Source organism: Netta rufina (genome assembly GCF_964035555.1).
Source record: "Netta rufina genome assembly, chromosome: 10".
NCBI lineage: Eukaryota > Metazoa > Chordata > Aves > Anseriformes > Anatidae > Netta > Netta rufina.
The window spans coordinates 6,565,836-7,142,551 of NC_140133.1; the positions used below are offsets into that span (position 1 = coordinate 6,565,836).

The window sequence follows — 576,716 nt, forward strand, 5'->3', positions numbered from 1 at the left end:
AAGTGTTCAACCTAAGGTCTATGCAGGAAATGTTTCCTAGTTCTGAAGTAGCCTTTTGAGGAGCTTATGCCTTTATTCAACCAAATATTGCATAGCCTTACAAACTATTAAAAGATATTTCATTATTGTTTCTTGGCTTCTTTCTCCCTGTCTCTTAAGATGTGTTAGAATTGCCAGAATATTATTAAAGCAAGTTGTGCCTTTAAGAAATGTTCTTCTGTCAGTTTGTTTTATATTTTAGGCCAGTCTCTCTAGAATCCTTACCTAACCTTTACAGTACTGGAGAAAGGGGGAAAATGGTTGCTAGGATACTTGCAAAAAGGCAAATTAGCTGCACTAGAAATAAAACAAAAGGATTAAAAATCTCTAACCTTTGAGTTAAACATCCGGTTTCAACAACTGCCAAAGTGTTGTGGTTCTTCTCTTTGAGAGAAAGAACTGCAAAATATTAATAGTACCCCCATTTCACAGATACACGGAATTTCAAAGCATTGCCATAGTGAGAGAAGTTTAAGATGTCAAACTATGGTAAGTTTCCCTTGCTGTTTTCAGAATATTTGATCATTATTTATGTGTCTTTTGATATTTTATATTTTTCCATCCGCATTTGGAAGCACAGCTACAGGGTTCTATGCCTTACATAAAACTGAGTTCCCAACTGAACTAAGTGGAGACCTTAAAACCACGTGGAGTCTATGGCTTCAGTGAAAGAATTAATTCTAATTGTTATCTAATTAACTTACTTTTAGACAGTGATGCTTTATTCTCATTTTACATCAGTTTAATTCTTCTGAGTTTTTCTTTATTAATAGCTTTGGCAACAAAAATCAAAAAGAAAAAATAATGCTGATAATCTAGATGCTTTTTGTTTGCTAAAATATATGCCTTCTTGATTCAAATCCAGACAAGTCCTTAGATAATTCTGCATCTTTAATGTAGTAAAAATTCCCACTTACTTCTAGAAAATGTCCTTTTGAATATTCAAATTGATTGCAAAATAAAGAGTTCTGTAATTGTCACTGCTGTGCGTTAACTCTGAGGTAGAACAAGTACTCACAGAAAGCTATTAGGACTATTAAATGCATTATTTTTGGAGCTCCCTCTATTGTTTATCCATTCCAATGAGGCTTGCAGATTTTGATCAAATCAATGCAAGAAACAAAGCCATCTTGACTCTATACAGTGATATACCACCATCTGGTCCCTACAAATTTTCTTCATCATGCTTTGCAGAATAGCAAGTACATTTGCATTAATAGCCATTTCTTCTTTCCTTTCTACCCTGAGTAATGCCTAAGGTATAGCCCTTGCCTTTAGTATATACGTGGGACATCTTCTGGAACACAAGATGGCTTGGGTATTTTCTGTGTCTAGGACCAGAGAGGACTACACAGTACTGACTCTGAAGATGTTAATGGTCAGTTAGAGTAAACAGAAGACAGAGTACTATTAAGCCTCAGTAAGTTAATGTTCTTCATAAAAATGTAGTAGGAAATGCTCCCTGCTGTTAAGTCACAGATGGGAGGAATTGCTGACCTCAGTGCATGATTAAGGAGAGATGAATGCATGCCAGCTGTTTATACTACAGATGCCATATAATAAAATGCATCTCTGAGTCTTCACCTTGCCAAAAATTGTCAGAGTTCATTTTTTTTTCTGAACAGCTAGGGATAACTTTACAGACTTAAAGGAAATAAGAATACTGCCGGTCTCATCATTCCTATGACTGTCCATTCTTGCATTCTGTTGTCTGATTCCTGTAAGAATCTGTTTTGCACCCCTTCTGATACCACCTAGATCATGGATAAAAGTATAGGAATTGCTTATTTACAGCAGGAATTGAAGATTATTTTGCTGCTCTGTCATGACTATTTTCTTTCTCCACCCAAGTTAATGCATGATATTTTACATAACAAAGATGTATACCAGGAGACTTCCCTGATGTAACTATTTTCTTGTTTGGCATTTTGACTCTTTTGCAACCACATCTTTTTCTTCCCCTTCTATTTTCTGCCATGAGTTGCAAGAATAAGTCCACAGTTCTGGTGTCGTTTTTTTTGTTTTGTTTTGTTTTGTTTTAAATCACAAAAGGATAATCATTGCCTGCATAAATGAAACTGGGCTATTCACAATCTGAGATGGTAAATTGGTAAGAATCCAACTGCAGCTGCATAAAGATAGCAAAACGCAAATAGGAATGGAAACACATTTGGATAACTGCAAACACGCCAAATCAGGGAATGTAAAGCTATGTCAAAATAAATGTTACTGCGATGCATTTCTGCAGTATCTACTGAACTAAAAACACAGAGGATATCATACTATGAGGCTCAAGATTTACAAATCTTGAAAGAGGGTAGCATGACTTAAGAAATTCTTCACTCAGAGGGTGGCGGGCACAGGCTGCCCAGAGAAGCTGTGGATGCCCCATCCCTGGAGATGTTCAAGACCAGATTGGATGAAGTCCTGGGCAACCTGGTCTGGTGGGTGGTATTCCTGCCCATGGCAGGGAGTTGGAACAAGATGACCTCTGAGGTCCCTTCAAACCAGAGCCATTCTGTGATTCTGTGATCTAACAGGGAAGACATTTTACAAGCACTCCAGAAAACCATTGTCAGGACCCTGCAAAGGCAGGCTGCCTAAGGTATGGAGCAAAAACATGACCCACAGGGCAAGAGCCCTCACCACCAAGGGCGCTGTCCCTCAGTACCCAAACAAGGCAAGCAGGACAGACCCAGTGATGGTCATCAGGGTCAGCCAGAATCCCACATTATCAGACAAGGCCATGGTGAAGAAGTAGGCCCAGGGTTAAGCCAGGAGCACAGGTTCACAAGTCAGGGCCAGAACTGCATCTCATGATGGGAAACAGCACCAGACAAAAGCAGCAAATGCCAGGCAGAGTCAGAATGCAAATGCAGTGAGTCAGAAAGGTCACTGGGAAGTCAGAGCACAGGTTCAAATATGCAGTGTCCATGGCTATGCACCAGCTCGGACACATCTAGAGCAGAGCTGGAAACAAATCCACCTAGAGCTTAGCTCAGGGTAGGACTGAAGGTCAAGGACCAAGCTTAAATGCAGCTCCTGGGCGCACAGGCAGGGCAGTGAGCAAGGCCTCAGGTGAGGCTGGTCAGCGCACTTAAGGCCTACTGGAGCACTCAGACTGAACCTAAGAGTTCTGTGTCATTGAATGTTATTAAGTTGTTATATTGGAGGTATACATGAATGCTGAAGAAAAATAAGCATGCTTGAGAATGAGGCATACTACAGCCTCAATCATCCAAATGTTAGAGAAATATTAGGAATAAACTTTGGCTGACAGTAGAATTTCAGTACAGCAGATGTTGTGGACATGACCCTATTTTAACAACATGGAATTGCAGATAACAGAGGGTAGAAGAAGTCAAGTCTGTATGGGCTTACACACTCCCAGATGAGTGACGTTTTCATCAGAACTCAAATTCTACTAGCATATTTTTTAGCATTAGCAAATTCTCCTAGCAATATATATATATAATATATATATATATATGGAATACTGTTAAAATAAAAACTTAAGATATTTGATAAATTGTATGCTTAAAAAGTACATCAAGAACTCAACAATATCAGGAAAAATACCGAGGCTATTTAAAAAATATTATGATTAAAGCAAAATTTAGTTAATTTTTCTATTCTAAAACCCATGAAATGGATTTCTTACAAAGAATATATATACAAGATGCTGATTCCACAAATATATATATATTTATTTTTCTGTAGTAATCCTCATTTCATTTTGTCTACAATTTAGAAAGCATTAAATAGAATACATATTCTTTACAGGCAAGTAGGTTTTTGATATGCCCTTTTTTTTTTTTTTTTTTTTTTTTTTTTTTTGTAATAATAATTCAAGTCATCATAGTAGTTGATTAAGCCTGTATGAATTTCAAATCATCTGTTAGGTAACAGTAGTGGTTCTTCAGAATATTTATTTCTGCATTATTATCATAAGATCCAAATGATTGGTGTCCTTCTTGTTTAGTTAAAAAGGCTGACACAAAGCAAAAAAATTAATTTAGCCTTATCTTAAACACATGGGTCCTCTTCTGGGGAAAAGAGAAACCTTGAAAACCTATGTTATAGATCCTTTTGTTTCTTAAGATTTTTTTTTTCTTTTTCTGAAACTGGTGAACTATAGTATTCAAATGCATTCAGGCTATCACCTCACTTACTGCTCTTGTCTGTCTTGTATATTCTGTTGGTTTTGACAAAGATGAAATCTGCACATTAAGAAGTCTGGCTCAGCCATTTTGTTGGTATACCTGTAAGTGCCAACTCCTGCCAAGACATGCTTCCCCTGTGCTCCTTGACCCTTTCCCAAAATTCCCTGTGAGGTACATGACAGGAAATATTTCTGTGCTCCTTGATGAAATATCATGCTTACGTTATGTTTCTTATCTCACTGCAACCACACAACTGCAGCCGGCTAAAAAGATTAATACCCTAACATTTCTCTTTTTAAGAGATGGAAGTACACCAGCAAAACAAACTATTTTTTCAGAGGTACAGGTAAGAGTCAGTGTGTGTAAGAATTGAAAGGATTCCCACAGAGCTCATTCTAGAGACTTTTGAAAAACATCCTTCTTCTCTTAACAATGTATTTAACTTGTTCTTTCCCTTTGTGCTTGTTGAAGGTTTTGCATAAGGCAGCAACCACAAACTTTCTGTCTATCTGAATTAAGAAACACCAAAAACCCCACCAGTCAAGAATGGGGTTTCTGAATGAAACTGGAAGGACTAAGTGGCTGAATAATAAGTCCATTTAAAAAAAAAAAAAAAAAAGAAAGAAAAAGGATCTGGCCAGTTTCTTTGGAAAAACATCCATTCAGTTGCCAGAGAACCTGGGAGATATTAAGACCACCCAGAAGGCAGGTAGCCTGCCAAACTGAAATCAAAAGTACATCATGAATTACGGACTGCAGTTTTGTTTGAGAACTCTTAGGGCTGTCCACGATCTTAGTTTTTATGGTATAGTATTTACAGCTGAAATTTTATATTTATCATTGCTTAATCCTACCTGTATGAAAAGAGGAAACAGTAACAACAGAAGTGGTGTTGTATCAGTATCAGACTGGATGATTACAGCATCACTAGTGCCATTCAGTGAAAGTTTTCACCACTTCTAGACAAGGTCTACCCTGAGTTGTGTTTGGGGATTTTTTGCACTTGTAATCCCTAAATTTCCAGCTACACCATTAGTCAGTCTCTAATTCCCCTGCAATGGACATTTATTAAAAAAAAAAAAAAAAAAAAAAAAAAAAAAAAGGCATGTGTGTGGGGGGGGAGCAAATTCTCAATGTTTTCTGAAGTGTAGAAACATTTGCATCCAGGCTCTGAAAACTCCCAGGCTGGCTGTGCAGGTCAATAACCAGGGTCCTGGCATGAGCAGAAATGCAGTAAGTTAAAGGGCGGCAGCAGTAGTGATCATTCTCCTTCAGAATCATCTTCCATCAACTTCCTATTCTGCTCAAATTAACTTGTAAATCAATGTCTGTAAGAACATATCTCACGCTTGTACTTTAAGATGTGAGAAACTGGCACATTGTTCTGTTTTGTTTAATAAATGAATATTTGTTTTAAAAGTTTGATAGCTCACAGGTAGCACTAAGGCAGTGGTTTCCATTGGTGTACTTGCCTCACTGAACCAGTTAGCAGAGGCTGGCTCTTCACAGGGCTGCTGACTGCCCTGCAGAACCCGCTTAGGTGCACAGTCCAGCCAAATGCCAGTGACCGTCTGTGCCACGAGCTTGAATCCTAATTTTTTCAATACCTATTGTAATAAGAGCAGTAAGTGATGAGGAGTATTCCTTGAGAAAATCAACTTTTATTTGTAGGGTGCTGGTAATAACTCAGACTTACAAAATATTTCATAATAATTAAAAATAGAAATGCATATTAACTTGAAACACAATAAGGTCATTTCAACAAAATACATTACTCTGATGAATGACTGTAGCCTTCACCATCTGCATGGTGCCTCAGTCAAGCATATTAGAAGCAAACCCAGAGAATCCCTAAGATAAAATTACAGTTCTTTCCAAAAATATATGTGTTTTTTTCTAAGAATGAAAGCATTCCTCCCACAAGATTTTAGTTTTGTCTTTTTTCCACCTTTTTTATTTTTATTTTTTGGAGGGAAAGATTAAGTCTCTATGTGAAGTAGATGTGAGATAACTTAAAAAAAAATAATAATTAAAAAGCATGTTGGGGGAGAGGGACAATCTTTTTTTCAAGTACCTGTACAAATCTCATTCCATTCGTTTAGGATTTTTTCTTCACTAGTCCCGATTCCAAATCCTTACCTTTAGTCTAAGCACTCAGAAAAATAATTATCCAGTAAAATATAGAAGTGCTTTCAAATTCATCAGCTCTTTTTTGTAACGTATATAGAGGCATAGGCTTGAAGGTAAAAAGAAATCCAGCTCAAGCAGAGCAGAGAATACATTCGTAAACAGAGGCAGAAGTATGCTTTTTCTAGAGGTGGTAATAAGTTTGATCACTGAATTTCATGCAGCATTGCTCTGCAGGATTTAAAGGTGAATGAGCAGCACAATAATTGAAAAAATGCTTATAGCAATCTGTTTATCATGGAGTGGGGAAGGAGTAGTGTTACAGAGAGGATCTCAGGTTACTACATCATAGAAGACCCTAAGCTTTTTGTTTGGGCATAATATTTTCAGAAAAGATAATTTGTTCATGAAAGAAATGTGTGCTATCTACTTCAGAGCATTAGGTTTTGACCTTGCTGATACAGACATTCTGGGGATATGTCTCTATGTTTGTCAGCCACTAATTTGATCTGTGTCATATTGACATTGATTCTGTCTCTTGTGCCTACTTTTTCATTCTCTTGACCAGAAAGGCTTGATATTTTCTAGCGACAGAAACACTCCTGCTCCCATAAAATTACTTTCAGAATCATTCAAATTTAAAATTTCTGAATCATGTCCATACATCCTGAAATTAGTCAAATCCCAATGCATTTATGATCCCCACCCTTTTTGTTTTGCAAATGTTCCTTAGTAATAAGCAACAGAAACAAACATTTTAAATATGTACATTTGCTAGAGTTTTTCCCACAGTGGTGAGTCTGAGACAGAGATGGGTTCTACTCTTGGAAAATCATTTGGCTTTGGTGAAGCAGACTACTGTCCAAATACAGTGGCAGATCTGATGCTGGCAAAACCGAGTGCACTGAGACCTATAGTCAAGGAAAAGCAGTCATAGTTGTCACCTTTTATTCATACCACCATGTTACCTCTACGGAACACCTTTTCTCTCCTCAGGATGATTTACAAAGAAAAGCATTGTTTTCATTCACTTTGAAAAGGCCATAATGCTGAGATACATATTGTGCTCAACTAGATGGATAAATAGCTCAGGAGGAAAAGCTAGCAAATCTAAATCCCTGAGAACCCCTAAAAACTCCAGGAGCAGATATTACTGGCTATCCTGTTTTACAGATACCAGCCAAACTAGAAAACCACATCAGAAATACAGGAAGGTTGTCTTCTTAGCACCAGTATGTTGGATCAGTTTAACAAAATAATAATAATAATAAAAAAAAATCTTGCAAAAACTAATAAAAGAATGGATTTGCAGAAAGCATGATTTTCATTTTAAAACAGCTTATATTTCCCATAGAAAAGCAAGCTAATTCCATTTTTATTTAGTGCAAACCTAAGTACTTTGAAGAAAACAAAAAAAAAAATTAGATTGTAAACCAGGTGCATGAAAACTTCATTTTAAAAGCCCAAAAGACTAATGTATTATTTGAAAACTGAACTTGTTTGATTCTTCAATTGGATAAATTATCTTATGACAAGGCAAGACTGAAATTTGCTGCACGTTACCCAAAAGCTCATTGACAGAAGGCTATGACCATTCCATTAACCAAACTGCAGTGCTGTTTATTTTAGACAGACTGTTTAATTTTCCTTTGCTTTCATTTTGATGTATTGAAGATCACAACCCTCCAATATGTGCAATTTAAGTTTTTATTGCTGATGACAAGTTTACATAGAAAATAGTTTTGTAAAATTATGGGTGTCAGTACAGATAGTACAGAACAATGTAATTATCTAGAGCAAATCATTAAAACTACATATGAAATGAAAATCAGCTGCAAAAGCAGACATGCCTTTTGAGCTTTGCAGACACATGAATGGCTTACATATACAGCTTGAGCTGCTAGCATCACAAATTGTTAATTCATTATTAACACTGTTGTTATCAATCCTTTTGTATTTTGGGACTCTTGAGTATAGCAATGGAGCTTTGCATAACTACTTGAGAAATGCAGAGCAGCAGTAAGACCATACTTAAAATCATAGCATCATTAAGGCTGGAAAAGACCTCCAAGGTCATCTGGTCCAACCATCCCCCTACTACCACAGTCAGCCACCAATCCTAAGAACCACATCCAACCTTTCCTTGAACACCCCCAGGGACGGTGATGCCACCACCTCCCTGGGCAACCCATTCCAATGCCTGACTGCTCTTTCTGAGAAGAAATTTCTCCTAAATTCTAATTTGAGGACATTCCCTCTAGTCCTATCACTAGTTATCTGTGAGAAGAGGCCGACCCCCAGCTCCCCACACCTTTCTTTCAGGTACTTGTAGAGAGCAATGAGGTCTCCCCTGAGCCTCCTCTTCTCCAGACTAAAAAACCCCAGTGCCCTCAGCCGCTTCTCACAGGACTTGTGTTCCAGGCCCTTCACCAGCTTCGTAGCCCTCCTTTGGACATGCTCCAGGGCCTCGATATCCTTCTTGTAGTGAGGGGCCCAAAGCTGAACACAGCACTCAAGACAGGGCCTCACCAGAGCAGATTACAAGGGGACGATCACCTCCTTACTCCTGCTGGCCATGCAATTCCTGATTCGAGCCAAGATGCCCTTCTTTGTGATTAATTGATACAGGGTTGCATTAAGCTTCTCTACTCTATTTTTACTTTTAAGATATTTTTAGACACGGTTTAGATTGTGCAGGTCAGTATAGGGTATGCAGAGTGTCATGATGGCTCTTTTTTCTAGTATGCATTTAGCTGTTGTCAGGCTCTGTAGTATTACAGTTGTCTTTAGATTCCTGTATTTTCAAAATAATATCAAAAATGGCAGCACTGATTTTAATTTAGACATAGCTTATATCCCCCCCCCTTCTATCTAATAACTGTCATGCCTGACTATAAAATGGAAAGAACTGCATGTGATGAAAGACAATATTTTTGATTAACTTTGTGTGGGTTGGTGAGTGCGACAAATCTAAAAACATTTTCTGACTTGCATTTTATTTGGATTTCTCTTATGCCTTGGCCCTGCAATGAGCAAGGCTGTCAGAGCAATATGGCTCATGAAATTGGGGACACAATGTCAGACAAAAGGAGGAGTTGTTACTTCTTTTAGCAGCTCATGGTACTCCCCTGTTTACAGTACAAACGCGATGTGCTCTAAAGAGTGGCAATGGCTATAGCTTGTACTACAAAATGGGGACCCCCATGAAGCAAGCACATAGCCATCTGATGAATTGCCACTACACTGCGCCTTGTAACCTTCTTCTAACTCCTCCCTTTGTGGTATTAGGCAATACTAAACTTCCCAGTTTTACTTCTTGTCAGCATTCAATAGCCTTTGAATATGAAAGCCCTCATGGTTAGGTTACTGGGGACAGGAAGAAAGGCACAAAGAGTTTTCCCTGATGTCTTTGTTTCTGCCATCTATCTATAAAACTGTGCACTTTGCATGCAGCTGGAAAGCACATGCTATTAAGCTCTAAAGAAGAGACAGACAACAAAAAGTTCCAGAGAGGGGGCAATTATTTTCCAAGTAAAACAAATCCTTTTCAGGATGTCCTTCTTAGTTTCTGTATTACGGTCCAAACATATGGGTATGGTGATGTTATTAAAAGAGCTAGGAAAGACTGTAATCTGATACCACCCCTTGTGAAGCTAGGACAACAGAAATTTAAATTCAGTCCTTCAGTTATATACATATGCATATATTTATGTAAACATACATGTATATAGGGTCCTAATTTTGGCTATTTCTAAAGGGCCATCAGAAACATCTTCCTCAGTTTAACAAGGAAAAACAAGTGTGATTCAAGTGAACTCCAACAGAGGTCTTATTCTTTAGAGAAATCAGATTGGGTATGGACTTGAATAAATTCAGATTGAAACTCCATCCGCCTGTGGGAGTCTGTGAATGGCTCATCATGTATTCAAGACACACTCTTACATATAAATGCCAACCAACAGAGCTGCAGTACACAGATCAGAATCTTTTTTCCATCTTAAAGCAGCAATTTACTTGCTAAAAGCATATTAAAAGAAATCCTGCAAAGTCTGAGTACTTTATTTTGCAATTTTTTTCCTCATGTAGTAGTATTTTTTTTTCCTTTCAGTTAAAGTCCTGTCAGAATACTAAGCCTATAAACAAGAAAAAAATAAATGGTTCACAAACAGAGTTGAAATGATGGAGAAAAATTCTAGCTAATCTGTTTTGACAGATAATAGCTTGCTGCTGTGATCTGTCATTTGGCTAATTTTCCCTTCTAAATGGGTGAAAATCACTTTGCTGAGATTTCTTTTGAAAGTCTACATGCAGGGAGGCTGAACTTTCCCACAGGAAAAGTGCATGTTGTTTTGTTCCATGTTAATCAAGATTTTAGCACTAGCGGTACACAACACTGCCAATCACCTGTATCGTGCTCTTACATATGAGGAAAATTAAGCAGCTCTCTCTGCTGTGGTTGACAGCAGGAAATCTGGGTTAGATTTCAGAACAAAAGAAGAAAAATTAGCCTGCTTTATTTATGCATTGAGCATGCTCCACTAGCACAGGACATCACGTGAGTCCTTGTTTCTAAGGAAACAGCTATGATACTGAGCACATACTTGTCTGTGATCAACCGTGGGGTGGTTATTTTCCTTCAGAGAGTTTTCTAAGACATAAATCTGATATGATTTGCTGCACTTGATTGGCATTGGCTTCTATTTACAAACATATAATTGTTAATATATGATGCATATAGAAGGGCTTATTCATCTATGTTGAAATAAAATATATTAAAATATATTTAACAGTGACACAAACAATTTATTTATATTTGGAGTGGAATTGTCTCAGTTTATAAGGGAGCAAAGATGTTATACAACTACAGTTCCTAGATGATATTTTGATTTTCAATTCTTCACATTATTTATAGGATAATTTGCATTATATCGGAGTCATTATTTAAAAAAAAAAAAAAAAAAAAAAAGTATCTGAAAATGACTATTCAAATTCTTCTGCTTCTTGTCTGTTCAGCAAACATGTCTAGATCACCAAGATCTTGCAACTAGTGTAGCAATGTTGTAATACTGAAAAGGTACAAATAAACTGGATAGAAAGGTTGATGCCCATGAAGGAGATGTTACTTTGATCTATCAGTTAGTGTGCATCACTACAATAAAGAGAAAAGCATTTACAGTATTTAGAGAAAACATCTCAGCATAATAGCAATTGAAGGGTATCCTTTTCCTATTTGCTAGTAAGCTAACAACTAAAGCAGCAGCTCTTGTGCCTGATTCCTTCAGCCCTGGAATCTAACTCAGGATGTGTTTTTTACAGTGTTAAAATTGTAGATTTTCAGTAATTAAGATGGGTAAATTGCCTGTTGAGTTAAATGAAAACTTTAGTACATCAGAAACAAATAATGTAAGCTTTTTTTAAGCCTTGTATGAGCATCCCATCTGGTGTGCATTAAAAGGAGTATGGCCAGCAGGTCAAGGGAGGTGATCCTCCCCCTCTACTCTGCCCTGGTCAGGCCTCACCCAGAGTACTGTGTCCGGTTCTGGGCTGCCTGGGACAAGAAAGACAGGGATTTCCCGGAAAGAGTCCAGCAGAGGGCCACAAAGATGATACAGGGCCTGGAGCATCTCACCTACGAGGAAAGGCTGAGAGACCTGGGTCTGTGCAGCCTGGAGAAAAGAAGGCTGAGGGGGGATCATATCAGTGTTTACAAACACCTGAAGTGTGGGAGACAGAGGGATTTGGCCAACCTCTTTTCAGTGGTTTCTGGGGACAGTACAAGGAACAATGGCCACAAGATGGAGCACAGGAAGTTCTGCACCAATATGCGAAATAACTTCTTCACAGTGAGGGTGACGGAGCACTGGAACAGGCTGCCCAGGGAGGTTGTGGAGTCTCCTTTCCCAGAGATATTCAAGGCCCGTCTGGATGCCTACCTGGGCAGCCTGCTCTAGGGAACCTGCTTTGGCAGGGGGGTTGGACCCGATGATCTCGTAAGGTCCCTTCCAACCCCTACAATTCTGTGATTCTGTGATCCCTAGCACAATAAATGACATTGTTAAGTTCTCCACAGAGTATCAAAGTAAACAGTAATTAAGGTGAAGAAGCCCACTCAAACAGAAATAAATTGAAACTGCAAATAAACTTTAATAAGCTTATAAATCTGAAAAGAGGCAAATTTATAACTTCTGTTGTTAGGAGCATTTGTAGGAGGGCTCTGAGATATCCAGGCGCTCACCTGTTTTAACAAAGGGTGTGTTTACAGCCTAGAAACTGATATTCAGAAGATCACTGAAGCACCAATGTGAGAAGTAGAAGGTAACTTTCAGACTAAGAACTGGGATTTTTTTTCTGTGCAGAGAAAGACAGAAACCAGAACGCCCTCCTTCTCCATGTGAGTGTTGTCTTAAGGCAGTTTCCACCCAGACAGCATTTGTGTTTTGCCCCCAAGGGAAAAGGAGGCTTGTGCCTGTATGTGTATTGTAGTACAAAGAAAGCTCACTTCTATGTTTAGCTGTAAAATCAGAAGTATGTCATAAGAAGATTCTCACCAGCATAAAATGATGATGATTAAAACATCTCCAATAGCCCATTACAATACTCTGACATGAATTGACTGGAACTCATGAGCCAGGTTAATGACATATTTACAGCTGTGAAGGTAATACTATATCTATTTAAAGATGGTTTAGCTTAAATAAGTTTTTACTTAAAAGGTTTTACTTAAGTCCTTGTTTAGTTTTCCTAGAAGACTTTTTTTTTTTTTTTTAAATGACTGTTTTAGTTCCCCCCACACACAGACCTTCTGCCTTTAGGAAAATGCTTCCTAATAATGTGTTTTTTAGCAGCAGGGATTTCACCGGACTTAAGCTGGTTGGTTCTCACAATTAATGAGAAGGAACATCACTTCTTCATGTTAAAGTCAAGCAAAAACTGTGCAGCATTTAGGCAGCTTTGCTTTGTATTTTTCAATACTTGTAACATTTAGACTTAAATTTGGTGTGCTTTGTTTTGTTTTGTGTTTTTTTTGTTTTGTTTTGTTTTTTCCTCCTTACTCTGAGGAAGCTGAATACTGCACATGTGGCTATTAAAGAAGGTAATATCTGCCAAGTCTTAGACTGAATTTCCACTGTTACTGTATATCACATTACTGCAAATACTTCCTGGCTTATCTCCAATTTGAATGCTGATATTGTAGTCAATATTAAGTGGTCCTTATTAACTGGCAGTCAAGAAAGAAGAGAATTATATCTATGCTCTAGGACATTAAAGTCACAATACTTCAGCATGTAACCTACTTTAAACACACTTCATCTGTCATTCTCAGTAAAGATGTGTGCTTGAATCTGGATCCAAGTAGGCCATCTAATTAAGTATCCTTTTACTCTGAGAAAAGAGCTCCTCAACAAGTTCTTTGTCTAATTTAAAGCCTCTGTGATGAAGATTATAATGTATTTTATAGAGAAATTCCTGCTTTATTATGTTCTGTTCATAAGCAGAGAAAATGCATAAAAATTAGAACATTTTTTGTGAAGGTTTTAGACAGAAATATTAGTCTAACCTTTTTCATCTGGTTTTACTGGAAGTTGAATGTGAGAATAAAAATGGAAAATGGTTTTATGCAGTGGAATGGAAATCAGAAAACTCTTCAAAGCTTGAAATTTATGCAGCTTTTATTCTGCTTATAAACTCAAAATAGTTACTTGCGGGTTGATAATTCCATGGAGAACTAGAATGATGCTAACATCATTTTAACTGTATACTGTACAAGATTAAAAAAAAATCCTTTAGAAAATCTTAAGCATGGATGTAATACAGTAAGGACTGAACTTGATTAAGTTTAAAAATCCCTTTCCTCTAAGGCATGTATTTTGCTTTGTCTTTCCCCTTCCTTCTGATATCCAATTAACTAGACAGTTCAAACTCAGAAAGTACAAAGCACCTTCCTCAGGATCTGTTATCACAGGTGAGACATACTAAGCATCAAACAAACAAAACAAACAAACAAACAAACAAAAAAAAGTTGCAGGAATAAACATTCCAAAACATGATTTTTGTACTTAGGAGCTTATCAATTTCATTAAATACTGAATATATCCTTTTCCAGTACTGACAACAATAGAATTAGTCAGCTTTACAATGATATTGCCAACAGTAAACTATCCCCATTTTTGTTTTGCAAAAACCCTCCATCAAAAAGATTATCCTTGAATGATCTCTAGACTACCCAATTCTGAAAGATATACTGAAAGTGGATTACTTCCAAACCACAGAAAGAGCATGGACAACATGGCAGCTAAACAGCACTACAAAGTAATCTTCCCTTTAGAAGCATACAACGTTTGGACATATGTCTTGCCAGAAAACTGTTAATCCAGTTTTTGTTGTTTCCCCCTTTTTCCCCTTAAACTAAAAATACCATAACTCATCCTTGATCCTTCTTAAAGGAATTGTAACCACTACCACTCCCTCAACCATTTTTTAAGGTAGTTTCTGTTCTACTTGTACCTGTCAAATAAACTGAATAAGTCATATCCTAATTATTCCGGATTTAATGCTTCCTTTCCTCTTGTACATTGGCTGTGATGGGATTCACAAGAGCTGCTGGTTAGTTGCCACCAGTAAACTGGGGACTTTGATAACTTTCCAGTCCCACTCAAACCAAATATACTGCAGACAGGAACTGCTGAGTTCTGCAAACACTAGTCCTGCTATGCTGTTTTGTAGATATGAACAGAAATGCTCAGATTGCCTTGTTTTCATTAAACATTAAAAGAAACACATACAGGATATCTTATTCTTCATTCTGTTTATGTCTGTAATGTTCATCCAGTATGTTTTAATCACAGTAGATAATTTCCAGGATTTCCTCCTATTACTCATGAACGTTGTTCATCAATCTCTTAGAAGGGTGCCTTATGTATAAATAAAAAAAGAGGGAAGGAGGATAACATTTTACTATTCATACAAAACGACAATTTGAGTAGGTCCAACTATTTAGGAAAAGTAATTTTAAGAGTCATTTTTAAAAAATGTACTCCAATAGTGAGTTTTTTTTTTTTTTTTAATTATAATTATTATTTTTAACTAGATGAGCCTTTTTGCTGTGTATATTAATCACAGATCATGGCTGCTCAATCTGCTTGTCTGGGCAAGCTACAAAAGAACCAAAACAAATCAATCTGCATACAAGAGGTTGAGTACTCCAGCAATTTAGGAAAGGACAACAGAAAATAAAATGGAATCAAAGGGAAAACTAACAAACTCCTTGCTTGTATTTTAGATACTGAAATGTAGGAAAACAAAAATAGATGTTTATTGTATATACTTAATTTGTCAGAATGAACAGTGACGGAAACTTAGACAGATTATTACTAAAGCTGGTTCATTTAATTTAACCTAAACACATCCTGAAATCTTTCTCTGTAAGCAATACAATCCTGCCAGATGTTGTGAGCGTGGGTCAAATTTATAGAAGATAACTGATTTCATGTTGTTTGAAGCTCAACTTCTGGTAATTGATTATATTTATTGCTTGCATATGACATTTCTATGACATCTCAGATCTTAATTTGTGTGGGATTTCTGAACTGCTTTCAGGACATGCATGCTTCTAGTTATTAGAAATCTACATGCTCAAGTTTCGCTCTTTCATGTTTTAAGAATGTTAATTAATTTTTAGGTGAAATCAATAGCTTGTTCTCTGCTGTACCTAAGCCATAAACTCTCAGACATGGAATCCACAATTATCCAATCCACAGTTATATTAATATATAATCCAGAATTATATAAAAATTATATTTTAATATAAAACATAAAACTTATGTAACTGCAGTTTATTTGCTTTGAGTATATAAGATTGGAAGAATGTAAGGATATACTGTGAAGGAAGGCTCTGCAGCCATGAGGCAAAAATAAGGGTACAATTCCTGGGTACAAGCTAGTTCCTACAGAGATCCCTGAACCTCTCTCAGACTACCTTTTGGCTTTGCTCCCACTGTTCCCAGCAATTTCACTGTGGTTAGGATTTACTAAAAGACTTTGTCACTGTCATTTTCAGCAGCAGCCCAGCCCCTGAAAAAAAGGTTCTGGTGGGAAGGTCAGGGAGCAACCAAGAGCAGAGTAGAAGAGGAATGGAGGCAAGGAGAAGCTGTGAGTTCTGGGGTGAGCCATGGTACAAAGGATGGCTGCTTGGACAGGAGTGGAGAGTAGAAGTGGAGGCAGATGACCAAAAAAATTGGGCGCATTGCCAGCAAGTAAAGGGAGATAAGAAACTCTTAATGATCATTCGCAGCTCTTCTGTTTTTCCAGGCAAGTATGTTTTTCAAAGTTGAACTCCATGCACTCCAACAGAATTCAAGAATATCTTGTTTATGATTTAGTGCAGTTAACCACCATTCAATAGACTTTTGCCCTTGCCATCACAAACTCAGAACAAACGCTATTTTCTTTCACCATCAATGTCCCATCTGAGGGAACAGAGAATCCAATACCTCAAAATAAAGCAAAAAATGACAAATAAAAAACCAAGCCACATACCACACACTAAACAAAAAATACAACAAAACCAGCCTGCAAAATCCTCACATTCCTCTTCCAGCCACTTCCACAAACTGCTCCCTAAGGAAGAAGATAAAGGACAAAGTAAATCTGAATTTTGCAGCAGGCTTTTGAACAATTAATTGCAGAACCTCTTGGACAGGCTAAAAATTATTGTTTCAGTTTTGTTTGCAGCACAGTTCAGCAGCTAAGTAGCTATCTATTTTGCTGCCTTGTGGCATTGTCATCTTTTGCATTTTGTTAGGAGCAGTTATAAAAGAAATGGTAATATAAAAATGGTAGCACAATTACTTATTCATGACAACAGTAGTTCTATTGCTGAAAGAAGTCTAGCTATAATCTCTATTATTCTTTTTCAAAGGGAAACCATCCAAAAAAAAAAACAAAAAAAAAACAAAAACAAAACAAACAAAAAACACAGAATTTAGGTAACTTCATATTTCCATGACATCATTATTTCACTAACCTTTTCTAAAAAATAATAATAATAAAAATAAACAGCTTAACAGTTTTCATTAACTGTCCATCTGAATTGAGATGTTTTCACTCTTTCCTTTCGTATATGGACAATAATTAAGGAACATTAAGCAAGACCCTGAATTTTGAAGTGTACTTGGAAGTATTTTGATGTACAATATAATTGTACATCCATCATTACCCATACTCTGGAAGTCCTGAGTGAGATTTAACCTTAACTAATTTATTTTAATATAACATTGTATTTATTATTCGAACTTGTCCAAAATGCAAGCTGCAGCTTGGTGAAGTCTCTATTCACTTCTAAATTGTCAATTTGCTTTGTATTCTGATAGAGACTCACAGCGATGAAATGTTCACTGCAGTGTTAAATAGCAAGAGTTTGATAAATAGAATCGCTGTGTTAGACTTGAGGTATATGGGTCTGTGTGGGAAAAAGCTCCAGGCAAACCTCAGTTCTAGAATTCTAGAAAAAGAAAGAAAAACCTGACAGACTATAGTGATAGTTTAATCTTATTAATTTAGTAAACATAACATGTCACAGAGGAAATAGGGTCAAGAACACCACCTTAAATTACCTAGTGATTGCTGTTAACTGTGGCTATCAAGAATGCCTTAGGTGTTATTTATTATGGACTAGTTACCTTTAATATTAGTACTTATTGCTCATGGTAAATTTAGTTTTAAGTGGAATCTGTAATTATTTTTTTATTATATGTCTGCTGTGGAGATGGAGAATAGGCTTTGAATCTCAATTCATTCCACATCCAGATGTCCATAACCTTGTACTTGCAATTAGATTTTAAAGACCTTATGGTTTTAGAGGAAAGTTTCCTCATATTTTGCACTTACATCTTTTCTTTTGGATATCAAAGATACTTTATAATTTTGCTTTGTGTTTAAAAAAAAAAGAAAAAAAAAAGTTTTGAAAATGATGATTCTTTCAATAATTTGTATTATCTAGATTTAAATATTTCATCTGAAATCAAAGCCATATGGGGCAAATGCAAACTCTGGAATACAAACCAATTTCTGTTCCATCCACCTTCAGAAAACAAAGATAAAAAGTGAAATAACAGATCTTGCTTTGCTTCATTTGAAGCATCCCTAGAGTTCCTGAGGGCAATAAATTTAAATACTTAGGCTTTTTCTGAAACATATGTTTGCTATCAAAATCAAAATTATATTTCAAAGACAAAAAAAAAATGCTTTTTGTATGTCATTGCTAAAAATCTAAAACACTAGTGTTAGCATTTTCTCTCCAAATATGAAAATTACAGAGGACAAGATCTGAAGCAGAAAAGAACAACTAAAATATGTTTTGTTGGTGTTGATTGGCATAGAGTATGGAGACATCTCTCCCAGAATTTCAGAAACACCTGAAGACATCAAGATTCTGGCTAACGACATGTCACGCAGGATGAAATAGATCCCCCTGAGAAGCTTGTTAATTTATTAGGAAGTAGGAACATTTCTCTGGACTATTTCTAGTACAGCTTCTCAAAGCTAATGATTAGGCAGAATGCCTTTTATTAAACTTTTTGATGGTCTAGGGTGACACTATGTGGCTAATCTGAGCACTGAAAAATCAATTGCAAATTATCTCTTGGAATAACTTGGAATGAATTGATATCATCTCTGAATTCTCATGTGGAACAGGAGCACAGCACTTTTAAGACTGTGACGTATAAATCCATGAGCATGTCTGAGCTTTCTGTTTCTAACTGCAACCATCATAGCAAATCACTGGACATAAATACATGCAGCAATGAAAAATACGATCGCATTGCAAGTATCTATATTCTGCCCCATAAAGCAGAGGATAGTTGGCCTGGGGTCTAACACTCTTCTAAAAAGAGAGAAAGCATTTATAGAATTTCTCTGATACTGTCCTGTTTATCTGTCTTCAGCTGTGTTTTCCTGAGACTATTGGGGGTGGCGGGAGAGGATGGAAGGCAATATTCCTCATCCAACATCATGATCTCTTTCCTCTTAGCACTAAATTTGAAGCTCATGTTCTTTAATTAGTGCTCTGAGTTGTATGTGTTTTCCTCCTGAACCAAATGTGTCGTTTTTACCTTTGTTTCTCTTATTTTCACTGCTTCTGTCTCATCCGCCCACAAGGAAATGTACACTCACTATCTAATTCTGCAAATAATACCAGACCCCTGTATTTGAATGCCACTTGCAAATCCACATGTTGCAGCAAGGCTTCACTGATTCTACCCCATAACAATTCAAAGCCATCAGTGAACTTATCCTGTGTCCAAGGAAAACTCCCTTTCTATGAGTTAATGCTGCAGTGGCAGCTAGAAGTATTTAATACTCTAAACATATCAGTTTATGTTTAAAGTTTTTCAGCGTGTGCCAGAACATCATCCGGGGAAAAAAGCTGAGTGCGATATATTGTGCACCACCCTCCACGGGGCACAGCAACTTGACAGACAACCATGATATTACATTCCCCCAGGTATGGAAGGAGTCTTGCTATGGAAGCAGTTTCTTCTGTTGTCCTTTAGCTGCACCTCTGGTTGCTCCTATGCATTTGTAAAATTTACAGCAGAAAACCATTTGAGCATATTACAGTGTCCAGGTGTCATCAATTGCAGCCATGAGTAAGGGCCTTCATAATTAATTCAAGCAGTTTTGTATAATTGCTGCATAATTACATCCTGCTTTTATTTCCCTTCCTCTTCTTGATTTAACCTACAAGTAAGCGCTATTAAATTTGCCTCATACTTCTTTGATATGATTTCCCCAAAGGCTTGCCCAGGCCTCTTCCCAGTTTGCTGTAGTGTTTCTTCCAGAGCCAACTTCTGTCTGTTCTCAATTCACTGTCCTAAACCAGACGGTCTCCTCAGCTGCTGTCCTCGGCCCTTACTTAAACCAGCTTCCCAGTCCATTTTCTTTGGCATGCTTCTGACTGTACTTCTGTAACACATCCTGTGTATTTACTGGGGAAATATTGAATTCCCATCTCCAGAGTAGTATTTGTGACGTGCATTTTGCTTATCTATGCTACCAGAAGATACAGTGATCCTGCAAAATATTGTGGATCATTTGCAGGAATTGCTGGATATGGAAAAGGGTAATAGTTCAGTGGAAAAATAACTTGATGAACTTGGTTGTTTTTCTTATCCTCAAGTTAGATAACTTCATGAATTTTGTGGTAGAAAATATTCAAGTATTATTCCCAAAGACTTAAAACTAGATTACTCTGTCAAGTTTTTCTGCAACCACATTTAAGCCAAGAGAAAAATAACGAAAAAGCATTTTTTTTTAATTATTATTTAATCACCACATTTATTACCACCTGCACTGCTATTGGGCATGAAATTTTACAGGAGAAGAAGTTCTCCTGAATAAGTACTTAAGCTAATAGTCTAATTTATTTATTTATGATAATCCAGCTTCCATAAACAAAACACCAAAAACAAAATCCCACCCACAGCAGTTAAAAAAAAAAAAAAAAGGGGGGTTGGGAGGTGGGGGTGTAGAAGGAAAGGAAAAAAATAATCAGAAAAATCAAAGAAATTTACAATTCTTAGAAATAGTTCTTTCTTTTGATCAGAATAACTCAACATTCAAGGGATTACTTCAAAGCTCAACAGTTTTCTGGGAATTATTGAAGCCTAAAGACAGAATGTTTCATGTGAAACATGAAAACTGCTGTTTTTGCGGTGGTGGACTGCAAAAAATGATGTTAATGAGATTCATTTCTAATGCTGTAATGTCTTTTATAGTTGTATGTTAAGTTCTGTTGACGGCAGTCAGAATGGGAGAATGAAGACATTTTCTATTCTATACAAATCAATAAAATTAATTCTGAGGATGAGACTTAAAGAATTTGTAAATTACTTACTCTCCATATGAAAATGGTGGAAGTAAGTATTATGAGTAGGATGTGCATTAAACCCACAGAAGAATAGGCAGAGAAATACTTGAACTTGGGTTCGGCACATGGTAGTGCCATGCAGCGTGGGCTGGAGAACCTGCAGAGAATTCATTTCCTATTGATTTTACACTCTTGCCTTCACTTGTTATTCAGAACACGTTCTTCAAATCTGAGTTGCTATCAGCTCTATTTTCAATTTAATTTGAAAGGGAGTATTTATTATAGCACGGACCATTAACATTGCGGAGAATGCCCTCTCCCCTCAACGGTGCCAATACCAGAGGATTGAATCTGCATCATAAAAGCTGAGTACGGGGAATCATTACAGTTATTATCATATATATCACTATAGTGCCTATATTCTGGAGCATTCCAGCTATGCTATACTGTACAATACTCAAAAGTAGTTCACAATTTTTAAAGTTACATCACCCAGGCGTTGCTCTTCCAATGCAGCACCATGGTTTTCTCCTGTGGCTCTCAGATATGAAGCTCAGCCTCTCTATAATGTTAAAAGCAAACGCAATCCGATCTTGAGATAAAAAGTTTCTAAAAAATCCTGATCTAATTCTGATTCTCCCCAGTACCCTTTCTGTCACCCCCATGGCAGCTGCTTCTCTGCGGGGCTGAGTTACTGAGCTTAATGGAGACTGTCCAAAGCCGACAGGTTTACAAGACTGTACCAGGCTGCACATGCACAGCATCAATCAGGTTTTTCAGTCACAACCCTCTGGGGATCTGTCAGAGATTTTATGGACAGGAACAGGTCACCACAGTTCTTGGAAATGTAACACTTTTTTTTTTTTTTAATTCAGTTTTTCATGTCAAAGAGTGTATCTGTATATTCTGACTAGAAAGTAGCTTTTTTTTTTTTTTTTTTTTTTTTTTTCAGTCCAAAAATCTGTTCCTAGTATTTTTTTGTGTCTGGAACAAAAACATATTAATCTCATGGCAACAACTCACTGCATTACCACAGTGTTACCTCAGCCTTTGTTGCCACAAGAAGCAACTCCCATAAAGCTAAAATAACACATTACTGTATTTTCTCTGCGTAAACAAATCTGCAAATGTTTAACACCGATACTAAATGCTAAATACAAGTACTGCTTGCACCTTCATTTGAGATGGGCAGCTTGCAATTAAGTACAAGAATGAGCAGTAAGAGAATCTGATGAAGCTCAGTTTTTAAATTTTAAAATGGATTAGAAGGATCCTTAAAAACCTAGTTGATTTCAAGTGTAGTTAACTCCCATTCTAAATTTTGCTTCTCTATTTAGACAGCAACCCATCTCAACGTTAATCTCTGCTTTACTTATAATAGAGCATTGTTATTAATCACACAAGAGGGCTTTTCACATTGAGATACTCTGTGCTTCCAAGTCAGTGAAGACATCCTAAAAAACAAATAGCTACAAACTTAAAGCTTGAGTCCAGAAGTTTCCTGTACCCTTAGCTGCCCTTCTGTCTATGAAGCAACATACAAATGGCAAGAATAGCCCCTGAAGTCAAGGAGACTAAATATAGCACTAAAGGGAAAGCTTATGCTTGGTTAAACTCACAGTAGAGAAAAGATAGCTACTAAAATTAGTAAAAAAAGTATCTGCAGTCTATCAGCTGAAACATGAAATAAAGAGTAATAGTAATGGTGAGATACTTATAACTAGAGAATAATGGATTGAAATGTGGGACATTGCCAGATAATTCTTCATTATTTATAGAAGTTACTTCAGTTACAGGTTTCTGGGTGTAATTCACAAAATACAGATTGGAACAGAAGTGAAAAGCAATAACAAATGAAATCCTAATCCAAAGAATTGAAATAGTTTTTGTGTATCTGGGCTAATAATTTTCAAATGCTGCTCACTGCCAAACATACTAAGTTTAAGATGAGCGAATAAAAGTACTATTTCCTCAGAGGAGTTCTGCTGCACTGTTCTGACCCATAGGAGCCCAGATCTCCCAGGAAGGTTCTGTAAGTCTGATGACAAGCAACAGAACAAGAGACAAACAAAAAGACCAAGCATATGGTAGACCGTAAATCAAAGCAGTAGGGGGTCTATCATTGCAGTAGAGAGGATTTACTGATTTCACCAGGAATGCTACATTAATGTCTTCCAAATTTGCTTAGTAACACACTGCAAGTCAAAATAATCTCAAAGGACATAATGGCTGAACAGAATTGAACTCCTCCAGTGAGGCTTTCTAAGAAATAAAATACTACAATCTCCTTTACCGTGTTCTACAAACATTAACATTACCTTCTCAATAAATCAGTGCATAGCTGCTCAGATCATATCTTCTCCCATTGTACCATCACACAGTAGATTATTTTTTTCCACCTTCTTGCTTCACAAAGAATTCTCTGGTAACATGCTTGTTTGCTGTTACATCAGTGCTTTATCTTAAGCAGCTCACACACCTGCAACTACTATTCAAGCCAACCTTCAGTTTTCGGTGGCTTTGATGCTTATTATGTCTGCAAACTAGATAACTATGATAGCTAATAGTGGACAGAAATACCAGAGCTCAAAGATCTGCTTTGGGTAATTGCTTAGAAATATATGACTGTTGCCAACATTATATTTTCTGGATAGCTAGTGCTTTTGCAGAATAAGACTTCAAAAGATTTCTTTCTTGCACCTGCTGCTTTTGTTGGTTTGCAATTGCCAACAGTTCTCATCACAAGATTGCAAACACTTGTACCTTTTGGCTTAGCCTGTAAATGAGCATCAACCACTTCAGTCTTGAAAAAGCTTCTAATAGATGTTAGCTTTTTTTTTTTTTTTTTTTTTTTTTTTTTTTTTTTTAAAGAAAAAAAGGCTTTTTACCATTCTGAAATTCTTGGTCAGGGACTGAACCATGGTAGCTTTGATGTAACATAGGGCTTTTTAAACTAACCATTGTTTAAAACCTAGAAAAAATAATATTTTCAATTTTGCAAGCTTAATAAATGTATGTGTTACAAGCTATGACAAGTTCTACCAAGTAGTTTCATTTGTAGTTCGGTGGGAGTGCTTGCAAGCACTATTTTGAGGATTTTATAACCATTTACTAAAATTACCTTATTAGAAATTCTCTTAAAGTGTTCTTCATGTGTCATTTTCAAAGCTCATTTTCACAGGGCCATGGTAAGAGGCCCAAGTGGCCAAAGCTATACTGACTTTTCTGCTGTTCTGACACTATTGAGTTGCAGCCTCAGGAGCAACTGCAGTATTTTGTTAAAGCTGGCAAAAGCAGGACTTCTCCTCTCCTTTGTGATAATACCTGCAAAGTCTTAAAATCAGATGTTTTCTGAGCCCAGGATGACTAGCTGCTATTTTCTAAAACTAGACCTTTTTTCTTTGATAAGATTTTTTTGAATGATGTTTTGTGAAACTAATTTAGAAGAGATCTCTCAGTACTACTTGTCTGAGTTCCCCACCAAGTCTCAGATGATGAAAGAACCTAAAGAATGTCTCTTTTGATGTTTTGTTGTTTTTGTTTGTTTTTTTTTTTTTTTAAATAAAGACATGATTTGTGCAATGTAGCATGTGCATTATGTAAGCTACTGAACAAAGGAATCTCAAATCATAACAGTTTAGTCCCATTTCAGGATACAATAATAGAACTGAACATTTAAGCATAGAGAGACTGCTGGGTGTCTCTTTTTTGAAAGAAAATGAATCTTAAGCAAAGATTTGACTGTAACTAGCCAACAAAGCAGTATTCTCTGACGTTAGGCAATTCAAAGTGGTGTCAGGAGATTGCTATTATTTGTAGTGTCTGGTGTTTGGTAGAATGGCAGATTTCCATTCTGCTGTACTGGCCCACGATTAACACAAGAATGCTCTGCCAGTGGTACATCATAGATCAGCATGAACATTTTCAAGCACAAAATGTACTGGCACCATCAGATGGGCAGGAACACTGAGGAGATAAAATGCTCTGTCATTACTAGGTAGTGCTTTAGCCTTAAACATGAAAATGCAAAGAAAGGCAATTGAATAATCCTTAAAGCATACTTAAAAATGTAGTCTTTCTCTGTTTTGTCATATAATGAAAGTGCAATTCATATCCAAGAGTATTCATATCCATGGAGTATTGGAGGCTACTGGACACTAATGTAGGAAAACACAGGATATATGATGTAGGATGTAAAATGTAGGATATAGGAAAAAATGCATAATTTAATAAAACCCTTTTTATCACTTCGGGCTTATAGAAAACAGCACAGAAAGTATAATAGAAAAATACTGAACATATCCAAATTCCTCACAAGAGGATAAAATAGGATAATAAAATCAACCATAAGTGATTTTAATTCTTGGCAATAGATTAAACTCTAGAAAAAATAAAGGTATATATATAATCAGAAGTGGCCTCCCTAGATCCAGCCAATGTTGTACATCCTTCAGCTCTGTTAAGAGGTCAGTCCCCTCAGCCTCGCTCAGATTTCTGGCAAGTATGTCAGTTCATGTGAAGTGTGATGGTATTTTATCAGATGCAAGCACCTGCCTGGCAGAAAATCAGCTTTATTTACACCAGCCACTGAGCAGAGGTTTGTGACTCTGCATTTTTGCTTCTGAAACCATAATTCACTATGATATGCTTGGTACCTAAGTGGTAAGACTGAAAGACAAACAAAAACTAGAGGCATCTGTTCAATTCAGCTGGGAAGAACGGTCATTTTAATCTGAAATAATTGTGTTTTTATTCTGTCCTCTCTCTATCACTCTGTTAATAGTATTGCATCTCTGCCCTAGCTCTAGCCTTCACCAGCCCATATGGTGAGACCAGTCATGGAACTGCCTGAAAAGCAGCCAGAATTATCCAGCAGCCACAACAACTTATTTTCAGCAGGTAAACAGCCTGATCCATTTCACCATAAATTCAACTACATAAATACTAGTGCTAAAACTTTTTAGAGGTATGGCAAGTTTATCATGAGTTAAAGAAGATATGGAATATAGTTTTTAGCATGTTCCAGAGGAGGGCTACGAAGATGGTGAAAGGCCTTGAGGGGAAGACGTACGAGGAACAGCTGAGGTCACTGGGCCTGTTCAGCCTGGAGAAGAGGAGGCTGAGGGGAGACCTCATCACTGTCTACAACTTCCTCGTAAGGGGGTGTCGAGAGGCAGGAGACCTTTTCTCCATTAACACCAGTGACAGGACCCGCGGGAACGGGGTTAAGCTGAGGCAGGGGAAATTTAGGCTGGACGTCAGGAGGGGGTTCTTCACAGAGAGGGTGGTTGCACACTGGAACAGGCTCCCCAGGGAAGTGGTCACTTCACCGAGCCTGTCTGAATTTAAGAAGAGATTGGACTGTGCACTTAGGCACATGGTCTGAACTTTTGGGTAGACCTGTGCGGTGTCAAGAGTTGGACTTGATGATCCTTAAGGGTCCCTTCCAACTCAGGATATTCTATGATTCTATGATTCTATGTTTTTTTGTGACAGAAATAATGTGATATTTTTCAGTTACTTGCCAAAACTAATTCACCATTTATATATAAAATGACAAGTTCTATGACTCCTGTAATCTTTGTCTTTTATTCCAAACAGGTCAAATTAAGAATTATGATTAATTGTACCTATGCAAAGTAAGCATAAGAAAGCTTTCCTAGTTGACATGCTTTGATGAGAAAGTATTTGTAACTTATATAATTTGTCACCAAATAATGTTTATCTTCTTATCTTCTCTAATTTTTTAGAAAATTAATATAAATGTCTCTTACAAAAGTTGATTTTGAAATAACTCTCTGATGAAAGTACCAGAAGGCTTTAAAAATACTTCTTAAAGAGATGACATAAATATTCTATAGTTTGTTTGTTTGTTCGTTAAGAAAACTAAATAACTTGGTTTTTAATTTTTCATAATTATGGATGTTTTTATAAAGTAAATGTATTGGCTATGTATCTACTCTGCTTATACCAGCTCAACTTCTAATCATTCTTAAATCCACAGACACAAAGAGGAGAGGCAGGTGCTCTACGAGTTGCTTGAAAAGTGAACAGTTCCATCATAGCATAGACAAAATAAACAGAAAAACACATTCCCTTCCTTAGCACTTAATGCCTCAGTTGGTACCAGGCAAAAATGCTCTTCCAGACTGGCAGCATAAAATCAATGTTTATTTGAACATATGGGAGAAAATGTTGTTGTAAATATTTCCTTTGATTTGTCTTTCAACAGTCTGTCTTGTTTAATAAATAAGTAGTTTGATGATAGTTTCAGTTTCCATCAATTTTACTATAGAACTAATATACCTGTTGAAATAGTATAGGTAGAAAGAAAAAAGAATCACTTTTCTCTGGCAGTTACTACCTCTTCTTATCAACATGTGGATGAACAAATCTGAGCATTACCTATGCTGATAAAATTTGAAATATGGATCTCTAGTTTATAATCCAGAGCAATTTACATGTTGGCCTAGTCCTGGTCTGAACCATGAATAACTCTTCTTTCATCCTTGCCAGTGTCTCACAGTGCTGCAGGAATACAAACATATATAGGAAATGTCTGTTGCTTACCTTTTTGTGGTTCCCCAAAAGCAACTACAGTAATACCATAATACCAAGAGAAAGCCTGAAGTGTTGAACCCTGATCCTCTCACAGCCTTTGTGAGAAAGGCTATTAATACTACTTTGAAGTTAACCAATACCACAAATTGTGACATTTATTCTGTGTCATAGAATAATAGAAAAACATAATTTGGAAGGCAATGCCAGATATCATCTTTCTTCCAGTCAATCTTCTCATGAGATGACAGGTTTGAGGTAACAGCTGAGCAACTTTTGTAAATCAGGATGCCTAACCTATACCTAAGCCTATTTATGAATTTTAACTTTAGTTGGAAAAGACAGAAGATACTACTTAAATATATGTGGTATTAGAACTCAGTGCCTAGATCAAATCATCAATAACCAATTAGAATTTTATTTCATTTTAGCATATAGTGAAGTATTAAATGCACCTGCTTTTTTTTCCTCCTTCTCCTTACTGTTCTCCTTTCTCTTTTCCTTCACCCATTATTTCTGAACCATTTCCCCCATCCTGTGTCAGAACAGCATCTCATGACAAAGACATGCAGTGGCACTTGGTGTAGCGTCAGCATGCACGATCAATACCTGATTTTTCTACCTGTGTGTGTGTAACTAACTTGCTGTCTTCTTAATGGTATATTTAGTATGGATAAAAGAAGAACAGTAAGAATAAAACCTGGCACCCTTATTTTGAATCAGGATGTGAATTACCCACAATAGACTAATAAGTATTACGTGCCTTTCTGAATCTTCGGTTTGATGCAAAGGATAGCAAGTTAGTATAGTGGGGAATTTCTTCCTTGGTAGTCTCCTAAATTTACATGCATGGCTCACTTCCATGCAGTGCTACAAAGATGTCAGAAACATCTTGAAGAGGTGCAATTGCTAAAATAGACCTCAGAAGCTGACAGAAGGTTAACATATATGTTACTTAAAACCCACTGAACAATCCCAGTCCTCTTTCTTCCAAACAGTTTATCATGTGCATACTTATTTCAGAGATGAAGAGCCCTGCCAAAAGCACCCGGACTGAGGCTGTAAATAGAGTTATGTGTGTAGAAAGGAGGGCAACTGGACCTGTAAATAAGTGACAGAATTAAAAGAAAAATAAGTCAGATTGTCACCTAGACTGAGCTCACAGTTTCAACTTCTCCAAGAAAGCCACTGTCCAACAGTATGCCCTAACAACAATTTTCTGCAGGGTTTTTGTTAATTTACTCTGTGGAATAAATTTTTATTTACTGGTAACTTTTCTCCCTTTTTAGTACTATTTTGTAGTAGTTCCGGCAGTGCTGCTATCAGATGCTTCTTGTCATACAGAATTTGTGTAAAAGCTTGAAATCTAAGAAGACAAGAAAGTCTGTGATTTGAACCATTTTACCTCTTAAAATGTGGTTATGACAGTTACCTCACACCTTATGTGAGAAGCTGGAATCTGTACACCTGTTTGGTTAATTTCTAAACCTTGCCATTGGTATAGCAGTAATTTTGCACGGTCACAGCCTGTATCTCTTCATGGAACAGGTGCATTAGTCCAGGCTGGGGGTGGGAAGGGCTAGGAACTTTTGGGGCTGAGTGTCTGAGCAGAAGAACGGGCAATCCCTCATTTGTCCCTTGCAGTGCATATGCAGAGATTTTAGGGTAGGTCTTAACTGGCAGGACATGCACCTCCTGGCCTTAACCCACAGTTCTAAAAGGTGTCAGACCTAATATTTCTAATAGTGGCAGAGAGTGAAAGAGATGCAATAAGTAATCTTAATGGAGGGGTATGTAATATGGGCCCAAGTGATAGGGAAACAGACTTTGATGCTCAGCTTAGGACCAACATTAAACTATTTTTTGTCATACTCAAATTGACAGGGCCTTCATGCATCTTCCTTGTTCTTTACTTACTAATTTCAGCCAAGTTCTCTGCAGCATTCAGCTCAGCCATTCCCACCACCGTGCACCACCACAGCATGGACCAAGCTTTCTTTCTAGGGGTTCCGTTGTCGCGCAGCAGACAGGAATAGAAAGCACTCGGGGCTGACTCAGCACCTGGGCGTAAGGAAAGCCTGAGGTAGCCAGTGCTACCACTGGCTGGTCAGCAGGCTTCCTGCTGCCAATCCAGAGCATTGGCATACACGATTACATTAAAACATGCCAGTGGGAACCTAACGCTAGATTTAATGACTTCAAGTGAAAATAAAGAAAGCTGTTACGTTCAGACTGTTATTGTTCATGCTGCTTTGTGAATTTATTTCTTTAAATTTTCCACTTGTGCTCCTGCCAAGAGAGATCTATTAGACAGTAAGCAGCAAGAGTAAAACTTTATCATTTTGTTTCAAACTATAAAATAATTTACATCACATATTTTACTTACTTTTGTCTTTTTTTTTTTTTTTTTTTTTTGAAACCACAAACATTCCAGCATCACACTGTAGGAATAAGAATAACAATAGAAAGCATAACCTTTTGCATAGTATTAAATGAACAGACAGAGTAAGTTCTTTATTTACAATTATTGTCTAGATAAAAAAATTCATAAAAACAGATGAATGAACATATATTAATAACCCCTAGTGGGATGGATTGCCAATGTACCACTGTATTGTTGTCCACAAATCTCATGCTGCTAAGTACAGTACGTCGAGAGCGAGCATTTATATATTGCAGGGAATTTTAACAAACTGATCATTTTGGTTTTTGATCCATTGTTCCCATCACAGAGAGGTCAAGCAATAAAAGAAAGGAATTGTGATGCACGACTTGTAGTTGAAAGGTCATAGCTATTCTGCTTTTAAAAAAAAAAAAAAAAATCTATCATTTATCATATACATAAAGCACAGTCTCTGCTCACAAAAGCCCAAGTTTTCTATGCATCTCAGTTTATATATGTTTTACTATATATACACAGAATGCAGTGTTCATTTTCTTAACAGTTTTCAAGTCTGCAAATGGTACCTTAAAGAGGGGTACTCCTACAGGAAAATTAAAAAAAAACAAAACAAAACAAAAAAAAAAAAACAAGAAAAAATATGAAGTGTTTGAAAATAAAAAGGCAAACAGTCAGTGTTAAGATGCTGAAAATAAATTGTTCCAGTATTAATAGCTTTTGAAGATGTTCAAGTCCAAAGCTAGAGGCTTCCCTGTAAATAGATAACACTTTTTTTCTTCTGAATATGATATCCCAAATAGGCCATAGAAACCCAATACATGTTATACAAAGGTTAATCACCATATTTACAAAGCGAAGAACAATCCTGACTGAGTTTCAATCACTTTGTTGCTAAGAATTAGCTAAAATAATAATGCTTTCATGCTAGCTTTTTACTGTTAAGAAACGGGTACCACTATCTGTTGAAAACAGAGTTGTATACGCCTCCCAAGACCTGTTCTGTTGGTCAGTGAAAAGTTTGGATCAGCGAACTATGAGTTTGAGCCAAAAACATTCAAGCTTCTACACAAAAGTCCGGAAGCTGGCAATTCAAGCTGATTTGAGCTTTACCTGGCTGAATAGTCTTGATGCACCCTGAAAACACTTTAGTCAGTTCAGTCTGCAGTTTGGCCATGAGTCTAATCTTGTTTTGGAGAGTTCTGGCTTGGATTAGTTCTTGTGACTGCAGAGATGCACCATGGTATTAGCCAACTTTAAGACAACCAGTAATACCTTAACAAATCAATTTATCAAGCTAGTTTGAGAGTGTTTTTCAACACATCTGGCTTAATCAATGGTGTAATTCAAAATATCTTTTGCACTGTACAATTATGGAAAAGATCATATGCTGAAAAGTCTTCAAGCAAACTTTATATTAAATACAAAAATTATTTATGAAAAATCTGTGATCCACAAAGTGCTTAGCATTCAAGTGGTTGACATAGCAATTATATAAGCTCATAAATTTTAAGTTTCCAGGGCTGTTACCATCTTGAAAAATATTTTTCACCCTCTTACTGCAGGTTTTCCAAATAGCTTTCTTTGTAGAAAGCTCTAAGTTAAACAATTGTTACAGTATACCTTGTGACTACAGGAAGACAAGCTTGGTTAAAAACAAAATCACACAAAGCATATCTCAATACACAATTAATATAGCTTCAGTCAGACCTAGTAGTGCAGAAATGATAGTTTTCTTTAAAAAAAAAAAAAATCAAAGCAACAACCTACAGTAATTTTCATCCAAAATGCCAACAGCCCATACTTTGTAAGTAGTAAGGAAATAAATGCCTAAATTACTAACTGAAAAGGATTAACACAATATATCACAATATTTTAACATTAGTTTGATCTCCATATAGACAAACCAAATATAATGTATTTTTAATCTGTTATTTATAAACTCAACTCAGTTTCACATTCTTTCTTTCCAAAATTATTTTTGGAAGCCATTGCCATGTGTTTAAAGAATGAAATAGCCTCCATTATCATCTGTTGCACCAAAACAAATTCAAGCAGTTTATCAGAGGGAAAAAAAAAATAATTAAAAAAAAAAAAAAAAAAGAGAGAACCTGATCATTCCTATTTTTATTTGAAACAAAGGAAGCCTGGTTTACCTCCCTGTAAATAGGATCACAATGCTACATCCAATGTGTTATATTTTGGCTTCTTTTGTTATTTACTAGCAATATCTACATTACTTAACAAAAAAAAAAAAGAAAAACAAAAAAAGAAAAAATTCAGGCAGAAATCAAAACACAGTTGTAATAAAATATCCAGGGTGCAATATTACAGACGTTTTCAATGAGCTGAGCTGAGCCATTTTTATACTACTTCGGCAGGAAGTGCTTTCTTAACCCTACAAATAGTTAAGGATATTATCTACAGGCTTGTAAACAAATTACATTCTTTTTTTAGGACATAAATAAGTTAAAATAGTCAGAGCAATTTGAGCAGAAACAAGGCAACATGCCAACAAAGAAACTTTATATATATATAACTATATATATATAGATAGATATATACATATATATAATTAATTATGTATATACTTATATGTATATATCTCTATATATAGTCTCATAAATGTTTAAGTTCCTCTGTCCAACTGGTGCAAATCTACTGTGCAAGTTAAGCTTTGCAACTTCAAAAAAGTTATTTAAATTAATCTATACAATTGAGTCCATGCCACACAAGCATTTCAAAAAACTCACAGACCAGTGAATTGGATAAATAGCCTCAGAAAGAAGTCCTCTGCAGTTCCTGCTTAAGGAGGAAAAATAAAACAAAATGAAATAAAAATAAAGAGAAACAAAAAGAGAGAAAGAAGGGCCAGAAGTGTACAGTACATTCATGCAGGAGGGTATTTTTTTGTTTGTTTTGTTTTTCTGAAAGGGAACAAGAGGGGGTATGTAAATCAGCCATTCATTCTTTCCCCAAAACCATTGTGATCAACAATTCATTCACTTGTCTCAGAGTGAATAAGAGTTCAAACAGCTTTTCAGCCAGCAATGTTTTTAATATATATATTTATATATTTCGGTTGCTGTGGTTTTTATTTTATTTTACTATTTTTTTATTTTTTTATTTTTTTTGCAGTGACCTTTTCAGCTAAAGTGATGTCTCCAGGCTATGTATTGGGCTTCCTGGACTAGAAGAGGTAGCTGATTTACTTGTGTCAGTTGTAAGATTTATTCCACTGTCGATAGCACTGTTGTTCTTGTTCAGCGAAGACGGTGGACTCGAGTTTTTCTTGAGAGCAGAGTCTTCTTCTAGGTCTGTGTCATCAATGAGTGGGATGTGGGGCTGGGAATCTTCTATCCTAAATTCAGGATGAGTCATAAAGTTGTGAATAGAGGTTCTAGATTCTGGTTTTTCTAAACCTTCATAGAGAGAGCTACGGAATGCCTTCACGACGCGGATCTGGGGGGAGAAAAGGAAAGAGATGTCAGAGGCAGCACCTTTAAAGGGCAACACTGTGTTAGAGAATACTTTGTGAAGAATGTAGCATATGGTTAGGGCAGTGCAGGCAGCTGAAGTCCATAGTCTCTGGATGTTATATGCATAAACGAGTGGCTCAGTTATGTGCATTTTGAATATCTGTATCAACTGCAATATTAAAATAAATCAAGTTTAAAGCCATCAAAGAACTGATGGGAAGTACTGGTTAAAGAAAGCGAACATCCACTCGTGTGGTACATCCCTAGTAAAAGACAAGCCATGTTAATTGTAATGCAAATGTAAAACCATGCATGTTGATAGTTTTGCAGTGAGTAAGTAGGAAGGCTTTTTTAATTAAAAAAGTCTCTTTTGTATTGTTAAAAAAAAAAAAAAACAAAAAACATTACACATAACATATCACACTTCACAAACAGAAAAGCATAGAACACAGACACAGTTTGATGGGTACATATGAGACACACAGGAGCCAAGGGTAAAAACTATCAGTAATATCAATGTTTTAAAGCAAAATCTAAATGAATGCAGCCAAGAGCACAAAAAGCCAAGCAGACAAAATACTAAGCATAATCATGCTACCACAGGGGGAAAAGAAAAAGAAAAAAAAAAATCACAGTTACCACATGAACAGAGATAACTTGCACACAACAACTACACTTGGAAGCCTGGATAATGTGAACATCGTATTGTTGAACCAACTTTTATTTTTCCTTCATGCATATGTGAGGTAAACACTCGAGTATAGACCCACTGTTCTAGCCATTTAACTTTTTAATATATAGAAAACATAGTAAAATAATGTATTGATTGTTGGTTTGACTTGAATTGCATTGTTAAACAGCAAGCTCTTTCATTTTCTGTGTCTCAGTTTTAATACTATTTGTAAGGTTAGACGCTGAAAGCGACAAAATTTATGCCATATATGCAGTCTTTAAACTAGGTCAGCAGACTTATGCCAGGATAAATTTAATGTTGTTAGCCACCTGACAATAAAAACACAGGTGAAAAACTACAAGGCTCAGCCCATCAGACTGTCAGCCACAGTGCAAATTGCTTTCTCAGTAGGAAATGAAAGGAGCAGAGAGAGAGGAGCATGGCAGAGTGGGGACGCTAGTGCTCTGTGGGTGAGCAAAGGTAGGGATGCTGTCTGTATCCCAGTGACCTGCTGGTTCTGAAAAGACGTGAAGGAATGTGCTATATGTTACTACTGAAAAAACATAACTTTTTGGAAGGGAGTGAGGGGCAAAGAGGAAAAAACAGAATGGCAAAAATGTGATCTGTTGGCAAATGCTTTATGACTAAATATGAGTTCTATCCTTCTACTTCCATGTAGTTCATGAGTGAATTTTTAGCATTTCTTAAAGGGGAGACCAAAACACAGGCAGAGGCAGAAAAAGGTGCAAGCAGGCATTGTGAAAGCTTTTCCACACGCATTTGAAATGGTTGGCGGTAGGTATGTGTATCTTTTTACATGTGAATATGCTGCACATTACTGATTGGTTTAATACAGCACTAATTTGTAAAGCTTTAATTCCTCCTTGAATCAGCAGACTGTATTTTATTAATGGCACGGGGTCACCGTGTTCCAGCTGTGGGATCTAGCTGATCCTGTGGCTGGGGCTGCCTAAGCTGTACAGAATTTCAGCAGATTTGAGAAAGAGGCTGTCTTGTATTTTGATCTCTCTGACCTTTGTCCTTGTTTGTGTTCTCTACATTTAAATATTTGTAATCTTTCAAAAATCCTGAAAGCAGAAGTCATGCCATCTTCAGATCCATGGCCCTCAGTCAGAGGCCAAATACCCTCCCTTCTCTTTAGAAATACATTTGGTAACACCAGGGCACAGTACAAAAAGCAGGTTCGTGTACTGCTTATGTTCCAAATAAGAGGACCAGAGTGGTGCAGAATGGTCTTGGCCAGATGTGGGGTACTTGAAGATATCAGGAAGCTGGCAGGCATGCAAGGCAAGAGGAGGATAAGAAGAGTAAAGATTACGTGCTACAATCAGATGGTGCACCTAGTACCTCTATTTGACAGAGCACCTGGAATTATAAAGCAGGGCTTTATGCAGGCTGAATTGCTTTGAATCGTGTTTTGCTGTGTTATGGTTCTGTAGTGAACAGGCATATAAAAGATTCATTTGCATTACTAAAAATAGGATTTGAACTCATAGAGTAGAGCTGACATACTAATTCCCTCATTTTCTAGGCCTTTCTCTCTTGTATTTTAAAGTGCAAAGTAATTAGACTAAATAATTAAAAAAACAGCGTGTTAGCCAAAGCAATCTTTAAGACATGCTACCACATTGTGGTAAGTTAAATCAGGGAATTTCTCTGTAACATGCTTACTTTATAATATGGGCTGATACGGTGGTATTTTCTGCAAAGATCCCTATTATTTCTGCTATCTAAATAAAAATAAATCATTTTACTCAATTGCAGCTGTTCACTATATCTTATCGACCAAGTAAATACTTTATTTTGAATACAGCTACTTTTTGTTGCATAGATTTAGGTTCTGTTTGCCAGCTAGATTTTTTTTTTTTTTTTAAATAAAGGTAAATTAGATTTTCGCTTAAATAGAAAAGACTTGCAATTTCATATTATGCTTGTATAGATTCTGTAGTACCCAGTGAAAGTAAAGCTTTTCTTCAGGCCACACAAACTGCATTTAAGCCTCTACAGGCTAGCAAGGGAGGAACTTAATTTCATTTTATGAGACTCCAAGTTCTGTAGTAGAAAAAAACACCACTAAAGTCACTGAAATTCTGCTTAAGCAAGATTTCAGAAGTAGTCTCAGAAAAGGATACTGTAGCGTAAGAACTGCTTCAAAGTGTTTTAAAAACTGTGCGTTGATACTGCATTTAATACCAACATTTGGAGTAAAAGTTGCATTTAATGCCAAGCTTTTAGTCAACCATAGAGGTAGCTGATTTGCATGTTACACAGCTGGGGGAAACCAATAGAACTAGGTTGTATTTGAAAACAAGTTACGAAAACCTGCCTGCCATGACCTGAATTCAATACCCTGCTGGGACTGCTCAAACTGATGACCCACTGAAAGAAAACACTACACTAACATCTTTTGCTTGGACTAAATGTGTTTACAGAGCAATCTGAAGGTTTTTAATTGCAGAACATACAATCAGCCAGCAATCATTTCACTTTATGTAAAGATCTATGAAAAAGTTCTGGCATGGACCATTAAAGTCTTGCAGGAGCATTTAGATGCTACTGGCATAGATTCTGTTTCTTCATAGTGACTTTTACTAAAAATAAAAAATAAAATACTAGCTTAAAAAGTAGTTTAGACCTGCTGATATGTAAAGTAGCTCATCTGCTGAATACAACAGTAAAATAAGGGCCAGATCTGGACAAATCCCTAAATCTGAGAGTACTTAGAGATAGCTTTCTAGTAAATTTCCTTCTCTAAGTATCTGTAGAAAACTATTTTTTTTAACATCTCCCTAAAGTTTCAGAGATTGATTTCCATCAATATCTCAATTAAAGAGAAACTCCCCATTTTAAATTGTATTGCTTGGTATGTAGAAGAAAACATTTACTTTTAGTGTCACACCTCATTCAGTGACAGAATTCCTTCATTACAATGTAATTCAAAATCTTATTAATCTTTCCCTTAATGTATCAAATTATTGCTTACAGGAACAAAATTTGGTTCTTTCAGTACTTTAATGGAAACATAGGTAGCTGAATACAAAGGTGGTATTTTAATTTATACATAATAACACTACCCTATTTAATCAAAGAAATTAAATATATTATTTACTGAGTTACATGGCCCAATAGCAACATTTTTTTTTAATGCATGCTAAAGTAAGTTCAAGGTTATATGAAGTATACCTACTGTAAAAGTTTTAGGGGCTCTGCTGAAACAAAGTGTGATTACTTTTTGAAGATAAAGCCAATAAACTTCACAGAATGTACAGCATGTAAAAGCAGGGACATACCCATGATGGATAGAACCTAAAAGGTGTTGGTTTCTATGGACTATGTGGAGCTCATGTTGATGAGATTTCTTTATGATACTGACAATGCCAAGGGAAGACAAACAGTGTGATACAGCTCCCTTTTCTCACAGTAATGGAGACAACAGAAAAAAATGAACTGCTTTTAAACAAAAGACTGTGGGGACAACACTTCAGGACATTTTTGACATGGCTATAAGTTTCCACTTCTTTCTTCTCTGTAGCTGTAATAGAAAAAACTCTTGAGTTTCATCCCACCTTGAAAGTTAGATTTATTATACTGCATCAGGCAAGAAGAATAAAAGAATTAAAATTTTAGATACTACAAATTTGTCCATTCAGAATAAAAGATGAAGTTCAGAATCTCACTCCTAAATACAACAATCTAGGCAAATACACAAGGCCTGTTAATCATCAGCAGATGTCATATGGTTGGTAGTGTGTGGGCTTATACTCGAATGTTTACCTGGCTTCATATAAGCCAAGTATCTTGAGTTTGGTTCACATTCATTTCAGGCTCAAGGTTAAAGACTCACAACCTCTTTTTATTTCACTCTCTCCTGCTGAACCCTTTTGTCCAATGTTCTCTAGCCCTCTGGGAAAACAAACACATTTAATATTCAGACAGTAGAGAGTAGGGCACTGCAAAAGCAAATAAATTCAATACTGAAAGATCAGTAAGGTGATTAGTATAAAATTGTAAACAAGAGGTCAATTTTGCAAAGAGATGCCAACTCTTATGTGTAACTGACACTATTCTGTATCAAGACTATAGCTGCACAAATGTAAAAGTTTGGTCAAATACTATTGGATATGTAAAAGCTTTGAAATAGAAGGCATACCTTCAGTGTGTTTGGTTTTGTTTATTTTTGAATCCTCCCAGTTAATAAAATCAGATTAAGTATCCACAGGAGGAGATATTATATGCAAAGGAGTCACCTGTAAATATGACTACCATGTTCTGGATTGTATGATGAAGAAGGTGAGTAAATTCAAAAATAAATTAAAAAAAATAGAAAAATTATAATTTCTACGTTTCTGCATTAATGAGTGAAAGAGACGCATACTCTCCTTCTACATAAATATTCAATAAATCCAGGAAGTGCTACCAAAAACTCAAACCACATGTAGCAAGGGCAGAATAGAATAACTACACAGTCTGGGATATCCTCAGGCCTGATTCTCATTTCACAAAAGTTTCACGTGACTATTATTCCACTGAATTTCAGGGCATGAGATCAGAACCATATGCAGGGCTTCCGCTTTCCATAGCATTTCTCCTTTATTATAGGACTCCTGCAAATTTATAGAACCTGACATTTTTGTATCAGATTTGACAAAGCTTAAATATATTAAACACCCTTTTAAAGAAATTATTTCTATGTAAGGACAATAAATCTTGCCACGACACATCTCCAGTTGAGGACATGACTAAGACTTTAAGTCTATTTATTTTCCCTAAAGGAAAGATATGCAGAAGTCAATTTTGATCTTGCATATCCCTGTAAGTTTGTTAAATCTTTGTAATAACAAGTGAGAACTTCTAAGCTTTACTATGATATCTCTGTCTCTATCAGCTGATGTCCCTAAATGATGTAACTTTTATAAACATCATTCTAGATGCAGACTTCATTTCAAGTCACATTTTGCTTATTCCATTTCTGCATGTGACAGTTAAACTATGTTGCTACAGAAAGCAAGTGGCAATTTCAGTAAGGCTGGTTTGCCCACTTGACTTGATCGTCTGTGTTTTGAATTTAGATAAGTATGAGACAGTAATTTTGCCTTACATTTAATAAATCAGATTGTTTTCTAAAAAAAATAAAAAAATAAAATCCTATTTTCAGCAAAAGCTGCTGAACAGTAAATATTTTTTCTCAATACAAGAGTATCTGATTTTCATGCAGGATAGATTACAAAAGCTAAGCCAAACTCTCTTAAATTGTTCATCAGTAAATGCATCACAATATGCACTAGAATCAAGATTGCTACTAGAATCAAGTTCTGTGCTACAGTTTCCGACATAATTTGCAGATGCTCATGCCCTTGTGCCACTCTGAGGCAAGTGTTACAGATATAAGTATTGTACCTAAAATGATGGCTTCTTGGTGAGTCTGATAAATTTCAGCTATTTATGAGTTAAAGTGGCAATGAAAAAACTTCTTTTTACCTGAGAGTTAGCCCCACTTTTGAAGAAAATGTTAGACCCCAAAAAAAGTGAAACTGAACAAAAATACAGCCTTAATTAGGCTATGTTCTTCTTTTGCTGAAAAACACTTAAAAAAAAATTAAAAAAAAAAAAACTTCAGAGATCTGTATGATGGAAATATACTGAGAATATTTTGTGATCATTTGGTATGACATTAATTTGCTGCTAGAAACGCTAGAGTCATCACCCTGCATTTTTTCCTGTGCCATCTTTAGAAGTGGCTTGTTTGAGGCCACTGCTGCTAGCATTAATAAAACAAAAATTTTGATTGAGTAAAATATTCACTTCCAAAAATCTCAGACCAAAATGACAGACCTCAACAGAATAAAGAAGAAGGAACCTGCAAATTCAAAAACTGCAGCAGACTGACGATCTGGAAGATTATTTTTTGGTGGGGCTTCATAGAAATCACAGAATAGTTTGGGTTGGAAGGGACCCTAAAGCCCACCCAGTTCCAACCCCCTGCCAAGGGCAGGGACAGTTGCCCCAGCCCCATCCAGCCTGGCCTTGGGCAGCCACAGCTCCCCTGGGCAGCCTGGGCAAGGGCCTCACCAATTATTTTTCAATATTTTTTTTTAACTTTTAACTTTTTATGAAAGAAAGAATTGTTTTGTGGGGTTTTGTTTGTTTTTAAGAGACCTATGTTTTCTGACTGCTTCCACTTAAGAACGTTATTAACTATATACTCTCTGAGAATGGGGGAAGGAGGAACATCAAAGAATATTAAACGTGCATCTTTCTTGGAAAATTTTAAACTGCATTCTCTTGAAGGGGCTACCTACTGAAAATATAAACAACATTTGAGAACTAGATATAAACAGACTAGGATAAAGAACAACTTGTTTACTTTGTGTACAGTTAGATCCTCTACCTAACTATTATTACCAACTAATGCTGACTTCTAGAAATATGTAGTTTGTTGATGGCAAAACCACTATGACAGCTAAACAATTTCAGCATAACTAGGGAAACTTCAGTACTACAGTAAATATTTCCTTGTATAAATTACTTTTCATTAAGGTTTGCAACCCTCTTAATGATTTGAATGTGCCATTCTTATGAATACCTGAAAAATTCAGGTAACATTTTCCTAATCTGTTTCACCAACCATTGTAGATGAGACAGCATTTTACAGGCAGCTTTTCCATTAAGTAGTTACTAAACTTATGTGTGGCTGTTAATAATTAATAAAATTTAAAAATACTTTGATGTCTCTGAATCAAACATTAATCTGCTCCAAAATAATAGAAATACTACAGGATTTTGTTTCCAAAAAATGACGTGATAGCTACATATGCAATATTTTAAAAAATCCTGAAGAGAGGGAAAGGCTTAAAAACCAGAGATACAGTTATCCCATTATTTCTCCCACCCCACGGAAAAATGTAATAATTTAGGGTTTCATTCATTGTGAGCAGCCAAGAGAAAAGCAGTCAATCCTGTCCCACTACATATATTTTAAGCAAGGAGCCAAAAAGTAGAGCTAGGTGTTCATTTTGCAACCGAAATTTTCTCAGAAAATGCCAATTATTAAAATACACCCTATTTCTATGATATTTGGATTTGGAAAGAGGAGTAATTTGGAGATAAACAACTTTTTTTTTTTTTTTCCCCGCTGTCATTCATTGGGTTTGTGTCATAATATTAATAAACCAAAACATAGTGGCTGCAGCTCAATGCCTTTCCTTCTCTTGATCATGATGCTGCCTTGAATTGTTGATGTTGTTGGAGTAAAAGTTAGCAAGCCAAATTTCCAATGAGACAAAGATAAAAATTTTCTCTGAGAGAAAACAGACAAAGTCAAAACCTTAATGGATCTTTGGCTTCTTAGCAAAAGTAAAGTTTCTCCTTTGACATTTAATTCCAACAAAAATTCTAATGTATGTCAGAAATTTCTTTATTCTTGATTTTCAAATACTGAACGGGTTGCACTTGAACTAAAGGGAAAGGTCAAGCTTCCTTTTTTCATCCAGCAGTTCTGGAATGTTATTTCCCTCTCTTGTCTGCCTTTTCCTTGTGTGCTTTCCCTCTCTAGCTGGCTTGTCTCACCAGCTTTTCACTAAAATTTGCATCAGGTAACTACTGCATGAGTCTGTAAAGTATGGGACAGGCTTGTAAAAGTGACTTTATAAAGTTAAATATTCTTTTAATGCTAAACAAGGTTAGAAATATGAGTTTTACTTGGCAAATGAAGACATTTTACTGTCAGTAAAACAGCCCTTTCAAAAATTTCATTCTCTTCATTAACTTCACTAGATGCTTCACTTATACCTATAATAAAGCTCTTTCAAGATTTCAGTGTTTAGAAACTTTTTCAAACATAAGTTTTTTGCCTTATTTATTTTGTTGCATCAACACTGTCCACTAACCAGTTTAGCTCCCTCCTTACTTAATGTTTACCTCCAACTAGATTTAGAGATAACAGTTCTTTTCGTTCATCATTCATGTAAACAATACATAGCCTTGCATCATAAACTAGATTCTCTATTTCTTTATTACTGCATCCGTCCCAATTAGAGTACATTTTCCTTGGCTGTGAGTGACCTGTATTATACAGTCTTCCAGAAAGAATGATCTTTTTCAAGCTGTTTTCTTTTCTTTTTTTTCTCTTACTACAAGATTTTCACAAAACTATTTAAAATACATATTTTGTAAGCAGAAGAAAAATATATACAATGACATCAGGAAAACATAACACAGAAACCTCAAATAGAGTCTCCATAACTGGATAAAAATGTCTACAAATTCCTGTTCTAACAATACCTAACATAACCTGCAATAAATGATGGAGAGCATCTACTGTACACAAAGTAATCCAGTTTTGTGTAGCTGGGTAATAAACTAATAAACATAACAGAACAAAGTGGGAAAGGGCAAAGTAGCTCAGTCTCAAATGACTGCTACATAAGTTGGCATCTCTGTAGGTCTGATGCATTAATAATACACACTCACGCCCAGCCGCAGCAGCAGATGTGCTGGTAGGAGAGGAAAGAGCATTGGATAACGATACGTGACTAGGGCTAGAAATATTGGTTACATCCTGGGTCTGGCTTGTGACGGAGGACTGTCTCCTTAGAGCCCCCTGAAAGGAAGTGCCACTCTTGAAAGTATTGACTACTTCGATCTGCAATGGAGGAAAGAATGAGACAAGTTGCTTAAAGTATGGATACAGTTGCAAAACTGACAGGAATAATAATGAAAAACAATAAATCAACCGTGCACACAGTTTTACTTCAACTGAAATAAATACTTTTTTTTTTTTTTTAAGTGTTCTTTTTATAATATTTTTAGATATGAAATGGTCCAATTTTTCTGCCTGGATTAAATGAAACAGCTCCATAGCAGAGACAGTGGAGCTGCATCAGTTTAAACAACGAGAAGATTTGAAATAAAAATCTTAAAAATTTAAACCATTTTATTTATATGTAAATAAACTAAATACAACTGGCATACTTGAAATAGCTAACCTCCACTTTTTTCCTACTGAGAATAAAATTACTTTGCTATTACTCTTTACGTGTTCTTCTAGAGGGTGGAAAATTCATTTACTTAATAGGAACAACAACAAAAGCCTATAAAAATATTCAAAATAAGAATCCATTTTGTCTACAAAAAACAGGGTTGTCAGTATACTAGCTTGATAAAATAGAAAGTGTTCTGATATTTTATCTTTTTCTTTAATGAAAGTTTTTTGTAAATTTTACAGTAATAATGAATGCTAGTCTATTACAATTATAGATTAAAATATTACTATTTTATCTTTATACAGTGCTTAAAATTACACAGAAAGTGATGTTGAACTGAATTGAATATTGCAGTTTTCTACTTTACTATTTTCTATTTCTTATTTCCATATGCATATTGCACTCAGTGTTACGTGTATCTATGATGAATACCTTCCTGAGTACTTTTAGTCCTTAACTGAGAAGATGAGTTAAAAAAATGGGTTAAGTATTTCAAGACTGTCTGTGCCACCAGTATAACCTAATAAAAAGCAGACACTATGTATCAAATGTATGTAAAGTAAGAGACTGGCAGATAGGAGCAAAGAATAAATATATGCTAAAATCCATACACACCAAAACATCCTTTGTTCCATTAGTGCCACCACAACATAACAAAACAGTATGAGAACCCACTAGAAGAATTCACCCAACCACTTATTTGAAGAAGCCCACTGTTCCCAAATCTTGCAACCCAGATTTCTGAAGAGACACAGCCTAGAAAGTAGTTGGGAAAAGGTTAAGTGGTATATTTATCAACTTCAACAGCACAAACCATGGTACAAGCCCTCATAAATTCTCCAAGTTGAAAGCATCATAATAACTTTGCTAACATTTTCTACTGCAGTCAGTCCTAGGAATAAATAAATTAATATGGCTTCATCTCTAGTGGTATGGATGCATCCCCTCCCATTATCTTAGTCTTCAGAGTTCATTCTTTATTTTCCTGCAGGTTTTTTTTGAAAATTACCATATCAAGATCCCAGTAAAAGGGATTATAGGTTACTGCTGTATAATCATCTGACTGTACGTTTACTAGACAAACATGAAACAGCTTTGTTCACTGACCCATTTTTTTCCAATGAGAGCCCGGAATACAACATGCATTTCATGTGCATACTGATAGCTACAGTATTAAGCAGTCATGACAACATTTTCCAACTTTGCTCTGTTCCTGCAGCAAACTTATTTTGACCTACATGTCCAACACAAATATCACAGTTAAAAAATACAATATGGGGTGGGTTAGCATCTGGTATGAGGGTACAAGTGAATCATTGGCATCTAGATAACAACATATGGTTCAAACCATGGGTTATATATGAAGGCATGTTAAATACTCACCTGAAATGTTCACTGTACAAAAGTAGAATTAGATAAAGATCCTGGGTTTTCATGATCTGATATAGGTGACAGAGCACTCTTCAAAAGAGAACATTCAAGAAAGATTTTAAAGACTCTCACTGAGAGCATGAAGTGCACTGTGGAAGACACAGATGATAAATCCTAAGCCAAAGGACATTTTTAGATGTATAAATGCCTTTCTAATTAACTGAAAGGAAAAGACCCTAGTACAAGCATGAATGAAAAGACAAGGGAAGATCTGTATTTAATAGTTTCTCCAGAGAACAAGAATTACAGGTGTGTAATTTACTCTTTCTCATGAAAAAAAAATATAACTACAGATCTTCATTGAGTGAATCTACAGGGGAATGATGACAACGTTATCAGAATCTTAAAGGCTGAACATACAGGGCTGTGTTCTGCCTAAAGCCAAGGAAGAAGAAGAGGAGAACTTGTCCCAGGAGTTTATCTTCCAAAATCAGAAAACAAAGAAGAAAGAGTTCATCCAAATAAATAAGTAAACAATGCATTTTAAAATAGGATGCTTTTGTAATTACAGAAGACTGAATTTATTTAGAACAATTCAAGCTGCTAAAAATGAGAAGGTAAAGGCTAAGTCACACATCATAAAAAGTTAGAAAATTTTCTAACAAAACAAAGAATGTAATCATGTTTTGATTGCATGCCTTTAGGTAGAAGAAAAAAATGTTGTTCTATATTTTTCACCTCTTATCTTTCTTTATGTCCTATAATTTATAAGATCTATATTTTAAACAAACGTATATACATTTAATTGAAATATCAGTGATTAGCAGTTTAAAAAAAAGGGGGGTTGGGTCTGGATCTTAACAGAATAGTCCCGACAGGACAGATATGCCAAAACTTTTTTATGACTCTTGACATATAACAGAATTTCCACAAGCATTTCTGTTGTCATTAATGTCAACAGGATCCAGGTATCATTCGCCTTATCTCCAACAAATATTTATTTTATTTTTTAAAGAACAAGAACAATTTTGCTTTGTTTAATCTCTGGCAGTTTGCTTTAGCAAACTCAACTTTAATCTGCATGAAATAACAGTTTCCATTCTACTTACTTTGCTCCCCTGAAATGTTTTCTGCATAATTCTAAACAGCAGAATGGGAGAAAAAACAAAAACAAACAAACAAACAAAAATAGAAAAGAGGTGCTATATTTTTTCTTTTTATCTAACTTTAAAAAAAACAAAAACTTGCTGGGATTGACTTTCATTGCTATGGCATTTGCATTTGTTCAAGAACAAAGTTTTAATGCAGAAAGGAAGAGGAAGAAAATGCAATACAGCACCTCTGTATTTTTTGACTGTCTAAACAGGCATCTTCCTTTTTTCATTAGCAGTCCCTAGACATTTGAATTTCTGAAAATTTTAAATGCATTTCTGTGCATTTCTGTAGCAATTAACATGGCACCTGTGTATTTTCATTTATGTATTGCTTTTATTCTAATACTTTTTCTAATATTTAGAGAATTTTTATGTATTTTTTCCTACCTTAAGCAGATAAAACAAACTTTGAATTACAGGATGATAGGGAGGGAGGAAAGAGCCAGACCCTGTGTTGTAAAAAGTAAGATATGTATCTTGAAAAGTTTTAGAACCTCCGCTCTTCGCAATTTTTCCATATTCAAATATAAGGTAACTACATAAACTTTTTGGTATTCAGTTTGAAAAGATGCAATGAATTTGTGGAACTTTTCAAAGATTATTAGATCTGCCCAGATGGTATGATCAGTCTTAACTCTCTCACTCCTTCAGAATAAGGAATTCTTGAGAACTGCAGCAAAGACTTGGAAAACAGTGCTGATAACTAGCAGAGATTGAAAAGCCCTGTCTTCTATGAAATTTAAGAGCTTTATATCCTTATGAAGCTTGCATAACTAGGATGAGTCAGTTGTGAAAGCTCTTCTGACAAAGTTGTCTATTAAGTAGCCACTCTTCCATCCAGAGAACAGTATGCATTCATGCAGAGACAGCACAAGGTATATTTATAAGACAACAAGATATGTAAATGATATCTAAATGAACAAAAGTAGACCAAAAAAAAAAAAAAAAAAAAAAAAAGAAAGAAAATCAGAAATATATAGCCAATCTCTATAACTCACTTATGTGTGTTTTTCATGCACCTTTCTTTAAAGTAAATTCTGCATGTAGAGTGTAAAACAGAAATGCCTGATGTTTCAGTATAAAGAGTCAACAATGGAAATTCTTTCTCTGGTTGCCTAGGTTTGAAACCTTTGTTTTGAGAGTAAAGAAACAAAGAAAGAAGAAAAAAGAAAAAGAAAAAAAGAGTCTTTACTACTGCAAAGTTTTTGCCAGTTTGGATGAGGTTTTACTGGAACAATACAAAGGAGATCTGTCAATTATCTGGACAGAGAGGAAAAAACAAAAAAGAAAAAAAAAAAAACCTACTGTAGATTCTTTATAACTTTCCTAGGAGTTAAGGCTTTTGTTGAATGCTGTAGCTATCTGTCCAGTAATGACTGAATAGCAAATAACCAAAAATAAACATGATCTAATATACAGCACAAGTGTGTGATGGTAGAAACCAGTCTTGCTGAGATCAGAATGATCAATCAAGTCATCAGTCTATTGTTTATTCCTAATCTTAACTGACATCCTCTTACATATATAAAGTGAGGGGATGCTCTACCTTCTTCTTCCGCATCTCCAGGAGTGCATTAGGCATCAGAGGATTCTTGCAAATCCTCCAGCTCCCCAAGGATGCTACAGACATCCTCATCTTCTTCCATCAACTCTTCTTTAGATGGCTTCCTGAGAAATGTAGTACAAGTGTATGAATTCATTTGGATGGGCCACAACACATAGCACATCAAAATGCGCTCAAGGTCCATCCAACAATTGGTCTAATTTGACCTGCATATAAGTTCATCACTCTCCAGTGGATATCTTGTAGCTGCTTTTGGAACTCTTTTTGAGTGTGTTGGCCCATTTTCTTTTTTCCATTAGCATTCCACAGATGTGAAATGGATGTAAAAATCAACGTCATTGAACAAAAAAAAAAAAATGAGGAAAAAAAATCACAGAGCCTCTTGGCAGAAGGGGAAACAGTGCATCCTACCAAAGGTATTTCTACAACTAAGAGCAGAATGGAAACTGAGAAGATGGATGTTAGCAAAGAAATGTAATTAATTTCATTTTGTTTTAAATAGTGTAAAAGAATAATAATTTGTTTGTGAATTAAGTGGACAAAGATATGCAGAAGAGCTAAAAACTACCTCTCAGACTAGAAAAAGAATTGAAAGGATGTAATTTTTTTTTTGTGTGTGTGCTTGTAGTTCTTTGCACTCACCACAACCAGAAAGACATCCTGACAGAAATGCCAACAGACAATACTCCTCCTACAGCCAATCAGGAAGAAAAGAATGCACATTTAGAGGTCATCTTACCATAATGATTACCATTACCTGGGCACCTGTTTGTCACCTTTTAAACTGAGAGGAACTGTGACAATTTGAAATTTCTCTACTGATGAGTGCTCCTGACTCAAGACAGGTGTCAAGACGTACAACCCTGAAGATCCATGTTTAATCACTTACCTCAGAAGCTTGGTAATTTACCCAAAGACTCTCTCTAACACCCTAATCTCTAATTTCACCCTCTTGCCTTTCTCACTTTCCTGTGATGCACCAAGTAGACCTAACTATCCTAGCTTCAGTTTACTGCTTTCCCCCATTTTTCTAAAATATATGACTGCAATTTTTTCTCCAGGGTGGGAAAAAAAAAAAAAAAAAAAAAAAGAAAAAGTATCAATTTGTAGATGGAAAAAGAGAAAATACCATCTATCTCTAGTTAAGACAAAAATCTCAAACTCAAAATCTTCTGTAATAAAAGTTACTTAAAGGAACGATTCTTTAAAGAAAAAATGTTTTCTTAATTATTCACCTCTTTTTCTTGTAAGCAAATGTAAAACATTGAGAATGTAAAACATTCACAGAACCACATGATATCACGGGGAGTATGTATCTTTCAAAGTTGGTCTCTTCTGCAAGCTAGCACAAATCTTAGAAAGACTAAAGCACTACTAAAGCACTATCAAACAAGCTACTTGACTGCAATGAAAAAGGCATAACAGTTGAAATATTTTTTTTTTTAGCACTACAGGACAAATTTTACCAAATAGCCTAAACTGCACTAAATTTAGCACTGTGACTCTGTACAAGTATTTAGTATAATATTTATCTGAATCCCTTCATTTTGCTTTAAAAATGTCATGGATTTTTGTATTTAGGAAAAGTTATAAGAAAAAAAAAAAATCTAAGAAATCATCCATAGTAGCCAACACATACATTTCAGCATCCAATAGACGCTTGAGCCCTTACTACTTAAAATAAATCGAGAATCAGATTTTTCCTGACCTTGCAAGAAAGAAAATTAATTCCTTTTAACCATGATCTACATATACGATACTGTCAGAACAGAAAAGATTATTATTTTTTTTTCAAATCAACTGGTGCTTTACACTTTAGACCCAAAAATAAGTTACTCTGTCATGGCATGAGCGAGAACAGCATATTTTTGACAAAATAAAATGGCATGTTATAGAAGGCCTTCATAACATTTTGCTAGTCATTGTGACAGCTATCATTTTCCAGGTAGCACTATTTTATCAGCTGTTATCACTGAAGTAGAAAAACTATGTCCGCAGTAGTCTCAAAAAAAAAAAGTATTCCTACTTTTGCATATTATCATTTTATAATCTCCTCACTTCCTCTATACACACACTTCTTAAAGTTTGCCTATTTTACTATTCCACAGGTTGCTCCTTTGAAATCAGTAAAGCAATTTCCAAGTACCATCATTCTGACACATAACCATCTCTGTAGTTTTCTATAACATTATCTTGCCTTGATCACAGATTAAATATATTATTTCTAGACCATGGGGGCATTTACTTGTAACATACCTGGGTTTGGATTCTGTTGAGGCCTCTGAACCAGAGAATTTGTCCACGTCGAAGTTCTCTCTCTGCATGATCAATTTCTTCGACATCTTCATTGAGTTCTTCTTCAGGGACCTCCTCCTTCTCAGTAAGCCGCCCTGCCTCCTTTAAAAATTTTAGCCTACTTGTTGGGATGGTTGCAATGACCTAAAATTATAAAACGATGCTGAAAACATAAACCTCATTCAATAACATTACAACCTACTAATTACAAAAGAACGTTGATACTTTAATGAGTTAATGAGTTCTCTAGTCTTTCAGAAAAGCTACTATAAGCATATTCATAATAGCACTTTGTATTTATCCAACTCCATTTTAGCCGCCCCAAACACCTTATTTACTGTTACAATCACCATCACTGGCATTGTTAAACCACATTGGCAATACATGGCTATGGAACAAGTTTAAAGCTAGAAAGAAGTGATGTCCTTCCTCAAAATAAATAAATAAATAAATAAAGGGGAATATAAGTATTTGAATGTTATTATATAAAAGAAATTTAACAAGACTGATACTTTTGCAATTAGTGTTTGGGGATTTCTAATGACTGAAAGTGGTCTAATGTCCATTAATGTGAGCTGAAAATGAGTTGCATTGCATGCTTATAAATCTCTGCACACTAAATTTGCTCATGTAATCAGCTTTCCTTTATTTATTTTGTCAAATCAAAATGGCTTTCTCAGCATTTAACAGGAACAAGTTTTCTAAAGGTATAGGTTTGAATATCTTCACACTGGACTTTTTGTAGAATTCTGTCTTATTCCATAGAATTCTGTCCTTATTCTGTTTAATTGTATATTTATATATATTAATTAAATATTCTGCTTAACTCAGCCCCTCTCCTTATTCAGTTTGGCCACTGAAGTGGTCGCTGGAATTAATTAATAGAGGAGATGGCTAATAATCTTAAAAATTTGCAAATAGTGTAGTCAGACTGTGTTGAACACAATTATTTTGAATACATTTCTGTGTTGTTATCCTGAGCACTCTCTGTTCTGATTTCTTTTGTCAGCTTTAATAGGTATACAAGCAGATGGCTATTTAAACAAGATATTACCTGGAACATTCTGAATGTTTAAAAAATCTCGTACTAAAATAACTATTAGACCCATTTCCTAAAAAAGTGCAGCCATTTTATTTTTTTGTTTGCTTTTGTTTCAGCAAAGAGCAATCACATCTCTGAAGCCCAAATGCATGAAAAAAAAAAAAAAAAAAAAAAAAAAAGAGGAGTCAGATGGAACAGGAAAGAATTTTGCAGATGAGAAACTACAACTATTTGATACATTTGATACTACAACTATTTGGGACATTTGATAGCTGAGTAAAAGCTGCTATCTGGTGGATGAAAGTCTTATCCAGTTTGTGATACTGATTTTTGCAGCCCTCTGGCATGTGATATTGTCCAGAGCACATGAGGCATAGCACAGGCTAAGCTGTTATCCTGAAAATGAGAGCATCAAAGGCACTCCAGGAAGGCAGACAGACTGCCTGGACGATTTAAAATCAATTTAGAAAAAAAGACAGAGAAATAATTTTGCCAATAGAGTGAAGACTTGGGTAAGAAAGAATGAGACAGTTGTAGAAAAGTTGGTGAAGATGCATCTTACAGTTTTGGAAGGCTGGAACATATATAGCAAACACATATGAAGAGGCACCGTATATTTTCAGGATGAAAATAAACTGTTGAATTTGCTAAGGTTCTCCTTGAATTTTACAAACCACAACTCCAATTTTATTATATTATTATTAAAGACAGAATTAAATGTCCAAAACTCAGTTTCTACACTACTGTGGAACATTTTTTTAAATGTACTTTAGGGCTGAAAAACATGATGTGAGCTTGGAAAAGTAATGAACTAGTGTGACATGAGCAAAGACAGAACAGGAGGAAAAAAATAAAAGGTAAGTGCTAGTCATTGCAATACTTACTGAAACTGCTTCAGATTCCCAGCTTTCAAAAAAAAATTAACGCCAGTACTCTACAGAAAGAAGCTACTTGAGAATGTTTATATGAAATCTGATGAACCTCACGTGGATGAAGTGCTTACAAGACAGCATATATACAAACAACCATACTTGGTAGAGATTCTGTGTGATAGAACAGAGCTCTCCTTCAGGACCTCTCTCAGACAGGCTGACAGATTCTGTGCTAATTCTTTTCTTAGCATGTTCATGTGTTTTTATGTTTGGTGATTTTTTTCCATATTTGCAAACACCAACCCAATTCAAGTAATGCCAGACTCAGTAGACTGAATGTAGCTTAAGGAACTAAATATTATTCCCAGAAAAACTACTACAATTTTCAATAGCAATCAATCATTTTGAGAATGCAACTTGACATAATTTAAAAAGACCTTGTTTTCAGAAGTGGTGGGGGCCACCTTTTAGTAACCAGTGTTCCTCAAATCATTGCAGCTTTGCTGCCCAGAAATTCCTTACACCTTATATCACTTTTAAAGGTGCCAACTTTAACATCATTTGGTTATACTGAGTCACAAGAATGCCAGATTCAGGAGACTGTTCCAGAGCGAAGGCATATAAAAATTACGTGCTGCATAAATCTAGAATAGGAGCAAAAAGCCTGAAAAGAGGGGAAGCGCCTCTCCTGAAGGAAAAGAAGCATCTCTTACTGCAGAGCTCCTTATGGAAAGGACTCACCACAGACTGTGTATCATGTAAATAAAACATTTTTACCTTGTGTTTTCCTTTTATGGTCACTAAACACTGACCACAAGGGAAACTTTTTTACTGTTTCCTCCACATAAAACTGTAGCCTTTTCAGTGATTAATTTGCTGAGGTGTTCCAATATGAGTTTTAATTAAATGTCCAGGTGTTCATAACAAGGCTTGCAATTATGTCCACCAATTTTTGAGTTGAAAACAGCTGCTGAAACTATTCTTAATTTTCAATGGTAATGCAATCACTACATAGAACAAAATTCAGAAGCTAGCTAGTACTCTGATCAAAGGCTGTGGGAAGTTCACAGCTGAACAATCTAATAAAACTCATAGGCTTTCTCTGCTTTCCTTTCCCCCCTCCCAAAGATGGCATTTTCCAGTCTGTAGAAAACAAAACTTTACTTTCCAAGAATGATCAAACTGATTTTATGTTTTTCCCTTGTAACTTCATAACTCAAATCCAATCTTCAGGTAATAACTACATTAGTACAATGTAATAATGGTGATTTTTAGGACCATTAAAAGCTATTATGGCTGTGTAAATTCTTTCAAAAAAAAAAAAAAATCTGATGTCCAACTGTCCAAAAAGCTTGTGTAGTGATTTTTTTTTAAGAAAATATATAATCATTTTTGACAGCTAGCATCTACTCATTATAATTCCACTAAATCATTGCAGTATTCAATTGCAGCAGCAATTTCTTGGCTGTTTCTTCATAGCAGCATACTCGTTGATCTTTATATCTGAGAAGTGAAACATTACTTCATATTTTTCATGTTTCCAAATATGTCAGGTGACATCAACCCGAAGATATTTAAATGCATTCAAAGATGAAGAAATAGTAGTATTATTACCTTTGCAATACAGGTTAGTACATAAAGAGTAACGTAGTACTTTAACAACAGCGGTTGTATCTGTACTATTACTTCCAGACAGCTAATCACATAACTTATTTAATTATTTCATAGACAAAGATTTAATTATCACATGGACACTATCTCATAGATTGTTTTTCATCTATATTTTCATATCAGCTATGACGACACAAGTTTTAGCAGAATTTATAAATTATACATGAATTAATCTGCACTTGTCTGCAACTGTATTAGGAAAAAATCCTTTTTTTCTTTCATCCCCTCCTCCATCCTTCACATACAAAAGTAGATGGAGATCACTTCAGGTGTATATTGAATTAACTGGACACAGTGGATCCTATGCAATTAACAAGGCTATCATGGGTTGATAGAACAGCAGTTTTTGTCAGGAGTGGTTTAACACAGAACTGCAACCTCTTTCCACTCTCAAAAATTTGCCATGGCCAAACATGAACATGCTACATTGGGTACTCTATTGCTAGGAAGTTTATAGTGCATTTTTTGTGGCTAGAGGACTAGGTTATTAATCAAATGCCTTTCACACAAAACACTAACTGAAGACAACCTTTCTGACAGCACACCCTGCATATGGAGAGAAAAGATATAAAAATTAACACAAAATTGTATCTATTTTTGATGCAATTAGACAGCTTCCTACATTTCAATGTGTGCCAAATGTGATGTTTTGAGAGATTTAAAGAAACAACAGTATAGTAGGTTATAAACAGCATTTGTGTGTGATTTGGGGTGAAAATCAATCTTTGACTGGTTTATAAAAACAATAGAAGAAATCTGCATAATCCTGGATGCTCACCTGGCCCCATACAAGTTCTCCTAATCCAATAAATACACACCACATCCACTGGTCAAGCTGCAGGGGAGAACAGCTAAATGGTTTTCCTCCAAACTGGACAATTACTATCTACAAAGAAAAGCAGAGAAGAGGTTGGGTAAATACTTTCAAGAAGGGTAGATGGAGGGCCCTGTCATTAACATTTTACCTGAGATTTTATCCTTTACAGCTCTGCCTCTTTGATCCCAACATATTTCACCAGTAGAATAGTCAAATGTATTATTAACAATCTGTTGTGTACTGGACTGAATCTAAAGAGCATTCAAAATCAAAATGTTATCTTCTATTCCTAATATGTTATTTGACATTGTTACATGGTACCACACAAATACTTCAACCACTAGGAGGGCAGGGAGGGGTGAATAACATCAGCAGCTGAGTCAGAAATGTGGTTAGCAGCTAGATGACGCTTTTTCTTCAGCCAGATAATTGAATGCAGTAATGCCTAGAACTAGGAAAAAACATTATGAAGCATTTCCCATGACAAAATATTTAGAGATGATTGTGAATTTGTCAGGCCTCTCCTAGAAGCATCCTGGCTTAGGTTAGTAAACCCACCCTTTTGAACTAGCTGTCAAAGACCATTACTATCAAATTCTACCACCAAACGCTGGTGGCCTTTCTCTAGTACTTGGTTTACTTAGTGGCTCCCCTTTCTGTTTTAAAACTACTGTGGTCCGGGTTCAAAGGACTCTCCTTACTCCTTTCATGAAAAAGGTCCCAATACTGATGATTTCCAGGATGTCAATGCTGAACTGAGCAATAATGTCAACCCAGAAATAGTTCAATGCATCAATTGTGCGGTCTGAAAAATAATGTCAGAGGGTGTCAGGTACTGGATAGACGCTAGCAAGTGGAAGGAGACTGGAGCAGAATGAGGAATTAGAGTTTTTATGGAAGAAAAATTACAAATGTTTGGGAAAAGTCTGTCTTTCTTTAATTATGTTCACATATGATTGGGCCAACAAACCTACAAAATGGACATGAAGAATTACTACCAAGAAGAAATACTAACAAAAACATCAAATAACGTTTGGTTATTTGCTGGCATTTGTTTGGCATTTTACCTTAAAATAGTGGATTAATATTAGCTATTTACAGGACAATTTTTCTATTCATGTAGTAAATTAATGTAAAATACTTTGCTGCTACTGATTAGTACAATATTTAATAATTTCTTCAAAAAAAAATCAATAAATTATGACAGCTATTATATATCTTCAGATCAGTATAAGATTTGACCTAGTGATAATTATCAAAATTTGTTGTATTAGTTTGACCATATTAACATCTTCCATTATTTACACACAGTTTTATTGTGATAGTATGTGAAAGCAGATGTTTTTTATCTGTGCCTTCTACAGCTTTTAGATTAAACATACATAGAAAAAACAAACAACAACAACAAAAAAACATTTTATCTATTTCATAGTTACTAATTCTTGCCCAAATCATTACCTGAATAGCAAATGTACCCAGTACAATAGTGCAAAAAATAGGATTTCTGAAGATTCCATCAAAGACATTTCTCTCGCCATGGATTTTGCGTGCATTGATTTCATTGAAAAGCTGCATCATGACAAAGGTGTTGAAGATAATGGTGTAGTGCTCTGAAGGAGGAGAGTGGAGTGGTGCATTTCTCCCACTGTCAATCTTAAACATTTTCTCACCTAGTTATAAGACAAAAGTAAAGATTTCCACTATAATACATCAAATTGGAATTTATATTTCCTTTGTTTGCTTTAGCTAGTTGTCTCCTTTGCTCTGCTTTTACCAGATGTCTTTCTGATCTTACTATCCATAGGCAGAATTCTGAAGTCTAGTAAGCAAAGACATCTGAAGTTTCTAAGCAGAACGCTTGCCAAGTGATAACTATTCTCTACTAACTCAATATACCTGCTCAAATAGTTTTCAGTAGTGCTTTTCCTTAAACCAAACAGTAACTATTGTAAGTCAATTCTTTCTGAAGTACTAAATGCTTCAGACCCACCGAGATATGCTTGCAATTTTCTACAATAATTAAAAACAATCACTCTTCAACAGTTTTTAACCTATTTGCTAAACCAGTATGCCGTAACTCGTGACAAGCATTCATGGATACTAATGATAAAAACACAGGCATTTCTGATTTTAAACAGATTTGGCTATGATCATTCTGCTAAGTCTGCCTTGAAAGCTAATATCTGAAAAGACACCTACACCTGATGGGCCTCATTTGTTATTCACTACGTTTACAGATAACATAGTTATTGAAAAAGGTGTTTTCTTAAAGCAAGGGTGCTGCATTCATATAAAAGAGTAAATAATGAATGAAACAAAATGGGAGTACGGGTTACCACAGTACTACTAATTTCATAACCAGAGTTCTGCTAATAAAAGCAAACCAAAACTTAAATGCTTTTCTGCTATCCCACTAGCACTATACTCAGAATTTCTGAAAAAAGAAGAAAGGTTTCCTGAGGTTTTCCCCTGACGTCATAATTCCATCAGCTAAGCTGCCAGTGAGTGTTTTGCCCTGGGATATTTGAGCAGTTCATGTTCAAGTCACTGGGAATAATGAGCGTGCTTCCAAAGCAAGAATTTGGCTTACAGTCTTTTGGCAGAAAGTAGATTATGATACGACAAATATACCACTAAACCAATATGAGGCAACAAAAGTTAGATTGTGAGAGAGCAGAGATTTTTAAGCAGATTATACATCTCCAAGGAGATAACTAAGTATTGGAAAACACTCCCCTTAATACATACAAACATAAAGGAAAAAAACTAATGAAAGCAAACGTCATTGTTTTACACACACAATCATTGCATCTATTTGCTTTCATTCAATAAACACACAAACACAAAAATATGAACAATACTTTCCTCAGTGTGAGTACCTATCCTTAAGCCTTTTGTTATTGCACTGCATCACTTAACAGGCATAGCAGAGCATGATGCTACAAAAGATGATGAATTAGTCGATCAAAACAGAAATAATAGTCATTAATTTGTAATTTATTTATTGAAATACTGAGTTTAGAACATCATCTCACTGCAAAACTGACCTTCTTAGAGACGAGAAAGAAAAAGACTCTATTTCCTAGGCTTTGAGAAAATTGGTTTGGCTCTGACCTTCAAAGTATTGCATGGGTTTTCCAGAGACACAGAAAAGTAATTAAGCTAGGGTCAGAAAATCCTGGTTTTCTTTTCATCACGGTTCAGTATAAAGTATTTTAAATCATAATACTCATCAAAAAGCCATTAAAATTCCCAGAAAGTTCACAGAAATTTTTGTTCCGAGATTGATATCAAATGAATTACCAAGACCTTCTATGCCTGTTTTAGAGAATCTGAACATTAGAGTTTTCTTAGGCTTGCTAGATGTCCTCAAAATACACTGTAAGGTTATAATGTTATTTGTATATATGTATGTATACACAATATTAGGGACCATCTCTCTCCAAAACCTGGCAATTATTTTGTTTTAAATAGCTCCAGTGTAAACAGACCATCACCTCCTTTGAGCATTCCAAACAAACTGCCAGTTATTGGTGAGATGCAGCAAGGTTTTTAAAACAGAGCTCAAAAAACTTCTAAGATTTTCAGAACCATAGATTTACATTTACAGCTTATTTGAAAGTGTGTATATAATGACAAAAAAATATATATATCTGAAACACATGAAACACATGCAATTCAGCAGCAGTGACATATTGTCAAGAAAACAATACCCAACTGATAAAATTATCAGACCTTCGGGCAAATTCACTCATTATTTTGGAGCATTAGAAAACTATTATTAGCCTTGTACTTCCCTGCAACAAATAACATTTCTCCTCCTTCCCTTCTCTCTCAAAAACACAAAATATAAAAAGCATCCATTGCTAGCAAGAGCTAAAAAAAAAGTCCAGAAGTACCAGGATAGAAATAAGAAATTGGATTTTTTAGGATTTGGATTTTTTTGAGAGGACCAGACTAGATAGTCTGTTTAAAATGTAGTCTAATGTAGTCATTTATGTTTTAACATATCTTCAGTGGTATGTTTTAACACACTCTTTTGCCTAAGCCCAAATCTATATTTTGCTAGGAGACTAAAATCTCAAAGACCCTTCCCAATGTGAAGAATGTATGAGAAGTGACTAAATCCCTCTATTGTGTCTCTTCTGTTACCATCAATGTTCTTGATTCCTTTAAGCAGTTTGCTCCTACTATTTCTTTAACTATGGATATATGCATTAAGAAGATACATTGAAAGCATTCTGACATGCCAGCCTACGTTGTCTAGGTACTTCTAAACCAAGCAACAAGCCTAACTTTCTTACCAACAAAAAGAAGTGTAAATATTAGAGTGAGCTGATAAACAGCATGGCCCAGAATATTCTTCATCATGGTACGGGATATGAGAGGTTTGTTCCTGCCATATGGCTTTCTTAGCAATAGAGCCTCTGTTGGAGGTTCAGTGGCCAGAGCAAGTGAGGCAAAGGTGTCCATAATCAGATTGACCCACAACATCTGTACAGCTTTTAGAGGAGAGTCCTGTGGAGACAAATTAGAAAGTTACTTATTTGCTAGAAAAACAATTGTTGTCAGGTCATTTACTGCGGTTTCATTTCTCACAAGTGCTGGAGACAGGATACTGAAATACAGTGACTTTGGTCTGACCTACTACGACTGTTCTTACATTGCCTATACAAGATCAGAATCACAGGTAACAGTGATCCAAGCAAAGATTTCTCTCGAGTCATTTCAATCAAGAACATTTATAATCAGACAATATTTCTAAAGTATAACTTTAACACTTTATAACACATTTCAAAATCCTGGCTGTTAGTATGTGCATAACACTTGAATTGGTAACTGAATTTAAGTAATTACACGTAACACAAGGTTTCTTTCCTGAAAGAAAAGTTGTACAAAGCAATTTTAAAAGCAATGATTCATTAATTATGTCTTACTTATCTGTTCTTGGAAACAGCTTGAAATTATTAAAAAATGATGAAACAATTATTAAGACGATTTAATGTTTTACTTAAGACCTTGTAAAAACAGTTGTGAAGAAAAAAATGCCCAACATTTGAATTTTAAAAATATTCAGAAACTCATTACAATACATCAGATTTGCAAAACTAAGCAAATCCTGACTCATTTGTTGGGTAAGATGATAGCATATCTGAACCTATGGAACTAGAAAGAAGAAGAAAAAAGTTACTGCTCGTCAGGATAATTTATTTTCTGAAACAGATCACCAACCACTAGAAGGAGCTGTTTCCTCACTTAATTCAAGAAAGAGTCTATGGTCGTTATTACAGAGAATTTTAGATTACGTTTAAAACATTAAAAAAAAAAAAAAAAAAAAAAAAAAAAAAGTAAATAAATAAAACTAACACTGACCTTAGGAGAAAATGTAGACGGTTGTTACGGTTATTATACAAATTTGATTTTTAATTCATTGGGGCAGCTATAATGATAGACTGTTGCAATTGCTTCAAGGAGCCATAACAGGAAAAATGAAATAGGTTGGTTTTTTGTTTGTTTTGTAACTGAGAACTTCCTATGACTTTAAACTGAATATAAAATAGGCAGCATTTGTAAGATCTGCTTTCTCTTTCAAATAGACCTTATTATTAGGAAAATGGAATCTCAAAAGTAGTAAGATATCAGTATGACAAATTTTATAATGGGAGTCAATCTACAGGGTGAAAGTTTGAAGATCAGATCACCATTTTTATGTATTACTTTAGTATCAGGCAGTCTTGAATGAAATAAATTAATGGAACACCATACAAAATAAATCAAATCCTAGAAAACCTCTTTATGAACTCTGCCCTCTTCTTCAAGGGGTTAAATATTTATCTTAAATAAAGTATTGTCAAGTTATGAGGGCCAACATCCACTCAGTATCCCAAATAACACAATATTATATTTCAACTCTCCCTTGAGTTAAGGTATTACTTCCTCTTGAAAACATTTTTAACAGACTTATAATTACACACATTTTGATACATTTAAAAATAAAAAAAGAAAAAAGAAAAGAAACAAAACAAAACAAAACAAAACAGTTTTTAACTTACTAACATGGATGGAGAAAATTTAAGCAAACTACTGTTTAAGTCTTACAAGTTGGGTACACCAGGGAAGGGAGGAAGAATAGCATTAATAGATTCTTGACCTCTTGGTCATGGGTTGCATTAACTGGGCTTATCTGGAGATTCAGTTCACTCATTTGATATGCAGCTGCAGAAAGAGGAAAAGCCTGTATCTTCAGAGGTGGAGAAAAAAACTAAAACTAGTCAGGACAAACTTTGCAACAAATATGAGACCTCATTTATTTTTATTAATACTTATGGCTAAAAAGCAAGGAGAGTACTTGCAGTAAAAGAAGTTAGTTTATACTGCCTAGACAAAAAACAAAACAAAACAAAACAAAAAAAAAAAAAACAACACAGGAAAAACACATTTTCTACTGAAGAATTTCCCTTGTCATATTTTTTTACCTCTCTAGGTAATGAGTTTTCTCAAGAAACATCCCCTACTTTGAGATGTTATAGAAGCTGAATTTGCTGTTTCATGTGCTGACTTATATGTCACTAAAAACTGAATTTCTGTTATGCTTAATAAAGAGTCAAATGTTCAAGTGTCTAATCAGAGCCTGACATATTCCCAGCACAACAGAAAGTTAGATTCCTTCAGTCTCTAAATCACACAACTGTAATTGGCAGTCATCAGTTTTGGCAACAACATTTTCTCACCATTTCACACTGCCAATCACCTTGGGTGGCTATGGTACCTCTAATAATTATCTATTATTGGCAGTACTACACTGTTCAGTCAAGTGTGAAAGCTCATTCTAAGCTGAAGCCAAAACATTAAATACACATTAGTCTGGGGAGGCAGTGGAATGAAATTTCCACTGCAACTCTATCTGATTTCTGATTAGTTCGTGGAAACTGAGGAAAATACATATCAGCTAAGGTAGCCTAGTCTTCCATTACAAAGTTTATTCAGGTAAGCTGCACAAGTTGCATGCAAAGTCAGTGTTCTTTTCACTGCATTTCAACTACTGACTGACTAGCAAAAAAAAAAAAAATCTTCTTTTGCCTTCCAAAAACTTTGGTGATCGAAGATGTTCAAACTGCAAGCCACCCAAAATCACCACTTATTTGTCAAACTCTTTTCCACTTGACCTTGGAATACGTTAGCATTGGCCTAGAGGTAAAAGGAAAACGTCCCTTGAATCAAGTGACGTTACACTTCATCTTGGAAATACCTAAATGTACAAATCACTGAAGGCTGGAAATAAACTGCAAATCTTTTATGACATGCGGAGCCCCACAAATTTTAGAGCTTGTTACTTTTGATTTAGATGACAAGCTGTAGGGGAATAAAAAGGTATTTTCACCCTTACCTCTTTGCTTCCACTTGTCACAGCACACATGCATACAGTCATAAAAATAAGTATTTCTGGTAGTTTATATACATAAATGAATATATATATATATATTTATATATATTCAGCCTTCACATCTGCTGCTGCATCACACTGTCTGGTAATTGTATGGAAGTGACCTCTTCAGCAGTTCTCTTTCCATTCTTCTACGCCTTCCCAAAACAAAGCTAAATTGTAAATACTTTGATTTTGTGTTATGGGTTTTTTTTTTTCAAATTTTCCAATGCTATTATTTTAAGATTTGCCAAGTACAGTTCTGCACGAAAACATTATAAACATGTAAATTACTGCCTTATACATTTAAGTATACATCATCCACATTTTTTGAACAAGGTCTGTAAAAACAATAAGTGATTCATGCAGTGGTTCATTGCTACAGTGCTTTTTAATTAACATTTAATTTTCCAAACATAATGTCCTATAGAGTCACTGTTTTCAGTTCCTAATGTCTGTTAAAACATTAAGTCTTTCTCAAAGTACAAGAATAACAATTTGAATGTAAAATGTTAAAACATGTTCTTTGTCTTATCTTTCTTTAAGGCAACCTTTTTGAATAGTTACACTGCCTCAACAGTTGGAGACAGAGAAAAAAAATGGCACAGAGATGGAACTGTTAGCTTTACAGTTCCAGTTAAAGATGTTTCCATTTGGCCAACATCATTTTTAAATCTTATATTGTACATCCCTATATTTTACTTAACAGGTCCAAATATAAAAACATAATTATTTACTTGGTACTGTATATGTTGGGTACTGGAATCAGAATGAAATTTCTGGTCTTGCAAGGGACATATGAAACTCTATATGATGCTCAGAGATGTGCAACGACTCATTTAAAGTACAAATTCATAACTGTAGGCAGAGCTCCAAAAAAGAACCCTCACTGAATGATCGTATCCAGAATGAAGTTGGAATACAAGAGTTTGCAGCTCATTAATCCAGTTGGGCGGGGGGAATAAAATTGCTAACTAGAAAAGACAACTGTAAACAGGCTGGTCAAGATGGCCACGCCCTGACCATTTTAAAAGCATGCATTGGACTGTATGCAGAGAAGGCAGAAAAAGGTAAATTAATTAGATTGACTGAAAGATGAAGTGAATTATCTTTTCATTATCTTATACGTGCCATGCAAACTGCAGACATGGGCCTAGCAGAAACAACAGTGGTGAGCTCTTTGGTTGGGGATGTGTGTAGAGTCAGCACCTGTGCAGCCGCAGACTGAGTGACCCCAATTCAGCTTTTAATCAGAGTTCATAAAGTTGGGTTTTCTTGTATGACCTAGATATCAAAGTGTTATAAAGTGTAATTATAGAGCCACAATGCAAAGTTTCATTATCAAAACTCTTGGCCTATAGGTTGAGTGGCTCTAAACTGAAGCAAGGTCCAATGTAAGCTAGATCCTTGTTAGGGGCTGCTTAGTTTTGGCAGCAGCCTCTCCAAGCTTGGCAATACATGACAATATATCTGTAATTCCTATGCCACTTAGAACATGATTTCTGTCACCTTTACATGACTTCATGTAATGCATAGGATAGCAAATGACTGCTTGCATTGGTCCCATTTAGTCTGCATAATAAAATCTGCAATATCCCACTTCTAATCCTTTATGATCCTGATGTAACATTGGAATGGCATTGAGGGTTGCATGCAGCATGTTAAACATGCACGTTAAACAGTCGTAAATTTAACATCTATTGAAACAACAAGCCAGGACAAAATAGAAATATAGTAGATAACTCTCTGCCAGCAGCACTTTGCTGCAGCAGGTAGATAAATAAATAAATATGCATTTGTTTAGTATTAAAAGAATTAAGCTAATCTGTAGTTCCCTTAAGTGGAACTTGGCAAGGTCACTGATTTTATTTATGTATTTGAGGAAGAAAAGGAAGAAAAGAAAAAAAAAAAAAAAGCTGCAGATTCTTACAACCACAAATGGTCACAGGCCCTACTTAAGATTTTTCTTAAACCTCTCCACGGCACTCCTAAGGTGCTGTGGACCAAAGAAATCAACTCGTACTTGGCAATGCATCCACTGTGTGCTCCTTGGAGGTCTAGTTTTGGTAATAAGCACTTACACAGTTGGACCCTTTCATTAAAACCAAGTTGCTATAGTTTCACTAGTCCCTCCTGCAGTGATATGACCATATGCACATACACACCAATGCAACTGCAGGATGAAGACTGAACAAAATGAAGCACTTAGTTGCAAAATTCGAGCCAAGTGTTAGAAAAATCAGTCAAAGCAAAGATTTTATCTTTATGCTTCCTTTTAGCACAACCAGAAGAAACATCAAAAAGAGCCGCTAAAAGAAGCTTTATACTCAAGGTATCCCAATGTGCTGTTTCTGAACTGCAGAACAATTTTTTTGAGAGAAGTGACATTAGAAAGCATGAAATAAATACTACTACCTAAATAGAAATTTTATCATTCTAGATTTCATAAAATCACCAAAAGTGTAGGCTCTGTAATACTAATTAACCTGAATATTAGTCATGGACTAAAATTATAATCTCTGTGTCAAAGAAAGCCAAACCTACTACCTGAAAGCAAAGCAAAATTCAGTCCAATACAGACCTTCTTTACATTCATTTTGAGGGTCACAGAAAGCTGTGTTGCTTTTTGGAAACGATGGATTTTAATTTTGTTAATTAAGAACTTAAGTGATTCATTCAAAATAATAATTTAGACCTATGTGCAGTTTTGCGGACTTATTGCTGTGCGCACTTACCCTGTTGTACCCATGATTTTCAGTACGATCATGCATTTTGTACTAGAGCTATTTTCATAGCAACCAGAGGGTACAGTATGTTCCCAAGTGTAATTTTTAGTAGAGCTTATGAGCCAAACAAACATAATGCCCTTTCACTGCCTAGAATCTTTGAGTCAAAGCCTAACATAATAATGTTCATTCGTAAGGCAAGATCCTTGCTGAATGAGATAGAAATGAGAGCTGCTTGGAATTATCAGCAGTCAGGCAGTTCAGTGTAAACAGAACTACAATGGAAATAACTGTTGCCTTTTTGCTACAGTTTCAATTTTAGTTCCTTTCAGACCTTGTTCTTTGGATTTGCATTTTTACTGCCATATTAAGGAATTGCATAAGAATCTGTTTGGGCAGAAATACAGAAATTCTAGGAGTTGTATGTTAAAACCTATAAACAGAGACAATAAACTTGACAGGCTCAGTGATGGTCTTACAGCCCATTGGGTTAATACAAACACACTGGGCCTGATCCAAATCCTTTTAGAAGGTAATGGAATGATTCAAAGGATGAAAAAAGCTCTGGAAATAGAAAGAACATGCTTCCACTGAATACGCTCTACACAAGAACTTAGTATTGATTTTAAAAAGTCCTTTTATTGACTCAGAAATGTTTACTTCTTCAAGAATAAAATAGAAAATACTTAGTTAACAGCTAGAATATATTTCCCTTAATGCTTTCACAAAGCAATTGAAAAACCGTGGATGCTAACCCCAAAAAAATCACCTTACATAAATGTGTTTAGGCAGTGATGGAATGTCTATAAAACACGGGCTCAAAAGGAAGCAGTCCTCTCAGTTCCAATTCTGGTATTCTGACCATGTTGCTTTTAGCACTTTATTGTATATTATTCTGTACCATTGATAAAATCCAGGAGGATTTACCTTCCACATTTTTAGTACTTATTCATGTAATTTCTGTTAGCAGTAAAAACTACTTCATGGTTAAACATTTTCTCAATATGCTTGGAAATATTTCCCAAGGGAAAATGAAAAGTTTCCAACTTCTGCCTCGACGTCAATAATTTTGTCCCATAGCACAGGCTCAGCTGTGACAACAAGACATCATCAAGACTTGGAAGGCAGCATGGTAGGGAACAAGCACTTAGCAGCTCACAATTTTTTACCTCTCAGAAAACAAATTAATTGTTTCACAGCACAGATAAGGCCTCTAAATGTCAGTCAAGGCTTAGAAGTTTGACCTCACGGTTTTGTAAAGGTACCTGAGTTTCTGGTTTCAAGTATCAATTCCATGATTGCAATGTAAGTTTACCCTGGAGCAGAGCTAATGACTTATTCATTGTTCTGCTCAGGTGTGCATGAGGTGGAATTTACCTGCTGGAACAAGCATGTGCATCTGTATGATGCACAATGCAGGGAGGCGTCAGCTCTCCCATAGTGCATCTCAACCAAAAGAGGCCTTTTGTAATAGCACCTGTCTGCAGCATTTGAAATACACATTAATTTGGGGTTGGGGGAGTAACAGCACTAACAAGCCTCTATGTTTTGCTATTTTCTAACGAAGAACAAGCCCTAGTACCCTAAATACAAACCACTAAATACATGCTGGTTTCTTGCTAGGTAAAATAAAATTTTATTCATCAAAAAGTAGTAATTTGAATTTTTGTAAAAGACCTAGACATGTTACACATACATCAGGATTACAATAAGGGATTAGTGTAGAGGGGGAAAAAGAAATCAAAGTTCAACTATATGTGTTATTTAATTGGCTTATTGTTTGCACTTAAAATTAAAAGGACTTGCCTGAAAAGCAACAAAATATTTATCAGTCAAAAAACTCCTCTGCTGGGATTACTTCTATTCACTGCTAACTTGAAAATCATAATCTCATTCCATAATCCATCACTAAATACATACTTAAGAGTGAAATATTTTGAAAGAGAAAGGCAAAGTCACACAGACTCTTCCTTTTTCCAATCTTTGACATTTTCTTCCCTGATGCCAGAGGCTCAATCATGGCAATAATAAGTAATCAAAAACAGGGAGCTGTACAGAAGCAGAACCAGTATTAGTTGTTCTTGAAAGTAATTTACTTTTAGGAGAAAGTGGATTTGTACACTTTCTTTTGTCAACAGCTATTTAACACTTACCAGTTTGATCCCCAATACTTTAATTTTCAGAAGAACTTCAGAAAGCATGCTTTCTGTTGTACAAAGTAAGAATTAAATGTAAAGCATCATCACTTAAGAGGCAATGAAGCATGGGTATGATTTGGCCCCATACTTCAAGCAATGCCTGAAGATAATCTTACCTGGGTAATGCACGCACCAGTGAAAGCCACAATCACAGCCACAATGTTAACAGTGAGCTGGAACTGAAGGAATTTTGAGATACTATCATAGACATTACGTCCCCACATGACAGCCTTTACAATGCTACTGAAATTGTCATCTGTTAGGATGATATCTGAGGCTTCCTTTGCAACATCTGTTCCAGCAATACCCTGGAAAAATTAATTGAGAATAAAATTACTGGGAAGTACACTGACAGTTAGAACACAAATCCCTGCATACTCAAAGTCCATAGTTACAGTAAGATTCCCCAGCACCATCACAATGACTGCTGAGTATATTCTGCATTTTATATTTGCTAGGATGATGGCTAATTGGACCTGTTTTTGAAAGTGAGTAAGGAGGCAGAAAAGGGCATTGACAGAGAACAGTGGAATTCATGTGATGATACTTCTGGGTGCTTTAAATTATCAGCTTATTGTCTAACAATCTTTTGAGTTTTTTCCTTTTTTTTTTTTAGGATATTATATTAATATACATGAACAGAATTGATAACAATTAGAATTACATATCTTAATATATAATCTAGTATATTAAGATATCTTAAGAGTCAAAGTATGTTGGGAAGACATCTTCACATGTAGCAATAGTTTTTAGCAAAGTGAAATAGTATTCTGCTGTTGTGATGAACACTGAGTCCATTCTACTGTATAGGCAATATATTGTTTCATTAAGCAATTTTCTCAACACTTCATGAATGGAAAACTTCTTACAGCAGATTTACAATGACATAAACATCAATAAATACGCAGATTATACCATTGCAAAGCCAACATCAGCCTTTTTAAGTGCTGGTCCATCATTGGTTCCATCACCAGTCACAGCTACAACCTGTCTCTGTTCCACCTGGGTGCTGTCAATAATACCTGCAAAAAATGTATATACGAGTGTGTATACAGTGTGTTTATATGCTAGCAAGACAAAACTTACCTCTAAAAATAGCTATGTGTGTAATACCAACTACGTATGATGTAATATACCAACATGTTTTACGGAGATTGACAGAGTTGATTTCTAAGGAAAATAACAATGAAAGCCATGCCACCTCTATTATGTACTATTCAACATTGCTACTAGATTTTTTTATGGAAAGATCTGATCCTGCACCACCAAAACATCAATAACACTTGCATAGGCATCATAGAGAATGACATTGTCTCGCTATGTTCTTCTGGAAGACTTCTACTATTAAAAATTACATGTCACAGTAAAACCATTTCAGACCAGCTCCCCAATTAAAATTCAATGTGTTTTTTTTGTTTGTTTGTTTTGTTTTTTTTTTTTTTTTGAAGATTTAAGTTCATGCTTAAAGGTTTCTTAAACTGGGTCTTAACTATAATATCTGTTCCACTGGTTTGCCTTCTGGCAATCAGTTTAACCTAAAGATAACAAATGCCATTGATGAATTTTATTTAGTTGGAGCCAAATTAGCATTTTAACAGAGAGACATTCAACTCTGCCAAACGATGATTGAGAAGATATAAAATAATTCTTTAAATTATGGAGCAAAACATTCAAATAGTCATAATAAAATAATTTCCACTTTAATTTGTCAAATGATCTCAAAATGAAAACACTACTTTAAATGGTGAATTGAGTTTCACCAAATTAGCACAAACAAAAGTATTTTCCACTTATGCAGATAGGGAAAGTAAAGAAAAGATTAAATACTTTTTCTAAGGTCATAGAAGCGGCTCTGTATTTTAATGGGATGGGCATCGTTCTCCACTCATGTTTTTATTTCCATGTCAGAGTCCCTTTGCCGACTTAGTAGGAATACAGGATTTCTATGTAGCATATAAGAACAACTCCCTATATTAGGTAACATGAGGGGAAAATAAGAAAATTCCTTTTTTAACACATTTTGCACAAAGTTGTATCCTCTAAAAACAATTATCAAAAACTGCCCAGTGTAAAAAGCTTTCAGTCACTCTGGAAAAAAAATAACTCCCATATCAGATAATCAGACAGAAATAGGAAATTGCAGATTACAGAGCAATAGCTGCCTCTTGGCAAAGTTTGGGCTTATCAGGCACCCAGAAGATTGCAATGCAAAAGGAAAGCAGTAACTATCCTCCTGTATTTTTCAGTCTCAAGAAAATCGGAAGAAAAGAAAAAAAGCAAAAAAACAACATGCAATTCACTTTCCATTAGCACTATGAACTCAGATAAATAGCATATTATTCTGATATGATCTTATAATTAGAGCTTTCAGTTTGTTGGGGTGACTTGTCTTTGGTATTACTAAATAAACAGGAACATCAGCTGCCATTGCTTTTAAAAACATTTATCTTGTCTTCCCTTCTTGTTATCAATATACCCTTTGATGTTAAATTAATAATTTAAGCTTCTGAAGAAATTCATTAAAACTCCAACACCTCATGCTATTAACTGCTCCAACCAGGTAGAGAACATCCTCTCACAATTAGATTCCAGATGGGAGCATAGCCCAGATGAAGCTGAAGAGAGTTTAACAGATGACCTCCTAATGGCTATAAATAGTGGACAAATGTCAATGATTCACTACCTGACTGCCTATTTTTATCCATAAAAGCAAATTACACAGCCAGGATGAGACAACCACCCTCCAGAACACAGAACTGCATAATCAGCAATCATGGAAAGAAATAAAATGGTCTTGGTTGCCATCAGCATCTCAGCCACACTCACCACTGCCAGCGTCATTAGAACTACATGAAGACATGGGACAAAACTATATAGATGGAGGAACTTTACTTTGAACATCAGACTAATTTCTAAAATGAAGCAGTAGCAATTATTAGGGATTCAGATTATTTACTATAGCTATTCATAGTTATACCCATGCTCCTTGACTTCATAGTATTTTTAATCTGTCCTTCCTCCCTTCCCCACATTTCTAAATCACTGTCTTCTTTCCAGCACTCTACTTCCTAACTCTGCTTGCTTTTCCCCTTTTTTTTTCCCTCTCTTTTGATATAATTTTGTTAATGGCTGTGGTAAGCATTCATGGTTTCACTTCAAGAGTTTTCTTCAGTATCAACTAATATGCCTGTATAGATTTCACAAAAGGTGTAAGGACACCAAAGAAGGGAGAGATGCCAAGGAAGGGCTCTCCCTCTACTATGGAGAACTACTGCTTTGGTGATCAATGAAAAACTTAAATAAGTGTATGATCTGACAGACTGGCAATCAGAGAATGCCCATTTCTACTCATTCACAATAGCTAAAAAGAAATTTCCATATTAATTTCTCATGTCTAACAGCCAGGAAAATTCTACAAAATAAACTGCTTTACTCCAGTCAAAGACTTGCATACATCATGTTAATCAAACAGTTTGCGAAGTACAGCAGGCAAATTCATAAAATGTGGCAAAGCTTCCTCCCAAAACAGCCTTTGCTGTTTCATTGATCTGTGCCCTCATCTCAAGCTGTTAGGCTACAACTTTTCTCTGTCAAAAGGGAACTTTGTTCAACAGTCACAGGAATGCATGCAGAACCCAACATTACAGTACGTTCCACACACAGATTCCATTGATGCTGTAGGAATTTGGGAAGGAATCATGTAGATTCTTTAAGATATATATGTGTTAGAGCAAGCAACTGTTTCTGATGAAGGAAAAGATTTTTTTTTTAAAACAACCATGTATAGCCATCAAGAGGAGCACTGTATGTGCACGCTTGCTATGAAAGATACCAGCATTACATACAAAAGTGAAAGTGAAATACATCATATATCTCCTACCTTCCTCCCATCTAACATCATGCAAGCATTAAATCAAACCCTTGCAGGATAATATTATAAAGAATATTAAGGAACATTGTGTCTTCCATTTCTTTTACAGGGAAAGTATCTGTACCCATAGTCAGATCAAAAACATCAACTGCAGCCTCGGGTTTTCCCTTTACTGTGGAACAAATGCCACTTCATTTTAACAATTCTTATTTGCATTGTCACCCTTAGAGCCACATCAGTAAAAAAAAAAAGAAAAAACTGGTTCTGGGAGAGAGAGAGAAAAAAAAAAAAAAGAGAGAGAAAAAAAAGCTGTTTTAGGTATCTTATTCTGTCTAAAATGGTTGACTCAAAACAGGCAGACAGGGAAAACTTAGCCACAGCAGAGCATACAAAGATGGACACAAGTTCAAGTGTTATTGATGTTATTGATCCTGGAAAGTTGATTATCCCATACACTTACACATTTATCTGTCTTTGACAAGCCAAGCATACACAGATGCAGTAATATATTTTTGTAGGCATATTGTGTTCACATTGTTTTTTAATATTTCCTAACTTTTTCAAGCTCCATGTTTATCTAACAAGAATTTAGAAAATCTGACTGAAAGAGAAAATTTAAATTCATTTAAGTTAAATGCTTGCCTACTTGCAGGAATAGATCTTTAAAGATTAATATAAAAGTGTTTTATAAAACATTACAGACAGCATTGGCAATAGTTAAGAGTGCTCTGCAAAGTTCGTGATATTAGAATGCCAGAGAAGACTATGGCATAAATACAAAGATTTCTGTTCTGAGCAGGCACCAGCAATGTGAAACATAAAAGGGGAACCTTGAAAGCATCAGGACCTTCACAAAGTTATTCCTAACACTGATGACAAAGATCTAGATAGTATTTAAAGTATAAAACTCTAGATTCACTTGTAGCATACCTCCTGCTTCCTTTAAACTATTCTTATATTCATCACTTTTGGGAAGTGTTGGTCAAAGGCAACTTTTTGCATTATGGAACATGTCAACTTTCTGAATATTTCTTTACATGAATTTGAATAAAAATAAATATTTAAATTTTATTTCAAATGGAAATCAAAACCAATTGCAACTTGCACAATACTGATATTTAATTTCAGAATTTCAATATTTTTTTCTATTATTCTTATTATTTTACCTAGTCTCATGGCATATCCACTACAATGATATCAGGAGTATAATACCATCCCACGCAATAATATTTGAAATATTTTTGAAATTAAGGGTAATTATTAGAAAATTTTTTTCTTTTTTAAAGTTCCCTTTCCCTTTCTGTTTTTTAATCAAGCGCCTTTCCAAGAACGTTCTTTTTAGTATCACACTAAAATAATTCCAGATGAATTTAAACATTGAAAACACAGCTTCTTTAGCTTGTTATTTTATACTCTCTATACCTTCTGATAAGATGAGAATGTTGTTTTCATGAGTAGTAAGCATTTGCTTCTTATTTTAAAATAACAATCTGACAATATTGAAATATTTCAGCAATAATATCATTATAGATGACATGCATTTTTATTGTTGTATTTTGAAATAGGGTAAAAAAAAATGAAATCATACCAACAGACTTCATGAAGTCTTTAAGAAATTGTATTTCAGTTGGATTGAGATGTCTAAGTGAAATGTTTTGGTTTCACTGAAACACTTTGTGATGCTAAACCACTTTGACATTTTTTTCAATCTATTTCTACTTCAAAGACATAAATATTTGAGAGAACACTGTCTACGCAGCCTGAAATGCTGAACCATGCCTTTCTCTAGTCCCCTAGCAGTAGTAAAAAGAAAAATGTAAAAGAAAAATGATCCTTTTGCTGGGTGGGACTGTGCTGTATTAAAGACACAAAAAAATGTTCCCTCCAGCAGCAGTATGTCATTAAAAATTAAATATATTTTTTTAAAAAGTTTATTTTGTGATGTGTGTTTTTACCCTAAAGCAGATAGAATACATCAAAGAATAGAAAATCCTCTTGATCCCTCAAGTGTCTGAGAAAAACGTAACATTTTAACAAGAATCCCAAAATTGGTGAACATTTAAATAGTTTCTTGTAACTTTTAATGGCCCTTGGAGTATACCATCCAAAAAAATCCATCCTGATTTCCACAGACTTGTTCTTGAACTTTGTTGGATATTTAATTGCTCTCTCTTGACCCTGCCGTATCTTTAAAATATTAATTGTACCAGTTATATAAGACATTCAGTAGTAGTAAATATTTTGTATTGTCAAAGTGCTTATGATAAAGAACATCATTAAATTGTTGCTTATTTTTCTTCAGCTATTATTGATTTTATTTTCTCTGGCAAAGGTTCCATTCTCCTCTTACGGGAAAGTCCTATGTGATTCAAATAAGTACTCCCAAGGGACTTATTTAATCAACTTAATGAAACAAATTGTTGTGTGCTTCTGAAACAAATAAAACCATATTAGGCTTTACAAGTCATGTCCTATAAGAGCTATAACACAGTGTGTTGTATGCACGAAGGAAGTGCGGATATTTCAGCTGACTTTTTGCTGTTTGAATTCTGAGAAGGAGAGCAAGTAATTATGTTGCCCAAATCAATGGTCCCCAAACATTTTGATTGTGCACAGCTAATAGTAAAAAATTTTGAGCACACACCCCAATATTATGCATAGTATTTACAAATTGTGCATATGTATACTTACGTGCCAAAGTATTTTATACATTAGAAAAAATACACAAAATAAAGTTTTAAAAGGATTGGATAAATAAAATAAATCTCATTCTTAAAATAAAGTTTATTTATGAATGGTGCTAGAAATATTTTCTTCCTGCACCCCACTGGATTGTCTTGCATAACTCCTGGCATGTGTACACCCTACTTTGGAGACGACTGGTCTAAATACGGTCTCAAGAGGCTGAGTAACAGCAGTCTGTCTCCAGCTGCCTCATCTTCTGCACTATGACAGAGCTTACAGGTATATTAGTTCTCCTGAATGAACCATGCTTCTTGAGTTCTTCACATACACTGGTCCCAATCCCAAAGGGCCCAACAGATCCAATTTTCAAATTCTCAAGGGAGCTTTTGCTCTAAGGTCATTTAGGCATTTTAAAAAGATTATATCCAGATCAAAAGCTTTTATAGTCAGTCATCAACGAAGTCATATCAATACAACCTTGGCATCCAAAAGGATAAAGCTAGAAATTGTTTTCTACCTAAATCTGAATTATTTAAGCAGTCAGACAGATGGAAACATCTTTTTGTGGCCAGAAATGATGCTATCCCAGATCAGAAATTTTCTGATTTAATAAGCTTTTAAGCGTGAGCTTCAAGGTCAATAGAATAAAATATCATGCCAGCAAGAAGTGTCAGATACAGATTTGAAGAAGGCTTCATAAAGAATGCTGTGAATAAATCCATCTTTCATAGGAGCATTCTATCTGCTGATGGAATGGTGAGAGAATATGGTTTGTATGGCACAGTTTTTATAGGACAAAAACAGACTCTAAACATACAGCTGAAAATCTGAAGGAAGCCTGTTCATATCATACAATTACAAAGCCTATAGGAAAATGGAACTCTATGCCTACATTTTATATGACATATGAAAACTGCTATTGCCACACGAAAAGTTTTTAGTTTGGAATACTATCTAAATATAATTGTGGGACAACAGAAGCATAAAAACCTGAGTGATGATTGATTTACTCTAAATGAAATTGTTCTTGGTTGTTTTTTTCTGTTTGTTTTGTTGTTGTTTTTTTTTGTTTGTTTTGTTTTGTTTTGTTTTTTCATAAAGAGGTATATTCAAGGAGATTAAAATCTACTCTGCCTCTTATTTATATGAAAAATTAGCCATTTCTCAATAATATTTTTCCGGCTAGCACACGCGCATTTTCTCTTCCCTGGCAGAGCCTCATTCCAGTCCAGTTAAAAAGTCCCAAGTCAAATAAGAGATTACTTCTACTTGCCACACAACTTACTAGTATTTCTGTTATTCCTGCCAACCAGTTTCTTGTTATTTTTCATTTGAAGGTTCAGACAGGATGCAAACACAAGAGATTTCGTTGCCAAGAAAGCTTCCTTGTATTATGTATACAACAGAGATGTATAATTACAGATAACTCAGATACAGTGTTAACAGTAACATTTTTACAGTACAGAAGATGCGTCAACCATATTTCAATAACCTTGGCATTAATTTACATGATTTATTAATTTACGTGATGTATTACAATTTACTCACCTTTTACCAAAGTGTGTTTGTCTGTGGGAGATGACCGAGCAAGTACTCGAAGTTTTGGCCAGATTTTGTCAATTCGCTCTTGCTCAATCTGGAAAGCAACAAAACCAACAACATAATGATTAGTCTGTGATGAGCAAAATGCAAAATATATAGTTTCTCAAAGTATATAATGTATATATTCCATATACACATATGTAAAATATATAACTTCTCAAAGTATATAATAACAAATATGTAACTTCTCAAAGCCAATCAAACGTTTACAACTACAAATGTGTTCTTTTATTCTGCATTATAATACAAGTTCTTCACCTCATTTTGGCACTAATAATGGCAGAATTTTCTCTGTACACCAACAGCAACAAGGACATATCCATAGCATATCCTTATGCTCCCAGGATTCCATCAGTCAATTCAAGGATTAAATGACTGTGTCCAGACAGAGTTTTGTTTTTTAAAGCTGGCTTCTACAGTCCGTGTGTTAGCTCCATCTTTTATACGTGGAATTAAAAATCTTCTGAGAATAGACTAAGTTACTGAAATCATTAGAATGAGTGAATATCGCAGTACATGGATTAGATAAAGTGGTACAAAATAAAGTGGGCATAACTGGTTCTTTGTACAGACTGAATTCATGAGACTTAAACCTGCAGACTGCTGTTGTGTTCCTTCTCTTTGCTAACAAACCTGTTTCTAATGTACTTAGTTTTGATTTCTTGTATACTAGTGCTATGGTTCTAAAAACTGCTAAATAAGGCTAGCACTAAATTTATAATGGCTCTGCATGATAAGAAGTAAAGACTGGATTTTCAATGGTATTTAAAAAAAAAAAAAAAAAAAAAGATACTTCTAGAAAGAAATACCAATATCTCCAAGTAAAGTAGTCTTTACTGAAATAAGGTACGCATTGGTGCAGGTGAAAGAACATTTCAGTGTTCTCACTACTTGTAAACCATATTAATATGTATGGATTTACTATATGAATTACCTCTCCCTTCTCATTTCGGATCCTTCTGTTAAACTCTTTTCCTTCAAGGCAAAGAAAGTCTTCTCCTGGATGAATGATTCCACATTTTATGGCAATGGCGCGTGCTGTGTTGATGTTGTCTCCAGTGACCATGCGGACCGTAATTCCAGCTCGCTGGCACTTTCTTATGGCTTCTGGGACCTTCAAAAGCAATATAAATAGGAAAGAAAATATGAGATAGATATGAAATATAAATACAAGTTGGATGTTTCCAGTTAGGATATTTTTAGGCTAAGAAATTCATGAAATAAAAAGGGAAATCATCCATATTATGGCATAGATTAAAAGCTATTTGACTTCTACAGAATTGAGGTTACACCAGAGGCAAGACAAATCTCGTAGCAAGAAGCATACAAACCATTTTTCTGATCACTTGCCTTAAGCTTCTCCTGATTTTGATACAAACAGGAGTACTCTGCATATTTTTTGACCTTTAGCAATTAAGGTACCTAACATATTCAATATACGTCAAAACGGAGATAATCAATATCCGTATATTAAAAAAAAATTTTAAAAATGAAGACTTTATATTCAATATACATGCACTGAGAACACAGTTATTTTGTACAGAAAATTATCTAACATCTGATCCAAACTTTCAATAAGATTATCTAAAACATTTTAGAATTCAGCATTATTACCCTAATTTATGCATATCAACAGGTGGTATTCCCAAATATACATGAGCTTAATATTTAAAGAATAACGTATTCCAAAACTCTAAAAATGACAAATGATTAGTTACCCTCTTTCTACATAAAACCAACTTTTCCTGTTGCACAGTATATATACCAATGAGGGAGAATTCAGTGTTTGACAGGTCTGTGAGATCAATGCAAAAGCTAAGTTGGCATTGTATATTTGGCATCAGCTTATTTAAAAATAAAAAATCATTTTGTAATGAAAATAACCAATAAGCAAAGGATGTGATTATGAAAAGAATTGTCATTTTTAATAATTATCAACAAATTTTAAAACAATCCCATTTGGTTTAAGAAAGGGCATGGAAAGGGATATTAGTGGCTGCAATAGCGAAGTTTTCTACTGCCAATTCAGTGCAATTTGCTGATTATGACCTCTATCAGATAAGTACACTGTAGAACTTAATGTCAATTAGAGTGGATTAATCTCATCCATTAATACAGAAAAATATCAAGAAAAGGAGACGCCATCCACAACATCACACTGCTACCTTTTTGTATTGCAAATATTTTAACTTCCTCCATAGCTGTAGCGGGCACTGCTGGGGGCAGGATGCTGAACTGATTGACAGATTGACAGCCCCTGCTCTGATCCGGCATGGGAACTGCTGGGGTCCTAATGAGTTCATGGGGCCAGAAAGGCTGGGTATCTTGGACTGAACGTCACACTAAAAATAAATTATATGCCCTTAAACTGTATTGTAGATAATGATTATTCTAATGAGTTAGTACAATTTCACACCATGTTTCTGCATCTTTATTAAAATATTTTTTCCTGAGGAAATATTTTTTTCCTCAGGAAAAAATTGTGTTATTCATTTGTATAAGATTAGAAATGTCTCCAACAGTTATAAATCAATGTGGAACAAAGGGCATAATGGCTCTTCTGGTCAGCTGTGTTCTTCCCTTTTTAATAAACAAGAGGCAGTTATGAGGCATCTGCTTTCCACAGCACCTAACTAAACTAACACCTAGTTGACAAGCAGACTAGTACTTTTCTCATGACTATGAAGAAAACCGCTTCTTCCTCAAACCATACACACAGAATGCAGTTTGCAGAATGACTCTCTGGCAATAGAGATTACAGAAGCAAGAGAAAAAATAAACGTTTATCTACCTATTCCCTTCTCTCTACTAATTGAAAATGTTCTTCCCATGAGATGTATCCTGGAAGCATCATCTGGACTACCTGAGCCTTTTAACAGTACAAAGTTGACTTCTATGGGGCACCTACAACCAGATCAGATCTATTACTTAAGCAAATGACTACTGAGTTACCCATTTTCCACATTAATAATCTTGGCTACATCCCATTTGCCAGTTTGGAGTGCCCTTAGTATCCACTTAACTGTAGTGACCCTCGCGCATAGGGTATGACAAATTTACATGACTGTCTGTAAATCCAGCACAGCATATGAACCATGAAGGAGAAAAATAAATTACAGTACAAACAGAAAAAAAATAATAATAATAATAAAAAATCACACAAAGTGCCAGTCCTATTAAACAAGGTCATGGGAGGACAACCTAGTTTCAAATACACCTCAAACTAACTTATAACTAGTAAAATAATTCTACCTCCCTCTTCTCTCATTTTTGGACAGCTGGTGGGTGGTATCTGATTTACACTGTGTACAATAATTACAGTTAAAATATTGTTCATATTTTTTAATGCTGTAGGGAAGAAAGTGTTGGCAGACTGAGTGGGCAGTAGAAGCAGACATTTTCCATCAGTTTTGCAGAATTTAGGTACACATTTCAATTTATTTTTTTCACTTTCTCTCTGTAAAAAAAAAACACTTTAGATGTGTGTATGTATAAATTATGCAACGCACAAGTAACTATCAAAATCAGATGACAAATAGGTGGAATGTAGAAATGATTTACATTCTTCCAGAAATAAAAAAAAATGTAGGTGTACATTGGCAAATCAGTATAAGCCAGTATAGATTCATTAAAGCCGAAGTAGAAAAGCTGTCAAAAACAACAGACAAATCTCTATAGGCATGAGATAGCATTCTGTTTGTTCTCTTCTTGTATATTTATCAAAGGAAAAAAAATGTAAAAAAAGCTTAATGGCAAGCCAGTATCTCGGTGCTTGATAAAGCCAGCTACTAACAATGAATAAGCCAGTCTGAATTGCATCAACCTAAATAACCAAAGAAGTATGCAAAATTCATGGATGTCCAGTGGTTACACTCCAGTCAAAACTGGTCAGTTGCTGGATATCGTTGAATAATTCATCCAAATAGTATGCATGGAAGGAAAAGCAATAGCAAGAAAGTGCCCTGCAGTATAACCAGAACAGATGCAGCACTCCCATGTCTGAGACCATGCTAGCATGACACCGCTGATACAGCAGGTATGTCAAATATGTGACAACCTGAACACACCAAGGGTGTGTTCTGAGCAGCTCTGAGAAACTAGGGGAGCTATAAATTTGTATGCCATTAACTCCAAAGATCATCTTAAGGGAAAAATGCAGCCTTTTCCATTATAAACATTAACACAATATAAGGGAAAATACAGGTTGTCAGGATGGTGACACTGCATTGCTTCACTGAAATTAGCTAATCTGCCATTTCTGATAGAATAAAACCTGATGTCCATGAATACTGAGAATATTAATAAAACAGAAGTTGTAGTAATATTTCACATTTTTATGCTTTTCCCCTGCAGAAGACACTTTGAAAATTCATAAACTCCAATGGTGTGTCTATATTTAATTACTGGACTAATTCTTGCAAAATAAGAAGGTCATTTATAAGAGCAGAACACCTTACTATTTGCAACAATTTAAGTGATATGTAATTCCCACTAAGTCAGATATTTCATACAGACACCATTTTCTGAAATTGCTTTTGTTATGGCTTGAAGGTTCTTTTGATCTTACCACAATGAAACAGTCAAAAGGGATATGGAGAAAAATCCCCTCAAAACAAATTTCCCCAAAACAACTGCAGATTTGTCCAACATTTGGTAGAATTCTGGTGTTAAAAGGTGTTATCTACAAGAAATTCAGTACATTATTTAGATAATTTTAGAAATAAAATGTTTTTCTTCCTTCATCTTCTTTGATCCTTTAAATAGATATCAGACTTGACCTCTTTGTTTGTAGCAACACTATTCATCTTTACCTCAAGCTCCTATGAAATTATTCCCTATGAAATGAGAGTAGTTCTCTTATAAAACACATGGAAGGATAGTTTGCAGCTATTTTAAATAATAACTGCAAACCCCATTGCTACCCATTCCCTCAGTCTGTCATACCATACTGTATTATAAAGCTATTTACGTATTATAAAGCTATTTTCAAAAAACACGTATCATTAATCAGTTTTGGAGGGAAAGAGCACTGATTCATAACTCTGTTGGTCACTGACAGTTAAAATCTGAGTTTAGATAGATAGATAGAAAGATAGATAGATAAATGAGCTAGAGTATTAGGAGTGGGATCCATGCAGACAGGATATTTTAAGAATATTTTAAAATATTTTTAAAGACATGCAATGTCAGGTGTAGGGACAGATGGATTAGCAGCAAGAGACCAGCGTATGATAGATAAAGTGAATGCTGTTCATCTGATGACTGCAGAAGTAAGGGTTTTATCATAGTTTTCACCTAACCAAGACTTACTTCATATTATATATTTCTCAATACTGAAAAAAAAAGGCAAGAAAACCCATTAACACTCAAAGTACAGCTATGAAATTGGTGCCTATAGTTGTAATTATATCATGCTGTTTTCCTTTATTTATTTTCTAGTTACAGCAGAAATATATAAAGGCCTACTTTAAAAGTGACTCAGGGAAATAGTTTTCCTTGCATGTCTAGCATTGCCACCAATTCTCAGTGGATCAAATACAAAGATTTAGATATGATTAAAAAAAAAGATCCAGCAAAAACAAAAGGAGACAGAAGACTAAAAAAGACCAAGATTGGTACCAAGCTACTTTATGCAGAATAAGAACCCGCTCTTTCTGTAAAAGGGAAACTTGAGTTATCTTTCAATAACCTTACTCCAGAGCAAACAGCAGTCATTAATCACCTACTGAAATACAAGTACCATCGCAGAATGGATCTTGCTTCCATTGTGCATCACCGGTACTGATTTTCTCAAATTACTTGAATTAAAACTTCTGTCACATTTTTACAAGCCATTTAAGAATAGGATCCATGAAATCTGCAGCCTCTCCATGGTAAAGCTTTTTCTTGTCCAAATATAACATTAAAAAGTTTCCCTGAGTATATACCAGTTACAATCTCAAGATAATTAGCAAAGTGGCAACATCACAATTATAACCGTAGCAATTATTATCACTACACCCTTTTCTTCTGCTTTCAGAGTTGTGCCTCACTGCTTTGATTAAAGAAAAAAACTTTAATATCTGGGAGTATAATAAAACTTGTAATGATGAATTCTCCTATATACTCCTGCATGACAGAAGATTCAATCATTTTAATCCTGTAGTTCACAAAGCCCTATTTTGCAATATTTAAATACTAGTTGATTAATAGTTGATGTTTATCAAGTTAATTTGATTTTTTTTTAACCAACTGAAGTTTATTTCTAAAGTTCACTTCCACCTTCGACAGAACTAATTAAATAATAATAAATTTAAAAAAAAAAAAAGATAAAGACTGCAATAAATCTATAGTTCAATTCTCCAAGAAATGTTTTATGACATAAGAATTTGATATACCTCTGGCCTTACTGGATCTTCAATGCCAACAACACAAATGCAAGTCAGATCAGATAAAATGTCATTTTCATTGTCCCAGTCTGGCTCAGGGCTGCTATTGAAGTCTCGGAAAGCAACACAGATAGTTCTCAGTCCATCACAGGCCATTGGTTCAATCACTTTTTTCACCATTTCATCCCGGTCACGTGGTCTGAAGACACGAGGTTCACCAGCTGCATTAAGGATCCTGGAACACCTTTTTTATTTAAGAAAAAAAAATTAATTGTATATTTGCATGACAGTTGAAAAGTAATTCCTTGTACCAGCTCTTTTCATTCAACATCTTCCTTTTTGACAGCAAGTTTTAAATTTCTATTGAAAATATCTAGATCAAAGAAGATTCACTACTGAAATGTCATCAGATTGAATTTGACTGTAACTTATTATGGAGACACCAAGACCCTGTCCTCCATTACTTCCCTAAAACCCATGTAATTAATAAGCTGAAAACTTACAAAGAAATTGAAAAACCCTTACGTTCCAAATATGTTTATTAAACTAAAGAATGCATTCATAAATTACCAAATGCAGATGAGAAATAAATTAGAAGACCCAATATTTCTGCTAGCCAATGACAAGGAAAATAAGTCAAAGATTTCATCAGGGAAGAGGGAGGGGACTGGACATGGACAGTAACACCTTTACTCTCCTCAAGTGCGTCCTTTTTCTACCCTAGGTAGCAAATCCCAAACACCAAAATTCCCAGGTATGTTTTATTACTGTCAGAATGTTTTGCATCATTAAGATTTTGAAAAAACACAGCAAGAAATCATTTGAACTTACTTCTTCAGAACAATTTCAGAAGCTCCTTTGCTGTACATTCGGAAACTGCCATCTGGCATTTTAATGACAGTGCTCATTGACTTTCTCACAGAGTTGAATGTGTAAACCTTATAAAGTTTCTCCTCGGGGATGAGGTTCCGAACAGGCTCATAATCTTGTTTCAAATCCAGGACAAACCCTAAGAGGCCACATTCTGTCTTGTTGCCTACCTGGCGAGGCAGGCCACCTTCTTTTTCTGGTGGCTGTAGAGAAGAAAAGATTAGATATGGATTTCTGTAATGATTAGCAGTATGCAATGCCTTCTACCCAATTAACAGAGTTACAGTGTACAGTTTAAGATCTAAAACTCTAATTATGGAGTCATGTCTCTTCCATTTTTTTTAAAAACTAGCAGAAATTTTAGTGTTATAACAGACTGGAAGCAGTTATGCTCACAACAAGGAAAATGTCTCCAGTCAGATGACTACATTTGGTCTTTTGCATTTCTTTTCTTTTAAATCAACCATGGGCAGTTGAACTTCTTATAGCTAGGCAAAACATCATTAAAAATGAAATAATTGTCTTTAGGCTCAATATAATTAATACTTACTCATCACAAATAGGATATTTTATATTCTTACTTGCTTAGAATTGAATTGTTTTGCTGACTTCTATGGGTTTAATGGCAAATTAAAAAAAAAAAAAAAATGTCCTTTTTATCTACCAGGCAGTTTTGAATTAAAAAAAAAAAAAAATCAAAAAAATCAATCTGCATCTTAATCATAATAGTAAACCTACATGAAAATGGCATTTCCAACAATGTAAAAAATAATAATCCCACTGCTAAAAGCACCTGTTTCTAGGATCACCATATTTTAGTCGGCTGCTTGGATCACCATATTTTAGTCGGCTGCTTCAGACATTAAGTGCTTTATATGTTAAAAAAAAAAAAAAAAAAAAAAAAAAGGAGTATTCTAATCATTTTGCAATTCTTTTTACTTCTAGGGACAAGGACAGCTCTATCTTCCCATTTGAAATATAAATAAAAACAAAAAACAGCCACATTTCACACACACACACAAAATAGAAGTGTAACATACCCCAAATCAAAAATTCCTGTGTTGTCAAGATTCCAAATAGACTTAAGGGTCCCATGCATGAGCAATACTGTTAATAACTTACATTTTCTTGTACATATTAGAATTAGAGAATGTTTTTTTTTAAGCTATGGAAACCAAGAGAAGGAAAAATCCTTTCACAACTTTAATTTGCAAAGTATCATACCACCGAAAACATTTGCATTTGGCAAAAGACAAGGCTGTAAGTCATTGGTTTAAATGTCACAAACACTTTGCAGAATTAGGGCTGCAGGAATACATTCAGAATTATGTCCATGTTTTCACCATAGACGTCTAAATCTACCCTACTTGGGAAATACCTGAGGGATGAGGGGTAATGTAAGGTGATTAATTGAAATTACAAATCTCTAATCCCACTTAGGTTTGAATTCTTGCAATGAGTACTGCCATAAAAGAGGGAAAGGGGAATTTTACGTAAGTATTAGTAAGTATCCCAGAGAACTACCCTTTGCAGCTGGTTTAAAAATGAAGGACTGATAGAAGATATTAATAGACTTGTCTAGAACTGAAGTAAGCAAAATGAAAGGCAGAATTTCCATAAGAATCATTTTTCTATCACCAGAAAATTTTATACTCGGACAGATTAACAGGATTTCCTTTTCAGAGAGAGATGCATCTATGGTGAGCAGTACACAATAATCTAAAAATATTATAAGAGAGTTATCCTTCCATAACTCATTGTAACATCTCTAGCTTCTATATAAACAATCATCTAACCCAGTTATATGGGTAAGATTTGTGTTGCTATGACATTTTAGCATTATTCCAGGCTCAAATTAAAACACTTGCACTTAGAAAGCATAGCAATATGATATATTAAATTTATTATATACTATAATAACTTGTCCTGCTGTAATCCCATTATAGTGTGATACAACTGCCTTCTGGATTCTTAAATTCACTTAAGGATCCCTGCCTTACAACCCAATAACTTGTAGTTATATGATCTCAAAGGACTGTTAAATTCAGTAGATATACAAATTTCAGGTAGGAGTCAATAAAATACCATTTTGTTTAAAATAATTGGTTAATTTTCATGACATTGCCGCACACAGTTCTTGAAATGTGCTAAGAACTTGTTTTTTTTTCAAAGCAGCAGATTAATCAACTTCACTGCCTGGGTAGCAATGCAGAAAAAGACTTATTTCATATCAAACTTCCTCTTTTAGCTCTAAATCCCTATTTATGTTGCCTCTCTCTGCCACTGAAGACAATGAATCTCAACATTGACTTAAACGTGAATGTGATTAAGACACTAGCAAGTGCACACTGGAACCCAATGAAATAGATATAGATTTCTTTCCATCACAGACACAGAATATTAGATAACTGCTATTTCTTATGCATATGATTTCATCATGAGCAACTGTGAATATATACTGATAAAATAAAAATCTACCTACAGTTGACAGTGTTTAAACCTAAAGACCTTCTAAAATTCATTTTTTATTTAACCGTAAAGTAGATTACACTTTCCTTCTCTTACAATGGTCTAAAAATAGACTTCTTTTACTGACCATATTTTGAATGCAAATACGTAAGCAAGGGGAAAAAATACCAGTAAAAAATGAACAGATATTTCAGAAAGGTTTCGAAATCTGCTAACAAGTGGCCACCTCCCTCTAGAGCAGCTGCTGTCTCCATACTCTTTGTACATTACATTAAAATAAAACATATGGTGGTGAGAGCTGGCAAGCACCACTTCCTTCCCTGTACTGTTTCAGCTCAAAATCTATATGCCAAAACTAGTTTCCTTGCAGATTGCTCTTGACAACCCTTCGCAGAAGCTGCTGGCCGTTAAAACTTTGTACTGTGCTGTATCTACATTTATTGTTTGCTGAAACCTGCAGTTTATGGCACCTGGAACACAATTAAAAGGATTGCACAAAGAGGCTACTTTTGAATAATTAACTATGAATTACTTAATTGACTTGGTGAATGAAAACGCTTTGACACTGTAGGAGACAAAGCCTTTGAACTGTGATGTGCTAAAAGAAACTTTTGAATGCATTGTTTCTCAAGAGATCAGTGAAAGGTCTTTTGCTAGTCACAAGATAATCTTCTACTGGGAAGGGACTGATCCAACATACTCCTCCAATAAATACTTCCCACTGATAATTGTATAATAATTTTAATTGTTTCTTTCAAGTCTTTACATTATTTACATGATAATAATATTTCAATTGTAAGTAAATACTTTCATGTAAAACAAGTGCAGGCAGATGTAAAATAAATAGTTGTTATAACTATCAAATCAAAATAGGTTTCTAGGTCAAAGTACAGCAGTATTATTCAGGTTTAAAAATATCAACCCCAAAAGCTAATATTGACTTAATACTGAATTTGGATTACAAAATAAATTTTCAAAATGCTTTCAATGGAAATTAACTTGCTAGTAAAGACAGGTTAAGAGGAAAGCAGGATAAAACTGTGGGCATAGCTTACAGAGGTTCCTCAAGTTTTAAAAATACATTAGGAAATTATAAGGCTTCCATTTAACCATAACACTCACTAAACTTCATTTTCCTTATTGCCATTTTTTATGTAAGAGGAGAGAAACTGGCAAAAAGATCCAAGTAGTCTTTACAAAACAAAGTGTTAGGGTTTCATACATTATATGAAGCTGTCATTTGTTTCATGTTATGTTTTTGTGTTCCAGAATGATGATAATTGTAAATGTATCAATTTTATTAAGATAATTAGCTTTGCTAGATTATATCCATATTGAATGCTCTGTTTCAAGTCCATTTACAAGAGGCAAACAGATGAAAATACATTTTTCAATTTAAATTGTGAAAAAAATCCACTTTATATTTTATTTACAGAGTCACATAATGGTTGAGGTTGGAAGGGGCCTCTGGAGGTCATTTTGTCCAACCGCCCTGCTCAAGCAGGGCCACCTTCAGCTGCAGACCCAGGGCCACGTCCAGGCAGCTTTTGAAGATCTCCACGGAGGAGACTCCACAACCTCTATGGGCAGCCTGTGCCAGAGCTCCATTACCTGCACAGCACAGAAGTGCTTCCTGACCTTCAGATGGAGCTTCCTGTGTTCCAGTTTGTGCCCATTGCCTCTTGTCTTGGCACCGGGCATGACTGACAAAATCCTGGCCCCATCCTCCTTGCCCTCTCCCTTCGTAGACATTGGAGAAATCCTCCCGAGCCTCCTCTTCCTCAGGCTGAACAGTCCCAGCTCTCTCAGCCTCCCCTCAGAGGAGAGGTGTTCCAGTATCTTAATCATCTTTGTGTACCTTCCTTGGACTCTCCCCAGTGGCAAAACCTCTCTTATACTGGGGTGGCCAGCACTGGACACAGCACCGCAGGTGTGGTCTCACCAGTGCCAAGTAGAGGGGAAGGATCACCTCCTTCAACCTGCTGGCAATACTGCAGCCCACAATACCTTTAGCTTTCTTTGGTGCAAGACTTCATACCAAGTATAATCCAGACTCTGTATGCCAAATAAAGCAAATTCATTTGCAGTATCTTCTCTTTCCTTCTATACTGCCTGTTCACAGAGTATTTATTGTTCTCTAGCTTCATCACTTCTGCATAACTACACAGAAACATAAAGATAAAGTTTGTCTTGAAAGAGGCTGGTTTTTATGTGCAAAGATTCTCTTACAGATTTTTTTTTCCACTTCTCTTTATTGTTTTGAAAGCTTATTTAATAATCTTATCTGACTTTTCTCTTCCCAGACAATACTGTGGAACTGGTTTTAATTGAACTTCTGCTTACATTATAGTTTCATCTCTATCTCAGTACCATAACATACTTCTGGCTTTCTAGGCAGACCACAGCTGACATATTAATTATCTACATGACTAAGATAATATTATTTTAACCAAGTGCAAACATTTTATTAGAATTCTTGAAAGATCCTTTTTATAGATTAAAGCAAACAGCATCTTGAAGATAAGTTTTACTACAAATAGCTGGCATCAGCTCTGCACTATCAAAATGTTATGAATTCACTTTTACAACATCTTTATTTAGGAATAAAAATAAATCTGTATCTTGTGGAGATTCTGATCTTTGCTACTCTTGAGCACAAATCTAGAATAATATTCTTAACTTGAGTGATAAGGAAGATCACGATTTGTCCTTGGACTGTTTGGAATTTTAAGAATTTTTTCACATGAATGAGTAATAAATTGACTCTGCTTTACACAGAGCACAGAAAGCAACACGTTAAATTACAGACAATGCTTTCTGTTAATATATTTGCCATTTTACAACTTATAATCACCACTGCCAGGTACAATACTGTTGAAATTCAGTTAAAGTCAAGTCAGTTTGAATTGAGGTCAGCATAAGGGATTGAAAAAGAACTGTTAACTTCTTTGAGCTGGTTGCGTAATCGTTTTGGCTTCAGAAGAAACAGACTCAGTTAACCTTATGTACCATTCTGATCTCACTCACTGGATTTAAAGCCCGACATTTAAAAGTTTAAAGCTTTTCTTTTTTTTTTTTTTCCTTATGAACACTGCTGAGTAGAATTACGGAATCACAGAATAGTTTAGGTTAGAGTAACAGAAGTGTTCTCGATCACTTATACGATCCCTTTCTTCATAAAATACACACTTAAAACATCTCTGTAACAGACATCAGGACATGGAGATTTTGAATTAAAAATCAGTCGGAAGCACAGGATTAGGAGAGAAAAATGTGGTTATACAGATGTGTATTGGCAATCAAGCACTTCAGTGGTATTCTCTAGCATAAGATAAGACTAAAAGAGATCATAGCTCCATGCTGTTACCTCAGGTCCTGTTGCTGTCCCCAGAGAGCAGAGTTCAGCACCTGCCCCTGCGCTCCCCTCGTGAGGGAGCTGCAGGCCACCATGAGGCCTCTCCTCAGCCTGCCGTGCTCTGGGCTGAACAAACCAAGGGCCTTCAGCCGCTCCTCCTGTCTTGACTTCTAGAGCCTTCACCATCTTTCCTGCCCTCCTTTGGACACTGAATTTTTATGAGTTTTATGTCCTTCTTACACTGTGGTGCCCAAAACTGTACAAAGTGCTCAAGGTGAGGCTGCACCAGGTGGATCAGAGCAGGACAATCCCTTCCCTCGACCGGTTAGCAATGCCATGCCTGATGCACCTCAGGGTATGGTTGGCCCTCCTGACTGTCAGGGTACAGTGTTGACTCATATTCAACTTGCTGTTGACCAAAGCCCCCAGATCCCTTTCTTCAGGACTGCTCTTCAGCTCCAGTTTGTACATACAGCCAGGGTTGCCCCTTCCCAGGTGCAGAGTCCAACCCTTGCTCTCTTTCATGCAGTTGGTGGTTGCATAGCCCTCCAGCCTGTCAAGGTATTTCTGCAAAGCCTCTCCACCCTTGAGGGAGTCAATAATTCCTCCTCATCCAGTATCACCTGCAAACTTACTCAGTGTGCATTCAAGTTCTGTATCCAGATCATTTATAAAAACATCAAAGAGATCTGCCCCCAAAATGGAGCCCTGCAGAGCCCCACTAGCGACTGGCCTCCAGCCTGATGTAACCCCATTTACTATAACCCTTTGAAGCTGACCCATCAGCCAACTGTTCTCCCATCATATTGTGTATTTGTCTAGCTGTATGCTGGACATTTTGTCCAGAAGAATACTGTGAGAGACAGTATCAAAAGCTTTCCTGAAATCCAAAAAGATTATATCTACTGTCTTCCCTCAGTCAACTAGATGGGTAACCCTGTTGTAAAAGGAAATTAAGTTAGTTAAGCTGGGCTTTCCACTCATAAAACTGTATTGAGTATGACCAATGACTGTGTTGTCTTTCAAGTGTTTTTCAGTAACTCCCAAAATAATCTCCTCTATCATTTTACCAGACACTGAAGTGAGACTGATATGCCTGTAATTACCAGGGTCTTCTTTCTTGTCCTTCTTGAAAACTGGGACAACATTTTCCATCTTCCAGTCAACTGAGACCTCTGCAGATTCCTAAGACTATTGAAAAATAGTTGAGAGAGGTCTTACGGTGACATCAGCCAGGTCCTTGTGTACCCTGGGATGAATCCCATTGGGCCCCATAGACTTATATGCATCCAAGTGAAGCAGCAGAGCCCACACAAGTTTGGGATTAGCTGGGAGTTCCTGCAGTGCAGTCCAGTCCTCCCAGCTCAGGGCTCTGGGGGTCCCAGGGCCCATCATCAGTGTTAAAGACAAAGACAAAGAAGTCATTATATGTCTCTGCTTTACTGACATCCCTATTTGTGAGGTGACCAACCTCATCAGTAACGAACCAATGTTATTGCTGGCCCTCCTTTTGCTGGTAAGAAAACAAAACAAAAACAACAGAAAAGCCCTTCTTGTTGTCCACCACAGTACTGGCTGGCTTCAACTCTAATTGAGCTTTGGCTGCATGAATTTTCTCCCTACAAAGGCAAATAAATAGCATCTCTGTAGTCTTCCCATGTTGCCTGACCTCACTTCCAGTGTCCACCCACTTTCATTTTCAGCACAAGCTCTAGAAGATCCCCACTCTGCCAAGCAGGCCTTTTGCCCTGCCTGCCTGAATTCCAACACTTTGGAATTGTCTGCTCCTGTGCTCTTAAAAAGTGATCAGCACTGATGGACCCCAATACCTTCAAAGGCAGATTTCCAGGGGACCTTAGTAATTTGTCCCTGAGCAGCCTGAAGACATCTCTCCTCATATCCAGGGTTGAAGTTTTGGTGGCAGTCTTCCTCCTAACACCAAAGATTTTAAACTCAACTACTTAATTGTCACTGTGTTTGACAGCTGCCAATTGCCACCAGGAGTAGGAACAGAGAAAAGTAATAAGTGGATCACAAATAAATAAATAAATAATCTGAAAAATTCACCATCCCTGTCCTGTATTGATGTGTCCCAGATTTCTATTCTGAAATTATTGGAAAAGGAATAACAGAGGTAATTCAATATTTACTCCTTTCAACAGCTTATTCCTTTCACCTTCTATCAGCCACAAAACCCTAATATTCACAGCAGCTCTGTTTGTTGCGAAAATGGCCACCAAATAAGTCACCTCCAGTTGTCACTATTTACTTTAGGCACCAGCAGTCACCATCATAAGCCTATCAAAATCAAAGCAACATATTCCAAATCCTGACTGACAGGTGCTGATTTGGTAGCCAGTCTGACACATGCTCAAGATCTAGACAACCTAAAACAAAAGCACTTGAAACATGTTTCAGCATTCTCAAGAGAGATCAACTCTGAAGACTAAAATTAGAAATGTAAACAACAACATTGTTTAATAACAAAGTTGTGCATTTGTAAGTTGTTGTGTAATACTTGTGAGTAGTAAGGCTGCCTTTTCACTGAAGTAGCTTCCGTATGTCCTTTTAATTACTACATGCTGAACACAGCCAGCAGTCTCACATCACTTAGACCTCTGTGCTACAGTAAAATCGTAGTTTCAAAGTATATCTATTGCATTTCAAGCCTAAGTCAGGACACTAACTTACTGCCAGTTCAAATTCTTAAAGCCATAAGATAACCTTCACATCCCTCACAGTTACAGATCAACCAGGACATCCTGCTGAGCTCAGTTACACTGTCTGAGCAAGAAACAAGTAGCAGAGAAGCAGATGAAAAGAGTCCCCTGTGACTGATCAGACATAGACTGCACCCTTTAGCTGACATGAAGCAGGCTGCTCAGACGAGTGACAGCAATGCTGCTTGACACTGCCGCCCAGCACGGACCCCACTCCTATTATTTAGCAACCATTAAACTAAAAGATCTGCTCAAAATTCCTAGCAAATTGGTTACAGGAATTTTTGACTCTTTACTGTACAGGGAGTAAGAAACAATATGATTCTACAATAGCTTCCTGTACCAGATTAATATCATAAATATTCAACATCTTTGCCTATTCTCTGAAGACAGACCTGGAAATGATATAAAAATTTAATTATTGCAATACTCTGGTATTGTGTAATTTGCATTGCTAGCACTTGTGATGGATATAGGTTATTCAAAGAAAACATTATATAAATCCTGCATATTTTTAACATCTCTTGTAATCTCAAATAATAGCAACACAATCATCGTATAAAAAGGGGCCAGCTGTAATTATGCAATGTAGCAGCATGACATTTCCTATCAGCACGGCAAAGTTAGGGAGTGCAGCAGTGATGTGGCTCAGTGCATATGGACTCATGCTTGTTTCAGCTCACATAACAGGAACAAGGAAAAAATGATCCTATCCATAAACTCCCCCAAGAGTGATTATGAAAGGTGAAATCATGCATGAAGAACAGACTGAAAGGCTGGTGTGACAGCCTCTTTACTCCCTCTCTGATTGACTGTTACCCATTTTAACATGCAAAGTGAGCTAATAGTTTGCCCTTAATTTTAATAGCAAATAATTAAATTGCCCTTTTAGTTTGAAGGACAAATTTATGTTTGATTCATTTGAATTAAAAAAAAAAAAAAGTATACGTCCAAAAAATACTTCAGCAAGTATGAAATTTCTTTCCTCTTCTCACTAGTTAAATGTAGAAGACTGATAGGTCAGTCCTGTACAGATTTTTCACAGAATTGCAAAATACTTGAGGCTGGAAGGCACCAGTCTCTCTTTTGGGAGACCATCTAGTCCAGTGCCGTTTCCAAAACTCACCCTGAAAGTCCATGTCTCTCCTGTACCAGGAGCCCAGCACTGAGCACAGCAACCCAGATATGTCTCAGGACTGCTGAGCAGAGGGGAAGGATCAGCTCCCTTGCCACGCTGGCAGCACGCTGGCTGATGCAGCCCAGGAGGCTGTTGGCCTTCTTTGCTGCAGGGATTGTTTCCGTCTCCCAGTCAACTTTGTGTCCACCAGGAGCCTCTCAGCCCTGCAAGCGGCTTTTCCTCCTCCAGAACAGAATTCTGCACTTCCCTCCGCTGGGCTTCCTGAGGTTCCTGCTGACGCAGTGCTCCAGCCCATCAAGGTCCCTCTGACAGGCAGCACATCCGTCTGGTGTCACCAGCCACTCCTCCCTCCTTTGTATCATCTGCAGACTTGTGGGGGGAGCACTTGGCCCCATTATCCAGATCACTGGTAATGCTAAACGTTATTGCCCCCACCTCATGGATCACTGGGATGCACCACTAGAAACCTGCTTCCAGCTGGACTTTGTGATCACAATTCCCTTAGACCAGCAGTTTGGCCAGGTTTAATTCCACTTTACTGTCCACTCTTCTATTCTGTATTTCCTCAGTCTGTTAATTCACTCTCAAGGACAGAGGATGGAAGTTAAAAATATAAACAGAACATTTATATTATCTCCACATAAATTTTGAGACATACAAAATGTTGACACATAGGCAATTTGCAGTGCTTATATGAATATATTACTCCTAGGTACAAAGATCTTGTTAGCATTAATTAGAACAAACTTGTTCTATTTCCTTCAGCTTCACAACCAGAGAAATACTAAGTGGGGTACCTACAGTAGAAGCAACATTCAAGGTAGTTAACAAAGCTAAATTTAACTACATTTATCTCTGTAATTAATTCAGCTGGGCCCAGAACAAGGCTTTTGTTTGTTTGTTTAAAATTATGTAAATATTAACTGATAACATTTTGAAAGTAATAATACCTTTTCACAGAGTCCTGCACATGTTACTGAATAATATTTATTCTGAGGAACTGACATTCATGTTATGCTTATATATCGCAGTTCATTAGTGACCCTGCAAGCAGATGTGCTGCATGAGTTATTCCTTTTCATCTCCTAATACATTTTAGTTCTCCAATTCAAACTTTTTCATTTTGTGATAGATATTGTATCTGTTTAAGGTGTCAAGAATTAAAATACAAAGTTGGATATAGTCTAATTTAAAAAATAATAATAATTTACAAAAAGCTCTGAATTCAAAACCACAGCAGTTCATGGCTGAATTTAAACAGAGGCACATTTATACACCCCGTTACAGCACAAAGAATGAATTCTTAATAATCATGAGTGACACCACAGAATAATTCCAGCCTCAGTGTTTCCAGATTAAACTGAGTTTTATACACAGACATTTTTTCTTTGTGTTTTCCCCAAAACAGTTTTGATATATTTATAATACCGTAAGATCTTACTTGTCTGTACAAAGGGTCTTTCCTACTGTTATTGATCAAACCAGTATACATCTTCTATTATAACCTATTATCATCGCATTACAATTTGACACTCAAATTTTGAAAATAATACATTCCATTTCCAAATCTGAAACACTGAAAATCTCCACTCTTGTCCTTTTGCACAGTCCCATTCACAGGGAACTGGCAATTGTTAGATTTATACTAGTGCCATTCCAGCTTTGTTTAATTGCAACAAGAACTGTTGACAAGTAACCTATATAATCAAAATAATTAGACAAAACGATTGTTATTAACTTACTTTAATTAACAACCAATTTACTTTAAATATAGTCTAAGTACAAGGTTTCAATTAATGCTAGCTATAAAGATGCAAGAGTATGTTTCTCCCCTGTTAAGAATGTCTTCAGAACACAGACCTGAGTGACAAATGTGCCATTTCTAAGGCAAACTCACTATGATTAAGAACAGATTAACAGATTTCATAACTCTCTGATAATTTGTTCCATGCATTTGGGAAAAGTTTGTTATATTTTCATGAACCACAAATAAGTTGAACATTTTTCTTCAAGTGGAAAAGAGAAATTGCACTTAATTGCAGCATTGTAATTGGTACCTCCATAATGACAACCAAGCATCTGCTACCTTGTTTCAGATCTATAAAACTAAGGGTTTACTGCATGCTAATATTAGACTGGTTTCATGAATTGCATGAATGGTTGCAGACATGGAAAACAGAGACAGGAGACAAACTACATAATGCTGAGTTGATCAGATAGGGAAAATTTGGTTTCAAGAAAGCTTCTGCAGCTTAAACATTTTGTTTCCAAATTAGAAAAATGACTAGGGATTTGTATGTTTTTGCTAACATGATTAGAAATGATGCATCTGTTTTAAGGCTGAAACCTCATCTTTTATGTTTGAGGAAGGATCACTACACTCTCTTCAGTTGTTGCAATGAACTAACTAGCAACTGTCTATTTGGAAAACATCTTTTGAGTGATTCTGATAAATGCTACCAACAGTATGTTTCCTAGCATTACAAAACTCTCTCACCCAAGTTGCACATGAAAACTCAATGTTTCTGAATATGACATCAACAAAATTTCAGTTAGTCCTCCTCCCTTTAAATTAACTTATAAATTCCTTATCAAAATTAATCATACTTTTAATAAAAAACTCCTCTAATAGTCTGAAGTGTATCTCATGTGTGTTTTCTACTATTCACTCTATGTGAATTTCAGCCACAAAATAATGAAATGCAACCATCCATTCCATCTTATCTAAATACACTTTTAAATTTGCATAATCTTCTCTATGCCTAACTAGAAGCAAGAAGAAAATCTTGTACTGTGTTGCAGATATTAAGTCATTGTTTTAGGCTAATGAATTGAGGGGGTGGGGGATGGGGGGTGGAACAGTGCCATGATGTGAAAAGTCGGTGTTAGAGGGCTGTGATGATGATCATACTGTACATGAATTTCATCATTACATCAAAGAACAGAAAATTCTTGACCTTTATATATGAACGTCAAAAGCTTGAATTTCAACAACATAAATAGCAGCATTTACACGTAGCTGTTCTGTGCATTCAGTCTTCACCTGCACAAAACTTACCAGTACTTTGAATTTTCCACTTCTGCCTTTTAAATTTATCTCAGATAGGAAAACTGATTTTCAAAAGACCAAACTAAAGCAAAAAATCAGTGTTAATACTCACTGAGTTTCTTGTTGCAGCACTATTAAAACAATTTGTATAGTTTATGGAGCCAAATTTAGTAAGTGTAAAGCAAATCTAGGCACATGAAACATAAGAGGAGATTCTTTTTCACTTAAGCTACTGATTATAGCCCATCATAATTATAGATCTTCTCTGTCAATAGGACTCATTTCCAGAGTGCGCCAAAGAGTTCTTCAAGCATCCATTTCTAAATAAGTCTAAAAAGATTAGCAACAGCCACTTTGTTTATCATACAAAATGTACTTGTCCTCTTTAAATCTATACTAGCATGTATCCACTGAAATTATTTTTAAATTGGTTTTGGTTAGTTAGAGGTTGTTTCTCGTTAAGCAAATGCATGAATTCAAGTGAATGTAATAGAATATAATACATCATAGATGTAATAGAATATAATACATTATAGCAATGCTTATCTAATATTTTCAGTAGTGTCTGGTTTGTTTTTTTTTTGTTTGTTTTGCTTTTTGTGTGTGTGTGGTGTATTTTTTTTTTCCATGATTGATGTAGTAATGTTTCATATACTTTATAAATTCAGTCTCTCTCCTCTTCAGGACACCAGGAATGATGCTTTTGCTGGAATAGCAGACTGTGAGACTGCAGCCAATTTTCATCTGATAATTCATTCCAAAAAAAAAAAAAAACAGTAAGGAAATGATGGAGAGGTCAAACATCTTGTCTTTCTTTATAAGAAAACTGTCTAACAAAAGCTTTTTTCTCACCTTTTAGAAACAGAAGTGGATATACAACCTCTAGCAAACCAGCATTGAACACTGTCAGTCCTTCTCCTTTGTAGTGAAGGGAAGCGTAAAGTAACTTAATTCTCTGCTCACTTCAATAAAAAGTAGAAACCACAGAAAAATAACAATGAATGGAACACTTTAACACACTCAATACTTTCATCCAGTATTATGAACACCAAGCTACATCTACTACCCAACACTCATTTGCGATTTCAGATAGAATTAATGTCCTGGTGTGTCCATAAAGACTTTCCAGCAGTGCATTCTTTTGCTGTGCACATTTGCACTTACACATGAGACAGGTTAGCAGTAGTAAATACTAAAAACATCTTGAATTTTTACAAACTTCCTTCTAGAAGCTTATTTTTTCCATGCAAGATGTCTGCCAAGAGAGTTCTGTCATTCCTTCGGTGATGCTAGGGAACAATATAGTTCTGACTACATTAACATACCCCTGGCAACCTTTCCTTTGAAAACCTTCAGAGTTTCTTCTGCCAGACTCTGGCTGGGAAAATGACTGTATGTAACAAATGCCTTCTGTCCACCAATGTCACAGGCCTTTGAGAGTCAGTGCCCCACGCAGTTTGCTCACAATGTGTGGCTACAATTCTTCAGAATCCCGTCCATTCTTGAGATTTTTCAGGTTTATTTGGCACTTCTAACTAGCAGAAAGGCCATCATTTTTGGACACCTTCCCACACTCACTTGTAACTAATATAAAAATATGACTGACTGGAATGCAGGAGGGCCAAGACCTTCACACTCAAGAAGAGAAAACTGGAAGTTGAAAGAAAAATCAGGAATGGGGGCTATCTGTGAAAGAAAGCAGGAACGAGAATTTGAAGCATAGTTTTTTATTTACTGAGTATTTAATACCAGCTTTCTAGGACTCACTGTGACTCGAGTAAAAAGAAGAATAATGTTTTGCTGACGTGAACAGAAATAGAAAAAAAAATGTAAGCACAATTTAATTCCAGAAGAGCAAGGCCAAGTCAATTTAAAGTCTTTTTCATGTGTACAAAGTAACTCCTGCACATCCATTGCTCTGAAACTAGCAAGTTATTTTATCACATACTGTATTTCTCATCTGTTGTTCTTCAGTCACTGCTTCAGTTTTTTGTTTGATTGTTTGTTTTTCCAAAGGAAAATACACCCCTTTGGAGTTTTATGAGAATAAAAATAAAACTTACTACAAACTGCATAGTATACATTATATAATTATATTACATATACACCAAAGAGAATTAATGCCGTATTTCATTAAACGACATTATGAGGTGATTCATCCTCTGTGTTCTGTTTTGTTTTGTTTTTTTTTTTAATAAGTCTGAGTATTTTTGCTTGGTTATGAAACCAATACCATTTATATAGAGCTGGCATTAAATTATCATGTGAAATTATTGGCTTTCTATTCTTGATAAAGAGCATAAAGAACATCTAAATTAAAACAGATTACAGAATATTAAAGTAAGCTATTTCACAGAATCAAGATATGCCTCAAGTGTTTTATACCCACTTATGTAAAAACAAAAGCTCCCATCAAGAAAACATGCTCCCTGATAATATCCCATACAAAGTGTTAACACTGAATTCTAACCAGCATATGAATCAGCTCCAAAGTGTGACAACTGTTTCCATAAGGTATCATAGGAATGAAAAGAAGTATGCATTAAAATCATTCACTGTGCCAATACATCTTATTACATAAAAATAAAAATAAAAAACTGGGGTCTAAAATTTATCAGACAACTATGAGTAGTATTTAGATGAAAACACCATGGAATACCATGCAGGGAAGGTGACTTCTAAAGCCTGCTTGCATCTACAGGTATGTTTGGAAATAACTGGCATTTATCCCTATAAGTGAATCATCCTGCACTGGTTCAGGGAGTGGAAAATAAGATCATGAAAGTAACATGAATAACGTAAAAGAAAATCCTATGCAAGAAAACAGGAAAAACATTGTATCACAACAAGTTATTAAAAAAAAAAAAAAAAAAAAAAAACACACACCTAATTTACTCATTTTCATGCAAGCAAGCAGAAAAAAAATGCTAACATTCTGGTAACAAAAAGCTTCCAAGTGACTGTCAGTCCTGCTTATAATCTTGCTGTGATTAATTATTCTAACAGGAATAAACGGAATCTGCAGTTACCAAATTGTGAAGGCAAAGGCCAGTATGAGTAAGGTTTTATGTATCTGTTTTCTCTAGCATGAAGAAAGAAAATAAAAGAAAATAATTTGTCTTTTAGCTATTACATCATACTACACAGTAGAGTGTAGGATTGTTTTATTCATCCATCTTCTCTTCACGTGTTATTAGGGAGGACAGTCACACCTTTCTTTGGCAGAAAAAGAGATATGGAACAAAGGAAAAGGCTGACCATATTGTGGGGAAACCTGTCTTGCCTCTGACAACCTGGCCACAAATGAAAATAAGCATCCTTCCAGAGAGTTTAACATTGTCAACAGCAGATTCACAGGATGACCCTGCTCTGATCTCTGCTTCCTAATCCTTCTTTGCTTAGGTAAATCCATCCCACAGACAAGTGCCAAGGAGCTTTCCAGGCAGCTGATGCCATTCTAACCCCTTATACACAACTCCCCAGAAATGAGGCTTTATTATAAAATGATTTCAGCTAGCAAGACAAAGCGCTTGCATCCTGACAGCAGAAAGCGCATGATGGATATAACAACATGTCCTATGCTTTACACAGTCCAGTACTCTTTTCTAAACACAGTTATTTCAGTTATTAACTCAGTAGCTAATTTAGTGAGAAAAGTTATATTTGTACCTCTTATTATATAAAACTTCAATAGCCAGTGATGTGTGAATATCACTACTCTTTGCTAATTGCCATTCCTAGAAGCAGAGACAATTAACTGCATGATTATTATCTTTAATAATTATTATTTACACAGTAAATGATATGCACGCTATAAATTATTTTTTTCTGCCTAAATTATTCTGAGAAAATGCTTATCAATCACTTTAAGAAAAAGTTTTAAAGACGATGTGGTTGGGGATTGTGTGTGTGTGTATGTGATGGTTGTCTTGCTTATATAGAAAAAGATACTTTGCCTGCATTGTCTGGTCCCATCTATAATACATCTGCTTAATACTTAAAGGGGTCTTATAAAAAGGATGGACTCTTTACTCGAGTAGATAATGATAGGACAAAGGGGAATGGTCTTAAACTAAAAGAAAACAGATTTAGATTAGAGGTTAGGAGGAAATTCTTCACTCAGAGGGTGGTGAGGCACTGAACTGAGAAGCTGTGGATGCCCTATCCCTGGAGGTGTTCAAGTCCAGGTTGGACTGGGCCCTGGACAACCTGGTCTGATGGATGGCATCACTCCCCGTGGCAGGGTGGTTGGAACTGGATGGTCTTTAACCAAGCCATTCTATGATTCTATGATTATTATAGCCATTTAACAATTAGAAAAAAAAAAAAAATCTGAAATAAATAAATAAATTTACCTATAAGATAAAAATTGCACCTATGAAGAAATAAATCTTCAAAATCACTGTAGAAATCAATGCAATCAAATTTTAATCAAATCAAATCAATTTTAGAAAAGAATTCACAGTGCACTTCATTTGCAAAATAGACGGAATGGGAAAGTTTGGGTAGAGCTAGAAAAACGTTTTCATAGTCTAAGCAACTGGTCTGCAGTATGTAGAGAAAAAGCCCCCCAGAAAGCTATCTCAGAAGTGAATTGGGGAACACTACTTCTATTTTCCATGTCATTCGTCAAATTGGCATTAACCTTTTAATTTTAAATGGATCAAACGCACCATTTAGCTAGAGAGTCAGAAATGCTCAAGAGAATATTTTAATGCCATCACCTGTGCACTCAGAAGCATAAGAATTAACAATTTCCACAAATTTCTGTTACTAGGACAACATGCTGAAAGAAGCCAATGAATGTTTTACTGCACCACAGTCACATTGCTTACTGACTACTTAGGAATTACTGACCTAAATCCAGCCCTACTGAGATGGATTCTGCCACCGTGAAACATGCTAAAAAAAAGTCATTTTGCCCAGATTTTCTGCAAAGCAGATTTATCTACATGCTTCTTATATCACAAGTTTAGCAAGTTTTTGTACACCTAAGACCGCAGAACGCAAAGGGTAAAACCTGGAGCAGGGCCCCAGGAGTTCATACAAACCTACTTGTTCTTTCTGAGACAGTGAATAGCTACAAGCTTTGAAGTCCCACAGCAGTTCAATTTGCCAGCTAAGGATTCTCCCCTCAGCCTATTTTTCTATGCATTTTCTGGATAGCTTTTAAGCATAAATGAGGATTTTGTCATTCCCAATGTATTCCACAGGAACAGTGCAGGAAAAGGATTCATGCCTATTCTTCTTTCTTGCCTGCTACAGAGCCAGATGACAGTAGCCCCAAAGCAGTGCAGTGCCATGATATGGGCTATGTTGCAAAAATGCATTCCAAACGTTTCTCACAGTTTACTAATTTCTCTTTAGGTAAGGATAAAACCTTCCACAGATATAGAACAAAAAGGCTGCCAAAAACCTTCCACAGCTCTATCCTGATGCAAAATGGCTGCCCAAAATGGCGGCGCTGCCTCTGCCCCCTCGCTCAATCTTAAACCAAGATACTGGAATCTTGACACATTATCTAAATGTGGAATTTATTTTTGAGCATTGCCAAAGGAAACAAACCTGAGACCAGAAAACCATTATGAAGGATGGCCTCAGCTCAGATAGACACCAAAATTAACTCAAATATCTCCATTCCAAAAATACACATGTAAACCTCCCTGTGGACAAACCTTACAATCATATGTGGAAAAAAATGATGCAGTAAAACAGGGACGGCTGTACAGCCGCGGAAGGAACTGCTGTTTGTGTGTGATACTGATTAAGGAGGTATTGGGGAGGCATTGGGGAGGCAAGGACAATCCCCAGACATGGACTGTATATCTCGAAACAAGACACTGAAACTCATGATAAGGAAGCGGCAGACGGACAGAGAAACAAACGTAAGGACTATAAATCTCAAAACTGGACATTGGAATTCATTATAAAGATACAACAAACGGAAGAATTGGCAACAACCAGCTCTCGCAATTAAGAAACATGCCAATTCAGCAGATTCCTGACCAAAGGTGAAAAGTACACTGTGAGGAAGACTCGGGGTCTTCCTCCCAGAGACCCCTGCCCACGTCCCAAAGACCCCTGCCCACAATTCTTGGAAGGCTCTACGCAGGCGCAAGGTGCCAAAAGGCTAATTAGCATGAGAAGCGAGGGAAGGCGGGGATAGGTAATGCATATGTATAGGTGCTTGTAGAATATTGATAGATTGATTGTATAAATTCAAGACTGCTTTTTGCTTTGGGTATGCACGATAGGTGGAGAGATCCCCCGTGCATCCAGCGCTGCAATAAAGAATATACCACTTAAAGGAATTTCGGCTTCGATCTTTGAATCAATACGTGCAAGTGCCACTGCTGCCGTGCTCTTTGCATGGCCTAACCAACTCTCTTCCTTATCATCAGTTTTATGTTCCCCACCCGCAGTGTGCCCTCATTGTGACATTCTGGAGTTCTCGTTCCTTTTCCCACTGCCACTCCTTCCCCAGAGCTGAGCTGCTTTCATACAGGTAGCCCAGCCCTGACTGAGAACAGATGAATTACTGATCTTTTGCTCAGACTTATTCAAGTCAGCAGCTACAAATGCCAGTTTTGTTTGCTGCTTAACAGCAATGGTAGGTATCTAAAGAGGGAAGAAAATAGAATTTAGGCCAGGCCATTTACTCAACCTTTTTCTTTTTTCCCCTAACCACTTCTGTCCCCATTTCTTTTCTCTCTCTCTCACACACTCTCTTTGTTGTTGTTATTTTTATTTTTAAAGTATTTTAATTTGGAACACTATTGGCATTTTAACTTCCTTGCTTAAAACAAGACCCAACCTGAACCTCCATGTCAATTAAAACCAAATGGTAATTTCATTTGTATTTTAACACAAGAAACAAGGGCTTATGAAGAGGTTTTAGGAAGACCGTAAGTAAATGTATCTTTCCAATTTCAACTACCAAATAATTTAAAAAGTTGTTTGAATGATAAAAACTATTTTCTCATGGTTCTCCTCTGAATAAAGAGAATTCTAGTGACATCCAACAGCAGTTTCATTTAGCGTGATTGCCCTTGGCAAACAGCTGCAATAAAATATTTATATATTTTTATATATATCTTTTGCTGTAGCCTCAGGAAATATAAATTCCAAGGATTTTCTGCTGATAGGTATAGCATAATCTGATTGGGGGTTTTGAGTCTGGTGTAAGAAATGAAACACAATTTTTAATTGTTAGGGTCCTCTATTCTATTTTGAAAACAAGAGTTCATATAAATACACAAAAGTATGTATATGCAGAGATAAAAGGTCTGTGTTCTGTGAGACAAGAATTAGAGAGCTGCAAGCAAATTGAAAAGATATTTCCATCCTCTTTTCACTCACGGATAACTTTCTAAATTAATCTGGAGAAATGTATGGAAAAATCCATAAATTAACCTACCACTTATGAAGTTTTTTTATTAATTCAAACTTCCAAATTATCCACATTCCTGAACACAACTTTAAATCTTCTGGGAAGGTCTTACTATATTGAAAGTGACGGAATTATGAAAGGTGAAAGAAAATGACTGTGAATTTCTGTTGGCAAAATAGTACATGTATATAAATTATTCCTGAGAACATTTTTCCACTAATTAAAAAAAAAAAAAAAAAGAGAGAGAGAGACAAGATGAAGTATTTGATAAATGAAATCCAAAGACTTTAAATTTGATGGTTTTAAAAAACAATTCTATAAAAGAGAAGTAAATTTTGTACTTTATATACCCCTTTTAAGACTATTTCTGAGGGGAAACTAATGTCTCCCAACAACCTGGATAGCTGTACTACTTTTGGATGCAAATATATTCCTCACGAATAAAACGAACCATTCCTCTGGCTACTACATCCATGTTCTCAATACACATGATATATTTTCATTTATTCCTGCAAGGTACTATTGTGCTTTTAAAATCTTACTTTATTTGTGCACTTTAAAAACCTTATTTTCAGTTACTTTTACCATTTCACTTCTGTAGAATGCCATTTCTTTTTATGGTTCTCACATTATGGGTTACCTACTTGTTCTGCCAGCCTCCCTCCACCCCTCTTCTCCAAGAAGGTATAGTGCATTCATTCCACTATTTCTGCATCAGACAATCAGTTAAAAGAACTATTTATCTTTAACTAAAAAATTTTGTGCCAAAACTTCTTGAACTGCTTTCAGTATAATGACATTAGAAATTTAGTTACACTTTTTTAATACGATCTTTCATTATATATGCATGAAAAAGTAATTACAGAAAGCAATAAGATGAATTAACACCTTCCTTTTTTTCCCACTAAATCTTAATGGCTGAGTTTAATGCTTAAATGCAGCTCCATCCCACAGCTATGTTGCACACACCCCTACAGCTAGCCCACTCCCTCAGCGTCGCTCTCTCCCCCAGCCAAGTCCCCTTCTCAGAGCAGCTTGTGGGGAACTCCTGTTGCTCCCTGCTGGGAGTATTTGGGGCCCTCAAACTCATCGTCACAGTCCTGTGAGTAGAGGTCTGTCTGAGTGCACAGTGAAGAGCCTCATCTGGAGCTAGGGTAGGAATGTAACTGGAGCTTGGGTGCAGGCAACAACATGGGTATCTTCACTATCTCCTTAGAGAGATGTTAATGTAACAAGCAGGTGGGTTTGTGGTATACCATAAACAGGAAACATACCATTTTCTCTGTTCTGACTGCAATAAATTTGTCTTTTTTTCTTTTTCTTTTCTTTTTTTTTCTTTTCTTTATTCATCCCTTTTGTTCTAATCAATAGATACCTTTTTGTCCAATAGGTTGTACCAGATCACATTCATTACTTGACTAACATCCATGTGTAAACTATCATATGTTTACTTAATTTCATAAGTTGGCAGAAGGTGTGGAAAACAGTGAATGTTTCGCACTTTTCAGTGACGTATACTTCTTTTTCTTTAAAGAGTCCCAGCTAAAGGATATCAATACATTGTGCTAAATACTATGCAAATGCAGTAAATGATACTTCAGATCTTCAGAACTGAAAACAGCCTTCCTAATACTTCTCCAGATATCCACCTAAGCACAAGTAGTTTTTTTGCTCCCTAGGCACTTCTTAAGTACCTAATGAAATGCCTGTGTTAGATCACAGTAACTGGTTCAGCTGAGTCTTTCCACTGGTACTGAAAATCACTCTATTTAATGCTAATTGTGATCTCTTTTAATAAGAACATACTATACCCATCTAGAGAGCATGTCATCTTTGCCCTCTGACAGCTTTCAGGAAATTAAAAGGATAAATACTCTTATAATTAAAATGGAATTTATGCAAGCAAGAGCTCGAAACAAGAGTCAAATCACTGGTTTTAGTATATAGACTCTATTTCATTACTGCTCCATGATATTTGAGATCAATGTACCTCTGCTCCAAGTGCAATCTAAGCATTCCCAAAATGCAAATTTTGTTTTCAGAGTAAAACATGCTTTACAAGCCTTATCACAGCTCATGTGCAAAAATGTATGAAGTGCTGTTTTTACTTCCATGGGGAGGGGGTGGGGAAGCTATATAAAACATTAATACTGGGTGAAAAAAAGACTTTCTGGAGAGCAGCTTCACATAAACAGCATAAATACAGCACTAAAGTTGCTCTGAGGCTAACAGAATGCAAAAGCAGCTCACACAATAACTTAAACCTTGGAAAGTGTTAAAAAGAACTATATATAATGATGCTATTGTTTAGTTAGAATAATTTGTGTTTGATCTCTCAGGGAAATTCACATCTTTTATTACAAGCAGTGATATTATTTTCTTTTTATATTTTTATCAACGGTTCAATTGCCCCTTAATCAAACAATAATGCAAGAGGGAACATTTCTCATTCAGCACAGTATCTTGACTAATTTTACGGCCCCATATGTGATTACTCTGAACAGAAGTTCATGCAATGTGCAATTTACAGTGTACACGTAACTATATAACTAATAATAGAATATGTAAAATTCAGTCTTTGTGACATAGCACTCATATGCCCTTTGGGTTTGAGCTGATATTCACAATTTGATTTAACATGCCCTAAGAATGAGTGCATAAGCATGCATTCAGTATTAGCAGTTAGAAAAATAATTCAGCACACTTCATCCTGGAAAAAAATATCCCTTATGTATTTTTTACTATAATTATGATTTTTAATGAATAAGGGCTTTGGAGAAACACAGTTTATCTTAAACTTTAGCTTAAGCTTGCTATAACAATAACTCCTCTGATATTGGAGTATTCTCATGGGGTCTATACTGCAAGGCTTGACCTTATGATGCTGTTATAAGAGCTAAAAAATCCCCAATAATTTTATACAGGTGAGTTCAAGTAGTCATCTGATATGCAACCAAACAATGGTGATTTCCAGAGAATTTCACCCATTTTTTAATTTTTCAGAGGGTTGATCTCTGTGCAAAGCTGTAAAAGAACTGAAGTGGTGAAACACTGACTCCTTTTAATAGGCACATACCATTAACTTTAGTGATAAGCATTGAGTCTTAGCTATGGGGAAAGTAAAAAACAACACCACTATGTTGAGACCACAATGAAATTTTAAAACTACTATTGACAAGAAAATTTTCTGTCAAATGAAACTACTACCACAAGAGAAAGAGAGGACATTAAACATATGGCACAGATGCATCCCTTTGGAAAGTGGTCGAGTACGTTACCACATCTTGCTCAGAAACTTGAACTTCTTCTGAGATTCAGAGAGCCTGAACTTGTAAGGAAGTTGAACAAAAACACCTCATTACTGTGTTTGATCTCAAGAATGCAAAACAAGCAGCAGCAAAACACAAAACAACTGAAATGCAGATGATGCTGAGTCTTACTCTCCCAGTTGTACCTGACTTACTACCAGCCAACCTGCCTGTTCTGTGTCACATCATCTCTCAGCAATGAGTAAAATTCTGCCAATGTTGGTAACATTTTACCAATGCACTCCCAACACTGAACTCCACAGTGACAGCTAGGACTGATGCTGGTGACTAGCATTACCACTGCAGCAATTATACAAACACAAATGCACACATCTGCCTATTCTCCTTCACTCCTATCTGTCGGTATTACCTTGTCTTAACTCCAGTCTGTGTACTGAGGCTGAGTTTGGTCCCATTTCGCTTCCTACAGAGGGAAGTACCCAGAGGTACTGGGGCTATAATTATGTTAAAATATATGGGTATATTCCTCTCTCCAACAATCAAATTATGAAAATATGCATTTACTCAGCGGCAGAAAAATATTCTTACAAATTTTTAAATATGGAAATTAGACTTCAAAAAGCCACTGCCATAAAATATCCACCCAGCATTTACACAGAACCTCCCAAAATAGGAAGGCCCATCTTTCATTTCATCAACCCTACTAACCTGGAGAGACCATAAGAAAAAGAAGAATGAGATTGAGGATTCAGCTGGGAACAGGCACTGTTAGTTGGATCCTCACAGCTGGAACATGTGTAGCTCCTGGGTATCTGAATTTGAAGTCAAAAGCAGTAGCTCAAACCTCATTTGACTACAACTACTTCTCCTTGCAGTGCAAGAAAAGAGGTGCTCTCACATTGCTGGATGATTTCAGTTGCAAGATGTCAACAAACATTATCTGTCTGAGCTGTTGGAGCCATCGTGTCCACTGTCAGTGTAAGAAGTAGGTCAAGCTATCTTAGGCCTGGTTCTCCTCACATTTCCCTTTCCAGAGAGCTTTCAGTGAGAACTGAAGAGGAGGCACATCATGGCACAGATGACTGAAGGGTGCTGAAGTTGTAGTCTCACTTCAGATACTAGCCCTAGTTAAACAGTTTGTCCTCAGGAGCATTCATTTCAAAGCACCTTTGCCACAAACACACTTCACACGTTTGCTTAAGTTTTCTCTAAAAATTCTTCTTCCAAATGTTGATTGTTACTAACATCCAGTTAGCATTACTAACTGCATTAACTTCAGTTAATTGCATTAACTTAACTGATTTAACCAATCCCATTTGTCTTATCAAAGAATTAGTTGAAGATTCTTAGACAAAAATAATTTTACACACATGAAGTCTCAATGAAAACTAGTTTTGTAAAGTTACCTGTATACAGATTAGACCAACCCAACCTAAAAACAGCAGGAGTTTTTAAAATATAGCATGGTCTTGTATGTACAAGTATAATCCTAATCTGAAAAACAAAACAAAACAACCACAAAAACACATACACACACAAAAAAAACAACCACCCACACATAAGACAAATAATTTTTACAACCTGCTCTCATTTTGAGGACCTCAACAGTATTTAACAATTGATGATCAACAACAGGACGTTAAGAAATTAACAACGCTTAAAAAAATATAACTCCTGCCATGTTTCATTTTAGTGACAGAAAGCCCAGCTTACCAGAATTTTTGTAGTATAAGCACTGTTGATAGCGATAGCATTTACCAGCAATTCAAGGGTTTTGGCGGGTACAGAATCTGGGTCAGGGATCTCTTTGTAGTGGACATCACCGACATAGGCTTGGACGACTGTCATCCGGTTGGTTGTTAGTGTCCCTGTTTTGTCGGAGCAGATGGCCGTAGCATTACCCATAGTTTCACAAGCATCTAAGTGGCGGACCAGATTGTTGTCCTTCATCATTTTCTGAAAGAAAGCAAAATAAAATACATTCAAGATTTGCTTTGACAAATCTTAATCAGTTATGCAAAGGATAAAAACATATATTCAGTCTTGTTCATTAGCATGTAATGCTCAGCCAGAACTTTAATTGGTCCAGTAATAAAAGTCCTAGTTACAGACAACCAATGATTATCTTGAAATAATTTTGCTTATGATAAAATGACATAGAATAAAATAAAATATATATATGTGAAAAAAGATGGAACTAAGATATAGGTAGAACAGAATAAATTAGCTAAAGTAACTGAAGATAACAGGATTTTTTTAAACAGAATCATTATAGTAAATATTATAAAATTATGCATTTTTTTATATTTCCTTTTGATTTTTTCTTTCAGCTGAACTCCTAAACATAAAGAATTAGTGTAATTAGAATTAAAACTAAACATCAAGAGTAATTAGTAGTGTAAATTAAGTTACCTATTAGAACAAAATTTGTAACTGCTGTAACTGCACAGAATATGAATTCTTTGTGAGATATTATCCTCCAGACACATTCTTATTTTAACCGTGAGTGGCTAGTCAAATATTTCATCCTTCTTTTCAATACCATGTCCAATGCCAGTACATTATTGTGTAGTACATAGAGCAACTACACATCTTGAAAACCAACCAAACCAACCAAGCCAAACCACAGCAACAACAACCCCACCACCATTCCACAGTGCATATTTGTCACAAGACATACAGTCTTCCTGGAAGCAGATGTTATCCTTGTTTATATGTTTTCATTATTAAAGAATTCTGTGCCCAATCACCTGACCCTTACTTTCAGAACAGTGTCTTACACTTTCAGGGCACTGTATCACCAGTTGAAAGCAAATGCATATTACAATTTGATACTGCAAATATAGATACACATGGATGTGTTGTATTTACTGGGTGAAGGGCATAAGGAGAAGGGGAAATATTTTTAAAGCAGCTACATTCTCTTCTAGAAAAATCACATTCTTGAGTATTTTTGTTAATGATATTTGCCTAAAAAATAAATCAAGCTATTTCTTTGTGATGTTTATGTTATTTTTTTACATGCTAAATGGAAATAAACTACAGAATTTTCAATGGAGATTTCTAGAATTCCTAGAATAAGGCCAGTCTGAATAAATTGCTAAAGCAATCTGAGAAAACTCTTATACTGGAGTAATCTGTAAGTCCGGTATTTTAATCCTCTTTAATTTCCTAACCAAATCATTTACATTAACTACAAACATCCACAACCACATTTAAGAAAAAACCTTACTTTATTTGAAATAAAATAATAATAATAGTGAGAACTTAAAATCCTTGTTAAAACTTTTTACTATTGTAAAAGCAAGTTTGAAGACAAAGTTATTTTATATTAAAAGACTGGAGTATTCTCAAAGTAAACCCAGCTCAATAAATACCTGGTAGCTATGTAAACTAAGAGGATATTTCTACTGTTTGAAATTCCTGCATTGTGTAGTTTTAAAGATGCATATTGGCTTGTATACATATTTTCATTTTTGTCATAAACACTTTCAAAATAAAACAAAGTAGTACTGTAAAGAAATGTCACTCTCGTTAACATTTTAATGGCATTAATTTACAGATCAACTTTAATCAAAGCTGATAAAAGCTGAAGAACAATGTACTAGCAAACTCAACAGAAAAGTATTATTTCCCCCATTTTTAATGTCTCTTACCTTTACTGAATAAGCCAGAGAAATAGTGACAGCAAGTGGAAGTCCCTCAGGAACTGCAACCACAAGTACAGTAACACCAATAATGAAGAATTTAACAAAATACTGAACGTAGACAGGAGTGCACTCAGGCAGCCACTGTTTCTTTTTGACCACAAAGGTGTCGATGGCAAAATAGAGTACCAAAATGATTACAGTGATGGCAGACATCACCAAACCTGAAAATAAAAATAATCAATTACTATGAAGAAGCAAACCCCATATAATCAAAAACATGCAATTAGAAATTTGTATTTGAGTTTCATATGGAAATATTTTCTTACTCTACATGAGATTTTACATTACCACTACTACCAATAATAGTAAATCATACAATGTAAAGGAAAACATTACTATAATATATTTACAACATAAACCATTATTGTAATACAATTACAATGGGCATACATTCCGATGAGTAAAGAGACTCAATTCAGAACAGCAGGATGCTGCTGCACCATTTCTAAGCACCATCTCAGTGCTGCCTTTAAAACTTCCCGGTAAGTCTAGAGTCCTGATGATTAAGCCAAGTTTTTCAAGTTTAGTACATTAGTTTGCTAGTCTAAATATTGAAACAACATGTACTCGTCTTTCTTTTTAAATAAGTTTATCTTGAGAGGCTAGGGAAAAGGAGTATCTTTTAGTTTATTTTGTTATGTAGAATATTTTAGACTGAGGTATCCAGTCAAAAACAATAATATATAATTGTCCACAGTTATGTAATTGGTCTTCTGGAAAAAAATGACTAATAATAGTGTTTCCAAGGTTTCCCTTTTCAAAGGGACATATGAAAACAGTGCATATGTTTGTGAGGAGAGTCTCAAAACAGTACAAAACTGAAAGTATATCACGTGAGAGACTAATAAATATTTCACAGAATTCTAAGAAGATCTGTGGATCTGTATGCTCTCTTGATGACACAGACTTTGCTAAGATAGTATTTCTCCTGCACAGTTATGTTCCTGGATTTAAGTGACAAATAAAAACTGGTTGCCATTAGGACATCTATTTTGCTTTGCTATGATTAGTGCTCTTTGGCTTTGAATAAGAAGCCAAGCCTGCATTTCAGAATATACTGATTTCTGTCTAATGAGATCATACAATAGAAGGAGGATTCTGTGAATTCCACGTCTTGACTGAAGTTAAAAATAAATAAATAAAAAGGTAAGCTAAAGGATGTTAAGGTTAACAGAAACAGATAACTCAGGGAGACCGCTAAATACCAGAGGATAAAGGAAAATCCATTAAAATATTTTACAGGTAAATCTTTATGGCAATAAAAGACATTTCCATAGATTGCCTAATGAAAAATAATGTTAAAAAAATGAGGCCATAATTAATTCAATTCATATTACTTGTCACAGTATGGTTAGAAAGACCTGTACTGTTACTTTAAAAATGACACCTATATGCATTCCAAAACACCAGAGAAAGTAATAAGCAGAAAGCAATGTAGAAAAATACTTAGTCTAGGAAGTTAATAATCATAAAAAATGAAATGTTTTTATATCAATGCATACTGTTGTACACCTATCAAGAAAACAGAAAAGCTTGTGGAATATGAAAGTGGGCAAAATATGAAATTGAATATTTAAAAGCTGATAAGCGGAAATTCTTAGTAATGCACTGTTCAGGCAAAGAGACAGACGTGGCATCATGGGGTTCTGTGATCAGCTAAGTGTAATCAAGTGAAAATAATTAGAAGGAACAGTAGGGGTAAAGATGAGATTGGTAAAGAAGTATAAAGGAGATTCAACAGAGGTGAGGAAGTTAGGATTCTGTTGTATGGCCACAGCCAGGGATCTGTAGAATTAGAGACCAAGATCTCTTTAGTACTACTAGAGAAAAAAAAAAAAAAAAAACACAACCTAATGAACATTAGGTCGTTACGAAAGATCTTAACTTTCTACCTGCATGTTGGAGAAGAAGGGACATTGAACAGTAGGGACCAGATGGTACTGGATACAGTCAACAGATACGTCATATTTGGATAGAAGGCATGAACATGGATATTAAGAGAGAATAGAACGACTTCAGAATCCATAGAGGGAAATATTGTGAGTGACATTTTGAGATGATATTAGAGATTCTGAAACTGTGTACTTAGAAGTTCTATGGGAGGAGGAAATTAAATATCATGTAATTACTGAACTTGGGAGTATCAAGTAAGCTACATTTCATTTTGATTCAAATATTCATTACATTCCAAGTTGGCCAAAGCTTTCTGTTTCTTGATGATCAAAACTGAGCTTTTGAAGATACAAGATCTTCAGTACCATCTACTGTCCTCAGAACAGTACTATGACAATCCAATTCTAATATTGCAGTAATAAAGTACTACTCTTTTAAGAATACCTTGCTTAGAAACCCTTTGTTGTTACTTTAACACACTGCTATTCAGACATTTATCCAGTCATACCTGCTTTTCCTATCTGGACTGCCAGCTTAGTCAGCTTTCCCTGAAGGACAGATTTTTCTTTCTTGTGCATGTTGGATTTCTTCTTGTCTTTGTCATCTCCTTCTCCCCCTTCTGCACTCTTCAGTGGCTGCATCTCCATGGCAGCAGCCCCGTCCTGCTGCTTGGCTAATAATGCAGAACAAAACTGTTACTCCAAAACTGTTCTCCATTCTTCTTCTTTTAGTGTTGATACTTACTGAATACCCCCAGCAACACCCCTTGTTGGGGCTGATGATTGGAACTCTGCACAGAATTACCCTTTGCTCCCACAGCAGACAGATGCCCACATGAGGACCCAGGGGGGTTCCGCAGGGGCACAAATGTACAAGTGTACCCATGAGCACTTCACACACATGGGAATATGTGACGCACCATTTGTTGAGTACCAGGAAAACCATTACTTTTGGTTTTGTTTGTTTGTTTATAGCCAATGATATTCTGTGTTATACACATATATATCACTTAATGTGTTGCAAAACACTTGGCAAGTAACAGTACATCAGTACTGCAGGATTTCCTAGAATAGCAGATCTCAAACATTTTAGCAAGTTGACTATCTATAATTCACTAAATTTTGGTATGCCTCATAGATTACAATGCACTCTTATAATCTTACTTTTAATGACAATGTTTTAAAAGCAGTGTGGTTCCATGGACTCTCCACAAACAGATCTGCTTGCCTGCACAGGCACCTCTGTAACCTGTGGACCACACTTTGCGAACCGCTATTCTAGAGTAATACCAGATTTAAAAGGTTTCCTTAGCATTCAGTGGTCAGGTAGTTTGACCATCAGGTCAGATAGCAAAACCATCATAATTATCCCATTTAAAAATAAAAAATAAATAATTACAGGCTATAGCATACATTCCTGAAAGAATGCTAATGCTAAAGGAAACTTTTAGTATCAAAAAGCAAGAGTTTTATTAAATTAAAAAGAAAAGAAAAAAAAAACAAGACATTCCAATTTATATATGTGTATGTGTCAGTTTTGTATAGAAAGGAGACAAAAGTAAATTAAACAGAATGAGATGAAACAGATCTGCTCAGCTTTGACATTCCTGAACAGTTTTTACAAAATTATGCTTATCTGACCTGGAAATCTAACTGTTTTGTTTAACTTTAAAATGTATTCATTTAGTATAATTTTATTTAATGGTTCTGTACCACTAACAACTGAGTTTATCTATTCTATTTCTGATCTACCACCTTTGCAAAGTTTAGAATTATCTGAAAAGAAGAGAAAATTATAGTTTAATTTACTTACTTGGCATAATCTAAAGAAATCATGACATCTGGTATCTCTTATTTAACAAAACATGGAAACATAACTTTTCTTCAGAGGAAGCAAAATATTTATTTCTATTTCTTCCTGAGATTGCACATTAATGAAGAAACATCTAATATTCTTAATCTTCCTTTTATTTTCATTATAGCACACTTTTACATTGCTAAATAACCTGAGGCATTAAAGTTTCCTTTTTTTTTTATTTTTTTTTTAACCTTCTCCCTGCAATTAAAAATATGTTTATACAATGTCATTAAACACCACAGGTGACCAAACATATCAAAAAGAGGGCTGGAAATTCACTAATGATACATAGCATACATAACTTGCACAAGAAAAATGAATCCAAATGAGCTTCGTGACATGACAGCGTCTCTTAAAAACATCTTATTAGAAATAATGTTATTTTCCTATCCTAAATATCTGATACATCAAAATTCTATAAATTAAAATTGTAGAATTTCTTGGGTAGGATCTTTTTTCAACATTGTTTGAATAGGGCCATTTTTACATATACGCACAAATCACAAACTCTTGTTTTATTTTTTAACAGAATCTACCTACATATGCTAAACATAAAATCCACAACCTGCTTAATAGGAAAGAAGATTACCTTTGTTCTGGCTGTTCTCCATATTCCCATCCTGCATTTTGCCTATATGATGAAAAATTTCAACAGACAACAGACAGTAAACAATCTTCACCCAAGACAGAACATGAAAATGGGAATTTAAATAAAAAAGGCAGACAAAAGTAATGAGCATGTTACAGATACTTATTGATGATCAGTAGCCCTTGTTATTATACACGTATGTTTATTAGAAGCATAGACAACTTAGCTGGACACATTCAAGCAACTTCAGTCAAGTTCAATGTTGTAACATAAAATACTAAATATCATTACATTTTTTGGAGCAAATTGCAGAAGTTAAGCTGATACTAATAAAGGGAATCTACTAAAAAGTAGGATTTTAATAATAAACATGAAGAGAACTTTCAGATATCTAGTATTTAATAAAACCACAGTTACAATCTGGCACACAGTAGTATAGAGCATGACCTCCTTAATGTATGCCCAAATTAAATAAATTATTTTCATAAATTAAAAAAAATATATATACATAAATAAGCGTTAATAAATATAAATAAATAAAACTGTAAAATGGCATCTTCCGTACTAATATTATTTAGCAAGTTACTCCTGCAAATATGAGTGCCAGGTGGTCATCCTATATTCAGATTTATCCTAAAGAGAATGTCAAATGCATCTGTAATCTACAATTTAATATTTCAGCTACATTTTGTTTTACCATATCTAAATCATTATTTGTATTCTTTAAAGCTGACAATAAATTTGAAAGTGTATATTAAATTAAAATGGTAAAAATACCAGTTAGAGCATACAAAACTCTGGTATAACTAGTAAATGATATCAAGTTTCAAAAAATGATATCAAAAAATGATATCAAAATTTCTTGATGGGATAACTTGTGAAAAAGTCACAGTGATAAATTAATCTCTTGGAACAGACTGTTTGAATTTTTTAAATATTATATTCCAAATGGATGACATCCTCTTCTTATAGTTTGCTATAATGGCCAATAGAAAAATAATACTAAGGAAAATTAATAGTTAAAATTTCTTCACAGGATTTTTGACACAAAGTATCATTAGAGTTTCAGTGATATAAAGTATCATTAGAGTTTCTTAACAAAAATCACAGCAGTTAAGTCCTGCTCTTCAGACTTCCTGTGCTAACAGAGAAGAAATTAACATGCATGGTAAAGCAGCAGATATTATGCTTCAATACATGCATTAATTTTTTCACTCTACGCTGTGAATACATAGTAGCAAAAGTGAAGTGCTAAGATGCATTTCTCACACATTTGTATGTTCAGTAATTGGGGATCACTAAAGACTTGATTCTCTTAAAAAGAGCAAAAATGGCCAAATAGGTTGTAAATGACATTGCACCCCAGGCTAATAGGCTACAGCCACCGAGAAATTCCAAAGTGTAGAATTACATTAAAGGAATAGATGTTGTGCTACATATAATGATCTCAGTACTCAGATGGATTACTAAAGTTTGCTGAAGTAGACTATATAGCATCAACTGCTTGTCTATTTTTAACTCTATTCCCACCTTGGTTATAATATGATTTGAAAAACAAGTGATAACTATCTTCCAAAGATCTATGTCTTCCCAGGAATCTATGACCCTGGGCAAAAACAAGTTTGTTTTCATTATGATATTTGCTCAAAAATTTTTGCTTCATCTAAAAATTGCAGGGGAAAAAAACCAACAACAACAAAACAAACAAACAAAAGAAACCAGCTGAACTTGATATCTGCCTTATCACTATTTTTCTTAGAATGCTTTTTAATACAGATAGAGGAAGACATAAAACATCACCAGAGATTCAGATTTCTAGCTAGTGGAAAAAGCCGTCCTTAAGAGCTGGGACACATTAATTTTGAGCAGACGTAGTCTGCTCTGTGTTCTGCTTTACAGTTTATTTTTTTTGAACGCAGTTCAAAACCTTAAAGCAGTAGAATTAAAGATTCTTCAATTTTATTTTTTTTTTAAAAGCAAAACAAACAAAAACAAACAAACAAAAAAAAGAGCTTCAAACTGGCAAACACAAAATGCGCTACTGTTTTCCATGTAAACCAAAATATTTAACTTTATTATCTATATTTGCTTTTTAATAGGGGCATAATAATTTTTGTAATGAGTTAAATTAAGAATTCATCTACCCTCACTACCTACAAAATGGGCAATCATTAACAACAATGTAAACATATATATATATTTAAAATAAAATAGAATAAGTAATTATGATAAAGGAAAGAATACAGTAAAGGGGAGTAAATTATTTCCTATAATTTCTTGAATCTTGAGTTTCCACTTGAATACAAATTATGAAGAAAGAAATCAAGATGACAGAATCACTACTGCTGAGAAATCTTTCTTTCAGTTTGTGCTAGGACCAGAAATACTAACCCATCTCTCTGACCTTTGTGCATTGTTTAGAAAAACAAAAAGGATTAGTAAGTATTAATATTTTATATTAAATGCAATATAGAATTCCTCAGAAATATGTTTTTAATATAATTTTGTATTTTTTTTATTTTTGGAAATAAGTAAATAAAAGGGATGGTGTGCCCTGAAATCTGGTGGAATTAATCTGCGTTTATTTCTACCACTTTTCAGAGAAAGGCCAAAAAATCAGAAAGTTTAGAAAAGACTACGGAGCCTCTTAATAGGAGTTGAGTTCTGCAGCTGCAATGAAAATTTTGGATTCAAATAAAGTTTTTTTTTTTTGCATGTTGCCTTTACCTGATGAAAATTCCCATCTCTTTACTTGGAACATACCCACGGCATCACTAATGCCGAAGTTCTTATGCCCAAAAGGTTACTTCAGCAAATAAACCTTCCACAGAAGATTTCCCTTTCCCTCCCATCAACTCTTTATGAAGAGTTAATGAAACAAAATAACAAAATCCTACTGCTGGCAATAGAAATTATTTTCTCATTGGAAGAACAACTTGAAATCACCTAAAGAAGCTGACCTAGTTATATTCTCATGTTCTGTGATAGAACAAAAAAAGAAAATACCCTACTGATCTTCCAAAATGTCTCGTGTTGCAATAGAAATGAGTTGCAGCTCTCTTCAAGTCAGTAATATTATGCAGCTAGTAAGAACAGACGCACATTGCAAATCTATATATAGGGGAAGAAGTGACGTATTTCAAGTGAATCATTAGGAATACTTCCATGCAGTATGATGTCAGAATCAATGCATTTGTAAAACATGGGTTAACTACAAAAGAATAATTCTGATGCCACTGATCAAATAGGAAGTTTTAGATAATTATTTTATGCATTCACTAAATAACTCTTCTTGCAATTCAGGGAATACATTAAAATATATTAAAACTGCAAATTGCTTTGCAGAAAAAGAACAGAAGTATACATATGCTAGAACTAGAATTAGCAGTAGATGTGAAGTATATCAGCTGAGATTTTTCTCTGAGTCTGGTATGGTATTTCTATAATTTATAATCTTAATTATAATATCTTTTTATCTTATAATTTATAATTTTAATTTAAAAAATATATGAGTTGTGACACACACACACACAGACCCCCAAAAAATGAAATCCTGATTTAGGAATAAGGCTGGCCAATGAACACCATTGCTTTCTGCAAACCAAATCATATTTGGGATAAACAAGCTGTAAACAAACATCACTGCTTCTTCCCATATTTACTTTATAACAATTTATATTTTCTAAATACTGTACTATTAAAACAGACGAAAATTCATGAATTATTACCTTTCTGTAAAATTTTCTGATCTTCTTATAACCTGAACTTGTAACCTTTTAAGAACTGAATATATATATTTTTGTTTGTTTGTTTTGCTTGTTTAACAAAAAGGACCATCAGAAAATTATGCATTTTCATTTCAACTACTAGAAATAACTACTGGTATGTGATAGTTCCTTATATAGCAGGTGGCAAACAACAGGATGCATCACAAGCCTACATGCCTTTATCACTATCACTGACCGAAAATAAAAAGCATTTTTTTGTGTCAACTGAATACTGGTAACTAAGACATAAATCAATTTATTTTAAATTGTAATGTTTTGACTTTCAACTAGCAAGCAACATAATTTCCTGTTCTAAGTATTTATTCAAGCATATATTTTTTTTCATATTTGAAGGTATGTTCTACACAGAGATATTAGACATTAGGTAAAAATGCTTGTTTCCAGTTATATTTCAGGGAAAATTCTAAGGCATTATTGAAAAAAATAATTTAATCTAGGTTGGAAAAATAGCTACAAGAACTTCATCTCCTCACTTTTGAACTTCTTTCCTTCCTTTCTCTCCTCCAACCCCCCTGCAAAACATACCTACCTTTTAAGTATTCTCAACTCATCATCACTACTGACTAGAAAAATGCATAGTATAAACAGAAACCAGACTTTGGCAATTTCCCAGACAATTTCAAAGCACTAAAATTTAACTCTGCTCTCTGTCATGGTTCTCCTCTGAACACACCATCAAGAAAGTTGAATTATAGAAAGTTTCTTCTCTACATGTTGATCAAAGATGTGCAGAATTCATTTAACTGCCTCACTTCAGAAGAGGTGAAAGCAGAAAAATGTTCAGTTGCACAAACAATTCACTTCTATACCTTGTGCACTGAAAAGAACTGAGTATATAAACTACAGCTCTGAGATAAGCAGGGACAATAACTGCTGTTTCTCGTGGGAGAGAAGATAGAAAGTCTGAAAGTCCCATATTTACTTGAATTTACACACTAATTAAATATCCTTTGGCACTCAATTTCCATAGGAAATTCAGGCATTTAGACCAAACAAAACAGATATTTACCAAGCAGCTAAATCATGCTAACAGAGAGACTGAGTTAGAATAACTCAGGACTCATTTCTGCCTCCTGCTGAGCAATGGTTTTCAACCAGCAAAGCACTTAAGCAGATGCTTGACTTAGTACTCAGCAAAATTTAATAATGCAATCTCCAGTGGGACAGGAGGAGGACATCTGGTAAGACTGTTGTATGCACAGACGTGTTTTACACACAAGGAAGTAGAACCATCAGGAATGGAAAATGAAACAGTCCTCATTCATTTCCTGGTTCTTGGTCTCTAAGGAATCTGAAATGAGGGTGTTGGAACCAGGATGGTCTAGAGATAACACAGAGATGGGACTTGTAGGAAGAATTAATATTTTTTTCTGAATTTGCCTATATTGTTGGAAAACAGTAAAGTTTTGCAGTTCTGCTTTAGATCCTTCAAGCTTTTGTGACATTTTTGGGTGCAAGACTTCGTGTTCTCGAAAGCTCATCTGCCAAAGTTAAACAGACAAGATTTTGAGACTCAAAAAAAAGTTGCTACTCCTGTTTTACTAAAAAAAAATCTGCCCTGCAGTGAGATGTCAGAATTGGAAATCCTAGTTTCCCAGCAAACCTAGAATATGCAGAGGGAAATTTTTAAGTCTGGTTACATGTTTCTTTTAAGTTATAATCAAATTATTTAGAATTAGGCTCAAAGGATTTACGATGCCATTGCTTTAAGAAGGTTCTCACAGTAGTAGACCTTAATACTTGTTTAGTACTTGGCAATGCTGTGTCAGAAACTAACGTTACATACATAATGCCCAAACCACTGACCCACATTAAAAAAAAATAAATTGTCACCAACGTGATGAAAAATAGAATGTCTGGGTAACTGGTGCTGTACAAGAAGGAAAGGTCTCCATGGCAAATATAGACTAATGTATTTGATGACCAGAAAAATATAGCTCTTCTAATGCCTAGACTAATCTTGACCCATTCTATTTAACACTGAAATTAGACTATTAGAAGAGACACTGAAATACCTCCATGCTACAAGTGGGGTCAAGAAGCTGTATTAAGAGGTAGTCAGACTTGACCACAGTAATATAAATATACACACAGTCAGTGCAAACAGGCTCGTTAGATGATCACTGTCTAAGGGCATTCACAAAGCTTTGCTTTGCTGTCAGTCTCTATTCAAAAAGATGCTGAAAGCAGCAGAATTTTTTTATGAAAGCACTGCAAGTAGAAATTGAGCCAGATTCCTGACCCCAGCACTATTTCTCAAAGCTACATGAAGACTATATCAATACTTATGAGAGTGCCACATCAGAAGAAGGTACAATCCATTTATCATGGTGTTCTTCAGATCTGTGCTGACAAATGTGTTTTACAATGAAACTTTATGTAAAGGCAACTCAAAAGTTTTGAAAACAGTCTTATTAACTGTTCCTTTTAATTGCAATTTTAATTAATGGCAAAGAGATCATAATTCCTATTTGTTCTTCTCCCATGCTTAATTCTATGTAAATGAAGTAATTCAGTCATAACATCTTTGTGGCATCTCATAAGCTTCTGTAGAGTTTGTGGAAAAGGAGCTCTCAGAGGGTAATGACATGCACATAAAACATCTGTGCAGTTCATAAGAGAAAGAGGGAATCTGATATAGTAAGGAGAGAAATCTATCAAATAAAACAAGCTAGGTGTTCTTGACGTACCATTGACTAAGCTGGCATTTGCATTATCAGTGGCATTTGCACCTGCTGCACCATCTGTGGCTGAAGGAGGGTGGGAGGAGGGATGGGAAGAATCTACTGAGTAATAATGGGTAAAAAAAAAAAAAAAACAAAAAAAACCCACAATAAATAATAAATAATAACAATATGAACAAATGCAAATGAAAAAAAGCAAAAACATTTATGAAATACTGTGGCTTTGTTTTCACCAAAATCAATGTTTTAAATTAATCAACACAACATAAATTTCAAAATCAAAATGTCATTACAAAGGCAAAAAAATCATACATGGAATAATTATAATAACAACTAAACAAACAAGAAAGATGTTTAACCAAGTTTGCAGTTAGTAAGAACTAATTGTACACACTATGTATGGTCCTCTCTATATATTTTTTTTTTAACTTAAATTATGAGTTACGGAAATATTAAAATGATTGAAATATTTCTCTTAAGTAAATAAATTTGTGGAATGTATCAGTACTTTTAAAATATGTTGCATACAACATTGTATCTGCAACATTTCATACTTTGCATTTGATGCAATGCTATATATTACAATGTATTACTGCTGGCACAGCTCAGTCTAAGGTGCTGGCTCAATCTGTGTCCTGTACAAACCTAGTTGCACATTGATTTGAGGAGAAACATTAAACTTTTCCATATTGTATGTAGAAATGTAGAAGAAGCAATCTAGGAAAATATAGTCTTGTAATGAGTTGTTTCAAATCCAAATAATGGGCATTATGTAATTGCCTCTGTTTTGTGGTGAAATGAAAAAAAGTAACAGAAAATAAAATTCTCACTTTGTTTTCAGCAATTATTTGCATATCAGATAAATTGGTCAAGCAATCTTTCCTAACAGGTATATGAAAAACTTTGAGAACATTTTATTATTTCATTGTGGATTTTTATACTACTGTAGAGAAAATTAATCTCTGCAAATAATAGATAAAATAAGTTTTGCTTTGTTTTTGTTGGATAATTGCTCACAACAGAGCACAAAGTCCTGCAGTGAATCCGGACTGAGACCCTTGAACTTCTTCAGTCCTTGACCCATAGTGACTGTTTCATATTGTACTGGTTTGTAATTCAAGAAATATCATCTTGTCTTATTTACAAATGGTAAATTGGAAAAAGAATATAAACAGCATATAGGATTTAAAAACACACCACGTGTAAGTATATTCATGAAAATTTCAATTGCAAATTTGATTATTCTGATGATAACAACAGTGTTTTGGTTACTCATGCTTATTTTTTATTCCATTTGGATACTCATACTAACCAGCACAGCACGAAGTGCTAACAGCAAATCACGCATCTCAGTGTTTAATGTACTGTAATTTACTTCTGGAGATTAACTGAGTATTCAAGCTTAACATTCAGATTTGCAACACCAACAGTGCGTGCGCACTTAAATGTTTTCCATGAACAATCCTGTTGATTTGAAATTGTTCTTTAATTTAACTGGACTGATTCAAAGACAATTATTTTAATCATTAGTTCAACCCTGATTTGCACCAAAGCTTGCTGGCTAAAGGCCTCATCCTTTCATTTGATGTGGTAGAATTCTTACTCTACCTGGAAGCTGATGTCCATCGTCCTGTTTCACACCTGTATGATGATTTTTACAAAATGTTAATGAACAATAAAAGCAAACACCCACATAAGACTGAAGCAAACATCTATGATTGTTAGGACTTTAGAGAACTGCAGGTTTATATATGAGAGTACATCATCTGAGTTCAGGCCTAATCAGCCATCAGCTCTGCACAGGTACTCTTCTGCACTAGCACAAACCTGCTAGAGCCAGTACAAAACATGAAGGAATTTTCTTGGTATTGTAGCTATATCCAATTGGATTTAGCATCTGCAAAAAAAGATCTTATACATCCCTGTAAGTATCTGTGTCTCTCGGAAGTACATTATGAGCACAGTGCATTGCATTACTTTGCTACCTCAGATTTGTCTTTCACTGTCTTCCAGGCTATCCACAATCCAACATGAGAAAATCATCAGCGTCCTGAGCAAAATAATATACAGAGAAGGCCAACCCCATTAAACAAAGGACCTCAGGACAGACAGTTGTTACATTCAAGCAGAAACTGATGTTGCTCCCTCTCCTTTAGAATATTCTTATACACTGCCAAAACAGATGCTGCTGGATCCTGAAACATCTGTATGTAGGAGTCTTTTCCATCCTTTTAGTGACAGCAAGATTAGACTCCAGGAAATTGTTCAAAACTAGTCTGAAGTGAAAGAGTTTTACTTTGGGAAGTTGCGGTCTTTCTCCTTTTAAAGTTCTGCAAACTTATCATGCCTGATAAGTATTTTGCATTTCTAGGTTTCATAAGGACTTCCATTTGTTGCACATATTTCTGAACAGAAAATCTATGTTGTGAAAACCATTTTGAATTGGTTTTCCTATCTGCTGCTTCAAATTGAAATGATGGAACAGAAATAATAAAGGTGAAATCATGCTTTCTAATAGGTAAAATGCTCTGTAAAACTATAACTACTCCTTTATTAACTGTAAAAAGCACTAAAAAGCGTGGGAGTGTCTAAAAAATCATATTAATTGACCTTAAGCATGTCTGAAAGAAAAACATACTTAGAACAAACACGGAACAAAATTCTGAAAGTAGACTGGAATGATTTACAAAAAGACTGTATGAACAAAAACTGCAAAGGACATGTTAAATCATGTCTGCTTGGTGTGCAAACCACAGAGTAGCAGTTGCTCATGACTTCAAACTATAATAAGATGGAAAATCTTAACATTTCTTGATTTCATCAACTGATACGTGATGTCAAAGTTAAACTCTCTGTTAACATTTACCGCTACTTACTTTATTCAATTTTACTATTCTTAGAATGACCTCTACACCTTAGGTAATTAAAATGCCTCTAAAATCAGTCACTGACATTAAATAACTAAGTTAGTAAAAAATCTTATCTTTATTTTATGTCTGAAGCTCAAAAAAAGATGTAATTTTCATGGCTGAGTTTTGAAAAAACAATATTGCATAGATGTAAGTGCACAAGTGCAAAACCTTTGCAAATTTTAGGTGAGTATGGATTTATGCAAAAAGACATAGCAATGGGAGTATGCCCATGTACTTCCTTGCATTTAATTATGTACTGAGAGTCTGCAATTTAACACTGGGAAAACATCTTGTTATCCAATGTATATTATTGGTTAACCACTTTTGCAGTTTTCCAGTGTGATGTGCAATGACAAAAATGGATTAAAGAAAAAGTTTTTTTAAATCCGTTTGTTTGTTTGTCAAGAGTTGAGGAGAGTTCTGGCTACAAAAGCAAAACAAAACAAAACCAAAACAAAACCAAGTGCCTTCTTGGGAGCATTCATGTGCGTTGTGAAATTTACCTTTTTTATCTTTCTTTTCTTCTTCTTCTCCTCCAGCACCTAACAGAGTAAAGATGATGCCTGTCTGAGAATTCACACCGACAGCAGTTACGAGCATTCGTCCAGAGCCTTCCATGACGTGAGTACCTGAAAATACACAATATAAGTGCTTGCTTATGCATACATACATATATATATAAACACACGTGTGTGTGTGTGTGTGTATATATATAAGTTAAAAAGAATAGCCATTAAATGTTTTACACAAGACTAGCACTGAGGGAGATCTGTAACTGAGAAAGTTACACTTTTAAAATCTTCATCAAGGTCAATATTATTACATATCAAAAATAAGCCCTATTGTTATATACTATTCTCAACCACAAATGGATGTTTAATAGCAAATATTAGGATGCATGTTCATTAGCCACATTACATTCAATTTTAAAAAGAAATGTTGTCACTAACACAAAGGTTACACAAGTTTGGAAGATAATTTAGCTTCATACATTTAATTCTTGTAACTTAAGAAATATTTCTTAATATTCTGCAAATATTCCTCAGAGATTGTTGTCCAGATTACACTGACTATACATGGAATGCTGTTACATAACCAAAGCAAAAGCATATGTGCAATTTCTCTCATCTTTCTCAGCTGTTGTTGATTTACAGGCATAGAAAAAATATTTTTGAAGATGATTTCTCATCTTCAAACTTGAAAATCAATACTGAAAAAAATCTTCAAGGGATGTTAAATTCAATTAAATCACGAGTTTCCCAAACAGCAAGAATCTGATACACTTGAAAACAAAATCAATGTGTACAAAGATTTCTATTAGTCTAAAACAAATTAAAATGCAGAGTATTTTTTTTTTAAGATCATTTGTTTAACTAGGTAATTACACCATTATATTAACTAAATTCTTATTGAGAAAAAAAATGCATGCTTTATTGTATAGAAATTTTTAATTTACAACTCTTATTTAAGCAAATGTTGGGGGTATCTAAAATCACAGCCTCTTAGAAACCTTTTGCTATGAGTTGTGGAAACATAAACAAACTAGGAATTCCTAGAAACAGTCATGGAGTATTTTGATCTAACATCTTGGAAAAAATTTGTAACACTTTATAACATTTTAATAGATCTGTCCTTAGTAGATAGTGAATATTAAAAGACATACACCACTGTATGTCAGTCATGTGACACAGTTATATTCCTATGGTCTAGACAAAAAGCTAATACCTAATGATGAGAAACTACTCATATACGAAGCTATTAATTGAAATATGTTTTATATTTTATTCTTTACTGGTAGAAAATTATGTATGCCTATTAAGCTATAGCATTGCCTATTTAGTATAAGTCTTTGTGACACCCAGATGAAAAGCAATTATTTCTCTATGTGAAGTTGGCAGGGTAAACTGAGTTTGAAAGTAGCTGGAAGTTTACTGGGTTTGGGGTTTTTCAAATACTCTTTCCTGCATTTGAAGAAGGAGGAAATAATTTGGAAAGTACAAAAACAGACTATAACATACAAAGTAAAAGCTGTGAGAAGAAAATAGTTTATATATATTCATATAAAACAAACAAACGGACAAAAACCCCATATTTATAATCCAAGTGAAATATGGTTAACTTGGTTAACGATAACACATGGTTAACTAAATCTGCTCAAAGATTGGTTTCTTATTTAACAATTTGTTTTATCGTAGGTATTATAGTTTGAAATACATTATGTATTAGGACTAGTCATTGTCACAGACATGCATCTGTGGGATATAAGTAAAATCAGACCAGATGGAATCAGAATATAATCCAGTAACTAAAGTACCATTATAGGAAAAACAAAGGAAAAAAAAAATTAAAAAAAAAAGGAAAAAAAGAAAAACCTCCTATATTTAAGTAATTTATTTGTTTAAGACAAGAATTCAAGTCTTTAAGTCAAAGAAACAGTTTGACCATTGTGATCAAAAAAAGAAAAAGAAACAAATAAACAGTTCTTACTTTCTAATTGCTTATAATAACCACTTTAATGCCTTGTCACTGTGGTATTTGTGACAAACTACTTTTTTGGGTTTTATTCTATTGTTTCTTAGATCCTCACCTCTCTTCAAAACTAATGTTGTACTGCTCCACAGTTAAAGTTTGCCAGAAATGCAAGGTTCCCCATTTACTTTCATTAACATGAAACCACTGTTTCTTTCATTCTGTTGACAGCATGAGTAATGTAAATTCAGTAACTGACATCCTAAATACTTCTGTGGCTAATGGGGTAAAGATTCTGTTATGTTTATCCTCAACTATCTCACCCCTGTCACTTACCCAATGCCATCATTACTTATCACTCAATATTTAGAAACAAAAGCGAAGTTGTTCACTGATGCCTGTAGTTTTGAAACATATTGGAGGAAGGGATGTCTGAAGCCACAGTGAAATAGAGAAGAATCCTCAGTCTTATTGCAAACTACTGCAAAATGGATTTTAACCAACTGAATTATGAGTCTGTGGCATTGAACAAATAGGGGGTGTTTTTAATTTCTCATGGAGAATCTTATTGAGCTTTCACACCTACTAAATCTGAATGGACATGCAAAGATTCCTTCCCCCTCCTTTTCTTAAAAAAAAAGCATTTTAAGGGTGATGATTCTCATTTAAATGCTTTCTCTTTGTTTAGTTATCTCAAAAGTTGACAAAAGGAACGTTTGTCATACATAGATATATATTAATATATATAATCTCCTTATAACCTTTTTTTTTTTAACACATTTTCTTATTACTGCACATTCATTTGCTGTCCTCAAACAATGCCACTAAATATTTGTAATCAAAATCTTCTTATAAGTAATCAAAGTTTCATGTTCTTAAAAGGAAAAGAGAAACACAGGACAGCATATGTAGCAACACTAAGCCTAGTTTGAGACCATAGACATCTCATCACAACCTTGAGAAAAATTCAGCAGAAATAAGAAAAATGGGAACAAAAATACTCCACTAGTCAGATACGTTAACAAAAAAAAAAAAAAAAAAAAAAAAAAAAAAACCCACGACCTTAGTGTGTTGTGAACTGTTCCTATGGCTCCTATGGCATTTCTGTGATACCATTTGATTCCTTAAAAAGTCATTTTCTCTCTTTCACATGACAGAGCAAAACATCATGAACATACAAAACAACTATCCAAACAACCAAAATCAAATCACATTCAAGTCAAAAAGAACAGTAAAGATCTTTAAGAATTAGAATAGGTTGTACTGGCTCAGGCAAAACAGAAAAAATGCCTGAAATTTAATGCATAACTTTTGAAATAACCTCTTTTAAGGCCACCATTTAAAACTATCTTTTCATTTATAACTTTCTTTTAGTATACATGTTTTATTTTGAAGGAATCTTCTTCTGTACTGGACTACAAAGGTGTGCATAAATATACACAAAATACGGCATGCATATGGGCAACTTTATTAAGAAAACAAATATCCACCAATTTTCAAGCTTACGTTTTGTGCACCTTGAAAAGGCAAAATGTCTTCAAATGCATGAAATGCCATGCTGAACCTTTTAAACCTTTTCTTAACATTAGTCTTGTAAAACATAATTCTGAAATGTTGAATTGCATACAAATGCGTGCTTTGGAGCTGGTACTAAGTACTAATTTATCAGCAGACTACTCTTAGGATTACTGGAAGCTAATCACAAAAGCTGAACCTCCTTCCATCTAACTCTGGCAATTTCGTCATTTAAGTGGTGTTATAATTCATTTATATTAGCCTGAATGAAGAAATAGACTTTGTGAATTTGATCAACTATTGTTACATAAATGAAATGCTGGAATGAATGCATGCTTTTCACTTAATCTGTTCACTAAACATGTATTTCAACTTCATGTGTAACTACTACACTGAATTATTTCCCTCTTTAGACTATTTTTTCAATATTAGTAAAATATATATTTTTTTCACATGCCAAGTATTTTTTTTTAATAAACAGTGAATATTCCAAGATAGAAAATAAGGAGACTAGTTCAGTGGGAAAACAGATATTTGGATTACACAGATAAGGAAGCTACACTGAAGCATGTACATTTTCAGACAAAAATGCAACTAAACATGTACTGCTCAGAAACCTCCAAATCTAACAATACTAGTGAAATAGGTTGGAAATATGGCTCAAAAAAAATACAGAAAGAAATGCAGAGAACTCTAAGTTTGAGTGTTTATCCTGTTTTGTTACTTCCAGCAAGCTTGAGTTGAGCAAAAATTCTCTATCTGTATGTCTAAATAACGGTTTAGTCACTGCAATTATTAAAAGGTAACCGAAGTTACTAAGAAAGCGAAACAACCATCAGAATATCCTCTTTAAACAAAAAAAGTTTTCCAGCAAAAACTCATCTACATGTAATTTCAGCATAACCAAATAATTTGGAACATTTTAAGTTAGATGCTCTGTTCTAAAAATTTCTGCTTTGCTAGAAGCTTAGCTTTGAATATTTTCTGGCAAGGAATTAAGACAGAATCAGAACTATTTTTCTCCAGGCAGTAACTGACCCGATTCCTTAATCAAGCTTCCTTCTAATTTCCAAAACCTAACAAAGCACCATGACCAAGACATTTCTTTCATTTATTTGTTCTTTAATAAGCTGACTCTTCATTGTTTCAAAGAATCAAACAAACAAACAAAAAGAAGTACACATGGATGAAACTTAGGTTAAGATAACCTTCTGTCAGTATCAGTTCAGTGAGAACTACACTGGGTCAGTTCCTCTCTGCAACTCTTTCATACTCATTTCATTAATCAAATTAATCTAAATAACTGGAAAAAAGCTTGAAACAATAAACCTCCTAAGATATTTTTTTTACAATGTTAACTATTATCACCTTGTACCCCTAAATAATTACTGAGGCCAGACTCGTGTACAAAACTTCTGTATATGGGTATCATGGATTTCTCTGAATTTCAAACTATGCAGAACTTGAAGGGCATATCAGTTTTCACAGAATCACAGAATTGTAGGGGTTGGAAGGGACCTTAAGAGATCATCGGGTCCAACCCCCCTGCCAAAGCAGGTTCCCTAGAGCAAGCTGCCCAGGTAGGTGTCCAGACGGGCCTTGAATATCTCCGGGAAAGGAGACTCCACAACCTCCCTGGGCAGCCTGTTCCAGTGCTCCATCACCCTCACCGTGAAGAAGTTCTTTCGCATCTTGGTGCAGAACATCCTGTGCTCCATTTTTTGGCCATTGTCCCTTGTCCTGTGCCCAGAAACCACTGAAAAGAGGTTGGCCATATCCCTTTGTCTCCCACACTTCAGGTATTTATACACATTGCTGAGATCCCCTCTCAGTCTTCTTTAGTCCAGGCTGAACAGACCCAGGTCTCTCAGCCTTTCCTCATAGGTGAGATGCTCCAGGCCCCGTATCATCTTTGTGGCTGGACTCTTTCCAGGAGATCCTTGTCATTTTTGTACCAGGGAGCCCAGAACTGGACACAGTACTCCAGGTGAGGCCTGACCAGGGCAGAGTAGAGGGGGAGGATCACCTCCCTTGACCTTCTGGACACGCTTCTTTTAATGCACGCCAGGATCCCATTGGCCTTCTTGGCCACCAGGGCACACTAGCTGGCTCATGGCCAACCTGTCATCCACCAGGAAAAGGTGGACAAGTATCAGACAGTTTCATTACCTAAGCGCTCTTCACCTTTTGGTCTATACATGCCCATGCTCATTGCAAAGAAATTTAATATAACCATGGGCTTGTTAATGCTGTTGATTTTTGATACAGTGCATTGTGCTACACCATGCATGCAAAACTTCATTAGTGACCTAAAAGAAGGGAAATGTTTTAGACAGAAGTACAATGGAATTATTGGTTGTTTTCATTTCAGGTATATCAGTTGAGTTTCATTTCAGTATATATTCCCATTTCTGCCTTCCTAGGTAGTACCAAATGTGCTATATACAGATGGAAATGAACCATCTGGTCTAGTCAGCACTTGTACTCTTAGAATTGCTTCTCAAGTATAGTAAATGACTATCTGGATGATTAAACAGGACATTAAGCACAGAAACTCATTTAGTTTAATTATGTCATTGAAACTAATCGAATATTAAAAATGTTTCAGGTGCCAACAGTGAAAATAAGACTTCCTGATTCATGGTGTTTTTCTTTCACCAAATTTAGACCCACAAAAACAAACCGTGGCTGCAATTCAAATGTTACCTTTCTTTAGCTTTCTTCTATCAAACCTGAACTGTCTTCTTTTCCAACAGACGATGGAGGAAGAACAGTGGCAAACATCAGCCTGACAATCTTTGTCTAAATTCCAAAACCTAATTGGAAATAATTTACTGATGTCTTCAGGTTCAAAGACAAGGAAAAATTAAGGTCTTTTTACAGCTTTTTTTTTTTTTTTTTTTCCCGCTTTAAAGAAGTTTTATTAAAATATGGGTGCTATGCTAATATCCAACAGAAATTCTGTTTTTAAAACTACTGTGAAACAAACATGACATGGTGGGTTTCAACTTTTTTGATTTTTGAGCTACTAACAATTTCCAGCAGGCAGATCAGGTCCAACATCATGGGTATTAAACTTTGCAGTATATCTCTGGAAAAAAAGGTAGCATTTGGCGAACTCATAAGCAAATAGAGTTCAAGGATTCGCTAACACAGAACGAGTATAAATTCATTAGTATAAATATGGAGCAAAAGTTTGTGTAGCATTTGTTAAAATATCCCATTAATTCTTCACCTTTTTGTAATTACTATAGAGATAACATACTAAAAGGGAAATATAAAGAGTGCAAACTTTACTGTAAAACCATAAAGACAAACCTCTCTTTCTAGCAAAGATGTTTAAGCTTTGGGAAGCAGGATAAAAATTTATTTTCACCTAACTCGACTATTTTCCTTTTCTCTTCCCATCATGCCTTTCAGGGCAGTGTCTTTATATTTTTTCCACAGTCACCATTGAAATCTATGGGTGTTCAAAAGGATCTCAATTTAGGAATATGTGAGAGTACATGAACAAGACAACAAGAAGAATACTTTCTGTGAGTTGAGAGTTCAAATGTATTTGAAAGGACTCTATCAAGTTGCAATACATTGATGATTGTTATGAGACCGTTATGAGACAAAATACCAGGCAGCTTTTATGTCTTCACATCTTAGCTTAAATCTGTTAAGAACCAGGCTATTTAAAAATCTCATTTTTAGAATAATATATATATATTTAAATGATTTACTGTGTAGAATTATATTACAAAATACAAATAGTATGAATAACATGAACATGTAACAAAGATTATGAACATAAAAATTGACATAAAAGTCAATATTTTAGTGTATCCATCTTTCTTAGCACATTTGTTGTTTCTTTCTCTAATGTTTCTACTGTATGCATAAAAAAGAGGCTTTGAAAGACTTTAAAATTTAATGGTTAAATTAAAGCTGGTATACGATGAATTGAAATGATTGTTTTTTCCAGGAATTATATTTTCATTTCCCTCTAAAAATTTTCAGCATTTTCTCACTTTATTAAATAAATATCATGATCAGAAAGAATTACACACAATCAGAAAACATTAGTCTATCTCTCATATGAAAAACTGTCAAGGTCTGTGTCTGTATTCAAAAGACCTGCTATATCTAAGTTACCAAAACCTGATGCTGTAGAGAACCAAATCAAAACAAAACACAAACAAAGCTGTACATAAAAGATAAACTCAGAAAGAATTCAGACAAATTTACCTGACAGTAGCATTGGGTCTTTGTCAACAGATTTGCGGACTTGATCTGACTCTCCAGTTAAAGAACTTTCATCAATTTTAAGATCATTTCCTTGAATAAATATCCCATCGGCAGGTAGGAGATCACCTTTCAGTAAAAACATGGCAATGGAAAACCACAGTGATTTAGTAAGTGCTTTTATAATTACATGATTATTTCTATGATAAAATTACAACAATAATTACATTAAAATGTAAAATGAAAGCAAATATGAAAGCGCAACCATATCAGACCACATTAGCCACATTATTGTAATCCCATAGGGAATAACCCTTGCGTTGCAAATATTTTTTGCTTAACGTTACACCAGAATCAGAATGCATCACACTTAACATACAATGAATAATCACCTAGACTAGGACAGGAGTGATATTTTTAACATGACATGAAGGTTGTTCTGTCAAACTTCCTAAGAAAAAACAGCAGTTAATAGACAGTTAAGCAGTCTCTCTCCTTTCTGCTCTCTGGATGCTCTCCTGCATCTAAACCTAGGAGAGACTTGACCCAGGAGAGACTGGACACCTGTTGGAACAGGCTGTAATTTTCAGGTTGAATTAGACACAGCTAACAGAGTTCCTGCAAAGATTTTCCAATTCACCAGAGCATGGGGAGAAAAATGGGGGGGGGGGGGGGGAGGGGGGGGGTGTCCCTTATGGTATATAACTATATGGCATCCATCCACTAGTAACACCCAGTTTGTGGACACTTACAGAATCCATAGTTTTGGAGCAGCCTACCAACTAGGGTTAGCACAGGGGCATGATTCCCTTTCAGAAAGCATTTAAAATTGCTTCATATTCATACCTCATATTCATAACTGGACAGATTCCAAAAATTCCAAATATTGTAATCCTCCATGAAAGAGAATTACCATTGTAAGTACAGTTCTTGTCCTTGTCAGTGAAAGGAAGTGAAGCTTACAAAAATAAAATTAATTACCAAGTGTAATTTTACTGCATGTATTTTAGGTCAAGTTTTTCTTTTGCCCCCACAGCATAATTATTACCATACCATGGATAGTAATGATACCAAATTATTCTGGTTTTGAATTAATTCCAGTGAAGTGAGTTCCAAATATCCTCTATTTGGCCAGGAAAGGAGAAGGGAAATAAAGTTCAGAAAAGTAGTTATCGATTTGACGAAACTTACCATATTTCACCTGTGCAATGTCACCAACTACTATCTCTGCCACTGGGATTTGGATAACCTGTCCACCTCGGACAACAGTAAATTTCTGTTCCTGCTCAATACGACTTTGAAGCCCACGGAACTGCTTCTCCTTGCTCCAGTCATTGAAGGCAGTGACGAGCACAACACAGATAACAGAGAGCAGGATGGCAGCACCTTCAATCCAGCCAGCTTCAGCCTCACCTTCATCTTCAGCTCCTCCTGTTGCAGTACCGCATCCTACCAAGACAATATTATGACTCATTCAGTCAAGCAAAGATCAGTTGTATTACATTTATCACAAGAAAATCTTGCTGTGAAATGGCAACAAAATGCAAACCAAACCAATGGGTAAAGGCGGCATCAATTCTGTTGTCTAATAGGACTCAGGCTTCACCTGAGCCATCTAACATTCCCGGAAATCAGGAGGACTTAAGAAAAGTGGCTCCTAATACTAAAACAACTAATACCATAAATCAGTTGAAAGTGATACAATTCAATTAAGAATAGAATTATATAAATTGAAGATTGGGAAAACAAAACAAAAAAATGCTTGAAAAGCTACACATCTGATGTAATTTATATACTCATGACTTAACTCTAAATTTTCGTTTTAGAAATAGGAGACATGAGTAGTAACTGTAACAATGAAGTAATCAAATTTCTGAAGATTGCCTGAATTGATTAAGGGTAAACATTACAAATAGAGATACTGTTGTATCTAACCTACCATTTAATATTTATTGCTTGGTATTTGACCTAGTTTTATCAAGCATAAGAGAAAGATTGTATACCTTCCTAAAAAAAGATTAAAGAAATAATTTTCAATATAATTTCTAAGCAGTCTCAGCTAAATGCCCTCATAAAGAACACTTGCATAAAAAAAAACTACTCTGATCAACTAGCATATTAGTATTTAAACGTAATAATGAAGGGCATTAGGGAACATTCAGAAAAATAAAAACCTAATATAAATTCATCAGCAACCCAATTAATAACTAGTAATTGATATAACATAATCAGTATCTTTCTTACAGAGGAATAGAGGGCATATTTGTAGAAAAATAAGTATATTATTTCTGATACAAGTATAATAGTGTTTAAAAAGTACATTCTAAGTATTACCTGAACTAATACTGAGATATTTTATTAACTACTGCTAATTATTTATTTCCAAGTAACACACAATTAAGATTTGAATACATTTCCTAGACAAAATTTACAAAATAAAACTAATCTAGATGTCCTCTTTAATGAAACAAGCCCTAAAAAAATAGTTCATGATAGTGGATAGCAAAGCATGCTTACTGGAATCACAAAATTCAGAGATTTCACAACCTAAAGGGGAGAAAAAAAGAACCCAATCCAAGCAAAAGAGCCTTCTCTCCTGAGTGACAGAGAGAGAAAATGAACCTTTTAATTTCTCATGAAGAACTGAACAAGGTAGGTGTTTGACATCAGTTTTCCATATTCCTCAGGTACCAGGGAGTTTAGCAATTTCACAACTGTGCTGCTTCCATCTATGACTAAAGTTTAATTTTGGTATATTCATCACCTGACACTAGAGGAAATTAACAAGCAATTTAATTTCTATTTTTAAACTGGAGAGGTTTCCTTGTAACATAAGCATCATAATTCATTAACCAGCTGAGTAATTACTCTTGCGTGTGAACAGTAACAAAATTACCAAAAAAGGTCAAAGGAAGATGTATTGAAGACTAAGCCTCTACTAAGTGAACACAAGAAAATTAAAGTGAGTTTTTACCAGTGCTTGCTGCAGTTTAAACTCAGATTTAACCTAATTGTAAGGCAAAGCACACTCCCAGAAGAAAGGGCTTTCCTGGCAGGGATGCCCTCAGACAGATGACCTAAATGAATCTTTATATGCAGGACAAGAACGTTGCTGAAAATACCATTTTTATAGCACCCAAGAAATTAAGTTTTTTTATTATTATTATTATTATTATTTATTTATTTTTAAGTTCAGTACCTTGAGTTGCTTAAAACCAGTCACAAATGCAACTTATAAACTCACAGGTGCAATGTCTTCCTTAAGCAGAACATTACTTGGGAAGGACTGATGGAATTTGTTTTGTTTAACCTTTAAATCATCTTAATTGGTCCATGTTACATTTTAGATTCCTTTTCCAAATCAGTAAATTCACTTTTGCCTTGAGTAGATTATGCTGTTTCCCGGCACACATAATTCTGTTTTAGCAAATGTAAGACAAAAATTCACTACTCATTTTTCATTAGATATGATTTAAAATGAAGAAACAATATCCTATTCTTTTTAACAGCATACATCCTCTCTTCTTCTCACAAAAAAAACATATGCTGCTCTAACACAAAGATTGATTTTGTTTTCTTTTTGGATTTTAAAGTCCTCACCACTTGAAATTTAGTCTATCTTGTGTAAAAGTGCAAATAAGGTGGGTGATCGCATGGCCCAGCTTAGCTGACAACAGTAACAGGCCAATCCCCCGTAAGAGTGACAAAGGAGCAGCTCAACTCTGGGACAATTCTATGGGGTAATATTTACTTTAATCTATAGCATGCCCTCCGCTGTGCTTTCACTGAAAACTGTCTTTGATTTCTGCATAAAGATTATTTATAATTTATAACACGCTATTTTCTACTAGAACAAGAATTATATAATACTTGAATACTTAAATTTTTTAAAATCAGACATTTGAAAGCCGTACTTTGTCCTTCATTACAAGAAACCCATTCTGTCTCTGGACATACATAAGCTTATTCTATTATTGGAAGAGCAGAATACCCTGTCACTACAGCAGAAAGCTGCCAGTTTTTGCAAGTCTTTTACAAGTCCTTGCTATTTTTCCAAAGAACCAATAGGTCTTATTACTGCCTTTTAGATGTGTCAGAGAAACAAAACCCCTATTAGTCAGTGTACTCAAACCCTATATTAACACATTGTACCTTGAATAGCTTGGAGAATAATATTTCTGAGAAAACAAAAACAAAAAGCATTCTGATACACAGGCATAAAATAAAAAATATACGTTGACTTAAGTAATGAAATTTATCTTGTGTAGGTTTTATAAGAACTGATTTCTACATTAATATAAACAATATCATTCACAGTGTGTTCATATAACCAGGAAAAGTAGCCTAATGTAGAATGTAAATAACACAAGATGATATCATGAAGATGAAAGGAATTGTGTTTACCTGTCTCATAGATTATGCACAAGCAAAGAACATGTTTCTCTCTTTGTATTAAGGCTGAAAAAAATGTTTGTAAGAAAGAAAGGAAATGTGGAGAAAACACTGAACTTAAACCGAGTTCTTGGAAAGTATCCCTGAATTTGACAAGCTTTAGCACTGAATGATGATTCATGATTCTAGCTTTTAAAATGCTGAGAAAATTCTCCAAAACCTTTTGGAAATCTTTAAAGTTCAAAAATGGTTCATTTATTTTCTGTTCAGCCAGATGATAGTAAATTCAGATGGAGGAAAAGTCTGTGGAGGGAAGGAGGGAATTCTTGGAGTGAGACCCAGGCATAATTAAACCGACAAGCATGGTCAAAAATAAAAGTTAGTCTTTTAGATGGATGCAAGAGATTGTGAGGTGCTTTACAGAGTTCAGAACGCTCCTTGGTTGAGATGCAGTTTAACTTCTATAAATAAACTATAAAGAAGCATTGCTTCTTAGTGATCCATTGATCCTGGCACGCTAAGTGAATTCACCCATAGAGGTGACAAGGAGCAGACAGCTCACTCTGTTTTTATTCAGCATGACCCAATGTTATAATAGTGAGCCAAGGTATGAGAGACATGAATTGATTACTTTTTCCTCAGAGGATCAGGACTCTGGAACACAATTTTAAAGACCACAAAGAGGTTGATAATACACAAATGGGGATCTCACTCCTTGACCTGCTGATGCCCAGTCTGCAGGCTGGCTGACCATGCCCTCTTCTAAGCACCATGAACAACACATGAGTGTTCCTGTCTGCTCCACAAGTTCCCGCACCTTGTCTTCGTGTTTTACAGTCCCACAAACGAAACAGGATGAAAGTGCTTGACAAATTAATGCCAAATGTGCACACCATTCTTTCTTACTGTAAGAATAAACTGTAGCCACTTCAAGTAAAGAAAGCACGCAATACTTACAGATAGGATTGCTGAAACAATTTTTTTAATAAAGATTTACAGACAAGCAGGATTTAAAAAATGCAACCTGTCCTTCAAGAGACGACCTGTCAGGAAACATTTTATTGACCTATGCTGTGTTCTTGCTTCAAAATCATTTTAGAAACGTTTCCTTTTAACAGAGAAGGGGAAAACAAACAAACAAACAAACAAACAAAAAAAACCTCGCATCTCTATTGGTATATATTTGTAGAATTCTTTCTCATATAATAAAGGGAAAAAAAAAAACTCTCTTTGGCTATTATATGATGAAAAAAAAAATCTAGAAATTCTAGAATGACTTTATACAGGGCTTGTATGGCAAGGTGTTGGTAGCAGGGGGCTGCAGGAGTGGGAGCAGTTCCTGAAGAGCTGCTGCCTGTGGGCAGCCCACACAGGACAGCTCAGGAAAGACAGCATCCCGTGGGAGGGACCCCATGTGATGTGGGGACTCCACAAAAATGGAGTTTTGTTTCTCAGGGGCGGAGAGGGACTGAGAAGGAGCAGTGCAGACAAAGCATTAGGGACTGACTCCAGCACTGTTCCTGTGCTGCTGGAGGAGAAGCAGAAGAGAGTGGATGAGAGAAGGTTGTTTTAATTTGCTTTTGGTTCTCACTGCTCTTGTCTGTCAGCAACAGATAATAGATTACATTAATAACCCTCATGCTGAGGCTGTTTTGCCCACAACAGTAACTGGTGGAGCAGTCTCCCTGTCCTTATCTCAACCCACGTGATTGTTCTTCATCATACATTTCTCTCCCTGTTGTTCTGAGGATGGGGAGTGATTGAGCAGCGTGGCAGGACATGCACCAGCATGAAAATACCACAAACATATATGAACTTTTGGGAACAAACTGAACATATATGAACTTTTGGGAACAAACTGTCTGTATTCATAGGACAAAAAAGTCCTTATACTTTTTAACTATTCATTTATTACTATCCGTCCTTTCTGTAGTTTGCAGAGTAACAACTTTATAGATATAGGGAAAGTAAGGCATATAAATAATGCCTGCAGTTTCATTATTGAAAGGCACAGACTAAAAAGCCTCAAAAAAAGTATTAATGTGCGTACGTGTGATTTGTAGTAGGGTTTTAGTGCAGCATGGTGAATTGTGAAGCATTCATTTAAAATTATGTTTAACATGGGTCATATCTGTCAGAAAGTTCAATTTAAAAAAAAAAAAAAGCAAACAAGTTTTTAATATGAGGCTATTTTCTGCCATAACTATGAACATATGCCATGTGTGTATCATTCCCAAAAGACTCATCCTCATGAGATGGAAAATGCATACTCAGTTTGAAACTGTGATTACGCAGATTTGACTGCAAGTCAAGAATGTAAAGGGCTGTAACTCCCTTGGCATAGAAAAAGCAGATGAAGTCATAAAATGGATGAGTTTATTCCCCAGGCACATGAAGGTACAGGTGAGCTGAACCCCCTGTGGGACAGCAGGATGTTCTGAAGTACCAATGGGGAACGATATGTCTGCGCCCGTCATGAAACTTCTCAAAGGAACATTATCAAAAACTTGTGGAAAAAGAAGAGAATTTTAAAAGCTTAAAATTTGAGCAGAAATAGGTCAGCAAAGACTGTTGAAAGAGGTTTCTATAGAAAGGAGATGAAGGGAAGACAGAATCTGAGGGTAAAGAGGATTCAGGAAAAAGGGTGGAAAGTAATTCAAACCAGAACATGTGGTCAGTTCGTCTGAAGTGACAGCAACCTGCGTTTCAGTCTCATCAGAGATTGCAAGCAACCTGAGCACAAAAGATATGGGCTAAAAAAATCCAAGAACTAGGAACACTGAGCACGCTGCCTGTGCTGTACCCTTTTAGGCACTTACATAAACTCCAGTAACTTCAAAATTAACCTGAGAAGCCTATTCTGCATTAGCAGTATTTTAATTATACATAAGGCTTTAGGAAGTAAAAACAGAGTAGCAAGGCACAGGATACACAGGATATTAAAAAAAAAAAAAAAAAAGGAAAAGGCCACACTTGTAGCCAGAGAGCATCATCTGACAATTTGACAATTTACTAGGCTTGTTTCCTGTTGGGATACCTTTAAGTTCAGAGACCCCATTTCAACACACATGTTTTTCATAGTATCTCCACCAAATCACCAAATCAGAGCCAGTACAGAAAGAGGCGTGCAAGCACTGTGCACCTTAGAAAGAAGTCTCTAATTTCTAATTAGATTCCTAATAGTTATGAGGAGATTCTTAAAGCTAATTTGAATAGGACAACAATTATAATTACAAGCCAAATAGTGTTAGGCTGGAGCATGGTAATTTTTAAATCAGGAAAAGTATATTTTTAAATTTGTGAACATCTGTATTCCTAGCTAAACCCCAACCTACAGCACATACCTCTCAGCTACTCATTTCAACCTACACATTTCTATTTTTAAGCTGAGAATACCTTGTGGCATTTAAATTCCCTAGGAAAATCTCATACCACCCCCAGAGGTAATTTTTTTAGTCAGTCAAACTGGTTTTGCCATCAGAAAGACAACAGTTCCCATGATAAAAACTTCTTTATTTAATAGCTTCCTGTAAAAGTCATTTTTCCTTAGCTGAAAACTCCACCACTGATGTTATTAAAGCAACCTGAGCAGCTGTAAGTTACAGCTTTTTTTCATTAATAGCATTGGGCTTGTTACTAACAGCGTAAGTGACATTTCTTATTTTATCAAACACGGGTGGGAAAAGGAACAATAACTGAAAATTATGCAGCAAATATCAAAACTTCCCTTCCTTAATGACATTTTTAAGCAGGAACAGACCCTGTAGTATTCACTTTTAGGATCTCCTTGTTGTGTTACACCACTTGTCATCACATTGGTCCAAAGAGTAGGCAGCCCCTCCATGAGGGAGCACGGCCAGGGCTCTGTCACTTCCAGCACAGGGCAGGATGGCCACAGGGCAGCACCACAGAGCCACAGCTCATAGCAGAGGTGCAGAAATTACTAGAGCTTCAAAAATGAAAGAAGTTCTCTCTCTTTCTCCCATACTCTCCAAGGACTTATTCAACCATGAAAAACATTTTCTGGTTACTTGTCAGGCTCTGTTCTGCAGAAACACATGCTCTTCTGTGACCAGCCAAGCAGAAGGGATGGAGTAAGATCAGATTTATTTTTATAAATATCTGATACATGCATTTCAGGTTTAAGGTGCTTGTATATTCACTAAAAGTGATTTGGGGATGCTTATTTGAAAACAATATTAGAATTCTTCTCTTCGTGATACTTCAGTTAGTTATATAAGGATTTCAGCAAGGAAAAAAAAAAAAAAAAAAAAAAGTCCCTGTAGGTTAGTTATATAAGCATCAACTTTAGAGCTCAATATTAAATATTTACACATTTTCAACATATTCATGCAAGAAAAAAATGTCTGAAAGTCCCGAATGCATAGACATTCCTCAGCCTGATCACAAGCATTTGCAAGCAGAGAAACATTAATTTCAATCAACCCGACGTTATCCCTTAATCACTCAGCTTTAACAGGTGCTGTACGTCGAGCAAGATTCCCCTGACTAGCACAAAAGCGATGTATTTTGTAAATACCTGTCGAAGGGATGGTGTCCTAACTCCACCAAAGTCAGTGGAATGGAACAGGATCGCAAAACTATTTTTTAAATATTAATACATATTAATTTATATTAATTTCTTAAATATTTATATTTAGTTCTGTTTCCCTGTGTTGCCAATGCAGGGATTTGAATCACAAGTCCTGTTCTCAAGAGTTGCAGGGTAAAACCTTGACATCTGATTGCTAGTGTTTTACTGTACATTGCTCAGAGCCAAAAGCATCCGGAAAACGTAGTCACATATTCAATGGGTAAAACATAGTTTTCAAATACAAGACAGACCAAGAAAGTTGTTCTCTGTGATTATTAATACGAGTTCAAGTGCAGTTACTCAACAATGCTTATAAGGTCATATCCTAGTGGAGTTTTACTTATGGAATTAATTCTTTCAGAGAACTTCTCCCTGGAAAATATGTGAGAAGATTTCATATTTCATCCCAAAGTTCTAAATCTCATTACCTCATGTCCCCAGCTGAGAGTTGAGCAGTACTTGGCAACCTGCAAATCTATCTAACGAGCAATTTCTAAAAGCAACCCAGTTTTGTTGATGATCTACACATCTCTAATGAAGGGAAGGTATCTATGGGACTTAATTTTTTGCAGTCCAACACAGATTTGTAGAAACCAGATGTAGGTCACTTTACATTATGAAATAATTATTTAATTTGCAGGTCCCATGTGACACAAAGTGCACATTCTGCACTTTATAAGTTCATAATGTGTTGTTACTGAAGCCAGCCCAAGTCTAAAACTTGTATCATTCATCAATATCACTGACATCCCATAACAAAGCTGCTGCCTAAGCATACTTTGTGAATAGGATTTTGATGCAGTTGAACAAAACCAGAATGAAAGCACTCCTTGGACAAATGTTTGGCTCCAGAAAACTGATGGACCACTTCATCCCACCTTTTTTTTTTTTTTTTTTTTTTTTTTTTTTTTTTTTTTTAACTTTTATTTTCCTACTTTTTTTTTCTATTTTTTTTTTTTCTCCTCTGAATTCACGGTGCATGTAGTATTATTTCCATACTTCTTTTAGACTTACCAGTTCTTTGGCAGAGAGCAATACTTAAATTGGGCTTTCCTCGCTGACCCTGAAAATCTGGGTATGAACCTGTTTTCTTTCTAATTGCTTCTTACAGAGACACCATTTCCAGCATTTCTAGATCTCCACATTGCAATAAAATGTTAATTTACCAATTAAAAAAAGGGAGGGGGATGGGAACGGGTGGAGGGGAGAGGACATCACCAGACTAGTGGGTGAACAGAACCTCACAAGTTCTATGTCATTAAAAAAAAAACACGGGTCCGAAGAAAGTAGAGGGAAGAGTCAGAAAGACTCTTTTTTTTTCTGACTGTATACCCAACCAGAAGCTGAGAATCAAGAAGTGTGTAATCAGAAAGCTTCAGAAAAGGCAAAACCTACTAAATAAAAATTTAATGTAACCTTGAATAATCTTGAAGTACACCACTTGTAAGCATTTTAGAATATGGTTTAAAAAAAAAAAAAAAAGCATATCACAAAACAACCAATTCAATATATTCTCATCTCAATACTTACAAAAGAGCAGTTATGTTCACCAATTATCTTTACAGTAAACATGTTTGTTGTGTGATCCAGTGCAAATTTGCAAAACAAGTGTTTTCACACCTCATCAAAAATACTCCTCCCACAATAATAAACAATCATAAACAGTTTCACAGGAATTGCTAAATATATGAGTAAAAACTTCTTAGAAGATGACAAAATAATGAAATTAAATAATCAGTCTTCTATTAAATTCTGAAAGTAATTAATTATTTAGATGTTAATGCAGAGAACTAAAGACCATCAGTCAGAGTCTAAGGTTCCCAGTAAGGATAACATATTCCATAGAGTTATGGAATTGGAATATGGCTTGTCTACCCTAGGAAGGCTGTACTGGGATAATGTAACGAGCATCTCTAGTAAAGATATAGCTTACAAAAATCTTAGTAGCTCACAAAAATCTGTTTTTTGTTTGTTTGTTTAAAAAAAAAAAAAAAAGCTAGCAAAAATTTGTGAGCATAATCTATAAACATTCGATAAAGAAATACATACTTCTTATTATTTACCTGTGTCTACAGAGTAATTGAAAATATTTAATTCAAATGTAAAACAACAACAACAACAAACATTTATCACATGAAAATCTTTTGCTGTAACATTTAATTTCAGAACAAATATCAATGTCCTCAATTAAATTTCTGGGTAAGATAGAAAGTTAGATAGAAATTTTCTTTGCATTCATCCCGGGTATATAAAAATGCAGTTATGAAATTCTCCAAATTTTAGTCACTATTCCAAGAATGTGGTGTAGGCGTGCATGGGCTTAACCTTAAGCATGCTTGTTCATTCAATTTAGACTTTTTTTCTACAGAAAAGCACTGAGAAAAATGGAAGATGTTGGTTCAGTTGCAATGCAGAATAAAAACATATACCAATAATTTGCACTGAAGTTTTGTTTAGTGGCCAGAAAACATGAGAGTAAGGGTCTCTGGAGGGTTTCTCTCACCTGATTTGACTGTAACAGAAAAGTGCTTAAGTTTAGACGGCACCAACAACAGGGCAAAACAATTTATAGTAATAAAGACCATGGAGCACAATTATGGGATTCCCCTGAGATGATGTTATTCAAGTGTAAGAACTATGAGAAAATGGAATGTAAAAGACAAACTTGATTTGAAAGATATATGTACTAAATTGGATTAATAATTTAGGAGACTGTGATCTCAGGGAACTGCATGGGTTTTGAATGACTTTACTGGAATGCTAACATGAACGTCACTGGAGAACTCAGAATAAAATTGCGAGGGAAAGGAAGACCTTTTTTTCACAATCATATATCCTAAGACCAAACTTAGAAGAGGCTACCATGCCAATGCAAATAGCACATTATGAATAAAACTGATAGGAAGGAATTAGAAATTCTATTAGCTTGATACTAGCAGTGAAGTGGCTGTCCACATAGTGACATTTTTTTGCTCAGATACAGTTAAAGAAGTTGGATTTATAATTCTATCCTTGCATTCAAAAAAAAAATAAAATCACTCACAGAAAACACTGCAACTACTGGGATAAAGTTATCTTAGCCTTATTAAACACAAATTGCCCGCTTAGGGCCTGAACACACTACTGAAGAAAAAAGATTTATAATCTCAAGAAAATATAGTATGTTTGGAGTTAGAGCTATCTAGGCTTTCTTTGTATAAACAGGTCAGAAAGATAAAGCTGTGGTCATTTTAGTTAGGTTCTAGAAACAGGAGGAATGCTCCCATTTGTCATGTAGCAATCCCTGAAGATCTCCAGTACTTCCTAAGTATAGTTGGTTGGAGAGGAGGATTTGAACACTTCCTCAGCTACTGCTCCCAGAACAGATCACTGGAAGCACATGAAAACACAAAAGCCCATGAAAATAAACAAATGCTTAATTGCAAAACCAGCTATCATCAAGGCTCTTGACTTTAAATCAACATTTCCCCAAGTATAAACCTGAGAAAAAGTTTAAAAATTAATACAAATAAAAATATATATATATTTCCAAATACATAACCAGATTAGAGCTTTCTTGCTTACACTTCTACTTAATCCTTATAAACAAAGTCTTTCTGTCTGAAGCAGAGCAATCAGAATAGCAAATCATTAAAGAAAGTTTTTAGGGTGGCTTCTGCCTGAGTAATGAATGTTTGTACTGTTCTATCATGCTCTGGTTGCACTTTAATACAGACAAAATGTACTACCAAAAATATTGCCTCCCCCCCCCACCTTTTTTTTTCTTTAAAATGAAATGTTCTAACCAAGACAATTTTAGAAAAAGACTGTAATTCACAGAAATGCTACCAAAAAGTTGCAAGACTGCTGTATTGAAAAGAGTTGACTTTCTCTGGAAAACCTGACAGACGTTTCATCAGGGCTTCTAAAAAGATCAAATGGGAGCACAACCTGAATATGCAATTGCTGACTGATGCGCTTCTTCATACATCTGGAACACTTAAAGAGTAATTGTCAACTCTTTATAACCTACAAGCCCTGCAGAGAGAGAGTAAGGTTACTAAGAATAGGTTACTGATTTTTATTAGACCCCTTCAAAGTAATTTATGGATTCCCTGAGGTGCGCAGACCACAGCTTGAAAGCCGCTGATTAAGAAAATTTGCAACTGAGTAGGCTTAAGCAACCCAGCACAGCTAAGATACTGCAAAATCAGAAAATTAAATCAACACTCGTTTTTGTTAGGCTATGTCAATGTGCCTTAGATCCAGTTCTTGAAACACCTCAGCCTCTTCCAGTGCAGTGACTCCATCGCTCAATGGTCATATTCATAAGAACAAGAGAGCCAGGTTGAGAAAGATACTGGAGATTTATAGACCTCAGCCACAAAATCAGCTCATAAACTGAAGTGTTTATTACTTGTATTAAATCCCTCGTCTTCTTTACTTCGTGCTATAAAGCTCTAAGTGGTGAAAATTCACGTTAGTAAAAGATTGAACTTTATATCATAATGTCTTGCATCATTAAAAAGTTCTATCAACACCAGTAAACACTGTGCCCATGTAAAAGTAGATTTACAGTGCAAACCTAGGTGCTAAGGAAACGTGTTTCTGGACGACATTGTTTCTCCAGTTTAGTTTCATCTCAGATTGCACTTCCAGTCTGTGCACTCCCCAAAAGTACTCTGCAATGTGAATCAAAGCATGTTATCTGGAGACAAACAGGAGATGTGATTTCTAAAGTATGCTGGGGATCCAAACTAAAACGTTAAAGTAGACCAAGCCTTCATTCACTGCCTGTTCTTACCATGGCTCAGCTCAACCTGCTCTGTGCCTGAGAAAGATTTCCAAAAAGTCAGGTGCATCTATGTAGATTTGAAGTTGAGAGATTTTAAAATTATTTGCCCAAGATGGCAATTTAGTGCCTTAGTGCACGTGCACATACTTGGTGTTGATTTTAAAATATTTTGTCTGAAAGGCCTGCTTTGTTTTTACCAGATTCTCCGGAAAAACAGAAGCAGCAATGTGCTATATCAGTGTTTAAAAGATTATACCTGGTTTTGTTTTGTTTTGTTTTCCAATCATCTCTGGTAAACATTGTTTTCCATGCAGGCTTTGGTTTTTCACACAATTTGAATTCATGCAGACTAGTGGGCAAACAGCACCCTCCTTTGAAACTGTAGAAACAATCCTATCACCTGACCCAAAAATGCTTTCAATTAAAAAATGGGCACATAATAAATAGGTGTTTTAGGGAATTTGAAATGTATTTGAGATTCTAAAACTGCTGATTTAGATCTGATTTCTGAATTCACAATTGAATAAGAGACCAATCAGTATTGCTGTAGGTCATACTGTTTTATTTTATAAGCTACTAGTGTTAAGCTTTGGCAATGGAGATATTTTCTGAGCTTTTGGCTTGTTGTTGTTTTAGGAAAGTTCTGTTTGTTTTGTTAATCACCAGATAAATTATTTTAAGAGAATTGTGGCTCCCTTTGTCAAGTTCAGTCTATTAACAGTATTCCTCTGTATTACTAATGTTTACATTTTATATTTCTACTGAAAAAACTGAGTAAGTTCGCATGAACACATTGGTATTTATAATTGTCTTCAAGTAGTTAAAATATGGCTGAAAATATGGTATGATAAACTGGTTTTCATACCCACATAAGATAAAACAAGAAGGCAATGTGTTTAAATTCTTACAAGAGACATCTAGGTTATTCACCAGGAGTAACTGTCTCACTGCACAGATGCTTAAATAAATTATCTTGGAAAGACACAGAATTTCCATTACTGGAAACTTGGAGAAATAAGTATGATAAATTTCTGTCAAGAATGGCTTAAGTATTGTTGATAGTGCTTTTGAGTACAGGGACAGACTAAATGACCTCAAAGATCCCTTCAAATAGGTTTTCTCATATTCTGCCTCTTCTTGTTTGTCTTTGGATGCTTTCATCAGGCTGTGGCTTAACCAGGGAACAGAGACTGGAGCACTCCCTGATTTATAATACCCAGCACTCTTCTCTGCACAGCACTCCTTATATAGGGAGTTCTGGGGAGAATAAAGTAAATACAGCTTTGCTGCTCTGCACAGGATGAAGACAGACCGACAACGCACGCCCTCTGTTTCAGTTGCAGCCCTCCTAGCTTGCTGGCTGTGGGGGATGGTGCTCAGTCCCCCTCGCATCCCTGTCCTCAGCACTTCTGCACGATCCCACAGGGACAGCCAAAACAGTGTGACCCCCCGGCACCTCCAGAGCCAGTTGGCACATGTTGGCAGGAACACCTCACTTCAGCCAGGCCTGTTCCTCTCCTGACACAAGGCAGTGGACACAGACACAGGATGCTGCCCTCCCCAGCTGGCACTTGTTGAGCTCAGGGAGTCCCAGTGGGCTAATTTTGCCTCCTGAGGGGCCTCACAGCTAAAGCTGAGCATCAACTGGAGCCAGGCTCTTCCCTACAAACAGGCCACCAAACCATCCTCGCATGATGCTCCCTTATTACCCAGGATTCCCAAATTCATATATTTTGGAGACCCGGAATCCTGAATCTGCCCTATCTTTTGAATACAGAAAACAGCCTAAAAGCACCAATTTTTCAGACATGAAATACTTTAATGACCTAATGACAACTTAAATGGGCATGACTTTTTCTTCAAAAAAGCCTTTTACAAGTAGTGGAAGACAGCAAGACAATTTGTGCACAAGAGCTTGGATACACGCATAATAGCTGGATGCTTCAACCTTCTCTGTTTTCTGTTCCCGGATATTTATTGCTTGTGTTGAATTAATATAAAAAAAAATATCTAATAACAATAATAATAAAAAAACAGGCTGGGCTAATGTCATTAGAAGCCATATACTGTTTCACCTCTTCCTAGCTTTAGGAGGAAGAAGGTTAAATGGGGGGTGCTGGCAGAACAAGCTGTTTGTAAGGAGGGCAAATACCTCTGTGTCTTTGCTGTTTTCCAGGGTGCCAACTGCTTCATCACTTGTACTGTCAGATGGGTTGGACCTTTTTAAAAATCCTTCTGGAATCACCTGGTTTCTTTTTTTATAAAGAGCAATGAACGTATGTGAGTGTTTGCAACAACATTACTCAAAAGTTGTTTTGGTGCCTCTGACATTAATCTATACTTTGAATTTCATCTAATTTATATAAAAATGGTATTTCCTAATACCTGTGCTTCTACTGCCTCACCTTCTTTTCAGTTTTCTTCCTTGGACATCACAAATAAAACCTCCAATGCACTGACAGCTGGGGCAGTGTTACTTATTTAGTAGCAATGATGGCAAGGATTCCTATTAGGATATATCAGCTTTTAAGGCTGCACTGCCCTTATACCCCCATAATTCAACCTGTTTTTCCATCAATTTAGTATTCTACAGTGTCTGAAGGAGATTATGTAACACTTACAGAAAAATATACACACATTAGGTTTTTATAGCAAAAACAAAGTCATTTGAATGCTGAGACAAATAGGGGCAGGGGAGGGGTCCAAATCTGTTCTAATTAAGTACTACAGAGAAATTAATTTACAACTAAAACACTCTGAAGAACTATACCTGATTTGGTACAAGGTTATGTTGTACTACGCAAATGGTTGACAATCCTTAAAAATTAAAACAAGTGCTTACAGCCTGCAAATAGCACAGATAAAAGATACTGAAACGGCTGCCAGATTTCCCCGCTGTGCCAATGGGTGATTAGTTGACACTGACAGTGAGGATTAGAAGACAGTTCAGCTGTTCCCTTGACCTTTTGAGATATACAAGAGATTTGAAGACGTTTGCTAATTGTTGTTGCATTCAGCAGCTGCAACAAAATTCTGGAAATATTTAAATACTATACGTAATTATTTGGGGATGCTGGGTTTTTGTTTGTTTGTCTGCACTGACATAGTTCATGAAGTAGGGTTGCAAACCAAGATTCAAATTACTGCACGGTGCTAAAATGAACGAAATTTAGCTCATTTACTTTTAAAAGGCTTCAAATTTTCTACATCACCTCTTGCTTTATGGAAAGAAATTAAAGAGATAATGCATTTTCAGTGTACGAAAACACTGCTTGATGAATTTTTTCTTTTTTTTTTTTTAAATACAAAGTGCACACTGGTTGTGGAATCAGCTAACATCTTAAGTGTGCTTCATAGTTGGCAGGCTGGCAAAAGACTTAAAGTTGCTTATTGTTATATACTGCTATGATTTTGGGAAATTTGTAAAATAACATTAACATTAGCCTTACAAACTGGATTTTTATGCTGTCTGCATTTATGCATTTTAATGTACTTTATGGTATCACATGTAAAATTTTTTTTGTTTTTGTTTTTTAAGCGATTTAAAGTTGCCATGAAGAATATATAATTAACTTTATTCAGCTGATTCATTCACTTATCAATCAAATATACTAAATTCATACTTTTGAAATCCAGGAAGACAGATTTTTAGAGACTGGAAGATATATGAAACATCTTCCTCTGCAAATCTGTATGTCCTTGGATCTTTCATTGGCCCTGAGCATTTCTCAGCATGTAAGTCTGGCAAAGGACTTAAAATAGAAAGATATATAGATAGAAAGATAACGCATGCTTCATTAGCTATGCAAGGCCTACTGAATTCAAAGGTTAAAGAAAATGTATGATGAATCCCTAAACACAGACTATATAGGTAAAGAAAAGTAAAAATTGATAAATGCTGCATTAAAACTTCAATTTATATTCAATTACACTCATTATGTCACACTAGGAAGTAAATGAACTGAACACCTCCTTAAAAGGATGACTCAGGATTTTCATGTGGTTATTTATCTGAGGTTACTTTTAATTAAGTTTAATTAAATTTTGTTAAAGTTTCCTCAATAATCACTGCTATTACTTTAACTTTCTTGAAACAACTGCTTGTCTCCTAGGATCATTTGAGCAAAGGGGAAACACAGGTATTTCTTGTTTAAATGACACCTTGAGCTATACATAGATTTTCTACTGCTCGTTTCTAATACTAAGGCAATGCAAATGATCAACATTAATAAAAACAATAAAACCAACATGTTCACATTTGGCAGGAACTGGTTGGATTCTACCGCAGAATTTGACAATATTGAGTACCATTCCCAACAGCAGATGAGCTGGTAGTGCTCCTGCAGAGCTAATCCTGCTATTTAGTTTATATCCAATGTTTGCTTCCTGCCCAAATGACACCTGTGTGTTTCTTCTGAGCCAGTATGTGTCTGCATACACAAAAGCATATTTCAAGGTTTCCCCAATAGGCATTTTGGATTTATACAAGTTAAGAATAAGTTGATTTCATCAGAAAAAATGTAAAATTTATAGAATCCCCAGAGAAAAAAAAAAAAAAAAAAAAAAAAGAACCTACTAAGGCATTGCTTTGTAGAAAGGAAATAGGAACCGTTTGTGATCTGAGCAATAACTCTAATGAAGAAAACCATTTCTGTGAGAGCAGGAAAAAAAAAAAAAAAAAAGAAAGAAAGAAAAAAAGGAAAAGAAAAAAGAATTGGATGCTAAAGGACAGACAGATCCCAAATATCAGCTATCAGTTACCTGAAAACACTAAAAAATTGCAGCCCTGTCACAGCTGTTGGCAAAAAAAAAAAAAAAAAAAAAAAAAAAAAAAAAAAAAAGAAGGAAGGGAAGCAAATCTCATATTAAAAACCCACAAAAATAGAAGATTTTTTTGTCAAATCCACAGTCAAGTGTGTCATCGTACATGGCAATACAGAAAGGGCCTTTTTCCTTGCTCTACCACATTGCCTGAATTACAGAGCCTGCCTGTTCATCTTCTAAGCCTCAGCATTCATCCTCATGAGGAGGTTGGAAAGTGATGCACTGCCTTCTTTCCAAACAGAAAGGAAACACACATCTCTTGCATGCCAATAAATTGAAGAAATTAACCTCTAAGAATTGTCCCCAGGGCAATACAGCTGTGAGCCATTATTTCTTGTGATAGGGCCAATTTTTTTTTTCTTTTCCTCCCTCTCCATTGTCCCATATTCTTAACATGCATCTGATATCTGCCAAATTTGGCATGGCAGGCTGGGATTTCTAGTTCCATCCCCCAGCACAGGGAGAATTTCTCTCTATGCAGAGAAATGCGCACAAGAGCAGAAGACAAACCCTGCACATACACCTGAAGATCGTATGAAATTGGTGTAGGACCTTAGTTGATTGACAAATACAGATATTGGAGGGGTAGACATCACCCTTGGGTTAAAAATAAACCAATAAATAAATAAATGAAAGAAAAATAATTTATGGAAACAGTTCAGTGCTGGATGGGAAACTTCAGTTGATTATACGTGCAACTACAGAATAATGAACAAAATTCTTAATAAAGACTTTAGAGTCTTTATAAAGTCTTAATAAAGACTTTAGAGTTGTATCAGAAAGGTAGTATTTCTTATTTTATCCTGGATGCAGGGAATGTCTACTGTGTATCACCAGAACAAAATTCCCTTTAGAGGGCTAGGTGTCACAGCAGAAGCATTAATACCACCAATTGATGTAAGGAAAAACAAGAGCTGGAACCATGAAAAGATAAAGGCTATAACAACAGCATTTTGAAATGTAGTAAAGGAATAAAGTCTTAATTATGTGATATTACTTGGTTTTGTTTGTTTGTTTTTTAAATATAAGAAATCTTATAACATTTACTGTAAGTGCTGGGGGATTGGGACATCTTTATAACATGACCCTGCAGTTGAGCCTTGCTGAAAGCCAGCAGAGTGCCTACTGCAGCTGTTCTGCTCCAGCAGAATTTGCACGTAGAGGAGGGAACTTGCAAAGAGGATTGGATTGACCCAAATCAGCTGAAGTCTTAAAATAAAAAAATAAATAAAGTGTACACCAGTATAGACTACAAATTGGATAGAAATTTGTGCCACCTGGTATTCAATTCAGCACTTTCACTCCTAAAAGAAGTTTCTTGCTAGCTGTTTTATATTCTCATATATATTTATATACTTGTAAATAAGAAATGTTTACTTTTTTATATCTTTCTGCAGATACCTGCACTAATCACCGTTCCAAATCTCTCCCACTGTGACATATTTCTACAGAATTGCTCAATGTGATGAAATGTCAAGAGACATATTTTGACTCACGTCTTCACAGGCAGTAGCACAAGAGCAGATGAGAACAGCACAGCACAGTGTTTTGGATCTTAAGCAATAGATCTTCACAAGGTGGGGGTGAGTTGCTCAGGTTGTTTTTTTTCCCCTTTAAGACATATTTTCACAGATATTTAATCTGAATAATACCTTTGCTTCTACGGTAGAGGCATCTACAAGTAGATGCATTTACATCTCTTTGGCAAATACCCCACCAGTGGGCATGCTGGCACTTTCATTTCCATGTCTGACTGTGACTTGCTGTCCCATGCATATGTCCTTGTTCAAGGTCCACATATAACGAGTATGTGGTGTGCTAGGGGCACGCAGAACAGTTGTACCATGAGGACCATCACAACTGGGCAGCTCAGCATGGAAAGAAGATGAACAACCACCCTCCCACTGCAGAACAGCTGTACCTTCTCATCCGTACAGGTGCCCTTTCTGATTTAAATCTCCTGTTGACCAAGCAATGGAATATGTTACAGGAATGATAGGGAAATGCCTGAATGGTGAACCAGCAGAAATATTACCTCCTGTAAGAAAACTAAGAGGTCAACAGGCATCCCACCTGCGGCCCCAAGCAGCGGCATATCAACACCACTGCAGGTTAATGCATCTGACTTGGGAGGTTCAGATTTCAGGGTACTGTGCCCTGCTTGTGCATTTGTTCCTGTTCATTAACTTGTTGCATGAATAACAGGAAGGCTAACCCAGCCAAACCTCTGCTGAGCAGTATTGTGCAACAAAAGCTTTGCTTTCAATACAGAGTTTTGCCTTGGGAATTTCAACCGAAACTACCTAAAATCAAAAAGATTACTCTTTTTTTCCTCCTCCACCTAAATTGCAAAGAACTGTACACTAGACAATAAATGTTATGCCTGTGGCTTCACACTGACAGCTGGGACTTCAAAACATCTCACCTCAGGCTACTTTTTCCCTCAGTTGTAATTCACGTAAGGAAACATAATTCAAGGAAGAAAACTTCAACAGCTTGTTGCATCATGTAAATAGTAAATGACTGTCAGGCGTTGATATCAGTGGGTTGTGCAACAGGGTAATAGGAGACACATGTGAAATAAGGCCTGAAGGATGGTAACAAGGGAGAGGATTCAAGGCTCAGAAGTTGCTAGTGAAGGTGTTAACAGAAGGCTGAAAATTTTTAACCAGTTCACACACAACACCAGTAGATATGGGGGATGCACCATGGCTGGGCAGTACTGCTAATCCACAGGGCAGAGTATATCAAGGTGGCTATGGGGAAGAGATCTATGGGGAGGGGATCAAAAAAAAAAAAAAAAAAAAAAGAAAAGAAAAATAGCAGATTCCTTCAGCTCCGTAACACTGCAATTTCTCACTTCCTTGGGGGTTCTCACCCAGTCTGAGCTCCCTTGTTTCATTTCCACAAGCAATTTGATGGTTTGAGACCACAGTTTGGGTAGCTGATCTCAAGCACCCATTCTTTCTATTTATATACTGGCTTTAAAAACAGCATTGATACTTCTTTAAAAAATGTATGCAAAAATTATTTCACCACACAGTGATACAGAAAGACAAACATTCAAATACGGTCCTGGACTAACTCTAATCTACACTGCAAAGACAAACAAACAAACCACCATGTAGCCAGGCTCCCATATATTCATTAAATCCCCTTCACATATCACAGGCTCACTATTATGTTTGCTCAGAGTCTGTAATCTGTTAACCCAGGACACTGAAGGATTTTGTTCCAAGGCACAAAGTATTTTCAGCTTGCTTAAGTCACATCCCTGTGTAATCACCATTAGAGCAGTGACTACATCTGCACCAGCAATTTTCTCTCAAAATACATTTACTGAAACACAGCAGCAGTTTTGCACTTTTTTGAAAGAGTGGAAAAATGATTGTGTGGATCAGTAATGAGAGCAGTAATTGCCACAGGGCTGACAATAATTTATGCAGAAGTTCTCAATTGCTCCTAATGGCCTGTCAGATGGTAAAAGGGAATGCAAAGCAGATCATAAAAACAACTCTAGCGTAGCTTCGGAGAACAGAATTCTTGAAACTTTCACTCTTACTAAGAAAAGTGAAAAATACAGGAGCTGAAGTGGCTTCTGGAGAAGCAATAAAAACAAACTACACTATTATCTAGTAATTCACATAGATAAGATTTTACGATAGCAAAAAATAAAAGAAAGAAGAAAAAAAAAAAAGATTTTTTTCCAAGATTCATTCATATCTTAAATGCAGGAGAACAAAATCTTCAGGTACTACCAACAGGAGATTACTACCACTACTAGTTCCAAGGTTGATTGAGGAAGGTAGCTACTGGTTCTTCAAAATCACAGAAATATTCCTTATTTCCAATGGTGTAAAGTAAATGCAACTCAGAAAGTAATAACCTACTTACTTTTCTAAAGACAATACCAAACTGCACTAGAGCCATTTGGAAATGCAGTTCTACTAGTCAGAGGACTTCTGCTTTGGTAATGTATCAACATGTACATGTATAGTTTAAAATTGGAAAACAGTCAGTCCAACACACAGAAAAATGTTTAATCTCACAGCTGCCTAACACAAGAAAACACACAGACATATGCATACATTACACTGTACTGGTAGCAATTCCTGAAGCAATTGAGACACTCTAATGTGTTTTTGTGTTTTTGGTTTTGTTTTTTGATCTGTGGATTTTATCCTGTATTCCTCCTCCAAATACATCAGAAAAAAAAAAATGCATCTTGCACTTAAGCTACAGAAACTAATTCCATTACAGCTTCAAAACTTAAAGTCGGTTTCAAAACAAATTGTATCTCTTCTAAAAAATTAAGGAAGACTTCAACTTATCATATTAACTAATAAAGTATCTTCCAGACAAACAGTTCCAAAAATGTGGGGAGACCGGAGACCACTGAATGAAATACTGTGCTGTGGGAAAACACAAACACATTTTCCCAGGCTGTACTGCTGAGCTTTTCAGACTGTCCCAGAATTTCAGATGTGTCATACATTCCCATGGGAAAAGAAACACTTTAAATACGATATCAAAATTACAATAATAATAATAATAATAAAAGTAATAATAAAAATCATGGTCTGATGACACAACTCTCCTCTTCCTAAAACCTTGTAACAATCCTATTTTAAAAATATTAAAAAAAAAAAAAAAAACTTCACACAAAGTAAGTTTATAAATAAGAGTGCACATTTGTGCCCAAGGGAAAAAAAAAAAAAAAAAAAAAGTTTGCAGAATTGAAATCTTAATTTTGTAAACCATTTTTCATGGTTTACAATGTCCCCAAGGTATCCTACTATGCCCAGGTATGAGGTAATGAAAATAAATATTTTCTTCGGTTAAAAAATAAATTACTTCTTTCCCTTCTCATGCCTACATCAGAGACCTGCTGAAATTGATAACAACATATTCAATGTTCAGTGAGAAAGCAACAAAAGATTCCTGATTACATAGAAAGGATTAAAGAATCATAAATATGCTACAAGAGCTACACATAGCTACATGCTTGTTCTGCTCGTGAATGGAAAAGGAAAAAGGAAGGGTCTTCAAGGAAAGTAGCCAAAGGAAACTGAAGCAAATGTAAAAACCATTTCAAGGTTATATTTAGAGGAAGACATTCTTCATACGTTTGCCAAGCTATTCACGTCATTTCACACAGCATGTTTTATCCAGCTTTATAAGTCTATGAGAGAACAGGAAAGAAAAAATCTGGATCGGTTGCCAGAAATGGAAATCTTGCATTTATGCAGAGGAACGAATATTTTAAGCATGTGAATTCAAGAGTACTTTCAAAGGGGGGGGCCTTAAAACCTTCTACAGATATTGCAGAAGGATCCTGCAGTTTATAGCTTAGAAGTAACATGACCTAGCTTCTATTACTCTCTGTCCAGCTAGGCTCACTGGCCTTTAGCTATGTCACTAAAAATACTAAAATGAGTGAACTTCAGTAAATTCAAGTCTTCATCTGGTATAACCCAGCTGAAGACCTGTCCATGTTTATGTACACAGGCTACATCAGTTACATAAGCAACCACATATTTCTCCTCTATAACATGCTAAACAATAATCTAAGATTAATAAACACCAACCACAAGCTCAAACATGAAAACAAATTCTCAAGTTCTATAAGAATATTATGGTTTTAACTCAGCACACGTCACAAAGGTCAACTGTTTGCATAAAGAAATGTCAAGCATGCAAATAATACATCACTACTACTATGTAGTGGTAATAGGAACAACTGAAATGGAAATTTCCTGTTGGTGACCTTCTGGAGGGTAGGGATGGAATCAATTTGAGATATAGGACCATTTTCACTTAAATCTATGCAAATGACTTCAATAAAGAGTTTCTTTTTACCTTCATTGCCTTCTCCAGGTGGCTGGTAAAATGAGAGCCCCAAAGATATGATGGCTGCAATTTCCAAGATTATAAGAGTCACGTCCTGCAGCGCTTCCCAGACTAGCTGTAAGAATGTTTTTGGCTTCTTTGGGGGAATGAAGTTTTTTCCAAAAATAAGCTTTCTTTTTTCTAGATCTGCAGCAGTGCCAGCTAATCCTGTAAATTAAAAAATTAAAAATTAAAAATGCAGGGAAATAGAAAATAACCGTTTATATCTGCTTTTCTATAAATTATTTCTTCAAGTACAACTACAAGCTGTACCAACCATAGCATATTAACAACAGGCAGATTTTCCATTTACATTTTGCTTTTGCAAGGTGACTTGCCCTTACATTCTGAATGGAATCCTTAAGGACTTTGTTTAGTACTAATTCCTGCAACTTTTGTTCCTAAACAAACTGAATTAGTAGACTTACTTTAATAAGATCTCTCTCTCTCTCTCTCTCTCTATATATATATATATACACATATAAACATATATACACGTAAGCAATGACTTCTGAAAACATAATTTATTTGGACTTTATGATCTATTTGGGATGCAGCTGGAATAGTTGTCGGCAGCTTTTGGTAATATCAGAAGCAGCATATCTTTGTTCAGACCTCAGGTTGATGACCTCAAAGTAAAACTCAATAAAGCATGTCATGTTCTCCATCAAAGCAACTGCTCTTGCTGCATAGGTACTGTCACATAATTGCTGGAGTGAACTGTGTCAAATTTTGTCCCTAGGAAGACAACCACAGTGACAGGATATACGTGTAAAGAAAAAGCAAGCAAAGGTTCCTTAAATCTGTATAAAAGTGTATGTTTTCTTCATGACACTTCAAGTTAAGTGCATTTCAATGTAAGGATGCAATGTAAGAATGTGAATGAAGTTGTGCTGAAGAGTTCCAACCTTTCACTTAGGTGCTTTTTTTTCTCCCCTGTGTTTTAATTATTTCAAGTCCGTGCATATTGATCACCTTTTCTGTTAAAAAAAAAAAAAAAAAAAAAAAAAAAAAAGCTACAAAATACTTGCAAATGTTCAGGTAGAATAACTGTGCCTATATACTGCTCACAGCAGCATAAGGAACTGCAATAAAGTAGAGAGGTTACAGGTATCTGGGTATCTGTCAAATAATATTTCCATCTGTTGAAACATTTACAAAACTGTAGGTTTTGAACACAATCAGCAACACAAAATTATTCACACTAAGATGACAATTAAAATAGTTCCACTGAGGGTTGACCTCAGAGGACCACTAAAAAGGTGCTTGCAAGAGAGCAAGAGGAAACCATCCCACGCTAAAAGGCTTCCCATCACTCCTCTTCTTGCACTGATCAAGGTAACTCCTTCCCTTCCGCTAAGGTACATTGACACCTACAGGTACGTGAAGAATGGAAAGCCCTCTTACAAGCATCTCCAAGACGCCACACAGAAGAAACGAGGATCCTAACGTGCTAATGACACCCAGCTCTATATCCCAGCCATTGAGGACTGGCACTGCTGTTCCCAGCACCATGGTGCACACATGCCAGATGAAAGCACCAGTCCAGGCATAATTTCAAGACCAAAGTGATGCTTTGCTGAAAGTATCAATCCTGCCACAGTACAGCCACAGCCGACTCACCTTTCACTTCAAGTATATAATTACAACTGCTGTGTAGTTTCTGGCTCTTGGTTAACTCATCAAACTTTCATTTCACCTTCAGCTTCTATGAAACACTATCCTCCCTTCCCAGGTAAAGGCATGCCGTAGTTATTATTGCCTCGCTCAATTTAATTTTCAGTACCTACTGCTTAGTGAGACTACAACACAGGTTGCAGCTACTACAACGTGTGCCTATGCCCATCTCTGCAATTCAGACAATCACGTCAGACTTCTCAGCTCCTCTGTGAGTTCTCAGTCAGCTTCCAATGCAGGCTAGAGGCCTTCCCCATGTGAAATGTGAATAGCAGATGATGAGCCATTTGGGTAGTTACCCTTTTGTGAACCAATGTAGATCAGAGAAGTTAAGGCAACAAAGGTGGGAGATCAGAGAAGTCACTCGCCACTGATGGGATCTGACATAGGGACAAGCCTTCAGGAGAAATGAAACAAGTCCAATTTGATCAGCTTCCAGAGGGCTGCAAAGCCCTTTAATACAAAGCAGGGTTTTCACTAAAAATAGCATGCACAATTTGTACTAGTTCCCCAAAACATAACCTGCCCCAGATACTGCAGTGACTTCATACATGAAGGGGAAAGTGCATCAACCCTGTTGACAGTGGCAGGAATTTCTGGCAGAAACATTCATATAATGCATCTACGAGCAGCAGAAAGACCTCAAATGCATATTGGAAAGCAGAAGAAAAATACGTCTTCAAAAGGAGTATTTCCCAACACAGAACATATGTGCACAGCAGCAGGCCAGCTCCAGCAGGTAAGCAGATGACTGGGTACTCAGCTGCGGGAAGCCACGGCTGAAACAGCACAGGAAAGAGCTGCCCTAGTTTTGAACAATCCTAATTACATTTACCTAGCCTTTAACGATGAATTTACCACTTTGCAAACTGCGTTATGTACTTTATTGTCAATAAGCCACAAACGGTATGCATGTCCTGTCCTATACTGCTGATCATAGCACATATGGTATTTCATACGTACATTCTAAGAAGCTTCCAAAGCAAAGGAAAGAGAGAGACTGGAACTCAAAGAGCTGCTGCTTCTCTAACACACATATTGTCCACTGACACTGGAATTTAGGAACCATAAGTTTGAGAACTAGACTGGGCATAAAAAATCTATGTCCACCATGGTTTTCCAGTCTATGTAACCTATGTTAGATTTTAGAAATAAATTTTATTTAACTGTGCTCTTTCCTCTTTAATTATGGCATTTATTTTCTTGTGAATTATTTAGAAATGCTGGAAAATGAAATTCAATGTTCATTTCAAACCAAAAGGTTTCTGTTCTCCCAAGTAGTGGCCCTCATTTTAAAAACCCTATTCAATTCTTTTTTTTTTTTTTTTTTTTTCCCCTCCCTCTGAATATCAGGAGCTGACAAACTCCTGGATTTCCAGAGCAAGAGGAAAGGAGAGCATGAAGAAATACAAAGACTGATGATGAAGTCACATCTTAACAGCCCTAAGTGTTACTGCAGAGATAATAAGGTCAGAAAGGGACAATAAAATATGTAGAGAAGTCAAAGCTGTACACAGAGGTACTGCTAAGGGAAAGAGCACTAAGAATCAGAGGCAAAGATGCTTACTTTGCAAAAGTTTCCATCAATTCTCCATGGCATTGCCAGAAGAAAGTACACAGGGGCACCCCTTATCTTTTCAAATCTTTTTATTCAGAAATGCTACTTTACATAGTCCTAGAGGTGGTTTAAGCAAGCTGAACTTTGTGGCTTGAAGAGGATTAGAGGTCACTCACACTTTGTCGCACTGGCAGATCTGCGGGATGCTGCTTCCCAGCGAGTGCGCGCTGACAGGCAGTGCAGATGGTAAAAACGTCAATTAGCACAGCAGGATCTGCAAGTGGACATCTGTCCTCACCATTACTTTAACCAGGAGATGGCATTCCTGCTGCTAGACTTGCTTTTTTCCCTCCCCCTTATTACACATACTTACTTCACTACTGTTCTTGAATATTTTTTTTCCTCATTTGTCCCTTAGTCTATGTATTGACTGCTGTGACAATAATGATAGAATAGTGCAAATGAGAGCAATAAGAAAAATCATTTCTATATGAAGAGGAATTGAAGAAGGGAAAAAAAAAAGTTAACAGAGATATAGAACAGAGAGTTCTATATGACCTCAGAATCCAAACGTTACTAGCAAAAGCAGAAGCATTTGATGATGTATTCTGTATGGCAATAAGTCACAGACAGGCTGGTTTTAAATTCATGTGTCCACACACACATATATGTATATATTTAAAATACTTCTGTATGTTAAGGCTATGCAACAATTCTTTGCTTGACCAAAGTGTTTTAGAATGGTTGTACAGATTTATATCAAATTTGTCTACAAATATTATGCATATGTTTAAGAAATACTGTGAAAACTGATTATTGATGCTTCTAGCACTTGAATAGTTTCTTAAGGTTTGTTTCCAAAACTTTTCCTCCAAAATTGTTTGCAATTTGTGAAGAAAAAAAGATTAGCTAGAAAGCATTTTCTATGATACTGTGAAGTATATTAAATGGATTTCTTCTTTCATCCGGCTTGCCTTTTTAACATTTTTTTTTTCCAATTGTTGCTTTTTGGAGGGAGAGAATGATTAAAAATCTGCAGAAACAACAATTAATGGGTTTTCCCCATTCCTTATCTACATCTGTCAGTTACTGCACACTGGATATAAACCCATCATTTCAATTAATGCTTCCTGGAAAATTGTTTTTCTCCTGACAATCATCTCCACTGCAACCAAACGGAGCATCACAAACAGGATGATTTTGATGCTGCAAAAACAGCAAAAGCACATCACTACTACAGCAACTGGGAATAAATAAATAAAACTTAAGAGAAAGGTTCATGTTCACTTAAACTATGAGATGAAAAATGGAAAAAATATATTTGTACTAATTGTGCAAACAAACCATTAGTTACTTTTATAATCTCTTCCCCACATTTTCTGACTGTCTGGGGAAAAAAATAATAAAATAATTAAATAAAATAAATAAAAAATAATAAAAAATAATAAAATAAAAAATAACAATAAAAAAATTCAAATACCAAAAACTGTAAACAGGGGAATTTAAAACTCACAATATCTATAAATTCAAATGCAAAAAAAATTGTTCAGCAAGGACAATAAAAGCTTTACAGTGATGCTGAACATTATTAAATTTCTATTGAAATTAATACTCAGAGGTTAAAAAAATGAACCCACAACTTTTTTTGGTAGTTAAATCTACTGACAGATGCAACATGCACAACATGCATAAATTGTTCTTATGACAACACAGACCTATGTTTCATGTCAAGCTCCTACCACCCGAGTCTGAACCTGCACACTCAAATGATCAGCGTTTCTAGCATGACATTACTGAGGTGTTCACTGAAACCTAAAACAAAGTATCACTTTGGTAATTATTTCATTTCTTTGCCTAGTTTCACAAGTTCCATTTATTTCACATTTAACTATGAAATGATCCCTGCCTTTACTACTACTACACAACCCTTTAATATAATTTACCCAGGTCCGCCAACCTCTATAGATTTTGTGTAAATTTTCTAAAATTCAGTGGGGATTAGAAACACTAGCCCAGTTATTCTGCTATTCTAACACAGAAAATTCAAACCCACAATCTCATTTTACATTTTAAATAGGATTCCATTCTCAGGCTTTAGAAACAAATTTATGTGTACTACTCTTCTCCCTTGACAAAGCTTCTCTTGACAGCAGGTCTTCATTTCTTCCACTTCAATCTAAGAAGTACTATCAGTCTTGTGAGGGAAAGAGCTGAAAAAGTAAATTTTTGTAATTCTAACAAATAGCTAGTAACTAGGAGATTTAGTTTGAGATCTGCGTTAGGTAGATCTAAGAAACTGGGTAAGGCAAGGAACCATTGGCAACAAAATGATTGTTGTTACGGTTTTGATCAAAGGCTCAGGAAGGTATATTTTTTCTCTTATAAGTGATACAATGATGTCAACAAGCACACTATGCTGTAATGTAACAACAGTAAAAAAAAAAAAAAAGTGTCCAGAGGAGGGCTACGAAGATGGTGAAAGGCCTGGAGGGGAAGACGTACGAAGAACGGCTGAGGTCACTGGGCCTGTTCAGCCTGGAGAAGAGGAGGCTGAGGGGAGACCTCATCACAGTCTACAACTTCCTCGTAAGGGGGTGTCGAGAGGCAGGAGACCTTTTCTCCATTAACACCAGTGACAGGACCCGCGGGAACGGGGTTAAGCTGAGGCAGGGGAAATTTAGGCTTGACATCAGGAGGGGGTTCTTCACAGAGAGGGTGGTTGCACACTGGAACAGGCTCCCCAGGGAAGTGGTCACTGCACCGAGCCTGGCTGAATTTAAGAAGAGATTGGACTGTGCACTTAGGCACATGGTCTGAACTTTTGGGTAGACCTGTGCGGTGTCAAGAGTTGGACTTGATGATCCTTAAGGGTCCCTTCCAACTCAGGATATTCTATGATTCTATGATTCTATGAACAGTAGTCTCACACAGCTTACTAGGTCATGAAGTCTTTGTGACCCTCGTTTAAAGGGTGTCTAAGTAAAACACCCGCTTTGGTACCAGCTTTGCCAAAGAATTCTATGTTGCACTAGACTACTTGTTTCACTAGCACAATTTGTTTATTTACTTTTTAATACTACGAAGGCATCAGACACACATTCACACCTAGAATGGATGCCTCTGTGACCTCTTAGTTTTATCGTGTATCATTTTATTATATGCTTGAAAAAGTCTTTCATGCAGTCCGTTGAAATTCTGTTTAGACCATCTTAAATAAAATCAGTTAAGAGAAGCCAGTCTATCAGTAGGGAAGTAATGAGAGCATTTACTAGTTTCAGCAAGCTGAATTGGAATTTCACCAGTGAATGAACCTCAATGAATAATAATTTCCTTCTAATCTCAGAACAACAAAGCTGACTCTAAAGCATAATGAATCTCATTACCTGTTTTCATTAATATCACTTGCTTATGTTTGTTTACATAAATTGTAAGAAATCTGTATAAATTTTAAAAGCCTTTGGAATCACAAATCATCCAGCACGTGTCCTGGAAGCTTTACCCTGCTGACGCTACTATTTCTACTAGTCCCGCTGGCAGCGCTGCCAACCGACCTTTACAGGATTCAAAACCCCCCTGAGCCAAATGCTTCACGGCCAGAGCTGAATAGCCAGCATACAGAGGAGAGGTACACACAAAAGGCAGAACCAGGAAATGAATTAACTGCCCCTATGCTTCTCCATTAATCATCCACCCTCTTCACATCCGACAGCAATGACTGGCCAAGTCACCATGTCCTGTCCTCTTGCCTCCTGCCCTGGCTTCAGCTGCCACCCTGCAGTGTCTGTACAGCTTCAAGCTGACTACAAAAACCCTTACATAAGGCTTCACCATTTCAGTTGCATCCAGAACTATTACTCTGAAGCCACGCCAAGTATATTACATCTCCTAAGCTCTGTTTTGTTCTTTGTTTTTAAATAAAGTAACTGAAGAGCTTAACATCCTATTTTATATGCTGACACATCTAATGTGAATACTAGGAACAGATAAATAACAACAAATAGCATTTCTACAATGAGTTTCCCTCACTCTCCTTCTAGGTGTAGAAATTGATGAGCAAATTAGTCTCAGCCTTATGAGACAGAGAAAGACTGCAGTTCTTGCCCCAGTGGTGGCAGTTCAGGAGAGTGAATTCCCACCTCCTGGAACTCCTGATTTACACTCAGCTGCAAGGTACCATGCAGTATTTATTGCTGTCAAGAAGCAGTGCATGCTCGGAGACAGGTTTCATTCATTTCCTCCATCTAGCCATTTTGGTTTTATTTCTTCTGTCTTCTAGTTTATTCTAATTTCTTTTTCAAGTAAAATTACTTTGAAGAGAAATTATTAACCAGAAACAAATAATTTACCTAAGATAACTAATAGCAGCAACACAGAAATAGTTCCTGATACTGACTGTAATGTAGCCAAAAAAAGCCACACATCTGAAAGACATGCTCCAATTTCATAATAATGTAATGACTGAATAGTGTGCAGGGCATTACCATGAGTCTACATCAAGGCAACAGACAACATATCAAATATTAAAGGCAGGATCTGCATCCTAACAGATGACCAATATTCTTGCCTGAACAGACACTGAAAAGCTTTCTGCAAAGGCTGGTATCAATGTCTTCAATGAGAGCTGAAGGTCCAGTATGTAAGAAGAGGGATTAGGATTTCTCATTTACGTTTGTACTGCGGTCAGAAGTACAGCTGTTGAGAGGGGAGGCAGAAAATCACGCCACTAGAAATCATTTCTTCAGCTTTTACTCCACTCAGGTGTCATTACACCATTTATGTGTCTCATCCTGTGCATTACAGATGGTTTTCTTTTGTTCTGTTGGGGTAGTATGAGGTACAATAAAGTTGCTAGACTCTATGCCACAATACTACCAAGTACTAATGATCAAGCAGGTATACCTTCCAACCAGCACCTACCAGATAATAAACTCATGCAGAATTCCTTGTTGCATTACATATTAAAAAATATCAGTGCAGATCTTCATCTAGCATTGAAAGTTAACCAAAACACTATGGAGGGGCTTTCCTGCAGATAAGCCATTCACAAGCCAGCGGGACGCCCCGCAGATGCTGAGCACTGTGAGGTTGGCTCAGTATAACGTACCCTCAGCAGCTTACCAGTTCTGGGGCTTTTTGTAAGAGAGGCAGAGGGACTAGGGTAATGGGAATGGTTTTTATCCCTTTCTCCAGAAAAGAAAGAAAAAAAAAAAAAGGCAGATAATTGAAAATGTAGTCAACGCCTAGAGATGGTTTATTCAAATGTCTTTTTTGGTTATTTTAAAAAAAAAAAAAGATAGTATTTTACTCTGACATTATGACTTATAGTGTATAAGTGCCCTCTGCACAGGCTTCTACGTCTCCCAAAAAGGTCCAATTTCCTACTGAAGTGTAGAAGTGTAAGACGTGGCAATTTCAATTAAGTTGACAGAAAGTATGAGGGAAATACTATCAAAAACATGGTGTTAAAATGCTGTGTTATAATATGATTGTTCCAGATCATTTGAAAGCTTTTTCTTGCTTTCAAATCAAATCAAGCAAGACTTACTACAGCTTATAAGAGCACTCACTGGCTATCCTGTAGGATTCAGGGTGGAAAAGCCCTAACATATGAATCAGGTAATTGCAGGGAAAAGCAATCATGTGAATTTAACAGAGAAGATCCAAGGTCTCAGATAAGGAAAACACATTAAAAAAAAAAAAAAAAAAAAAAAAAGTTGAAAGCCTTCCATAATTAACACACTTTCATCATATTCATAACCGCTTACCATCACTCTCACCAGATCCTACACAGAAATTCTTCATTTCATGCGTGTTGCTAACAGCAATCATAGGGACGAAGGAAAGGGAAAACAGACCCTGAAATCAGTCTGTGATCCTCTGTTCCCAAACCATGGTCTGAGCAGTGCTGGTGACAAACAAGCAAGCCCCCCTGGTTGCTACAGAGGCAGCTTCTGCCTGGCCGTGCAGATACACTGCAGCCTGGGGGAATGCAAGTCCCCCAGCAGAAACACCACCATCAGTCACAGTCCTAAGGGAATTGTAGAGCTCAGGGAGGTGCTTGCATAAAGGCATCTCCTGCCAGCTGCGTGCTTTGCATGTGCAAGCGCTCCTCTGAGCCCTGGGGTGAGCGCAGCCAAACAGGTAACTACCTCTGGCCCCCATCAGGACCTGAGGTAGCCATGGGCAAGTGGTAGAGCAGGGAACAACATCAGGTCCATGCTCAGGATCCTGACCTAACAGTAGAGAGTGAGAAAAGAAAATAGAGCCACATTTCCACCTGCACATGTGCCCAGGCCTATACTTACTGCAAATAGCTAGTGAGGGTGACATCACTGACACTGAGCCCAGGGACTCCTGCTATTAAATAACACCACCACAAAGAAATCCAGAATTAAAAGATTAGCTGCTAGACCGCCTACTGTTCATAATGACAAAGAGCCTTCAGCTTTGATTTTTCACATTTCTTATCACAGACTTTTGAGTCAGTGCAGCATTAGGCCTGTACACACTGAAAATGCACTAGGCCTGTCTGCACTAGTCTGAAAGATCCACACGTCTCTTTCTTGGATCTTTACTCTTATTATTTGTCACTGTAATCACCATAACTCTTTAGTATAAGCAGTTCCGAGGGTCTATCGTTCATATTTATTTGATGAAGTTCATAAGAAAGACTAAAAGTAACATAGCTAAATAGCATATGCTCTCATAACAACAAGAGATTGGAAGAGAGGTTTCTTGTGGATGAGGCCAAGAATTTGTAGGTTTAGGTAGCTCACTCCTCATATAGATATTTTTATATATGAATTTACACATATATATTAAAATAAATAACAAGAAAAATCTTATGTTCTGAAGACAGACATTTATTATTGTGATGTCCACTAGGGAGACAGACTAAAAATGCCAAAAAATCCCGCTTTACTAAGTCTGCTTCTATAGCATGATTCTCTCCCCTCCCACCCTTACTTAAAAAAATAAAAAATAAAAAAAATCAGTGAGCTGTGTTTTTCAGAGGTGTTACCTCCAAGTGCTGCTACTTGGCAGCTCTTAATTTCATTGCTATCTTTGTTATCTTTGTCAGTGTCATCTGCTTTTCCTGTGAGCAATGTCAGCTTGTCAGCTGCACAGCAACTGTACCCTCTTCAAGCTGTGCCTATGCAAGAGGCAGAGCACTTGCTGTAGTGTATCTTAAGCTGCTGTGCATTCAGGAGAGTATTCAAGATATCTAAAAACAAAAACAAGTGAGAACACTGAATTAAAAAAGAGTGCTATGATCATTATGCCATCTGCAAGCAACATTAAATGCCACTATGCTCCTGCATGTGACAATGATGTCACTTAAATCACAATGCACAACTTGTGAGGAGACAGTAAGAAAATAAGATGTATTTTGGGCATCCACTGGATCATATCCTGTTGCTCAGGAGCATTAAAATAGTTAGACCCTTTAAACCTTAAACATAGTCCACACACTGTGAGCCGTTACCTGCATAACACTCTGCATCGCATTCAGTGTTACCTGTCTCCATCCTCTTCAGAAACAAGTGAGACCCATCCTTTAACTCATCATCTGCCTTTCCTGTACCACATAGACTTGGAGGGACAATAAACATGAAAGAAGTTGTAAAAACTCATCCAACAGTGCGGGAATGAATACTATTACACTGAACACCTCATAACCAAACAGAGATATACAAAGTTTAGAGACACTGGGCACTGTTAATTTAGCAAGTCAAACAAGCTCCCAACTGCCCAATTTCCTGCATGAATTAAGAAAAGATTTGAAGAGAAGAAGGTCCCAAGACTTTCTAGTCTGCTAGTAATTAGTTAATTCAATTCCTGAAAACTGTCTGGGTGTAAAAGAGCAGTACAGCAAAGAGGATTTATCACCAGCAGCAGTGTTTTAGTTGGGCTGATGGAACCATTGGAACAGACCTCATGAGATGCCTTCTTTTGGCCATGAAGGCCAACGGCATCCTGGCCTGTATAAGAAGCAGTATGGTCAGCAGGGCTAGGGAGGTGATCGTCCCCCTGTACTCGGCTCTGGTGAGGCCGCACCTCGAGTACTGTGTTCGGTTTTGGGCCCCTCGCTACAAGAAGGAGATTCACGTGCTTGAGCGAGTCCAGAGAAGGGTGACGAGTCTGGAGAACAAGTCCTATGAGGAGCGGCTGAGGGAGCTGGGCTTGTTCAGCCTGGAGAAGAGGAGGCTCAGGGGCGACCTTATCGCTCTCTACAGGTACCTTAAAGGAGGCTGTAGCGAGGTGGGGGTTGGTCTGTTCTCCCACGCACCTGGTGACAGGACGAGGGGGAATGGGCTAAAGTTGAGCCAGGGGAGTTTTAGGTTGGATGTTAGGAAGAACTTCTTTACCGAAAGGGTTGTGAGGCATTGGAACGGGCTGCCCAGGGAAGTGGTGGAGTCACCATCCCTGGAGGTCTTTAAAAGACATTTAGATGTAGAGCTTAGGGATATGGTTTAGTGGAGGACTGTTAGTGTTAGGTCAGAGGTTGGACTCGATGATCTTGAGGTCTCTTCCAACCTAGAAATTCTGTGATTTTGTGATTCAAAGACTTCTCAGCCTTGTGTAAAGCATAATAACAGGGGTGTAATACCAAGAGATGCCTTTTCTAATGCTGTGAGAAGTGTCAAAGTTTTCTTGACTCTTATTTTTGAATGACTAGCAAGTATAAATGGCAACCAAAGCAATCCCGAGATGTAGTGCGGGATATAGCTTTATTTTATTCTTATCCTCACGTGCAATAGAATGTTATTAGGAACTCAACACCCACAGACTTTTCCTAATTTAGCACACTTAAAAAACATAAAGAATAGACTCTCGCAATATGAAAAATATATTGTCAATCACCTTGATTATCTCTCAGCATAACTAATCTTATCTGAATGCAATAATCACTAATGAAGTTCTCCAGATTCTTTTCCAGTGCAAAGCAAATACTAAATTAAATTGTAAGTACCTCAAGGAAGGAGTTCCTTGCCACCAGCTACAATAAGAGTTCAAGTCAGAGCCAGTCAAGGACAACACACAACAAATTTATGCACAACAAACTGGTCCCACTTCAAAATCAAATCTTAATAGAAATATTGTAGAACACGTAAGACTTAACCAAGGTTTGTTCCTAAATTTTCTTCACAGATGAATTTCAACAGCAAAATAGATGAATCTCACCAACCTGTTTTCCACTGTTTATTGAGTACATAACTTCCACTGCATATTCTGTAGAAAACTGAGACTCTGACTGATCCACATTTCATCTCACATCTTACAGCTGAATTGGAAACCCTCTCACATGGGAGGGCATCCAATTAACTACAGCAACTGAACTGGATTAGCTCAGACCTCTGGGAATTCAAGGTAGCAGAGGCAACCATGAGACAGAAAGAGTAAGGGTATGTAGCAAGCACATACCCTGGAAGATCCTGAAAGAAATGGACTTCATATCCAGACCCCATTTCTCATTGACAACAGAAGTAGGAAACATTTGAAGGATACAAAGGATTCTATACAGATATCTGGCAATACAAAAAGACACTGAAAATTGCTCAATTATAAAGAAGATCTGTTCAAGGAGATATCAAAATGGAAAGCATTTGTATTCAAATCTCTCGTTTACTTGGTCACAGGATCTATGCGTTCTTTATGTTAAGAATTACTCTTCCCTATTTTGTCTTCTATGGTTTAAGAAGTTGAAAACCTCGTACATCTTTTGGCAAGTGGACTTTCAAGAGAAGATAAAGCGATTCTGCTACAAAGCTCTGACAGAAGAATGTTCACATTACAAATACTTACGAATTTGTTCTAGACACATTAGAAGAAATCAAAATATTATACTGTATAATAATAGAAGCAACAAATTCATATTAACAAGCATCCCTGGACAGCTTCGGCAAGTAAACAAAAATCACATTTTCTTAATGTCCTCTAAATAACCCCTACAGTTATTAATTAACCTTCATTAAATATTTGGAAGCTTAAAGTTGTATTTAAAATGAGATCTCAAATTAGAAGTTGCTTAACCAATTTATGGCTTAACTATTTTCATTGCACAGCAGTTACCTATATTTACATCGTGCTAGCTATTTCATTTTCGTTCCAGCCCATTAATTCATTGCTTTGCTTAATCCAGCTCAACTGGGAAGAGGCACTCTTAATCCAAAATAAGACCATCCATACAAAGAGTTAATCCATAATGGTTAATTGGGAAAAGATGTTCCAGAATAAATCCACATGCTAAAATAAGTAAATCTCTTAGACTGAGTTTGAGATTTAAACCACTTTCCCCTCAGCTTCAAAGCTGCTGCTAGAGACAAATACTTCCTCTTGCCACAGTGATGGCAATACAGTTATTTGGAGCTGAAACACATTTGGACACATCAGGCAGCAGAAGGACATAGTAATTTACTTTATCAAATTAGAAGTAAATTATTTCAAATAAGAGAAACAAGAATACTGAGACATGAAGAAGCAGAAAAAGAGATTAAAGAAAAGCAAGTAAAACCAACTTTATCATTATATCAAAATGGAGCAAAATTCACTCAAAGACATTTTGTCATGATGTAACAGAGGCATATATTTATATAACCACTGCTCAGAGACTCCATTAAATTCCCTGCTCAGTCAATGGAGGTTCTGCACACTCAAATATAGCATCAGCCTACAAGCAGAGCAACAGAAATATGACTTTCAACTTTTTGCCTATGTCCAACTGTCCTATCAATGGAGCAGCCCCCTCATAATTTAGAATTTATTCTTAGTCATGATAAACAACTATATTTTTATTCAATCTCAGGTTACCAAATTCACAGAACGGAAGTAATTGGAATAAATCTTAAAATATAAATATATATACACACACACACACATATATATATCCCTTTTCTAACCAAAATGCCAATTTCCCCTACCAATCTTTCAAAAAACCTGGATGATTCCAGAAACGCCAAATATGATTCAAAAGTATTTTGTCAACTGTGAAACCATTTTGTTTATAGCTGCAATGCAGCATTCTCTTCAGAACTCTTCATCTCACTTAAAGGATAAAATGACCCAACTGCCTAATCTGTTCCATCATTATTCATTAATGAAGAGACTGGGCCTAGAGGATTGTTGTTGTAGGACAATATAATATATATATATATATATATATATATATATATATCATTAATACATTCCTTAAGCATGGCACACATTAACACTAAAGAAGAAAGACATGAAAATCAGAAACTTTTGATGTCTGTTTTATCAACATTTAGAGAACATTATCAGTTTAAATAGTACCGATAACATATTATTATTATTATTGTATGAAATAATTTTGATTAACATAGAAGGTGCTTGAAATGCTTTTCAATATGATGAACAGGGCTGAGGCTGAAGTTGTTCCTTTCAGGCAGACATCTTGAGCACGCATTTATTTTCTACAGGTTATGTAAGTGGTGAACAGAGATGAACCGAATTGGCATGCTGAAATATTCAGGACACTCTACGGCAGAATCTTTCCCCCTCTCTCTAGTGCCCTAATTCTGTTCTGCCTTCTGTTAAATTTGTTTATATTTTTCCCTTTCTCCCTATTTGCCTCCTACATGTATGTCTTTTGCTAATTCTGAAGCTAATCTTACCAGACCTTCCCTCTTCCCTTTGTATCCTTTTCCAGCCTACCACAGTTCTCTCTCCTTGAAACTTCTTACCCACTTTAGAGAAATTGCATATCCTCTGATGACACTATTGTTATTTAACTTTACACACCCGTATTTATTTATTTATTGATTATGAGAAGCATGAGCACAAAATACATAAAATTTCAGATGAACCGTGTGTAGCAAAGATGGCTATGGAATGCTACATACTTAGCAGGCTTATGAATGACATTCAAGAAAAGCTCTTTCATGAAAACAAAATATTGTAGGACTTTGAAAATCTTAAGAAAATACACTTTGTTTTATTATAATAAAAAATAGCAGTGAACAAAGCTTCAAAAGGAAGACTTATGTGAGACTATTAATACCGAGTACCAACATTGCTTTCCATTTAGGTGGCCTAAAGATTTTAGAACTTACTGGATAAATAAACAATTCCTATTATTATGGAAACAGGAAGCAGGCTTGCATAAAATAAAAAGACAGCATTAATCTTTTAACTTCCTGAGCTTTGTTTGTATCACAGTCTTTATTTGCAATTAAGCTTAGTGCATCTGAAGTTCACTGTCTGCCAAGCCTCAGAGGACTGATACAGCCCAGGATGGGTAATTCAGGCTCCTTTTACACTGACCTACCAAACTCTGACCTATCAGACCTTCCTGGTAAAAGTGAGAAGGGATTACAGTTTCATTCAGATCTTGATACCTGAGCAATTCATTCAACAAGGGTACCAATTATGTTCGATCCCCTCACCTTTCCCCCTATATCTGGACTGGACTGATTTGCCATGGAGGGGTAATCCAGTGTCATGCAGAATTTAATCATAGTGAGCTAAGATGAAAGGTTCTGGGTCTTGAAATTGATCTTTAGTTCATCCAGTTTGTTCATTTGTTATAATTCTAATGCTATCAAAACACAGGGTTTAATCTATAAATAGGTATCTACCGCACGCTCACATGCAGTCAGGGTGATGTACACAAACACTAAGACTGTCATCTGCACCAATGAAAACAAGTGTGTGAGAACATTTCATAGAGCTTGCGTGTCCTTTTGGGCTCACCTGCACCAAAACACGGATCTATGTAATATGAAATACATACATTACATTCCTCTGCCAATGGTTGGAGATGGGTGATAAATTTAAATGATGCAAAATATCAGTTCAGTCCACCTAATATGCTTTTACCTTATCACTACAAAGTTATTTAAAAGCAATGTACAGGAACACATTCAGTAATATCTAACCCAAACAAATACAGGCTAATTTTCTCCAAAATAAAATAAAAATGGTGCCCTGGGCATTCATCATTGTGTTCTCCATTTCCCTAGCCAGAAAGGACTGCTCTGCCTGCTTGCAGCATCTGGGCCTTTGACCCCACCACCCTCGCAGTCGCAGCCCTAAACTCCCCTAGCCCTGATCAGGTAACAAAAGCAAAGCCCCATCACAGCCTGGGCTTCAGCAATAGCCACACACCCCCCACAGGACTCTGTATGCACCTGTGCAGGCCCTGACACCTGTGGTGTCCTCACTTGGTGGCTGACAGTCACAGGCACGATTTCCAGCTGCGGTGAAGATGCAGAATTTTTTAGGACTACTTCACTTTATAAAAACTTAATTTGCAGCTTGATCCACTTCTGAGGTAAGCAGCAGTTTTGGAGCAGGGCTGTACAGGGGGTTTAGGACACAACAATGCTACCCAGCACTTGCTGCTGCCACAAGGAGCTCCCTGCCCACAGCTGGGCGCCCAGAGACCCTCCTGCCTTCCCTTCCACTGCAGCACACCACACTTGCTAGGACAAATGCATCACAGCAAACAGAGGTAATTTTAAATCTCATGTAAAATTGTTAAAAATACATTAAAAAAAATATTTACAAGTGACAGTGCCAGGCTGACGCTGTTACTAATTCTCAGCGTCAGCCCCCACCTTGGAAATTATTTTTCCTTATAATATATCTTTAAGATGTTCTCTCCTCTGCTATGGTTTCATTGTACATTATTTTTTTATGCACTTCCCCCTCCCCCCCCATTAATCTGGAGTGCATCTGCTATGCTTTATGTAATGCTGCTTCGTGCAATGTCATAGGACCCAAATACAAAACCTCAGCAGGAAACTGCATCCCAAGATTTTGCCTTAGTTGATTTTAGAAGCTGTGGCTTCACTACCAAGGCCTCAGCTTCATAAACTGGAATTCCTTGAGGCTGAAGACAGTTGAACCAGTCTCAAATCCCAGCTTTATCAAGCTGCGGCCGTCAACATCCTTGACTTGTCCTTGAAATGGCTTTCTACAGCCATGACTCACTCTGCTACAGCACTCATTTTACTGGCAGAAAATAGAACTGAGTGATACAGAGTTAACCATGGAGAGACGTCGTGCAAGGGACAGCAGGGAGATTCCTGGGGCATGAGGAAGGAGCACCAAGTAATCAGTGTTCTTGCTATTTAAAAAAATAATAATAATAATAAAAAAATTACAATTTAATTTTCCTGGCTTCCAAAGCACTTCCTCGATTCCCAATTTCATTTGTGTGTAGGAGAATAGTACAGCCAAGCTTTCCCCTTACAACAGCCATTTGGGGGGGTGGGGGAAGCAGACAGCAGGAAGTATTTGAATCAAATGAACACAAGAGAAAATAACAAATTGCAAACAGGCAGCTAATTAAGCTGTTTGCAGGCTACTTTGCTCTTTGCTTACATCAGTAGGTTACTGATTGGATATATGCTTTTCAGAAAAAAAATGCCTTTAAGAGTGTATTGTATTTATTGAAACTTTGGGGTATAATTTTCCCACTGATATGATAACGGAGGACCAAATGTTCATGTGCTTTGGTAGACCATAAGGATTTCTTCCAATAGGGAAATTGTGGCTGGAATTTGCCTTCCTATAGACGAAGCAATATGTCTGGAAGCTGCAGCTACAGGAATGATAACACAGGATGTTTTCTGGAACATATTTATTTACCTGAAAATCATGCACGATTGTCAGGCTGTTTGTTTCCCAGTAAACATTAATAATCTGTGATCTGTGTGATATCAAAGCTTCTTGTGTTCTCTCCCTCTCCTTTGCCCACAAAATGCTTGTAAATCATGATTAGACATTAGTCCACTACCTGGCACAGCTGGGATTTGAATCATGATTGGAGACCAGCAAAACACAAACATATTTTAAAAGAAAGCAATTTACATCTTGTTTTGGCATATCCAATGCTACATACAAGTCACAATGAGCATCTGTGAGTTCATTAATTTCCCCTAAAATTCATGTGCAATAGTGGTACAAAAGCCAAGTGTAAAATACCTCATTTCCCTTGCCTACCCTACGGTCAGCTCCTGAGGCACCCGGGCATGTCTCCAGACCTATTTGCTAGTGCAGTTACACAAACAGCTGGGTTGAAGCTAAAAACCAGCCAGGAACTACAGAGGGTGGCAACAGACACAGCTTAAAGCATCTGATTGCATGCTTACAGGCACCTAGCTCACCTAGTATTGGTGCTATTCAAACGATGGAAATTAAAAATGCCAACCTGTAGCACTCTAGTGTCAACCACAGGTTTACCTCTTCATGGTCTGTACAAAATCCAGTGATGGTCAAAAGGTTTTGTTTATCCTCATAGCAAGGATTGTTTATCCTCATAGCAAATGCAGCTACATGCTCATTGCTTTTACAGTTCTGCTGTTTGCATAACATAATGCTCATGCTATTAACAGCAGGATAATTCTTGACCCTTACATGCCTATATCATTCAGATGTTTGAATTTCCACAAATCCCAGGACATTAGAGCTCTGCAAGAATAGAAGAAAGTAATCTACATGGATTACATCAAGTTTGTGCAATAAATGTCATAACATAGGTCAAAAGTGTTCTTGCTTAACTCATTTCTTTCATATAACTACACCTTTATGTAAACAGAAACAATATATACAAATGTAGAAAATGTCACGGATACCATTGTGATGATGTAATGGAAAGCGTAAATATAAAATGTGAACAGTGAATATAAATGTGAAACACAAAGCTGAGCTAAGGAGCTTTCTGGTTTAGACTCAAAATATGTGTATATACTGTAAATGCCACCTAAACGCATTTTATTTATTTAAAAATATACTTATCCAAAAAGAGACTAGATCTTTACAGTAAAGAAACAGTCTCTGGTGGAAACATGTCTCCAGAAAATGCAACTGACCTACATGGATTATGCTGGAAAAAATCTTTTATTTTTTTTTCCCAAGCATGCAGCTTTGTGGTTCATTATCAGCAAACTGGTTTAACACTGAAATCTAACAGAGTCAAATTTGAATTAGCGGGCAAGCAAGAGAAGGAAATGATTGCCTAATTTTTAAGGCTTACATTTCTAACATGCATCACAAAATTACCGATTAATAAAGATACTATTTTCATGGATATGTTGGATTCAGTTTGACACTTGTTGTTGAGAGCTCATTGGATAGAAAAGATGTAACTGCTTTTGAAACTTGCAGAAAATTAAATGTAATCTACCTTCCAGTTATTTCTAAAATTATATGCAGTTGAAAGACTGCATTAAAGATATTTTTTTTTTTTACTTTGAATGTTGTCATGCTATAAAACTTCTGATCTGGAAAAAATGTGAGACCTCTACGAATGATAAGCACAAAAAGCATTATCTTTAAATAGTGTCAGAAAAAAAATAAAAAATTGATTTCTGCAAGTGAAGCTGAGTAGCTTACACGTAGACAAGGATTTAACTCATGTAAACAGGGATTTAACTAACTGTGGAAGTATTTTAAATGTTGAGCTTTTCTTGTTTCCCTCCATCCCCCATCATTTCCTATCCCCAAGTAATTCTTATTTCAGTTGTAACGCAGACTCCAGCGATTGTCCTATTTCACAGATTGACTGAAGTGCTCTTGCTCGCAGTCCATGGTCACTTTTGAAACAGATAAAAATTCTGTATCAGGAAGTAAAACATTTGAAGAGCAAAGGGTAGTGTTTCTTCACTGTCCTTTTTCTTGAAATGTTATATAAATTTCAATGTATAAACATGTGACCTGGCTTTCCAGATTTTTTGATTATCAGCAAACTAACAAAATGTATGAATCCCAAGCATTCTTGGCAGTTTGCAACACACAAAAAAGCAGGAAGATAACACAGAGCTGACTATGTTTGGACTTAAATACTTTTGCTCAAAAGTCACAGGCTAGTCTGAACCCTAAGAATGCAAACAGGCTTCTATTACTGTGTCCCACAAACAGTTGTTTCTCCAAGATTGTTTCCTAACTTATATCTTGTGATATTTATCTCATCTTTTCATTTACTGTTATATGCTGAAAAATGTATGCTTAATGTTATGCAAATTAGTTAAACTAGAACTTCGAGTGTAATCTGGCCTGTTGTGTATCTCTTCCCAGATAACTTTTCAGAGGAGTTTGAATAGAAAAATCTGTTAAAAATACAGTTTATGCCAAGATACACTGTCTCCTTGCTCACCTTGGAGACTGTGCTTGGACCTAAGAAAGGACCACAGATACTAAAATGATGCTAGCACTGGAGAAGTGTTGCCCCAGATTCCCACTGCCCATAAGTCTTCAGGCTTCTGCTTGTCAGAAAAGGGCTGAGTGCCAGCAAACCAAGCACATCCGCCTTAGTCATCTCATCCAAAAGCTTCATACAGATGTCAAACCTCCCAGAGAAATCATGAGAGCCTTTGCCGACTGCATATATTTCCAAACCATTATGAATAATACCTAAAAATAGTGCAAACAACCATTAGGTCAGATTCTGGGCTCTTATAAAAGAGACTGAATTAATTCATCTACATAGTTACAGTTACAGAATGAGACTTATTTATTACTTTGATACTCCAGGTATGCTAAGCAAAAGGAACGTCATAAAGAAATACGTTTGCCTTGAAGTACAATGCCTCAAGGATATATCATTGCTATTTCAAGTATACCCTTACAGATCACAAAAAAGCAACCAAGGAAAAAAACAAGATGCATTTACAAGTTACCAGACTGTCCTGCATGACTAAGCTGATTTGTAAAATGCATAATTTCCTTTTGCAATAAATAGAGGTAATTACACAGTTCTCTATAAAAATAAACTCTGCAAAGGCAAAATTCTGCATCTGACACGGAAATTACTAGTCTATTCCATCCAATTGTGCTGCTCACAAAAACTGGCTCAAAAATTAAATTAAGCACATGGTTTATTAAAAAACTAAGAAACACTTTGATTTTTAAAGATCTGTAGCATAAACCTTGCTTCAACTATTTCTTACTGAACATTTTGGTCCAAATATGTAGGAATATCTTTATAAGATATTTCAACTTCTATTGCATAGGTTTCAATAAGCTAGATGAATAAGATAAGTTTTGGGCTCAGCCAAAATTTCATTTCCTAGTATTTTACAAGCTGAATATAGCAGCAAGACCTGCTAGGTCCTAAAAATGAGAATGCAGAGCTCATCAGCAGTAGCTGCATAGCAAACCCCAACACACAACCACTGCAATCTGTGAGTAGATAAAAAAATTCAACTTGCATTTAGAACACAACAATTCCTTTCAATTCAAGTGGCATTTACTACACAACAAAGGCAAAATAGCAGTGAGAGCCGCCAAACCTTCTCCTTGGCTCATTTACCATTTCAGCCAATAAAAAGGATGGAAATATTTTTTTGCCAAAACTCAAACTGCTGTTGGCTTTTAGTTGGCTTCACTGCGCTACCTTCATACCTTGAAGGAAGAAAAGGCCACATACCGCAGCAGCTGAACACTCATAAACCTCAGTGAAGACCCGAAAAAGGGGGGGGGGGGGGGGCAAATTTCTAGGAACACATTATGCCACATGTTACTGCAAAAATAAATTGTAGAAATGCAAGATGAAGCAAAATATCAAAAAGCAAGCACTCCTGCATGTAATCAGTGTGCTTTGTAGGAGCAGATAGCTGTGGTGAAGACCACAAGGAAAAATAAAGGAAAAAGAAATGAAGACTTATGAAGACATTATTTACAGAGGAAAAAAACGCAAGCGCTCTGGGATTTGCTTGGCAAATCTGATGTTCTGTCAACCAATCATTTCATCTGCATTCATTATAATTAGCAATAAATGACTTGCAAATAACAAGACATAGCTTGTCAACAACACTTCTTTGCTCCTAGAACCTCCACGTGAAGTAAATCCTGGCAAACAGAGTGCACACACAGACAGTGACGTTTCCAATGACATTTACGTGAACTCTCTCTGCACATCTGAACATATCCCTGCAACCAGAAATTGGGAGGGGGACACATCAGGAGCATGTCTATCCTGTACAGCATTGAAAGGGCAGTATTTGCTCAATTTAAGCAGAGCCTGAGCTGGAGTGGGAAGCAGTGAAAAGGCTTCACCTGGTAGGCAGGCACCGGCTCCGCTCAGACATTCCCACATCCTTTTGAAAGGGATGAAAAAGGACAGGGGCAACTTTAAGAGAACGTAATTCATCAACTGAACCTGATGCCTTGGTTTTCCACCCTACTGAGATAGCAGCCCACATCTATACCCAGCCTAGGAAGTTAAAGCAGGTCACTGTCAGAGGAGAATGGTACCAGCTCCTGCCTCTACACCTGTCTGCCTACCAAAGCCATTTTCAGATATCTCATGGAAACGAGTCTTTTACTGAAGAAAAAGTGGCAACAGCAGGTAAAAAAATCGGCAGTTCTGATGACGGGAGACAGAAGATAACTCCGTATTTGCTTCCAGCATCTCCAAAAGCTTGTAGTGCCCCCGCTGCCGTATAGCATTACAGCTGGCTGCAGGCCTGGTAACCAAAGACAGGACAGGAACCTGAGCTGTGTGGAAATTTGCAGTGGCTCCTGCAGCGTACAGGTTTTGCTAGGGAAGAAAATGTTGGCACACCCTTTTCTTGGGGGTACCACATCAGACAGCCTTAATGCATCTATTCAAATTCCATCAAAGTTTCAGGAAACTACTCGTAAGTATGTAAAGCTCCCAGTGGTTTGTCAACACAACAGTGACAATACAAAATTCCTGAAGGAAGAAGGGACAAAGCACATTGCTCTGCCAGCAAGCTCTCCAAGCAAATCTTCTGGTGCTGTTTGCAGCAGAGGTCCTGAGAAGAATTTGTGTAGTTTTAATTCCTTCCAGTGGAGGACAGTGGTTTACAACAGAAGGAATTTAATGGCTGCATTTCATCTGGCAAGTTATCCGTTTACTCATGTTGGCAGCACACAGCTATATGTTCGCCAGGCTTTATGTGAGCCGACCATAGCAAGCCCTGTCCTGGACCCTACCCGTGTTAGTTCACAACCCCAGTTTTAAGTTTGCTTAAAACTGACCTGGAGCTTTAGAATGATCACAGATTGGGGCTTCTGAGAGGTACGACATACCATCAATGACATTGCTAAGCAGGGACATTTTGACCCAATATATGGAATACCAAAAATACTTTAAGAACTTTTTGAACTATTCGTAGGATTAAAGATGCATCAATTTAAGTGCACAATACAGTGATTTTCTAACCAAGACCATACCACTTTAAAGGCTTGATTTTTACATGGCAAAATCTCTTATGTAATGTTTAATATTTGAAATAAAATGCTGAGAAGGCATGGGTCTTAATTATTTAGCTTCTGACACATACCCTGCCTTTAAAAATTCAGTGTCTGACTGCAGATCTGAAAGACCTCCCTATAAATAAGTTATCCTCTCTGAAGCTGTAACAAATTTCAAAAAGTATTCCAATGATTCTCAGCTGATCAGAGGAAGCACATCACTATGAAAAAGTGAAAAGAATGTGGATTTGAATATTATTTTAAGACACCAAACCATCTGAGATTGCTGGGATTCTATTAAAAAGGCTCAGAGAGTACAACTTTAACAACATGACACCACTTTCCCTTTCACAAGTATTTCCACTTTACCACAAGCAAAAGATTGTGGGAGTAGCTATAGTCTCCCTTATCTACAACAGACCTGTCTCTGCAGTATCTCCTAAATGGAAAGCATTCTAAATTAATTAAATAAACCTCAAGAGACAGTAAACTAATTATTCTGGGCATACATAAGATGCTGCTGAGTTAATCTCTATGAACACAAGCGAGTTAAGTTTATATTGACATATTGGGCCAAATTTATTGTTGGAGAAATTAACTTCAGTGGAGTTATGCCAGGAGTGAATTTTTCCTCATTAAGTAGAAATAGGTCTGTCAGCTGAAGTGTGAGAATGTATTGCCTCTTGGGAAAACTATATTACACTCTAGTTTATAAATGACTACTTTTGCATACCCATATGCCTCAAAATGCACAGAAGTATTTTTTGTTTAACCACCTAGTAGTGGGATCTTTGCACGTGACCCCTTGCAGCTGCTGACTTCAGCATGGAGGATGCAAGGAGTACAGCTTAGCTATGTAACTAGCTTATTCCTGAGACTACCTCAAGTTTCCTTAGTGTTCAAAGTTCACGTACAAGCAGGAGACACCCTCCTCATGTCTAAATCTAATGTGACTACCATCAAATGTTTTCTATGTCTATATTTACCATGAAAGAATTACTTTGGAAAGAACATCTTAGACAAATTTCCAACTACTGCAATTGTTAGGGTTTCCACTATTATTTGTATTTCAAAAATCATTACTCACCTAAACTCTATAACCACTGTGTCATACACTGTGTCGTATTAATCTTTGAATTATTTTATACAGAGAAACAGAACTCAAAGCAGTAGCTGCTACCACCTCAGAAATAGATGTACCAAGAATGAAAATTAGCACAAAGCTAAGGGTTATATCCATGTCTCTATGTGAGCATGAGAAGTCCCACCAGCTCAGGAGACAATCTGTCTCCAAACTCCTTCACTTCTGAACATTCACCTGAACTCCCCCCAGAGTTGCTCACCATGCTAATAGGACCAGCACTCTCGTGTGTTCAGCATTTTTTATTTTTTTTTAGGGGGGAGGGAGAAGGGGGTATTTTGAGTTTTCCAAAGCCAAACGCCAGGAACATTTCAGGAACATTCCACATTACCATGTTTGCTAAAGATGCATCAAGACACATACTAAAGCTGCATCTTGATAGCATCTTAAAGCTATGTCTTGATGTAGCTTTAGCATGCAGTGTTTAGCAGTTTGGGAGTTTGGGAGTTTGTTTTTTTTTTTTTTTTTTTAATTTATTGGCTTCTACTTTCCACCTACCTCTTGTTCACATAAGCATTTTAAACAGAAATCTATTTTCAGTATGGCCAGAAGAAGCTAGAGAGGAATCTAAGGGCAAACCAAAACAGGCTTTGAATCAGGCTGCAGCTATTTGGAGACAGAATTCCCAAGAACTGGCATAGCTCCTTTGAAACTAAGGAAACTCTCTTGACACAAAGCAAAGGCTTGATATTACTAACATTTTCTGAAGTGTTAATAATCTGAGTAACGTCACCCCTTCTTCTACTGGAAGTCATCCTTAATAAATCTATACTTCTCAGTACTATTTATGTTATTGCAACAACTCACTTTTCAAGAAGCCTTCCTATAATGTGAGTGTACAAAGTATATTAATCACGAGTCAGCCTGACCACAGGACGTAAGGATACACAGAAATTATCACCGCTGCAACTTACTTAACAAGTGAAAGAAAGGAGAGATGAGGCAGGGAGGTTAATCCCACCAGCATCTGGGGTCACAGCACAGCATCTACACCTAGTATGGCTCCTTACCAGCTAGTGTTCACTTTAAAACTTTCCACGTTTGCAGTTATTATCTCATTTAGGCTTATTCTCATCACTAGCTTAGCATTTGTAGCCTCTGAGTGTGGCTTTAAATATCTCTATGAAAAACGGCAAGTTAAATTACATTAGGGAAACGTCCAAAATTACTAGTTTTAAAATCAAAATCCAATCCCCACTGCAGAGTATCATGGCGATCACTGAGAAAATTGCTATTAAAGCTAGAAGGCAATGCCAAGAGGATCTTCTCCGTTGTCCCACCACGATGCAGAGCAATCACAGAGATGTTTAGCTTTTTTTCTGAGGTTCATCACTGCTGTACAGCTGCTGTTTCAGCCATAGAAGAGTGTCAGCCTCCTGGAGAGTCTTAATTAAATAAAAGGCAATTTTAGAAGGTGGGGGGAGTATCATTACAACATGAAGCATTGCTATTTGGATGTCAATTTACATAATCAAAGAGCAATGTAGCTTTATGCTTATAAATTGCATTCAAATCAAAAGCCAGTTTATTGCTGAATGACTCTGCTTTACTTAGATATTGCCAGAATTTAGGCTGAGGTAGTCATTAACACGCTAATTTTCAGCACATGTTCTCAAAAGCAAAGCACATTCCAAATTTTGGAGTGCAAAAGCCTTTCCTTCTTAGACTGCTATCTGATGTCATCTCCTTCCCTAACACTGCTTGCAGAAGTATGGTGCACTTTAGAGATGACGTGGAAGGAGGAAACACAAGCTATTAGTTTTCATCAGAAGTGACTACGATTAAAGGGAAAGGTAACTCTCATTTGAGAAGCAGCACTTTCCCAATTGCATTTTATTAAGAGAAATGTTCCCTATTGCAAATTACTGCATGCTCCAATGCGGAAACCTTTCCTCCATCTCTAATATTAAAGTGTTGTCAATGCTCTGCGTGCCAGTTGACTACACAAAATGACAAGTATCCAGGCACATTCCTTGCAACAACTGGCATCTGCTTTGGAGTCATTTTAGTTGGTTTGAATGGCACTAATTAGAAGTAGTTACATATAAATGACATCCCAAAGACTTGACACAATAAACATTGCTATCTAGTGCCATTCATTTGCTCTTCCCATTCAAATATACACAGTATTTAGGATAATTTTCATGTTCACTGCCACCTTTATCCCACAAATAAGGTCATGAGACAGACAAACAACAAATACATGAAGCACCACATGGAAGTTGAATACATAATAAGTTATCAAATGCTCCTTAAAGCATCTAGGCCAGGGTTTTGATTGCTACTTAAAGTTGTGAATACACCTCTAAGAATGAGGTATTAGAAGGCTGTCTCCTTACTTAATCTTACAAAGGAGCTTCAAAGGGATCCTCACAACCACCTCTCAGTATTAACTGTCCAGGCAGCTTTATAAACACTATCAAATTTTCCTATTTATTCCTGAGTTGCACACACACAAAGTGGTGCTTGTTAAAAACAAAGATGTTTCTATCCTCATGTTGATGTAGAACGCTAGGGAAGACAGTTGAGATCTGAAGGTCCTTCATAGTGACTCTGGGTGTTAGGTGAATCTTACAACATTTCTTCCTGGGTGGGTTTTAAGTGCCAAAAGGACAGAACAAGCCAAAACACCCAGCAATGATCAAAGCAGCAGCTAACTGCATATCTACAGCCTAGCCTGGTGGAGAAGTCTGGGGCTGGCGATCAGAAGGTCTGCGACACAGACACAGCATTTTATACAGGCACAATTAAGATCATTAATAGATGTAGCTACCAGAAGAAAAGGCAGCAACCACCTAGAGACCTTCTTTGACCTCCATCATCTTATATTTTTAGCACCCCATGGCCCTTTTTAGCCTTACAGCTTTTTTTAATACCTATTCTAGTGCTACTTAACACCTCATACCAACTCTCTCACAGCTGTAGTGGCACAACATAATTTTCAAACACTTTCAGGTATTTCTGCTGATTAAGCAACTTGTCACAAATGTGATTTCCGGAATCTGGACTGCCTTCTAAGCTGCAACCTTCAACACCAATTGCAAATATAGATCAAAAAACATTAAGTCAAGCTGTCAAAATGAAATCAGTAGCTTTCAATGCAGTGTCAAATTTCTAACAAACAGCATATAATGAAGGAATAAGCTATTTGCTAAATGATTAGAGGCAGCTTAAAGTTTTTGTTTTTTTTCTTAATGATATTTTTCAGTATCACATTTTGAACAGGTTTGTAGAAGATGCAATCCTAACAGATGACATCCGAAACAGAATGCACAGAAAAAATTACCAGGTCCTCACAAAATTCTGCATCCCTTACAGCACCTTTTCAAAATTTGCATGTTACTTTGTTTTCATCTGTTTCAGATGAAATTATAAAGACTTCTTTTTTCTTAAACACTACCCTTCCTATCTATAAAAGTGCGTGTACTTCAAACAACTTAACAGGAGACCTTTGGAGTCTTCATTTTTTGAAATCACAGCATAATTACAGAACTCCCTGTGCACTAAGCAATGTCATCATGTAACAAAAGAGGGCGAATAGTCTTGATTTTTTTTTTTTTTGCATGTCCCTGCTAATATCACAGAGCACACAAGGACTTAACGAAACAATGACAGACAAAACATTTCTCAGGCTCTAATTAATTCTTTTCCAGAACAGAGCCAGTTAACACTCGACCTTCTTTTTACTTAACAGCTTAGCTTTACATATGTGAAATTCAATTCCAAATTAAACTACTTGAGCATATGCTTAGATTTAAGCACACTCAGGGCATGTGCTTTAAATTAAGCAAACTATTTCTGAAGGTCACACGAGGCATGCCTAACACAAACCACTTACAGGATGTGATCTTGCAGATGCTGAACTTCCTAGATAGTCTTGCATAGTGCCTAATGCAATCTGAGAGATATGAAAAATATTCATAATAGCAACCTCATAGTTTTGAAAAAATGTCATGGCGCTGTACTGTGAGTGCCCTTCTGCCTTTGGCGCAGCAACACTTGTTACTATTTGAGCTGACCACAGAGCCTTGGAGCAGGAAATGAGTATTGGAATGGGTGCGGTGAGGTGAAGGACACCCACATTCCTGCACCAGAACCCCCCTGGGGCTTTGCTTAGGGAGCTCTGCCAGCTCTGCCTACAACGTAGACATTTCTGTCTCTCCAATGCCGTTACCTAAAGCTGGGAAGGTAAATCAAGGGCTGAAAAAGAGGCAGTTATATTTATACACTTTACTGCATGAAGAGATACATAAGCAGTAATCTGTAAGAGCACGAGTATGTTAGACTACCCAGTAAAACAATTTAAATCAAATTTCACTTTTCCTACCAGATATTTATAGTAGCTGCTCTTCTCCAACTCTATCAGAAGCAGACAAATCCTCACCAAAAATAAGTGTCCTTCTGCTTTTTAGCTTATATAACATGCATGCCAGAAGTGTGCTCTCTGCCTATGTTTTATTTATAAGTCAACTGTTCGTAAAGGACTTTTTGAATTCAATTTCACCAACAACTGTGTAACCTTCAGAGGGCAAAATTTATAATCTCAGGAGAGAAAGAGGACATCTGGTGTCAAGTTGTCCTATTAGGACAATGTAAGATGAAGCCTGAATGTCCTTCTTTTATCAATTCAGCATTGCAAATATCAATAGTCTGATACTTTCAAAACTACACAGGTACTTGGGCTACTGACTCAACACTGTTGCAATAACTTTAGAATAAGTAAGTTTTACCAAATCAGAAATCAAAGCATGCTACGAATTGCACCAAATCTCTTTTTCATTAATTACATAGCAGGTTCTTGGTTTTGGCAAAACAGCACCATTGCCCAGGACTGGAATGGATCTCCACAATAATTAATATAATTATTAGATTTAAACAGTTGTTGGGATTATATCTAATATGTAGATTGTATCTTTTTAAAAGAAAATTAGAAAAAAAAAAAAGTCTGAATAGTTTGCTGATTTAACCAACCAGCAAATGATTTATCACAAATACATGAATGTCATTTCCTAAATTAAATATGTGAGAATAATCATATCAGCAATGTTACTTTCTAGGAAATACTGGGTCAGGGGTCCTAAGTCATTTTGTTTTCATCAACCTGCCCTGAAAATGAAATTTGATTTAAGAGATTATGCATTACTTCGCTTTTAACATTTTAACTCTTCAGAATAATATTATGATAGATTAATTTCAAAATCCTTTGGCTTCACTTGAGATTGCCAAATGGACAAGTGAATCAAGAAGTATGTTGCAGTATACATAAGGCTACAAATAAGGTTAAAGACATACTATGGAGTCTCTGAACAGAGTAGAAGGGTTATTAGTTTTTTATATTTATGAAACACAGAGAAGTTCCATAGGAATCTGTTGACCTATGAAAAGGACTCACAAAGCTTACTAGTACAGCAATCTTCCAAAATACTTATGGATTATAACATAAAACCTGCCCCTTAATTACTCAGTGGTGTAAATAATCAGCATTTTATTCCATGGCAGATTTCAAATCAGTTAAGAGCAAGAGCATTCTGTTTCACATTGATTATTCATTAACATAAATAAGATAAATGCTAAAGGTTGCCCAAATGCAAATTTGGGTGAACACATCTCACTCTTTCATGAATTTTCAATGCACTTCCAATTGTGAAGCTGTTATTCTAAAAAGCAAATAAAAGTACCATGCTTGAAACAAAGTTGTAGGAGACAACTCATGTTCTTAAGAGCAGCTTCCATATGGTTGCATGCCATGTTGTATGCTTTTCAGAAAAGTTAATTTGCAATAGATATATACAGCTACAAGCCATCAAACAACACTACTATTTGCACAGAAATACTTCAGTTATCCTGATCATGCCATAACACCTATCCTTTTCTCATGCTCTGAAACAACCCAATTCTAAGATAGAACACACTTGCACTGCAAGAAGTTAGAAACAGGAGCAAAGCAGCATGCCTGTGATCAGCTCCAACACTTCCAGGCACAAACATCCTTCTTAAACTGTTTACTAGCAGCACCTTTTTTTTTTTTTTTTTTTTTTTTTTAAACTTATTTCACAGCAGCCTCTCAGAAGCTTCTGTCAGAATAACTTTGACAATGTTTTCCCTAGGGACCCTGGAAATAACACTAACCTCTACATGCAGCATCTCTTCCCTATGCACTAAACCAGCTCGGTTTACACAGCCTATCTCCCTTACCTGGCAATTAGGGGAACTGGGTTATCAAGCCTCCTGTGACCTATGGTAAAATGCACCAGTACTTCTGTTTTCTGGGCACCGAGCAACAGGGAATGAAGCATTGACCTTGCCACCGCACAGAATAAATTCTAAATATAGCATGATTTCTAGGTACTCCAATGTTCTTTCACCAGTTAACTGTTAACTCATGACACCAGGCAAGATTTTTCCTGAGGCACACATTTTTCCTCTTTTTGTTCTCTTATTCCAGGCAAGATGATGACTAGTGAACAACCAAGATGACATTCAGCTTGCTTGACCAGGTAGCTGGTTAGTTCCTTTAGGGGGTAAGCTAAAACACAGTCAGGAGAGTGATTGCAGTCAATGGTTTTAACCTTGCAAGTCAGATTTTGTTTCTCATTATCTGTGCTTTTGTTTTGCCTTTTGCTGTTGGTTTGCCTTTTGTGGGGGGTGTTTTGTTTGTAAGCCTACTCACTGTACATATGCATTTTTAATTACAACTGTATCAATATTCAGGATGCTGCCTCCATGGAGCTAAATGGTATTAGAAAAGACCCATGAAATAGATTGTGTGCTGTGCCCTAAAAATCCTGCTGAAGAGCAGAAAGGAGAAGGGAAGAGTTCAGAAGTGTCCAGAAGAGATTTGCATATGTTAAATTAAATGTACTGACATGTTATTTACAGAGCATTGCAGTGTTACCAAACAATAACATCTGTTGCTAAAAGGGAGATAAATAATCATTACTTTTCTTTTTTTTTTTTTTTTTGGTCCCACTACTTCATTAGCTTTATAAAGAAACTCAGTCCCTACTTCAAGCATCTTCTATTTTTCCTCTGTTGGTAAGGTTTGGAGATAATAAAATAGCACTGTTCCCCTCTAATGCCCTATAGCTGTTGCAGAAAACACCTTGAATACTGCACATAGTCAGCTGAAACAGGCTCATTTAAAATGCTGGTCAACTTCATAGACAGCTGTTCTTTCCCACATAACTATAAAGGGAACTCTAAGAAAAAAGATATCCCCTTCACCATGTTCCAATACTGAATTCCCCTGAGCAAACAGCTCTTCTTTGAGGCCCAATTCTAACATGGTTTTTCTTTCATGAGTATCAATGGGACAGAGCCATGATGGAGTGCTTCCCTGTTAGGCACTCAGCCCTCTTCCTCTGCAGGCATCTCCCCACAGCTGCTTTTGAGACTTGAGCAGGACTTTTTTATGCTGATCTGGACTTCACTGCTTCCTTTTTGGGCCTCTGCATTTGTTTCGTTCATTGAACATCTGAAATTATTCTAAACTCTCTTACACTTACGCATCAATAAAAAGCTACTTGGAACGAAGATGACAGCAGCAGCACATAATTTCCTGCCTCCTTCACAAAGATACTCAGTGCCTATTCCACTTGTCTAAAGCTTTAGAGCACATTGATATTTACTGCAGTCACAGGAGTGCTCTAGTACCACGCACCTTCAGCTAGCTCAGGTGTTTTTAGCAGCATGGCATGGCAATAGAATCAGAGGTTAACTGCTCAAGTACTTCTGCTGCTTTGATGAGTTTTGTAGCATGCAGCCATACGTCTTGTGCCAGATTAAGTGCAATGCCTCATGCTACTCTGAATACTTTGTTATGAAGATCAGATCTCAGCTGTATGGAGCTTGGTCTTAAACTCTCACTGCTTGTACTGAAAGTTGTCCTTCCATGTAAGCACTTGAATGAAAGTGCTGAAAGGAAACAGACATAATACCGCCCTAGATTATAAAAACCTGAAAAAAATAATCCCCTGAACAAAAGATTTTGTGCTACATATTCAGTAATAAGTTCTCACATTTTCCATCTTCTACGATTCAGGTTTACAAATAAAATTTTCTAGGATTTGAATCAGCATTTCAGCACTTAACAGATCAGAGGCAGATCATAGATTACTTAATAATAGGAATTTAAGAATGGCTATAAATCAAAAGGTACAGTAAAGGAAATTAAGATCAATCCCCACACACACAGAAAGCTTTCAGCAGGAATTTCACACATAATTTGAAATTGAGGGTAGAGGGTTTTTTGGCTTGTTTTTGTTTTCAAACTAGAATAATTGTAAGTATATGTTGCCCTTGGAAATGAATTAAAGAAATAATGTGCTTTTTTAAAAATCAAAGCATATAAAACATAAGCATCCATATAGTGCACTAGAATCTTTAACCATATTCTTTTGTTCCATGCCACTGGCATATCTCTTTATCTATAAACAGAATTTGGGGAATATACTACAAAACGAAGCAGAATACTGCTATGGAATTCATCAGAATTACGTCTTACACACACATGTTCAGAATTAAAACTTCTGGAGCAAAATCTACGGCAAGAACAGACACGGTACTTCCATCTGATTCTGGCAATAATATCCTATTAGGTTGCTGGTAAATACAACAGTGGGTTATAAAATTTCCTGCACATACCATATCTTACTTTCATTCTCAATCATCTAAAAAGACTAACAGTAATATCTACTTTGGAAATCAAGAATTCCAAGCATTTCTTAAACACTAGGATAAAGCATCTCATCAGAAAGACTTGTTAGTTAAATATTTTTCAATATTTTTATTTAAAAGTAAAAACTATGCTCACTTCATTGTGTTCCCCAAATGTCCCACTAAATTTTTCAATGCTGGATACAGCATAAAATATCAATAGTTGCTTTTAATTCTTCAGATATCAATACTAATGTGCCCATTCCAATATGCCAGTGATAAAAGTGCTTTTAATTTCAAAATACCTTGGATAGCCACAGCCTACACTTTCAAAGTAATGTTAGATTCATCCTTCTGTAAAACTACTCTGAATTGTAAAAAGTTCTGTTTCTTCCAAAAGTGCTACTTGTACAGCTATTGACTTTATAATAATATACAAGGGCTTTATTCCCTACTTGTTTCCAATGTTGGTAAGAAGGTTACTTAAAAATACTTCCATATTTTGTAGTAAAATTAAAACTACAGTTTTTTGCTTATTACTGAACAACTTGCAAATTTGTGTGAAAGAACATAATATTTGTTTCCTATATCTAACAGAAAAATGGCTTTGTTTAATGAAGACCACATTTCTACATTTTTACTGACATTGCACTGTTTAAACCATGAAAAAATATATACACTTATGCATGAATTACTTCAAATTCTGATCTTCCCGAATTAAATATTGTTTGAAAAGTATAACTCAGTCACTACTTGACTAACAAGACATGCCCAAACATGCCCCACCTATAGACAATCTTGAGCTGTAATAAAAATATTTCACTGTCCAACCTTGAAACATCTGATTCAAGAGCAATTCCTGTTGTAACAGACACCTTATACAATCTCTCTTCAGATTCAAGGAGCAATAAGCTGCAATAGATGGATATTCTGAAAAGAATACACAAAAGAACAATTTCCATCTTCTTCCAGAAGATTGCTGTAGTTTCCTCAAGCATATTCAAGTTAAAATTGTCATAGATGTACTCTGGCTTAAAGCAGTAATATTGACAGTATGCAGGTCAAGGACCTCTCATGCCAAATCCAGACTTTCAAATTATTAAAAGCCCAACTGCCTTCAGGCATCTTTTCATACTCTTGCATCAGAGAACTCTGGTACCAGTCCCCACAGCCCTCTCAGGTGCACTTACCGCTAACGCACCATTCACAATTTCAGCTGACTGAATGTTTGCAGCACAAATAACATCTTGCCATCATCTTCAACAATGCCCAGAAGTGGAAGGTGCCACATAATTCAGATGTGCAATTTGGACCAGAAGCTTGAAAAGGAGTACATTTAAGCACACAGTTCCTGACACTCAGGGGGAGTTCGCTTCACAAATCCATAATCCAGAAAGCACAGCAATTAAACAGGTAATTGGAAAACAGGAGGAAGTAAAGCCATTTTCAGTTTAGAAACAGATTAAAGACATCATTTCCAACATGGTCTGGATAAAAAAAAAAAAAAAAAAAAAAAAAAGTAGTCAAAATAAAAGGAGGTTCTAGAAAGTCTCTTGAGAGGAGATCCTAATTGCCACATTGCTGAGTTTGTCTGCTGTAACAAGTAGCCTAAAGTTTTCCAGCACTTCTCTTGTTCTCTGCAGAACCCCAAGGTAAAAACAAAATTTTGGTAACTGAGGCCACACAGCCAAATAAATATCTAATTTGACTATTTTTCCTTTGAAGTCTTTCCATATACAATTCAAGTCACACCAGGCAGTCAAATGCAAAATATTTCCAAAGGCCTACCCTTGAAGTGAAATTTCACAGATGTTACCTGTACAACTGTTCTTGTTGATGCCATTTGATAATAAACCTTGTCTGCAAGTAGCAGACAGTGCCATTTTCTGTCTATCACGGGAAGAAACATCGATGCCTATACTTGGGCTTGTTTCCACCCAGCTAGGCCAAAGGCTACCTGGTTGTATTCATACCACTTTGAGAACTTGAATTATTTCAAAGATGCATGTTGCTCTGAAATTTAGCTTAGCTTAATTGCATGTGGACTGCTCTGGATTTTGTAAATGAGTTTAACTTGCATTTTACAGGTCAATAGATTTGCATGAGAAAATAAAGCAGCCTCAGACAACCAGCATTAAGGTATTCAGTAATGCAGAACAGCTCCCACCCATTAAACATTCAAACACTACCGTTCCTCAAGCTTTCCTGAAACCCCGTGTCTCAGAATTAATGCCACAGTGATCTACACTAGCCAGAGCTTGGAAATTCAGATACAGAAAACCATGGATCAGAAGGTTGAGTGTCCAAATTCAAATGTGATCTGATTTATAGTTCACATTCAGATTTCTTCTTTACGTTGAAAGTGATGTTTTGATCTAGTGGTAGATGCAGGGTTATTTATTTATTTATTAAGAAAGATCCAATAGCTGTGGACAGATTACAAATTGTATTGCTTCTATTAGAAACAAGCCACATTTCACATCTCTGTGTGAATGTTACCCACTGCTCTTACATGGTAATATATGGAATAGATATGTCAGCGCAACAAGCAAGGGTGACATACTCCCAAACACCTACCCTTGCCTTGCAGGTATACTGTATAAACCATAACCCTCGTACCAGTCTCTGGCCTGCTGTCCAGAAGTCTTCACTCAGTCTCTGGTGTACCCCTTGCAGGAAGCAAGGGGCTGTTCACTCAGACACCATACAACCATTTTGCATGGCCTGAATGAGGCACACCTCTGACTCTAGCTCATACTAGCAGCATACAAAGCTAGATCTGTGGTCTCTGTGTTATGCTTCAATGCACATTGTCCATTTCATTTTAGTTTTCTAAGGCTCAGTTGTTACGTTTGGTGGTAAATGTCACTGACCACCATAGCTCCACATTTTTGTCCCAACACTTTAGAGTCAACTGTTTGAATGATATTTTTGACTGCAAGTCGTTCAAGGTTCTACAAGTTCTTCCTAGGTTTCTAGATGCTAGCTTAACTCCCTTACAGTCCACAGCTGTTGTAAGTTTTGTTTTATTGTTGGTTATAAAATCTCTAACTCTTGTTCTGATTCCCTTCAGCCACTTTTTGGATCGCAGGAACATATCCAGTATTTCCATGACTGCAAACCTCAGTCAACCCCTTGTTCAAGGAACCTGCATAGTGCCAGAGGGAAAAATCAGTTTTAAAGAAAAAAAAAAAAAAAAGCTTTCTGTATATTTCTATATATCTCTGTTAAGAGGACAGAACTTATGAAGCACAGGTACTAAGATTAGCAGCAAGTGCTACCTTATAAAATCAGGCTAACATTTCCACTAGTTGAAATGCACACAGCTATCTGCATTTAGGCATACGAATTGCTACCGTGCTCAAAAATAAATCCCTTCCTAGTACTATGCATGGTAAGATTTTAAATTAAATCCACCTCTGTCTTTGTTTGTATACCTGTATTTTTGTAGACAACTTCTTCAAACATGAATTCCTCAAATCTGGCTATCTTTGTTAATATGGTTTTCTAAATATCTCGTGTCCTTTAGAGGAGCTGTAGTTCACGTTTCACATTGAAGAAAACAGCACACAAAACTAAGGAAATGTGACATAGGAAAATCCATTTTACCCTTGTCAGATATACGCTTTAATACAATTAACCCATATCTAAAAATTTTCCACTGTCTGCTAGCCCAGCACTCTCAGTTCTTTATTTAGGCAACTTGGTCATTTAGGACTCCTCTGTTAGAGGAGCTGAAAATGAAGTTGTCAGCTTTTTGGGTGATGTCAAGGTAGCATTTATCAGTTGCTGATTCAGGTCTATAGAAAGGTCAAACTGTTGAGTAAGTGTTTATCTGGACTCAAACTTCTGTATTTTCCCTCCTCCCAGAAGGATTAGAGTGAAACACTGAGCACACTGCCCAGAAGGATGAGTATCAAACAGCAGAGTCGAGCAGTAAATTGCAGTAGATTCCCAGATGAAAACTAGATCCAAGCAAGCAAACTTTCACATAATAACTTCAAGCAACATACTGTCTTCTGATAATAAACACAGTTGTGTGTAAAGGTCTAAGCATATTTCATCCTCTTGCTTGTTAGACAAACCCTTCTGGAAGAGCAAACTCTTTTGCTCCTTCCTAGCGAGCCACTGGCACCTTGGACCTAGCCCTTCTGTATCGTCTGAATAAATTCTGGGCAGCACTGTTCACTGTTCAGAAAGCATTTATTAATATTGGATCATGTTTTGTTCCAGAAAGTCCTAAAGACTATTAAGGACCTTGCTAGCTTTTCACTGCTAAGTGCTGATGGCAATCACAAACCCACAGGTAGCTCCATATGTTTAATATTCTGTATCTGGGAATTTATTTTTGTCTTCAGTGATAAGCCAACAACAAAACAGTTAGTCCTATATTAATTAAACCTACTGCAGGGATCATGCTAACAGAAGACTTTTCCATGTACCGGGCTCCTTTTGCTCACTGTAAAACAACAGCCAGATAAAAACAAAAAACTGCTGCAGTGTAAGATTTGTCATTACTTTTCCTGTTGAACACCTCCCAGCTCAGCGTGAGCTATATAATAAGTCTGTAGCTTTTGAGAAACTGAATGGATGTATTAATTAATGTTGCCTGCCAGCTCACCTTACTTACATGTACTGACTCAATACTAGAGCATCAAGTGTTCACCTCTGAAAAGGTGCTTATTAATTAGCTTTGCTTGCCAACTCCCTTTAATGAGTTATTGGATTATCAAATAAACAATGGTGTTTGGCTTTTGAGAAGAATCGTAAGGTTACTTTGTACAGAGCCTAACATTTTGCTGCTAGGCCATCATCTAGTCTTCACTACTGCCAACACATGCTATACATGCCCCTGCAGTTCATGCCAAAGAGAAACGTGTTTGAATCTTGAAGCCACTGACATTCTAGAGGGTGCTGCCATGCACTCACTTCCTAACACTTCCTTCTCTAGTTTCCTGGTCTCTTTTCATGATAAAGTTTCCACCCTGCTAGAGACTGGTGTATTTTTACACATATTTGGCCACTTAAAACTTGGATTTTATGCTTACAAATTTTTAAGATTTCGTATTAGTCTTTTATGATATTGGACACCGGATGGGAAAGTTGGAGCACTGATGTTTGGGCAGAAGCAAAGCTCTCACTACTAACTTTGCTTTGTAAAGAACTCTTATTTAAACTGTGTCCCTGTTAACTACCAAAACCCTGTTTGGATTACTGTGCTTTATGCATTGAACTCAGTTCAATTAAGCTTCTATGAATTGCTATTCCAGAGTTCCTCCTAGCGCTAGAAACCAAAACTATCTAGAGCACTTTTCATTAAGTATAATGAAGCTTTAAGTAGGAAATAGTTGACTATACACAAAGATACTTTAAATTAAAAAGTGAATATCTGCCATATCGTTACACCTTATCCACCTCAATCTTTTCCTATCAAAACAGCAGCAACCATGATGTTACAGGCTTTTGTCAATCCTTTCTTCTTTTAAAATAATTACATCCTCATTTCTTAGAGTAGATAGATTCTTAGAAGAGACCAAGGCCTCAAAGCACCATAAACCATTAGTATTAACTATATTATAAAACTTTGTCAGTTTAACAAAAAATCATAAATACAATGAATGTTAAATTAATATTGTTGCTATAAAGTATTTAAAATTCTTGAGATATGCCAAACTCAACATTCAAGTCATTTTGCTTAGGGAGCAAATAGAAATTTCATCACTGACATGAATAAAGTAAGGGTTAAGTCAGGAGAGACATAAAAGAAGAAACAATTTTTTTTATGTCTGAAAATGTGAACACAAGTAGCCAATCTTTCCGGTCATTTAAAATGCAGAATTTCAGCCTGTAAGTTATGGCTTGAATTATCTCATGCAGTGAAAACTGACAGAAGTTTTCAGCATCCATTTTTTGCAAAAAATATTTTTCTTGAAAACCCTTCCAGGAAGGCATAATTTTTTCTTCTTCCCAACAAAGATTCAGAAATGAGAAGGGTTATAAATTAAAATGTTATGTAAATCACCATGTTAGTCTTAAAATGTTTTCAACTGGAAGCTGCTGCCTAACATTTACAGAAGACCATTTAGTTGCTCATTCTGTGTACCTAATTCAAGGGCATCAACTGTATTTAATAACTCCAGCATAATTACGTAGAGTTATGCTGAGTTATTTTCCTTTAATAATCAACATTAAATCTGTTTCCAAAGTTTTATATTTAATGCAGTTGTAATATTTAATACTGTGATACTTAATCAACCAGTTGTACAAGTAATATTAAACAGAGCACCACCATTCGTCAGATAAAGACAATTCGGTTCTGCCAAGTGGCCCAAGCTGAAATAGGACAGACACATAACATCTGACCTGACTGATACCAGAAGGTACAAAGTACAGAACAAAGAGCATGTGAGCAACAAGGAAATAGGTATCAGGAGAAGCAGGCATACTCAAAATGGGGAGTACGCAGGTGAAGAAATTTGGACAAAGGATGATTTGGTATAAACAATTAGAGAGTACATCTTCAGTACTGTTTCAGGTTGCCTAGAAGCATATTAAATTATCAGGGCAACATTTTCATCGTTGACTACTCATACCAATATATACAAATATTCAATACCACAAGAAAACCTAAGCAATTAATACCAATGAATGCCTTATACAGATGCTATAGTATATGAAGAAAATAGTATTTTCTTCTATAGTGTATGAAAAAATCATTACACCTGCTACTTGTAATCTGCTAGAATGCAGAGCTGTCTGACGGCAGGTGTGCTAATCTGAACACCCATCTCTCCTATTGCACTCCCAATTTCCCCAACAGCTGCGAGCTCAGTGCCCAGCCTCCTCTGGCTCCTCTCTGCACACCTTCTTTGCTCCCTAGGAGGCATATAGGCCCCTTCCCACCAAGATCTGGCCCTCACCTAAAACCTTTTCCCCCGGCAGGTAAGATGTACCAGGTAAAGACCACTTCACCTGGATCACGACACCTATGCTATGGACTATGTTCACCTTGCAACAACAGGTAGAAACACTTTTATTCCATTCAGCCACCACTTGTTATTCCTACAAGGCTCCCATAACTTCCTTTGGCAGCCCCAGGCAGGTAAGATGCACTATTTTTAATTGGAGAGTAAACTTTCTCAAATTGTTTTGAAGTAAGAACAGATTTAGGCATGTTCCTCTCCTTCTGCATCTCAAATTAAAAGGAAGGAAGCTTGCAAAAATACGTCTTAAAGGTATCAAGGCAACTTCATCCATCTCAACACTGCAAGGCATCTAAGAGGATGCAGGAAGTCACTCAACTAAAATTCAGGACTTTGAAGCAACAATGATGGCAGAATGCAGGTTAAACTGCTCAAAGCAAAAGGAAGAGTTAAGAGAGAAGGAAGGTCTCACAAAGTCGTGGCATGATGGTAACGCAATTGGACAAGAAATGGAGAGGCTTCCAAACTGGGTACCAGATTTAGGACAAATTTTAAACACTCTTTTAAACTCTTAAAATTCACTGTGCTGTCACTACATGAACATGACTAGATAGAAAAGATGACAGGCTTGCAAAAGCACTCATTTGATTCTCCAGGGAAGGATGCCAGCAGACACCCTCGCACAGTAAACAGTGGCTTGCGAGTGACTCGTAGGAGCATGGCTGGCATCAGCCCTGGAGGGACATTTCACTCCTTATAGCAAGGTGAGGTGTCCCTTGTAGCAGCTGCTGAGCGCAGGGAAATTTATAAGAGGGAAGAGCAGAACAGGAGAGACATGAAGGCTTTTACGTACAGGAAATGCAATTGATTGCCACTGCACAGCAAGAGGCAGCATATTTTCTCCATAATTTTAAGCTGCTAGCTGCAGCAGCGTTAATGTCGTCGTCAATACCTCTGGAAAAGTGGGACAGCAGAAAGCACTGCCAGCATCTCATGGCAAAATATGCCATGCTGATATCCCTGTTAAACAGGATTAAAATCAGAAATTAAAAATAGCATCTAGGTTTGTGAGAAAAAAAAATATTTCACCTTAAGAGCCTTTGTATATTATTAATGCTGAAACAGTTACTGGTGTTGCAGGAGATATTTTTAAGCATTTTCCAAGTGTCCTGACCTTTTACCATGCACACTCTTCAAGGCAAAAAACTCAGATTTTTCCAAGACATTTAACATTCAACTCAAACATTAATACAGGCTTATTCTTAGCCTCAATAGCTTGTATATAGTGTTTTAGGGCAATAGTGCACATACAGTAAAGAACTGGGTATTTTCTTTGTCCTCCAAGAGGTCACTTTAAAACAGTCAATAAGACTTAGTTCAATGACTTCTGCCATCTCATAATCCACATGTAAGAGACTTCAGCTATGCTGTAACATTAAACAAAACCAAAACAGCTGGACAACAGCTCACTGAAGAAAAGAGAACTGATCTTTGTACAACCAATACACTTATTCAGCTAAAGCTGTATTTATTCCTCTGTTAATACATGTTATATCCATCTTCTGATCCAGCATGCATGATGGATTTCACTTCTGTAGTTTTGGGTTTTTACTTTGTGTGTTGCAGCAGATCAGTTTTCACATTTGTAAGCAGGTGAAGTAGCAGAAGTTCTAATTTAATCTCCTTCCTTGTGAACAAAACCAACAAGATATTTATACCTATTTTCCTTAGCTACCTTTTTAAGTTTAAAGTTTTTAAGTTTTAAGTTTTTAAATTTTTTATGTGTATTTGTAGACTCCTTCAGCACCTACAGTTTTGATGCATCAGTGACTTATTAGACCAGCACCAGAAACAAAATAATTTTCCTTTCTAGGGTCAACTACAGCAGTCATGTAACACGCTTGATGCACTAATGATACTGATAATCACCAACAATTTACTTTGCTGCTTTCCTTCGGCATATTTTTTAAGTCTGAAAAGTATTTGTTCTGAACTCTTACCTAAGCACCTTCATTTAGTTTCACATCTACTCACTGACACAAGAGATGGGGTCAGCTCTGTCAAACTGCCCTTGCACCTGCTGGGCTCGCTGCACAAACTCACTGATTTGAGAAAACAATAGAACAAAGGACAAGTCCAAGGACCAAGTACTCCACTGTCATCACAGGAGACGTGTACAAAGTCAGGAGGGTGAGCACACCTTAATACTTGAATAGTTTTTCAACTTTACACCATGCTTTTGGAGAAAGCAGGAAAGCAGTGATTTAAAAGTTTTTTGTTTGTTTTTTTTTAAACAAAAACTAGACATTTTGCACAGAGAAAATGATAGGTTCTAATTTCAGTCAGACTTCACAGCTGTTTTACCCTTTTAATCAATTGTCACTAATAGGAAAGATTTTTACCAAGGGAGTCATCTATATATGCTCCAAGTTTTTCATGGGCTAAAAGTCAATTGCAGGACTACAGTTGGAGGAGAAGTGCATATTGTGGCTGCACTACTGCAAGACTACAAACATCAAGGTGGCTGAGGGACCTTACAAAACCATGCGACAGTCATGATACTCCTGAATGTACGTGATGTAACGTAACAACTTTCTAATAAAGCTTTTTCTTTTTTTTTTTTTTTTAAAAAAAAAGAGAAAAAAACCTGTAATAATACAACTGAAAAAATAAAACAGTGGCCAAAAAAAGGCCCTGTCATACCTTTAAAATTCAGACCCTATTCTAGAGAGAAGGGTATGCAACAGCTGAAGTGAGGCAAGCACAGGGAAACCCATGATGCCCCAATTTCCCATCCAAACTGAGGTAATCATTCAAAACTGGGAAGCAAATTGAAAAATAAATATTTTTTTTTTTTTAAAAAAGGAGTACATTTGCTGTATTGTGTTTAAGAAAAGAATCAACTGAGTGCCTAGAATAATGCTTATCCTAAGTGGTAAGAATATAATTTAATAGCTACACTTTAATTTTTACAACTTTAGAACATTTCCAGCCACTTGTATTACTGCATTAATGCTGAAAAGATCCTGGACATAGAGCATTCAGCCTGTAGCATCTGAAGAGCTATGCCCTCACATATGAGGTGGAAGTCTGCTGCTGTTCACCGCTCACTTATTCAACACATTAAGAAAATTCTCCTCTAATTCTCTTGTAACTACTTCAAAGACAAGCTCTCCTTTCCAAGCACACCTGTAAAGAAATGGGCCATTCCCTATTCTCCCTAATCTCCAATGCTAATTAGAAAGAAAGAAAAAACAACAACAACAACAACAAAAACTATGATATGAACTTCGAACTGCTCTAATAATTTGGTCTGTTCTCTTTTGTATTAATTTTTTCAGTCTTTCTGTAACTTACCAGACTATACCCAAGCTGCCCTCATACCAAAAAATACAGTACTTCTGTAGAAAGTGGTGGGGAGGAGAGATTTACACAAAATGCAAAAGGAATAATCGAAAGAGTAGCACAGGCTATGGAAGCTCAGGTTATCGAGTCTTATGCAAGTTACCACAGTGACTCAGCTCACAATCCACATGGGAAAAGAGCATTTGCAGTCCCTAAAGAATTTCATATGAAAGCAGAGAGGAAACAAGGGCTAGTTAAAGCTATTGTTACAGAAATAGCAGCTACATACACCCAGCTATTTCCATTACACAACAGAAATACACTGCATTTAATATGGCTAAACTGCCAAGTTCTGGACCACGAGATTATAGTGTGTTGTTTTACTATCCTGAAGGCAAGGACAAGGAATGGGATTCCTAATAGCATTCAGAAAGATAATTCTTTCTTTAAAAGTTTGAAAGAAAGTTACTAAACTGTGTTGCAGGCTATGTCAGACTGTCATCCACTGTCAGTGAAAATAGGTTCTATGTTGGAGCTGATGATCAATTTTTCAAGATGTGTGGGAAGCCTCCTTTGTCCTTACTGCTTTCTGGATCTGCAACTGCAAGCATATTTTCTAGAACACCTACACAGATGTGGGAAAAATGACTGAGGAAGGGTAGAAATAATTTCTAGAGATGCTTTGAAAACAAAAAGGCAGGTCAGAAACAGTGAATGCATCACATTCAAGAAACCAGGAATGAGGAAATACAGATCTATTTGTCTTGGAAGCACATCGAGCTGGCTGCTAAACAGACATCTGTGGCTTTATTTTCCCCTCACCTTTATAAATAACTGGCATGTCAAACACCATCAACCTTTTCTTCTGAAAGACTTCTTGGAAAACAGATGGGAACAATAAAATTGATCAGTCTAGATTTGAAGGCTAAGTATCAACTGCAAAAGGGGAAGGGAGGCAGGAAATCATTACTGCATCTGACACACTGTTCTTATCCCAAGACTGTTCATACTAGTTAACGTCAAAAGAAAAATAACCAGTCATCCAGTCATGCTGGTTCCACTGACAAGGCTACTGAACTTGGACTAGCTTATTGAAAGCCACTGCCCCAGTGATAAGACAAATTACTTATCCCAACCCCTTTTTCTTTTTGGGCATATAACAGAATATTTTTTCATGACAAGATATAAATGCAATGCTGAGTTAAGAACAATAATCAAAATTTCAAGGATTGCGAGGAACAGCATGGTTGTCATCTCTCCAAGCTACACATGATCTTCACAAAGACTTGAGCAGCAAAGTTTTCCAATTCCCTTGGCTCAGCTGGAAGCAACTTTACTGCTAACAATGACGCTTCATGGAAAGTTGGGGAATACCTAAGGAAGACGCTGGTAATTGTTTTATCTTTAAACGTTAAAGGCAGCACTTTTTGCACCCTATTAAGCATCAGTTGAAACAACTGCTTAAGGGCTGTGCTTGTCTTTCCTCTAGCATGGCCAACCACAAAAGGAAAAAAACACTGAGCACCAACCATTTGCTTTCATAGGACACTGAGGAAACAAGGCAAAAAAAATCCTTTCAGTCTCTCTGATATACTGCAAAGACAAAGCTTAATTTCATCAAGGGCAAACTGGCTACATCGATTGGATTATTCATTTGGTATAATGGACTTTGCTTTCTTCCTGCAGCTTTCTCAAAGCAAGAACAAAATGAAGATAAATCAGCTCTCTCTCAAGGCTGACACTCTCCATATATTTATAGATTTCAAAGCCCTGCAATACAATAGAAGTGAGGTATTCTTTACACGATTTTTTCCTTTGCAATACTGTTACTCTTACGTAGACTCCGCAGAAAACATGCGTGCTTTGCAAAGGAAAGGCTGCAGCACAGATCAGCAGCAGCTCCATGCTTCTCTAAGGACTTTTTTCACCATTACCAATTAAAAAGCCCAGCTTTTCCTTTACCAGCACAGAAGCCACTTTGATACATGTGCATGCAAGCATACTTAACAGAATACCCTTTTGATCCACCAAGCAAAGGACTAATTGCCTTTTTCTGAGGAAGCACCACTTACGTAATCCTGCTCTGCAATCTCGACAACTGACGTAAGTGCCAGAGTTTATGAAATCTAAAAATTATTTCTCCTATCATTACAGACTCTGTTGCTATAAAGTTAAAGATCTGACCTCATTTTTTTCACGTAATAAATGAACTAGTTATTGCAAACCACTTTCTCTTAGAATGAGACTACAGGTTTATCAACTGCACCGTATCATGGCAACTTTCCATCACTTACTACTTTACAAAAAGGAATGACATACTGTATTGCATCATCGTAATTAGACCAAGGAGAATCCTGTGGCACAACACAGCAAGGCAAATATTTCCCTACAATTAACTCTTCAGAAAGAAGGAAGGAATTGCTTTTTGGGGTCAGACTTGCCTTTGAATTAGAGCATATTGCAATTGTCACTGAGCTAATTACAGTGAAGAAACCTTTAGACCTGAGAAAAATATTGCACCTATTTATTATTCAGTTCACCTAGATCTGAGATGCAACAGCAAAATGTCTATCTGTAGTCAGTAAACACTGCCTGCATATGTTTAAGGTACTGTCTTAAAGGGTAGGGGAATTCAGCTAGCATGAGAATAGCCTTTTTCTTACAGAGTAACACCTGCCAAAGTATGACCATCATTGAAAGGAAAACGATCTCCTGGGTAATCACATAAGCAAGTCAGCACTGGTTTCAGAAAATCTCTGATGATGGCTACTATAACAGACAGAAGACATTCACTTGCTTTCTTCCTTTCCTAAATTTACTTTAAGGCAATGCAGTTTCACACAGAGAAGCTTTTGCAAAGTATTTAGGAATCTCAAAGGAGCAGGTGATCTAGTTTATATTTATTTTACAAGCTTCATGGGGAAAATGCATCATGCAATATTTCCCTAGTTTTCTACAAGTAAATGAACAAAGCCAAAGTAAATCAGCAAGTGGCACAGCATGCCAAAAAACAGAAACAAAAAGAGCAATGAAATTGTACTTATCACTTAGAAAAATCTAAGCCTTTCATTTGAGATGCTTGTGTTTGGGTAACCTTTGGAAGAATGTTTGCTGTTCCATTACACAAACAATGGAAATATGAGATAAGGAAAATAACTGCAGTTGCCAAGAATGCTCCATGCACTGAAGTCATTAAACATTTAGATATTATTTTATAGACATATAAGATGCTTACAGCAGGAGTCTCAAATGTACAGAACACGTCCATCCTGGGTTTCTGTGGATCCCCGGAACGCAGGGCAGAAATCCCAAAGCTGCACTCATGTCCGTTTGCATAGCACCATGCTGGTACACCCACCCATCGAAGTACAGATGTGTAAGAGCCAACTTCAAGCTTGCTAAGGCCAAGTATTACAATTTTAACAGGCAAGTTATATAGGACTTTGAGACAGTACTGTGAGCCAAAGCAAAACTCCTATTTTACATGTGTTATTAACACAACCATCTTGCCTAGATCTTTTCCATCTGTTCACAATCTTGAAAGACCTACCAGGACAATGGCATTTAATGTGAGCTTGGGTCAGACCCAGCATTTATGCACAGAACAGACATGCAAAGAGCCAGATAAATAATAACTGTTCTACAGCAAATGAGCAGGGACAGGAGTCATCCCTGGGTGCAGAGGGGAGGCCCCATGTTCCTTCCTGTGCTTTCTGCCCATCCTGAGGGGCAGGCACCAACTGGGCCTCTCCAGTGATGACCCCCAAAGATACAGGCAGAACACAGAATCCTAGAAGGGCCTGAGTTGGAATGGACCTCAGCTGGTTCCAAGCCCCCTGCCAAGGACAGGGATGCCACCCACAGGATCAGGGTGGTTCCTTCCCAGGCAAAATCTCACCGCTAAGCCCCATGAACACCCTGGGTGCCTACAGGAGCATTACAAGCCGTTTGTGGGGACCTGAATGGGCCAGCACAGCTGACAAGGATTTATTAAAGTGAGTAGGGAAAAACGTCAGCATATCACAGGCCTTACCAGCTCAACCAGGTTTCATACTGCATGAATAACTAGGTGAAATATGAGCTTAAAGTTTGCTAGTTTTTTTTTTGTTTGGTTGTTTGGTTGGTTGTTTTTTTTTTTGCAAGGTAGGAAAAAGAAAAAGAGTGTTCCAAGAGGGGGAACCCTTACAGGCATGAGCTGTGACAATAAGGAAGGCTTTTTGTTGTGGGGAAAGACTGTTTCATTGTTTAAACCAAGCCTTCCATAGGGAGAGAACATGTACAAATAAGGACTAGATGTGTACTTCGAGTTTGGCTGCTGGCCTGACCATGCTGGCAAACTGGCCTGAACTGCAAGTTATGTTGTGACACCACAAATAAGGACAAGGATTTAGGCATGGCAATCTGGAGAGAGGATGAGGAGTTCTGGTTTAGGGTGCTTTGAAGAGGCTGCTCTGAAGATTTTGAAAGTACTTCAGCTCAGCTCCACATCCAAATTCTTTAAATCTACTTTGGGAGAGCTGGAACATAGCTTTTAAAGAACAAAAAACATTGTATGAGTAGAATAACATTCTGACCTTGAATTCTGACCATTTCCTGACAAAAAATCTGACCTTGAATTTAAATGTTTGAGAAAATCTTTAATTTATACTTAAACATTGTAAAACATCAAATATTGTGCGTATTGTGCTAACAACAGCTAAAACGATGCTACTATTAATTTCTTAACTTTCATAATATTTTTTACAGGGTGGTGTTATACATTTCAATCTCTGGCAATCCACTATTTTATATTTCTATTTTACACTCACAATTATATTTGGCTCAATCAAGTACTTTTTGTTCCTATCTCATTTTTCTAAGTTCTGTACATACCTGTAGCTAATATAACATATAACAATTGAGTGGTGTACCTAAATGAAATTCAGTATGTACTTGGCAAGATTCGCTTCAAAAAACAGAATATTAAGTTTTTAACAGCATTTTTTTTTTTTTTTTTTTTTTACAAAAACAAGCTTGAGGAACTAAAACTAGCTGCTAATAAAAGCAACTGGTTCACGTGGTTGTAGCCAGTCTTGCTTCATTTTTTACCTCAGTTATATTTGTAAAATACTTTTCAAATTGTATTAATTAAAAGGAAATACTCCTACAGTTGGCTTCATTGGTACTCAGTCTGTATGTCTTATATGGTGAATGAGAAAGAGAGAGATCTTGCATCTTAACTAAGGACACTGACAGGGATAAAAAGTCAACTTCCATGCTAGAAATATTTTCATTTAACTGCTAATTGATACTTTCTATTGCCATGAAATCTTGATACAGTATCCTAAGAGAACTAAAGCTTGCCAAACAAACTTCCATTTTTCATATTACAAATAGGTTCCAATGGTTCACATAATAACGTTCTCACAGTACACCAGATCATCTCTAAAATCTTTTACCTAGAAACTTTAGTTACCTGCAATCTATCAGGTAGCTACTCAACACAAACAGAACTTCTATAGTGCTGTAACATTAACACCTATAATATATAACATCTTTTGGAGCTGCTGTTTCAGGCCTGAAACACAAATACAGCTGATACTCCTCATAGCACAAATATTACATAGGTAATGTAATATAGGTAAAATAGCCTTTTCTTTACACTAGTAAAAAAAAAAAAGAAAAAAAAAAAGCATAATTGTTCACAGCTTCACATTTCCTGTATATTGGCAATTAACAGCATACAAGTATTTCAAGTAAGAAATCATGTAAGTTAATTCACTAACATATTCTTAGAAGGAATAAACATTTTTGTAATATGAAGGGAATGTAGTTGAGTAACTTAGGGTTAATTGGTACATACTACATGAAACTGTGGACAAAAAACAGTTAACATTCTTTTCAGGAAAGAGTGCATTCCAGCCTTATTTGGTATTCATCCAACTAACTCATCACATTTTACCAGCCATCCTTTATAAGGTATCACTAATGCTCGAGTGGGCCTCGAAGACTCAGATTGCACATAAAATTATACAACTGTCATCCTGGCTTGGCCCAATGGTGCATTCAACGCCATTTTGCAAAATGGCAGATAGCTAGATCCTGCTTATTTTCCATATTACTAGAATAATGAAAGTGAAACTAATCAATATTAAAAAAAAAAAACAAATCAAGGAGATATGCGTTTGTATTTCTTCATACAACATATTTCCCCAGGTTTGGGGCAAAACAAAGTCACATCCAGTGACTTCCAAAAAGGCACATCCAGTATAAGTGATTGATTCCACCAGTCTATAGGAGGTACATCAAATATTAACATAAGAAATGAATTGCTGAATAAACCGAGCTAATTGCTACTTCTTATATTTTCTAAATATCAAATCAGTAAATTCAGATTAGATCACATTTTGGAATATGCCTGCTTTAATATCCTTCCTCTGTTTGAGTAGCTGCTAAAGTTATGCTTCAAAAATGACAAAAAAATTATTTTATGAAAACAATTTCTGAAAGAGCTAAACCCAGGAAAACCAAATTCAACAGTCAAGTCCTTTTTGCTGTTTCATTCATATTCACCCAAGACTCTTGCTCAGCAAGACTTTGGGTTTATTGAAACCCTGCAGTAATGTTTCTTCTCTTATTCTTCATAAAACTGTATAAAATCTGCAGCACTCTAAAAAAAAAAAAAAAAAAAAAAAAAAAAAAAAAAGCTTTTTTTTTAATTATGTACATCAATAATAATTCATCTGTAGCTCATGTCTGCCTGATGTCAAACAAAATCCCCCTTCCATAAAAGAACCTATTTTGTTTCCTTCCTCTCAGAAAAGTTACATCTTCAGGAATATCCTCCTCACCATATTGTGACATTCTTTGCCATGCTTAGACACAAGAAAAAGCAATGTCTAGGGATTTATGCCTAAACATATGTTTGGCAGAAGCCTCTACAGTTTTTCTTCTGAATTGTTATGGATATTTGCTCTCAGACAAAAATTTCTGAGTTCAACATGACATTTCAGAGACTTTTCCTCCTGAAACTATTTTTCCAAACAAAACAAATAAAAATAAGATCAAAGCTTAATGTGATTAGGAACATCTATTACACGATCTAATTTAAAATTAAAAACCAAGCAGAGTCCTCATGATTCCAAGGCTATGCTGATTGCCATTCGAAGCTGGAAATGTTTCTCCCTAATGCAGAAATGATGAAGTGTATGTAAGGCTCAGAGGAAAGTTACCTTATCTGAAGTATCAGATATAGATTACTGATGGAGTCAGCATGCCACACTAGTTGGAGCCATACGCTCTGTTCCGATATGAGGAATTAAGTTTCCCTGATGTCACAAATTGAACAGAATGCAATTAACATTTCCTTTGAAGTTCACATTGACCAGATAACCACTAGAATAAGTTGGCAAAACTTCAGTGAAGTGCTCTTGGCTCACACAAACTGAGACTTCACCTTCAGCATTTTATAACCCACTGAGGGATATTGGAGGTGCTGAATCCCAAATGGGATATTTTTAAATCTGTGTTTATTCCACCATGTAAATGTAGGGATCCTGCACTTGTGTCTGGAATTCCCCAGATGCATCATGGATGTGTCAGAATCATTGCATATTCCCTGAGGAATTGATTACCTGGTGGGCAACAGCTGTTAGGCTGCTCTCTGCAAGGCTGATGGACATCTGGAAATCCCAGACAGGGGGCACAGACCCTTTTTCCTGCCTCACTCCTCCCACAGAGAGCGATCTCTGGGCAGGACAAGGTATTTGACCAAGACTAGAAAATGGATGTTGAATTATAAAAGGTTCCACTTGCCACTAATTAGAATACAAGATGATGCATGAATGCTAAGTCACTATTGGAGCTTTGCTGCTCATCTCAATACAAAATTAGTTTAATAATCCTTTGCTGAAAAGGTACTGCTCACAGTGTCATAGTTTCTAACCTCTAAGAATTCTGACGTTGTATAAGAACAAGGACAGGGCCATAAAGAAACTTTTAATCTTTATATGAAGATTAGGTATTGGTAGCTGCTCCTTGGGATTCTTCAACTGGTGTAATTTATAATATCACATTATGTGACCCTACAATGGATTTACAGTGGATAGATGTTTATGGTTACACCAACAAATCAAGACTCTATAGCATTTAAACAGAAAAGGTAACTAAATGATTGATTTTTAAAAAGGAGAGGATGAAACAAAGCTAACATTTCTATTTTCTTGAAAAAAAATATTTTAAAATTAACATCTTGACTACTTTACAAAACAAGATAAATATTATAGATTTAAAGATTGTATAACTTCCAAGAACATTAATAATCTTTGGAGGTGAAAATACAACGATTTTAAAAAACTAGACCAATGATTGCTGACCAGGTAAAGAACACCAGAGGCACTTAGAAGAATAGATACTGAGAAATTATGAATGGTATTATTAAACACAACTAAGGAGCATAATTATAAACATAAGAAGCCCAACTAATTAAAACATTGACATAGTAATATGTTCGTAATGATCAAAATCATCTATGGTGATAGAGCAAGTCAAGATTAGTAACCACAAAATATACACTACATATTGATCTAAAAAGTAATACAACATGTATCTCAATCATTCATTTCATATTCTCAAGAGGTTTAAATACCTAGAAACTTTTGAAGCACTTAGTATGCATCTGTTTACTCCCCAAATGTAGAAGTTAGAGTGTCATTTTAACGCTATGAAAAAGGTGCTGATGTTTGTCTGCATTTTAAAGAAATAATATATTTACCTGTTTGAATAAACAGGTCCTTTTATTCTCATGCTAGCTATAGCTGTAGCTAGACAAATGGGTGACTGCTTTCTTCTTTCCCTGAAGATTTTTTGTTTGTTTCTTGTTGGGAAATAATGGCAGCACCATGAGAACTGTGATAAGGCTTTAAATGAAGCCTTTCTTTAACTCTCTGGAGAGCATTTATGCAAAGCCCCCAGATTTAACTGAAGGAAAATATGCTTACCTTCTGTTGGTGATGTCTTCAGATGTCTGCAGAGCCCCTCTGTTTCCCCATATGTCTCTTTAATTTTTACTACTGCTTCTGTTCCTCGAAGTTCCATGAGGGAGCGCAGTTCTTGCAGTGTGCACCCAAATTCTCCTGCATGGTTGGCCTCATTTCTTTGGTTCTTGGAATAAAAATCGCTATTTGTCATGTCACCCATTGTTGCTGATTATATTGCTCCACTCGTTATAGTTGATACAAGCTTAAAATTGTTTAAAAATTGAAGGAAAGGAATCTCGTATCCCAACCTAAGCAATTAGAAAGAATCCAGCGTGTCCAGTGAGCTGTGTGGAGAATGCCTCTGGTGTGCAAAGTGTCCCTGGCCGACTGGTGGTCCACAGACTGGCTGCTTTCAAGGCTGCAGACCAGCTCCACTCCATTCACCACTTCCCATTATGCAGCACCCAGGCTGTAGCATCTACATGGTCATTTCTTCCTCTGGACCTTTGGGAACAAACAGAAGGCGCTCATTAGAAGAGTGAGCACTGCTGCTTTACAAGGATGATTTCAAATTCATTCTATCATTGCAATTTGACTTGTCATTTAAGAACAGCTATGGAGAAACACTGTACAGGTCTCCTGTAAAATGCTGCAGGTGGTCAAAGCGAGCATCGACAAGGATACCACTAGCTCTCACCAGATAAAGCTCTCTACACCTGAAGCACCAATGGCAGTGTTGCTTACTTTAATCAAGTCCCAAGAGCACCTGCTAAATGAGATGGTTCATAAATATTAATAAGAAAGTGATTAGTCCCACATGCTGGATGCACCTTGAGTGTGTACTCTGGTTCATATGGCCACTGCAATCCTTCATCCCACAAGAACACAGACTCTCTTAAAGGCTACAGAGTAACAAAAAACAGTTAAACCATTAGCTTTAATAACGGGTTACAGCAAAAGTGTTTTCCCGCACAAGGACAGAAAAACTGGTGGAAAAACTAGAGCCGCCTGTTATGAAGTCAGAATACATTTGCATACATTATATCTTGCAGCATTGCCTTCTGCGGGTGTAAACGCAGCCCAGGAAAGAGAAAAAAAAATAAAAATCAATCATCTTGGCCTGAAGGGCCAGAGCTGGGGCGATCCAGGGGCTGCTCCCACCGACACACACCTGCCAGCACAACTCAGGGCGGGCCTCTGCCTGAGAAGTCATATTCAGACCATCTGGGAGACAGCTGATTACTTGCTAAAACCAGCCTTTAAAACACATCTCCTCTTCCCATATTCTAATGAAGTTGGTTTAAATACTGCTGAAAGCAGCTATTACACTTGGCACAGAGTTTTCACAGCAATTAAAGGTTTCTTTTTTGCCTCAAGTGGGTTAGTGCCTGCACACTGTCTAATCTATAGGCCTCAGCCTAGTTTGCTTGTGATTAAAAAGGTCTTTAAAAGAGCATACCACCAGCCCACTGGCAGATGAACCTGCCACATTTTGAACTTTCTAGGTACTGCAGTACACATCATGTGCACATACAGAGGATCCCAAAGTGTTTCAAGCCCCACATTTGTGCAGTAATTGAGATCTCCTGCCCACATACCATAACACACAGGCTTAGTATTTCCACTGCACTAACTCCCTTGCCATCACTCTGCATGGGAGAATGATCAAACCCACTGCATTCACTAAGGCCTCGTTGCCTACAAATACATTATCTGCTTTAGAGACGACTAGTTCACCTTCTCCAGGGAGACATACTGAACCTCTCCCCTCCTCCCATTTACAGATAGCAACACAACATTCCTAAGATTTCAGGGGGGAAGAAAGGCCAATGTTTCATTACAATATTATGGAATGCAGTTGAAATAGCAGTCAACTGCTACATGCTTCTTCCACCCATCCTATTTATTGGCAGATATTCTAGTGCTACGAACTACTGCCAACTTTCATTTCACTTATTGCTTTTCAAGTTCACAAGAAGAGAAGAATTTCAGCACAAAGCATGGCTTACTGTGAGCAATAAAGAAAAACTGGAAGTGGTAATAAAAAGCGGCCTTTATTTGCCAAGGAAGAGCAAGGAGGAGATATCCTGCCCTACCAACAGCACTCAGCTTTCCATGCTTGCATGCCAGACAACGTTCACAGTAACAGTTAATTTCAGGGTAACTTCTTACGTACACCATGCAGAAAGAATAACTTAGAGCAAACAGATTTTTTCATAACAAAGAAAGCCCAGGAAAATATTGTGACAAAAGGTGGCATCAATAATAACTAATGTGACAGACTGCTATGTATTTCCAGTGGGGAGGAAAAATAAATAAAGATAAATAAAAGACAATCCATTCCAAAGACAAGTACACTTAAAGACCTTGAACACTGTCTAAAACAACCACAACACTCAAAGAAAGCAGCAACAAAAAACAATACACCGTTCGCCTAACTGACAACTCATAGGGCTTTATTGGTGCTATATTATTTTTTCCAAATCCTCCTCTACTAAAAGAAAATGAACAACACAGCAAAAAGACAATGATTACCTTTTTCTGACAAGAACCCCCTGGTGATTTCATCAGTGATGTAAAAAGTACTGAACTTGGCATCAAAGATGTTTTCTGCACTGTTTTTCTGTAGGATGAGTCCACCACTCTCAAGCAAAGCATCTTCTTTAACTCACTGTGCCATCACTATATCTTAATTTTTTTTGCTTCTATTCCTAGAAATTCCATTTGTTATTTGATAGCCACAGCAAGACGTTGATGTTGCTTTTTAGCATGTGCTTGAGTCATTTGCCTGCTTAATTTTTTATATTGCTTTCAATTAAATATTAATCAATAAACAACAAATATGAAGGTTGTTCTTCCTTCAGTGCTTTAATAACATATCCCTTAGAGTTTCTGCTCTTCATGATTCACCTAATGCTATGGCACTAGGGAAAAACCATCTCACATTTTTGAATGGCAGATGGCAATATATAGAAAGCACAAAGCATGACTAACGTTATTCACTGATAATGCACTTCTCTAATCCTGTGGAACAAGATATGCCAGCTTCATTCGATCCTTGAATCTCTCTTATGAAAAGTCCTTTGGAATCTTGCAAGATTGCATACCAGGTTAACATAACTGACACAACCACATGGCCACCGAGTGGTTAATATTCTTATAACAAAAGCTGAGAAATAGAAAATTGAGACTGGTATATGGTGATACTCCCCCATCAGTTGGGCTACAGGATTTATGTCATCTGAATAGATTAAAAAAACTACAAGTGAGTGAAATTTACAATCTCTTCTACAAGAAATCCAACTACTACACCAGGTTTAGACAGAGTCTTCTGTTTGCTGTTTGGCAGGGAGGACATGAGGGAATTATTTTACAACGCACTCCCAAAACCTTGATATTTTCACAATGTGAATGAAGTACAGGTGAACTACCAACACTGATTTAAAACAATCAGGTGATACCTGTACATTTTCAATCAAAATGAACAACTCACATTATTCAGGAATAGTATCACAGAAAAACCCTCACTGATTCAACTCAGATTAAATAACAGACAGCTGTTATTTTGCCTCAGAGGAGGTACGGATCCAGACGCACTGCAAAGAGAAACAGGCACTTCTAAACTGAGTCTGATCTCTTTCTAACACAGATGTCTAAATTAGGTGAATTGAATTTCATGCCAGGGGTGCCTACTTGCACTGGTTATAGGGCACATCTGCATAAGTAGTTCACAAAAAGACATCCAATGCCACTTGAAAGTAATCCACCCCACTATGGTCTAAGCTGCGTGGGGAATGAAATGGGAATGACATCTACATCGTCGGATGGCAGTAAGTTCAAGCAAGCTGCATGTTTCAGCAGCAGAAAGTGCACTGGAGGTGGGAAGTAACCAGGCAGTGCATATGCGTCTTCTTTCTTGCTCAGAGGAGACCTATGTTCCCTCAGAGCCTCCACAAGAAAACTTGTCAACCTCTAGCCCAAGGCCTACTCAATCTCTTCAAACCCAAAGACCGTCATCTACAGTTTTCTACAGTGCCATCTTCAATGGCACTAATTTATAAGCAATTGCATCCCAGGACACATAGAGCCACCTCCCAGAAGTCAGGGAGCACAGTTTTTGACATCATTCTAGCACACAGTGATTTCCTCCCCAGTTGTATGTATTTGGTCTCACCATTCCCAGTGGCAACAGTCTGTAGAGAACTTCTCTACAGAGGATTGGTTTCAACAAGAGAGAAATAAAAATCTCCAGTCATTGAAAAACTAATTTCACAGACATTGTGATGTTGCCAGTCATGTGGTTCTTTCTTTTTTCTTACCAATGCTTCTGAAACAAGCTTTAGGAACAAGAAATTTAGCTAAAATTTTCCTAAAGCATAGTTTGGCAACAACTGTGAAAAAAGGAAATAAAGATGAAAGTTTCCCCCTTAGATGCATTTCAGGTACCAAAAGACTTCACATTCTTGAAAGCCTGAGTAAAATACTACGCTTATTTTTCCTCATTAAGTGGTCAGAATACAAGTCGTCACCTTGTTATAAGTTATGTTCCAAGATGTTGTGGATTTTTGTTGTATAAGTGCACTACAAACTACAGTCTCTCTTCTCCCAGGTGCCTGTATCTTGGGAAACAGGCTTCCATTCCTGTAGAGCCCAAGTCAAATATTTTTCATCTTCTAGCTGCTTAAAGGAAATGCATGCCAATTAAAACAGAAGCAATTTGGAAGAACTAACTGCAAGCCTGCTGGGAAAACTATACTTTGATTTCTCTGATCAGGAAAAGTCTCATCTTGGAAGCCTGTAAATATTTTTACAGTATTAGAATGATTTCTAAGCAGATATCACCACCATGTATTCTGATATCTGATTTCATTTGGATGTTTATTAGCAGAAAAAAATAGTAGTAAAGTAACAAACCAGCTCCTTAGTTTCATGAGATTAGAATCACAAAACCTGCATTTCACAGTCCTTGAAGGTCTGGGCAAAACACCTTGACATCATGACAACTCCAAAAATTCAGGCTACATTCATAATTGGTCTGTTTTCTCTAAATTATTAATCTAAGGATATACTGACTGATCTAAGAAAAATGACGATGAAGGAATTACCTGCACTTACAAGAGGAAGGATGAAGAAGTAATCACTTCTTCATGGGTTGGCAGAGAAACAGCCAGAGCAGAGAGATCAGGAAACCACGGTGCCATTCACTCATTGTGCAGTTGGGAAGAAGGCATACTGATCTGGTTCCCCCCAAATGATACTGAGAGGGGTTAGTAGTTCCCAACCTGTAATTTGTGGCATTACTGTCACTCTAGGATTATTATTTGGCTAAAAATACAATGCTAGTTGCTCCCTTGGGACGTGCAGAGACCTCCCAAAGCAAGAAGAAAAAAAAAATGCTGGATATGTCACATTTTACTGAGTGCTAGGTATTTAGTCAGATTTCTCAATATCCGTTCTATTAGAGATATCATTCCTTGATAAAATAGAACTGGAAGCAGAATTAAGGGAATTTTCCCTGGAATCTAAGCAAAATGGGCTGAGTTTTTTCAAAACCTCAGACCTCAATGTACAGCATGTGCTGGATAAAGCCAGCAACAGGCAGACACTGTGCTGGGGAAGATGCAAGACTCAATGGCAACCTTCTGCAAGCTGGAAAGAGCTGAGAAAGAAAACCCTACCCTGCTCCACACAAGTCTCCAGGTGAGTGAAGTAAATCCAGCTGTGGCCCAGTTGCATCACCTCTTAAAATTTATTGCTCTTCTCATAATGTCAAAGACAAAATGCTCATCTATTTGTGAAAATAATCTTCACAGACAAGAATGAGAAATGGCTTGTTTATCCAAGCAGCCAGTGAAACTATTCAAATGCATCAAACATGCTCAAACCCATACTCTCTTAAAAAGTGATTTTGAAATTTAATTATCAGGAATGCACAAGATGCAGCAGAACCTAAGGAAAACTATTATTTGAATAAAAGCAGGCTGGCACCTTCAAAAGAGTGAATTTTTTATTTAATATCTGCAAGCAAGGAGAAGATGAAGAAAGGAATTGAACTTTGCAGCTACGTGCTGTCTGAAAATATCCTAACTTAATCGCTAAAGAATTTCATGTTGCATTAAGTTAAGAAAAGAGGTAAATAACTCATTCGCAATGAACATCCAGGACTGAGAGACATTTGTATGTTCCAACTACAAAACATTGGAATCTCTTCTACAATGTTTCATTTAGAATTCCCCTGCTAATATGACATAATGACAACAAAGTTAAATAAAAAAATAAGAGCCTTTTTAAATCCCAGAAAACTATCTAACAAATATCATTACAGCCCCTAAATTATTTCAGTCCTTTCAGTATGAATCCATGCCTCCAGTAAGCTTGTACAAATGTTGCAATCAGGTAGGATAAAGAAAAATGATTTCCTGTCTACTGTATGATACTGCTGATTATTTGAAGGCAAAAGAGACACGGTCACAAAATAAATCTTTATTTAAAGGAGCACAAAAGGTCATTAGTTTCAGTTAAACAATAAGTCTATTTACTTAGGACCTCTACCAAGTAGAATCAAATGCTTACAAAAATTTGCTGGTTTTTTTTGTTTGTTTTTTGTTTTTTGTTTTTCTGTGCTGTACCAATATGCTGAGGGAAAAGTTAAAACAATTGTGAAATAAAACTACCTCTAGTGCCCTGTTATAGCATGCAGTTATTCAGTCTACAATTTGACACAAAGTCTGTTTTCTGCCATTACTCATGTAAATGGTTGCAGCAAAGCCAAATGAACTACTGACAGGAAGAAAAATACTATTAAAGGAATCAATTCAGTCCCATTAAAGTCAATGAAATTACTCTATCAACGACTTCTGGGGGATTGGATCAGACCCTGCAGATGAAATCCTTCCTTCACTGACGCCAGAATTCCACTGTTTATGAATGCTGTTAGCAGACTGACTGCAAGAAGGAACCATGTTTATTATCCCTCATCACTGAGCACTAGGCTGAGTGGCAAAATACTCCTGGCATGGCTATGCAAAACCACCAACACCTGCTGACCACAGGCACTGCTGCATGGGACCAGAGGACTCACCAACAGCCAGTGTTCCCACTGATGTAGAGCCCTACACATCATTAGTGATGCTTAATGGGGGGAAATAATTTCCTATGCAAAGAAGTTTTCTAGAAAAGTCTGTACTGGCCACAAGTTTAAGCACCCTGTTTCTTGCTGATACTAGTGGGGATTTATTTTATTTGCTTTCAGTGATAAAATTAAAGGTTATTTTTCATTAGCTATTTATTCTCCCCCAAGGCTCTAATTCCGCATTGCAAAGTGGTTATTGGGTTTCCTTTATTCACTGCCTTCCCGTGCAACACACATTCATACTCTTTGTTCAGTGCCAGAAGTACAACTCCAAAGACCCATTCTACACCTCCGTAAGCTTTAGAAAATGTATGTTTTCATCTATAGCTGCATTGATTTGTACAGAAACTAACACAGCATAGTTTCTCCAAAGAAGGCCAGCTTCCAAACTATATTATCAATTTAATCTAAAACACAGCTGGACAAAAAGCTAAGCATATTCAGACTACCATTAAATAAAAGAGATCTGGAAAAAATATCAAAATCAAACGCACTGAAAACAATAGCTGATTAAATGGCCTCCCTATCTAATCTTCATACCTTAAGACTAGGTCAAGTACTATGGTAAAAACCTCTGCTGTTCTCAGTAACATCTGAACCTCATTTTACATTCCTTTCTCAAACTTTTGAGCAATGTTTTACAGAGACTTTTTAATCTTAAAAATTGAAAGTAATAAAGCAAATCTTGCATGTGACCGAATCATCCTTCAGTCTTTTAATCTTAGTATTATACAATTCCTACAGGCTGTCCTTCAGCCTGTAGGCTCCAGAGGACGGAGTCCAACAGCTATCCTGCTGCCAGCACATGGCGACCCTCTGGACACCCACCTCAGGACTGCACCAACCTACAACTTGTTTGGAGAGTTTTTAAGAGGGGACAGAAATATTTCCAGTATTGGTCAGCATTTTGTCACAACTGTAGTCTCAAATGCAGAAATATATTTTATTTTTAAATAAGCTGGAGATAAATTAAGGCCTCTTCCTGCTTTAGTTGGAAGCAAGAAAACACATTCACACATCCCAGGAAGCAGCACTCATTAGTGTCATGTATGATATAATTTTGATTGATTACTGTTACTAAAAAGCAATCAGTTTTCATAAGGGATGGACCCACAGGATAACAGAAACTAAAAACTGAGGAAAACGTGATCAGCCAGCTGCAGCAAAAGGTGTTTTGTCATTCCTGTTCTGGACTCAGGAGGTTCTAGGGCCCAAATCAAATCTTGCTTGGTCAATTGGCATTTCTTTACATCAGCTCAAATTGCAATGACAAAACCAGAATAAAACCTGAACAGACGTCAGCAGAAAGGTCATGATATACAGGTCAATGGTTTTCTGTACCTGATGAAAAGTTAGTGCTTAGTAAAGGAAAGACAGGAGTTACATCCAGCATGTGAAAGTCCCAGAGACAGCTATTTTACATCTGTTTAAATAGCAGCTTTCCCGGTATGGGTGATTGCTTATTAATTAAAAGAGTTTCTTCTAAAACCTCCTGGAAATAGTTTGCAACACATACAATCCACGTACAAGGTTAAATCCAAACACTTACTTTATGCAAAAGACCTTTCAGATTTTACCATTTAATTCCAAACTACTATACCATGGTCAGATGTGACACTCAATCCTAAGAAAAACGTTTTCAATTCCACATATCAACCCAAAGGAAAAAAAAAAAATGCTATGCTGGTTTTTTCTTCTTCTTCTGTCAGCATACATCACATAAATTAGCAGCAAAAAGGATTGGTTGACTAGTTGACTACACTTGGCCACATCACTCTTGAAAAGTAAAGAGAATCCAAGTACATTAACAAACCATAGCCAAAAGACGGGAGAGCTACAGCGTGACCTTGCCAAAACAGAATCAGATTGCTGTATTTAGCCAGTCACACTTTATTTCAGCCTTATATAAAAAATATTTTACCTGAGTGACTTCAAAACCAATAGCAATGGAGAAAAACATTTTTTCGTGTGTTAACACTTTTTGGGGGGTGTTAACACTTTTCAAGTGTTACTCAAGAAAAAAGAAAAAATCCTCTTGCTAGCAGCAGGGCCAGCCAGTGTGGAGTACAAGAAATCATAGTGGCAGCTGAAGTCAGACATCATTACTGTCAGTCAGAAGTTGGCAGATGACTTTACAGCAAATGAAATGCTAGAGTATGATTCAGACCTCTGTGGGAAACAGCTGGCCCAGGAAAAAATAAACAAACTAAAACCCATCAAACTTATCCTGCAGCCTGCATCTGCAGCCCTATCTTCTCCCCCCTTGGTTACCTATCAGAGGTATCTTATAACACTAACAAGTATCTTATAACACTATCGAGTAAAGATATAAAGCCATAAAAGCCATTTATAAAACCAAAGGTTTTAGTGTGGCACCTTTGATCATGAATGAAATTCACAAAAACCAGCTTCCATGCAAACAAACTACAAGCAGAATAATGAAGAACAGAAAAAAAAAATCAACTGTTTTTTAAAAAACAGTTGTTATAAATACACTGTTATTTAAAGAGTGAACGTATACGTATATATATATGTGTGTGTGTGTGTGTGTGACGAGAACTGGAACACACATTTTTTCATATGCCCTCTTCTTACAGTGGCTAGAAGAGAAAGATGCACACTATAATCCATTTTTCTGAACAAATATATATATATATTACTTTTGTTTAGAGTAAAAACAATTTAGTACCTTTGTCTTTTAAAAAGACTATATATATATATATATATTTTATATAATATCTGTCTATTTTATCCTTGACATTGGATACAGTTCTCTAAAATGAGAGCAGAGAGACCAAATTATAATTACTAGCTGTGTTTGGTGCTATAAGGGCCACTGGAGGCAGACTTTTTTTTTCTTCCCTGCATATTTGAAGGCATGAGACCATTTCAACTTCTTTGGCTAGAACCTTGGAAGTGTTACATGCAGTAGAAGAACATCAGCCATCGTAAGTATCTTCCTTTTGGTAGGTGGGCTTTTTATATAAATAGCTTATTTTAGACATCACATATCATTGAACAGGACTCAGATATCCCATAGATGCCAGTCACAGAATGACCAACTGCTCTACTCCAACCACATACCACTCAAACATGATGCCACTACTTCCCAGCAGTAGACTACCAACGAGTAAAAACCGCACACACACAGAAAGTTATAAAAACTTTCCTTAAATTTCAGATTGCTCTTAAATTCATCCTCAGAATTCAAGGGCAGCTTGTGAAAGGATAACAAATTTAAGATCTAACTTTAAAAGGTTCTGAATTACTAGAAAATGAGGCTACCAGGATTTTATCAGTCCTAGTACATGTATTAGAATTAGGTCCCCAATAAACTTAAAATCTGTTTAAATCTTGTTTCTGCCACTGAACTCTCAATGCATAATTATACAAATATGAGAAAAATAATCCTTTAGCTATGCTACATCTTATAGAAAACAAGTTTGATGGCAAAAAGCAAAAGCTATCTTTCTTCAATAAGATGTTTCTATTGTACTCAAAAAAAAAAAAAAAAAAAAATCCACAGAAATAGTTTTTACAGTCACATAACATTTTTCTTTAAAGAGGGGAAATTACCTATGGTTGCTCCTGAACACAGATCCAAGCCTTCAAATTCCCAGATTCAAATGCAAATGTCCTCAACCTTGAGCACACACAGATTTTGCAGGTAAAATAAAATTAGAAAAATAAACTACACCTAAAAGCAAGATTTGGCTAGATTCCTTTCCTAGTTCTTTAGGAGCACAGACAATAGAGCTGAAAAAGACTGAGTAAGCCCCCAGTCCATCCTCCTGTCTGCAAATAAGGTCAAGAGCCCCTGCTTTTTCCTCCCCTGCATAGCCAGTCATTTGTGTTCTATCACCTGACAAGAAAACGGATGTGATTATTTGGATCTTTAATCAGGGGAGAAGAAAGGGAAGTGTTGACATAAAGACAGAATCTAACATCTTCAAAGAAATTTGTAATCAATAAGAAAATCAAATATAAACATTTGTTCTCCACAGCAATTTGTAACTATGAACATCTTAACCACAACAAAATAGAAGCAGAGCTACTGGAGAGAGAAGTCAGCACCACATAAAGCCATGTGAAAGGACAAGAGGAAAAAAAAAATCCCCGCAAGGACTCGGTTGCACAATAGGAACCGTCAGCCAAGGTCACTCTTAAGAAAGAGAGCAAAAGAGAGCATCCAAAAAGGAGGTTTTAAATCTCAGTGGGCATTAGCTGAAAGACACACAGTGATGTTCTGCAGTGATTTTAAATAGGGCATTCACTAAGGATTAAAAGTATATCAGTCAACTCCATCATAATGCGAATTTTTTGCTAAATGGTCTCTGCACAGATTATTCTTACACAGGGAATCAAAATGCCATTTTGAAAAATAAATGACAAATTAGTTTTACACAAATAATATATATGTACAGCCACAAAAATGGCATTGGTCCTTTCTCCTGAGAACAGCTGAGAAAAAAATGAGAAACATTTAACACCGGTAGAAGAAAAATAATGGAAGAAACGAAAACCACTGCATTGGGGCTGACAGATTGAGGAGAAGGCTGCAGAGGGCAATCATTGCCACCTGACTGCGGCTCCTCCGAACCGGCAGAAACCACACCTGGCCCAGGGGAAGGCACTTTCCAGACACGCATGTGTGTATGGAAGCTGACACACAACAGGGTCATTAATCCTAAAAATTGATCAGAGAAAATAAATAGAGTTGGGAGCAAAAATTCAGAAGCAAAGTCTTCCTTACATTCAGCTTCAAGGAAAGCATTAATTTTAGCAAGCGGTTTTGAAAGGAAAAGAAAAAAAAAAAAAAAAAAAAACATTCTTCCCTCAAAACTGTATACGGTACAGACACTACTCTTTTTCTGCTTCACAGCAGCAACATTTGGAAAACTACTTAACCTTTCTATTTTTATCTGGGTGCATTCAAATTACCAATAATGTACAACATGCTGTAACAAAACCACTGATGTAGGGTATAATTTTCCCTGAAGCACATTATCCTAGCTGGTGGCTCAGAAAAATAAGCTGATAAAACAGCAGCAGACATCAATTGATGGATAAAAAGTGATCACAGCCATGTAGAACACTGCTGCCCAACCTTAAAATCATACAATTGGCTAAAAAATATAAGTAGTAGGACAGGACATACGAACAACCGTACATTATCTATGGGGTCATACTAAAAATCCTCCTACAAATCCTCCTCCTCCTGCACGTTTTTAAATAGACCATCAGATTATCACCTCACAATTTAGCTATTAACACACAGATTTATTTTAAAGCCATCATCATGCCTGGTACTTTTATTAAATATCTTCTTCCTTGTCAAGTTCAATCGGGATCTCATCCTAACCATGATGAGCTTTTAATTTTCTGTTCTATTAATAGCAACTTAAAAATAAAATGTTCTCTTTTGAAACTATAATGCTGTAACTTCTTCAGGGGCTGCAAGGAGGAAGAGAGAGATTAATCTTCCCACTCTGCATCTCTTAAACTGCATTAGCTATCTGCATATATGGGAAAAATCAAGGGAATGAGCAAGAAACGTGAATTTTCTCTCAATACCTGAAGTATAATTCTATATAAGCATTTTGCTGGGGCTACAGAGCAGTAACAGGGAGTTATCAAAATACAGCAGATAAATAGTTTAAGAGTTTCCATGTAGGTTATGAATACTCTCAACAACTGTCTTGCAGGTCATCGCTGGATAATAGATTAATTAATGACATAATTAGCTAAAGGATACGCAGACTCCTATCCAGCAAAGCCCTTCAGCAGATACTCAAATTGCAGCTCAGGTGGGGTCCTCATTACCTCCCTGGCTGATGAGGAAAGCCAGAAAAGTCAGAGATGAGTATCATGGCACACTGTGGCCATCTGACATGTGGACCAGGCTGCTCCAGCTGCTTTTTTTCTTTGTCCTCCTTCAAGGGCAGGAGAACAAGGTAAAGACAAAGCCGTTTACAAGGAGGAGTAACACCTCTCTCAGGCCTGCTGGAGTACCATCAACACAAGGTACACGTGCTGCAGCATTCCCTTTTACCATTATACTGCAGTGCTGCTTTCACTTGTGAGGAATTAAATCAGTCATGTCAAGTCCTGTGCTATCACCAGAATGGTGCAGAGGAGGAAGGGTTGGTGACTGCTCTTTGGTGTCCACTTCCACCAGTGGAAAACAGGCAAGAGACCCTTGTACATAAACAGTGCAGAAATCGCCAGCATCTGGGCTTTTCCACAGATCTCTCTGACCTGCCTAGCTTAACAGTGTGCAAACTGATACGCAGACAAGGCACTGGCCTGCTTTGAGATTTGTTTTCTGTAACTGTCTAAATAAAATGATTGTGACCTTTCTTTTAGGATATGGGCCTTGCCACAGCTATTCAAGCCTATCTTTATCTAAAGATTGGAACACTGAAATGTGTTTTAATGAGGGATAAACTGAGACCATCTGGATGTCTCAGCTGCTACAGAGCATGATTGTTTGCTGATTTTAACCGTGTCTCTTGCAGAGAACATAGACCTGTGTTACACAAAGTGCACTAGCGCAGCTTGATTTCTCCTTGTAATCAAATGTGTTGATCCAAAATCTATTTCCAGCAAATTACTTGTCTGTTTTGGGAACAACTCCCTCCTCATCTCTTAACCACCGTGATGGGGACAAGGAGAGACAATTGAGTTGAGAAGGTGTATTTGTAAGTGGCTGACAGAGAGCATTCTCAGAGAAATCTCCTACTTTGGAATCTGACCACTATGTTTTTTACAACCATAAAGTAGCTGCCAACTTTATGGATAGTGTGTTAAGACCTGGACTTAACAATGAAAAATTATAATAAAAAATAAATTTAAAAAATGATGTAAAAATGGTAATTAATTTGTCACTTTTATATGCTGTTGGCATTAGGTCAATTTGTATTTATGTAATTTTTTCAAATAAAATAAAACAAGCAGGGGGCTGAACACAACCCCCTATTTTTCTGCATCAGAAGACTGCAGGCACTACCATTTTATGAAAGATTCTAATTTCTAAATATCCTATGTAAACTTCACAAATACTTTTGACCATACACCATCCTTTCAGGTTGGGGATGCAACTTATGTGTAATAATTTCTACCAAATACTCAGCCAACATGCACCATTAATGATTTGAGATTTAAACATTTTGTTTAAATTAGAGTGTTGTTAATTATACATTCATCAAAAATGATACCTTAAACTTCCGATTCCAACCAGATCTGAAAATTAAAAAAATAAAACCAACAACTGTTTTTGTAAATAGAATTACTCTAGGGATACTGAGATCTTAATAAATTTAGCATATTTTTAGCATATTTTTTCTTTACCTTTTTTCATCTAAAAAAAAGTTTCTGCAAAGAAATGTGTAGTCTGTTGGTTATACGTCTACAAAAGTGAGTCAACATAGACTGTTCTGGCTTTTGACTAGAAAGTGATTATTTGAGAATGAAATCAAGTCTTGCCTTCATTTCCTACCAGATTATCAATAAATGCCTAAAATGGAATTTTTGTAAAAAGTGTCTTGAGACATTTGGAAGAAATATCCCCATAAAATGCTAAGACAGATTGATTACTCCCAGTTTTTAAGCTTCATCTAGTACCAGGGTACACAGCTTTATTGATTTGTTGGGCTCCTACTTCTTCCAGGAATAAAAGTCACTACAGGAAAATCAGTTACTACAATACTTCCAATTCCCAATTCTAAACCAAAATGGTACTGATAAATCTCTGAATCCTCCCTGTCAGCTAAACTTTTGAAACTCCCTATCGGTAACGATCATTACAGATTTACTAGAAAGTGAAGTCTCTTAGTATGACACCAAATCCACAAATATTTGACAAGTAAAGGATTTCCAAAAGAAATGCATACATCATCATAGATGTGGATACATTTTACAAATGGACTAATAAAATTAAATCTCTCCTTCTATGGGTAGAAATGGTAAAAAGGAATTACCCCTCTTTTCTCATAGGTTCTGCAAATATACATGCTAGTGTTGAACATGCCTGTAATGCAGCTAAACTCAGTAAAATGATTAATCCCATCTACAATTTGTTGTGTATGAGGTGTAACAATTTAACACAATTGAGTCTTAAATAATGGGATTTCCATGACAGACCTTAGAACACTGTTGAACTCAAACTCCCTGCACTGATTTAATACCTGATATCCACAAATAAACAAAAAAGATATTCCAGTCATTTCCAAAGTTTTTATTCTAATCAAGTCCCACATACATTCAAGAGAAGCAAACTCACACCACCTGACAAAAGCTTTGTTTTTCTTGATGTTTAATGGACCCATCAGAAGTAATTCACACATCAGAGAATTAAAATTACCATACTTTTAATAATTTTAAGCAGTCTCTCAATTTTGTTTTCAAATCAGAAATATAGGAGGGGTAGTACTCTCAGCACAATCTCTAGAACAACAAAAGGAAATTGTTGTCAGTGCACCAACAAGCTTTGTGTGTTTAAATGGTATTCACCTCTAAAAATAAAAATATAAGGTTATCTCAGAAAATTAACAAGACTAATCAAAAGATTACCTAGGTCTCTGATTTGCATACACCTAACCCACATGCTATCACAAAATAAGTATCTAGTCAGCCCTTGATTTCAGTGAGCAACTCAGCCAAGATGGGGATTAAACAAGACACCAACTCATTCTACAGGTATTTAAAGCTGGTAAATCAATGTAAAGCTTTTATAAGTGAGTATTTAAAATAAGCATAGCTTTATTCACATATGTTTGCATGTCTTGTTTTGCCTTCTTTAGAAATGAACAAAAAATACTTTCTCAGATGTATTCCTTAATAACCTGATATTTATCTTGTTTTTCATAATTTCTTGTAGGAACAAAACTTACCAAGTTCTAGCATAACCATTTAAAAAAAAAAAAAAAAAAAAAAAAAAAAACATATGTTCTCATTTTCAAAAATTATTTTTAGCACTTGGGAGTCTACATCTGTAGATATGCACAGAATATACAAGATATTTCCATTTCTTTAACAGCAACTCAAGTGACCTGCAAGGAATTACAGAAGTAGAAATAAACAGAAGTAGTAATAATATAAATCTAGGATCGAAACGTCACTATTTTTCAAACCTGCAATTCCCTACTGTCTTCCTATGTCTGCCAAAAGCATGTACACCTCATTTTAACAGACTGAAAAACATTCCTGTAGCACTCTGTGTACTCATGCTCCTCATTTACATCACAGTCAAAGGCACTGACACAAGAAAATCTGTGTGTATGCTCCTGTTTATCTGTTTCTCTGGTTGACCTGATCTGCCACTTGCAAACACACAAGAACGACAGCTTATTTGCTGAATCTGTTTACCCCACTGTCATTCAGATGTAGTACGATGCTTAAATAGGCAACAGTCAGATTAATATAATTGAGGATGCAGTTCAGAGAGACAGGAAGTCATGCCGGAATTGCCAAGCGCTTATTCTCTTATGATTAAAACATCCCCGGGGTTATATCAGTATAAAGAAGAACCCAAATCAGAGATGCACAGAAGACAGAGGACCAAAAGACATGAGCTTTTGCTTTTCAGAACAGCTCACTGCTTCGAAAGGAACAAACATGAATCACGCAAAGTTGCCATTTTAATTGCATAAGCAAGGCTGGTGAATTTGTCATTGCTTTTGACAGATTTTTTTCCCAGAGTCGCATTATAACCAGAGCTGGCTTCTATTGCATAAGATAACTCCTGCACCAGACTGAAAGCCCAGCAAACAGATACAGAAAACTCCTTAAACAGCCTTTTTTCTTTGACTCCAGTGATATACAACTTCTGCATGTCTGCTATTCCTGAACAGATTAGAAACACTCTGTCCAAACACAGGAAAAGCAAATAATGAACAAATCAGTGACTGAATAGGATTTAAAGTCCTCAGCACCACAGGACTGGCTAGCAAAACCACATTCTTTGGAGCAGCATTGCTATTCATGATACAGGAAAAAAAACAGATATGCATATGACAGAGAGCATCCTCTAGAGATCGGAACACCATTATCACAGATGGCACGCAAAGAAGTAGAGTAATATTGTTGATGTATCAATTTGTTTGAAGTCTTTCGGTCCACTTTCAATTAAGCTATTTCATATCTCAGTGTTACAAATTGGAAGGTATTTCCTTTTGAACAATTTGACCTCACCCACAAGTTGCCAAAAAGGTCTGAAGAACAACACAAGGAGTGCAATGTTGCTGGAGGAAAAGGGTTTATAAAATGTGCCACTACCTGTAACATTTTGTAGGTATATGCAAAATGCACAGAGGCAGAAGTGCTGTGCTGCAGCTAGAGCTGCACTACAGCTGCATCCTGCCAGCTGACAAGCAGTGGCTTGGGGTTAAAATTTACTACAATGATTTAAGTGACATTTGCCCTACAGTTGAGCCATGCTACTCCTACTAAAGCACACAGGTATCATCAGTGGAATTACACTCAAACTATTTCTGTATTTGTGCAAAGTTGATCTTCACCTTTTCTCTATCCTAGATTTTGATTTCCCATAAGTGATCATGGCTGGCCCAATTCTACTCTCATTTACATCAGCTGGAGCCTTACCATCCACTTCAAAGGCAATGGATTTAACCCAGTATAGTTCATTCTGATAAATTCATTTAACAAATGGATTTTGAGCAACACTGCAGTTTTGAAACAACTTCTACAAGTTGTGTGTGTGTGTTTTGTTTTTGTTTGTTTTTTGTTTTTGTTTTCAGCTTGCAGAGCAGGTTTGGTGCTCATGAACTAAACTCGTTTTTGAGGAAACAAAGTGGAAGTCCCGCTCCAGGTTCACACCAAAAACACTCAACACACACAGATCTGAAACAATTACAGGTCTTTGGAAAGCTTCTAGTCACATGTGGGGAGCGCTTTCTGTCCAGAGGCTCAGGCTGAATCTAGTCCGAAGTGAAACCCCAAGCTTGCATACCTACAGGGGCCTCAGCATTGATTGCTTCAAGCTATTGATCTGTTTCTAATGCACCATGTGACTTGCTGATGTAGACATGTTTCAAACTCTCATTCTACGTCTTACCTCTACAATATTTTTATTTCTTATGCCATCCTAAATAATGCACTCAGCATTACTGGTGATCATGACCCTCTGTGTCTTATCCACAGATTCCTGTTGGAACCTCACAGATTACCTTCTTGAATTATAGCCTCAGAGCAATGCTTACAGGAACTGAATCTTATTGTTTAAAATTTTCTCTCAGAATTAACCTTCCACTTTTTTTTTTTTTTTTTTTTTTTTTTTACAAAATGCTTTTAGGCGAGAGGTGATTTGTTTAGTAGTGCTTTGCATCAAGAGAACTTCCATTTGAAAACAAGTGTTCTGTAACATCTTAGCTTATGCTTTAGGCTTAAGAATGACAGTCAACATTCATACCTAGGAATCCGGTATCAGAACAAAATCTTGTAAGGGAAAACTACAGAAATAGTCCTTTAAATAAAGGTCAACATTTCAAAATCAAATTACATATATAACAACAGTGTTGCAGTGTTTTATACTCTTCAACTTTTACAGAAGGAAGTGCCATTACATAAGGTACATCTGCAAATGCTACAACTGTTATGAAAGGAGCTGTACTGAAAGACGGAAAGCATAACCCCAATGTAGGGAATCACAGATCCTTAACAGGAAGGTAACTGCTGCTAATGCATAGTGCAAATATTTCAGGCTTTAGCCAGATGAAATTCCCTTAAACAATTATATCCTGAAAGTCTTGGAAACCTCCTGGCTGAAGGAGCATCTCAGTCTGCCAGTGAGATAGACCCCTGGCAGTAGGATGGAGGTCTCTTGACTCTCAGACCAGCAGCTCCAGAACCAACCTCACTCTGCTCCCACCCTGACCTAGTCTGGGCTGGCTGATTTCCACCTGCAAGTTGATCCTATCCACTAAGGCCTCTGAAGAGCCAAATGAGACATCTGTAAGGCCACAGAATTATAATTGAGACTTACTCTAACGATTTTCCTTTAACAAGGGAGGGAGAAGAAGTTACCTCCCACTGTTTATCCCTGTAGCCTTAACAGCCTGCCTTGTGTTTTAGAAGTACCAAGTTTATATTAATTGAGAATACATTTTATCATAGCTCATTTTCATCTTTTTCTGCAGTTCACCCTCAGATACAGGGCTTTATCAATATTTTTACCACATATATTGTTTACTATTTTATTGTGCATCCCTCATTAATCCCACTGCAGCACAATTCACCTAATGCAACACTTCCAGGAAGGTTGCTTTAACAACATAGACATTAATTAAGAAGCTCTTTAATAACACTGCAGAAATAAGTGTCAAATTTATTGTATAGCAAGAAGTACACAGACTTAAGCAGTCAAGATTCAGTCAACATTTTTTCCTTATTACCTTAACTTCAAGATAATATAATATAAAATGCATCTAGAAATTTGGGACAGGTCACTTGTGACTTTTGTAAGCAGCTCCACGCTTATCTCTAAAATGGAGGAGTTTGGGCACTGCACCTCTAACGTATTTGGAATTCTCTAGAAAAGACAAGAGCATACTGCTTTCCTTCCTCTTCTCTTACTTCTGCACATTCCTCTCTTACCTATATGAATTCCGCTTGCTGGAAGCAATTGAAGAGAAAAAGAGCAAATCACGAACCTGTCATGTAAAGTTATAAAAAAACATCAAAAAGGATGGCAAGTCTGTCAAACTGAAAAATTGCCTCCCATAACTGTTAAACGTGAACTGCTGTTGTGAATCTCTGTTCCAAGAGAGCCGGAGGACCCACTGACACCACAGCACAGCCCTCACAGAGGTCCCATCCAATTAAAAGTTGTATGTGACTCAGGAAAATGCCAGCACAGACTTCCATGCACTTCTAGTTTGAAACTTAATTTCCAGTTAAACACTTCTTTTTCTTTTTTTTTTCTTTCTTTTTTTTTTTTTCCTTCATCACAAAGGCATGGGATAGGCTGAGTTGGAAGGGACCTCTGGAGGTCAGCTAGTCCACTTCCCTGCTCAAAGCAGGGCCAACTCTGAACACGAGACTCCCCCTTGGACCCGTTCCCATGTTGGACCACCCTGTGGTGAGAAAGTTCTTAGCCAGAATTTAACCAGAATTTCTTCAACTTGTATTCATTGTCTCACATCCTCTTAAGAGATCCTTAAACTCTCTCTTCTCCAGCCTGAACTGCAGCTCACCCAGCTGCTTGCTTGCTCCCTACCTTGGTGGCCCTCCACTGGACAGCCCCTGGGCTTGTTGGGCGTCTGTTCTGTCCTGGGGAGGCAGAGCCTCGACACAGCACTCCAGCTGCACCTTCATAAATAAAGGAGGAAGGTAGCGTGCGAGCATGCTGATGGTTATTACGGGGTTCAATGCCCAGATTTGGGCTCAAGCATCATGGAGATTGCATTCGTGTCACCTGACAGAGCAAATTGCTTTCGTTGCTTATACAGTGCTGCTGTTAATTAAATGCCACCGACAGTAAATGAAGAGGATGGACAGAACTTGCCAAAAGTCACTGGTAACCAAACTAAATTTTCATAACTGGATAACTGGCAAAAAAATAAAAAAAATAAAATAAAAAAATAAAAAAAAAGCAAGCTGCTTATAATGAAGCACATTCGTTTGATCCAAAAAAAATAAACCTAGAGTGTATTTTCACAAACACACTTGAAACTCAAGGTCAGACATTGCAAATGGAGATTAAGAACCTATCTTACATATAGGATTAGGCACATAAGAGAGATTCTTTTGCCACAAGATATTGTAATTAAGGGATTTAACTCCCATCAAGGAAGGATTCTGACATGTTTAGAAATTTCCACTCATAATGCTGACCAGACAACCTTGCTAAAAATAATTATTTTTGAATGCCAGAGGGAAAAAAAAAAATAATCGATTTGATTTCTTTAGCAGGTCAAAATATTCCCCAGAATACTGAAAGCAATACTGATTTCTGCTATAATGCAGGTTTTATAGCATACAAGAGAATGAAATATCTAAAACTGAACAAAAAGGTTTACTGTCAATGTAAGACACTATCAGATTTTTACTCATCTATGCTTTTGTTTCATAGAAACACTATGAAAAATGGTAAAGGCATATACAGACAAACACAAATTGGATCAGTATTCAGAGACTGTTAACTCAACCAAATTTGCAAAGACTGAAATTGATCCAGGACGGCAATGCTGGGGCAAAGATCTGAATATGTACGATGAGGTGGATGAGAATCACCTAAAGTGGAGGGGGAAAAAAAAAGTGCCAAATCAACAGCACTTCAGTGGAGCTACAGTATTAACAGAGAGAACTTCTGCATGAAGTCAGTCTCTGTGATGTTTTATCAAAATAATATAGGCCCACATCCAGAAAAAACAACACGGAGGCAGGTGGCGGCACACATATCAAGTGGTGGCATCTCTCTGCATGGGAAAGGATGTTAATTTAGTTCTTAAATGTCTACAGGATTATCTCATACTCAGCAGTTGGGTAGTGGGAGTGATGCAACTCTGTCGCATCCCAGAGATGCAGTTTGTGGAAAAGACAAACCAAGGACTCTGAGAGGCACTGCTATCATATCATGAGGCAAGGCAGACAAGACAAGAGGGAAGCCAGAGAATGAAGAAGGCATCAAAGTGTTTAAAGAGAGTAGGAGAAACTCTTAAACCTTTTCCAAATAATTGTGACACAGTGAAAAAAAAATAAGGAAAGACTGGTAATGATACAGGCCTTCACCGTGGCAGTCAGATGAAAGAAAACCTGTTGGATACTGCTTTGTTGCATGCTTTCCCCTGCTGTCTTAGGTTGCAAAAACATCCTCACCTCTGCTCCTCAGATGCCTATATGTTGTCAAAACTTGCCAGGCACAAGTGTTGTCGTCCAAATACAAACATCATTATAGCTTGCCTAGACAGTTTCAGGAAGCAGAACCAGTAAACAACAAAAATACCTTTGTTACAAAGGATGCAGATGTTCGTGTGTACAATGATTTGGGAACACTTACAGCATTTTAAAGTTTACAATACATGTTAACCAAAAATGTATATTATGATGAAGTAATAGGGCAGTGCAGTAGTCTTTGAAATTGACTGAATCTGAACAATTTATAGCCACCAAGAAGAAGGTTCAGAAGCAATGACTGAACAGCTTTCTAAGGCACTCTGAAACAAATTTTCTGTTATGATGCATATGGATTTTACAACACTTACAAATGCCATTAGAAGCAGTAAGAAGTGTAGGACTTAATTCACGATGTGTTATCATCAAAATGTTCTCTATTTAATTAATAAAGGAAAAAAAAAAAAAAAGCACACTCTTTTCAGTTGATTTTTACATTTAATATCTTACAAATTGTTTCACAGATGCTTTTACCATAGCACACAGGCTCCAACGCTTAAGCAAAATCATTCCTCCACCTCAGCTGAAATCTCGGCCCTTAATTATCAGTACCTGTTAAGAACTGACATTTCTCCCTCCATAATAGTGGTATACCTCCCCCACAAAAGACTATCATAATTCTTTGGGGGGTTCCACATCTTCACTTAAGAAACTAAGCAATTACAGCTTGTTCATGTTCTATTTTGTGGTTCCAGCAGTTTTCTTAACCTTGAGAAAATTTTGCATCGTTATTCTAATTACAAGAAGTGGGAGTATAAGAAATGTTTCTAACAAAGACAAGAAACTGAGATGGCAGATACATGAAATTTTATGCAGCAAAATGTCACAAGGTGAAGTAATGAAATACGACCACTGTCACTTAGCCATGTATGTGTCAGCTGCTGTAAATAAAAAGCTACCTTCTTTTAATCCCATTCTGATGCTGATAAATTGATTCCAGGTATTTCTATTGTTACAAATTAGAGCTATGGAAACTGTAATCGTTTATTTTTTAAAATCACTCTTGCCATAAAACAAAGATAAACAGAATGTATGTATTTTTGATGAATTTTAAACACCAGCAAAGGAGTTTTTCGATGCATCCTGACAGAGACATACATGAAATGCATAGAGTTTCCTCTATTTGGTTCATGCATTAGCTTACAAAACCAGTCATGACAAAGGCATGTCTCAGCACCTTACTATGCTTATCACAAGAGAACCTAGTATGTGGGCTGTCTAAGTAGCCAGCTGTGGAGCTCAGCATGCAGAAATCCTCAATGCTGTAACACTTCACCAGTTTTCTCTTAAAATCCTCAAATATATTGAGCTGTCTACACTAGAGAAAGAGGCAAGTTTTTATTCAAATAATGTAATGACACAGGATTCTCCCAAGTATAGGAAACATAGTGAAATCCATTATGGACCTTACACGCATACATGCTTTTCATGGGCAGAAGTGAGACAACACAGTGATCTCTTCCATAGAAGCCTTCAGATACATGTGCAACTAGAGGCGTTTTAGCACACATTTAAAATCCAGCATGAACTCAAGTTTCAATCTTTCCTTTCCTGCAAAAGCAAAGATTTCTCTGTGTTGTACTTTGGTAACCCCTTATACGATCTCAGGACTTCTTTACTTTAAAATACATTTAAAATATTCTGAGTTTGAGTACATAGATAACAGAGCAGTCAAACAAATCTGAACACTTCTTAAATCCACTTTTCTCTTTGGACAACTGTCTGGTCCTTCAAATTGAGCTGCAGCCTCTGTGAAATTCCTTCCCCCATAGCAGCACATGCAGCCTGGTCTTTCTATTCAAGTGGAAGGGGAGAACAAACCTGATTTGGCTGACCCATTCTTGTGGGTCTAATTCTTAGCTTCAGAGCTACATAGAAGTTAGCAAAAGGAATAACTGAATGAGCTTCCAAACAGAAAGCACACGATCGATGCCACTTACATCTAGGACTAGAAAGATTTCCACCTGCACTAGTGCTCATCCCCAGAAATGGGATAGCCATCCGCTGCAGCACCTACATTTCACACTGTTTCCTGATAAGCTCAGAGGCATCCAGTACTGGTACTACCCCAGACAGCTGCGATGCCCTTAGAGTCCACGTGAGGCTCCAGAGTTGCTCATGTATCTGGTTGACATGGGATTTTTCTGAAATTAGAACATTGCCCCATTTTCAATAAAGCCTCCAAGATTCCAAGATTGTCCCTGTTAGCAAGGACACTCCTTGAAAATTAGGACATCACATAACCTGAAAGAAGGAGGGTAATTAGTCACATCCCTGCAACCTTCTCTCCTAAAGAAACAGTGATAAAAGTAATAAAAGTAAAGTTACATTAGAATATCTTAAAATGCATTATTATGCAATGCTAGTTACATAACCATGCTTTATCAACTTTAGGTATTTTCAGGCAGAATGCCGTTTCACAGAGTTGCCCACATACAAGCATTTTAAAAAGTATGGATTGTCTCTCTCAAAAAGCTTTGGTCTTGGATACATTTCCAGCTAAATTCCTAAATGGCAGATTGCCTGCCTATATTTCAGACGTAAATTGAATTCTTAAAAAAAAAAAAAAAAAAAAAAGGAAGTATTTTTGATACTCTCTTTTCAGCTAATTCCTTTCAGAGAAGTTATAAAATTCATATAGGCATTTGCAAATCCAAATATATCAGCCTATCCAGACATTCTGTACCATTTGCATTTCAACTAAAACTGCATTGTGAATCTATTCAAAATTCAAATACAAGCAAACTTTGATGACATAAAACATGACAACTTGCAAAATGTTGCTGTATTTTATCAAAAATAATTATGTTACCTTCTAGCTTCTATCTCTAGATCCAATGAGGAGCAGGAATAGTGGTGCATTCCATGTTCTCTTAAAACATTTAGTCCAAATTTATTCATTTAATGGGTTTAGTTAATTTAGGAAGAAATATCATAACCTCCAAAATAAATATCCGAATATTGTGCTTAAAGGTATCTAAGCTGAAGTTAAAGACAAAATTCACAGCTACTGAATGGGTCTGAAAGTAAGAAGAAAAATGAAACTAGTGCATGTGAAATTCTGACAAGGCAAAATCTAGTCCCGAATGCAATTTTAAAAGATTATGCTTAAATAGAAATGAGGTAAATTTTCAATGCATAATCTGTGCAAAGTACAATCACTAGTTGATAACAGTCATTAGTTAACTCCTTTTATTCCTTTCCAAATATTTTCTATCAATTTAATGTAATATTGAACATTTACTGTCAGTTATTCAATTAAAGGGGAAAAAAAAAAACTACATTTGTAATAAGCTAAAATGTATGCTATGCGACAATTGTTAATGATAAGATAAGCAGATGCAGATGTTTAATATTTCAGGTAAAACACCACTAGGCAATAAATCCTGCAAAAAATATTTATAGCTTAGTTTTTTCTTTTACATATAGGGTTCTACTATAATGAACCTTTTATCATACTTTCTAAAATTAAGACATAGGGGACATTTTCAAAGCAATTATCGTTTGCCTTCTGGCTGTGCAAACTAATTCTCTCTCTTACAAGCCCACATCTCTGCCTTATGACTTCACAGTAACTCAAGTTACCCACTCACTATACACACTGCTTGTGTACCTTCCCCCAGAACACTAAATATCGTTTATACAGCATAAAATTATCCTGATGGATAGCGAAGAACAGTAAGAAAGTTACCAGCAAAAGCATTAGTCTCCATACCTGCAATTCTCCGACCACTGGGATTGTATTACTGAACCAAGAGATAAATTATGCAGGTGAGACGGAGCTACCCATTACAGCAAGAAGGCACAAATGACCATTATATGATGTACTTACCTAAGACCAACTGCAGAGTGGTCTGAACATGTGTCAGACAAGACACACCTTTGCTGTAAGGGGAGCACTTTCTCTCCACCCCCTATAGATCCCTCTCCCCTCCCCAGCTGCAGGCTGGCTTGAGAAGAAGAAGCAAGTGAAGCCCAGCACTCCTGAGCGTAGCACACGCAGCACAGGGATAATTGCTTGCTTTTATCAACAAATCCTGGCAAGTAAAGTGACCTGTCTACAGTTTTCCATACTACAGTATTTAACGGTCTCACAGAATTCCCTAGTTTTGCAGCAGAAGGCAACAAAGAAAGTGGCCACAGGATTCATATGCCCCTGTAGTTCCCATTCCCCTCTTTTTTTAAGGCACAGTGCCTGCTCACCACAGTAATGCTTGGGCTTCGTGCTCAGGCTGGGGAGCCGGAGAGAAGACAGCTCTTTAATCACAGAACAAGGCTGAGTATGTGCAAAATTAAGAAAAACACTCAACATCCACTGAAGTTAAAAGCACTTAAGCCAGAAATAATTACTTTTAAAAGCCACTATTAGGATATGCTGAATCCTGAACAGAGAGGCAGCTACCAGAGTTCCAGCCCCTGCTTTGTATTTATTTTCAAGTATTTTCTATGAAATGGAAGACTAGTAGCAAAGACCCTCTTCCCACCAATCCCACGATACCTTGCAAGTTATCCGTTATGGAAATATTTTGGAAAACCAGTGGCAGTGGGTTAACCAGAAGATGGATCCAGCAGAAGATGAAACCGAACCCCAGCCTCCCTCTCTCTGAATCCCTTTGACACCATACATGGGTCTAGCTCTCCACTTCTGTTAAACCTGCCTAAAACCGAACCATAACAGTTTCTTTTCCGTGATGAATACCAGTATGTTGAACTCAACTACTCTCAACTTGAAGCTTGGAGGAAAGGAAATAAAAGAGAAAAGGGGAAGAGGAAGTGTATGACTACATCTAATCATGCACACATGCGGAGTCCATACTGGCTACGTCTATTCTGAATATCCTTTGTTTTCTCTTTGGTTTGCCTGGTGTCCGAGTGCCCCAAACAACAAATCGCTGGGCATGGGGGCATCTGCACCAGCCCCAAAGAGGTTCAGTTGGAAACAAGAAGCACCTAATACTGTTTTAACAGTAAAACACTAAGCTTTCAAATACCATTACTTTCTCACAGATAAAGATTCTATCCCATCTTTAAAAGACTGAATTGTGATTAGAAAAAAGGATTACAAAATGTCCAAAGGAAAGAAGGCTTTTAATGCATCTTTTTTTAATTATCCTCAAATTATCTCAGTAAAATTTATTGTATTTTACTGGATGCAAGCTATATTTATCAGTCACACTACAATGAAGTGATGAAATGAATTGCTGATACCCTTAAGTAACAATTTTTTTGTATCTGTACAGCTGAACATATTCTCCTTATGGCTAATAAAAATTCTGCAATGCAGTCTAGAAGACTGATACTGCCATATACAACAATAAGCATTGTTGGACTGCTACCTTAGAAGATCAAATTCTATGAGTTAATGGTGTCTTGACTGATCAGAATTTAAATTAGCATTTCACAGGTTAACAGCATGGTTATGTTGCAAAACAGTCCATGATTCTTTTTTGGGGGAGTGGTTAACAAAAAATTAAAGAAAGAATCCAAAAACTACAAAATAGCTTTACTCAACTATTACAATAAATTTTTGAATCTGCAAAATAAGAACACTTAAAAATGTTACAGGCACAAAATATGGCACTATACAACCTGTTACATTTGAGACATGCAAATAATCCAAAATAAAATTATACCTTAAAAAGAAAGCCATACATACAACATCCATAAAATATTTTTAAGGACTGAGAAGAAATTACTGTTCATAAGATGACTTATTTCTTAAGTCAAAATGATAAATATAATAAAGATTTATTTGTTAGGACTTAGCCTAAGTATCTATTTAAAAACTATGTACTTTTATTCATATTTCATGCCGATAAAAGTACTTGAGCAAGAAAGCCCTGCAACTGTAATAAATTGCTGCTTTTCACATCCTTATATATCCAAAATGTTATAGCAAGTCTCCCTTTTGAATAATAGAACTAAAATATGCATTTTAAGCATATCTTTCACTGGTGTCCTGCAAGTATTCTATGCTGATTTGACTAAGCATTAAAAACACAGGTATATCCTGAAATATATTTACAATTCTGTCCCACAGCCACTTACATTTCAACTCAGTTTCTAAAATTACAGTGTATGCTGTTAATCAAGCAGTTTGCTCTGCAGTGCATTGCTATGCACCTATAGGAAGCTCCATTCGTTCCAGTGATGCACAGGCAAACTCTCACAGTTCATTTCTTACTGTTTTTGCTGAAAAGTGACTCTTTCTTTATCAAGGACTTGCACATATTGTACAGCATGCTATAGAGCTTATTTAGAGCAGACAAACAATTATTCAGTGGCACCATGACCTGCAAAGGTACATAGCGAACTAAGCACAGGCAGCCAAAATGCAACTGCGTCTCATGCAGGTGAACAATGGGTACCTGGAGGGAGAGGGGAGCCGGGGGGAGCCGTGCAGCAGCTGCTCCCATGGGGCAAGGTAAACGCCACTGCCACACACACACTGCTGGCACTCCAACAGGCACCCAGCTCAAGGCGTTTCCATGTAAGGTCCATTTACAAGAACATAAATATTTGCTAGCAGCCATTCTGAACCTCAGCAGAGGAGTCCGAATTTAAGACTTAAATTAACTTACTAACAATAAAGGCTATTCACCTTTGATACTTTCCATCCTAAATAACTCGGAAATTGGTTTATCTACAGTTAAGGAGACAAGTATGTCAACGGGGCAGAGGGCTAAAAATTAAAGGAACAAAATGACAGAAGTTTGGCTCACAGGGTACAAAATGGGCTTTCAAGAACAATACAAGATATTATTTTAGGAAAGTCCTTTTTTTTGCCACTACTCTATTCTTTGCATAAAGTTTGGAGTAAGTGAACATTACGTTTGCCCTATATTATAATGATCATCTTTGTTAGCCAGATATATGCAGATTTTCCTTGCAGGAAAACATGCAGGGGAAATAAGAACCAAATGAATCACACACAACAGAACTGGGAAGCAATAATCTTGGCAAAAGGTAACCAAAAACTGAGGTCATCTTTACTTGTATTTCCTTAAATTTACCTGCATTTCCTTAAGTTTTGCAGTGTGGTTACAAATTTAAGAATAAAACTGCTCATTTTAAAAAGACCTTAAAAGAAATTAGGATTTTTAGAGAAAAAGACTCTACCAAAAGCCTGAAATAAAAAAGCAGCTTTGATGAAATCAATACGACTGCATTGGTTACAGTTTCAGAGGTGACCTCTACATCAGATCTTCCTTTTCTCTTCCTCTGTACAATTTTCCTTATATTAGTTCTCTTCAAGCAAGGAGCTGAGAAAGCAATAAGAACTACAGATTATGAAAAAAGCTACTAGCTTGGCAGCACATTAGCCAGTGGCCTTCTGAAAATCTCCTCCAAGCTCTGCGTTTAAGAACCAGCCGTCTGGTGTAGCCCAGGATTTTGCAGACATTGGTCCTTAACGATGCAATACAAAATCTGCACGTGTAAAGAAAATTCAACCTCAGCTATGGAAAGGTAAAAACAAACTCATCTCCACAGATTTTTTGTGCTACTGCAGCAGTATTTAAGAGGTAGCACTGCAGCACATCCTTTAGCCATATAGATAGCAAGTGAGCAGTAATATTTTATGAAGGTGTCAAGTTCCTGCCCCCAAAGGTAACTGATAAGCACAAGATAGCCCTTCTGTCTCCAGACTTTAACAACAAGTGCAAAAACCTGCAATACTCTGTTGACTATCATTATAGCAAACTAATGTACAAGCACAAATGTTAATAGCCCTACATCTTTCTGCAGGTCGAATGTATCTTGTATCACGAGCAATGGAACAAAATTTCAGTGGCATGAGGGTGTATTCCCTAACTGGTCTCCTTCAGCAACAGCAACATTTTACCACAGTTTGAAAACATGGAGAGAGCCCAGGCAGCAATATTGTCCCCTTCTCTATGCCATTCAGGTCATGAACAAATGGATTTTAAAGGAAAATAGGGCATGGGAAGGTGTTTTTTTTGTTTGTTTGTTTGTTTTTGTTGTTTTGTTGTGTTTTTTTTTTTTTGTTGTTGTTTTTTTGTTGTTTTTTTTTTTTTTTTGGTGGTGGTGGTATTTTGTCTATAAACCTAGGTCCATAAGCAAGACAAACTTGTCTTGTCCATTGATTTCTAGAGATAAGCCAATTTGAGCCCATTAAGGATCAAGACCTCAGACTTGATCCAACAATTATCTTCATTATGTTTTATTAATCACTTGCTATTAGCAATTTTCAAACACAAATAACATAAAGGAATATAATGCGAAGAAACTGAATCCATTTCACAGTCTTTGTAACCTACACACTATTTTTTAAGCCTAAATTAATCAGACTGTCCAATGTCCACAATACAGTTCAGTTGGCATTAAACCAAATCATAGAATCATTAAGATTGGATAGTCTAAATTAATCCAAATGTGTCCGCCACAACAAAATTTTCTGTAGTATAAGAATAGATACGTTTGCTACTTCTTAAGGCTTCATAAATGAGATTTTTTTTCAGAAGAACCACACTGCTGTCTTAAGTAATTTATCCACTTTTTAGGCAGGTAGAACAATGGAAGCCTAAATTGCAAAAACCCTTTCAAAGTCAGCAAAAATGTCATTTAATTATATGCTGTGGTAGATCTCCTAAACCAAGGAATTTAAATGGAAAACCAATGGAATTTAAATATTATTTTTATATACTTTTGTGCTTGGACTGTTCTCACAGTCCAAACTCACTTACCACTATACTCATTCCTTAGCTGTGACAAAAATATACAAACTGCAACAAGAATGTCCCAAATGTTTCAGCAAAATGAACACAGCTTGCAAAACGTGCTCCTCTGGATTAAGAATGACTACTAAGCCTAGACAAAAAAATTTCCTCAAAAAGAGTTATGAAGAAGTTCCCATAACTTGCACATAGAAGTTGTTATACTCTAATCCCAAGCACAGACTCTGCACGATATGTACATGCACACAGAGTACACTTGCACAGCAGGAAGTTCAGAGGGAGACTATTTTCATCATCTGAACACAGACAGGGCACCCCCAGGCTGAATTTGTAGGGACATGAGTTGGGTGAGGAGCCTGACTGCATCCAGAACGAGCTGCCCCGCTGAAGCCCACAGAGCAGCACACAAGGGCAGCTCATCCAGAGCAGATTTCCAGGAATTTCTGAAGCTGTGCAAGCCATCACGAGTTTTCAGATTCCTCTCAAAGCTTTTAGCTGCAGCAGAAGTTGTTCAGCTTCCAAAGCTGATAAGCGCTATAGTGCTGACTTGCAAGTGAGTATCTCCTAAGAAACTCAAACAGTAGCTACTCACTGAACAATTATGCACTTTGTTCACTTAAATGAGCACAGAAAAGTCTGTGTTTATTGACATCTGCTTTGGTTTTGTTGCAAAGTGCCAGTTGCATTGTAAGAAAAAATAAATAAATCTGGCCCCTTTAATGGGGGAGGAGGTAAAATAAAAAAAGAATAGAAGACTAAGGCAAAGTTTTAGCAAAAGAGACTTTATGACTTGTTACAGGACCAGTAATTACACATCTCAACATAGTAACTTCTGGAGAAGCTCGTTTGGTAGTGAATTGACTGGTGCACCTGCTCTGTTTAAAATACTTATATTTAATTGATCAGGGAGTCTTATAACTCTTCACCCTTTAGCAAGGGCAGTGCGACTGCTTCTTCGAATGCACTGCTTGAGCTTTCACTGGTCTTTGCACAAAGTTCCAGGACTTACATTGCCAGGTTGGCAATTACATTGCCAGGTTGGATATAACCACAGCTGGCAGCATCTCTGCTATGGTCCTTTATGTTCTACAGATTCAGAGTGATTTCTGTTTAATAAATTATTGTATTTCTCTGAAATTCAGGCATATTATTGAAGTCATTAAATGTAAGTCACCAAAACAGAAAGTTTGTTCTTTCTGTCTCAGAGCCCCAAAAGCCAGGGAGACCACAACGACTAAGCTTTTTTTTGCAGGCTGCTTATCTGAACTCATTTACAAGTCATCCTGGAAGCACAAGAACTACGAAGAGCTTGCATGACTGCTAAAAGCATTTTCTAATGCTAAATGTGAGCTTCTGAACTCCCCTTTCAGAATATTAATACACACAAAGATTTTTCAGAAAGATGAAGTGGGAAAATGAAGAAACATCTCCTTTACCCTTACCCAAATGACAAAATCTCTCAACTTAAATATATATATATATATACACACACAGTGATATCAGCATTGCTTAATAAAATTCTGATTTTTTTTCCACACCAGAAAAATCATTCAAGCCTTAATTTATCATGGCAACACTAATTCCCAAATATCAAAAGCCCAGAATGTTTTCCCCAGAGTCACTTTTCAAACCATTTCCTGCTCACGGGAAGTGACCTGAGAAATGGATCACAGGCTGGGGAAAAACTTCCTGCCTCAGTGACACATCAGTGAAAATAGGAGCAGGAGAGCTTTATTTTTATTTGATAGCTTTATTTGTTTTCATTCATTTTTCATTTTTATTTTTCATTTTATTTTTCATTGCTTGCTAGAAAATCATTTTCTTCAGTGGAAAACGAAGCCCTTCAGCACCCTGAAAGTTAGAATACTATTGGTCCAGCAGAACTTAAATGATATATATTTAATGAGGAATTATAAATTATATTTGTTAAATATGAAACACTACAAAGAGAAATCTTTCTTCAAATTTAAGACTGATTCTAGGAAAATGTACATACATGAAGCTAAGAACCATCATACATCTGCAAAATCCCAACAACATCTCCTCACATGTGCTGCTGTTTAAGGACAAGCAGTGTGTGGGACAAGGTTTCAGTAAGTGCCCTCAGAACACGTGGGTTTGTTTTCACTTCACCAGGTGAAGTTCAAAAATGCACAAGACAATTTCTTGCTGAGACTTGAGATCAATGACTCCAACCATTCCACACAAATGGCTAAAAATTGGGCAAGTTAATAAGAGTTTATTTTGCTCCTAGTTTTCTCTCCCAGCTTAAATTAAATCCATATTTCTATTAGTTGTGAGCATCTTAGTAAAATTTATATATAGAAAGGAAAATGCTGATCAATATTACTTAAAAATATGGCTGAAAAATCTCCAAAATCAGTCTCCAGTAGAAAGAGAAAATCTTAAGATTACTTACAAATTATAAAAACACCAGCTGGCATTTCTTAAAGAAAGCTTCAATCACATTTTGTACAACATTTCGTATTTTGTAGGTGTGGAAATGATTTGTAGAATAATTTATACATCATAAGACTGAAATGATACATTTAGCTTGTACCATGTACAATGGAAAGTAATACTGCAAAGGAGAAGCTTTATTGTTACCAAGAATACTTAAGCATAAAACATTTATAATGTGTTTAAATTTATTGATAAATAATGAATGTCTTTGATATGGAAAGTTTTTGCAAGCATCGATGTATTAATGGATTTTTATACTTAATTTTATGCACAAAAAGGACAAAAATAAGAAAAGATAGTGTAGAACAGGGAAATCTACTTCTAAAGATATTATCTTTGAGCAACAAATTCAGCACAACCAGCCGCTGGAGACAGTTTGCACAGGCCCACAGCAGTGGCAAACAGACATAAATGCTTTTACAACTGCCTGAAGGTATTCCCCTCACACTTCTCATGTAGGCTGTGGTGGATTTTTCTTCATTGGAAGAGCATTTTAGCACAGAGGAAGCATATCTTTTCAGCAAATTTTTCATCTTTATTTTTACTCTGTGAAAGAAAATTGTTATTTCACAAGCTATTGAGCTTGCACACGTAAAAATCACCTTTACAAATATATATATATATATATATATTATTTTACCTGAAAATTAGTTACTTTGCTAATTTTGGGGACAAATTTTTGGTTCTGGTCATTGGATCACAATTTTTTTCCTACTTAGACCAATGTCCAGTAATTTGATTTGAATTTAGAAAGGAGGGGGGAAAAAAAAAAAAAGGAAAAAAAAAAAAAGAGAGAAGAAAAAAAAACAACAACACTGTGGGAGCCTCAGCAAATTCAGAACACCTTCATACAGTAAATTTACACATTGAGACTGAAATGCAGAACTACAGCACCAATGTATGCCAATTTAACTGTTTGTTTTTTTTTTCAGCACTGAACTTGTGCCTACATTGCTAAAAAAACAGACAGCAAAAATTGTCATAGCTAGCCTTTCTTGTTCTTTACTACCAGGAAGACAATAAACAGCAAACGTGAAACTGTCACTTTCCACCTTAATATGAAAAATTACATCTTGACCATTGGAACGTTCTCTCTGAAAAAAATATTAGGTGCTCTTTGAATATCACATTATATTGTACCTGTGTTTTTCAGGAAGATAAAAATAATCTTAAAAAAATAATTAGTGTGACAAAGTATCAAAAGACAGATTAAATATCAAAGTCATAATATTTGTACCTCTTTAACATACAAAAATAAACACACTCAGCTTGGAAATTCTGGTAACAATTTGGGTAATGATTTTCTGCTATTTGTTACTTTTTATTATGCCATATATATTACTGTAAGAAACATGGCCTTCACAGGCAGAATTATCTGCCATAGCATTCTCCTCTGTAAATTACGGAAAATCCTAAACCTCACAAATTATTTCTGTGGCAGATCTAAAACCAGAAAAGATGCTTACTGGAATCATTAGCAAGAGCACTGCAGAGAGGTGTGCTGACGAGATGGACTTAAAGCTCCTTTGCTCCAGTGTTCAAAGTGGTCTCAGCAAACATTGGGAGTTTGAAACCACAGCGAAACTCATGAAGCTCTACCATAACTTCAGAGCCCCTCCTGAACACCTGCATGCAATACAAGGGAAAACAAGCAGAGGAAGGGCAGGCTCCTATTCTTGCTTGCAGAAGATTAAGGTAGAGCACTCCATCAAACAGGAACAAATGGTCCTATGTGGCCCCCTACCTCCTACAGATCATTTGTTTCACACCTCCTGGAGCAGAGTAAGCAGCACAGTACAAAGCTTCCCATGTTCCTGTGCTTAGTGGGCAGTGCTCTGCACGCATGGCTTATTAATAGAGCACAGCTCATCACGTGAGGAAAACTCCAAAATAAAGGATGCTATGTACAGATTAATTTACTGCAAGAACAGATGATGGACACAAAACTTGAAATTATTCTATTTCTACTTAATTACTCCAGTTATGCAAACTCCCCCACTACCTTAGTCACCCTGAAAAGTTGTCCAGCAACAAAGGAGCAGATTCGTTCTTCCAGATGACCTTAAGTACTAGATTGAGGTGGAGAAGTTGTTTGGTTTGGTTGTTTTTGCAGAACGGTAACAAGATTCTCCTTGAACGATGAAACGTTTGTAGAAGTATTTCCAGTGGTCTGTTTAAAATTTGACATTTTAAGTGTCAGCTTCTCCAAAACTACTCACAGTAGTAAAAATGTTACCATTGACTTCATTATACGATGTCTTACGTGTAGCATGAATGGGTCACAGCATTCTAACCATATGGCTACTTCATTATACAAAATGACATACCAATTCTGATTTTAAAACCCATTTATTCCTTGACACCTTATGAGAAAAGATCACATTTATTTGATGAACAGGCAGCCCAGGAAGTGGCAGTTTCTTGTAACACTCCAGCACTTCCCTGTTTGTTACGTCCACCTGCTACCTCTGCTCCTCACCTTGGGAACACTGGCCTTCAAAACTGCCTCTTCTCACCACACCAGAAGTGTAAGTTTGGGACTTACTATTCCCAAAGTACTCTTCCTGACTAATAGCAATGCTTCAGATTTGTTTCAGAATACACATGCCTACTTCATGTTTAGCTCAAAGGTATTTGAGAATAACTGTTTTCATTTATGTTTATTTTCTATATTAATTTGAAAGATTTTACATTTATCTTATTGGGATTTAATCTTTTTCATGATACTCCTCTCTTCTGGTTATGTCCACTTTGTTAATGAAAATCTGCAGGCATGTCAGACACTGTGACTTCAATGCAGAAATTTCAAGATCTTTTATGTCTCTAGAAGTATTACAAGAAGGATAATTTTTTGGTCTCTTTAAACATCATAGATACCAGTCCAGTCTTGCTTGTCTATTTACAAGCAGCCAGTGGGCTTTTCTCGAACAAAAAGGATGCAATCTACCACATTCTCACTGCAGAAGTTAAAAATATTTCAGTTGTTCTAGAAGGAAACAGTGCAAATACATTAAGAAGAAAGTTGTACTTGCAACTGAGAAAAGAAATAATAGCATTACATAAAAGCGTTGACATAACAGGCCACTGAAATTGCACTAGGACTGCGTAGCGTGGTCACCTGCTTTTCACACCGAGCAGAACAGATCTCACCAGCCTCTTCTGCTGCGTCATCTTGCCTGCTAACCAGGTCCACGTCTTCACACACACAGCCTGGGCCATGAGGGAGCAGGAGGCTTCTAACAGATGGTGATGGTGTTATCTGTACTTTTCCTTCAGCTAGTAGCACTTCAAGCAAGTCATGATGAGCTGACAGAATGTCAAGAGGCTGAGTGGCACCTGGAGACACATCCCTTGGGGTTTGAGGGAGCCACCTCTCTGGTACTGGCATTGACCCCAGGGCTGACCTCAGGGTGTAGGGAGCAGGAGGTGTTGGGAATCAGCTATTGAAAACTCATTCCAATATCAATGTCAAGCTCAAAGGAACTGCCAAATCCACTTAATCCTTCGTGCTGAAAACATAACTTCCAAACTGAAAGCATATTTATCTCAATCTTATTTAAGCAAAGCTGACTTGTTTTCCTCTCCTAAGAGAAATCTCTGGAGTTCTTGCACAGTTAACTTCAGAACTGTTCAACACTGCACAGCAACTCGTCGTTTCACCCTATTTATATACCACTCAGTGGTTACTTTACTTCCCACATCAGAATAAATTACTGATAAACATTGCTGTAATCCGTTTACCACATCCTGTTCATCCAGTTCATACTGTGCAAAACATCCACAACAGCTCAGACATTCTTTATGTAAAAGGGCTGGGAAAGCAAGGCTTACCATGCCTGAGTACACACAAAGTCTAAAATGGCATTCCACAATTTGCAACTCACATCATATTTAAGCTTCATTTATATTTTGCATTAAATAAGTGACGCTTCAGTTCTTATATATAGCAGATACATTCCACGTGGTTTCCATTGAGAACATAATTCTTATAGGAAGAAATGTAATATAGCTTTTACTTCTACTTTTGCAACTTTAACATTGTATTGAGTTTCCATTTTTCTTTGGAACAGCCTTACTAATATGAAAATGAGTGCAAAGTAATATATTTCATTTCTGGCCGGAGAAGTCATTCAGTCACCACTGTTTATCATTCCAAGGAAATCATAACCGTACACATGGCAACTTCAGGAAAGTGTTGCCAGTACTCAAAAAGGTAGATATACAGAAAGAATAAGCAAATAGATTTAATACACTTCTCTACCACACAATATTTTAATAATTTACAGTGTCCACACAGGGTATACTAGTCAGCACAGTAGGAAAAAACATCACAATGCCTTTATTGACATGCACATGTGGTGCAGAATGCATTCACTTCTTAAATTAAAACTTTTTTTTTTAAGTGAGTAACACTTCTGTCCTTCCCATAAGCACAATATCCTGTATATCCTATATGATCTCTGTGATGAGATTTTCATACTGCTCAGGAAAAAAAAAAAAAAAAAAAAAAAACAAACAAACAACAAGAAACAAAAAAGCCAAATAAAAAAAAATATGAATTTTGGAAAAAAAAATCCAATTGTGAAGTCACTGATAAAACAGAACTATTACACTCAGAACCCAAAAGAAACAAAATGCAGTGCTACACCACCTAATCAAATGCGTCGTAATACATCAATAGGTACAGAACAGTAATTAGAGCAAAAGTTATACTGGCTACTCCTCTGTCAGGAATTCCTCACCTCAGGAATCTTTAGAATTCATTCAAGAAGAGAACAGAAATCACTCAGGAAAAGAGATTTGTGAAGACTGAAACCATTATAAACCCTCATCAATGATGCCAGTCTTTGGGAAGAAAAATAAAAACTCCTCCAATAAGCTTGCAAAACCAATGCTAGCAGATAGTCTTTATTAGGGAAAGGTCAGTAACTCCAAACCTAATCGTACTCATCTGCGGATCAGTTCTATTTCTGAATACTTAATATATATATATATACTGTAAACTGCAGCAACTCAAGTGCTTGTAAAGCCAGGTGACCAGTTTACTTCCTTTCACTATCTTCCTTCCTGCTTTGTTGACTTCTGTCTGTCAATCAAAAAAGTACAGAATTTAAACTCAGCCCAATTGCCTCTCAATATAATCTGACCTCCTCCACTCAGTCCCTTACTTTACATGAAGGTTGCATGGAGTTCACTCTCTTAAAGCTCTTTAATAGAACATCAGACAAAAGTTCCTTAAAGACAATAACTGAAATTCTGTTATTATTAATTCTGCTACCACCAGAAGATCTAGGCTGAAATTTGGGAGCAGTAATCTTTGACCCACAGGTGAAACACAGAAAAGAAGCTAGGAAAAGAAGCTAGACAAAAAAGTCATACATAGTCTTGTCAGGACCTGAAATCTTTCAAACAAGCACTGCAAAATGGAATCATGGGAAAAAGAAAGAAAAAAGGGAAAAAAAAAAGAAAAAAGAAAAAGAAAAAAAAGCACAAGTATTTCTGAAGAAACCAATAACCAGAAGTAAGGCATCCATCATTCACCCTACACTGGTTTTAGCACAACTATTGCACAAACAAAACCTCAGAAGGAGCACATTTCCCTTCAGCAGGTTTCTGCCCAAGCCCAGGAAGGTATGCAGATCGCTTCCCACTCCTCCCCCCTCAGCTGCACTAAGGGGGATATTTGGTTAACAGGACAGTAGGGACTACAAATTCATCCAGACCAAAAGCAAACCTCAGGAGTCTGCAAATACAGGTCTGCACATGGGGATGGTTATTTTTCTTAGGACAGGGTCTCTCAAGAGAAAACCCTGGTACATCCCAAAAAAAAAGTATGATATTTTTTATGCCTATAGCACATCTGCAGTGAGTGCCAGGAACCAAGGAATGATGGGCAGATAGGGGTATGTAGGGGGCATTTGTCTCTGCAGCTTTGATCTATTCAGGAATGGCTTTACTCTACACGTCTGTAAAAATATTGAGGTCCTTCAAGCCTGTCCATCTACCACGCTTCCTAAATTGCTGTCAATTGCCCATTTCTGCTTTGAATTACCTCCTCATCTGTTTTGCAGAAGTCCAGAACACATTTTCTGACAGGCTGCAGTAGTCTAGATGACACAGGGTTTTGTCTCCCTCACAGTGTCACTCACACTGTTTATTTTCTCTACATAATTGCTGTATCTGTGGGTGTAATGTAGTTGATTTAGCAAGTTTCAGGGAAGAGGAAGATGCTAGCATGCTGACGTTTCCTTTCTGCTATCTAGCAGTTAAATAAATTTGGAGCCTTTCATTTGCAGATTCAAGAGCAACGGCAAGAATGCAGAACATGAGAGATTTCATTCCAAGCCAAGCTGCCCAGGTCTGACCTTATTCTGTAAGACACAGGAACTGAAATCATCCATGAACCAGCACAACAGTACCAGGCTGGTTTGAAAGTAGGATATTCAATGCAAGCTTTCCCATGAAAAATTTAATGAATCAGCCCACTGAAACCAACATGCAGTTACAGGCCTGCCCCTGAAGTTTTTTTGTTTGTTTGTTTGTTTGTTTTTGGGGGTGCTATATTGTTCATTTATTCAGTGAACATATTTTAAAAGAAAAATACTGCAAACTAGAAAGTTGTTTACAGAAAGTTGCTTGATGGCACTGCACATCATTCAGCCCTTATGACAGTTCCCCAAAACTGGTGTTATCAAAAAGCTTATTTACCAACTCCACTCTTAAGGCTTTTCTTTCCATTGTCAGATGGCATACTTTTCACCATGTGCCTTAAAATGAACACCCAGACGGGTACCTTTGCCTCCAAATAATTATAATTTACCATTTCAGATCTGACAAAAAAAAAAAAAAAAATCTGACAGCCCTCTAGGCAGAGGATGACCAAAAAAGATTACTGCATCTCACTCATAGTTTACTGCTGACTTATTTGCTATTTTAAACAGGTAAAATTGAAATAAGTAGTTTTTCCTGAATTAGTTCTGCAGTGAACTTTCCACAGGTTCATTGGAAAAGTGTTCCAGTGACTAACAAGACTGAATTTAAAGGCTTTGGTACAGGAACTGTCCTGATTTCAGAGGTAAACTTCCACTGACAGAGAGTACGCTACCAGAAAAAAAAAAAAAAAAGAAAGAAAAAAAAAAAAGTGGTATATAAGGCAAGGGTTTTATTAAATATTAAGTAATGCTCTCATTTAAGCAGGCAAACTTCTCATTTTTCATACTATGATTTTACAAGATGACTTTATTTGATGAACAGGACCATGTAAACACAGGTCTAAGTAGAACTGTAGTCTGCTCAAAAATAGCATTATTTTTTTTTAGCAATCCCCATATCTTTTTCTAAACCCAGTTTATTCATTTAAGCAACTTCCAGTTAGGTCTCACTGGTATATTAATAAACACACACAGAGTAAATTCATTACAAAATATTAGGTAAAGGCAAATCTTCCATAGTCAGTTATTGCTCTGAAAGCTCAAGGTTAATGACATCAAGGAGACATTTACAGAAATCATATCATTCAGGGGCTTGAAGAACTCATTACTCAATTGTAATCCATTTTCATAATCCAATGATCAGCACTGAGAAATAAAACATTTTGGTCATCTGCTGCAATTTTTTTTTCATAAATGATTATTTTGTTCACTGATACTACAATAACAGAAGTAATCATGCAATTAAATCATCTTTGGCCTAATATAATTAGTACAATTTGGAATATTTCCTATTTTTTAACAGGTGAATTATAAAACACGTGGTATGTATATGCCTCTGTAAGCATTAAACACTTCTGCATTTAACATACTAGAATAAAGTGTATACATTAATGCAAGTAGATCTGAAAGACAGTTTTACTGCTGTTTTATTGTAGAAGATGCTTGGTTTTGCTGTAATTTTATTATTTACACAATGATAAAATTAGAGGTTATGTTCACAAAACAAGTTTCCTTCTCCCTAATTATATCAAAACTTCTGCTCGCTGTTAAGCCTGCTTTCCCCAGGAACTGAGGCTTCTGCACTGCTGTCTAGCCCTGACTCCCAACTCCTGAATTCAGTCATCAGCTGCAACCAATTTGGTGCAGGAGAGAGAACTCACATGTAGTTAGGTCCTACCACTTTCCTGAGTACTTGAATATCAATCTGGGTCTGACTAGAAGGAGGAACCCTCATTAGCACAGATAGTGATGGAGAAGCTGTAACAGCCATTCTTGGCTTACAGATGGGCAGTCCTTGCACGCCAACAGCAGGGGCAGCCGCTGGTCTGGCAGCAGGGGAAGGTGGCACTGTGCAGGAAGGGAAAGGAGAAGGGGAAGGATATAGCACAGGTACCAACAGGAAGGCAGGGATATCATGGATACCATGAGGGTGGCTTAGAGACAGGGAGGGGGATCAAATGCAAAAGAGTACAGGGAAGCCACAACAACATCTGCAATGGGCTAAGGTCATTGTGGCATAAGAACTTGGAAAAGCTGCACAAGAGTTGTAGGTAACCTCAGCTTGGTAATTGCTTTGCTTGTAAAACAACTTGTTTAGCCAGGCATTTATAGGAAGTAACAGTTCTCTTATGTCAGCTACAATCTCACACATTGGGAACAAACCACAGATAAAGATACAAAATAAACAGAATTTCTACTAAAACGCTTTTAGTGCTTCTTACATGAGTTGAAAGGTGACAATATGATTGGCAATAGGTAAAATCCGGGCAGAGCTTCAGAAAGTTAAGTGGAACAACACCCTGAGATTTCCGAAGTGTTTGATTTCAATTCAGAAGACTTCTGTTCAGCTTCAATTCCTGGCACTTCAAATTTTCCAAACAGGTTTGCCCACAGACATATTTGTCTAATTAGCCCTTAGCCCCTTCACTGAGCATACTGATGACCCTAGTCTTGAAAAAACTGTACAATCCAATCAGAGCCCTGACAAAAGAAAAAGATGCTGCATTACCTGCCTCTTCCCCCACTGATATTCATGAGCACCAACTGCTTGCAGCTCAAGCCCAACAGGAATCAAAAAAAAAAAATAAAAATCTGCTCATCAAGACTAAGAAGAGGAAGAAAAACGCTGAGCAGCAGCTGTCACAGAGTGGGAGGACAAAGACTGAAATGAGAGAAGAAGCTGCCAATACCTTTTAAAGTCTCCTTGTCTAAGAAAATGAAATTCAAAATGAATCTCTTCTCTCAAATAATTTTTTTTCAGGCTTTTAAATCATTTCAATTAAGTGCATGATTAATCATTATTAGATTTTAGTGTATATGTTCTTCCCTACAAAACCCATCAGAAGGTTTGCATGAAAAGTCTCCACCTATGTAGACAGAGCAGTCCAATGGCTAATTTGAAGAACACTCCTGTACAAATACAGATTTGTATGTTAATATATTTGCAAACATAAGCTGTGGATTTAGAACACTATACACATACCTGAAGTACTATTTCACAGTCCTAAAAATATGTTCAGATGACAGCACTGAAGTCAATATAGGAGAAATGATCCTGTTTATAACCTCATCCCTTTCTCTCTCAAAACCAAACAATGATGGTACTTGATGACTTAAACCACTTTGCCATTGTTGCGAAGTTGTTACTTAATACTTCATTATGTTTTATTTAACTAATGTTAAGTTAATCCCTACTAAACCATTCAGACTTCCTCAGGTAATGTAGCAAGCACTCCCTTAAAGGAAATTAATTTTTATACAAATATTTATATGAATACATATATATGCAAAATATACATATATGTTATATGTGCATGTATATATATAAATACAAATACATAACATAAATACGCACAGAGAAAAAAATAAAAATGGGAGTCTTAAGAGTGCAATAGAATACTCACGAGATAAAAAATTCCACTAGGGCACAGCAGGGCTCCTACTGCACCTTTCAGAGGGCTGGGTCCAATGCACATCCTGTGGTCTGGCAGGGTTTAGAACAGCACATCTCTTTCTGCCACTCACTGGCAGACAAAAACCTCAACTGTAAGGTTGGCTGGCCCAAGACGTTCACTTTCAAAAACTAAGTTCTAATCCTCATCGTATGCAACAGCTGAATCAAAATCTATGTTACTGGAATAATTAAAGAGGATCTATGATCCTGTGACCTTTCAAAAAAGGAAAATTGTGGCTTCAGCAACACATACTAAGATATATAAGATGATACCAAAGCACAATTATTTGATATCTTGTGCTCAAACCATCATAAGCTCTTTCCTGTATTTGTCCAGGCTTTCTTCAGCACATTTTCAAAAGTAGCCTGCTTACACAAATGCATACTAAAAATAATAACAGTAATTTTGCTTTGTAGACTACTTGATTCTGCCTCCAACACACACTCTAGGTTTTCCCTTTCTCTCTGTTTACTGGCCATGCAAAACAAAACAACAACAAAGAATCTTTAACTTTGGTTTTGACGGTTGTTCCTTTTTTTTTTTTTTACAATTACATTTCCAGTTTCTGTTCTTCGCAAACATGAGGAGGGTGAAATTGGAAAAAAAAAAAAAAAAAAAAGAGAGAGAGAGAGAAAGAGGAAAAGTAAAAGCACTTGCTTTTAAATGTATTATATTAGAAGAATACATATTACTGCATTACTTGAACTCATGACAAGATTTTTCTGATTAGCTGAAGAAGCCCAGATTTTTTCCACAGAAAAAATAAAATCAAGGTCAAAGAGAAATAAATATATATATATATATATATATATATATATATTCATCTGTTACCACTGTAACAAATGATTCTTAGCAATGAAAGCAATAGGGAAAGAAGAACTAACCATAAATTGCAGATAATTTCTATGTTTTGGGGACCAAATGATAAGGACAAGCAAGAATGGTCTTCTGAAGGCATTCGCCTACCCAGGCAGGCATCACTGCTGAACAGTCAAAGGAAGGGAAAGAAAAGCGACCCCATTTCAGGGTATTAAAACACCCACATAAAGCTTTCAGATTATCTTAACACTGTTTGCACACTAAAAAATGAACCCCACCATAGGTGGACTATGGCCACATAATTTATAGAGACTACAGTCCTAAATTTGCATGACATGAAATGTGTCATCTGGAGAATGACTGGACTGGTTGTCCATTACAATTTGCTACTGGCTTGCTTTCCACATTTTCTTCTATTACAGAGATGCATGTCGTAGTTACAAACTGTTTTCTTCAGAAAACATTTAAAAGAAATAAAAGTAAAAAAGATAGCTGATAGCCGATTTACATATGATTTAAGCATATATTAGAGAATTTTCTATTTCATAGTGAAATTTTACATTTGAACAAGTTTTCAATAAAAGGAAAGAGCCGAAGATACAGAGCCAAGATTCATAAAAAGGTATACATTCATTTGAACAGCTAAGAGGAGCTTTGGAATCTCTTCAGATGCAGAAAATTATACGTGAATGTTTAAGTTACTTATCACAGGTCTAGTTCTACAAAAAGAAAGTTCCAATCAACTGTTTTAAAAGGAAAAGGGAGGCCAAGTCTTTCAGTACCTGGAAAAACTATGATAAAACAGACGCATTGAATGATTCGAAATGAATGGCAAGTGGAGGTCCCGTTACTTCCATGGGCAGCAATCACTTTGCCTGCCATTCCCTCCCTGTGCTTTACCGGGCCTCCCAGCCTCTACCTCCAGGGCATGGGCTTCGGTCTTGGCTTACATGAGCCTGCTTTCTTATATCTCTTGATACATATTTACATGCCATGTTTATTCCTTAATCGATAGAGTATAAATTACAGCATGGCACACATGGAAATTACACTTCTCAAACACAGCATAGGGTGGTTTGTAACATTATTCAAATGTGCACAGCACCCTCCGTTCAAAAGCCAAAATGGAGTAATTATGAGAACTCTGCAATAGCGGGCCTGTTGAATCTATTAACTGAGAAAGACATTAAAACAAACAAAATTTTCTAGGAAGCATGTGAAACGAAACACAATCCAGCTGTGTCAACCAACAAATTTATTTCTTTTCAGTCTCGAGATATGCTAAAATGTAGACAGACTTATTTCCATGTCTTCTTCTTCAACATGGATTCTTTATGGATGAGCTGCAGATTCTTCACTCTGTTATTTTGGTTATTTTAGCTATTATGCACTCACTTCATCTATATGGGCTGCCTCATCTAGTGTAGCTCCACTAGAAAGAAATGATTTAGGTTAAAACCCTTTAAAACAGACGTGACTGAAAAAAAATCATGCCATCAAAACCTGTTAGTAAATAACACAGTTGGATTTACAAGAAGATAAAGGCTGAAATGCTTTAAAAAGACCTATTTTATATATATATATATATATATATGTATATATATAAATGAGCAGTTCTAATTAACTCAGGTATTTCCTCTTTTCTTTAACCTCTGAATATTTTACTGATCATGATCCTAATTACTATGTAGGACACTGCCAACTGATGAAAATGGTATCTATTCTTATGCACCATATATTACTTTTAAAATTCTAATATACAGTACCTCAGAACCAGAGCATGTTTTTGGAAGGCCATGGGGTTAATGGGATCTTTTAAGAAAAAATAAGTGATAGATACTGACTCAGCTTATATTTAGGACTTACACTTTTACACAGCTTTAGTTACATTTTCTCCAGAAAGCAAGCAGGGCAAATTACATAGCCTCTTGAGGACCACTACCATATGTGTCTCTCCAGAGAAATCTACCAATGACAATTCTTAGTCATAACTTCAGAAGCTACAGGCATTCAATTAAATGCACTCTTACTTAGCACAACCCATACCTGATGTTAATTCTAAAATCCAGCTCTGGTTCTCTCTGCATGAGCGCCCCAGGAAAGGGCACCAGGCGATCTCCCTGCAAACAATGCTTGCCCGTTCCTCAGCAGAGAATGGTATACAGCAGGAACTGCTGTGCTTGATCTTCTCCAGCTCCTTTTTGTTAGGTTTGCTGCAGAAACCCCACTAACTCCTGACAACACAGAGTTAAAAATATTCTTTGCACATTAGCAAACAATTCTGCAGCATCATACCAGACTACTTGCCCTTGATTAGAAACATTTGCTGGAACTGAGGTTATTTTGTTTGAGTTGCAACCAAGTACATTACCTTGTGTTACTCCCTGTGAATGATTCATACATGCAGATTTTAATAAAAAATTCAATATCTTGTGTATAGTAAGAGAATATTTAATGTTTCTGAACAAATGAGCTTTTAGCCTGAATGCTAAGTAATGCCATGCATTTCATGCCTTGATTGTTCAAATATCAAATCTTCGCTGAACCATCCAAAAAGCTCTTTTTTGAGAAGTATCAGTTTTTAACCAATTAATACTCTTGTTATATATAATGGTGGCTAAAACTCTAAAGTTCAGATACTTCATTTATTGAAAAAAATATTTTAAATAGTCTTTTTTAATGTTAAGTAATATGTTTAGAAGTTAAAATATAAATACATTAAAATCAGTTGTAATAATTAACAGATAGTTGAGATGAATCTCAATAATAAATTAAACATTTATGTTTCTTTTTGCAGATGGATGTAGTAGCAAAACCACCAAAGCTCTTATGCCAAATATTTTTTATTTTATTTTTTTGCATTGCAGCAATTGTCAAAATCTAGTAAGTACTATTTACAGGAAATTCTGGTAGTTTTTGTTTAATTTTTTTTTTTTAATATATGCGGTTGTACCTGACCTCTTGCATTGCTCCCACCCTGAAGAGCATATGCCTATCAACAACATAGCCTCCAAGGCCAAGTACTTGCATGTTAGTGGTATTTCTATAATGCACAATTATGAAAACATTTCATTTGCAAAACATCTTCATCTAGCTCTTGCCTCTTGCTTTCTACTAATGAAATTAACTCTTCTATTAACTCATAATCACTGCAAAGGTATTCAAAGACATCCTGGAAATGTAGAGAAACACTAAAGCAGCAGCATTCACACCATTATCACAAATCTTCCTAACACCAAACAAACAAATATGCTGGCTACACATTCAGTTGGAAAACTAGCAATTTTCCTTCATTTCAGATGAATCTGTACACATTCAGAAACGAACGGGATCATATTTTTTGCCTGCAATGTGATCAATTTCCTAGACAGGAGACTTGTCCAGAACTCCCCTTTGTGAAGGAAGGGGAAGAAAACAAAACCAGCCTCTATGGCTTCTAGCTGCTAACAGCTGGTTTGTATTTCAGGGGACAAAGAAATTCAGTGATTTAAGTTCTTACACTCTGTACACTGGGCTTTAAAGATGACCAGTGTCACTAGCCTGCAATATGGCATCTCTTCTACCACTGGGGCCTTCACCTACCTTCAGCAATACTTGCAAAAAACAGATTGTTAACAGCTTTACTGCCAGAAAGACCTTCACTGTAGATGCAATTTGCATGAGTCAAAGTGTCCTTGTGCTGCTCTTGCTTATGCCATTTGGCATAGCAGTTTGAATATACAGCAAAAAAGTCCTGGGCCCCTGCTGGCTGCATCTCTAGTGGGGGTCTCTGCCATCAGGGCTGCTACAGAGGTTAGTCCTAAATAGATATCTAGAACAAAGATATCTAATTAGCAAAACAAAACAAAACAAAACAAAAAACTTCAGTGTGCATCAAGCATTTCTTAACTGTGTTTTTCTCCTATCTGGATGAAACGATACTCACTAATCCACAGTACTTCCAACTCACTGAAGAGAATTAGCAAGTTTTATTTTATTGGTACTACATGGGGAAAACAATTCAAACAATGGGAAAAGTTAACATTTAGCTATTGCCTTAAAACTCTAACTGTGGCAATAAAATTATAATTTTACTAAAATGACTGATATCTGTGATTTAATATGAAAAGAGATTTGTAAGAAGTTGGGGTTTTTTACTACTTTTGGAGAGGAATTATGGTATTCCAACAAAAATAAATATTAAATAAAAAAATCTAAAAATAAATATATTTTTTTAAACCAAAATTATTTGTTCAAGACTTTCTCTGCTTACGTTTTGCTTGGTCTTTGCAGACCAAAAAGTTCTTGGAAACCTTAAAGCTGAGTTACCTGGAAATTAAGTATTTTTGAAAATCATTGTCAACTACTTTCAGCCACTGAAGTCACTGGACAGGTGCATGCTGCAGCCTATACGTAGCAATTTAACAAACATGTCAGAAAGAACTGCATTTAAGTCTTTTACTGGAATATGGGTTTTGATCACGTTTTACACTGAACATCAGATGGATTGAAAAAAGTCTTGAACTTTATTGCTTGGTATTACACATTTTTTACATCCTGTGAAAGATTCTTTCTAAGAATTCTTTCTTGTCTAAGAAGAAGATATTTTTTAAAGTCCATTTCCAATCACAAGGAACATATTAGGGGTATTTAAATGCTCCCAATTCTAACAACATTTGCAGGAAAAGCTTATCTTGCATTGATGAGCAAGGATTTGTTCAAAATGCAGGCCATCTGTGTAATATTTGCACCACCAGAATTGCTGCATGAATTGTCCCTGGAGAAATGTATATATTTCTTCTATTGCTTCCTGATGAACTATACATAAGGGAATTTTCAGATATGCCATCAGTCAGACTGCTTTAGAGAGAAATACTAGGTTCTCAGAAACATTTTTTACACTACTGCTTGGACACTCACAAAAGCAATCACTTTCACTTGCCAACTCTCAGCTTATTATGTAATGCACCCAAGCTTTTACATTTATTCAGCATACACGAGCGTTGTTCAATTTGGCACGTTTTTAGTTTTTAAATATGAATAAGAATGTTTCAAAGAATGAAACTGAGTTGGGAAATATTTCCATGAGAAGCTGAGTATGGATTAAAAGTATTTGGCTTCAAAAGTAAAATTAGATGATATTTAATTTAGTTTATTTATGAAGTTGTATTTGTTCCATTCAAATATGTAATCTCCTCTGAGACAGTTGAACTTTGCAAAATGATAATCTGTTCCTATATTTCTATTAGTTGTGATTTATTCTGATTCATTCCTTTGTTGAAAAATGCTAATGAAAGCAGTTGATGCCGACGAAGATCAACAAGCAGCAACAACAGATACAACCATCGGTCTGAATAAAGGGGAAAGACTGCGTGACACAGTCAAGCAAGAAAATCTGAGCCAAAGACTTCTAGGGAGATGTTGGCTATGGAGAAAACCAAGCTCAGGCACTCAGCTGCCAGGCTGAACTAGCATGACCTCAATTCTCGACAACTCATCCCAAAAAGTCTCACAAAGCCACACAGCAAATGACATTTCTCCTATGGGTATATATTTAAGAGAGATGAAGAGCTAAAATCAACCTTGCTGGGCTTTGATGTTGAGGCTCAAGGGAGGCAAATAATTGCTGAAGACTTTGAGGACATATACAGATTGTATGGATATATGAAGGACAGACTGATAGCTGTTGTGCTCCATATACCTTGTAGGAATGAGTATAAGAGATTTTAAAATCAGTCATACAAGCTTTTCAGTTTCTTTACTAGTCACTTATGTATTTACTGTACTCTGTGGATAAGACAAATTGTCCTCTCTTGTGAACGACTCTTCACAGATACTCTTATGCCTGTACAACCAATCACAGCTGTACCACAAAAGACTTCTTCCAAGGCAGGCATCACAGCATCTTGTCATAAATGGCTGGGAAGCTTCCTAGGGACAAGAATTCAGTTTGCAAGAAGACAGACAGAGTTTGCCACAATTAACAGAGACCCTCTGAAATACCATAATTACATCAATAATTTTTTCCATTCTCTAGGCAGTTCAAAAGACCTCTGAATCATTTTCATTGTATTCACATGTACATATTTTTTCTTATGAGACCATTCCTCATGAGCAGGCCCATAATATCACCCTCTACCTTTCCAATGGAGCTGATCAATCTTTACTTTTAGCCATGAAATAACAGGTTCAGGGAGAGTCTGTATAAAAATAATAATAATAATAATAAAAAGTAACATAGGCTCCTTCCTTCTTTCCTAAAATGAATTAAAAATGGTTTCATAAAGCCTCTGTGGGCATTACCATAGAAGTTTTGTGCCATGTGACTTAATGGAGCAAGTGCTTTTTTTCCATGGTCTCTCTGATCTTTCACAGGGATGAATTTCATAGGTCCCAACACATTTTTTTCTCAAGCAATTACAAGTTTTCCCCTTTTTGTCTTCTTATTACTGTAGTGACACATCACTGCTATAATAAAGGTAGACTATGAGAGAGAAAGTCAAATCCATATAAAATTTTGAATTGATCAAGACCTCAATCTTGGAGGCTCTTTGTTCACTGTAGGGCAAATGTCAAAAGCAGACCAACACAGTAATGTCTCGCTGGCCTCCTGAGTAACTCCTAAACAGAATATCTGGCAGCTGGTAGGAAAGTTTCTAGAGAACTTGTAAGGTCAAACAAGAATTACTGAGGAAGGGAGTGGATCTTATGTGTGGGAGGGAGCACAAAATTGTTATTGTTTTCAAGTGAACCACTGAAATAATTACTTTGAATGGAACTGAACTATACAGTAAACCAAACAACAAAAAGGACTTTATAGCAACTGCTCCCTATTCAGGGTGCTTTTGTGGTTTTTATTTATATATGTGTATATATATTACGTTTTATATATGTTTATTTTTTTATTTTCTATTCTATTTTGAAGGATTTATCCCTTTCCTAATCCAGCAATAGTCAGAACTCTTCTCAAGAAAGCATCAAAATCAAAATGAAAACTGTCCTAATCAGCACAAAATCTCCTGTGGAGTTTCCAGTTTCCGTGTTACCCACCTCAGCACTGAGTGTACTGCTTCAATTCTTATGCCAGTGTCGCAACCCCTGGGTCACGCCTCTGCCTAAGGAGAACAGGTTTGGGTGTTATATTTTACTTAATGTAACAAATCTGGCATGCAGACTCTAGACAGAATCATAGACTTTAAACTTCTTTGATTCCTATTGATCACAGACAAGAGGATCTCAGGGATGAGCTATCAGCAGTATTGTCTCCCGAACGAAATAAAGTGTCTTGATACAAAGGAATAATAAGTATGCATAGTTCTAATTACTTGATTAGTTAATCTCTCACAGCGTTCTTACTCAAATTTATTTTAAATGTATATGTGCTTCTCTTGGGATCTGGTAATTAAGGCTGCAAAAATACTATTTACCTTATTCATAATAAAACCTTTAGAAATGACATATGTCCTGTATCTGCAGCTTCCATCTGCTCCAGATCAGATAAAGGAGAACAATATTTCCTTAAAAGGAAATCGGACCTGATTAAGAAATGATATTAGAGGTGTTTTTTTCTCCAAAATTAAAAAAAAAAAAAAATCCTTCCCCCCAATTTTTTTTTTTCCCAAAAAAATTTTTGTAGTGTTAGTTTCAAAGATACCCTCTTAATCCAAAAAAGATATGTAAATGAGACTTGTGTATGAAGACCTCATGCACTCAATTTCAATGCTTCAAAAGGTTCAAGAAAAAACACTTCAGATGTCTTCCATTTTCTCTTTCATTTCTTTCCAACCTCAGTTCTAGTAACAGAATTATGCTTTCAGATTAAAACTTCTAAGTATATTTCTAAACTAGAAAAAGGAGGACAAGGGCAGGGAAGAGGACACTTAATTTATTATCTTCTCACATTAGAATTACAGGGAACCTTAATGATATACCAAGATATAAATCCTGTAGTTTGTACTATATTAATCATCTGTCTACATGAGAAGTCAGATAAATATATAATCCTATTTCTGCATTGCAGATTTTATATGTCCCTTCCCTTCTGCAGGTTTTGGGCTTTTTAAACATTGCTTCTGGGTTGGTGGGAAATCTGTAATAAGCTTGGGAATGGCATAGCAACTAGAGTTTGTTAAAATGAAGTTACACAAAGCTTAATATGAAGATAAAAGAAATAGCAACTCAGCCGTTGTAGCTGCGAGTACCTTTTGTCACAGTAAGCAAAATTTGCCTCTGTGGTCTCACCATCCCTACACCAAGGTCAGCTCTGCCCCCATCCATAGGCAGCTGCTGGCTCCCCCAAGCCTTCCCCCCTAGCCTGGGCACCAGCCACATCCCACCTGCATATTGAAAGACCTTCATTTGATACAGACTCCAGCAGTCCGTACCTACATCTCATTGCTGCATCTCATAGTCCTGGAAAAGCTGTATTTCCCTCTTTCATCTCCCCTTTTCAGCCCACACAAGTAAATAAATTTCATATTTCTGCCTCCTTTGCCTATTTACAATATTTAAGCACTACACAGAGCAAACAGAAATGCTCAATACTATTTTGGACAAAACCAAACCAAAATTTAAAAATCAACCTAATGAAAGACTCCATATACAGTGGTGCATACATGTAAATTGGGTGCCCTGTGGACTACCAGCTCCCCACATACGCTTTGCAATAAAATATCAGCTCCTAACCCTTATGTCCTGAAGGGGAAGGCTTGGCACAGCACAAGGTACATCATGGTAGTCCTTTCCTCTTCCTCTTGGTAAATGCAAGACAAAGGCAGACCCCTCAGAGACAAGGAGGTCTGGCCTGCCCCGTGCAAACCACTGCCATGAGGGGATGGGAGAGGCATCAAGCCCTGAGCAGGAGCCAAATACCCTGCGGAACAAAGAGTTTGCTGCCATGCCTATATGGAAAGAAGGAGGTATACTGCATGGAAATCAGGCATATCATTGCTTCTGATGGGTTGCTTTCATGGCATGTTCAGCCATCTTATTCAATAATGCTGATTTAGCATTTCACCTTATCCTGCAGCAGTCTGCATAACAATTTCCCACTAAAGCATTGCAGAGGTAACTAGTCCTGTTACAACGCAAATGCCCTCCTTGGCTAATGTGACAATCTATAGTGCATCTAAAACTGCACAGAATTCTTCTACAAATTTCCCAGGTTAACTCAATGAGTCATTATTAGGGATCCCTTTAAGTACGGTGTAGGGAGAAGCAATCACATTTCTTTGTGAAAAAGAACACAAAAATCATTATTTCATTGCAATTGCATTTCACTGGTCCCTAAATATCAAATATCAGTTGATATATTTTTAGAACAACATGCAAAATCTTCATTATAATGCAAGCAGAGGAGAGGAACGCAGTAAGCATGCAGCATAAAATGAAATGGTCCTCCTCGGCCAGGACAAGCTTCTTCCTAAACCAGCCTACAAAGGACGCAAATCAATGCTGTCTCCTGACATTCAGGATCACACATTCCCCAGGCAGGCTGGAACAGGTTATTGGGAACACTGCTGTCTTCTAATTACCTGTGTGACACAAAGGGTACTGTTCTGAAAGACAACCCATAATGGTAGCAGCACATTTTTATGGTGCTTCATCAGCATCAGATTTTTTCAAGGTTAGTTATATGCTGAGGACAACTATTACAATATATTCATCGATCCTGCAAGACAAACAGCATATATCGCACGTGCCAAAATAGGCCATACTGCTCTAAGTGTAACTCTTCTCAAGACCCACGAGTCCACAGAAACCTGCTGCAACAAAGACTGGGGATGGTTATGTCTGCTCTCAGAAGGCAATGGCCCAAGGAGAAAAAGGAAAAGACAACAGGAATGAAGATCCTCACCAGCCCTAGCTGAGAAGTGTGCTACACTTGTAGGTGAAAAACAGCTTAAACTGAATAACAAACATAATGCAGCAGATATTGGATCTACTGGGGAGGGGGGGTACTTATGTCCAAAACTGAACTTCAGACTTTCAAGCACAAGCGTGCTTCTTGCTGGCTGGAGCTAGTATGAGCTGGTTGCAAATTTTGATAATGCCTGAATCCAGTAAGAGTGGCAAATCCAATTATTGAAGAGACGTGAGAGCACCACCAGTAGAGACAGACTGCATGCACAGACCAGAGGGATTGTGAAAACCAGGGATCTCAAGTTGCAGAAGGAGGAGGAGGCTCAGCAGAAGGGTTCCCCAGAGAAGTGGTCTGCAAGAAGAAGGGTGTCTGAGAAAAAAAAAAAAAAAAGAAATAAAAGGAAGAGTTGACGAAAACCCTGGAGGTGTGGGCAGGTCCTGGAGATCAGAGAGATGAGTGAAGACAAATGCCAGGGGATGCCCAGTTCAGCCTGTGTGAGATCAAGCAGGGTAAAACTCTCCTCTTCTTGCACCTCGAGTACGTGCCAATACCCAGATCCCTGTGGGCTGCCATTTCCCATCTCACCCATGGCAACTGGCTGCCAGCACTCCAAGGTGCAGGACTACCCTCATGCTTCTTCATCTGCTGGATCAGCTTCAGTTAGCCTGCTGGCTTACGGAAAAAGTTTGAGGCATTTCTATTTTCGCATTTACCAAGAGACTTAGGACTGATTCTGTCTGACCTCATGTTTAGAGGCCAGTAGAAAATTCCCATTCCATTATAAATCAACAGTGGTACACAGAGGGACTGAGCTTCACCTAAAATGCCTGGTAAACCAACCAGTGGTCAGTTTCAGCTGTGATGGCTGACTTGTGTCCAGCAAGGTGGGTATTTTGTTATCATCAGACTTTGGCTAGGGCGTGCAGAAGGAGGTAACCCTGATGGCGTTTAAACACCAGCTCATCACAAGGTGAAGTGCAAAGTTTGCACTGAACTGGACTATGAAGCACAACTCAAATAAGAGCATGGAAGATAACTTATCATACCAAAGACAGCTCTTGGCTAAGAAAATCTCCTTAGAAGAGATGTATGTATGAGGAAAGCCATTTGCTTCAAACACGTAGCTATTTCCACAGGTCAGGAGCTGGGAAGGCCAGAGAACTGGGAAGAGAACTACCGAAGCTCCTCTTTGCCCAGCGTGTAACAGTTAAGCACCTCCTCATTTTGTGCAGTAGATTTCTCAGCAAGATTCAAAGCATATTGGACTGAAACTCATTTTATTTTTAATTCAATTCATATGGTTTTATTTTTAACTCACTTTAATTAAAATGCACTGAATGAAATTATCAATTGAAATTATTTCATCAGCTGTGAGTGTTCATTCTTTAGTGTATATATATATTTTTTATTTTAGTACATTTTTTTTGTCCTCAAAAAAAGTTTATATACATACCATAGTGCATCTAGGCTGTAGATGCAAGGTATTGGACCTTAATATCACATCTTTCACACTCTTAATTGTAAGTATATTCAGGGTATTTACCATAATTTGGATTTTTTTATTATTTTTTTTTTGGAAATGCTTCAGTTCTGGGCTAACTCCTAAAATTGCAGTTCCATTTTAATCAAGGAACACGTGTGTGAAGGCATTTTGTCCTAAGCAAAATTTCTCTCCTTATGGTTTTACCTTTGTTACTTCAGAAATTTGCTTCTTAACATACCAGTGTGCATTAGCAATCAAGAAAGAATACGGAACTGTATCACAAGAAGGGTCATCTAGTGAAAAAAGAACACACCTAGGAGGTCTATCATCCACTGTCCAGTGACTGCTTGCAATGCAATAGTCAGGCATCTTCATCCATACCTGGATGATATGATGTCCCCCACAAGTCTGCAGATGATACAAAGGGAGGAGTGGCTGGTGACACCAGATGGATGTGCTGCCTGTCAGAGGGACCTTGATGGGCTGGAGCACTGAGCCAGCAGGAAGCCCAGCAGAGGGAAGTGCAGAATTCTGTTCTGGGGGAGGAAAAGCCTATTGCAGGGCTGAGAGGCTCCTGGTGAACACAAAGTTGACTGGGAGATGGAAACACATCCCTGCAGCAAAGAAGGCCAACAGCCTCCTGGGCTGCATCAGCCAGTGTGCTGCCAGCGTGGCAAGGGAGCTGATCCTTCCCCTCTGCTCAGCAGTGCTGAGACATATCTGGGTTGCTATGCCCAGTGCTGGGCTCCTGGTACAGGAGAGACATGGACTTCCCAGGGTGAGTCCAGTGAAGGGACACAGAGATGATGAAGAAACTTGAGCATTTTCAGTCTTGGCCAGTGGGAGACTGAGAGGGAGCTGGGGCTGGCCAGCCTGGAGGAGAGAAGGCTCGGGGGGAACCTGATCAATGTGTTTAATTCCCTATGGGAAGGAGTAAAGAAAATGCTGCCAGACTCTTCTCAGTGGTGCCCAGTGAATGTCTGGTTGTTGTTTTTTTTTTTGGTTTGTTTTTTAAAAAAGGCAATGAGAGCTAACTGAGACACAGGAAATTCCGACTGAATGTGAGAAAATCATGAGGGTGGTCAAACTGGAACTGGTTGTGGTGTCTCCATCCCTGCAGACATTTAAAACCAGACCAGGCTCAGCCCCGAGCAACCTGTTCTCATTGAACCTGCTTTGGGCAGGGTGGTCGGACACGATCATCTCCAGAGGAGATCATCTCCTCCCAACCTCAGCTGCTCTGATTCCCTGACTCTGTAAAATCGGTTAACTCCTCCACCTCTTTCACCTTCCACATCTGTGGGAGGAAGACAAGAGGTAGAAATTGCACAAACTTACAAATAAATCACAATTATTTCTGCTGGGCCTCCTCTAGGACTTCTCTGATAGCCTGGTGCACAACCCTCATATGCTCTAACCATGCAATGGCTACTTTTAAACCATGAACCAATGCCAACAGGATGAACTTGTTCACATACCTGGTAGTACAAGGGAAAAACTTTGTAACTTGGTCACCATTTCTCAACTATGCAAAGTCTGATATTCAAGTGGACATCCCACAGGACTTTTTAGTCTTCATATTTAATTGACTTACAGTATTAGAAAGGAGTATGTCCTGTACTTTGCAGTAATGCCAGCATCCTAGGACTACTTTTGTGTTACTGGGCTATTTTTAAATATGCTTAATTCCTAAACTTTTTGTTACAAATTGTTTTTTTTTCTTCTTATGTGAATCTCTATTTTTAATGCACAAAATAAGAGTTTATATTAAGAAAAATAACATAGCATGTTTTTTTTCTCCCTAGACACAAATAAAAACTGTAAAACTTCAATCACAAACCCCACAGTTCTTAAAATCAAACAATATGTTTGTGCTTTGTATGGAAGGACATCATACTTTAAAATAAAAATTACTATAAAATGCTATTGATCATTTTCATTGTCTTTTACATGAAATTAAGGGTTAAAGGATTTTATGAAGTACATATATACTTGCATATAAAAAAAGTACAGCATACAAAACATAGGCTATGTAGGAAGAAATACTGTTCCATTATGCAACCGTTCCACTAAGGATATGGTATCATTGAATGCAATGTATATATAGGCGATATATAGGGATAAATTCTGTACGGTCTCACAGTATTGAGCATCCCTGCTGTGCACAATAAAGCCCTGGCAAGTTGAATCCAAACTGAGATTTCCTAATCTCAAACACAACGCCTGGACTGCAGGTGCTGCAGAGGCAGCAGAACTATCCCGGTCACACAGATTTCTGTTGCTTGATTTGCAACTGAGCCATACTGCCAGTGAGCCTCCATTCAGAAGGGATTCATTGCTACCTTCCTGGCTCAGCAAGAAAAGAATCTTAATGAAAGCATGAGAGAGACTGTCTTAAGCTTTAGCAACACATTTTGGTATATGAATTAAGCAAAAAAAACCTCTCTAGAGCAGATGATTTAATCATAATCATCCTTAGCCTTTTTTAAAAAACCCTGTTTCAATTGGCTTATTTAAATCATACATAAATATGTAATTTTAATCATGATTTTTCTTCAGTTGATCAGATAATGTATAAGATAAGGTTAATGAATTTTTGTTCACTTTCAGCAATCAGCCAGAAAGGCATAGCAATACTTGCTGAATTCCAGTGAACTGTAATATCCTTCTTTGTCTCCCCTTGAAAATGTAATGAAAAATCTGGCAGAAGCTAAGCTTATTCTCTACAAGGTTCCACATTATGGTGAATCAAATAAACTGCTTTCTTCTCTTCAGAGCATTATTTTAAGTCCGACCTGTGAAAGTATTTACATTTACAAAAAGGAGGTGGGTTCAATTTACAGAACTACCAGCTGCTGTAGTCCTACTGCAGTATAGTGAGGTTTTAGTGAATGTTAGAGATAGGTACAAGGTCATGACTTCTGTATTTATTTCAAAATGTAAGAAGGAATTATTACATACACAACTGACATTTGAAAATATGAACTGCAGAATGAAAAAAAAAATAAGGTGAAAATACTAGTAACATTCTTATATATAAGCAAAATGTAAGTTCACATTTTCAGTATTCAGACCGTATTTTTTTTTTAATCATTAGAGAAATTTTTGCATCCCAAATTCTAGAGCATTAGAAAAGATAAGCTGTACATTTTACTAAGGGGGGAGAAGGAAAGAGGAAAAATAATTCTTTAAAACTGTTTCCTAGTTACATTATATGAAATTTAAAAGAAAAATGCACTCACAAAAGTCACTTCATGGAAGCTCTTAAAAGAACTGTATGATACCTAGTTCAGCATTACCATGTCTTCTGTAACCTGTAATCCTACTGACAAGCATGAAACTCTCCTAAACTGTGTCAATATACATGCATGAAGCCTTTTTATATATGCAGAAAGCATGAGAAATATCATTCAGCTTCCATTGTCAACAGAAAAAAAATAAATAAAATAAAAGACCTTTTCTGTGATAATGCAAGCATATTTACCATTGATGTGCTGGGCCAAAAATTGATTCTCCACAGAAATGTAAAAAGAAAAATGAACAGGATGAGAATGGGGGGTTAAAAAAAAAAAAAAAAAAAAAAGTAAAAAGCAGATATTCATGCTGCATTACTATACACAACTTATCTACCAGCCCTAATTTACTGCCTTATTCACAAACTTATTCATTTTACCAGCACTACAAGGAAAATATGAAACACTTCTTCACAGGTAGCAATTTTCATTAAAATGAGAGGAACATGAACAAAGTAAAAGCTGTATGTGATCAAAGACCTGCTGGATACCTGAGTCAAACAGTTATTTCAGAGCAAGGTACAAGAGCTAGTCATGCATATGGATGACCTCTCACAAATTAAATGCTAATCGAGAATGCATCTCGACATAAAAAAATGTGGACTGTGAAGTAGATCTGTAATCTCCTTTTACTAAGCAAAGACTAACAAAAAGCCTTCATCATCAATTTCATACTGCATATATCTAATATTAACCACCAACCCCAGAAATAAAAGAACAGTTTTTCCATTTTAAGCATGCCAGCTATCATTCAAACATCCTCATTTGTATAACATCTCTGCAATCCTTTAACAGATTCCCTAACAGAACGTACTAAAGAGGTCAAATGACCAGAAGTCCTAGTAAGTATGCAGCACTTTGGATGTGTGTGGATCGTAAAATGAACAGTTTTACCCTGAAAGAATATGCATTGCATTCCCTTTTAGCAACTTCAATACTTACCTTCCAGAAGGTATGGAAAGCACAGGGCTAAGCATCTGCTCCTGGCTGCTCAAGTGCTCCAGGACTGCCTATGGCCATCATCTCATTAGTCCATGGAAACGACGTGCGATGCCCAAGCAGCTGCCCCAGCTTGTACAGGACAACTCCAAGTCAGTAAAGGGGAGGCTGGGGAAGAGCTCGACCGCTGCCCAGGACCGCTGGGCAGATGAGCTGCCAGCGCCGCAGGCAGGGATCAAACGCACAGAAGCTCCCTTTACATAATAGGAAATGACTCCTGTAATCTTATGTTTTCTGTTAAAGCACTGTATGGTTCATGAGCAGCCAAAAGCTTTTCCATGCAGCATGCAGGGATTTGGGGCTGATTTTTTTTTTCCCAAGTATGTATGTATCTGTAAGAATTACCGGTTATTGTACCAACACACCATAGAAAGCCTTTCCCCACCTTGCCACAGGAAACACTATGCATGCTTAAAAGAAATTACATAAAATTCCCTGTTCCTGTTACAGCATTTTCTAATCCATTTCAATAGAAAGGTACTGCACTACTTTTTGTTGTTGTTTGTTAATCGGTGTGCCCTTTACTTTCAAGCATACATATCAAAAAAACTATAAGCAGCTCTAAAAATAAACCCAGTTGAGGATTACATATCTTCTTAATAAGAAATGTCTTTACCTCTCATAAGATCACATTAAAGTTAAAAACAAAGTCAAACTGCACTGCTCACATTTTAGTCTTTTCTGGACCTTAGAAAGAAGAAGAAAAAAAAAAAAAAAAAAAAAAAAAAAAAACACATCCAATTCTTACCAGCAATGCAATTCTTACCAGCAATGATAAAAGCAAAACCTCATCCACGTGTTCTCTTCACCACTAAATAACAGATTTAATCTAAATCAAGCCCATTTGTTTAAAAAAGACAACATCATACTGAATTTTTAGCCCACAAAAGCTTAGTGAATTATTTCTGATGCAAGAGTGCCTTTTAGCAATGCAGTTTCTGTTTGACCTTACAGAATAATCTACAGAAGTTGCAGCATTACCTTTCCAGAGATTCACAGGGCATGAACCAAAATCTAATGCATCACTCAGACCCAGTCTCCACACCATTTTCTCATCAGCTTGTGCCTTCATGAGAAGCAAATTGCCAAATAAACAAGCTCAGAACAGAAAGGGGAACAATTTTTTTTTCTTTTTTTTTTTTTTTTATTCTCATGCTGTGGATGTCGCTACTTACTTGGCTAAGATATCATCACAAATCCAAAATGATTTCAATTACACAGCGGAGTAATCACCGTTCGGCATCTGTAAGGGATTGATAAGCGGAGCTACATTACCGGAGTCCCTCTGCAGACCGTACCACCCCGGCTGGCAGGTGGGGAGGCAGCCGAGCTTCCTGCCAGAGCATCTCGCTGCCAGGGCGCAGGAGGATGGTTGCTGCCTGCAGTTTCACATTGCTAAAGGAGGGAAGCAAGCAGCAGGCAGGGTAAGGGAGGAAAAGGTTTCTCTGAAAGAAAAAATGGACTGAACCACCATGTTGTTGTTTGTGATTTTAATACTTCCCTTGGGATAATGACAAAAACGGAAGATGGCAAGCTACCAGGAATATGCCACTTACTCAGAAACGGGAGAAACCTTCAAGGACAAGGACTGTCAAGTCCTATCACTCTCATTTGAGGAGGAAGGGAAGGTGGAGGGGAGGCTGTGTATGAAGGGGGCAAGGGGAGTGAGGGAAACAGCAAATCCAGTGCCCCCCGCAGCAGACAGCAGGCTACATCGGCTGGCTTGCCGAGCGTTGGAGTACCAAATGTTTCCTTAGCTTTGTTAACTAATTATAAATTAGGCAGCAAATGCAACAAACATGTCTCTCTCAGATTATTTCATAAGCACCTTTTTCAAAGACACAGCTCTCTTCCTCTCTTGTTCTCTTTCCGCTTATATAAGAACCAAGGTTAATTATAATGAAAACGTCAAAAAATTATTTCCAGGCTGTGATGTTTTTGTTGCACTTGTGTTTCTGTCATGCCTTCCAGAAATCTAAAACCCACACAGAAGAAGCATGCAAAAATGCCCTCATCTTTAATCTGATCTGGTCACATTAGCATACACTGTAAAACCATACACATGTCACAGTAGCTTTGCCCCCCCACACACACACACCTTTTTTTTTTTTTTTTTTTTTTTTTTTTTTGCTTTTTAAACATTAAAAACATAGCACTCTAATTCATGATAATGAGTCTTAGACTTTCTGAGAAACCAGGGCATTTTATTTTATTCCAAGCTGCTTACTATCTGTTCTGTGTTATTTCTTCATAAATAAATAAATAAATAAATAAATAAATCTACCTGATATTTTGAATTATTACATGAGTAGGATTCTAAAATGCCAAGGGCTGTATATTTCAATGGAACACCCTTTCATGCTGTGCAAAAATAAATAAATAAATAAATAAATAAATAAATAAATAAAATCCAAGCACTAAAAATAAAAGGGACATCAGTCCTTTTAAAAAATAAATCTATGTAATAGGGGTTATTTTTTTTAAAGTCAATTTAAAGTAAATCATGGTCAGCACATGCACTGTGTTCCCAAACAGTGACTTCAAATTCTGTACCTCAAACCATTCCATCCTGATAGTGACTGAACACAGAAAAGTATACTGTTTTTCTTCAACTAGGTTTAAAACAACATATAGAAAAGTTGTAAGCTTTTCCGTAGTATCCTAGGACAGCAGTGGTTCGTGACTTCACTCTGTCTTGGACAGAATGGGCAACTGCAAGTAAGCGTACCTCCCTGAGCACTAATAGGAGTAGCTGTGCTGATGCTCTGTCATCCTGCCTTACTCGCTGCTCAGAATATCAATTCAGCCAGTTAAACCAAAAGTCTGTACTGCACTGCACCAAAATGGAAGCTATTAAAAAAAAAAAAAAAAAAAAAAAAAAAAAAAAAGCACCACAGCTAGGATCATTGATCAGGGAGTTTCATCTATGCTGATTTTTTTTTTAATGAAGTAAAATTTAAATTCCTACCAGGATCAATACAGATTTTTCTCCCGTGAAACTGCCTTTATCATTAGAAAGCTCCAGGCAATTATATGCATGTCAGGGCACTAGATGCAGTGACTTTGTGTTATATTAAGCACAGAGATGTGTCCCCTTTTTCTTAGCAAGTCTTTGGTACAAACTGCAGCTTTAAGGAGCACGGAGTGCAGATTTAAAACTGAATTCAGGCACTGAAAAAAAAAAATAACAGGACAAAAAAAAGTGCTATACTTGAGATGTGTTGTGCTTAGGTCCAGACCCACAAATGCTGGTGACCTCTCCTGCTCTGTTAAGAAAGCAGGAAGATACCAATGTAATCTGTAATTATTAAGCTGCGAAATGTATTTTTCTGTACATGTTTTAAAGATGATTTGAAAAGGTCTAAAAGGTTGATTGACAGAGTAACAAAATAGATTAAAGAAGATTTTTTTGAACTGTCCTTCCTAGATTAAGAGAGGAATAGCTTAAAGAAATTGAACACAGTATGGAACAAGTTTTTCTACATCTGGCTCTTGCCAGTCTGACTGCAGCTCACGGTCATGTGTGTCATAGTACAGAAACTTCAGCCTGGGTACAGAATCACCATGCCTAGATTGGTCTTGGTCAGGAAATACCCTAATCCTTGGTTGTGACTAATAGAGTAGAGGCAAGGGAATGAGAATGCAAAGAAAATAACAAAAATAAGTTCAAAAAGAAAGAAAAATCTTAGTTTGAATATATTATTATGGACCCAACCCAAAGGAACAAGTTTTCACATGAATAGTCCCGGTGCATATTTAATGTAGGGCCTCAAAAGTCTCACACCACGTAACGAGATGATCAAGCTATTTAAACTTTTTGCTAGGCTCACCGGTTTGGAGCCCATCTCCAGTGCTGTAGGCATTTTATTGCTAGTGTTGGTGCTACCTTCATCACAGCACTGCTACTCATCCCACTGCCACCTGTGCTACAGGAAGCTGGCCACCACGGCTGAGCACAACCTCAGAAGATGTGTTCAAGGCCAGGTTGGATGGGACTTTGAGCAACCTGGTCTACTGGGAGGTGTCCCTGCCCATGGCATGGGGGTTGGAACTGGATGGTCTTTAAGGTCCCTTCCAACCCAACCTATTCTATGGTTCTGTGGTAAGATGCACTTTCAGGAGTAAGAATTGACCTCCTGTGTCACGGCACCATGCACAACACTGGGAGCTTGCCTTGTTTTTAAATAGAGAATGCAAAGTCATGTTATATTTGTCCTTACCTAGAGCAACTCTGTGCACACCCTGCAGAGGTGCTACACATCCTTTCTTCTAAGGCAATGTCAGGGCTCAGTGTGTGCTCACTACCCTTCAAGTTACAGAACAGGGAACACCTGCTAGGCATCACTAGTACCTTACAACCAAACCTAAAACCAGCAATTCCACCCCACAAAATAAGCTATTAAGTAGCACCAATATTAAAAGGTTGTTTTTATTTATATATTTTTAACACACAACTGTGAAATAAAGTAACATTTTCCAATTTGCTTGGCTTTCAGCATTTCCAACTCAAAATGGCTACAATGTTAGCAGGCACTTTTTCTCGATCTCATTATAAAATTTAATAGCAAAGCATTGCAAAACAACAAAACATCTGAACAGTGCCTCTCCTGAAATGAAGATTTGTCAGCATGTCCTCATGCCTATTAAAGCGTCCAGTCGCATATTATTTAGCTCTGACAGTAGAACAATTTAACACCTTAACTTGGGGGCAAGTAGTGGAAATGGAGCAGAAAAAGAGCAGAAAATCTGAAAGAAAAATAGAAAGATGTTTCTCAGGACTAACCTTAAAAAACACCACCGCAATGCTTATGGGATGTGAAAGGAAGGAGACTTTAGCTATTGAGCTTGAATATGACCTGAGAAATTACTTCTCCAGTAAAACCTCAACTGGCAATTCAGAAAATAGCCAGAGACAAAAGAAAGATTCTACCTAATTTCTTTAGAGAAAATGTCAGTCCAGATGTGCTGGAGACAGACGTCATGAGCACCTTTCAAGGTCTTTATGAGATAATTAATGACAGGAAATGCAGGAACATAATTTTAATTCCTCTTTCAGGATCTTGGGGACCAAGACCTCCTTTTAAGTGAGGCTGTCCAATCAAAGGAATAGCACTGGAAATCAGCAGCAGATTTCTAATATTTTTCTAATCACAACCCAGATACTTAAACTAGAACAGCAGACTGGCAGCCTTTCATATTTTTAAACCTCATTTGCTACATTTTAAAAACAGGAATTAAATCTGTTTTCAGACTCGGTATTTCTCCAGTTTTGTAACATTCTGCAGTAATATTTCTGCAAAGAAACAGCTTGCATTTCCAAACTGCGCAAACATGTTGTTATCCCAGGAAGCAACATGACCTAATAAAAGAAGTAGAGGAGAGGGACCTCAGAACACCCAAATTCAAGGACTTGCCCTGCAGTTTCTTGACTATGGGATGTTAGTAGGTCACTTAATCCCACTGTGCTTCAGTTTCTCTAACTATAAAATAAGTATATGCACTACTAACAAATTACTGCAGTTATAGGTTGCTTGACTTGTTAACCCTTTCCTGTCTTTGAGAGTAGGGTATTTGACATACCTAAGTGTACTCTCTGAGGCAACGAAGGTTAGGAGGTAAGCAGCACACATTCAAAACATTGCTTTTATTGTACCAATTACTTTTATGACTGATAAACTACTGTGTTCCATAGCAGCTCACTTTCCATATCAGAATCCCAGTTTTCTCATACCCGAAAGCAGACCTACCAGAACGCCACCACTGTGGCTACCTTCTCTTTTCTCCAACATCTGCCATCTGATATCCATCAATAAAAACATTTCTTCTTCCTTTCCCTACCATCCATGCCCACAAAGAACAGATGTGCTACAAGGTTGGGCTGGCATCACCATCCCCTTCCCTGCTACAGCGTTGGTGCTCTGATAACTAAACCAGGGTGACCCGAATGAGAAGAGCCCTTTCAAAAAAGAATCAGGCCCTTTCAAAAAGAATAAAACTTAAGGAAAGCAGTCTACTTGAAGTAGCATTAATGAGTCTGAGCTTCCTAATAAAGTTCAAGTAAACCTGGCTCACTGCCTAACCACAGCAATGACAGAGTTCCCAACAGAGCAGCATCTTTAGTTTCTCCTCCAAAGTGATATGTATTTGCCAGAGTAAGAATCTGCAACTGCTACATCTGATACAGCTACAGCTAAATCCACAGCTGAAATCAGCTCCTTTGTGATCTGAACAGTCTAAGATGTCCCCCAAAAATATGAAAACGGTATTACACAAGTATTGCACCTCTTTCTTAGTTTAAGACAGAATCTTCTTTATCACATGCATATGAGAAAAACTATTTTTTAAATGCTCAGAACAAATCATAACCAATAAAGTAGCCTAACAGCAGCACTAAAGAACAACCCAAGAGTGACACGGGTTTTAGGAACTGAAGAATGAGACATTCAATATGCTTAGGAATCACCCCTTCAATTTAGTCTGTATTTCAACCCTGTAAGTGTACTGGTGGGCACACTTTGAAACAGGAGTTGTGCCAAATGTCTTCTGTCTTTTGTTTTGTTTTGTTTGTTTGGTTGGTTTGTTGGTTGGTTGTTGGTTTTTTTTTTGTCTCAGTGGAGATTACATGCACTCACAGGCACTGGGGTACTGACAGTTTAATTTCAAATGATAGGATCCTACAATTTAAATTAAAAAAAAAAAAAAGTACATTAGTTTGTATGAGCCTACAGATTTCAAGCAGTCTACCCTTCAGAGATGTTCAGAAAGAGGATTGAAATTTTGTACATACGGATAGCTTACATGGATCCACATCTCTGTTTCACCAAATCTCGTCTTCCACAGAGCACAGATAAGTTTAGAACAAGAATGTTGGTTCAGTACCTTCTCCTGATATCACTGGTACAAAATACTACAACAACTTTCCAAAGGTTGTTTTTCTTTCTTACTGGCTAATGCTTTGTACAGGAAACCATTCACCTTCAATTGGAAAAGCATATTCAAAGTCAGAATGCATTTGAAAGAGCATCCTTTACAGTGAAACTGCCTATGCCTATGACATGGATATCAATCTCAAGTTAAGTACCACCTTTATATAGCTAGGTCTCACTATAACCTTGGATTGCTCCAATAAAAAGGAAACTGACATATTTAAATTAATTGTTACACAGTCATATTTCAGACAGCTTGGACACTAATAAATAATAGCAGAGAATTAAAGTATAAATATGACCTGTTAATAATATTAATTAAAAAAAATGCATATTTCTCAAGACATTCTCTAAGCCTACATTCTTCAATATATGCATTTTTCATACATACCTTGATATCCTTACTGTAAATCTCAGACTGACACAGTAACTACTGTCGTAGTGCTTTCCAAAACTATATCAACAACCGAAGCCTGTACTAGCATTATTTAACGTAGTACTCTAGTAAAAGCAAATGATTAACATAAATTGAAATAACAGTGGGACAAGGTTCAATCATTCTCAACAATTAGAAAGAGATAAAATTTTAGCAAACTATTAAATGAGGGCTTTCGATAGCTCAGCAAATAACAGAACTAGTATACATTTTTTCTAGAAATAAATCACCTTGAAGGAATGATTTCTGTTCTGTTTGTTGTGGCATTGTTTTGTTTCATTTTCCCCAATATAACAAGATAAAAGTCTATGTATAGCTTATTGGGTAAGGCAACCTGACCTGTTAAGCTTTGTTAAGCCGCACATATCTGCCCTGTTCTTCAAGTGCCGGTAATCATCCTGCGTGGTGACGTGCGCACCCATGCAGCCTTCAGGGCGAGCACGAGCCCCATGCCAGGTACCATGCAGCCACCCAGCCTCCTGACATGGTTGTCCCCACGTCCTCTGCACTATCAGTCTCTCCTTTCCATGGCCACAGACGTCAATTTAAAGATACGTGACTCTTGATGTTCCTCAGCATGGGAAGAGGGAACTGGAGCCTGCCTGCTGCATAAATCACTCCCAGCCTCCGACGTCCATCCCCATATCACAGCCTTCTGCCTTGGGCAAACAGCTCAGTGTGTGGCAGCCGGCATCCGTGGGGCTCCCTGGCTAGCAAGGGCAGCCTCCGCCTCACTTTCTGTGCTCACTCACAGACTGGCTCCTATGGCTTGAAGAGCTTTGCTGCTATGGGCTGGAACTTGCCAGAACATTTTCAACTGGTCCCATCCTTCATGACATGGGGTTTGACAGAAGGGCTACCATGCAGCCAAAACAGAAAAAGGGTATTAACACCAACACATTGGTCATTCTGCTGCCACTAGAGCACCTGGAAATGTCTTCCATAAAACCCATGCCAGGAATTCAAACTACTAAAGAGTAATGCCCCAGACTGAAATTATCTTGACAGCTGTTTGTAATTTTGTATATTAAAACACTACTATGAGGTTTTATTCATAGTTATATAGGGATTTGAAATAAGTGTTTGAATTCTTTAGCAAAAGGATTTATTTTCTTAGCCTTACAAAAAGGAAGATTAAAGAATTATTGGAATGCATATAATAATACATATTTATTCATAAACATAATTTATATAAATATATTTGTTCATATTATTAAATATATATTAACCAAATATCAGATCAAAATCTTATTGTATATGAAATAAAAATATATTGTTAATGAAGATACTTATCTTGGCTTCTAGACTGAACAGTGTTGTAAAGAACCATTAGCTGTTTCTTAATCCCAGACACAGGGACATGAAATAATAGCTGTCATAATTTTGCCAGAATTTCAGCACTTTCTGACATACAGCACATGCAGCAACAATGCCCAGGGGCTTGCCAAGGCATAAATGTTATTCTAGAATAAAGCAGACTATCTAGTGCAGGCAAACTCTACATGTGAAGAAAAATGTTATTGTAGGAAAAAAATGCACGATATCTAGTCTAGAGTAACCCCACATCCAAACACGATTCATGCATTTCTTCTTCCTTTTTCTTCAATTTCGTTCCGGAGACGGAGAATAAATGTGTCCTCACACTAATCTACTCCCAAGTATCTGCATGTATAGGCAAGCCATATGCATGGTTTCTTGTTTTTGCTGACCTGACAAACGCTTACATTGTACAAATGTCATCTTCAACATTTTCTAAAAGACCTTATTCACCAGGTAGCAACAGGAAGCAGAACTGAACAGGGACTTCAGTGAGAAGTTAAATGGCATGTGGCAATCCGGCAATGTGACTACATACAGAAATATTTTCTAGTATTTCCTTAAATGAAATAATCCTTCAAAGTATGCACTATTATAATAATCTTCCACCAGAAACATTCATGTGCTGCAGATAACTACATTCCTAGTTAACCGAAAAGTTCTGAAAGACAAAAAAATATATATCCTTCTGCTTGGTCATAAATGGGTCAAGAAAAGATTTACAGGCAAACAAAGCAAGCTAGGATCTCCTCTGCTCCCCAGAGATGCACTAAAGCAGCCAGGCAATACAATCTTGAACCAAAAGACCAAGAAAGGATGAACCAAGAAGCACTTTTATTGCTTATAAGCTATGGTGGAGCCCATCCATGTTTAGCCAACCAGTGAGCACAGGCTACAAGGTTTGAATGTTTTGTGTACTAGATTTTAACTACCTTTTCTCAGATGCAGATTTGTTGCTTCACTCAATACATAAATAAATAAACATTTACAAACTATGAATATGTTTGTAGTGAAGGAAGAAAACTACTCATTCTGAGCACAAAAAACAGGTAATGTTATTTTGCACAGGAAAAAGAGGCTAATGATATATTTCACTGTGGGTCATTTGACAGCTCATGTCACAGTCTCAGAGAGGACTACAGAGACCACACGTGTCCCAGGACAGCATGTGAATTCAGGAACCCAGAACTCAAGGCCTTGTCCAGAACATGGCCACCAGGATGACTAACACATCACTGTAACCCTTTTCCAGAGCTAATACACAGACACAATCTCTTAGTAAGGTTTTTTTTGCAAATAAATCTGTTGGATGTCTTAGAGTCCAGCAATAAAACTGCAGACCATAGCAATGAAATCCCTGCAGCCTCTGCCTATTCCAGGCTTGCATAAGCTACCATTATTCTTGTTCTCTGGCATATGCCCTTGCCCAGTGGATATATGAAGTCCATGCTAACATCTGAACCTCTATAAACGTACAAAGAATGGATGGATATCAAAAAACAAATGATTAATAAATAAATACTAATGCCTCAATGGAAGGTTAAGAGAAGAAATAGACAAAGTGCATTTAAGTCATGTCTCCAGAAAAGGGAACAAGAGGAAAAAAAGTCTCAAGCACTTGTAAACCAGTCAAAGCAAGCAAAAGCCTCATTCTTTCCCCCTTCTTAAACCTTCAGAAGGTATTTTATGCATGGGCTGTTAAGGGTCTGATAAATTTAAGACCGTTAAGCATTCATCTGCCATTTCAACTTAGTAATTTAGGAAGTGTCCTGTACTGTCAGATAAGCAGCTGCTACTCAAATTCTACTTTAAATAGCATTGCTTCTTATAAATTCATATATTTAGAAGGACTCATTAATAATCTCTTTAGACAAACAGTTATTCTTTTAATACAGCATTGTCCTGCAAAGATAAACTGCATTCTATTTTGTACTTTTTGTTGACTTGTTGTCTAAAGCAGACATTCCAGTCTCTAAAATTAAACATCTTATAGAGTTACTTACAAAAGATCAAGAAAAAAAGATAATAAATAATGCATACACTTATATAAATTTTCAAACACTGAAACTACATGTAAGGTTAGGATTAAGACCTGTATTTCCTGAATGTAGATCATTGGCCAAAGTGATGTCAAAGATGTTAGCTGACCTTGAGGATAAAGAAAATTTTGCAGTCCTCCATCATGTACTTAACTTAGTTCACTAAAGACATCTAAATGTTCTGTGCTTACATACCATAAAATGGTTAAACACAGATATTCCATATTAATTATATTTAATACTCCTAACTTCGATTTGTGGAGAGGAAAATTAGGTTTCCTGAGAGCTGCTGTAGCTTCCAAACATCATCTTATTCACAAGCAACAAAAATGCTTACAGCGTTATGTTTAGATAAAGTAGTGATGAGAACTCTCGGCATCTTATTTGTAAAATGAAATCCCATGGAGGTTTGTTTTTTTCCTCTTGGCATTTCATCAATCCTATCTCAGGAACAACAACAAGGGAAGATCATAGCACAGGTAAGAAAAAATAATTATATATATAATAAAATACAGTTCAGAATTCTATGTTCCCCATATCTGAAATGCTGGAAATTGTGTGAATATAACTTTGGTGAATGGGGAGAGAAGACTCAAATACAAGCGTCTCGAAACCACCAAGATGACATATAGTGGCCACAGCTTCCAAATAATTAATTCTCTAAAGAAACATCTAAATGCTAAGCTCAAATATCCTCTAAAAAAGGCAACGATTTCTCAAACACGTCTTATGTAAGCTGAGTGTTAGCCTTTGATTTTCTCTTGTTTTATGAAAATCCTGGGGTCCCCCTTAATTAATGATCACACACAACACTTTGTGTACTCAATACTGGCAGCAGTCCATGCTGCCACCTGAAGTGTTTGCTTTCATTTGCTAGGGCATTTAGTTGTCGTGTTTTAGCTGACTACACTGAACCAGCCTTCAAGAGCTCTAAATTGTTTTAGAGCTGCCCAAGAGGTCGCTCTCCAGCAACCCAATCCGTCTTCCATTCAGTGTACTCAGCAAAGCAAGTAACAACACCTTCAGTTCCCAAAAGCAATTTAATTTGCTATAAAGAAGAAAACAGACTGTACGCTTAACTGGAAAAAAAAAAAAAAAAAGTCATAGCACCTTTACATGATACTCTACAGGAACACAGTTCAATCTGGTTACCTGTTATTCAAGCTAATAATATACAGCATTCTAGATCCTAAATCTACAAAGTCTGCAGTGTCCTAAGGAATTTTTCTGAAAAGCAAGTGGTATCCCTTGGTTGTCAGCAACATCACTTTATAGCTAGGTGTCCTATGCATGTGAAAGCCAGAAATATCCTTACCATATCAGATTTGCAGCCACTCTCCACAATGGTACCTGAAGTCCTTTCACTGATGCTAGTAGAAAGCAAAGCACTCCATATAATCCAGTATAGTTTCCAAGAAAATGTACTGATATGAAAATGTTTGTTTGTTATTAAGAGCAACCATTTACTGTGTCTATCCTCTAAAATAGTTGGGAAAATGTATCTGTGACATCTTTCCCTTCTCTACTTCCTCCCAGCAAAATTAAAAAAAAAATAAAAAAAAATCTGACATATGAAAATAGAATTTCATTTTACATCACTTACTTTCTCCCAATCTAAACTAGAAATAAATAGAATTACACAGAAGTAAACTAAGTCTACAGTCAAGATAGACTAGTAAGTCTATTATTAAGAAGTAGAATAAGTTGATTTCCTTTCAAATATAATATTTCAAATAGTTTGAAGTTAGGCATTTGTAAGCTAATGGAAGAAACCCAGTGCACTGGCAGGAAGAATATTGGCTTGCAGTTCTAATTAGTGCTACAGAACTGACTGATAAAACTAGAGACCACTGTTAAACCATGTGGCCAAGGAACCTTTCCATTTTACAATGTATTCTAAAAGTTTAAAATGCATTACATTGCTAAAAAAAAAAATAAATAAATAAAAATAAAGAAGCTACAGATCTGTTGTAAACAGTCTTTTCTGTTCCATCAATAATATCCACATCTATCTTTTATTCCTAGATAGCTAGGTACAAAGGCACAAAAATGATTGTTACTGACTTTTCCTACTGTTTATACACAAAGTACTGATGATTCTACTCTGCCCGGAGGGAACGGATAGTTTCCAAGTTGAAGCTGTGGGCCTCTTACAGGAAAAGATGCATAAAAAGATAAAACCACAGTTTATGGAGAACACTGTTGGAATCTACCTGAAATCTTTCAATATGGTATTTAAAGAATCTGGGGAAAAACATGAATCATACAAATTAGAGACATAACAGCAATAAAATAATGATCTACACCACAATATTCACTTTGTACAGTTTTTGGGTGCTATGCTTTCAGGAAGGTAAAAATAATAATTACCACAAACAAAAAGGCAGACATCCTGAAATCACAGCCTATAAAGAGCAAAATTACCTCACTTGTAACAAAATCTGGTTTCTTTTCTCCTGTTTTATAAGGAAGCATAAGCATCTGATTTACTCAGGCAACATGAATACTAAAAGTGATTGCAATGGAGTTACATTAGTAAAATGTGCTACGTGCGTTTGCAGTATCAGCATGAGAAAGTAAGCTAGTGATTTCAATCTTAATGAAAGAACTGCGTAACTAGAACAAGGAAACAAAAGTCTGGCACTGAAGTTTGTCTATCCCCAGGAGCACCAATCCAGGGAATAATACTAAAACACAACAAGTGACTTGCACAATAATTGTCCTCTTGGCACTCAGCAAGAAGAACACAAAAATTTGCCAATGGACATACAAAACACTGTCAAGTTGAATTACAATATATTTACAAATATTTAGTGATAACTTTCATAGTTGTTCAGATTTATTTTTAAAGACTTGAGACCTCAAGATAGTAAGAAGATAAAGCATCAACCTTTATGACTAATCTCACTCTGGATTTTCAAACCAATCACCAACCTTTTGTAAATAGGGTCCTGAATGAAATCAGGAATCACTTGAAGTTCATACAGAGCCAGCGGCTTGATATTCAGCACTTCTCTGTAGACAAGAAAACAGTAAGACTCAGATCCCTTGCTCCCTTCCCCTCTCACTCTACACTTCATCTGTAAATAACCATTTCTACATTTATACGCTCTAATATGATCCCTATGGAGATCTCTCCCAGATCTCCTACACACACCTTACATAAAATGTTGCCTCTCTCTTCATCACCACACAATCATCTCAAGCTCAACAAGACTACAGAGATGTATATTTAGCTGTAAAAGAATGAAAGTTAGCACAGCTTATGTTCAGTTATATCATCCTGAAAAATACTTGAGTGAAGTACTGAGCAATTAGTTTGTGCTGAACTTCGTGCTGTCTCAATTACATTGTTCAAGCCAGATACTTAAAACTATGTTTGACAGTTCTACCTGAAAGCAACATAGACATGTCTCTTCAGAAAAGATCTTAATCCATCCAATGTCCCCCCCTCTATTTGCACCTTCAGTCCCAGCTGCCTACCACCAAGATCTATGACCAGGAAACTTCCAATTTTGAGCTCAGTCCTACTCCTCACATTGAAACTACTTCCAAGATACCAGTCTAAATACTACCTCAAGCAAAGCACTTCCTCTCCTTCCAGCTAAGACATTAACTGAGGCTTTCTTGAGCTCCAAAGCTCACACATGCACATGGACTCCAAATTCTGCACCGCATCTAAAGAAGCAGGGGCTCATACTTCTCAGTCATTTGGGATGGAGGTAGAGGCTCTTTGTTTAATAGCTTTTCAAGGAAAACTTCCCAACTTGCGTATCACAGACACTGCAGTAAGCTTAGCCAAAACCACAAAACATGCAGATAAGTATCCCAGATTCATAATCCACTAAAGAAAGGAAGTCACAATATTTCCTACAGTTAACATTTCTTTACAGTTCCTATGATGAAAGAAGAGATTTCTAGATAGAAGGGTGACCACGCTCTAACAGCATTAGCTCAGGGCTAGGAGGATCTAGATTTAATTTCAACATTCATCACAAACTCTCCCTGTAACCTTCACCAAGTGATTTAGTTTCACCGTGTCTTTTCCTCTCTCTAAATATGTTAAATTATCTCCCAAATGACAAACAGAAGGTTGCTAAATACTCAGCATTTCAATAATTAAGGTCTGTCATAGACAGATGCAATCTACAGCAGAAATATAAAATAAATATTAAGTAACCAAACCACTAAATAATTTTATTATACTCTATTTCATTGAACATATTATATTGTTCAGAGGTATAAACTCTACTTCCATGCTTTCCCAAACATAACTTCTCTCAGGTGAGGAGGACTAAAGACCTTTTTCAGGGGATATTAAAAATCACATCACCAAACTACTTTCTCTTATTTTCATAGAAGAGAAAAGCCTCAAAACTGTTCAGGGGGCATTACCCCATTGTTTAACCTACACACACACTGGTCATCCCTCAGGACATAAGCTTACCAGGCATGAAAGTCAATCCAAGACTGAGGTCTGACACAACTGCAGCCCCAGCTAGCCCAGCTCTTCTGTCATTTCCTAATCTCTTCAGATATAGAACTGAACAGTAACTCATTACTTAGATTTCAAGTAGCATCACTGCAAAAAGAAAACCTCTCTAGAGTGCACACAATTCATGGGTTAAGTGAAAATTGTCACACCTAGAGCATCTCCTCAAAACCTTACGCAGGCGCAACACTTCTGGAACTCTGTAAAAGCCTCCAGCATCAGAGGTGTTTGGGGTTTTTTTGTTTGTTTGTTTTGTGTGTGTGCATGTGTTGTCTTCTAGCACCACCTTTTTAAATTTCTAGTTCTGTCTTCAGCTATGTGTTCTTGCTTGCAAACATCGATCTGAGGAGTTTATTTTACTTATATGCCCACTATTTAAACATGAAAACCATCACTAACAGCCCTACCTTCAGTCAGCTCATGCACTAACAGTGGTAGTAAGAGCTCACCCTCTGCACCTCCAGAAGAGGTTCTCATCTTGCTCCACAAGACTCCCAACACGATGCTGCATTGCTGCCCACAGCCAACAAGGCATGGGGGGCTTTGCACCAGTAGGGTTCTGTGCAGGACGATAGCGGGGAACAGCAATCAGGTTGCAGAGAGAGCAGCTCCCTTGCAACGGCAGAAAATGAGGGCAAACCACCCGGCAGAGGAACAGCCTGCATGAAGGCATTGAATTTGCGCAGACGGAACTGGGAGCTGCCATTTCTGCACACTACTTTGAAGTGTACCACTAGTGACGTTAGTATCACGGTTTAGAAACCTCTGCTCCATAAACATAAAACTCCTCCAGAAAAGATGAGTAACAGACCTATTAAACATTTTGAACTGAAAATTACATAGAATACACTGAACTGCCAGTGCCCAGACTGTTGCTGTCATTGCATTTTTCTGCAGAACTAAGAACTTGCAGCCTAAGGTACGTGGCCTTTTGTTTGTTAAGACAACTACCCAGATAGGAAACCTTTTGCTTCTGGCTGCGGGAGTCTGCTTAAAGGCAGCAAAAGACAGAAGCAAGGAATTTTAATCTCAGTCACTTGTTTCAAAGGAATGCTAAATAGGAAGCAGAAGAAAATGTAAAAGCTTTGAGAAATCTTTCAGCACAGATTTCAGCAGAAATATCCAGATTGTGTGCTTAGCAAGCACAACTGGAAATCCTCAGTAATTAGAGATGGGACGTGGGGGGAATGCTGTCCCCTACCACAAACATCCCAATCTTTCCAGTGTGGCAACATTACCTATTTCCTAGCAGCTTGTTCTATTTTCTCTCTTTCACCTTTGTAAATAACATTTAGATCACAGCAGGTAAATAGGATACTCTCTCAAAAAAAAAAAAAAAAAAAAAAAAAAAAAAAAAGCAGACATTGCTAGATACAACAGTGGGTTACTTGGGATGTATTTATTATCTTTTTCCTTTCTGATACCATTTCTCCATCTTGTACTGGGTTTCCTCACTGGATGCACAGGTAGCATCCAAGTGAATGTGACATTAACCATGAAAAACTTCTGTTCCCCCTTTTCCTTTCAGTTAACCTCTACACTGTTGTTTCTTTTCGTCAGTCCTGCCTGGTAAGATGACAAATTCATGCCCGTATAACAGAGGTATGAGTGGTTGTTGCCAGGTGACCAGCAAATAACTGATAAGAGTTCAATTAGCCAAATCTTCTCACAGGTATAGGAATATTACGGAAGTTACCAAGAAAAAAAGAAAAAAAGAAAAAAAAAAAAAGGAAAAAAAATGCATTCTGGTTCAAGGTCCTCTTTTTATTTGGATTTAATTCCATTGTTACTTTGATTGCAGTTTTCCTTCCTTTCCCTACTACACAGAAAGTGAATACCCATGTTTTCTTCTCCAGTGGCTGGTTTGCAACCCCCGTTTCCTTACTTAGCCACTCTGCAGCGTGCAGCTTTGACAGGCTCACAGCCCCATTCTGCTCGGAGCTACCATGCTAAACCTGCTGACGTCAGGTGAAATTAGGTCAGCACGAAAGTGCTAGTGAAGGGGAATAAAATCCTGGATCTCATTTCTCTCCTTGAAACAGCAACCACACATCAGGGGCATTATTTTCCATTTTCCATCCTGTACGGTTGCGGTAATTTGGATTCTCTTCTACTTAGCTGAGCAAGAGTGGAGGAGGAGAAGGAGGAGGTGGAGGAGGAAAAGGTACTAATCTCTTTAGAAAGCAGCACTTGACACCAAGTGTGTAGGTGATAATGACTACTTCTAGGGAACTGACATAATACCAAGCATTTACAGTATAGTGAAACTTTGTTCTAAGAGGAGCGAAGGTCCACTGAAGCAATTAATTCATGATTTTTATTCCATCACACCACAAGAGAGCTACAATATAATTAACTCTAAAGTGACTCCACAGTTGTTTATACATCCACAGTGAGAAATAGCAGCAATACAGCATCCCAGTTGCTTGTCCAGAAAGCACAAAGAAGGTGCAGTTCACCTTTCTTCTACTCTCCAAGACTGAAAATTTCAGCTATTATACTGAAAATAGAATGAGTGAATGCACGCTCTTCCATGCAGAAAGAAAAATAAATAAATGAATAAACACTAAATTACATGGGGCAAGTAGCAAACACGTAAGAAGCAAATTTTAAATGAATCACAATAACATGAATGTTCCCCAGCTCCCAACAAATCTCCTTTTCATAATTAAGCTAAAACTGCCCTAACAGAGGGAAAGAAAGCTGCAATAGCTTTATTTACATATAAACAGTTAAGCAACTGTAAACATAAGTCATGCATGTGAGGTAATGGAGAAACCATCAACACAGTTATTGACTATACTTTAGATCTCCATTTCAAGTGTCAATTACAGTCTCTTCCACCTTCTTACATATTATTCTCTACGAGGACTACCTTGTGCCATCCCTACTTCAAATACACTAAAGAGTGTCCCAGTCTTTTTTTTGTTGTTGTTGCCGTTTTAAACCCTGAGCAAAGGCATATTTGTACAACGTGTGCTTAAGCTATAGTACAAAACTAAAAATTAACTAGGAACACACAACTTTGTATAGCCTACCATAAAATGCCACTCATGGTGCAGCAATACTAATTGAACCATGTCCTCTTTTGAAACCTACAAATGTTTGCTGGAGAATTGTACGTTTCACCACAGCTGATCTCAGCCTAAGGTTTGCCAAGTAAAAATACTAATGCAAGGCTCTTTGCTAAAGCCTGACTTGTTTTGAGGTAGAATTTTCCTCTAATCCTGCTTATTTTACTGTTCAAATATTGCTTTTGCCCAAGATATTGGCCTCTATTCTTTACTCCCAACTTGGATGTCTACGTTCTTATTGTACTATTGTTTTATTTGGCACATGAAGAATGAGGTTAAGTGGTAAATGATTACCTTATCTTTGCAAGATGAATTAGGCCTAGGCACAAAGGTGCCAAAAGTAATTATCGTATTAGATGTGGCAACATAAGAATCACAAAGTTAACCTCTGCGCAGCTACTGCACATTGAGCTGTGCATTTGCTTGTGTTCATCAAGTTTCTGCGCACTCAGATTTCTCATTCATACATGACAAATAAACCTTGTCATCCACATTAATGTCTCTGTGAAGGTCACATAGCTCACTTATCCATGAGAAGTCTTGTGTTGCAAAATCTGTGGGGGATTTGTTTAAACTGATTTTTCTCCTTACATACTAGTTCTACAGGTTTTTTATGATGCTGTTTTACAACACAAATCATAAAGTTCTGAAGTTAAGCAGCATTTTACTTGGCAAACTTACAGGAGAGCAGAGCAAATCCAAGCAGATCTAAGAGCTGACTGCTGCCGGAGTGAGCTGTGCCACATCTTCCTTCTCAGATGCAGGCTCTCCCTGTTTCCCGTGCATGGCCACTGGGGCTTGTTTCGACCTCCAGAAGACATGTTTCAGAGAGCAATGTATATGAAAAATTTATTTCAATCCTCCCTACACTCCATTAAAAAATGTTTCTGCTCTCTTTTTCTTCCCTAGTGAGCTCACAACTGTGTTAAATGCAAGAAGAAGGAAAAAGTCAGGGAGAAGGAAATGGGGTACTTTTGTCACCAAATGTCCCTTCAAAGATCTTAATTTCAACTCCAGGTCATTATCACTGCCCAACTGAAAGCAGTCAGCTACAGGGAATAAGAAATCCTGACTGGAAGCTAACTGACATGATATCTTGAACTCAAATTTAAGATCATAAAGACAGAAGTATTGATTTTGCTTTCCTGTGATACTGACTTATTAAAACAAGCAAAAAGTCACATAGCCCTTTTACTTTTGTACATTATGAATGTTGTATTGTTTCATTTGTTTGTTTGTTTTTCTGAAGTTATGTTTGTAGCACAAAACTTTCTGCTTAACAGAAATAGAGAGCTATATGGTAACAACAGGAATTACGAAGGTTTGAAAATTTTCCATTTAGCTCAAAATGAAGTTGAAAGTGCATTAAGTACAGGACATCCATAAGGTGTTGTTGTGGTTTAACCCAGCTGTCAGCTAAACACCACACAGCCATTCGCTCACCCTCCCCCCTCCTTCTCTGGGATGGGGAAGAGAAATGGAAAGTGAAGCCTGTGAATTGAGACAAAGACAGTTTATTAAGACAGGAAAATAACAATAACAATAATAATAATAATAACAATAATGATGATAATAGTACTACTAATAACAATCTGTACAAAACAAATGATGCACAGTGCAATTGCTCACCACCCTGTGACTGATGCCCAGCCTAACCCCAAGCAGTCTGGCCCTCCTCCCCCCAGCTAGCCACCCCTATATATTGTTTAGCATGACGTCAGATGGTATGGAATACCCCTTTGGCCAGTTTGCGTCAGCTGTTCTGGGTCTGTCCCCTCCCAGCTCTTGCTGCACCCCCAGCCTGCCCGTTGGCAGGACAGAGTGAGAAGCTGAAATGTCCTTGGCTTGGTGTAAGCACTGCTCTGCAACAATTAAAACATTTGCGTGTTATCAGCACTCTTCTTATCCTAAGCCAAAACATAGCATTCTACCAGCTACTAGGAAGAAAATTAACTCTGTTCTAACTGAAACCAGGACATATATCCACCCCTTATTCCATACCATTTATGTCATGCTCAGGTTACACTCTTTCCCATATATTCTAATTAATCACCATTTTCATTTAGGGTATATAGTAATCATAGGAGTGATGACATACACTATTATATAATAATTAACATGATACAATTCAACTCATGGGCTATTCTCACCCAGTATTAAATCCCCTTGAGGTACACACTGGACCTCTCCATTCTTTTGCATTACCCATCAAGTGCACCCAGGTCCCTGAGCAAAAGGAATTCCACAAATGGGTTTGCCTTTTCCTGAGGCAGGAGTAGCCCAGACTGTTTTACCCAGTATATTTCTTACGTGAACTATGAGAACTTTATCCCCTTCTACAGTACGTAACAGGTTTGATTGTGCAGGTCCAGCTCGGTTGGCAGATCCCCTAGTATTGACTAACCAGGTGGCCTTTGCCAAATGTGTGTCCCTATTTTTGAATGTCCCAGCACTCATTGCTTCCAGTGTAGTCTTTAACAGTCCATTGTATCGTTCAACTTTCCCAGAGGCTGGTGCATGATAGGGGATGTGATACACCCACTCAATACCATGCTCTTTGGCCCAAGTGTCTATAAGGTTGTTTTGGAAATGAGACCCATTGTCTGAGTCTATTTCTGGGGTGCCATGTCACCATAGGACTTGCTTTTCAAGGCCCAGGATAGTGTTTCGGGTGGTGGCATGGAGCACAGGATATGTTTCCAGCCATCCAGTGGTTATTTCCACCATTGTAAGTACGTGGCGCTTGCCATTGCGGGTTTGAGGGAGTGTGATGTAATCAACCTGCCAGGCCTCTCCATTTTTATATTTCAGCCATCGTCCTCCATACCAAACAGGTTTTGACTGTTTGGCTTGCTTGATTGCAGCACGTTTCACAGTCATGAATAACCTGTGCTACAGCATCCATGGTCAGGTCCACCCCTCGATCACGAGCCCATCTGTATGTTGCATCTCTACCTTGATGTCATGGGCCCATCGGACTATAAATAATTCACCTTCATGTTGCCAGTCCAGGTCCACCTGAGTCACTTCAATCTTAGCAGTCTGATCCACCTGCTGGTTGTTTTGATGTTCTTCAGTAGCCCAATTCTTGGCACAGGAGCATCTACGTAGTGTAGATTTACAACCAGGTTCTCCACCCGAGCAGCAATATCTTGCCACAATGCAGCAGCCCAGATGGGTTTGCCCCTGCGCTGCCAGTTGTTTTGATTCCCCTGCTGTAACCACTCCCACAGGCCATTTGCTACCATCCATGAATCAGTGTAGAGATAGAGAACTGGCCAGTTTTCTCGTTCAGCAATATCTAAAGCCAGCTGGATGGCTTTCACTTCGATTCACCTTCTCCCTCAGCAGCTTCTGCAACTCGTCGTGTAGGACTCCATACAGCAGCCTTCCATCTCTGATGCTTTCCCACAATACGACAGGACCCATCAGTGAACAGGGCATATTTCTTCTCATTTTCTGGTAGCTTGTCGTACAGTGGGGCTTCTTCAGCATCGACCACCTCCTCCTCTGATGATATCCCAAAGTATTTGCCTTCTGGCCAGTCCATAATCACTTCCAAGATTCCTGGGTGACTAGGGTTTCCTATTCAAGCCCACTGAGTACAGATCCTCTGTATCCCCAACTCCAAAACCCCAGGGGTCGACCTTGAGTTTCCCCAGGTTCTTTCTGCCAGAGGCTCCAGGTGGGGCAATTCTCCCTGGCTGCGGTGTAGAGCACATTCTTTACATCTGGTCCTGTTCGGACTGACCCAAGGGCTACTGCATGAACTATTTCATGCTTAATTTGTTCAAAGGCTTGTTGTTGCTCAGGGTCCCATTCAAAATCATTCTTCTTATGGGTTACTTGGTAGAACAGGTTTACAATCAGACTGTAATTTGAATGTTCATTCTCCAAAACCCCACAACACCTAGGAAAGTCTGTGTTTCTTTTTTGCTAGTTGGTGGAGACATAGCTGTTATTTTGTTGATCACATCCATTGGGATTTGATGGCATCCATCTTGCCATTTTATTCCTAAAAACTGGATCTCTCGTGCAGGTCCTTTGACTTTATTTTGTTTTATGGTAAAACCAGCCTTCAGAAGGATTTGAACTATTTTCTTCCCTTTCTCGAAAACTTCCTCTGCTGTGTCACCCCACACAATAAAGTCATCGATGTACTGCAGGTGTTCAGGAACTTTCCCCTCCTCCAGCACAGACTGGATCAGTCCATGGTAAATAGTAGGGCTGTGTTTCCACCCCTGGGGCAGCTGATTCCAAGTATATTCGACTCCTCTCCAAGTGAAAGCAAACTGTGGCCTGTACTCTGCTGCTAGAGGGATGGAGAAAAATGCATTAGCAACATCAATTGTGGCATACCACTTGGCTGCTTTCAATTCCAGTTCGTACTGAAGTTGCAGCATGTCCGGCACTGCAGCACTCAGTGGTGGTGTTCAGGCCACAGTAGTCCACTGTTACTCTCCACTCACAATTAGACTTTTGCACTGGCCATATTAAAAGGTGAATGAGTCTTGCTGGTCACTCCTTGGCTCTCCGATTGACAAATTAGCTTATGGATGGGAATCAGGGAGTCTCAGTGCGATATCGCCGCTGGTGCCCAGTTGTGGTAGCAATTGGCACTTGCTGTTCTTCGACCCTAAGCAACCCCACAACAGAAGGATCCTCTGAGAGACTGGGCAAGGTAGGCAATGGTTTAATGCCCTCTGTCTGTAAGGCAGCTATGCCAAAAGCCCACCAGAACCCTTTTGGGTCCTTGAAATGTTCTCTTCTAAGAGGATATTTCATTCTACCAGCTACTAGGAAGAAAATTAACTCTGACCTAACTGAAACCTGGACAGGTGTTAAACTGCATGGTTAAATTACATGCAATCTTATGGCATGCTTGCTGTCTCTGGAAAGAAGGGAGCCAATCTACCATAGCAGTAGTTCTTTTAACAAAATGACCAGTAATCCTATTTTCTAAAGGTTGGATAGGCAGCTGTAGAGGATTGGAACTGCAGCAGCCCTCTTATCTCGTCACTTTCCTTCCAACCTCAGTCAGCTCCACGTGGTTCACTGCTTCTTCCACCCCACAGACTGGCTTCATGCAGCCTAAGCCAGTCATATTATGTGTAAAGTTCATGTGCCACCCAGAAAGGACTGATATCAGCTCAAAGATGAGTGCAAGAACCAGTGCAAGGCTGGACTGGGACCGTGACCATGACAGGAGGTGAAAGCAGAAAGGCCAATATCCAGCTGTTGCACCAGCCAGGGCTGTGACAGAACAGCAGCCTGATGGACGTGCTCCCATCCACGTCAACCCCACCAGTAAATGATTGCCTTCCACCAGATGAAATTATTCTGTTGCTAATGATTCCTCACTGACCACAGACTTTCTCTAAATTCAAGCTATGAAACTGAATTGCAGTGCCCCAGTGGAGAACATCTACGTGTAGTGCTTATTTGCTGTGTAAAATCAAACATAAATCACTTCTGCCCAGGAAACTATGAGCTTTGCACAGGTGACAAAAAAAGTTTTCTGTGTCTCTCAGAAATTATAGCCCCTTTTTCTGGTCAGTTATCACAGCTTTTTACTGGTTTTTGTCATGTGGCAAATAGTTGAGACTATAATATTTTAATAATATATATATTTATTTTTTGAGACTATAATACGTTTTATTTGTACTATTAGTGAAGTTACGTGCTCCCAGTTGTTAATATCTTCCACTGCACCATGTGTTTAGAAGCACTGTTAGATCAGTTTAAAAAAAAAAAAAAAAAAAAAAAAAAAAAAAAAAAAAAGTCAGTTGCAAAATCTGCAGCCTTTTCCACTAGGGCTGCAAAACTGTTTAAAAGATTCCCTAACTCCAATTTTAGAAGTCCCATTTTAAAATTGCTACAATACTATCAGTGACAGGAAAATGGTTTCCCAAAAGTCAAAGAAATGGCCCACCCATGCCACCCATGTTTGCAGATCTAAGCAGTTAAATTGCAGTTAGGAAGCTTGGGGGAGAGAAGTCAGGTGCGAGGTGGCTGCTTTCAGCAGAGCACTGCCAAGTTTCTATCAGGCCCCTGCACATCCCATAAGCCTGCACTGGGGCTCTTCACACTGGGCAGCTCCTCCTGGCAGGTAAAAGCAAGAGACGAGAGGCAAAGTTTGCTTGGATTTCTCAAAGTTTCCTCTGAACACAGGAGCAGGGAGCAGGAAAAAGATGGATGAGCTTGCAAAGCTTCCCCTGCATCTGAATTTTGGTTGTTCAAAGTTAAACTGCTTTAAATTGAATTAAAGAATATCATGTATTATAGCGTGTTTTGTAAAACATAATGCTGAGTAGCAGCCTGAACAAATTCCTAATCACTAGAATTAATCTGTCACCTTGCAAGGTCACAATCAAGAGAAAGTACCTCTGGAAAAATAATAGGTGATGGAAAGACAGAATGAGCAAATAAATCAGTGGCTAAATATTGCTTTCTAGGAAATTATGCTGTTGTTCAGAGGAGTCTCTGCTATTTCAAATACCTTTTCAGAATTTTTCAGGGAACAAGGTCATGAATAACTTTGCATCAAACAAACAGTAGCAAATAAAATGCAGAGATTCAGCATAGCAGATTGAAAGAACTAACTTGGGTAATTTTTTTCCACATTGCACACACACAATAAATAATAATAATAATAATAATTAAAAAAATATATATATATAAGGATTCTCACGCCATATTCCCGAGTATGTATCTTTTCCGATATGCATCTTACATTCTAAAAATATTTTCCATTTGTCCATCAACTCAAATTAATATATTCTAATCCTTTCTAGGTACAAAATTAAAATCAAAAGAGTAATGTGACTTCCACAAAGTCCCAGCAGCCCTTTTGAAATTCTCTGTGCTGACATGCAGATTTCAAAAACATATTAGAAGATTTTTAACCTCCTGCTCTTTCAAATCAGTTGCAGTAAAAAATATGTCTTTTTGTAACAGGAGTTTTCACTGTAAAACACTTTGCATATGTTAAGAATTTGTTCCAGGAAGAACCTTATTTTATTTTTGAATATGAATTAAAGGACTACTTTAAAAATATTCAAAAATATCACAAAAATGAAATTTTGAAGATGTATTGGAACGAGATGTTAAATCCTGAAATTCAGAGTTACTCCAAGTTTGCCAGTAATATTACGGTCAGTTCTGTCTCATCTATCAAAATTCACAGGACCAAACAATCTACAGTCTAGTTTACAGCAGGACCTTATAAGTTTATTTATAAATTAGAGGCAGAAAAATAGCAGAATATTTCCAGTAACTATTCTTAAGACACAAAGAGAATCATTGGGATCTCCTGCCAGAAAGCCTTTTTCTCCAAATTAAGTTGCTTTTAGTAGCCATCCTCAGTTTAATGAGGAATTAAGGTATGGAGGTATGGATGTTTAATGAAATTACATAAATATTGTGAACTACAACAGTGAATTAGAACACCATGTGGCTGGCATTATAAAATTACTGGTAATACTTCCTTCATTTCAATAAAGCATTATTATAAGGAAAATCTATCTTACAGCAAAATATTGCCTATCTAAGGGCAGGTGATAAACACAAACTGGAGACTGGCACAACAACAAAGCTGATCATTTTTGAGACCAGTTCTTTTTGAAACTTGAATACGTGTCCAACTTAAATCGTAACTGAAAGACCAGCCTTTGCAAATTAGGCTGCTCTCTCCCACCATTCACCATGGTGTATCCAATGCTACTTGCAATGCAGCTTCCTTTCACATACCGTCACAAGTAAACAGAGGATTTAAGTTTCTTAAGATTGTCTATTGGGCTTTTTTTTTAATGGCAGTTTAAATCAAGATATAAATATATACCAACATTATAACAGCAAATAGTGCAGGAAAGATAAGGAAACTTATTTTTTTTATAAATCCAAATTTTCATCCATTTATGCTCTTTATACATATCATCATTCAAAACACAGGAGCACAAGTATACCAGTCACTTTCACACTACGAAGAAAAAGACTCATTCCTTTCTCTGAGCTCCCTCTCTCTTTGTTCACCTTTAAATATTTTGTCAGAACACATATTTCCAACAGCAAACATGTCCTGAATGGAAGGAGAGCTGTGAAAAGAATTAGAACAGAAAGAGTACTAAAGGAAATACTTATGACAATATTTCTGCACAGACTTGGAAATACCATCTGCTCACAACAAAAAATAAATAGATGTGACTGGCTGGTCAAACTGTGCAAATGCATATACTTCATTTATTTCACCAGGACTTTTGCCTGATTTGTATCTACAGCCCACAACCAAACAAAAAAAAGAACAGGGTTGTAGAGAGATTACACTGAACCCTTAAAACTATATTCCTTCATAGTCTGAGTGAAATTTAAAAAAAAAAAAAAAACAGACTATTGAAATAATATTTTTCATACATCACTTCTTTCTGCATTGAGAAATTTGGATTACTTCTCAGCAATCAATGAGGAACAAAATCCACTGTAATAAAATTTAATTAAATTCAACCACTGTTCATTCAAAGCTATTGCAAACTTTTTTCAATATACTGCTTTATTTTAATTATACACAAGGATAAATGTTTTTGTTTTATTTAGTCCTAGTTTTAGGACTAATCTTAGAAATACCTGTCACATTATCATTATTGTGCTTTCTTTTCCTTGTGATATTGAATTTTTACACAATGCATAACAGATTAGTAGCAAACTCAAGCCAGTACCCACATTAATAAAAAGGACTATAAGCCAATGCAAGATGTAGATTTTCTTAAAAAGTCACACTTTATAAGAAGTTGAACTTTTCTGGTTGTCTTTAACCAGAAATCTCACCCCCATATAGCTCTACTCCATCATGAGTACTCATGAAGAATCTGTCCTCTCCCTTTCATCTCTATCTTTCCAAAAAAGTAAAAAAAAAAAAGAAAAAGAAAAAGAAAAAAAAAAAAAGAAGTGTGAGAACATATGTTGATCTTATCTTTTGCCTTGCTGCATTTTTTTTAATTCTATTTTAGCTGGTTTGGATTATTTTGTCTTCAGGCACAGCAAACATCTGGGGCTTAAAGCCAAGGGTGAGTTTTGAGACTGCCCATGGAATTTCCTCCATTTTGCAGTTAGCTGATCACCATTCACAGCTCCTGAGCTCTCTCCTTGTTTTTCCCTACTGTATTTTTTATATTATACATCCAAATGACAGTCCCCTGTTCAAGTTTTATGCATTTTCATTTAAATAGATAGGTGGAGGAGGTATATAAACTAGCATTTCCCCATCCGTTTTATGTAAAATTGTATATAAGATGATGCGTGCACCACTAAAATAGCAGTTTAAAATGAATCATTCATACCAGTTTCCAACTTCTTGTAAAAGATGAGGATTGAACTGCCAGTGCAAAAACTTTGAAAATGCCTTATAACAAGAGACAGCATTTGTAAATATAACACAGTGTAGGAATGCAAAGATTAAAAGTAATCTAGATTATGTTGGGGTTTTTATTTATTTATGTTTGTTTGTGTTTTTTTTCTTAATTGTAGTATGAACATTACCTATTTTACTCAAATTTGACTACAGAATTAAGAAAAGCCTTGTGTCATACAAAGTTTATGAAAAGATTAAAATGAGACTCCAAATGGAAAACAACCGGAGCTTTTCTTAAGCAAGTTTTAAGCCTTACTAGACCTCGGCTGGTGATGAACTAAAATAGTATATATACAAACAGGCACACAAACTCACATGTGTATTCACACATATAAAAGCATTAAAAGTGGGGTGGGGGGAGCTTAACATTTCTTTTTACATTCTCAATATTTTAAATGATTATGATTATTTCAGAGGATTTTCTATTTTTGCCATTCTTTCACATACAGATTGCAATAAAATGATTTTTCAGTCTTGCAGGACTTTCTTCTCTCACCTCCTTTCTCCTTTTCCTTAACTTTTCTTTGTACTAGTGCATGTTTTCTCAAAATCAATTCAAATTCCACAAAACCATAATAGAAAATTCTCTGATCCTTAATAATCTCATGTCTTAACAATTGCAATCTCTTTCACTTCAGCCTTTGTAAATCCCAATTTGCCATCCCTTAATTCTCTTCTAAAATACCCACTAAAACAATCGTGATGGTTCTTAAGAAAAAAAAAAAAAAAAAAAAAAAAAAGGATGACACAATAAATTTTTTTTCTTTTTTCTTTTTTTTTTTTTTTTTAACCCCTTTTTCTTCCACAGCTGTATCAAGCAACAACTCACTGTGAGGGTCTCCCCAACCCATTAACCTGGACACGGTGTAGATGCCTTTGTCTGGCAGATGCTCTGTGTCTGGCTTAACTGCTCATTTACCAGGATTTTCAGGAGTCACTAGCTATTCTTATCTGTTCTCAAAAGGCAATCCCACTAACCTGCAAAATCCATCAACCAAGCTCTATCAAGTCTCTCTTCAACACCCAGTGCTTCTCTGATGAATGCAGACGACTCGCTCACGACTATTAGGAAATCTGCTTCAGATGCAACTTCTGACCCAGAGAGTCTCTCACAAAGTGGTTACAGAAACAAGAAGTTCCCTTGTTACTAAAACTCCTTCCACAAAGAAAGGATCTGCTATTGACCCTTGGCAGAAACTGTGTATAACTACTTGCTTATTTTCAGGAATGCCACCTCATGGGATTTAGAGAAAAGCTTATGAGAAAAACAAAAACAGTTCAAAACCACCCTTAATCTTGACACCTTGCAAAGCATATGTTGTTTTTTTTTTTTCATCTCATCTCATCCATAAAGCACACTGGTGTGTAGAAAAGCACACACTCTTAAAGAAACAAGGAAGGAAAAAGAAGAAAGAGTTTAGTTGTTGAAAGTTATGTCTATGCCCGCTGGGCACAGATTTCATTTCCATTTCAGTGCAGTTTCTCAAGTAAGACTGACAGAGACATTTACAGTGGTGAATCATACTACTCCAGCAAGGCTGTGTGCTATTTCTCTGGGGACCTGGAGGATGATGGAGAGAGGAAGAATTCCTTGGCATCGAGGCATGGCACCAAAAACATAAGTAGAGGAGTGGGGGCAGGAGGAACTCATTGAGGTCATTCTTACAACCTTTTCAGTGGGCTATTACATGAATACCTAATAGTTTATAAAGACTTATAGGGACTTATCTCCCTTAAGTTGCAATTTATAGCCTAGAGGCTAGGTTTGGTTAGAAAAAGTAAGGATAAAAATATCAATAAAGAATAAATAGAAAGTTATTCTTTGCCTTTTTTTTTTTTTTTTTTTTTAAACAGGCACACACACCAGAGAGCAGCAGCTTTACCTGTGGGTACCAGTTCACCTCCAGTACAAAGCTCGCACCAGCTGCTCCAGCAGAATTCAGCACAGAGTCAAAACCATTTTTTTTCTTTCCTCCTACAGCATTGAAGCTATAGATCTGCTATTGCCAAGTCCCTCTTTTGATGCTAGAAATCCAGTACAATTTACAAGTGCCTCTCATATACACATTTTTTTTTTTTTAATCACTCCCTCTAATATTTCCCTGGCATTAATCCTTGTTCTAGATGACAGTGATAGAGAGGAAGAACTACCTGATATAGATGAGGTGGTTGGACAGCTGTTCTTGTGATAAAAAGTTGTTTGTTTGTTTGTTTGTTTGTTTTTAGTTAGGGATGGAAAGGTATATTTAATTGGCAAGACATATTTGCATTTATAAATCCAATAGCAGGTATAATTCATGGTCCTCTTCTGATCTGGGCAGGAGAATTTGCAGTGGTAAACCTCTGCTTACATCCTCTCCCCTCACTCCCCTCCCACAAAAGAAAAAATACACATATATATATAAGGTTCTAAAATGCAGAAGTTCTGCAAACATTAAGAAAACATTTATCAAACTTAGATAAAAGCTGTGATCTCTTCTGAATTCCACCTCCATTCAGTTAAATCGTTTTGAACTTGGCCTCAGCATTTTCAGCACTCTTTCATTTCAAGGAAAAAAAAATACAAAAAATGAAAAAGAGTTTTCCTCCACATTCTCTTTGCTGAACTTCATATACCAGTTCAGTACTGGTACCAGGAACAGACACCAAGTGATTTTGGGCCAAAGTAAAATCAACCAGAGGCAGCAATTTTCCCAGCTATCAGATGATTAAGCTTTGCAGGACAAGCAAATGATATGTAGAAATTCCATAGCAGCTAATCAAAAATAAAACTTCAGAAAGCAGCAAAAAGCTCATAATGAAGAAATATATTCCACCACAGGTGGCAGGAAATTGTAGCTACTGATAACAAGTGTTATGGGGCTCAAGCAAAGAAAGAAAATTAGCATAAGCATGAAGGAAAAGTAGTGATAGCACCAAAAAAACCCTCCTTGGAGCACTCTCCAGAAATCTATCATAAGAATCAAGTGAAAAGCAATAAGTAATAAATTTGCATTTTCTGTAAGACCTTGCATTCAAACATATTCTTAAATATTTTGTGAGCTTAAGTAGCTGGTTGCAGACCATGTGTTGCTTGCATACATAAAAAGCGAAGCATCACTTCACTCGGTGTTGAAGCACCGACATCTGCAGGGAGAGATTACTGAGAAATCTAACACAAGGCCTAGGAATAAGTCACTCAGTCCATCCAAAGAGGGGATGACAAGGATTGCACTTGAGAAGCCAGTACAAAACCTGCATTTCAAGACACTGAAGAGACACACAAGGTGCAAAGACATGAGGAGTCCAAAGAGAAGCCCAAGGCCAGGCCCTGCATAGGCCAACAGCACAGCCAGGATGAGCAGGGGAGGGTGACCAGCAAAGAGGAATTGAGGGTCAGACACAAACTCCCCTCCCATGTCCCCTGCTTTCCTAAATGACTCACCAGCCTCAGGAAAGATGTAGGAAGTGCAATGGATTACACAACCCTGCAAAACTGGCAAGTGCCAAACCATTCAAGAAAGGTATTAATATTACTGGCTTAGATGAACTCTCCAGGGGAAAAATGGATAGGAATTCAATAGACGATGATTAGATCATCAAACTGAAAGCAAATGGAGAACTTTTCTACTTTGCTCTTGTAAGAGTGCACAATTCAGTAAAGTGAATGGAACTCTAAAGGCCATGCAGGCAAAATGCAGACTTAAAATTTAAAGTAGATAAACAAGATGCACCAGCAAAATCTATGCTAAAAAAAAAAAAAATGTTTTGTTTACTGATGTTTTGGAACTGTTTTGGAACTGTTGTTTTGTTTAAAGAGCCTGATCTCAACTAGGAGCTAAACTTACAGGGCAAGCTGAAAGAGAGGGAAGAGCACCACAGCCACTGAGGTGACTTCTTCAGCAGGGGCAGGAGAAAAAAAAAAATCAGAAAGTCCTGTCTCTGCTGGATGTATTCACATTGTAGTTTCTTCCTGAAAAAGGGAAATTTAACACAGGAATCAGTAAGAAGTGGAGTAATCAGCAAAGCAGGCACAAGTGGGGTCATAAAAGAAAACCTTTGCTCCTCCATAGGATCAAAAGAATTAAGGAAGGATGAAGGTTTTTTACCTTTAAAAAGGCATTTACCCTCTGAATTAAGGGGTAAATGTAGTATGCTGTATTTGTCAAGCAAGGTTTGGCACATAGCCTCTGAAATACGGTGAATGAATACAAACGTGAACACACCTCCTTTGTGAGATTTAGTTTCTATATATTAGCATGTGAATTGTACTCAACCCTCTGTGGTGTCATATTAAAGAATTACACATCTGAATGTTCTGTATTTGAGGGGAAACCAGTAAAAAGGCATTAACCTAGGCTTTGTGAGCTAGGAACAGATATAAGTCAGTACAAAGCCAGTAACAGACCTACAAAATCTGCAGCATGAAAAGCCTACCAAGAAAAAAAAAAAAAAAAAAAAGTAAAGCAACAAATGATTTGAACAGCACATACAACATGCAGAATTCCAAGCACTGTACAGATGCAAGAAATGCAGCAGAAACACATCAAAATTTTTGTTTCAACTAAAAGTTTTCTTTAACTTTATTACGTTAAAATATCATTACTTTAGGGAGCTGTTTGTATTGCTCTAGAGAGATATTTTACTGTGATGTTCAGTAACACAGTCAGCACAGAAGAGATAGAAAGATCACAGTGCAAATGTGCCACGTAACCTCTCAGGGTCACCATTTCCATTACCTACAAAACAGATGTGACATAACCAGTACCACTTCAGGACTGACTGGTGAGAAGCCCTAAGCAAAAGCTAAGTAATGTCTACTGTTATCCTCTCACTGAATATAGTTATGTTTTAATATTACCTCTACAGACCTCTCAAAATTACAAATTTAAAATAAGTACAAGTTGTATGATTATAAAATGTCATTGACTTTACATAGTAGGAAAAGGTTATTTAATTAGGGGAGGTCAGATTTTCAAAGGAGGGAGAGTTCACAGACATGCATGGATATTTTTATTTTTCATTTAGTTGTACAAAAAAAAAAAAAAAAAAAAAAAAAAAAAAAAAAAAGAGGTAACTGCACAGGTACTGGTAGGCACAGGAGCACTCTACTTCTGCATAACTTTACTGAATGAATAATGCCATACCAGCCTGTAAGAAGTGAAAGCAACCAGAACAGACCCTTCTTCCCCTTGAAAACACAGGACATGGTCCCACAAAAAGTAATACAGAAACCAGACAGGACTATCTGATATGAAACCTGTGATATCAATTTTGTTGACATAGATATGATCATTAGGGATGAGTTGGCATACAATTTGCGCCCATCTTAGCGGTGCTGAAGAAATATAACGAAGTGAGGTGAGACTACTAGTGTCACTCTTCGCTCTTACAGCTCTTTTCCTCCAACAAAGAATAAGTTACAAAAGCAAAAGGTCACAATAATTACTTGAAAAGCCAAGAGTTTCAGTGGCTTCACTAGTGCCTGTGTGCACAGACCCGACAGCGAAATGCAGGCATCTGGTGCTGAAGATGAAGCCATTTCTTCAGCTTCATCATTCTCAATTATGATGGGCATTCAATTTCTACTAAGAATAGAAATAACACTGAAGCCTAAAGTATTTCCCTTAATGACTTAGACAGACGACAAGAACCACCAAACAAACACATGCATGATTTCATAAAGGAATACCTTTGGGAGAGGACAACAGTTGCAATTACCTCTGTGACTTTTGTAAGGAAGAAATAATCCTTGTGAACTTGTGGCCTCACCAGACACCCACAAAAATCAGCATTGCATCCTGTTTAGTGTTATCTGAAGCTTGTATTAACACCTAACACAACCAGAACAGTACCATGTACATGTTCATCAATGGAAAAAAACATCTTATGTAAATGCAACCTCAGTTCCAGTTCTGAGGCAGGTTAAACAACAGTGAAATCTGGGTAGAGTTAGACCATAAGCCCATTGCATCTCTCAAAAAGGGTATTTCAGAAGCTAATAACAAAGCATTTCTAGGAGTTTTTGTTTTTGTTGTTGTTGTTGTTTTGTTTGTTTCATTTTACAGGCACACTAAATTGTGTGATTGTGTATGGCAGCTTGCCTTCCACAATATAAATGAAGACTAATGCATAAAACACTAAGGAAGGGGCAAAATGATGGTATTTTTATGATCTTACTCTTGGGGGAGGGGATGGAGGGGTGTAATCAACAGGAAAAACCTCTGTGTGGGAATTTATTTATTTACTTTTAAATATCTGAATGGCTAAGAACACTCCCAGCCTAGTCCGTCTTAGCTTTTTGTCTCTTACAGATGTTTAAACATCCGACAGACAAGTGTTACAGATGATTTAAGAGAGTTTTTGAAAAACATGTAGCTTCGATCTCTAGGATTTTGAAAGACAAGCACGCTATTTGGTCTGCACAGCTTACAGCACCCACTAAAATCCTTCATTAAAGCAATAGCGACAAACTACTGCAGTCAAAAAGGAATGTCAGTAAAAAGTACTAATGTTAGTGCAGTGTTTTCAGCATTAATGTTACAGTTGTCACAGTCATTATGACCATATTTTCATTCTGATTTAGTTTTAGTTAAAGAACCTATCAATTAATATTTACATGTGAGAACAACACATATTCTATTGCTCCAGTGGAAAGTCATTTGGAAATTATTAGAGACAAAAGCATAAATCCTTGAATAATTTCTATCCATACAAACATTACATCCTGTTTTGAACACATTAAAGTTGTGCAAGAGCCTTTCTGTATAACATAGTGCTTTTTATAAACTTTACCATACAAGATAGTTCATTTTTTTTAATATACAATGTAAAAGTAAATAGGTAATCTACCTAAAGCTAACTCTTACAGTCTTCTTTGTAGCACCTATACAGAATATAAGCTATATAATATGGAAAGCTTCCTTAATTACTTACAGAAAACGTACAAAGACAATCCCCTTGTAATCATCAGAATTAGAAGTAATCCTATACTTCACTGCATAAAACTCTATTTCAGAGTAAATACTATTAATTTTTCTGTACTGATTCTAATATTTCATAAGACTAAACTTAATTTAGTAGATAGTAAGTGTTATTTCCCCTTTTGCTATAATAGTTTGAATATTATACCTTATTTTCCCTTCTTGGTTAATGAGTCTTTAGTAACAAGAGAGGTATTAAATGGAACAACAGATTATACATTTACTGTATCACCACTTACAGTGCATTTGAACCACTTACTATTCAACAGAAAAAGAAAAAAAAAAAAAAAAAGAGAATAAATACCAGCTTTTTCATTCCACTCAGAAAATAACAGAATTTTCATACATTCAGAGCAAACTGGGCAACTTCAATTTAACATGTTTATAAAGCTCATCCAATCCAAGCTGCCTGAGTTCTCGTGTGGTTATAACTAAAGTAATGCTTGAAATAACTTGGTGCTTCTCTGTACCTGATAGAGTGGCTTGGATTCCTGCTAGTCTTAGTGAAGTATCATGTAAATGTAGTGCTTCCAAAATTTAAGAAAGAAAATTAATTACAGAAATGAAAAGTCACTGTTAAGGCATAACAGTTTCATGGAACTGGAAAAGAAAAAGGTAGGATTCATACCACATGTAATATGATGACGTGCACAAGACCAAAGGATTTATTTGGAGTTAATTAACAAATACACATACAAACACACATATTTACCATACCTGTATTTAATATTCCTCTACTCTTATTAAGTTTTTGTGTATGCAATAGAGTTCATAAGTCAAAAAAGTGTTAAGCCATGTAATGTTAACTCCTGGAACTTTCATGTATACTTTCCAATGCTTGAGGTTAAGACTATAAGGCTAATACTTCATCTGTGCAATTTTCTTTTGCAATTAAAAATTAAGGAGCATTTTTATAAAGAACAGATTTTTAATGGTGGGAAAGTAAATTAAGTAGAGAGGAAGCATTATTTAGTCCAAAATCTTGGAGTTCTGGGAGAGAAACAATGAGGAAACAATAGCTCCGCTGGAGCTACCTTGGTGTAGATGTCATCAAGTGACACTGCAATCTCTCTCTGCATTTGCTTTATGTTTCCTGCACGGTGGTTCAGTATTGGCCATTACATAATCTGTTTTCAATGCAGTCAAGTGCTCAAACACATTTCTCACAGTCACTAATCCCATACTTTATGCAATGCAATGTAAAGAGAAAGCAGACTGATCTTTCAAAATATGGAAAGCTCTCCTTAGACAATGTGAAATCATAAGTGTCATTGTTATGTGGAAGAAACCTAGGATTAGTAATATGGTAAAGTAAATAAAGCACTTGTATTTCTAATCTGGTGTCACTAAACTGAATATCAAGATCTTATTTATCAATATGAGTTGAATTCCTCAGGAATTTTGCATTTCTATTGTCTATGATTTCTATTACATTACAACAGCTGAATTTGAATTTTGGGAGAAAGAAAAACAACATACAGTACTGTCGTCTTGTAAAAATGAACGAGTGCTTCACAAACAGGGTTCCAAGTCACATAACCAGCTGGGTCTTTTTGAGTTGGTTAATCGATCTTGATTTCAAAACTGGAAGAAAGAAAAGAGATAATTAGACTTGACAAACCCCAGAGAATTAAACAAATTAATAGAACAAACAAGAGGATTGATCTAAAGGATACCCCATAAAACTGAGAGCAAACAGCCTGTGTCATAAATAGTTACAGACATAATGCAGTAAAATAACGTGATTAAAAAGTTCTGCGACCAACAATCTACATTAACAGCTTGGAATGATGAGCCTCAGCTCCCAAAGCTTTTCACCCTTATCCATTTATCAGTGCTGTAGCCTTGGTAAAACTCTGGCCTCTTGCATATATATATATAAATAAACAGTACTTTTAGTGCAGACAAGCGACTCTCATCTGGTTGTAATTTCCATTATCTTTAAAAATAGCTTGCACACTGAAGATGACAAGTCTAAACCTTCAGCACTTCAAGTTGTGTAGCTGCTCTGGAATAGCTGCTCAACATTATTAATATTCACCATTTATGGGACAAATGCAGAACATTAACCAGGAGGGTGAGGATGAGGGGCTGAAAGTGGGAAGGGGAAACTGAAGGCCAAGAGACAGATGAGAATGAAAAGGCTGACAGCAAAAAAAAAAAAGCAGTGCTTGTCAAGTAGCTTTACTATCTGCTGCTCTGCCTCATATCAGAGAGGGGCAGGAAGAGTCAAAAACACAGAGCAATGTTTTATTTGTGCTGTATGGGTTCATACAGTAGAGGGGCTGCAGAAGATGGCAGGCAGTCTGCATGCTGAGAGCTGAGGGGCCCCAGTGGCAGCAGGCTGTGTGTGGCTGCCAGCGAGAGGGCTGGTGGACAAGAGATTCTCCTTGCTGTCTGTGGGACAGGAGAACCTGGAAGTGAGTATCTGAGAGGTCTTAGAGTTTGCACATTGAAGTCGACAAGAATAAATAACATTCTGCCTTTTTCCACAACAGGCCCCCAAGAAGGTGCAGTAAAACCACAGGCAGCATTTGGACGAGGAAGAGAGGTCCTGCTGGACACAAGTGTTCTCTATGCAAATGTAACACTATGCCATAAAGGCAGGCCTACAGAGTTTCCGTTTGCAAACACTGGGTAGTTATTGCCCTTTGAACTCTACATGAAACACCTTTTATTATCTATGAGGGTCTCCCAACACAGACACCAGTACACCCACATCTGCTTCATCTTGGATTGGCATCACGGAGCTAGCTTCCCCAGTCCTCTTGGCACTAGGTTTGAAAGATACCGGGTCCTGTGAATCATTCAAATGCATTCAGTTCCCTCTTTATATCTAAATGACAGCTTAAACCATTCAAAAATATTCAACTTTCATACTGTTTCAATTTGTGGTGCTTATTTCAGGGTTAACACCACCCTTTGAGTATTCTAGGTAAATTCAGCTTAACATAATTTTATGAGGGAATTTCAGGACTTGGACACTATCTTTTTTCAAACCATATCTAGTTTTATTTTGAGGATTAAGGTTCATAATGTGCTAGGACTAAGCATTCTAGAACCACACAGTATTACTACATTTTCTCTTCCCTCATTTCTGTGGAAATCAGAGTGGGAAGGAAAATGGATTTAATGCAAAGGCATGCACAGACCTTAGGCTGCACCTAACATGTGACACTGACACAAGGAGGGAAGCAATTGTATTCCAAATTTCAACCAATTTGGAATCTAATTGTACTCTCGAGGTAAATATGTGTGTGTTTGTATGTGTATTTGTTAATTAACTCCAAATAAATCCTTTGGTCTTGTGCACAATGAAGACTTCCAGTCACTTTCTAGCAATTTTACAGAAACCACTTTGCCATCACAGTGACAAAGACAGAAAGAGCTTAGTGGAAGAACACAATGAATTTGCAAGCTAAAACCCAAGAACTTAATTATAATCCAGTCTCAAATTCTGCTCTTAAAATCTTACCTACCAAGGTAAATATCACTCAGCACAGGTTTTTAGCCAGGCTTTTATTGCCAAAGTATACCACCAGGTGGCAAGATTGCAAAATAAAGATTAAAAAAATCATTCCTATAATGCATTCAGTCAGGGCTGCTTCAAGGACCCCTTGCTGGGAAATGACAAGTGTTTTGTGAGGACTTGGGTAAGTGCTTAAATCCTCCCTGCATGGTTCTGTAAAATAAAGTATTTTAACATTTCTTCATCACACCTCACGTAGCCAATTTACTTACAATTACATTAAACTCAACACAAAACTCCCATTACGTTAAATGGGGAAACTGTGACCACCAAATGTACTTCTCTAAAAAACATGGTGTTACCACCACTTTCCATCTCCTTCTTTCTCTGACATCAATTTTACCCTTTTTGAAATGCCCTAAAATCTTACGTGACAGCAGGGATCTCACATTTACATGAGAATACAACTCAGCAAAGATGGCTAACAAAATTATGTTTGGAAAAGAGAAGAAGAGAAGACCTTACATGAAGTACACTTAAAATCAAACAAATCATTTTTCCCTCCCATGATACTTTAATTTCTCACAAATTATTATATAATTCTTTATTCTCTATATTATTATCAATTATCTATAAACCAAGATAAGACAGCTGCTTTTGAGATCAGCCATAACAGCAGCATGCATTATAGATATATGAGCTTGGTTAAATGGCCTTAATTTCATAGAGAATACATTACTTTACATTGTTATTTTAATCCAAATTTTAGGAAAAATGTAAGTTCTGAGTAACTACTCAGAAATGTGTTATTTTAATGTTTCACCCCAGACCTCAAAGGACACAACATAAGCGCACAGCCCAGCGTTATATGTTTTATATACATACACATACATATACACACACACACACACACACACATATAAGTAACTAAAAATATTAGTAAGACTAAGACTTGCCTTCCTTACAACAAAACAAATAACCAAGTTGCACAGCTAAAGAAGCTGATGAACAGCCACAGTTGACCTTAAGATACACAACACAAGAAAATGATTCCAGAAATATTTTAGGCTTTTTTTTCCTTCCATTCGTAGTGTGGCACCTGCTTAATAATATACAGCTACACTTCACAACTGCTTAAAATATTGTCATTATCCCTTGAGCTATAAGAAATTACGTAGGTGTAAAATAATCAGAATGTCAAGTACATTAAATGTCAAGCATAAATAAGAACCAAAATTGGAATCTCTCAAAGATGCTAGCACTCCCACAGTTGGGCAAAAAGTGTTAACTTCAATAACTACCACCATTTGGGACTTGTATTATTTTACAAAACAAAATTCTTTGCCTTAATGGCATGTAATAACTTGAAAGCTGATTTGGTATTAGAAAGTAAACATTAACTAAGTCAACAAGAAAACTTCCTGTGCTGAAGTAGATTTTTATTTGGGACTCTTCAATTCAGACACTTCAGGGTATTGTACTGTTATAAAAACAGAACAAAACAAACAAACACAACACCACACTTTGGAGAAGAAAAAAAGGGAGGGATGAGTAATACATGAGCTTGTATTATTACATGGGAGGGCACCAAGGACATGAACTGTAAAATAAACAGCCAAATCATAAAATTTCTTCACTCATTAAAAAAAAAAAAATATATATATATATATATATAAAATAAAAAATATGCCCAAATCCATTTTAAATTCCAGAGTTCAACAACCATCAAAATGAAAATCAAGCACCCTTTCCCCAGTGTCTATATACTAATAAAATATTTCAAAGTGGAGCTATCTAAAATCTAAACTAGATTGGAATCTCTTTCAAGAAGGTATTTGTTTCAACTCAGTTCATGCTATACACTAGCGCAGCAGAATCTCAACCACACTCTCATCTTGTGGATCTCAATGAAAGCATTTCAAAACATATGAAAACACAACACACATTATCCTATCTTTAGGGGACAACACCTCCTACCAGCTGTTCAAGGAAAATCAAGTAAACATATTCTTCTCTATAATGAACTGCTGCCCTAATGTTCACATTTTCTTCCACATTAACTATTTAATTTTCTATAAGTAGCCTTGCAGTACATTAAGTAGTTCAGATGGCTCTACTTAGAAGGCTTCAACCAAGAACTTCCCCAAACTGTCTGTGGTGTTGGACAAGCCAGGACACCATCACAGAGAGGTTTACACAGCAAGAACGTTTCACAAAACAATAAGCTACTTAGGCACTCGTGTTGAAGAGATTCATGGTCTTGTAGAGAGGCAGCATGGAAACTTTTCTAAGTTTCTCATTCCTGCTCTATTCATCCCCCTTTCTTTCAAGTATGGGGCTCTCTTCTGGGAAGAGCAATGACAGAGTCAATTGATTGACAAACGGATCAACAGGAACTGGACTGAGATCACCAAATCACTTTGCCTCAGCCGTATGAAGCTGTCAGCCAGCGGTAATAATGAAATTGACTCTGATTTGATTTGGATTGAAGTTCTCAAGCATCAAGGTTAAAACACTTCCATGTAACTGTGCCCTGGCTGCACACTCAGTCAGAGAAAGATAAAACATGCAGTAGAATTGAAATGAGTTTTCCTCTAATGTTACAGAAAATATCTAACATTTCATACCTCTATCAGCATGTATTATTCGTGTTTCAAGAATTCTGTGTTATAAGAGGAAACTCTCAAGCTCACAAACTTCTGCAATTCTACAGTCAGTTTATAGAACCAAGGCAACAGGCATTTACCACCCTGAATTAAGAAGGAAAGGCTCTATCAATTGTTCAGCAGTTGCTAACATGCCCTTTCCTTCCATTCAATAGTACTATGATTACCACGTCAACTTAAAGCTATGCTTCTATCACAAAACTAAGAAGAAACTACTAAGTATAAGGGTACTAATAACTGGAGTGACCTTAAAGGATTTGTTGATTTTCTTCTTTGTCTCCAGAAACAGTATGTAAATATACAATAAGAATTATGTATGTAAAATTAGCCAGTGCCATACAGCCGAGCAGCCACTCTTGAGGTCTTCAGAAAAATAACATATTTTCCTTCCCAGAGAGTACTGTGAATGAGTCCCAGGCTCAGACAATTTAGGTACGCATTCAATATAAAAAACATAAATAAAATCCTCTTCAATGTTCAAGAACTCTCTCTAAAGCACTTACAATATAAAAGGAAATCTTACTAAGAGGTTGCATACACCTGATTTATTTCAGGAAACCAAACAAAAATAACAAGAGTGCCACCTATCCTTCATCACGAATAATAGAATTTCCCATGAAATGACCTTGCTGTTAAAAATGCAGCACAATAAAACCTGACAGTTCAGAACATATAAAGCTCTCCATCTGGACAGAAACCAGGTTAAAAAAATAAAACAGAAAGCAAAGTGTTGCATGTAAAAGCAGGAAGAAAAAGAAATTGAGGAGAAGGATTTGAAAATAAATAAATAAATCTGTCAGACATCAAGAAGATAAAATCCAAAAGATCAAAACACAGCAAAATTAAGGATATTTTAAAGCTTCCAGATGTGCATTTTGGACTTCAGCAAGAATTTTTTGAAAATAGGTTTGCATGTAACGTACAACCAGCCATATTTGCCTAAAACAAGCTGTAGTACACAAGCAGCAGCTGCCAATTAATAGGAAAAAAAAAAAAAAGATTCTTCCTATGCAGGTAAATGGGGGCCACAAGCCAGGTGGGCAGGTGTTTGTTTCCATGTGTTTTAGGTTAGAGTGGATGTGTGAGTCACACAGGCAGGTAATCCCATCACCCTCATCAGGAAAATGAATAGAAGTCATTAAAAGGAATGAAATAAACTTATAAACACCTATCCTTGTGAAAGAAGCCAGTTTTTCTTTCCTGTAATGGGCATTCATGCTTCCCATTCGCCTGGAGAAAAAGAATGTGAATGAGGGAGCTTCAGCTGGATCTGTGCATTTGGATATATTAATTTCCAAAGGATATCTGTAGGCTCTTGAAAATATCTTCCTCAAAAAGAGTCCTAAGAAAACGAAGCCACTAGGAGAAAGAGGAAAGGTCTCTGCTCTCAGGACTGACTTGGTTCAAAGTGCCCCGCTGCAGCTGGTGACATGTGGAGCCCTTCCAGCAGCTGCCCCCTGTGGGCTCGCACGGTAGCTGGAAAAGGGCATGGGCAGCAACATGGCAAAGCCACACCAAGACACAAGGTTCATGGTACCACGATGAGAGCTAACCACAAAGAGCTGCAAAAAGATCCTTCAGGCCTCTGTGACTGAGCATTAACATGAAACTCAACACAGGTGCCCATTGCACAATGCACTTAGGAAAGCCAATCCTGATGTAATACTCAAATTGGTGATGGCTAAGCTCATCATTTCCCCACAGAAGCAAGGTCCTGACATGATGGTGGGCACCCTGTCCCTTCTGTTCTCATGCCCATAACCTTCGGGCACAAACACAGGAAATAGTCACACAATACACAATTGATATCTCAAGTACATTGCACGCAAAGAAGTCACACAGGCGCACCAAGATAGACAAAAACCAAAATTGCCTGCCAAGGGTATCCCTACACAGCAATCACCATTGCCAGTTGGTTGGGTGGAAATCTCTCGACAGCAAAGCAATGCTTTTTAGCAGGTGGGCAGCCGGTGCTGACACCTGGACACTTGTCCATGCAACGCTTCTAAGTGCAAGGAGTGAGACACCAAGCATGAGTGAGCATTGCTTACCAAGCGGATCTTCTACAGAAAAAAGATTTCCAGGATAAGCAAAATGCAATGTCACATGTGAAGGAAATGGAGATTGCTTCAACCCTGTGAGAATTCGCAATTTTAACACCACAACCCCTCAAAGTACAACCCTTTTAAGAGGTTTACTATGTTAAAAAAGGGAGGAAGTGATCCAAACAAGTATTGCAACCTCTCCAAAGAACAAGATAAGAAACAAACAAACAAAAAAAATCAAGTACCATGTTCATCAGAAGCAGCTCCACAGTCCCTATGGATTGACTTACATGGAAAATAGAGAATGATCATTTATCCATGGCTGGAGTTTTGCTCTAGTGGTGCATATAACATCAGCAAACTCCTTAAGTATAATTACAGCTATATACTCAATCCAGGACTACATAGCATTTCATGCTCATTCAACTTGGTCTGGAATCACATCCAAGACATTCTAAATTGTGCTCCAGCTACTGAATTTAAAAAACAAAAACAAAAAAAAAAACTTGCATATTCTCTCAGAAGTTTCAGAAGGATGCTCTTAAGAAGTATTGGAACAAATAAAAAAGGAAGAAAAGCAGAAATGTGACAAATATTTCCAATTACCATGTGCAATGGTTTCACTCAAAACAAGTTTTCTTGAAAAAAACTGTTTATATAATACCATTAACATGTTATATTACCAAGCCAACTGTAAGTTTATGATGCAGCCATTTCAACTTGGGTCCTGTAAAAATTTAAGCTGGAAGGAATGAAATTCAAATCCACGTGGAAGTAATGGGGGTAAAATCCTGAAAGAACAAATCCCTTCATGTATTCATGTATTCACAAGAGGGAGGAAAAAAAAAAAAAAAAAAAAAAAACAAAAAAAAACACGCTATTAGCTGTAAGAATCAGAACTTGAGCAGTTAACAAGGTGGATGAAGGTTACTCACTCCACAGCACGGGTCCCTCCTGGGACTGCTGATAGCCAGAACCTTCTCCTCAGGAGCACCTGCCTGATGGCAGCAAGATAAGCTATGCCCAGCTCACGCATATATTCAAATTACAAAATTGGATAAAGAATTTAAGTGACCTAACGATGCCCCATAAGGCTGCACATGTCCAAAAGGCACCGTGGATCAGCTGTGTTAGTGTAAACATTACCAAAGCACTATTTGAGTAGAGAGCTGCAACAGTATTTATTTTTGAGCCATTTTTTAATCCAACTTCATGCTTGGATGAAATAAACAACCTGAATAGAGAATTCTGTTGTAAGTGGCAATCTTTTTTCTTGGCATTTATTTGGTTTTGGAACTTGGATTAGCGTTCGTGCTTGGTGTGACTGAAGCGGAACTGATACGTGATAGTGCCATGAATACTGCAGCTTTTGTGTAAGAATGTTAATAGATACATACACAAAACTGGACCAAACATGGGAAAGTTAACATTACAAGGACAGAGAGAAAAAGGGTGTCAAATCGCACTTGGCATGCCCAGACAGCAGGGCTGTAAGCACCTGAACTAGTGAGAGCTGGGAGCTGCCTGCCAGGGCCATGAGGGCTTCCCTCGATAGCCGTGACACAAGCCCAGCCCTGTGTCGCCTGCACACGTGGCAGCAGCTCCCGACTCCTGCCAAGCCCCCAGCTTCCCTGAAGTGCCACTCCAAAGCCAGAGCTCATGGGATTTAAAAGACAGCTCCTTGCACTGACAGGCAAACTGTGCTGCCGCCAAATGACCTGCCTCATGGTGCTCCTGCTACCTCGTGTCATGATGGTGGAGTTTTATAGGAATCAAGGAAAGAACGAGTGGGAAAATAAGAGGAGGGCTCAATAGACAAGGGTGCTCTTGAAGCTGGGAATCAGAGGCACAATGACACACCTACGCTCTTCAGCTTAGAGTGACACCAGTCTTTTGTCATGAGGATCCTGCATATTTTAAGAACGATAAAAGATAAAACACCTGAGAAGGAAAAGCAGATGCACAAACCTTCAGAGCAAGCGTTCAGTGGTGGAAGAAAGACAAGTATGTTCAGCACTGTCTTCTGTCACAAGTAAATATGATCACAAGGATATTTATCCTCATTTTCAGAGATCCAAAGTAAAAATATGAAATTAAGAATTAAAAACTTCGCACATTGGGCAGCAGATAGGCCAAGTTATTCCAAAGCTCTGATGGTTGCAAAGACCACCCGCCTATGGAGCAGCACTGCCTTGCAGAGGGGCAGCAGTAGTTTGCAGCACCACCATCACCACAGGCTTCCAGGTTAATCATCAGCTGCTAACTGCAGTCCTTATAGTAAGAGAACAATTTATATTTTCTTTTTAGTATTAATACCTAACATTAAGCATTCACTGTTTGCTTTCTGATTTGAAAATAATGAATGCACTTTACACTACCTAACCGCCACACAAGGAACAGCACTGGGGCAGCTAAAGATACATGCTGCTCTGCCCTGCACTTGTCAGAAAACAGGTGCCAAGTTCGAAACTGTTGGTCTTCCTCCAGCTGGATACTGGATACCACACCTGAAATGGTCTTTGAATAAATGTGATGCAAAAGTATTTTAAAAGGTACTCTGCAAAGGTTCGTTCTGACCAGGACAGCTTTCTTAGTCTCCTGCTTCTTTGCAGCCATTACCATCTGCTCTGCAACAGATTTCTTTGCAAACTTTTTTCCTGACTACCCAAAGACTCCAATAAAACAAAACCTTCCCGGTAAGCTGCTGCAGATTGCTAAATGACTGCCTTACAAAGGCCAAGGCAAGCTGATGAGCTTTGTGTAATCGCCAATAATAATTTAGATAACACACGCGAAACGTCATCCTATTCCCCACTCAGAACTATCAATCTTTCAAATAGCATTCCTAAGCCAAAACGAATCAGTCAGAAATGCCCAGTTCATTTCTTTACAATCAATTTAACCTGGCTCACAAGAAGACAGACAAATTGTGTTTGCCTCAAGCTCTAAGATTCTGCTCTAGATTTATAGTTGGAAGAGTACTCTATGCAAGTAATCATATACTTCCAAATGACTGTTCCTTTAAAATTAGCACCTAAAATTATATTTAAAAATATAATAATAAAATAAAATAAAAGCAGCTTCCTTATGCTGCATGATTTCCTTATCTGTTTAATTCCTCAAGGGTTTGCTATAAATGGGGCAAAGAAAGCTACTACTAGAGCAAATGAAAAAATAACCTTCTTGACCTTGTTCCAAGAGGAAACAAGTAAAAAATGAAACATCCAACCACTGCCTATACTATGAAAAACTTGGTTTGGTAGCTGCTCTACTCTGTGGCCCACAGCTCCAATGCCCCGGTGCACCCAGTGGGTGCAGTGGCAGGCAAGGTGCCCCTCCCGGGTCAACAGAGGCAGTGTGAAAGGCTGTCCTGTTGGCAAGCACCTTCCCAAGCCTGGCAAGCCCCAAGACAGCTCTGCCAGGCACCAGCCCCACACACTATGGCAGCAGAAGCCTCGGAAGAGGTGCTCGGCTCCCTCATGCAACACGCAGCAAGTGCTGGACAGTGCACAGCTGGCGTTTGCAAGCACTAGACATGGAGATCCAGATGTGGAGATCTACAGAACTACTGGATGAAGGTTTTTTCAAGCTGGTACATGAGATATCCACCTACTATATCAGTATCAGTCACAAACTGTTGTTTGTTTTTCCTTTTCTAGTTTCTTGGGAAGCTACAGCCACTTCGCCAGCTTTCTGGCCATTGCCAGTGCTGCACTTGTCACCTCAGTAATAAATAATCTCAGCCGAAGCACAAGGTGAGGATGACATGCCAGCTGAAGACAGAACAAACTGGGACTACCTGCTTTCTTTAAGGTTTGCATTGCTCTGACACAGCAGGTGTATATCAAGTCTCTCACAAGCAGCTCCAAAAGCAGTTCAAGGTCTTGATCTTAATTCTTTAAGTAACCCCATTTCTGCACAGCGCAAGTTTAGACTGTGCATTGTCAGACCTACATTTCCCTAGGAAGGACACAGATTTGGGAAAAAAGAACCATAGGAAGGACTTGAATGAAGTCTTCTTTAGTGAAGGGATGCAGACACAAAGCAGCTATTTGGATACCAGACAGAACCGAAATGAAGCCATCTCTAGGAAGTTCCCATTCTCAGCAAGAGTATCTCAATGCCAGAAGCGGAACTGGAAACAGAAATTCTTTGTTCACCAGCAACCTCCTCCCCTGGTCTTTTATTGCCCCTAATTCCATACTGATATCAAAAGTTTTAACCCAGAAAAGATGGATTTCATATAGGAGTGAAAGCTAGCACCAGAAATAAAATAGCTTTTTGTAAGTGATAAGCATTGCACTCTAAAAGTCTCTTTTTGGAAGTAACAGACAGCTACAATCCAAGGCATTAAGTCCACTATGTGAACAATATCAAAGTGTAGGTAAAAAACAGAACAAATACCTAAAAGGAAGGTTAGACAAATGCATGCTGCCCCTAGGTTTTCAACAAAATGATTATTTCTAAGCTAGAGACGTGAACGATACTATGTATAACTCAAAGGTCATGCAAATGAAAACAGGTCTATTAAGAATACTTGGTTCTTCACTCCCATAGAGCAATTAGGCCAGCTCATACTCGTGGCACTGCTGTCCACAAGCAACCAAGGAGGTTTGTTTCTGTTCTGTTGGCAGAGCTGTATGGAAAAGCCTACAGGCTTCATTGTTTATGTTCTGATTAGCAAAATGCATTGCTAATAGCCTTGTATCGTCAATTCTGACCATCTATAATCATGCGTCATCCTCTGTCCTAATCCTAATATTCACTAAAATAACATCTTAAAACGTTCAAAAATTTAATCAGCAATGTCTTAAAATCATTAAACTAATCTAATGCAAGGATTAGTTTTTAATTTGCTCCTAATTTTTCACCATCAAAGTCTTAGAGCAGATTTCAAACAACCCTATAAATATAAATGTAGCTTATTTAAAAACAGAACAAAACTGACATTCCCATCTAATTACACAAGACAGAAATAACCATTATTAAAGAAAAAAAAAAAATACTTTCATTATTAGAAAATTCACCAATTTACCAAACATCTGAAAATGCGAAAATATGTTGGCAATGATTTGAAAAAACAGATCCTAATTGAAAAATAACAGCTCATCTAAATTTTATTTTCTTTGCTTTTTTTTATTTATTTTTTTTATTTTTTTTAAGAAAATTTAGACAGCTCTGCACTCGTATTGAATCTAAATATAATTGCAATACATCACACAAGATAACTCTCACAGGAGAAGATGACATATCAGTAGCAACCAGACCCTGATGTGGATTAGGATAACGGGGAAGACAGAGGAGGAAGAACACAGAGCTCCCTTCTGCATAACATTTTTCCTGCACACTGTACATCAACACAATCAAACAACACAGTCACCTTGTTGAATAATGAATAACAAAATGAAAAGAAAATTAAGGAGCAGTAAGCAAGGGAGAAAAGATTCAAGCTGACATTTCAAATGAGAGGAAGTCACTGAGAGGTTCACAGCGACTGCTCCAGATGGCAGGAGCTATTTTGGCCAGACTACCTGGCTAGGACGGGAGCTGCAGTTAGGTAAGCAGAAGGGGGCAGGAAGAAGGAAAGGAACAAAGGGAAAAAAAAAAAAAAAAAACAATGACTGAAAATGGAATTTTTACCCTGCAGCCCTCCTCATTCGGAGCTGTGCAAGTTACAGAACAGAACAGCAACTCCCTATGAATGTTTAAGGAAAAGGAAACCAATTACTACTGATGGTTATGGATATAAAAGTTCCTTTTGGCCAGGGTATGGATTAATTATCTCTCCCATGCCTGGCTTCCTATAAACATAATTAAATTGACAACTTTTTATAAGTAAATCGTATGTGTGCTTTGGGCAACATAAAGCATCTTGCCACCTAATTGCATTCTTTATCTGTACTTTCCCCATCAGCCTCCCTTATTTCACTGGGAAGAAAAGCTCTTTTATAGATATATATATATATTCTTTTTTGTTTGTTTCTTTGCCTTAAGGCTCAATGCATATTCTAGCTGTCAGAAGTGATTTCCCTGCTCACTGAGCAAATATTCTCAACACTGATTTTTTCTTCTTTTATTTACTACTGTTAGACAATGATACAGTCCCGGATAATGGAAATCTAGGCAGGTCAGAGTGCATCAAAGACTTATCTCTAGGCAGGAATTCCAGGCTCATTAAATATAGCAATGCACTTTATATAAGTGCAACTCGGGGTTGCTGTGAGTTGGTTTGGGAACACAGGTGACAAAGTTGCAACTATATTATGAGAATCATAATAAAGGACAATAAGAATTCTGTGTGACTGCAAAACTGTATGGTATGTGTATGCCACTCCAAAAAGGGGACTGTTTTAAATAATTTTTCAGGAACTAGAATATTAAGGAACTAGAATTGGATTATTTCTTATTTCCTCATGCCTCCAAAAGCAATTTGTACTCTATTGCAGAGAACTTACCGTGAGAAATAGAACGCAAAGGAAGGAAACGTAAAACAAGCCCAGGAATTATCTAACACACCTTTTATGTATACAGTTATTATCAGAAAGGCACATGAGAGCAAAATGCCATTATGAAAAGACACCCATGGCTAAGTCAATGATCAGAAGCAGGTATGCTGTTCCCCAGTTTTCAGTTCTGGTTTAGGGTCTCAAACAGCACACCCCTTCAACCTTGCTTTCTGTAAGCCAGACATAGAGTGGCACAGACATTCACTAAAGAAAGGGTGAAGCCCTGATTAGTGTCAAAACAGCTGGCCTAGCGCTAAAAAGGTCTTCTGGTTAGTAGATGGATGGTGGTGTAGAAATTTGTGTATGTCGTGGACAGTATGAAATCAGAAATGAAAGAGAGTACAGCAGTTTTAAATTACCTAACCAGGCACCAAGGCAATGATTGCTGCAGAGTCAAAATGGACCCAGAGGCTGACAACACGCTTTGAAAAGCACCAAGTGAAGGAGAGGCACCTTCTTACTGTGGAATTTAAACACCACTGGCTCTCAGCAGGACTTGGGCTCCTAATCGCTGGATACCCAAAGGTATTTAGGCCCAGGCAAGCACTGATGAAAACTTCAAAAACTTCTTCACTTTCTTAATCTAACCACCAGGTATCAGCAAAGTGGTTTAACATCTCAGCTCAACTACATCGTTCTACTTGTCATACTGCAGGGTCTGACTGCACAAAACCTTGATCCATGGTACAAATGCCTAAGCGCACATGGAAGTTAACCAAGGGAGGTGCTTATAAAACGTCCAAAGCATCTTTGAAATTACCCCAATACCTTAGCAGTTGATAAAGGTGAGCTGCTAAAAATAATTAAAATTCAAGCAAGCTCAGATTTCAAATGGAACTATATTCCCTAAGAAGGCTGAACAGAAACCTCAGCAGTATTTTAGATGACCCTTTACATGTTCAGTGACAACCAGGATGGAACAATAAACTGGAATATGGAAAAGGAAGTATCAGGCAAGTTCCATCTTCGCTTCCTTAAACTGTGTGAAAGAAACATCAGCTAGTTAAGAAAAAGACAGAGTACAGGAAGAGTACACATTTGAATGCAGTAACTAACTTGAAAAAATTCATTACATCATACAATTTAGAAAATGTATGGGATGTCAGAAGTTGTCAACGTGTAGAAAATCAAGATTTTGTAAAAGACGTAAAAGAAGTGTAGGTAAACACCACTCTGTCACTAGTAAAATAAGAGAATATAAACCAAGAAAAAGAAGAGCACAGAAGAGCACCACTAAGTATATAGGAACTAATTGAACATTGGAAAATACAAAGCTATTAGCAATATATCAAGAATATTAAAAAAAAAAAAAAAAAAAAAAAAAAAAAAAAAAAAAAGCTCTGTTTCTCTGTTTCTTTAAGTAAATTTAAGGAAAAAAAAAAAAAAAAAGAATCCATAAATAAAACCCTATGCTCTGTTGTTTTTGTTTTTTTCATTAAGCCACATAATGGAGTTACACAACTTGAAATACAAAAAGAGAAAATACATCTGTTTTGTTAAAAGACTTAATGAATACCTGCGTTAAGGAAATGAAAACAATAGAGCTTCACATTTTATCATTTTGTAACAATTACCAAATATATTTATTCTTTCCACTATTATTGAAAAGCATAATTATATACTACAAAATTAGGAAAAGTTGCTGCCTGATAGCCATAAATAACATTAGGATTATTAAAAAAATCAAAATCTGAATGCAAAACAAGCTTCTGCAATTGAAGGCCAGCATATGCTCCAGCGTATACGTACAGAAAAGCAGATAAATCTGGAATAAGAAGAGAAATGCAGATTACAAAAAAAGAGCCAAGCTTCCAACGCAAAACTAAATACAATTTCAATTCTATATACTATCAAATAATGGTTAGGGAAGCCACAGACTTTTCATGGCTCTAGCTCTTCAGGATGTAGAGTACTCCACACTACTGCAACAGCAACAATACTTCAAATAAATTAAATAAGTCAGAATAAGTTAAAAGTTCAGCCAGAGAAGAATGCCACTAATGACAAGCAATGGAGAATAAACTTTTCCTACGGAAATATAAATTATGAATGTAGAGTGGTTATACAACTAAGAGCAGGGAGAAACTAAGCAAAAACCTTTGTGACTAGCAGAGCTAATGAAGCCTTACTGGCTTCTCCATTGTCTAATAACATGCAAGCTTACAATGGAGCTTTCTTCACAAATTAGTGACTTTTCCTAAGGTCTTATTCCCAAGCAGGTTTTTGGTATTCAACAGGGAACAGCACTCTTTGTCTTAGGGCTTTTTTTTTTTTTTTTTTTTTTTTTTTTAAACTTCTTCAACCCGGTCATCTGTTTTCACTGCTGGCAGGAACTCAATGTTTTTGTGTCTCTACCTGCCTGCCAAATAAACTAAAACTGGCCCAAGAAGTCAAGAATTATTGAAGTGTGGGGAAAAAGAGGCTGAATGCAAAGACACACTAACTGACTTGATCTGACTGTTTCCAAGGGTAACAACTGCAAAATCATTGCAGCTCCTCTTTAGTTATTTCATCTTCTCCCTTTGCATTTTCCCTTCTCCTACCCCCCCGTACAAGCACAAACTAAGTCAGGAAAGCAATCTAGGTTTCAGGAATGAATCACGTCTCAACATTTCTTTTTGTGAGATTCTGTTCTCTTTAGAAACTCAGCAAGAAATCATACATATGCAATAGAAATCTCAACAAACTGGATTTCTTATAAGCCCCCAAAACTCAATTAAAACAATCTATTCTTTTTATCTAGACAAGTTTCTTGCATGAATTAAAAATAAGCCTTTTTTATTTATTTATTTTTTATTAACAACGAGGACAAAGAAGGCAAATGGTCACAATGAACTTGACAAGCCTTCACAGCACCTCGTCATGAGGGAAGCTACCCTACTTTCCAAAGCAGTTTTCTTCAGACTCATCACTTTCTGGTAACAGATGGGAGGCTGAAGATAGAAAGAAGGATAGTTTATGCCTAGCACCAAGGGGAGAGAGGGGGGAAAAAAAAGCCTCAGCAGTAAGATCCTACAAATCCCTGCAGGGATCTTTTTTAAAATAATAATAATAATAATCAGCAGCTGTCTTTCTTGTCAGAAATTTTGATTTATTTTTTTTTTAAGTATTAAAGAAAAGGATCAGAGAGTTTTCCTTATGCTGCCAATGTTCTAGATGCCTGAGCTGAGCTCTCCTTGCCTATTTTGTCCTGTGCTGTACCTACTTCTACTTACTCATTTTCCTAATTACCTATCAGTTCAGTACAAAAGCAGCAATGAGAAAGAAGGTTGTTCTTCAGAAGTCTGCTAACAGAGTTCTGTCATGAAAAAAAGCTGCTTCAGTTCTAAAATTAAAAAAAAATATGTTTTTGTGTAACACCAAAAACATTTAGACTAATCCTTAATCCTAAATTCCTATCTGGATTAGTTGCTTTACCAAGTGGTCAGGATTTCACTTGTTCAGAGGCACTGATAGCAAAATAGTATATAATTATGCAGCAGCAAATGTATACTAAGTGTGCATACTAAGTAGGTTCTCGGATGCACTAACAGTTTATATTTTGCCATTGAGAGCCATAGTTTTCATGAAGTTGTGATGATACAGTAAAAATATCACTAGCTTTAAATTATAGAACAACCTTTTCCTTCAACAAAACAAATCATGAGTGCTATTGGCACATGGCTATATTTATCAGCAGTGGCACTAACAAAAAGAAGTTTACAAACCAAGTTGAACTAAACATCTTTTCACTGTAATACTAGGAAAATTCAAGGGAAAAAATAGTTGAAAACTCTTATCATCGTTTTCTAGATGACAAAGCACATGCCATTCACATTCCCGTGTATTCATATGCGCCCTCTATTATGTGGTTACATATAATTATGTGTACATATATAAATATGTATATAGACCAAGTTTGGAAATACTCTCACTAAAACACTGGAACGATTCACACCATCTCGTTTACATCCAACTTTTAAATCAGATTGAAATGGAAAGAAATTTGGGACCGATGCGTTGGTTTCACTGTCAGTGCTTTATCAAGTAAACCAAGTAAGTGGGAGTGAGCTGCTTTCCTCCCTGTGCTAACATTCATCTACTGGTTAACGCCGCAAGTCCTGTGGAAATTGTTAGCACCCCACATAAAATGTAATGATCTAGCACAGTACTGGTTTTAGGATTAGATTGACCACTTCCACTGACCTTGCAGCAGATTCCCAGCACTTACAACTGAAATAGATCATCTTTGTTTGTTCAGTAAAAACTGTCTTGAGATCCTTGGTATTAGTAGATGCATATTTTTGGTATGGTCACATGATTATTACCTTCCCAGTTATAACCACAGTAGAAAGATTACACCAAAGAGAAAAAAACAGACATGTTTTAATATGAATATCAAACTCCGGTGCTTAATCAAGAATGTGACATTACTGCTGTTTGAAACCTGTTAGTTATGGATGTTCAAACTTGTACAACAGAGAATACATCACAGTTTTATAGCAACAGATGGAACAGGATGGAATCATTTATTTCCCTTTAGTATAAACTCCAAGAGACAGCTGAGATAATGCAGGGATTCAAAAATAATTGTATTTATACACCCTTAAGTAAAAAGCCTCCATTTCTCTTCTCCCTAAAAGAAAAGAGGTCATCACCAACAGAGTAGGATGGGAATCAGGGTGAGAACATTCCTAAGGAGGCTTGGGTAGGCACGCAATTGCAAGACTGGTTCTTATACAGAAGTGTGAAGATAATCAAGCTCTTCAGTCTAAGAATTCTCAAGATTGACATGTGTTTGTATGTATATATACACACACTAATATATAGAAGCCAGAAACAATCAAAGAAAGGCTTAATGAAAGTACTATTGCTTCTATATATTATTTCTGAACTATTATTAGGTGCTCAACAGAAAAATAGAACACAAATACCCCTACCCATATATACCCAGAGTAATGTAAACAAAAAACAGAAGTATGCCACTAAATGTACATTATAGACATCAGAATATCACCAGATAATAAAGTGTGTATCCTTCCTTACAGAAAGCTAACTCCAGTCCCCGTAGACTTGAGAATTCTACACAAATCTGGATGAAATACGGGAACAAGAGCAGGAGCTCTCAGTGATTGGAGGAGAGCATCCGATTCTTTTTTTGCTCCCCAACACGAACATAAAAACTGCACTACAGCCAGATCTCTGTCACAGGCAGCAAACACCAAATTCAAAAGCTCTCTCTTGGAACCATTGGATTAGACCTTCAGTTGAGACAAGCACTGAACAAATCAAAAATAGAGATTTGTCTATGAAAAGGGAAACACATTAAGTCCCCAGTAATTACAGATATTAAGCAAAGACCAGTATACAATCTGGTTTTGTGATCATCTGTTTTGTTGAGAGATAAATTGGTACCATCCTTTTGAACCATTCCGCAATATGATCATAAAGAAAAATTAAACCAGTTTAATCTCACACCCCTAAATTTGTTAGAATAGCCTTGATGTATAAAGTATGCAGTTGAGTAATGACTACATCAATTCAGAAACAGCATAGTATCATCAACACGTTTTTGAAATACAAAATGTAAAGAACCCCCAGGTCTTTAAAAATCTGTCCTAAATCATTCTGAAATGAATTTTCCATGAGGGCCCACTTCTTGTCTAAAGTTTAAAACAAAGCAATACAAAAAAAAAAAAAAATCACACTATCAAATAGATCATGGAAGCCTTTAATTCAGAGGATTCTCAGTCAGAACCTACTACATGTGGCAGCATGATGAAAACGGTCCAAAATTTATGGACTAGTCTTGAGCAAAAGATGAGATCCTCACAGTGAAGGCTGTCCTCTCATCACAGACTCCCTTCAGTTCCTGCAAAAGCCTCTGATTTCTAATTGCAACTATCACACAAGTTGATCACAATGATTTTGAGAATGGCTGGAATTTTTCTAAATATCTTTGGAATCTTTCCCAATACAGCCGAGTGCACTTGGTTCAATGGGCAGATTATAAGAGAGACTATTAACGGAGACCCGAATTGAGTCCTTGTCTGAATTATGAGGAGGAATTGCTGCAAACACAAAAAACTACTTCACCTCCCTGTGTCTCTCACCTTCCATGCCCAGGCCAGTGGTAGGCACTGGCAGAGGTCACTGGAGAGCACGATAAGCTGATAGATTAGCTACATAGTTTGGACCTTCATTATGAAGGCTGAGCAAATTTGGAATTTTCTCTTTTACTTAATTTTGTTTTGTTTTTGATTTTGTATTTTTTGTATTTTTTATTTTTTTTTAATAAATTCACTCATCATTGGTAATTAAATCCTAAAACTGAACATATTCTATGCTCAGTTATTAAACAGGGAAATGGGCACACATACATATTTTTCCTCCTTCAAAAATACCTCCTTTTCATGATAGCTTTGAACTTCGGAGTGCAGTACTGTGATAGCTACAGATGATGAAGTTTAGCAGCAACATGATAAAGTTCACATAAATATTTCATATCAAGAAATGAGAAAAGCCTGAAGTAGTTTCATTTGATCCAAAAAGGATGCTTGATATGCAGATTTTGCTTCGTTTATGAATAAATGAAAACTGAATACCATTAACAACTCAAGGTGGGAGTTGGAAGTTAAAGTTAACCTGAGTTACCAGTACAGCATAACACCAACACAAGATGACTTCGCATAAAGCTTGAGGGAGTTCTATCCAAAAATATGGAAAGGAAAACTTAAATCATGAAAACTAAAAAGTTCTTATTAAAGTAGTCTGCTATCCCCAGTGTCACAGGGCTTATTTTAAATGTTATCAAAATAGAGGTAATTGGGTTGGCATTAAATTACAGCACATAAAAGTTTCTGAAATTTTCATTTGCATGCTTGTTTAACCACCATCTTCTCTGCAGATGATCTCCACACTTTGAAAGTGAATACATAAAATCTGCAATTTATTATGTAACATATAGAAAACACAACAGAAAACACAGGGGAAAAAAAAAAAAAAAAAAAAAAAAAAAACGGTTTTACTTGATATTTCATACATAACAAATTTTATTTGACAACCATGCTGGAAGAAAAGTAATAAAATTCATCATCCTAAAATTGCATTTAAAAAAAAATCCTTGAATATGCAAAAATCTAAGTTTCCATGGAATGTTTGACTAACAGAAAATAAAATAATCCTGTGCAACAGACTTCACTGCTGTTAGTAGATGAGAACAAAACAGCAATATCCTTTTTATTAAGTAACTGAAATAGGAAATAAATTTTGTAGTTATCTGAAATACAGTAAAATTCACCACAATATCCAAATGCACTCAGGTACATAAGATACATGACACAAAGGATATCCACAATCATATTAGCAAGACATTTCAATTTATATTCACAGAAATAAAAACTTTTTTCATGCACTTACACTTTAACAGAAGCTAAATACCTGGTACTACATTTGTCTTATGCAGCTCAGTACAAGCTATTCCCGATAGTAGGAAAAAATAGAGTAAAAGAGGATATTAGGAAGTAATGCTTAGAATTCTCATAAGAAGCATTTTCATCTTTAATTATAGTGATCCTTCAGCATCAGATCAGAAGGCAGATAAATATTTATATTGACTTTAAGTAAATGAGAATAATCAATACTGTAGTATAACAACATCAACACTGTAGTATAACAGCACTTATTCCATTCTTGACATTTTATGTCCAGCTATGGACATTATAGAAAACCATAAAAATACCATAACTTTTCTAGACTTTCAAGTTTACTTTTTTGACAAGAACGTGGATAAGTATTTCACCTGGCAATGTCATTAAAAAGAAATCACAGCAAGCTTCCGTGTTAATATTTCTGCAGCAGTATTGTCTACACTTGTATCTTCTTGAGTCATGGCCTGTCATAGAAAACGTGATGTTAATTAAGATATGACGTCAACAGCCATTTTTCGTCCATTCCCAGCCATCACTACATTAGATAAATATCAACACTTAAATACACATCCGTCTACTGACTTATAGTTACTTCAACTGAATTACTGCCAAGTGATAGATCTGGATTTAACTTATTTTAATTATCAACTTCAAAACCAAGCTATAATACAATAGCTGTTTATCCTATGGTAGCCTAAATATAACAGTAATTAAATTTCATGTTTTCAGCCAGTAAATCTTTTTTTTTTTTTATATAGCCAGCTGATGATTTTAACAGAAGACTCCAGCAGCTTTCACAATTCAGAATTCCTTTCTATCAGCTGCAGCACGTAAACCGAGGAGATAATTTCCAGGCTCTGGAGAAAGCTGTCTAGAAGGCAGCATGATTTCTTTAAAATGGAGAGCAGGTTTTATATTGGGCAATAACTTGTTAGACTGTAATGTGCTTACACTTAATGTTATACATTTATATTCATGTTACATATTGTTAAGACCAAAGCTCTTCTGTAATGCAATATGAAGAGAATAAAAACCTAGTTCCAAACCATCACTTCTTTCAGCACTATTTTGCATTTGTATTTTTGTGATTGTCTAGTCAAAGCACGAAAACTCCCAAAATAGTTAATAAAAGATGCAAAATCAGCATATTACACTTGAGGCACAGGAATCAATATTTGAGTGAAAGCATTGCTAAGCATCATTTATATATTTATTTTTTTAACCTCAAACATTCTAAATTCAAGTCTTCATGTACTTAACAGTAAATTACGTTGCAAAGCAGGTAAAGACGAGTGTAATTATATGTTACATTTAGAATAGAGTAGGTAAGGCAATTTGAGGATGGCTTACAAGCAAAAGAAAACTTTCTTGAGTCAGGATGCAGCTGTGTCATTCTACCACCATTATATCGAGTCACCTCCTAGTTGAAACAGGCTACCCGATTTCGAAAATAAGAGTGGACAAGTCACAATTTCAAAGCTATTATAAACTAAGCAGCACTTGACAGTTGAGAATTTATGGATCCTAATTTTAGAAGCATCATTTGGATAGGATCCAAGACAGAGGTAGTGAAACCTGCAATGAGATGCAAAGGGGAAGAGCTGAAATTCTCAGCTTTGTTCTAAGGAAAGTGAAGCCCCTTACTCTGTGGAATAAAAGAGCTGAAAACATTTCTTTTTTTCTTCTTCTTTTCTCTCTTAGCTTTGTAAACACCAGAATCACAAACAAGGCAAAAAGAAAAATGAAACAAAAAGAAAGCCATAATCACAATTTTAAAACTCTCATTTTAAAGCTAATTTAATGATATTTGCAATCACTTACAATGTGTTTTCCACGTTAGAGCTACCAGCTTTTGAATCTTAAATATATTACTGGCACACGCAGGCACCTGCAAAAAACTACTTTCAAATACCTGTATTCCTGGTTCTGTCTGTTGTTCCAGGCTGTGGAACTGATGTCAGGGGAGCTCTGCCACAGCACAGCAGATCCACAAGAAAGGTGGCTCCATGGTAATGCCAGTAATGAGAACTGGTGGGTGCCATGAACCAGTTCTGTCAAATAGTCTCATTCGCCAACCTCCCTTCAGGAAGGCTAAAACTCCAGATGGAAATGACAATATGCAACAGCCTCTTACACTCTAAGAGTGGTGGCCAATACACAGGCCAGCATATTTCCAGTTTTGATTGTTGAGGATTATTCTTTCCCATTTTCTATCTGTAATTACTATTGGCAGTAGAAAACCATCTCTCTTATCCACTGCATTTGGATAACCAATTCTCTTTTTTTTTTTTTTTTTTTGAAAACATTCAGATCGTAAAACAGACATCCAAGTATCCTGCTTGCCATTTTACATTCGTTTTTCATACGCATGGATATATCCCAGAACAAAATACTGACTTTTTGTTGTCTATGGCTGAGTCATAAGGCATTTAAAAAGGGAAGCTTTAAAGGAACTCCTTTGTCCTCAGACCATCTTTTCCATCAAGTATTTCTCCCAAAACAACATTGTTATGATGTTAGTATAAAAGGAAGAAATCTAATGTGGGAATTAATATACTAATTAGTTACTAACAATAACCACACAGTTACTGTTATAATTATGTTTAAAAAAAAAAATCAGCAGCACCCTTTGTTGGGCATACATTTACAGGAGCATTTTTGGTCAGATACTTTCTTGAGTTTAAATATATGATACATAAAGCATCAAGACAATACCAACACCATAAACATCACTATCGACTTAGAAAGAGGGTTTATCAGTGGTCCCTTGACTACTGTATCCTGCTTGAACAGTGGCAGTTCCAAATGCTTTGGAGAAAAAATGCTGCAAATAGAAGTCTGATAAGTCTGCCATCTGGTAGCCCATCTACACAGAAGGGTTTTGTGAACTGATCTCTAGCTCTTCCTACAGAATGTAAGAAAAGCTTTAATTGCAGTAAGCCTTAAAAAAAAAAAAAAAAAAAAAAAAAAAAAAAAAAGGAAAAGCTTTTTGCTTTGGATTAATGTAATTTTATTTAATTGCTTCTAATTAAAATTATTTTACAAGTGGAAAACAAAAGTGTCTATTAATTCTCTGCATACACTAAATTTAGATATTAACTGAGTAGCTTATTCACAGTATTTACTATAATTACTGCAACACTTTTCTAACTTTGATGATTTAAAAGTTTTGGGACTTGATACCAAATAATAGTTTCTGCTGCATAAAGCAAAATAATCTTTCAAACTCCCAGTGCCTTTGTACTCGGAATGTGACTCACTAAATTTACATTTTGTGAAAGTACATGTAGGAGTAAAAGCACTTATGTATTATCAAGAAATATGACATTATAATCCCATGAAGTTACTACTTATAGAGAAAAAATAAAACTGTTCCCATTCTCTTCCATACCTAAGTGTAAAGTGAATACTTTCCATTAACTTTACCTTCTATTAACTTCATAAAGAAAAAGTACGCTTAATATTTTTGCATATATTTTTAACTTCACTTTTAACACAAAGTTTAAAGTCAGCCATGAAATACTGAAATTGGAGATATTTTTCAATAAGCATTAAGTCATTTAAAAATCATTTTTGTATTTAAAACCATTCCTTGTTTTGTATCAAAAAAAAGAAAAGATGTGGACAAAATCAGGGGAAATTAAAAAAAAAATGCGGATCATTGTGCAAACATCTTTATTTTATAAATAGAACAAAGTTAGGCCAATAAAAGTCAATTTCTGTAACTTCTCTTTGTTTTTATTCCTTGCTCTCTCTCTCCTTTTTAACCACCCGGGTTCCCACATAGTTCTTCAAACACCAACAGAACAACAAAGCAAATTAAGTGTGCTGTTTTTTGCTGAAATTCGCTAACTGAAAAATCAAAGGTATTATTAAAGTCTGCTTCTAAGACATTTTCTACGTGCAGACAGGCCAATTTATTTTACAAATTCTTTAATACTCAAAGCCACCGTCTGTCACAAGAGACCTATGCTTGATTTATTTCACAGGGATATTGCACTAACATATGGTGCAGCCACCCTATGTAGTTCACCCCACTAACACTTGAGCATATACCTCTATCAATAAACAAACAGAGAGAAGCAGGGGAAAAAGGCAGAAACATCAACTGCAGGTGGGTGTAAACTTAACTGTGAATCCCTCAAGCACCAGTGTTCACAGCTGAACCGTGCAGGAATGGTCACAGCAGTAAAGAGGTGACTTTCAGGGTTTTTTTTATTTTTTTTTTCTCACCTGCTTATGAAGAATGAAGAATGACTACAGCACTGCCCTGGAGGACTGATGAAAATCAGGAAAACAACTGTAATAAGAATGGGGTTGTACAACCTAAAATGGATTAGAAAAATGGCTTTAAAATAACCAATGCACAAAAGGTGACATGGCAAAGCTTGGAAGCCTTCTGAAAAGCTCTTATCATGGAGCTTCTTCTGGAAATCATGGGACAGACCAAGAAACAACTGAGCACAGCTCAGTAGAGACTAGAATACAATTTTATTTTTAATTTTTAAGCTTTTTTGGGGGAGGAGGGGGGGAGGGGGAATTACATTCCCATTTGTTAACAGTTTTGATGGCATATTACTGCTGATTTCTTTAAAGAAACCAGTTCAGCCAGCCTCCCAAAAAAAAAACCACCAACTACCACATTCAGGCATAGACATACTAAAGAAGCATCTGTGCAGTGCACCATCAAAAGTGTCTTTTTATTATTTTCTCAAGATGGAAACTCTGTCAGTGAAATAGCATTTGCATTTACATTTGCCTCCTGCAACTCCAACTATCAAATTACTCTCAAAATCAGAATTACTATCAAAAAAACAGAATGAGATAATTTATGCCATGGCCATGAAGTAATCAAAATAAAGAAATAAATAAACAAAAGAAAAATAAACAAAATTTAAAAATCAGGATAAAGCAGAACATTGCCTTTTTCTTTTTTTTTTTTTTTTTTACTCAAAACTCACTAAGGTTAAAAAACAGGGAGTCAATTCAGAAAAAGGAAAGCAAAATGCACTGTAATAAGCAAATGGGCTACACGAAACCAAAATGCAGAGAAGAAAATAGAAAATTGAGCAAGATTGAAAGCAGGAATTTAATGAGTTAAATTAGGAAAACAATTATTAAAGTGTCTGTTTCAAACATCTGAAAACTAGAACTTTGAAAATGTACTGTTACGTGGAAAATTCTGTAGTGTCAAGAGAATATTCCAAATGAAAAGGTTTTTCCTAGCTCTAGCAATTCACTAACAAATCATCATTAAAGGTTTGATCCCCTGGGCACCTTAACAGCACTTCTGCAGCATTAATAATAGGCCATCTAATTCCCCCAGTTGATTTCTAACTTCTAATTAGGTTTTAATTCATGATATAACTTAACCTTCTATTCTGATAGCCTCTATTCTTAAGGAAATAGGAATTTATCTTTCTAAACTAAAAAGTTTTTACAGTCAAGACTGATGGATTATATTGTTCTTTCTGCTCATTTACCATCTTCCTCAAACTCTTCTGAAATAAAGCATTTTTATTATTCTCACTGAAACATTCTGAGTCTCCCATATCTGCTCGCTCTTCCCAGCTGGCAATGAATGGCTTGATTTTGGAAATGTTTCATATCTAAAAGGCAGGAGTTGGTAACGTTCTGTAAATTACTATCTCAAGCAACACCAGAAGACCAGGAACCTTATTTAAAACTGTCTCTAAGAGTTTTGACTTGGAACAACATTGAAGAAACTCCCCATTCCACCGAATAGCACTGAAGAGGCAAGGCATTGGTTAACGGGGCCCATTTTAACGTGGTCTCTATTTGAATTCTCCTCGTTGGGGATTGCTGCAGTACTAGGCTCTCTTCTACAGGCTTGCATGCAACAATTTCTTCTATCAAAGTAGAATTATTTTTTATTTTATTTTATTTTATTTTATTTTATTTTTAATCTGCTGCTTTTTCATTATGGTTCTTATCCAATTTTCTCCTGCATGAGGTAGGTTAGCCTAATATACCTCTGAGAGGTCTTGTGATCTTGAGCAGAGTAGTGTAACGGGGAGCAGAACAAGATTTGGGAGTAGAACAGAATTGGGGTAGAATGGAACTGGAGCATTACCAAACAAGGAGTAGAACTGATTATGGGAAGAACTAGGGTGGAATTAGCAGTAGAACAAAACTGCAACAAGAACTAGAAGGGAATTCCTTGCCAATGCACCTCCACCTGCAATGCAGCATGCTGCTAGCTCTCCCCTGGGATGCTGGCAGCAGCAGCGCCCTGCCGAGGAGCTACGCCTGGGGAAGCTTCCTCCTGCACCGAGCCACTGCGCCGCTGGAGGAACACTTCGGGGATCCACTTGCCTAAGCCGCAGAGAAGAGGTAGACATTGTGAAATGTTATTCTTGTGGTTCTTCATCAAATGGAAATCCGAGCCTACGACTTGTGCCCAGTAAATTTTCCTGACATGTTTCAGTTTAATTTGTTTTGTTCTAAATGTCAGCAAAAGATATAGTCAAGCAAGAAAGAATTATGAGATTTCTTTCCGCTGTGACATATAGCACTGCCTGGATGGGATTGACAGGTGATATAACACTCAAACATTCATTCTGAACCACAGAGGTTAAAAAGCATTGCTTCATTGCAGTGTTAGCATTTTCACAGTTGCACCAAACCTTCATATCTATGCAAGGAAAAAATCCATTGCCATTATTTGAGTTCATATTTTTAAAAGCACTATACATCATTCATGCCTGCAAATAAAAATCATGCTGTTTTTCTTTAACTTACTGATATCATTATAAACAAATATGACAGCAGTCTAATTTTGTCTTCTATAAAACAAACAGCGTGTCCCACGTCTAGCCCAACACTTTTCTGGTTACAATTTGAGGTTAATCTTGCACAGCGTGATCATTGCTACAAATGATCCGCAAGAAACACAGAAGAAGGAAAGAAACTCCCCCTTGCAATTTACCATTAGAAAACCCCAAAGAAACAAAGTCATTTCAGATTTTCCTTTAATTTGCTTTCAAGGATTTTGAAAGGCTCTGGCATTTCTTTTTTGGAAGCAATACTCAAAAGTATTCCTTCCAAATAAACTAAAGATTTTACACAAACCAAAGAATGCTTCCAGACATTTTTCTCTCAAGTATACTTTAATAAATCTCTCTAAATAAAGAAAACTTTAAGGTAGATAAATAGCTTCTTCAAGGATAAAGAATTAGGGAAGGGCTCTAAGCATTAGAAAATTATACTCATATTTCATTTCAATTGATTTTGTCTAGCTAATCATTAAAACCAAAAATCTTACTCTTCTTGTTCAAGGGAAGAGAAAAAGTATTATTTTAAAATATGATAGAACAATTACAGTTGAATAATACATATGTAAATACTAAATGTGCAGATAATGGGATTGGTATGAAAAAATTTAAAAGCATTGCTCTATCACTAAATTCAATATAATCAGCATATTCTGCTGAATATTCAACTAAAAACAATATTCAAATTTTTTTTACTTGGTTTTAAATATTTATTTAGTTTGCACACACAGCAACATAAATCTGCAAACAGAAAAATCATTCTGGAAGAGAAAGCTCACCTACAAGAACCCCAATAGCAACAGAGAAAACAACAGTAAAGCCTCAACACTTTGATGCTTCTTCAAAAATCAAGACTATATGGTACAACGTGCTCTAACAAGCATGGTTGGATCAACTTAGGTGATTAAAAAAATATATATATATGATAACCAAGAGGCATAATGAAAACAGCTATTTGGTTATTAAAAATTGTAGCATGCTGTTTAAAAATAGTTAAATTTAATGCCATATGGGAAGGGTCTATCAGGCCACAATACTGGTGAGAATTTCCTAATCAAGCTTAACAGATAGCCAACAGACTGACAGATAGACAGAAATTGCATATGCCTCATTTCCTTTACAAAACAGACTAAAAATAAGACTTTATTAATAATTATCATTACATCTATGACAGCGCCTATTATAGCACCAACAAACTTCAGCCTGATGTGTGTTTGACAGGAAAACAATGAAACCAGAGAGCGTATCACCCTAGTGGGCAAGGGAGAAACCAAGGGAGATGAATGGAAGAAAAGCATCCACCCCACTTGGTGTTCTACGGCTGTCCTGGTAGAGACAGCGAAGGAAACTCACCCGTAAAGAGACAACAAAGGAACAAGGGACAAGGACAGCAGCTGCACAGCCAATAATGAGGACAGGCCTTTAAAGCCTAAGCAACAGTTCTGGCCTTCCCAAGCCGAAAGGCATGGACAACAAGCTGACAAGCACTTCCACAGCCTAAGGGTGCCCTGAGCAGAAACAGGCTGAAGTTTAAAATTTTCCTCTCCTCTCCCGTAAGTTCCTCTTCATTATTTACATATTTTCTCCTTGGTGTATAGGAATAGTGTAATAGCAAGTTTGAACTAAATTTCTCCATGACTATAAAAATATTTTTGATTAAACAGATGTCAGCAAAATTTTATGGAGTGAAAATTGAGTAACAGATGGTGAGGCCTGTGGAGTTCAAAGAGGCTGTATTTTATTAAAAAGGAAATTTGAGGAAAAGAAGTATTTTGCTGGAAATATTGATGCAGTGTTTAAGCAAATGTAGAAATATTCTTACTTGATAGAAAACAGTAAGTTGTGGTTTTTTGTTTTTTTTTTTTTGTTTTTTTTTTTAAATAAAAAAAAAAGAGTTACCATGTGTTTTTTTTTTTTTAAAAAAAAAAAAGAGGTATTCATGCCATAAGCCTCAGACCATTAAATAAAGGATTTAACTCTGATTTCTTTTTACTGAATGGAGCTTTCCACCCATGACATCAAGGTTCTTAAAAATAACGTACTCCACAGAGGAAGAAAAAACACCCAGCTACCAACACCAAAAATAACAATGACCTTGATTAAGGTCCTGGACAAAATGTCTCCTGTATGTGACACACACAGCTGTGGCATCAGTTATTGTGAAAGCAAGTTTATGAATACTTAGCCATGGAGTAATAAATACTTTTAATATTAAGTTTGGGATAGATATTCACCAAAGCCCCAAATAATGGCAAGTAGTCTACAGAAAATGAGACTGAGAAAGATTATAACTTCTGACTACTGTTACTGTATCACCTCTTTTCCAGCTTTACCACTTAAAATGGTGGTTTAAAAAAAAAAAAAAAAAAAAAAAAAAAAAAAAAGCCATCAGTGGAATATAGGCAGAGAGCTCACAAAATCAAAAGAATGGAAAAAAATAGTCATTATTGTAGTATAATATGATTTCTCTCCCTATTCCTATGGTTCTCAAGTCTTTTTTCAAGGTGCTATTTTTAACATACTGTATTACATTACTGGGAAACAATTAAAAAGGCAAGTAGCAATTTCAAACTAGTGACCAGAGCCATTGTGCAGCAGAGTACCCCTAAGGAATAGCAGTCAGCGAGCTACTTTCGGTGCCCATAGAGAAAGTCTTGGAGATATGTGATAGTTTCAGAGCACCAAACCATAAGAAAAAGAACTACCTGTTCTCCAAGTCAGCCTTGTGAACACGGGCCCAAGCAGGGCTAAGGGGCAGCATCTGACACAACCCACAATATCGCTGCTCTCCCTGGTGCCGCAGAGCAGGGCAGGGGCACCACCAGGGTGGGAGCTGCCAGAGCTACACACCCACACATCACCACAACACAGCTTGGTCCAGCATCGGCCACTTTTTATCTCCCTTAGCACAAGGCAGCAGGGAGGAGAGTCTGACTCTGATCTGCTCCTGCTGCAGCACAGCTCAGAGTTTTGGTAATGGCTTCGACTGTGCTTAAGTGCACACTGACGTACCAGTGGTAAAAGGATCACACACACGCTCCTGGATGGATATTTTTGATCTTGCATTTTAATTCCTCAATGACAGCTTCTACCAGATACTTGAGCTATGTTGTCTGGGTTCCTGATGTAGATATCTCATGGAGACATGGGAGCTGCTGTGTTTGCACACTTCCAAAATACTGCTCATTTGTCAGAGAGCAACCCCCACGAGTATCTGTCTATCTAGAACCAGAGTGTCCATTAATCAGTAGTAATATTTGTGGTTTATGAAGATTGCAACCTCTTAGTGGCTTGAGGCCCTGACACCACCACCACAAGAAATACACATCTTGCTATAAACAAGATGTATTATATCCATGAAATAGACTATAGTATACACATTCTGCTTATGTTTGGCACAGTGATTAAAAAAAAAAAATCAGCTAATGCAAACCTGTACAAAGCAAAATACCCTCCTCAATATCTCTACTGTAGCTTTTGAACAGGTAACAGTTATTGAGATGAAATGTTTAGCTTCACAAGTCATCCATCATTCCTTCCCCTGTATTGAGTCATTTATCACTCACATCCAGGTATCTTACACTCGGTTCAGAGAGATCAAGCAAAGACACGAACAAGTTTTTATATTCATACTGCTACCAAAATAACTTCAGTCATATTTAGTACAGCCCTCCAACCTTCCCAAGGAAAAGAAGCATTTGGATAACTGATTAGATTCAAACGTCTTGAAAGCACATGCATGTTGAAAATATGGTCACAGTGCTTTTAGATCTAACACCACAAATCTGTAAGAAACAGGAGGGTAGGGATTAATGTTCCTATTTACAGGTTCTTTCCAGCAGTCTTCTGTATCAGTTAGAACTGAAGGTTTCTTATTTTCAGTGAGTTAAAAAAAAAAAAAAAAAAATCAAGGCAAGTGTCTGAAATTCATCAGATAAATGAGAATTTATCTGATATATACCTTGATATAAATATAGAAGAAAATGCAGCTTTGGCATTTCAGGCATCATTCTTCAGAGCTGTTTGTCTTCTAAAAGCAAACACCTCTATCAAACTACAAAAATCTTGAAATAATTATCCAAATACCTCCCTCTCTATCTTATGCTTTTTATAGCTTTCAAAGAACACTTAAGCACATGACATTTGGAGTTTTAAGTATTCAGTGTTAGTGGCATGAAAATATCATTTCAAATTTTGGAGGGGGGATTTTAAAATTCTGACCCAAAATGATAACTTTGGTTAACATTTTCATTCCTGGACAGTTAAGGTAAAAGCACTGCATAATTGTGAAACAGAGAAACCAATTTCACAGAGGGAAGGAGGGTATTTTAAGATATGCAGGTAAAATCCTCTAATGTAAGTGCCCCTAATCAATGCATATAGGTATACATTGTGTGCTTTTCAAAAAGAATGACCCAGAGCATATCAGTTAACTAGAATATTAGAGTTGAGTTGATGGAACAGGGAACAATCATCAGTTCAAATTTACAGAAAACATCTGTATTTAAGCTCCCAAGAGACATTTCAGTATTTAGATATAGGTAACAAAATCCCAAGGAGCGTCTCATTCCCATCGGTGCTGAGGCTGAAGGAAGCATCCATAATTCTTCCTTGCATTCAAGTCTGCCAGCTGTGCTTCTATATTAGCCTATTCATCCCTATGTTTTGGGTATCAACTGCCAAGAAAACACTTCAGCTAGTGCAACTAACAGTTCTCTGGCACTGCACAGGGGACTGGAGCAGACTGGAGCACTTCAGTGAGTGGCGCTGGGTAAGTATGCAAGGGCAGAAATTCATATTCAGAAGAGTGGTAATTAGCTTTTATCCCATGGGGAGAAAGCTGTTATATCATAGAAGGAACAATGAAAATCACCTTAAAGAATGGTGTATCATAGCAATCACATAATTTTGAAAGTAGAAAACATATTGCTGAATTTGGATACTGAGCCTTTCTCCGGTTTGGAACACAGACTGGTAGCTCATCAGTCCTTTTTTCTGACAAGGTTTAGGATACATTGCAAGTGTAAATTAAAAAAAAAATTAAAAAAAAAAATGATTTGTCCTCTTGAAGAGAAGGAAAAGGTAATGGCAAAGGTCATGTCAGGAGAGAGATCTCCTTTATTCAGTGGCAATGATATGGGGCTTTGGACCAGTTTGGCAGGGCCAAACCTGACAAATACCAGTGCTGTTTATTAGGAAATGACACAAGGAAAAAAATACACTTCACACTTTTTTTTTTCCCTGCAGTGAAAGACAGAAGAATTCTATCTAAAAATACAAGATCATTGGTTTATGTGAACAAATTAAGAAGAAAATCCATAACAGCATATTTAACACTTTCACTTGCCTCCTTTCACTTGGTTAAGTACAGATACAGATTAACAGGTGAGTAAAATTAAGTGCATTTCCTCAATATCTAAGAAATATTTTGTCCACAAAAGTTTCATTATACGAAAGAAGCATTCAGCTTAAAACAGTCAAGACTAGCAATAATCCTTAATTGATCTTCCCCTTCTTCCAGGTGGATTTCTTTGCCAGTTTCTTGGTACCAATACTTGCATATTGCATGTTTTCATACAGGATTGAAGTAAGGCAGCCTTCTACACACAATGATGGAAGGGTAGCTTAAAGCTCCTGTATACCTCTGTGTGCTTTGCCCACACATAGCGAGCAGCAGGTCCACAGCTCATTTGCACAAGAGTCAGAAGTACTAATTTGCACGAAGTCGCACTATATACACACACATAAAACCCAGGAGCTTGGCCAGGGGCACATGGTGCACTCTGCATAAACCCAGAGCAGTCCTTTACTCCTTACTGAGAAGAGTAGAGGAGGAGGGGGTTTCAGCTGTTTTTGGTCTGCATGGATTTAAGCAGCGATCTAGCCTGTATTTAAGCAACACAAAATGAAATACCGTATACCACCACCAGCTTGGCTCTGCAACCCAGCATCTAGCACACTGTTGGCCGGATTTTTATAGGCTGACAAGCAACTGCTATTTAAGAATCAGTTGTAGCTAATGGTACATTTTTACTTCGAGGCAGCACGGCTAACTGCCCAATTAAGGACTGCTATTAACAGCTTCAGACAAATAAACTTACTTAAAAGCAAAATGAACTTGTTAACAGCATCATTTTCAGGACACCTCAACGGCTGTTACCATACTGTAATCAGAAGTTTCTGAAGAGTTGCCTTTTAAACACTTTCACTGACAAGTTATCGTTTGGATAAAATACTGCGCTCACCCTACACTGTATTCATGCTGCAGAGAGCACTCCACTGAAGAGAGATTATTTCAGTCCAAAATAATATGATCTGGGGGAACTGAATTAGTCAATTGGTAGAGTTTAGCATGGAGAAAACTTTTTAATGATGAAAACCAAAACATACTTTTTTCTGCCTCATATCAATACTGTACTTCATACCAAGTGAATTGTACTGTCTTTGCTGAGAACTTGGCCCATTTGGAACTACCGGTGTAACAGCACTGGTGCTAATGGCAGGGAGCTCCCACCCTACTAGCCAGGACTGCAGTATGTGGATACAAAAACTGAAGGTAGATCTCAGGTATTTTTCCCATACAGTTTTGGGCTTTTGTTTGCGTTTTTTTTTTTTTTTTTTAAAGCAGATACAGGTCATGGCATAGCAACACGCTGCCCTGTGCATTGGGAAAGTCAGAAGGTTTCTGAAAGGTGTATGATGATTGTGGAGAGCTCACTACCACTGCTGACACTCTCCTTGTCATGTGCATGTCTGGGAGACTGTCCCGCCAAACCCAGCTTCACATTTAATGTCTTCTTTAAGAAAAAAAAAAAGAACAGAAAAAAGAAAAAAAAATGAAACTTTAGAAAACTCAAATCAAGTTAAGGTCTGTCTGATTAATTGCTCTACTTAGCTAATTTGATAAGCTCTAAGTCAGTTTTCTGTGCACCCTTCATTGGCTTGATCTATTTTGTAAATGAATCTAATTATGAACACCTGCAATCAAAAGATCCCAGCCCTGCAGAAGTTATATGACTCTTATTTGTAGATAGTATTTGTAAACAGATAAACTATAGAAAAGCATCTTGCCACCAGAAGCGTTTTGGGGATACAAGGCAGGCATACAACAAAGGCCACATTCACTGAGTACAGGAGCCACTCCTACACTGCCCAGTGTTTCAGTCCTGCTCATTCAATGATGTAAACTGCGTTCTTCAAGCGAGTTCTAATAAAAGTTGCATTACAGCAGATAAAAGAAGACAAATTGTTCAAAATAATTGCAATCCCCAAACAACATTAATCAGATAAACCATATATCAGAAGCTGAATAATAGTGCTAGATTCAATTGAAAATACTATGGGTATCTGAAAATTAACTATGGGCCTTCAGAAAGAAAGCTCAGTATGAGGAGCACATAAACTGATGAAACTACTGTAAAAGAAAAAGGTTCAGCAGCACCTTTAGGGGGCATGTTTTAGATAATATACAGAATAACTGTATATATACTGGTCTAGATATACAACTACCCCTGATTCAAAAGTGACAAGTACTATATTTCAATAGGTGTGATTTATTGTTGTTTTAAACACCCTCAAAAACCATTTCAAAACCATTAGAGAAGCATCAGCAGCATACGATTAATTTTCCCATCAAAACCAGAGAGGCTATAGCTTAGTTTATCTAAATTTTTATGCTAGTCTTGATGCATTTAAAAAAATAATAATTAACTTGACAATAATACTGTCAGACTTGCCTAATCAATAAAAACAGTTTGCATTGGTAAAATCCAACTACCGGGCATTTGAGTTTACAATGATTTCTTGTACTTGTTGTAAAAATATTTTAGCTAAGCAATGCCAGGCTGAGCCTTATTCCGTAATTGTGTAAATTAAAATTATGAACCCCATACTTTAGAGAACTTCTACAAATCTTGAAAAGAATTACTCCTAGATGGTCTCTAAAATTGAAAGACACTTTTATTGTACTTTAGAGAAGAAAACACTGCTCCACTATTTTAAAACCAAGACTATAAGAAAGCGAAATTATTAATGGAGCCATTATCATCTTTCTGGTGCTCCCAGACTAATTAATTTGCAGTCAGTGCTAAGATCCTCACACACTTTCCAAACTTTTAGCAAGCACTGAGACCAGTAGAACTGCTCCATACTACCACTGTGTTGTACAGGAGACTACAGAAAAAGACCTTCAGTTTGTAGAATGAGGAAAAAAAAAAAAAAAAGAAAAAAAAAAAGTCTGGAGACAGAAGAATGATAGCATTAAAACACCTGACAAATGTTAAGCTTTTGTTCTTGCATTAATTGCTATTCAAGAGGGATGAGTAGTTAAATGTAATATGCAATTGAGCAAGGGCTTGTCCTTGGTCATGATCTGCAAATGCACACATAAACCTGCTGGCTGTTCAAGACCCTGCAAGACAAACTATTGCCATCAGTAAGTGTGCTTATTAAGAAGCCAGTGAATACGCTAGGATTACATTTTTATTCAGGAAGAAGCAGTACATCTATGGATGTGATTGGACTGTTAGAAACACCAAGAAAAAGCTAAATGTCTCCAGTGCTTACCTTGACAGTTCAACGAAGCAGATTTTAAATTTGCTGACTTGAATGTAAGTGAATTAGGGAAGAAGATTTAAAGACCATGTCCCTTAAAGCCTGGGCCACACCTCTGGCACTTTAATCCCATCAGCTAGGGAAAACTGTTTACTAACTTCTAGTCTTAGAGGCAGAGGTCACTGATTAGCATAGACCCTTTAGCAGGTAAGAGAACTGACGGGGGGAGGGGTGGAGATGGTACCACATAAGGATTCAAGTTGCTTCCAGTAAAAAGGAAGGGGAAAGTCATAAATTTAAAAACCTACATCAGGAAACCCAGAAATACAGAAGGTATTTTCTATTTAGCAGGTCAGAAAAGAACAGGACATAGTTGGAAACCATTTGATAAAGTGCGGCTTAATTCCAGGAGATGGTTTATTTTCATGTCATATCCATAATAAAAATGGTAATTTGCTAATATTTGGAGGAGAAAGGGAACAGAAGAAATGTATGCCACTTTGGAGGAGCACAGGGGCTTTTTTTGCCTATACAAAATGAGTTTATGAAATATTTTTAACTTAATTATTTTAAGAAGCACTAAAGAGTTGGCAGCCATGGAGAATTGCTTAGTATAGATAAGGCATCTTCAGGCATGGAGCCTGGACAAAACAGGAATTGATGCATCCTAGCCTGGGCCTTTTGTGTTACTCTTCTTGTCATTTGGAGACCAGTCATGAATTGGGGTGCCACTGCAGTATTTTATCTACAAAAATGTCCCTGTGCTGCACTGAGAGTTCATTTTTGAACAAAACAGTTGAAAATTGCAGGCCCTCATCAGATTCATCGTAGATTTTTAAAACTAATTTTGCACCGGATATTGTGCAAAACTGGAAGTTTGAGACTAAATCTGTACAGCACATACAGAATAAAGTTGCATTAGTGTGTTTATGATAATCTCAACTGGCAGACTGACAAAATAATGTTTTATCCCCTGGAATTACACTGTGTATAACTTAAAAAGATTAAATAAGGCTTACCATGAACATAGCGCACAGCGTGATGCAGTCTTTGTGCCACAGCATGCAAGCCCTAATAGAAATAAAGAAGAAACAGTTTCAATTTTTGGAAATATAAATTGTGACTGGATGTAATGTCCAGTACATGTAGATGTAATAATAATAATAATAATAATAATACAGTCCAACCATTTAAAAGCATCTGGTTTTATTTAAGTTCAAGTGTTTTTATTGAACGAGTAATAAAATTAACCTCATCTCTTCTCTATTACTCCCCTAATGCATTAACTTGAAAGCTTAAAAAAAAAAAACGCAACTCTAACAGATTCTAATAAGTGAAGAGTTAATGTGCCTACTTTAAAAAAAAAAAAAGTAAAAAAATCTTAAATGATATAAGTAAAAGCTATTACATTTGTTACCATTTATAATTATTCAATAATAGCATTGAGTTCTCTAAGTCTTTAATAGAATGTATAAGCTATGTATTCCTTAGAATTAATTATTTGAAAGGGAAAAAGGTCTAGTAAATAAATATATGTATGAATCAGAGTAAATCAAAGTTTAATCTAGTTACTTTTGGAGGAGATGAAACCGAATATCTCCAAGAATACATCAAGACAAGCATGTAGATATCTCTTTGATTCACAAATTTAACAAGAGGATTTCTATGTTTTCAAGAATCTATTTAAAACCACCTGGACATGATTTGTTAAGTAAACAGAAACATAATAGTACATGTGTTTATATTTGTTAAGACATGACTTGGTAAGCATACCTTTTTACCCCTAGTCAGATAATTATTTCATTAAGCTGTGAGGCTTGTTGAGAGGTGAAAGCAACAACAGCCTTATAAGAGTTTCAAAATACATTCAGTATCTATTTCTTTTCTGAATTTTTAAAGCACTATCCGAACAATACAAAATGATACACGAACTGAATATATATCATGCTATTAACAGCCAAAAGGTGATTACTTGACTGTATTAGTTCCACTGCACATTTGTTCAGGCTGGAAATTAGAAGGAAAATAAAACTTGTTTGAGAGTCAAGGCTAGGTTAGGTAGTTAGGTTTCAACATTAATGGAATTGAAATCTAGCCAACAAAAAGGCTAAAGCACCTGATAGAAGTGCCGTGGAATGCAATCACTATGAGTTATCAAAATATCTTTCTTGCATCTTATACAAAAGGTTGCAATAGCTTCAAGTCAAACAACTTGCTCCACTACCTGGGATACCAGCATCTCTTTGCTGCATTTATTCCAGAGATTTCCCATTATGGAAACACATGAAAATGGCTGAATACGAGAGCTGTATCATTCCGAATTGTGTGCACAATACCAGAGCTAAGCAAAAGCAATCTGTCTTCCCCATAAACCAGCAATGCAGCCCAAACATCAGATACCATTACAGACAATTTGCAGATAGCTCCATGAATCAAGCTAACTGCAAAGGAGGGAGACATATTAGGGAAAATATTTAAATGTAATAACTTTAAAGTATAGCAAGTCTAAACAACTTTAGCAGCAGAGATGATAATGACGTAAATTAAATGAGTAAGAAGAGAGAATCCCAGCTCAGGACTCAAAGCAACACAGATGCGGTCACTATAGTGACAGGAATACTTAGCTCTGTTTTGCCTACCCTACACAGTTCTCAGTGCTTACAATTTGAGGCTCAGGTCAAAAAAAAAAAAAATGTATTTCTGCCTACAGTACAGGTGTGTCATTAATCCTCCTGCCTCCATTTGACTCACCGGTAAAGTACTTCCACTTCTGTGAGACTGGCTTTGAGGATAAATTCAGAAGATAAAAGAACAGTGCTCAAACACTAGAGGGATAAATTCAAACGTCTAATCAGTGTTCTCAACATGATTTCTCTGACTTTGTCAAAACAGCATTCTCAGATTGGAAAATATGACAAAACCATAGTCCATGCTATAAATCCCAGAGTAATCAATTTTAGTTTTAAAATGCATTGTTACTTTCATCAGGTATTACTTAAGGTGCCACCTGATGAATATTCCCTTACGCTTTTATGTGGCATTCCCAAAGTTTTGAAAAACTGTAGTTGTTAAAGGTCATGCAGATTGCTGTAAAATTCCTCATAAAGGAGTTTGCTCTAAGAAAGCCAGTCACTCAAGAAAAAAAAAAAGTTTCTAGAAAATTTATTGTTAAATAAAATCCTTTGTGCTTCATTTGTTTCCCTAAATTGCTTAAACCAGTGCTGAAGCAGCATTTTTGAATGCTTGCAATCATTCTTTTTCTACACTCGGCTGAAAAAAATAATAACCATACAGAAACTGATAATCAAATATCTCGATATAGTAAGAAAATTTTATTGATTTTAAGAACACTTTTGATGAGAGAAAGGTTTTATCTTCCCTAGTCAAACTGAAGAGTGAACTATAAAGAAATTGATGTGACTTCCAATTTATTCACCATCCTAAAAATTTGGAGGAGCCACAAAACATAAAGCTGAGGTGACAAAGGCTTCATCAGCAAACCTGTTTCTTATGAGAAAGAGAACAGATTCTGCTTGTATAATGACACAAGGGGGGAAAAAAAAGTATGTATAACAGTATGTATTAAATCATTCTTCTAAAAGGGAAAAGATTTTGTCCCTACTTCATTCTGCTGTGGGAAGCTCACTCATTGCCGGATGCCTTGAAGACATGTAAATTTCTATTTATTTTTATAGTCCCTTCCCTCTCTATTTTGGGCAGTTTGGCAGTTGTACAGCCTAAGTCATAGGTGATCCGATTAGCCTGTTAAGATGACTTTCTGCTAAGGAACATCAACTTGGGCCAAATTGACCCAATACTGCTCTTCGCAAATGATGCAAAAGCAGAATTACAGTGGCTTCAAATTTAACAAACTACTCTGAGGAAGAGTAGAGATAGTAGAGATTGGTTGTCAGGCTCAGAGACGTTTCAGTTTCCATTTATTGACGCCAAGTGAAACCTGTAAAATACGTCCCGGTGCCTTTGTAGGAGATGCAGCACATCTGCTGCACTTCCTCGTTCATTCGCTGTACTGCACCCAGCCTGACCCTCATCTCTCATCACTACTCATCTCATCACTATTCTACTATGCTGCCTTTTTTTTTTTTGACTAAAGACTTTTTCTTTGACGTATGACTTTTTTATTAGTATTTTTTAAACATTGATGAATGCTCAGACACACAGCCTGCAACTATTTTTTTCTCTTAAGCTCCTTTATAATGCTGCAGTTAAACACATTCTTGAACTCAATCTTGGAGATCATTTTGTGCAGCTTAGATTGCATGCATTTAGTCAGTATCCTATGGCAATTTATGAACAACACTCCATAGGTTTATTTTTAGTAAGTGTACCTCATTCACACATTTTGTAGTGCTGCATGGGGATCACTGATCTTTATGCATGACTGCAGTGATAAGATCTGGCAACATTCTTTAATAACTGTTTAAACTGCTCTCGTCGTGTGCTTCAAGCAACATACAATTATTCCAACACCTAAAAAGAGCTCTTTCCACTTGCAGTATTTTCCACTACTCAATATGTGCACTCTTGCCACCTGATAGCTAAGATTTTCCATTATTTCCTTTATTTGATTGACTCCTTTACAGCCAGTGGACAAAGTACACACATATAGTTCATGTGAGATAGCTTAAATGGTAATCACAGAGTCTACACAATGAGAAATTCTTATTTTAAATCCATGAAGACGAGGCTAAAATATACACATATATAGTCCATCACTAAATATTTACCTAAATGTAGAGAATAATAATGGTAAAGATAAAAATTGTAACAAAATTAGATAAATTACATCAGTATTTGGCACGATACTGTACACAGCCAAAATTTATACTGTAGCTTGGGTCAGAGTTGCCTTGTATTTTCAATTTACAAGTTCCAGTAAGTTACATTCACTGCAGCATCACTGAATTTCTTTCCACTTTTCTCTGAATTGTCTAGATGTTGCTGCTACAGAGTAAGTAAAAGCATCTCTTAAGATAAACAAAGGACGTTGAAATTATTGAAGTTATCATGAATGTAAATTTTGTACCAACAAAAATAATTCAATTTCATTAATTTAAAAGAATGCTGAGCTTTTGGTGGAGCAGGGATAACTAAACCAGTTGGCTATGTTAGGACTGCCTCTTGGAGGGAAGACCTGCAGTGCTTTTGTCCCATGAGGTGGAACAGACCACAAGCACACTCTGCTTGGCACTCCTCTCCTAAGTCAGAGTTTATTAATATCTGGACATTAAATTTATGAAGCTCTAGACCAGGTGAATGATAAAACCTTTCTAAAGTGGATGCTCTAACATCTAAAGGCCAAGGGCTAGGGCACTAGTAAGAATTTCAACACCATGTATCTGCAATTCAAGCTGGTAGAGAAATGAAATCACATCTGGAAGGCTGAGAAGGCAACAGGAAAGGCAATCCCCACTGATACTGTGAAAGGAGATTATCATGGGGAGAGGGTAGATTGCCTTTTTTTTTTTTTTTTTTTTTTCCTAATGAAACGGTTTTCACCCCTGCCCACCCACCCAGTGGCACAGGCCTCTACTACATTTTCAGTTTTTTTCCATCTCCCATAAATGTAGTATTACTCCAAGTTTAGCTTACAATGTGAAATGCATCTCATCTTTCTCCAGGATTTGAGTATAAGTAATTATAGCATTGCAAAACAAAACTGACAGCCTATGTGTTAGCTCAATATGTCAAAAAGACAGGCAGCGAAGCCTCTCCATGGCTGCGGTACATCTACTGTCATCTCTTATCAGGTGACACACTGAAAAAGCAGCAAGTGCCGGGTTTCCAGGTTGAATTATATGAATCAAGGAGATTGTTCTAAAGAGGTTGCTTGTCTCAGAAAAGATCTAGCAAGAAGTGGGAGCTTGAAACACTGCCCCAAAGCAGTAAAACACTTTCAAACACTTTCAGACTCCCAAACCTGGTGCTTTCCATGGAGAAGGTGGCGGACACTAAAATCAAAGTGAAATTCTAAGCACTTTGAGTCACTCTTGAAGCTAAGAAGAGGGTTTTAGGCACCAAAGAGATAACACTGCTGCTCCAATGGGTTGTGAAAGTTATAGATGCATTAGTTAAAATAATCCAAATCATTTTACCTGGAGAGCTGAGGTCACCGATGCCCTCACAGTTGCTTTAATTTCATTAGTGGCCTAAAACTGTTGGGAATGAGATGACAGCAGAACTGATCATAAAAGTTTTACTGTATGCCAAAACCACATCTGGAATTGATTATGCCTCAAGCATAACAGAAGAGTTAATCTATATTATCTATTTTGTTCAGAGGCCATCTATTATAGATTTAAAACAGGGAAAAAAAAACTGTAAGAGTTTTATTTGTGTGTTGTTTTGTTACCCTGAAGTATTCAGATTATAAATTATTTTTAAAAATCTTAAATACATGTGCTAGAATTACAAGTGCTAGAATCAAAGCTAGAATCAAAGGATTTGTAGCAGAACTGAAACTCAAAAACTCAATGAAAATAAAACAACTATGATAAATTCTGTGCAAGCTCCTTCACTGTTCATATTTACCTCATATGTTGGAGTTATTACTAATTCCTTTAATAAATGTGGCTGATTCTAGAATATTACCTGGACTATAAGAATCAGCAGATAAAAACAACAGCTATGTGAGATTATAGAGCTTTACAGCTGTGTTAAGCATAGACACTGGATTTCTTTCTCTCAGATCAGTCTGGTGATCCAAGAAAGTTTCTAGACACTTTGAGGTCTTACAAAAAAAAAAAAAAAAAAAAGTAAAAACTTGCTAAAAAAAAAAAAAAAGATTGTCACCTCCTCCTATGGAAAAAAAAAAATGTAATTTGGGTTTGAAAAAATATTTTTATTAGAAAAATCACATTTTCTTCTTTCTGAAAGCCCTAGTCAAGAACAGACCAAAACACTGCTTTTCAGGCACCCAAGCTACAAGTGGCACAATTCCTAAGCACGTGAGACTTCTGTGCCACACGTTGGGCTGGCGCTTGGCCCACGAGCAGCGCCACTGGCAGTTGCCACCCAGCTTCCTGTGTGTACCAAAGGGATCCGGATCCAAAGGGACCAGGGGAAGGATCCCCACACCGCCAGCTGCTGCCATCTACCTCTGCTGTCAGGCAGCATTACAATCTGACAGCACGGCCAGTCTCGCACCCCATGGCTCTTCATGCTAAATGAAGCCTGCCATCAGCTACATGCCAAAAGGAGGGGATAAAATGTAAGTATTTTGGGGGAAGAAACTACCTGACCACAGTCTCCTCTAGTCATGAGTAAGACACACATACGTACTTGCAGCAGACAAAAAAATCCACACAAAGCACAGGCACATCCACCTGTTGTGCTCAGCAGCCACGCCGTGCAGCAGCACTGCCTCCAAGCTCCCTGCACAATTGCAGAAGCTGTCAACAGGGGATAAGCAAAAACAAAGCAAGCAACCTGATTTAGCAGAGGACAAGTTGTTCACTTGTCTACAAATAACAGCTTTAATGAACACAGTTGCTCAGGTATTTTCTTTTAGGGAGGATTTTGAAAAATAAAATCAGCTGTGGGAGAGAGGAGCAGCTATGAGCAGCTCCATTATCCCCACCGCTAGAGATAGGCTTCTTGTTTCACCTCTTTCATAACTTCTTTTTAACACCTTTCTACAGAACAGAAGCATCGTGATGAAGTCCAAACAGGCTTTCAACTGTAGCCATAATTATAGAGTATCCTCCATCTTCACTATTCGTACAACTTGCCATCAATACTTTTGAGCTTTACTTCCCGATGTAACGAACTGCTCTCCTTACATGTAACTACTTCCTTTTCTTTCCACTTTCTTAAGATAGGTCAGTGTACAACAAGAAGATTTAAAGCCATCTAACAAAGCTGGATAGAAAGCTCTGCAGCAGCTGTGGGAACCTCGAATTCTCTTCTGTCATTTTCTTAAAAGAAAAAGGAAATCCACAGAAGTGGTCTAGGAGTCATTGAAATTTCTATTGGGTGGGTATATATACATTTTAATTTATTCATAAATAAATACATATTTTAAAAAAATCTGCTCGGCTATAGTGGATTTAACAGCGTTATTACATAACTACTTCAACAGCTTCCCCCATCGTGTACTTTTCTCATCATGTAAATTTTTTGAAGTTATTTCTAAGGCAATAACTTGATATCAAAAGTTTAATTTCAGAGTGTGACAGATGACAAATCTTCTTCCTATTTAAATGCTCCCCCCATAGTGCTATTCTAGTCTGTGCAGAATATAAATGACCAACTGGGAAAAAAGAAAAAAAAAAAAAAGCGAATTATGAAGTATTTTCATAGTCATCTAGTGAAAAACATTTTTCAAGGTTTTTCATTAAAATTTTGTCCAGATCCCACATTTAAGATAGAATTAACACAAGGGGAAAAGGAGTTCCCTGCTCCAAATGCTGCTGACAAAAGGACACTGCCTCCAGAGCTCTGAAGATTTGCTTAGCAGTGTGGCACACTCTTTTCCCCTCCTAAGGGGAACAATAGCTAGTTAGAATATGTACTAACTACATTTATGCAAACACATTTCTGATACTGCAACAAAGGAATGCTGCCAGTCTGCTACCCTGAAAGCAAGGAGTCGGTTCTGCAGCTCTGTTAGTACCAAGGACTGCAATAAGTTAACACAGCAGTTCAGTGTGTGCTGCAGCACTGAACTTGGGCACATTACAAAGGCCCACAGTACCGCAAAGCCTCCGTGTAAAAGAGATGAATTAACCTTAATATAAAACCCACCAAACCATCTGGGAAGACGGTTAACCTTTTTAGCAATGCAAGGAAGAGAGGTTTCAGCTACTGCTCTGCTTGCTGTTGGAACAGATGCTCACAAGGACATCTGGGATCCTGCCTGCATCATAGGAAGACAGGCTATGCTATTAGTGAATGTTCAGCATGCTGCTACTGTTTTAAATTTTAAAGGAAAAACAAGATATTTGTTTTCTTGTGCTTCCTTCCTTCTGCTGTCTCCCCACGCCCCCTCCCCAAATATCACTAGGGAAGACATTCAGCTGAGGTGCAAAATAGCTCAAGCTGTGCATACACTTTAGGTCAGCCCTCTACAGTAAAAGGACGGAGATTCTGTTTTCATTTAACTTGCTGCCTGGTGGAGAACCCATCCTGAAGTACAGAGGTCTGACATCCATAGTCAAGGCCTGCCAAGGTATAACCTGCAGCTTAACTAACATCTCGCAGGGAAGAGCTACCTAACGCTGATACTGCAGCAGTTTGCTAGAAAGGCAGATCCTGACGAGAGGCACCTTGCCCTTAATTTAGAAAGCTAGAAGCACCGCCACCAGCTGAACACGATGCTTTAAGCACCTGCTTTGTATGTTACTGCCATGCCTCGTGTGAGGGCTGGGTGCCAGCACCCTCCACAGGGCACAGTGCAGCACTAGGGCAAGCCCCAGTGCTCACGTGCTGCTGCTTCAGAGCAATTCAGACTCAGTAACAAAATCATATCATTTTTTGTCCAGGACATAGCTCATCTACCTCTACTTTGCACTCCCCCGCACTGTAGGCATAGTGGGGGATTTTCATGGCACAGTCATTCATCAAATTCGGATGCCTGCCCAGACCGCAAGCTCAGGATCGCTGGGGGACTGATTGAAGTCCCACAAAGCAAGGTGAACCTCCATTAGGTGTATGCAAAAATTCTGTGTTAGAGAAGGGATTTATTTCTCCCTATTCACCCAACTCCAGTTATACTGCTTTTCTAACCACCTTTTACGTGCAAAGTAATTTGTTATTTTCCCCATAAGGGTCTTTCAAAGCAACAGAAAAATACAGTTCCAATATTTCCAAGATGTTCATGCAAAGACACCTTTCAGCATTTTTCCTGAACTAAGTTTAAAGTACTTGTCACAACTGTTTTTTTCCATCACTAGTAGTAAGCATATGCGTAATTACTCATTACAAGTTAACATTAACTACATGCACTACAAGTTGCAGAAGTATATTAAAAAGAGATTAAAAAATGAAAAAGGCTGCCAGAGGAGTTGCACCAACTCCATTTTTGTCCAGGTGTTGTGAAGCACTGAACATAATAGACAGCTGATGTATTAAAACTCTTTCAAAATTTGAAGGATGGAGAAAAAACCTACAGACATATCCCAGTTCCACCACAGTGCCCTGCACGTTATGCATTCTGCTGGCTGAATGTACACCATCTTCCTATTCCGTGTTACAAAGCTAAGCTAACAATCATCATACACAAACACAGCTACAGCATAGCTCTCCATCATGTCTTGGTTGACTTTGAACCCTCTAAGGTAAGGAGAAAAAAACATCTCCCCCTCTGCAAAGGGCATAAGCATTGCTCCTGCAGCACACTCAGTCGAATTCTGGTGGGAAGTTTGACAAGTAGATACACATTTATCGAGAAAGCAAACAAGTATTTTGGGCAAAGCCTATAAAGAAGAGAAAAAGAACTGTCAAGCTGCCTTTAACAATCCCAATCAGACCATCCCTGGAGGTATTACAATTTAACCACCTCCCGTAACACAGCATGTTTAGTGTTGGTTTTCTATTATTAAAAAAAAAAAAAAAAAAAAAAAAAAAAAAAAAAAAAAAAAAAAGACTTCCAGAGTTTTCTTGACACAGACCAGAAAAACACTGCAGATGAAAGGAAATAAGCTGGATGAATCATCTCTATCCTCAACCAGAAGCAAAGTACTTAGATGTCATAATCTTTTCCTTTCCTTCTTTTTTCTGCTTTGATGTCACCAGCAAAAAAATATATCGGTCAGGGCAGACTGAAAACTGCCTAATGAAGGTCCAAAGCAGCATCAGGGGGATTATTCTCAAGTTAATTCTGGTCAAATTTAAGGCAGCAATTCTTACAAAGCACAGGACTGTAATCCTGATGAGGTATTATTTTCTGCCGCAGGAAGCCCCAAAAATTTGGGGACTGGATATTTCTGATTACTTCCTCTGACCTTGTAACTTGTGAAGCTTCTTCACAGATACAGTTCTCTCAATAACAATAACAAACAAGGTGATCTGGAAGTATGCAAACTAATGATGGGACCATAATGACATTCTGCAAATGTTGTACGTCCTTATACTGAAACGTTATGCATGGTAAGAAGCGTCTGACACAGATTCCCCTGTAGACATAAGAAAATCTGATAGTTAGGGGTGGGCAGGGTGGGAGGTGGTTTTTGTTGTTTGTTTTTAATGCAATACATTATGTACCTTGCCTGTTTATTAATGCCCATAACTCAATAGCAGAAATCAATTAAAATTGTCTCTGATTCCCTAAAATAAAGAAATTACTTTCATAGCACATCTAGAAGTGGTTCGAGATGAATTCTTTTGATTTGAGAGCAGACAACAGGCCATTCTATCACTTAAAACGTATCACTGAGATACCAGTGAGCATTTCGCTTGTGGTTGCTCATCCACTTGATTTCCTTAACTATTCTCTTTGCAGCCTGTAGCTTCCAAGAGCTGCTCAGAGGAACACTGTTTTGGTGTCAGTATGTTAAGGTGCTCAGGACTACTCCTTGCAAGCTCTTCATAGAAGAACTCACTGGAGCACAACACCAAATGCTCTTTTTGAAAACCAAGCAATTATGACTTCTCTCCTAGTCAAGGCAAAACAGCAGTCTTTCAGCGAAGCAGGAAAGAAAAGCGGTAACTATTTTAAAACATTTCTTAGCTCTTCAAGATCTCTCCTGCATTGCTCCCCCACACGCTACTGTCACAAAACAGCACCACCACCAGCTATTCAGCCTCCTGCAGGAAGCCACCCCCATGCAGAACCTGAATATTTCTGCCTTCATAAGCTGGCTTCCCTGGCCAGGCCCCACCGCACCACCACGCCTTGCCCTACAGCACCACTGCACTGCCAGGATCTCTCCCTGGGGACTCAGCAGCCACAACACTAAGCACATCACAGACAACCACACTGCTTCCAGTCCTCATCTGTAGGATCCAGGAGCAGAGCAGGCTTTCGTAAAGCCTCCTGTTCCACCTCCTGTCTGCCCTGCCCTCAAATCACATCAGGGTTGCAGCAGGCATGCTCCCTGCAGGCTCAGAGGCACCAAAACCAGGCTGGCTGCACTGCTGCCCCGCAGCTGCAGCAACATTTCTTGGCAGGATTCAGGAAGAATATGCAAATAGAAAATGGTCTGCTACAAGTTCCTCCCTTGTAAGGACAGCCAAACAGAGGCAAAACCAAGTGCATTCCCCTGGGCAGCAGCATAAAGGATGGTGAGGCTCCTTTCTCAGCAATCACCTCCATGAAGATACCCACTAGTCAGCACCATTTTCACAACTATTAGAATAAATTTCAGCTGCAATTTTCTGTGACAAGGAGTTTTGGTAACATCCATAACATCCATCCTAGGTTTAGAAAAGATCCTTCATCACAGATTACAGATTTTTGTTTTTACTGTGTCTCAGTGCAAGGAAACACCAGAACATCTGGTTTCAATGAATTGATTGTTCAAGGTCATTTCTAAATATGTGAGCAAATATAGAAAATACTCAGACTGTTTTAATAGTTATAACATTGCACTATATTGATTACCCATTTTTGTCATGGTGTACACTCTGATAAGAGAAAATGCAATGCAGATCCACAAGAAAACAAATTGCTGCCATCATCTAAAGGAGGCATAACATGGTTTCAGTTGTACAGGAGCTTAGACACATTAAATGCAAATACATGCAAAAATAATATTCATAAAATGTTTTGGAGCCATTAAACAATTTTTGTAAAAACGCATCATTTACAGAGTAAATGGAAGTGATGTATTAAATTGTTGTGAGATTTTGACCCTTAGGAGGTGATCAACATCCCTGGTGGTTTCAGCACGCACAGCTGAGGCCAATCGCATAAGAATCTTAAAAAGTCCTGTACAGAATTCTAGGATGTTTACCACCAATCAGTGGTGATTAGATCATGAAAATGCATCAAGATTATGTAAATTCCAAGTGATGCCAAATATTTAACTTTACACGAGCACCCACACACCAAACTAATGAAGCTGGAAGGCAATCTAAATGATGATTACTATTACTTTCAAGAAGGAGAAGTGAGCCAACAAACAGAAGTTGGCAAAACATTAGTGTTATTTTCAGGAATTGTTTGCAAAGGTATACATGTACTGGGCTTTTAGCAAGTCAAAAACTGTAATTCCAACACAGTTGTCTACAAAACAGGCCAGAACCAAGCAATACTGTTCAGATGGTGGTATTACCCACTACTTATAGGTACCAGCCTAATTAGCCCAGTTCTCCCCAAATGGATCCATTCAAACCGACCAAAGCCTTTGCCCATCACTGTCACCATTTACTTGGTTAATGAGCCCCAAAAAAGCAGCTCTGCTCTTTCTCTCTCTCTTATTCTAGGTACTTCTCGTATAAATAGGTAAGCAAGGTAAGCAATGGGATTTGCAATCCAGTTTTATTTACTGCCTGAACTAACAGATTCTTCAGACATCTATAAACAGCATCACAAAAGCCACCTCCCCAGCTTTTAACAGAATTATTTAAAACTAAAAAGCTGTTTTTCCAGCAACAAATAGCTTTAATATCACTGGAAACTACAACTGAAAAACATTATAAAGCTTTGTTTTACTCCCACTGAAAGACAATACCTCTTACTTTGTAAATATTTGGAAAAAAATATTTGATCCACAGCGTGTGCACACAAACACCTCTTCCCAGACTACCAAAGAACCAGAAACAACACCATATGTTTCATGGGATAATATGCTCCTTTGGCATCTGTAAATGTTTTCGATGAATACAATTTAATATGAACTAAAAGAAATTGAATTATATTGTCTGAAATAAGCTGGTATGATTAACCCAGACTGTATCACAATGACGGGCTGGGACATCCACTGAATTGTACCTCATATAGGAAGATAATTCATTCATCTTTAGTGAGAGAAATAAACAAGCTCCTTTTACACAGTTCACTATCGAGAATAACCCCCGCTTCTCCTTTGCCCTAAAGGTTCCACTTTCTAGTGTTCCTTTGACTTTTCTACAACTCTATTGCAAGTTACACCTGCTAACTGGAAACCCCACATTCACACACTTGGCTACAACCAGTTCTGCAGCATGATGTTGATGAATTTTACTTCCATAGACAGACTAAACAAAATAATATTCACAAGCCGTGATTTTCCCTCAGCCACAAGAAAAAATATAAATTTTTAAAAGGGTGGGGGAAATTTAAGGTTTGGCAGTTGGATCACACAACGTGTGCTCTTCCTGTTGTCCTTCAGCAGCTGAGGCAGGGCAGCAGCTTTTGCCTGTGTTTCTTTTTATTTTTCACACCTCTCTCCTGTTACTGTCCATTTTTCTTAGGAACAAAAAAGACTTCAACAACAGCTGGTCTTCAGCACAAGTTTTTAATCTTAAAAAATAAAAAGCATTTTCAAACAAAAGGGAAAAAATTACTTAACAGCTTGATTTATCTGTGTTTGTTTCTGAGGTTTATAGATCTATTTTAAACAGAAACAAAGCACAAAATTACTCAAGTTGTTTAAAGGAAAACCAAACATACAAATCATCCTGGCAAACATATCACATTTTAAATCTTAGCAGACTTTTATAATTACATTTTCTCTCCACAATAAACATTTACATCCAAACAGTATCCCCTGTATTCTGCTAAGTGCCAAAGACTCAGAGAAACACATTCCCCCAAATATTTCTTACATTATATTTACTATTCAATATGTTTGCAGTGTTACCTGTGGCACAAAAAAAATACATACTTTTAGAAAAATGACAACTTTATTTCCAGCATTTAAGTCATAAAGCTTTCCCTCCACAGTGGGCTGACCGAATCCATTTGGCCATTATACTCAAAAGATTAATATAAGGTAGAGTTAGATTGCTTTGCTACTGAGCTCAGGTATCCAGGAACACCTTCAGCACAAGTTCATGAAGTCAAGGTGTTAACAAGGGCCCAGGCATTCTGACATAAGAACACACATGGTCTTTCCACAGGCCAGAACAGCAAACAGTTTCCCAGAGTCCTATGTAACTTGACAACTGAGGATAAGAAAAGGCTGAGGTTCTTAATGCCTTGTTTGCATCTGCCTTTACTAGCCAGACCGCTTATCCTCAGGGTACTCAGCCTCCTGAGCTGGAAGTCTGGGACAGGCAGCAGAACTCCCCCACAGTTCAGGTGGAAACAGAGACCTGATGCTCCACCTGGGCTGTCACAAGTCCATAGCGCCAGATGGGATCCACCCAAGGGTGCTGAGGGAACTGGTGGATGTGAATGCTGGGCCACTTTCTATCATCTATCAGCAGTCATGCTCATCTGGAGAGATCCTGGATGACTAGAGACTTGCTAATGTGACACCCATCTATCAGAAGGGCAGTAAGGAGGATCCAGGGAACTACAGGCCTGTCAGCCTGGCCTCAGTGCCAGGAAAGCTGATGGAACTGGTCATCTGAATGCAATCACACAGTGTATGTGGGACAACCAGGGGATCAGGCCCAGTCACCATATATTCATGAAAGGCAAGACCTGCCTGACCAACCTCATCTCCTACTGTGACCAGATGACCCGCTTGGTGGATGAGGGAAAGACTCTTGACATAGTCTACCTAGACTTCAGCAAGGCCTTAGACATGGTCTCCCCCAACATTCTCCCGGAGAAGCTGGCAGCCCATGGCTTCGACAGGTACACTCGGTGCTGGTTTAAAAACCAGCTGCATAGCTGGGCCCAGAGAGTGATGGTGAACAGAGTGAAATCCAGCTGGTTACCAGTCACCAGTGGTGTTCCCCAGGGGTTGGTGTTGGGGCCCATCCTCTTTAGTATCTTTATTGATGACTTGGATGAGGGAATTGAGTGCACCCTCAACAAGTTCACAGACAACACCAAACTGGGGGGAAGTGTCTATCTGCCAGAGGGTGGGAAGGCCCCGCAGAGGGACCTGGGCAGGATGGGTCAATGGGCAGAGGCCAACGGGATGAGGTTCAACACAGCCAAGTGCTGGGTCCTGTATTTTGGCCACAACAACCCCATGCGGTGCTACAGGCTTGGGGCAGGGTGGCTGGAAAGCTGTGCAGAGGAAAAGGCTCTGGGGTGCTGGTTGATGCTCACTTGAACATGAGCCAGCAGTGTGCCCAGGTGGCCAAGAAGGCCAATGGCATCCTGGCTTGTATCACAAATAGTGTGGCCAGCAGGAGCAAGGAGGTGATCATGCCCCTGTATTTTGCTCTGGTGAGGCCACACCTCAAGTGCTGTGTTCAGCTTTGGGCCCCTCACTACAAGAAGGACATCGAGGCCCTGGAGCATGTCCAGAGAAGGGCTACGAAGCTGGTGAGGGACCTGGAACACAAGTCCTGTGAGGAGCAGCTGAGGGCACTGGGGGTGTTTAGTCTGGAGAAGAGGAGGCTCAGGGGAGACCTTACTGCTCTCTGCAACTACCTGAAAGAAAGCCATGGGAAGCTGGGGGTCAGCCTCTTCTCACAGTAACTAGCAGTAGGACTAGAGGGAATGGCCTGCAGTAGCACTAGAGGAGGTTCAGGTTGGAAATTAGGAGACATTTCTTCTCAGAAAGAATAGTCAGGCACTGGGACAGGTTGCCCAGGGCAGTGGTGGAGTCACCTGGGGGATGTTTAAGGAGAGATTGGACGTGGTGCTTTGGGACACGGTTTAGTGGGTGACAGTGGTAGTAGGGGGATGATTGGACCAGATGATCTTGGAGGTCTTTTCCAAACTTAATGAGTCTATGATCTCTCATGTCTTAAAGCCCTTACTTTGCATTATATATCCAATTTAGAAACTACTTAAATTTTTCTATACTCTCATTTCATCTACTTACATGTGTCTAAATAGTAGGTATTTTCTCCTATTACAAAGTATATGTAATTTTTTTTTTTCTTCTTAAAAGGCCAAATCACTCCTTCAGATTCCAGGTGTCCACTTCAGTCAGCTCAAAACAGACAATTTTTGGAGGAGCAGTAGAAAAGAGAGTTGTTTTGTATTCTAAGTCTATTTTCACTTACATCACTGACTATCTTAAAATAGTAACCAGCTTTAAAGTAGCCTTTGGTGTCCACCATTTCATTTACTTGCCTTTATTCCCTATAAACTACAAAATTGAAAAGCTTTCAGGGATTTTCAGAAGGAGCCATACACATTGGCACCAATTGGAAGAATATACATTTTATTGTAATATCCTATAATCAGGAGAATCAGGAGTAATGTGTGAAACAGACATTCCTTTATAGGACAAAAAAAAAAAAATATCCTGCTCACTATCTTTTTTTTCTTTACACAAAATCAATCCATTATATCTATGCATTCACACCTAATTTGTGCAACATATAGGTTCAGAGACTTCTCTGTAGTACGTGAAGATGCATTTCCTCTTTCATTACTATCTGTTACATTTTTTAAAATAAATATAAAGGTAGCAACACCATGTAATTTTTAATTTTTTTTACCCCAACGTGAACAGTGTGTGCGATTCTCTCTGCTGCACAGCAGGACATTACAACTGCAAGAAGCATTTTCCTCAACACCCAGTATTTATCACCAGTACTGCTCTGGTAACAGAGTATAAAATTGAATGGTCTGACTTCCTTAGACATATAGCTTTGTGAAAAGAAACTAACAGAAATGGTAGCATTTATCACGTTAAGGCATCAAAACTTTAGCACTACAAGAAGACAAGAGCAGGTGATTCACAGAGCAGCAAAGTGCTCTCTGCCAACAGTCTGTTAGTCTACAGGATTATTCTACAGGACTTAGCTCAATACTCGTCAGCTTTATGACCTGTTTCACACAAGTTAGCATTCGCAATGCATTTCATTTCACAGTAAAGAGGTTTAAACCAACATCACAGAACAAAGATGGGCTGATGTCTCAAGTGGGGCAGTCCAAACCATAGCAAGCCACCTCCTGTGAGCCAGATTCTCAGAAGTGCTCAGCACCACAGTGAAGCCATACAGTTTTCAAGTCCCATTGCCAGTACCAGGAGCTGCCATAAGAATCAGAACATTTACAAATCTTGCCACTAAGTGCAACCCCTATGTAAGAGCAGTTCATGAGGCAGTAGAGGAGAGGGATGATGAAGTAAAGACACCATTGGGAGTCTCAGATCTATGTCTAATAGTAGAAATCCTACTGGGATACTAACATTTTTGTGTATCACTGGACAGCTTAAAACAAAACACCAAAACTACCTTATTGGTTCCCTAATTCCTAAGGTGCTTCTTGCCCCTGTGCACCGCTGAGAAAAACACAAAAGGTCTATGTTGTTTCCACACATCCAACAGAATAAGTAGTGGTGCAAGTTAATGGGAAAATTTACTAAACAGTGAAAAGGAAATGGTAGAAATGAACACTATTTTGAATAACATGAACTGAATACTTTAAAATCTTTTTTCAGCTTACAATCATTTGCAAGCTTTTGCTCATTTCAATGGCAGCTTGCAAATCTTGTTGAAGCTCAGTAAAAATGGTAGTGTTTCATGAACATAACCTATTAAAAAAGCTGTCATTTATTACCACAATGAAGTCAAGAAATAGCACCCCTAAAATATGCTCCAATATGTTCCATCTGTGTAAATGGTAATCACCCCGTGCAAAACTCATTGCAGGGGCAGAACCCAATTATTTTCTTTCAAATCATTCATTGCAAGCAGAAAGTTCATGTTCCTACAGCAGAAATAAGCGATATGAGCTGCCATTCCTGAGATTTTATTATGCTGAACCACACTTTTGAATCAGATAGTTCTCAGGTTTTGAAACCTTTCAATGTTCTCTTTAAGTTGATTTCTTACAACCACCATTTGAACTGGAATTTATTTGTACAGAGTGACATTTGTTTTTCAGAGTCCTGCTAATCTATTTGTTGGGCGGCTCCCAAGACTTTTGGCTCAGTCTCTGCAGTGTTGTATTTGTGGCAGTCAGGGTTTGTGTAGATTTTCAACTCTAAGTATACAGGTTTTGTAGAGCATTTTATCTTCTTTCTTCATAAAGCGTTTTTAAAGCTAAACTTTATCTTTAGCCATTAGCCCCAAATGCTAGCTGGAAAGCTGGGCTCCTTCAAAACACACCCATCCACTCGCACAAAACAAATGAAAAACCAGCCCGCAGCAGCCTGCCTCCAGCAGCAGCAGTCCTTTTACTGGAGGTATAAGCTCATAAGGCTAATAAAACCATTTTTGCTACCTTTGTCAGAAGGTAAACATTGATTATCATTGATCATTGCTACTATCTTTTGACTATGGAAAACCTCAGCACATAAAATTTTTAAATCTTGCATACCTTCAAAATAGCAAAAATACCAAAATAATAATAAAACATTCCTAGACAAAACCTTACTAAGAAATAAGTGTGTGAAATGACAAGGAAAAACGTTAATAGCTGCAAGACAAGGTTTGAATCAGTAGGTCAAAGGTGTTCTCACATTATTCTCTTGTACAATAGAAAAGAAGAATCAAGTCTTAGGCAGGGATGAGAGCTTAGAAGTCATCAATGCAGCAATTCTGCACCTTTCTCAAGTAAAACCTTCAAGCTGCAGCAAATAACTAAAGAGTGAAACCTCTTAGTAAGTCTGAGTTGTGCTTGCGTGGGACTGCCCACAGTAAGCTCCAATAATGGGACTGAGTCTCGGAAAGGTTTTTGAAACTAGAATTTTTAAGTTATGGAGATCTGATTGTTCAAAGGGATACCATTAAAATCCAAGGGATCAGGGGGGAAGGAAAAGTATTCAAATTACCCTCATTTTAGAAGAATGGGATCAAAGCCTGAACCACGGCCTAATGTTAAAAAAAAAAAAAAAAAAAGGTTCCATAAGCAGTCTGTATTCCAAGATCTCTCTGTGACTCCCAATCATCTCTACTAAAAGAAAATACTTGTTTCAGGATATTTATATGTATTAGCTTTGGTAAACTATTGCGGACGGTAACTAGCTTCAGATGCTTATCTTAACACACTTGGCAGAGATCGAAAGCACCGAACACAAATAAAAAAAGAAAAGAGCATAAGGAAACAGTGAACAGTGCACAAGGTCTTCCATTAAAAGAAAAACCCTTCACTTATTCTCCACTACTACTTGACTATAAACTGGTTGAAATTAGTCTATTAGAAACAGGCTTACAGAGCCTGAAAGCAAACAAAAAGAGTTATTTGTTTTCCTTTGCAACCCAGCAGGACTGGCATCTAGAGTAGAGCTAAGTTTTGGCTCACGTTTCTTTGATCTTGGAAAACCAGGTTCAGCCAAAGTGTGCAAACAGCCCTGCAAGCTTAATGCCAAGAAGCACATGAAGCTCAGACACAGACACCCAAGTGACTGCCCAATTTCTCTGTTAGCTGAGAAGCAGACCTGCCACAGGTACTCTCATGTGCTGCACCTCCTGCAATGCAACCACAAGGTACAGACTTTACATCAACATCTGATCAATTAATTAATGAGTATTTAATATTCAAAAAGTGAGGCCAGCTAATTCCCTCACTGAGATTAAGAGAATTTTTATCGTTAGTGGCAGCTCCAGGTACATTTGTAGTCCTACAACTCAAACATAATATTTTAAGCCCATAGGTAGGGACAGATCCACTAATGCTGTTAACAGAAGGATGATTTCTCTTTTCATACTCACTTCCCACAAATTTTGTTACTGACATACCAGTAATTACTGTTTCTAAATGCCCTCACTTCTTTCTTCATTTTTAATTATACTGTGTCAGCACGTAAAAATGTACAAACCATGCAGAAGACAAAGAAGATACATTTCCTACAAAGGCTACGGAGTTTTCAAAAGAAGAAATACAAAAGCAAGGCCTGTTAGGAAGAAGACACCAGCTTACCTTTGCATAGCTTTACACAGGGAGTTCCAGCTAACGACAAAATAAACATGAGTTTTTGGAGAGCTACTATAGGGATCCGCAGGGCAAAAGGGAATTACAAAAGCCAACAGAAGAAGAGGAAAGTTTTGCCTGACTCGTACTCTTGCCATTCTCCCCAGCCTCATTTCTCCCTTAAAAACAAAGACAAAGCTTGCTCATCGCTCCCAAGTAATATAAAAAAGTAAGATTTTCAATCTACTTTTAAAAGCTTTTTCCTTCCCTTCCCTTGAAGCCTTTCACCTTCATCTGTATTACCACCTCCTATGCAAATATGTGACCCATTTCAGTACCTCGAAGTACTGAGCCCAATATGCCATACTAATAGGTATCAAACCATCTACAATACTGGCAACACCTCCTTGCAGACCACTTTCTGCAGAACCAGCCCAGTGCCTTCAAGAGCACCTTCAACAGCTTTTCTACACCTTCAACAGCTTTTTTTGAGTTGCTAACCAGAGTAGGTTAGGTGTGTGCAAGTTCATGTTCTCTGCAACTATTTATAAATAAGCAGTGCAAAATATCTACTTCTGAAAAATTCCTTATTAGAAGAAGAAAGTAAAATAATGCCTCAGAAGCATTCTGATGGGTCAAAAATGATCGGTCTTAAGAAGTAAAGGTGAGAGAACTAGAGTCACAAGTAAAATGAACTACCATGGTTCAGCTTTCAGCTTTGTTCAGCTTTCTCTTCACATCTCCAGAAAACAGTTTTACAAGCCAAAGGACTCCATGGCAGCACTCTGCCTGTTAAACAAGGTTGCCTTGCAACTCTCGGTATTAAGAATTCATTCCTCTTCTCATGTGAGAGGGAATTACCTAATCCATCATCACAGTTCATCCTTACCCTCATAATAGCACCTACAGTTAGGGAATGTATCTGTAATATTTTGTCAGAAAGTTAATTTTTCTCCTTCTAACCCTCAAAGCCTTCATCCATCCAACTGTAAAGCCACTAAGAAATGAAAGAGCTGGAGGCTGGATCTAAAAAGGAACTAGAGGCCCACTGTGCGAAGCATGCTGCCCAAGCAATGGTATGGCTCGGTTGTAGCTCTATGGCCCTACAGCAATGGCCAAATTCTGTTTGTTTGTTTTAGAGAGACAGACTGCATACAGGCACAAATTGGGATGCACCTTGAAACAGGGATCACCAAGGAAACACATCAGTGTGAACCTCAAGAGTCTTTTCAGGTCTTTGGAACTTCCTACTAGGAATCACTTCCTTTTTCTGGGGATTTGTAAAACCTTCCGCATTGGAGGAAAACGCTCTTGCCATTAATTTAACATATAAATGGAGAAAGGCATCATTGCTGCTTCCTCCCCCTCATACTGTAGCCACCATACCTTTGTATATTGTCAGTCTGAAAGATAAATATTATTCCAATCAAAACTAGACTATTATATAGAAGACAATGTAGGGAACTATTGCAATGACATTTACCATCCACCTGATGGAGAGCAAAATCCAGGGTGCCTATATTTTACAAATAGAAAGCATAACTGCGTTTCTTCTGTTTTCAGCCATTTCATTCTTTCATGTCTCATTAAAATAACCTTTCCGCTAAAGAGATCTCTGGAGGACAGTAAAAATCACAGCAAAACTTGCATTCTCTTCTCTCAGTATTTTACTCTTTCAGTGGCAAGTCGAGAAACAACGTTTTATAGGAAAAGTGAAACTTACTGCTTACTCCATCACTGACACACCCTTAGTATGTATATTTTTAATCATCTATTTTATAAGATGTTCCAGAGGAAAGAGGAGTTAATATTTTGATCTAATTGTAAAATAGCCATAGGGTATTATTTTATTTATTTTTTTTTAATTCTGCTAGCATTGCTATTGTTTCACTATGTGACTTACAATAATAATAGAAAGACACGTGAACTACTCAGGGGAATGGACCAAAAACATCCTTGGGTGGGAGACACTTATTGAGATGTAATAAAATATTGTTATTTAACACCTTTAACAAAAAGTGTCTCCAGACATATTTTATAAATATAGAACAATTTTCAGTCCCATCAGGAGTATAATATCCAATAACTACGTAAAACCTAACAACGAGTTTCCCACCTTAAGTCTTTCAAATTACAAGGGAAGTTGAAGTACTTCTACATACCTTCAGATAATTCAGGAAGTGCTAGAGACCAGAGAGAATCATTTAATGAAGAATTTTAGCAGCTAGCATTTTTCTAAATATGTCATCAACTGAACTTAATCATAAGTAGCACCTAGTTCCATTTGTCTGGCTTCACAAAGTGACAAAACAAGCTGTAGAAATAAAGCTTTCACTAGCACATAAAAGTGCATTTTTCCTGCAAGGTCTCAATACTGACATAGATGGAAATCAAAGGCTTTTGCTAGAGAATTCTGCTGCACAGCACACCAAAGCAAACTTGCAGGACCTCATTCTAATCTTACAGTGCAAATACATCTTCATTAACATTCAACAGGACTGAGAATGAAAAAGGAGAACCTAGCATTTAACTTCCACAATAAGTACTGATATGTGTGCTTTTAAATACGTTTAACTTATGAAGATGACCAAAAATTCTAACTTCATTATAATCATTGGCTTAGTATCATAGTTGAGTTTATTTCAATGTAGTTTATTTCCAGTGTAAATGGGGAGGAGCCTTGTGGAAAGGGGATTGGAGCCGCTCATCTTGATAACCGCTTCCAGCCTTGTGCATGAGGCTTGGTGCTGTAGAGCACGTATATGATGTATAGGTATAGCTTGTTGGGCAGGCAGCAAGCTGTAGAGCTGATTTCACCTCTCCTTTTTCCTTGCATAACTAATATTCTATACTTAGTTTGTTTAGTTTAAGAACATAGAGTTTTCCTTTTTTTTTTTTTTTAAACTACAACAAAAGTGCAAGAAGACTGAACTCAAGTATCATGCTGTTGGCATTTTTTGACATAACTACAGCTCCAGTAAGACTGCAGACACATCCTGTTGCTGTGCTGACAAACTCTGTGCTACCATGAAGCAATAGTCAGTGGGATTTTCTCTCCTTCCTACTCTTTTCCCAGTGATGAAGACCGAAATGAAACTTCTGAAAATTACCCTTCTGTTACTCCAGCGCCATCTCTCTTGAACTGCATGGTACTATTACTGCCAAAACCTTTTCTCTTCCAAGCTTTACAGGATCTTCGTTTCTGTGGGCAACATACATCTAACTACAGCAACTATCACACAGCTGCATAATAGCTGATGTTTGATCAGCTACAATCAGCCAAAATGATTTAACAGCAGGAGGCAAAATACTTGTTGGCTGAAGATACACTGTGCTGAACATTGCAACAGTCTTACAGGTTTTTCTACATAGTTAGGGGTGGTCTCTGTGGAAGAACACCTTCTCATCCGTGACTATAATGCAGTAACCTATTTTTTTCCAAAGAGTGCCTCCCACTGAGAAACCAAGTAAAGTGCTGTACACACACACATCCCAGTTTACATAGAAACTATAGGGGGGGGAAAAAAAAAAAATACACCTTCCAGTAAGTCTGAATTCTTGATTATACATGTCACAGGAGTACCTTGGATACCATGTTACACAACTGCTAGGAAAGTGAAATGGAAATGCTATCGCATTACTAATACAGAACAACCAAACCCCACTATTTGAGGAAAAATACTAAGCACAGCTCTAGGCTATATACAAATTGAAATGTTTTGAGGAAATAATGTGCTGAAGTAACAGCAGGAGTGAACAAGCACACTGCAATGTTTTGGGGGTGTTTTGTGTTCTTTTTGTTTTGTTTTGTGTGTTTCACTCTGTGGTTGAGATTTGCCTATGTATCAATTACACTTCCCTATCAGATTCCAGCCAGAGACAGATCTCATTTCTAAGGAAACCATTTGCATTAAACTACTTTTATTCTATTCTAATAGTGGTAGGGCAGGCTTACTGAAGTTAAGTATTTGTTACATCCTTCCCCCACCCCATTACCTATTTTCTGTATGTTTACAAAGCATCAAGGAATCAGTAACCAGAATTGCTCTACTGCCTACTTGCAAGGAAGCAGATTGACTTCACTAACACAGAGAAAGCCAAGCAAACCTCTGACACTGCTGAAATAATAGTGTTTTAGTTACTTTTTTAATTGGTCTTTCATTTGCTGTTAGCATTGAATTTATCTGACCCAGAAATAAAAGGGAACAGGCATTGTTAACAATACTTTATCCTATTAGTGTGATTTTAATCATTTCCCTGTTTAGACCTACCTGACAGCACCCATCAACTTACCTGGCTAGACTTCATCTGAGTAGCCTTACTAAAGATGATGCTTCAAAAAGGAAGCCACATGTCTCAAGAGGATGATGGTGCATTAAACTTTTCCTATCCAGGTAACTAGTTGAAACACATTCTAAATAAATAATACAATTCCCACCAGGATACTTGTTGAGCTATGTGAAGCAAATCAGTCTGAGCTCAGTTCCAGGAAAAGTAACATGCAGTTTGGCTCTAATTTACACTTCTGCAGCTAGCTACAAGAAGATATGTCACATGGACTCCAAGAACAGAATGCCTGCTCTCAGGGAAACCTGCCCCATGCTTCAGACCGAGTTAAGGTGTTCGGGTCCAAGTTATGAAGAAATGTCTGTAGCCACTGACAAGAGACAATGCAGAGACTGAAAACACAAAAATGTATCACTGCTGTTTCAGAAAGAAACTGCTACAGGGCAAAAGACGCTGTGTTTCTCTATTATAACTATTCTGATGTCATTTCTTACCTTTAAAATAATTGGAGCCACACGGGTTCACAACAGCTTACTTTGGCTATTCCCAGGGACTATCATGACAGAGCCTGGGAGAGAGAACATCAGGCAATAAATGCCCGTAGCAGAATTTTTTTGAGCAGGAGGATCACAGGGAGGGACCAGGGGGAAAGCAAACTTGCAGTTTTTCAAGTTTCAGTATTATTCCTGATACCTGGGAAAAGCAGCTGCCTTCCTCTCTGGCATGAATTTTTAGCTCATTACATCCTCTGTGCAAAACAAAACTTACATTTCCTGACTTCCCCAAGCTCATGAAGTCTTAGGTTTACATGAGCTCATGGCTTCTTTTCTGCAGAGAAGCCACTTTTCCTAGTGCTCCCCAAAGCTATGTAGTGATTTACATAATTGACTTAAAAAGTAGAATGAAACAGCATAGCAATGTGAGGTAAATCTCCCAGCAGTCAAAATCTCGGCTGCTGAACTGCTGTCAACTTACAGTGATAACCATCTCAGCCACTCACAGACACCAAGCAATTAGCCTGTCTGAAAAGATTTCAGAATTTGGCCATGGCGACTCATGTATTGAACAGCAGATGTGAGATATGTCCTCCTTGTATCACTAACGTTTTAGTTCCAATGGGGCAAGTTGGCTTGGATGAGCATACACTTCACTGGATAAAAAACTGTCAGGGTGGCTGGGCCCAGGCTCTGTTGTGGTGAGTGGAGTAACGTCCAGCGGGGGGCTGGTACAAGCAGTGTCCCCCTGGGCTCAGTACTGGGGCCAGTTCTCTTTAGTATTTTTATCAATGACCTGAAGTCTTACAAGGAGCAGCTGATACAGGGCTTATATAGCCTAGAGTAAAGGAGGCTCGGGGGAGATCTCACTTCTCTCTCCAGCTACCTCAAAGGAGGTTACAGGAAGGCTGAGGGTCAGTCTCTTCTCCGAAGCACCAAGTGATAGGAGAAGAGGAAGCGGCCTCGAGTTGCGCTGGGGAGGTTTAGATTGGATATCAGGAGAAGTTTCTTCACTGAAAGGGGTGTGAAGCATTGGAACAGGCTGCCCAGTGAAGTGGTTGAGTCACCATCCCTAGAGGTATTCAAAAGATGTGTAGATGTGGTGCACAGGGACGTGGTTTTTGTGGTAGACTTGGCAGTGGCAGGTTAACAGTGGGACTTGATCTGAGAGGTCTTTTCCAATCTCAATGATTTTGTGAATCAAAGAGTTACACTGTGGTTTGGTTTTGTTCCTTCTTTCTAATGAGCTCCTACCTGTTTTGGAAATGACAGCAGAAGCAAGAACTGGGACTTGTGCTCCAGCTGGCAGAGGAGGTGGGAAAGCCGGCAGAGGAGACGGACCTGGAAGCTACTGCACAGCCTGGAAATTTCCTCAGTGGGACAAACCCACTGGTTGTCTCTAATCCACATACAGAGTACCTCTTGGCACAAGCAATTGTTTAGCAATGCACAGAAAAAGTGGTATAGGACAACACAAAAAGTGCCGTGGAAGCAAATTTTGACTTCTACCTTTCATCTATAAAGGAGTGACAGAAGTTGGATTCAGGAGAATAGAGCTGCGCCCAACCTCCACTGCTTCAATACCAAATGCCTGCTTGGGCTTCCGCCAAAGGTATTTTGCTATAAAAAGAGCTGGCTTTGCCTCTTTTTTTTTTTGTGTGTGTGTTGTTTTGTTTTTTTTTCCTCCCCCTATACTCTGTGCAGGAGTCTACATGCTATGCAAACAGTAAAGCCTAAAGTTAAGCAATTCTAAAGGAAAAGGGAGGCTTTTTTATACCATTAAAAACATGCCAACAGTATTCCAAACTTCCACATAGCCTCAAGGTTCCCTGAGATTTACTTAAAATAATGGGGCATGAGGGCTGAAGTTGACTTTGCAGATCACATACACCCTGAAGGATTATTAAACCCTAAAGAGCTTGCTGAAAAAAAGCCATTTTCCTAAATAAACACAACAGTTCCAGTGATGTAAAGTATCAGATCATGAAGACAGCATAGTAAAATTCAAAGGAAAAATCTCTTTATGTTCCCACTTATTATGTAATTATTGCTTTTCTTATAAAACATTTGGAAACTACACATATCTGTGAAATTACAGATCTACCTCCCAAGTATAGAGACACTATGCCATAGGGGAAAAGGCAGTTAAGAGAGGTACTTCTAGGAATCTTCCATACATTGTCTCTTTAACGAGCTTTTTGAGCTCTTCAGGTTACCTTCTTTAGGTTTTTTGCTTATTTAAAAACTTTATATAACATATGTAGTATGGATGTGTAACAGTTTAATCTTACAGAAGAAAAATGGAAACTGAAATTGCTAGATGAACAAAATATATCCAGAGTCTCTTTCCTTCACAATTCATAGGTCTGATATTTCAGCATTTCTATAATCATTAGAGTTTACCAGTTTCTCCAAAATTAGCCAAAATAAAATAAAAAACTCACTCTAGTAAACCACTGGAAGAGAACAGTCACAAACGCAATTGTATCTTCAGAAACATAATATGTAGAAAAGTAACAGACTGACAATACAATATAGTAAAAAACAAAACAAACAAAAAAAGGCAACAGTGATAGATTAAATATTAAACTCAGTCCTACATGCCTCAGGATGCTTGCCATTTTCTATTAAAATCAATAAGTACACTCAGATCTCACTACTCCTGGACTCTGCAGTGAGGCATATGTGTTTTGTTTCTATACTGCTGTGTTTCTGCACGTGTTTCTGTACACACAAGCTTGAATGTAACAAAATTACATAATATTGTTCATGGAATTGAAGCTACGTAACATGTAAAATAAAGTACTATTTTCTTCACAGCCAAAAAGAATCTTTTAATGCATGAAATACTGAAACATTTAGAAACTTAAAGATGTTCATACAGCCATGTAAGTTTTAGAAAAGCTTATTTTTGTCACCTGTTTGCATTAGTCAAAGCACGCCACTTTCAACCTTGTCTGTCTTGTGAATAAAAAAAAAGTTCAAATGAAAACCATTAAATAAGCAGTTTCCAGCTGGGACTATTCCAGTGGCAACATCACATACTCAGAGCAGCAAAGCTTACTTTGCTACACTGAGCCTGATGCAAGATAATATTAAAACAGCAGAAGGTGCTGAGCACCCTTCTCAGGTGAGTGCTTGGATAACTCACAAGCACCAAAACACATATATGAAAAATTGTAGAAACTTGTAAGTCTACAAAAAAAAGGGCATCTCTGAATACACACAAATGGTTTTACCATCTCTGAATGAAGTTTATTTATGGTAAAGTCTTGTTTGCAAGGCATATAACTATAGTCCATGAGGTTGTACTATAGCTACAGCTCTACAACTTGTTTATAAAGTTACACCACTTGCAAGGCTTTTCAGATAAATAGTATTTTCAATTTAAAAATTGACTAAACACCAGCAGAAGTGACAACCACACATGTAGCTGTTTCTTTTCTCATTATGATAAACTACATGCATCTTTTACAACCAGGAAATAAAAAAAAAAAATCCAAGTGCTTAGTTCTTCAGGACGTGTCTTTCTACACAATGAACATCAGATGTGGTATCAGAACAATTCTGTATAATGACTTTTTCCTCTGTTTGCATGTGAAAAACAGGAATAACATAAAAGAAGATCAAGTCTATAAAATAATTAATTTAGGATAACTGGGATTAATCTTACTTCTACACACTTAAAACCACACAAACCACCAATATTACAGAATGCCATCATGGCTTAGGAGCAGAGCTGCTGCCTGCCCTCCAGCACTGCCCCATTTAACCTGCAGGCACTTCATCTCACATCACTTCGCAGAGCAGTGCCCTGCACAGGCAGCAGGGCTCTTACTTCCCATCCACCCACCCAAAACACGGCTGCACATGGGGCTGGATAACAGGCTATTTTAACCTTTTTGCTCTATTTGAAGCCCAGCTAGTTCAGCTCAGAGAGCTGTACAGCACCTGTGGATTCTTTGTCTCATTTATTAGAGAATTTGTGGAAGTAGAAATTGAGAATTTTCTCCAGCATGAAATTCTGGAAAATAGAAAAGAGACATTGCAAAGCTTCCCACAGAAGAAAAAATACGACAACTGTGGCATGATTTCTAAGTCAGCAGCAGCTCTGGGTGCTTCTGGACACCTGCCTTTCTGCAAGCACTGAGCATGCCAGGGAGAAAGCAGAGCAGCCATGAGCCCAGACTTGGTGAGGTGTTATTGGGAAGCAGGGAGCCCTGGCCCTGTTCTAAATTCTAAAATTGAAGGACCACAGGCCTCCCCAGTCTGTGGATCACAGCAGTTGTTGCAGAAGCTCTGTCTAAAAGTGCCAAGCCAAAGCTGAGCTAGCAGGAAACAAGCGGTTTCCAATGGTCTGCTTCATTAGAATTTCAAAAGGACACATTTACACCAACACTTTGGATTACAATGAATTTGAGCTTTTCAGCGAAAAATGGCTTTGTCACAAGTCTCCACCATCCCTTCCACCAAACGATGAAAAGAATGAATTTATTATGCCCTTTGGGCTGGCCAAGTTCTTTCTCTGCAGCTATTGCAGGACTCTTGCGTGACTCAGAGCCAACAAAATTTTTCACTCAGGCTCACTGACCATGTGCTCTACTTTCTGCATCCAACCCTCACAGCTATAGCTGCAAGTTAATGGGTGCTGGAGCCCAGAACAGACAAAGTACAGTTGGTACAGAAGTTTTAAGAGGACTGACACTATTGCACGTTAATGCTCTTGATGAGGTGACACTATTCAGTATCGAGTCACAAAAACATTAGAATCTTTTTAGCTACCTCCTGATGATGAGATTAAAAGAGATGTACTATTGCTGACATCTCAGCCCAGCAGCACTCCAATTCTCCCTTCATGTTGCACAGTGCCCACCCCACACAGCCACTTCAGAGTGCACTAGCTTTAACACAAAAATTTCCTGCTCGGATTTCCCTGCCCCAGATTCTGCTAGAGAAAGCATTATTGCAGTGAAATGGCTTCTAATAATTATCCCTTGCTGCTGCAAGAAAAAAATTATTTCAGAAACAAAGTCATTACCTTCATTAATACTATTTATGACATTTCTGTTGTAGCAATCAACTCATGTCACCATCAAGCTGTCAGTAGTGACCGACTGCTAAGGAGACTTGCAATTGTGGAAACAGCTCAGAAACTGATTCACTCCCCAAAGACTGATTATTTGATAAGCTTACGGTAGCTTAGTGTTGCCGCATTGCATTTTACGTAAACCAAGCTTCATGGAATGACTGCTAAGCACAGAACAAAGGTGTTCTCACTGCTCCAACCCACCTCCCAACACGGAGCATCAAGAAAAGATAAGAATGAAAAATTATTTGAAGAAAAACATAACCCAGTTTATCCTGGACTATTTTCTATCACTAGTGAGGGGATGCCAAGTGGAAAATAAACCATTAGGACATACAAGTAGTTTGGTGGAATGAGAATTTGGAAAGGTTAGCATGATTCTGGCCAGCAGGCAGTTAATGTCAGTGTAATTGCTAACCTCAACTGGAAGTGACTGTTGATATAAAAAAAAAAGTGTAACAGATCTTCAAACAAATACACTTAACCTGGCTGTAAGGACTAAATGGCTCTCCTATTCAAGCAAATATAGTTTATTAAAGCACAATTTATACTAGCCTTTACAGTTTAATCTTATAGGTAATACCAATACCCCAATAATACAACTTGCATGGATAACAAAAAACAGAAATACCACAGATCTTAGTTTTTGTACTAACAGAGACGAAAACTGTTTGCTGTCCCTGAAACTCTGTGGGGTGATTTGTTAGCATATTACAATAATTTAAGGTTCCAGGAATGCTTCCTTTCAGGACCATCTTCCCCTACAGAAAATTGGACTTTTATACAGACTGCCTGATATTTGGCATAAATTTCCTCTAATTTATATACAACTATGATGGTGGAACAATAGAGAATGAACTTACATACAACAGCAATAACTTGCAACACATCAACACCATGCCTCTAGGGTCCAAACCTGCCTGGGGATACTGAAATCAAGATGTGATTCCTCCCCACACACAGCCTAGCATGTGTCGATGTAAATGCAGCTCTTGTCATGCAGCTAGGACTTGAAGACCACAACAACCAGTTGTGGCTTGTGCTAAGGAGTTTATTATCTGCTGCAAAACCCATTTTAGAGTCTATTTACAACCCAGAAGCTCCTCCCTGAAACAGTCACAGCAATTTTGCAACAAAGTGGATCTCATCCTAAAAAATCTCAGCTTTTCCATATCCCCAAATGAAGGTGGTCCTTCAGACCAAAGAAAACTGTTACTAAAGCAGAATCTTCTAGCAGAAAAGTATATTTAAGGAAACTGAGAAAGCAATAGGTCACAGGCAGGAACCCACACTTCCTGCAACAAAACCTTCATTAGAGACTGGTTTGCCATTCGAGCAATAGTTGCAAACAGTGAAGATGTGATTGTTTAATTCCACACTGCAGGATCTGGGGGGAAACTCGTAGTACTACAATGAACCAGCTCTTGACATGGATTCTGCTGTGTATCTAAGAGCTCATTCCCCACCAAACTGGGCTCCCTGTATTCTTCCTCCCTTGCCCCTGCTTTCTCAAAAGCTACCAGTGCCCAGTAAAGGCAGAAGCATTAAGGGTAGTGGCACTCAAACAATTGCAATGTTTTTCTATGAAAGGAGTTACATTGGAACTATTTCTACTTTCAGTCATTTAATAAAATTTCAAAAATTGTTCCAAACTCATCTAAAAAGTCACTCAAGGTTGGTTTTTGTCAGACATTCTTTTTCTGCTCACTTCATGGCAGTTGTAAAAGTGGAGATTCTCACACAGAATTTTGAGCAACAGAATAACTGGTTTTTTTGTTTGTTTGTTTGTTTTAATGTGATAGAAAAAAAAAATAGCTTCTGGGTTAAGACAGATTAGAAACAGAACAGCTGCCTTCATGATCATATAATGCATAGTATGTATTGTTACATATATCCTCAATGCTGCCCTCATCCTGGCCAGCAACCCCCCAGTCAGCACACAGTGACAGTCTATCCTGCTCCACAAGACCTACCATAGATCACAAGCAGTTTCTCAAGTTACTGCATGACTCATTTTCTCGTTACAGACAGGAGCAATTCCTCTACTTCTCTGAGCTATTGAGACAACGTGTCATAATATTATGGTAGTACTATCATAAACAGTAGTGGAAGTACCATCAAATACAACAAAGTGATAACACTCAGTTACACTCTAATATCTCCCCAAAGCATTCATCTCTTGTTAGAAAATTCCCTAAGGACTGGGATGAGTTTCATCTCTTTGCAGAGCCCTACTGCATGAAGTTGTACGTGAATTACTGAAATACCTAGTCCACCTCAGGAGAAGGGAATCAACTGGAGATACAGCCATGTCCCTGCATGGGACAGGCCTAACTTAAATGAAATCTAAGTCTTCTGGTAAGTCAGAGTCCAGCCACATTACCGTTGCTTTAAAAACAAAAATTGGGCCCTCGTAAAATGCATTCTATCCATTTCATATTGACAGAAGTAATTGCATCCGAGTGTTTCCTGCCAGCAGGACTGCCTTGAAGCCATTACTCTTCGGAGTGGTATTAAAACCAAACCCTCTTCTCTACAGAGCCACTGAATGATTTACCACTATTTTGGAAGCTTTTTAAAATTTTGAAAGGCATTGGTTTTAAAATAGTCTTTTGCTTAAATGAAGCAGGCATCAGAAGAAGTTAAAGCAGGCTTATGTGCACACCATTTTTATTTATGTACACTGTTGGCATGAACTGCCCCAAATACTTCTACAATTTAATGGTGCTGCAAAAAGTCATATTACTTCATACATTTTGCACATTTCAGATTGATTCCTAAGATAATTCTGAAGAGTAGTTTCATATTATGTAATGGTCTTATTCCTAGACATTTTAAGCTTTTATCTACAAAACAGGTAAAGAAAAAAGTTTATCTCACGTTGCCTTTTTAATGCCCTTGGCTTTACAAACTTATGCTGAAAGTACAGTGAGGAATAAAGCTTACTGAACGTGTAGCCTCCCCTTGCTCAGGAATGTACAGGATTAGAACAAGCAACACTAAATCACGCTTGCCAATATGTTTCCAGGGGATACAACTCTGAACAAACTTGAGTCAACCTTCAGTGGTTCTGGTGTAAGACGAGGTACTCCAAAGACAAAGGAAAAGCTTTAAAAATACTTGGATTTGTCACCTCTAAAAATGGCAACTCAGCATTCATTAGTGACCTTCATAAAAAGAATCTCATAAATCCTTTTTACCACCTTCATGCCATAAACACTTCGCATCCAACACCTAAGGTGCATCTGTCAAAGAAGAAATAGGAGAAGTTTTATCAAGTACAGTGTTTTAAGTAATTCCCTGAGTATCTTGAAAAGCTTCAGAACAGTGAGTAACCACCCTTATTTTATTGATTGCAAACCCAACGTATAATCTCTGAATTTGAGTGTTTTATGGTCACTGACTATATAAGAGGATTATAAACAATTAGAAACCCCAAAATCTATTAAACTGAGTAGTATTGGTTTAGCTTGAGAAAGGCAGCAGTACACCACATGCAAAGCCAAATTTGCAGGGAGGGGAAATTCCTATTAACAGAAAAATATATATACTTTGAAATATAGAAAAGCATCGGGGCACAAGTGTTTTTCTTTTTAGCCATGCAATTATAACAGCTGTGCTTTTTTCTTGAAAGGAAAAGCAAGCAATACTTTTCCAACTAAATCAAAGGAAGGTTTGTAATACATCGTAAATTAGTGTTTAACCTCCTTGATAGAAGAAGAAAAAAAGAAAAAGTTCTAGAAAACGAAAGTTCAGAGTTCAAATCAATCGTGTTTTGTGAATTTTAATCAGAGCACTCAGAGTACTTGTAGCTCAGCACACCCACCACAAAGGGTTAGTAAAGACTCTGAAGTGACAGAGGATCACTACACCATCCAGTGTTGTTTTTTTTTAATCCAACAGTGTCATAATCAAATTATAAAATATTTATTGCACACAATAAACAGCGGTTTCTAAAGTTGCTGCACCCAAGGACTTGCTCAATAGAACAGGAAATAAACTGTTTTGGTTAACAGGCTAAGCTTTCATAGTTACTCTAATCTAATATCCATGGGAGAAGCATTAGCTGGCGAAAAACATAAAAAACAGAAGGAGGCTAAAAACAAAACCCAGCATATGCTGATTAATCTTGCAGCATGACGACATAGTGCTAAAATCAGACTACCAAGACACAAGTATATGCAGAAAAATAATTTGTCTTCTGCTCAGATGCTTTTTTCCTTGGGGGAGGGAGAACGGAGAAGAGGAGATGCAAGGGCCCAAATAGAAATAAAAATCTTCCCATGCCCTTTCATACAAGGTTGGAAGTATCCCACAAACAATCTTCAAAATAAGTAGAATCTGCTAGTATGAGCTAAATTTAGTTGCATATGTTTTCCACAACATATGCAAGTACAACTTCCCTTCTACTTCCTGAGGCCATACGCTTCACTAACTTATCTAGCACTCAATCTATATTCTCTGTAAAAATTCTGAGGAATATTCTATGATATGGAGACAGAATCCTTTTGTGACTGAAAGTTTTCTAAAAACAAGAAAGTAAGCTCATTCCTCTCTACTAATTTCTTTCTCCAAAACTTGCCTGCTGTGTTGAAACACAGTATCTATCAGATAGAACATGCCTGCTCTCTTAGCTGTGGCTGAGAAAAAAGCACAAGTGCACACAAAATATCTTTGGAGAATAAATTCTGCTGCAATTCAGAACTGAATTATGTGGGATAACAAGTTTTCTATCAGTACAGAGGGATTTAGTATTTATTTTCTTTCTTCCAAGAATACTAAAGAGTTTCCCCTTAATTAATCATTTCCACTGCACACCCTCTTTTCATGACACTGTCTTAATCTTTTCTTTTCTTTTTTTAATATTAAACCTAAATTCTATCTAAGAAATATTTCAACTGCACTAACTAACATTACTCATTACTAGAATAAAATGAATGCCACCTCCTTCCTTCTTTGGCTTTTACACATCCTTACCTCTACGAAAGATGGAATATCCTATAGTCCGGTCTTACTGAATTAAAGCAACAGTTTCACCTTCTAGAAACACTTCATTGCTGTTTCTTAGCACAGCTACAACAATCCCACTAGTTTGGCACAGCTACAACAATCCCACTAGTTCAGTGCAGCAAAATATTACCTTCTAGTGGAAATGCTGGCACAACTACATGCAGTGAAGTACAAGTCCTCCTTTCACCCAATAAAAGAAAAAGACTCTTGGAGTTGACAATACAGTTAAACTTTGCTAAGATACTAACTCATAATAATGAGTAACAAATCATTTTAAAACACAAGCAACTTTAAGAACTTCTCAAAACACATAAGAAATTATTTCAGATTAAAGAAACATTCCCAGCACACAGACACAGTTTGTTGTTTGTTTGTTTTTGTCTTTGTCAAATCATGGTTTTACTAGAAAATAGAGAAAAGAAGAAGAAGAAAAAAAAAAAAGAATTAGCAGCTACTTCTTACACTTCCAAGTCCTGCTGGCTAGTTTTGAAGAATTCTATAGGAAACAGAAAATAGAACATATATTTGATGAAAATTAATTTTAAGCAATTTTCTGGTTTCTAGACTCAATGGGATTTCTCAGCCCATCAAGCAAAGCCAATACAATCCCATATTTTATCTACAAGCCTGGTTTTCCTTTCCCTCATCCCCATTTCCTTTCAAACATTCCCTAGAAATGAAAATACTTCAGTAATTACTTCTGAACAGGGGTACTTCAAAAAAATTCACAGTCAGGCCACTTTCTTCTTGCCTCACCTAACTGCTTTGTGTAGTTACAGAATTATTTCAGTTGGACCAGACCATCTCTAACTTCTTCCTCCACCCTAGTTCAAAACATACCAAGTCTGGAATTACCAGAACAAGTAATTATAACAAGCAAAACATGACAGAGACTGGGGACAACAGATAACACAGAAGCAGCACGGAGGCTTTCTGCTTCATCTATCACTCATAAAGGACAATTGAAGCAGAACAAAATAACAATGCATTAGTACCAGTCTTCTACTCGAACTCTATGAGATGGCAGTAGGCAGTCTCATTCTCAAGTTGTACAATTTACGGCAAACAACCACAATCAAATCTGGTTGCTGAGTCTTAGAGATGCAAGCCCACGTAAGTTAACTGAAGTTTTAAGCAGGTCCATTAAACAGCAGGCCCCGTTCCGAGTAGTAAAGCTAATTAAAAACTGGGCCTGAGCCAAGAGGATCCTCAAACAGAAAGCATAGTTACAAAAACACATTTCCACAAAAAAATGCTCATAACTCAGCAAGCAGGATTACTAAATTTTTGTCCTTTTTGCTCTAGTAAGGAAAACAAAGAAGTCCAAGGAGAAAACTGCAGTGAAACAACAACAACAACACTTAAGTCTTGAGGAGATGTCAACCTTACTTCAGACTAAGTTGCAGGTTTTTTTTCTTTGTTTTAATTCAGGTAATTGCAACATCTTTATTTTGAATGTATTCATGAAGTGCACTCTCTCCTAAACCTATTGCTTATAATGTGGAAGTTGAGATTAATTTGTACTTAATTCACAAATATATTGCAAAGTCACTAAGAAAGAACAATTAGAATAGCCCTATTAGAAAAGTTTACTTTCAACTTTATTTCATTTGTAGACAGAACATTATTCACATTTAAGAAGCTTCCTTTATTGTAACATTTTTAGGTCCCTGAGGTTCAAAAATATTTTTAGGTCTCATGGTGAGACCTGAACCCCATTTTCAGGTCTCAGTAATAGAATTATGAGCAATTTTTTGAGGGTAATAATGGATACTTCAAAAAAACAGTTTTTGGAACAGTGTTGTGAAAAAGAGGAGCCACTCGAAAAAAAAAAAAAAAAGTATTTTGCTGTGAACAAATAATATATTTACACATGTGCACATGCATGTACATAAACACAAAATGTGTTTATAATACATGTGCCGATGCACCCACACATGCATACACCACAAGCAAAAACTTTACAAAAGTGTACAACTGAACAGAATATCAGAGTGGGTACTACACCAATCCATCTGGTCCTAAGTGGAAAATCATCACCGTGTTATTTGAAGGAAGATCACCTGAGGATGCTCACAGAGCTGTGGTTAAGCAAAGCTAGAGAGAATGCTCTGCTGCTGGGTGACAGGTGATGGAAGTAGCTGAGTAAAGAAGTTGAACTGCAGGATCCGTGTAGCGTGCAACTGTCAGTAAGTCGCAAAATAATGTGACAGATATATATATATCTGTTTGGGGAAAATAAAAGAGTAGCGTGTACCTAGGTGTTTCTTTTAATTCTGCCGTTTAATAAGCTACTTCTGTCTTGCAGCATGAATGCTGATAAATGGAAGTTTAAATTTATGATTTGTATCCACCTCACTGCTGAAAGCACACAAAGAGGAAACTATATCATAAGGATTCAAAAACCACTACTTATGGAATTGAATTATGTCTAGAAGAAATAGCAGTTTGCTACAGGACTATACTAAAAGCAAGCACAGAAACTTACTGAATAAATTATTCATAAGAATAACAGAAGCCAAACTTCAGATGTTTGAGGATTGCTGCTTCAGAATTCTAAAGGAAAATAAGAATCCACAAACAGAAACATAGAATATTTATATTTGTAATTATTTCAAAGAAAAAGTAGTGCATTTTATTTCTAGAGGCTGAACTTGTAACTCTCCCCATTGAACCATCTCAAAAAATTAACTAGCTGAAATTCAGCCCTCCACATTTCAAGCATTTGTCTTCTCATGCCTCAATTTTCTGCATAAGTTAAGGTCAAGCAAACAACCTGAGAAACCATTGTCTGCCAGGATTTGCTACAAGAGTCTTTTGTGAACTACTTCAGGTATTACAAAAGTGTCAAGAGCAAAAGGCCAGTAGACAGTTCTCACATTGCTGTGTCAGTTCTCAAAAATTGTCAGGAATGCAAAGATAGTGACAGAACTATAATAAATCTCAGATTAAGTACCTATCAACATTAAGTGTACATTTCCAAAAAATTACTATATTTTCTTCAGATTTGTAATAAGAATTGGCTATTTACTAACATTTTACTGATCACTGCCTTCATCAACCACTGTAAACTGAAATCCTTAAGAATAACTCAAAATATTGGTGACGTTATCTTTCTGATTCTTCTTTGCTACTTCTTTCTGAGCTCCTGTGCTTTAGATTAACACAAGAACAGGATTAAGTTTAATTAAACAAGATATCCAAAAACAGATTTTTACTTTATCCTAGCATAACATACAAAGGCAAAAGGCCAACTCACAATCACAAGATATTTAAATGAGTAAGTACTAAACACAAGGGTAACTTGAAATTTTTAATTTACTTTGTGTCATTAGGCCATCTAATTAATTGTTTCACATTATTAGTATATTGCAGTAAACAGTGATTTAAGCAGCTGCTTAAACACAGATCATACAAATATATGAGCATAGGCTAATGGAAAGAATGGCATATTTATTTAGATTAAACATTCCTGAATAAATTAAGTAAAAAATGCTCAGATCAGAAGCGGAACTGCTTTCTGAAATAAGCAACTGAAAAAACCCTCACTCTACTAGTTTGTATGAGGAAGAGCACCATATGAAATCTGTTGAGTACAACAAAGATTTTCAAGTTGTTAGCTGTTAGCAGACCTCATTTGAAAAGAATGGACTTACATTAAAAATAAATCCTCAGCTTACTTTTCCTCAAAAAAAAAAACCTGTATAAGTACTTTTCATTATTCAGGCTAATTTTCATAACTGAAATGCAATGCAGTTTCCTTTGATGCTGTGTAATGTTTCTGAGTTCTGTTAAGTGGTACATAATTATCCTCTTCCCCTTCCCCCAACAGCCACCATAAATTGTTCATCTTTTGACAACTTCAAACAATCAGGCTCCAAAAATATGTAGTTATAAGGCACATAGTTTAAAAGTTATATGGAGTCATTGAGCTTTTAGATGACAGAAGGGGTCAGAGTGTTATTTAATGCTTCAGTTCCAAGCTCTGAAGATCTGATCTTTCCACATTTGATCATTCTAATATCTGGAAACAACCCATTCAGATTTAAGACTGTATCAGTACTCACTCCTCTGACCTTTCAATGCATGTGTAGGAACCACAGTTCTCTACTCAGCATTATGAACCTACTCAAAAATCTTGAAGCCAATATGCTGTCTCATTACGTTAGCTCATTTTGAGTTCCAAGAATAAAGCATTAGGAGTATTATGGGATGCAGCAGCATTTCAAAAAGCTACTGCAGATGAATACACTGAAGTCTATGGGGCCCAATGGAATTTATCTCTAGGTGCTCAAAGAGCTGGCCGGTGCCATCACAAGACCCCTCTCAATGATTTTTCAACAGTCTTAGCATACTGGAGAGGTCCCAGTTGACTGGAAGTTCGCAAATGTTGTCCCAGTCTTCAAGAAGGGTGAGAAAGAAGACCCTGGTAATTATGGGCCTATCAGTCTCACTTCAGTGCCTGGTAAAATGACAGAGAAGATAGAGCATGTCCAAAGGAGGGCTACAAAGATGGTGAAACAAAGACGGTCAAGGCTCTAGGGACAAGATGTATAAGGAGCGGCTGAGGGCCCTTGGTTTGTTCAGCCCAGAACAGAGCAGGCCGAGGAGAGGCCTCATGGTGGCCTGTGGCTCCCTCACAAGGGGAGGGACAGGCGCTGAGCTCTGCTCACTGGGGACAGCAACAAAACCAGGGGGAACGGCATGGAGCTGGGACAGGGGAGGGTCAGGCTGGGTGACAGGGAAAGGTTCTGCACCCAGAGGGTGGTCAGGCACTGGGACAGGCTGCCCGGGGACATGGTCATGGCACCAGGCCGCTGAAGTTCAAAGAATATTTGGACAATGCTCTCAGATATAGAGTCTGATTTTGGGGTGGTTCTGTGCAGAGCCAGGAGTTGGACCCAATGCTGCTCATGGGTCCCTGCCAACTCAGGATATTCTGACTTAGATCCCTCTACTAAGACCACATGAGTTTGTGGGGTACAGAAAACACGAAGTGAGATTCACCTATACCTGAAAAAGACAACAGGCTAGAAGAAACCTCAGTGTCCTTTCCCACAGCTCGAGCAGAATACAGCAGACTTTAAAAGCATGCCTGATGACTCCAGTCCCAGTTAGAATCTTTCACAGAGCCTTGACAGGCCGCCTACTCCAGTGCTTCAATTCTTCAAGTGTTGTTCAACTCTTCCCCCACCACTACCCCACTTAAATATTTGGAAACATATCCAATGATGACTTTCTGTGCTATGCTTACTGGATTGCAAGGAACAACTGATCATCATCCTCTTTTCACAACCCTTATATTTAAAGAATCACGTTGCCAGCTGATAGTTTTCATTTCAAATTCCTTCTACTTCTTCCACAGATCACCTTTCCAAAATGCTTTATTCTTCTTCTGTGCACTGTACTCTCTACAGTTGTCCTTTGCTTTTCTCTCTCTTCCATGTTTTCATGGGGTAGTGACCAAAATTAGAAGCTAGCTACGTGGGCCTTCATGAGCTCCATGGGTGAGCTCAGAGCTGATGCATCTGACAAAGGGCAACTCCAAATATCCTAGGTTAAAAGTTTTACAGGAGCACTGTGCTGTTGTTTACAGTCCATTATAATCCTACATCCTATCCTAACCCTAATTCCCCCCTCTGTCTACTAAGCCTACTAACCAAATTACTCCTTAATTTAGGTTAATACTTTTAATTTTATTTTAGTAGTAATTCATACATTTCCTTTTTTGATTTGTTTTTCAATGATTTTGATTAATATCACCTACTTGTAATCAATTTTAAATCTGGTATTGTCCTGCAAAATACTTGCATCCCCATCCATCCTGGAAGCATTGTAAGTTCAGTGTTTTTTTTTGTTCCAGCATCAAGCTATTTATAAAAATACTAAAAACAGTAGAATCAGGCCTAGGACATATTCTTGTAAGATCCACCCCAATTAAACATCAAATTTCTGCTAACTCTAGATATTCTTCAAAAACTGGCTGTTCCCCCAGATAATAACTAGTTGTTTAGTAGTAGTTTCACCTACAGCACATTTTTCTTACAAAAATGTTTTATTGGATGACGTTAAACACCTTAGCAAAGCAACATATTTCTGCTTCCCTTTTTCTGGTATTCCAGCTAGCCTTTCAAAGCAGCATAGCAGCTGGGTTCTCACTAATACCTGTCAGATATTTAATTAAACCCATCATCTACAAACTTTCAAACTGATTTTTTGAAAAACCTTCTTCTGGCACCTTTGCAAATATCCAGTTAAGCCCCTTAACTTCCTCCAAAGAAAAGCAATATTGATTCCCACATACACCCCACACAATTCTCTGGGAAGTTTCCCTTCTAACAAATTCTCTATGTCAAGTGGTAGTAAATCATATATTACTTCAATGAATTCCTTAAATAGCAAAAACAGCATTTTTATTGGGACTAGCCAAGTTAAACTCATTTAAATTACCTAAATATTTTCTAGCGTGTTCTTTTCTTCTTCAGGTGTGCATTACAATTTTGAAATTCTATAAGGCATCTGATTACAGGTAATCTTTCTGGATAGGCCAACAAAACAAAACAAAAAGATTACATGCTTCAGCTTTCTCTAAATTACCTGTTAATTTCTCTCACTCTCTAGGCAAAAGAGACGACACCATCTTTATAAGCCTACAAATAGAAATCATTCTGCTTTGACCACACAGTGGTCTCAATTACCATCTCCACTCATTTTCATGAGAGAACAGTTTTCTCAAGTTGATTAATATCTTGTAGAGAACCAAAACTATGGAACCTGGTTTCAAAGCACATCACAATTTAACGTCAAACAATTATCAGCTAAGTGTCCCTAATATGTCAACTTTGCCTCTTGGGATACATTACAAAGCTTGCACCTATTTACATGACTTTGTCTGGAAGAGACTAAAATTTCTTCTTTCAGCAGACTGACACACACAGACACAAACACAATTTCATTTGTTGAAAACATTAGCCTGCAAGAATTCCCCACAAGGCCATACCGCAAAAGGCCCCTAGCACACAATTAGATTTTTCTATAAGTATCAAGAAGCTATAAAACAAAGACATAAATTTTGTGATTAACACAAGCTATCACTGACCAAAAGCAACAGAGAATTTATTTTTTTCTGGCCCACTCAAAAACGGAAAAAAACAAGGGCTCAGGTTCTCCAATTAATCAAATTAGGACTGTCAAAATTCAAGATTCAAGAAGGCTTGTAATTCCTTAGATTGACAGGTCATAACAATTCAATCTTTCTTCACCTGCTCATTACTACTGTCTATTAACAGAAATATATATATATATAATAACACAGATAGTATTTACAGACAGTTCAAGACCATCTTATTGTTGACACATATAAACTGCCAAATAGACAGAAATTTCAGGGAAAAGAACCATTCCGGTGCAGTTAATTTATATATAAAAGCATCTTGACAATGGTATCAGTTCAATAGCTAAACCTTCCCAGCAATGAGACACAGCTGTAGGTATTTAAGCAATGTTTGGCACTTCAATTTTTGTCAGAGGTAAAACGTCAGAGGTCTGCTTCCTCCCCCTACCCTGCACATATGCTTCTGACTTTTGAATTTACAGCCTAGAGCCCTCTTTATCATTCATACATTAGTTACAAGTCATTTAGCAAGTACAATAGTATATTTTTAATTATGATAGATTTATTAACTCACTCAGATTAGATGCCCTTCAACATCAGAAGACTAGTGTCACTCTAAGGAAGGAAAAAAAAAAGACAGCACAACTATTACTATGAATGAAGCTGGAATCTCAGCTGTTTCCAGAATGAGAAAAAAAAGTTCAAGCCATTATTTTTAAATTATCAGTTACCCTTAAGGCAAATTTTTCTATCAATGGTAGTGCAATGTCATCTACTCAATTCATATTAAATACAAACTCACTAAATTCACATTAGGAACCTCAGTCAGCAATCTCCATTTAAAAATCAATTTAGTTGAAGTGGCTCGGAACTTAGTTCCAGTGTTCAAGTTGATCTTCCACACTTCAGCCCCCGTGGAACGCAGTTAAAATAGGAGGCTCCCCTAAAGTTTTGAAATTTATTAAACCACAGCATTTGTGATTTATGTCAAGTTTTGGACCCTAATTACCTTAAGAAGTGTTGAATATCCACTAAGCTTTTTTTTTTTTTTCTGGTTCCTTTGATAAGGAAATTAAAATTAGCTATGACATAAGTATTTCCAGTTTGTACCTACCGAATGTGACATGTTACCACAAATTAAGTACTTCCTACCACATGCAATTTGCTCTCTATAGGTAACCTTAAAGGAGGTTGTAGCGAGGTGAGGGTTGGTCTGTTCTCCCACATGCCTGGCGACAGAACAAGGGGGAATGGGGAGTTGTGCCAGGGGACGTCTAGGTTGGATATTAGGAAAAACTTCTTTACCAAAAGGGTTGTTAGACATTGGAACGGGCTGCCCAGGGAAGTGGTGGAGTCATCATCCCTGGAAGTCTTTAAAAGACGTTTAGATGTAGAGCTTAATGATATGGTTTAGTGGAGGACTGGTTAGTGTTAGGTCAGAGGTTGGACTAGGTGATTGTGGAGGTCTCTTCCAACCTAGACGATTCTGTGGTTCTGTAATTTAAAATAATAATTTAAAAAAAAAAAAAAAATAAAATATGCCATGATAGCGTTTCATTTAAAAGATACATCTGCTAGAATACATTCAAGCTTATGTACAATAATCATGTATACATTGCACATTCGAAAGTGTTGGCCAACTTCAGCAGACTTTTTAAGATGATAAACTGCAAATTGAGAATTATGGCATCATTCAGCATTTAATAAGAGAAGAAAATCTCTTTCAAAAGTATTTTTATATAATGTGTTAGAGCATTGTAGTCTGTGCAGTTGGATTTCTATGCTGAAGGAAAGTCATTATCAACAACAACAATCATTTTATAATAGAAATAATTAGAATTGAGCTCCTCCTGATGTAAAAAGATCTGGAATATAAAGTATCTGTGGATTAATTCATGGTTTATGTGACTGTGGCAACTGTTAAACAAACTGCAGAAAGACAAAGCTTTTCTGGTTCCTTCCAGGTGGATACAGGAGCTGGTTTTAAGACATTACCTGGCAGAAGTCAGGAGCTTTCAAGTAAAACAGTTCGCTAAAACTTTATATTTTGGAATGTACCTAGTTTAAAGTGTAATACACTGGTATGTAGATCCTGATAGGGAGCATAAGCATGGAGCAAGAGATGTTGGTTTCTAAGTCAGGAAGGGATTTATACATCACAGTCATAACCATAAATTACATACAGATGTCCTGGCAGCTGGTGTGAGCACAGGTGCCACACATGCCTGCAGCCCATTCTGCACAGCAGGTGAGAAAGCAATGTTCTGCACTAGTAACGGGCTCTGGCCAGGGACATGAATGAAAATTAAGCGGAAAAAGGGAAGGCTCTGTTTTGCAACACTACAAATACTGTAAACCAAAACCTAAGCAATGGTCACCACATGCAAATCTAGTAGTAGGGATTAATCTAGTAAACCTGAAGATCAAAGAGCAAGTGTGTACTGGATAAGCTGGGAACTCAACATAAGGAACAACTAAATTGTGCTTCCCACATCTTCACTCCTTTCCATCAATTGTTATTTTCAGCTCTATGAAATCAATTAAATTTCCTGAAGTACACAGAATATTTTAGGACTTTCTCCTTCTAGAATCTTAGAAACACAGGAAAAGAAAGAAAGTTCTAACAAGGTTTTCACATAAAAAGCACCTAGTACCTGACTGAATACAAACTATTACGTTTGATAATCTTTTCCCATAGCTTCACAGCAGGAATTGTGACAATAGTGTCATCACTCTGATGTTCAACATCACAGGCATTAGAACTTTGCAGCAGATATAGCCAGAAGGGTATGGAATACCGATCTAGGATGTATCATAGTTACCACTGTACATCTCCAGATCTGAGGGCAGGAGCTTTCACATCTTTGTGCTCACGAACTTATCTGGAACTCATGTTTTTAGTAGTTATCTGATGTGTCAACAGTAGTCCTCTCAGTGGTTGCTTATCCTTTTTGAGCACCTATGTCATTTGATTGGTGTATTTTTAACCATTTTAATTTGGAAAATTTTTCTCATCTTTTAGTAAAGTTAAATGGTAATTGTAGAATTTTCTGAAATTGAATTTTCACTTTTTCTACTGTTCCTTCAGTGTATTTATTGGTAAGTGGGATCAGAATATTACTCGGGAACAAAGCCTGGCAGATGACAGGAATATTTTATTCTGGCTTTGAAATGTGACATTCCCCTGCTGTTTGCAGTGGTTCCATTTTGGATAGTCATTGTGCACACACACTGTTTTGTATACAGTTCATGAGAATACATAGGTTAAAATTTGTGTCCTGAATCATGAAAAAGACTGATGTAAAGTCTATGCAAACTGGCAAAAAGCGACATATAGCAAACAGGCAGCGTGTCTTACAGGTACAACAGGAACTTCAACAAATAGGTGTTATTTTTAACGAAGTCTACTAGAAATAAGGAAACATACGAGAAAAACTTTTTCAGTGTAAGGAAACAAGGGAGAAAAATTCTGCTGACATCAAAACAACTGAGTCTGACAGAAATCTCATGGTCTTCAGTGAGGACTGTGGCTCTACTGATACTATTCATTGCAAGAGATTAAAACAAAAACTGAAAATACAGAGGCAGGGGAGTGGGAGGGAAAAATCTAGTGAGAGATCCTAGACTCTTCCCTTTAAGTACTTTCTATACAGCCATATCAGTTGGACTCAGGACCAGGGAAAACACACTATCAAGCTTAACTTAACATGAATATAACCCTAACATGCTTTAAAATTTCAAAAATTTAGTAGAGTGGTAATGAAGTAAGGAGAGGCACAGAAAACAGAGTGTACAGTCTAAAGGTTAAAGCAAAAAGGGAAAAAGCCACATGTCAGATTGCATACACAGAATCAGGTACAAATTACACACAAAGCCTGCCACTACAATCAAATACGACAAATATTTGACACTTCAAAATGACAAAATATGAAACTAAAAACATCACCTTTAAGCTAATTGTAACAAGGTACCTCTAATTTCATTTATAATGAGGGAAAGAAAAGCACAATTTAAATACATTTAAGAAAAAAAAATAATTGTCAAAATTTAAATCCTATAACTCAGTTGTGAGGATTGTCAGTCTTGTCCAAAGACCAGAAAAATCTCTATGTTCATGATTTGCCTAGCAAAACATTGTTGACCTTTCACCCTGAAATATTTAAATTCAAATACTTTCAAATTCCAAAAATTTTCCTCAAAGCCAGTCTGTATTTCTCAGTATGCCCCAGATGTCACCTGAGCTTGTGAAGGGAAATAGGTTCCAGTAAAAGCAAGAGGGGAAAGATGAATCTGACAAGGCTGTCAGGAAAAGACAGGAAAGTTTTCCTCTCTTTACACCCCTAGAAAGAAGCCATACAAACACAATCCTCTACACAGGTTTGGAGCCAGCAGGCTTAGACACAGAGAAGGAAGAAGCCTACAGCTAAATTATTTCTAGCTAGGGAAGGACTGGGAGGTGCTTTGTGCATACCACAAAAGGACAAATCTCTTTTAAGCACGCAAGAACAGTGCTGTGGCATCCAGAAGGAAAGTAAACACAATGCCTGCATTTAAAAAAAAAAAAAAGTTTGACATGACAAATTACTTAATTGACTGCAGTCATAACAGTAATGTCTAAATCACCTTAGGAAATGAATACATTAAGTAACACAGAAGAAAACCACAAAACACGTTATAAAATTTCAAGTAGGAAAGTGTTTAGTGGATCAAGCACTGGTTTCCTAAAACATATGAAAGATGAGCAAAGTTCTAACTTCCCAGAATAATCTAGTTTTAAATACATATCAGCCTTACAAAAAGGAAACAACAACAACAACAAGGAAAATAAGTAACAAGAATATCCAGACAAGTCTTTCAACTATTAAGAAGACTTGTCATACAAATAACAGACTGCATTAATATCCAGCATTAACTTTGCTGAAGCTCTACCAAGCAATAAGGAATGACAAAGATGCATAAAACTTCTTTAATTTTATGATAAATCTGTAAATTAAAGTTTTAACAGTTGTAGTAATAACACACACTTGAAAATACATTATTTTAGCTTCAATTTTCCTGGTGAGCCTCTCTTGCTGGCCTCTACAGTATTTGTCTAGGAAGAAAAAGATCCTGGAATAACAGCAGAATATTATCAAGTGGCTAATCTAGTAGATGAGGCAATGCCTTAAAACAACAAAGGCATACAATCTCACATAAAACAAGAATTTATAGACATTTCATACACAGGATAGGTACAGCCACAACCTGTTACGCTTCATAGATACCATGCCTCTATTGGGATCTGCAGATAACCTAAGTTTTACAACCTGTACAAAACGGTTTATTAGCATGGTCCCCATGCCAAGATAGGGACAAAAATGTAACCTGTGAGGCAAAACACACAGAACTTAGTGAACATTAACTCAGTTTTTCACTAGCGCTGATAAATCTGTGATTGCATCTGACAGCTGCTGATTTAAGCCAAAGTAGATCACTACAGCTAGTCGGTACAGCACAAGAGCACGTACTTAAGTGAAGCTGTTATCCCATAATCCTGTTATGGTTTTATTGAAACATCAAATATATTCAACTATCAAGCATTGTAAATAGAGTCATGATTCCAGTTAGCCTCCAAGTTAGCGATCTTTGAAATAAACCTTTTTTGGATAATCCTATCCAAATTAATGGTTTTATCTTTTCTTCCTCAAAGATGCACAAGATGACTTTAAAGGAATATATTATATGAACCCAAGTACTGAAGCCAGTGAATTTCAACATTTACATCTTGTTAGCCTCACCCAAACAATCTGTAACATTCACCAGTTGCTGAGCTTACATTGTATAACTCCAAATGGTATAATTACTATACACGTATATATATATACAAGTATTTGGAAAATGCAAGGAAGACTTGAAGCACTTTTTTTCCCATTTTCTAACAGGAATTGATAGTGAACAAGATGAAAATATAGTACTAAAGGGATCTTACAAAAATAGAATGGTATTCAACTAAATGGAAATTCAAATAAAGGTTTTTCATAAGTCCAAGAAATTAAATCCCACAAAACAGGTGATTTTAATGAATCACATTTAAAAAAAATCTCAGCATGATATCTTCACCGCCATTTCGAGAACTAAAATGGTGGCAAATCTTTTCTGTCCCAAGACAAGCTTTTTAGAACTACTGAGCTAAGCACACATTAAACAAATTAATTCCTAGATCATACTCTAGTTGAAAATATTCTTTTTCTTCAGTGTAACTGGAAAGACAAGCAAAGAGATAAATTATGTTCCTGTCAGAGCGCCTCTAGTCAGATGAATCAATTCCTTTATTGTTCACAGAAGAACAGTCACCACCACCTCTAACCCTGTCACTGCTCGTTCTGTCAAAATCCAAGATGTTGGGTAATACTGCCCCAGTATCAACATCAAGCTTTTTCCAACTCATGGACAGTAGCAGCAACTCAGCCTTCACTGATATCCAGACAAAAAAAAAAAAAAAACTTTGAAGAGGTAACAGAAGTGGCAAAAACCTTCACATCAGCATCTGTATATGTGCATACTATGTAACATTCATCACCACTGTAGCTAAATGCCTGTCATAGTCACCTCAAATTCTAACTTCCAATTAACACTTCTTATCTAAGTAAAGCCAGTATGCAAAACACATTTTGGGGGGGAAAGGGGAAAGCGTTCTTTCATTCTGACAGATAGCAGGTTTCTGCAGTCTCTATATCAAAAATAATTCTAAATTCTAACAGAAAAAGTTCAATATTCTATAGACAAGAATTTAAGCCTTTTTTTATTATTATTTTTATTTATTTATGTATTTATTTATCTATTTAATGTTGCCAGATCTTTAAAAATATCTCCTAATGTATCAGGGGGTGGGAGCTTTGGAGAGAAAAATCACTAAGGAAGGGAAATTATTTTTATTTTTTATTATTATTATTTATTTATAACAAACATTTTTTAAATGTGAAAAGAAGAAAAGAATACCTGACCTAGTATGTATGAGTGATTTGTTTTAGATGTTCTTAATTAACATGGGATAAGCTATGCGATTAGGTATTCAGCAGCCAAGGAACTCTCATCGGGGCAATTTCTGCAGGCTGAGGGTGGTTTCCATGCACAGAGGAGAAGTGCAGAGAAAATCACATTATTCACAGCAGTGACGTTCCTCTATACTGTTTTAACATCATTTGTGTTTCATTGAATCTGAAGCAATCTCAGGGAGAAGTTACAGCTAAGAAAGTCAAAACAAAGCAATCCATCAGATTTTATATTCTCAGTTTCAAAACAATAATACCTATGATAAGAAAAGTTGTATCTGATTAGAACAAAGAATAAATACCAGAGGGATATAGAAAAATATTCTCTATCTACATATGAATGCTTAAAATTAAAGAATCAAACTGTACTTTAAAAAGACTTTCAGATTCCAAATACCTACTTAAAATGTTTCACTAACAATAGTCTCCAAATACATCTAGCACAATAAATTCTAAAAATAAATACTATCAGAAACAGCACTACAGATATTGTTGTAAAGCAACCGCAGGTTTCTTTATGATTTCTGTATTTAACTAACAAAGCACACGCTCCCAAGCACGTCTGTACAGTCTGGAGAGCATTGAGAACAACTATTTATCAAATAGCTTTTCTAAAGCATGTGGTAAGCTTTAAGGAAACTATTTGAAAACACAAAGATACCTAACTGAAGAGGAGAGATTACTACACAATTGAATGGTTAAACTCCTTTCTGGCATATGGCAGTAGTACACATGGGCAAACAAATGCAATCTGTTTGAATCAATTGCTCTCAAAAGCTTTCCCATTTGCTTGATGACAATAAGCAGTCATTGTTTCACATACTAAGCAACCTGGAACCTGCTTTCATCATTGCAGCACTTCTCTCCAAAACAACAGTACATACCCTGCAAGAACAGACGGACAGAACTGGAAGGCAGGAGAAGCAGCAAGCTTAGTTACTGGTGGCTAACGGCTTAGCCAGATACCTCAGGAAGACCCTTGCCACACACTCACAATTTATGTTCGTATCCATTTACAGGACTTGTTGCTAGCATTAGAACTCCAACATGGCAAAAGACTGAGGTTACCTGCTAAATGTTACTACCGTGGGCCATTATTTTGCTGAGGCAGTCCCAGAAGTTCTCCGTTCTCTAGCATCACACATCTTACCTGGTCTGTTTTTTCACACGGGCTCAGATTTAGCATGTCTCAGAGCTCAAGTCTTGTAAGCGGGTGCCAGAAAAGGAGTGAAGAGAGAATTTTCACATCTTGTATGCTTTGATCTTTCTTTTTGGAGGAACTAATTCAAGGATATATGTTCTAATTAACTTAGGAGACCTAATCACTCTAAATACCCATTCTCACTAGGGAACATTACACACTGGGCACCCTCTCAGCTGCCATTACATCCATTCACCCTTCAGTTCATTGCTGTCATCTTAACATCGCCTACCCTACCTTTGCCTCTGGCCACATCAAGCATTTCTGGACAGCTGCACAACATAGCATGTGTTTTGACTAAGTTCTCCCACGGTCTGGTTTCCCTAATATTGAAGTACCCAAGCATCTATGTGATGTCCTAGAATTCATTTCTATGTTATTTGCACATCATTACATTGGTATCCAATAGTTTTATGTCTCCTCTCAGTATGAGAAAGGCTGCTCAGAACTTCTCCCAGATAAACTTCAGTTTGTTTCACTACTGAATTCAGCTATATCGAGACAGCTGAACAGAATTAACCCGAACTGCAGTAATATACCTCTTTCCTCTGTGGTGGTTTTGTGGTGTTTTGTTTGTTTGTATTCTGGAGCTTGATTGGTTTTTTTTTGGTGCGTTTTCACTTAGTTTTTGTTTTTAATAAGTACCTCTTCTGGAGGGGCATTCCTTCCAGATTTAGTATTTTGCTACCAGACTGGTTTCTAGTTGACTAAAGGCACAAGTTCTTACTCTTTCTGGAATCTGCGTTTTAACTCTCTGCCCTCAGTAGGCTCCCAAGAGTTTCACTTGGTTTCTATGTCCTATCTCTCTCCCTTTAAAATGGAAACCAGCTCTCAATTTTAGTTTTTCTTCTGACAGAGGCAGGATCACCTCAACACGCAAAAGAAAAGGTACTAGTGAACAAAAGACAATGTCTTTTCACACACAGATACATCCTTTTACTCTTGTTTTATGACCTTTATGATCTGATCAATATTTTAAAAGAAGAGAATGATATTTTTATGATAGTGTCCTTATCCATTCAACAACCTCCAGCAGCAGTCTCTGATCTCCATTTCCATGGTTCCCTGAGCACATCCATTTGTAACTCATGGGCCTCACAGTCTGGAACTAGAGCTCACTCTGACCTCTGCCACCTCACTTGAAAATCTTCAGCTGCCTTTGTGCTGAATGCCTCTCAGCAAGCTTGGCTCACTGAATTGCCTCTGGAAAGTTCTTAATAAACAAAAGTTATCCTACTTTCCCTCACCAAGTTTGAGGATTGATTAAGGCATTCCCCTTTATTATTCACTCAGTCACTGCCAGGTCTGAGTTAAACTGAAGTCTTCAGCCCTTCTATCCTCAAGGCCACTGCAAGCTGGACAAGATCAATCTTTAAAATGGTTCCATGAGGGCTGCGTACCAGAAACAGTAACTGGAAAAGTATTCAAAAAATGGTGCACTTCAAGTCTCCAGAGAACACGTCCTAAGGATCAGGAGACTGTTTCGCTTAAATTATATCGAAGTTCAGATTTACAATTATCATAGGTATAGTAAATGGCTGTCTTCTTGCCAGATAGTTCCTCTTAACTATTATAAATCTACCATCATTTTCATTTCATGCTTCACAGAGAAGAAGCTGAGGCCTGTCACACCCAGCTCTGTATCTGAGCTCAAACAGGTGTTTCTGCCAGTTCGCCAGTTCCCACTCCCCATCCCCTGCAGGAGAGATAACAACTTTTAACAGTTAACTGAAGTCTAAATCCCTTCACATTCCAGGAGGTCAAATTAAAGTCAGACATTTACACAAGTCATACAGAAAGCTGAGAGAATCGGCTGAATTTCAATTAAAATGAATGGCTGTGTAGGCAGGATGAGCTGAGCCATTCCTCATCACCTGTTTTTCTGAACACAGAAGGCAGTACAGTATGTGCCATCCATTTAGACAAGAGAGAAAGAGAAGCAGAAACATTCAAAATATCCCCTCAATACAGACAGAAATAAGAAAAACTATACTTTTTTTTTTTTTTTTTTTTTTAAATTATCAACCTTCAGAAAATACCACACTGCACCACGTTCAAGTTCCCACTTGGTTCTGGTCAACTGCAAGCCCTCTCTTCACTGAATACCTGAAAAATAATGCATGTTACTTACACACATGCCTCCCTTAGCATCTACTTCTACAGGAAGTTACCAGAATAATACAGAACCACAGCACTACATCATACCACCTCTGCAAACTTCCTATACTCTGAGGTTGAAAATCTTAATTCCAATACAGATTTCTCTGCCCCAGGAACAACCAGAGCCTTGAGTAATTTTTGACCTTCTTTTGAGTGGCAAAGTAGGGAAATTGCTATGTAACAGCAGTTCTAGAAAGAATGATGTAAAATTAATGCAAATTATGCAATCTACACAACGAGAAAAAACATCCCCCACACCCTAGCAGCTGTTGCCAAGTTGACGTGGTCCAGTTTCTCACGTATTTTAGAAACATCGTCCTCTTCCTAAAACTCAATGCTGAAAAGTCAGCCAAAAATGCTGCAGGGCACCATCTAGAGCCAAGATCCTGTTCTACATGTTGTTTTGCTCAAACAGTAATTTTTTAGTAGCTTTGTTGCAAGCTCCAGGGATGGGCAGGAACACATCCCGACAGATGAGATGGGAAGTGGCAACTTTACGAACAGTCACTAGCCTGGCTTCTGGGAGCAGCACGCTGCCATTTGGGATTTACCTTTCTCTGTATTTTGTGGGGGACTACCAGCTGCTGCTCTCACATCTCTAACTCATTGTGTTTCGTGTGCAAACAATATTTTGGCTTAATGTGGTACACTGAAACATAAGATTAGTTTGCTTTATTCTGTTATGATTTATATCTGTTGGGGTGGGTGGGGGGGGGGAAATCAGATTTTTTTTTCCTACTGAACAGAATTTACATCTATATGAATCGCTCTATATATAATATATATAATATGGTGCATACCTCTGCAACCTCCTTCATTTAGACTGCAGTGTTGGCAGCAGGCTAAAGGTTCTCAGCACAAGTAGCAAATTCTTTTGCTGCAAAGCTTGCTTTGATTGTGATCATGAAAAAGTTTGATAGTGCAGTGGTCAATAAAAGGTCAACATTACCATATTACAGCAATGATAGTCGCATTTGTCCTTCTTGACAGAAAGGCAAAACACTCAAAACTTGCTTCACTAGTGAATTTTTCAGCCATTTAGCTATAGCAAGTCACATGCAATGCATTTTCTATTTTCTACCACCAAATGCAAAGGCATATCAGGAAACCTGACCATATCAAAACTTAATAGCAAACAAACAGATTTTCCTAGGGAAAATATTCCAATACATCTATAAAAATATAAAGAAAATGGGTCTCAGCTCTTTCACATTGAAAACAATAAAACAAAGTAACCAACCTCATTTCTTTCTACATAATACTTCATCACTGTACCTTGATAAATAACTCCCATTTCAGAAAACAGAATAGAAAAATAAAAACAAGAAAGATTGCCTCACTTTTCTTTCAAAACACTGACATAGCAGTGCCAAATTCACTCAGCTACCTAACCGTGTGGGGTCAGTACTGGGACAGGGGTCAGTACTGGGTTGACTGTTGTTTAACTTATTCATCAACAACCTGGCTGATAAAACAGAGTGCACCCTCCTCAAGTTTGCTGATGGCACAAAGCTGGAAGGAGTGGCTGATACCCCAGGGGGCTGTGCTGCCATTCAGAGGGACCTCGACAGGCTGCAGGGTTGGGCTGAGAGGAACCTCATGAGTTTCAACAAGGGCAAGTGCAGGGTCCTGCACCTGGGGAGGAATAAGCCTGAGCACCAGTCCAGCAGGTCAGCCGGTAGAGCAGTTCTGCAGGGAGGGACCTGGGAGTCCTGGTGGGCAGCCCGCTGACCAGGAGCCAGCAATGTGCCCTTGTGGCCAAGAAGGCCTATGGGATCCTAGGGTGCCTTAGGAAGTGTTGCCAGCAGGTCAAGGAAAGTGATTCTCCCCCTCTGCTCAGCCCTGGTGAGGCCCCACCTGGAGCACAGTGTGCAGTTCTGGGCTCCCCAGGACAAGAGGGACATGGAGCTGCTGGAGCGAGGCCAGAAGAAGGCTACAAAGATGACTAGAAGACTGGAGCACCTCTCGTATGAGGACAGGCTGAGAGAGCTGGGCATGTTTAGCCTGGAAAAGAGGAGACTGAGGGGAGACCTCATCCGTGTGTATCAATATCTAAGGGGAGGGTGTCAGGAGGCTGGAGCCAGTCACTTTTCAGTTGTGCCCAGCGAGATTCAACGGGCACAAACTGAAGCCCAGGAGGTTCCTGCTGAATATGGGAGGTCACTTCTTTACTGGGAGGGTGACAGAGCACCGGAACAGGCTGCCCAGAGAGGCTGTGGAGTCTCCTTCTCTGGAGATACTCAAAACCCACCTGGATGCCATCCTATGCAATGTGCTCAGGGTGACCCTGCCCAGCACGGGGGCTGGACTTGATGGTCTTCAGAGGTCCCTTCCAACCTCAACTACTCTGTGGTGCCGTGTGGTAGCACAATCACAGTCCATGGTAAGAAAATAATGAAATCTACTCAATAGCGTGAGATATATTTTGATGAATGTTTATAAAGGAGCTAACATGAAGGAGGTCAGTCAGGAATAAATGGAACATGAAGTAAATAACCTCTTAAAATAATATGACGGATACATTTATTAAAAATAAATTTCAAAAATAGATTGCTTTTCTGACTACAACACTTGCTTTCACTGGCAAAGGCAATAGGAAAAATTAATGAAATTGGCTGCTTCTCTCCAGGGATGAAGATAATCGATCTGTTGGGAAGGGCCTTTATCTAGCTCAGAGATAGCACACATACAGCAGATGGAAGGGGGAAAAAAAATTAAAAATCAGAGATCATTTGGCTGGCAGATCTCCAGAGTTGCTTATCAGCTCCCACCACTCTAACTCAAATGTAGGTATTTGAAACACTGGAGAGGTTGCCAATGGTAATATTCTTTTATGAACTAGAGTGAAGAAGGTTGAGGGAGCACAGGGAGGGGGAAGGAGGGGTCCCCTATTGTTTTTGCAATAAACAAGACCTCAGGAATAAGTAGTCCATTTATTTCTCCTGAACTGATTCTTTCTGGAAAGCAAAGCTCTTTAAAATAGATAAACAAACAAAAAAAAAAAAAGTCCTTGGTTTATAGTTACAGTAACTACAGTCATTGGCCTGGCAACAGGCAAACTGCAGGTTTATCAAATGGACAGTGGTGGTGGTGTTTAAAAAAAAAAAAAAAAAAAAAAAAAAAAAAAAAAAAAAACAGTTTCTCAGTTCATTATCTACTCCACAGTAGAATAGCTCTTGAAGCATAAAGTCTCTTTTCAGCATAAGAGACAAGTAAATTCATTACTGCAGACAGCTTGTAGGGTGATTAAAACCTTTAACTTTTCCACATCTTTCCTAGTCCAAAATCTATACAAACCCCGCTATGAATGGGCATCCAGGAGACCTAATTGTACAGGTTAGTGGTTCCTACATTGAATTAACAACATTTTCATTTCTCTATAACAAACCAACAGCGACTATTCCTCCCTGCCCCCAGTGCTTCATCGCTTAGTGTTTCAGACTCCCAATTTGCACGCCTGACTCTGGGGCGGGAAGATGAAGACAGAAGGAGGTATTATCTAAGAATACTGTATAAAATCATCTTGTTGAATAGCATGCCAGTGGAGAACCTTTAAGAACGCAGAAACTTGCACATTTCCCAAAATCATTTCAAAAAAAATGAAAATGCCTTGAAAGGAATCAGTTTCTCTAGCAGACTAGAGCCCTCCTTCCTTGGAGGAAGGACATAATTCAGCTTATCGAAGTCAGAGAAAAAATGGCTTGGAACCCAGTCAGAAGGGTAGCAATTAACTTAATACACCAAAAAATAAGAGGCCTAAATTACTGCAGGAAGTTAATCAGTGTTTATCTCTTTTCCAATTTACCAGAAAGTGTGTCTATAAAAGAGACTGGGGGGGAGGAGGGAGGAAAGATCAATTTCATCACCAAAAAAAGTAATCTGTGTCACAATTGTCAAGCACATAGCGTTGATAAGCTCATTATTTCAAATTAGCATAAACAACAAAAAGCTCCTAAAAAAAAAAATCTAGTCCTACTGGTTTGTCAGAAGTACAGTGCCTTAATATTGATGTAGAAAAGAAAACATATACATGACCTAAACAGCATATGCAAGTGTTTACTTAGGGATGGTCATGTCTTCCATTTACAAGTTTGAGAAGCGGGAATGGCTGAAAGTATAAAAACATTGAAAGAAAACGTAATAGGGAGGTAGAATGTTCCTTAGCAGTTAGACCATGTGACAGACTAAATTATGGGGGGGGGGGAAATCATAAGTCACCAGCAATAGCTCACTGCTCATCCCAGACTTACAAAAGAAACCCTTTTAATTTATCTTATCCTCTCTGACCATTTTTTATATACAGCATAATATATTAAATTATTTTTGGTGAATGCCTTTTGTTTCTCAGCCTCACTTCACAACCATGTGAGAAAATGCCTTAATTTTCCAAAAATGTAGTTAATAGCTTTATTAAAACTATTGTTTCCAATGTCTTTCTGCAGCAAATTATTCACCATCACACAGCTAAAAATCAAAGTTCCGTCTAATGTTTATTCCTGTACTACATCATAATTACACATCCAAATCTTACTGTTCTTCTGATAAGTGTTTCAGCCAATTCAATTACAAATTACAACTACTTTTTCTCTTTAGAAATAATTAGGATAGGGAAAAATATCCTAACTAAAATATAGTTTTAAGTCTAGATCTTGACACTACTAAATTAGTTAATTTGGGCCAGGGAAAAAAATTAATTCTGTCTTATAAAAGCATGAGTTCTGAAAAGGAATTTCAATCCATCCTCACATAACTCCTCCTTTGAGCAGCATGATTAGATCAGGCAATGTGCAGTATCGATACAGGTTTGATGCCCGACTCCATCCTCTTGATACACATACATGAAAGGTTTTACCTCACCTCTGTGGTCCTTCCCTCCCCTTCCTGCATACAGTTCTCTCACAATACGGGCATCAGTGCATGATTTACATCACGGCACCACCACAGCAGTGCCACAGCTGCAACACACTCCCATTTCACACAGAGTTACGGGCAACAAAATTGGCTGGACTCGTATACATGTTAAACACATCAGGCATCTGCTCTCTGCACCCAAAGGAATTGCCAAGTGCACATCAACAGTGCAAGTAATATATTAGTTAGTTGCTATTTCAAGAACAATTCTGAATCTGAACACAGAATAAATATGAAGATGTATTAACTGTGATCTTAAAATCTGAAAAAGGATATAGTGCATGTGCCACGCTTGCACATTCATCAACATTATACCTTCTCGGGTGAAAGCAGTCTAAATAAAGTCATTGAAAAACGCAACCTTTTACTACTTAAATCATCTTGATTTAATAGCCGTATCAGTAACCATTAAGTGCTTTATGAAACTTTGAAACACACCCTAGGGACAAAGTTCAGTTCAAATAATCATTCATCTCTTAATAAGCTGAGTAAATACTCAGTAAATACTCAAACAACTACATTAAAATCCCAGTTACTATATGCACCAAGAACCAGGATATCAACTAACTATAAGGTATAGTTTTTAGGTTCCCTTCTACTTCTCCATAGCAGTTATGCCCCCAGGAAGCCTCCCCGCACACAAGGAGGAAGAGGAGAGCAAACGAAGAGCTCCAGGCCCTGGCAGGCCTCTCACACGTGGCACAAAGAGCCCGGCCTCCCACAGGAGAGGCAACAGATCGATGGAGGTGAAACTTTGTCCAAGTAAAAATTCCAAATCCAACTAGTATTTTGGATTTTACTAGCTTAAGTGCTGAATTTAGGAAAATCAGTGGCAAAACTGACAGCCATTTTCACAGCACCTTTAATTTTTATTTTCCCTGTCCCACCTACTACCTCAGGCTCTTCAACAGACATTATATAGCACACCTCAAACAATATAATTCAACTGCCATTCAGTTTTGTGAAATATGAAACTATTCATTGTTAAATATTGAAAAGATGCTATTATATTTGCATTGATTACTACATCTGGAAATAACTGTACAAGGCCTTGGGCCAATCTCCAGCAGATATTCCAGTACCATCAAAACCCTTTTCTGAATCTCCATCGCTTTTAGTCTGCCTAATGTCTCATATTGATCTTACAACAAATTTGTATGTTTTAGAGAGAAACTACAGCAAATAAAGAAATATATAGAAATAAAATAAAGATATAAAGAGAACCCACCTCCATCTGTTGTCTCTCATTTTCTTTCATTAAAGCGCAATTGTTGGTTTGGATCACTTTAAAGTAATTACCATAAGAAGCTTGAAAATGATCTTTTAACAGATGCTTTTTTTCTTGAATAAGTTTCCAATATTTTTAGTATATAAAGTCAGACTATTTTGTGGGCTTTAGCCATTTGTAAATGAACATCAGCCTTGTCCAACATGAAGAAACCAATTTCAGCTACAGTTACTAATACTTTTCCCTTACAATATAGTTGGAGATTAGAAATTGAAATTGAACGTAACAGATATTAACAGCACAAATACTTAACTGGCTTTTACTACGACATCATAAACTACTTGTCCAGTTTTCCAGAAGTCTACTATAATCTTCCGGAGGGAAAAAAAATACAAATAAGTACAAAATACTCAGATATCATGTGCCATGCAAAAGGTCAGTTCTACACCTAACTGAACAGTCTGGCTATAATCCAACAAAATGTTTAGTTATACGAGACAAGCGTATGTTAAGCACATCAGCTGCTTTTTCAGGCTACAGTTAACATGCTGAATCATGCTGGGGGCTTTGATAGAAAGTCAGTGCTGAAAGAAAAATATTCTGAATTTCCAAGACCAAAAGTACATAAAAAAATAATCCGTAATTTGATACTATTATTGTTGTTATTATTATTCCCTTCAAACACAGTTTCAGGAACTGCAAGAAATGCAAAGCTGAGTGCTCCAACAGCAGGTTGCATTTGTGCACTAGGCTGTTTGCTTTGGTTTTCTTTCCTTGTTTTCTTTGTGTGTTTTTTTCTCCCCCACAAAATAATCCCTAGTTATATACAGTCTGTGAGAGGCAGTCTTTCAACTCCAATATAAGAAGCTAAATCAATCTCAATACAATTTTATTCAAGCTGTCAGTGGCTAAAAGTACTTCTTACTATGCAAGCTCTCAGAGTGCATTAAATTTCATGGAAAAATTAGCATATTAAACCAATGTGCGTGTGTGTGTGTGTGTATCTTCCCATCACCCATCAGAATTAAAGACATCTTTCACATTAGGTTGGAGAAGCATGTCTTATGAGCATGCTTTGTTTCCTTGTTCATGCAAATACTCCAGACATTTTTAATTAATATTTCTAATTATCATATTACCCATTATTCTGAGGGCTATCTAAAAGACTGTAGGACACACACACCACATCACACAAAGGCTGTCTGTTAGTACCGCACTGTAACTTCTACTCCTTTTGCCATATAGACAATATTACATTATTTCTGATTCAGCTTTGCAGAAGGTTTCACCAATCATTGTTAAAGCACTGTTTAAGTAACAATTCTGTGTCACTGAATAAAGCAAGGGTATCATGACTTTAAATGAGACTACTATACGAAAGAAAAATCTTGGGATTTCTACGAAAAATCCAAGTAAAACAAGATTATTTTTTTTAATGTACATAAAAATTCACATTCACGTTTAAATTTCACTCTGTTCCTCTTCTAAACCTGACAGTCATACTCTGTAGGAGACCTAGCAGTGACACACTAGAGTCCATCAACACACACAGAATATACTGCAAACCTGATAACATTCCAGCTAGTTGAAATCAATTCTGTTGGTGCTTAGTCCCAGATCTATTCTGGCTTTTTTTCCCCCCTTTCACAGAGAATGTTTCAGACACCATCTTGCTTCATAATGAAGACCTGAATTGCAGACAAAGTGAAAGCAGTAAAGCAGAACAAACAGCTTTGATTATCTTTTTCAAATATTGTTATGTTGGCATGAAAGCATTTGGCTCTCACAATGCTTTTTTTTTTATTATTATTATTTGAAACATGAATAGGTTCAGAGGGACGGAGGCACAATGAGGACAATTCAGTACATCTTTCATACAGACACAAATCCATTACCAGAGCAAACATTGCTTTCTGCATTCACCAACAGAAAGGTCTAATAGGAACTGCTTACTATAGAGCATATCCGCATCCCACAGCAAAAGCTAGATTTATTTTACCATTAAGAAATCATCTCAAAAAAAGTCTTCATGATATGATTGTGTACATCTACGTAATTTTACTACATATATATGTATGCATATAGAAATATCTAGAGAGAGAAATATATATATAATTGCCTACTTAATATTTGTTTTGTCAGCATATACAGTTTCAAGAACCAATTCCAGTCGATAAAGGAAAAGCAGTAAAAATACCCCAATAAGCAATTAAAACCATACACTACTGATATAATTTAACTTGTTTACTAAAAGTCTCTGAGGGATTAATGGGGAGATAAAAACCAGGCCAAAATTCACACACAAATTATAAATATTTCAATTCTATTTCACATTCTTCTTCCACTAGTTTACTCAAGGATGCATGACCTTCTGAGAAAAAAAAAAAAAAATAATATTTGAAACCACGTGTACTATATCTAAAATATATATATATATATATATATTCTTAGGCTTTTTAAATGGACTTTATTTATTTTCACTCTTGTATGACAAGCTTTTCTCTATCTCTATGTGTTAACTTAATTTCTACCAGTTTGCTTCATTAGCTTTCTAAAATTATTTTCCTCCTTCCTCAGTAACAGCTTTATGAGTATCACACATTCTTCTCATTACCACCAAAACAATGCTTTACTATTCCATATAAGGAGAAAAATCTAGACTAAAGATCCAATATCCAGGCATAAACCATATAACAAAAGAAATTTGGATTTTTCACCACTAATCCAAGGAAACAGAAAAAAAAAAATCAAGGAAGTATCTCAGTCCTGTAAATATGAGTTTTCAAGACAAAATCTCTTGTCATCTTGATTCTTCAGGTCAATGAAAGAAATTCAACATTTTTAAAAAATATTTACTATGTTAACATTCAAACCTTCACAATGTTACCATTTTCTTCTGTGGGTGATTTCATTAGAGCACCATACTGTAGAGTTTGATATTTTCAGAAAAGGACAGCTAGATCATACATGGAGGCTTTAACTGCTTAGTATACATTGAAATAGCGAAACCAGAGAAGCAGGAGCACATGAAATACAATAGTTCACTTAACCTGTCGCTTACAGTGCCTCTCTCACAGACAGGATCCTCGCTAAAGCATACGTGAATGTGAAATGTGCTTCTTCATGTCTGTTAAGTATTAATCCATACATATTTAGAACAAATAAGTGAGCGTCCACGTAGCAACAATTTTGTTAAGGTTCAATTGCCATCTTGAAGAAGTACTACTACTAAAATTCTGAAATTACACTGGCAATACAACAAGCGCTCTTCTCTGAGAAGATACCAAGTTAATTCTCTCAAGTGTTGCTACACAGCAAGTGTCTTCCCCCCCCCCCCCCCCCCCAGGTGAAGATAGGAAAAAAATATTTTTAAAAGATATTTCTTTAGGTTAATTAAAATTTTTGTATTTACTTCTGTGAACACAACTCTGCCCCCTCTCACTCATGACTGAAATTAATACAGTCTGATGAAAATGCCATATTATTCACATCTGGTAAAGTATTCTTCACCCACATTCATTTTTGAACTTCTACTATCCTTTATTAAAAAGACTAAGAAGATTTCAACAAGGGATGAGATGATATATCTATTGATGTATCTCACATATATGTTCACTCCTCTTCAGCCTACTCCATTCATAAATCGTCTTTTCTATTCTCAACATTCTTGCAAATTAGCCTTATGAAGAAAGATTTTTAACCATTGTCTTGCCATATTTGCTACATTCTAAGCATACTTTCTGGAAGCTTCTTAGGTATGTTTTCTGGAAGTCTCTGTGTGTGATACTTTCCTTGGGAGATTTTGAAGAAATATTCTGTGAAACATAAAGAGCTGTCATAAAATCTAAGACATGGGGTCATAACAAAAATACTGAGCTATGCAATACAGTAACGATTACTGTGGGTCAGTCATAAACTAACATATCTTTAACTTAGAAATAATCACCTGGGAAGATATCTGAAGACTCTTGAATAGTAGGAAGACAACAGCAGAGGGCAAGACTGGACTAGAATGCTGGAATCAGAAGGAAAGAGCATGTCAAACGAGGAAAACTAAGAGGATGTAAACAAACAAACCCTTTTCCTGACCCCAAATATTTGGGAGATTATAGGTCCAGCTAGCCTTAATTTTCTCCTAAAGTGAGTTAACAAGATACAAACAACTCTCATAGATAAAACAAGAGAATTCAGTTAACCTAACCTGAGGGTAACATCACTTGTTGTGTAGATAGATGTTCTCTATCAAATTCAAAGCAAATATTTCAATATAGATACATCTATTTAGAGCAAGTCTTACACTTGCATGTGGCATTACATTCAGATGAATGTGATATTAATATTTAGCTGCATAAGCAAGAGTTTCTGTTGAGTGGTATCTTAAAAGCATGACTAGAACAAATTCAGTTCAAAATTTAGTTTTGTCCTTAACAGACTTAAGCCAGCATCAAAATCAATGAAGCAATAAGGAAAGCTACAATGATGCTAAAACTAGCAAAACTCTAAAAGAGAAAGATGATCCAACTTCTCCAGTGTCAACACACTCGGTGTAAACCAAATGGAAATTTACTGGCTTGCCGTTTGGAATTCTAGGTGTTCAACCAAAGCTGACCTTTGCATTTTTCTTTCCATTGACAATGGTATGGCTAAGTGCTTCCTGTACACAAAATTACACATACTAGTTTTACCCTACCAGAAGAATCTATGTTAAAATAACTTTTCAAAAAACACCCTAAATATGAAAAATCTAGCAGCAGAACATAATAAAGAAGATGAAGATTCTTATTGAATATGCTTGATTTTTGGCCACTTGAATATTCTGCAACAGAAACATAAGTAATAAAGCTATAAAGTGGACATAAGACAAAATACACACAAAACTTCAGCTATTTGCCAAAAAAAAAAAAAAAGTATTAACAATATGTTGATCAATTATGTTTTGTTAAATGTTACACATTTTCTTCCATCTGATTCTAACTCCACTCCATTTAAAAGTTTTACCAGTATTTCAACAAAATATCTGAAAGTATACATTGCTGTAAGTATTCCTTTCTTTCATCGTTCTCAAAAAATCATGATGATATGCCCTCTCTGAAACAAGACCACATGCTCTCTAAGCAATTTCCTTGAATATTGTTGTCTCTAACTGCCTACCTCACAAATACCAATACAAGAATTGTCCACAGAAGATTATCCCAGAGTTGGTAGCAGTCTTACACAGAACTTACTAGTCTTAAAAATTCTTCTTTAAGAAAAAAAAAAAAAAAGAAGAAAAAATAGAATAAAATATTTACAAAGGTATCTTTTCACCACTGTGAATTTTTAATTACTGTATAATAATGCAGGTCTCAAAGTATCTTGTGATAAATGATCACTGCCCACAACAGCTTCTCAAGTATCACATCTGTTAAAATTTCATGGAGCCAGAGGTTTTAATGATGTCTGAACATTATATAAATGGAAAAGGGAAAAAACATAATGAAACTATTTGGAAAAAGGTTGATTCTAAAAAACGGTGGGCAAAAATCAAGAGCCTCAATAAAAAATTAACATTATAAAAGAACTGGCAACTAACAAAAGTCTGTGTTTGTCACAAGAACCAGTACCACATTTACTATAATGCAGCAAAGAAAACTACACATGCATGGAGTACTGGTGTTGGTTCTTGTTGGAGATATGTCAGAAGGACTACTTGTCCACAAGGACAAGCTTTGCTGAAAGAAATTTATCTTTATCAATCACTATTGGCACTAAAAATGAAATAAAGGACTTTGTGATGCTGAGAACGCCCACACTTGAAGAGCAGCAGCAGATGAAGAAAGTGTAATGCATGTCATTGAGTACTTTACCTAGTAAAACCTGCAGCTTTCAGAGAAAGGCATTTTATCATCCCTGATCATGTGTCCACACATCAACATAATTAAATAGTCATAAGAGAAAATGAGTCTCTTCATTCCCTTCACCAGAGCAGGATGGTTTCTCCCATTAAAGCCAAGGAGATTCACCTCAGACTCCCAGCTTTTAATATGTTATAGATACCATACTTTACAAGGAAGAGATACAGCAAAATTTTTAATATTCCTCTTGCTCCAAATTGACTACTTCCATTGCTTTATAACCTTTCAATAAAACAACAGCCTAAGCAAATGACTCTTCATCCCACTATAACAATATTAATTCCCTAGCCTAAGGCAAAGGAAAAGAAATTACATTAAAAAACAAGTCTCAAAAAAACAAGCTAAAGCTGAAGTCAACGTATGTTATGTTTTAATCATCACTGTTCTTTCCAAATGTACATATATGTCATAGATTAAACTGATCATGGAAATCAGAAAAAAGTGGGCAAATATGTAAAATTTTTACTAATAGAAAAATCTCTTGAAAACAAATAAAATTGCTATACAACACTGCCTACATAAGATGCATAAGATCCTACCTAGTAATATTTAAGCTGTGTGTTTTCTTGAGAAAAGATGTATTATACTCTGAATTATTTCTTCTACAGAAGAGCTAATGAACATAACAAAATCAGCTACATAAACGGAAAAGCAGTGACACAGGATTGAAACAAAACGTTTCTATTAACTAGAGTTATTTGTTATTACCTTTATTGTAAATTGTTATCACAGAAAATACTATTGAAATAACGAAGTGAATCAAAACCAAAAACTAGTGAGATGTCCATCAGGTACCTGTGACCTACTATGAATTAAAAAAATAATAATAATAAAACAAGAGCCAAAAAGCTGGAACTCAACCAAATCTCAGAATAATGAAGCAGAATAATTGTTACAGAAATAAATCTATAAATCCTCTTAGCAAAAATTAAAAGACACAAACAATATTTTGTATCCTTTTAGCCAAACAGTAAAATGTTCCTTTGGAAATCTTATGCATTCTAAGTCCACGGATCCTGAGGATTATTTTTTATATTATTACTTTGTGCTTACATCTGAGGTTGTGTAAAGCTTGGCAGGAATTACTTCCCTTTAGAATCTATATGGCCACAGCACCTCAAACCTTCTGACTTTGAAATACAAACATTTACATTTAAATATAGAAAATGTTATTTGAATGCGCACCAGAAGACCTGTCTAGTCCAATGACAGAAGTGTAGATAATTATAATGTTCTCATTTCTCCTTTTGAGTTTTTCTACATACAGCAATCTCAGCGCATATCTCTGTTCCAACGTTAACAACTCAAACTTTTCATTCTGCCCTGTTTTAAATCCCCTGGCTTACTCTGAGTTTGCCTTTTTTTTTTTTTCCCCTCCCGTGCCTCTTTCCTTATTTCCTTTTTAACCAGAAAACCCGTAACATCTCTTATGGTTCCTGGTGCATTACTGTGTTCAGTTTCACCACCTCAGAAGCACTGCCAGAGGATTTTTGCCACTGAAACCTCTCCCTTCACAAGGGGCTTCCCTTCCAAGCTCTCATTTTCAGCCTTAGAGTTTCAGTGGCATAAGGAAAACAGTTTCTATGGATCCATGCACTGGTGATACACTACCTTTGCCAACAGGTTTTTACAACTTTACAACTAAATGTGTCCATAAACGGCGAGGTATTTGATCATTAGATTCAGTATCAGGGCAGCTCTAGTTTTAAGTCCAAGAACAAGAATGTAAGCAGAAAACAGGCATATTTATAGGACCTTGGTTGGGGACGGAGGGGGGTAGGAGCAGCTTTCACATACTATGGGATTCATTCCAGAAGATAGGAAAAATCAGTTTAATATAGAAAAATATACATACTCCTACAAATATGGAGTCGAAATAGATTTCTAGTGATCACCTAGCAAAAATAAATCTATTGATTTATTTTCTACCAGTACAAAGAGAAGCAAGTTCCAAAAGAACTCCCTTCTTCCAATTTTAACAAGAAAAGAAAAAAAAAAAAAAAAAAAAAGCCAAACAGCAGATTGTTACTTGCTCACAGATTCCTACCTCTGAGACCTGACTGACTGCACCTGCCATGGAAAGAGTGACACATTATGTAAGCTGAAAGCAATTAGTACGATCAAACACAAACTAAGCAGATTACAGGCTAGGAAACCAACAAGAAAAATGCTTTGCTAGCAACCATTACAAACCCCAAACATCTCATTAGTGCGTGACAGTGATGTCCAAATTGTGGTCTGTAGAGGACTTTTGGTTCTCACACTGAAACTTTTCTTACCAAATTTTGAAATGTGATCAAACGCCCTTGCAGGCTGTGTGCCTGCCTCTCAGTTCTGGTATTTTTTGCCACCCCAGGAACAGGCCCTGGAAGCTACAGAGCATCTCCAGCAGCTCTCCCAGCCCCGCTGGCATCTCAGCTCTGGCTGCTCAGGTTGCATCCCAATCCCACACTGCAGGGAGCTGAGGGAGGAGAGGAAATCCTTCAGCTCTTCCCCTTCATAGCTACTTGGGCATTAACATGATTGCATGGCGGGGGGAGAAGGTGAAAGCTGCTTTGCTGGTTCATGTGTCACTGGAGACTAAACAAGCACAGGCACTGTTGTTGTTTGCTCAAGACCAGCCCGTTTCCCATCTCCAGGGCTTACTGTTGTGAACGTGCAATTCCCAACCATCTATTTGTTCCCTCACAGCATCTTCTTGAAGACATTAAGCAGCAGCAGCTGAGGATGTAGTTACATTAATTACATTCCTTCCACACACCAAACTTTCACAAAGATGTATCTGCGAGGGGAACCAGCAGCAGCTTCAAAATCCATTTCTCGAGCAGAGAAATTAAATGCAAATAGAGTGCCTTCCTCGAGTAATAGCTGTGATGTACTGACCTTGCTAGCATATAATGCTTAGCCTTCATGCTGAAGGAATTATATCAGAGGCACCAAGCAGAAGGCATCACCAGAAGCCGCAATCAATCTAGAGAGCCATCTTCTTCCTTGCAGGAGGACATGCTGAGAACGGAGTGCCCTGGCCTTGCTGATCACCCACGCTGGGCTGCCCCGCGAGCCTGGGGTCAGGAAGCTTTTGTTTTCCAGGTGCATTGGCTCCAAATGGCCAGCTTTGGTAGCAGGGGCTACCAAAGGCATGCTCTGTGTGAGGAGCTCAGGGCTGCTGGTTCCACCCACGGTGGGTTCTTGGTGGTTCCAGATTGTCCAAGAGCAATCCACAGCCAGAGGTGACTGGGGTCTGACCAACTTGGGGGCTTGCAGTGCCTCTGCGAAAACAGAGCCAGGAAATGGCAGGCAACAATGCGAGGAAGCACGATGACAGCCCTGGAGACTGACACCTTGGGCAACGAAGGGAGGGGAAGGGTGTCTGTAAGTGAAGCCGAGCCTGGGGAAGGGGAGGAACAGTGCCTTAAGTGGCCCAATGCTTGCCATTTCTGTCACCCAGTACCCAAATCTGAAGTCAAATCTTTCAAATTGTTCAAGTTGAGTCCATTTTACACTAACAGTAACTGGTGGGGGATCTCCCTGCCTTTATTCCAAGCCATGAGCTTTCTAGCTCCTGTTCTTCCTGTTTTCTCCCCCATCCTGCTGTGGTGAGGGAGCACTCAAGGATCTAGGGGGGGGCTTTGCTGCTTGCTGGAGCCACCCCACCACAGGAGGGCAGAAGGTCCAGGACCGTGTGGTCACTTCACCTGCCATAGAACATAACAGGGGGCACAATCTCCGTCCTCAGTGGAGCAGAACTGTGCTTGCAGCTGGGACACAAACCCGCAGATGACAATATTCTATAACACTGCGTTACCTTTTTTATTGAGGAATCGGTATATTCAAAGTACAAGATCTTTTTCATTCTCCCAAAAGCCAGGAGGGACAGAAAGGCATCTCATACAGATCTATCTTGAGGTTTATAGCTACAGACTAACAGATCATAAGCATAAATCATTTCTGAGCAAGTCCAGGAAGCTCTTTTTTTTCCCCAAACATCTTGCTGGAAATAAGAACCTAACCTTTTAACTGAAAATACATCAAATATAAATGACATAAAGCATATATTTTACCTGTGTTTAACCTCATCCAAATATAACCGTGTCCAACTTCGCAGTTTTTCCAGACAAAAATACACAGGCCATGGTTCACCTTCTGTGCTTTCTGAGAAATAGGAATTGGGAAACTACAGACAGCATGGATCCAATCTCGTATTTTGAATGGGAAATGCAAAATGCTTGCATGTCTTCACTTATGACTTTGCAAGTTCTTAACCTTCATCTTATTTATCATTACTTCGTCCATCCAGAATAAAATCAAAATTCTGTGCTGTGTCATCTCAACCCCAGCTAGAGGGCTAAGATTTAGTTACAGGCCAATGAATGAGTGAAAACAGAAGGAAAAAAAAGCTGGCTGAATTAATTTTTTTTATTTTAATTTTAAGAAGGCATCCATGAAAACTACTCAAAGTATTAAAAGAATCAGCCTGCAGAAATAATAATCTCGTTTTATTTATAGTCAAAGGTCATGGGAAATCTGTCCTGATATATAAAAAAAATACAGCTTCCCAGATTAGTTTTGGTAACAGAATTCCAAGAATGAACAGCTATGGGAAAGTTTAAATTCTCATCAAATACACCTGAATGTCCTTGTCCAAAAGGTTTATACTTTCTGTCACCCAAGCACTGATCTGTTTGTGATGATTGTTAATTATGGCATGATTAGAACATTATTTGAATAATTAAACTAGATTAAAAAAAATAAAATTACTCCCTTTATTATATGAACTAATAAATGCAATCATAACCTTTTAGTGAAGGCCATACATATAGAGAAGTCTGCTGTACAAGCTATTGAAATAGTTGTACCCAGAAGCATTTCTGATTCCTTAGGAAAAGAAAAAAAAGTTGACAGCAAGAGGATGCTTTTCTTGTGTAATTACTGCTTTGTTATGTGCTTGCATAACAAAATTCATTTTCTGTCACTTCTACTTCAGTTTAAAACGCTGCATATTTGGACTACTGAATCACTGAAGTACAACATCACAAAAGTAGTATGGAACCGAGCTTGCACCCCAAGATACTCATTGACCTTGAAGAAATTATTCTGTCTCAAATCTGTATTCTTACATGCCTAGTCACTCACCCTGCTGCTACACTTGTTTAAGTGAAGTCGTTCCATCCCCTATGGAATAATAACTGAAAAGCTAACATGCTAACATATTAACATGCTTCTATCTGGAAAGCCACAGTAGTTCCCAACTTCAGACAATCTTCACAGGAAGCAGTGCTACCAGATTAGAGTCATTCATGTCTCAGAGCATTTGATTACCTTCACAGAAATAGCACCTTTCTGAAGCATTATATTTACTCTTAATTCTCCCTTAATAGAGGTATGCTTTTGTTTTTATCCTTTCAGGAAGATGAATCAAAGAAACTGCACCTTGACAGTAAATATATCCAGCAGCATATTCTCTAAGGCATTCAAGTCACAGGCTTACCATTTCACTGAGGCAGCCTTCAGCTAACCTCTGCACAATCTGGCAGACTGACCAGAGCCTTGAATCGAGATACTCCTTTAAAATAACAACGACATGAGCACGTTCTAGCAAGCCCTCTTGTCCTAGACCACAAGCAAGAGGAAAAGGATACATGTGTAGTTCTGTAAAGCATAATTGCTGTATTCTCTGCAGCACAGTCAATAATCCACTCTGTGCTTGCTGCTCCCTGCAGGAAGTGTATAGACCTGAGGTGACAACACCACGCTGTACAAGATGTGTTCTGTGTCACTGGAAAACAGAACCATGGTGCCACCCTGCATGGAGGTGCCTCAGGAAGGAGTCCCTTTGTGCTGACAGCCATAAGACTTTTCTCCTCTTCAGAAATGCTGCAATTATCTTTGTCAACACTGTAGGTAAGCTAAATATTGGTGTCAGGTGCCTGCCAGCTGGAATGCAGCCTGGAATGCAGCAGCCAGGGTCCCAACTGTTCTGTATCTCTTCCATCACGTTCTCAGAGACATGGGCTGGCCATTGAGAAAGTCACTAGCATTTTATTTTTTATTTAAGTACATTCGTTAACTATTCAGAGAAGCTGAAGTAGCACTCAGGCAGCAAGCACGTGGTCTTATAGCACCACAGAAACCTGTGCATCAAGATGTATTCTGTCTCACACATATACACAAATACCCATGCACATCGCATTTCCCTTATCAAGTTTTTCATCTACTCATTTTTACCCTATTTCTGTTCCTATTCCCCATCTTCTTACCTTAATCAAGAACACAGCTTTAAATTAATACCTTAATTTGACTGAATGTGAGTTTCTACACAATTATATATATTATTTACCTGTATATTCTCAAATACAAATATATTACGCATATACTTAATTCAACAATGGTGAATTGCACCTGTAAGGAAATGCTATCCAGTATTTCCCTCCATTGGAAAAGAGTTAGCACAATGACACCATTTCTATTTCTATTTGGCACTATCTATAAGCACTATAGTTCATTTTGCCTGGAGTTACCTTGCAAACAAAAATCCAGGAGTATGGCTATCAGTTCTGTTTTCTCACACCAGCAGAACCATCCTCATCAGTCAGTTGTGTATTTTCTAAGCACGCAGAACAGAAGGGCTCACACACCGTTTGCTTAGATGGCCAGGCTGACAGCTACCATAGATCACCTCAGTTCCTGACACTGTATCAGTTTCACAAGAGACTGGCACCAACCCTAAACATCATCATTAATCAGTTGTTCTTCGCAGCGTTAGGAAGACTGCTTCTCTCCAACAACACCTAATTGGTCTTATGGGCAAGGGAGCCAGAGCAGCAGATGTTGTGATCCAAGTGTTAATTCACTTGCTCTTCATCACTCCTACCTGACTTCCTGATGTCTATTACCACTTTTCCCACCTACCATAATTATTTCTGTACTTAACGCTGCCTGACTGGTAAAGCTACATAAAGCAAGGGACTCCTCTTGCTCTTGCAGTAGAGCAGTGGTTGCACAAATAAATAGTTTCGAGTGTTCTGCCTGGAGCACCTTTCTCTTCCTCTAATTCCCACAAGAATCTCATCTGCACTCTGGAATTTCCTTTGCCAATCGATTTCATTACTGGCACTAACACACGAGTGAGGCAAAAGCAGCAACAGGAAAGTTCACTGAGCAAACTTCTGCTCTTCTGCTTCTCACACTACAGGAGATCAAGTATTTTCTATTGGCAGCAAAGTCCCTCCTGCTGATACATAGAAAACTTCCTCAACTGCTGTAATTGACCATAAATTAACTACCAAAGTAGCTACATTACAAAGCAAAACAAACAAACAAAATTAAGATGAATGCGAGGCCCCACCTCACCGAGCCAACCTTTTAGGCAAGCATAAACTTTAGTGAATCGTCTACAGCTGCTTACCAGCAGTCCCTCATCAGCAAAACAAGACAGGGCATTTAGGCTCCCATGTCAGTACAGAGGGGCAGGAGCCTGCAGTTGCTTTGTCTAGAGCCAGCACTTCGCCCTGCAAGAGACTGCAAAATCAGGACTGAGAGAAACTGCCCCCAGCTGCCAGAGGCAGGCATCCTTTCCACCTGGACCTGCTCAGCAGCATGCATTCCCAGTCTTATCTACCAGGACCCACACACCTACTTCAGCTGCACAGATCTGTAACTTCATTGCATGCTTTTAATACTGGAGGCTAAAATACTGTAGAGTGTCAGTGACTTTCCCTCTGTTGCCTCATAGAAGCACTGTCATTCTCTCACCTATACACATGCCTCAGTGTAACAGTTTGTGTATTACTGCCTTCTCAGAAGCTGGTACAACAGGCACACTTCTTTGACAAAATCCTTAGGAAGGGTATCTAGTGGTGCACTGCAGCAAAGCAACGGCACCTTGTTATGCACAGCTAGGTTAAATTTAAGATAAAAACAAGGCTTTTAAAGCATAACATTTTGTGAAAGGTAGACCATGTAGGAAGTCCACATCGAGGTTTCCGAATGAGATGAGCTGGGAAAACATGTCTCACAATACAGCCATGTCCAGCCTCACCTTCCTTTCTACAATATTGTTCTGTTCTTTGCTTGTGTAGAAAACCTTTAGAAGAACACGCTTCCTTTTATTAAAGTATTCTAAAAATATTACTTCCTAATAAGAACCTCATTTACATGACAAATTCTCTGTGCAGTGTCAGAAGCATCTTTAAATGAAGATGTCATGCTTAGAGGAATTATTCTGCAGGCAGATGAGTTCACACCAAACTTTGCTGGTGACAAGTTCATTTCATTTTCATCATCATGTGCTTTGACAGTACGATAAGAGAATCATGGCCTTTCCCCAGGGAGAATTCTTTGCTCATATATTAATTCCAACAAAGGAATGCCAGCCAGTTAAGTTCATCCCTATGATGCAGGCCAAGTACTCAAAAGCAATCATTTACAAAGCTAAAAGGTACTATGTACATCACCCACATTTTCCATTGCAATTCTTGCAGGAGTAAATGCAGCTATTAAGATTTTTTTTTTAATTTTAAAATCAACACTGTTTTTCCTCTCCTACAGATTTAAATTTAAGAGTCTGTAAAAACATGAAATCTTTCAAATTGGAGAAAAATATCACGAACCTCTTGCTTTTTAACTTGCAATATCTGCTTTGCAACCATTGAAGACAATATTCCGTGTGTGTCTATGCAACAGAGAAACCCAGGTACCTCCACTGGGAGAGGAAGACCTGTGTACAGTATCCTATCTTGAGAAAAAAACTTTGGAGTTACTTCCTCCTTTGAGAGGCCCAGGAAGCATGACATTTGCTAGGAAAGCCTTGGCCCAGCCACAGAAAGTGATGGCAGCATGTTTGCCATCACTCACAGGCTGAAAAACTTTCACTTTGCAACCACAGCTTTAAAGACTTCTACTTCACAGCACGCACGACACTTGTCTGGAAGCATTAATTGCCATGGGAGAAGCCACTCTTCTTCAGGTATTCAAATATATAAACACTTTCCATCCAGACCTGTTCAGCAGCATGTGTTACCTGCATTACCTTCTGGGAGCCATGCACCCATCTCACTACGTGCCTCAGACAGTCTAAAGGCCAGGCAGGTGGATGGTGACACGGAGGGCAGGGAGCTTTCAGTCACGCATCCCAGGAAAGGAATTTCACTGGATCTTCACATGACATGACACAAGCATCGTGGTGGAAATAAAAGACATCTCTTACTGCAGCTGAAGTCTGAGAATGAGAGGAGAGCTGCACATCAGGCAGCTCAGAGCCTGGATGCTTGTTCTCTCTCCTCAGCCTGAAAACTTTGGGAGCTAATGAACAAGTCATAAAAGAAACCTTAAATAGACCGTTTCTACCATTGCTGGACTTATTTTCCTAGTTTTTATCTGCTGTAGTTTCCCCCTTGAATCTCACAATAGATATTTCTTTATCATTCTCCACCACCAAGCTTTTCCATTTTCCTATATAACACCAAATACATGTTCTGTAACCCAAGAGGATTCCTGCCTCTTCGGTAGCTCACCTTTTGAGGGGCGGCTTCACATCTTATTTTTACTGATATGGACTTCAGTGAAACCATGAGCTGTACTGGTGCAGGCAAAAGACAACTGGGCCTAAACTTAAACAAACAGCTACATTTATGCTACATGAAAAATCCTAAATAGTAAGAAATTTCATTTAATGATTACGCATATGGGGTTGACAATAACGAGGAAAATATCAACATATGAATACAAGTATCAACAAAACTATTGTCAGATAACGAGGGAGCAACTTCAGTGTGCTGAGAAGACACATCACAGCTAAATTGGAAGCAGCCAGATTGTTCTGCAACAGGCCAGGCTACGTGGCTGTGCTTTGGATGCCCAGGTTCAGATGCTTCCAAGAGCCAGTGATGCTAACAGCCTCCTCTGCAAAGTGCTCCAAAGCAAATTCCAAAACTCACATGATTCTTTTTAACGTTGGACTACAATAACTGCCCAAAAATTAAAAGCTGCTGCTTCAGCTCATCCTACAACTACCCCCAAATATAGACACATATGTGATTTCCACCTTGCTCTGTCCACCTACGCGTTTGCGCAGGGTAAACTCACTAAGGGAATTTTAACACTGGATATGACAGGGAGATACCGAGGTTACAGAAGGGGTTTCTGCTTATCCGTGTGCAGGCGGGTGTCCAGCACCGGACGCTGTAAGCCGGTAAAAGCGATGTAGCAGATCCTGGCGTTTCCAGGCTGAAGAGCAGCAGTGGTGCTTAAGCGAGCTGAGGGCTAGGACACGGTAATCTCCCTCAGCACAAGAAACACTTCCCTCTTTTACCCTCAGCAGGACGTTCAGCTTCACCGTTGTAATTTTCTGAAGAATAAGGGAGTTATTTCAGATTTCATACATTAAAACATCAGTCGCGGAGGTTCCTCCGGAGCCCGGCACCGGCGGGGCGCAGCGGAGCCGCCTCGCTCCTACAGCGCGCTGCCGCCGGGGGCGCGCAGCCGGGGCCGCGGGCACGCGCCTGGGCCCGGCCGCGTCCCAGCGCCCTCCCGCGGGCACGGCGCGTCCGAGGGGGCCGCGGGTGCTGGAGCATACGAGATAAATGACGCCTGGAAAGCTGCACAGTTCAGTGGCAGAAGAGCGGGGTGAGCCGGGTACCCCAGCATAGAGCAGGGTGCAAGCCAAGCACTGCTGCCAGCCCTGCCAAGCACTGCGGGCAGCGGGGAGGAAGACAGCTGAATACACGGTGCACCTAGCCAAGAGATGCATGGCCAGGGCACCTGGCAGTCCTGAGCACGAAACCAAGTTTAGTGACACAGCTCTGTGCACGTGTGTAAAATAATTCTTGGATAGAGCCGCTACATCAAGGTGTTCACTGACATCTCGCTCTCTGGGTACAACTACCCTCAAGGAGCGGCTCACACAGGGAATTGCACAGAAACCAACCTCCCGCATCGCTTAAACGGGAACCAGAAGAGCTGGGAACCGAGCTCAGTGCACATCAGTAGTGCTGGAGGGCCAGAGATCAAGGCAAACATCTCTCGGCTCTTTGCACACATCTTGTTTGGTACCCACTGACTGACAGGTGGTGATGCCCAGCAAAAGGACTAACGTGCAAATATAGCAATGGTGTCTAGGTGTAAACATGTTTGTTCGCTCTTCTCCTGCTCACCCTGTACCTCCTGTGGGTGCCATACAAACATGCTGGAAGAGCAGCACGTTCGGTGTCCCCATTGACGATAGCCTTAGCATTCGAATTTCCTGTGCTGCCAAGAACACTAGGAAAAAAGTCTCTAGTAACACAGCAAATCTGCAGAACTGGTATCTCATCACTAGCCAGCAAAATTCATTACCTTTAAAAAACAAAATCTGAGTAGCCATGCGTATAAGTCTAGTACCAAATAAAATGGAAGCTCCTAAAAAAAAAAAAAAAAAAATCCTTTCCAACAGCCACTTCAGCATCTAGCTGGCACTTTCTAGCTTTTGTCTCGTATTCCGTTGGATGAAAAACTGCAATATAATTAGATTTGAGTGGTTTTGTGTTTTGTTTTGCCAAAATATATATATAAGTTTAAAAAGACAGATTATACTTAAATGTTAAAAACAACAAGAAGCATTTAAAGAGATTTCAAAACCATGCAAATAACTTTGAATTTTCCTTATTCAACCCTACAAATTTTAAGCATTTCCCTGTCTACACTCCCTTGAGAGTTAAGCATTCTCTGCATTTTTTTTTTTTTTTTTTTTTTTTTTTAAGGCCAACCGTATGCTCTGTTTAGTTCTGCCTTCCCACTCACACACTTTAAAATATACAAGTTACAGTGATACCAACCACTTCGATAAATTTTATTCTCTCTTCCAACAAATCTTGCTTCTTTTTAGTCTTCAACCACCACAGTTAGCAAAAAGCTATTACTATGGGGCTTCACATGCACATTAAGTTCCACCACGGTGAATAGAAAAGTTTATTTAAAGCATATAATCAGCAAAACAAAAAGCAGGAGGTGATGTAACACACACACCCCAAAGGAAAGTATTGCCCATGGACACGTCTAGTCTCAGATCCATGAAACACATTTCAAGACAGATGTTATGAAACCATCGTCCTTTGTCACTGGAAATGTCCTAGAAAAAAGCTACTGCAACTAGCACACAGATGTTTAGGCAGAAAATGAAGCATGCTTTTGACAATTTTTTTTAAGAGAATTGTACATTAAGCTGAAGAGTTAAAATAATACATTGGTGAGGATCACTTTACTTTGCAGTATAAAAGCAATTCCACACCTGGCTTTTCTGATACCGGGATGATCTCCCACAGCGAGATCAGCTGTTCTCAAAGGGCTGGAGGGCAGCTCACACACCACGCAAGCTGAAGTCCCATGTCCCAGACACTGCAGTGAGGGAAGTGGAAAAAGTGTATACAAGAGCAGGGGGAAGGAAGCAAGAAGGAAAAGGCTTTTGTTTGCATTTCTGTGTTCTTGCTCCTTGCAAACAAGACTCGTGGATTATTAATTCTGCTTTCCTGAAGTGACAGCAAGGGGCAATTTTGAGTTATCATGGCAAAATGTGGGCTAAATTTAAGAGGGGTAGCATTAACTTGAGTAAATTGACGCCTGTTTACACCAGAAATTAAATGTTTTAGGGTTTTCAAGCACGTAGTTGGTTAAACTGATTTTAAACAATGCACTAAAAGCTCCTGTAAAATAACAACATGTCACCTTTGTGTTTTTTTTTTGTCACCTGCAGAACCCATTTAAATAGCCTTTACTTCAATCAAAGTGTGATAGAATACCTGCAAGGATTGTGGATTAGAGGCCTTTGAGAAAGTCACAACCATCCAAAAATCAAAAGTATTTACTACTTTTTTTTTTTTTTTTCTTAAAGCAGAAGCTTCTGCATTATCAATGCCCAGTATAAATACCTCAAACCAATTGAAATCCTCTATCTGGAAACAGAAAAATACTAAGCACTTGAGAGGGAAAAAAAAAAATAAAATAAAATTTACAGCTTACCACCCTCAGCCCAGAGAGTCTAAACCTCATTTTACACAATAATTCTCAAGTATTAATCATATCCACTAGCATGCTATAAGAGCAACTAATCTCTTTAGCTGAAAACCACTGACTGAAAACATATTGAATATAGTGTGAGAGCAGCTTGGAATTACAACACGAGCTAGCAGAGAAAGACAATGAAAACCCCATAAAACATACTGTAAGCAGACGGGGGAGGGGGGGAAAGAGCCAGAATCAAAGAGCAGAGCCTAGACCGAAGCAGCAACAAAGCACCAAGAGCTGGGCTGTGCGGCAGTGCCTGCCTACCTCCTGCTGCCACCCTGCCCACCGCCTCGCAAGAGACCGCAGCATCTCCGACACACATCCATAGCCTTCAATCTTAGACTGGAAGATTCAAACTTCTTGAGGTTCTTTTGCAAGCTCTTTTTGAACACCAGCTATCACCTGCAAGTTTTACTTTCTTCCCCTTGCAAGCAGTTTTGTGGGCAGCTCGGTTCACAGCTCCTGCAGCTTCAGTGCTGAGGTTTGGAACAGAGCAGGTTGGGTCCTTGCTGGCTCTCAGTACCGACCTGGGTTTGCTGACAGCCTCAGGAAAACACAGAGAAGCAAGACAACAAAGGGGAGAAGCAAAAGCGATCAGAGTAAAATTCTGACAAAAATTCAAGTCAGCTGTGATTGATTTAAATTTCTAACAAGCAAAAAACAACAATCCTTGCTACCTGTTGTAGACCATTGGGGGGAGGGGAATTAAAAACACCACCTCTTCTTTTAACCATTTTGCTTTGAATAATTTTGCACTGTTTTGTCTTTTAATAACACTTCCTTGCCTCAGAAACCAGCTATGAACAGCTGGTAATAACTGCTTGACCATGTATTAGTGAAGTGAGATCTGTGCCATTATACCTGTCCTGACAAAAGCTACCTCCGTGTTCTGAAACTGTTTGTTCACATCCAATCCCATCCTATTTTCTTTCCAGAAGGATGTTCTGGAGAGCATCCCATGCTTCCAGGCCGCTGTGGGAGCAATGTCAGAGACGAACACGCAGCTTCACTGTGCACCTCCGCCTGGAGCTTTCTTCCACTCTTCATATTGCTGGCCATGCTTCACCGCAATTTGCTGTGCCACTTAGAAAACCTGCTATTTTATAACATCCTCATTACAGTTCCATTTCTTATCATTCTTCATTTTCAAGAAATAGGGGTGTCCCAGAGGGTCTCCTCCTGCAGGAGAGGACACGTGTGCAGCCCACAGCATTGCTGCCACTGCCCTGTGCACCACCCATTGGCAGTATTGGAAGACTGCTGAGAAAGAGCTGGTCTCCAGAGCTGGAAAGATTGGAGAACTCATGCTCAAAATTTGAGGCTACTTCTTCACTTAAAAATTAATTAATTAATTAATTAAAATTGGCATTTTGACTGGAGCTTCTGGCTGTCACTCTTAAAGATTAGAGCTCCACTTGTCCCTGCTAGAAAGGGTAAGAAAAGCTTCAATATTTGTAAGGTATGAGAATGTTTCATATCAGTCATGTGAAATCCATCTAAATAAATGTTACTAAACTCAAAGCTGATGGCACTGAGCCTGAGGTCTGTACTATGGGATCAATGCAAATAAACCTTTCCTGCCTTTGGAAGTCAGTCATGTCTACCCAAAGAGAAAAATGTTCATGGCAGAGTCACCAAGTGATTTATAGCTGGTGGCAATACTTCATTTAAATAAAACATTAATTTAACAATGCAACAGTGATTTCCTTGAAGCTGACTTTTCTGTAAGAATTATTAACCATAGAAACCACATTTCCTCCCTTCAAGCATACTGCCTTCATCTACTTTGTATTCAATTTTGTATTGGTGGTTAGTTCCTATTGAAAAATAAAAACAAAAGTAACTCTCTTAAAAAGTAGGTTTGACAAAAACTTACACCAGTGAAGCAAAAGCTATCAGGTAATGTAGCATCCACTCCTTACACTGCATTCAAAATCACCCATAAGCGAGCTTGAAGCTGAGAAGAGCAGACCATTGCCTAACATTGCCTCTGGTATAGGAAACCTGCTCGCTGTGTTTCTGAGGACATGACTTTCCATCTACTGCGGGCCAGCTGTTTTTACCTTAGCATCAAAGATAAAGGGAAGGCAAGAGAAATTATGAAGAACAACTAGAAAACTGCAAGAAACTGTAGGGAGGAGCTTCGCGGAGTTTAGGAGAACATGGTATGACACCGTACCAAAAAAAAAAAAAAAAAATCACATTCCCATCAGAATAGTATTTCCTTCAGGTTAATGAGTGTGGATATAAAGTATCCATGCTGAATCCTTGGTAGTTCAAATGAAAATTGTATCTGAGTGCAGGAGAAGGCACAAAGGGAGCATTTGTATTAATGTGGACTTGTGTCCAACTTCAAGTGGCCCAAAAGCCCCACACAACCTGACAGGCAAAGGACAGGAGCCCTTAGGGCTCATCCCCTGCCACTTGTCAGCGATGACAGTGTAAGTGTCCTGGGAAGTGGCTGCAAACATGGGGCTGGTGCTACCCTTTTCCTCTTCAGGCTATTACATTCATTTGGCCTATATGACATTTAGGAAGGTTTACATTTTTCTTGGGTTGTCTGGAAGAATGCTTTCGTATCTATTAATTCTGTTCAACTACATTTTAATTTAAAAAGACAAGCACGTCAACCTATAAACATCCTTTTCTTAATGACAGTGTCAGTGTGGAAATTTAAAATTTCAAGTGCTCCTTACTTCCCTTTCCCACTAGTCCCACATTTTTCCTGTGTCTATGAATTCAATCTGAGACACGTGTTGACCAGAATGCTGCTCTCTGGCCACTTGCACCAGCACCCCAAAAAGAGCAAAATATACCTACAGCTCTCTCTAAATTACAGAGGTGAGCTACGGAAGAAGAGATGAGAGCACACTGCAGAATGTTCAGATGTAGTGTTCATAAGCATAATCTCTAAGTCCTGCGACCAATTCACGTAAAAGGATCTTCTCAGAAGGGAGCTGCAGAGGAGGATGAGTCACAGCACACAGCCCCTACGTGTCTGGTGTAGGTGGCCAGGTTGAGCTGGAAGAGTTCCAAGTGCAAAAAAGTGCTGAGAGAACAAAATGCTTGCTCTGACACCTGTAACACTGACCCCATATTTTATCTGCTCTCTGAGGCCACACGTAGCATGAGTGCCCTCAAGAACTGCCACAAACTCAGCTGAAAGGCGGTGGAGGCAGCACTGGCAGAATTTCCTCCTAAAGGAAGCCTTTTGCAGGGGGATTTGACACTTCAGTTCCCTCAGACATCTGCCATTTTCTAGTCCCATTCCAACACAGCTGGCAAGCTCTGTCCTTGTGCTGAGGAGTTTGGAGATGCAGCATTCCCCCAGGAAACAGAGCGTTAACTTCGTGTGCTGCCTTGGAATAAGCTGAAGCACTAAAGTTCATTTCAGACTACCCCCAGGTTTTTAAAAACACCAAGAAAACCAGCAAGTAATGTACTAATGCAAACCACTCCTGCAGCCCAAATGCAAGCAGCACTGATTGTGAGAATGCAGCACTTGAGAGGAACAGAGCCCTGGGAAGCAGGCGGTGTCCTTTGCGTTTCTGGGCAAGCAGGATGAGCACAAAGCACTCTGCAGCTACTGATGGCCATTAGGACTCCAGCCTTCAATGCACACTATGGGTACGGACAAAGATTCAAAGAGGTCCACAAGAAAATGAAGGAAGGGACTGTGCAGCTCTTGCACACAAACACACACATCTCATTCTAGTCAACAGCCCCCCGACCTCCCTTTTTTCATTGCATCTTCACTTGGCATTCACTTACAACTACTTGTGATAGCAGGGGCACATACTGCACCTGGTGTTACAGCCGTCAGGTCAACACCAGCCCCTAACTAAAAAACCAAAAACCTCACTGTTTAAAGAAAACACACATGCAGCTCTATTAGAAGAGTATTTGCCATATTCCCGTTTCATCTCCCTTGCAATAATTGTATTTCATGTACTGCAAAAAGCTAGGGAAACTGAGCTCCTTATCTATAAAAACTACTGTACTTCTTTTCTCAAAGATTTGTCTCCAACAACAACCAAACGTCACATGAGTGAAAGTCTGAATGATATTGCACTCATGTGATTCTGTTTCTATGCAGGCTAAACCTCTCTTTTCTGTTTTGCATGACTCCACAAGCTTTTTTGAGATTTAAAAACTAATCCTATTTCACCAAAACATTTTTGTTTGCCTCAGATCCAGTTACCCCCTTTGCCTTTATTGGCAGTGAAAGTTTGGATTCCTTTCAGCCAGCAGGCAGAGAAATCTGGAGGAATATATTTACATCTTTTAAAACTTTTAAAGAATAAGTAAAGGACATCGGTTATACCTCTTATGGGATTTTCAAGTCTTTAAATCTGTCTCGTAGGTGTTCTGCTTTGGAAAGATGACTTATTTCTAAACATTTGGCACATTAGAGAGTTATTCCAAATGCTTATAAAACTAGAAGTGCATTAGCATTTACTAGCTAATGCGATGGTGCAGTTCCAGCAGACACTACCCACCACACAGTTGTGTCAATATTTTTTTCTGACAACTCTCATTTTCACTGTTTGACTATGAGGTTTGTGAAAATTACAGAATCCTTGTGACAGTGCCATTCTGGCAATGCAGCTGCCCCATTCTCATGGTTTGTCGTTGCCTCCTCTCACAGAGGTAACCATACAGGTGCTTTATCAAAACATCTTGTGGATTATCTGATAGGAAAAGAAGATGTTCGCTCCTCCTCTCCGTTAGGCTTGGAAGTAGATAGAAAAAAAAAATACTGGAGAAAATTCTAATGCAATCTTCTAGGTAAGTGAAGTATGCCTTGCTGCTCTCCTAGTGAGAGCTGGAACTTGCAAAATATCCAAGCGAGTGAAAAAAATTCCTTTTCTTTTTGACATTGGTACAACATACCAGCACGGTCTGAACACACCAGCAAAGCTCCAGGCTTTGCCTCCCAGTGAAACAAGAAAAAGAAGTTAATTGGATAGCTGGATAAAATAATAATAATAATAAAAACATGATAGACAATATTGATCATCTAAAACAGTTAGTGGACTTCAAGTTAGAGAAAGCTTTGCTGTGAATTCCACTATGTAATTCAAACTATTTCTCCTTTCTTTCATACTTGTAGACCTTGAGCAGACCCAAGGATGAATCACTGTTAGAGTTCCAGCTCCATTACAGGACTGGGGCAATCAGCGATGCCATTTCAGTGATTTACACAGGCGATTCTTCTCCAGAAGAAACAGAGAAGGGAAAAGTACTGCAATGAGCTCGTTGCTCGGCAGAAGATTTTAATGGAGGGAATGGAAAGAAAAGCCAAGCCTGAGCTAGGAGTAAGCCCAAATGAATATGCAAATACAAAAATTGCGGGCATTTTTCTCTGGATTTTTTGACACCCATTATTTGGCCCACGAAAAGCTTGCCTAGCATATGCATTAGGCAGGGCTGCAGGAGCACCAGGAGATCAAAGCAAAGAGACTTTGCATTTAAAACCAGGAACAATGATTAGCAGATACACACGAGTCTTCAGAGCAGATGACAGAAAATGCCACTGAGCAACACAGTCGCTGATGTACATGACCCATCACTAACAGCTTCAAATTGCACCTTTTCTCATCCTTTGCACTGGTATATCCTGGCCTGAAATTTAATTTTAGCAATTCTTCATTTAATAATTTTTCCAAAGTTAAATAATTTTAATCCAAGCCTGCAGTAACAGCATTTCTCACTACTACACTGAAACGAATGAAAAGCTTTTGGATTACTTATCAGATAAAAACACATACGTTGCTTTTACTCCACACTCCATATAGTAGCACGTATAGCTCTTGTAACAATCAGATGGTGGGGAATGCACTGCGTGAAGAAATAACTACATTTATTTCAGATAAAAGCTACTGGCATAGAGCACGGTCCTACTCTGTTCTGAATTATGCATGTGTGCATTTCTCGATGAGCCTAAAAATAATACATGCTTTAGATTTTAATCCATCTTGAGAATTAGAATACGAACAAAAGAATACAGAGAAGTTAGATGTTCCTACTTGCAGTACTTCTGGTGGGGGTTGTCCACAACACTTATCATGCACTCCTTCTGGAAGTAAATGGACTGAGTTTTCTTCAGCAGTCAGTCAAACTGCAGTCGATTGAAAACCTCAGTAAAGGGCATGTCATTGCTCCAAATGACATTCAGTCAGCAGAGGAACATTTTGCAGAAGTCAATGGGAATGGTAATAATACATCCAGCAAGCTACAGAAAAAAAATCGAGTGTGTCTTGGGGATAGGTAGGGAATTCATGAGTAGGGGAAAGAGGTCAGGAATAAAACCAATTATTAGTTGAAGTCAGAGTTGACCAAGAGGCTAAACTGGAAAAAAGGTCAGAGCAAATGTTTCAGAATATAAAACACCATATTTTGAAATCAAAGTGAAATATTTCTTTTTGGACAATTTCATGTCTCATGTTAAAATATTTTTATAATGTTTTCATTTTCTTGAAATTAGGTGAATCTTGAAATCCGGGAAACAGCTTTAATTGAGCTGGCAAATATTTTAGTCTGAAAAGCAAAGCATTATACATTGTTTTGCCAACAATTCTATAATTGCTGTTTCAATTCAATCTGGTTTTGTTTCTTGCAAAATATTTGGTGCAGCCACTATGAAAATGAAAGCAAACAAAATTTACTAACCTTGGCCCAGTAATAATTCACGGTGATTTTAATTCAGTGAGGAATGCGAGTGTGCTTCCCAGAGCTGGGTAAAGTCGCCAGATTCTGCCAAGGTAAGCGCCCATACAATTAACACCAGAATGCTTGGCTTGCCATCGCTTGGTACCTGTGGGCATGCCTAGGGAATGTCTTTCAGGACTCAGGTGTGCTCCCTTTCCCTAAACCAAAATCAAAGTCCAAAGTTCAGGGAGAACTTTCATTTTTAAGCACTGCTGTTCCTAAAAAGGCTGATGGTACTGAAAGGGCGAGACAGCAAGACTTCACAGCTTCCTTTGGGAAAATGAAAGCAATTGATTCCCTGCCTTTGATGCCATCAACAGGAAACTGTCTCTAAGCTCTTGCCAAGGTCTAGAGAAAAAGCATGGGCCAAGGAAATAGTTAATAAAGAAACAGAAAAATAACCAAAATTGCAGTAAGTGGGTTTTGTACAACGACTTCTTTTGAGGTCTTCTCTTACAGCATCCTCTCTTCCTCAACAATCAGCATTTGTATTTCAACCCCTTTGTGCTTAGTTTGGAATGCTGAAAATAATTAATATTTCAGCGAGGATAAAAGGTTATGCAGCTTGAAGTCTATCACTTACTTGCAGAAGAGGCACAGCTCAGAGGGCAGTTGTTACACAAACAAGCTTCCAACCCAGGAGTGGAAGGACCACTTCCAAGGATGAGAAAGCAGCTCAGTTATTATTCATTTTTATTACAGTGGTACCCAGGCACTGCATAAATAGTATTTCTGTCTCAGTAATCTCTTGCTGAGCCAACCAACAGGATGCCAATTAGTGATCACTTTTTAATTTTATTTTTAGTTTTCTGCTTTAAACAACTGTCTACTGGTAAACTGACTGAGGTCTCTTAACTCACTTGAATAGTCCAAACAACATTCAGCTGAAGCTGAATCAGCAGCCTGACTGCGAGCAGATAGATAGATACAAATAAAATAATGACACCCTGTTAGTAAGCCGTTGAGCTATCAGCTTGTTTTTCTCTCCCTCCTGGGGTGCTGATATCAAAGACAGCAAAACATTCAGGTCTGAGGTCAGTTACAACTTCCCTGATAGAATATTTTAGCAAATGTGTTCAAGGCTCATTTTGCACAACCAGTTATAAAGACATATTGTCCAATTAAGATTATGTTATATAATAATAAAGATAAGTAAGTTAAACCATTTACAAAAATAACACCTTAGGAATTGGAAAACAGACCTGCTATAAATTTCTTTTATGAATTATTGTGAAATTCAGCCTTTGTACCACTTTAATTTGTACTAATTCTTTTAGAATTGGGTTAAATACAAAAATACATCTAAACAACAGAAATAGCACCAAAAAAGACATCGGGGAAAAATAATTTGATAAATCTAAATAAAATTTATTAAAGTTAAATTTAATTAAAACTAATAAAAATTGAAATTATTCTGTGCAACCAAGGTGCTCACTAATTTCAACTCTTAAGAGCTAGTTGATTTTTATTTCTACTGTGCATACCTTTTTTTTTTTTTTTTTTTTTTTTTTACAAAGTATGAGAACCCACAACAAATAACAAATATGGAAATCTGGGTATACATATATGAATATATTTGCCCACTTGCAAAGAATAAATACTGACCATATTTCCTCTAATTATTTATGAATAAAAGCATCTCATATCACAGTTTTAATGTTCATGCCGTATATGTAGATATCAAACACGTTGGCAAAATGTAAGGAAGACATACAAAACAATCTCATACAACGCAAAATATTTAAATGTCAAGAAGGTGTAATGTTCTTCTATTTTTTTCTGACATTTCTGCTATGTTTCTGTATTCTATTCAGTTGTCAGATACGAAATGACATCTTTCAGATAAATGCTAGCCTACTGTCCCTAAACCAAAACCGCCCAAAACAAAAAACAAACCAACAAAAAACATTCCTTCTGTGCCCCAGGATACAGAAAACAGAAAGACTGTTTGCTCTGGGAGGTAATTAAATGATACTGAGGACAGTGTGTGTGTGTTTATGTACCCGCACATGTTCACCATTTACTCAGAGTTGTAATTAAACGATAACACGTACGCAGGCACACACGCTTCTCTTTGCCAAATCAAAGAGAATGGAAGAATCAGCTGAGTCAGACATGCATCATTTTCATCATTTTTTGGGTTTTCCCAAATGTTTCACATATGAAATGTTAGCAATCAATATGTGCTAAGTCTTCTAACAGCACAGTCCTGTCTTGGCAATCATAATTCATAAGGCTTTTGATTTATTCAAATGCACTCCTAAAGGTTTATCTTCTCTGTTCATATAAATAATTATTCCTCAATTCACACTGCTTACTTTAGAACTTGCCATTTCTATATTCTGCCATGACACTGTGAAGCATTTGGAATCACTGACGTGGAATTAGCAACGTGACAAGAACAGTACTCAACAAAATTACTGTTACAATTTTTGCTAAAAGTCATTGCCAGATTTATAATGATCACCGTGCAGCTATGCTAAGTCTGTATCGGTTGCACTTCTGAGCCTGTTACAATTACTCAGCAGAAAGTGAATTTTATAGTTAATGCACACAATCAAGTGACTCTGTGGAGAATTGTTCTGTCTGTGTTCAAAAGCATTTATTTATACAGCAATGAAATGTCTCTGTAATAGCAATTTATAAATGTTTATCGCTTATCTTTCAAAAGAGCTAAATAAAGAGGAATTTAACTGAAAATTAAAGGTATTTAATGTATACTGAAAAGCAGAAATTGAAAGGAACGTTGTAAGACATGTTAAGAAAGGCTACAGATCGCTATCTGAGATGTGTGGTTCTCTTCTATCTCCCAGCTGAGTAATCCTGAGCAAAGCAAGCAGATTGTATTCTTCACTCATACTCTGAACTCAGAGATTATCATTAGAACAACGATGTATTGACTTTTTTTTTTTTTTTTTTTTAATATTCAATACCTTGGAAATGCATTCAGCTTTAACTGCTGTGTGTCTACCCCGCAACTCCTGGACTGTTCTTTCTCTGCGTTTACATAGGAACTACAAAAGATCACATCAGTGGGGAAGGCAAAAGAAGAATAACATATTGATGTTTCCTAAAGGACAACTGAAATTAAAATGTGGTTTTGATACATGCTATTAATGTCTCTGCTTAACAGTATTATTGCCCTTGGTAACAGTGCTTATTTTCAGATGAGTATTTTGCCTATTTTATGCACTAATTATCTTCAGATGATAACATTCATATTAATTTTAATTTCTCTAATGTAAAAACATAATAGAATTTAAATTCTCTAATGCAGAAAATCCACATGGCAGTAGATTTTTAATTTATCCTGCATATTGTACTTCTGTTGGTCCACTGATGGCTGTGTGAGACAGTTCATAAACTATCAGATTAGCAAAACACTTCTACTGAAATAAGCCCCTGAATTCTCAGGAAAGAAGTACAAAAGGAGATAAACAATGAGAAAATGTCCCAAGAGCAAGCAGTCCCACCTGATTCAATTACAAATTTGCCTACAGAACAAACTCAACAGAAATGGAAAACCCTACCTGAAGTCCAGCAATGCCGACAGGATAATGAGTACAGCACAGGGATGTCGGGGCTATTTGCCCTTTTCCCACAGAGGAGTCCGACACAGTGGTGGCTCCTCTTAGTTCCCCAGGGAAAGAAAGCACAACTACAGATAAACCACTACCGCTCTCCTCTGCTTCTTTGTGGGTTTTCTGTGGAGGTTTAGGAATGATGGCGTGAGGACCAGGTTTTGCCTCATCAGATGCCACTTCCTCTTTTCCGCCCTCAGAATTTTCTCCCATTAATAATGCATTAATATAAACATGTCAAAAGTTTTTCAAGGTCCTTGTCAATTCAATACTTGAAGTAATTGGGGTAACTCCTGTCTGGAAAAAATAAAAATAAAAAGATCTCAACCATTTGGGGTCCCTCAAGGCTCCATTTTAGGGCCGGTACTTTTCAATATTTTTATAAACGATCTGGATGTAGGAATAGAGGGTATTTTGAGTAAGTTTGCTGATGACACCAAACTTGGAGGAGTTGTGGACTCAAATGAGGGCGTAAAGGCCTTACAGAGGGATCTGGACAGGTTGGAGAGCTGGGCGATCACCAACCGCATGAAGTTCAATAAGAGCAAGTGCCGGGTCCTGCACCTGGGACGCGGAAACCCTGGCTGCACGTACAGACTGGGCGATGAGACGCTGGAGAGCAGCCTAGAAGAGAGGGATCTGGGGGTCGTGGTAGACAGCAAGTTGAATATGAGCCAGCAGTGTGCCCTGGCAGCCAGGAGGGCCAATCGTGTCCTGGGGTGCATCAAGCACGGCATCGCTAGTAGGTCAAGGGAGGTGATTGTCCCGCTCTACTCTGCGCTGGTGCGGCCTCACCTCGAGCACTGTGTGCAGTTCTGGGCACCACAGTATAAAAAGGACATGAAACTGTTGGAAAGTGTCCAGAGGAGGGCTACGAAGATGGTGAAAGGCCTGGAGGGGAAGACGTACGAGGAACGGCTGAGGTCACTGGGCCTGTTCAGCCTGGAGAAGAGGAGGCTGAGGGGAGACCTCATCACAGTCTACAACTTCCTCGTAAGGGGGTGTCGAGAGGCAGGAGACCTTTTCTCCATTAACACTAGTGACAGGACCCGCGGGAATGGGGTTAAGCTGAGGCAGGGGAAATTTAGGCTGGACGTCAGGAGGGGGTTCTTCACAGAGAGGGTGGTTGCACACTGGAACAGGCTCCCCAGGGAAGTGGTCACTGCACCGAGCCTGTCTGAATTTAAGAAGAGATTGGACTGTGAACTTAGGCACATGGTCTGAACTTTTGGGTAGACCTGTGCGGTGTCAAGAGTTGGACTTGATGATCCTTAAGGGTCCCTTCCAACTCAGGATATTCTATGATTCTATGATTCTATTTTATTCCATAAAGTTCATCATAGCCAATGTATTTGTTCTGCTTGCCCTGGTTCAGTTACCTTAGGTCACAAAACTCAGCTCCTGTAGTCTATTCAATCCCAACTTTCCAAATGCTAATTTTCTTCCAGTCTTTAATATCGCTAGACAGGGGAAGTAAAACTTGGTTATGAGAAATGCAGCCACTAAACACAGTTTCCCATCCGAGAGTCTAACTCATACTCTTGTGGAAGAGCCCTGGAAACATAATTCATTTCTCATCCTTTCATCCACTTCACACAGTCATTACACCTGAAATTTTTCATAGTGAAAACCAGCACAACACACAACTCTGCTGTCTGCAAAGAAACACATCGTATTTAGTAGTACATAGGTACACAGGTCAGCCATACTGCGCTAAATACTGATTTCAGATGGCACATCCCCTTCGCTCCTGAGACTGCACAGAGTGGAGAGGTTACAGAATATCCTAACCTGTGCCTGCCCCACGTTATAACCTCACTGGTCCTTCAATCTTTTTGCATATAGCATTTTTATTTTTTTTTTTTTTCAAAATTCTCCTTCTTAAGTCTACAATTTGAATTACTATTTGGAGGATTTATTCTAACACCAGTTTTCGCTCACCATAACTACAGTGGAATTCAATATACTATAGCTGACTAATATATGCCTTATCGTGGAGCTTTGATACCAAGTTTGAGCTTATCTAATACAACTTGCATTAATTCCCAAAGGAAAGAGCTCAGAAAAAAAGAAAAAAATGATCGCTACTACCTTATTTCTGTAATCTTTCAGTAAAAAGGCACCACAGAATGTATCAAGGCTTAAACTTAATATATACTTCCTTTATTTTCAGCCAGTTTCCTAAACTTCATTAAATGATTTTGTGTCTGTGGATTTCAACCTGCTGGCAACTGCGTAGGCCACTTTATACACACTTCTGCCCCAGTGAGTTTAAATGTTATTTTACACTCTCAATTGAACACTGAAAGGGCAATGTTACACACTGTATTAGTGTTGAGCACTGTTGCAGGGGACTGTCTTCCAAAGCAGCCCCAGAATTATCTTCTAGACATTATTACCAAGAAACTGAAAAAAAAAAAAAAAATCAGTTCACTCCCTCCAAAAATGATGAAGTAGGCATAGGAAAAACTGTGGGGTTGGTTCTTTTTTAAAAGCAACATTTGGGGCTTTATTTTTCCCTGCACAATTGTGAAGGACTTTTCGTTTTTGGAGAGCTAAAAAAGAAACTTAAGGTTGTTTTGTTATCCAATTCCAGGAACCGCAACTTGTAAGGAAACTATCACATGTCGTGAAGATGATGCATAGAAAAACCTGTGCCAGAGAACAGAAAATTCAATTAATTAATTTAGTATTGTGGATGTATCATCACAGCCGAGTCCTCATTTACAAAGAGCATACCCCTTTGGTCCCCAGTTGCTACAACCTTCTAGCACCCTCCTCACTGAAACTGGGATCTTCTCAGATCAAATCTTCAGCCTGTAGCCTTCCTCTCTATTTACAGCTGGGCAGGGCTTCACAAATATTTATAGATAGGGAGCACTTCACAGAAGATACTGGTTCCTTTTAACTCCTGGATCCACATACATGAGAAGCTATTTGTCCCTCGGAGAGACGAGATAATAAGCACGATAAGAAGTATCTTCTGAAGTATATTTCTTAATGCACACTGTATTTAAATACAAGCCTTTACCTTATGATGATCTCGAGCAGCTATTTATAAAAATAAATTTGCTGAATACAGCAAGCTTACACAGATGGACTAAGCTGAGAAGAACTTCAGTTCCTCAGCAGCTCTTCCAGAGCTAAAAGGTTTCTTAGAGAGCACACTGTAAAAGAGAAAACTAAACCAAAACAAATGCTTTAAAATACACTCAGAATTTCTCAGGACAATGTATTTTGTCCTGCTGTACCTTTGAATGCCTACAATCTTGCTGCGTAAGAATTTAAAAAGTGCATATGAAAAGATAATATCAATACCACCCTGTTAAAGCACGAGACAGACGCACAATAGCTGACACGTGAATGTAGCTGAGGAAAACCTGCCTTCCACCTTCAGGAAGAATTTGGAATTAAAAAAAAAATGAATATTTCTGAATTGACAGATATATTTTTTCCTCCCTTATTACATCCTAACTTTCATATTCACTTGCCATTCATCTCAAACAGAACGGAAGTACCTAGGAAAATGCCACAAGACAGGATTAGGTTTAAAAAAGAAAAGAAAAAAAAAAAACCTTGCAACCAAGCTCCAGGTCATCACTGCCTCTGCAAGTTGATTACTCAACTCACTACTAATCTGCTGCACAATGCAATTTGATTTCAATTTCCCAAGGAGGTGGAGGAAGGGAGGGGAGAATGTATCCAGCTGACAAAGCCCTGCCTAGGTTAAATTCTGTTGAAAGCTCTCTGCAGAGAAACTCACAGCAAGAATGGCAAAGGAAGTAACGATTGTTCATATTTCTCCACCACTTTTTCCTTTATTTAGTCAACAAAAATGTTTAATAATCATGACCATTTTGTCCTTTTTCACTCACAATATTCTCTAACATATAGCTAAACCCTGTCACAGTAGAGAAATGGAATTGTTTCCAAATAGGGATAGATAGCTATTCAGTTTAGTGCAATTTTTATTTTAAATAAAAAACTACAAGATTTTTGGTTAATTAAATTTAGCATTGATGCTCAACATACAGCTTTCAAATACTATTCCTTCTCCTGGAACCAAGATTTAAACACCTATGGCACTGCCATCAGAGTAAATAATTTAAGAATTTATTTGCCATGATACCTTAACAAAACAGCTCCTGAACATTTCACTAAAAATGCTATGTTTATTTCCAGTGTTTTGAAAAGGAAGATTGATAGGGACTTGCAAAACAGCTTGCTTCAGTGCACGTACATTTCAGCGTTGGATCACCAAAATCCGTCAGTTTACTTCCAGTCTAATCTGTCATTTCCACTGCAACAGCCCACTGGAAGTTATTCCATCTGCACATTTCATGACGACCAGCTCATTAGTTTCTTATCTACCAACCTACTTAATTACATCACGTAGTATAACTTCATTAATTTTAAAAGCAGGGATATGCCATTCTACACATCGATTTCCGTATTTCGATCCTGTCTCCAATGGATGTTTTGATCCCTGCTGCAGAATCTGCTGCTCAAGCAGTTTGAAATTCAAAACAGTGAGAGCTGGGTTTGTGTAACTCAGAGTGCCAAACGCAGCACATGAAGTAAAAGAACATTTTGACATTAACCACGATTCGTAACAGTTGACCTTTTGAATCAGATGAAAATGGCACTTCTTCAAAGCTGCATCCGCTCTAATCAAATATAACGTAAAGCAACAAGGGACTTTCACTCAAATATTTGCAGGGCTCTTTAATTGTTCAGCTGAAATATTTCCACTTTATTACACTGGGGAGATTTACATGAGCTTATTGTAACTTTATAGATTTGATGTGGTTTAAATTATGAAACTGCTTTATAACTTCCTATGTAAAGATCCAGATTAGAATTTCCTTAATCAGCTCAAACATATAATATTTGAATTAACCATTTTTACAGTGTGCTTTTCCTGATAGGGATTTATCACACGCAAGACATGGGTATACAGATTTGCTCAACGGAAAAAAGGTGAAGTAATCAAAGCAATGGAAGTCTGCCTTGGCGCTCCGATAGGCAATTAGCACCAGCTACAACGTGGGCTCTGCAGGCTGCTTTTTAAAAAGCCCCAGTAGTTCAAAGAACATTTTTGGAAGTGGTCTTCTAGACCCACTTGCCACAATATATCCTCCAAATCACCACGGTAATTCTGTGTAATTACAACATCAGGGCAGAAACGTTTGGACTTTACTGACTTACCCAATTACCTACTTCCCAAAGATTTCAATGAGAAAGAAAAAAAAAAAAGTGGACTGTCATAACTAATATACTGAAGTGCATTTGGAGAATCCTGGGTCTGATTAACTTTGAGTGATCCGAAATCTGAACGTTATGCTGTCGATCAAAGCGGGACAAGGCGCCAGCTTGCTCAAAAGCTGAGTCTGTATCCCCGAATCTCAGACGAAGGGGTGACAAAGAGAGTTTTCCATCCCATTGGAAATAAAAGTTTTACAACCTGCATGCTCACACAGATGAAAACACCATCTGGTTACCCATACATATCTGTGTTATAAACAATCGGGATGAGTTGTATTTTCATTGCTTTAACCCAATCAAGACGGGGTTCTTAAATATCATTTTCTGATCGATGCAGCCAGCCATCACAGCCACTGTGTTAACATTATGTGAAACCTCTTCAGAGACAAGATGACTAAAAATAGCTGCCGGTACTTACAATCCCTGCAGGAGAGTTTCAAAAGTGACTAATACCTTGAAAATGTGAAATTCTTTAATAGATCGTATTTTGAGAAAACAGAAGCTAAATAGTTTCTGAGAAAATAAGTCTCTGTACAAAATGGTCTTTACCTGTATTTGCAAACTCCTTGACAAGAGGGCTAATTGAGGCACCTGGATCAAGCAGCTCACATTTTGAATTCCCGAGTACAGACTGCTCCACTGATGTCACAGGGGAAATCATTATTGCATTTGTTTTTCTAAGAAATTGAAAATTCACTTCAATAGCTAATACAGGTCCTACTGTTAGAAAGGCAGCTGCTATCATTACGTCTGACCAATTTGCCAATAACAAAAGGGACAATTTGGGGAATATCAGAACACAATGACTCTCTAATACTTTAATGTCCAGTCATTCTCCAAGTTAATTGGTCAGTGCACCATGCCAGAAATTTCATAGAAAATGTTACGCTACAGCATTCCATTTTCCCGTGCAGAAAACCATCCTTCTCTGCAGGCCTGTCGGCACAGATACAGCCCCTAATTCAACAGAGCACTTAAGCCTGATATTTAATGCTTTATTTCAGCAGAATTCAAATGCACATGTAAGTGCTTTGCTGAACAAGGAAGGATTTAGGCATATGCTTAAGTACTTTGCTGAACTGGGACCACACTACTATTTATAGAAAGCTTTTTGTTCCGGTTTTATTGTTCAACACTTATAGTCATCCTATGGCTTTTCCTTCTGTATACTTTCCCCTAGCAGAGCAAAGTATTTAGGGACACAATTTTCTTCCAGAAGTCAGAGGTTTAAAATCAGGGTGGATATCATAAGCTTCACTGATCTCATCTTTCTTTGGCTGTATTTACAGAAGAATATGAAAAAAAAAAAAAAAAATGGACTGAATTGTAGGGAGGTTATGAAGCCAGAAGTCACACGCAACAACAGGTTGGAAAGGCCTTCCCCCCACTCAGGAAGGACTTTTCCTGAGAACTAAACACTAATGTGTGCACCTGTAAGGGTTCACTTCAACTTGTCCAGGCATCCTTCAGTGTGCAGCACTCTGTTCCACAGGCACAGAGATTCAGGCAGGATCGCGTCCAAAGTAGAGTTTTATTCAGCTTGAAAAGACATCAGCGTTGTGCATCCATGGCCGCTGCAGAGGCAGGGTGCTAAGCAATAAGCAGGGAGTGAGAAGACAAAGAACACTTCCCAGTGACTTCCAGTTCAACACCAGTGGCTGTGGGGATTCATGCAGAAAGTTGTCCCTCTCCATGGCAGAGGGATCTGGACACATCAGCTCCTCTTTCAGGGTTAACAAACATTCTCACAAATGTTTGCTTTATGAACCATTCTCTGCTCACAGCTTTTGATGTGCTAACAAAAATTCCACATCTCACTAAAAATCTCTAAATATCAGGTTTGCTTTGCTAAAAATGCCAGTGATCCACTGTTGTTCTTTTACAGATTTTGTCTCCCCACAAAAATATACATGGGGCTTCAGTTTTTTGTATTTATACTCAGACTACCCAAAGACAGTACTGTGTTTCTGGGATGATTGAAAAGCCAGTTGGATAAAACTGGTAGGTTTAATTGACAGTCCTCCTTTAAAATGGATGTAAAAGGCATGTACCCATCCAAAGCAATAGCACATAGAAGACCACATTGTTTTAGGGGGAAAGGTTTGTCTAGATATCTTTTGAGAATGGGAAGAGATAAAACAAAAGAGGAGAAGCAGACAGTAAAGGAAAGAGAATGAAGGAGAAAACAGCCAGCTCCTCACTGGTGCGTAACCACTAAGGCTGCGGCACCGGGCGCGTCTGCGCGCTGCTGGAGGAGGCTGGGAGGGCAGGCAGGGCACCGCTGCTGCTCCTTGTGATGCAGAGCCCGTGCTGCACAGCAGCAACAGCCCCTGCTTCACCCACCTCCTGCTCCCTTCCCCTGCAAATCCACCTCTGAGCTTCTGCTGGGGGAAGCTGGCAGAGAAATGCCTTGTGCCTGATTCTCCCTGCGCTCCGCGGAGCGGGATCTCATACATCCCGCTGCTCCCAGGCAGGCTGCATCAAAGGCAACCCATCAACAGCTTCTCCTGTAACTTATAACTTTCAATCTTGGCTGCCTATATGTATCAAAGGGGGCAAAATCGTCCCCCCAAACACACTGTTTCACCAGAGCGCCCCAGCAACATAACCCACAGACACTGAATCAATGGCAGAAAGTCTTCACCTTTTTCAGGAGGTACTGAAGCAGACTCCAGTAATCTTCAGCTGAATTATTAATCGTGACTTATAAGCCTTTTATACCATTATAATGGGAAGTTCTCTATTAGCCACCAATTTAGAGTGCAATTTTCAAAAACATCCAAGTGATGTAGATGCACAAACCCCACTGACAAGCCAAATGCCATTTGGCTTCCATTCCTCCCCTTTTTAGAAATCTTGCCCTTAACACATTAAATATTTCTACTGTGTTATCTGCAACTTATTAGACAATCAGGCCATAAATGCAGCTTGGAAATGGTCTCTTGACAGGAGCGCTTGACTTAGAGCTAAGTTCACAGGTGGGATATTCCTCCTTCAAGCAAATTTTAACTGAAAAGTTTTTCTGTTCTAGGCAGGTTCTACCTGAGATGCACTGGTTCTCAGCACAGCACCTGCAAGAGGAACACCAAGAGAACTGGGATTTTCACACTGGGAAGAGGCTGGGTTGTTTCTGTATGCATACAAAAAGCCATGCTTCACTCCTCTGTAAGTGGCTTTAATACTCCTTGTGAGTAACATCACAAACACCTTGCATTGCTTTCCACTTACAGTAGCACTTTCCCTCCGAAATTCTCAGTAGCTTTACAAATAGTAATGAATTAACCCTTGAGACATGCGGGTTAAGTACATACTGCGGCGGTTTAATTATTAATCCCAAACAGTAGCCCAGCAAAGGCAAGCGGCTTGCATGAAGTCAGAAAGCATCGCCTAACAAAGCAAGTAATAACACAGTCTTAGTTGCTCCATGCCATGCCCTGGCCATCACACAGAGGCATTTTTTTTTTTCATCTTTTCAGGCTGCTGCCTTGAGGAGGAGCCATGTTATATTACCAAGGTGGAGCTGGGCAAACAAGATAAAGGTACAACTGTGGAATATGTTACTAAAGCTGCAGCTGCATTTTATTCTGATTAATAGGAAAGTATTGACTGAGACCTTACTGGCAGCAATACATTTCAGGTGAGCATTATCAGAAGCTGAGAGAATTCACTATTGTACTAAATGGAAGATGTGAAAGAAGCACACACACAAAAAAAAAAAAAAAAAAAAAGTGGAATTCAGGGCAGCAACTTCAACAAACTCAGTCAAATGATTGGTAATGCCTCCTGAAGAGATGATCTTAGAGTCTAGGAGTTCAGGAAACCTGACAGTTTATTAACAAAGCCTGTATAAAATAGTGCAACAGATTATCTCAATGCAGAGGAAATGGAAGGAGCATTGGGAGAGACAATTACTGTTACATCCAGAGTCTTCTAAAGGCTTTGACTATCAGAAGAGATTGTACAAAAGGTGAAACAAGAACACTAAACAAAGAACAGGTAGAAAAGAATGGCAGAAATGTCTCGGCTATGATCCAGATGAGCCAACACACAAAAGGATCAACAACTAATGAGGGACATAAAAAGGCAACCAAAAAGGGATCTATAAATACAGCAGCAGTAAATGGGAGACAAAGATAAGCAACAGTTCTAGGATTTAATGGGAAAGGAGAGAAAATAACAGATGGCTAAGAAAAAGCTGAAGCGTTCAGTACCTCCTTCATATTCTTTTAATGTCTAAAGGATAATGGAGAATGAAAAAAAAATCAAAAGTGATTTTACCAAGAATACAAGACTACAGGCCAGAAGAATAAAGAACAGACTAAAAAATGTCAAGAGAAGCCAGATGTACTCAGTTTGATAGGGCCTGTTGAAATTCACTGCAGAAGAGTTGAGGAATTACCTAAAGCCATCCCCAAACATTAGCTATTATATTCAATAATGCACAAAGAAAGGGTAAAGTTCCCAAAGGACCATGAAGAGGCAAAACCAGTATGCAACTTCAAAAGAAGCGAGTCTGCGATGAGAAACTGCAAACCAATCCACCTCTCTGTTATGCCCAGGAAAATGTGGAAGCAAGCTAAATCATCACATCAGCACCTGAAGGATTAGGTGCCGGAAAATAATCAAAATGTCAAATCAAAGAAATTCCCTTTTGATATGGTAACCGGCCTTATAAAGAATGGAAGAACAGTAATTGACAGTGTACATTGGCTACAATAAGGCACTCAGTAACTGCCCAATGTGATATTTTCACAGGACAATAAGGATTGATACGAAATTGAAGCTTAAGGGGCACTCAGGTCCTTGTATTCCATCCCTGGGATGGAATTCCACGTAGCAAACTGAAATAATATATTTGACAGCCAGACAAATGTTAGTAGAGAAAAATGTTTGTGAAGTAGGCGAGTAAGGTTTGTATCATCTTCAATCCACTAGTGGACACAAGCAAGCTGCAAAAGAAAACTTAATATATTGAAGAAATTGCTCAACGGTAAACTTGCTCAACGGTAAACTGGAAGCAAAGGAAGTCCAAATCTACAAATCAAGCAAAAATATAAAACAGAGCAAGGTTGAGTTCTGCTGGAAGGCACTGCAGACTATCAGTAACAAATAATATAATGGTATTTTTAAATAAATCCTATGTCACACCAGGATATGTAACAGGAATGCTGTACATAAAGTAGCCTTTCCATTTTCTCCACTCTCAAGAAACTTGCAAAACAAGAGAGGAAAAAAAAAAAAAAAAAGGAAACATAAAACAAAACGAAACTCACAAGGAAATTCACAGTAAATGCAACCCCATCTTGTCAGCTTATTTAGCTAGGGAGCAATAAACGGTAGCAGTGCCAACAAAAAAATATATAGTGAACACTGTTGGGCCAAACAAAAAGCACCAGAACACTGAATCTTTTGAAGGAAACAAACCTCACAGATTGTAAGGGCATTTTCTTCCTCACATTTCTCTCAAATCCTCCAGCACTTGACAAAACCAGAAAGGCTACAACGTATACCACATGAATTTTTCAGAGTAATTAATCTTTCAGGAAGACTCAGTCTACCTTTTTCAGAATGATTATTGTGGGTTTTGCACATTTAAAAATGAATGGGCTTACTTTTTGACAGGTCTTTTGGACAGCCAGTGATTACTATCATTAAGAAGAATCCAATAACACGGCATGGATCTTTTCCACATATATATATTATTTATTTCTTTTTACCATTTTTTCTTTATGTAATTACCTTCTACCATACGTAGGCCAGAATTCATGCCAGTCTTCTACTTTTAAAACATAAAAAATGAGTTAAAGCTAATAAAATATTCTATGTGCTAAGAAAATGTTTGTGAATGATTTGTAGATTTTGTAGATAAAATAATGCATTAAAAATGCATTTTAAATTCAGACTACAACTTTAATGTAGCAAAACAGTCACATATATACCTAATATTGCCATTAACTAGTTTTCTAGTGTAACTTTATTCTCAAAGGTAGCATTTTGCTTTTATAGAAACTGTAGTCCAGCACCACCTAAAAATACACAGAACAATTTCCTCAGGTGACAAAGAACAAAAATCTTCAGTGTTCTGGGGAATAAGGTGAATTTACCTTAAGCTTCAGCAATTGCTACCAACAAAATTGCTAAGTAATCTGACATTAGCAAAGGCCTTTTTCTTTTTCTCTTGATTATCTATGATTTTCATTATCCCACCTAAAAACATTTTAAGACACCTATGCAAATGCTTTCCAGGAACCCATCAACCCGTTGGGAATTTCAGTTTTGGTTACAAAACCCCCACACAAGCTGCATATTATTTCAAGCTTCTTACATCATTAGCCTGTTTCAAAAATATCGGTATTACTGAAAGGTTTAAAACATCAAGACAAAACTTGCAATACAGAAACTGAAACACTGAATAGTGTAATATAGGGGCCCCTTCTGTACATTCTGAATGCAATCACATCTCCCACGATGGCAGATTTCCTGTTAGCAGGAATAGCTTCCACTGACGAAGAACGGCTATTCAATAAGCAGGACACAATATATATGTTCAGCAAATCTATATTCAAGGTGACACTGACTTCCACACAGTACAGCAATGCAGAGGCTTGAAAAGCGTCTCCTGCTTGCAGGGAGATATCAAAAGGAATAATCTAGTGCTATTTCCACTATTAACCACCAAAAGAAAGCCTCAACACTCATCAGAAAACTCCCGAATCCTAAAGCATGCATGTAACATGGAGTGGACAGCAGCAATTGTGGTATCTTTAAACACTCTTCAGCCCTGCTGGCTGATTCTACGTTAGACATACCCCTGGTGCAGCTGAATGAAAAATGTTGTGGTGTGTTAACAGGTAAGTTAGGCTATAGGTAATTCCACAAACACTACAAAATTTATGATTTATTAAGCTTAGAAATGTAAATACTGTATATAGAGAGCTGCAGTCTTGTGGGCTTCATGCCGTAAAAAATTGCTCAGAACATGAGCTGTACATCCGAGGCCAAGCTTGGCAGGTGGGAGAGGGAAACTCACTTCAGTCTCACAGCTCTGAACCCTGCCCCAGCTTCAATGATTAAGACTAATCCCTCCCTGATGAATTTGCAAACCTATTTGATGGTTTCCATATACACATACACTGCACACACAGAGTGCTCCATGCAGGCAGGACAGGGCACCTCCCTCACAGGAAGCATCAGTGAAAGAAACCCGTTGGGGTTCCGAAAACCCCAGCGCTGTTACTTTTAAAGGCATTCCACCACACAATGAAGAAATTCACTGTGGAAACAAAGACCCTTGTATTGACGCTGTACTACCTAGCACACGATATCACTGTTGTTGCTCTCTCACGCTCAGAACCACACCACAATGTGGCCTTCACATGCACTCGGCACTCAATGTGACAGCGTCAGGGAGCTGAGCAGTTTGGGGGTGCGTGGCCCAGAAACAGGAGCCATGGGAAGCCTGTAAGAGCTGCCAGCAAAGCCAGTCCTTAAGACCAAAGGAGAGAAATAGCTGCGTGCAGATAAAGAAGTCTGCACAAGAGAACAGCGACTGAGGCTGCGAGGGTGCTGACCTGAGCATCTGGACTGAAGAAACTGAGGCTCCTTCAGAATTGCTGTTATTTTTCTGCAGGACTCAAGGTATGCAATGAACCCTCCAAAATACACTTGCTATTGTATGTGTTAAATATGTAACAACTTCTGCTTCTAAGAAACATTTAAAGCCTTTTTAGTTTACATTCCAGTGTGTGGAGGGCGTCCCTGCAGCACAGCAGCTCTTTTATTTATATGCTGCAAAATATTCAAGAATTCGGAATGTAAGGTGCAGAATCCGTGAAGATGAGACCTTTTACCCTTTTACACCAAAGACCCAGAAAAATGCCAGTTAACATATCAGTTAGAATACAGATCATTATTATATAATATAGATTACATTGTGATATATTTGAAGCACTAAGTATAAAAGAGTTGGCTACACCTATAAAATAGAAGTCTGAAATATTTCAGTGCTAAATAACTCTGTTTATGGAAGAGGAAACCTTATTCAGAGTAAGCTTCAAAAAAAAATTTGATCTAACTAATAATTTTGTAGAACAAATATAAAAACCAACGTGTATCTCCGCCACTCTTCCATGCATTACTGTCATGTCTGTTATCCTGCTACATGTAAATATTGTTTATCCATGTTCAATTTTCCTTTCTCAAAGATTTTAGATTTTTCTTTTCAGACAGTCAAAACTATTTTACCTTTTGCACTTGTCACGTATGTTCACAAAAGAAATAGTTTGCATTTATACTAATCTTTGTTGTTGTTTTTTTATATACTTAGCTTTGTTTTGAAGCAGAATTCTTAAGTTTATCTGACACACATTCCGATGGTAAGCTTTATCAGAAGTTTGAACTTCATTCAGATGTTTATTTTAAAAGATTTCAGCAGCCACACAGCTTTGTTTAGATGTGAACTTTCTTCCCATTCCAGATTCTCTCTCTTGCTATCATCTTCCATCAGACTATCACCAAGAATCTTTTTGCAGACATTTTTCCACAACTACATTCATCATCCTGCACCTATTCTGAAGTCGCAGTGCGTGTTATGGGGAATTTTTGAGTACAAGCAAGTTTAAGCTCACTTTCTAGATTTTAAACTATTTTAAGTTATGAACAAGTAACCACAAAATGCAGCTGTTGTTAATATAGATAAACTCTAAGCTAACACCTAGAGGATTAGCTGTCTTCAGGCAAATACTCCCACTTTCTAGTCCCATCACCAAAGTTGCTGTGGTAGTTGATCTCCAGTGCTTTATTCTTAGCTAACAAAGGATGTGGAACCAAAGAGATGCACCAGGTCTGACTCAGCTACCTACAAGCAGGTAACTAATGCTGCCCGCGGTGCCACGTTGTGTCTGATAGGTGACATGGGATGTAGCAGAAACTCCCACCCTTCTGAAGTGGGGGTGAAAAGCCAGGTGGGGCACCCCAGGGCATCAAGGGACACCAGGAGGCTTCGTTGAGGAAAATCAAACCACTGGGTATTCCCACGGTCCGTTTGCTCTCCCCACTGCTTTCCTCCAAACTGAATCCCATCGAGGTGACAGCACCACAAACAACATGCAATTTTATTAACTGCCATCTCCCTATAGAACTTGTCAAAAAACAAGAAAAATGTTCTTCAGATAATCAGCAAACAGGCAATTGAATGGTTATAAGATACGGTTTGGTTAGGGAAACATGCCAGAAATTTGGATCCAATATCACTTGAAAAATTAAGAGGTTGTGGTACTGAGTTTATAGCATGTGAACAAAACACAACACTGGTAATGATATCAAGCGCAAATTAAAGGTAAAGTAATACTTTGCATTGTGAAATTAAAATATTCATTTAATTCAATGTTGAAGTGTTAATCTTGACGCTGAACTAAGCAGTTGATACAAATTCTGTTGTGTTGGGAAGAACTTCCAGCAATGCTCACCGTCGAAATGGAGGTCAACATTAGATCATAAAGTCATTTTCAAGAATACTGAGCTAGTTTAATAGCAAGACGCACAGACGTACACAAGCCACCACTCCTTCACATAAACATCCTGAAAATGTTGGATTCCACTTCAGTGGCCACATTAAAGCGCGTTACGTGAAGGTGAGTGGACAGGATCAGAAACAAAGAGCTGCTTGCAAACCTGACCGTACGCAGTCCCACTCATCTTCAAAGACCTCCCCACGCATCCAGGGCTGGCAGTATCTGCCAGCAAGGTATCTGTAGCCTGGAAAAGGTCCCTTTTCACTGCGTGGGGGTTGAGTTACAGCCCTGTCAACTTTCACGCTGTTTATAAACTTACATTGTAGTTTATTTCAGCAGCAGTGGAGCCCTACTCTATGCCTTTGCTTTTAGCTGCCCTGTCTTCACATCACCTTCTCTTGGTATCGGTGCTCCTCAAATGTCACTTGACAACAAAATACGTGGCAGATGAAAAGGAAATAAAGAAAGCGTTAGCACAGAATTAGGTTGTGATGGTGTAACGTGATAAAACAGCACAATAAGGTAGGGAAAAAAAAAAAAAAAAAAAAAAAGAAAAAGAAACAGTGAAAATGATCGGCTAGAAACACAGAAGCAGCAGTCAACTTTTTGACAGTTCAATGGGGTACAGGAGCGGGCAGAGGTCGGGGGAGGGCTCGGCTCCTTCGGCTCGGCGCTGCTCCGCCGGAGCGCTGCGAGGCTCCGCGAGCAGCCGTGGGAGCGGGGACCCAGCCCGGCCCCGCAGCTCGGCGGTGCGGGAGCGGGGCGAGATCCCCGCCCCTGGAAGCGGCTGCTCCTTCCCTCGGCTCCCCGCAGCGGGGGAGCAGAAGCCTCCTCCCGGCTCCTTCCCCCGGCTCGGGGAGCTGCCCCCCGCCGGGTGCGGGACGGGGAGGGCTCCCTTCAGCCCTTCGCTCGCCCCGAGCCCGGGGGCAGCGCGGCCACCTCTGCCCGCCCGTCCCCGCCGCCTCTCGCAGCGGAGCCCCGAGGGCTGTGCGAGCGGTCAGCGCCTCTGCCCCGCGGGGCGACCCCGGGCAGAAGCCGCCCGCATCCAGCGCCCCGAGGGAACATCCCTCGGCCGCATCCCGCCGCTCAAGGTCACCTCAGCGCGGGGCTGCCCCCCCCCCGGGGGTCGCCGCTCCCCGCAGCCCCCAAGCAGCACCGGTAGATCCGGGCCGCGCCGGGCTCCTGCTCCTACCTGAGCCGGCGAGCGGAGCCGAGCCGAGCCGAGCCGAGCCGAGCGGAGCCGCCGGGAGCGCGGAGGCGGCCGCTGTCCCCTCAGCAGCGGCGGCGGCGCCCGGGGAGTGGGGCCGCGCACGGCGCCTCCCTCCTGCGCCGGGCCGCTGCGCTGCGGTGGGCGGCGGCGGCGGCGCTCCGTCAGACTTAGCGGGGCCGCGGCGAGCGGGGAAGCCCCGAGGGTGGGGGGGGGGGGGGCGGGCAGCGCCTCTCCCCTCCCCGCCGAGGTGCCGGCCCCAGCGGAGCGGAGCGGAGCCTCCCCCGGCAGGGCTGGGGCTCCCCTCAGCGGGGAGAGGCCGGCGCCGCGCCCGGCTCCGCCGCGGCTGCAGGGGGCGCGCAGCGGCGCCCCCCGCTCAGCGGGCTCGGCCCCGGGCTCCCGGGTGGGCGCCCCTCAGGCCCCGCAGCCCCGCGGAGGGAGGGGAGCCCTGGGGGATGCGGGGGTCCCTCAGCCTTCACCGCTCGTCATGGCGCTAATGTTCGCCTCTCGCAGCCCCGCGGGCTCCCAAAATGTCAGGGGACCGTTGAGGGTGGCTCTGAGCTCAGCGAGAGGGGCTTGAATCGTATCTGTCAACAGCAAAAGGTCCCCACCTCGTGTCTTCTGTTCCCTCAGCACTCACAGATTTCTGTCAGAATCCTCCACAAGACGCGGGAAGGCCTCACCCTGACCGAGAGAAGGGGGCTCTGGCCCTGGGGCACAGCACCTGTCAAAGATGCCTAGGTTCGTTCCCACTTCATGAAGGTGGCTTGACATACAGATTGCCTACATGAAGTAAACTGAGGAACTAGCACTCCAGTATGAGGAAATTAGTCCCCTCCCAAGGAAAAAAAAGTGTGGATTTAAGATGCTTCTTTTCTTCACAGCATTGCAGAATGGCATCTTTGAAACATTTCTAGAGCGATTAAAGTGGGTTATTTAACCAAACCTTCCTGATTTTATACATAGACTCAGATTAGATTTCCTAAAAATTCTGCTATGTCAAAGAGTCTTGCCACCACAAGAGTTAAAACTACCCACCAACCATCTCCAAAGCTGAACTGAAATAGAGAGAATTTGGAAGAGGAGACCAAAAAAAAAAAAAAAATGCTTGGTTGGTGCTGTGGACTTATGTTTGGTGTAAACGATTCATACCCATTGCATAACACCTACAGACTGCTACCGCAGACAACACTAGCATTTTATGTGGAAAAGTAGAACTCTTCCACCTCTTTTTACTGGTAAATAGCAGTGCTGGCCAGCCTTGTTTGTTTGAGAGACGATACGATGTTAATTATATTCTGATTCTTATCTTGGCTTCTTCCTCAACGCCATTTAAATTCCAGTCTTAACCTTATCTCAGCAAGGACTTAGGAAAAAGTAGGACAGCCAACAGAACAAAAGTACAAGTCCCTCCACATCTTTTCAAACTACTTCTAGCTTATTTGATACTAGGAGAAGCTGTAACCATATCTTTGTAGTAATTTCACGCAAATTAATAAAACACAAACTTGTAGTTCTCACAAAGTTCAGTCATTACCTTTGGAAAACTTCAGAAACCTGTAAGTATTCTGTGAATATCTAGATTAGTTCTCTCATTTGATCTTAAACCACATGCTTACTGTCAGCTGCACATCAACATTTCTGGTGCTTTCCCTGATACATCACTCAGTGTCATCGTGAAGATCAAACAAACTGAGAAAACCTAACCAAAAATAGCAACATTTCTGTTTTGACAATGCTTGGAAAGGTGGCTGAGAAGGTCTGAATGAAGTGTTTACAAAAATAATCGTGCAAACATTAGGTAAATCTGGAGCTATTTTCTGCTTGTGCTTATTAATCATTTAAAGCAGATGATTGGAGTACCGTTTGAAAGCGTTCGGTGTGCATTCTTACTCAGTGCAGGCAAATACATTTGACTAATAATTCTGCACTGCATAAAACCATCATGTCCTACAGACTATTTTCACAGAAATGTAAAATTCCCCACACAACCTTACACTGTTAAACATAAAGGACCACAGAGCAGAGTTCTGGGTTCGAATATTATTCAGGTCAGCCTCTGAGCGTATGACTTGTCTCATCAGAACATCCACAGCTGGTCAGCTACTGCAGCTGGGACTAATAACCACAGAGCAGAACAAACAATATCTTAAGATATTCAGCCCCTATGACTGATTTTTAAGTGATGGTGAAATAGCAAAATTGCATGGCTCTTTATCATTTGTAATAAAAAACAAAAGACAGAGAAACATTTTTTTGTTTTATTATCTTTTGCCTATGAAAATCTTTTCCTATGAAAACATATGTATGTTATATATAATTTCTGACAGCTTTAGAAGCTACCCTACGCACATTTTTATAGAGAATACATGGCATTTTTTAGGGTCTCTCTTTTTCTTTGGAGATCTTTTTCTTGTACTATAGTATTTCTAGGAACTTAACCTATTACACAGTGATTTTAGTAAAACTACAAGATAAAGCATGCAGTTAACAGCTTCAACTAATCTCCTATAATTCAACACTTCAGACAATTCCCATCGTGGTTTTCCCTAAATTCCTTAAATTACACATTCTCTCAGGTTTAGGTATTCCTTTAAATTCTTCCTCATTTTCCTTTTTAATCGGGGAACATATGCATAGTGGAGGTTATCTACTTGGTTTAAAAAATGTGAAGGTGCACCTTTACCTGCAATCACCAAACTCGTTGGCACTATGCACGGCTTAAGTCTGAATGATCTAATAATGAATTATACTTGTGAGACAGTTCTTCTCAGGTTTCAGCTTCATGTTATTTTCACAACCTACAGCTTAATCGCCACACTACCAAAACAGAGGAGGAATTTCAAGGACATTTCAGAAAGGAGGGGATAATGGATGCCAATTCAATAGCTTATAGTTTGGCTGTAATTATATAAGAATGAAATAGCTATTCTTTTATTTCAGTGTACTTTATGAAATTTCTAAAAATAATGTATGTATATAAAGCATAACAATGATGAAATTTTCTAAAAATAATGTATATAAAGCATCACAATAATGTTTTCATATCATATATCCATAACACCTTCCACTCCAAGGAATCCGTATGCACTTAGAGAGTTTACCTTTGAAGTGTTGCTGGTGCCAAATGGCAACGCTAAGAATGGAAGTGAAGAATACTTGATCTGCCAAAAATGTAGTAGTACATACATTAAGAGAGCAAAGTACGATCGTAAAACCTGTCATCATTCTTCACAAAGCAGGCAAAAATGTTTTATGAGGAGTCATTACACAACAATACAGGGCTTTTTGAAATATGAGGACTCAGAAGGATATTTGCAGGACCAGTATTTGACTTACAGCCTTGAAGTGCTACTCTCATAACAGAGTTAGACGTTTGATTACAAGAACGTTCAGACGCGGTCTTAGTTGCTCTTAAGAAAAAACTCTCATGGTATCATATGCCACCAAGCTATGGCATAAGTCCAGTATCTGATACAGTAGAAAGCATATCCCCGTGAATCACCAGTGTGATCTCCTGCGGTAATTTCACACCCTCACATCACAGTCTCCCACTCAAAAAACAACCAGTCCTGCATCTCTATTGTTCTTAAGAGCCAGAGTAATGACAGACAAAGGCTATGACAGTAACACGTTTTCTGGCAGTAACACATTCTCTGGCATTGCCATGAAGTTGTATAGCAGTCAGCCTGTCACAGTTCTGCATGAAGTTGCTTTTCGCATTTAACATCTGAATGTCAGACACTGCGGGAAAAGACTAGAAGATAACAAAATTCTGATCATCACATTGTTTGGAAAAAAAAAAAAGTTATTACCAGAGGATTGTTAGATGTATTGGGTTATTCTGCAGCTATTATTTCACAGTTCTAATTCAGCATCAAAGCAAAAAGAGCTGGAATCTAGTGCAAAATGCATATTATATGTATACCTACATGAAATGTCCTTGCTTCAGCTGTGCTAAACATAAGGGGACTTTAACCTCCATGTGAATTGAGTAGCAACTGCATAGGACAGACACAGGGTCTGAATGAAGCTCCTGTTTGCTGACCCTGTTAACATTTGTGACTCTAGAAAATAAATCTGATGCTTCCCTGGCAAAAGGTATTCTGTAACTAAGTAATTTGTTAAACCTGATAAAATGTTGATAATTTTGCACCCAAAAAGCACTTAGTCAGAAAAAAAAAAAAAATAGATTTCTATGACCTTGATAACCTGGTGGTAGTGTATATATCATCTCTGTTATAAACAAACAGGCAAGCCCACAAGAAAGGAAAAAAAAATAATAAAAATCACAACAGCAACAAAGAGTTGGAAGAATATGGCCAATGGAGAGAACATAATACAATGATTATATCTTTTCTGAAAGGACCACAAGTGAGTTTGCCAGATGTATAATCTGACTTTTCTCAGATTTGAATGTTAAATTACAGCAACAGTAATTTTACAGTTCAGGACAAAGATAAGTTTTAGCTAGTTTTAACTAGTTAAAATGCCCATCTCCTTTATCACAGCTCTTTTCTTTTAAATTTTCTACCTTATTTCTGAAACTAAGTAATTTGAAACTATTTTCTACCTTGACGTTGTGTTCCAAGAAAAATACTGATAGGGTGAAGTAGGCAATGGTTTGCATAATCGTTAGCACTAGCAGCAAAGATTTTGAATAGGAAGGATAATTAAATCGTTAGACATGGGATGTGGGTAAAGAAGCAGGAGTGAAATTCAAAAAAAGCAGTGAAGACATAAAGCAACATCTAAAGGTCAGTGCTGGAAAACAAGCTGGCTACTGGCAAACTTGTCTCAACATTCCCATAAATTAAAAGTCAGTCCTCACTTTCTACAGCAGCTTCCCAAGGGGAAATAGAATCATTGATTTAAATACGAGTTGTCCTCTGTGGTTTCAGTGGAAATTTCCAGGATAAATATTACACAAAATCCCTAAAAGAAAATATTTATCAATAACAGAATTCTTGTTGCAAATAAAGATGGATTTAGAAAAGCAAACATAGAATCTACAAATGGTCCCAATGGTCATTGTATAAATACCATGTTTAGCTTGCTGATGTTTGGGTAAGAATGATTCATTTGCTTTGAGAATAATAACATCTTAGAATATCTTCTAAAGACTGAAGAATGTCAGTTACATACATACCATTTTGTTGGAAGCCCCTTACCTTTTGTATTTAAACTCTTAATGAAAAACAGCACAAGGGCAAGGCAAATCTACATACATATATTTTAAGCAAGTGGTTGCTTTAAGACATAGACACCAGAAAAATAGTATCAGGAAGCCCTTGGATCGACTCAGGAGAGCCCATGTCACTGCAAAAGGAAGTTAACAATGCTGTTAGACCTCTCAGCAATTTATCTACACGAAGTCTGCTTTTTCACTTTTCCAGTTTCTGGCCAGTACTTCTGTTAATGAATATAGTACTTATGTCTCCAAAGCTCTCTATAAATAGTAACTGTGAATCTCTTAGCAATTACTACAAATGAGCTCTGAGGTGAGAAGAACGTAAGCATTCCTGTCAGACATGGACAGACTCGGGTACCTCCCAGCCTGCTTGCAAATTAATCCCAGAGTTATCTGCATGCCTGATATGATGGGCTGTCTCAGTAGTCCCGTGGTTAACTGCATATGGAAATGGCAGCAGCAAGATAGTTCATATTCTTAGCATGCACAGCCATAACATTCGTGTGATCTCACCCCCAGGTTTTAATTCCTAAAAGGGTTAGTTCTTACCAGGGTCTAACCTGCATGTTTAATATTTCATCATGATTACGCAGGCTTATATTCACTATGCTTAGGCATAATGCTGAGCTTTGGAGCGTTCCTCCTGGACTCCAGTGTGTATACACATATACGCATACAGAAAATCAAAAGAGAAATAAGTGCATCCAGATGCCTATTCGGGCCTCCTAAGACCTCTTCAGTATCACTATTTGCATCTTCCCATTATCTGGAGAGGAGTTTAAGGTGACTACACACCTCCATTAGTCACCTTAATAGGATTAATCTCTTGTACTGTCTTCTAATTAGGTCCATATAACTATCTGATGATCTTGGGCATATATTCTAGCTATGAGTGCAAGCAGACGAAAGGAAAAATGCAGACATGGAATACATTATGGATGGAAAAAGGACATGCCTTTTTTCTCATTCTTCATTCGGCTTTTTGTTTTCTAATAGCATTTCAGCAACTTATCACTCTGTATTGATTTGGAACTTCTAGAAAAAAATTACTCCTGGTTTAAAACTACTTTTAATTATTCTCAGACAATAAATTCTGATTTTATTTGCATCATTTGTAGTGTTGGCTGACTACCCCAGATTAAAGAGAAAAGATATCCAGAAAGGTTCTGTATTAATAAAGTCTGAGTGGCATTATGGCGAGAAAGACAGAGAGCCTCCTGGGCCACATTAGGCAGAGCACTACCAGCAGGTGAAGGGAGATGATCCAGCCCCCACTCAGAAGTGGTGAGATGCTCCCAGAGCACAGGGTCCAGTGCTCATGGCCTCCCAGTACAAGAGTGGCCGGGACTTACAGGAGTGTTCGGCAAAGGGCCACGGGGACAATTAAGGAACTGGAACATCCATCCTGTGAGGAGAGGTGAAGAGCACTGGGTCTGTTCAGCTTGGGGAAGAGAAGGCTCAGGGGGATTTTATAAATGAGACTCAATGCCCAGTGGGAAGAAACAAAGATGGATCCAGGCTCTTCTCCGTGGTGCCCAGCAACAGGACAAGAGGCAATGGGCACAAACGGAAATAAAGGAAATTCCATGGAAACATTAAAAATTATTATTATTTTTTAAACCATACCTTTTCTATCTTTGAGGATGATCAAACACTTGCACAGACTGCACAGAGAGGTTGTGGAGGCTCCATCCTTAGAGATACTCAGAACCTAGCTAGGCACAGTCCTGGGCAACCAGCTGAATGTGCTTTGAGCAGAGAAGTTGGAGGTGCCAGCCAACCTTAACTATTCTGTATCCCACACAGATGAATGAAATTAGCCTCTACACCACAGCCTTGATTAAAGAGTCAGACTTGTTGAATTCCCATCAAAGCTGTCATACAACGTTTTAAACCTGGTCTTTATCAGCAACAATTTGTTGACAAGGAGTGGCCAAACCCTGTCTCTCAATCTGACTTCCTATATAGCTTTTAACTAATCATCTTGGATGGGTCAATATAAGGATGGATTTTATTTTCAAATGCTTTTCTTGAGCAACCTCAGTTTACCCAGATTTACTGGTTTTGGAAATACTGTGTTATTGCTAGTGTTTTCTGGTGATAATTGAATGAGAACACTGTCAGGAATAGTGTTTGACATACAATGCCAAATGCCAATCTATCACTCAAAAATATCCCCACCCAACCCCACAAAAATAAATAAATAAATAAGCTTTAATGACCTCTTAGAGTGGTTTATGCTTTTTCTTATAAGTATGTGATATCCTACCATCCTACCACAAGCAAGTAATTGGGGGAAGTCAAATACTATCCTCTTAAGATGGAATTTGAATGATTTATGTTTGTAAATGATATTTTGCTGCTAGGCTGCTATTGCTTCTGGGCTGATGCATATTGTATCCTCATTCACAAACAATATCTAAATGAGGTAAATATTACTTTTATGTATTATATTGCAATGTATATATCTTACCAAAATAAACAGAATTTTCTGACTGAATAGCAGAGGAAAAAAGCCTAATGTGCTGTATTTCCTGAGTGTGGCAACTAAAAAGGTTACTACACATGGCTATCTGTCCGAATTATGCCTAGAAAGCTTGGATCTCAGCAGCAGGGATGAATTGGGCTATGTCAGAAAAAAAAAGCTACAATGGTGTTTGAACAGATTGTGGTGGGCGCTCTGCCTGTCCCCCCAGGATGGCTTGGTCAAACAATGCTGGGATGACTGGTGAGGCTAAAAGGCCCCCGAGTCTCTGAGAAGTCCCCATTTGCAATGTGATGTCTTGTTTTCTCCAGGAATGAACAGTACCAAGACTTTCTTTCCCAGCACAGTACTTCTGGTTATTCCAAGCTGTTTCCTTACCGTCTGTGTTGGTGGAGAGGAACGAGGCATATGCCTGGAATGGAGGCACCGAAGACGGACTGTCCACTTCAGAGCAGATTGAGGCAGGCAGGGCTAGGTCTCATAAACGAAGTTACTGCTGTTTCCTCTGTGTTTTCTACCATCTCTGGTTTATTTCTTGGGCATACCAATGTTCATAGTTCAAATACATATTTGATTCAATCTTATGTGAGCTTCAATAAGGAAAATCCGGAAGTTTCTGCCCTGAGGCAAACGTAAAAGGTTGAGTTAAGGCAGTGAATCAACTCTTGCTGCGGAAAGCAGTATCCTCCCAGATACTGTGACCATCCTGCAGGCTGCAAATAAGTACAGAGAGCAGTCTTGAGTGTGTGTTCAGTTATGTAAGAGCAAGGAAAGCAAGCCTAGATAAGAATATGCATTTGAAGAAAGGTTGTTTTATTACACAGGACATCGGTAAGTCCATAAAGGAAAATCATCTGTCTTTCATGGCACAGCAAAAAGGTACAAGCAAATCTTCAGCCATTCCTTAAAACTAAACAGACTGTGTATGCATGTTACTTACTTCTAATGAAGTGCAATGGCGTGTATTCATCAGAAAGTCTATTCTAAAGCAGTAATTATTGCAAAGTTCTGCAATTATAAGGGGGTGTTCAAGTAGTTGTACTTAGTACAGATTAATATTCTTTTAATTATATAACTTACTGGAATCTGAATAAAAATGAACCTAGACAGCGACATACTCTTTAAGTTGGCAGTTGTAGTGGTTTCTCAGTGGTAGCATACATGCGAAAGCTTCACCAATCTCTCATCTTTTTCCCCCTCACCATTTATCATATGGTTACAGTGAAAAACAGCAGGGAAATGAATTATGCATATTTTTTAGCACACTGAAAAGTTAATGAAAAGTTAAATACAACTTACGTGTGTGATTGCACAAAGCACTTATTTGACCTTGCTAAGCTTTAAAAGGCATTCTAAGATTAGCCTGGCATGTATTTCAAGTGTACGAAAAATACAAAATTGGTTCTTAAAATGCTAGTACAGACTGTTTCATGCCTAAATCCTCATTATGTTCAGGATATTTATAGGAAGTGACTCAACTTTAAAGTGGGTAAAGACAAGTAAACCCTCCTTTTTTGTGGAAAAGTGGTGCTCATTTTCAGATGCTACATCGCCAAGCTACAACCTTCAATAAATCATGTTTTCCATAGGAAAGAAAAAAGACTATGTAAATGTTTCCATGAACCAATTTTTGTCAAAGTGAATTGTACAGCATGGCAGCAATGCTGAGTTTACAGTTGAGCATATATTTGGGGTGGGAAAGTGAGAGTGGGAACAGACACAAAGAGGTGAAAGCGAGAGGAGCACTCTGCCCTTCCACCCCTTTCAGTTTTAGGATTTGCAAGCAAGCCTGAGAGCCCCAGAAACCCATGAAAACACTTTCATCCTCCAGATGACTTTTGCTTTTCCATCATTTGTCACATCTCATTTTCATGTTGTGCCTTTATTCTCTTATTTAACCACAGGGGAAAGCAAATTAGACGAAAGTGAATAGATACATTAAGGGCAGAACAAACTCCCATATTTCCAGTAATACATAAGCAAAACAAAAATAGAATGTTTTATTCTGTGCTTTATTTCCTGTTGTTGTCTAGCAATGCAGAACATAACACTTCAGCATCTGACATATCCTGCTCCACCAACTCACTACCCCTGCAAAGAGGACGGTGGTAAGAGTTGCTTGTGTTTATCCATTTTTGAAAGAGACAATACTTTAAGGAGATAAAGAATTCACATTTAGCTTGATAATTCTAAGAAGTTTAAAGGTCAGCAGGATTGATATTGTACTTGAAATGTAAAAAAAAAAAAAAAAAAAAAAAAAAAGTCATTTTGTTAATTCAGCTCTCCTGTGCTGACAACTCTGGCACTACATTTCAGCCTCAGCTGTTAGAAGTGTATCAGGTCTACGTGTCCTTTACTAACAAGCTTTATCCAAAGAACAGGAGGATGAAGTGTGCTACACTGTTGTGTCTCAAAATGGTTAATATAGATGAGCTGCAGAATTTTGATACTGTTCTACTGGGAAAAATAGACTATCCTACACAAAAACCGTAAATGGCTTCCAGGCAGGTACACACATATCAGAACCCACAGATCTTCTCTCAAATCTTTGCTGACTTGCTATTGACCTTGAAGTCATAAGAACTTCACTAATTAAATTTTTAAATATTTTCATTTCACTGTAGCAATTCACCTCTCTCAATTACATCTATATCTCTACCTGTACAGCCTTTTTGTTTGTAGTCATTGTGGTTTGGTATCACTTTATTATGCAATTCCTGATTTCCAAAGTGTAAATTCTTTGTCAAGTTACCTATGCCTGACCACCAGGTACAAAGATTTATTCTCCCAGACGTACCTTTGATAGCACATCTCTACTTTTGCCACTGAATTAATACAAAACACTACAGCTTTTCTGTGGCTTTTGTATTAGCCACTTTATCATGAGATGAAATCTATCTGAAAGCTGGATTTAATGCAAAATTCAACAGCCTGCTGATTAAGCAGAACGTCTTACTGAAAGCAGACAGTCCTTCCAGGTGTACCTGGGCTTTCTACAAAACTCAAAACCACAAAGCACTACTTTTCAACTGTCTTTGGACAACCAATAACAGACCAAGATTTGTCTGCCTCAGAAACTGTCTCTTCTTCCTCAGGATAATACCCTGGGTTTGTGATCACTCCCTAGTGTCCAGGCAGGACATCCTGTAAAAGACTTTTCTACAAAACATTCCTTGACCTCCATAATATGAAGCAGTTGTCCAACTTAACTGTTTTTCAGTGAAAATTGGTACAGCTTTATTTTTGAAAGGCAGGAACTAGGATTTTTGTTTCAGAAGCAAAAAATGGTACAGTTCTAGCTGGAAATGATCTCTTACGTTCTATAATGGGAGACTTTGTCTCCTATGAACTAGACAGCATTATGGATCATACCTTTAATGGTCAGCAGGGAAGTCGGAGTCTTGGTTGCAAGTTTTTAGGATGCTGAAATCAAAATGAAATAACGCTCATATAACTAAATTATTGACAACCCTAACTGGTATCACCATTGTGATTTCATTGTGTCCTAAATTCTGGCACTGGGGAGTGATTTTTTTCTGAAACAACCGGTGTCATAGTGTCATTGCTGACATACATGCTAAACATCTCCGTTTTTATGAATGAAATGACAATGTTTATGTGAACAGAGTGAAGGTATTGCTCTGAAAAACTCTTTCTAAGTTAGGGGATATACTCAAAAAGGCTGGAAAAACTTCTGAACCAGTTCTGAGATATTGTAATCAGAAGTGTGGAAAATTCTGTTAACCATACAGCTCTGTACTTTGTTTAGAGCCCAGGACTGGAATTCATTTGCTTTCTTTTGTTAAAATCCCATCATAGTTATCCAGGGTTTCACTTTAGTGGATTTTTGTTCTTGTTTTTCATTCACTGTAAATTTCATATTACCAACCTTCACCCAAACAAACAAAAATCCTTGAACTGTCTTCTATTGATTAAATCCAGTGTAACACAGGAAAACGCTGGGACCTTCTTAAACAGAACTGCAAGCTACAACTCTGAAATATTTAATAATTCTTTTGAAGGTGTTTTTTTTTTTTTTTAAGTGATCCCTACTGCATGTAAAAATAGCTTTATATAAGCAGTATTTTAGGCATAGTGTTAACAAAAGGATATTAAAAAATCTTAAATATTTTATTATTGCCATTTGTAAATTACTTTGGCCTCTTGCTACTCTTAACACCCTAAAACCATTTGCCTGTCTTGCAATATAGACTACATGGACTATATATACTCTGTACTTCCTTTCCCTCAGCTTCTTTCTCTTCACTATGTATATACATTTGGATGAAAATCTTTCACTTTGTTATGGCTTCATTCCTTTTTTCTTCCCATTATGATGAGAACTATTTAAGAATTGAAGTGCTGCTAGTGAATCCTTGGGCAGTTTCTCTTTTTTTTTTTTTTGGGGGGGGGGGTTGTTTGGTTTTGTTTCGTTTTTACATCATATAACAGAGATTACTTTGGATTCACGCTGTGAATAGCAGCTTTGGGAGGAATATAGCAGAGCTGATGCTTTGCCACTGAGCTAAGCAGAAAGCAGGACAAGACTCACAGGCTGCAAGTTAATATATTAATGTCTAAAAATACAAACTTACAAAACAATCAGCCTATTTCTTGGCCTTAAAAGAAATCATGTTCTTCCTTCCCACCAATGATTCCACTGTTTGTGTCACATATGCATGATGTAATTAACAGGTAAAGCCAGAGATTCATTTTGCAACTCATGTACATCACAATAATAATTCAACTGGACAGACAGCACCAAGGCTTCAAAGAGACCTTTAATATTTAAAAATATAAATATACATTATTGAACTGTCAGATGCAAAACAGCAACGTAACATCACTATTCCATTCATTATTCTTAAGAACTTCAGAGTGTGTCAGTGATGAGGAAAAAATGAAGATATCAAGACTGGACCCCCCCGTCAGCAGTCACCATGTTTGTACCCTTCAGGTTCAGCTCAGAGCCAAGGTCTTTTTATGAAACGTGGCTTTGAATCCAATAGCACCTTGAGTCCATACACAAGAAACTACAATACAAACACAAGAAAAAATACGTCTGTGCAGTAAGTCATCAAAACAAGTTCACAGTCCAAGAACAATGTTTCAGTGTGCAACATACCATCACAAGGGAGTACATAAAAGGGAAACAGGGAAGCAATGCTTTCAGATCATTAGTGTTTTGCTGTGCAACTTCAGGTTAGTGCCTCCCCTAATACATCTACCTTGATTATAGGCTTGTGCATCCACTAGAAAATATTACTTATAGCAGAAAATATTACTTATCTAAATAATAGAGGTCAGGGCTAAGTATTAGACATTTTTGTCAAACTCAGAGTTGGCAAGGTTGCTGTCATTCTTCAGAATACTCTGTGTTTGTATTTTGTACTTGATGATACCACCATAAAAATGCCACTTGGACAGACCATTAAGTCTACATTTGCAGTGCCTTTTTGTAGATTTTTGTTCTCCTTTTGTAACGTGGAAGATTAATGTTACTGGTTCTCTGCTGTCTTCCTTCCTCCAAGGAAAGCAGAGATTCACAGGCAGTGGTTGTATGCAGCAACAGAGTGGAACAGATTAAAGGCTTTCTGTAAAAACTGAGATCCAGAACTACATATTATAAAAGGAAGAAAGTTTAGCACTGGATATAGGGTAAGAAAAAAAATACTAATCCTGCAATGTTGACCATCAATACGCTTGAAAGATCACACATACAGATGTTCTGATACCATTCCATCATCAGGAATTACATCCTCACATTGATAATTATTTATAATATATTAGAAGTAAGAGACATTACATACATGGCTGCTTTATAACTTTTTTCTTCAAAGATGCTTATTTTTTATTATTTTTATTTTAGGATGGGAAAGCAAAAACTCCTGTGTCTGTTTACCACGTAATCTGCTCTGCTAGTTCTGAACCATAAGTTTATGCCACTGAAAGGACAGTAAAGCAGCTGAGAAAGACATTTAAAAGGACCATAAAAAAGGTGAACCCAAAACACTATTTTTTGTGTGAATTCACTTGGGTAGTTAAGATCAGGAGTAAGCTCTTCCGAAGCCTACAAAACTAATGGTATCATCCAGTGATTTGCAGAGTAAGCTAAGTGTTCCAATTCATTTGAGTTTTTCCTCTTAGTTGTCCTTTGGAGTAAACAGCCATCGTGCACATACAAAAATATTATTATTATTATTATTTAAACCTCTTTCTGCACCTTTAATACAGTCACTTTCATTCTCTTGGCAGAGCTGATAGTTTAAGATCGATGCCAGTCATTTAACACCAGGTGAATGACAGATTCTTGAAGGTACTCAAACATTGCTATCAAAATCTGCTAGTGCATCTGGTTTGTACCTGTAGCAGCTGATAAACCACATACAGAGCGGCCTGCTGGGTATATTCAAGTGCAGGTCTGACTCACCTAACTGGCATTTGTGCTGCCATACTTATTTCAGATGACAATAGATTATAGCATAGTGTAAGATCAAAGAGTGAAAGCAGTAAAAACATTCAAGGTGCAATAGAAGTGTTCAGATCAGAATGATGGATGCATTTTTATAGACATCTAAACAGAATACATGCCTTAGAACTAATAAACAAGTTTGTTTTATTACTTCCACAATCATTTTTATAGACAAGTTAATGACAGACTGGAATTTGTAAAGAATTTTCTGAAAACTTGTCTTTTCCCTAGGTGACAAAATAGATGTTAAAAAAAAAAAAAGTCAGAAAAGCCTTTGAGAGGTTTTCCAGTCTACCTCCAGCTCCAGGAAGAACTGTATCCAAGCCATTCCTAGGAGCCCCACTCATAACCTCTTCTTAAAACCAACCTTGATCCTAAATCCTCCTAGGCCACCCATTCTAGGGGCAGATTATTATAATCATAAGGCTTTTCCTGATGTGTGGTCAAAATTCCCATCCAATTTAACTTCAGACTTCTTGAAGATGAGTTCATTGCTATTGTCCAGTGGGAATGCTATCAGTACTCAACTGGAAGGATCACTCCATTATCTTACAGATAAGTCTTATCTGTAAGATAAGCCTTGTTTATACATTCCAGTGCTAGCTTTTTTTGTTTTGTTTGGCAAGAGTAGGAAATTATTGGATTTCATTTAATTACTAATCCATCATAACTATCTTTACATTAAAGCTATTTAAAGAACATAAGCCTATTTTTTGGCCTGTTCAGTTGACCCAGTAGTCAACTTTTCATCTTAGAAACATTCACTAATCTTCAGAAACATTCAGGATCCTTCATCCTTGTCTAGACAGTATCGTGTCCATAAGCAGGATTTGCAGTATAAGATCTAAATGAAATTTGCAGCAGTGTTCCTCACAGTTCTCCCATCCTCCCAGTTGCAATGCCAATGATGTCCATAAGCAATTTAAGTCCCAAAGATCCTATGATACTGCTTTTGCTATTAATTACACAATACATGCTCTAGTTCAAGAAACTGATTGCCTTCACATTTGGAAAATTAATTACTTGAAAAGTAAAGAAAATTTCTCCTTCAGGTATACTGCAAGTGATACTCCATGGAACTACCTTCTGCACAGTTGTCTAGCTGTCATACTTAACCCAATATAACAAATATTAAGTGCCAGGGTGCATTTTTGCCTATTGAGGATGTTTCAACAGCACTGTTTTGAACACTGAACAAAGCTGGGAACAAACTGCAAAATTAGGGTAATGTATACAGAATTCCCTTATCTCTGACCCAAGAACATCTTTAAAAGCTTTAAATATATTTAGGGGCAATTTTATCCTAATTGCATCTGCAAGGAATTTTAGAAGTCTTCCGAGGAGCTTTGTGACCCCTCATTAGAGCTCTGTACAGACAAGAGACTGGAAATTAACTGAAATACCCAGACATACTGAAATAGGAACCTCTTTTTTTTTTTTTCCCCCCAATTACATAAAAGCTATAATTATATTGGTTACATAAACATTTTAATTGGGGAAAACATTAGATAATTGAAGACACCCTCCCCCAACCCCAGTTAACCACCACTCATAGCACAGCAAGAGTAAAATTAACTCATGCTGTAAAGCTGCTTCCGTGTGAGGATGATACTGCTCTCTTCTTTCATTCCATCTTTGAAAGAAAGGAAACATTTTAGTCTACTTTGAAGTACACACTCTGTTATGTAGTTGCATACATTATTTTTTCCTATTTCTTTAATCAGTGTCAAGTCTACCCCATAAGAAATCTGATTTTAAAAAAAAAAGACACACTGAATAATGCTTTATGCTTAATCAGTAATGACAAGGATAACTAGACTCCATCTCTGCTGAAGAGCAGAAATAGAGATATTCTGAGTAGCAAAAGGGCTGTACGGCTGATCAGCTACTATTCAACTTAAAACATGATGAGAAACCTTTTTTTTTTTCTCCTTACAAAGAGTCTTCTCTCTGGAAGGATGTTACTTGCAAAAAGATCCCAATACTCACTACATTTTTGCTGTAAGAAAGCAAAACATAAATGCAAGTTTTTGTCTGTTACACAATCACCTGAAAAAAGGGAATAAAACTACTGTGGTGTTTGGCTAGTCTGACCCGCCATTACAGTTTGATTTGCTGTGGGGAAAGCTGGCAGCTGAACTGACAGGGAACAAACAGCCCTGTTACTGTCCACGTCGCCTTGCTGGTGTATCTCAGCTAAGCCTAATAAGGATGTAATCCTGTTGCCAGTCTTGGCTGATGTCACGACCTTTTGCTAAATTTGCTGTCAGGGGTGCTCCTAGGGTCAGCCAGGGAATTCCCATCTGGTAGGAATGGGACAGGTACAAAAGTACTTTGAGCCCAAACCAGCCAGCATAGATCCAAGGGTGATGATTTTCAACAGGGCAGGGTGAAGGAGAGAAGAGCCATGTGTGAGAAAAGGATGTCTCAATTCTTCTTTTTTAAACCACAGCTGGATACAATAACAGTTCTATTTTGTGTCAGTGCCTACAGCTCCCCGACAGCGAAAAACTGGTTCAGCAGAGTACAGCTGTTGCAGCTCATTGGGCACTGCGTACATCTCAATGAGTGAGAACCAGAGATCGCTGCACTGCTACCAGGTGAGAGGCAACACCAGAAGGTTAGGAGTCTGCATCAGGATGCAAAGATACAAACTTCTACAGAGTATAATGAATAGCATAACACAGTTCTGTGAGTGCCTAGGCAGCGCTTTTCTCTATATGAGGAGAGGCAATAGTGGTCCAAGACTTAGTTTATATAACAAGTTATTTAAGGGAGAAGTTAATTGAAGTACATAAATACTGAAGAGTATCACATCAAGCCCAACGTAGATGAAGTTATAGAAGTGCATTAAAAAAAGTCATTAAAAAAATTAGTAGAAAACTTCAAGATCCCATGAGACAAATTCTGTCAAGAAATTATTAGATATTATCTAATATTAAAAATACCAAAAATGAAGAAGGCAGAAAAAGCACAAGTTCACCCAAATGGGTCACAACTTTTTCCAAAAACTGTCAGTTTGTTTTAGAAAAGAGACCATAGCCAACAGAGCAGCAGCTGAAAGTAAAATTAAACTATAATTCTGCAACTTTTTTTTTTAATTACATACTACTTAATGTAAAAGTTTGATGTAAAGCATTTTCAGATGTGTTTTTAACAGTGTCCTCTGATAATCTCCGGTCTCATTCTTCCATTACCTGTCCTAAGCAAATAGCTTTTTCCCCTCTGCCAGCCTTTACTGAGTCTATAGGCAGAAATAGCATTTGTGGGCATTTCCATCCTTGTGATATGATCAGACTGGAGAATGCAAGGGCACATCTCTGTTTCTGTTCCAATTGTTTGCAACACATGAGAAGTATGTGGATATGGACTGAAAACCATGGCTGATAAACTAAAAGCAACAAGGTAAAAAATGGGATGGGATGGGATGGGATGGGATGGGATGGGATGGGATGGGATGGGATGAAGAAAAACAAAGCGAAGAATGGAGTGTGTGCAGTAAAGAAAGGAGGCTCAAGTGAAGCAGGGCAAGGGAAACACCACACCCACCTGTCACACTGAGAGCAAGTGGAAATGCTTTCTTACACTGGTATTCCAGGTCAAGCACCAATAATATATACCCGCACTTTACTAAGATGAAACACAGCTAGATCACATTCAGACAAATTTAGAGACGTCTGTAACTATTCAAACGTGAGGTGCCAGCATCCCCCTGTTAAGGCAGTGTCTAAACAGAAGTGCTACATTACAGGTACAGCCTGTGCCTGTATACCACAAACTCTGTAAAAGCAGTTCTTGTTCTGTTATCTTTTTGGTCATATTTTGTCTCAGGTTTTGGTGAGAGCACAAGAAACAGAAAAACATTCTTCCAGATTTCTGTTTGCACCTGAAGTTACAGTGAAACAGGATGAGAAAACACTATGCTTCACGTTAATTTGTGGTCTGGCATCCCCTTTTCTTGAAACTATGGCTTGTGCCTCCCTCTGCTTTTTAAGGTTGCTCTTAGAGCATGGTATAAACTGTATTATTCTGTAGCCACGCTATGGTAGCAGGTAGGAAGCTTTCGTTAAACCTTATCATGCTGATACACCAAGCTCCATGCAGCCTCGTGCATGCACCAACTGGGCTAACTTCAGATCTACAGAAGCACAGCGCTGCCTTTGCTGACTCAGTCTCAAGACATTGCTGTGATGATTATTTCAAATGTATGCCCTTTGCATAGGTTTTGAACTAAGGGACACGTACAGAATTATCAGCAATTTCTCCTTCATCCCTTTCCTGTGAATAAATAATTTAAATCCTTTACTTCTGACAGCAAGTTTCATCAGCATGCCACAGTATTTTAACAAGCAGCGCTATTCTGCAGAACATCTTCATAGAGAGAGCTCATGCACGAAGTCAAGGGAAAGGCCAATTTTCATTTTCAGCATAAAGCAGTCATTTACATACAGAAAACCCAGAAAAACCAGTTCAGGTGAAGTATGAGATTATTGGACTACAGTAAGAGAAAGCATTGCTTCTCTTCAGGGTAAATTATTTTTGACATTAAGCAGCTATAAATATATTTGAGGAAGAAAAAGGATTCTGTTGAGGATATTATCTGTTTGTAATTCAGGGAGAATTCATAAATCTTACCCAGGCTTCTCATTCACTGGAAAGCATACATATAATCCAGTCTAGTCGTTATACAGAAATTGGGCAGCCAACATCTTTAAGAAAAAAGTTACAAAAACCTAAGTCCCAAATACATTCTTTAAAAAGGTGAGTAATGATGTCACCTTAGATGATCTCATTTAGGATGAGGTTGTAGACTGTAGTCACTTGCCACCTTCATTTATTCTCCATGAGCAGTAAAGCAAAGTCATTCAGCTTACTATCAGCAATCTTACTTTCACAGAAGACAAACTGGACTTTTTTTAATGTGAAAAAAGTCAATACAAATCAGAGTCCTATTTGATTTTCATGTCACTAAGTCAATAAAAAGATAAACAAGCTGTCTTAAAGGGAAAGGTAGAAGGCAATGTCCAATATTCATTAAACTGAATGGGTCAGTGATTCAGTAGGTTCAGGCACTGACATTTTTAATACTGATAGCGGTAATTTTATGTATACTGAATGCCAGAGACTTGATTTACTTCAAATGAGTACTTACAGACTTTGGTATGGTCCAGTAAAGCACAGTAGTTGCACAGAACATTTATTTATAGCTATTCCTACTAATATAGTGTGATAAAAAAAAGCTTTGGTTTATATTCATAGTTAGTGTAAAGATGAAAAACAGCAATGGAAAAACATGCTAAGCAAGACTCGGTTATTCTTATAAAACGTTTTTCTCTGTCAACACACTTGTTCACAGTTTATGTAACCTTGTTCTGAGGAAGCTAATAAAAGCCCAGTGAATACAGCTGTATGCAGGTAAACCTTCTCACAAATTCAGCGTTCTGTACAGTAGCAAGTTTCAACACTGATTAACAAAACTACTGGAATGCAGTGCAACTTAAACATGACTTCAGTCATCTAAAACTAGCCAAGAGCATCCTCAGCCGTAAAAGGGTTGCCTGTTGTTTCGCTCACTGATAGACATAGAAGTTAACACTAAAACATCTGGCAAAATAGGACTGAGCTTTATAAAAACTGAAAACTCAACACTAATTTCTTCTAAAACCTGCTTTTAAATCTGAAACTGAAGCAAATGCACACACCACCACCACCCCAAAATAAATAAAACCACCATAGCCCAATGGTATCACAACCCAGTCATTAGCACTCGGTATGGACATTTTCAGGTTTCAAGTTTCTTGAGGTTTCACCTGATCCGTACGGAAGGCTGTGCTGTAGGAAGTAGGGAATTGTAGGGAAGTAAAGTACTCTGAACTCAGGGAAGCGAGTTTGGAGATGAAGCAAATTTATTTTTCCAACAATTGAAGGTAAGGAGCATTTTAAATCAACAACCACACACTTCATGAAAATCCAGCTAGTATGAAGGAACACATTTGGGTAACCATTCAAATTAAGTTTCAAAGCTATTGTAATATGGTGTACATATCATAGAGCCTTGTAGGTAACCCATGGTTTAGAAAATCAAAGATGCCCCCTGCATAAAGGACAGGCAGAGAACAGCATCACTGAGGTACTAGTCCCATTTCTTTCAGGCAAATTACTGCATAGATATCTAGGGTTAAGGAGTTTGGACATTTTTTTTGAACAGCTTTTACAGTATTGTAAGGTAACATAATGAAAATACATTGTATTTGAAACCAAAGAGCAGCATATTAGACATGCACTGGTAGAAAACATCCTGTGTACAATCTGAGATGTTAGAAGTACCATACACAACTTGGATGTTAATCGAAAAGCATACTAATCCAATTTAAATTCATTTTTGTGGAAAAAAGTCTACATGGTCTTATTCATAAAAATGGAATCCTCAACATTCAGCTGTGGTGGGTATAACACGAACATATACAGTCTTCATATTCAGGTTCTTCATGGAGACGTCCTTTGTGATCTCTAAACCAAAAAAAAAAAAAGGGGGGGGGGAGACAGTTAGTGTTCTTTCCAACAAGTGAAACCATCAATGCATTTTAATGCATTTTTTCTTTACTCGACAGTTCTATTCATTCAATTGAAATGAGACTTGGACAGAAACTGCTCAGCTCAAATTCCCTCCTGTTAAAGCACAGTGCATCAAAGAACTGCCACAAGCCACATGTTAGGCTCACTGGTGCACGAGTTCAAGGCACTGTTCTAGGTTACAAAGTAGATTTTTTTTTTTGAAAGCGTATGTCAGCCCACAGCTCCCAGCTTCCTATCCACAGAGAACAACATCTAGTCAGAAAATTGCTTTATAATGCAATAATGTGTAGTCAACAACACAGCACAATGCACTGAAAACCATAGTCCCTTATAAACCTTATGTAAGAATAGGACAGAGCAGAGATCTACCTCCTCTCGTATCCCATCACTTACAGCAGTTGGAACAAGATGCTTGTGAAGGAGTACAAGACGATGCATACAACTTGAGTTGAATACGTAAAGCAAAGACTGTAGTAGCAACATTAGTTTTTAGCAGATGCTATCTTGTAAAATATGCCTAAAGAAATTTATACTGCACCAGATTGATTTAAGTCTTTTCATAGCTCTCTGCATATACCTTGGAACAATAATAGGATAAAGACTCACCAACGGCCCTTTTATGGATGTAGCGTATTTCTAACAGGCTGATCCACAGTTTATAATTACTTATGAAACATGCACCCAGTAATCCTGCCTCACAGCTAAAGAAACAATGCCTTACAATTACAAAGAAGGGGAGAACTGGAAACCTCTATTACTATTCTTACCACTGTACAGAGAGCATTTTTTCCAAAAAGCAAGATGCTTGCTAGCTCAGTATTTCCCAACACCCATCAGCTGTAGCAAACTACACCAATAACAGAGCAGAATACTTTTGTTCCAGAGCTGTACCTCCCAGTATTCAAAACAATCTGAATAATAAATATACCAGAGGTCTCTTTACTAAGAAACTTCAAAGTGGTAAGAAACTTCAAAGTGGTAACTACAAATACATACACTGAAACCAAAGCAAAAGAAATTTGGGGGTTACTGTGGGACTGCACACTAGAGTCCCTACAGACAACATAAGCAAATAAAAGATAATTTTAAATTTTGGCACTGGTGTTAGCACAAGTGACAGATTAATAACATTCAGATATTTGGGTATTTTTTCTGTGGAAACAATTTTCTAGTGTACTGCACTGTATCACTGTACTGATGTCTGATATTCATCCTGCTCTAACTCGGGCTCGTGTCCAGCTGACAAAGACCAAGGCACAGCGCATGTGGTGGGGGGAGGCAAGTCTGTGAAGCACAGCCATGGAGATAAGGTAAAAGCAGTTTAATTTGCAGTAACATGATGTCCAAGTGGAAACTGTTTCTAGAAAAGGCAGCAACAAGTTTTGTTCCCGTGTACGAATACCAATACGTACTTTCCTTCTAACATTAAGGCCCCCATCTTTCCTTGAAAAGTGTTTCATATTTAGACTGAGTAGATACAGTCTGCATCAAACTTCAAATGCCATCAATTAAATAATTGAAAAGTCCTTATGGATCCTGATGGTTCCATTTTTAAGGAGTTCTCCTCCAGTGCAGTGATCTGCTTCAAGCAGCTGAATACCCATCCACAGAGCTAAGAGGTATAATCCAATTCAGCAATTAGGGCTTTATTCCCTCATTAACCTTCCTCTCCTTTCCATGAAAATATTACAGCAGTCTGTAAAGAAGTTACTCTGGTTTGCAGAAGCAGACAAACTATGAACTTGGTCTCAAAGCTATGTGTGTTTTGTTGGTTTTTTTTTGGTTCATTTATTCATTTATTTTACTCCACAATTGCCAAGTCGCATGGTAAAAAAAAAAAAAAAAAAAAAAAAGGAAAACAACAAATCTCCCAAAATCTCCAATCCCTGCACACTGAGACATTACATGAAGCTACTTCTTTCAACAGTATTTAAGAGAAAAATTACTATTAGAAATTGGAAACTTGACTCAGCAACAAAACATGACGACATGCTCTTTTGTGGTAGTCCCTCTGAAGGAAGCCTCTGCAGTTGGCATGCCAGAAGTATTGCCCAGGCCCCAAATATCTCCTAACCAGCTACCTGTGACTCGTGTTTCAGTCTTAGGAACAAGCAATGCTCACCACTTTAACATTTGGTTGCCCTTGATCTGTGTAGTTCCCTTCCAGCTGAACTATTCCAATTTCTAATTTAAATAAATGTCCTTCCAGTCTTCCAAAAGGAAGGTGGAACAGATTTGTTTCTGAAAAGTTGGCAAGCTTTCGGGCAATAGAGACCAGATGCCCAGCTTCCTGTGGCTGACAAAATTTATAAAGGTAATATTTTAAAAACGGTAACTCATTTTCTGTCATGTGGTTATTATTTTTTCCCTTTTAAGAAGACATCAGCCTTTCTATTCATCGCTCGTTATCACTGAATGTTACAAATGGTTAATAGAAACTTTTATTATTATTATTACCAGCTTTTATTTTTAGAGTAAGCCATCAAAAAAAGACTCAAATTTTTGTTTTGAAACTAAGATCCTGGAATATATTGATAAAATGCTAAACAAGGGATTACAAAACAGCAACTACACACAGTCATTAATTGAACTAATATCTGCCAGGGGCATCAAAATATGGTTTTTTCTGTATGCAGCATTTATCAATTAAAAAGATGTGAAGATGAAGTATGGCCACTTCAGTATTTATACCATAAAGAAAACTATGAAAAACAGCTTCATGGTGAGGTAAATCTAAGATAACAGAAACATAACTCTATTGCATAAGCATGTGTTAGCTACAATAATAAATCTCCAAGACCAAGTCCTCTATCTTCTGAGCCTCAATATGACCAAACGAGGTATTTTGGCCTTTGAAGACTTAAAAAAACAATATTTCAGATCGTCATGAATTATCAGTTTTACACTATTTAAAGCTTAAATAGTTCTGGAGAATTCATACTACAAATATGCTACAGTGATTCTGTTGATTTCCCTTTTAGGTAAAGGCATTTTAAAAATCCTTACTTCAGCTGATACTTAATGGCTATATATTGTTCTGTTTTGTCAGTTACTGCACAATTTAAAGGCTAGAAACTTTTATACAACAGTTATTTCAGCAGCTTAACTAAACCATACGCTGCCGTGAACCTGTTTGCCCTCTAACAGTGATAGAAACTAAAAATCAAGCAGTAAGTATACCATCAATAACTCCTGAATGGCTACATTCCTAGTCAGCAAAGTTGTACAAATAAATACCTTTTTTGTTTATGCAACCGAAGTGTGGTTGACATACTTAGCTCTTATACCTTGTGCTGTTTCTGAACACTGCTCTACGCTTCTGTTCGTTAACCTCATTCAGCACGTTCTTCTGAGTGTTAGTTCAAACTATCACTAGAAAGTTTCATCAACATTTGAGATTCACTTTACTTACAAAATGGCTTTTGAATAAGCACAGTTCACGTCACATGAAATAAAAGAAATAAAACAACCCTCCAATAAAAACAACAAAATATACCCTACTAATGCTAATTTTAATCTCTGCCACCCATCTGAGGATAAACCCCAGTTTTAAGGCAGCTACACGGGAGGGCTGCACTCCTACAGCAGCTGACTGGTACCTCAGGAAGAAGCTCAACCCATCCTAAAGATTTGAAAACTAGTTTAAACAGGATGGTTAACTTCTGGGCAGGTACCCTGATGTCATTAGGTTGCGTGTGATGTATCCCTCCGTACTTGGTTTCCATGGCAAGGTTTTGGTAGCAGGGGTGGCCTCTGTGAGACGAATCCAGCAGCTGCCCCATGGCAGACAAGGGCCAGTTTCAGCTGGCTCCAAAGGGACCTGCCACTGGCCAGAGCTGAGCCAGCAAGCAAGGTCATTTGTGCCTCTGTGAGAGCAGATTTAAGAAAAGGAAAATAAACCTGCTGCATAACGGCAGCTGGGAGAGCAAGGAGTGAGAAGCAGCCCCGCAGCCCCCCAGGTGAGTGCAGCAGGAGGGCAGGAGGCGCTCCAGGCAGGCAGCAGCAGTTCCCCTGCGGGCTGTGCAGGGAGAGGCCCCTGGTGGAGGAGGCTGTCCCCCTGCAGCCCATGGGTCCCACATGGAGCAGATCTCCACGCTGCAGCCCCCCCATGGGTGGAGGAGCCCCCGGTGGAGCAGGTGGATGTGGCCTGGAGGAGGCTGCGGCCCATGGAGAGCCCCCGCAGGAGCAGGCCCCGGGCCGGAGCTGCAGCCCGTGGAGAGGAGCCCACGCAGGAGCAGGGGGTCTGGGGGAAGCTGCCGCCCATGGGGGACCCGTGCTGGAGCAGTTTGCTCCTGGGGGATGGACCCCATGGGACAGAGCCGTGTGGGAGCAGTGCTTGAAGAGCTGCTGCCTGTGGGCAGCCCCCGCAGGCTCAGTTCGGAAAGGACGGCATCCTTGGGAGGGACCCCACGGGGAGCAGGGGCAGAGAGGGAAATAGTGCACACAGACAAAGCCTTAGGGACTGACTGCAGCCCCTATTCCCTGCTCCTCTGTGCCACTCAGGGGGAGGACGTAGAAGCAGGTGGAAGGGCAGAAGGTGTTTTTAGTTTGAGTTTCTCACTGCTCTACCTTGTTAGTAATAGGTAATAAATTACATTAATCTCCCTATGCTGGATCTGTTTTACCCATGGTAATTGAGTGATCTCCCTGTCCTTATCTCAACCCTCGAGGACTTTTCATCATATTTTCTCCCCCTTCCCCTTCGAGGAGGGAGAGCGAGAGAGCAGTTGCAGTGGAAATAGCTGCTCTGCTGAATAAAACCACCACACCCTCCAAGCAGCTTGTAAATCGTGCCAGTAAGATAAAAAGGGAGACAGAATCCTTTGCACAATTTCATTCAAAGTTGCATTTTCCTGAGTATATGAGAAATACCTGGTTCTGTTTATTTGCTTTTACTATGTAGTTTCCAATCCATTCTTCCTGTCAAATATAGTTGCATATCCTTCTCATGTCTACCTTTTTAGCACTACAGGTCATGCATTAGAAATTTCTAAGTCTCCCCCTCTGTGTTTTTCAAAGATTCTTTAGCACTTGAGGTATGTGATTGTCATTAAAGCTTTCTACTTCCCAAGTACTCCAAATAAAATGTTGCTGCCATAGTCAACCAAGTCTGACCTACTCAAACTACTCTGAAATAGATCTGATATACTCTCCTGACCTTTTCTGCAGAAGGAAGAAAAAATCTGCAACTTGAGTATTACAGGAAGAATTTAAAAGGTTCTTAAAATATTCACACTTCAGATTCACTCACTTCTAGAAAAGAGATTCACTCTGAGTCACAGCAGCATGTAACCACCAGTTCCATTTCTGACTGACTTTTCTATTTCAAAAGGAAGAAACTTGCAAAAAAACTTGGTGTTGGACATTTCATAAGGTAAATACATTAAAACTTCGAACTTGCTAATATATTTACGTGCTCAAAGAATTTTTTTGAATAGATTATTGAATTACTTGGCAAAATTAGAAGCCAATGTGTAAACAGAATGCATTTAGTAATTAAACTGGGCCTCAGTTACAGGGTTATATTGGCTGCTCCTCAACAAAAAACTTCCAAGTATCCTTGAACAAGCAAGTGAAACGTTTGTGCTTACCCTGAGTTTGTGCTTCATCCAGGAACAATTTTAGCCTTCTGCTTCTGAGCCCAAAAACTTTTGCTGTTTCATGTAGAAGACCTTGGTATGTTAATCCGTTCTGACCAACGGGGTTTTCCATTAGAAGAGTTCCCATTGTTCCTTTCTGACATTCTAAACAAGATAAAGAGTTACATAACTACTGATGAAGAATGATACTACTTTATCTACCTCGGTAAATCAAAATTTAGGATTTATTCTTATTGTTCACCACCATTTCTTTATAGTGCTTCAGAATTAGCCGTTCCAGCTTACCTACAAATAACCACTAAATATGTTTATAAACTATAAACTCGTAAGTGTAAGTGATTAACAGCTTGACAAACAAAAGAAAATCTTGCAGAATTCTTTACCATTGTCAAACGGAGGACCTGGAAACTGGAAAACATGAAGTATTTCAGCAGGACACAGAAACCACTAACAACTACGGAAACTCCCATAACAGATTCTCATGATCAAAACCCCAATTAAAAACACATTTTTTGCCCCAGGTAGGTTCTCAGTAATGTCTATAGGAATCCACATGGACAGGCAGTCCAGAAAGGACTCAGAGCAGAGCTGAGATGAAGAGCAAGTTACCAAGAACACAACTTTTCCCATCAAAGGTTTCAAAGCAGAAGCAGCCTAGCAGATTAGCAGCTGGAAAACAATTAAATGCACTTATCTATACTCCAGACCAGACTAATAATACAATTCCTTTGCCTTTTAAATAGCACTAAGAAATGTTTTACAGACTGTTTACAATGCCTTGGTAAAGAGCAGGCTTATCTTTCATCTTCCTATTCATTTCTGGTCAGTTTTAGATTCAACATTTTAAAATAAGCTGCACAGGTGAGCAAACTGTCAGAAACAGGGAAACAATGCTGAAGGGATCATGTTTAAATGCCATTTGTTATCTCAAACTCGCTCTTCACTTTTATGAAAAGGCAAAGAAAAACTAAACAATCACTGTGTTTATTATAAAGTACACACTAGAAGAAAAATAAATGAAATCACCATCTGCAAATTGAAACAGACATACGTATCTTCATCATCAAGAGATAGTGTCTGAAACAGATCAGAAAAAACTCAGCCTGTAAGCAAGGAGAAATCAGTATCCAACATACCTTGTGGTTTTGCATTTACTAACTGCAAGTTGATATACTGGCAGAGAAGAGCATCAGGAGAGTTGGTCAGAGCAGGTGCTGACCCTGTTGTCACATGTAGAGTCTTTCCACTGAGAGTAAGCAAGTCAGTTTTATTTATCAGTTCTGAAAAAGAAAATGAGACCAGTCAGGCCATTACAGGGAAGCCAAGGTCCAGCTCCTGCTCAGTTAGCTGACAGAGTCCTGCTAACTGATTCTGCTGTGGAAGCGTTTGCAATTGCTTGCTCAAGAAAGGGTATTTCTCCAGTTTGACAAGTGGAATTTATGTGGGGGGAGGGGAAGTATTTCTTAATATTGCAGAGAACCTAATCTGCTATGGAAATCGGTTCCTACATCTCACTTCTTATGCATATAAATACATACATGATTACTTATAAATAACTTAAGCAAGAAGTTGCTCACTTAAGCCGTTTCTTTCTCATTACATTAAAACCTATGATCTTTGCCTCTACCCTGACTTCAGTAGCTGAAGCAGGGCTGGATTTGTGTTACCACGCAATGCTGAGACACTTCCCACATTAAACTTCAGGTAACAGTAAGTGTACAACCAGTAGTAGCTGGTTAGATCCCAAATAACATCCTTTGCATTGATATTTGCATTTAATGTCAACAACAGCTGATGATTCAACAGATAACTCCAGTCATGCATATTTAGAAATTGGTGGACATCAGACACAAAACAGGACTTGCATCTCATTTTTTTCTTAGAAGGATTTGAGATGCAATACCGGCACCTTGGAAGCACTCAGATGAGAAACAAATGAGGTACGTGAGCCTTCATTGTACGCACTACCTACCGGAGCAGCTAGCTGCCTGCCTACCAGAGAGATAAACCACCACCACCCTGCTGCGAGGCACAACACTGAAGAGAAAGAACATCCCTCTTTATTGCAGCTACAGAAGAACTCCAAAGACCAAATCTAGGAAGAATTAACAAATTTACTATCTTGCAAAAATTGCACACTGTATACAGAGCAGGCACGTGTCATCTCCTCCAACAGGTTTTCTTTCCCTATCAGTACTGTTTGCATGTCACAGAGCCTACGGTTTACAAAGCTTTTTTTCCATTAGTTCCTCTAAATGATTTTGAAAGATGGAGAAATTGCCTTTTTCTTTTTTTTTTTTTTTTAAGGAAAAAAAAAAAGGAAGTTTATAAGTTTAAAAGCAAAAAAAAGAGGTGAAGCATTCTCACAGGCTATACGCTCTCAAAATTATGCCAGCTGCCAGAGAACAAAGCGCAATGCAATGTGGAAGGTTTATGAGACTGCCCTAGAGAAGGAAAAAAAGAGTATTTACCATTTCCACCCTTAGACTGCATCTAAGAAAGAATTTTGACTTAAGAAATCTCAGGTTTTGCAGCGTCTACACGTTAAGAAATATATTACGAAGAAATCTCAGCGTTCTGTTTTAATGGCACAAAATCCCTAGCCTTTAAAAATCATCTTTTTAAAAAATATATATATAAAAAGCTTTAAAGAAAAAGTAAAAACTTCATTGCTGCATCTAAAATTGAATTTTCATGAATGAGGTAATGGATGTATTGTAAGATAGCGGTCATCTGCCAGCTAACTGAACACTTTCCTGGTTTGTCTGAAGAGCAGGCCCAGGAGGAGCTTTGCTTGTAAGTAAAACCAAAATGGTTTTATTTAAAAGAAAGCAAGAGAAAACAACTAACAAGTGAAGGGTAAGTAACAAGAAAAGGAGTCAGCAGAGTTTCTTCCTAGCATAACTCTAAAGTGGCACTGCTTGCCATTTACTTGCCATTACCAGGCAATAGCTGTGAGACCACACCAGGGAGCAAGGAGCTTCATGGAGCAAGACCCCCAGCCCAAGTAACTCACAGCTCAGCGCCTCAGCACAGGGGCCACGATCTGTGCAGGTCGATGCACATCAACAGGGCACAAACAGCAGTCAGTGCAATTTGCATGTTTAACACATGGAGCACTTTGCATTACAGGACCACTGCCATTTTCACAAGGAAGATCCCATGGACAGTGCTATCAATACACTCAGTTCACATGACTCGAATAACTAATAAATGAGACAAGTGAGTCATTTCTTCATATATTATGATACTCTTGAAAGGAAGCAGATGTTGAAAAGTGCTCATCAATATTAAAATTACTTTTAAAGGCAGTTCTCCCTGCAGCTGAGATTTAAGTGGTAATGCTCTCTGCTAAGGTACCTTAGAGCCTTCATGGCCTTTTAAAAATTCAAAATAATAATAAAAAAAATCTTATTGAACTCCTGTTCAAAAACAATGATAAGAAACAAAAAATAGTTAGCCATCTGAAAATCATAAAGACAGAATAAGACATGGACTAAAAGATTTTCTAGGGAAATTCTCAGTTCCACCCTCTTCCTTCTCCCCTCCCTGCCTTCTTTTAAATCCTAAATGATTTATGGACTCATATAGTCTAAGAAAAATACATTTGTCTTAAAAAGGTCTTTTTCAATATGGGCTACTTCCTTGAAAGCTGAGTGCAACTCAGAAGCTGTGCACAGTAAGAAGTGTGTAAAGTTTTCAGCTATCTAGAGCAAAAAGAAACTCACAGACAACTATTCTTATGATCCAATTTGAGCCCACCCTCTTTCCTTTAAATAACTTAAACAGAAAAAAAAAATTAAGAAAAAACTAAAATGAGAAATTCTGTTCTTGTTTCTGAAGACCATTAGAAATCCCAGAACCTTGCTCAGTGTTTGTGCAGTTACTCAAAATACATCAATTCACTGCTGGGGAGGAAATGTTTATCCCATTATTTCAATGTTCTACTGAGAAAGAGGGCCTTGACATATTTTAGCCTGCCTTAATACAAGAACAGCCTGATTTTATATCATTATGCAACCTTAAGTAAATCTTCATTACAATTAGAAAACAAGATAATAAACTACTGCAAGTAAAGTGGAGGGGCCTAGAAACCACAGGAAGGAAAACAAGCAGCCAGAAATATGGTTTTACTGGGTCACAATTTTATTAACACATGTGGGACCAATTCAGCAACAATTCGTCCAGAGTGCACGACCTTTCCTTTGCAACTCCTCTCAGAGTGGCTGATACCAGCTCCTTGCCTTACCTAAGGAGCCCCCGGGCCTGTGGCGAGGCCTCACCTAACATCACCCAAGCAAAGGCTGGGTGGATAAAGCCAAAGGATTGCATCTGAATTGAACCAGACACCAAGAGTTGCAGCTCTGTTCTCTAACATCCCTAAGAGCTATTTTCTTTTTACATGCTTGCATTCAGCCCTGGCTCCACTGGGAGCATCATCTTCTGCTCATCAATACTTGTCCAAATTCTCTGCCAAAGTAAATTTGATAATCTAATCTTTCCAAGGGAATTTCCATGTCATTAACAAGTCAGCAGGGAAAACACCCTCTTTGCCTTGACCACTTACAAAGAGTAAAAGATCAAAATCAGCATGCCCAGCTGGAAAGCTCAAATGCAAACAAAAAAAGTGGCACGGAAAGGGAAGAAATGAAGCCTTCGCCACTACAGCAGAAAAAAGCATTTGAAAGAGGGGTAAACTAAATAAGGATCCAAACAGCTTATCATCTCAATAAGATGAAAATTTCCCAACTCTTCTTGGCCTTTGTAGGTCATGTCTTAATATCCACGATGGTTCATGAACCATATTTGTACACATCCATCCCTGTAGGGATGTACTGCTATGAAGTGTATCACTGCTGTTCAGAAAATGATTTAAAGGAATACCATTTCCTCCTTTAAAATATAAACTCGGTAAAGATGCTGAGGGACTCAAAGGTTCCTGTATATCATCCATAACTGAAAGCCAAGAATGATCATTTCATATGAGAAACTATGCAGTTCAAGTGAGCACAACTTGGAAAGAGCTTTTACATTAAGCTAAGTGGATTACATCAGAGAAAGTTAAGATATGAAAAGGCCCAAAACATTCTTGCCAACATGCATTCAGGAAATTACAAGTCACAAAACTAGAGCTGTTCTTACTGACATTATAGACTCAGGTAAGTCTACTCCCCTACTGGTATCATTGGCACACAAACTGGTGATCCACAGCAGTCCTGTGTGCAACCCAAAACAGCCTTTTGCAAAAGCCAATTAAAATATCTCCTCTTACATGTTGCTTCAGTAGTACCTCTGTGAAAACACGCTAGCAAAGGTTTCTACAGCTGTCAAACTTCAATTTTTGTGGTATTTTATCATTTCTTTGTCACTCATCTCAGACTTTATGCTGTTAATGGTGTGGAAACAAACAAATGAAGTTTCAACTCCAAGATGTGCCTGTAAATAACCCTAAGAACATAAAAAGGATTTACTGCTACTGTCAAAACCTATCTGAAGTTGTATCACAGCACAGACACTTCAAGTACTCTGCATTCTGTATCCATTCACTAAAACATTTGGTTAATATTATTTTGTTCTCGGTGTGCTGATTTTTAAGATGTCACTTTTGCTGATGTACTGGAATATTACATGTAATGTAATAATAAAACAGCATCTTCATCTCAGAGAAGAGAGCGCCAGCTTGCTGGTAGGATCTCAGAGTCACTAATTGCAACATCTTTCATAATGTTTCTCTGTCTCAGTTATTTTATCTTTGTAATGAACTGAACTATGATATAACCTGCAACTCTATATATAATCCATAGAAAGTGCTTTTTGTTCTCATGCCTTAACAGAGGTAAAGTTCAAGCTGCAAAAATATTCAATAGATTTTCCTAAAAAGAAAAAAAAAATGCAGAGATCCTCAGCTTTCTCTAGGGTGAAAAATAGAATGATTTTTTTCTCTATACATAGGTACACTTTGCATTCAGTTTAAGTTCTCACCCTGCCCACTGAGGCATTGGGGAAAAAAAATGAAATCATGCAAAAGCTGATGACAGCTTGCCATCAACATATAGCATAGCCTGGACCTGATAGAGACATTTTCTGAAATAAATCAGAGTTTGTCCTGATGAAAGCTGCTATGGAAATAGGTTAACAGAAGAGATGAGCATCATTTTAACAGCAGATTTTGGAAACATTCTAATGTGACTATAAACAAAGTCTCATAAGTTAAGTATTATAAAGCAGAATATTTCCTTGTGCATTTTCCTGTCAATTTTGTGTGTGTGTGTATATACATATGTATAAATTGTACAGTAAGTAATTCCTGGCTGCTGCTAGGAAGACTCAATTTTCCTTGTCATACTCCATTTACCTGTTTTTCCATTAAAAACTGTCAGTTTTGAATTTTTAAGACCAAAAATGCAGGAGACAGCATCTACAAGCCCAGTGAAGTTCAAGGTATTATCTCCTTTTGGATTTTCCAGCAGCAACACACCATCTAAAACAGAAATTATGAAATTAAGATACAGTTTGCAAGAAACATGAATTTCAATGATTTTCTAATGAGGTTTTCTAATGACTTCCAGCAAATTACTAAGCTAATTTAAAACTGACAACACTACATACTTCCAGAACTTTTTGGAGAAAGAGGGAAAGAGAGAAGAAAACAGGAAAACTGACTCGAATATATTGCAGATTTAGTTATATTTGTTTTTATTAACAAAGTTACTGTTGCTGAATTATAATCCAGTATTACATTGATTAAGAAGTGGCAGACTGTACGCCAAGATGTTCACCAGGTTAGTTATCTTCATTAATACAAACATGATACAAAGCATAATTGCACTGACAAAAAATTTTAAACAAATTTAAGGAAAAGATCCAGAGTACATTTAGTTTGTTCTCATTTTAATATAAAACTCAGCCTGGTAATACTTTTAATAATATCACTATACTGACTTATGTAATGTACTTTTGACTATCCAAAACAGTTTATTCTCTAGTTTTAGTATTTTTTTCAATTCTATCTTTTTTTTTTTTTTTTTTTCCAGAAATAGTATCTGGTCCACAGAAAGGCGTCTCCTACATATTACTACATAAAGAATTTAAAATTCTCAAGGGACATACTCTGAGCCTGGGTGAATATACGCACACAAGTTTGTATACGCACACAAAAAAACATGACTATTTTTTACTTTTAATAAACTCATTTTGGAGAGCTATTGAAAGCTGCTTTGAAAGAGAGCATCTTCTTGGCATCAACATTCCTCACTCCGTTTTCTGAACAGTCTTTTAACACACCACCACAGACAAATCAAAATGGGTACATTCCTACCTTGCTCTGTCCCATTAGCACAGACTTTGAGGTTGACGTAGGCACAGGCTGGACCAACACGCTGGCACACACCACCTCTGACAAGTGTAATTTCTAGCTCTGATCCCTTCAGCTTAAAAAAAATAAATAAATAAATACATATATTGCTTACATATTGTTTTGCTGATTTTTTCTTCAAACTTCATGAATATTTTTGTCTTTTTTATACTAAACATCACTCATTTTATTAAAACAGCAGATTTTGCCACTTCTTCCTTCAGAAACAGTGCTCCAAATATGAATTGATCTTTAACTTAAAGATGAATCAGCATTTAACATGTGAAAAGAATAGAATAAAGCGCCTCAGTGTGACTGCAGTCTCTCAAAATCTAACCCCAAAATGAATATACTTAAATGATGAAGACTCTTCCAGAGGTAATTCAGAGTATCTGAACACAGGATGCTGTTCTCAAGTTGTCTTCTGAAACCTTCATCTGCCTGCACTGGCTACAGACAACAGCCAGGGCTACAAGTTGTCCTCATATTAAGTCTACTGCTGAAACAAATGTATTTTTATACAGGCCTTAAACCATAGCTTTGTTAAGACCATGTTTTCTCAAGCCCAATTCTCTTCCTGAGCTAAATACAGGTTGATATTCCTCCTGAACTTATACCAATTTTCATGAGAACAGCACTCTAAGTGATCACCTAAGTTTAAATCCATAATGAAACAGGTGTCATTCAGAAATCACGTACAGAAACAACTGGTAGTATGTTGCTATTTAAAACCTTTTTCTTAAATAAATATAGAGCACAAACATGGAAATGCTGCTCAGCGCTGAGCTCCTACTGCAACCTAGAGAAAGACTGATGGAGCAGCACATCTTGTTTTGTGCTTACCTACTTTCACCAGCAACTAAACATTCATTACACATGGAGCTGCTTTTCCCTCCCAATATTTTCTGAAAAAACAGCTGAAGTTTCCAGCTGTCTTTCAGAACAAGCCTCTGAGAAGGATTCATAATTAATGTTCTTTATGTAACATTGATCCAGGATACTTTCACAGAAACACTAACCCTGAATGTAATCAAAATACTTCCAGAACAAATAGACTGCTTTTCATTTTTGTCCCAGTCTTTACACATATTCAGCATCACACGGATTTCCAATCGTCTTTTTAATAACTTCCAGAGGTTTACTGCAGTGACCCTGCCAGAACTGCTTAACTTAGGAACCCACGTGCAGCATTACACACTTGGGTTTTTCACCTTGCACCTGCTTTTGTACCTGAAAGCGCACAATGGTCCTTGTAAAACATTTTCCACTTCAGTGCTGCTTACCCACCCCCATCAACAGAAGACAGTCAACGCATAATTCAGTTTCGATGAAAAGCCTTTATGCCTGAAAGTGCTAGTACAAAATGTGTGCGCAGGTATGACCAAGAAAACCCACCAAGCACGGTTGGGTTTGATGCGCTGACCTGCAAATCCACTGCACATCGCTGCAGCTATTTTAACTCTCCACAAAGGGCCAAACTGCTACCCTGAAAGGACTTCTTCAGAAAAGCTTTTTCATTTCAGATATTTTTATTCACTGCTGGTGCTGTGACAAGCTAGTCGCAGCAGAACACAGAACAGAGTGCAAAACATCTGCCCTGAGCAATCCATCTCTACAGTCCCGGAAAGTGAGACTTCCGAGGAAGAATTTACAGTTGCACTAAAACCCCAGTCATCTGTTTCTGTCTGCAACCTCTCTTTTAAATACTAAATATCTGACTAATAAGTCAGAAGCCCATCAAGTCTGTAAACACAGCCATTTAAAGGTGCAGAAAGCTCCCCACCTGGCAAAGCCCACAGCTGAACTCTGCAGGGAGGTACTTTGTGGTAATTGAGGCTCCTTAACCTATGCTAAAAACAAATGGCAATTTACTTGCAAAGTTTGTCTTTGCTTCAGATACAGCGCTTAACTTTGGTATGCAGAACTTGCAGTGAGTCACAGCTCATGTTCTTGTTTGGGGGAAAAACAAGAAAGCAAAAAACCAAGCCCAAGACTTTAAGCTAGCAGGCAGGAACTCACAGCCCTATGGCCGCCGCAAGATGACCATCGCCTGTCCATAAACCTACTCACCAACTGCAACAGCCACACAGAACTGTCATGCGTAGTGTTACTTCAGGTACAATTCTGTAGGTTTTCCCTACTCAGCAATCCAGTATTTGTGCAAATGTGTATTCTGATCCACAGACCTCTCTCTGGTTTACATACTGCTCACCATTCCAAAATCCAAACGATGTCCGATTTTGCTGACATCCAGACAACAGCTTGTTTACATTTCCTATTACATCCCTAATAACCAGCACCTTCTGTCAGGGCAAGATTTCTTCATTACATAAAGAGTGTTATTTGAAACTAACAGACTTGTTTAGCTACCCACAATGTTCTTCTGCACCAGAATATGCTAAATTAAGATTTCAAAAGCAGACAAATAATGGGGAGGTGAGTGGAGAGGACATACTTGCACAGGCATGGAAGCCTTCACAGAAAGATGCAGTGACCAACAACAAAGCGAACAAACCACACAATTTCAGATGTAGGCTACCAGAAAAGTGTTTCCCAGCACTACACGTTTCTGATGCTACTTTTACTTTCTGAATTGTATTTGATGTTGATTTAAGCTGTCCGTCGACAGCATCACAATCAGGTAAGAAATAGCAAAATTTTCCAGACACCATATTCTCTACTTTTACAATGTTTTTCTTCGTCTGTGTTTGTCTCTAGATGAAACTACTGATTTTGAAAAAGGCCAAACACACCTTTGTTTCAAATCCATACAACTTCAAAAATTTAATTAATATAAAATGTTTCCCTTACACATGCTGCCAGTAGGACAGACAAAATGTGCCTCCTTCTCAGCTATTCTCATAGCCCTACCCATTTTGTAAAACAAATTGGAAGAACTAATATATCATAAATTCTTGTCTTCCTGGGTTAGCATGACATTTAGATTAAAGAACCTGTTTCACCCATAATTCTGATAGGCATGAGTGAATACAGTCAGTTTGCATAAAACCAAAAGAGTGTTCTTAAAACTTGTCAGAAGAAACAGTCAAAGAAAACAAATGAAAGTTCAAATTTGGTGATGAAAGAATAAGCCAATCTGCAAAACTGCATTGTTACAAAAGGCTGAACTTCAGGAAGAAAAAAAACACAAAACATCCTCAAACATTATTAACTGAAACTGGCCTTAAGTCAAGATGCAAAATTTAGCTTCAAAGGAGAAAATTTCTAAGTACGAAAGCATATTAACTTAAAGAAATCAGAACAACAGTACTTTTGCTTTCTAAACAATGCACTAATCCAAATATAAATAACTATCTGAAGTACTTTAAGCTTACACAACTTGCAATTAACATATTTACTTCAGTACCCAAGTGGCTTCGTTTCCAAACTTAAGAGACAAGCAACAGAGCCCACCCATTTTATTTTTTAAACCAAAAAGAAAAACATGGACATTCATATACATGAAATAACATCCCCTTTATCCCACAAATTCTGACATACAAATTATCTTCAATCAAAACAATTCTTTCGGTTAAAAGCTTATAGGAAAATGAACTATGCAGTCAATGCTTTTTCCTTCTTACTTGGGTGGTCTCCTGGATGAGAACTTCTTTTGACATAGGCACTGGGTAAGGTTTTAGGGCAGCCTTTATTGTTGCAAGAATGAAATCTGTATGTTCCTTAATAACAGTATCCAAGTAGTCACCTTCTGGATATGATCTGTAGTACACTGTAATCTCATCTGTAGGAACCAGATTTCGCTGTAGGACATACCAAATAGACCATTAATTGACAGCAAGCCTAAAAGTTGAAGAAAAAACGTATTAGATATTTACCAGACATTTGTTAGAAGTTTCCCCAAAAATACTTGAATAAAGCAACTATTTTGTCAGAAGGGAAAGGAAGAGGCATGAAACATGGCGGCACTTTCTTCTAAAGACAATGACCAACTAAAAAGCACACTTTCCTCAAAATATTTCATTTACAAATTCATTTACTAACTCTCCCCCTTAATGAAATGAAAACTGATACTGAACTCTAACAAAATTCTGTTTCAGTAAGAAAAAAAACTTGCATCCTAATGCCATTCCAGCAATAGTTATTGTAGATCCAGAATTGCATTAGTCGTTTACTTTGATAACAGGAGTGGGAATCAAATAACGACAGTAAATGCATATTAGCATCATGCTAAGTGATAAGCAACACCAAGGATTTTGATATTCATTTAAATAAGTTACAAACTTATGTCATTACAGAAATAAATATGAATCATCCAGTAACTTAAGACTTTTCATGGCCACATTTCTTCCTAATTTTACGAAGATATATACACACACACACACACACACACAAACGTGAAAGGGGAAGGTGACAATTTTAGTATATGTTTGTCATTTTTCATGCATGCTCTTAGTGAAGATTAATACAGTCTCTAGCCCATCGCCACCAAGTTTGCTGAGTAGGAAAACCCCAAATGTAAGGGTTTATTTTAAAAAACTTGCAAGTTCAGAAACTTTTTAAATTGTTTGTCAAGCGTTACATATTAATGTAATGTCCTCTCCACATAAATACTTTTTAGACCTGTAATCATCTCCCTGGTGACCCAGGTTTCTGAGCACAAAATGGAGGCACTGAGCACAGCTCTTTTTGGATTATTATCGTAGATAGAGAGAAGTTACATTGGTTCAAAGTGCTTTAACATAAAGGTCAGACAGCATCACTTATATGTATGATGAGAACAATTAAGAGTGGAATCATTTATGTCAATTGGTGCCAGAAATGCCTCCTGCAATTTGCTAAGACGTGAGTCTGTTTCTTTTAGCAGTCCTAAGCTCAGAAGTCTTGGCTCTCACCAGTCCAGCTGATGTAACACACCAGGACTGAGACTGAACAGATCACAGCGCTTGGCAGGAGGGAGGCAGGCCCAAGAGATAGTTAACTGGGACTGAACCACTGCTATGTGGCCAAAGGGAGAAAAACTACAGGGACTCAAAAAAAAAAAAAAAAAAAAAAAAAAGTGTATCCACTACTGATGACATACTAACCTTAGGCATTGGTACGGGCTGCCCAGGGATGTGGTGGAGTCACTATCCCTGGGGGCGTTTAAGGAAAAGGATAGACGTGGTGCTTAGGGACGTGGTTTAGTAGGTGATAGTGGTGGTAGGGGAATGGTTGGACCAGATGATCTTGGAGGTCTTTTCCAACCTTAATGGTTCTGTGATTGCATAGTAAGCTCAAGATTCAACTCTAGTTCCTTTAAATACGGAAATTCAAAACAAAAGAATGATTTCAAGCCATTTAAGCCAGAACAAAGTTTGAGATCAGGGGTAAATGATACAGGTCTTCACATTTTAATTAACAACCTCAGTTTCTGCTACATATCGCCCAGGAAGAGCTTAGAAGTAAATTGTCTTATTCCATTGCTTCCTAACCTTTTTGCGAAGCTTCTGAATGCGGTTAATCACTTCCCGGGCAACTCCTTCATCCACCATGGACTGGTCTGGGGTAACATCTAGCAGAACTAAAACCTAAGGATTCATAGAAGAGTTGAACAGGTGACAAACTTGAAACAAGCTAGTATTAACTCACAGTTACATTCTTCCTGTGCTCCTCACAAAAATACCAGGTTGAAGAGAGCACTTTAACATCTCCAAAACTGAGAAGATAGCCTACCACATACCAAGAGCCTAACTGGTAAGAAAAACCACCCCAGCTTCTCACCTCAACAATTCTGTTCCACTTTTAGAGGAATGCTTCCCTTAAAGCAAAGAATAAGAAAAACAAAACAAAACAAAAAAAAACAATAAGATACCTGAGCATCAGAATGTGCCTCAAACTGGGCAGATCCTCCCGCAGTCTGATCAAAGGTATACATGAGACGAAGATCTTCCTCATGAAGTTCATGTCCTTCTACAACAATGGTGCCTGCAGAATAGGCAGATGAAGAATGTTTCTTACAATCAGAATAAAAAATAAATCAATAAAAAGCTTAAAACAAATTCCAGACTTAAAATAAATGAAATTTATTACAATTGTCATACAGTTAAACCACAATGAAATGCTAGTGGAACACGCTGAGCATTCAGATTCTCATTCAGATTTTTCATACTAACACTTCTGCAGGCAGAACTCAGCTCACACACAGACCTTCTGTATACCCTTTGAATGAAACAGAACTTAAAAATAACCTGCATATTCAAGTAAACGAAAAATTCACATTCAAGCAGTTAACTGAACAGATATAGCTGGAAAATTCACACCCGCTTGTAAATCTGCAGTTGAAGCCATGATTCCAGAATAAAATCTGTCACACAAATACTCAGTTCAAATTTGACTCAGTCTTATGGAAAATATCATTCTTTACTCCATTTTGGACATCCAGTAGAACTTAAACAGGTGAACAGTGTAAGATTAGTATACACAACCACCTCAATTCTACAGTCAAGAAAATTGATTAAAAAACTAATAAAAAACCTCATACCCCCTCTTCTCATTAACAAACTCTAATATGGATGATACCTGGGAGGTAAGCTTTATGTTTCCATAAGTCTAGAAAAAGATACTTTTGCATTTGTTTGATTAATATATATAAACCAAGTGCAATTACTTGGATTTTTCTGATAAATCCCAAATCTTTTGTGTTGCTTTTTTTTTTTTTTTTTTTTTTTGACAATTTTGCTATGGTTTAGCGGTTTGTACCACCACGTACCTGTCTCCTGGAATTCCTCCAGCTGCTCGCTCTTCAGCTCTTTGATTGCAGCCATGACAAGTTTAAATGCACCTTTCAGGCGCTTCCCAAGCACCATGTGATCTGGTTCCGCTCTCAGCCGGACTCCGTATTTATCTTTGTTAGTAGATAATGTCACTTGACGGACATTAAGCTCCTGCATAAACACACCAAGAGGAAAAAGGAAGCTAAAGAACAGCCATCTCTGACAACTCTTCAGAAGTCTAGAAAAGCAGGGGCCATGGGACTAGGAAAGTGGTAAGTCCCAAGCTGCAAATTTTTTGAATGGTTGCTTCTGTGAACCAAGTAATCTGCCAATACAGCAACAGCAAATAAACCCAACCAATCCTAAAACTGTTCTTCAACAGAAGATCCTATTCTCATCTTCAGCCTTTAGGAAGACATTTCACCAATATCAACAGACACCAGTCAGCTCTCAACTCAGATCAGATCCATTTTCAACAAGCTTTTTTATTTTACTGTTACAACTGCCTGGAAAGTTATAACTATTACTTCTGTGTGCAATGGCACTAGAAAATGGTCTGCAAAAATTCAACAAGGAAGATTTTACTAAAATATGCTTTTCAAAATGCAGTTAGCCATAGAACTATAATGAAAATCTTTGCTTTAAGTCAAACAACAGTTACTGCTCTATCTTGTCTCTTTCCTTTTGTTTATTCCAGGTCCTTACTGAACAGAAAACCACCTTGCTCAGAAAAACCACTGTCAAGCACAAAGCGTTGTAGCACATGAATACCAAAGATCAGTGAACAGGGGCAGCCAAAAAAGCTTATATGCATCTGTCATCTTCAGAAGGAATCCAAGGACATTATTTTGCCACTACAAAGAACCATGGGCGGGCCCATATTTTGAGTAATGTGCAGTTTTTGTCCCCATGTTTGAATGGGGACATAGTGGTGCTACAGAGAGAGTTTTATGGAATAAAAACTGAGAGGACATTAAGAGGACATTAAGAGGACATAATTAAGAGGACAGTGTTGCTTCTATATGAGGAGAGACCAAAATGTCTGGAGCTCTTTGGAGAAAAGGATATTTAAGGGGAATAAGATTGAGGTTTAGAAAGTTAAGAAGGAGATGGAGAAGGAAGGTAAGAACGATCACAGAATCACAGAATTTCTAGGTTGGAAGAGACCTCAAGATCATCAAGTCCAACCTCTGACCTAACGCTAGCAGTCCCCACTAAACCATATCCCTAAGCTCTACATCTAAACGTCTTTTGAAGACTTCCAGGGATGGTGACTCCACCACTTCCCTGGGCAGCCTGTTCCAATGCCTCACAACCCTTTCGGTGAAGAAGTTCTTCCTAACATCTAACCTAAAACTCCCCTGGCGCAACTTAAGCCCATTCCCCCTCGTCCTGTCATTCCAAATCTCCAACTGATCCCTCGAGTGCAGTGAAAACAGTCAGAGATGGGTGTAAAACAGATCCACAGCAAGGAGTTAACCCTTGGAACCTAATGCTACGGGAGGAGGAAATCAGGAGTGTACCAGCAAATTCAGCAAGCAATTACACTCACAACAGGCAGGCAAGAAGATATTAAAAGGAATAAGCAGGGATCTGTCCTTAAACATCTTTAATACAACAACTCCAAATGGCCAACTCCTGGATGTGTTCCCTGAAAGAAGTAACCAGACACCTGTGCTCTGTAAACAGCCCTCTCTACTGCAGGACACACCGTACACTGCTAGACGAGCTGTTATTCTAAGCCATTGAGTCACTTCTTACGTTCTTAACTACAACTATTTTCCTCATCATATAAACATATTAAAATCACCATTAAAAACAAAATTGCACACCCAGACCATCATAAAATATCAAATTCAAAAACACACAGTGAACTCTACACTTCATTCTATCCAAGAAACAAATGCTTCACACACATAACTAATTACACCATGAACTACTGCCTTGGTATACCTCCTGTAAGTGGAAGAACCCCGTATCCCAATGTTATTTTGGATCTTCAAGATAGCTTTACAAGGAGGGGAAAAAATAAACAGGCTAAGAATGAAACAAAGGCAGGACTTGACACCAAAATTCCCTGTTTCACGTGGTCTCGCTGTAAAATACCAGGGACAGAACTTGGATAGTCTGACTTGCCAACATGCAGCTCTTCTACAGGTACAAAACTGTGCATATCTGGAGCACATTACACTGCAGTTCTGTAGGTTGCCTGTCAGATTGCCCAATACTTGAAGCATTGAATACTTGGAGTTGTGTTTAAATCTCCACCAGAAGGTTGTTAGAGTTCACATTGACATGACACAGAATCAGCAAGTGCATCTGGCAAGCAAGCTGCTCCAAGTCTTGTAGGAAGCAGAAGTAAACAGTAGCAGAAAGGACTAGCAAATAGCCAGACATTTAGACTGAGAAGTAACTCTTAAATACAACCTCTGAGCTCAAAGTCTAATTCCCCAGGAAGTCCTACTGGCATGAGGAGCCACGAATACAACTGAATCTAATTTTATTTAATACATCTTTTAGGAAATCTAATGAAAATTACGTGTTTCAGAAATTCAGTTTTAATCGAAATGAGCCCACAATTGGTAAATGACAACCGGGGGGTGCGGGGAGTAGCAATCTAAAAAATAGCACAAGTTTAAATATGATTTTGGGCCTCATTAGATAAATTACACACAAGCATCTCCATCAAGACAAATATCCTATGCTAATTTGATTAAGAAACCATTCTTATTTATACATTATTTGTTACAAAACTAAAACAGTTCTTAAAAAAAAAAAAAAAAAGCAAATCTGTATCTTGGATTTCTTTATAATTGTCTCATTATACTGCTTTGATTTAAAATAGTGCTTATTATTACCTTCTCAATAAAGCAAAATCATCTATACATGTACCTGCTAACACTCATATACACAAACTGAAGCAACTGATTCTTCCTCCCAGTTGGAAGAGCTGCATATTCACATGTTCTCAGTGCTGTACAAGGGCCTTCAGTTTGAGCCAATACTTCATGTGCCAGACATGATCAGACTGACCTGCAACCCACCTACCAACACTGTCCAATTCTCAGAATAGAGAAGAAATGCCAGTGCTGTGCTTCAGGCTGGGCTGGGCCTTTTACTTACATGGAAAATAAATATTAGTTATGCAACGCTGTGAGAAACCAAATACTGAAGGACCACACACACTGCCACAGTTTACTTGTCAGTTAGCTCAACCCATTCACTGATTCAATCTACTGTTATTTCATCTTGTGAGCTTGGTTCTTTTTGCATGACAACTCCATGCTCTGGATAGTTCTAATATTAAGTTCCATTTATTTAAATTATTTTGTATGTTTTGATGATGAGAGTAAGACTACAGATCAAAGAATACAGTTATTATTTTTTAAAAGTGATCAGCATTTTTCAGAGAACTGACAACTGTATTTTTCAATGTCTTTAGTTGGCAACTGCATGAGATGAAATGGTGCAAATTTTCTTAGATATTACCTCTGGCACTAGAAACACACCTCTGGCAGTAACCAAAGGTTCTGAAGTTGTGAATATGGAAGGAGGTTGATGAATAAAACTGCGAATAATACTGCAAAGTAATCACACAGAATCACAGAATTTCTAGGTTGGAAGAGACCTCAAGATCATCAAGTCCAACCTCTGACCTAACGCTAACAGTCCCCACTAAACCATATCCCTAAGCTCTACATCTAAATGTCTTTTAAAGACTTCCAGGGATGGTGACTCCACCACTTCCCTGGGCAGCCTGTTCCAACGTCTAACAAAATACTACCCACTTGCCCATATTCATTGATCTCTACAGCTGTGAGCTGTCCTGGTAAACAACTAATTGATTGCAATGCAGTACAAAAAACACATATGCTTTTGCATCAGCCTGATGAATTTTAAGATAGAAAATACTTTGTGCTATTTTTTATTATGCATTCGTACTTCCATAAAGGTATTTACGTTTGTTGAAATTCATCTCCCTAAAACATATATGTTAACTTTGTTTGAAATAGCAAATTAAGTGAAACCTACTTTTGCATATTCATCCAGTTCTGCAATAATTTATCAAGTTGTGAGGTTCTTGTCACCTTTTACCAGCTGTACAAGTTGACAGCAAATTTTTCCACCCACCTTTTTGAAGTACTTTGAGTAAGCAACTTCATCTCCTTTAAAACTGGATTCTGTACAACAATTAATTCCAGTTTTCTGATGAAGAAAATGTGGTAGACACTAACATAAACTTCAAAAACTGTGTTATTGGTACTGAAATAGTTAAGAATAATAGTAATTCTGAAGTGGCATCACTAAGGCCAAGTCTAAGAGAAACAGTCAATACGCTAAAATGACAGAAAAACATGACCAATCCTACTTGCAAATCAATTAAGTTTATTTTTTTAATCAAAGTTCCTTCAGTGCACAATTCTTAAGAATTTAAGTCCCATGGAAATTAAAAATGTACCAGTATATAACATGGATCTGAAAAATATCTTGTACAACAAGCCATGACTCCCTTAGCCAGTGCTCTTAAGTTACCCCCAAATAATTTTTGGAAGCCTGGTGTAGATGCATACTTAGGCTGATACATGACTGGAAGTTTAGAAGGTCCTTTCCCCTGCTTCAGTCATCTATTGAATTCTCTGTCATCAGCTGGCACAGCTGCTGTCACCAAGACAAGCATGATGACTTTATCTTGCTCATGTTGATGCACGTTTTTGTTTTCCTTGTTACAAAGTACTTCATCTTGACAATGACAATTCAAACCAAAAAAAGTTGCATCAGACTGGGATGCAGCATGGGACAATTTTCTGTTACAAAGCTCTCTGTAGACATTAAAAGGAAGAACCCTTGACCTACCAAGGACAGGGATACAATAGAGATCATGCATTTTCTGGATGAGGAAAGAAATCCTTGTAATACACTACTGCCAGACTTACTACACTCAAAAAAGAACTTTTAACTCACATCTTCCAAGACCTGTTTCCCTACTTATGTTACATAACCCTATGGAAAGAAAAAAACATCATTAAGTGTTAAACATCATAACTTTATGCTTCACATGCTACCAGCATGCATTAGTACAGCCACTGGAATTGACTCTGTCACGATCACATTCTGATTGATCTGGAAAGTGACAGATTTAGACAAATTTAAAATGACAAGAAGGTCAAAGACCAATAAGCCATTACAGTAAAAAAAAAAAAAAAAAAAAAAAAAAAAAAAAAAAAAAACCAAAGACAGACTGCCAAACCTGCCACTCCTATATTTTACCAGCAGTTCTGAGACTTTAAGTTGATACACCATGGAAGGAATTTCCTGAAGACAGAAATACGACAGTAAGTTCCTCAACAGAGTCAAATTCAAAGCTTCAGTATTGTGGATGGAGATGAAGGGAAGGAACCAGTCTGAACTGTAAAGTATTTCCCACCCAGTTACTGCCCATTCACCCATCCAAAGGAGTCACACACTAATCTGACAGCAGCTGGGAAGTATACTGGAGATAAAACAGAACAAAGAATTCAGTTGCAACAGTAATCTGTTTTCAGTATATCTGCCACAAGCACTTAAAACTGAGGAAAAGAACAAACTGAGGAGGATAATGAAAAATACACCCCGTGGCTCACCTATCCACATATGAAGCTATCGAGAGGAAAGAGAAGAAGTCACATAAGCTGTGCAGATGTACAACTAAACTACTGTTCAAAATTGTTTTCTTTTCTTTTTTCCTCGTGTAAGTAGAGATTATTTCAAACAATTAAGATTTGAGAAGGCAGGACCTAAGAAGGCTAAAGCTTACAGTTCACAGGTATTCAGAAATGGTATTAGAACTTCTATGTGAAATCTCTTTTAATAGTTAAACATGTCAATAAAAGATGGTAGTGGGGAGATGTTAGTTTTGGTGTTACATTATACTTGGTCTCTTTAACGACACTCTTGTAATTACGCTACTATCCCTCCCTCAAAAAAGGCTGTTAAAGGAGGTATTAAATAGGGAAGATCGTCTGAAGCGGTTTCATCAAGGTGGTTTGGTTTCCAAGGCCCCTGGACAAAGCTGGCATGCATTCTATGTACATTCACTGAATTAAGGAACAAACAAATACAATGGGACTGTGTAAGGAAATGAATCAAGTGAAAAATCCAAAAAGATTTTCAGTACAGAAATTAGCCATGAAACAACCCCAAGTTTATTCTCTAGTGCAAAGCATGTTTTCTGCCCAATATCAACACCCAGTAAGCACTATTAGAATTCTGCTTTATTAGCCAAGAGCTGCTATTTGAAATGCAATTCCTTCCTCCCAACGACACATCCAGTTACAACAAAGTAGTCATGACATACGTCCCCAGGCAACACAGTCAAAGATTTGGGTGACAAGCAATCATCTATCCCAATGAAAGATTACTACAGAAAGAGGAAATTAAGACGGCTCATTTGGAACAGTATTGCTTAACAAGTCTTTCTTCTTCCCTCACTGCCTTCCAGACTGGTTCTGGAAGGCCTCCAGTCTTACACTGGAGAAACTTACCTATTTTACTCTTGCTCAGTGAAGCAATTAGAAATCCCTTAGGCTGCTAGATCTGAAAAACTGCACATAGCATAGCTCATGATATCAAATGCATTATCATGATAAATTTAATTATTAAGAACCGAGGGTTTGCAAGTTGTTTACAAGACACCAACAACTAGAAAAACATTTCAATGTATACTTGGCATAGTAGCTTTTTTTTTTTTTTTAATAAATAAAAGCTCCATGGTTCATCTAAATTCATTATTGCAGCTGAGAAGCTGTTTCTTATCACTATTCCCTCTTACTGTTTGATTACTTTTGTACATCACTGATGTGAAAGTGCATATAAAGTCTATGTGTAATGAAATTTAATTGAACATAAAGCTTAAAAAAGCATATTCTACAAACAATCTGGTAAGCAATCAAAATGTAATAGGCTTTGTGCCTTCAAAACAACTACTGAAATGCAGCATTGAAGTTTAAAAGATTTATTTATAGCATTAACATATAAATAAATGAAGTTTATTTATAAAAAAAACTTTTTCATTTCACTTCTTAAAATACTATGAATTTTTACATGACTGACTAAAAGCAGAAAGTCCAGCCAACTTCAGAAAGTTAAGCTCAAAAAACCAAGAAGGTTTATTTTATTTTTGAATGACAAGGCTTTTATCCAAATAAAGATTTAGGAGTAGGGCAGAGTCTGCATTGCTCTAATGGAAACATATTAGAAGAGTATTTCATTGGCATACAGGGGTAGGTAAGTGTATGAAATTGTATGGACTAAGACCTTATTTATTTGACCTTTTATTTGTTAAGCAACATCTTAACTGGGCTCTTATTCTCTCTTACATGGAACTCCTCTCTGTCAAACCCTCCACTTATCATCAAACTGTTTTTAATGCCTTTTAATTGAAAGTGAACACAAAATTTCTAACTCAACTCTTTGACAACATGTAGTTGAATCTTACCTTATTCTTAATCAGAAAATGTTTTTCCCTTCACTGAAGGAGGAAAAACAGGACTTCCTTAAAGAGGCCATTGGAAATACTATGTGGTGGTCATTCTGAGAGGAAGCATTTTTTAGTACTACAACTGCCTGCTTAAGGATCACCCATTCACCTTCATTTCTGCACATATCAGATTTCCTTTCATTACAACTCTTTTAAGTGAATTTTACCTAGTGAGTTATTACCATAGAAAACAGGGGTGGTTAGGATTTTTATTTTTTTTGAGGTAACTGAGTAACATACACAGTCCACTTAAGTGTCACACTCACGTTCTTACCTCAAGAATGTATTTCTCCAGAGAGCTGATGTTTTCCAGTGCCTCTGGATCCCGATGGATAACAACTACTTCTTTCAGAGGATACTAGGGAGAAGAAAACAAACTTTTGTCTTTCCAAGTAAAAATAAAGAATGTCCAAAATTATGTAGTTATTTGAACTGTTTCACTACTGATTTCTAATTGCTATTCCAAACTTTATTATGCCATTTTCCACAGCTTATCCTGAAGTTGCAAAGCTAGTGCATATTCACAAGGTATTAATAAGAGTTAGTAAGACTTCTAACCTTTACTGGAATGGTTTTTCTGTCTCTGATTACTCGTCCAAGCTCAATAACAGACTGCAAACAAGAAACTGCACTTTCAATTTTTTTGTCGATCAGATCCTCCCTAGGTCAAAAAAAAATAGGAAACATTAAATTGATTCATCATTTCTGTATTGGTTTAGAAGATTTAAAACATTTGACCCATTTCTCTGAAATTTCCTAGAAGAGACTCAATTATGCCCTGTTTGGGGCAATTTCAAAAATGAACAAACATGTTTTTCTTCTCTCTTTGTGGAGAAGACGACGGAAAAATCTTACTGTAAGACAAAAACAGCTATTTTAAAATAATCTTTTATGAGCAGCTCTCACAAGATGGCAATGATGGATTGAGTCATACTACCTGTTTTATTAATATCCAGTAAAAAGCAAAATTTACATTCCTAATATCACAAGATGATGCAAAAAGGTTTTATAAATAGAATACTTACAATGACAATGAAATACCTATAATGAAACCAACTTGCTGGATCTCAATGCATCTTTTCAGGAATTCTACATACTATAGCTTGATGTTTTAGACAGTCCTGTCATCTCTTCTGGCTTCATCATTTTTCCTGGCTTCATCATTTTAACACCCTTCCATTTTGAGGCAGCTCCCCCCCCTCCTGTGTTTTTTTCCTTCAGTAAGCTGACATTCACTTCTTGTTTCAAACATACTAACATCCAAAAGTTCTGAGAACGTGTTTTTCTTGATTTCTTGAGAAGCTGCATAACTTGAGCAGCTCTTTTAAAACTGCACTAACGTCATATCAAGATCAGAGGTACTGGCTCAAAACACAATTTTAAATAAAGCAACGTTGGTAGCTATAATGTAAGTAGTAAAAGTATTGGGATTAAAACCATGCATTTGGTAAGAACTAACCAAAAAAAAAAAAAAACTGGTAAAGCAAGAACATGTGTCCACAACTATTGCACCAGGGCTTCAATTAAAACATTACTTCATATTTTAAAGCTTCTGTTCTTCCAAAAGCTAGTAGCCATGATGGTCCTCAAAAAATATCTTGGAAATATATAAGTTGCATGATGTAATGTTTTTGAACCCAGAAAGGTTCAAATATTAGAATGTAGAAATATTTCACCATTGCTTGCGGTTACCTAACAACACTGTGGAGCCATAAAACAAGAATGGATTTCATGGATTGCATGTACATCCACAAAATCTAATACAAACAATCTGTTCAGACACCAAGCAACCAAACAATACCTCAGGTATTCATTCAAGTTCAGCTGTGAAAGTGGCCAAGTCCACAGCCATCATATCGTCAGAGATTAAAGTAGTATTTTCTAAGACTGCACCAAAAAAGTTTTCATGTCTCTCTTTTTTGGCTGACAGTATTTTCCTTATGCAGTCATCAGAAAAGTATTCCAAGAAAAAACACAATGACATCCTTAGCAACTCAAGGTGAAACTCTAAAACCTCAACAATAATTTAGTTTTGAAAACATCTTCTTATCTGACAAAGAGAATAATTGATACATAGGAGATCCAGTAAATTAGACAAACTTCTTGCAGACAAAAACCCAAACAAATACAAGAAAAAGGGAAACTGTGCAGCCACTGAAATACATCATGTTTGCACAATGCAGCATGAAGTCAGTCAGCACTAACAGGAACAAAAGTAGTGACTAAGCCACTTTTAAACAGCCATGCTAAGTGCGTGCCTGAACTGAGCTCCTACAAATAAAATCCATTAGTCCATACTCCAGGAACATAAAAACATTTGTGGTAACTCTGAAGTCTCACATTCTTTGATTACCTATTCTTTGCAGCACTTTCCCAGAGAACAGAAAACCAGCACCATCATCATTAGCTGTATCTGAAACTCCTTTTTGCAACAGCTCACTACTAAAGCAAGCAGAAAGAACCCCCTTCCTCAAAGGATATAGTATCCATGAAAGAAGTGACATTACCACAAGGTTTGAATTCTTCAACTAGCATGTAAAATACCAAGGTCAGCTCCTTTGTCCTTAGGGGTTTTTAAACCGAGCCGCAATACAACAGGAAATAGAGAAGTGTGCTCCTCTCATATTCAGTGACTAACAGCAGACTGAAATGCAGGCACTAACTTAATCCACGAACAAAACACCAAGGCAACAATAAGTAACTGATTATTATATTGCTGCCTCCCTTGGCAGGACCAAGAAAACAAAACAAAACAAAAACAAACAAAAAACAACAACAAGCAAACTTCAGTTGTCAAATTCTAGCTGGGTCAAGTTGATAACCCAGGACTTAATTTGATATAACCATCAGCAAGCTAAACCTTTTTCTAGCACTTCCAAAAAAACCTCACCCATCTGCATTCAAACAAAAAGGATCCATCTGAAAAGCCCTCTCGTGTTATGTATCCTCTTACAAGAAAGTGGCAATCTCTGGACAATGGTCCAAATTCCTGATCTGTAGCCAAAAGAACTCACTCTGCTGGCTCCATATGTGGTCCACACAAAACAATAATTTTAATCCACGTGGGATTTGGCATCAACATTTGCCAAGAGATGAGGGGATTCTTGCATTCTTATGACTGTAGGGCCTGCAAGGAGGTTTTGAAATCCTCTGGGGCTCTTTATAGGTAAACATTACAGCTTTTAGCCAGTATGGTTTGCAGAGTGAAAAGGATATTCCTCAACTGCCATAAGCAGGAATACACATTTCCAGCACAGTGTTTCCTCCTAATTGTTTTCCTTCCTATCACTACAATCCTTTAACCTAGAAGTCTGCTGCCTAAACATGGAGGGAAAATTTCCAGCTTTGACAGACGAGTGCAAAGTGTATTGCTAGTGAAATGTCCTCCTACAGTGAAGAAGCTAGCAATCAGTTTAATTAAACTTGAACATTTTGCACTTACAGAAAAAAAAAATGTGTTAACCAACATCCTAAAAACTCTTCTTGGTTACTTTGTGTCATTCATATTATTAAAGCAGCTCCTTTTCCTGTTACTCAAAGCAGTTTACAACACACATAACAGAAGGAGCATTTCTCTGTGACAAGCAAATTAAAAACAAACAAAAAACAAACAGAAACACCCACCATTTTGCCACAGAACAGCTGTCTCTTACCTCACTTGGGGAAGCATGAGGTAGTGGATGCTTTCAGTATTCTTTTCCTGTACTGAGGCTGGATCAATAAGTGTCTTCAGGTTCTGGTACATCAGTTCAGTGATGAATGGAGTATATGGTGCCTGTAATGTTGCATTCATTCTTTCACCATCTTTTCTTTATTGTTTGTACACTATGAATCAGTAATACTTATGAATGGAATAAGGACGGTTCAGCAAAAACGTGATGCTTACACAGTGTCTTCAATGCAGAACTATGAAGTTAATCAAAATGCTGCCTGAACTAAATGATGAAACTGGTACTACTTATTGATCTGCTTTCTGAGCTTCATGTTTGGGTATCAGAAGGGAAATCTGAATGTCTCTTTAAGCCAGGTGATATTTGCAGAAAAACAAACAAAAGGGGGAGGTGGAAAATGAACTGTGCTGCTTAAGTCAGTAGAAATATACTTTTTCTCCAACTATGTTCAGTCTCTGTACCCCCAGTTTCTACAGTCAACTTAGAAACCAAGATGCATGCTTTTAGATAAACTATGTTAATAAAAGTCAGTTAGTTATGTAATTCCCTTACCATAAGTCTGCACATGGAGTACAAAACACTGAACAAGGTTTCCAGGGCCCTAATGCAGTCTTCGGTCCCATTCTCACCCTATTCAAAGCATTAACCAAGATTAGAAACAATGAAGGAGAAACAAACCAGTACCATTTTAGCATCACTGAACTGATTTCAGTAAATCCTAAATGAGTTTCTGTAAATTCTCAAGATTTCCTATGTTAATGCAATAAATGGGTTTTCCAAACTGCATTCATTTTGCTCAAAATCTCATCCAGCAAGTGAAACTGAGTTACAGTGCATTCTGTTGGTTAATTGGCTTTCCTCATAAATCAAGAAGGAAAAAAAAAACATTTTAATTTCTCATCTTCCACTTTCAGGTACAAACTTGATCATATTCGGAAGACAGCAGATAGATTGCTGCTTAATACCATGAAGCTGCTATGTATTAAGTTAATGCAGACTTGGATTTAATTTATGTTACAAGACCACAGAGGTAGATACATACCTTTAGTCTTCTGCGATTCATTCTAACATACCAGTTGGTCAGAATATCTACAAACTTCACTAATCGAGGGACTACGGTATACAGCCTGTAAGCTAGAAAGAAAACATTTACTGTAAGTAACATTTGCCCTCTACATCTATCTTTTATCTTAAAGAAACATATTATCAGTAGCAGCTCTAGTGTTGAGCATAAAATTTTAGCAGAAGGTTAAAAAGGTTAGAATTTTAGCAAGGTTAAAAAGTTGATTAGACATACTGTTATGTTAAATGTTAAAACCACATTAAGGAAATACACGTCATCAAGTTTCATGCTACAAGACAAACATCTACCGCCAAATTACTCTTCTCATCCTACACAAACATGCATGACAGAAGCCTTATGTTTTTATCTGACTTGTAAAGAGGACAGTGGATAAAAGACTATTAATCATGAAGGATTTGGCAAATCCTGTATTTGTACATGCTATAAATACAGCCAAGTTACAAGAAGTTCACCGGAAATTATTGCAGAATCATACAATAGAATTTTATTATAAATTATTGCCAAGATATTTTTTTTGTCAGATTTAAAATGAGACACCCATTTTAATTAATTTTCCCTGAATTATTTGCTTTTTTTCAGCAGACAGAAAGCACAGTAACAGCAAGCCTGACGAGGTATGAAGTTGTATTTTCCAAGTTCAGCATAGCTTAAAAGCATGGAGAACTGCCAGAACAAAAAACAAGGTCATCATGAACATCATGATGCAACAGGGAAAATTTTCAAAAAATATCGTGAACAACTGAAAGCTTAACTATGACTTAGCTTCCTAAAGTAAAACTCATGTACAGCTTTTTTTTTTTTTTTTTTAATTAAGGAACTTTTTCATGTCAATTTTGAATCAGTTCCATTAATCAAGCAACTGCTGAATAAAATTTATCTTTACTTTACAAGCTTCATTATGCTTTTCATTGCATTTTCTAAAATAGAAATGGCTTTAAAGGCTGAGTACTTGTATTTAAACCTAAAAAGGAAACCCTCAGAAGATTCATGCCATGGGGAGGGGGAGACATTTCTGTGGGAATTTGTGTTCCTGAGAAATACCCAGTTCTTGAACAGCTATGAATCATCTAGTTAGAAGACTGGTTCATAAACAAAATAAAGCACACACACACTAAAAAAACATTAAGGAATAGTATACATTTAACACAACGTTCAAGTTAGCTTGGAAGCATGCATTTCTCCCCTCTTTATAACTGTAATCCTATGAATCAAGTTGTGAAATGTCACTTTTTCAGGAAGGATGCACGCAGGTGCAGGGAAGCACATGCAGGCACGCACACGTTCCTTTCCATTTCAATCACCAGGAGATAGGCTGTTCTGTGCAAGAAGCGCCCGACACAGGAAACGATTAAATAGTGCAAGAAGTATGATAAGGCTTAATGTTCAGAAATACAGATTTTTGCCCCCAAAAAACACAAAGGGCTGCTTGCTCTATTACTTTCCATATCATCTTTCCATTACATGTATGTTACCACTTGCCCTACTTAAAAGCTCAAGCATCCAAGCCACCGAGGTTTCCATAATAAAGCTGGGGTTCAGGGGAGAAAATAGACAGCACAACTACTCGATAGCATGTATTTCATTTGGCTAAGCTAGTTCTCATCACCCTGATGCTAGCCAGCTACCCTGTCTGCTGCTGAGGAGTTGACTGGTGCACACTGACTTCCAGCAATCCTAAAGAGAGGTGTTTCCACACCTCCATTTTGAGCACCGATTAGAAGGGGTCACAAGCAATGGCCAAAAAGCTCCTCACATACAGGCACGTGTTGAGGCGTGTGGCCTAAACACAGCTCAGTTTTGACAACTTTTCACAACTAGCAGGTGCCAGAAAGCAGCATCATGTCAGCTGGCTCACTGTCCTTAAATGCATACGTTAGGGGAGTTTTTAAGCTCTCCCTGAACCACAGCTATGGAGGTTTTATTATATACACCTTCCTGAAGTCTTTCTAGGGTCTCTACACTACACCGAAGCTGGAGGGTGCTGAGGTACGCTGATGTTCAGGCTACTAGTAGAAATCGGGGCAGAATTAATTAAGTTCCACTTCATGGAAACATCTTTGTAGGGGCATGAGAGTGGTGTAAAATATAGCTCCGCTATAAATTACACTTTAATGAGTAGCAGAAGCCAAGCTTAATTGCAAAGTTTCCCCCCCCATGATGTCTCCCTGCCATTTAGAGGCTCAAGCAAGCACGCTTGTATACATGGTCATACAGAGAGGTGCACAAACAGCACGTTATGGCACAACCTGGGCCACTTCCCTGAACTATAACACAACTATAGCACCCGAAGAGCACCTCAGCACCACTGCTTCTGCTGCATTTTAGATGTGGCATTCAAGTTGCTACACACATCTCGGAGGTTACAGAGCTGCACAGCATTAGCTGGCAAATGCCACCATTGACTTCTGCTGCCATCTTGTCATGTCTACAACAGCTTATGCACTCATATGTTAATTATTTTTGGAATCAGCTTCTAAAATGAAGATTGTGTAGTGTATTTATCGCCTTTACTCAGGGTTTGAGGTTATCAGCCACAATTATGACCTTTCCTTGCCTCTTTCTGAAAACAACATTTTTCCTGATTCAAGTCATTTGAAGTAGCAAATCTTAAAAAAAAAAAAATCAAAACGTGATTTATTTTAAATATTAGTACAACAGAGCACCATGTCACAGTACACTCATTTACTGCACATCATTAATATCCATCTGACTGAATTCAGAGTTTATGCAGAAAAATAAATTGAAAAACCATGTTTATTACTCATTTCCAAATGGGATATATCAATCATGTCATTGTCATTGATGTCATCATGTCATTGATGAACGCATCATAATATCTTCTTCTAACACAAAAGTCAATAGCATTTAATATCAATATTACAATCTTGGAATTCTTTACATTTACATTTTCCAACAGGAAGTTTCTCTGAATGATCTTCTTGCTTTGTAAAGATGGCAGCTGACACATCCCTTTTCATTAGCTTCCTCTTCCTCTTAGAAACCCACAGCACAATTGAAGTTCTGCCCCACTATCATCTTCCAACAAACACTATTTCTGTTCAAACTCCATACTAATCCAAGATCCCATGTACACATTTACAAATCAATTTTCCACTTTCACAGAATCACAAAATGGTTGAGGTTGGAAGGGGACCTCTGAAGATCATTTAGTCCCTCAAAATATTTTCCTCTTAACACAGAGCATGTAAACTCTGATAGACCCTGTGTATTTCTCTAGTAATAGATGAAATTCAACAAATACCATCAAACATCAAGGACAAAACTCCTGGGAAAAAGACACGTTTTTGACAACAGAGTGCTTTTATCATAACTCTGTCTTAGGTAGCTTGAGGATTCCTTTCTTCCTTTAATGAGATGTTTCAGATGACCTCGCCTGAACTTCATTACCGAAATAACATGCTTTACCTACTGTAGCAAAATAAACACATCTTACTTGTCCTGCTGAGAATGAACATACCAGTCTGAGGGCGGGGGGGGGGGGAAAGCACAAGAGATGAGTGATGCAGAAAAGGACTGTCCTATATCCCTGTGAACTCCAGCTTGACATTATCTGTTATTCCAGTAATACCTCTTTTCCCCAAGCCAAAGCACACCTGTTGGAAGGTTTCTAAAACTTCTTCCAATGGCAACTTAAGATCACTGGCATGGGGGGGCTGTTTGTTGATTCATAAGCAGGGACTACAATAGCAAAAGCCATCTTCTTTCCAGTATTGAGGTGACTGGTGCCCTTAAAGGCACTAAAATCTATTCAGATCCCCATCATGACTTCATCTGCAGGTTTGTAGGCTTGCTGGATCATGCTAACTAGTTCAAGGGCTTCTACATCTTCTCATTGCAATTTACGTTGTCTTAATATAATATGAAATGATTACAAGGTACAGGATGATGAAAAAGACAACATATACGTGGAGAAAAACAGTAAGAGCTTCTTTATAAAGCTACATAGTAAATTGGCAGTATTCTGTCCTTTTGTGCGGATTCCCAGTATGATTACGAAGAAACCCTCTCCATGGAATAAAGTAAGGAAAAGCTTGTCCCCATGTCCCTGTATCACTCCAAAATTTTGTATTTAGCTGGTTTGATCACTGCCCATTGTATTTAAAATTTATTTATTTATAGCTTCCCTAAATTCTGTTTGGAATCCTTTTCACTGTCATCTTTCAGCTACTGTAACAGTATTATTCATTACTCCAAGCACTGCAGAAGATGGTACAGCAGGAAGCCACATCACCAAACTGACAGGATTAGCTATGGTAGAAAAGCATCATCACTTTTCAACATCTCACAAGCAACTACAGCAAAATCTGCATTCGTACCTATAAAGACACTATTCTATGCATTACTGTAACTGGTTAAAGATTTCCTTCCTTTTATCTGAACTGTAAGTCTCAAGTGAACTGTGGAAGTCTATGGATGAAATGGTTAGTTCTCTAATCAAAAATTGAACATACGTACACCCCCCCCCCCAACATGTGCATACCTGCCATTTCAGCTTTGAAGAACTGTATGAGTGATTGGGTGAAAGAAAGAATCCATTTATCCATGATGTTATTGCTCTCCTTAACTGTGTTCTCATTGTAAAGGAATTCTCTTCCCTCCTCCTATCATCAACATAAAAACACAAAACACATTTTCAAGTCATAAGGGTATATATTCCAATCTCTATATCGAGACACCTTTCAGACAGAAGTATTTTGTCACTTTCACTCTGTGTTACGCCGGTTTCCTAAGAGGGAACACAAATTCCGGAAACATATGCAAGAGAAATGGCCAAAGAAAAATGCAGCTTCCACTGCTCCTGATTTCACCACAACACTTTCAACTGCAAAGGAGGCCTGTTATGTGCATAAAGGGCCAGAAAGCAGTACTGCACACACTGGTATGCAGTAGTCCCTTCCCCACTTGCCCTGTAAATCATAGCTTCCAGATACAGGGTAGGAGTCTTGAATTTACAGAACTCTTTCATCCAGGAGGATCCAAAGCATTTACAAGAAACGTAACGACTAAGAAGGTAAGTTGTATTCAGGGAAATGGCATTTCAAGCATAGAGTTTTAAAATCATGTGGCAATTTCAGCAGGTTAAACAAATACGAGAGCAAAAGCCCCCACTGAAAAACAAACAAAAACCAGGAAGACTTTTAGGCATCTAAATGTAAATAGCATGTTCTGATGCTAGACAGAATAGTGATGTTTGCACCCATCTGAGAAATTTCATAACACTTGACTGATTCTGCAGGGCATTGTAAGCAATATCACAAGAAAGCACAATCGTCTGTGCTGTGTCAACAGTCTGACTCGTCTGCACATGGATGTTCTTAAAACTAGCAGAAAATGGGGTGGGGGAGGATTTTTATTTTTTTTTTAATATATATATATTACACACACACACGCACATATATATATATATATTTATTTTTATTATTTTATTTAGATCTACCATCAGTATTTAATATCTGTTTTTTTTCAAGTTTCTGGACTTTGCCCTCCCTTGAAATCCAGATGAAAAGATCTGTTTAGATTATTTGACCCAATAGCTATCCTTCATACTGTGTAAATGGATGCTTACATTTTTTAGGATTAAAAAAAAAAAAAAAAGGCATCTGCACACCCAAAAGTGCAGCAATCAGTGTGAGGTCAGCAGGCATCAAACCAACTATAATTACTCGGTAACTGCAGTAAGCATCAAATTATAAGACTGAAATTATAATTTCTCTTGCAGTAGGCAGAACATAATGAAAAAGTTTTTAAAGCCTGAGCATGAAAGCTAATTTAAGCAGTAGCACCTCCAATAGCCCACTGTTTTGCCTAATATGGTACACAGTGACGGTTTTAATATTTATAAAGGAAAAATACATCTCCTGAATCACCAAAACTATCTGCTTAAGCACCTGGATTTTCCACTGGGGTCTTCCACCCTCCATTTGGCTGATCTTGCAAGATTTAACAGGATCGCAGCAAAAAGCTGCAAAGCACACAAGATAACTCACAGGTTAAAGAGAAAAACTGAAATATATTTTTGGGCAACACACGTTTGTCTGAGGAATGATGTCTAGGGATCCTGAGAAGAGATTCATTAAGTATTAGGCTCTGAAGTTACTAGACTTTCTTCCCAAAAGGGGCTGTTAAAAAGATAAAACCATTTAAGTCAGCTATTTACTGTATTATTTACTGAAGTCAGCTGCCTTTATTGCTTCAAATGGCAGTTCTCCGAAGTGATTAAACTTCTACTGTAATTTCATGTGTAATACAAGGTTTGAACTTTTTTTTTGCTTAGTTTCCACTCCCATAGAAGTCTGCACTGGCAAGTGGTAGCTTTCCATCATTAATCTTCGCTGAAAGATTATAATTAGTTTCAACAGAACCTATACAGCATACATGCAAAATCTTCAATTCAAATGACGTATTGCTGCAGGAAACTTTAATCTTGCTTTCATTCTGCAAGTGTAGAAATTTGTGTCACTCATATAGCTTTTTTTTTTTTTTTTTTTTTAGCACACTTCAAATGTAATCTGCAAGTCTAAAGCATTATTGCAAATGATTTACCTTTCTTTCCATTTCTTCATTTTTTTCTAAGTAACATTTAAATTTAATTTTTAAAAATAATTAACTGTCACGTTACACAAGACAATCTTACTGCTGTGGCTAATGCATTCCACATCAAGTATTCCCGAGTTTAATTATGAATCTGCATAAAAATATTTAAGTTACAGTACATGAAGAGATGCATTTTCAGCAGTGGCTGCTGTGACAATTTCTTGAACTAAATCAGTATTTGTTTGCAGTTCTGTTTTAAATCTGTGTGTTATTAGGGTAATGTTCTCAGCACAGAGAAACTTGCAGCACTCCTTCCTCACATGTAGCCATACCTGACTACACAATTTGGGATAACAGCAAAGAAAATGCATCAGCACTTAAAGCAGCATTAGTGACACTTAGTTCCTTCAAGCTACGAGAAGAAACCCTGATAAGACAGTCCCTAGAAAACCATCAAGACTTGATACGGACTTTTCAGAAGAATTCCCTCAAGCACTTGTGGTACTTCGCTTTTTACTGGCGTTCCCAGAAACATGACTAGCAGAGCTATTTACTTAGAAACCCATGAACTGGAAAGCCCCTATCTTATTCTCCAATTTCAGGAGTGTAAATGCAACAGCATCACATTTACCTAAAATAGAGTATTTACCTAAAAAAGAGCATGAGTTTCTCCTCTGAGAAACGTTAGCTTTTATGCCTTGATGGTACCCTACATTTCAGTCCTGCTTTCTATGTAATAAGCTTGGTCAAGAAGAGAAAGATGCATAAGTGATTAGCTTAATAAAATAGGATACCAACAGCAAATACAGAAATTTACAGCAAGCATACACAACCTGACCCACCTTTGAAGTCAGCCTTACTTTGAACAAGAAGGTCAAGATCAGGTGACCTCCCGAGGTCCCTGCCAACCTAAATCTCTCTCTGATACTAATTCTCAGTAATGGTGGACAAAACACAAAAATTTTTCCCCTTGGCATTTCCAGACTCAAGAGATCTGTACCTTATGTTCCAGGATCTGAACATTCTGAACAAGAAAACGGTATGCGTTGTACCAGGGCAGGAAGACATCCTTCAGTATATCCCTTACTCCTTCCTCCTTAAATCGCAAATTTTCTGCCCTTACCACAGGAGAATTGATAAGGTATAACCTGAAAAATAAGAACACAATACTTAAAAGCTTAAAACTGAATATAGTAATAGAAATGCACTTAAGCACACAGTGAATTCTGAGAGCTGCATAGCAATGGAAAAATACCCAAAGGAACAGTCTCACACTAAGAACCCTAAAAAGGACAGCATTGTAAGCATGTTACATATTGAGCATATGATAATTCACTTCCTAGTGTCATGGGATTACTTCTATCACAACGCATACTGAATTTGATTCAGAATTTAAATTTTCTTTTTTAATCTAAAAGTTAATTGAAGTCACAACAGGTACTCAGATGCTATCACAATATACAAACTAGCACTGGATGCACAGAATTAATGTTCATCTTTATAATGGCACCCATATATTTTTAACTTCTTAACAATGACACAGCACTTTCTACACAATCTACTTATTCCCACCGATTAGAAAAAGGTTCAGGCTCATCACAAGGGCTTGAACAAGGCAAGAAAGAGAAATCTGTAAAAAAGGAAAAGCTGAAATTGATGTTGTCAGAAAGTCAGCCCAAGAAGAGGAGAAAGGACGTACCTCCTACAAATACAAATATGCCTCAGCTCTAGAAGTAGCTTGGAAAGAGCAAAGCAGAGGATTCATATCACACTATAAGAAGCAGCTCCTTACAGAACCATGGGCATCTGCAGCCAAGGATGTTCATCTACACCTGAAATCCACCCTGTCCAGTAAGACTTCTCAAGACAGTCTTGCTTAAGCTAACAGCTCCTCTCACATCAGAGACAAGACATTCCCCTGGCTTCCTTGATCATTTTGCAAAAAAAATTATCTTTATCCATATGCATTTTATTCTCTACACAAATTCACCATTTACAAATTGTTATCTATCTCGTTACCTCAAAAGGAAGCCAGGTCTTTCTCAGGTAACACAAAACTTCCATAAGAACTTAATTTAAATATGCTTCATTTAACTTTCCAAGTATGAAAAACAAATGAAACAACTCTTGGAGACTTTGGCACTTCCCAATAAAAATGAATTTATTAACTCATTTCCTCATGCTTTATCAACTTTAAAAATCATGATTCTAATCTAATATATCTTTACAAACACTTCCTTTAGGAGGCTTTAAAATCTTAATGTGGTCTGACACAGCAAACTCAAGAATAGCAGATCATAAATTCTTTAGGAGAGGATTTCCTGCATAAAAATCAAGATGGTAATGCATGAATATCAGCAGCACAGAAACTGGCTTTTACAGAACTGTATTAAAAAAACACAAATGAGAAAAAAACAAAACCAAGCATTTTTAAACATGATAGCTGAATTCAGATTATGGATTTACAAAAACACAGAATAATTAGGCATGACAATGAACTAGTAAGCACTTAAATGAAACCAGAATTTACAAATATATCTGTTTAAATCAAACCACCTATCACAATTATTTGCATACGTGCACTCTACTTGTTTATTTCAGAAGTAAAAAATAACTTAAGCCAAATACGAGAGCTAGTCTGGCACAAGGCTATCCATAGCCCAGGTCTTTTAGCAGTTAGGGACTTGCCTAAAATAATGACCACCACAAATTACCTCCACTGTTTTCTTCCTCAAGAGGCTATGATGCAAATTAATCAAAACTACAAAGCATCCATTAAATTGCACCTTTGCAACCACCTCAGCAGCACTCTCTGCAGAATCTGACTGTCACAAGTCCTAGGATAGCTTTTACAACAAGAAACTAAAGAAAATAGAGCTCTCCAAGGTCACAGCTGGTTTTAGCTTTTTGTTTGTTTTAATACAGCAGACCTACACTGCCTTACAACACATGAATGTTTAAAGAATATTAAATTATTCTAATATAAGGATATGCCAATTATCATATGGAAAGAGAAATGAGACACCTGATGAAGGAGGATTTCTAACAACTCAGTTACACCTAGTGGCCAGGAAGTGACCAGTGACCAGAAAGTTTAGTTACATCCACTGGCCAGAAAAGAAAACCTTCCTCAGATCATGCCAGAATTATCAGGCTGTTATAATAATGTATGAGAAATAATAGAGTAACTTCCTTTTCATCTCTCTAAAGCAGTAGTCTGTTGCATTATGTTACCTGTTCTGCATTTTAAATGTTCTGCATTTTAAGAACAGACAGAAAGGGCAGAGTAACGTAAAAGCAATGCTTATCTTGGAATACAAGAAAGCAAAGGGCCTATAAGCAGTATGACAAGCAACTTTTTTCTTTCTTGACATAATTCAACTTTAACACCTATCCAATCTGAGTCACAGCTCTCACGAATACCAAAATAACTGGTTTTGGCAATTCTTACAGATTTCACACAGGATTCAAGCTTCAGGAAATCTGAAATTGGGTTGTTAAATTTACTGTGCAATCAACCTATTTCTTGTTTGCCCTTACCATTCAATTCCATACTCATTTAAACAGCTTACATGAATATTTTCTGCTAATTTCTTTATCACGTTACTGCTGAGAATACCTCAACGCTGTACCTAAAGCATATATGTATTCTTTATATGTATATATATACATACACATGGGTATATACAGACATGTATATAATACATACACACACACACATTCTGCAAAAGCTAAAGTAACTCTGCAGGGAAGCAGTGCCAAGGAAAAAACTCAATTGTAGCTTTTTCTATAAACAGAACACATCAAGCACTTCAGTGAATAGGCACAGACAACTGAATCACGGAGCTCCTTCCATAAATGAGCCCAGTCTGTAATGCTTTTTACTCTCTGTGTGGGTGTATGTATAAATAAATGTGACATTAAAGAAAGAGTATACAGGCAGAAAAATGAATTAGCTTTTTAGAAATCAAAAAACATGAATAATGGAAGTGTAACTTCTGGAGTTTAAGATTTTTTAAAAAGCAAATTTTTTTTCAACTGAAACATCACTCATGATTTAAAATCTCTGGCAAGAACAACTCCAAGCCTTTTCACTCATTGTTTCAGCTACAGATTCACTGACATTCTGCTAAATACACCTTGACTTTTTATAAAGAACAATTCTGATAAAATTTAAGAAATCCATCCAGCCCTCCATTGTAAGCATATATACAAAGATAATTTACTTGGTCTTTAAATTGCTAAAGCTTGAAAAAAAATAAAGAAATTCATACCTGCTTTTTTTTTTTTTTTTAAATCATCTAGATTACAGCAGCAACTATCTTTCTCAAAGAAAAAATCCCAGCACACTAAGCTTTTTTTCAGACCAATCATTACCACATATGGTTGTAGAATATAATGAAGCATGTGCAGCAGTGTAAGGTTTTCTTATATACAGAAAGAATTACACAGCTCTTGAGAAATGTATAAGTAGTGTACTCAGTTATTAACATGTCTTTATTATGCCTTTAACTCAAGGTACCACTTTATGTTCTAGCTGGTGCATCCAGCCAAGTACCAGGTGACTGCATAATTATGTTTATATGTTTGTATAATTTTAATGAAACACTTGAACTGTGTGTTTAATCACTGACCTGGACAGTTTATATATATACACACAGTAGGTTGTTCCAGTTCTGTTTTTCTTGTTTCACTACTGCAAGTATATACTGTGTACTTTTATCATTAAAAAAGGAACTTTCTCTTTAGAAAATTAATAATATAAGCAGCAAACAAATTTATGTGTATTATACAGTAATTGTTCCCTAACTATTTAGCAGAAAACTGACAGTACTGATTCAAAGATTTTATTCATTTTTCACTGGATCAACTCAACAATTAGCAGAAATTGCAGACGTGCCAGCCTGAGTGGAATCTTATACAATCCAGAGGCATTTTCAGACAAGAGGCCTCCATTCAGCTCATCAACTTTGGTCTATACCAGCCTTGAGGGAGATAAGCCAATAGTATTAGTGTCCAGGCACTTTAACTACTGCCAGTTCTTTGGGTCATCCACTCAGCTACTGGCAGCCATACAGGTCTGGAGTTTTCCAAAATTAACTTTATTGCTACTGATAATTGTCAAAAACCCATATGCAGCCCTCCTGGTACATGTCTACTACGAACAGACAACTAACATCAGATTCTACAAGAATTTTTAAGAAAACCTACCTTAGTGCATCAGCTCCATAACTATTTACAATAACCATTGGATCAGGATAATTCTTCTTCCTTTTGCTCATTTTTTGGCCATCACTAGAAAATATCAGAATGCAGGAGTAAATTCCCAAAATTCTTGTAATAAATGGGCAAAAATCCAGCTTAATTTATTCTGCCCTATTACATTCACAGTAGTAAAGACAATAATAAACTAGCATATCATTTCAGTCTGACTGCTGAACCCATGACAGCATCTGAAAAAACAAGCAAGCAAGAGGCTCACAAGTTACAAATCCAAGCAGTAAATCCATCTTCCCTAGAGAAACTGGGTGAAACACTTGGTTTGAATCAATCCCTCCCACCCACTAGCAAACTTGCATGTTAAGTACAGGGCATGAAATATAATTATTTAAAATTACATCTACATTTGTGATTTCCTTTACCCTGCACAAATGATGCATAGTATTTCCTATTCTGACTTGTTACCCATTTGCTCTCTCTAAGAAGGACTAATCCTGCTGGCAAGAAGCAAGTGCAACACAGCTGGGGTGTATAAACCTCACAAAGTCCATTCATGATTTAATTTCTGAATTAACTTCACAGGGACTTTAGTGAAATATTCTTTAAATAAAAATTGGTTCAAGAAATTACTGATGCACACCAACCTGGCAAGAACTAGGCCATTTACAATTACATTCTTGAAAGGAGGCCTTCCAAAAAGAGCAGTGGACAGCACCAGCAAAGTGTAGAACCTGGAACGACACAATGTAAATGTGACCTTCTAATGCTGCTAAGCTGAAATCTGCACACACTTCGTTACTACTAAAATTCTAATTACACTGTTTTATTCTAGCAAACTTCAAGTATGTGAAACATTCATACGACAATGACTCAGAAGAGGATCTTATTTTAAGTAGACTCTTTTCCTCTGTGGCATATCATACTGTTTGTTCAGGTGTGATCTACCAGTCTAAGAGGACAGAAAAATTGTAATACTAACCAATAGCAGGGCTGTGAAAATAATGGTAGCATTTCATGAAAATAACTGGAGGATGGGCCACAGCTTTCTCAGTTAAAAATGACTATTGCACTGACAACTGCTTAGCAACCTTAAAACAGCACACGATTACATGAAAGCTAATTGATTCAGAACAAGGCACAGACTGCTATACCTCCCAACTATGTATTTGCAACAAGATTTAGTGGAAAGAAGGTTTGCCTGCATTTTCCAAAAGAGTTTTCATCAAAAGCTACATGGGGGAATGCATTGCTGACACTTGTGGGTCCCCAACTCTGTACAGGCCGCTGTGTGCGGTACTGCAGATATTCAGCGGCCTGCATGACATCCCTGGTGCTTATGCCTCAGAGGGGCTTTTAACTCACAAAAAAAAAAAACAATCTAAATTCACATGGCAAGATAGAAATTCTCTTTGTTAAACTGCACTGTAATTCCATGAATTTTAAGAAACACTCTACCTGCACACAAACACATGCACTTGGAAGCACCCTCGTCCTTCATTTCTAGCCTTCTTTAATAAAACCTTAAACATAAATACCTGAGCGCTTCTTCAGATGACCGATACCCCAAGCCTGTATGACTGACAGGTCATTACTACCATAGCAATACTTTAGTATCTAAAAATACCTTACTGGCAAATTCCCATCAGTTTCTGATAAGTCATAAATTTGCATATAGTTACAACAGGTGTGTTTTCAACTAAAAAGAATAGCATTGAACCAACTAGAAGAGAATTCAATTGTTTGCATTATGAAATTTAGACAGATGTGCTGTTGGTGCTGAGAGAGCATATCACCGAGAACTTCTGACAAATTTTATGTTATTCACATTGTCAAACCAGATGACCCCCAGCAATGAGGTAACCTAGTGAACAATTCCAAGAGTGTCCTGTGAGCCACACAAAATAAGAAGAATGGCACGTAATCTTCGCAGATTATCCTTCAGAAAACTCACCTCGTTATGAACATTTTAAGGAGTGTCTCGTCACACATCTTATATTTGAAATAACTTTGTCACAGACACACTTGATTCTGACAGCTCCCTAGACCTCTCTGCTGCTTCATTCATATCTCAGGCTGCTTATGTCCTTGCAGATATACAGCCATCAGCCAAAACAATATTATAAAAAACAAACAGCACAAAGATAGAGGTTCACTTCTTTGCTTTTCCTTTCCCTTTCTTGTCTCCCCACAGAAAGGAGAAAGCATTCCCTCTGTTTTCTCCTTTCTTGAACACCACGGTTAAATTCATAATGCTGTAAAGCACGCCAATAACCTCCAGTTGTGAATTCCCTGTAGGCCATCACATTCTCACTATAACTACAAATCTTGTGGTATCCACCTACAAAAAATAAATAAATCAGAGAGCTTTTCCTCTCAGTTGGTCAAGACTAGAGCCTTGTTAACTAACTACTCTCAGATTTTTTCCTCTGGCCTTAAATATAATTCAGCTCCTTCTCATATCCACACAGTTATGAAAAATATCACTCTTAGCTCATCACCTTGGTCACATTCATTTTACCCTTGTCTCTATTCATGTTACCTTCTCTGTTGCACCAAACAGAAGCCACCAGACCTCCCATCACCCGCGCTCTTCACTGTGTGTCAGTTCTCACTTCACCGTTCTCACTTGCCGTCTCTGATCTGACACAACCCAATCTTTGTTCTCAATTTTATCCCTTCATACAGAAGGTTTCAAATAAGAATTTATCTTTTTCTTTCACAAAAGAAAAGTGCTCTTCTGCAAATCACCAAAATGCTTGCTATTATCAAAGCACTGGCTTATTAGCATATACAAACACTGTAGGGAAAGATATGAGCATCAACATAGGTGTTCACATATTTTGATATTCCAAAGAACGAGATGAGATGGGCTTAGGTATGATGAGGATTTATAGTAATTCTTATGCTTATGTCAAATCCAAAAAGCTATCTACTCCAGATTATAATATGGATGTCTTCATCTGCACATTGCCCACAGTACACAAGCCAAGTGTGAGGGCTCAAACTGAGGCACAGTGGGTTATGTGCTTCATAAACATAATTGCACAGTCCCAAATGGCATTATCATCTGTTTGAACTTTTCAGCTAAATTGGTATGGTGATTTGGTTAAACCTTTCCTCTTTTTGGAAAGGAAAAAAATGCTGCTGCTTCCAACAGCAACTTGCAGACAGGTCAACATCAGTGAACTGAAATCCAGTTACGTTTACTATTTAGAAAAGAGATCTATCTAAACTGGGATAGTGACAGTTTAGTACATCTGGATGTTGCAATGGCCTCAACTTTACCTTAGTATTATACTATAAAAATGCCAACTTCTGTAAAAATTACAAATGCATTCTTTAATGCTTTCCATCCACCATCTCTCCCCCATGTGCTTAAAGATAGCACAAAAAGCAACGCTGCAGTAAGTATGTGACGTACTAATCCACTGTTACATCCCAATCTCAAACAGCTACAGAATAAATCCTGAACCCCAAAATACTTGAATATTGCTACTGTATTTACTGAAATCATAGCTACCTTTAACAGATCTTTTATCCACATAAAAATCCCAAACCATGTTTAGTTCTGTTGAACTTTCACAATTCAGTAGCTCCCTTGTGTATTTTAAGGATGTTTATATGTTGTAGATTTTTAGTTGTTTTAATTTTTTTGTGTGCATGTCTAAATTGCAAACAATGCCCTTTTATCTTTATAAAGCATAGCAAGGAGAAAAACTGTTTCTGACCTTCTTGTTTGCACACTGTTACTTTTATCTTCTTTTATGCCTCTTTTCTAATCAAAACATAGCTATACAACATTCAAGGATCATTCAGACACAATAATTTGCCAGATGCTGAGCAATAACATTACAAGTATGACACAAAATTACCATCCTCGTGTTTGGTCAATGCCTTCAGCAATGAAGTCAGCAGGGAAAGAGTCCTCAAGTTCTTTTTTGTTTTCAAATGGATAATGCACTTGTGCATAAGGCATACTGCCGCTCTCAAACCAGCAATCAAAAACTTCAGGGACCCGGTGCAATACGCCTTTTCCACAGCGTGAAGGGATTGTCAGATGATCAATACTGTGGGAAAGAAAAAGATTGATGACATCTAAACAAAAACAAAAATCAGCACAAAGAAGTTTACATTATGTTCGCGCATAGGTACGATAGGAGTTTTGGTTTAAGTTTTAATGAGTTTTCCAAACGTAACCTTTCCTTTGACAACTTTTACAACTTAAAGCTACTTTAGAGATTTTGTATTAACAGTGTTGAGGTAGACAGAAGAAAGGAAAATGTACACATGTTAATTCTCAGTCTTAAATCCTCTTACTACTTTTGTATTTTCCCTATATCAATTTCCCAGGGTTTGGGTAAAGAATGAACATTTCTTATACCAGATCAACTATTTTTAACAACCAATGAACAGTCTCCATGACTGACCTTTCTCGATGGAGATCAGTGACTTTCACTCCTGACAGCTCTTCCAATTCTGCCATTGAACCAATACAAACCACCTGTAAGAGATACAAGAAACGTAGTCCGTAATCTGTGCACTTTTTTTTCCCCCCCTCTGCAACATTAGACAGAATATTTGTAGGTCAGTATCTTCCTAGTAGCTGATCTAGCCGAAAACCCTAAAAAAAAATGTGCAAAGTCCCCCTGTTCAAACTGACAAAGCAGCAAACAACGTTTGAGATTAGAAATCACTGCCCGGGTTTGATACAATTCATGTTACAACAAATGGAGACTTGGAAGATCAAATGTGCTGGCAGATAGCAAAAAAGGAGGGGGCTTATTTGTTGTTTTTCAAACTATAAAAACATTACCTCTGAAAAATCCACAATCTTGCCTTCTACATAGACAGTAGTTTCAGATCCCACCTTTGTCATCTGAAGCTAAGGTAAGCAGCTAAATAGTTGAGTGTAAATTTTGTATCTCAGGTACAGTGAATTGCTCACCTTAACAGCATCTTATTCAAAGGGGAAAAAGAGCCACTGGTAACAAAGGAGTTAATTAGAAAATCTACAGGCTTCACTTAGTTTTTATTACATTAATCTAAGGAAACACAAGCTGCAATCCTGGTCTGTATTTTGGAAGTCTGATCTCACATGCTATCAGTCCAATTCAGATGAGCCATGGAAAAGACAAACAGATCTGACAGGGAGGAGTTAGATGTACCAACGTAAAGAAGCTAAAAGGCTGGAGATTTTTCACATAATGTAACTTCCAAAGCTATTCTTGGACAGAAGTAGACAGGGTACTGCTCAATTCCTACAGCTAGTCTTAAGTATATACATATGTACACACACAGAAATTGTGACTGACCAAAAGGGTTTGCTGTGTTTAATCCTACAAACAGTCATGAATTCCAGAGATGAAAAAAAAAAGTCTAATTTGTTTTTCCAACCCTGATTTTCCCTGTCTAATTCAACTACTGGTCTGCATTACTCATCAGTCTTTTATTGTTACTTTTGAAACGTAATTTTGCCATCACTTGTTTTATTTCTGTATGGGAAGTGAAGCATTACAATGATTGCACCGGTCAAATCTGCAGTTTGCATAGCAACCCACACTGGGGAATTGATTCCAATTAAAAATATACCTTTATGAACATACCGTTTTTAATCCTGATTAGTTCCACATTCACCATGTGGCCCCATAAACAATTGTATAGGAGCAAGTGAGTGGGCAGCAGGTGCTTAGTTCAGCACTGCTGGCAGAAAAGGGGTTGTTTTGGTTTTTTTCTGAGCATCTGGTGCAACCACAGACTTCTACTGAGCAAGGATATTTTTGTAGAATAAGCACAAGTCCACATCTAAAAAGCCAACAGCTATCAGAGGAACACAGATAAGACCGTACTGAGGAAGGCTGCCTCTGTCCAAGGCAGAAGGATAGAGCCAGCATCCCAAGCATAGCTCACTGCGTACCTGAAGGCAAGAAAATAACACAAGTAGTAGATAGGAATCAAGTCCAGTTCTTCATTAGGTTACACCCACTTGTTTTTGCAGATTGGTTTATGCTATGGCTTCAGATAATTTTCTTCAAATGTTCAAATGCTTTAGCAGCCAGATCCCTTTCCCAATGAGCCACTTTTTCCTCCTGTTTTATTTTTCAGCCAGATCAACTACAAAAACAGCTTTATCAACATTTAATAGAGGACAGCAAAGACTGAAACAAGTAGGCAGGGACTGGAGGCTGTTCGACCCTGTTTCAGCATTACTAATGTGAAATCAGAGGTCAAGGTTAAATACTTCTAATGAAACATTCATCAGCATTGTATCTATGTAAATTAGGATTATCCGTGTAAATAGGAAGACTACGGGCATCCTGCAACACTCATGGACCTCAATGTTCCTGTGCTCTGCAGTCCCTATTAAGGGAAAGTGTTAATCTTTGTGGGTTTCTCATTTCAGAGCTGTGAAGTACCTATAATCAAAGAATGAGGAACACTCAAATAAAGAAGCCCACGCAGTGCAGCAGTACACCAGCAAGACATTCTGGGATTTTTAAAAAGAGCCTTCTGAATAGTGATCAGTTAAAATACATGACTGATAAGGTCAGCTCCAAGTGGTGTTCCCAAAGCAGCCTGCAAGCAGACTGAAGCAGACCAGTTCCCTCCTACTTCAGCAGAGCACAGCCAGAGTCCTCTCGCTCCACATCTACAATGCACCAAAACTAGTCAAGGGTTTGTAGTGACAAGCAATGAAACCATCCAAGAGAACTTCTGTAACACCACTAAGTATTTAACACAATGATTTGTATGCAAGTTCTATAAAACTAACTGATGTCCACTTTATAAGCTCATTGCATTGTTGAAAAATTTTATTATCTACTCTAAATGAGATGTGTTCCTACACTTAGAAAATCATTAAGATTTGAGGGCTTAAAACAATAAAACTGTCTTCAAAAACGTGGTAATAGACAAGCTTCAAAAACTAAATTCCATTACGTATCTCTACCCAATAATTATGCTAAAATAAAAATAAGATAAAAACCCAAAATAAAACTGTGGGAAACCAGATATTGATTTGTAATAAAATTCACTTTAATAGCAATTAATTCACCTTACTGTATATTAAATAAGGAACTGTTATTACTTCTCCAAGATTTAATATGCACAGCATAATTGCATGCGACAAAGTGTTCTTCTGAGAGCAATACATGAAGAGGAGGCTCAGCAATCTCACATGGCACTAGGCTGCATTAAAACTCAAGTGAGGAAATTTTGAGTGAATATTATTTCTGCATGAGAACAGAAGTCACTTAGATCTTGATTTTTACATCAGCCCTGATAGCATTTAGTTTCAAAGCTATACCCTCACACACCTAAGAAGAATGAATATAAAGAAAAAACAAAACTTGAAATTTAGCATGGTCCAGAAGCCATTCTTAACTATTGAACAATGGTATGCAGTCTTTCGAGTAGACAGAAATGTATGCAAGATCTGCAGATAAAAATACTGGATACGTTGGTGTTTCTATCATTATTCAAGAACATGAAGCGCTGAGTAATATTTGCCATTAATTTCATGTTAAAGTTTCATCTTCCAACCTAGATGTTATATTGTTATTAAAAACAAACTTACCAAGGCCAAAAAAATCTGCACACACAGGAAAGAGGACAGCAAATGTAGTATTATTAGAGGTAGGGAGTGGAAGCGTGGGGGTATGTAGCTTTTACACAATCTTTTTCAGCTGTATAATAAACTCCTGAAATACTTTAGCACAAAGCCAAAAGCCTTTCTTCTATCTTAAAACAAACAAATAAACCCTGTTATACTGAGTAAAGTATTTCAATTGTAACATTTATTTAAAACCTCTAGGCACTAACTGTCAGTCTTTAAATTAAACTTTAACCATTATATGGAACAAAGAAGTACTTGGTTTGCCAGCAATTTACAAACACACTCATAGCATAAATGCAATTCAAATGCCAAGGCTTTCTTAGATATTTAAATCTTAAGTGCAAGGAGTAAATTCTTCCCTTCCCCACCATCTACCTGCCTACCAGCAACATTTCCAGTCAGGTGGAAATACAAAATGCTTTATGGTACACATCTAAGTAATAGTGCAGTTTAAGACAATACTCTTCTGGAATATGCTTTTCTGTTGGCAAGCTTCCATGTCTCAAATGAAAGGTAAAGCTTGTTCAAATCAAGGGAGACAAAGATTCGGGATGAAGCCATCAGTATTTACCCTCCATGAACATCCTGACGTGGATCACCATTTCATCTTTCCAGCATGAGGAAGACTCGTCACATTGGTCTAACCCACGTAGGAATAAAAAATCCCCACATTTTATGCTGAGAAATAGTTTTAAAGCTTGGTATTTTGACACTAAGAAAATGGTCATCACCAGAACTGTTACAGATTACTCACTTGCTCGGTGAATATTCATTTCTAGCATTAGCCTTATATACTCTCATCATTCTACTAGATTCACATTTTTACATTCTACCACATTCACATTTTTAGCACTACCAATGTGTATTTTCACTGTTCTGCTATGGTGGACTTGTTTTTATGCCTTCAACAATTCATTTGGCTTGAAGCAACCAAGTATCAGAACTTCAAAAAACACATTGCAATGACCGAGCAAAGATCTCTTCCTTTGCATTTTCTCACTGCATTTCTTACACCATCAGCTTTCTGAACACTGAAAATACTTCCCAGAAAGAAAAGATGAATTCTATTGTTAAAAAAAAAAGCAAGAAAAATTGCTTAGTTTTCAATCAAAATCAATGAAAATGTGTGTGTGTGTGGAAATGCATGAACACATGCATATTTTTATCACCTACTATAGATACTCGCATACCATTAAGATATAATAAGACTTACGACTGCAGCAGCCAAAAATGTAACAGTCCATCAATATAAGCATACATATAATACAGAGATTTTTCTGTCAACCAAAACTTTCAGTTTCTTACCTCTTCAAAATCATCACTGACCCACAATGGGATGGGCGTTCCCCAGTACCGGTTTCTAGATATAGCCCAATCACGTGCATCTTTAAGCCAGTTCCCAAAACGCTTCTCCCTCACAAAATCTGGAACCCTGTTCCAAAAATAAGAAAAGTATTCTTTTATCACTGCATTCAATCTAACAGGAAACTAATAAGAATGTTTCTGTTTGATCTCATCCACAAAACAAGTTAATTGTAAATAGAAGGGCCCTTTCCCAACTAATGAGATGCATTCGGAGACCCAGAGATTAGTCTAAAGAAGGGAGCAGCCACATTACAGAAAATATATGGTCTCTTCCACCTTTTTCTGTTTGAAGCACTTGGCTCTCTAGCAAATAATTTGTTGAAGAATATATATTTTTTTTCTTCCACAGATCAGCCCCAAGAGTAACAACCAAAGATGAAATAATCCTTTGTAGGAAAAATTAAAGAATGGATTCACATGCTCACACTAAGGCAGAAGTTTGCCCAGCAGCAGCAGATTTATGAAACAAGTGTGAGCATCCCTCAGCAAGAGCTACAGATGGAAATGAATGCTACCATCTCTTAAGTTTCACCCATGATGTTACCATGTGAAGGTCCAAAGACCTCTTGATGTCAACATTGTCTAAGGTGGATAAAAACTACTTTGATAAGACTCAATTAAGTACCATTCTGAAGTTCTGTAACTTCACTAGTTATTTCTAGATTTATTTCCGACTGCAGAGTTACCTTCTTTTATCTTCTCCGAAAGAAAAATGTGATACAAAAAGTTTTTAAACAAACTCAGAGGCTAACATTTCACAATATCCATATACCTGCTCAGAAATTCAGAAGCGTACACAAGCTCTCCATTTGTTTTAGGGTAGCACTCATTACCAGTAACTTTTTTGTGCTGACCTTAAGGGACCCTCTCTCCAAACACCAGTGGAAACTAACTGTACGAAGATCATTAGCATTTGCCTAACATTCCACTAATGTGGAAAACTTCTCTTCACATCACTCCTAAACTAGTTTCCATGTTTCAGAAGTTGTTAGACACTGATTAGCTGAAATTATTAGTCCCATTTAACATAGCTAGAGGCTGAAACAATCCCCCAATGACATTAAAATGCTAAAAGTTTCAACTCTGCCTCCTCAAAACACGCATGAAAAATTAATTTTATCCCCAAAGTGGACGTTAATCAAAAAAATGTACGTGGTGTGACCTCTTACTCTCTCTGAGCTAAGAAAACACGTAATTTACCTCTTTAGGTAAAATTGTCTGCCCCTGCTGCCAGTTTTTAGTGGAACATAAGACACAAACCACTTCATCTACTACAAATCATGTTTGTGACCGTGATTTGTTGCCACTTTAGAGATACAGTACAGACAACCATTAAATAAAACGTAAAGAACCTGTGTCTCAAGCATATTTGGAGCTTGTCCCTCAAAAAATGCCTTACTTAAAACAACTTGTTCTGCCCATCACACAGACGCTTCACTCCCATGCTGTATCTGAATAAACTTGGCCTCACACAGAGACTACTCTGTACTGCCATTAATTTGTCAGCACACGGTCTTCCTTACAGTCCCCAGTTAATTCTTCCATCTGAATTCCCAAGTACACTGTGAACAGAGTTGTGACTTTGATGAGACCGTGATAAAACCGTTATCACAGAATCATTACTGATGCTGGCCCTTAGCTTGCAAGAAATTTTGGACTGTGTTAAATCACATACATGTACCTAAGCCCAGAAGATAAAACAGTCCCCTGAAAGTAACCAGCTGCACAATTCGCTCAAGTACAAACACAGACCTCTGTGCATCCAAGCTGTCCTCGCAGCACAGATATTTAGATGCTTTAAGAATTACAAAAAAGAAAAACAAAAGGCCACCCACATAAATAGTCCTACTTTCCAACACAGAGACATAAAGAAGCTCCTTGCCATATATCGATACACTTCTTCCATATTTAACCAGGTATCTGTCACAAGCCCCCTTCAGTTGAAAGGCGTAAATTTCAGTTTTAAGCTGGTGACTCCACTTGAATGTGGCTTGGTATGACAAGCAAGGTGACAAGTGCTACAGTCCATGCAGAGCAACCCACTGCTAATGGCACTGAACACATTCAGACCTCAAAACAAGTCAAGCTCCAGCATCAAACATTTCTACAAGTCTGCAACAGAAATCAAAGCAGTGATTTCGCTTCTAAAGGATTCCCACTACAGCCCCTGTGCTGTCAGAAACTTTTAGAAACTTTTTTTTTTTTTTTTTTTATTTCCCAACTGGCCCACAATTTGTGTTGGTTTTGACCTTCCAATTTCTCTGCAAAATGACACTGATAAGATTTCCTACTTCCTTCTCAAACATTTAGCAAGGTTAAGGAGACTGCTGCCTCAGCAGGTTGTGAAGCTCTCAATTTATGCCTTCAGAATAGTGTGGGATAATAGCTATTTCTACTTCCTTGGCATCCAGGATAGTGCACTAAATAAACTTCAAGAAGCAGACACTGCAGCAGTTGAAAAGTTCATAGAACCGATCTTCACAACACCAAGAGATAAATATTGATTTGTCAAACTATAAATCAGATCTTGAATGAAAGTAACCAGTTTCAACTTGCTTCGATTTCTCTTGTTACTCCAACAACAAAACTCTGGCTGAACAAATTAGACACGATGGCAATTACGAATCTGCCTGAGATTTGGACATACATTTATTTTTGATTGTTTGCTCTCATTTTTGAAGCGGATCTGAGGTTTTGCTAAATTCATGCATCACTATGAGTGAACAATGAACTCCCCTAACCTTTCTAGGCAGCTACTCATTTTCTTAGTGTCAAGATTCTATGTAACAAACAAAAAAAGACTACAAAGACCAAAGAAAATCCAGTCCTTTAATAAAATGTATTAGCCTACCACAACAGAAACCATTCTCCTTGCCTGCAAAGTCTATGCGCTACAGACCATCCATGTCACAAAGCAAGTTGGCACAGATCTGAAAATTGCAGATTAGGGCATATCTCTTCGATCCCAGAGCATGAATGTTTGTGGCTAACAGCAAGGTACCGCAGCTGCTGGTCCAGTGACTGCTCATCACCAATTAATACCAGAGGAATGGCATGAATTAAGATTTCTCTATTTACTTTTTGATTCTTCTTGCCAAGAGAAACAGGCAGGATGTAAGAAATCTAAATTATTACATAATCCAGAAGGAAAGTTATTAAAAGGTATGAGACATCTGTTCCTTTTCTGGGCGTGTATTTTGAAGTCTCTTCGTAACAATTCAGAATAGAGAAGAGTAATTCTTACCCATTTCAAAGATCAGATGTGCTCTGCATGATGCTTTGAGTTGGCTCACCTTGCACTAGTCATAGGATTCAGGAACATGATCACAAAGTAATATTACTGAAATAAACAGCTGTTAAATATTACCAGAGCAGAAGTGTTATATGCTTTACCATTAAAAGCTCTTTGAGAGATACTAATTTTTTCCTCAATCTCCATTGCTCCTCTCATCAGCTAATTTAACTCATGGCATTCTTCAAAAAAAAAAAAAAACTTTACATACTGGGTAAGATTTACTTCATAATTAATAATTAGAGGAAGCTCGCAGCTCATAAATTATTTGAAAAAAAAAAAATGACCCATAAAGTCAGACTGATAAACAAAAAATAGCAAGAATTAGGAAATCTAGTAACAGGCTAGCAGCCAGCATTTGCTGTATTTTGTTCTGAGAACGTGGTCCCAAAATTATCCTCTCATTTGACAACTTGGTAACTTTAACAAACTCAGGAAATCAAGAACCAGTTACATGTTTGGAAAGGAGGAGTTCAATCTTCCAGTAGATAACTGAGTTAAACCAGCAAAAACAAGTCTGATTAAGTAATTATCCTAGGTTATTTAACCAAATATGTATAGATTTCTTTAAAACCATAACACACAATACCTGTTTTTGCTTTTCTTTATACATGTTAACTGCTCTTTACAAGACCACAACTCTTAGATTCCATTATGTTAATTTGCTCTAATAATAAGTCTCCTTCAACATGACCTCAAATTGATTTTTAATGGTTTTTACTTTGAGGAGACAAAACAGACAGCTATTCGTGCCCTTTTGACACTTTAATTAGTGCCAATACTGTATCATGGACCTAATTAAAACTCCCCTGGATAGGGGAGGAGAAAAGGAGGAAAGGGGAGGAGAGAGAAAAGGTCAGCTGCTTGCAAAGCACACGGTTTCCACTGCAGCAAACACTCTCTCCTGCCCAGGTCAGGATAGCTCATCATAATGTGCACAACCACATACCCCACACAAGTTAAGGTTGCTTCCATCAGTCTAAAAGATTTTTCTGCTTATATACTGCTTATATTTGCTAAATTAATAGCACTTTCAATCATTTTGCTATAGCAATGTTTTTCTTCGCTCTTTTATCCTGGTTCCCATAGCAACAAACACTTTAGCGTGAGACTGCAATGCTGCTGCAGACTGCATCATAAGCACGCTGTCAGCAGCATACAGCTGCCTGACAAGCCAGGATTAACTCAAGTCATAACCTCCACTTGCATGATACATTTACATCTTAAAAAATCCCGATACATTTCATTAGTATGACCCAGACTTTTAATTGCTATTAAAATTCTTCCTCTCACCTCCGAAGGCAGCCCCTTGCATTGTGAAGCCAGTGAGGAACGAAGCTTTTGCTGTGGTTCTTCTTGCTGCTGTTTCCCTTGGATCATGCTCATGGTCATGGTTACCAAGTATTTTATATGGCATTACCAGCTTGTAAACACAAATCTACCTGCATTTAACATGGCACGTGCAGGTGGATTTTCCAGTTGCTGAAGAGCAACTGCAGAGTGAACTGATGTTTGGAGTCTTGGACTCCAGCAATAACTTCATCAACAACGAGCTTTTGATGACCATTCATTGGGACTGAAAAGAGGCTGTATTCATGACAAAAACTCTCTCTGCTTATGAGGCTTGGAGTGGAAGCAGCAAAATTAGGGCACAGCAGAACACAAGCTATCAACATCACTTGGAACAAGCCTTAAAATTCACTCACAATCCTCAACTATGTCTGATAACAGCCACTAATAAAACCTTCTGACTTATGCTGTTCTAAATTAGACAAACATGAGATGAGGCTAACCCTGCAGCAATTTTTTTTCCTACATCTGTCTGTAGGCAGTGATGTTTGCTTGTGTTTTAGCTCGGGATACGCTGCCACCTAGTGACCACACATTGCTATACACTTTGCTCTCACTACTACAAAAGACTTCATTTGGATTCACATTTTCTTAAGTGCAGTTGATGATTCAAAATGAACAGTGACAATGAAATGATGATATTAAGGAAAAAATACAAGAAAACCTTTACACATAAGATGCGTTTAAAACAGTTGAAATGGAAATCATTTATTTACATTAGAATAGGAAAGAAAATACCCTAATAAACATCTTTAAAAAAGAAAAAAAATGGAGAAAACAAGGGACTAACTCATTTTCCTAAATTATCCTGCAATTCCATTATAATTTAAATTCTGTTGCTCCTGCTACAGAGCCAGATTTGTCATCTGCATGAAAATAAACAAGATTAGTAGAAGAAACATTAACTTTCCACTGCTGAACTGGCCCTACACCCACCTTCTGCACTGCCTACCAGACAGGGTTTAGGATACAAGATAGGCATAATTTGTGAATAACTCATGCATTTTAAAAGGCTGGAGACAGTCTTCTGTTCAGCAAATAAGAATGGCCAAAGACCAGAAAGGTCGTATCAAAAGCCTTGAAAGAGAATGTACTTGGCTGAAGCATGTGAAGACACTGGTTCCTGGGTGCTCATACAGGAACAGCAGGAAGCCTGCAGAAGTCACACTTCTAAAACAAAATATTAACTTCCAGCTAAAAGGTCTGCTTGCATGTGTATACTATAAAGAATAGTATTTTCATTAATCACTTAAATTGTTCTTAAAAATCAAAAAAGAATATCTCTAAGAACCAATATATCACACTCCATTACAATGTTTGGATTTTTCAGTGCCAAGATGATGCAGGAACAAAAGGCTTGGCTTCTTTGAAGTCTGTCACATCTGCTTTCCGTCCACTGATGCTCATTTTTCCACTATATTAAGTGCTGTAAATCTTGCATAAACAATGTCAGAACTGCGCAATAGTCACTAATGCTAAAAACTAGTCAACAGTTAGAAGTAATTATTTCCAAAGTTACTGAAGCAGAACTCCTAACTTTGAGGGAGTTATTTTTTTAAAAAGAGTTCAAGGCTGAAATTCCAATACAAAGTACAAAATATTTAGAACCTCTTCTGTCAACCTGTAAGGGTATGAGAACAGTACACTGCCTGAAGTGTGAGCTACTATGTTTCTAACTTATGTTTCTAAATTAAGTTACTCTTTACTCTAATTTATGAATCTGCAACTTATACCAGCTTTGAACTCTGATCACAGCAATTCATCCTATGACAGAATCTACGGTGGCATGCTTTAGTTGCTTGTCAGCAGTTATGTAGGAAATTACAACAAATCATAATTCTTTCAACAAATCTTTACCACATTTCTAACAAACAACTAAGGCTAAATGCAAAGTACTTACACCAGGGACCCTGCCTTGGTGCTGCACCTAACTCTTCTTATTGACATACCAGAAAACCAAGGCCTGACAGCTCCGAATGGTACCACAGACAGATTCTCTCTTCCTTAGCTCAAGTACCACAGTAGTAGGCTATCTGAATACAAGATCACTTTTTAAAATTATTATTGTTACTATTTTACCAATTCTGTAATAAAGAGAAAATTCAGTAAGGGATCTTCAGATAAAGACTGAAACACCATCCCTACTTAGTGCTTCTGTGCCATGTTTTCAGCAATTTCCAGTCCGTACCTTCTCGCACTGACCACAGTAAGGCTGGGAGAACTGAAAGGGGTTTTAGTTACTTTCTGATCTGAAAAAATGCTGTCACGTTACTCCCATAATCATTCGTGTAAGCTACAGTTAAGCTAGAAAAGTGAAGATACAATTGCAGGCTTTCATAGATTTTGAGTGACTACAGCTTAATTAGTAGGCTATTTCATTAAAAAACTAATTAGAAATACAATCAGGTTGCAAAGTTTGTCCAACTATGTTTAATCTATTTCCATCAAAAAGGATACCTATAAAGAGTGCAGCTATTCTTAAGGGACAATAAACTTCTCAGTCATTAATAGTAATAAAAAAAGCAATGCAGTCAAACTCATTTTGCAAAGGTTAATATAGTCTGAAAAGCATTTATCCCAATTTTCTCATTTTCAGGACATGTTAAACCCCAGAGAATCCAAAAATATATATTTTTTGAGAAGCTAGGTATTATTCTTGTGACACTTTAAGAGCTCAGGTCTCTTCAAAAGCATAAAAGTAGGTTTGGGGAAGGATGGAGTCCCCAGCATTTTAACAAACCAATAGTGAAGAACACTAGCAGTGTCAATGCTGACTTAAGAAGTTACACCCCAAACCAAACGGACATTAGTGAAGGACACAGGAAGTAATCCTTAAAAGTAATGACCTTTTCTCTTAAAAAACTGGATTTTAAGCCATCTTTATGGAGTGAAAGCCATTGAGAACTCAAACTAGTTACAATGAAAACACATGCTGAAAATATGCATTACTATGATTTTAAAAATAACTTAGTCATACTAAGGTCACTACTCATGGCCATATTCCCCTACAAAAAGATTCTCACAGTCTCTGAGACCATACTGTTTCAACAGAAACTCTGAGGAATCTGTTTCATACACTATTATGGAATTATGCTGAGACTCAACAAGTGCCTAGAAGACCAAGTGATACTTTAATTCCAAGCACACTGAATACTGCCAATTCAGACAATCACTGGTGTTCCCACCCAACAGCACCTCTCACTTGTATCCCCACCACCCAACATGTCCATAAGACAATACTTAGAGCACAAATACATACACGAAGTAGGGTTCAAACATTGTACTAGCTCTTATGTCTCCTGGATGTGTAGAGGTGATCAGTTTCTTCGTGAAGTTTTGCTTCTTCAGAAACAAAACTATCTCAGCTAAATACTTCCTTTTCATAATAAGATCATTACATTTTTCCTATGTTCATGTGAAAATTAAGCATGCAGGTCTACTGTCAGTCATCAAAACAGTAAAAGCATCTTGAGAAAGCTAATTAAAGCTAAGAACAAACACTTTCACCCCCTCTCCAGTTTATTTTTCCCCAAAAGAAGGATCACAGTATGTTCTGTTATGGAAAACAGAAAGCAACACTTACTAATCCACAAAATCATCTTACATACCGAGACTGGGCATGTGCTTATTAGCAAGCCAACACTGCAGCATTTTTGGGCTGTCTCTATCATGGATCACTAACCTCATATTTCAACATTTACACTGCTTGTACCACGTAAGCAGTTATGCAAAAGCTGCTCATGGAGAATTTAATTGCTAACTACTGTCCATGAAGAAACGCAGCCTAAGCTGTAATTGTTCTGTTTCACCTGAAAGTTGAGTCACCTTTAACACCAATTTCATTTGCTAAGCAAAGGCACTCTGGTAGAACCCCACTTTTTCCTGAAGTCCTCTTCTGCAAAGACTGAACAACCGAAATGGAACACAGTACAGCTGAATGAGGTTTTAGCTTCCACATTTTCCCCATCTAGTCTCAGCTTTCCAAGCAGTGGTTAGTTATAAGAGGGGATGAAAACTGAAGGTTATGGAGGTAGAGAGGATAGGATACTTTTACACACCAGAAGTCTATAACAGACTCAAAATGGCTACCGTCTCTAATAGCTCCCTCTTACTGCTAATTTGGTAATGTATTTAGGTTATTATTTAAAGCTTACCTTTTTTTTTTTTTTTTGCCTATATTTTTTCACATTCCTTCTAAAGAGAGATTTAATTTTTGGCATTCTCAGGCCATTTTTATTTAAACCTCTGAAACACTGGATTTACTTGCAGTTACTTCACAAAATAGGGCGTTTGTGTTTGTTGTTTTTTTTGTTTTGTTTTGTTTTTTTTGCACTTTTTGTTATTATTGTTGACTTGGTTTCCCCTTCAAAAGCACCTGTGACAAAGTATCCGTTTTCCCTGTAATAACTAGATGAGAAGAAAAATACTTTATCTATGAATTAATTTACTTTGCAACAATAAATACCCAGAAATTAGCTGTCTAAATTCTTCTCTAATGGATCTTGTCTGGGAGGCTTAGCTATATAGTTTCATGCTTCCTCAGGTTGAAGATTTCCTTTGCAATTTCTCTCATGCTGAATTTCTTAGCATTGTATCACACAATTTGAGGATACTTTTAACAATCCCATAACATAATTCACTGTAAACTTTACGAATCTAACTTCACTGTTAGATTGCACTCAACCTTAACTGCACCCTGAAATGTATTTCTCATGGAACTCTATGCAAGCAAAGAATGCCTTCTCAGACACAAGAAAGGAAGAAGGTGCAAACATGTTCATGCACAAGGTTGACGTGCAATTAAGTACGTTATCTGTTCATGCCAGGAACACTGTCCCATTGCTCTACCAGTTGGAGGACTGTTTGTGAAACCTAAGATAAAACACTATGGTTACCAGTGCCATTCCAGTAGCACTGCCTCAAAGACAGAATGGAAATATGATGTGAAGTTAGCACAGCAACAGCAAGAAATTGCTTTGTAGAGATCCCTCCTTGTAAAGGAAAAAAAAAAAAAAAACATGCAGGAGACATTACCAGTAACATTGTGCGTTATTCTCCAGTAGCTTCTCCACCATGTGCTCTACTCTTACAAACCAGCTCGGCACAGCTTTGTATATTAATGGAGTATCTGACCTGCAGAGGGAAGGTGATGGAAGAAGGGAAAACACATTAAAAAAAAAAAAAACACATTTTTTTTATAAAGTACACCTTAAAATGCAGTTTTATGCAATTCTATGCGGGACCGTTTTCTCTGCACAGACAGAATTCATTGTACTTCCTGATATATTATCACAGTACCAGAGGTTGTTTTGTTGTGGGTGGGGTGGGTTTTTTTTTGCTTGGGAGGGGGACTTTTTGTTCTGTTTAAATACAAACTGTTACACTCACACAGGCTACTATTTTAAAATAAACTGCTAAAAACTAAATAAATCCCTCACCCAGCAATTTAAGGAATTTTCATAGCAAGAGAATCGTAATAACAAACTATACTTGAATTTTCAATGTGTGTTCCTTTGCAGGACAAAAATATGAACTTTGCTTAATTTTAAAGTGAGTCATTTAAGGCTTCCAGGTGAGCTCATTCTATATTTTTTTACATCAGTATCTCCAACCTAAAAATCCAGAAATTATTTTATCATCTTCTTTCAATTTGTATTTAATAAAATAGTAAAGTCAAAGATGGACCAGCAGTACCCAGGGTTAACTAGATGAACGTCCCATTCCAGGAGGAGAAAGAAATATCCAGATAAACATATAAAAGCTTTAAGTCAAAGACATCTTAATATATTCCTTACTTCAGCATTTAAGACAATTCATACAAAACCAGCATGGAGTGGGAGCAGATTGAAAACTTGGGATTATTTGGAAACAGGAATGCTGTGCTCAAATGCAAACATTCTAAGCCACAAAGTTTCACTTCTTAACTTAAGAGTCCTAAAACCTAAAAAAGAGAATAGGTAACTCCTCCTACAGCAGCAAGCCCATAGTGAAAATAAAGCACACTGAAAGCTACAAGGTACTCCAAAAGTATTTCAGTTCTGAGCATCTTGTTTCAGATGTGCTGAAAAACAAATTGCCATCACATACCAGATTCTGAACTACTGGAAACAAGAGCAAGACCTGAGAACAGTTTCTGAGTCTTGAAGTGTAAAGAGACTGCTGGAACAATAACTGGTACCCAATCAGTATCAGAGGCAAGCAGATGAAAATGTAAACATTGCCCAGGCTTTCAACCTAACATTGAGTTTCTAATACTTGATAACCGTTCCAAAGCACCTGGAGAGAACTGCTGCCACCTACATGAAAGGTAGTGAGAAAAGGGCAGGTGGCAGTTTCCCTAAATATGTTCATTCTTGTAGCTGTACAGCCAAGCAGTGCCTCGACAGGGAGTTAAGTGTATATTTATATATATACACATACACACTGAAAAACTGCCCAACCAGTAATATTTTATACAGGTCTGCCCCACGTGACTGGTGACAGTTGAGGAAAACGGACTGAATTCTTTACAGCAAAAGTGGCTGAGAAATGCCCATTACTGGGCTGTTTTCCATCAATACAAGACAAGGGAAAAAAAGACTCAGCCAGACCTTCAAGCAGAGATGGGTGCCGAAAAAATTCCTTTCTGCCTAAACATTCTTCAGTCTGAACTTACGGTTATTTTCTTTCCCCATTCTTAAATAAGCTAGGTCAGCTTAAGGAAGACAAATAGGTCCTCCTGAAGACCAGAACTGATTCCCCTACGTAGTATGATAGTTGAACTACATCTGCTACACCTTCTCAGTCCTAATTAAAATTACATACGTATATACGCATATAGATGTATATTCATGTATCAAAGAATGAGCAAACTGAGTAAAAAAAAAAAAAAAAAAAACGAAGAAGAAAAGGGCAAAGCACAAACGTGACCACCCTGCTCAAGAGTCAGTTATGCTGGTGAAGCTGGCTCAGGGAATACGTTATCTGGAAATGGTTGGCAGCCAAGGCAGTACTGTGCAGAACACTTGCTTGTTTTCATATTCCCTCCTACACATTCACTTCTGGACAATGTCATGCAGTCTATGGAGATGCATGGCTGTTTGGTCTGATTTAGTACAACCACTCCTAGTGCTTCCATAACACTGTCCTTTGGCTCCAACTTCAGATCTGTAATTTTTCAGTACCTCACAAAGGACCAAGATTGATGGAGTCAATTTACTGACAGTACAAGCTCAAAATAGAAGGCAAAAATGCCACAATTGCAGTGAAGAAAATCAATTTAAAACATAAAATCCCCTTTTCCACGTTACCTTCCACCCCCTGCCTCTCAACATAATAGTGCTACTCACAAAATTCAGAGAGAATCCCACAAATAAAACTTTGTACTGTAGCTAACGTTTGCACGTAATCATAGAATGGCTTGGGTTGGAAAATCCAAGATCATCTAGATCCAATCCCCCTGCCACAGGCAGGGACACCACTCACTTCTGGAGGTAGCTGCACCTAACCTTTCCTGTAGTCTTCAAAGAATACTTACATCAATGGATCTATGTATCTTAAGTATCTTATGGTAAAATTGAGCTGATGTTGAACAAGTAAATATTTAAATGGAGACAGTAGGTTCAGGCAAAATGCTGGGATGATTAAACAGTGGAAAGCACCACACCAAGGACACGAGTTGAGAGCAGATAAAACATGACAAGAACACCTTATTTTGGCAACATAAGAATATTCAGTCTCTTGCTATGACAAGGAACTTCACAGTACACGCCAAAGCGTGACAGAGTCACCTACCCAGTCTCACAGCATCACCCCATCACATGCAGAGATGAGTTCTGATACCCAGGACCAGCACATCCTTCAGGGAATGCCAGTGGTAGTGTGCTTGCATAGGAGTGTGTCCTTTAGAATTTTATCAGAGGTGGCATGGTACCTGAGCAAGATGCCTGTTCCTTAGCAGTGGCACAAAATTAGCTCTCTGAAATCTTTGTAGATGAAAAGATCTGAGAGCATTTTTTTTTGTGTGCACTATACACACCCAGTAATTTCTCATACCTGTTTTGGACTATATTTTTTTTGCAATTTAGGAAGCAAATCACACATAACTGACCGCTTCTTGGCTTTGCTTTGTCTGGCTTAAAAAGACAAAGCTCTGCATCTGCCTGTGACAGAGCTTCCCAATATTGCCTCCTAACAGGCTGGCACACAGCAGTTACAATGGACAGATGCTTCAGCTTGTTACCTTTGCTACCTTCCCGAGTTGCTAAACTGCTATCTAGACCAGATAAGCATTCAGGCTGTCAAGATCTCACATGTCCACAAAGCAGATTTTGCCAGTGATTTCCATTTGCAGCAATTCCAGTAAGAGGAATTTTAGCTGGAAGTTGTCTACTGTGTATTTACCAGTGTCATGGTTTTCCTCTAAAGTTTCAATGTTAGTTGACAGAAGATTACTACATATCTTACAACAAAACAATAAGGAGAAGGACCCTAATTTGATGTGTAAAAAGAGGAAATAACATTCAGTACTCAAAAACTGCCTGGTTCCAGGGAAAAGCAAGAGCAATAAATAGTACATTAAGTAGAAGGTCCCAATTTCAAAGTTCTTTTACTTTAATCAAAATAACTTGTAACTATGTTCGAAGTCAAAAACTACTCTTCTGCTTTTAGCATATTCCAATTATGGGTTGATTTCTGATGGCAGTGAAATGAGTTTTTCAAGTAGATTCCGTTATTCTGCTCTTCCCACCAGATAATTTGCTGCTAGGTGCTGCCTGCAACTTATCATCAATCAACAAAAATGTCAACAGTGTGGCAAGCCTAAGTATGTTCTACAGAATCAGCACTTCTGCACTACTAGCTTGTCTCCAAAGGGCATGACTATATATTTGAGTTACTACATAAAGAAACTAAAAGTGCTGCTTGTTTTTGGCTGCCATTTATCAAAAACTGTCCCTATTCACAAAGGACATACCACAGAGTAATTCCCCTTCCTCCCTCAGCTAGCTCCTAGTCAGGAACAAGGCAGTCATGCTATTCAATGGCAAGTAAAGGTTATTCTTGCTGTAGTTGAAAGATAAATGCACACTGCTAAAACACCTCACCTAGTAGCGTTAGAGCAAGACACAGAGAAAAGCTTTGATTCACAACCATTTCAGTACCGGTGCTGTACACATCAGATATGACTAAAGATGTTCCAAGTGGCTTCAAATCTGAAATCAGATTTTATTTATTATTTTTTTAAAGTGTGTCTCACCTTTTAAAAAAATAGTTTAATAAAATATTCCTAATAAAAGACTTTGGAGGTGTCTTTTTTTTTTTTTTTTTTTAAATAATTGACACTATTGAGTCTTTTTTTGTATATCTCAATTTTGACAACAATTACAAGAGCAATTTTCAGGACACTGAACAATGTCAAGCAACTACTCCTTAGCAAATCATTATTAATATCTAGTGGGGCAAACTGGGAAAAGCTATTTTGTAAGGAAAAACCACCCGCATAAAAGTCAAATCAGCAATCACCAGATAGACATTTTTGTCTCAATAGAAGATGAAAGCAATAAGAAGTACTAACAATGATAGTTACTCTTCTTCAAAAACGCAGTTAAAGCCAGAGTGGATACTAATAAAAACATGCTTCATTTCTAGATTAAATTTGCCTAGCCTTCATTTCTCTCCTCTGAATATTTTTGTTTGTTTATTATTCTGAGTGCCCATGGAGACTTGCACACAGTTCCCCTTCAACATCTGCAAAGAATTCCCAATCTGACAAGGACGGCTGGTGACAAGCCACTATGCTGAACCAACTAGCAACATGCAACTCTGAAGAACAAGTTCAAACTCAAATTTAAAAAAAAAAAAAAAAAAAAAAAAAAAAAGGTAAAATCTTAGCTGAAAACAATTTTCAGCACTAAGATTCCTGAGACTTACGGAAAAGAAATCCCATTTAATTGACTATGAAAGCAAAACTGCAGCCCCTCTGATTCAGTACTCTTGATCCCTTTTACTTTTAATCATGTTGAAAAAAATATTTCAGCAGGTTAAGGGAGGATGGGAAAGGAAGCAAACCTGAAGAAACTATTCAGTCACAGCCCGCAATCTTAAAGCCATGCACACTTCTCTCCTTACCTCCAGCAGAAAGGATAGCTGTGTTTATAACTACTGCTGTGAACCAGTCTGCCTTTCTCCTTCAGTAATTTAATGATGTTCTTATCTGCATCCTAGAAAGACAGAACAAAGTTTTCCTTGGGTAACAAATTTCACTATTTCAGTAAGCTACCATAGAATTCAATTCCAAACAAAAAAGACCCCTACAAATAATCCAGTATCTACACATACAAAAGTGGGAAAAAAAAAAAAAAAAAAAACCTTGCACAGAATCCGTGTATTTATTGAAGAGGCACTGTGAAACACTAAATTCAAGAAGTTATTTGCTCCCCAAATCCTGGTAGATAGCACCAGTCCCGTATTACCCTTAACCTTGCTTCCACATACACTAAATGGTACAAAATTCATTTTTATTCTGTAACACTGACACACACCAGAACTCACACTATAAAATATTTTAAGTTGTCTGATTGTGCAGCAGATCACAGTGCCTCTTACCTAATATTTAGACTTCATTCCTCAATGTGACCGTTACAGAAGTTGAAGCATCTTCTGTTACACCTAACTAGGCAGGATTTACATTCTAAACTGGGACTGAAAGATGTTAGAGTTAAAGACAATCTACTGGACAAATGCTGTCAAACTGAGATTAAGAAAGGAAAAAAATGTATACAAAAGGTTTTTGATATTGCAGTATTCACAAGCTAAAAAGGGATTCAGGACCCTAAGAATATTTTCCAAGAGCCTTAAGTTCAGATTCCTATCATCAGCAAGAAGGCAATAAGAATGTAGTCTCCAGTGTTCCCTAATGTGACTCAATATACAGCAGGAAGCAACGACAGCTGTTTGAGTTCAAATACAATACAAGTTTTTAAGCCTTTTACCTGTAAATTGTGTTCATAGGAACAAGCTATCAAATTGTAGCAGTGGGAAACCCTGAGTGAAAAACAGATTGTTTACTGAGTACATAGAAATTAAGAGGCACTTATTTTAAGATTTGTCTGGACCAATCTGGAGTTACTTTGGAGCTACTTTCACATGGATTCTCTTGCATTTATTGGCAAGTAAATTCATGTTGTAATGTGTCCTCCAAGTGGGGAAAATGATCAGATTTCTCTCCCAGTTCTCTTCTCAGCTAATCAGCAACAGAAAAGAACACTTCTACATATAAATTTTATCTTAAATAAAGTAGCAATTTTCTTTCTCCAATACCACTGACCTTCACATACTGTCCAGCAAAGTCAGTCACTTCAGCTGTGAAGCATCCTGATGCATCAACAGGACAAACTGGCACTGAATCTTTCTGAATTATATTAAAATCCACACACACTCTGTAATCATCCTACAAAAGATACAAGTGCAGTAGATACAAGTTACAGAAGTCTAAAATATCCATTATAATATCCACTCCTGAAAAAATAAATACAAAATAAGAAATGTGATGACTGGACAAGAACAGAATATTCAAGCTTTACTACACCAAAATATACCTAAGAGAGTATGTTATTTTACAAAGTTGTACTTTTATTTATCATAGAAATTATTTTTTCTGTCAAGTACATGCATTTCTCTACTTCACCTATTAAAGGCATACGTGTACATGCTTCTGTGCACATACACGAATGTTTGCATGTACACATACATACATACAAATATTCAATGGCTTCAGGTTATTATTGCATAGAAAATCTGAAAAACAGTCATGCTCTTGTACCAGCCAACAGAGACTTGTTACTGTTAACACACAAGCCTGTATGGCATTTTTAGACAGCAAGTTGTTTTAATCAGTTTAATTCTGGAAGTACAGATGAGAAATCCCAACTTCAAATGTCTTAATCTAAAGGTTTTAAATCGGTAGTTCCCAATTTTTGTTGGTTGTAGGCAATGATACTGAACAAGAATTACATATGGACAACACCACATTTTATTTTTCTGGCCAGCCTCTGTTTAATTCTTTAATTTACAGTAGCAGTAAGGAAAAAAAAAATAAGGACAAGAGGGTCAATTCAAAGTGGGTCAATTCAAAGTTTTCATGCATGCTAAAAAAACGTGGTATGCTCTAAAAGCAAAGAGCAAACCAAAATTACTAGGGGAACAGGACAGTTCAGATTTTGCTTTCAATTTTGAAGCCAAAGTAAAGGCATGTCTTAACCAATCATTATTCCAGATTACCTGATTTTTTGCCCTGAAGGTAAAAATCACATTACTGGGGGGTTGTAAAGGAAGGGAGATGGGGACAGTTGCAGATCAATCTCTCAACACACTTGCAGAACCACTTTACTTCCCCCAAAGAGCAAGGTCCTGTCTAAGCCTGCATCCAGGCAGGTTGCTTTTGTGCCTTACAGGTTCCTGTATTACTGCTCTGACGAAACAGGGAGAAAAACACTAATTTAAGGGCAAAAAATTGTAGGTTTTATTGTGGCATGAAATGGAACCTGCAGTGATCCTGTCTGTCTAAACCAGCTGTAGCTGAACTGTTAGCCTCCTCTTTGCTTAGAGCTCATTTACCTTTGGGGAAACAAGCACACAGCAGCTCTCAAAAGAGTTGCACTCTAAAGCAATTAGTCCACCTTGAGCAAGGAGATGATATCTGAAGCAAGTGTTCAGCTGAGCATTAGCCATAAGTGTTTCACAGCCAGCTGCACTACCCTTCCCTAGATGTAACCCATACCAGTGAGCTGGCCTTTGGAGTGACAAAGCAGGATTTCCAGCCTCCAGAGAGGAACTTTCTCCTACATCTTCTACACTACCCACTAGCTCCTACCAGCTCCCTCAAGCCAGGTCTGTTGACCCAGACAATATTTTAAAGGGCACACTGAAACTCGTCGATAGCAATTGTGAAGCTGGCTTCAAGTGCCGATGTCTTACATGCAGGAACAAAAACCCACTTCAGTTACAGCACTCAGTTGCTCCATATACCACAGCCTCTCCTTCTCAGCTGCTGTGGACAGCCACCACAGTTATTCAGCCTCTCTTTGGTCTACCAGCTACTTTGGTCAATAGATTAACTGAGACAAGCCCGTTCTCAGTTGACCTTTCATCAGCTGTTCTTTCTGAGATACAGCAAGCAGACCGCAGTGTTAATATGTAGGCCAGATGACAGAACTAACGTCAACCACAATTTGGCAACGAACTGTAAAAGGCTTTGAAGCAGCAGCCAGCACTGAGTACATCAAAGCCTGGCACACTGACAACCTAGCTAAAACGTACTAACAAACCTTCCACTTCGCAGGACCTATAGGTCAAGATGTGGTTCAGTTTGGTTTACATCACTGAAGCAGCCAGTGATATATCAAGGGTTTCCTTTCTTTTGAAAAACTTGAACTTGAATACAAAAGCCCTACAGACTGACCTGCCATTCATTCAATTTAACGGAGACTTGCTTCAGTGACCACAATCCAGGAATATATTCAGGCACATGTAGAAATCCACAAGTGCTAAACCCCACTGGAAAACTAAAACAAATTTCAATTCTTTCCAGGACTGAGGTCATAGTGCTGTTTGTTTTTTTTCCTTAAATGCCTGCCATGACTAGATCTCTTCAAAGATTACAAACGAAAGTCAAAATGAACAAAACAGAAGCTATTAAAAACTCATTGGTAAGAATAACTCAAAGCTTTTCTACCTGGAACTTGAAAAAAGCTAACAAAAAACTGAAGTCAAAAGGTTTACCTGTAGCACCACTTACACAAAAAACAAGTGTACTTTTGTAATGCATTGAAAAGAATATGCAACAGCAATGTATCTATGAAACATCTATGATTCATGCCAAGCAGGTGCTGGAATTACAGGGTTTGCAAGCAAGCTAAACTGCACCTAAAACTTTTAAGTTGATGAAATAATGAAACGTCTGAACAGCTCAATTTTAATGTCACGTTAATCTGGAGGTACAATGGATTTAAAAAGTTTTTATGCAGGTTTGTCTTGCTGCATGAGCTTTCATTTTGATTTCTTTTGAACCAAAGTAAGTGCTTTCTCATACTGCATCACAGCTTGTATTTGGCAAAAACATCAGACAAGACAATAAAACTACATATCCTGGAACTAAAGGTGAATTTTTAATTTAAAATGTTGTTGGAGAAGGATATATTTCTAAGCTATTATCAGATTGTCTACTAGTAAGAAGAATAAAAAGGCCTTACTTTCAACCACTATTTATCAGAAAAACTTACTTATCACTTAGGAAAGGAACAGAAGAACCAAGACAACACTTCTAAACAAATGTGCTCTTTTCCTTCCAATGGTAGCATATCCAGTTAACCCAGGTCCATATCATTCATTATAAAGTCTAGGTGCTCCACAGCTACCGCATGCAAAGTTTTGTTTGTGATCTTAGTGTACTTTTTCCTCCCACAAATACTCTATGCATTTTTTCCTTCGTAATGCATTTAACATACTGTCATGTTTTCAAAAACTCTGGTTTTAAAAAGGCAATTGCTGACTTCCCAGGAGAGACAGAAAAAATTTTTCCCCCTTTGGTGTTTACACAAGTCTTTGTGTGCTTATAACAGAATCAAACAGAAGATGGCAGATAATCCTTGCTCTAACTGGCTGGGCAGCCTTTCCAACAAGCTGTTTCCAGCAACTAGAAAATACACAACAGGACATTCCAGCAGTCAATGGAAAGCTTCTTCCAGAGTTCCTTCTCTGTTAGTAGCCTTTACTCTTCCCTTATTCCATGTCCTACAGCAAGAGTTCCTGATTCAAAGCCAGGACTGGTCCTTTATCCCTCAGTTAACTCCCTGCAATGCTCAGCGATAGGGGAATATCTGAGGTTTAGAAAATGTCATACGCTTTAAACTCCTTAAGACACCCTATCAGTCACCATGAATTTCTTCATTAACGAGTAAAATACTACACACTTTTTTTTTTTTTTTTTTTTTAAAAAAAAAGATGTCACAGTTGTCTTAAGCCAGGACATCTTTTCACATCAATGTTCATCTTTACAAGACAAACAGAACACCACAACAGATGCAGCAAAAAAAGACGAGAAAAGATGGGATATTTCACATGAATACAAAGAGGTCTGTTATTAATGCCAATGGTTTCTGGAAACGATGATAGAGATTGCAGTTCAGGGACTGCTAATTGCTAGACATTGGCAGCTCTATTACAAGTTTTTTGAGGGCATCTTTGGATAATGGCTGAAGACAGGACACTATACAAAAAGGACAATGAGTCTGAACTAGTGCAGTTAATTCATGTGTCTAAAAATTGAACTGATGAAATTCATGAAAAATTATCCCTCTTAAGCTTTGCAAGGAATGACTGAAACAAAGAAGAATAATGTTTCTTATTAGACAAAAAAATAGAGTGCAACAAAATCCCTTCACGCTAAGGGATAAAGCCTCAGAACAAAAGCACTGGAAGCATTTTTTCAGGCCCTCCAAATGCACAAGTAACAAAATGGAAACACTGAAGAAAGGCAGCATGTTGAGCAGAACTGCAGCTACCATCCCAAATGTATCACTTACCAGTGCACCAGATCATTTGTTCTTGAGGCTGTAAATTTAGACTTTTGGAAAAGCTAAGATCAACAACACTTGGAAGATAAGGTGGCAAATTCACTTCACATACCTCAACAATAACCATTAGACATCTAAAATCCCCAATCTAGCAAACAAGTGTGACTAGTGTATGCAAGAATTCACTAGATATGATGCTTCTTATATTTGTGAGTAGCAAAAGGGATGACTGTTTAATTTCATAGTCACCCTGACAGTCAACAGTAGCTGGAAAGCCAAACAATGTGTGTTGGAACAAAGTGGACATAAAAGATCCATAAGTTATACTTACAGCACCAAAATAGGGGGCCTGATGGACAACACCTGTGCCTTCCTCCTCCTTCACATAACTGTCTACTAACACAGTAAAGGCACCTTTATCTTTGCACTGTAAAACAAAAATATGCTTTTCATATATACAGAAAAACAGAATTATTAAGAACATGGAAGAGCTACTGGTTATACTCTAGAATCAACAACTGCATCAGAAATAAATGACGCACTTTAAAATATGACATTCCTGACATTATGTATCCATTTCCCATACCTAAAACATCTAGACACTTCATTTAAACAGTATCAACTGTGATTAAATCTAAGACCTCTCAAGAAGAACCTAACAGTCAATTAATCTTCAAGCCACAGATCTTCACACAGGTCTGTGCTTAACAGAATACAAATCAGTACACTCTTGTAAGTGAGGATACAATCAAGACAGCTACAGGCATTAATTATACAGGAGTTGTCTTCCATTTTTATATGCCCACTCTACCTTCTAAATATTTAAAAAACCTTTGTTTTTATAGTAATACATTCTATTTCCTCCAGCAATTCAAGAGAACTCAAGAAAAATTAGCGATCAGTGTGTAAATAACAAAAAATACAGATCTATTTCCTATTCCTTAATGTAAAAGTGGTTAAAAACAGTACTGCAGATAGTTACAGCTGAATTAGATGTGTTACAAAATATTATATTTGGCATGTTCTGAAGGGGGATATTTTAAGATAAGACATTCATTCTAAGAAAAATTGGTGTATGCCAATCTGCTCCTTAAGAAGTACAGCAGGACTCAAAATAATTTATCCATTCTAACCTTTACTCCCGTCGTAGTTTATCAGATTCCACTAGGTGTTTGTCCTTTCTCTAGAAGTAACAGGTCCTGCTACCTACAGACATTTCCTCAGCTTTGTGCTGACTTCAGCACATGCTTCAAAAACAGATGGTAGTCAGATATGACTGAATCCCTTGCCCAAATTAACAGCTGCTTGTCCAGCAGTACTGTAATCCATTTCAACTCTTTGAAAAATTTAACCAATTTTTAATAAGAAATATGGTTAGGTTTTCTCTTCTTTTTTAAACACATCAGTTCTCCACCCTATTTCTTATTACTATATATTCTACTACAGTCCACAGTATTGTTAACTACAGTAGACTTACAGAGCACGTAAAAGGTGCACAAATGGACACCCACAAAGGCCACATATAGTAATAGTTATCTTACCAAAGGTTTTTAATTGTTCAGCAGAAACCATTATATCTGCAACTGTTATCTACAATCATTTTCTTAGGAATACAAAATCTGTGGAATTTAAAAGCAGACAAACTCTCCAGTTGAAAAGTTGAGAGCAATAACAACTACATAGAGTTTTGCTGCAATCTGAAGCCATACCACTATTTACCAGTGAATTCTTACTCTGGTTATATTTAAAACTTTAGGAGAAAATATAGAAAACAGCCTTCTCTTTTTCAACCTTTCACTAAGATTTTAAACTACTTTAATAAAATGCAGCTTTTCTTATTAGAAGACAAGATTTTATCAAATATAAAATATAATATAAACAAGGAATATAAACATTTTGACTTTTGTCTTTGCGTACTATGTCAAATACTGAACTTGTTCATCCTACTTACCTGAATGAAATATTCAAAGAGTGGTTTATATTTTTTGCCTTTAAGTGTAATGCCAGGAAACCTGAGGAGAAAGACTTAAATGAACACAGATTTAACAACTTGAAAATTACTCAGCTAGCACCAGTGCTGTTTTTCCTATCTCCTTTTCTCCCAGTCCCTATCAGATTTCGACACCATAAAGTAAGGAAAGTTTCTTCTAAATAGTTTGCTTCCCATTTCTAGATCTCTTTGACAACTTGAGCTTACACAAAAAACACATCTTAATGCATCTCAGCTAACAGAGAACAGGTACACTCCTTCCCGATGCTCTTCCAATCGGGCAACCATTGTAAATTAACATAGAAATTAAACATTAATAACAACTTATTTCTGATAAACCTATGGGCAAGGAGCTTCTGGATAAAACAAATTTTATGTTGATAACAACAAAGAACTATAGCTCAGTGTGTTCAAACAGAACTAAATAAGCACTGATCCAAAACGTCTACAAGTTTTATGTGCAGAAGATTACGATCCTGAACATTACAGTGTTTATAGCTCAGATGCTTTATTCCTTATTCTAAAATTAGGCATCTAAGCTCCCCAGAGGCATCTCAAAAGATCCAATACAGACAGGACTGACTGGGGAACCAAGCCAGACAGGAAATGCAAGACAGAGATACAGCCTGTGGATCTGGCCCTCTTCAGGCTTCTGGCTACAGATGGCAAAAATGGTAATTGGATTGCGATTCGCCGACCACAACTCTCCTGAAAGGGCTTTACATCTTCCATTTCAGGAAAAAGTCGAGTTAAAACACAACTTCATCTAATAGATGGGTTACCTCTCCAGATGTGTCACAGCTGTGATCTTTCCCTATACTCTTCCTAATTTACATCCACATCTTCCAAACAATGGTCAAACTATGCAAGCTTTGGCTAATTGAAAGTGGGAAACAGCTTGAAAGCTGTTCCATGGTACAAAAAAGAAACTCAATCAATATTTAATGCCAAGTTAAAGAGCATGACTCCTCAGCTTGGCATATGCAATATCCACTAGGAAAAGGGGAGATTTCTATTTTAAGCCACGGCTTCACGGATGGTTTCAGCATTTTATATTACAAACAGCCTTAGGAATGTTTGAGGTGCTTAATCAGGATCAGATGAGAGAATAGCATCCCAGCACTCAGCCACGAAGATGTGAGAATGCTCAGACAGAACATCAAGCTCTGGAACTGCTTAAAAAAACAGTGAAATTCCCACTTAAAATTTATTTACTTAAGTAAATTAAAGCAAAGGGTTGTGGATCACATTCCTTATTTTCCCTTTTGATTTCTAAAATATTTTATCGAAGTCCTGAACTTCAGGCTGAAAATTTTACCTGCCTTTTTGTAACCTACGTTATACTGGCATAACAGAGGCTAGATTAAAACCACCATAGTAATCTTTCTCTCTCAACGGATCAGAAATCTATAATCAAAAAGGAAACAAGGCTGAGGTGCTGTAAAATAATATAAAGAAATTAAGAGTTTAATATGCAAATAGGCTAAAACATTACACAAAGGGAGGAAAATGTTCATCAACCATTTCACATTCACCACTGCTACATAAAGGAGACATAAGGAGACTACTTGCTACATCAGGAGATTTACTCCAATTTTCTCTCACAAGAAACACTAACTGCATCTGAGAGGAAAAAGGGAAGAAAAGCAGCCAAGTCGGGTTTGAAAGAAAAGCTGGGGATATTCAGATATAGAAAGTTCAGATACAGAAAATTTTCAGTATAAGATTATTCCACGACCTCAGCCTGCCACCTGGTATGGAGCAAGTGTCATGAATCTCTCTCTCCCTTGAGGACCTAACTGCTTGAAAATTTAAAAGGGAACTAGAAGAAAAAAAAAAAAAAGTGAGGAAAAAAAAGTAGAAAAAGGAAAAGCTCATTTCCATGAATTTACATACTTTTTAGATTTAAATCTTAAGAAGATCCATTCAACTACCAGCTACCTCTTGTCTCTCATTTCATGTTTGAGACAACTGATTTATTACATAACGTAAAGAATTGTAGTATGACAAAAAAAACATCAGTTGGAGAAGACTGTAGCACTAATATGGAAAGCAGAAAAAATTGCATTCTGCAAAGAGAATAAAAGTTGCCAGCAGCCTTATGTTTAGGTACATACATGTAAAAATCAAAAGATTATGAAAAAAAGTTAGAAATACAAGTAGTCAGGGATAAAAGCATATACAACAAACTTCTGTATGACTGTCTTACAGCAGGTACAGCCCTATTATTCCACAATTCTGATGAAGAGAAAAACACAACAAGGAAGGCTAACACATTTAATGCATACACAGATGCAGGAAATGAATGATGGCAGCACTACTGAAATTTAATTTGTAGAATTCCACAAAAAGAACAATCCAGGAGCAAAGCATAATAGACCTACAAATGGAATGCATCTACCTTGCTTATTTTCAAGTCTAAGAAATGCATTCCAAAATAGAAAACGGTATTTTTGGTAGAAACATTTTTTTCCTAAACACTAAGGAAATTTCCAAGAACTGGAAAGAAGCACGGTACCTAGACTTCAAGAGGAAAATGGGGCACTGATGGACCTAAAAAAAAGTCAGACCAAAGTAACAACTTGATTCAAATTTAAGTGATCAAACAGTTTAAATAGAGGGAGTGCTAAACACACAACATGAATTTGTCAAGAATAAGTCACCGTAAACCAAATTACTTCCTTTGTCAGGCAAGCAAGCTAGCTTAAACAGCAATCAAGCAGATAGATCCAAGTCTTAGTGTTGGCTTTTGATACTTTCCCATGTCATTCTGGCAAACACAAAATACAAAAGCATCGTAACCGGGTGACTGTATGTTTACATTTCCAGTGGTATCCTAACACTGACACTATTTGGTGTTCTTTTATTGATGAATGAAGGGAGAAAGAAAAACAGAGGAAGCAAATCTGGAGATCAGGCGTTCTGTCCACAGTGAAGAAAAGAAGCACTGAAAGACCATCTTTTTAATTGAGTACCACCTCAAATGACTACAGCATATGTGACAGATGATGGCAATTAACTCTGGGGACAGTGCAGGAAAAGAAGGAAAAAAAACAAATAGGAATTACTCAATTGTCATAGTATGAGCATAAGAGTAGAAAACGAGCAGGTGCTCTAGCTCTATATCACTACAATTCCATTACTACATATAATTTCTTAGCCTCTTTTCACATGTGTGCACATGAGACAATTTTTATTTGAAAAATGCTGATGTAAAACTTTCAACTGCTTGGGGTAAAAACACAAAAATAACTACTGTCAATGAAGAAGGGCTGTCATTCACAACCTCCTAGCTTTTTTCTTTAAAACCACTGCACAGGATTGAATAAAGTCAAATATTTATTATTACCCTTTTATCAGATTGATTTTTTTACACAAAAGATTTAAAAGAAGCAAAGCCACATATTCTAAGAGGGCTACATAATTTAATACCTGTGTTCCCTATCCAATTTATTAAATAGTTCATATTTTTCAATCCAACCAAGATGAATAAGCAGTTTTCAGAAAGCATAACTGCCACTAACTACTTACTTAGGGTAGAGAATTTTGCTGAAGCAGTATTTGTTTTTTCTTGTCTGTTTCACTTTAAGTACTTAGACCATTTTTTAAACTTGTTCCACGTTTGCACAATTTCCAATTTTAGAGACTTTCAAATTAACAATGTTTTTCATAAAAACAATAGAAAAACAAACAAAATTGAAGGAAAAATGGACTAAGGATTTGGTTTTTGCTGCAATACAATAATCCAATTAAACTTTTATTCTATTTGGAGCTTTATGTTCAAGACTTCCATTCTTTTATAGTTTTTTTTTGCAAGATATACACACAAAGTATCAACACAAAGGGAAAGTCATCTTTAGGCAACAGCAAAATTCAACTTTTAGAAACACTTAACTTCTGAGCTATAAAAATACTGGATGTTACCAAGTATGTAATAATTCATGTACTTGCCTCTCCAGTATCTCATATTCCGTGTCAGATTTGTATAGGGCTATAAGCCTGGATTCCATCAAGATGTAAATCTTTCCTGTGGCATTATCTAGAATATAAAACAAAGCAAAAAAGTTATATAAATCTCACTTTAATACCCTCATTTGCACCATTACAAAACCTTTCAGTTTATGCAAGATGGTATGTTAGCTATAAAACTGCCCAAAATAGTCTTGCTGATTGACTACTATTTTCCACCTCTTTCTTCTCCATAACATGACTACCATTAGCCATCTAACATGTTACAGGTTAAGAGAACAAAGATGTTCAGTTACTACAGTTTAGCTGTCACATACCAGTAATTTACTCATGAGCCTGATCCCCTAGTACAGGAGGGAAAAGAAAAGGCTAGGGACACCCAGCCACACCTTTCTGCCTTACAAATATGTGACTTTAAGAGGTCAAATAAAGCATTTGTTCTTGTTCATTACTTCAGCTATCAATATTTATTAGGGAACAGACCTCAGAATGTATGCAACAGAAAATAAAACGAGCACAGCAGCTACAAACCATCAGCCACATGGGAAACATATCTCGTTCTTTACAATAACACTGATCCAGTCCCAACAAAGCACTAAGTTTAACATAAAACAGTCTATCATACAAAATAAATGCATGTATTCAAAGGCACTGAAGAAAAATGGGTTCATTATATATGATCTTAATTTGACACTTGCCTCTCAATTTTACGTACTGCAATTCTGGGTTAACGCAAAGGGCTAGATTACTAGGTAAGGTCCAAGGAGTAGTGGTCCAAGCAACAAGAGAGACGCTTGCATCTTCATCCAGCGGGAAGCTCACAATCACTGAAGGGTCTTGAACATCCTTCACAGGCAAGATAAAGTCAAAAGGAAAGCGAGAAAACACATTTAATGCAAGTCATAGTGAAAAAATGCAAGTCAAAGTGGTTACTATTGCTGACATCTGCCCAAATCTCTCTCGCAATTTGCCTAGTTCATCTCTGCAGTGACAGAAGTTGAAGTGGCAGCATAAGAAAGTTTGAAAAAGATGACAATCCCAACATTCTCCCATTATATCAGTGGAAACTATCAGCCTGACAAGGCCGCAGAGTTAAGGGTTAGCATTAACACCGAGATTTTGGGAATTATCTGCCAAAGCACCAGAGAGCCGAGTGCCAGTTCCCTCAGGTACCTCTTCTAATCCCTTTTAAAAAGTCTATAATTAATCTCAACTGTCAAAACTAGCAGCAGTTTCTCAACTACTGCTACACAAAGGCTTTTTCCATCTTTTCCTCTAGAGTCAGGGAGTAGGAGGAATAGCCATCACTGCAGATGAAATATCTTACTAAGAAACCATTGTTAGGAACAAAAAATAGAAGCTTTGAGTGATTAAAAACACAACTACATCAATACTTATAAGAGTTAAAACATCAGGGAAGAAGACCGTTAGCAGCTGCTCAATGAAATTTTGTCTTCAAATGGTTCAAAAGAATCCCCTGAAAACAATTTTTTCTTTCAGACAAAAACAACCCTAGTTGGTCACACTGTATTTCACATATTAGAGAAAATAGACTGAAAAGCAAGTCTAATCTTGCACATGTGAAATTTTTATTATTAAGTGCCAAATAGAAAATGAATGTCATATGCACAGGCCCTAAACATACAAACAGGTCCTATCCCTCATCATTTCTGGTGCAGGGCACTCTGGTTTCTGTCCAGCACCACAGAACAGTTAATTGCATCACGGGACAGGCAGCTATTTATGTCTGAGCTAAGGGCTGTTCCAGAGGGAATTTTCTGTGAACATCTGGTGCAGTCAACAGTAAAACATAAATATTACATAACTCTTGTACTGCACTTGATGTGAGCAAAGGCTGAGCTATCATTACCATTCTGTCTCTAACAACTGAGAAACAGCACTGTAGGATCATTCACCTTTTCTGAAGCACTAAGTTGATCTGGCAGATAATTACATCTGGAAAGCAATAAAAAAACACCCAAGCTTCCAAAAAAGGACATTGTTCAATACTTTTATTTACAAAATTGTACCTGCTTTAAGTTGAAGACAACACCTCTTCACTTGCACATAATACAAGATACTGATGAAGTTTACTCAAGTCTACATCAGACACCAAAGTCAATTTCTAAACGTGTTTCCTGTGTCCTATTTCTCATCGGATCAATCAACAGAAGCCAAAGCCTGCTTTTCACATCAAGAAAGATAACAGCTGCCTTGCACCCAGAAATGACAGGTCTTGCCAAGAATAAATCATACCAGCTCACAGACTCGTAATGATCCAATCTCCAAAATACCACCTCAAACAGATAAAAAGATCTCTTTCACATGAAGTGCCACAGCAGCATATGTAAGCCCACACTCTACTCGTTCTAGAGTAAGAAATAGCATCTAAGTATTTTATTAAGATACAAGAAAAAAAGAGAGCGTTGTTCTATGGAAGAAGGGCACACAAAAATAGTCTTTGTTACAAAGAAAGCTCATTAATCTGAGCCTATATGAAATGTAGATTACTTTGTTTGATGACTGAAATAGTTAATAAATATAAGCAATCACAAAACAACAAGATATCTTTGTAGGTGACACTTCCAAATCACAAAAATCTTTGTTCTTCAATATGGTCAATTGCTCCTCTGAAATATAGAAAGCACTAGTATCTGTGGACAGCATTATAAAAGTTCATTTAAACATTTTTTTTCAGAAACACTATTTCTGGCCAACAAATTGGCCTTTGTTAGGCAAGATGTAAAGAAGACCAGATGTACAATTTGTGCTAGCTTTCTGCTGTAACAACATAAGTAAAGATTTATGATACACGGACATGGAGGCCTGGGTGGGGATAGTAAAGAATACAATACTCCTGTCCACAAAAAATTTGTGAAAATTGGAAAACCGTGACAGAATTTCTGCTTTCGTGCATGTGGTAACATGTTTGCTGCTAATGAAAGCTGCATCTAGTCATTCATTTTGAGGTTCTTAAATGCATGTCGATTCTTAAAAATGCATGGTATACTTTGTTTTGTATTAAGAAAAACATTATGTGGAGTTTACCAATCTGAGTTAACAATACTTACAAGACCTATAATAGCACTGAGCTACAACCAAACATGATCTTTGATAATTCTTACTAATCTTACTAATTCTTACTAATCCTCCCACGAGAGATTTTAACTTTGCAAAGACCCTTCCTCTTTTCAGATCTGCACAGCCAGGAAATGCTACAACTTTCCTGCAAGTACTTAAAATAAGAACCCAGCACAAGTGCAATATTCATCTTGAAAGCCAAAAGAGGAAATGAGAGTAATTTGGCAGAGTAAAACAAAGTATATGCCTCAAATACCTGTAAGTAGTAACCAAGAAGAAGGAAGAATGAAAATATCACATAATCCAAACAAACACAGCTAAACTCAATAAAACAGCCTTTTTTTTTTTTTTCTTCTATCAGCTCAGAGTATAACATGCTTATGTACCAAGCAAAAAAATACTAAAGCCTTACAAATCCAAGTTGAGGATACTAGAGACTATACTGCAACACACCATGTACACATATACTGACCTTGTAATTCTGATGGGACTCGAAGTTGGACAGTGGGGTGTTACATGCAGTTGAGAAAGGCATGACCTTAACACCCCTATATACTAGTCCTTTGTCATACAGCTGCTTGAAAACCCACCTGGAAGTAAACAAGAAACATGAAATAACACTTGGAGTTTCAAATTTAATAGAGCAACTGCAAAGCGTGGTTCTGCTCTAGCTGGAGTGCTGTACTGAAAGACACATTTTTAACCAATCATCAACTAAAGGCAGTATTTCTAAGTTAAAAAGAAATTCACTGTGACTGTATTATTGATGGATACTTAGTTTTACCTGATTCTAACAGCTTGGTTTTCTGTGTGCTGACTTCACAGAACAGAGAAATATTCAGATGGAACACAAATCAGTATTGCTGAATTATCTCTCTCAAATTTCCTGAATATAACAACAATCTGAAATTTCTTTAACAAGGCTGAAGTCAGACATAATTTTCAGGGATGTGTTGTGACATAGCTGCTCGCTCGTCACAACATCTGGAGCACCTACTACATCAGCCAGTGCTAAAAAACAGATCAGACATGAGCTACAGATGACCGCTTCCCCCTCTGAGTAAATCCTGACAATCCCAAGAGCATTTTCCACAAGAGAACACAGCTCAGCATGCAAAGCGTTGAACACAGTTTTATGGTGCCACAAGTTACATTAATGTTCTCCTCTGGTAGCTCATCTCTCTCTCTGTTCCAGTCCAAGATCATTCTCACGCCAATCTTTAACTCCTTTATGCCATCTTCAATATGGCCTGTGGTGTACATGAATCCTTGTGTCTTCTCAAATTAATGAAGAAACTACTTAATATTGTAACATTGAGTCAATGCTCAAGATGAACTGTAGCTGGAAGAGTAATTACTTTACATTGCAACTCATCACATGCCCACGTGATGGACAAAACCCTATGTTTCTTTGTATCTGAACAACACAGGGTTTGCTAAACGATCACCCACATAAATCAGCTCATCAGTTCTCACTGACCTACACATCCAGTGGTGTTGTCTGCAGGTTGGTTACCTTACAAGTAAGGCAGGAGGGGCAAGTCTATCATGCCAAATTCAACTACAGATCCAAGTTTCTGCAGAATCCGTTCATTTCAGATGCCACATGCAAATTGTTAGAGTGCTGACTTTAAAAGCTCTTTTTACTTGAATATTTTCAAACCATCCTAATCACTTTTCTGTGTCCCTTTCCAGATAAATAGCCCATTGCTAAGCAACCAATCCCATCTTGGCAAGCAATTTTTTTTCCTGAAGGCTGTTTCACTTTGTGCTTGAGAACCTGGGCCTGTATTTAAGGCAGTGTTTTGTCTTCGATGTTTGAATGCATAATCTTTGACGCAAAACAAAGGGAGACTACTGCACTGATTTCCATCTACAGCCTGAAAGAAGAATATCAAAAGATATGGATCAGCCTGTTATCATATCAAGAAGATGTGCAATGCAACCAGATTTATCCCTGGGCCTCTAGTAAAAGAAAAATATTTCTTATGAGTGGTCACTAACATGAGGAAAGTTACAGAACCCAAACTCTAAGATTAATAAAAGTCTAAGAAACCCTCAGCAGCATCAAGTTCTACCATGAAAGAGTCAAAACCAGAAGTCTTTCAGAGCTGTGCACTCCAACAGAGGTGGCTTACCTTCCACACACAACTCGGAAGTGACCTTATTAAAGCAGAAAACGTCACCAATGGTCAAGTTGTAGCTGGACCCTAACTCAAATCCAAAGCACAGCAGTGAGTGCATGTGTTTTACAACTGAGACTGCTTCAACTTAAATCTAAGTGTCTCAAAAATATAGAGATTTCTTAATGTAGTTTCATCAACTTTCTGCATATACATTTCAGCTGGCTAACTGTAGAAGTTTTTATGCAAGTTAAAATTTAAATGTATGCTTACCAGCTCAGAGCCTAATTAATGCAGAGTGTGACAAGCGACAGCATTTATACTGAAGGTGTTCTACTTGCCTTTCAAAAACAGTTAACTAAAATATCTACAGGAAAAAAAAAGCTTCACTTTAGCTTCACTTTCTAAAGAACACTGCCTACCACCAGCATAGAAGAAAACTCCTTAGTGAAACACTGAATATTTAATTCAGCTGTAAATATAACCGTAAGCTTCAGACAAGGTGAACGCTAGATGGAGCTGCAAAGTTACAAATCCAAGCCAGCATCTCCCTCTTGCGGCCATTCTGACTCGCTGCAAACCAAGAGCACCCCGGTTTTTCCGCAGCCAGACGAGATGGTGAGCATTCAAACCACCAAATTCAAATCACACGTTTACAGCTGACCAGAACTGCTCCTTCCAGAAAACTATTCCAACAAAGCAGCGAGAATTATGAAGGTGAGACTGCTGCTTGATACAGTAGCCCTCGTTATCATCACAAAAACAGCTGTTATCTTGAAAACCACATAATTGGTTTCCTCAATAAAAAGCCCTTGAGATCAGTTCCTGTGTGATCATGAGAAGTGCACAGATGACAACTGTCAAAGACCTTTCTGCTAGCAGCACTGCCCTCTTAAAACAAAGCAACTGCTGGAGACTACCCTACATCTAACAGCAGCAGTCACTTACTGTTACAGACAGCTCGTTTTGCTTAACAATTCAACACAAGACTTCAGACAGTAACTTACCAAAATCTCTTTAAATCCCTTTGATAGGGAAACACTGGCAATTTGCAAGAAACAGACTCTAGAATGATACACCAAAACTGAAAGTGACATCCCTCTGAAAAAAAAAAAAATTACAAAACCACAGAGCTCCTTTCTGCTGACAAGCAGAAAAGGTTTACCCCAAAAAGATCAGATATCAAGGAACGTTCCCTTAATTCAGGCACAATTCTCCTCAAACACAATGCCAATTTAGTTGTATCCTCTCAGCTATGCAACACTTACTCTACTTCACGGAAGAAAAATAAGGTTTGGGAAAAAGGAACTCCAAGTGCCTATCTCAGTCTTTGTTAACACAGATCCTGCTCCCTAAAGGTGAGAGACTGCCAACTTCTAAACAGAATGACACAAACTGGAAACAAATATTTGTTGTCCCTTAGGTGCCATGAGGGGATGACAACCGCTCTGACCCAGTGAGTACCCAAGACCACAAGTTACACTCACCAGGTGTAACATCCTAGAAACTGGAGCGTACTACAATATTCATTGATCACAGTCATATACACAACGTGTGAACATCACAAAGGGAACTTTGGCTTCCAAAAGCTAATGAATTAGTCAACGCAATATTCAAACACTCAAATACTGGCAGCCAGGTGGGCCTACCATACCCTGGGCTGCACCAAGCATGGTCGAGGGAGGTGATTGTCCCGCTCTGCTCTGTGCTGGTGCGACCCCACCTTGAGTGCTATGTGCAGTTCTGGGCACCACAGTGGACATGAAGGACGTGAAACTGTTGGAGAGTGTCCAGAGAAGGGCTACAAAGATGGTGAAGGGCCTAGAGGGGAAGACGTATGAGGAGTGGCTGAGGGCACTGGGCCTGTTCAGCCTGGAGAAGAGGAGGCTGAGGGGGTACCTCATGGCGGCCTACTCATGAGGGGAGTGGAGGGGCAGGCACCCATCTCTTCCTTTTAGCGACCAGTGATACGACCCGAGGGAGCGGGGTCAAGCTGCAACAGGAGAGGTTCAGCTGGATATCAGGAAGAGGTTCTTCACCTAGAGCGTTGTTGCACACTCAAACAGGCTCCCCAGGGACATAGTCATGGCACCGAGCCTGTCGGAGTTTAAGAAGTGATTGGACTGTGCTCTTTGTTATATGGTCTGAATTTTCGGGTAGACCTTTGTGGAGCCAGGAGTTGGACTTGATGGTCCTTATGGGTCCCTTCCAACTCGGGCAATTCTGTGACTCTATGAATTCTGGAGAGGTGATTGGGGCTGCTGAGAGCAGGGCCGTTCACCTTGAGGTGCAGCAGCCACAGGCTCCATGCCCTGTGTGTCACCCTGCATTGTATGAGGGCTGCCTGAGTCCCCAGGCTGCCTACCTGCACCCACCCATCGTCTGAGCACAGCCTGCTCCCCCCCAGGGGTTCCTGCAGCTCTGGGGGCACTTCCAGGGGTCCCTGACATGAGACAGTCGCACGCTAATGGGGTCTGCTGGAGAGACTCTTTCGGGTTGACTCTTTGAGGGCTGCTTCGGGTGCAGGAGACACAACATGGGGCCTTTCCAGAAGGTGGCTTTCTAATGTCTCTTGCTATATCTGGGGGAGAAAATGAGCCCACCCTGCTCACAAGAAACTGTGTAGGAGAAGGAAGCAAGGAGGGAGCAAGCTGATGCTTCCCAGCAGCCTGGCAGAGCCAGAGGCAGCGCCAGAGCTTGGACAGGCCTGGGGCTCCTTCACGTTCCTCTGCCCTCCTCGCCACAACTGCGGCAGGCCCAGCACTTCTCACCTTGCCCTTCCCTTCCCTCTCCCCCCCAGGTCCTTCTGCTCGGAGCACCACGCACAGCAGGCAGCGCAGGCAGCTCCAGAGCAGGGCACCACCTGCATCATCTGCATGGACCCTGTGGGGGACAGCACGTCCTACCACACCATGGTGTGCCCAGCCTGCAATCACGCATGGTTCCACCGGCGCTGCATCCAGGTAGGAGCCCTCCCCTCACCGTGCAGGCACAGCAGGTGCTCAGCAGCACCAGGGCCCGCTCACCGCATGTGTTTCTGCTGCAGGAAATGGCCATACACACAATCACTTCATCAAGTGCCCCGTCTGCAGAAACAGGATGCAGTTTTGTGCAGAGATGTCCAATATGGGGATCCGAGTCCCATTCAGGTTGGTATCCCTCTGCCCTGCTCTCTAGACACAAGGGCACAAGCACTGTGCATGGCCAGGGACTGGACAATTTTGTCCCTTCTCTTGCAGAGGACCAATCTGGGAGAACAACAACTCCTCTGCATTGCTGCGAGAGAGGTGCTGGCGCTGTACTGTCAGCGAATGCCATTACCCACGAGGCAGGGACCGGGCGGAGGGACAGGGGTGAGTTGCCTCAGCAGCCATCTGGGGCTCTGCATGGGACCTCAGCATCACTGCAGGCTGGGGGAGGCAGGACAGAGCAGAAGGGATGTGCCAGCCACTCCCTGCCTCAGACGCTTTGTCCTCACACCCACAACCCTTTGCTTCTTCCCCAGGCCCTGGCAGCTGCTCCTGTGCCGCTCCTGTGCTGCCGAAGGCACCCACCGGCGCTGCTCCAACTTGACCGACAGCGCAGGCACCTGGGAGCACGACAGCGGCGCTGGCGTGGGCACCAGCAGCCAGGCAGCACTGTGGCCATTACAAGGTATCCTGGTGACTGACAGAACGGGGCAGAGAGAGCGGAGGACGACCCGCCGACATGTAGTGTGGGCACCAGACACCTTTAACCAGCCCCGAGGACACCACGAGACCAGTGCTGAGAGAAGCACTCACAGCCCTAATTGCGAAGCAGCACCAGGTACCTTCAGGCACTCCATGGTGCCCAAAGGCAGACTCCCTCCCAGCCAGCAGGGGCGAGCCCGGACAAGAAGCCGCTCCCCATTATGTCAGGCCACAAACACCCATAGCCGGCCCCGGAGACAGCGTGGGAGCAGACGTGCTGCATCCCCCTGTGCTCAGAGCAGCAGCAGCAGCTCTGATAGCGAAACAGCATCGGGGTCCTCCAGCGATTCCTCGGTACCTGAACGCAGCAGCCACTCCAGCCACACCGGGCCAGTCCGGACGCGAAGCCGCTCCCGGTTACAACGTCGGGCCCCAAATCCCTACAGCCGGCCTGAACAACGCCGCAGGAGCAGCCGTGCTCCAGCCCGACGTCGTGGCCCCAGTCCCCAGCCACCATCACAATAAAGCTTGCTGCCAATCCCATCTGTGCAGAGGGATCACACGCATGTGTCAGCTTCAGCCTCACTTGCACTCCCATTAGATGGATTAGAAAAATAACAGAATTCCAGTAAGCACGTTTGGCTTAATCACATTGTCCAGAAGGGGTTACAATCTACACAGCCAGGCATATTGTTGGGCTGCACATGTCCCAGTTATCAGCCAACCGTCACCCTGTAGACTATGGCACGTAAAATTGGGAGCCGTGAAATTATCGTGTCTTTGGGGAATTGTGGTATGAACGTTCCCTGTGAGATTCCCAAGTTTCACTCCATTCCAACACCCCTCTGTTTCTAATGGCACACTCATTAGTGCAGGCCCATGAGGTGTTCAGGTCAGAATCCATACGATACAAGCTGGCATCTGCCACATTCAAGTGAAAACCATGCTTAGGTGGGATTGTTGCACAATGCATGCAGTTACAACTCCTTGCCCAAGGAGCAGAGATTCTGTGGAAAGGCTCTCCCATGAGTCATGAGCAATGCTTGAAAGACAAGATGTAATCAAATAAAAAGGAAGCAATGATCAAAGACAGACACGTGGGGATGAAAAAAAAAAAAAAAAAACAGGGAAAAAAAGCAAAACCAAAAGGAGTACTGAAACAATACTGGACATGAATCAAGAAAGCATAACTATAAGAGGATCACTCAGTCCAATACCAAACACAGAAAGCCTATCTTTAGAATAATATCTTTATAAGACACCTTCGTAAGACAGACAGAAGAAGCATTTATTCTGGGGCCTACAAATTTTTAAGTACAGTATCATCAAGTCTTATGTCCAACTAGGAGGGAAAGCTTTAAAATCCCAGCATACAGAGCTCATTTTGCTCCAGCTCTACCCTCCAGGCTCTCAACTAGCATAAATAAGGACATTTCCTGCTGTAATCTTCGTATCAGTGCACCGAATGATTCTGGATTATGTCAGAAGTGAAAAATGCACTTACAACAGAAAATAAAAATATGCAAAACTGATGCTAGACTTACCCAAAGATCATCTAACTAAGCAGGAGCTCAGACCATTCCTCCTTTAAAATAAAAGAAGATGAAATAAGGACTGTCATGGTACGATCACCACCAACTTGGAACTAGAGAACTAAATGCATGAAAGAAATTGAAGTGTGAAAAGAACTCCGATAGCTACTAGAAAAACGTACAAAGCAGACTTCTTCCTTGTGAACACTATCCCTGTAGCAGATCACTGAAATGTCATGGAATACACAAAATACAGCAGTGGTTCCTATGAGGACCCATAGATTTGTTTTAAAGTCATTCTGTTTTAGTGCTGGATGAGTTCCCCACGCAGAAAAAAATAAAGTCAGAAAACAACTTGTATGACTTACACAAGAGGGGGGGAAAAAACGAGGTCACGACATTCCAGTTACATGCATCCTTAACACCAAGAGGAGCTGGACAATGACATTTAGTAACGGCTCAACAGTATGGAAAAACCTCAGGCCAAAAGGAAAGCAAAGCTACACGTAGTGAGCAGTGGTACAACAGCCAGGCAACCCAAGGCAAAGGTTCCAGTTTTGAGAGCTACCTACAACCTCTTCAGCTGTAGCCTAGGGGCAAGACAGGGGCACCCTGAGCCTGACACTTACAGAACATGGAAGGGCAGTGAGGCCCAAGGCCACTTCCGTCAAGGAAGAAATCTGAGGTCCTCTCTAAATAACAACCCTAAAGGGGAAACAAACTGCAGCAATTGAGATGGTTCAGGTGGAGACAAAAAGCCCCGCGCTGCGTGTTCACTGTATACAGCATAACCATTATCTTAATCCCATCAAGTACTCACTTTCTGTTGTAACTAGGAATGATTTTTTCTTTTTTCCTCTCACCCACTTGCTCGTAATATTGCAAAAGGGTTAAAGAACATCTTAGAGCACAAAAGCAGATAGCAAATGTTTCTGTCACCAGTGTGGCATGAGCACTGTGTGGTTTTGCACTGTACAAGCAAGTCTTTCAGAAACACACACGAAGCTTTCAACTGTTTTTAAAACTGATTTATGTTCAAACTGTAAAGGGTAATTTTAGCCACTAGATGGAAATAAAAAGCTGATTAACAAAACCTACGTGCACAAAGGTCAAAAAAAACAAAACATGTCTCAGTTCTGACCACTGAGCTCTCCCCTCCTCTCCTTGACACTTCTGACTTTTTCCTCTTCAATGGCCAGAGAGAACTGTTCTCGAGATGCAAACTATCTACAAGCCTGAAAACCATGTAACGAGCCAGTGGCAAAAAAAAAAAAAAAAAGTTTAGAAGTTCCTGTTCTTTCTTCAAAGCTCATTCACTTCTCAGACCAATCTGAGGTCAGTAAAAAATTTAAGGTCATATCAAGTTGCTCTCAATTCCACTGCATCTGTCTTATGAGCTGTACAAATATTACACAAACCCACTACATTTCACAGAACAACAGAAATTCTACTTGAGCCCACCCTGGAACAGCCAGCCCCAGGAAGAGTTAGAACCAAAAAATTAACTCAACCATATAGGTTTAACTGATGGAAAGCCTGAAGACAAAATCCTTACCACATTTTAACCACAAAAAATCCATGGTTGCCATGCTTACTGCTGTTATATCAGTGGGGTTTTTTTGTGTGTCTAAGAGCAGTATTCTAGTTCCACAGGCAGAACATAGCAAGAAAAACACTAGATGGGTCAATACGGTCACTAGATTTCAGTCAGTGCAGAAATTAATCTGCAGCTTCTGCTCCATACATATCCAGGCACTAAAATATTACAAATTTTTTAAATTTGTTTAAATGAAAAAAACCATTAAAACAGATCAGTTTTAAGAAGTACACTTGAATCTACCATTCAAATGAATAATCCTAATAGACAAAATGCATCTTGAATGACACAGATTTTCAGTTTGCTGATTGTGTTGGTAACCACCTGACTTCCTTTAGAAAAATTTACATGATGTTGTCAAAAGCACTACTTTAACTAGAGTGCTCTCCAAGCCTTATCTCCCTTAGCCTTGGGGCAGGCTTCCTGCATTCCTTTTTCATTTCCCTCCTCCATCCACTCCGTGTAAACACCAGTGGTTCCACCTCCTGTTCTGTGCGAGCAGGTTGGCAGTGGTACTGTATGTCCCTTCAAGACCTAGACTTTGTAGACAATCCTATTTTTTAAAACAGCCTTTTAAAAGCATATTTTGCAACATGAGAAAAATGCAGAAAAAAAGTAGCACCAGGAAGCAAAAAGCACAGAATTAGAAGGCTGTCTGCATACATGCTTCCCGAAATCTCTCATATCACAGAGATTTCAGATGCAAACTCTGGATCCAAATAATCTTACAAGAGGTAGGTTTCTTGCCAGCCTTGGCTTTCTTGTCAGTCTTAGCTTTATCATTAAGCAGGGTTTCTTCAGCTAAACTAGTTATACATCTACTTCCTTCCTATTGTCCCTTCAGTGCTCATCAAAAATTCACTGGTACTTCAGTCCTCTGTAATTGTTCCAGAGCCATCTGGAGGTTTTATCAATCCTTTATCATACCTATACGAACCATTTAATTACATATGAAACCAACTACACAGCTCTATAAAGAAAGGTTATTAATAAAACTAAAGAACATCAATAATACTTTATTATACATATAATTTACTTTTCAATGGCTTTTTGTCAGCATACACTCAGCCAAACCTTTCCCCATAATTCACCTTGTAACTCTAGCACCTGAAGTACTCATTGTTGCCAGTTTTCCACTGTATCAGCTCAGTTTGTTTTTCCTCAACCTCAAAGGTCATCTTGTCTTTTAGAATTCCACCATTCTGAAAATGTTGCCAAAATTCCTGAAGTTAGCTCTGCAACAGGAGTCCCAGACAGCTGTCAAATTATACTGCCAAGAACATCTAACAGCAGATTCCGAGCCTCTAAGTTCAAGCTTAAAGAAGGGGGTTTACTGAACAGAGTTTAAAGTTAACACTGTGAAGAAAATCAAGAAGTTAGAGAGAACTTCCTAAATGGAGCAAGGAATAAATTCATCCATATGTCACCAGAACTGCTTTGAGATTGACATGGAGTAGTATGACTTCAGGAGTAAAAGTAGTCTTGTTCATACTTATTTTGAAATACTTATTTTATTTTGCCCATACTTTAGTTTGAAAATCCCTACTATCCTCAAAGAAAAAGCAGTTCAATTAATTCCCTCAAACAGGCATCAAGAGATTTCACACCCCCTTCGCCTTCTGTATTTTTCCCACTGTTTATCTGAACTTGGCACACTTCAAAACAGTTCTAGTGACATACGGATCAATACCGGTTACAGTAACTGAAGCCTTCTTAACATTTTACGTTCGTAGAGCATATGTGCAAGGTATGCAAGTTAACTTACCACACAGACTCCATGAACTCAGGATAAAGAGTTTTATAGTCATTTTCAAAATCAATCCAACGTCCTAATCTGGTTACATTGAACTGTTAAGAAATCAGATTAAGAGACATCTTAACATTAAAGATCACAGTGCATTTCCACTATTTATTCTGTAAAAAGCTTTATTTTAGGAGTGCAGCGTTTGTCCCATATCAGCAAAACACTTAACAGTTCTATGAAATGTTTAAGCCTGACATAGCTCAAAACAATGTATTTAAACAAAGACAACCAAAGAATGGAACCATAATTGTTTAGATTCAAGACCACAGAATAGTCAAGTATGTTTGACACTACTAAATAGAAATAGTGGTGGAACAGAAATGCATTTTCAAGGTTCAGCTGTGGTTCAAACACCTGAGAATTGCTACTGACTACAGGGGTCTTGTTTTCCCTTTTTAAAGCTACTGGTTCCAGCGACAGTGAAACCTGGAACACCGTCTGTCAGCTTTCAGTTTTACCAAAACACGATGTGTGTAGAAGACAAGGAAATTATGAAAGAAATTGGTATGTCACAAGAAGTTCCCAAAAATGTTTTCAGGGCCAACTGCCTTCCTTGACTTCCCAAAGGTATGAAAGGGCTGCCAGAGATCACGACACTGACAGGCACTAGCCCCTGTCTCAGGACAGATGTGTTCAGGCCCACTGGCGCAGGACATGAAAACTAACGAGTAGTAAGCTAGCTATGGAGTCTACCCGGGACAGGGTACTTTCCTAATTTGCAATTTTTGAACTGTTAGCTGTATGAATAACTGAGCCCAGAAACATCTATCCTGATACTGTTACATGCAGGTCACGCTGAATGGCAAACTGGTAGAGTGATGAGAGCCAATGATTTCTCTCACTTCTATAGTTTCACAGCATACCTGAGTTCCTAAAATATGTAGGTTTTTTCTTTTAAGCCACTCTGACATTCCACTATTGAGATCCAAAGCCTACAGCTGATCACTACAAGGATCCAAGAAGCTGGAGTATTATATTTGGTCTCAAAGATCTCACGCATCCAAGGAACTTTTTCACAATGTTTTAACTTTTTTAGCTGCTCCGGACAGAAAATAAACGCTATTTCCTGGAGCAATTTTGGGAATTCCTCTCCTAACACTGTCACAAAATATTTTAACTTATTACCAGCCAATCACAAAAACAATTAAACCATTTATTATCATCTGAAATACATGTAAGTGTGCATATCAACGCACAAACATGTTCAACTGTACACACAGAACAAAATATAAAATCCGTTTACTGTTAAGAAGACTACTGTTAATTCAGACTAAACAGCACTGTAAGATACCATTTGCTGAATGTAGAGTTAATAGTGACTTAAGGAAAATAACATCAACTAGAACAACGCCCATTTTTATTTTTAAAAGCAACCAAGAATCATTAATATCATTGAAATATGAAATTTAAGTATGGATGAATGACTGTTTATTTGGAAGAACAAACCCTGTTCTTTTAACCCAGTCACTTGCTCAATTTTAGGTTGCAGCTATTTGAGCAATGATAGTAGTTTCTCTGGACACTAGCCACAGCTTCAAAATGCTCTCAAGGGCATGAGACAAACGATACTCAAACAATAAATGTATATTTCAATCAAAAGGAATAGAACAGGACCAGAGAGCACACAGCATAATGAGGTAGACCAGCCTCTGGATCATGGAAAGGAAAAAAAAAAAAGGATTATTATGCCTGGTAAAAGAACCAAGTAACGGTGAAGATAAAGGTTTACTGTAAGCCTCAATTTTATAGAGGAATTACAGTTCTTCAAACTAGAAAGGCCCTGTGCTCGCTGCAAGCTGAACAAGTCTGATCCCTTCTTCCCCTCATCTGTGGGCACTTGCTATCACCTGCTGTCACTGTGGCACAGCCAGGAAAAGCACCTGGGCTGTGCCTTAGCTCCAGAAAGCCACAAAGAAAAAGGTGATCACTTCACATCCGTACCAGACTAGTAGCAAATACAAATGGGTTAAACATACTTTATTCTGGCCCACTATAACTGTTTTCATGCATACCTCCTCCTTCCCACTCATAACTATTGTAAACATACATACAGAAAGAAAAACATACTAAGGACAAGAAGAAGTACCAGGTCCTATGTACAGAACAAATACTATCAAGAGCTACAAATAAAACCATGCAACCAAGAAAATATCAAACCCAACTACTTAGAACAGCTCTCTAACATAAAGGGAGTCTACAGAGACCAATGCTCTCTCCTTCACTATTTTCATGGATTGCAAAGTTTACACCAAGACTCTCTTGGAAGAGTGAGGGTCTACCCACACCAATTCTGACACAAAAATGAGATACTAGAACTTCTGCTGTTCCAGAAGTAGAAACTATTCCTACACTCTGACAGTAACACTGTCAGTAACAAAGTGGGGACCAGAAAAGCCAAGAGATGTTAGTGTGCATTGCTTTCATTTGCTCCACTTGAAAACCAATTCAAGTCAGACTTCACTTTCAATTTTCTATACAGAAGACACAAAGGAAGAGACAATTTGTTCAGTGTATCTATTTAGTTAGACACTTTGAGCTGCTCCAGGTTACGTTCAGATAACCTCCTGACATTACAGCAGTCCTCCTGTTCTGAAACACAATGCTTTCCTTATGTTCCCCTTTCAGGATCACCAGTAAAGAACAGTGTAGTTAAGGACATGGGATTTATGAATGTCACCAAACAGAAGGATAAAGTTCACCCCAGCAAAACAATTTATACAGATGAAGCCAAACGAGTTTTCTGAATAAACCAATCACAATACCACACTGGAAATCCAGACAAGTTAGTATAGTTTCTCTTTGTAATGTTCAATTCTTTAAGAAGAAGTTGGCTCCCACCATCACATCTGTAGAGCAAAGACCAGTTGCTTCTTTCCATCCACCTCTGAAAAGGAAGTCATTGCAAACGGTCTCTTATACCAAGGGACCACTACGTGGTTCTCATATGCCATCCACATTCTGAGGACCTACCCCTTTCAAAACCTTAAGCCAGAAATTCTCCTCACTGATGCTGCCTCCCCTCTTTGGTCTGCAAAACGTTGCAAGGTTACACTCTCAACTTCACATCACAACCCAATCCACCTAGCATACAAACCACCTGCTCTTTAAGTCAGTGCTCCCTCTGTTGTGCTTTCCCACACCGTAAGACACAATAAAGAGAGGTCCAGTAAACACCAGACTTCTACATCCTGTAAAGGAACATACAGCAGAATGCACACTGAGCCTTCACTTACCTCCCATTCCTTCGAGTACCTCATCACAATTCCTCTGCACTGGTTGTTGTATTCTGCAATGCCCATCTTTGCCACATCTTCTGGCCCTTTGATACCTAAGGTCTTGTCAATCTCATATTCCTGGGAGCAGTGAGAAAAAAACAGGAAAAATCACCCTGCTGTCAAAATCTTTCACATAATTTCTCTAGTTAATGTTCTATGCATTATATGGGCTGAAGGGTCTCTATCCTTCTGAATCTTCATTGAGTACTACACCTGAAATAAGCAGACATTTTAAAGGATAGCCTCAGTGTGAATATGTCTTTACCATCTTAAGAAAAGGAAAAAAAAAGGTTTCTGGAATAGATACCAAATAAATACATGATTACCGTAAGTAACAGAGTGCCTGGAGAAGGGCATATGATCAGCAGAAAGCACCAGAAGCTAGAACACAAAGGCCAGAGCAATACACTGGACAAAGAACTTCCGTTTCTCTTTTAGCAACCATGCCAGGCGTAAGAGCAACATAAACATGACTGATGAGCAGGAAACACCATGGAAAAAGGAACCAACAGACATATCTGTAGGAAGATTTATTACACATACCACAGGTAAGCCATGGCAATCCCAGCCAAACCTTCTGTCAACATGAAACCCACTCTGATGAGCGAATCTGGTTACTATGTCTTTAATGGTTCCTGCAAGAATATGGCCATAGTGTGGTAGCCCAGTAGCAAAGGGAGGGCCATCATAGAAGTTAAACCTGGAACACAAAACAACATTCTTAACTAAATTGAACTTCAGCATCAAGTCTTCAAACAGGGTAACTGTATCTGTGCGCTTACGCTTCCTATGTCTTACCAGGGCAACATCAATTTCTCGCTCTGCTGTTAGCAGCCAACACAAGCATTATGTTGGCAGAGGAAATAAAGGCATTATCTCAACTCCTTCAGGTCCTGATTGCCAGTTCTACCACAGTTACTACTGAAAATGTCAGCAGGCTGCTCCACAGATGGCAGACATGGGAGTTGTCCTTTCTTACCTAGTGATTTATTTCACAAACTTACTGAGCAGGAAGCTACTGTTTTATTGCTACTACTAGTATACTGTTGATTCTTCATACACTGAAATATAAATGGTAACTGACATGAGAACATTGGCCAAGATTGCTATCTCCAAAGAGAATTGGGGCCAAAAAAAGTAATTACAGCTAAGCCAACCTTGCATTGCAACAAACAGCTTTTAGTTGATTCTTACCTAGGTCTATTCTTCGACTGCTTTAGGCATTCCTGGAAACAATTCAGTTTTTTCCAGAGCTCCAGTATCTTCTCTTCCTCATTTGGGAAAGAGATGTTTTCTGGAACTTGTTGAACCATTCTTTCCCAGCAAGGACCAAGCAAAGAAAACACACATTTAACAGAAGTGAAAGGAAAAAATGACCTCAAATGCAACTATTTTGCAAATCCGAATCAACATGCCACATCTTTGTTTTTCCAAAGAGACTGACTCAGCATCAACATGAAAGCAAGCTCTATATTCTAAATAATAATAAACAATAATAATAATTTTGATAGATTAACACCACCGTTTTGTAACAGGAAAAGCATTCTCCACTCACTAACCTAGTCATTTCTGTAATATGCTTTTCTTTTTGCTTCCATAGAAAACAGTCACAGGGAGAATTATTTTTGGCTGCAGGTTTTTTTTTTTTGTTGGGTTTGGTTGTTTTTTTTTTTCCCCACTTTTTTTTGTTGTTCAAAATTTTTCATTTTCATGTCCAAACTGGCCTTTCGCATCAATTTTTGAACTAGTACAGGAACTAAATAAATCAGTTAAAAGGAAGCTACTTTTCACTGTACATCTATTCCTAGCATTTATGTTTTCAAAGACTTATACCGTCCTTTTTCTCCTTAGTCCATCATTCTCAGGAACACCTAAAATGAGCTTAGACTTCACATGGCATCACTGAAACACGTGACAACAGAAGATGAACACGGGGAGAAGAATTTGAACAAACAGCTAAGGACAAGGCTCGAGAACCTCTGCTGTGCATCCTCTAAAAGTTTTAACTTCCAGAGGATCTGCAGATTTTACTTGCATCAAGCTCCACCAGTAAAGTTGAGTGATAACCATACAGGTTTTGAGAACTGACCCAGCTGTCAACACCCCATAATCTAGTAAATTAAATACATATTAAAGGTTCGGTCTGTAACTGTGACCGGGCTATGGAAGCTGCTCACGTATCACAGACTCCATGCGTAAGTCACAGTATCACTTTTGGCCCCTTTCTACCAACTGGCGCACTGCACACACAAACCAGTGTCCAGCAACCACAGGCCACAAACTTATACACGCACCTCCCAACAGTACAACTGAAGTTTATTAAGTCAAAATTAGGGGGAAAAAAAATACTGATGATAGTTAATATGCAAGTTAGTCACTACCACACATTTTTTTCCTAGTTACAGGACACAATTTTAGACAGATTGACTTAAAAGACAAACCCAATTCAAAACTCATGTACGTCTCAGCTGAGCAACAAGTTAAATTAAGACTTCAGTGTTCAGAAAAAACATCAGTTCACACGCTGATGCATGAATAATTCAGCATATCCAAAGCATGAAGGGACCCCAAAGCCCACCCCGCCCAAACCCTTGCCGTGGGCAGGGCCCCCTGCCCCCAGCCCAGGCTGCCCCCAGCCCCATCCAGCCTGGCCTTGGGCACTGCCAGGGATGGGGCAGCCACAGCTCCTCTGGGCAGCCTGGGCCAGGGCCTCACCGCCCTCTGAGTGAAGAATTTCTTCCTTATATCTCATCTAAATCTACCCTCTCTCAGTTCAAAGCTGTTAGCCCTTGTCCTATCAGTACACCCCCTGACAGAATCCCTCCCCAGCCATCTCATAGGCCCCCTTTAGGTATTGGAAAGTTGTTATAAGGTCTCCCCCTGAGCCTTCTCTCCTCCACGCTGAACAATCCCAGCTCCCTCAGCCTGTCTTCATAGGGGAGGTGCTCAATGACACACCACTTTCAAGCAAGACGCCAAATTTACATACAGATTAGTAAGCACAAGGGTTGGTCGTTGTTTTCTCATTTTTTGTTTGTTTGTTGGTGTTGGGCATTTTTTTTGTATTCTTGTTTCTTTGTTCATTTTCTGCTGAGAAAAAAAACTCAGGGTTAAGGCAATGCACCACTGAGGAATTAAAGGACACTCACTTTTCTACAAGATAGTAACATTCAATAGGAAAGGCATCAAATTTCAAAGATTGTACTACAGCAGTCTCAAACTTCTGCTGAGCTTCTTATCTAGAAGGAAAAGAAAAAAAAAAATTAAAACCATAAAAGCAAGTTAGAATATGGTTTTGGGGGTATTAAAATCAATAGCAAATATTTAATTACTCAAGAAAGAATCAGTAAAAATCCTACTACGTGTGAACCAAGATTTCAGACATGAACTTGACAACATACAACAGGTATGGACTGATAATCAGCACAAAGTTTATTTCAAAACATTACTGATTTCGTTGCTTGGAAAACTAAGAACTCACGAACTAAAAGCACACGTCAGATACTGTGACAGGCAGTTAAATGAAATGAACACACAGCATCCTATATAAGCAGTCTCCCAACATTCTGAGGCTTATGATCCGTCTCTTACCTCTGTTCCAACCACCTTCTTCCACAAACTATTGTGTAGACTTGTGCATGACCTTCCTTCCCTCCACAGACTAGAGGCCTCCTTTCTCCATCTACAAATGCCCGCCCCAGACTTAAAGAACGCGTTACTTTACATTCACACGGAATTAGACCCTCTCGTTTCCTGTCTTTTTAAGTTGTGATATTCAAAGCAAGGCAATTTCTGGGATAACAAACTTGTGAACTGATCATCTGTTAATCAGTATAACCATTCTCTCCATCCTTTCCAGAAATGGAAGTTTAAAATGAAAAGCTGGCTGCCTGGGAGCAGAATGCTGAGCTACAGACCGAATGTTGCTGCTGAGAATCCTTTGCCAGCAAGTTGTTATGCCTTACATACAGAACAAAACTGCAACACTAACCAACGACCTAAGAACAGATGGAGAAAAAAATAAATCCCATTCAACTACCTTTAAAACTTTTTAAAACTGAGTAATAGTGTTCTATTCCAACTAGCACTTCACATAAACCCCTGCACTGCTGGAAATACAAGAACACGCTCCTATTTGGAGCAACTTTTTTTTTCTGCCTCAAAAGGACATCAAGTTACCACCCTATCGGCCACTCTCCTTAATCTCTGCTGCAATTAGCTGGCGAAATTACATCAGAAAGGAATGAAAAGCACAGTTTCCATCACACGAGTTCTGTGCTTGATGGTAACAGAAAACTGATGTTTTCACCTTCTTCAGGACATGCTGATAACAACCTGGTTCAACTCAGCTATCTGATGGGTAATGAAACTGATGAATTACACTTTTCTTGCTGAGAAAATACCTCCTAAAGGGATCAGATCAGAAAATTAAATCTGGGAAACTGAGAAGCGCCAATTTCTAATTCCTTCAAAGTTAAATGAAGCCTACGCGAGCTGAGCCCGACACCTGAGGACGGGTTAGGCAAATTGCATGAAGTGAACTCATGTAAGCCTGTCACTCAGGCTGAAACACCGGCCAAGATGGGCTACAGCTCATCCAGTCCTGCTTCTCTTCATGCTGAAGAGCCGATTAGAAGAGCACTGACAGGGCGACCTGATCCATACACTAACGCTCTGTTTAGACAGAAGCCCGTCTGTGAAGCACCCCAGAGAGAGCCCCCACTGCTGCACCCATGCTCTCTTCAGCAATGTTTGGTGCCTCCACACTACCTCCACTAAAAGCCTAGAAGCCTTCGCTGTGCAAACAAAACCTGCATTATTTGGGAATGGCTCCGAACGACCCATTTCATCGATCAGAAGCTACCGGCAGCTGAATTCGCGAACGCTGCAGCCACACAGAGCCAAACCCCGGGTTACCCCGCAGGCTGCGCCGACCCAGCAGGGCCGGGCGGGCCGAGCCCACCCGTAGGGCTCAGCTCCAGCCGGGGCTGCGCTCCCACAGCGTCACCCGGGGGGCGCCGGAGCTGCAGCCGGCTCAGGAGCCGCCGCCCACCCGCAGCGAGGCACCACAGGGGCACCACAGGGGCACCACAGCCCTGCCACAGGCGCCCCGAGCCCCGCCGCGCCCCCCCTCCCCCCCCCCCCAGCCCCGGCAGCGCCCCCAGGCCCCGGGCCGGGCCCCGCCGCTCACCTCGGGCCGCATGGCAGGAAGCGGCGCCGGGCGCACGCGGCGCACGCAGCCAATGGGCGCGCCGCCCAACAAGGCCGCCTGCCGTTGGTGCCGCCCGGCCCCGCCCCGCCCCGGCCCGGCAGGGAGGGGCGGTACCGGGGGGAGACGGAGGGGGGCGGAGGGGTTCCCGTGTTGCTGAGGGGGATTTAGGGCGTTGTTTAAAAATGCGGCCTTGAAAATATAAAAAGATGTTGGCAGTGTCGGTTCTGCTGTTGCCACGTCCAGGTTCTTATCGTTTTCCCCCTATTTTGTGCTTCTCTGTCCTTCACAAGTGTAACAATAAACCGAACGTACACCAGCCTGCTGGCCTTACCCGTGTGGTGCCCGTGACTGAAAGCATTTGGGTCGCAGCAAGCTCCTTCATGAGCAATTTTATCCCAAAGATGGGCAGAAAAGGGAAGACGGTGGTACTTAGTAGTGCGGGAGCTGCACTGTGGGTCAAAAAATAAGGGAAAAATGGGGAAATTGAAAGCCCGGGGAGATTTGTAGCAGAGGGATCGGGGCTCTGCGTAACTGGGCCCATCCCCAGACTGAAACCGAAGGTCTCCGCGCCCGTTCCTCACAAAGCAGCAAACTCAGCTGGGAGGGAAGAAGCGAACCCCCCGAGAGCCTTCACAGGGGCAGCCCCAGCTCCCCCCCGGGGGCGCGCTGAGGGAAGGCCGGGCCTGGGTCTCAGCCAGGCCTGGGCGCTCCCGGCCCACGCCTCCAGGGGCAAAGGCGGCGGCACCGCGCGCCCCCTGCCGAGGGGCGAGGCGGAGCCCTAGGCCCCACGGGCCCGGCACGGCGCCCGGGGAAGGCGAAGTCGGCCCCCGCTGGGGCGCGGGCACCATTTTGGATCGGCGGCCCCCGTCAGGAGCTCAAGGGGCGGGGGGCGGCCGAGGGCACGGCCGCCGAGCTCCGCGGCTTCCAGCGGCCCCTCACGGGCCCGGCCGCCCCTTCCTTCCCCCGCCGCAGCCATTTCGCCTGCCCGCACCTCACGGGCGGCTTAGGCACTTTACGTAAGACCACTGCAACGGAGGAGAAGGCGAGGGCGCTTGCGCAAAGAATTGAGCGCAAAAGGTGTTTGTGAATAGGAGAGGAGCAAAACAACGCTCCCTGAGAGTTGGGCCAAACCAACAGGCGCCGCGCGGGGGTGGGCTGGAGGGGAGGTCCCGGGACTAACCCTGCAGGCATCAGTGCGGAGCGCGGCGGGGCCGATCCCGGTGCAGAGCTCTCAGTTTCTGCCGGGCCCACAGCTGGAGATTTGCAGAGAACAGGCTGGTTGAGGAGCAGCTGAGTGCCTCCCCCAGCACTCCCCCCCCGCGGCTCGGCAGCAGTTGGACCGCGCCAGAGAGTATAAATAGGGGGTGTGCGCGTCCCCGCTGTTAGTCGGCGTGGGGCGGCGGGCGGCGTCGGTGGCGTGCAGCGCCTGCGGCTCAGCGCCCTCCCCGCAGCCGTCCCTCGTCGTTCCCCTCCCGGCCCGCCGGCCCCTGGCGGAGCGCTGACAGCCCCGTAGCGGCCGGCTGGGGGTGTGGGCGAGGCCATCTCACCGCGGCGGCGGCTTGGAGCCGGTCAAGCTGCCCCGCAGCCCGCAGCCGCTCAGCCAGGCTATGCGCTGCAGACGGGCTCCGCTCAAGAAAAAAACGGAGCGGATCGTCAAGAGGTAGAGGCGCCCGCGGAGGCCCCCGCCGGCGGGGACGCGGCAGCAGCAGCAGCAGCGGCAGCAGCAGCAGCGGGGCGCTCGGCCACCGGCGGCACAGCCCGGGGAGAAGCGGCAGGAGAAGCGGCGGCGGCGCCGGGCGCGCTCGGCGGGGCGAGGAGCATGTGAGGGGCCGGGGCGGCCATGGTGCGAGGCGCGCAGCCGGCGGTGAGCGGCGGCAGAGCCCGGCGCCCCCCCTGGGGGGGTCCCGCCCGCGGCTCGGCGCTGCCGCCTGGCTCCTGCCCCGCGCCGCCCAAGGGCTGCGAGCCGCGGCGGGGCGGCAGCCGCTCGCGGTGGCCCCGCGGGGCGAGGAAGCTGCTGGGCGGGCGCCCGCACGGCCCCTGCCAGCACTGGCAACAGCAGCACTGCCGCCCCTTTCGGCGCTGCCACCGGCCCGGCCGGCCGAGGGTGCTGCTCTCCCTGCGGCCCGTCAACGTGCTGGGCCGGAGGGCGCCCGGCATGCGGGCGCCCCGCAACACCAACCAGTTCCTGATGCGGGAGAAGTATCAGCTCATGCACCTGCGCTCCGACTCGGTGGGCACCGAAAGCGGCGGGTCGGACTGCGAGATGGACCCGCTGGACATGGACTCCTACCTGGGGGTGCTGGAGAACGCCCGCGGGGCGCTGATGGACGCCGTGGAGGACACCCGCACCTGCGGCCCGGCTGCGAGGTCGCCTCCGGCTCCGGGCTGGGGTCCCCCGCAGGAGGAGAGCCAGCAGTACTTCCCCTCCGAGGACGATGTGATCGAGAGCGAGCTCTTCATGGAGAGGGACTTCGATGAGTTCTGCAGCCGGATCGCCTGAGCCCCCCGCGGGCGGCTTTCCCCGCGCTGTGTGGGTGGCGTATTCCTCGGTCACCCCCTTGCGTTTTTGCCAGGGGGGTCGGCCGCTTTTATAAATGAGCGAGTGTGTATGAGCGGGGGCAGCCCCCATGTAAATAAAAGGAACTTTTCTGGAAGCAAGCAGGCTGCCAGCAATGCTTCATGCGCCGGGGGCTCCCGGGGTGGGCAGTGGGGAGGGCAGGGGAGAGGCAGGCAGAGGTTGGGAGGTGTGGGGGGGGGGAAGGCCAGGGGCGGGGAGCAGCAGAACCAGGAAACCAAACAATCCCAGCGCCAGAGGGGACTTTCCTCACCTCGCCGAAGTTGCTCCAATCCCTGGGAGCCCAGTGGGCAGGCAAGATAGCTCAATACGTGCACAGCAGTGAAGGTAAACACAAACCATCGATTCTACAGCTATTTACAATTCCTCTCCTTCTAAGGAAGGCAATCAAGGCAGAGAGGCACTTTGGACACAAGCTACTGATTGCACCAGTGTGCCATTTTTCTACTGTAATTGGAGCGTTTTCATGCCTGCTTTACATTTATGACAGCGGGGTTTTATTCCTATTTTACCAACCACAGCAGAAGGAGAAGTGTCTAGAAATATACTTAAAGGGCCTCTGAACACCTAAAAACATAGATGCCAAGCACCCAAAAGGTGGATGCTTAGCACCTGGCCAAAGCTCTCCAGGATTAAGTTTTTTTAATTTTTTATTTTTTTTTTAAGGTTAGGATTAATTTTTTTCATACATACTGTGAAGGTAGGGGCTAAGGTAAACACAAATCTTGTGAAATCCCTGAGGAGGAGAATGTTCTGGGGAAGGGGTCATGAATTCAAACTAATAAGAGACTGGCTTGAAACAGTTACAGTACATTACACAACAGGTAACACATTCCTGAAACTTGTTAGCACAGGGGCAAATTGTATCTGCTGGTCTGGAACAAGTTTAGCTGAATTATCTATACATCCACAAACAGGGGACAGAACCCACCCCCAGGTGCTGAAGGAGTAGGAACAGAGCAGACTGGGGCAGTGGCTGCTTGCTCTCACCCTCCCTAGGCAGTCTTGCCTGTGCCCACCAGAAGGCAAGGCCAGGTGAGCCCTGGGTCCCATCGAGCAGGGGCTGTTCTTTTAAATTTAACCCACTTCCAGCACAGCTATAGGACCCTGGGAGCAGCAACCACGTCTGTCTCCGAATCATTTTTTCAGTGCGTCTCCTTTTCACTTCAGCTCCCTGAGGCCTGTAACAGGTCTCGTTTTTTTTCCACCACATAAAGATGTGATGTATGCAGGGCATAGAGCTGGGAAAATGAGCTATCCCCCCTATCCCCCTCCTCTCATGCATGCCTGTGAAATCAGAGCTCATATGTCAAAACAAACCTAAGCCAGAATGTCGGTGCATTTGCAGATACTGCCCTGTGCAATTAAAGACACAGACAAAAATTAATCCTTATCTTTACAATCAAAACTCTATTTTCAGGCAAAATGTTTGAGATTTCAAAATCTTCAGTTATGATCCTGTGAAATACAGTGTCCAAAGACACCATTTTCTTCATCCTCCTTAGCAAAGGAAGCTGTTCAACACATTACATGAATGATAATGCTTATTTTATCTGGAAATAACCATATAGTTTATGGCTATTTTTCACAGGACTGTACATATAAACTTCAGTCAATACAATTCCTTATATGCAAAACATAACTCTTACTGGCAACAATAGGCTTATATGCAAATCACACCTATCTTTGGAATTTTACTCAATGGTAAGTCATTCTAGGGAAGAGGTGTAAGACAACCTCTCAGGTAAATGAAACCATAGTTCACAGCCAAAGAAACTACAAAGATTCGGTCTCCAGGAAGCTTGTATTTTATTAATGAATCTAGATCTGTAGTAACACACTAATTTAATGGCTTGAATATGTTTCGTTGCTCCTCCCCCCCAAAAAACCTTGCTATTTGAACAAGTATGACAAGAACTCACTTCGGAATCCTTACCTGAAACTTGGCCTGCATTCTGTAGTGCTGCTGGTATATTATAGAGGTGCCTTGTATTTTGAAAGCAAGCCCTATGTTCTCCCCACCAGACAGAGCAATTTGCCATGAACGATTCCTTCGTGTTCAAGCCCCAAAAATGCATCAGGGCACCTCACCTTCCTCCTCCTCCCAGTGTCCTTCTCCATTGCCTTCTTGCGCTGCCTGCCACCAACACAGGCTGCAGTGCCCTACTCAGCATGAGAGCAGACGCCACTGCAGTCTGTTTGTCAGCAGTCATGGTAGTATAGCATGGTGGAAGGAGGCAAAGAGAGAAAAGTTCTCCCTTTCTCTTTTGAGTCTATGCAGAGCCACAGCATCCATGTATTTAACCACGTACCAAGCAAAACCAATGCCGACGTGTTCAGTGGGGAGTCCGCGTGTATTGCCCTTCATCTCCACACTCACATGTTCACTTCCTTACTGCACTTTACCCAGTTTCCCTCGTCTTTCTAGCAAGCCCCATGTTCTCTTAATTTCTAGACCTTTTGCCATTGTGTTACTTATATTACTTAGATCTGGTTTGTTCGTACATTTTCTTGTTTTCTTCCTTTATCATTTGAATTATGAAATTTTTATTATTTGAATTTATGTGTTTGGGAAGTGCCTGCCTTGTAATGGATGCAACCACAAATAACACCTTACTACTAAGTGTGAAAGCACTTTACAAAGCTGAAATTCACAACAAAGGTAGTCGACATCAAAGCTGGGAAAAGAAACCAAAAGCTCTTACTTCAGAAGATGAATTATCAAACCACTGGCCAACAAACTCACTCATCTTCCCAAACTTCACAACTGCAAGTTTTACATGTGCTCATCTGCTTCTAAGTATTTCTTGTGCCACTGTCTCAAATCTGACTCATATACACAGGTGCCAAAGCAGACCACAAAAATACAGGGATGGTTTTCAAACTGATCAACATCATCTTTGAGCTGAATTCACCTCATATTTTGAATCCTCATATTTGAATTGTCATAGCCTACTTGAGGTACATTTTGCTTTGATAAGACTGACTTGATTGGCACTGTCATCTATCAGATTGTATGACAATGACATACTGAACACAAACATTTGGAGAAAGAAAGGTAATGGGAAGTATTGTCAGGTGGAAAATACATGCTTGTGCTGAAAATTACACCATAAGTGTTTTACCACATCCATAAAACACTAAGTATAATATTGTAAAAACACCAACATTTTTATAAACATTTCCACCTAATTTTCATTTTTAAATAGCTTTACCAGATTTCTTTATAGTCACACTCCTCATACAGGTGAGCTTTACAAATCTAAAGAAATTTTATTATAAACAGAACGATAATGTGTTCACCGTGTATATCAAGTCAGTTAATCATTGGATTTTTGTTGAGTACAGTTGGAATTCTCTTAAAATATGTATGAACTACTTGGAAGTCCAAGGCAAATGGGAGGAAAGACTAAATACACAGAGGCTATGCTGACACAACACAAAGGGTTCTGTTGCAACTCGTTTAATTTATTTCTATCAATTAACACACAGGACAAGATTTGGTGAAACTTACCTAGAGAAAAAAGAGCTTAATAATATTATGAAGGAGACAGAATTTCTTTTTTATTACACAGTATTAAAATTTCAGCACGTCTTGTTGAGCATATAGATCAGCAGTTTGTACAGCTGTATATCTGTTTGAAATCTCTAGCATGACAAAAGTGCTACTTTTTGTTGAGGAACAGGTGATACTGCACAATACCTGTGAGGCTTTCAATCTCATTCACTAGAAAAATAATTAACCATGATTGGAAGAAAATGGTCATCAGTCACTCCCCTCATCTCCAGCAACACATTTGTAACAGATCTGAGGATGTTCAGTTCAAAGTGGGGTGATAAAATGGAATTGATTTTGAACTGTTACAAGTGCCTGCTTTGCTGTCACGTTTTAATAACATTCAAATGTCTCTAGTTATAATTTCTTAGCTTTTGCGTTCTTTTCAAGACAAAACTGATGCTAACAAAATTCACATTTGACCTAATTTTCCTTTTGCTGTATCAGAAGATTCTTTTTCAACATGCAGAAATATATATATATTTAAAAAAAAATCAGGAAAACATATGCACAATTTTGTAAAGACTCTGCATTTTCACATCACTCTACAGGTGAGATTTTCAAAGAATCAGAGACAATTTTCTTTTAATACCCAATATAGTATCTTGGTTATTTACTGAGATACTCCTGTGAATTTCCTATCTTTGTTTCCACACACATACCAAAATAAATACAAACTAGAGCGGCATTAGTTTACAAGCCAAATGGTTATATATACAGTACTACTTTGCCAGATTTACTGATTCCTACCCTTCTTTAAATCCCCTTCTTCTTTCCCCTTATAGTTCCCTATCACTTTCCCTGTGCATATAGTTATGCTAGTGTGCATGAGATGATTATATGGTATTCTACCTTTCTATAGAGCCTCTGAAAACATGTTTTCTTACTTTGGCTCCATATCTACAGTAGAAATTAAATATACTGAAGTTTTAGTATAAAAAACAAACAAACAAACAAGCAAAAACTAAGTGGATAATCATGAACAAGATCAAAAAAAAAAAAAAAAAAAAGCAAAGAATTGCAAACCACACCTTAGACTCAACAGTCATCCAAACTTAAAGAAAGCCACCTCAAGGAAATCTTTTTAGTCCTACAAAGGCAATAAGAACAGGATTAAACAGAATAATGTTCTCAACTCAGTTAAGAACATAATGTTTAACAAACTAAGATACACACACCTTCAGGAAAGTGGGAAAGAAGTCCAGCACCTAGACACAAGTTCTTCTATGATTTAGGGAATTATAAATATTTCACATTCTGGAGAAGAATAAAGTACTACAAAGTGTGGTGCTACTTTGGTGATAAAATTCATGATGTATTTCACCATAAGTACATTCTAAGAAATTCTAGCTCTTGAAAGAAGCAAAGACATGGCAGTACCCATCCTGTCACACACTGTAGACTTTGATGCTTTACTTATTTTGTACAGGCAGTCATAAGCTGTTATAAGACTTTTGTGGCTTGCAGAAAATTAAATACAAAGGGTACGTTTTGGGGAATCATCCTTGACAGTTTCTCTTACAGAAGAATCTGTGGTTTCAAAGGATTGCACATAATTCAGATAGTTCCATGTCAACCTGCATACAGCCTTGCATCCTGAGAAGCAAACTGAGAGCTCGATGCAAAGGCCTTTACAAAACTGATGTTATACTTAATCCATCGTGTACAAATAATTTGTTAAATGTGAACCCAGATTTTTATTATTTACAGTCTGATTTACTACAGCCTTTGCTATGCAAATACATGCAATACAACCATTCTGTTCATTTATAATTGTGGAATGAAGCCATGCCTCATCATCTGTAGAAATTAAAAGAACAGATAAGAATAACATCTCTTGGAGATGGTAAGATTGAAGCTACCTTAATTGTCTACTTCTTCACTTGTGGTCATACTGCTGCTACATCATATCCAGCTACAAGACACTACTTTTTCCTGTGAAACAAGAAAAGTAAAATATCACACAAAGAGAAACTTTCTTCTAAAGTGTAACACATACTTTTGCGTTTCTTATTATCTTTAATATTAACAAACCCCTTATAATGAAATTTTGTAGAGAAAAAATATTAAATGTTTTAGGCAATTCAGAACACCACCACTGTGTTGGAATAAAAACTTCTTCTATGATATTATTCCATTTTCACCTGTTGTCCTAGTGTTACTTCAGGAAAAGAAACCCACTAACTAGAAGCAACAGATTTAAACTGAAATAAATCAATAAACAAGCTGTGCAACAGCGTTACTCCCAGCCAGTTGCATGTCTTTTCCACTAGATAAATACTTTAATAGCAACAATTTAACCAAAAGTTGATTCAAAAATAATTAAAATTCCAAGCTCCAGAACTGTCCTTTTACACATAAGGCAGTGACTTCTGCCAAGATAGGAGAGGAAAAAAGATTCAAAAGCCTCCTCCTGGCATTACTGAGCATCTCTCAGTCAGGTTAAGAAGCACGGTGCGTTTCAATCAGCAAAGTACTACAGAAGTGCTGTCCTTCCAGGATCCCCGTGCAATCCGCTTGAGAGCTCAGTCCAGCTGGAAATTGAATCAATGAGCCTCATTTCAGTAAGAGTAGCAGGCCCCAAGATATCATAGTAATATGCTGATTTTGCTATTTCGGTGGGTTTTGCAAGATTCAAGTCAGTGGTAAACATCTGAATTGCCATTCATCTGTACCAAGTCAGTGCAGCAGTGCTATCTGCTGCCAAGTGAAAGGCACAAAGTCGAGTTTTTCTCTTTGTTACTATCACTGAGACCTGCCTAGACCAGCATTTCCTACTTATCTTGCTCAATCCCTTTTCTCTCCGCAAATAAACTGTCATTTCATTCCTGGCCCTTACTAGCCCAAAAAGCAGTACCATACTGACAAAGCTGTGCTACTTCCAAAGCTAGAGCTGCTTCCATGCCCTTCCTGAATATCTCTTGTGCCACTGCTACAGTAACATGGGAAATGTTGGAGAGAAGATTCTTCAGCTCCTGTGTTTATGTCATTTGTTTCCACGGGATACCCATGGACAGAGCAGGGGAGAGGTCATGTCTACAAAGAATGCAAACTTTCCCGTGTGCTAATGGAACAGTATCTGTGTAATACAGGAACTACAGAAAAGTTTTTGGGAAATACACAACACTCTCTCTAAATGCTCTTCCAAATGGCAGCTATTTTCATTTTGGGGAACCTTCCAAGTCTGATGTGGTTCCCTGCATTTAGCAGTCCTCAGTGTATTCCACATACCTCATCATTCTCTCACACATGTAGACCTTTAATATCCTTCGGGAAATAACCTTCACAGATCTACAATGTATTGCAACAAGTGCATGCGCTGCTTTCTACTATGCAACATCTCCAAACTTCTTTTGCACGAAAAGGTGCTGAACAGCTAGCATTTATCGGTCTCCCTAATGACTTTGTAACCTCTGGCACAACCTAAGTTGTCTCTTCCTGGACCAAATAATTTTAGCCTGATCATCTACTTCTCACACTAGTCAATCCTGGGAATTGCACAGAATTACTGCAAGGGTTGCACCTCCTCTCACAGACTTTCTAATCAATTCTTCTACATGACTCACTGATATTATCTAAAAATTTACTATCTAAAAACTTAGTCTCTGCATTTTGTCTTGTAAAATTACAAGTGACTTCCACTTGAAATGTCTTGCACCTTCTTTTGGTTACAATGGAGTAATCTAAGTTGTATAAGAGGGTATTTGATTTGTAAATTAATTTTAACACATATCGATTGCAATGAGTTAAATGTCTCACCTTGTTAATGTAATGACTGCTAACCACACGTCTCTACAGAAAAAGCAAATGTAATTTCAAAAGAAAGACAACTTGGGTTCAACATCAGGAAGGAAGGAAGGAATATCTAAAATGTTGCAATGTTTGCAAAGTGAAAAATTTCCTGTGGTTAACTGAATGCGTCAAGTTAGATTTACCAGTTTTTATGTGAAAATGTAAAAGTAGTCATCAAATTGTAAACAAACAGCAAGCACTTGCTTCCAGATGTGAGAAAGCAAGATAAAAAATAAAATTACTACTATGTTCTAGTATTAATATACAATATAGACCAAAAAAAACATCATATAATGATTTGACAAGCCTCAAAGAGGGTGACATTTCCTACTGTATTACAGTCGTAACACTACAGTGTCATCCTGGGGAAGAAATGCAGTACATGTCATTGTTCCAGCTAAAATTTATTACTTTAAAGAGCAAGATGAGTGAAGCTTCTTTTCTACTAGGTTTACACCTGGCAGTTGACTGAATTATTTTCAGTATTTTTATCACAATTTTGTATCATGGGTTTATTCCTTACTGATGACAGAAAAGGGACAGAAGAGAAACAGAGAATTAAATCTGGTGTTTTATAATGGATGAACTCCTACTGAGGTCTCCATGGAACAAACAGACTGGGGAGGAAGGGATATGGGGGGGGGGATGTCTTCTGTGAACTCTGAAAGGTTGAGATCACATTGCTTTCTTTAATACAGCATCAGTCTTTCTAATTTTCCCTTTTCAGAACATGATTGCTATGTCCTACCTTTGAGATCTCTTCTTCTCTCCTGGCTTTTATAACACAAGACAGATAACAAGACACATGCAGCAACAACATGATCCTTAACAGAAGACTAGAAAAGAAAAAGATGTATAAATATATATCCTTCTAAACATTTGAACAAATGATATTATTCTATATTTTGTATTAAAGTATAGCGTTAAACTTTACAAGCACAGATAAAAAATTGTTATTTTTTTTTTTTTGGCCTACAAGGA

The 576,716-nt window shown here is 37.7% G+C and overlaps 2 protein-coding genes across 2 annotated transcripts; both read right to left on the reverse strand.

Moving 5' to 3' along the window:
• Positions 1 to 33,304: 33,304 nt before the first annotated feature.
• Positions 33,305 to 303,475, reverse strand: ATP2B2 (ATPase plasma membrane Ca2+ transporting 2; the record flags this gene model as incomplete). The annotated part of the gene is made up of 23 exons (XM_084293036.1): positions 303,441 to 303,475; positions 207,812 to 208,294; positions 155,318 to 155,515; positions 132,066 to 132,323; positions 130,878 to 131,003; positions 123,164 to 123,289; positions 121,357 to 121,389; positions 119,755 to 119,814; positions 113,277 to 113,318; positions 111,339 to 111,503; positions 108,884 to 109,098; positions 106,941 to 107,183; positions 81,799 to 82,040; positions 80,977 to 81,211; positions 75,534 to 75,713; positions 74,546 to 74,633; positions 67,357 to 67,463; positions 66,558 to 66,749; positions 58,399 to 58,612; positions 55,553 to 55,764; positions 54,056 to 54,163; positions 49,654 to 49,836; positions 33,305 to 33,616 (listed from the first exon to the last, which is right to left on the reverse strand). Exons 2-23 carry the CDS (start codon positions 208,008 to 208,010, stop codon positions 33,305 to 33,307), a joined length of 3,738 nt encoding a protein of 1,245 aa, XP_084149162.1. The 5' UTR covers positions 208,011 to 208,294; positions 303,441 to 303,475.
• A 160,512-nt stretch (positions 303,476 to 463,987) lies between these two features.
• On the reverse strand, positions 463,988 to 565,844 carry IARS1 (isoleucyl-tRNA synthetase 1). The gene is made up of 35 exons (XM_084292524.1): positions 565,792 to 565,844; positions 563,750 to 563,839; positions 561,795 to 561,914; positions 561,144 to 561,300; positions 560,559 to 560,678; positions 557,287 to 557,369; positions 547,071 to 547,188; positions 544,216 to 544,363; positions 543,500 to 543,587; positions 539,510 to 539,570; positions 537,890 to 537,985; positions 533,313 to 533,435; positions 532,115 to 532,206; positions 527,042 to 527,140; positions 517,306 to 517,432; positions 512,816 to 512,889; positions 512,261 to 512,455; positions 509,033 to 509,119; positions 508,380 to 508,463; positions 504,169 to 504,316; positions 501,115 to 501,235; positions 496,572 to 496,663; positions 496,082 to 496,159; positions 495,512 to 495,633; positions 492,417 to 492,519; positions 492,133 to 492,216; positions 484,339 to 484,513; positions 483,442 to 483,554; positions 483,062 to 483,157; positions 481,214 to 481,390; positions 477,594 to 477,705; positions 476,631 to 476,756; positions 471,412 to 471,555; positions 470,267 to 470,419; positions 463,988 to 464,609 (listed from the first exon to the last, which is right to left on the reverse strand). Exons 3-35 carry the CDS (start codon positions 561,911 to 561,913, stop codon positions 464,527 to 464,529), a joined length of 3,798 nt encoding a protein of 1,265 aa, XP_084148650.1. The 5' UTR covers position 561,914; positions 563,750 to 563,839; positions 565,792 to 565,844; the 3' UTR covers positions 463,988 to 464,526.
• Positions 565,845 to 576,716: the final 10,872 nt, after the last annotated feature.

Excerpts from the sequence above, each read along its gene's own strand:
- IARS1 (XM_084292524.1), bottom strand. The coding sequence starts at position 561,913 with ATGGTTCAACAAGTTCCAGAAAACATCTCTTTCCCAAATGAGGAAGAG. Across the intron at positions 547,189-557,286 it reads GAGTTCATGGAGTCTGTGTG|GTGGGTTTTCAAGCAGCTGT; the intron begins GTAAGTTAACTT and ends GTTTACTTCCAG. Across the intron at positions 483,555-484,338 it reads GGAGGAATTCCAGGAGACAG|GCACCATTGTTGTAGAAGGA; the intron begins GTACGTGGTGGT and ends CCTATTCTGCAG.